The sequence below is a fragment of the Synchiropus splendidus genome, chromosome 3, assembly GCF_027744825.2.
Source record: "Synchiropus splendidus isolate RoL2022-P1 chromosome 3, RoL_Sspl_1.0, whole genome shotgun sequence".
Taxonomy (NCBI): Eukaryota; Metazoa; Chordata; class Actinopteri; order Syngnathiformes; family Callionymidae; genus Synchiropus; species Synchiropus splendidus.
The window spans coordinates 19986704-20514037 of record NC_071336.1 but is presented as its reverse complement, the minus strand read 5'-3'; the positions used below and the strand labels follow the sequence as shown (position 1 = coordinate 20514037).

Sequence of the window (527334 nt, the reverse complement as noted above, 5' to 3'; positions counted from 1 at the left end):
GCCCCGAAATCAAAAGGGTTATGAACCCCTGCTTTACGTGACGTGTGAATTGAACAGCTCCTGCGCCAACATACAACTCAAACTTCAACTCAACTTCCGGAAATGCAAAAGTTGACCTGAAAATAGTTGATATTTTGCGCCTGTGAGGAGTGACAATATGATGTTTTGTTCGTGAAGAACCATTTTCTTCTCGGGGGTTTGACACCGCCTCCTCCACCTGAACCTGTCTTGACCTTCCTCCCTTCTTCACATCAACCCTTACCATCTTCTATTCCTTTCACCAGATTCTTCCAGCATCCCCTGCCTCTCCACTTCCCATGTCCAAATCATTTCACTCCTACCTTCGTAACCTTGCCCCCCACATCACACATCACCCCGGCAGTTGTCTCCATTCTGCCTACACTCTCTTCTTCTCCTCCTCCTCCCCCCATTACATTGAATGCATGATGCCAAATACACTCCTGCCTCCCTCTGTTGCCCACTCATGGATCCTGTCTACTTGCTGGACTGCCCCTCCACTTCATACCTTCATCTCTCCTTGTTACTTTCAGTATGTCATGTAATCTTCCGAGTTTCTCATCTGTCCATCACCATTATGAACTAAGTCAAAGCAGAAAAAAGGATTATTCGAGATATTCTGCTCTTTTTAAGGATTTCAAATCTGATCTGATTTCCCAAATGATGCTCGTGATTATGACTTACTCCACTTGTGTTGTTACCTACTGCTTGACAGGGCAGGGATTATGTGCAGTTAGACAACACTGACTGCAATTTCAGCACCTTTTTTGATGTGGCTCTTTTGTGGGCGGCCTTGACTTCACATTCATGACCTATGACCTAAGAAAGGAAATCGGGGTAATACAACGTGAGACGCGATTTGTGCACCCGAATTTAAGGTTATATATAAGTCATAAGTTCAGAGCCGCTGAGGAGGAAAGAGTGACCGATTCTTAACAAACAAAAAAAAACATTATTTACCAGCATTGGCCACTAGAGAGCGGTGCTTCTTTTTGCTATACGTTATTCATAGCCAGAGGAACGAGGAGTCTACTTGCAGAGATGGTTTAGAAATGAAGTGTCTTTTCTGGTTATTTATTTATTTGTTTTCATCTTAATATCCGTAGGTCCTCATTGGATGTATGTACTTATAATGGATGTTTAAAAATGTGTCATAATTTTGGGCCACTTTACTGTTATGCAGTATATCACAGCTGCAGGTTCAGGTTCACAATAGATTCAGTCATTTTAATTGTAGTTCAGAACTGACAGTGAAAGACATGATGAAAGTATCACTATTGAGTTTTGTGTTGTTTTTCTTTCTTTCCCCCCCCCAGTACTTACAGATAAAAAAAATGTCTGAGAATTACCTGAGATGTTTACATCATGATCAGTGGACTTAATGACTTCACATTACATTGACCCTTTTTGTTTGGACAAAGTGCATGTTCACTATCGGAGATCAGGTTGCGTGCAAAAGAAAATGGAACAAGGTCTCAAGTTCTGTGAAAGTGTCCCACTATCACCAGTCCACGTGTTTGCCGTATTTTTTATCAACACAGTGAAAGATTTACTGAGAAACTTGGAAGTCAGGAACTGAGGAAGACGTGCACTCAGAATGTAACCTGTCAAGTCACAAAGAATTAGGACACATTTTTTTAAACACTGTTCTGGATGTTATTGTGGCAAAAATGTCGGACAAAAGACTGTCAAGTGCACACTTTCATTGTCAAGTGTGTGTCTCTTGTTGAACCCATCTGAAATGTCAAGAGGAAAGCACAACTTCCAACAACCCTCAAACACCTTTTGTGAATGCAAAGCTAAATCTTTTAGAGCATGACACGAGTGTTTTCTTCTCCCTTGCACCTCAACGACTTGTGTCAGAGGCGGGATAATAATAATACAATAATAATAATAATAACAATATAAGGCCACGCCCATATTTTTATATTTTCCCTACACAGAACTGCTGCTAGACTGCTGATATGATGGATTAAGGATCATGTGAAGTATCGGTGCACCTTTCCCAGAGGGGTCGTGGAAGGTGATGGGGCATTTCAAGGTTGAGGTTCTCTTGATTACCGGGGGTCAAGGCCATGTGATCACACTGTGATATTGATGTCAAGTGATGCAGTGTTTTCCTGCAGAATACAACTGTCCTTTAGCTGCTCAATTGTTAGTAGTCTTCAAAATATTCTTCTTGCATCAGAACTGTAACGTCATTTTTATTATCACTGAGTTCCTCTCGGTCCGTGTCTTTTTTATGATCACAGACTGATTCCAGACTGGAGACCTGCATGTGTGACCCAGTAGTTGACCATTTATGACTGTTGTGTGTTATGTCACGCTGTGGCCTCTGCAGACGAACACACGATAGCTGATGAAAACACGACTGTAATTTTATTATGTTGATGCACACGTCTCTTTGCTTATCCCCATAATAATGTTCCGCAGGCTTCTTCTGAAACAAATTTGTGTCCACTGTGAAAAGATAAGATCCGATTTTAGTTTGGCACTTGATAAGAAACCTGGTAAAATGTAACCTTTTAGTTTCTTTTAGGTAACAGACACTCAGCAAACCAATGACCACGAAAACAAGATGCGCCACAAATCCAATTCATTGCCTTTTGCTGGCTAAAATCAAATTACTATTAGACGGGACCAAGATACCTGGATGATCCATTTAATCTGGCATCACTACGATCGGACCAGGTTTGTCCGTGTCTGCGTAAACATCACTTGTGCCATGTTAGTGAAGGCAGAAGTGTCAACTTGTCAGGAAGAAGTAAAGTACAGTGAAGTTAATATTTATGTTATTGTGAAGGTGTGTGTGTGTGTATGCGTGCACACGTGTGCAAACTTGTAAAGCTACACTTGTGGGGACCAAATTGTTGGAAACACAACGACCTGTGGGGACCTTTTTGCCAGACCCCACAAGGTTAAGCCTGAATTTGAGGATTAAAACTAGAACATTGTAATGGAATTTAAGTTTGGTTCAGGTCCGGTTAAGGTTAGCCATTTGTTTTGGATGGTTAGGTTTAGGGTGAGAAGCTGGATAAAGCATGAAAGTCCAAGAGATGCCCCCATATGGATATAGATGCAAATGTATGTATATGTGTGTGTGTGTGTGTGCTATAACCAGATGCTGCATTGGTACAGAATGATATCAGCCATATTGTCTGCCGCCTTCACTTAGGCCCAGTCGCAGTCATTTGCTCTCACAAGAGGATACGGTTTATTGTTTTAAGAGAATGGCACCATCATCCCTGCACCAGCAGGTGCATTGCTGAGTTCAAACACACAAACGCTTTTTTGTGAATATTTCACAAAGATGAAACAATTCAAGGTGTTTGGAATTGCGCTTGTGAATTTGAGATGACTTAATAATCCTGCATAATCTGTGTGTACGAGTCAAATACAGTGGCCATAAGATGTCTCCTTGCTAGATGTTAGAAAGACTCTCCCAACGATTTAAAGTTGCATTGGAAGGACTCAAAAGGACAGAGCGCCAGCGCCTGTCATGGAGGTGGCATTACTCAATAATTTATTTCACTCATGTTGCATATAAATCCGGACAAACCGCAGCAATATAACTCAGAAACCAAGTGTAACTGTGTATTCATATGTTCCCTCCATTGGACTGTCCAAGGTGTCCCTCGCCTGTGTGGACGCTCCTTTGCACATACTGTAGACTATGAATAAAGAACTTTTGGAAGTCCGAATGTTGTGATAGGACACAAGACTTCTGGGAAAAAAAAGTAAAAGTAATAAAGTAAAAGTATATAGTCCATTTCAAACTTTTAAAAAATGCTGTAAAGAAGTGTGCAGAACCTGGGTGCAACTGTATTATTGTAGTTTAATCACATAGAAGCAGTGTTTTTTGTTTTGTTTTGTTGTCCCTGACCCACTAAAAGTTGTTACACAACGCATTTTTTTGGGGTCCTGAGAGTTATAACTTTGGCCTCCGGCGTTTAACACTGCTTCTCCACGTGATCTCTCCTCGGTCTGACCCTGCATACGAGTTCACTCGTCTTTCCAAGAACATTGGTTCCTCGAAGTGAATCAGCGATTATCGAATGGCAGGAATTACGATCACCATAACATGAGGTCAATAAAACAATCCCAACAGTAGATGAAAAACACTGATAAATAATCATGACACAATGTAATGAATGGATAACTCATAGTTGACATGATGAAAATATGAAAGTAGAAAAGTATTTCTATATGTTTGCTATGTGTGACAATAGAAGGCAAAAATATATATATATATAGTTCGTGTTTTTCGTTCGATCTCAGCGCTGAGATAACTTATCGGATCAGCGTTGAGGGCTCATCCCCTCCTCCCCCGTGGGCACGTTCCACCTCCTCCGAGGGACGCGCTTTTAAAAGGAAGCGCGGACTCCACTGCCGCGGACAGTCTCCCAGAAAGTGAACATCGGTCGCCATGGCAGATTTTTCCAAAAACATCCCGGAACAACCTGAGCCGACAAAGGCTGAAGTGAAAGGTAGGGAGAGTGCAGACTTGCGGAGTTTGACGGGACAGCGCACCACTTTTCTCTTGTTGTTTCTGCCTCAGGAAACGTGCCCAGCTGGCTGCAGGGCACACTATTGCGCAACGGGCCGGGGCTCTTCTCAGTGGGGGACACGAGCTACGACCACTGGTTCGATGGAATGGCTCTGATGCACAGCTTCACTATCAAAGACGGTTGGTCTCTTTATTTGTGGATTTGGACAAGAGTTCTCACTTGTGCCTCTGCCGTCAGGTGAGGTGACCCACAGAAGTAGATACTTAAGAGGAGATACCTACAAAGCAAACACCAGTGCGAACCGGATTGTGGTGTCAGAAATGGGAACAATGGCATATCCGGACCCCAGCAAGAATTTCATTGTCAAGTAGGTTCCTTCTCTTCAAACCAGGCGACTGGTGGGCATTTTTCCTTGTGATTTAACATGTGTAACAATGTGTGTGACCAGGTTGCTACAGATTGTGTATATTTGAAGTCATCTTGCCCCTGAATTATGTGACTTTTTAAACAACAGATACGAAATTATGATTCTGTTTAGCTCGTGTACGCAAACCATAACCTTTTGCTTTGTGAGGATAGATTTCCTCTATAAACTATAGATATATTGTACACTGTCACTACATTATTCCATCAGGATTATTGGAAGTAGATTTGTTGTTGTGATTTGAGGGTCACTCTTAAAATCTCGGTGGGGTTCCTCAGGCTAGAATGCTAATCAGATTCCAACAGCTTTTTTTTGTTGTCGCCTCCAACCGAGTCGACTCTTCCTATTGAGAGTAGATGTGATAGTGGGACTGAGCTCTGAATGTATTTCCCTCGGGGGGGGAGGTGTTAATTTGTCTGCCATTGTTGTGCGCCAGGGCGATCACTTTCCTCAACCACACGGTCCCCGACTTCACAGACAACGGCGCAAGCAACTTTATCAAATATGGAAAGGACTATTATGCAACTTCTGAGACCAACTACATCCGTAAAATTGACCCAGTCACCCTGGAGACTCAAGACAAGGTAACTGTGGTCACGGCGTTGGCTTCTTTTTCGAAGATGGTTTCTGATGAAGTGTGATTTAGGTGGACTACATGAAGTATCTGCCGGTAAACCTGGCCTCGTCTCACCCTCACTACGACAGCGAAGGAAACGCCTACAACATCGGCACGTCGATCGCAGACAAGGCCAAGACCAAATACATGCTGTTCAAAGTGCCTGTGGCCTCTGACAAAGGTTTGCCACCCGCACGTTGACACTCCAGCTGCCTGTCGTTTGCACTTAGTCTGTAGATACAGTAGCAAGTTTATGTTGGTCTTGAAGGTAAAACTGCCCTGAAAAACGTGGAGGTGGTGTGCAGCGTCCCCTGCCGCTCCATGCTCATGCCCAGCTACTACCACAGCTTCGGCATGACGGACAACTACTTCATCTTCATCGAACAGCCGCTGAAACTGGACATTCTGCGTATGGCCACTGCGTACATGCGAGGGGTCAACTGGGCGAGCTGCCTGAAATTCTGCCCAGAGGAAAACGTAAGTTGAGTGAACGCAAGTTTAGAGGACTTCAGGTGAGCAGATGTCAATATGCGGTAAGGGTAAGGAAAGATAGGGGTAGCAGAGCAGAGGCGGGAGTCGTTCATAGCTTTAGCCTGCAACTGAGAATTACCAGTTAATTACTATATCATGTCTGGGTCATCAAAATGGCAGACAGAACGATCCGATAATTGGCGCCGTATGTTGCCTTTGACCTGTCTGTTCACCGTTCGCCAATCGTATACCATCTTTAATTCCATTCTCCTCTACAACGCTTTTCTTCTTCACAACCTCTTCATGGGCAACTGACTGCACCATTCCTGCACTCGGCGTCACTGAATACAGTTCACATGAAGTTGTTCCCTCTGGATTGTAATCTGAAACTTTGTATGGCTCAAGGACAGACTTATAGCTAGCAAAGGGACTTGAAAATGTTTGAAAACTAGATGCCTACTTTTAGGCAGAAGCCCCTAGAGATGCCCTTTCCCCCCCCCCACATTTTTCTCGTTTATCTCAAGGGTTAGGGTTAGGGTTCACCCCTGGTCTCCTCTGAAAGCAGCTTGAGACACAAAGAACTACAATTCAGTGTCTGGAAAAACATCAGTTTTCCAAGTTCACTGTTCATCGATTTTTCTTTTTTTTTCATAAGGGGTAAGGCCGCATCGCTTGTGTTGTTGTGTCGGACCCTGACTAGAACATGTAAAATGATACCACTTGTATAGGTATACTGTGGTACACCTTTCTCCAGATGACTTTGTAATTTGTATACAAATGCAACATGATAATCCTCAGAATCATGGGCGCTCGCTGAGTACTATCAACATTCAGCTCCTTACCTTGTTCAGTCTGCATCGATGTGTGAACACTGCCGATATATTTAAGTATTTCAAGGTTGTTGCTGAGAATGTGTCTCATTCGCAGACTCTTATCCACCTCATTGACCGAAAGACTGGAAAAGAGGTGGAGGCCAAGTACTGCACTGGACCCATGATTGTCTATCATCACGTCAATGCATTTGAGGATGACGGCCATGTTGTATTCGACGTCATCGCTTACAAAGACAACAGCCTCTACGACGCCTTCTACCTGAGCAAGCTGAAGGAGACGCTGGAGTTCGACGACAGCTACTCTGTTCCAAGCTATAAGAGATTTGTTCTTCCCGTCCACTCAGACAAGGTGGGATGATGCGCGGCGGATTTTTAGGAACTAGTGGGATATTGCTAAACAAAAACATGTTCTGATGTGTTTTCAGGGAGCTGCAGTTGGAGATGATTTGGTGAAGCTCAAGTACACAAAAGCAAGTGCAGTAAAGGAGAAGGAGGGTAAATTCCTCTGTCAGGCTGAAGTGCTTTGCGAAGGTGGGTTATTTACCCTGCACCTTGTCTTACAGGTTGTCAGGGAATCACAAACATGTTTGTCTCTTCCATCAGGTTTGGAATTGCCCAGAATGAACTATGGTTTTAATGGGAAGAAGCACCGTTTCATCTACTGCAACCTGGTTGAGAAATCTGCCCTTTCAAAACAGGTACGATGTGGACTGTTGATCCGCTGTTTTATCTGTGGTTGTCACGCTTTAACTGAGTCTTATTTGGCCTGAGAGACCGTTGAAGAATGGAGTTTGTAAGTGCTGGAACATTAAGGAACAATGGGGCAGTTGTTTTTGTCAAAAGTGGAAGCAAATTGCAGAACTGAGGAATGGAAGATGCCGTCTTACGTCAGACCCATATGGATTCTGCCTATGGGGCACATTAAAACCCCCAAAACAATAGCATACTTTGCTGTCAGCCGTCGACACTCCTTTCCAATGATGAGAGGAACTTCCTGTTTTCTTAAGATGCCGATGGCCTCTGGAAGTTTGTCAAAGGAATTCACGGTGTGATTTAATTTTAACTCGAGTCTGAGTCCTTTTGACAGGTTCCTTTCAGTAGATCCCTCCACGAACATCAAGACTCTTTGTTATGCCAAAGGAAGTGTTTTAGTCTGTGTTGTTTTATTTCCCTGCATTTCAGCAACTGCGTCATTAGACTTTTGTTGTTGAAAGATTTTCTTTTAAATAAGTAAAGAGGCATTTGCTGATAGGAACATCTTATTCCTCGTAGCGTAGAGCTTAAAAATATCTCTCATTTTATTATTTCTGAAGGCAATAACCATGACTATGTATAAAATAATTACCATACTAATGATGTCAAGCCTCAAGGTCAGATAATTTCAACAATAGTTTGGGGAAAGGAAATGCGCAAAAGGAAGTGTTATTTTGTTCCCTCTCTTGGGGACAAAGCACATTCTACGTCAGAACTTAACCCTAGTCGTGAAATTTAATTGTCAAGAACTTTGAGTTTGGCTTGAGTTTGGCATTCATGGCATTGTTTTGACACTTCTAACACGACTGGAACCTGAGGAGGTTTACTTAGCTGTCCACAAAAAAAAACATTTTTTAAAAACATCATTGCAGATCGCACAATATTCCATTAGCCACATGACAGCCGCCAGGTGGACTCATTATCCTGAAATACCAAAAAATGTTACTGCATTTACGTCACACAAAGGTTTACGTTTTTTTCTCTTCTTGCTTCAGATAAAAAATGCTTTCAATGATTTAAACCAGAGTAAACTCAAAGACTGCTCCTTTATCATGACTTGCAGTCGAACGACATCGTCATACATAGATTGTATATTTTACAAGTTAATTGCTATCCAAAGGATAGATAAGCAGTGATATATGTACACATTACATAAATGTTATCTGGGGTTTTTTTTTCACAGGCCGTGAAGTTTGACACGGAAACGAAGGAAATGACCATCTGGGCTGAGGACAACTGCTGGCCGTCCGAGTCCGTGTTTGTTCCACGACCGAATGCAGAGACAGAGGATGATGGTAAGAGCTGTCCTTTGTTGTTTTATAAGTGTGAACCATGTTTTCAGTGAATTAAATAAAACATAAAAGCCTAAACATGTAATGAAAACGTGCTTTTTTTTTAGTTAAAGAATTGGAATCACAAAAAAACAAATAGAACTGAAATTATGTCTGTATGAATATTTTATCTGCTTTAATCAATCGAATTTCTCACCATCCATGACTATCATTTTTTCTATATTCCCTTGAAAGTTTTGGTGTTTGGATATGCAATTCATGCAGAAAATACTTTTATTTTTACCATGAAAATGTGATACAAAATTAAACAAAAGCTACGACTTAAAAAAAAGCAAACTTGGACACAAAGAAACATTATCCTGGGGTCCAGGGTGCCATTTCTGCGGCGCAAATAAGTTAAAGAAACAGATGCAAAGTAACAGAGGAAAAGAACATGATAAGATTAAATATAAAATAATATGGGGAAATGAAGATGAGCTAAGGATATGCAATAAAAAATATGATGGAAAAAGTAGGAAAATTAAAACAACAAAAATGCAGTATCTATAAAGGTTCTCTGATTTAAAATAAAACATGTGCATGTGCTTCTTTTTAGGTGTGGTGTTATCTTCAGTCATCAACATGAATCCAGGCCAAAGTAGTTTCCTGCTCATCTTGGACGGCAAAACATTCAAAGAAGTAGCCCGAGCTAACATCAACGGAGAGCTACACAAGGACATGCACGGCTTCTTCATCCCTCACTGAAGTGTTTGAGAAGATTTGCTTATAAATCCCTCAGGCTATGTGCGAGCAGCATGAATTTATTATACTCATTTGTAACTGACCTACCTATGTGAAAAATATTTTTCTTTGTACCTCTGTGCTTGCAACTCCGTACTACTAAATATTACCAGTGTTATTGTTCTTTTTCATTAAAGGCTCTGAAAAGCATGGAAAGTCTCTGTTAGATCACAGAGTCAACTTTATATGGCTTCAAGAAAAGGTCAGTGGGTCCATCTCATGTATATGACTCTGGCCATGGAACACTGAGACACTGATATGAGTGTGCCAAGTCTGTTCGTTCATAGTTTCATTGTATTATCTCACCTAGCTGTTAAGCTGTTCATACCAATACACGTATTCATTTGGGGTCGCACGGGAACTCAGCTGAATTAGACTATTCATGGAACTATTAGGGTTCTACACGTGAATGCTGTTTTGAACATATGCAATATACAAGCACTAGATAGCGCTTTAGGAGTGTAAAACCAAGTGTCACGACCCGACGCTACGAAATAAAGGAATATGAGGAGGACTGGAAGATGGCTCAGTTAGTAGTTTGAGAAAGTTGAGGGTGAAGATAAATCATCAGTTCAAGCAGCATTTAATCATCCATGCAGAGATGAACGGCTGCGGTTTGACGTAGACATTACTACTATAAATTCATCAATAAGAACGACAGCAAAAGCAGAATTTACGTTCTTTCACTCTCTTTCAAAACCATTTACATCAAACATGTCGAGTTCGATAAAACAATGGTCCATTTCCCGCAGCAGAATAATAGAAACCCTCGGAAAAAGCTTCCACACAGTGACGCCCTAAAACCTTTTGAGAAGAAAACTTGAACCTTCACATTACATAAGCAATATGATGAACTGTTAGCTTTCGAGCGCATGAAACACCGCCCTCTAGCGTCCAGCAGTCATGATCGAATTTCGTTGCATATATCAGTCGCTTCTTTCAGTTGGTGACTAGTGTTTTACGAAATGGACCACCATCTGCGTGTAAATGAAACCGTGGTGAACACAATCGTACTGAGCGAAGTGATGACACTGGCTGTTGTGACTTGGCTGGAGAATGGATTAATACAAAAATCTATAGCAATCCTGTACAAACATGAATGAACACGCTTGAAATAAACAGCACACACTGGTGTGTCTGAGTGCAAACCACATTGTACCAAATCTCCAGCAGCATTTTGTTGGAATCAACAACATCATCAAAAATTAAAGAATAATAATAATAATAATAAAATAATCACACAATTTCACGACAAAGTGGCAGTGTGTTCATCTGAGTATAGAGACAGCTGTAGTTCACACTAACACGTGGTTCCAGCCAGATCAATGGCTTAGTGACTGGTGATATTTGTTCTGCCCAGAAACAGGAGCACCGAGTGCTGCTGTTGTTACACTGTCTCTACTGGCTGAAGACTGGTATAGAGAGTGAATGCATCCATCTGTTTACATGTGATGCATCATATACTGTACATTTGAGTTTCTTTCATGCGAGATTGGAAGCATATATACTCTATGTCTTGTTAGCTTTGGGTTTGTCTTGAAGTTACATTAATGTCAAATTTATTTGGCAGTTCATAGCTCGACTAAATAGGCTTCAAACATAAAATAAAGTTGTAATTTTGCGTTCATTTCAAGGTGGGACAGGATATTTCAGCAGAGCTGGCAGTGAAACACAGTTTTTAAAACTGCACTTGAACGCATCACACATCATCACGAGATCAAGTCTCTCCACGAAACATAAACTTGATCGACTTGTCAGGATTCATAAAGTAAAACCCTGGTCATCGGGAGAATCCATGTGACACAGACGGAAAAGAAGCACACTGGAAAGAATCACTTGATGCAGGAGAGGAAGAATTGGCCAACCGTGGATGATTCAAGGATGAGGAAGACGGGGCAAGTTTTTTTGGCAGCACTTAGGCCTGCCCCAAAAACATTAAATGGCGTACGTTCCCTTCGCCCCATTCCGGGCAGGAGCGCTGAGAGGGCGGCGGAGGATGTCGACGGCAGCCGCGAAGGAAAGGCGGCAGGGAACAGAGGCCTTTTAAGGAAATTGGAACACACCAAAATGCACAAAGGGGGAAAGCACTGTGGTCGCCGCGAGGACGACTGCCAAATGGTACGGTGGTGGCAGTGGAGGGCGCTGCTGTTCATTGTCAAACACAACTGCTCAGGTCCAGGTGCAGGTCCTGATGCTGACTAGCTGCTCTCTGGTTGAGACTCCTCTTCTTTTGGTGGAGAATTGGGACCTTTCTCCGCATCTTCTCCTTCCTCACCTGCATGGAGAGAAGAGAGGGTGTCACACATTAGTTACCGCAAATACATCAACACTCCAACGCTGAATCCAATACTATTTTGCCATGTTAAGCATAGTACCACAGCAGGCGAAGAGTGACACTGGCCTTCATGACCAATTCCCACAGGTTAGTAAAGCTCTTGTTCAGCATGTACCTTCCTGTACTGAACTGTTTACTGATGTTTTGTCATTTGCTGCGACTAGCACCAGCAGTGGTGGTTGTTTTGTTATTATCCATTAGCCAAGGCTAGCAGCTTTCAGGTGGCTAAGTGGTGGAAATAAAGTTTTAAGAAGTCATGCACGCTAACAGCAGGACTGCTAAATATGGATTTGTCCATGTGGCGTTTTATTTAATTTTTGTTCAGTTTTGAACACAGTTATTCGTTGACTTTGATAAGATAATGTTGAAAATTGCCATGCTGATACTGTAACACTAATACTGTAGAATAGGTTTTCACTTGAGACACAAAAAGATGTTTCATGATCATTTTTGAGAGTTGTTCTGTTGTCAGAAGAACGATGGAAATATGCCCAAGTCTCCTGACAAAATCAAAAGGGCCAAACATCTATATATATCTATTTAACTGATTATTTATCTGCACTTCTGTTTCCATGTTAATACATGTTTTTGTATATCTGTCTTTTTTGAATCACCTTGGTATCGAGTATCTTCCTGGGTGTCAATTTTACTTGCACAAACCATTGTTTTTCCAAAGCCAGCTACATGTTAAATGGATAAATTAATTCACAACCAACTTAAGGTTTGTCACTCTTTATAAGTGGAGAATTGGCAGTTAATATAGATAAATAATTGTTTGTGGAATTGAAATATATTAAAACCCTATTGCTGAAGTGGATTGTGGGAGGTTGGTCGATACGTGTCAGACCCTGTGTCAGTCCCTTCTCACCAGACTTGTTGATGTTGAGCTGAGCCAGACTCTGCGACAGGTCAGCAGGCTCCTGCCCTTCCGGTGGGAGCTCATGGATGGCGTTCCTGCGGCCGGACCGTTGAGAGGCGATGAAGTCCTCGTAGGTCGCCTCCACATCCGTCATTGCTGACACGCTTCACCATAGCAGGGCCAGGCTTGCCCGCGAGTGCACACTGAGGGAAGAAAAACGGAATTGTGATCAAAGCGGGACCCTCTCCCTGCGTTGTCATTCAGTGCATCCCGGCCTGCCCTTATTGTATGACCTATAATCCCTGATTAATCTACTTTAATCTCAGACGAGGGCACCCTCGGGGACACCAGGGGGATGAAATGGGCCGAGGATACAACACCAAGTAAACACAACACATGAGGTTGACAGAATGCTTCAGCACAAGGAGGACAGCAATTGTCTCAAAGGCCATCTCACTTGGAAGGAGCATGATATGGCATGATGGGAGCTGCGTTGCCACGGAGATTTGGGTTAAACCCCCTCTGCTGACATTCTAGCTCGCTCCATCAGCCTCATCAGCTCTGAGTGCTTCCCAGCAAAACCACATAAATATAGCCAGAAACAAGCTTACCCAGGTCTTCCTGACCTCAAGGAACCTGCAGCCCAGCTCACATGATAGAAGACAATCTGAGTTCAAAAAGAGACATATTTTCATGCGCTAAACACAAACGATATGAGAGCCGGTTCTCTATTAGAGACCGTCCATGTTTATGTGAGGAAATGCTGAGTGTGCATCAAGAGTGGGGCAACGTAAGCTACTTAGAAACAAGTTGGGCTGTCTGCAGGAGTCTTGAAACACACGGTGAGCCCGGGTTATGTAAGAAATAAAAATAAAACACGGCGATTAAAGGGACAAAATTAGGGAAGCCTTGCTTCACAAAATACTATTGAAGCATCGCCGCTGCTCACTGTAAGTAGCCTGGATACGTCCTGCACTGACGGAAAACAGATCCACGCCAGTATCTCAGTGTACCATACATTTGCAGCTGAGGTGGATAAAGACTAGTACGCTTTTGCAGTGGAGGCCTGGCTGTTAGTGACCAGGGCTATTTTTGGAGTCCTCTTCTATCATGATCTGAGCACGCTCCCACTCAGCTGCCATTCTCTAAATGGTGTCAAGATGGGCATGACCCAACAGATGTGGGCTGTACGCAACTGCCAGGCCTGATAAAAGCTCAGCGAGGGGCTCCAGACGACTGCTATGCTGCACAGACTCATGGTCTGCTCGGCCTCAGCCGCCCATGCGTCACTGATAGGAGAGCGAGGTTCCTTAAAGGTTCAGCTAAATCAATCTGAACATTCAAGTGGATTTTAATCACAGGTTACATGGTTCAGCTGTGCACGGTGTGCGCTTCCGACCAGCGCGCTGCGGTCCAGGACGGGAATGCTCTCCAGCCAAACAAACAACCATATCGCTGAATAATACACGAGGCTGGTGTGCTGTGTCTCTCTGTCACTCCCTCGAATGTGAGAATAAGTGATTCTGTTGCGATGCCAGACAGAACAAATTACTCTGGAAGTGATGTGTGGAACACGGCCCGGAAACAAACTCTCAGTGGCGGGGGACGAGCTGGGATCAGCGCCTGGCGGGCACCACTGATTTTAGAACAGACCACCCTCACACCTATTTCTGAACACTCACTTAAGGACTGGCTTATTTCAGGAAAATTCCGATTCTCAATGACCCAATAACATGACAGTTTTTAATGGAGCAGTTCCATCTCCATCTCAGGCTGGTTGCACCCTCTTCACCTGCTCTCCATTCAGAACGTGTCCTCCCATATGATCTCCTCAATCGGTATGGGACAAACAGTGTGACCAGGGTCATGGGTCATCACATGGTGTTCTACCTGGTAAGATTATGAACCACCTCTCAAGGCAATTCTGCAGCTCTCACACTGAGGAAAACACCATGTGCCGAAGGAAACTTGGCAGCTTCATCATATTATTTCAAGCATGACGTCCACACATGTAAGTGGGGAAATGGAACGGGAAGGACAGACCTAAATGTCTGGCTCAGTTCTCCTTTCATCACCACAGCATGGTAAAATCAGTTCCAGAAACAATTTGAAACACTTTCTTTAACTCTACAGTACAGGGCTCTCCCGAGGATTATTCGCAGCAAAGGGACTGTTTCTGATCGGGAGGGTGAGGGCAGCGACGCTTCTGGGTCTCAGGTTGGAAAACACAAAAACCAGAGAGCAATATACATCCTTCACAGTCCTCCTTAAGGTGCTACCTTAAAAGACAGTGAAGGAGCACTTGACATTGAAACCATACTTGACAACATTTTGACAGAACAAACGTAGGAGAAGCTACTATGCTACTAAAGAACTTGGGAGAACCCTGCAGTATTAACTTTGACACTGACATCACTGAGTTAATTCAGACAAGTACAATACATCCTTAAATGGCTCATTTCACTTGTTCTGATGAAGGGTTCCCGCCAGCACAGTTGAGCGAACTAGATCACTACATAGATCCTTTGAGTCTGGTCATCTCTGTTGTTTTTGTCAACTTGTGGTTAAGTGAGACTTGCAGTCTAGTCCACCTAGCTCGAGAGTGAGTTGAGACTGAAAACAGAGCATACAGACACCAAGAGCGAAAGACTGAGTCGAGAATAAGGCTGAGACCAACCTGAATTCAGAACACAGAAGAATAAGTCCACTAGTTATGTAGACGCACACGTTGATTTCTTACTGCAAAAGAAACAGTAGTCTTTTTTTGTCTAAATAAATCAAGAATGGATATTTAATCACTGGAACAAACTAGTTGTAAAGTCCTGTATTCAATTTGGTCTCATGTCTCGTTGGTCTTGTTCACGACTCGGTCTGGTATTTGGTGGTCTCGACTTCAAGACTAGTGACATCTATGTCTGTTTCCTGGATGGGGCTTTCATACTAATGCAACAAACCGCTCAAGCTTCTTGCTTGAGTATGTGCAATGCCACCTTCTTCTACCATGGGCCTGGCTGGCAAGTCTACTACATCATTTCACATCCAACCTGGAGGCCCCCGGATGACCTATACTGAGGAAAAGATCCTGGTAAGAACCTTGGACCAAGGCGTTTGTACTGTCGAAAGCAACATCCAGATGAAAAGAAACCACACACCAGCAGAATAACGTCAAGGTACTGACTGTTACGGGGTATAAACATAAAACATAACAGTGGCCAATGGGGGTTTGCAGCCAGTTGACACTCGGTGGGAGCAAGAAATGTATAGAGACGGGTTGGACATTATCATTTGAAGTAGTGTTATCATACATAAAGGTCTTTCAATTGCATCGTTCTCTTTGGAAGTGGACAAATCTCACCATATAACATGTTCTGACATGACAAACAAATAATAATACACATTACAAATATTTGACCCATTTAATTCAAGTGTTTTTTGTTGTTGTTTATTTTACGGATTTCATTGTTTTTTATTATTATTACACGTGTTTTTCATGCTGCCGGTGGACTTGAAAGAGGGAGTAAGTAGTTTTTTGCCAATTACTGTACTGAATAAAGTTCCAGAATCTTAAGTATTTACTGCTAAACGGTACATGGCCAAATCTCCCATGTGGCTGTTTGCACACTGGATTGACCCACGGCTAAATTAAATCTCTACCACTCCAATTATAAAAGCGACGCCGTTACTTCCAACTCCAACAGAGCCCGCATGTCAATAAGGCCTCGTGCCAATTTGACTGACATTTATCAACATCCGTAGATTATGGGATTACGGCGGGATTAAAGATGCAATTTGACGAATTGTTTGTCAATATCCAGCGGGCGCTGTCGTTGGAAAACCTTGTGCTCGCTTTGAATAATTGATATCTGCATTAAATATCTTTTAATAAGTCGAGAAGATTAGCAGACGTTCGAGCGCTTTGCAGCCAAACATGTCAATAAAATCATTTTTTGGTTAAAAAAAACAAGAGTATTGAGTGGAAGAGGGTGGATTTCGGCGCTAACTAAATTGGATTTATCATGCATCCCGATGTGCGACGACAAAGACGCTCAGGCTGACAGCGGCTTCCAGCCAATAACAGCGAAACATCGAAATACCACTGTAAATGACGATCAAACTGAGAGCCGTTTGTTGATTCCGGTTCGGTACCTGGGGGGACTGAGGACTAGCAAATATCCGTCTGGATCAGCAACAGCGCGTCGAGGAGTCTCCGTGTTTTCACGTTGCTCTCACGATGAAGGCTTTTCTTTCGTCAAGGTAATGGGAAGATACGACTACATCCGGTCATTCTTTCAAAATATTATCCTGAGTTCGTTCGTTAAAGAGGACTTTTCCGGTTCGTTTTTTATGGCACCGTAAGGTAGAAGAGAGAAAAACAAAATAAAATGTTTATATTGTGTTATAGGAGAGAGAGAGAATAAAAGAAAATCCTGATACTCTGAATTGATCGAAAACAAACAAACAAAGATACAAAAAACAACAACAACACTGTTGAGGAAGCGCGGTTGTGTAATAAAAACTGCATAACAAGTCAAATGGTGCACCCTATATCATTTGTGCACGAAGTTACAGTCGTATCCCAATTTGTTCGTAGGAAGTAGTCCATCTCTCAAAAAGTCTGATGTTTACAGGCTGTTAAATTATGGGAAGAATAAAGGATGTCTCATCTAATTTAACCCAAGATGAAGTAAAGGAGTATTTGAAATCGTATTCCACCCGAAGAACTGCAGCAACTTTCTGGGGAGGGAGCGCCTCGGCCTCTTCATTGTAGTTACTTTGAATGATGTCGTATTTATTAATCACATTTAATCATTTGCTCATATAATGGTGTGATCAATAGCATATTTTGTAGAACAAGTTCAACATGGATAAATTGACCCAAAGATATATAACTGGACGAGCAAGTGAGTGTTTTGATAAAAATTCTCCCAGCAAAATATCATAATATCCTACTAGAGATACACATGACAGTACATGCATTTTAAACATGCATTTATTTTAAGTATTTTAAGGAGTATTTTGATCACATGTTGGTGTATAAGTGACTGCTTTCATCTTTTTTGAGGGGCATATTGCTTTAGTCTTCATAGAGCTCTGATTCCATCACAATGTGTGAATAAGCCATGAAGAAAAATGTAATGCAGTAGCATCATATTAAAATATCACTTGAGCACAGTGATATTTAACCTTATTTAAATGTTTATGTGTGATACCCTGGAGTAATGGAAACCCAGGCTCCCCTCATCACCCCCCTATTTGCATCGAGACGACTGGTTTGCTCAGGATATGGTGTATGTAAAGTCAAATTTAGGTGTATGCTCTGACTGAAACAGGTGAGTGTGTGGATGTTGTCACGCTGTCTTGGGCCTCACTTGTTGTTTTTTCAGACTGTCTGCCTACCTTCTGTAAACAGCCTTCATGTTTCTTTCCAGGATGCTCTTACACAAGCAGATGCTGATGCTCTGAACCATGTGTGTGTGTTCAAGAGCAAGACAGAGAGGGAGCACAGTGGGTCAGTGTAAGGGAACAGCAATACTGTTGTGGAACTACAAGCCTCTTCAGTGACACTCCACTGCGCTGTGAGTCAGGGCCTTTGAAGTGACTCCACTGGAAACACATTACTGTTCCTGTTCTCTGTTCTGAAAAAAATGTTGATGATGTTTCCGAGAATAATATAGACAGAGGAAATCGGGGGAACACAAGAGGGGTTGCCTCCCACGCCCCACCTGCTGTTGAGAATACACACGACAATTTGGGAAGGAACGCGCAGGCAGCCAATCAAAAAGAGGGATATTGGCGAGTGAGCCGGCGTCAGACAAACCTAGTTGCCATTGGTAGCCAAAGAGGCACGACTTCAAGATAGTTATTTCAACCAAACGCCTTGTTAATTCCAATCGATAAAAACAGAGCATATGAGGGCCTCAAAATGTAAAATCATCAATGAATAAATAAGTACGTTTAATTTCATTTGGGGGACAATTATGTGGTTCATTTAAATTCGGATACTGCTATTTAAAAAAGGAGGTACTTTATTATATAATGGTCAGCCTTCTGTCGTCGGAATAAACAAATCTATTTTTACAATATGAGGTTCGCTGATAGCTCATGTATGCAGTACAGTTAACATCGGTTGGATAATTTGAAGTTTAGATGTTTTTCTCAAGCGTTTGCGTTCTTTTTAGCGAACGCGGAAGTGAGCAGAGGCGTATTCTCTCGTCTCGTCCGGCCTCTCGTCTGACTGTTCCTAACAACAACAGCAGCATCAGACCAGAGAGACTTAAAAGATGGAAGAATTTGAAGGTGAGTTCTTTCTAAAACTCGTCGTGTCCTCTGCAACGTTTGTTCAATGAGCGAATGAATCTCAGTTCGAGTACCGGGAGCGGCAAGACGCCCTTTTTTGGTTTGGGTTAGTCATGTCCACGCTCGGTGACGTTAGAGCCGGAGATAACGTTAGCTGCTCCCTGGATATCGCCGTCAATAGAAATGTTCAAAATACATCAGAGGTAAATGGAAGGTATGATAAGTTTTACATCAGCACGCGCCATTTTGTCATTGTTTTCAGGAAATCATTATTTTAAATGGTACTGGAATTTGCAAACGTACATGTAAAGGAAGCCGGGTCAGATCAATTTACTAACGCTTGTTTTCCTCACTTTACATGTGAAATTGTATGCAAATAACCGGTATAGCCACACACGTGTATATATATATATATATATATATATATATATATATATATATATATATATATATATATATATATATATATATATATTCAAGAACGTAGAGAGGTTAATTGATGACTGCAAATGGCCTTTAAGGCTTTCTTATCTGGTCGAAATTCCCCACTGTGTGAAGAACAAAGCCTAGCTAATCTAATCGACTGTGTCTTTGTGTGAAGTCTATGTACATGAGGGCTTGTGAAAACACAAAGCTATACACATACATCATCAGTTAACCTCTGCGTTGTCCTGTATTTCTATTTTCTTGCAGAAGGCGACGGTCCTGTTGGAGATCTGGTTCAGTGTTGCACCTGCAAACGACGGTTCTTTCCAAAAGTTCTGGTAAGTTGAACCCATGACATTGTTAAAAACATTCTCCGTTATTGTCTTGCGTATGGGGTGACTGACTCACTCAGCCTGTTTTCAGTTTGGACATTCATTTTGTTGTCCCGTTTCTGTTGGGAGAAAGGACGAGACACAGACTTGTTAACAGAGGTTGTTTAACCAGTGTTTGGGATACTTTCAGATTGTGATATCTTTTGGATGTCTCATCATGTTCCCCAGTTGGTCAGCTGACTGGGAATCAGCTGTTTGGGATTGGCTTCTCTCCAGTGTGCCAGTCTGACTTGTGAAGGGCTCTTTGTGAGAAAAGGAAGATGAGAAGCTTTCATTGCCTGTGTCCCAGCTGTTGTAAATAACACCAGAGCAAACAAACACAAGTGTAGTTTTATTGTCAGTGATGACGCAACGTGCTACCCCTGGTGTTCTACTTTTTCATTTGAAGTATTTGGGGTAGTTTTATGAAGTACAATGAAACATTTGATATTTTTGTACAGTATTACAAACACAATTAGCTTAGATAATTTACTGTTTCAATAATGAAGGATAATACTACTCTTGGTAGACAAATCTTTATTTTGAAAAGACAAACAGTTGAAATTAACCAGCATTTGACATTTTTATTTTGCTATTTATAAAAAGAAGTAATGACAATTGCATGTATTTGCAATGTATTTTGCTTTTAGTGCAGTGCAGGCTCTACTTATATGTTCATATTACATCTTTATTTCCTTTTTGCTTTCTTTGCAGGAGAAACATTCAAAAATCTGCAAAAAGTCTGCAGCGAAAAAGAGGAAAGTGTTTGATTCCAGTAAACAAAGAGCAGAGGGCACCGACATTCCTGTACTTAAACCACTCAAACCAATGGTAAGGATTGATTCAGTGCTGTTTTCGTTTTCAGCATTGGAGACTAAATGAAGGTTGAATTCAACACAACTTATGAAAGGATATTTAAATATGTTGCATTAAACTTTCAAACCTAACCCTAACACTTCAAAATTGGATAATATTAAGACACAGAGCTTGTTACTAAATAATAATACATTGATTCAACCAAAAAACACACAATTTGGGCCTCAAAATCAGCTGTCCTTCTTTCAGATGTAACCCTGTTTTAATTGTATTTCAGTTTCAAGGTTCGTCTCCTGCAGGGAAAGTAAGTTGATCTGCAATTTTTGTTAACACTCCTCACTTGCTCATTTATTCTTTCACAATCTGTGGAGATCATTCTATGTAAGCTCTTTTTGTGAAATAAGGAAATGATACTTAATAAGGAGAGTATCTACTTGTTTCTTGATTTGACTTCTACTCCTTTCAGTCTGTCTTTTTTTTTCATTAAAACTGAATCAGGTTCAACACTCAGTGAAAGCACTCAGTGGAGCAGTGAAATGAGTTCTTCAGCTGAATATACAGAGAGGGTAGTGGCTACTTCTCTTGCTTGATAACATCTCACAATGCTGTTTTATGCCAGTGTTTAATTTAGTGATGGACAGATGAAGCTTTTATGAAAGATCGTAGTCTGATTTTCAGATCGTAGTGGCACTTTCGGTCCCAGTGTGGGAAGTCAATCTACTCTGATCTAAAAGCCTAGGGTTCGGAAGTGTCACCTGCAGGTTCTGAAAACTAGGGCTGTCTCATAGAAGCTTCATGAGCTCCTCATCACTACTCCTAATAGCCTCTGTGTCTTAACTGTGCTGAGTAATTGTGATGTTTGCTGTGACCTCAGGGTCATATCGCTCTTGATCCCTAATATTCCGTGTTGCTGAGGACTGTAGAATCCAGTCTCAAATAACCGTTTCACGAGGCTGGTTATTTATGAAACTCCCTTTTTTCACCTGGAGTGATAAATACAATCATGAAATCTCATTTCAGTGAACACTAAATCAATTTTGTGTTGTCAGCAGAGATGTAACTCCTCAAATTGGTCAGAAAATTACTGTTTTTTTTGTTTTTTTTTGTATTTACTACCATGCCAGGATTACATTATCTTTTGGTAACTAAGTCACATTTTTTTGGACAGTGGAAGGAAATTTAGGAGCCGAAGCATCGAAGAAAGAAATTGCACCCTGAGAATGATGACTAGGCAACGTACTAAAAATAATAGTCATTTTATGTTCCCCGTCAGCCAGAACCACCCAGTAAGCCTTCGAACTGGCGGAGGAAACATGAGGACTTCATCGCCACCATCAGGGCAGCCAAGGCTCTCAGTCAGGCTGAGAAAGAGGGGAAACCGTTGCCCCCACCGCCTCCTCCCACTCATGACCCAGGTAATGAGGGTAGATTAGATTAGATGGCCTTTATTAGTCCCACAGTGGGGAAATTCAACGTGACTTATCCATTCATGGCTCCTAAACAGTCTTGCGCCCGTAGTCAACCAGCAAGAACACACACAGACACAGTAACACAGTGTTGTTGTTGGACACCGGGAAGAAACAGTTTACATTTCAGGTCCAGTGTGGAATTCCTCATAAATTCTGCTGTTCTGGCATCTTCGATTCTGACAAACCCTACTTGACACCGAAATTATCCAGGTGTATCTCAAACAGCCTTTGAACCAGGTAGTATTTAAAAAAATCAATCATCTAGCTCCTTCGCCTTCTTCAGCCGATTCTTTGAAAGTCCCAACAGGCCAACACCGAGTTTTGCTGATTGCTTTTTCTTTTCTTTTTTTCACTGCTAAATCACACACAAAAGTCATTATTTTTAATTTAATAAATAAATTCAATAAGTCCAGTAATAACTGACTGTAAAAAAAAAATGCAGCAATGAATTTACTGAAAAGGGGCGCAACAAAGCAAAGAGTGTTGCAGAGCTGGTTTGCTGCACAAGTCATTGAATGTTTATTATGTTAAAAGGGGGTGGTATTTTTAAAAATAATGTTTTCATTTAGAAGGCTAGGAAAGGAGTGTTGCATCAAAATGTTACACTCATTGACAGTGAGAAAACTGTCAGACTTCCCGTTCATGTTAACTTTCGTCAGATGAGACCAGACGAAAGTCTGTTTACAATCATTTGTAAATGCATATTAAGTCAGCAATCAAGTCAACAAACACTAACAGCAAAGTTGCTGTGTGGATTCATTCATTCATTCAGTTTATTCAAGGTTGTTGTTCTTATGTTTAGTTGACTAAAACTAACAAAAATAGTATGTTTATGACTAAATGTGAATAAGACCATGAGTAAACTTTGGCAAAAAAATTAACACAAAATGAACACTTGTGTCCAGAGCGACCAGCTAAGAACACCAGAACATTTATGTAGTTGTTTTCAAATGACAAGCCTCAATGAAGTCGAAAAAAGGGCCCTTGCAGATTTGTAAGTTCCCCTTCTCTATTGATTTACTGTGGTTAATGTTTTACCTATATTGTCCTCCAGGTGTCACTGTTTCACTTCATTGTGTCACAGTGTCTCCATCCGTAATTTCAATTCCAGGCTACTCTCAGCTTTGCGATTTACATACTCAGACTCCTGTGCTGCGAGACATACATGTGCATTGTGTCTTGCATATGTCCCAATTCATGTTGCAGTTAGTCGTGTAAAGGTTGCCTCAAGTGCTGGTGTAGTATAAATTCATGTCACCAAAACCTTTTTTTTTTTCATGAACTTCTTTGCCGTCAGACTACACCCAGTGTCCTTACTGCCAGAGGAGGTTCAACAAAAATGCAGCGGAGAGGCATATTAACTTTTGTAAAGAGCAGGCTGCTCGTATGCCCAACAAAGGAAAACCTGGGGATGTAAGGAAACCGACGAATCAGGTACTGTTTCTTACTTCAATGGAACATCTGTATGCAGAGTTAGGAACTTCAGTGTGGTGTTGTTTGATTTGCTTTAACTGGCGAGGGAGGGGGATGACAAGCCTGATGTCAAAGGAAAGAGATTTAGGTGGGCAGCACAAATGTGTGAAAGATGAGGACCAGGAGGCCTGTAAAAGTTTTTAGTGCCAAGTTGGGATTAATGAGGCGGTGCACATGAACTGAGTTTCATATTTGCCATTGCTAAGGACCTTAATACTACCGTGTTGTTCTCAGGCATTTGTTTTTGTCCAGATTTGCCTGTATTTTCTGATTCTTTTGAATTCCTTTGTTTTAAAATGATCATGTCTTTGACCCTAAGTTGTTTTAGATTAAATGTCTGCTCTTGTCTGCTCTCAGTACAAGCCTCCTGCAACTGCTAGAAAGAGCAGCACTCCTCCTGTGTCAGCAGTTTCATCAGCCTCATCTCGCCTTCCTCAAAGGTCCGGCTATGGGCAGTCCACCGGTATGAGTGAATCCACCACTCTATTACGATAGTGCTGGAGCAACTGTTTCTTTTCTCATTGTTACACGTTTGAATTGGTTTGCTCCTCGGATAAAAAAAAAAGGCTACAGGCTGCCTACTGACATGAGGTTGTGATCCACGTTTGGCAAAAAAAAATAAATGTATAAACAACAAATATTTCAGGAATCCCATCTGGCAAGGTTTCCTCTGCTGGGTCATATAGAAACAGTCCGTCTGGAGTTACAAGTCCTCCATCAGGGTATGTATGACAGTACTACTTTAGCTATTTGGACAATTGCTTATTGTTTCTATTGTTGTCGTTGTATGGTTGAAACATGGGTCGCACTGTGTTCCCAACATTCGACCTCTTTCATTGTCATACTGAAGATACATTTTTATTCTGTGCAACATGTCAGTGGAGGAAACAAGACGCGCATAGCAAGCTCTGGCTATGGAGCCCAGAGGAACAGTCCTGGAGGAACCGGAATGAACAAGAAGAACAGGTGAGAATACGGGCAAAATAAGGCACAATTGCTGTTTCCAGTCACTGAATAGACTGACTGGAAGGTGGTCGTATTGCTTCACAGTCGGACGATGCCAGCTGCAGCATGTGTGCGCTAGCATAGATTGGCTTTCTAGCTGCACGTATCCCAACTTATTGATACAATATTTGTAAAATACCGCAGACACATTCTGTCTGTTGGAGCAACTCGGACCCATCTTCCTCCACCACTCCATCATAGCTTCAAAGCTTTAGGCTGCGTATATAGTCAGGGTATCTTTGTGGCCAGACACTTTTGTTTTTTCACGCACCACATGTTTCCTATTGGTGAGAGGTCCATGCCGCAGCCATCATCTTCCAGATGTGTTTCATTTGAAAGCCATTGTGTTGAAATGGGGATAATGTGTTTTCTTTTCTGGAAGTGGTTGTTCAATAGAAGCGTATTTATGTTAGAAGTTTAATAGAATTCTCTTCTGAAGGAAAACCCAGTGGGCTAAAAAACAAGTCATTACCGCGCTGTTGTTCAGAAACGTGTAACTTGAACTCGACACTGCCGTCATGCTCTTCTCAGGATGGACAGTGATGAAATCCAGGTGGACAACGGCGGAGTGAAAGGCAAGTTCTGCCACTCATGCGGGAGCAAGTATCCTGTGGAATCAGCCAAGTTCTGCTGCGAGTGTGGAGTCCGGCGGATGTTGATCTGATGTGAGAACCGGCTGGAAGAGGAAGGGAGTGAATGTTTCATGTCATGTATTCCTGGGCGCTTTGCAACATACCAGTGCCACTTGACTGTAATACACTATTACATTGATAACTCCCTTTTTTGGCAGTTAAAGGGTCACTCTAGCATAATGCTGTGGATTAAAGCCTCTTTCTCACCAGTAGATAAACTATGTGGTGAACCAACTTGTCACCTAGCAGAAAAGTCCCATGACGTGCTTTCCACCTTCCGTAGGTTGAAGTTGAATATATGTAGCAAATGCCCACTGAAGATTCCCAATCCCAATTTCTAGAATCTTATTGGCTAATATTTGCTGAGTATTTGTGAGGAAACTCAGTGAAGAAAATCCATTCAAGAATTTAGTTTTTTTTTTCCCCATGTCTCTTTTAACCCCTCATGCTCTGTGGAATTCAGCATTTTTTCTCAGCATCAGCCTTATAGCCAACAAGTCACAATGGAAACCAGAGGATCTCTTGACATCCAGGTAGTTGTCCAATTGCCACCTCCTAATTCATTTGGCGCTCCTTAACTCAGGGGCAACATGCGCAGTGCAGCTTTGTAACACTTCCAAGGCGTTCACATTTTGTCATTCAGAGCTGGTTCTGTGGGAGAAAAGATGGAACTGGAAACCTTGACATTCCACACACCTTTGCATTCCTCAGTCATGTGTGACTGATAAGAAAGTGGTAACATCAACTTGTTTTTCTGTGGCAGATCGGTCGTGTTATTTCTTGAATGCTGCCTCTCTGCCACCCGTATCGTCCCATGCAGGTCGTGTTAGTATTTATTCTACCTCTTGAAATCTGTTTTACTGAGGGATGAAGTACATTTATGCTTACAGTTACAAATACTTTGAATCTGTTGAGTCAGCAATAAGTTCTAGATGATGTAAAGCCAGTAGATGTCCGGGGGAAGGCGTGTTACATTACAACTCACAAAGTATTTCCTTCCTCTTCTAATGCTGAGTTTGTGCAATACGATTTATTACTGAGAAAGTGTCATTGATAAATACATATTTCGAAAGACAAAAGTGCTGATCTGAAAACTTTCAAAAGTTGATTTATGCAAGCCCCCCTATTGTTCCTATTTGTGTTTTTTATGCTGAGAATATTTTTTAAGCAGATGCTGTGCACTGAATATAGTTTAGTGTAGTTTTTTTTTTTTCTCACCCATTTTGGAATCAGTTGAAGAGACGTGATGTTGGCTTAGAATGCGCATCATATACCCATTTTTGTTTGAAAAACTCAATTTTTTTTTCTTCAATGTATTACACTGCTGCAGTATCTGGTGTAATTTTAATTCCTTTTAGCAAGATCTTTAGTGCAACGCTTCACTGTGATAGTCACTGATCTGCACCATCACATTATTATTTATTCAGCATGATCTTTGCAGAAGGGTTTACGTGATTCAGGCTTCAAACCAAGCTCAGCAGAGATTGTTCAGAGTAGATGTGTTCACGCATTGATGTTGATGTCCTTGCTCTGTAAAACCACCAAAATAAACCCATGAAACCACAAGCACTTTCATTGTTTAATTTTTGTTCGTTTGAGCAATAGGAGTAAGCTGGAGATGTGGTGGGGGTGCAACTGGACTCCTTGGAGACGGTTATGGAGAGATGGATGCTGCTGATACTAAGGAGCATCTGGACAACATCAGCCACCCCCTCCATCAGCTCCTGGTCCAATACAGAAGCACATGGACCAACAGACTGAGACTACCCAACTCAAAGCCTGAGCGCCACAGGAGGTCCTTTCTCCCTGTGGCAATAAAAACGTACAATTCATCCCTGAAAAATATACAGTGAAGGATTCTTTGGCATGATGTTCTGTTCATTCTGTTCTTGTATCTGCATTTTCTTGCACATTGTTTATAAGATCTTTTGTATTATTGTAGCTTTTTGCACCTTATACTATTATTTCCTTTCCATTTTATAGTTATATGTTGTGTACAGCGCATGTTACGAACAGAATTTCCCTCTGGATTAATAAAGTTTTCTGATTCAGATTAAAGACTTGCCATGATGTTTTGAGATGTTCGAACATAATATGCATAAAAAATACATACATATAACAAGCTAGGGAAGCCAGATGAACTAACAAATATTGCTAACTCCCAGCTAGCAATTGTAATAACTATATTATTGTTCCACTAGTTTACCGTAATTGAAGTTTTAAAAATTGACACTTAGAGACAGGAAGCCCATCGTTGCTCCAGTCTCACCCAGCAGTTGCCTCAGGGACACAATCCTGCAGTGTCTCTGAGGCTCATTGGGCACTATGGGATTATTCACTTCCTATAAATCAGCATTACATTGATCTTTGCGGAATTGGGTGAAGGCAGGAACACAGCCCTGGTCAACAGATCTACCAGGGCTGGACCAGAGGAAGGAAGTTGATGGAAGAGTGTTTGCAGCCAGCATTGGTTTACAATGGAGTCATAACAGCCTTAACACTACTGATTTTCTTTTGTTGGTTTATAGCATATTATTGAGAGTTGTTCAATGATACTAGAAGATCAAAGGAATGAGTCGCCTTAGCTCGACCTGTGCATTTATACTTTTTGTCCTTGATAAAAACCAGTCTTGTCCCCAGCACCAAACACCCTGTGAGTACCTCTACAATTTCTCCCAAATATTGCGATTATAATCTCCCAAATCAGCTACAAAATCACAAACTAAATAGTGACTGCCAGCAACATGGAACTCACCTTCACCTTCTTCTGCCGCTTATCCGGGGTCGGGTCGCGGAGGCAGCATTCGGAGCAAGGAAGCCCAAACTTCCCGGTCCGCACAAACCTCCTCCAGCTCCTCCTGGGGGATCCCGAGGCGTTCCCAGGCCAGACCGGAGACATAATCTCTCCAGCGAGTCCTGGGTCTTCCCCGGGGTCTCCTCCCGGTAGGACATGCCCGGAACACCTCCCCAGGGAGGCGTCCAGGGGGCATCCGGATCAGATGCCCGAGCCACCTCAGCTGGTTCCTCTCGATGTGGAGCTCTTCCCGGATGACTGAACTCCTCACCCTATCTCTAAGGGTGCGCCCAGCCACCCTGCGGAGGAAACTCATCTCAGCAACATGGAACTAAAAAGTGAAACTGAAAAGTGGCCAGTGGTCCAGGATGTGCTCTGTACTTTTCTCTTGTGTAATTTATTAATCATTCATAACAATAATACTAATGATAGAATTGTTTGTGACGTTGCAGGTTTTTTATAACGTTCAAAGTCAAATCAGTATAACAATGTATGACTTCAATTTTGTTTTGCATGCATGTCAATGTGAAATATATGACCAAAACCAAGAGCTTGAGTAAAACTTACTGTCTTACAGGAACAGTCTGTTGAACGCCGTAGCGACTCTACTAGGATGAAGTACATTTATGCTTACAGTTACAAATACTTTGAATCTGTTGAGTCGGCAATAAGTTCTAGATGATGTAAAGCCAGTAGATGTCCGGGGGAAGGCGTGTTACATTACAACTCACGAAGTATTTCCTTCCTCTTCTAATGCTGAGTTTGTGCAATACGATTTATTACTGAGAAAGTGTCATTGATAAATACATATTTCGAAAGACAAAAGTGCTGATCTGAAAACTTTCAAAAGTTGATTTATGCAAGCCCCCCTATTGTTCCTATTTGTGTTTTTTATGCTGAGAATATTTTTTAAGCAGATGCTGTGCACTGAATATAGTTTAGTGTAGTTTTTTTTTTTTCTCACCCATTTTGGAATCAGTTGAAGAGACGTGATGTTGGCTTAGAACGCGCATCATATACCCATTTTTGTTTGAAAAACTCAATTTTTTTTTCTTCAATGTATTACAGTGCTGCAGTATCTGGTGTAATTTTAATTCCTTTTAGCAAGATCTTTTGTGCAACGCTTCACTGTGATAGTCACTGATCTGCACCATCACATTATTATTTATTCAGCATGATCTTTGCAGAAGGGTTTACGTGATTCAGGCTTCAAAACAAGCTCAGCAGAGATTGTTCAGAGTAGATGTGTTCACGCATTGATGTTGCTGTCCTTGCTCTGTAAAACCACCAAAATAAACCCATGAAACCACAAGCACTTTCATTGTTTAATTTTTGTTCTATTTGAATGGGGCATGCACATTTGTTTCCACATTAGTGATGTTTTTTTAATTAGCTTATCTGTAACTGATATTGTAATGACAAAAAACAGTGGTTTGAGGTTGAACTACGTAAAAAAAACAACAACTGAGCATTCCTTATCAAATTATAATGGAAGGCGAAAAGATTGTCCTGATTCCAGACAATGAGCTGTGTCACTATGTGCAGTGTTGGCATGAGCACTGAGCCTGTAATAACTCACCTGACAGCAAAGTAGACAAGACTGGTTCATCAGGAATGAAAGTAAAACATCCCGTGAGGAGTAGTGGCATGTCTGATTATGCTTCATGCAACACACACATCTTCGCAACCTCAGTGTCCTTAGCTTGTTAAAAACATGGAAGCGTCAGATCAGTGTCCGATAAAGGGCTTATGTGGTGCATTTCAGTTCCACTCGATTTATTCCCTGGATTTTCCTGGTAAGTTGATCATATCAGGATCCACGGTGCCCATTGAGGAGACGCGCTGGTGTCACAGCACAGCTTAATGTAAAAGCTTTTTCTTTTGTTATCCAAAGAAAGATATCTTTAAGCGTCCAAAGTATTTGTTTCTCAACCCTCCATCAGCAGTTCGTTTCTATGACATTGAGGACCTGGTAGCACTCATCCACTTTCTTCAGGATGGCATGAGCTTTGCAGAGTCTCCGGGTCGCCGTTGATCTTCTCTTCCTGTGGTTCTAAACAAGATAAAATCATTTGTTAAAACAGTTTATTCATGGGTAAATTGAGAAATAAATGAAGTTTGTGGACAGAACTTTAAGGTCAAGCAGCAGCAGACTGGCTGACTACAGTCTTCACACACCTGATTGGCGAAGCGGTGTGTGCTGCGACCCCTGAGGACTGGTTTGGACAGTCTATAACAATAGCAAACAAGAATGGGCTGAGGGCTGACACTTGATGTAATGCTACTCTCACCTTGAATCCCTCCAACAGTCCGACAGCACACCTCACCTTTGTCTCACTGCCCTTGTACATGTACAGCACATCTTCACATACACTACTTCTTCAGACGCCACACGTCCTCTCTCACCACTCTGTCGGCTTTCTCTATATCCACATAGATACAATGCAACTTCTTCTGACCACAGTTCTGTAGTTCTGTATCCACAACCTCAACGCAAACAACGGATCTGTGATGCAGACTTCTCCTCCAAGACTGGATTCAACCACCCATGTCCACAGCTTCATGGTGTGACTCACCGGCTTTCACCGGGGAATGAGAAAAATAGATTCTATCTTCCAAAACCTGGCACCTTAAACTCTGTTGTTATGGTGTTAATGACTCAGACCTCAGCAATGTAAGTGACTCATGAAGTCAACTGACAAAGTCAATGCCAGTGTGACTCAAAAGAGGTGGGGGCAGGTGGACGAACAGTAAGATGCGGGGAGTTTGGGGTCACTCGTCCACTGTAATGTTTAGAGATCGAGAGTTGTGAAGAGGAGAGTGCAGGCATGGTGGGTTGATCTGGTGGAGAAAACTGATTTGAGCAATAGGAGTAAGCTGGAGATGTGGTGGGGGTGCAACTGGACTCCTTGGAGACGGTTATGGAGAGACGGATGCTGCTGATACTAAGGAGCATCTGGACAACATCAGCCACCCCCTCCACCAGCTCCTGGTCCAATACAGAAGCACACGGACCAACAGACTGAGATTACCCAACTCAAAGCCTGAGCACCACAGGAGGTCCTTTCTCCCTGTGGCAATAAAACTGTACAATTCATCCCTGAAAAATGTACAGTGAAGGATTCTTTGGCATGATGTTCTGTTCATTCTGTTCTTGTATCTGCATTTTCTTTCACACTGTTTATAAGATCTTTTGTATAGCTTTTTGCACCTTATACTATTATTTCCTTTCCGTTTTATAGTTATATGTTATGTACAGCGCATGTTACGAACAGAATTTCCCTCTGGATTAATAAAGTTTTCTGATTCAGATTAAAGACTTGCCATGATGTTTTGAGATGTTCGGACATAATATGCATAAAAAATACATACATATAACAAGCTAGGGAAGCCAGACGAACTAACAAATATTGCTAACTCCCAGCTAGCAATTGTAATAACTATATTATTGTTCCACTAGTTTACCGTAATTGAAGTTTTAAAAATTGACACTTAGAGACAGGAAGCCCATCGTTGCTCCAGTCTCACCCAGCAGTTGCCTCAGGGACACAATCCTGCAGTGTCTCTGAGGCTCATTGGGCACTATGGGATTATTCACTTCCTATAAATCAGCATTACATTGAGCTTTGCGGGATTGGGTGAAGGCAGGAACACAGCCCTGGTCAACAGATCTACCAGGGCTGGACCAGAGGAAGGAAGTTGATGGAAGAGTGTTTGCAGCCAGCATTGGTTTACAATGGAGTCATAACAGCCTTAACACTACTGATTTTCTTTTGTTGGTTTATAGCATATTATTGAGAGTTGTTCAATGATACTAGAAGATCAAAGGAATGAGTCGCCTTAGCTCGACCTGTGCATTTATACTTTTTGTCCTTGATAAAAACCAGTCTTGTCCCCAGCACCAAACACCCTGTGAGTACTTCTACAATTTCTCCCAAATATTGCGATTATAAACTCCCAAATCAGCTACAAAATCACAAACTAAATAGTGACTGCCAGCAACATGGAACTAAAAAGTGAAACTGAAAAGTGGCCAGTGGTCCAGGATGTGCTCTGTACTTTTCTCTTGTGTAATTCATTAATCATTCGTAACAATAATACTAATGACAGAATTGTTTGTGACGTTGCAGGTTTTTTATAACGTTCAAAGTCAAATCAGTATAACAATGTATGACTTCAATTTTGTTTTACATGCATGTCAATGTGAAATATATGACCAAAACCAAGAGCTTGAGTAAAACTTACTGTCTTACAGGAACAGTCTGTTGAACGCCGTAGCGACTCTACTAGTTTCTCTGTGACATCGAGCCCTATTTTCCACATTTTGCAGGTTAATCTCCCCAACGTTGTCGAGATATTCTGCAGAAAAGAAATTAAATGAGAACACAACAGTCCAAAATATGACCTCCAATTGACCTGGACGGAAGTCTACATGAGTTGTGATATTGAATTTTACACAGCTGGCCAAAGGTTGACGGGTGTATTATGCATGTGGAAGTGTGTCACATTTTACTTTTAGAGCCCTGTTGTGTAATGTATCTTATCATATCATATATCTTAGCACACAAATACTTCTCATCAAATGTATTTACAGAGGTATATTAGCATAAGCTTGATCAAAACGCTCTTTTACTGTCAAAGAAGAAGGACTCAATAAATGGCCAAAACACCTGAGACTTTGAGTTTTAAATGATCAATAATATAAATCACCAAAACATTAGAGCAAAGTCAATGAACCAGCTGGTAATAACAACAATTAATTGATCAATCGTGAAACTCCTTATGACATCACATTATAAAATGTGGTGCACTGAAAAATGCGAAAAGAAATGTATGTGATGTGCGTTATGTGACTGATAATTATTGTTGTCTATAATTCAATAATCAAAATGAAGCTGTTTAATCCTGAGCTCTTTCTCTCTCTCACTCTTTTGATATTTTTAAAGCCATTTTGACATGTTGATTAACATTTAACATAAATTAAATCGAAAAGCAGTTATTTGAAACATCAAATCTCAATATTTCATTTCATTCCTAAGATTAATACACTGTCTAGTTTAAAAAGTGCAGGCACATAAATGAAAAGATTTCTTTTTTAATTAAATAGCACCAATATAAAAGTACGTTCATGAGATATACGTCGTATGTATGAATGTCAACAGTAATCAAGTAATGATATTCGCTGATAACGCTCTACAGCAAAACCTCATGACTTACTCTGGAGTCCAATGTGCAGCTGGGAAGCGTGTAATTCTGTTGCTTGCAGGTTGAATTCCCCAGCCAGTGTTCTAAATCTCTTTTCTTATAGGTGGAAGCAAACAAAGATTCATATTAATAAAGTCTGCCACAGTGCTTTCACAATAAATGATTTTCGTGGCCACACACTCCCTATATAAAATAGACATACAATGCTGACGTTCACTTAGACTGTAGTCTAAATGTTTATGTGTGGCCTGATGTTTTATTTTCTACCACTTGCGTCACTAAATGAACCGTCAGGAAAAGGGTTTCCCACAGCGCTTTATTGTAAGGGTAGCTGCCTTGACTGCATCCCCCCCAGAGAGAGAAAAAAAAATTCGCAACAATGGCAACAGAGCTTGAATTTACTGGAACACAACACGTTCAGCAGGTGCAAACAATCATCGATAACAAACGCAGACACGGGATTTAAGGCGTCAGCGTCACCAACGTAGCCGAGCGGTAAAACTGGGCGTAGAAACAGGACACAGACGCATTCTTTGGCACAGTTTATCAGGGCTGCAAACAACTCAGGCACCTTCTTGTTCTCACTCACCGTGACCCGTAATTTAGGCGTCAAATAAACCCACATAACAATGCCTGAGACGGTATGAACACAGCAATGTTCTACAGAGCACAATCGCTACGCCTCTTTCTTCTCCGCATGCAAGAGTGTCACTACATCCTTTTCAACTAACCTGAAGTTGGTGTCACTCTTGTTTACTTCAACATAAACGTATGCGTTTTCAATGTCAGATTAATCGCAGCCCAATGAAGTGATTCATTTGGTCTTTTTTTTAAACTGATAAACAGCATTTCTCTCAATGTTTTCGTCCTAATTGTAGTCACTTCCTTTTGAGAGTTTCACCCAACCGTCATATCTACAACAAAGGCAATCTAATCTGAGTTTGATGACCAAGGTGCAATAAATGTAAACTTAATCACAGATTAAATGCACATGGGTTCAAAGTTTCAAAATCAATCAATTAATAACAACGACAAAGTACAACGGTACAATGGCGGGTTGAATTTGGGCTTCTGAAATACATGTCCACTCGAGACCTTATGCTTGGGCTACGTACAAATTCACAAGCTGATGCCCCTCAACACTGTTACCATGAGCCCTAAGAATGGAGTTGAGGTTGGTCTGCTGTTCTTCGGGTGACATTTGTCACATCAAACACAGTACATGAAAAATATGAAGCTACGCCCAGATTTCACGGGGGAACAGTTATCAAGGCAGCCACCTAATCCATACAGCGCTGCGGGAAAATACTGTGTTCATCACGTGCAATATTCATAGTCAGTTCTTACTCACTGTCTTGTTGAGTTGGGGCTTCACCACAACAGTGTCACCGCACAGTTGTGTTGTGTTCTTACTGCTGCAGCACAGAGACAGAGGTAGAAGCAGAAGAGCGAAGAGACAGCTGCAGCGAAGAGGCTAGAGATGCGAGAAAGAGAAGGAGTCAAGTCTAACATAACATCACTGTGTCACCTATGATATGCAGTATGTTGAGAGGCGGCCAGATAGTACAATTGTTGCGAGTCCCACTTAACACATTATGTCTAGGCAAACAAGAAACAATACATTACAGCTGCCCCTCATTCTCACTTTTCCCATCTCCCTGAACAGTGTCCAACTGTGTGAACGCTTGTGTCTGCACAACGCCCATGACGCTGTGTCGACAGGGAGTGTTGTTTTCAGATATTTTCAGCATCGAACTAGAGGTTTTGAGGCGGCAGGAGCAGCTGCAACATCTCACAGTTTTAAGGTCTCCTTGTGCAGAAGTCTGTGCCTCGGCTGCAAATACTGGAAAAGATGAGTCATTTACTACTTTCTTCAAAAACTTTCTGTTGAACTGTGAATTTCATATGGATTTGAAGCTTCAACTAAAGGTATTTAAAGTTCCTGCAGGCCTAATAAGATATGTATAGTCAGTCCTGGTGTTTGACATGCTTTGAACTGTCTATAGGTGAGAGTGGTTGTCTGTCTATGTGAGCCCTGGGACTGGCAACCTGTCCAGGGTGTCCACCAGCTCTTGGCCCAAGACCCTCACAACAAGTTGAAAACAAGTAGTCTACAATTATTTCATACGTAAACCTGGTGACAGGCAGAATAATACCCACTTATCAGGTCACCGTGTTGGTATCAGGTAGCCGACTTGTTGCAAGAACAAACGACATAAAAGGTTGAATGAACGCGAAGAGCAATAAACGGTCTGTGGCTGCTCCTGTCACCAGCTCCCCCGCTTCTACTTCCACTAGATTTCACTTTCGGTTTTTTCTGTTTGAGGTGAGTGGCAATTCGCGTGGAATTCCCCAGTTTGCAGGCGTTCTTCCATGAGGTCAGTGACAGGCGGCAGGAGTAGCAGGACCAGAAGGACGTGATGCGTGGACCCGGTGAGTTTCCGCTCCAGAACAACGATCCGCGTCATTTAAGTTGGATATTTAGCTCACTTCGACTTCACTCACCATTGGTTACTCTTCACTCATGTTGCTCGCTAACGTCTCTCTTCAATCCTCGGGAGTCGGGAGTCCAGGACCGCGCACTCTGAGGTTCGGTCTCCCCGCTTGTGCGGCGCGTCGCTGCTCAGCCGCTGTTACTTCCGTCCTTCCTGCTCAAGATTTGGATCCTGAAAGGTCCCGCCGCACGAATATGGTCCATCCAGTCCATTTATTTCCCAAAAGTGCTGAAACATATGATGCACTGTGACGTCTCTCAAGCCACTTCACCGGGCGTTCAGCTGACGTCACGCAGATCAGATGGCACAGTGCCACCGTTCCCTGGAAATGCGGGGTGATTTTCACGAACCGTGTTGTAATGAACCCTCCGGCTGCAATATTTTATCCGATTCTTCCATCGAAAACGCATAATTAAATCACAACTTCCTCCGACTTTTAAGACCTACTCTACGCGTATCTCATCCTGGGGACCTGGGGGCAAGGAAATACGGCAAAGGGGGGACAACAGATATTAAAAGATGAAAACTTTTCATCTTTCACCACGATCATACATAATAACAATAAATCACATGCAATAACTTGCATCAGACTCCACTTTATTCCACGTATAAGAAAGTTTTAGCTCATAACTTTTTCAAGTGAAGCTACATGGAGTTGAATAATTCAGTGCTTTCTATCAGCACATGCTGCATTATTTTACATAACATTTACAAGAGTCAATAATATTGTATACTTGTGTAAATGTGGACATGAGCTTATTTTTAAGATCTATTTCACGATGACAGACGTTCTTGCTTCACTGTAATCTTGTCTTCATCTTCTTTTTACTTAGTTTGTATTTTCAGACCTTTATTCTACTCATATTCTCATACAAACAAAATCTACTGTTCCTTGCTGCATGGGCAGATCATTTTCCAAAGAAGAAAAACCAGTGCTTGTTTGGACAAAGCTCTTTGTTTTGCCATTGGATCGGTTCCCATGTTATGACTTTCACTTTGAGAAGTAAATGAAATCCCAGCCAGCACTCTATCCAAGCAGATTTTTAATATTCTGCCTGTAAAGTGACCCAATGGTGAGTCCCACTACATCAAGGTGGATTGGTGAAAATACGGCCCTATACATTGATTGGTCAGACGGGGCTGACAAAAACAAGTGCTGAGTGTCTTTTGAGTGGCTCATGGGTGCATTCCTCTGGCAATGACCGTATTTACAAATGAAGAAGAAATGCTTATTGTAGCCATCAGAGTCATCAGTTTGAACTAAGGGTCTTCCGACCCTTCTCTGGGACTTTAAGGGAGCTGTCAAAATTTTAATGGGACTGACACGAAACCTTTAAGATGTAATGGAAGCCGATGAAAAGCATGAGAGCAACTAAATCTAATATGTATATTATGTTAGGTTGGGACAGAGACCTCGCAGTTGGAACGCAATCTTCAAACCGAAGGAGACTGCCGACAAAGGCAGTTCAAATGAAGTTCAACTGAGTCCAGTGTTCAAGTGGGGACAAGAGTGGTCAGCCCCGCCAAACACCAATGGAACTAAAAGACAGAAAGAACAAGAAAATCACCCAAGGGACATGGCATTTAAGGCTATTAACAGCTTGTAGACAGCGTTAAAGGAAATTACACATGCACATTGAAATCATCCTGCTATTGTTCTCGTATCTTCATTAGGTTTGCAAATTTTATGTACTTTTAATCATGATGCTATTTTCATGCACATCAAAGCATACGCATCTTGGCTACCTCTTATGCCAAATATGCAAAATCACATGCCCTTTCCCTTCATTTAGGGCTGGAACTCATGATCACAGTTTTGGCTGCTGCACTCAGACGATGCTAATCGAGATAAACAATTAATGCATGGTATGATGCATGCTCGCATTAATCCACCCCCAAATCGAAGTCAGTTTATGGCGGATGCTAACATGCTTGTTTCAATGGTTGGGGGAAAATAATTCCTGGTTAATGAGACTACCAAACCCTCCTGTACCACGTTTTCAGTCATAATCTTGCTCAGAAATCTGCAGGGTAAATGGCACAAAATGTCAAAATGTCAGTGTTTTATATTTTGTGATTCTTCCCATTGAATTGCACTGTGTATTGGCACATTTCTTCTGTTAGTAAATCCTGAATTCGTGGATATTTTTAAATGATAATTTATCTGTTTAAAGTTTCATTTTGGTCAGGAAGATGTCACACCTTTTTAAAGTAAAGTAACAATTATCGTTTTTGCTATAATTGACTAGCTAACTTCAATCCACATCAATATAGAAGTTCAAACACATCACAGGGTTTCAAGTTTGTCCTGTTCAACAGGCTGTTTTTCAAGTTAGCCAGGATTCCACAGTCTGAAAAAAATGGAGATGTGATGCAGTTGGAAAGGAATTTGATGATAGATGGCTCAGTCGATGTATGTTTGTGTTCTATGGAGAAAAACCAGGGCCTCCATTGTGCGATGTTGGTGGTGAAGAGGGACAATTAAGGTATTGTGACTGAAGCCGCAGAGATGTGTTATGCCATTTCCTGTGTAAGGACTGCCATTTACAGACCATTCGGTAAATAGAAATGTTCATCAGTTTGGCCTCTGTTTGAAATCTTGACCCATTCATGGTTGAGTGTGAAACACCTGCACAAAACGATAAACATTACTGAACATTTCTTTTGAGGATGAAACAGAAAAAGCCTGTTAATGCATGTTCAGAAGAAATTACTCACTCCGCAGGCCTGTTCTTCCCAGACAAGCCATTCCAGCCATCATGTGACTCCCAAGAATGAATGGCAGCCCACTGCTTGGGGAGTGTGGGAGTGTACATCATGTTTTAAATGTTACTTGGACCAAAGCCAAGATCTGAATTTGTAAATTTCACTTAGCCAAGCCACGAGAATCAAGAACGAGGTGATCCTGGTTTCAGCAATAGTTCAGCAACAGACTTAAAAAAAAAAAGAAAAAAATGAATTGTGAGTCGTAGCCTTGAAGTTAAGCAACAGAATTTCTCAAGTGACAGGCAGGTGCAATCAGGCATTTAAACAAAACAAAACAAAACAAAACAAAACAAAACAAAACAAAACAAAAACGGTGTCCTGATAAATAACATTAGTTGTCAATGTGATAATACACCTGGACCTCACCCATTGAACAAGTTAGGTAGTCATATCTCCACCTGACTGCGCGGCTCTGTTATTATTATTATTATGATCAATCGTAGACAAGAAAGAATGTAGCCCAATAAGTTGAAGGTAGCCATTTTTCCCCTGGTCAAGGTTGAGTCATTGTTAGTTTTAATATATCTGTTCGCAATATAACTAAAAAGAACCACTTCATATTTCAGTGAAATCAGAAAACGCTTATAAAGAGACAAGGAACAGATGATAACATTTTGGTGTCGTTTCAAATTACCATGCAGATCCACATATAGTGTAAGGGTTTCGTCACTGTGGTGGTGAGCGACGAGGCAGTATCACACTACTGCATGCTCACTGTGCTTAGTGTGATAAGAGAGATCTGTAATGCTACAGCCACCTGCTGTCCAAATGATATCTCTAATGTCAAGGTATCGAATTACATAGGAAGATGTTGGGCAATATTATTGGCCCAATATAATGTTCAACAACTGTACAATTGTTATTATATTAGAATGAAAAAACAGCATACATGCTCGCTTGTGACAACACAAAATATTTCACCATATTTTTTTATTTGCGATGATTGCAAGAGCCACTTTACCTTACTTTAATACTTCACCTCATTTTGAGCTCATCTTGACCGTGAGATGTTCTGTCTCGAATGACAGAGGAATCATATTGATTGTGACAATGCTGAGATGCTTATTCAGAAATATCTACCTCATACACAGAAGACAAGGACAAGAATTAGAGCAGCAACCACAGAGTCGTAGAATGTTCTCAGGAGCGTTGCCTGCACCCCAAGGACCCAGGCTGTTCCTGCTCTGCACCCATGTTTTTAGTCCAGTCCACTTTCCTGTTCAGGTGAACACCCACATACTTTATGATACCACCCTCTTGATATCAGGACCCAGGATGTTCCCTGGTGCAGGTGTAGAGTGTTGGCGCCTGCAGAGGTCCACCACCACCAGCTCCTTGGTTTTACCTGCATTGATCTGGAGGTGGTTTCTCAGGCAACAGTCCACAAAGTCTTGTGTCTGTTCCCTGTACTCACTGTCATCTCCGTCCTCCGACATCTATGACAACATGAAAAAACTATAATATGTTTTATAATATGATCTCATGCTAATGCTTCATAGCTCAATATCCGTAGTACAAAACTGTCCTTTGACAGTGTTGTGCCCAGAGTTACACTATCAGTCATTACCAAACAGAGCCAATCCTCCTCCCTTCCTCTTACCGCTGTCCATTCTGCCCGCACAGAGGACTTGGAATCCATCCATTGCAACTGTCGTGTCGGTTGTTAATGACGTTACGTCTGTGTAATGAGCAGCACGCTACACCACCAGTGCTCCCACTCATGCCTGGCTTGTGCTGCTAGTACATCCACCTTGTTGGAAAACGACTGAACATTTCCCTTGATGATGGATGGGAGAGCAAGTCGACAATATCGCCTCCTCACCCAACGCTGAGTCCCGCTACAACATCCCTGTCTCCTCTTCCTCAGCTCCTGGGGAACAATGGGTCGCTTTACTGGCACAGAGTAGGCACAGAATGCTCACAGCTCATCCCAAGTGTAAACACTGAGACAACGGCGAAGAGTTGGGCCTCCAGACTTGAGAATGTTATTGTCCAAAGCAAGTCCAATAAGTTTTCATCAAAAACAAGACAAAGTACAAATAAAAGAAACAATATAACATAGAAATAGCTTGTAAAGAACGGTAGCTGCAGAGATAGGCTGCCACACGTGGGACTGCCTTTGAGCTACTTACATGCACAGATTACATATATGATGGTTTGGGTCGAAATGTCAACGTTGGACAATCCCGACCATGAAAGGAAAACTTTTAATCAGTCTTACATCACCATCTGCTCTGTATCAAACACCAAATTATTGTTGAGGGCAATAAGCACGCTCACTCTTTCACACTGAAAATAGTGAGAAAACCCTCTAGTTTGAGTGCAGGATGACTCAGCCCTGCTGAGACACTGCTTGGTGGACCTAACTCTATGACGTCAGCCGATGACAGCGCTCTGTGTGAACACTAGATAGCCGTGTAATTGGGTTCCCACTGACTCACAACACAACATTTTGGTATCTGTCCGCTGATTAATTTTTGTCCAACAGTCCGTCCACGTCTAGCCGCCCACCCACACAGCTGTACTCGATATGAAGTAAGAGAGCATGACTTAGTCTTCAGATGGACTGATGTGTGGCTCACTCTAGCAAAATGAAAATTGAATCTCTTAGTGGGCCATGTATAAGATCGCCAGGTCATTGACTGCTAAGAGCTCCATTTTGTATCCCTGTCAGAATTAGTGACTCCATGTACACAAAGACTCATAGGCGTCAACCAATATTTTTATGTATTTCCTATCAGGATAATCTAGGGTCACTTAAATTGCTTTCACCATTTTGACATGTTAGTGGTGGAAACGAATTCTGTCACGCTCCCCATTGTTCAGGCAAATCAGGTCTCACTATCAAGTGTTTTATTCTACTCATAAAGTAATTTACTCTTTCAAGCCATAGGTTGACGAGGGGTACGGATTATGTCTTTCTCATAAAGCTCCTTCATTTCCAGATTAGGTTAAAGAACTTCTTTCGATGCTGCAGTTTAAAAAATTGGGATACAGCAGGTCTGATTAACCGGAGACATTGGATGAAACCTGGTCTCCTTTTATGCAATATGTAAAATCTGTCATAAATAATGTATCTTTTTCAACTTTGTAAAACATGGTATGTGGGTCAAGCTCTTTTTGTATTGTCCCTTATATGTCAGACGACTTATAAATCAAGTTTTGAGGGAAAAAAAAGTCATGGTCATGCAAAGAAGACTGAGGTGGGCTCCATGTCAGATTCCCCCGCTGGACACCAATAAAGTAACAGTAGAAACAGGAAGTAGAGTCACAAAATAACAGCATGATGCTCGTAACAATGTATACCTTTTCAATTTCAGGGTGTGATGTGTGGGTGTCCTACCTTTAACTTTCTCAAGTTTTAAAATCAGTCAGTCAATCAACTTATGTTGCAGGTTAATTGTCATTTATTTCTAATCACATCTGTGTGCACGTGCCAGTGGCCGAGTCATGTGTGCGCTTGTTGTGCAGTGCGACAGTTGCCGTTAATTAAAGCTATTCATCATATCATGGCTAGTTAGGATGACAGTTAATGACATGACACTGATCTCTCGCTGCAAGATTCTTCATGTTTACTGAGGAGCGGTGAGTCACGTTTGAGCGATGCATGCTCAGCTGGCACATTTGTGACGTCATGAAAATCTTTATCTTCAAGGATATGTTTGATATTGCAGCTTCTTTGCTATCTGTAATTCATGAACATGATTCTTCTGTCTTTTTTTAAATCTTTTTTTCACACGTCTTTGTCTTGCCTTTTTGTTTTATTACGAGAAGACATGTCAGTCACTGCTGCTAATTTGTTCGTTTTGCCGGAGCCTATCACCTCGGGCAATAGGGAGCAGTCATTGAATCAGACAGCCTATCGCATGGAGTCTTCAGTTCACCTCGGGAGAGCAAAAGGGCAGTCAAAGGCCATATATATAAGTGGCCCCCTGGATCCTGGATGAGGGGTTGCTGCAGTTGGTCAGGTGGAGGTGCAGCAACATGATGTGCTCAAAGAATGAGGTCAGCTGACTACCTGAATATACTGAATGACCAGGTTATTCCATCAATGGATTTTTTCTTCTCTGATGGCACAGGCATATTCCAAGATGACAATGCCAGGATTCATCGGGCTCAAATTGTGAAAGACTGGTTCAGAGAGCATGAGACATCATTTTCACACATGGATTGGCCACCAAGAGTCCAGACCTGAACCCCATTGAGAATCTTTGGGATGTGCTGGAGAAGGCTTTGCGCAGCAGTCAGACTCTACTATTATCAATGCAAGAGCCTGGTAAAAAATTAATGCAACACTTATTGCTAAGCTTATCAAAACAATGCCACAGCGAATGCGTGCTGTGATCAAAGCTAAAGGCAGTCAAACAAAATACTAGAGTGTATGGCCCTTTTTTTGGTGTTGACTTTTTTTTTGGCCAGGCAGCGTATATATATATATATATATATATATATATATATATATATATATATATATATATATATATATAATTTACTAGCTTGACTGCCTATATAAACATCAAATTTTAATAGATTATTAGACGAAGTAGTTGGCTGAATTGAAAGACCTTATGATTGGCCATGTTTCATTTGCATCAAGTCTACTGTTGTAGAAATAGAACATGAAGTATTTTGGATTTGCGTTCAAGGGAACCATTCCCTTTTCCTTTCAGCTTGTTAAAAAAGTGACTCTCAGACATGGGAGTGTCACGGAATTAACTAAGCATGCAAGTCATGTCTCTTTTGGGAATTACGGTAAAAAAAGGTTCACTGGCTATGTGAAACTGGTGAGGAGTTGGCAACAGGCGAGGATCTTGTCTGAACTAAGCTAGCTTGCAACTGTACTCAGACAGGAGCGGCAGCTTAATCTCTGAGTAGTTATACGCCTTATTGTACCTCTACGAATATCGACCAGTAAAGATCCCTTCATTGTAGCTGAAAATAGACGTCTTGAAATGCTAAAAATGCAGTGAAATTTACCCTTGACAGTAATTACACATAGCACACACACACACACACAAAACACACACGAACATCCAAGGAGTGGCTTCATCAGTTTTCCAGTAAGGAGTTATGCAACACCTTTCATGAATGGAAGTTGTATTTCTGTCCAACGACACTTTCGGCAGGATATGTTGAAACACTGTCAAGCGTAAAAAAATGTGCTGATGTATCTGGGTGAAGACAAGGACACAGCACATGCACATTTTCTTTCAAATTCCTCGTGCAAATCACGTGTCTGCCAATGTCCACGTGTTGGCACTGACCTTAAATTTCCAAATGAGGCTGCACTTCCTCCTATTCACTTCATTCTTTAAGCAACACACTTCCATAGATCCGTTGCTGAGCAAAGAAGTCATCCGAACTGCCTTGTTCCACTCCGCCATGAACCGTATTAAACACCAGGAAGCGTAATACGGCAATCATGTTTTTTGGTTTTCTGAAATCCGATTTGACTTTCTTGTGAGTGAGATGTGTAAAATAGTGTTTGAAGCCTTGCCATAAAGCAGCAATATGTCAATGCAAACAAACGTTGATGTGTTTTGAGGACTTCTCATCTCTACCCGTGACTAATTTACCAGAAATCTTTGGGAAAGTTCAGATTTAGCAAATGTTTGATACATTTGAGACACTACACTTTAATGTTATGTCCCATTATTTCATCTATACTAAATGAATGATCTAAATCTTAAATCTAAATCTGAATATTAAATCTAAATGTTGAGTTTAAATCTATTTGTTAAATCTAAATCTTTAAGACAGCCCTTTCCTCCAAATGGAGATTTGCCTGTAGGCTGCCCCTTCTGCTCCTCTGCTCCTGTGACCGCCCATCAGGCTCGCAACTGAAAGTCCCATTTTGAAATGGCTGCCCAGCATCAATTGGAAAGCTCTGTTTTGGCAGGTGTGCAAGCTGCACTACAAGGTGCTGGCTTCACTCCTCCGCAGTCAGCATCACAGGCATTTGGTATATGTGTGAGTCATGTCTTTTGTTCCAATTTAAGTCACGCTATCCAACTATCCGGCGAACGCTCCTTAGCATTGAGCCATACAGCGCTGGCTAAACGCTAGGTAAATCCTAGCTAGCCTAGCGTCATCAAACGCCAGCCATCACCGGCTGTTTAGAGAGCTGTGCCCATTTTAGTAGACATGTGTTAATAGATAATGTTTTGTTTCGCCTGACTGGACTAAATGTCATGGCTGTCTGAGGTTAGACCCAGGTGCAATGTGTGCTGGACGACAGAAGGCACGGAGACGAGATTAAATTAATGATTTAATGAACAAGGACGAGGTTATACAACGACGAACAGGAACGAATAACAAAAGGTGCCGGAACCACAACACGGACCGGGAACTGCACGTAAAGGCTGGGGAAAACCTGGGACAAAAGAGAGGCTAATTATAACCAAGCCTAATAAAACGGGGAGAACACAAACGCACTCGGAAAACGAACTCGCGAAGCCAAATCAACAGAAAGTGCTTGGTGGCGGAAAACACACACACAAGGAAATAACCATATCTATAAGAAAACAAAAGTGAGAGTTACAGAATACTCACATACAGATCGGCCGGAGAATGAAAGTAAAAACAGAAATGAAGCGAGAGGAACGAAAACTAAGGAGGCGGCTGAAAAGGAAATCAAGCGCGCACAGAATTTAGAACATTCGAGGGAGATTAGCGAGAGAGTGAAGTGTTAGGAGAGTTTACCATTGGAACACGAAGAAACCATCTGGTGACACAAGCTGGCATCAAGTCCAATTAATAAATGCACGCCAGTTGTGTCGCTCAGAACGGTGGAGAGAGGCAAGGAACAGGAAATGAGGGAATCACAAAAATAAAAGCATGGAAAACGTGGACGTGACACTAAATACATCTTTTGCAGATTTAGAAGTTTTAGTTAAGGTCCATGTAGCCAAAACATTTAGAGATTTTATTAATTTGGTGAAGCAAATTTTTCATGAGCTGTGAAGGATTTGTCAACAGGACTTTGCAAAAAGGGTTTTATTCAGAATCGTAATCAGAAAAACTTTATTAATCCCGAGGGAAATTATGTTCGTAACATGCTCTGTACTCAACATATCACAATACATTAGAAAAGAAATAATACTATGAAGTGCAAAAACAAAGCTATACTAAAGAGCTTAGAAACAATGTGAACAATTTGCAAGAAAATGCCGTTCAAGAAGAATCCTTCATCGTGATTTTTTCAGGGATGAATTGTACGTTTTTATTGCCACAGGAAGAAAGGACCTTCTGTGGTGCTCAGTCTTTGAGTTGGGTAGTCTCAGTCTGTTGGTCCATGTGCTTCTGTATTGGACCAGGAGCTGATGGAGGGGGTGGCTGATGTTGTCCAGGATGCTCCTTAGTATCAGCAGCAACCGTCTCCAAGGAGTCCAGTTGCACCCCCACCACATCACCAGCTTTGCGGATGAGTCTGTTGGGTCTGTTGAGTCTGTTAGTCTCTGCCACCGTTAATCTGCTGCCCCAGCAAACCACAGCAGTAGAGTTGCACTGGACAACACCGACTCATAAAACATCCTTAGCATTGTCCCGCATACGTTGAAGGACCTGAGCCTCCTCAAGAAATAGAGATGACTCCTTTTTTGAACTGTTCAGTTTATTGCCTATGAGGAACCCAAGATATTTATAGTCCTCAACCATATCCACATTGACCCCCCGGATGAAAACGGGGTCACAGCAGACTTGGTCCTCCGTAGGTCCACCACAAGTTCTCTGGACTCCACCACAGCCCCGTACTCAGTCTCCTCACCCTTGCTGATACAGCCAACTAAGGCAGAGTCGTTAGAGAACTTCTGAAGATGGCAAGTCTCCGACCGGTAGTTGAAGTCCGTAGTGTAAATGGTGAAGAGGAATGCAGAGAGAACAGTTCCCTGTGGTGCCCCTGTAGTACTAACTACTGTGTCCGACACGCAGCCCTGCAGGCGCACGTACTGTGGTCTACCCGTCAGGTAGTCCAAACCTACCTCATAGTAATTTAAACCTTCCATTAACTGATCGTAGCAGTCAACCTAAATTTTAATAAGAAAATGAAATGAGCAAATAAGATAGCTTCCTTCAAAATGTGCCATATAATTCACATGCACGCAGTAATTCATATTCTCGTTAGATTTTAATTTATTTTAAAATGACTCTTCTGGGATAATTGAATATGCTTCTTCAGGGCACCTCTCAGCTCCATGACAGCCACATCATCAGTAGTAACTGACACTTGAAAGGCATTTCCCTTCAGAAGACAGTCCACCCCAAAGGTGAGAGGAGTAGTTGGTGTCATCTGTCCAATGATGAGTCACACTTTATATGAGAGAAATGTTCATTCTTAGGATGAAGCCATGTGGTGTTTCTGGAAGTGTCAGACCAAAGGATTTAAGTTATGCATTCAAGAAGTTATGGCCATGCATAGGATTTGTGCAAAGTTTAATAAAAACTTTCTGATGCTTCGCTTTCTGAGAAGATGACTTTCACCAGCAGACGGAAAAAAAATTGGCCTAGACCCTCCGAAGTCTTCTGCACCCTCATCTATTCCTTCATTGGTGGCAAAACATTATATCAAGCATCTTTCCATTCTGAGCAAAACTGGCCAAGAGGTCTTTTCCAGAGGTTATGTTATGTAGATCATGCGTTTCCCTGGTGCAATAACTATCTCAGTGTGGGATTTGAGCCCACAATTTCTACTCTGCTCAAAGTCAAAAAGGAAAGTTTATTACGAAACACGAATGAGCAGAGCCAGGGCTCAGTTTTATTTCTAGTGGGTCAGGGTGAGTAGTTGGGGTTTACCCAGACTCCTGTGCACTGCCTGGACAACCTGGCTCTTCTGCTAGGCTGCGTCTGAATGCCTCTTTAAGAGCGTGCTCTTCAACAAACGTAATCTTGCTATGGAACATTTAAAAACCCAGGACTCTCTTAGCATTACAGAAAGTTTGTTTAAAAAATATACTTGCATAAAATGTGGAAATTGGATCGAAGACTCTGTATCTCCTTGTGGTTCAATGACATGTTCTGATGTGCCATCAGAGGGCCTTCAAAATCAGTATCATCAGAAGACCAGTCTACACAAGGGGAAGCAAGTAGTTATTAAAACATACAATAAATACAGCAAATATTTAGCTCAGCTTAACTAAAATATTACAACCTGTGTTGGGAGCTCCATTCCAGCCATAATGTAAAGACAACTGCCACAGCACGCTGACACAACCTCTTTGCCTCCCCAGATAAAATTGGTGGTGACCCTTGGCCTCATTTAACACTTGCTTCCTCTTCTGGTGCTGAAATAGTGGAAGAGAAATGGTTGCTCTTCAGCCAAACTGAATGGTGCTCAGAAGATTGTGGTTATTTTGTTCACAAGTAGGTCTTCAGACCATTGGATTGAAAATGACATTTTTCTGGTGAGTCCATTTGTTGGTGCTCGTGGCTCCGCGAGGAATGGAGCAGACAGATACTTTGCCTGAAAAGGGCAAACTTACAACATCCTTTGTGTAAGTGGTCACATTTCTTTGATTTATATTTTGAGAAGGAATCCCAAATTGCCTAGGAACAGATGTGTAGGAAAAATACAATTCCATTCCATTCAATAATACCAGTTAATATGTACAATTGTAGTATCTAATATCACAATTATATTAAACCGCATGGCTATATTATTAATTACTGTATTACTATAATTGTGATTGTAAGACTGAAACAAAAATCATGCTAACCAAATCTAAAACATTCCTTTTGTCAGGATTCCAGTATAGTGACTGATCAGAAATATCTCAGCGTAATAACCTGATCATAATGATAGAATTGGTCTGTTCCAACACAGTATTTTGAATGATGTGACAAGGTTTGCTTGTACTGATCTGAGTTGGACATGAATTCATGTCTCAAAAAAAAAAAAAAAGCTTTTGGAAGTTGGACTGGAAAAAGTAAACGCTTTGCGCCCCCAAACTCTTGCCGTATCTGCTAATAGTATCATTTATCTAGTGTGCACCTCTGCATAACATTGTGTCCTTATTAACATTAAAGAAAAGAAAAAAGAATGTCATGTAGATCAACTTCCAATAAAGAATAACTTTCAGACTTTCAGTTGCGAACCTGATGGGCAGTCAGTGGAGCAGAGGAGCAGAAATAAATATCCACTCGAACGAAAGGGCCGTCCTTTAGTTTTAGATTTACTATTTAGACTTAGATTTAACAAATAGATTTAACTCTAGCATTTATATTTCATCTTAAGATTTAGATTTAACATTTTGATTCAACGTATAGTTTTAAATTTAACATTTAGATTTACATTTATCATTTAGTTTTAACTCAGACATTTAATATTCAGATTTAGATGTAAGATTTAGATTTAGATTGAACATATATATTTAAATGTGACATTTAGATTTAGATTTAACATTTACATTTTGCATTTAGTTACATAGATGAAACAATGGGACAGAACTTTAAAGTGTAGTGTCTCTAATGTAACAAATATTTGCTCAATCTGTGAAAACTGCCAAAGATTCGTGCTAAATCAGGAAAAAACATGAAATCGCATTGTTCTTTGTTTTATAATTTTATCTTATTCATGTGAAAAAAGAATTGGAAGCCTTCCATAGTGTTTGACTTAACCTCAGCCCAACAGCGTCATCAAGTGGTTAAATCTGGCAACATGACTCAAACACCGGTTGACGTATGCAGTGTTCAGTGGTTGTGGTCGTATGTGTCAGTGGGGTCGGTGTCAGCCTGTAGCTCATTGGCAAAGATTAGGGATTTTAATGCATAAAACAGTCGGATAAAATGGTGTCGGGAAAGCACTGAGAATAACAAGAAACAAGAACAAGAAACAAAAGTGACATAAAACAATCATTTTCTATTCAGATTTTGATGGAGAGTTAGAGACAGAAATACCTGGAATGTTCCATAAAGCTAGAACATTGAGCACCACTTAAAAAGCAGATTGGCATTCATTGTTAACAGATTAAGACTTGGCAGAATATTCCAAAGTCTAAAGAAGCTTATTAAAGCAGTCAAAGTAGACTCATCTAAATTACACTGCTGTGGAGTTGTTTAGGACTGAGGGGGAAGCAAATTGCTGACGAATTAATGCACGGCTCAGAGATTCAAAGGTTTCAGTAAAGTGTTCATACAGGAACTGCCGATCTCAGCGTTACACGGGACATAATTCTCAGCCTCTGGGCTTGCTGAGGTTAACTTTCTGTCAGCAAAGATGTAGTTTGGAATTTCCACCTGAGGTTGAGTGTTCATGTGGGTTCATTCTAGACAAAATGCAAGTTGCTTGACTTTATTCTGTGCACCCACTTTCTATCCTTCTGAAATCTTCTGTGTGCTGTTCTTAATACTGATCATAAATCACACTATTATGTCATGATTCTGATTCTTAGCCGGGGGAAATCACTCTATTATGTAATGATTATGCTTCTGAGGGGGAGGGATTTGACTGAAAGAGAGTACTTAACTGCCTTGACTTACGTGGGACATGTGCATTGACACCATCTCTACTGGGACTCCATGAAAATGAAAAGCATGTCAGCAGATGTGTCAACTCATCAAATCCTTTTTCTTTATCTGAAGGCAGTGGGAGTGAACTGGTGCACAAGTGGAAGGTTTTTAATTGTGTGGTACAGCCAAGGCCTAGATTTTAGTTTTTCACAGATCATGACTGATCAACATCCAGCCTGCAATGTTCAGAAGTGAGAGGCTATATTTGGTCTTTATCACCAAGAAGCCTTGGTTCTCAACAATCAAGAATCCACACGTTGGTCACCAAGTCTCGACAGTGGATTCTTTATGTCCAAAAGTTCTTCAACGCCTCCTCTGGATAATCTCAGCTGGAGACATTTTAAGGCACATGGGGTGTTTGCAGATCAATATTAGACGAAGACTTGAGCAGATCGGAAAAACATCTGGAGAGAAGATAAGCTGTGACCAGATATTTGAGTTGCTTCTTCTTAAGAGGCCCAGTGGAGACGATTCATAGGCTTAAGAGTGGAAATCAGGCAACCACCTGGTCGATGAAGGAAGACCTAATCTATGGGACGTATCTGGATCCCACAGCTGTAAGTGCCTGAAGTGTTCATTTCCTTACAACACTTGTGTCTAGTTAAAAAAAACTTCCACTCAATAGTCATATTTCTCAATGAAAATGTGAATGTGAAAATGTGTCTTTTTTTAAACCTTTCTTTTCTTTTCTTTTTTTAATTTGCGGCCCACATGAAGTCAGAATGAAAATAAAGAACTGATCATCCTGAAATGTTTCCAAAAATAATTTCTGTATTTGTTGGTCAATACTAATTCAATACTGAATAAAACTTGAATGAATTAAGCCTTCCTTTGTCTATTTTTCCCCTTTATTTTCTCTGCAATTTCACGCATGAATCACGCCACATTAGTTAGGCAGGTAGTGGCTTTAATTGACCTTTTTGTTTAAATGTATTGCCCACCCAGAATAAATGAGAAAAGCAAAATTATTTTGTAATCATGTGCCTTGCTATTGTATTTTCATGTTGTGCATGAATTTGCTATAGATTATCTGCACACATATGTTTCTCAAACAGAATCTTATTGTCATGTATTAAAAATAATAATTAATATTGTAAACACTTTGTAACATGTGATAACGTTTTTGAAACATTTTTTTTAATTCGTTTGTTATTTATTTTATTTATTTATGTATTTATTTATTTTATAACCTCTTCTGTCCCTGTTTCAGTATGTGGTTCTAAAGAGCATACGCATAAATGAATAGGAATGTGACCCTCTTTGGCGACATTTGTGTCCATTATTGGAAATGTGAAAAGCGTTTGTCTTATCTCATCGGACCAGTCTTCAATTCAGACGTTTCCTTTGCAGCTGCATGTCGCGTTTCTCTCCTTCGCCCAGCAGGAGACGCTCATCTCCTTCCGAAGACAGCAGGTGAGCCAGAGCCGGACTGCGTGCGCGCCGCTTCACGTGCGTACGTGCGCGCGGGCTCCGAGACAGCGTCTGCCTCCTCTCTCCTCCGCTGTCGCCGCTCCGTCGCTGCTCCCATCCGCTCCGGCTCTCTTTCTTTGGCACTGGGACTTCTCGCTTTATCCTCCTGCTCCTCCGCGCCCACGACCCGTCCCGGAATCCCCCCCTCGGATGCCGCACAGCCTCACACCTTTTGGACCCGCACCCCGGCCAATGCACGCCTGCAGCTCCACACGCAGGGAAAAGCAACACTACTCCGTTTTAATCTGATCCCACTGCGGATTGACTCGAACCAGAGGCGGACCAGGGAAGCAGCCGGTCACTGACGGTGGCAAGGATCTTCTAACGGTAAGTCGCAGCTGTCTGCGCTCGCTGAGGCTCCACCAGACAAGGAGAAGGTGACATCTCCTTAATCGCTTTTTATGCTGCGTTGAGAATCGGACTCGTGGAACAAGCGTGGACGTGGAGGGATTTCGGCAAACTGCTGGATGATGCTCTCTGCTTTGGCTAACAAGCTTAACGTCCAATATGACCCCGCAGATATTTGGCTTCTCACTGACCCATATAGACCCAACATCACAGTAAGCATGGATCTGAAGTGCCTCTTCGGACGACGGCAGCTCGAACTAGTACTGACGGTCCATTTCAGCTCTCAACTTTACCTTAGTTTAAACTGCTGCCCAGGAAACAGAATGTTTGACTCGACCATATTCTGAAAGCTACTCATCTTTTACGACCTCAGAGGAAGATGAAGTTCTGGAAAATAAAATAGTTTTGCGTAGAGATGATCCATCAGTCAGGGTAGTCTCAAGCCTTGTGCTCACTGAAGTGCCTTGTCCAAGGTGGTCACCTTGCTCTCACCTGGAAAGCAGGTGCAGCCCCAAACAGTTGACAGCAAATGTCAGGGCATATTGGAACCATGGCACCTCAGGAATGAGTCATGTTTGGGTCTGAAGATGGGTGTGTTTGGTGGCTGATCTCTGAACCTGGAGCACAAGAGGACACTCCCATCACAGACTGAAAGGAAATGGTTGAGGATTATTTTGTGGCAAAAATCAAGTACCCTTCAGTTCAACTTGCTTTACTCTTTGGCACACACCTTTTTTTACACGTCACTCTGATGAAATACAGTAACGCAGATGTGTTTTTTTCCCTGAACAAAGGCAGCAATAATTGAATCCTCCCCACCCTGGCATTTTTCAACCATTATTTTTAGTATCCACTGATTCAATTCAACAGCCACATTGTGCATGAGTTAACACCTTTGCCTTGTGTTGCGCCCAGCGCTGCTGGTGGTAATATAACAGGTCTCCAAAGCACTAATTTCCACAGCAATAGTTTTGATTTTTTTAACAGAGCTGCTGGCTGCTTGTCAAGGGCATATAAAGCATCCTGCTGATGTTTTGGAGGGGAGGAGGAGTAGACGGGCTGGGCTGCTGTTGTGCGTGATGTGGAAATGCACTGTGACGGTGGCAATCAAATGAGGGAGGATAAGACTCGGTCATATAGTTGGCATGAAGAGTTGTTCTCCATCTAAGCCTGCTTTTGTGTCGTTTCCCTGACCGGCACGGTAGAATGACAGAAATGACATTCTAGATTCTCTGAACCTGACTGGCAGGTGGACAATTTTGAATGTATTTTCCTCCTCCCTTCTGCTCTTCACTTGAAATGTTGTCTACTACCCTCTTCATGCCCTTTTTTTTAAAAAATCACAGCCATGAACTTTGTTGGTTGCATCCTTCTTCTCCTTTTACCTGGCACCATCACTTCAAACACGTCCACTGTCTCCCCTCTCCATGTGTCATCTGACCTTTGTAGCTTTGGCTTCAAACATCTCCACTTCTTCATGTCTGATCTTGTCCTACTGGATCAGAGTCGACTTGCTTCGCTGCCTTCCTCTGTGAACACCAGTGGAAGGCGTCGCTAATGTAGCAATGCAAAACTAGTAGTGAAGTTGTGGCCTCAATGTCTTCAGGACATTGTTACAATTCTCTTTCTGATTTTTTTTTGCTTTGAATACTGGTGCCCATTGCAAAACTAGTGTACTGCAGTGGACCACTTGAACTGGCAGCAGGCAATACTGAATATTTGCAGATGAAAGCAGTCACTCAAGGATTGTATAGTAGATTGTATAGTAGAGTGAACATATATTTGTGACCGCACTGCTGATTCCAGAACTCAATGACAGAATTTAAAGGTAGAATCAACCTATGAATTAAAAACTGTAACAAAAAAACATGTATTGTATAAATAACTTAAAGTACTGTAAAAACACTGTTTGGACATTTTAACTTGACCCACTCAAAACTATTGGACGGTGGAACGTCTCGACATACTCAACTGTCCCGCCCCTCCTTTCCATGCTCTCTGATCTCACTGCAGCCAGAAATTCGGGAATCAATGCTGTGCAGCTCCAAAGGTGTGGCTTTGGTGAAGGGTCTGAAAAATAGCTGTTGGACATTGAATTTATATTGGAACTTGCTTGAACTGTTTTACTGGAGTACCGACCACACTACTCATCTCAGGGGCCTTTAACACGGGCACTGTCCTCATTCCAGTTCCCAAACGTAATTTTGAACCAACCGGCATGTTGAGACAGGGAAAAACACTGGGTTGGAATCTGATAAGTCGGTTCACCAGTGCAATCCACAAAAGTTAGTTCGAGGTTTCGAACCGTGACTTCATCATTATTGGATAGTCACGCCTGCAAATATATGACTGATACAGAGGATGGAATTGCCTTCTCATGATCGAAACTCATTGCCATGCTTGGTTGTAACAAACAAACAGAATATCTGACTGACTTGTCATTTTGTCATCTTGTGGAGATGCCAGTTTCCAATGCTTTTTTTTAACTTAGATTTTTCTTTTTGGCACCATTTGAACACAAATCATGTTTTCTTTTCCTTGCAAAATCGAGATTTTTTTGGCTGACTTGGTGCAGGACTCTTCTCCACTCTGGCCACAGTCATCCTCAGACTGATTCTGTAAAGGAAAAAGAAATAAAGTACAAATGACAAGCACCAAGGCCATCATATAGCATCTCATGATCCCTTTCACATGACGGTGTTGTCACACTTAACTAGCGGTCAAGGCAACCCCACTGCCGCCCCACTTTTATTCTGCTTCAACTTGTGTGAACATAGACTAGTTCAGTGGAGAGCACCAAGGTGTGGAAGTCCTCTCAGATCTAAAAAATGATGAGCACATAAAGAACCATCGACAAACACATGAAGCTAAAGCTGGAGCTTGTGCTGTCATTTCTTTTGATCTCAGTGATAGGATTTTAATCTGCCTTTCAAAATGTTTAAGTGAATGCGTTTTAGAAGGGCATAAATGTTGTTTATTACGTTATATGAATTTTATTTCATTAAGCTTTATATAAGGCTCTATGTAGGTAATGCAACTCCCGAATATATTACAGTTAGACTGATGGAACTGCTGTTTTTCAATCCCATTATTCGATGATGCACAACAATTGATGACAAATTTTCAGTTGCATCCTTGTTCTTGAACAATTTTTCTGTCAAGACTGTTGGTGCCCATGCACACATTTCTTAATTTCCTAAAGATGAGCTTCTTTTATGTCCAGTCAGAGTCTCTGGTGGTCACGAATAGCCTTGTCCTTCATTGCAGACCCAGATTAAGCTAATTCACACAGCAGCACTCGGCTAATGCCTAATCACTATTCTGAGCCTGCAGAACAGAGCTGTCTTTATAGTGTCATAGCGAGCAGAGGGAGCGAGAAAAGAGGGGAAAGCTAGCCGCCGGTGTGTATTGATCGGGCGGGGGGGTAACTGGCAGGCCTTCTCAGGATGAAGTGCTGACGTCTGGCTGAAGAGTTGCCAGGATGAGCTGGCTGTACACTTGGCTTCCGGAGTCATGATGATGGGACAGGAAGAGTTTATGTTACACTTATCACTTCTCTGGAACAGCAGCATCACAGAAGATTTCTCTGCTTGACCCTCAGCCATTGTGAAGGAAAAGGAAAATCCAATCATCATTTTTCTTTCACTTATTCCTTCAACTCCCGGGTTCTGGTAAACCAAGAACGTGGTGAATATACCGTCACCATGCAGAAGCCTTTACTAAATATGATTGAAATATTAACTTGGTTGTCTCACAATTTTGCAAAAATCCCAGACCAGTATTATCAATTCAATTTAAAACAAACAAAAATTAATCTTGGACTGTTACGATTTTACGATACGATTTTTAATTCAATGAATAGTATAAAAACTGAGTTGTGATTCATGGCAAATTTGTATCTGTTCTAATAATGATGTTATTAACACATGCGTGACCAATAATGCTTTCCTCATGCCCACATTTGGTTAGTGCAACTACCCAACATAACATATACTGTCGTGAACATTCTTAAGAATAACCTGAGAGGCACTGAAAAAGTTACAAAACATGCTAAAGGCATAACATTGTAAATGCTATTGGTCACTCTTGTGCTGATAAAATTCCGTTGAGAACAGAAACAAAATGTGTGTTTCATTTGTCAGCAATCGTGAGTAAACTCTCCTTTTGTGTGATTAATTAAGATTAAAAATTTAAATTTGTTGACAGCGCTAAAAAATAACAAACCATTATTTTATTTGTAGGCCATAGTATGGTGTTCTACTACACTAGTACACTGCTTTGTTTTTATACTCATGAAACAACACAAAAGCTGTAGCACTGGTCACGGAAAGGCTCAATAGTTGTCTCACAAGTGAGGTTGTTTTAAATTTGAATTCCAGTTTGTTTGTGTTATAGAATTGTTTCTAAATAGCCTCACATTTAGCCGAGATCTAGTCTTCGGTTTTATGGAATACCATCAGAACTCGCTTTCTGCTGTATGTATGTATGACCTCTTTTTAGGAAATCGCTATTTCTGTCAATCTCAAATATTCCTGTGCCAGCGTGTCAAGCCGATTATACCTGCGTTAATGTGGCGTTGAAAGCAATATATTGCTCCGTTTTCTTGAGCCAGCTTCAAAGTGAAAACAGGACAGTCAAGAAGTTTCTGCCAGCACTGCTTCAGTTCCCCTTGAAGATGATGCTCCCCGTTTCATGTGTACAGAAGACCAAGACAGTTGGAGGGGGAGGAGAGCTCGAGAGGGATTTGATTGGTTGTGGAAAAAAACACTGAATCTTCGACTTCTAAAGACACCCTAATATATTGAGATAGATTTAGAGAAAACCCGTCTCATTTGCTCCAGGTGATTACATAAATATAACTCTCCATTCATGATCTTCTCCTCACCCTGCTGCAGTAAAGATGCCCAGACTGTCGTCTCCCCTTAAACCTCCTACACAAAGAATGCTGAGGCGTTTCCAGGTCAACCAAGAGAAAGAACCTCTTCACCATGTCCTTGGTCCGCATCAAGGGCTGCTCTCACTTGTACATACTCCTCACATGAGCGGTGTCCAGGGGGAATCCTAACAAGATGCCTGAGCTACCTTCTCTTGATGTGGAGAAGCAGCAGTTCTCATTTGAGCCTAATCCAGCTCGCTGAGCTTTCAGGGTCCAGACTCCCTGTGAAGAAACGGATTTACCTTTCGGCTCAGCTCTTTCGTCCTATCGTTCCTGTACATTGGATATGTTCTACTTTTAATTCAATAGTCCGATCAGAATGCTTCCAACTGCGACATGAATCAAAACATTGCGAACGATGCTTTGATGTCTTTCAGATGTTTCCCCAGTCTGTACATCTGCTAAGTGCGGTGTGAATCCCCTGGTTGATGTTTGGTCCACATATGTTGAGCTGCATGGATTGCATATTCATGGGCACATGGGAGGTGCTAATTGAAAGCTACAATATGCTCATAAATCAGGGGACTTGATGCCGATGGTGGTGAGAAGATACTTATTAGCCTGCTTAACGACATGAAGAAAAAACTCGATGTGCTATCGCTAATAGATGTTTGACTGCCTTCTCATTGCTGTGGAATTGTTACGACATCACATGCGTGTTAAGCTCCATTAAACTTTTAGCGCCACTCCTGGTGTCCCAAAGGAGACGGCACAGCCCTGACATGGATATGTGATGGAGGGATCTTACTCTAACTCTGGGTTTGATCATCATTGCTTCCTTCAGAGTGGGTCATGAGAATGCGATTGAGCTGAGTACTCTAATGGCTGTTTTGGTGGATGGTCTGCTTTATGGGTTTTATGGCCCAGCTCAAGTGGTTCAATGGCTACAATACAAAAAACAAAACAAAAAAACAGTTCGCACACTACGATGGACTGCTGTCACAGAGCAGCTTCAGTATAAAGGAGGCTGGCTCTTCAGTGTTGAGGTCAATGTATGGTGCACGTATGTTGATAGGTGATAACAATGCTAAGGCCATCATGCATCATGCATGGATCTTTTCAACATTTTCAGCCCTCACTCCTAATGTGTACCGCAAAATGAACAAGATGATGGTTAGGGCTGGGCGAAAAAAAATTAAATAAAGTTTGGACTAGACTAGTCTTGTTTTTCTTTCAACAAAGGAAATTGAATGAAAAATATTGTGACAGTCAAAAAACATAAAACATAAAAATATAAAACAGTGCTCTCTTCAACGACCAGTAAAATAGTGTGAAATAGCGTACAATCAATCTCTACTGAGCACACTGAGATTGAGTCTCTGGAATTGACTCCATGCTGTTTCAGGGTCAAAGACAACAGACCATCAGTCCAACATCAGTGCACAACAATAGATGCACACAATATACTGTATTTTAAACTGGCACATTGTCCAGTCGTCATCAGTCAGATTCACAACTCGGCGACCTCTGATGGTCTTTGAGGAGTGGTGTATCTGTGTTTAATAGAAATTCTCTACGATAATAATTATGATTCTACAATCTGGCTTTTTCTCCACTATTTGCCGCTGTATTTGTCCAAACTATCCTGAGATCTTTTGCTCTTCCATCTCTATGACAGCATTTTTTACCCTGGCTTTCCCTTGAATCCAGTTACATTTATATACTCATTTGATATATGTGTTTCCTTACTCTAGACTGGCCTGAGTGTGGTACCATGTTTGTGCTGTAGTGCTGCATTGACTCAGACCACTGGAGTGTTGTTTCAATGCTGTGATGATGTTCCAATTCCCACCACTGTTATGGGGCGTCTTGCATTTCTCAGATTTGTTCATGCTCTGCCCTAATGCTGATGGCCATGCGTTTGTCATTGTTGTTATTTAGCCTTGTATTCTCTAGTACAGCGTGACCCCCGCAGCCACATTTCCTTTTACTGTTATACCAAAGTGTACCGTGTCACATTTCTAATTACAATTTGAAAAACAACGTTGAATTGCGTTGAACCACCATAACCTGCAATCACCCCCCCAACAGAGAATGCAATACTATGTGCTTATGGATGATCAATGGCTTTTCTATCAAATTAAATCCATGGCACATCATATTGTGTGTTAGTCATAAAGCGCAGACGTCTGTTGTGTTCAGAGGTCACGATGAAATGAGTTCAAGGCCCTATTTTTATCACTAAAGTGTCCTTGAGCAGGACATTATAGCTCACGGGATTGTGGCGTGTCACTGACCCGCTGACATCCCAGTTAGGGAAGGAAAGCAGTGACTAATTTCTCCTGGGGGGAAAGAGATTGGAGTAATGTTTAGACTGGGGCGTAACAAAGGACAACATCATCTTCTTCCTTGAATTATGAAACGCTCTTCTTTGTTGACGGAATCCTTCCTGCAGAATGCTTCTTGCTTTTTTGTAGAAATCAAGTGAAAATAGTGATTTCATTGTGTGTGCAATTACTCCATTTTGCTCTGGATTTAACGTCTGAAGACCTGAACAGCGCATCTTGATTTCAGGGGAGACTAAAAGCCCTCATCATGTTTGGTGTCACAGTCCAAGGTTCCGTCCAAATTCTCTGTATTGTATGTTTGGAATGATTAATGAGGGAAAGGGTCCGGGGAGAGCAGCCGGGAGAGCGATGAGGCAGCGTTGTATTGGAGCAAGACCAGCAGGCCAGTGATGTGTTTGAGTGGGAAACATTTGAAGCGGTGCGTTTGTGGTAGCATTTCCCTGTGTTTCCTCTGCCCGTTCTCCACCCGTCTTCTAATGAGCTAGCTGCAGATGGGACTCCCTCTGTCAGGCCATGCCCCTCCTCCGTCTCTACCACTATTGTCTCTCACTCCAGCTCCTAGCATGATGGTGGACAAAGATAGAATGAGGGAAATAAATGACAGAGGTAAAAAGGGGAGCTGTGATGTGACAGAACAGCATGATGGGACAGTGGGTTAAGGATGCAGGTGAGAGTAGGGGGAATTCACAGGAAGGGGTAAGTGGTGGAAATGGCAGGGGAGAAAATGGAGACAGACTTTCACGGTCGTGCGTGAGGGTGGCTTTTAAGCACCACTCAAAGGTGGAGGCGAGTTTGTGAAGGTGTAAAGTAAAAAAAAAAAGAAAAAAAACACTTCAATGGTAAGAGGCTGGGAAGGGGGAATAAGTGTCTATAATTTAGTTCTATTATATCTCAAAACAGTGTTTGAAATTATGTGCATTTCTACAAAATGTTGAGGATGCCATAGATCTGCTCTGAGGATATGTCATATATTTATATTCGGCAGTCAACATGCAGACATATTTTACGATCAAATGCAAAAAAAGACAATCAACTGATATATTAAAAAATATTAATATGAATATTAAAAAAAGAAGAGCGGCAGCTTTGCCATGTAAATGCTGTTGGGGGACTAGGAAAAAAAAATTGCTCAGACTGTCCAGCATGATGTGGGCATCCCCAACGAAATATAGCAATATACATCAAATGAACTGTGACATCACGTTCAGGCCTAGAAGAGGTGAGTTCATAATTGGTTCAGCTCGACAGGTCTGCCGGAGTTAATTTGCCATCAAAGAGAAGCTGTAGTTTGTGCGCAGATCATTTTGATTTCCCCAGGCAGAATTACTGCCCGGGGTGGGATTGCTCATATATGACAGAGTTTGGAAGTGTCTCGGTGTGACGCGTGTGTGTATGCATGTGCCTGGTGAGTGCATGGTCTGATGAAACTGTTGTTGAAATAACTAACATATATTTGCAACAGGTTTATCTTTGTGAAGTCCACCACAATACATTCAATGAGAAATTCCAAATGCTGAATCTTAGCTCAATGCTGCTGTTGCTACCTATGATAAGTGTTTATGGTGTTCCTAAATAAATAAATTGTTGTTTTATGTATTAATGTTTTTGCAACCTTGTCACCACAGGGGGGCATTAAAAACACAGAAGAACAGAAACAAGTGTGAACTGAAACAAGGATTTTCTCTGTGCATCTACAGAAATACAAAAATATGATTCATATTTTTTCAAAAAAATAAAACATGTAAATTACAATATAGACTCTGTTTTGATTCAATTTGGATTTAATTTCAATTTAAATCCACACTTGCGATCGTGGTATTATTTCTCTTACATTCTGTCACTGACCTCATGTTTAATTTAATATGCTAGAAGCAATATTACTGAACGCTTTTTCTTTTTTTATTTGCAAATTTCAAGCTTCACACTTGTGTGTTATTTCAAGGAAACTGGCCACTTCTATTTTGATCAACCACATTTTGTTTCATGATTATAGCTCTATTTAAAATGCATATATCAAATGCACACTGTTTTTACTCTCCAACTTAGCTCAACATGAGTTTGTTAAAATGTTTTTTTTAAAGCATTTTAAAAAATATTATGTTTATTCACAAGTAAATGTAGCTAGTTGTGTTTTTGTAGCCCTTCCCTTTTGCAGTGTTGTACATTTACATCACACACATACAACACCTAACTCATAAATAAGTAATGTCCAGATGGTGGATGTTGAAATGAGGTCTTCTGAGGATACATGTCATCCATCACAATAATATATGCAATGTATATAACACTTCTTCATCAGCCAGTCTAGCACGAATAATCCCGTTTTTTAAATCCATTCATCATTGACTTATCTTTACAACCATTAGTACAGGGTTGACTGGATGGCCCTGTTGCCTAACAAAGAGGACTGTTTTCTGTGGGGATGCAAAGAATATTTATTTAATAAATGTTGATATTGAAAAAAAAAAAAAAAAAAAAAAAAAAAAAAATTATATATATATATATGTCACTCTTGGTGCACCACAGTGACATTAGCAAGGCAGGGAGTTTTAGTCAATGCAAAACACAAGCAACGTTTGTTCAGCTGTTTCTTGTCCCGTGATCAAAATTTCCTGATATTCTTATTGGAACGTGGTCATGCAAGTTGTTTTGCTAGCAGATTGGATACAGATCATCACACACTGAGGTATTAATAGCATGTTTTCTGAAAGGGGTGCTTGTTTTTGTCACCTGTGTCTCCTTTACCAACAGCCATATGCGATCCTTCCTCTCGTTCATGTGGGAAATGACACATTGTCCGTGACACCTGCGCTTCAGTTTGTATTCCAGCACTGCTTTCTGCCCCCATGCTTTGTGAATTCTCATACTTCTCATACTTCAGAAGAGGAAATTGCCACCTGCGGTCAATTCCCTCCTATATCATCCCCGATGACAGTACCTGCGGAACTGATAGTTGCTTAATTGAAAGTGATTCATGTCGACCGGTGAGTGTAAATGAAAGAACTAACATTGAGCCATTTATCTGCCATGAATCTGAAGCTGCAAAACAAACATCAATCAGCTCCTTTACATCAACTGCCTCGTTGGATGTGTGCGGAAACTTGCCCAGCATGACATGAGAGGAGGCAGGACTAGTACTGTACATTCTACTTTGTACAGATAAACATATTTAATAAATCTTGCCAAACAGTAGTTATTTGTCTGTGGGCCTGCAGCATTGGCTTGTCCATACTAGGGCTGTTACCTTGCGATACGATAACTGATACAGGAGTGGCGATACAATACATTACCATATAATGCAATATGAAGTTCAACAATATTGCTATTGTAATAAAAGGCATCAGGGGTCGTAATCAGATAATGCAATACAGTATTATATGCGTGAAAACCAGTTGTTATGTCGGTACAAAGTTTACGTAAAAATTTTTCTCTCCAATAGAGGAATGAATGTCTAAAATAACTCCAGTGCACACTAAGAAAGCATCATTAGTAAACACATGTCTCAAATGCAGCAGCATATCCAAGTATCTATCGATTAAATATTGATATTTGCAACATAAAATATCAAGTATTATCATGATATTTGAGAATATCGATGTTTTCTGACACCCCACTGTATACCAGGTTCATAATGGAAACCAGCGTTTATTTTTGCTGTGATATAAATATTTCATATACCACTGCACTGGTGATTAGCCCAAACAATGTCCTGAAGTGCTTTAGCTGATCCCTTTCACCGACACCACAATGTGTATCCAGTGCGCGGTGGCTGCCGATGGGAGCTCTCAAAACAAAGCACATGCTTGCAAACTATCCTGTTGAAGTGTGCAACAGGAGCAGACCCGGTTGTCTTCATTTATCCATAGTTTTTTCTTCTGTTAAAGTCACCCCTGATTGGTCAGTATGCACAGTGACCCAGAGTTGCAGTGGGTGGGATTACTATTACAGAGAGAACCATCGCACTTAACCATGGAAGACCGAAACATTGCAAACATATTCAGAGCTGTAAAGTGAAGAAAATGAGCACATTTTAGTGTCCAGTGTCAGTGTTGACAATGAAAATTCAGATACCATGCAGTAGTTTTCATTACTACTCGAGTGGCAATGTGATGTTTACAACCTATAGTATATTTATACTCATTGCAAGTACTTAGGCAAGTATTATTCATCCTTGCAGTTTATAATGTATTTATATTCTGCGGTTGACAGTGGTGTTGCACTGCAGATAATACACTTCATGACAGAGGCTGCAGGCTGTATGAAATTTGATTAATAGCTGTGAATTTCTCCCGGGCCTGGCTGTGGACATGCCTGATCAAGAAACTATTGTCCGATGCAGAGCTGGGCCTGAGAACATTGCAATTCACACCCTTTTGTTTACAAATTCACAATTTCAGTTTTTCATTTTCTAATGTGCTTTGAACTGAATATCCATGTTTTGTCTGGCATAATGGAAAGTCAGTGTTCTTCGGGCAAATTGGCACTCTTTTTTGATATCTACGCATGGATTTCTGAGGCATTGTGTATATTGCATATAGTGTTTTTTTTGCACTTTCATTAATAATATTTGATATATATGTACACATGTATCAATACCTTTTTTTGTTTTAAACATATGAATTTGGGAAGATTTCGGCTTATACTTGACCCTGTTAAGTCACACTGGTGAGTATCTCAATAACCCAAGCCTATCCAAGCGTTATAAATCGCAACCTGGCTGCCAGTATCACACTCTGATTCTTATCGGTCTTGTATTGCTGTGGACAATTTCAACTGCCAATCACGCATTTGCTCAAGTCCAAAGCATTGCACGGGGGGTGGGATGGAGGGAGATGTGGAAAAGGTGTGAAAAGGAGATAGAGATGCTACTGTTAAAGACCAATAAGAAGAGAAAGCACTGTGTTTTATAGAGTCAGTTCATTTCTTTTTTTAAGTCAGGTGAAGGAGGTTAACCAGAAAGGAAATGGGTCATAGGTAAAAGAAGGATAATTCATGTTACCTTAATTTTCCTTTCCCCTCCTCACATATGATCAGTGCAGCCAAACCATTTCTTTATGTACGAATAAGGAACCAACACTAGTCTTGCATCAAAAATGGTTCCTTTCAATTGGTAAAATATCAGTCAAGTCATTTTAACAGGATTTAAGTGCACCAAAACACTATCTAAACTTAAGCAACCAATGTTGTCTCTTTTAGTGGAACTGTTTTTAATAATAAACCAGGTTATTAAAAGGCCATCTGCTTTAGAAATATTTTTTAGCGTTTTCATGTCCATCTGAGAAGTATACGTCATGAAAGATTCCTGACACAGATTCATAGTTAGGATATCCATTTTGGCAACTTTATCTGGCTTCTACTGTGTTGTGGTTGGTATGCAGTTCCGAATGTACCTTATTTTACTTTATATATATTTTCAAATTCATTATCTCAACTTGCTTCATAAAAGCGTTATTTCAATGTGTGTTCACAGTTTGGAGGGCTTTATTGAGTAGGTAAACCGTCCTTGATGCTCCACGAGTGTAAATAAAAGTTTGAAGTGAAACATCGTGTTAGCCTTTCGAAGAAGAAGAAGACTCCATTCTGCTGTGACGGTGTGTGCGTATCTGAGTGCGCAGTGTGCACTGTCACATCTGTGAACGAGAGTGGGTGCTCGATTTATACAGTATATGCAACACAGCTGATCCATAAGATCCGCTAACTTGGCAGATCCTTCACGAACTACCATTGTCATATGGCACAATATTTATATATTGCCCTGCAGAAGCAGTGTTTTCATTACCCCTAAATATGGGAACAATTTTATATCATAAGGTGTTGATGCATAAAGAATCAAGTTAACTTGATTCATCTGGAGAAAGAAGAATATGATAGAAAAGTGAGTAGATACTGTGTGTGGTTCTTCTAGGTCTATTGTATTTTGACTGTTTGCTCAGAAATAAACGGACCGACTCATATTTTCTGTCCTTTCAGTAAAGATAATTTTTGTTCACCCCCAACTTGGACTGTGGTTGAGATTTGAGCTTTTCTGTGATTGAGTTCGTCACCCCTGTTGTAGGATGAAATAGTTGGTCATTCATCTCAATTATTTGCTTAAGATCTACTAAAGAATAACAGTTTTATTTTATGGTAAACCACGTCCCTTTAACCCTGCAGATGTTAACAGGCTGAAATGGAAAACTATTTGAGACAGTTTAGCCTTTGATGCTTTTAGCGGCACAGAAGAGCAGCAGCAGGACTAACGCTTTGACCACTGGCCGTTTTATTAGCTTGTTTATTGATGTTGGTTGACACCAGAGAGTTGCATACAGTCAAACCCCGACACCCGCTGTCCACATTATTCGATTTCATTTCACACTCCCTTGGCTAACAAAGGCAGGTTTTCTGTTTTCACGTGCATTGTGTTTGTTTGGTGCGAAGCTCATGTCAGTTCTAAGCCTTGTTTGCTCCGCACTGTTATTCATTCTTATTCCTGCTCGATTCCTCCAGAGGCATCTTTTGTTACACTCAACACCGCGCGTATTCTGAGTTGATGCTCACAAAAGTATAAGTCGATCTCTCCTGGACTGTTAAGCTTCAGACTGCTGCCGAGTTATTCAGGAATGAAGAATATTAAAACTGAAGGCTCAGATGTTTTGTTATTATGCTGGTTTGGCTGCTGGATTAAATATCAGCAGGCTGCAGGAATGAAATGAGAAAATCCCTTATTAAGGGCTGATAATATGCAGAGAATATATCTGCAATTAAATTCAACAAGGTGGAAGATTGTGCTACTCCAGGTGTCAAAATGGTGACTCTTGAGTGTCCAATCAAGCCATTTTTGTCTTTCTTTAGCCACATTAATTCCTTAACGTGCTTTATAATAAGATTCCCTTGGAGACTTTGAGTAGCGCATCCTTATCGCCTTGGCCTGAAAAGAATTAATCTCACTGAGAAAAAGATGTCAGTGCTTTCTTGCTGTGTTAACAGCTGGTAAGGTCACATGGTGAGTATATAATTTAAACAAGAGAACATAATATGGTAAATAAACTGCAACCTTCTAGGGCAAAATCTGAAATTCATCCGCATACTTAATTCCCTGCAGAGGTTTCCCTGGACAACTGTTGTGCTTTCTCACCTTATTTTCCAGCGTTCCAGAGTTCAGCAACCCCTTCGTGTCATGTTGGCTGGCTTCGTCCAAGGCGTCGTCGGGCTGTTTCTTCTCCACAGCACCTTGTGACTGAAGACGCTGAACCACTTCATTGTTTGCATTGACACTTCGGACACAGAGATACTTAAGCTGCTCCAGTCGGGGAAGAAACTCACTATGTAGTTGGCATTTTAGATTCAAAATCCGCAAGTGACCAACTCTTGTATGAAACTCGGTAACAGGCAGGAGGTTGAGACTCTATTGTGCGTCTTTCAAATTAGATTAATCCCATCCTGAATAGAATTTAGTATGGCTCTATTGTTTATATGTAGCGGTTACCTCCGAAATTGTTTGAGGTTTTCGTCATCCCGTATTCACTTCAAACCACAATGAAAATAAAAATCTGTGTTGCAACTGAGTGATGATTTTTGAAATCATCATCATTTTTGGTGAGGGAAAAACAAAAATATTTTCCACTCAAACTTGTAATATAATAGATAAATATCTTTTTTTTTCTTCATCTTCTGTTCTTTAAGTTAAGTTAAATATCAACTCAGAGTAGCTTCCATTCTCCACCCCATAATTTATTCATTAATTCTTCGTGCTGTTCATACAGTTACTCTATGTTATGTTTTTTTTAATGCTGAATTGCCTGAATTTCTCTGGCAGTGACACTTACCCCGTACATTTACTATGAAGATCTCAACTGCGATGTGGCTGTGGAGCTGAAAGTGCACATTAATTGGGCTCATCAGTCTTCTGTGGTTTGCATCTGCTATGTATAATTCATCAAGTAACTCTCTGTTGATATCTGCATATAAATGAACTTGGTTATTGTGCGGCTCATGAATTTCTAACTTTATGTACACAGTGCTACCCCAGAAGTTGCCTGCATCTAGTTCTATACAGAGAAGAAAAACATTTTCTGGGCTGTGAAAACTTGTGAAAATGTGGCTCATGTTGGCCATGAGACGTTTCATAATGTATGAGCGTTGAACCCTTCATGGGCATGTGTTAGGGCTGGAATCTGCAGGATCGGAGATGCAGATGGATAAAGAGTGTGTGTAAAACAATAGATGTACGTCTCTGCTGTGTTTTACTTCTCCATTGTTTTGAACTGTGGAAGAGCCTGAGCCCGTTTCCATGCTGCTGTGAGATTACTCTCTTTTACTTGACTCCAATTTTACATTTTACTCCTTACACCTTCTCTTTATGATTGTGTGTGCTCCTGGTTTAAACCTACAAATTAGATAGGGCAGACCAACGTGCACTGAAACTAACTGACTGACTAACTGAATATAACCTCTCTGAGTTGGTAAAAGTAAAATATAAATGTGAAAATGGGCTTTAAAAGACTACACTTTTTTCACTGCGAAATATGCCACCTGGATGATCTTTTGGGAATTTGGGGTTTAATTTTTTTTAAATTTTTTTCCAAGTAAAGTTTAAACCTGCAAAACAAATGCTCTCATTATGAAATTCAACATGGCATTTCTTAAGACAAGATGCCCCTCGCTGTTGTTTGGACCAATTAAACTCACAGGCTGCCTGTTCAGGATTTGTGCCAGAGATTGAAAAAGACTTAAAATATTGAAGAGAAAGACACATGAAAGGAATAGAGAGAGACCATAAATCTATTACACCCCAATAGCCCTCTGTCTGATTTTAATTTCATTCTCTTGTTAGAATTAAATGAATAAGGAGAAGAAACATATTTCCTTTTGTAATCCCTTCATTTCCCATTCCAATGTCCTCAACAGGCCAAGTCAGATACAGGGATTATTTTTGTGCCAATTCTTTTTAGTGCCTTACTTTAAATCCTGATGAGAAGAATTAGAAGTTGGAAAAAAAAAACTTTAATATGTTCACAGAATTGTAAGCAGCTTTGAAGTGAAAATATGGTTGTTAAAAATTGCAGATCCCATTAAATCTCTGCATGTTTTCCAGTCTTATAGTCACCTAATGTGGACTAGATTGTTGCATTCCATCTGAATGTAACCGTGAGGCATCAGCACGTCCTTTTTTTTCCTTTCTATTTTTATAACCTGCAGCAGATACTATTCTCAGACGTTTCATGTCATTACATCACCTATCCAGAAAAAAGTATTCGAGCTTGTTGTTTTACACTGTTAAACCCTCGATTTTTAACCGATCGATTTTAGAGATATGTATCTATTGGTGTGTATATATATATATATATATATATATATATATATATACAATCAATACATAGATATGTATCGATTGGTGTGCGTGTATATATATATATATATATATATATATATATACACACACACCAATAGATACATATCTCTAAAATCGATCGGTTAAAAATCGATCGATTATATATATATATATATATATATATATATATATATACATATTTGGTGTATTGGTGTATATATATATATATATACACACCAATGGATACATATCTATGTATTGATGAAAGGACGAGTGTTATGTATAAATGAGGAAAGCAGCTGTCAATTCATAATTGTCATTGTTAATTTCCAAAAAAAAATTAATATTCCAGGGTAAGATTTTGTCATTCTTAACAAGAGGATAATCAAATCATTTTTTTTCTTTTTAATCAAGTTTTTCTTTCCCATGAATAATATTTCACACACACTCCGTCACAGATTTCCGTGCACCTCGCTAGCAAACTGTGCACTATGCCCTGAAATGTTGATGTTCCATGAATGATGCATGAGAAATGCATGGTTGGTCTAGTTCGCTGCATCCTCTGGTTATTATTATTATTTTTTTACATTCCTATGCTTGTCTTGGTTCTTAAAAAAAAAAATCAAAGCATATTCAGTTCGTATCCCCCTGTGTTTAGTGCGGCTGTGATGTCTGTGTTTTGGTAATGAAAAGATTTGACATGACAGCAGGAGGCCGGAGAGGTTGCACCAGGAGAGTCTTACCACCCTCTGTCTCTCTCCCAGCGTGGACATTGTTTTACAGTGAAGACAACATCACACTGAGTTTTTGGGCTCAACATCTCCATAACACATCTTGTACGAAGCGAAGGTTACCGATGCCCTGTCAAGTGTGGTCAAATCACTCTTAATCTAGTTTGTTTTACCCTTCATAATCTTCAGATGTTGAATATATTGGCCAACTGGTGAACCTCAATAGTCCTGGTGGCTTTGGAATGTTCTCGCTGTGAGAAACCATGGTAACAAGTCGCCTGGTTGCATTGGTTTCTAAGTTGATCTTGCACTGATATACTGGGCAGAGGGAGACTTGATCATCTGAGGTGAACATCAAAGAGCAGTGAAGGTAGAGCCAGAATCTGTTTGATCAATAATACAGTGATGTGACCGCAGCCGCTTGAACACACAACCTATAGATGACCTCATTTATACTTATTTAAAACAAAGAGATTTGTGGGGAGACATATCTCATTATCTCAGGCCTGGTGGGGGAGGAACAAATCTTTCATTAGAATGGAATCATTACGACCTCTGGGAGGGAAAATATGAATTTGTAATTTAATAGAAACAGCCATATCTCCAGGGGGGTGATGACAGTCGGCTGAAAAATGGTGACCTCTGATTGCTTAAATCTTCCAAGGCATTTTTGTGTTCAGAGAAGTTGTTGAAACACTGTGGCATGCATGCGATGTGGAAATAATTCAGGTGAGTTTGAGCCATTAGAACGGTTATTCATTAGAGAAATCTGTAAACGTGGAGATTCATTCAGGTCAGTCTGAGGCTGCTCAAAGCAAATGACACCCTCCAGGCAAGAGTAAACAACTCAAGACAAAACTATAGATGCACGTTCTCCATCCAATAAAAGTTTCACCCACAAACCTAATCGCTGTGTTTTTTAAATCAGATGATTGAAGTGAAGCGCCGTGGAGTTTGCTTTCAACTCTTTCCCCATCTCACTTCCAAATCATCCAATATATCTTATCTATCTCTTGCCTGCACATCTGAATACCTACAGTGTCGTGGGGCCCCTTCAAGCCGAGAGGTTAACGACTAGCTGAGGTCCCATATGTCTCCTGCAGCAGCAGCCAATACTAATCACATCCCTGAGGGACGGAGATAGAGAACGGAAAAAGCAAATCCTGAATGTTTTTTAACGAGAATGGAACGGTGGGGATTGGAGTTGACGCAGCATGTCCCAAAGTCACATTGTAAGGAAGAATCTTTGTTTACGTGTGCGCTGCCAGAGTGCTTTGGCTTTATTGTGTCTTGATTTTTCTCTCTTTCTTGGATTGGTTCAGAAAGCTGGAGTCAAGGCTCTTGTGGTCGGCGTCTCTCATTTTACTTGCATGGGAGAAAACTCTTGTCTGCCTTTCCATTTTCAGTCACAGAGGCGTCCCCTATCCACATAGTTCAGCAGCCTGACCATCTGCCTCAAGGCTGCTTGGCCTGTGAAAAGGGGCACAGCTCTCAATTGTTTTGCTCTGTGATTCAGTTATTACACACAGATTAACAGAGTGGAACGCGCCTGTGACACCCAAGGGCGTTGGACCCGAAAAGATCCACGGTTAAATAGCTTTATTGCTCGCATGCAGCTCTGCTTTCATGCCTTATTTCTCTCTTATTTACCTCTGATTTGCTCTGACAGACAAGTCCCTTTCTGGTGTTCTTGTGCACTTCGGCTTTATTAAACAAACATTCAAGCTTATAAGAAGCATATGCATATTCCCTTTTCGAAACTCACAAACTGTATATACATTCGCACATGATAAGGAAAGGACGTAATGTGAGTGCCAGTTCGTATTCTCACAAAGACGCAGAGTTCTGTAACTGGTGCAAGGTCTTTCTCCACTTGCTTCTGGTGCTTACTAACACTGTTAATCTGTTTCTTCGCAAGTTTTAATCATCACTATATGTGTGAATTTATTAGTCACTATACACATCCTTCAACACGTAATAATTAAAATCCTGCTTGAAGTCGTATTTTCCTGAGAGGGAAAAAACATCCAACCGGTGCCATGTAATGGAAATAATTTCAAGTCAAACTGCAGTAGCTAAAAATCTGCTAGCATCTTTGTAGACTTATTTACTGGTGTGAAAACTAAATGGTCATGACAGATTTACTCACACTTACCTACTCTATTATTAACTTGCCATCGACCAAATGTGACTGGCTTGCAGCAAAAACATCCTAACAATAAAGTGAAAAATCACAATGTCACATATATTGTTATTCGGTAGCATGTCCAGAAAGCCATAGTATTAGTTTATTATGTGAATTTACATAATTTATTTTAATTTTTAATGTAATGCACACTTCATTTACATCTAGAGTTCATGTTTAAAATGACAGTATCACTGAATGTCCCCCTCTGTTGTGCCTGACCGAACGTTCTGTCACTTTTATTTAGGGGTTAAATTGTCCTGCCTTGACTATCTGCAGTTACTATAACTTCAGAAAATTTCGGAAATAATGTCAATACATTATTACTGTGTGTGATTTCGACTATTCTCACTCCTGAAATTGTCGTTTTTCGTTGATATTGTTATTTTATTGATTTTCTCAAACACTTCCACCAAATGAGAATTTGCTGATGGTCCCTAACTGATACCATGTTGTTGCGCTGCCTGTGAGACAGTTTTGCTGCCATCAGTGAAACCCATGTGGGGACGCAGCAGAGTACGGCTCTGCCAATACCGGAGTGGATCAGTCACAGGGGAAACAGTTTCATCCGCAATTTTCATCTATTTCCCACCTACCCCTGTCAGGTCTAAGAGATTATGCGATGCTAACAATTCACTTCAGAGAATTCTGTATATATCTTCCTGGTCTGCCTCGTGAGCCCCATATAACTGGGTTTATGAGGAAAACAATTCAAAAGAATGTGACCTGGTGACATCATTAGATGAATAGACAACTCTTGTGCTACTCGACAACGCACGGTAAATGGTGCCAGTCTCAGTAATAGCCACCAAAATAATCTTTTACTGAGGAAAGACATTTTTGGGATTTTAATAAGTGCAATAAGCTTGTGAAGAGAGTTTACTCACAATGGTTCTCATAGACCTCATAGGCTATATCCTCTGATGGTGCCCCTTGACTCAGCCAACATGTGATTGTTCAAGAATTTCCACCCTGGTAGAGATTTTTTGCATGTTTGTTTAATAAGAACCTGCTGTATGAACTGTATAGATGTCACTTAAAGTTCTATTTAATTTGGGATTGTTTCAATTTCGGTGCATCCCTGTATGTTTTCTTAAATGCTTAATAGGTGATTGTATGAATGCCTACCTTTGTGACATGACTGTGACATACAATATGTAATGAATTGCCTTTATACATAGGGTTTAGAAAGTAAATACACATATTTGTGTTGCAACTGTCCTCATGAAAACTGGTCCAAGCAAAGTTTAAGATCTAAAATATTGTGGGGAAAAAAAGTGGATGTGTTGGTGGTCATAATGTTATGGCAACGTGTCATAAACGTTATTATTTTGACATTTATGATTGGCTCCGCTTTCACAAACACATTTAATTATAGACTTGAGCGCGTGTCAAGCACTTCTTCAAACAAAAACACTTTTGAGGTGTAAACAAATCAGAACACTGAGAACTACTTTGATTTGCATTATAATACAAATGTTTTCAACCGGAGCAGGAATATTCTCAGCACAGATGATGAATGTCTGCACGAGAGTGCGTTACCAGGACTGATGGAGGAAGCGGATGATAACCAGAAAGCAAATGAGAGAAGACAGGAAAGAAAGAGATTAAAAGGAATTAATGAAGAAAGAGACAAGTCATGTGAGTAAAAGAATGGATGGCATTGTTAAAAAAAAAAAAAAAAGATGATAAGGCAGCTTTGTCCCAGTGGGATCGATCCAACTTTGACAGACGCATGGCTCCTCGGTGTGATCAAACAAAACCAGCAGGAACACTTTGAGCTCTGAGTAGCTGATGGAGCATCAAAATGACTTCCAGGTCTACATTGTATACTGTATCTCATGCTCTGGGTGGATGTACGTATGTGCTACCTTACTTTTAATGCATGCTATGCAATGGAGAATCAATCATGACTCAATGCTGGCCAGTTCAGTCAGCATATATGTAGTACGTAACGCAGTGATGGACGTGGATTTACACTGTCTTGTTGCATTGACGTTTGTGAAAGAGACGATGGACCCATCGCATCAATGTCCCAAGCGTTTTAATTGTCTGCCAAAGACCAGCTGGATGGTTCCCTTTGTTAATCTGATAATGGACCAGGTATCCATTTTGGTGCGCCACTTGAAAGGGCTTTGATTCGGAGATGAAAGTAGTGTTTTTGAAGGTGCTGGAATGACATTTCTGGTTGTCCTAAGATAGCTGTAGTGAGTAAGAGACATTAAAGTGCTAAAGCAATCCGAAGTTCATGCGGTGATTTCCAGAGGAGAATCATGATTTTCTTTTTGGTGGTGCCCGAGGGTCATAACATCATGAGCATTGTATTTTGACCTTTGCCGTTGTGCTTTGAGCCTTCTTATTCATCTAGTGCGCTCTGGATGAGGTGATCAATGCAACTCAAGGAAAGGTTTTGGGGGGATTGTGCAACATATTATTGATAAATAAGGTAGACAGACAGGTGCCCGGCCTTCGACCTGAGCATTTCTTCCTCTCTGTAGTGTGTCTTGTGTATCCAGTCATGACTTGTTGTCCTCTACCTGGTGCTTTGCCAACCTTTTATTGCCTTCTGTCCAACTTTTCTTGAGCCATTCAATGCACTCAAATTCATTTTTAAAACAAGATTATATGTTAGAATGGTCACAAATATTCTTTGTATCATTACAGTTCCAACAATTTGTGTTTTACACAACGGCTGACATGACACTTAAATTATAGACTGGCGGGCAGCCATTCTTAAATGTGTGTTGATATCACTCACAAATGGCCCCCTGCTCTTTTATTTCACTCTGCTCCTGGGATCAAACCTCCCTCAGTAACTCAGTAGCCTTTCTAATTCCCCTCTGTTAGTAAAAGTAAAAGTGGAAAGTTGAGGTTAATGCAACTGAAACTTGCATCGCTGCCAAAACCGGAGGTGAGCTTTTTATTTATTTATTTTTTTGACTGCAATGTTTCCGTGCCTCTCGTTCACTTCTTCTTTTCCAAGTGTCCATCCCTCTCTCCCTTTCATATTTGCACTGTCCTCTTTAGCTCATTTAGAAAACTGACCTGTCAGTTTTCATCTCCCACTCTCCTAGTAGCTGCCCTACTTATTGAAAGGTGGTGGGAGGGGGTGACAATGTAATGTGGATTGGGGGGTGGTTTGCTTGAGCTAAAAGAAGTTTGCAATTTTCATGCATTCAACCTCTGGAAATGAGCTTGTAGTTAAAATAATTTGGTTTTCATAGTATTTTCCGTTTTGTATTTTCATATTTTGTATCAAAATAAGCGTTGTCCTGTCAGATGTCATGCAAATGTTATTTGAACAGCCAAAGAACACGTTTTAGTCGGTCAAAATTAAATTAACAATTTTGTGCCCTCTATCATTTATACCATTGGGGCCTTTTGAAGTTGCCCCATTGCACTTTTGAATATTGTTATCCACTGTGTTAGCGAGATTAAACATATAGCATATACTGAGCTGTGAAACAAAGATGTAACATGCTTTATAAGTGCACCTCTGCATAACATTGTATCATTGTTAACATTAAAGAAAAGAATAAAAGAAAGTAATATAGGTCAACTTTCAATAAAGAATACATTTATTAACATTGTGTTTGTAACAGAAAAGACTTAAAAGTGCACCAATTTGCCAGAAAAAAAAAAAAAAAGAGTGAATGTGCAATTACAATTTATTGTAGTATGGCAAAAAAATGTATGTTCCCCGAGGTCACATGTGCCCCCGCGGCATCGCTCCGCCCCTCTAGCTGAATCTCACTTTAGTATTTGATTTGTCAAATGTGGAATGTTCCCATACTTTCAATGTTTTGGATCACAATGGTGCTTGAGCCCCAGCCATTTCCCCTCTAACTGCGGAATGTGCTTCGTCACACACATGCGTTAAGTAGCGCAATGACTTGTCGACACATGAAGTTGTGACTAATTTAATAAACATTTATCGTTGACTATGTCGATTAGTCGTTGTTGGGCATTGGTCAAAATCATATTCCTCAAATGGACTTGTCAAAATCTGCAACATGCTGTGGCCCGCAAAATTGCATTTTGTGCACTTATATAAATAAAATGCAAGCAAATAGGTCAGACATGCACTATCCATTATATTGGGAATGGAGAGTTCTTTTTTTCTGTGGAAATCTTTGCCGACTGAAATTCAGAATGAATGATTTAAGTGGAATATATAGATGACTTTAGATCACCAACAATCTGCCTGAATGACTAACAGTCTATGTTCTTGTTTAAGGCAACAACAATTTGTTTCGCTATAAACCGTCTCAATTTAGTACACAGTACTTCAGATTTACACATTTAGAGTGATGCCAAAAAGCCAGTGGGCAATAACAGTGTGACAGAGCTGCCGTGTTACTGCATGATTTTGCGAGTTTCTTTTTCCCTAAGGCTTCTCCATTTGCCTTACTTGTGCTCAAGCCATTCAAATTATCCTATGATGTCCATTGGTAGAGCTATGAGAGTTGTACCGGGGCGAAAGTTGGAATAATTTCAACTTCTCTGACTGTTGGATAAAGAAATGATTTCTGACTTTCTATGCCAGTGGTTTCTTCTGCTTGTCTTCAAAACCTCTGTCCAATCTAGGTCAACCATCTTTCCCTGCTCCTCTGCCGTCCGACTGTGTCTGTGTTCATTGCTTCAGGCTACGACACCATGAAATATATTTGCTTGTTTTTTCATAGATGACAAATCAATTTAATATTAACTTTTGCTGTGTTTTGCATCTAATAATTGGTGTACGTGGCCTAAATGTGATTGAGTGCAACATAAAAATTGCTTCAGCATCTGCTAGAAGTATTGATTGAAGTAGTCGATAAAGGCGTCTCTGCCGACTGGTTCCACCGGGGCGCTGTGAAGCGAGCTGAACAAGCCGCAGGCAACAGATCATAGTCGTCTGTGACCAGCCTCCTAAATCAGCGAGATCCATGGAAGCCCGCCCTCCTCTAGCCCACCTCATAGTCTGTGTACGCGTCGTGTGGGGTGAGTCCAGTTTGTTCTGTACTCCTGAGGACATAGATCCTTGACAGGCTGTCGCGAGAAGTTTTAAGAAGTGCATGTGAGCTTCATACTTCTACTCAATTCAGTCACTTGCGCTTCTCATATACACAGAGAAAAGTAGAACTACTTTTAGGCTCGTATATAACATTGCATTTCATGAATATTGTTTCACAATTTGTCTTCATGCCTTTGATGCACACTTCATATTGCTGTCTTTGGGAGAAAGAATGGTTTCTGCTAGCGTCTTGTGATGTTTCTGGATTTAAGTGTATAGTGAGGTCAATAAATGAGTCTTCATAAAAATCTGCTCTGATCATCTGCTCTGGACCTGAACTTAAGGTCATGATTTAAACACTTTTGAATTTTCCAAGGTGATCCCACTTGAATATAACAGGTAGAGTGGGTACGCCCATGAAGATTTTCTAAACCGTCTGCAATTTTCCTTTCGTGACTCCACACACAAAGACCAAAAGTCTATTAGATTAGTAGAAATGTCACAACAAGTGGTAAATATAACTCACTGCATGTTTTTTATTTTAATGGAATAACCCGGCTGAAATATTATCGCAAATAAATGACACAGAACATATTTATTATTTACAATTTGCGACCCCTACCGTTTTTTGAGCCCAGACATAAGGATTCTGTGATAAGATAATCTTATAAGAGTTCAGATAATCGGGCGTTGACCATCCTTGGGCGGAAAAGGACAATATTTGGACAAAAACAGCCAGATTATTGTCGTGTGTATCGGCCTGTGGAGAACTCTGTGTGCGTCTCTTTCTGATACAATCGATGGACATTCTTAAAGAATTTGATATTCCGGGACAACATTACAGATTACTTATGTGAAAGTCTTTGTTTATATTATTTTTTTCAGAAGGAGTGCAGGTGTCTATGACTTCAATTTGTCATGAAGTGATGTAAACACCCACTGTTGTAGAAGAATAGAAATGTTCTTCTACAACAATAATACAATTGTCATGATCATGCTTTTATTTTGTCCCTTGAGTTATGTTTGGTTTCTCCCGCCTCCCTTCCTGTTTGTGTGGCACACGGCTGGAGCCAATTTTCCCTGATCACCCAATTACAAAAACACCTGGACTCCAGCAACGTGTGCCAGATCGTCTTTCCACTTCCTTGGACTCTCTCATTGCTCCCTGTGATCGTCTCTCCTGTTGCTCCCTGTGTTGGACTCCTCTAGTTCCCTTTGATTATTCCTATAGTTCCCTGTGATTTGGACTCTCGTTCCCTACGGTAAATTGTCTCTCTGTTTCGGTCTCTCGTTCTGTGCGCTAGCTCATTTAACTCCTCATCCTCTTGGCTTATTATTTTGGATTACATTGTGTTAAACCCTGGTGCCTGAGTTAGTGTTTTGTTTCTTCTTGTCTATTCGTGTTTCCTGGTTTCTTTTGTGCTTGACCCTTGGTCCATTGTGTTTTTGTCTCCCCTGTGGTTTAAGTTAGTTTTCTCCCGGTTCTTTGACGCTTTCTGATGTGTTTTTGTTTGTTTAATTATTAAATATTATTTCTCACTCGCTCCTGCCTCATTGTAACCTTCACCTCTTGCACTTGGGTCCAGTTCCACGTCCTCAACACGTGGCATTCGCTCCTCGTTCCGTGACTCGTGACAATTATCCGATAAATGTGAGTCTAGTTCAAGTCACTGTTTTGTTCTCTCCTTTGTGTGATTTATGTCTTTATTTCTCTGCATGTGCTTAGCCAGAACACTAAAAAATGAGTGTGACCTTTGTTTGAAGTCTTGAACCATTTGTGTCTGTATTTTTAATTGAAGACAAAGTTATATTAATAATAATTATATTATATATGTTATTTTGTTCCAGTATAAAAAATGTGATGATCCGTCATCACAGTGAGTCTGAGAATTGAATTTCAAAACTATTCCACTCTTATTATTGTAGTCTCGTGTGTGTTTTATGCAACCCATCTACTCATGAGAAAACAGTTTATTTATAACAGTCAACTTGCATATTTTATCATGTTAATGTGTTTGTCTATCAGATACCTCTGAATCTCTGCACACAATGCGCCCCCTCTCAGCTGTTGCTCAGTGAATTCTACATTATTCAGAGTTTAATACCAGACTTGACGGGGAAGTAAATTGAAGCCATCAATCATTTGTGACATTGGTGTGTGTCAGACTTTGGGGATAATTCCTAAAAGGTGCTTCAATCTGCATGGGAGGTCAGTGGCAGGGGGGAATTTGCTGTGATGATTAAAATTGGTTTCATCATTTTGCAAAACCAACGCATGATTCACAACCTCGAGAGTTCCCAGCGGCTCTATATTTTCAAGGCGGCTGTCTGGACAAAAAATGCTCCCGCCTTTGACTACATGCCCCTGAAAACCATATCGCTCTCCAACATCTTTGGCACCTCTGTAGTTGGCATGCTTGAAGCTGAAATATCTCGACTGACTGGAACATGCCCTTGTTGTCACTTACTGTCTCGCACAGCCACAATTTAACCCTGAAATAAAAGTGACCAACCACAGTCGAAGATGGTGCAAACAGGTTTACAGCATGCGAACACAACAAGGGCCCCTTAATACCCCACTTTGTCGTCTGAAACAGGCGACTTCAAACCAGTTGTTAAAGGGCCCTGGGTGGTGCTGGTTTTTAATCCAACCAGTCATGAACCAAACAGGCGTCTGCTTGTTTCAACCGACACCTGAGTGGTTAAACTATACTGTATGTGCTTCACTGGTTTGATTAAGAACCTGCCCCATCCCAGGCCCTTTGACAAACAGTTTGAGGACCCCTGCTCTGGACGGTAGCAGTGGGACCTGGCTGTGCTGTGATGAAAAGCAAAGACATATTTACAGTTATACAACAGTGAGTGCTTCAGCTACCCTCATGTTTGGGGGGTCGTATATCTCATCGATTGAATTTCTTACTCTAAAGCCTTAGTGTAAATTCTGGTTGTCACATTCTGGAAGCTTGTTTACGTCATAGGTGCGTCTTATGTTAGGAGATTCTGTTTGTAGTCAGTTCCTACAAGTATGAACTTATTTTCTCATTTTCTTTTAGTCACATCTGTTTATGGGCCATGAAAGTGCTATTGTCAAAACTATTGTCATTTTTTTCATTCATCTTATTGACCCATGCAGTTGTCTCCTCTAGTCTATCTTTCTGTTCACCCAAGATGATGTGTCATAGATTTTACTTCTTGCAAAATCTAAAAAATAATTTATGGTAGCATTGTTTCATGTGATGAGATGAAGCACATTGTCAATTGTGCTCTTCCTCTTCAACATCCTCTTAAAATATACCTTCCTCATCCTCCAATTGAGGACAGCTGAAGGGCAACTTTATTTATTTCAAGTTTTATTTCATGATTGGTCATTGAAACAGTAGAGTTGACTGGATCTTCCTTGGTGTGTTGCAGACTATTATATTTATATAAAATAGCGAAGTGTATTTCATTTTTAAATCTGCAGAAGTTACTTGCCCAAGTTAGCCGTTGTCTCCTGTACAACATAAACATATTAAAGCACATGATGCAAACTATCGATTGCAGCGTTGCTCACTTTTTGGCAGGCTTCTGAAATAATAACATTAAGGCAAATGTCACACATATTTTGAGGTGTTGATTTTGGTTGCCAACAGTCAGCCATCTCGGGCTCACTGACCACCATTGTACAGAATGCAAATTTTCTTCAGTCTGCTGCTCGAGTGCTTAAATTGACTGTCCAATCTAAACCATAAGGTGTCGCGTCCTGCCCTTCAAATATATCATAGCTGCTTCTGTTTTCCGTCACCCGTTAAACCACAAACCTGGCAGATGGTCCCCTTAAAATCACACATCCTCAATTCAATAGCAGCTTTGCTCACAAAAGAACAAAGACGGTGGGAAGTATTGTGACTTCAGTCTGCAAGTTTACCTCTGCACCATTCCAAACCGAATGACTTTGCAATTTTCCTACCTGGTAATGACAAATGATTTGTGTCGGGCCACGATCAATGGTTTGCAATCATGGGCATTGTTAGGGAAAAAAAGGTAATTCTGTCACAAATGGAATCTTTTCCGCTGATCAAAACCTTGATAATAACCATGAAGAATGTGCATCATTTACCAAATAGATGATGTTTTTTCCTCTGTTTATTAAATATTGCAATAGAGGTCTGCGGGGTAATGGTGCTGATCTGATGAGTCAGTGCTCATATTCACTCACTCAATGCACAACTGTCAAGCATAAGCAAATAAACATTTTTTTTTTTTAAATCCCTCAACAGCTTCTCACAGCAAATAATTTGAAATGCTTTCGAGGTGTAACTAATAAATGTTGTTTTTCATTCACGTGTGCCAGAGCTTCCCTTTTGTACAAACTAGCACCCCGGCAAGGATTACTTGAAAAAGGGACCTGTGCCATCTGTAATGAGATTAGTTAGACCTGCGATTCCTGCGCTGTTTTGTGTGTGTTTTAATAAACAACAAGGTAAACTGCTGAAGAAAATACTAAATTCTGCTTAATCACCAAGTATTTAAAAAAGGTTCCTGTTTTTTAGTTAGGTGTTTTGTTAGCATTCAAAACAGTGAAACATATACAGTACAATGTACGGGCGCACCGAGGCCATATTTTGGCCGATACTGATTGCCGATTTTTTAAAAAATCCCAACTGCCAGTACCAATTTTTGATTATTCTTCCACACAAGTAAATTACACACAAAACTCACTGTTTAAAAAAAAAATCAATAACCTACATAGTAAAAATAATACTGAGCAACACTGTATCAAAAACATTGCAAACACTACAAAGAAAACAATACAAAGGCAGTGTTTATGATGAAATAAATAACTTTCATTCCCTTTTCTGTGAACAACTCAACTCAAACTCACAATGCAAACATCACTCATTACATGTTAAATACCAGGATGTTCCCTTATAACCTCCTCATTGCGATGCACAATTTAAAGGAGTAATAACATTACTCATCATGGTTGGTACATAAATGGCATCTAATTTAATTAAAAATAAATAACTGAAACAAAAAAAAATGTATCATTTGATTGTCTGAAGACGTCAAATGGTCGTGTAGGTACTGATAAGTCGTGGCAGTGTATAGTAGGTGCTTCAACACGCCATAATAAGAATGCTCATCAGCCTATTATGTTTACATCAATGGGCATTAAATTTGCTCCAAGTATACAGTATATTCAAATTCTGCTCTAGAGAGTTCTGTGCCAAAAATCAAGTCAAGGTTAAGAAGCAAAGAGCAGGGCAATTGGGAGAATGTAAGTGGCCAAATCGTCAATTCACTGCACGTATATGGGCATGAAGAATGGAATTGGTACACAGAAGGGGGTCGAGTTTGTGGTTCGTTTTGTCTGTATGTGAAGAGCGTGGACGGACTTGCCTCTGCTGTATTCGTTTTAAAGATTCTATAAAATGTTTTTGGACAGCATCACAGTCTTCACTGGCCTGAATCTGCTCCGCACTGCCACGGCAGACAACTTTCTAGTCTCATTCTGCGTCCACATCTGTGGGATGTCCCATCTCCAAGTCGGCAGAAGCCCTCTATGCTGTCTTGTTTTTCACTTGTTGTCCTTTCTTCTTCCTGAAGCCCAGTCAAGCTACTCTTAGAGTCGTCCTTGGTCATCACTATGTCATTTTTGTCTCAAGCCTTCCATCATCTAGACATGCTGAAGTGTTAAAGGCCACAACTTCTGTGCCCCTCCTTGTTCCATCATATTCTAGTATTTCGAAAATGCACCATGACTATTTCAAGTGGCCACCTCTTGATATCAGCGTATTTTTTTCTTAATGCCACCAACTACACAGATGTGACGATGCAGAACCCTGGGAACAGTTTGGAATGCAACATGCTTATTCCCTTACACCTTGTGAATGATGCATCTGGACACAATCCCGGCCTGGGCAGAGACACAGTCTGTGTGCTAGACCTCAGTTTGACCTATGGACTCTTCCCACGCTCAAGTCTTGAGAGGATGACAGCGGTCCCCACCTTATATCTCACAAGACACCATCATGTCACACAAAATTTATTTTGTACCTTGGTCACTTGCACTTTTTATTTATGACAATGTTTAGAAGAGAAGGAAGAATACCAGCAAAAGCTATAGCACAGAGCAGGGCATTGTGTGGCCCTTTGGCAACTGTTATTTGGCCGCTAGGTTTTAGTAAATGGAACTAACTTAAGCGTTCATTTCTAAGTGGACTCAAGGACTGTTGAAGACTAAAATTATGATGACGATTATTCTCAACATTTGCATTGTCGGTTGTGTTTTAAGCAATTTACCATCATCCGTTTATTTTTCAAAACACTGCTTTTGTGACATTTCCACAACACACAATCCATGTTTTCATGAAGCTTCTCTGGGTAAAGTAATTTAATAGTGCTCGTCTATTGTTTAGATTCTCAAATATCCCATCCATCATTTCAGCAGTCTGTCCTAGAGGTAGGGGACACCTTGAACATCCCGCCAGCTTACTGCAGGGCATTCATATGGACGACAATTTGTGTAGGCTCTCGCACTTACTGACAATGTTGAGTTTGGTAATTTGGAGTTGGTGGTATTTTTAGATTCTGTATTCAATGAAAGTGATCAGGATTAAGTGAAGCGAGGGAATAAGACGCCACCCAGGGTTCTCCCCAGGATTTTTTCCCAGCATAGGGCGTGTCTTCGGTGGGGTGTTGGGGTGCTCCCTCACTGTCTGTTGTCAAGCATAAGGGAGTCAAAGTCTCCTAACCTGCTGTAGTGTGGATATCAGGTCAGTGTCAGATTATTGATATACATTATTCAAGGCCATTGTTACGGTATCAGATATGATGCTTAAGACGAGTGGTTATTCTATTTGGTCATGAATATGAGAACATTTTCTTCTCTGACAAGCTATTGCTGACATGTGTGACCTTGCTGATGGTACCAGGCAGCTTTGCAATTTTGAAACTCAGCAGCAGAACACAGGATGAGACATTAATTTTACCCCAAAATAATGCTTTTGTTTTTCTATTTATATTACCCTTGAGTGACTGTGCTCTTTGCAGGGGTTCTTATTGCGCTGGCAGGAAACTCTAGTGACTCATCTTCACTCAGGAGGGGACACAGAAGTGGTGTTTGAAAATAACCATCTGCCCGACGTCTTGCTAACATCTTTTATTTACAGTCGCCAACCTGCTTTGCCTGCTGTCCAGTGTACCTCCTGATAGACCGATTAAATGTTTGAGTCTGTATCTGTGTGCTTGTGAATGACTGCTTAAACTGTTGGCCTTCTGACTGCAAACACTAAGCTAAGTCTCTTACAGTGACACGTTTGTTAATCGATATTTCACCCTGAAGAAACTTGCAGCCTTTGTCCAAAAGTAATTAGATCTTCACTACACTAAGTGTGAAGCAGACCACCGATTTGCATCCCTGCGTGCAGGAAGGAAAGGGCTGAGACAAGCAGGAAATTGGAGAGTCTTTGCGATCAAATCAGCTCAGGCACTTCATTATTTTGTATTTTCCTGGCATCAGGCAGCTCTATTGACAAAATCCGGTCCCCACAGTCCCGTCTCTCTAAAACTCACTTTGCTATTTCCGGATTTTGGGTTTAAACCAACTCAGTGTGCAGATTCTGAGCATGTATTCATGGTCGCTCCATTCTGTTTCATTTTTGATCTTGTCTTTGCTTGTGTTTTTTTAATCTTTTTTTAACAGTGGTTGTTTAATATAATCCTCATTTCAGGTTTTAACTTATGATGGCTTTTTTGCTGTGTATCTAAGCTTTTTTTTTGTAACATCAGCTTGCGTAATGAATGTGGAGCTTTCCCCCGGACTCACATGGAAAATAGACTGAATGAAAGTCTGTCAAGTCTGACTCTGAGTGACCTCGGCACCATGGCACGTACTGACTGCTCATGTGGGGGTTGAGAGGATTGTTCATGCTGGAAATCAGTCGATAGAAGTAGCACCATATTCTAAATAAACCCCTAACTTTAGATTTGAATCACATTCGACTATGAAGCGTAACCATAGCGATGGAGCTGGAGGCACAAGCTGTTAGATGAAAGACGATCTTGTGGTTGGTGATTTCTTAAAAATGCGTGAGGATACATAACATCATTTGAGTTTTGAAAATGGGTCCAGCATCATGACTGATTCATGATGAAACACAAACTTGGCGATGATGATGGGATTACACACAGGCGAAAACTGCTCATTAATGCTCTATAATGTAAATGAAACGCCTTTGATGTAACTTTGAAAATCAAAATAAACATTAAAAAAACAAGGGGAACTCATTGGATACCCAACAAGCGCTTCACAGACATGCATCTAACTGGGCACTGGACCGTAGTCCGATGACTCAAGGAAGGTTGGTCGACGTGTTGTCTCCAGGGCTGAGTCCAGTGCGACTTTCTACATAACTAGTCCATGACTAAACCAACAGTATGTCTAGCAACGCACAATTCACACTTGCATCAAAGAACTTTGTCCTAGCAATTTATTAAAATTGTGAGATAAACATAATTGGAGTCAGAAATTGTAAGAACAGAGTCTAAGTACTCAGTTTACATCTGTTCGCAGTTCAGGTCACTTGCCATTGCATCATAATGGAATGCAGGGAAGAGGAGGAAGTGTGCTGGTGCCTGACTGAATCGTTACACTTGTGACATATAATGTTGAAAACCCATTTTTCAAAGAAGGCCAACAGTAGCGAAACTTGGGGAATGGCCAGTAACCAATAGATAAAGTAAGTGGGGCATCCTAATGGGACACTCCTCCAGCATGACAGGTTGGGAGTATGTGTGAAACTACGTGTAGAGTTTTGTCGATAAACTTTTGTGTGAGACATGAACTCACCTACTGTAATTGTAGATTAAAAAAAATGTACAATTTGAGTTAGAGTAGAAACTATAGTGGTCTAAGAACTAAAACTTAACAACAGTAGTAAATCTAAAATAAAAGTAAGTAAATCAAATATATGAAAATGCTATTTTAAATAGCCATCACTTTGCAATTCTTTGTCATTCTAATTTGTCGTCTTGAGTGAACGGAATGTCCGTTACGAGCGTCTCTGTACTCATATTGTGATTGCTACGTTAATTTAGTTTGACTGCCCCATAAAACAAGACTGCTTTAATCATTAATTGAACAAAATTAGTTTTCATAAATCATTCATGACATGTTGCTTCTGTTGTGCACTTGTGAACAGTTGATCATCGTGAGACTCTTTCACACCAAACACGCAATTTTGTGTATTAACAGGAGGCAATTTTGGTTGAAACTTAAGACCTTTGCATTTTTTCTAAAATGTATTACTTACTACTTATTATTGATTGTATCGCAAGTTTACTGTAATTACATGCAACATGACGTCGCATATTTTGGATTAATGTGTATTTTAACAGCAGTGTTTTCTGTTTGTTTGCAGCCATGCCGGTGCCTGACCAGCCTGCTGAGCAGGAAAAGGGGGCCATGGTACCACCCGTGATACCGTCCTCCAATGGAGACAGATCTGAGTCAGAGACCACCTCCTCCATTTTGGCCTCTGTCAAAGAACAGGTAGGAACTGTTTAAATTTTAAAAAATCCAGAAGGAGATTTTACTTTCATGGGTCCGTCATTCCCCTGGAGTGTTGATCATGAAGAGGTCATTTAAAATTTTTAAAATCTGTAAATGGTGACCTGAATATTGCTCTCCATATTTCACTTCTTCAGTAGCAGGCCACCTGTGGAGTATATTCTAGTATGGCGCTCTAGAAATGTTGGGATAGAATCTAATAGTAATCCTTCTGTTATTGATTCATGCAAGGATGAGTACCCGAGCTCAAACCAACACTTCACCATTATAAAGCACACATAGAAAGAAGGTGTTTTTTGTCTATACTTGTTTAACCTTAAATTTGGTTGGAACAACTGTAACTTCACAATGTTTCAGGTCTAATTTGAAGCGCGTTGTCAGCATATTGACCATCAACCAGAGATAGAAAATCATCTTGTAGAATTGGGCTGGTTAAAAATGTTATTTGAGAATCGTGTTGTGAAAACAAACAAGTAAGATGGAGTTTCTTTGCAGATATGTTGCCTTGGTTACACACGAGCACCTCATTGTAGCAGCCGTTTTCATTTGCTGATAAACAAGCCAACTCAAACATTGAGGAGAAAACTGCTTCACATTCACATTAATTGCTTGTGCTGATTTGTTCAGCCTAGGACTCACCAATGGTTTATCAAACAGCCGATCTCAGAAGTTCTCCATAATTCTATATCGTATCTCAGAATTCCGCTCCTACTTACAGTGGGAGGGACTGTTTCTGGTGGCGGTTAAATCTCTGTACTGTAGGCAGAGGAGAGTTTTTGTGTCTTCTAAAAACAATACTAACATATTTTTCACCTCTACAGGAATTCAGGGATCCCTGAAACTAAACTAAAATTGAATCACGATCAACAGACATTAGAAGTTAATACCTTTAACTAGGGATGTCTGACACCAGCATCCGTACGCTCATGCTCGGTGGAATTGTTTCAGTTGATGGAACTAGTTTGTTGCACCGGTTTGTTCTACTGACATTTTGCACAGCACCACGCTCCTCCATCCTCGTATTGTAATTCATAAAAATCTGCACCGACGGTACACTCGTGTTCATATTCTGTGCCCTGTACAATACGTGTGAGTCTCTTCGCTGCGCTCCTTCCCAGGTCGATGTCATTGGTTGATTTCAGCTGTCAATCAATGGCAAACTTGAAGTGAGGTTTGTGGTTGGCTGGTCGTAGCCGCACATTGAAGGACAGGTGCAGCAGTGACATTCGCTGCTGGCTCAGCTTTAGAGTGCAGGACCAGCCGGGGCAGATTTGATGTCGTAGTTTTTATATTATTATCGTGAATGTTTTTAATTTTTCATATTGCGATATGGATGCGATAACAATATATCGTTCAGCCCTAGCATAATACAAGGTTCAATTTCACAGTCGGGACAGTGAACTGTTGTTGTAAATATGTTAATGTGGAATATCTCGAAAGTGTCTTATGACAGTGCATGTTATTCACTGGAAGGATTTATTAGCTTCAGTGTTATCTTAGGTTATAGATTTTCACTTTTCAAATTGTGCTCATAAATTCGTAGATGGCTTATATTTTATTTATTTAGTTATTTAATATTTTGACACTGTTTTCTTGAAATGTTTCCAAATCGTCAGCTGTGCTTCCCTCCGGTTACATGTTTCATAATTATGCGACGCTCCGCTACACATGCAGCGATTTGAGTATCTTTGCCCAGCGTTGCATCATCTCACTGGCCTCAAGAGAACTCCAGCGGCCCTTTTAGGCAAATGTGATTTACTTAAAAATCCTTCATTTCCTCAATGTTCTCTTAAGATGTGTTCAAACAGACTTCAGGATCTCTTTCTCGGTCATTTCCATCTGCGCTTTTTTTTTCTTGTTTCCCTTGATCTCAGCGTGACAGTGATCGAACAAAATAGTTGAAATAATATGGGGAAGTGGACTTTAATATAATTCTGTGAAGGAGACAGGATCTCACAAAAATGTCCCTAGCTGTCTTGAGGTTGTACTTTTCTGTTGCAAACTCCCCACCTTGACACTGCCGTACCGTTTTGCACCTTCAAATTAGAACTTTGACAGCATATTAAAAGGCTGGACGCAACGGTTCAGGGTGCTTTGTGCCTTCAACACGTCCGCTAGCTAGTTTTTCTGTGAGGGATTTCTGGGCAGGAAATTGGGTTCACCGCTGTGATTGACTTGCTGCGTCTCCTCTGTGTCCTTCAACATTTGTGTCTTTCGCTGTGCCAGTGTGCAGATCATTTAGCTGCCGGGCACACACCGTACATTCTGTTTTCTTTCTATCAAGCCTTTGTGTACATTGTCTGGGCGAACTGCAGTGTTAAATTGTTAGAGTGTATGTTCTTCTGTGCTGCACATATTGTCACATAACCTTTGTGCCTGCTTTGCTGTTCCACAAACTCAGTGCTCTGTATTAGATAAGCCCTTTTGTGTTACTGATATTTCCAATTATGTTAAGTTTCACAGCAGGAAGTCAAATTATTCATACTGCGGTCATTTGCAGTTCAACCATGGTGTCTTTGGTTGACATAGCATGTGATCTGTGTCATGCAAATGTAAATATTTGAATATTATCAAAACGGTAGTTGACTATTTTAAGGTAACTAGACAAAAATCATTTATTATATTTATATGATGATTATAGAATGGCTGAAAAATGATTAGCCTAAGTAGAATCTAGTTTTAAGCGAGAGATTTTAAAATACAGACAGAAATAAATAAAAAGTAAACACACACTTAAAGAAATAAAACAATTAACTCATTGAGAAGGAATAATCCAAGAATTGGCAATTTAATTTCCAAAGGGGACAAACAATATACTCTTGTGGGGGGGGGGCTGTTAAAAACTTGTTTCCCGTCTCCATGCAATCCTTCTTCACATCCAGGAACTTTTTTCGTTTCTTTGATCGGCACTTTCTATTTTGAACATTATGCACCTTCACTCACTCAGTCTCCTGCATCTCTCTCATTTCTCAATTACATACATGTATTCTGTCTTGTTCAAATGGGAGAATACTGTGGAGGGTAGACTGACCAAAGTGATGAGTTTAACAATTGGGAATTAGTGTTGGCAAACAATGTGGAACAAGTTGCAAAATAAAGCAGTATTAATCCAAATATACTCTTTCTGTGTGAAGGCCCGAACTTTTCGATATCTCCTTGTATCATTACAGGTTGCCGCCTTGACAGAAAGTTCACCCCTCTGAGACTTGATTTATCTTATTTGGAAATATAGAAAAAAAACAAAAAAACATTCATCACCTCAAATACAAAACTATTATGATGATGATAGTAAACATGAGGGGGAACAAATATACAAAGTGATTACATTTGAGACATGAAATAAAAAACCTAGACACCAGATGGGTCCAATAATAAAGAGATACACATTTTTCCCCACAATATAAAGGCCAATTGATTAGGTTTAGTTTGCCAGATATTTGAATTATGAAATGGCTTTCAAAATGAATTTTGAAATGATGCAATATTATGTGTGAAGTGTTCTAAACGTCATGAGATTTGACCACAGCGGGAGCAATGCAGAGAGTGAGTGTGAATAAACATGGTCGTTGAATACAAACAACAGCTTCCAGCCTGGTTTCAAATGAGCTCCATATTTCAATAATGTGTGACACGGGTTCGGCCTTTTCAGCGTGTGACACTCTCAGGGTTGAGATGTAAGTGGAGACTTGGACTGGCAGTTAGGTTTCTGTATAATTTGTGGTTTTTGTCTGCCAGTGGTGCTGAAATGTTCCACTTAATCAACGTGAGTCAGCCAGCACTCCCACAGAACTGTCAACACCATCATACTAGACATGTTACACTGCAGCTGTCACGCTTTAGGCTGTAAAGGGAGAACAGACACGAACATAGAGAATTACATGACAGGAATCAAGAGGAAGAAGATACAGGAAATTTGTCGGCTAATAAAGCTGTGACAGCATATGATAAGCAGCTGATTGGGTCATATGAGGCTATGAAAGTCTGAGGAACATGGACGGCAGTGGGAAAAGACTCTGCAAAGCTTCCTTGGCAGCGGTCCAGCGCTCTGGCTGCACCAAACTGTCTCTGCCAGCGTTTGAAGGTCAATGAGGAAACTGCAATCGCAGTACAATGCTGTTAGTACACACACAGATACATGATCCCTCACAATCGCCGCCAGAAAACTTTACTCGGGGGGCAAACACATGCGCTGAGTAGAAAATTGGCCATTAAATTGTGGAGGAATAAACATGCACTGACTGTGTCTTGATCGCGTCCTCAACTTAAGGTTGTGCTGATGATTAAGAAAAAACAGGTTGCTATCTGGATGTTCCGTTGTCAGCAGTCATGACCTCTGGGAGAATATCAATATGTGTTTTGAGTATTGATTGTTCAGTATTCCTCGAAGAGCAAATATAAATACCTCTTTGAGAGGGCTTCGACGTTTGGGAGCTGCTGAGTTTTAGTAAACTGCTCAGAGTTCACGATTGAAGTTGGAACAGAAATGTGCCAATATATTGACAAAATAGGGACATGGAAATAAAAAATGTATGTAGTTGACATCTGTTTAATATATAATGTTATTTTTGTTACTATATGAATCTGAAAGTCTGTAATGTGTGCAATAGATTAACTACCTTTCCAGGGTGTCCCCCACCTTTTGTCCCTATTCAAAAACAAATTGTTTTATGTTTATGAAGGAATGACAAGTTCATTTGTCATAAAATGGCTATGCAAGGTTTGTGCAAAAAGTCAGCCAAGTATTTACTTCACATTCCAGACCTGATGAAACAAGAATTCTATGGCTCCACACTTGAATGTATATATGAATCTATACAAAGTTGAGCTCAAGTGATGATTAGAAACACAACCCGAGCTGTGACGAAAAATTTTGCCAAGTGTTCTCAACCAGCTCTCCGTCACTGACCGTTTTCGGGGCTCACCTTGCAGCATTTCTCTGAGGCACCATTGCCTGTAAAACTATAAGGAAACAAGTGTAAAGTAGGTCAGTTATCCACCCTCCCCACGATGCTCACACCACCCGAGACTAAATATTAATTTGATTTTTTGTACGTCTTGTGTCTGCCATCCTTTGCCTTGAGTGATACTTGGGCATCTTGGAACAATGCAGACTCCTGTAGAACTAGCAGGGACTATGGCATTGTTAGATGCAATGTGTAATGAGGCATGAAATCAATATGTACAATCCTACCTCACCCGGGGCATGCTGGGTAATGGAGTGTCAGGAGTGCTTTGAAGCTGTTTTAATCACGGGGATCTTCCAACATTACTGGTAAACACGCTGGCGAATGACAAACACTGCAACGTCTCTCGTGCTCGGAGGATTGTCCTTTTTAAACCAATCGATTGAATGTCAATGAAAGAATAACTCGAGGTTTGTTTTAGCCCCCATAAATAAGTATCTCCTTCATTTTAAATGCTGCAACAAATGATGCGAAACAGTCTGACCACCATCTGCATTCTAATTGCACCAGAGTCTCCCAAGTACTTGTGCATGCTGATTTTGTTCACGTTTTACAGCCTGAGGATGAATCTGAAATCTCTATTTATTAGAAATAAGATTATGAACGACTCACTCTGTGTGAGGCCATGATCAACATCAAACACGCTGCAAAATGCTTCGCCTTTGAGGATTGTTGTCAAAGCCAACATTTAAGAAAAGTTATTTTTATTTCTCCTTGGGTAGTTTTTCAATAAAAAGGTGTAATTGAGCGATTAATTGAAATTTGATTATGATTATGGCTTTCCACGATTACGAAAACACGATAAAACAGGGGGAAAAATTAAATTAAACAAAAAAAATAAAAATTGGCATGCGCATGTTTTTATGGTAACCAGACAGAGAATATCCCTCAAATAATGTACACACAAGACAGAACTCTCAGATATATATATATATATATATATATATATATATATGTGTGTGTGTTTTCAGTTTGTATTTGTCTTGTCTTCATTGTATTTTTCTTGGTGATCTGAAAGTTGATCCGATTTATTCCACCACTTGTCAAAACTGAAGTTTTCTTTCCTACCACTGACAGCTTGGCTAATTTTTGAGGCAGAACCCCGGTTCTATACGAAATGAAACATTCTGTTCAGTGATTGTGGTTAAAACTGCACTTTTATTTTCACTGATTTATTCAGTCTGTGTGGGATTTTACTTCACCCAATCTGCCCTCCCTTTGAACCTTCTCACCCACTTCCTCTTTAAAAACAGGCACTGTGCTAATGATAGGTTTTATTTATATTCCTAAAACAAGCACTGTTCTTTTTTTAGCCGCTTTTCAACTTTTGTCTGTGTAGTAGATTTCATAGATTGACTCGTTCTTTATACCAGCTGCCACTTAATCTGGTGCCGTAGACTGGCTGACACGATTAGAAAACGTGAGACAGCCCCGTGTGGTAAAGCTTTATCCCTATTTGAGAGGAAATGGGCCTTTCATTCACCCTGAGTACCAATCGATCTGAAAATGAGAAAATGGAAAGATTACTCTGTGATGGAAGTAGCCATTGAAGTGTTGGGAGGCAAAGAGTGCTGGAAATTGGAAAATAAATGTATTTATCTGTGGATCTTCTCTGCTCCTTTCTATCTGGTGCAGCATTATGGAGTCCAGCCGTTTTGTCAACAGTTGTTTATTGTCCAATTGTTTGGGTTCCTGAAGAATATTTCACTCAGTATGTTAGTATACTAGTTACTAGTATACTAGTTAGTATACGAGAGTTCTATCTTACTTAAGCCAGAATAACCTTTGTCTTAGCTAGTATTTTTTTGAATAAAAAGTCAAGTTGTGGTGTCAAACACTAACTTTTCTTTTTCTAAACTTCAAAAGGTGAAATTCCACGCATGTTACTGTTACAGAATTGATGAAGTGTCTGTGTGAAGTGTCAAGGAGTCATCTATCTTCAACCAAAGCCATTGCAAAATTACCAAAGTAATTCAACATGTAGGTCAGTGACTTTTCAAAGAAAGTCCTTCTGTTTATGATAGGGAACGTTAAATTCTAGTTGGAGTCCTATTCTGTAAATCCCCCATTAGTTTGAGATCAAATGAGTTGTCCAGGTGCTTAAACCTTGAAATGAGCCTTTCATCTGGAGTGTCTGTGGTGGTTTTTCTTCTGGAATTGAGAGTTCTGTCTTGTATGTACGTTATTTGAAAAAAGCTTAGCAGAAAATTATTCAATATGATGGAATTAATTACGAAGCCTGAGATTGAATTTTAATGCATCCCTTCAAATGGTATGTTTGCATGGCTTCAAATTGCTGCATGCTTTCATATGAAAAATTGATTGAATCCTGAAGATTCAGGACTGTGACCTTCTGGGGCCGAAGGATGTTTGTCTGATTATTTCATCCTGCGGGTTTTAAGAGAAATATATACATGTACTGCATGTCTCGGTGTGAATTCTTAATCATATTGGTTACATAATTTAATATTGCGATTCACTATTCCTCCAGAAACACCATGCCCCGTTGCTTCTATTTCCCAGGTAGCTGGACCCTTTCATTTTTTATTTGGTTGTTTTTATTTGGAAGTTTTCCTCACCCTATTAAGTTCACCGTATACATTAGCATGTTTAGCGTAATGATTAATCCCTCCATCCAGTGTGCCCTCTACAGATTGTGTGGTATGTGTTCCCTCATTCTTTACTTATATTTAGTGTGATGACGTTTATTGTGCAACCCTAGATCAAAGTGGTTCCCGTCGTTTTGTCATTAGGAATAGAAAGGTTCGTCCTCTCTCTATTAAGCATCGCTGCATCAAATATTAATATTTCATAAAAAAAACCTAGGCTGAATAAAAGTGAGCCTGAAAGTGAAGCCTGAAAGCACAAACACCCTGTTACAGGAAAGTTTTATTGCTTGTTATGTGAACATGAATGTTTCAGGATTAGGAGGGCGGCTGTGCAGAGCTCCACCTCTAATAAAGCCTGTGGTGTTCAGGGCTGTTCACGCAGACAAAACTGGTCAAACCCATTATATTTCCTTGCAGTGTTGGATCATTGCGATAGTGAAGGAACTGTTTATCCAGAGTGGCAAAACCTTCTGCGGCAATGGCAGAAGTGTAAATTGCGCAGCCTGTGGAGTTCATATTGATAGTAACTTCAGCCTTGTTGAAAGAAGCATCTGCCGTGACTTTACAACACCTGACAATTCAGAGACCGTCACACTTTCATGTCAACAACTGGTCGGGTTCCTGATTTCCAAACTAGGGGGCCGACAGAGGCCCATTCAAAACGCGCACGTGTAGAAGCAGCTGGTTATCTCAAGTCAAAAATTTTAGCGCCATTGACAATAGTTGACGTGTTTTTGATTGATAGTGACAGCCCTAATTTTCACATATATAAGTCGCAGTGTAAGTCGCAGGTCCAGTGAAACTTGTGAACTGGAAAATACGGTAATAATTGTTTTTGGTAGGTTCTAATTATTATTTCACACCAGAATGATCAGATCCATCTCTACTTTAAACATCAGGGTGGACATGCTCCAGTGATGAGCAACTCCTTTCTGCATAAAGCGCGCAGAGCAACATTGTTTGTGCTTCTCTCCTGAAGTTCTTTTTAACCTTAAATGTATTTCCAGCAGAGCAATTTCATCAAGTCTCCTTCATCGTACATGCATTTGCACTTATTGTATAATGTGGTGCACATGGAGTTGCTGACTGAAAAAAATTCCCGTGCGAAACAAAGTTTGTACTGTATTAATTTATTAATAGAATAGAATTGATAGAATACAACTTAAGACAGTTTTAATCGGACATGGTGGATTTAAGTAAGTTATGATTATTGTTTTAATATCTTTATTTTACATTAATTTTCGTGGAATTTTATAAAACTATGTCACAACAATACCAGACATGATTGGACGGTTCCTCATGGATTGTCCCCTGGATCATCCCGAATAGTTGTCTGGGAAGTCATTTATTTGTTTTTAATGCATTGGTTTCAAATGTCTAGCAATTGAAAACACTTGACATAATTCAGCAGGTATTTGAGATGCTGACTGCTATTCTTAATTTAATACAGTGATCTGATTTTTATGAAACGTTCACATTAAACGCACCATTTGAGTCATTTAAACTGAAACCACATGCACTTCTGTGTATTATTAGTTTTGTTACAGGCTTTTTTTCCACATAATTGGTCATTAAACTACTGTTTTTATAGTTCTAAAATGATGTACGTACCGATTGGTGTCCGGTAAGCCATTCATTTTATTCTTGAAGAGAGAAAAAGTGGAGAGAGTGAAGAGAATGATTTGATTGACAAAAAGGCAATATGAATTGCGATATGAAAATGAGTTTGACTCATTAAACCAAAACAAGTGGTGCACTTTTGATAAAGTGCACCACTTGTTTTGTTTGTTTTTTTATTAAGAATAAACTGAATATATACTGAAAGTGTGCCTCGATGTTCAGGAAAGTATGCGTGGATGGGCACCTTGCCGTTGCTGGAACATTTTGTCTCCATCTGCTGTTCTGCGTTCATTGCGGGAGCTACTTTCCTTCTACAGTCAAATTAGCTGTAATATGTCACCGTAATGTGCCGCACAGCACAGCGGGAAATCTCAGCTCAGCGCCATAGCCTTTTCCCCTCTTCTTTCCAAACAGATAAATTATGGTCGCACGCCTTTGCGGTTGTCTGGCCGCCAGGGTTGACACATAACCCATAAAGAGGCCGGCTAATGAAGAATGACTCTGTCATTGGAGCTGACGTCCAAAAAAGGCAGATCGCTCCATCTCTCCCACAAACTCCCTTTTTGCTTCCTCAGTCTTTCTTCTTCCTAATTTTCTTATTGCTCTATTGGGTCTGCGCACATCACTCATTCTTTCGTCGCTTCCTGTCAGGATGAAATAAATGGAGCTTTGCTTTTGCCAGTATATCTTTCGGCAGCCTTTCACTTCAGCTTAACCAGGCTACTCAGTGGTTCATCGGCATCGGCTTGAATGAACATGCTTGCATTTACATGTTTGCTTGTGTGCTTGGAGCAAAGTTTGCGCCAATATTTAGGGGTGCAGTGATCAATTGATCGAATGCCACTGGTAGGCTTTATTTTGTGGGAGCCAGGAGAAAAGGCTGATCGACAAGTGTGGTCCGCCTTGTGAAGTTTATAGTCAGTTGCTGAGGTTTTCAATACCGTATGTAAGTCATGGAAAGCCAAAATAAGTTGTGGAGGGACAAGTATCATCTGCCACTTGAGAACTTGCCACCCTTCTGAACACTCTGCATTTAATGCTAGTAAAGGCAAAGGTAAAGCTAGCAGCCAGTCCACTACTGATTTTAAGAAGGGGTGAGAAGAACATAGCGGCACGGAAATGCAATGAATTTATGGTATGCGACAACTAACCTTTTTTGGTTGTTAAAGATTAAGTAATGCATGAACTGATCGCCCAATATAACATGCTGAGCTGGAGACACATCCACAACCTGATAAATATTCTGTTGGTTTGTTCTGTTAATTGTTATCTGCTTTATTTTTAAACAGCGAAATAGTTCAATATTCACACATAATGTTTTTCAATACAACAAGTGAAGGTGTATGACCTGAGTAATTAAAAAAATGGGCATATTTGATTGCAAACTATTTGCAAACTGACTTATTTCATTTTCATTTCATGCAAAACATTTTCATCTTGTTTTCATACATCATCGAAAATGCCCATAATCAGTCTTAGTCAGTGTTTCTGCAACATTGGCATGGTCTTGTCTTAGTCATGGGAAAAAGGGCTAGCGACAAGAATATTTGGAACTGTATCTGAGCCTGTGTCTTTTGTCAGTCAGTTGGGATGAAAGACACCAGATGGAGTGGTTAGACGCTCTGGTTTGAAAAAGTCAGTCCATTTTATAGCAAAATAAAACCTTTCTTCTATAGTTACCTTAGACACTTTTTTTCTCTCTAAATTTTAGTGTATTTTCTAACTTTCAGCTAGAGCATGGCTTTGGCTTGATCCTGATGGAAGTATTGGCCTCAAATTTCATTGCCATTTGTCTTAAAGATTATGCATGTATGTGCATACCAAAGTGCTAAATCTCATTAGCTTTCATCTTTTTACTTTCCTCACGTTTGGAAATCTAATTAAAGTCATCGTCTTCTGAATTTTGACCTGACATGCCCATAGTATTCCCCTTCGCACCCTGTTTCTGGACTCTGGTGGTGAATTTTTCAGTGACTGTAGGGGGTAAAAGCTCATTTGCTATTTTATTCCCATCACTTTGGGTTGGAAATGTCATATTGTCAGTGGGATATGTCTGTGCAAGCAGTGGCTCAACCCAGGCTGGCCTAAATGTAAATGTCAGTGGAGATGTTCTAAAAATGTGCCTCCACGTCTTTCTGGTTTCATTTTTTTTTTCTCGTTCGTTCCCCTGCCCTCCTCTTGGGCATCACTATATCTTCAACTTTCTCTTCACATCATTTCTTCTTTTTTTTATCATCCTTCCTTCATACGATTTCCTCATCTTCTTTGCCCTCGTTCTGAATCCCTCCAAATCTGGTAGTCAAAACATCTCTTCTCTGACCTTGTTATCGTGGCCCTTCCACTTGTGTCATCCACTGTTGCAGTCGTGACCGTTTCATGTTTTTATATGACTTCCTCTTTGACCTCCTTTATTTGCAGTTTGGATTTTTTTCTGAAAAATCGCACTTCCAAACTAATGTAGCAGCACAAATTCCAACGGTCATCCCGCTGCCTTTTCGGATCCACTGCCGTTTTAGGTGGGCGGAGTAATGGATGAGAGGAAACAACATTTGGAGGCGAATGTGGAGATGGAGTAGAAGCTAACTTGGAAAAGTGTGCGGGAGCGAGCTGGTTGATAATTCTGAGGTGATCCTGGAGAACTAACCCCAGCACTGACCCTAACCCAAACCTTAGTTTGCAATATTCAAAGACATGTTGGTCATTCTGGCATTATATGTTTCAAAACAAAGATAAAGCTGTGAAAACAAAACACCTTTTTTTATGCTATTTGTTAAGCCATTGACTTTGATTCTGAATGTTCAGTGGTTGAAACAAAAAAATGTGTTTTTCCACTTCCGGCTCTTGTGAGTGGTAAACAGCAGTAGTAATTGTCATGTTATTCCTGAGAATCAACTCCTGTTACGAGCCAACTTGATCATACGCATAGATGATGTGCAACATAAAGGAATCTGCTTTGTGTGGATTTCATTCCATGACTTTTCTGTCTTTGTAATTATATTAGTGTTTTGAAAAACATACTTCCGCAACAGATGGGAATGCTGTTTTCAACTCTTCAAAATCTTCAGAGAGATGTCTGTTCACCTGCAGAGGATTTGTCAGATGGCATTCACTTTTTTATTCTGTCCCAATAACATACAACATTTACCAGCAAAGCACAATTATTACTACTACTATTCCTCAGAACCAATATGTACGCTCTCACTCATATTTGTGATTGGGCACCAGAGTCAGTTTCTCTTGGCTGATATTGCTGATGTCTTAGGTGTTCATGTGGGGTTTACAACTGAGCTGAGGTCCTGTTGTCAAGGCGACTGCCGCAGTCTGACTTGGCCTACAAACCCATTAAAAGTCTTTTTTAAGACTTGGAGAAATACATTTCCTCCTCACACTCCAGACATATGGATCATGTCGCTGTCAAAGCTTCAAGCTCCACAAACGTCACATCAAGTAGAACTTTCTTTGAATTCTGAAATGGAACACTTTTGTGGTAGCTAGGGGACCAACTCTAGGAAGAAGACCCCTAACCCAATATGCCAAGGTCACCAAATTGCGCTCAGATGTTTGCTTTGGAATTGTCTGGTCAATCTAGCCAGATGAAAAATACATACACCATTGAAACTAGATATACTCACAATATGTGTAATTCGAAGAACAGCTTGAATATGGCAACATGATGTCAATTTAATTGTTTAATTGTTTAGCACAATATGAAGATGTTTCATACATAGTGCTCTTGTCTGGGTTTATAAATGACTGTTCTCTGTATTTAATGTGAGGACTTATGTACCATTTTAGATTATGTTATATTTATATCCTTTCGTGTTCACAGATTTATCTTAGTCAAAACTTTCCCAATATTTCTACATCTTTTTATTCTCATCCTACCCTGGTGTATATATATATATATATATATATATATATATATATATATATACCAGCATACAACATTTACCAGCAAAGCACAATTATTACTACTACTATTCCTACTATATATATATATATATATATATATATATATATACCAGCATTGAAATCCCTTTTGTTCTGTCCTATTCTCTCCATCTTTCACTGTCATTTTTCTCCTGCAGTTTTACAGTACCTACCTCTGGCACTTTGTCTCAGAAACTCTGTGGCCCCTTACTCAGTTGTGGTATTACGGGGGTAAAGGCTAACACAATATTCCTGTCGTGGGGGATTTATTCACTCAACCTTTTGAAACTGTTGATCAAGGTCTATTAGAAACTGTAATCTACATCGAAAAGGTGAAGCGGCCGCCCTGGTGCCTGGCTCTTTTGGACCTCCAGGATAGATAATGTGGCTCTGTCAACGTGGCATTAAACTTTTACAACTCGGTCTGCAGATATCTTGAGGCATAGTGACTGAGCTCGCCATGTTCTGTTCTTTCGAGACGTGACAAAAGGGAAGAAGAAAAGACAGAGAGCATGTGACGGTCTGGCCCAAGACTGTCCGATAGACTCCTGAAGTGAGAAGGGTTCTTTTCTTCCATGATGAAATTTAAGGGAGCGCCACTGTGTGTGTTTGTAAATGTTTGCCATTTTCAATCCATCAATCTCAATTAGACTCCTACATCACATTCACATTGTACCACTTTGAAAAAAAAGTTTATACCTGATAAAATAGTTTGATCAATAATCTTCATTGGCGATTAATTAATTGAAGTGTCTCTGAAGGTCTCAGTCCTGTTCATAGTAGTTTGGCTTTCTAAATATTTCTTTTGTATTCAGAAAAACAGTGTTATGCTGTTTTTTTGTAGAACATCACTACTAAAATTAACAAAATGTATATATTAGGAAAACTGAAATGTAATCTTTTGTAAGAATACTGTTGATATGTTATAATAACATGAAATATTGATGGTAAAACAGTAACAGGATTTATGAGAAAAAGCAAAACCGAAGCACCACTGCCTGTCATGTCACTTAATTCCATTGAAAAACATTTATTTTTCCACAACCTTTTGCAATAGGAAATTGCTACAAGGCCGGACAACTATTGTTGTTCACTCAGTCGTGGACCCCATGTGCCTGTAAAAAAAAAGAGCCTCTGTTTCAATTGAAAAAAAAAAAAAACATATCTATTGAGGTACATTGAGGTAGTCTAACCTTGTTTTTGACATTTTTTTTGGGACATGCTGTTCCACATTTCATCATATGACTGCCTTGTGGTCGAATCTGGGTTTTGTTCCAAAATAGCTCTTTGTTCTTTGCCGTCATCAGTGACAGACTTTGATGATACATTGTCTTCCAAGAACTATTATTAATAAATCAATGCTTCATGCCGACAACCACAGTTGAAATGGCATTTGTCAAGTGGAACCAAAGCAACACGAACATGAATATTTTAAGACCATGGACTTCACATAGGATGGTAATGTGACGACGAGCTCAGGTTCATGTGTGAGACCAGCAACAACACCTTGGCTCAGTGTGGCATCGCTCTTCACCTTTTCTATTCAGTCCTCTGCTCGTCTACTCGCATCTTCTTTCTCACCTTTGCTGAGCTTATCCTCGTCAGAAACCGCTCTTCTTTGGCGGTTCAAAAAGAAGATTTAGTATTAATCTACAAATCTGATTAGAATTTGGTTGCTAGTTAACAATTTCAGAATTTGGGTTAACCACTTTTTCCGAGTGATTTTGACTTATATATAGTTTCTTTTGAAATGGTAGTGACTGATAAACTGATTTTGAAACTGCTCCGATGTAACTCAATGCATTACTGGCTGAACAAATTTGACACTATGAATGCAATCAGTTGTTTTCATTCTGGATGCTAAATAAAATCAGTTTGTAGTTCTGCCGTGAGCTTGTGCAAAATAGATGGAGGGCAGCCTAAAATAGCCGAACAATGGCAGTGTGGCTCGGAGAGGAAGACAGATAGTCCGTACAGAGGTACATGCTGAATGTTTGCCCCGCGGGCCCGACTGGCCAAAGGTAAGTCAGCTGACAACGCAGAGTGTCACTCCACATTTTGTCAACAACCTAGCTGGCTATTTCTGGCAGAATTGAGCTTCAATCTTAGCAGGGCTGCGTGTGTGTGTTAGTCAGTCAACTTTGTGTTCTGCAGCCTCCTGTGATGCACTTGTCTCCCACAAGACCCTGCTGACATTTCTGCCTTCTGATTCCCAGCTGTGGGTTTGAAGATTTTATGCGAGTTGTGTTTTCACCCACAGGAAATGATCATGATGACAACTGGATGCGAGGGAGAAAATCTGTTGCATGTCAAAGTCTCTTTTCACACCCTGATGAACACTCGCACACAATAATGAGAATTGCCATTTTGAAACATCATCCTTCTTCCCCTACCACTTGTTTCCTAATGGTTGTCTCTGTGCAATATGTTTCCATGACATTCAGAGGCATAACTGATGTGACATGTATGGATGAATGTAGTAACAAAACTAATTTTAACCAGATTCACCATAAGGAACGGTCGACTTATCTGCTATGACACGGTTGTATACGTTGGTAACTAATCGTAGCTTTTGTTTGTGTAAGACTTTCCTCACCTGTTGGTGGCTTTTCTCCATGACTAACTGTCAATTACCTTATTTATATTTGTGTGGTGGTTAAAATGTGACCACTTGTGTACCTCATGCATAGTCTTTTTTTTTTTTTTTTTTTTTACAATATTCTCAGACATATTCTCAAACAACCCACTTATGAACCAAGTGAGAGAGAATAGGGCCACAGGCCACTGTATAGAGCGCATGATTTAATGTCACAAATGAGTGCAACTGTCAAATAAAATGAATAAAAACGGCAGCCAATTAAGCATTACAGTGTCAGTCCCACATTTGTTTTCTGTGAACATCGTCCTGCATCTGAAAGTCTTTGCCCACACGCAGAACACGAAGGCTCTGCACTGAATCCATGCATCTCAGCCTCTATCCAAGCCTCTCGAACAATGGAGTAAAAGTGGGTAAGAAGCATTTACATCATGCTGTCACGTAATTAATTACAGCACTTATGGTCTGCATTTAAAATATACTGATACATATAAAAAATATAAAAAAGCTTTATAAAATTGTTTATTTTTTTTTTTTTTACACATTTGAACAGGTACTGCCTCAAACATTTACAAATAGCTCTAGTTTTGAGTGCCAGGGAGCGTCTTGATGATAATGATGGCTTCAAAATGATTGCAAAATTAATAAAATCAGAAGTCTATTTGAAGTGTGGAAGTTCACTCATAATAAAAGAGTAAGAAGATTTCTAAGCCCATCAAAAATTTGTAATCATCACAAAATAAAGTGCTGAAATGATAGCAACAAATCACTTCTGGGAGCCTCCAGAGGATTTTGCCATTGCCAATTACAAATACCATTTTGTCCCGATCACATGGCGTAATTCTAATCTTCATCTAACCGTTGCCTAGGAAGTATGCTCACTACAGACGACTCCAGGATACATGAAGATGTGATCTCACTGATGTGCGATAACGTGCCTCAGCCCAGTGTAAGCAGAAATTTGAAGCCCTTGTTTTGGGCAACGGAGTTTGGTGTCACGTCCGCAGCAATAAATGTGCAACTGCCAACATATGTGAACTCGGTTGTGGAAGTGGTGGCAACACACTGACTCGAAGGTTTTGACTAGATCTGCTGCGACTGAGCCGTGGCTGAGCACATCACAGAGTTTATTTGTGAATTAACGTGCGTGAAATGCGTGACAGAAAGCTTGGTGGCGCAATCTAATGCTGACTGCAGCACTGCATGCATACAGCTTTAGCCCGGTCGGATTCTGCTTATATTTAAGCGGTTGTCTTATTTTTTCTTTCAATTTTTTTCGTGACAGGTCAGTTGAGTTTAAATGAGTGATTGATAAACTTCACCAAAATAAGTAATAAAATATTCATATTGTTTTGCTTTAGGTGCATGGAAGTACGGTGTGAAGAAAAAATGTTGGATGGAAATGGAATGGCCAGAAAAAAACAACAGGAACTTAAAATAGATGGAACGGTAGATGTGACAGAAATAGAAAAGAGTTGACAAGATGAGAGAGCAAATAAAGAAGTGATGAGACTACTGCAGCTTTATCTTGGTTTTCTGTTGTAAATATAGACGCAAGAACAGGGGGAAAATGAAAAGCTGTTAGAAATATGAATTTCTAATAATGTCATAATTAAATTTAACATTAAGATAGCAAAGTTATCTTTTTTCTATATGACCAGTATGGACCTAAAGTATGATGTACAGTACACTAAAAGCATAAATGTGTTGATGAGAAAACCAAATGTTGTTGGAATGTGTCTCAGAAAGACGGCACAAAATCCTTGAGACGAACTTGCTAAAGTCACCTTTTTGTTGGGCGTTATTAATTCACCAGCCGTAACAGTGTTTACTTAGTTAGGTCCACTTTCCAGTATCTTTGCCTACAATTTACCAACACTTTCCAGTGCTAGTTGTTTGCACTCCCACCCTGGTGGTACTCCAGCTAAAAGCTAAAGTGCTTTCTCTCACATCCTCCATTAGATTACAGGTTGCTGCCAGACTGCTGCTCTTTGCGCTGAACGCCATTGTGAAACATGAAATCAGCAACTTGAAGTGAGATGAGTGGGAAAGGTCAGAGGTAATTACATTAACTGGTTCCTACATACTCTACTGGTCTTCACTTTATCACTGGGTTTATGGGAGTGTTTAAAGGATTATGATTAGAAAGATGAGAAACAGATGGCAATATCAAGCAGGATGGTGCCAGTGATCTTGCAAAGGACATGCAGATGAATTCCTTCCCAACAATTTGCTTTCATATAAAGGTCAAGCACCTGCACATGTGCTCAGGCAAACATGTACTTAGACTGCTGATGTGAAGGCTTATCTGAAAATCAGTAGGATAAAATGGTAATTATCGTCATCGCCAAAGGTTTTCAGTTGTATAAACTAGGTGCCTCAGAGACAAGATTTTTTTCTGAAGTCTCAGAGTGCTGAGTGCAATATTTTTCAAAATTATTCCCAAATAATGTCTTTCGCCAACCCATTATAAACCATTCTTTCACAGTTAAAACATATTTAAATGTACTCCAGACACTAAACTAGTTTGTGCAATCGTTTGAATATGTGTGTGCCAGCACCCACTGCGGCTCATTTGTGGATGAGTTTTATATACAGTATACTGTCTTGGTCTTGGTCTTGCCTCGGTGTCGATACCCTCCAGTCTACACATTGGCAAGCTTGTGCTGCGATGTCTTGTTCATTCTTGCTAATACTGGATGACTTCCTTGCTGAAACTTAAGTATATCACTAAATAGTGTTTTGGCCACTCAAGCACAAACCTAAAGCATATGCTGCAACACCAGTGTCTGCCACAGCAAGACAAGATTCCAAATTGAAACCCGGTCATTCCACTTGCCTGTTGATGTGAGAGTGTGTCTGCCGGCACAACTCACAGTGACATTTCAATAAACCCATCAACGACTTGACTCAGAGCATCGCCGTCACCTCCATATATCAGCTGGCTTCCTTTGCAAAAGCAATAACCCCGCAGATAGCACCCGAGTCAACCATCCACGCCGAATAAAACTGGTTTATCATCGTGCATTTCTCATTGATATTGTTTTTAGCTGTGTGACAGAAGGTCAGTGACTCACAGATAATGCTTTGTTGCTTTTATGCTGTGCTGTCATTTCAAAAAGGTGAAATTAATGTAGGATAGAAAAGACCTCTGACTTGTTTTGCACTTGGCTGACTAATGTTTCACCTCAGAAAACGAATAGCTGAATTGCAGATGCAAAATTGTGGCTTGTTGAGCAACAAAAAATATTTTAAAAAGTCATTTTTTTTTAGAATTAAACATAGATATCATTCAGTCGTGACAGACAGGTTTTGACCTTGTTGTGCGGACTGAGATGCTTAAAGTTTTCTATAAATAAAACAGTCTCCAATTCAAAAGAATACATTTACTGCAATGCACATGGATTTAATGAGTTGGATCATGTCATCCCAAAACTTTTCAATGTGGTTGCGAGTGTCGAGGATACTCATTCATTGTTGGACACCACTTGGCAAGCTGAATGTTCGCCATTAAAAATAATAACCAAAGTATTTACTTGAGGACAAGTGACACAATAGAAGCCTGGCTGTAACAAAATAACAGTGGTCCCTGTAAAACTGTGTTTGACCTGGTCATTGTAACATGGTGTCTGACTCTGATATGCGTCTGTCCATCTTGACACCGCTATCTCTCTGAACCCACAATCTGTGGCTCTACAGCTTCGTCTGTGGCCGAAGTCCAGTCGTTGGCAGAGAAACTCTGTTGCCATGATCTGACCCGATATAATCTATTCTCTCGGACAACACAAACCTTATGTTATGATGTTCTTTTAAAACACCATAGAAGCGACCAAGACATTTCTTCAATTACATCCATCCGTCTTTGTTTGTGTGGTGCACTCACTGGCTAAACTCTGCCGCCAGTGCACTTTAACTGATCTAAATCTGCTTCCACAATGCTTATTGCCTCGTTCTAATTTAATGATCACTGCATATAATGGGGATCTGTAATAAAAGCAAATTATTGAACTGTAAACAAACAATTACAAGTGAATAGATATATCTGCACAGTAAAATTTTTTTCACTAGGGCATCGTAGTAATGTCAAATACTTGTAGAGCTCAAATCTGATTTGGATCGTGTGCTATTTCTGGGTGATGAAACTGCAGAAATTAGGGCTGAACGATTTTGGAAAATAATCTAATTGCGATTTTTTTTTTCCTCTCAATATTGCGATTGCGATTTAATGTGCGATTATTTTTCAAGGTCCTCTTCTCATGCATTTTGCAGCAAACACAACTAATAAATCAATCTGTACTATAATAAACCATATGTGATTCAGTATATATAATTGTTCTTCCTTATATGCTATTCTTATGTTAAGATAAAGGCAAATGAAGCATGAATTAAAATGAAAGATGGTTTATTTGTCTACTTCAGTTTCAACTGTAGACTTACTAAACTGATAAATCACACAAACTAAAGTGCATATTACAACAATAATGCAAACCAATATGTGGCTTTACCACTCTAACACGTCCAACTCTTCATGTAAACGTAGATTGCACTTTTTAAGCACTGTCTGAACATAAACAGCCCATAATTAGTAATAAAAAATAAGCCGATTGGACAATAGACGTCACGTGACTACCAGGAACACGCATGGCGTAACAGGCACGTATTGCCGCCACTTCTACGAGTGCGAATCACTTTTATTTACAGGTGCGAGAAGAGGTGCAAAATGGTGCACGCGCATACGGATCGTGTTCTACGAGTATGTGGAACTTATGCACCTGTTTTGGCGGTGATTGAGGTGGAAAACTTAGCAATGTGTCACAATTGCAGTTTCAAGAGCTCGTATTTAGCCACTTGTATCTGTGCACAAATGAAGGCAAAATTACTTTTCGTGTTTTTATGAATGTAAATCTTCTCTTTACACGCCCGTGCCACGGGGTTTACAGATGCAAATGTGCAGTTACGCGTATGTGCCTCTGATGCATGGATACGAGTCTTGTGTTACGGGTATGTGCCACTTTTGCACCCATTTTACCTTCATAGGCTAAAGCCGTCATTTACAGCTCAATGGCTAAAGCTCACCATTGCGCTGCGCCACCAACGTGAAAGTCACGTGACCAGTCAAATCGCAGCCTTACGGTTAGAAAGTCACATTTTATCATTTTGCGGTATAATTGCAAATGTAATTAATCGTTCAGCCCTAGCAGAAATAACTTCAGATTTTTCTCACAAAAATAAAATCAGAGCACATTTTTGCTTCCTGGTCAGAATTTTTTTTGGGGAGGTTGGCATTTTTTCCACCTCTATCTCCCGTGGAATCGCTCCACAGTCCCTCTCCACTCGAAGTGCTGACTGTGAGAAATGGTGTCAGATGACAAATCTAATGGACAAACAGCCTCCAAAGCAGCCATCCTTTATCATCTGTCCTTCACCTCCTCTTCACTCTCCAACAATCCATCTATCCATCCTTCGTCTTTTCTATTCATTGCACTTTGTCGGGTTCGCTGATGAGCCAAACGTTTTCAGAGTTTTGGCTCTTTGGCGTGTTTTGCTTCGCTTGACTTCTTGGAAAACAAACTGACAATAGGCATCAAAAACGTTGACAGTGAGTCATCAACCCCCCCAAGATTAGTGGCAGAGCGTTGCATCGTGGGTAACCTGCTCGCTGAACAACCTCCTCACTGGGTGACAGCAGCACAAACAGTGTTGTTGTGCTTATATTCAAACCTGGAGCTGTATAATGACTTCGCGTCTGCGCGCTATCGTTCACAAGAAGATACAAATAAATAAAGCCACATCTTGGAAAATGATTATTGTTGATTTTTTTTTTTAAGCGGTCCAATATTCAAAATTCCTTTTAGTGTCATTAGAAAAATGTGATTTGAATTCCAAACTAGTTGGACAGAAAAGTCCATTGCCAGTTCCCAATAGTGCTTGGCAAAGATGTATTTACTTTTCGCTGTTCAATTATCACTGTGATGTGAAAACATGATCACTGTTGAGCTGCTTTCTCTGGTCAATGAACATTCTTCCTCATATACCTTTTTTTGGCACTTTTGCATGTCAAGTAGCAAGTTCAAAGTGGCTTTTTAATGGTCTCTCCCCACACACAACTTAGTTTTACATGTTAGTGTCAGATGAGCAGATAATCATGGAAAGGAAGGTGAGTGCCAGGTTAGCACCAACAAACACAAAAACTGAGTCTCTTGACAAAATAGGACTAAGAGGGAACTGAAAGTAGTAAAACTTGCATGGGTGTGGTACATGGTGAACTGGTGGTCATCTGGGTTTTGTCTTGTGCCACTGTCATTGGCTTGGATGCATCCATGAGGAAATTGGCTCTCAACATATATTACATCTTTAGGTATGACAGATGTAGTGCAATTCTCTTATATAAATAAAATGCTCTGGAAGTTGGAGGTGTAGGAAGTCTTGCTCTCAATTCTTATGATCTGCAACAGTCAGGGTCAACAATGTTTCCTAGGTACTGTGCCACCTTCACGCCTGTCTGTCGGTGAAACCTTGTGAACTACTTTCAATGAACTGTTTGGGAAATATGATTTATGGCACCAAAACAAGATGATTACATTTTTCTAGATTGCCATCTGGACCCTTGAGACTCCAGTGGAGACCCACTCTGCAGCAAAGCACAACTGGTTGAAAGAGCAAGTTTTGAATGATACTGCTGTCCTTTTTAACTTGATTTCGGCTATTAAGGTACGAGTGAATATAATAGAAATGTTCATTTTGGATCAAAATCACAATACAGGCGGAAAACAGCTGCTTGGCAGAGGTTATCGCTGAATGAATCCATTTTTAGTTCAATTGTGGTGGTACAGTTGTATTATATATACATAACATTTATACTTACTATGCTTTTTTTCTGCCAGACATGGTGTTGTGAGAAGCCCAGTGTAAAGAACACCTACCATCCAGTCGCTTGCAGATGTTTTCCTATTTATAAACATGACATTCTCACATTACTCATGCAGGACCATGTTTGATGAGGCGGATAAATGCTTATTTACACTGTTTAATTTGGTGATACGGACACATCATGTGGCGGAGCTAAAAGGATCACTGTGGTGTGGTTTTCGTGATTCCTTTTTCAATGAAGTTTGAATAAATGATAGAAGTTCGACAACCTCTCACCTCTCTCAATATTTATTATGAAGTCATATTTTTGCAGTGTACTTTGTCTTTAATCCAGTCTGTTCAATTATCATGTGTACTGTGTATAAATCATCGTTAAGTAAATGTATGTTTGTTTGAATGGATGTAGATGAAACAACACATTTAGTTTTGAAAGAGTAACATCACTCACTTAATTCAAAATAATGATCCCAAAATAAAAAATAAAACATAATTACATTGGTGTTGCTTGGTTTAGAAATTAATAGGTAATATTAAGAATGAAAAATATTTTTTTATCAGTGTACATTTTACTCTTGTTTCACATGGCTTACATGAGGTACAGTATATAGTACTGGTGACATTCTATTGGAAATCTACACATGTATGAAAAAACTAGATTGGCGATTGGTACACAAATTAACCAATAATAAACTAATTATTTCTTGTTAACTGTTGGTAATTTTGATGTTGTTTAGAGTGAATTTTTGGTGCCCGTTACAGGGTAAAATACAGTCATGTTTAACAATCCAGTATGCTACTATTACATAAGAATAAGTAGTATATTTGGGGTAATATGCAGTGTGCTCTCTAATCTAAAGTATAAATAAAAAAACACCAGAAACACAAAGACATGTATTTTACATATTTTTACATGTATGTAACTCTGACGTCTATGTCCATAGTCACCTCGAAATAATAGGGTGAATGGACATTTTGGTGCTTGTGCTTTGATCACTGTATGTATGCTCCTCATTGAAACATGCTGAGTCATGATGTAATAAAACTAGACAGGAAAGAAAGCTTTGTTTTCATTATTTTACAGCGTTGTAAACGTTGGTGATGCACCGCCACTTAAATGAGAGAATGATCTCTTTTTGGAGACTCTGATGTGATCAAAGGTAAACATCGAAACAGAGCACGTAACACATCATGGAGGTGGAGATGAACATGATGGTTTTCGAATTCTGAGAGAAACATCACAATGATGCTCGCTGAACTCAAGTTGCACATTCTGGCAGGATATGTGACGAGACAGACCAGTGAGGACGGCTGCATTTTTATTTCTGATAACTATAAGATTGCTGTTTCTTGTCACAATTTCAGTAAATGTCAAAACTTTCCCCTTTGCTACATTCTGAAACATGAAGTCGAAATAAAGTTTTAGTTCCTGGGTCTGTCGGTCTTGCAGCCTCTCGCTGGATCCTGGCTCTCCTCGCTGGCTGAATGATGGAGTTTGATAACTGATGTTGAATGATAGAAGTGTCTAGAGTTCAGCTGGACAGTGTTGTGTGTATTGCCATCTGTGATGACATTTCTCGTTGTTTCGCCACAGTCTTCCCTCATAGACGAATACATGTGGAATGGGAGCATGACTTTAAGGCAGCTTGCTTTTACACTATTATTCTGAAAGTACCCATTTGCCACTTTAACTAGCTTCCATGTTTGCATGTTTGTTAAACCACAATCTTCGAGCCCTCACCACGCCTTCTCCTTGTTTCTATAAATTTGTGCACTGCTGTGTTTCTTTACCCCTCCACCTCTGCTGTCTTCTGCCTTTGCAGTTTTTCCTCCCATGAACCCTTGCTCTTCTTTTATTACCATTCCCCGTCATCCTCTTTCCCTGCTCCTGTCTCACCCATCAAGCCTTCATCTTCCCTAGTTGGGGTCTGGCTGCCATGTTTCTATACTAATGACGCATTGCTGAGAGGGGGAGAATTTTCACAGTTAACAACCTCCTCTCCTCTCTGTTGGCATATATAAACAAACATAGGCGACATAGAGTCCAACACAAACTGCCTATGCCGCAAGATTCCCTCTCCAACCGTGTCGTATGCAACTGGATTCCTTTTGAGTCTATCTATCACAGTGATTTGTATATATTTCCATCACTGTGTACAGCACAGATCCTGAAGTAAAATTATTCTGTTCTAATCTTTATTTACTGAAGCACCGCAGGATTGTATTGACAATTATGTCTTAATGATAAAAAATAGAAGACGAAAAAAACCAAGATTGTTCATTGAACATTTAATGCGCATTATATAAAAACAGTATACGAGTCCAAACAGATGAAACGATAACCCACTCATATGTGTTTGTTTTTGTTTTATTGGATTCCATTAATATTCATGCAGATTCTCTCAGCTTTAATTTCAGCTTATCTCCTGTGCTGCTTCTCCCTGGTCTCACCACCGATCCTCTCCCTCTTCTCTCTCCTCCTAATGAGATGACATGGCTTCAGAGCTCGTCTTCCACCCAGTGACAGTCTCTCTGTTGCCAATTAGCTCAGGAGTCGCCGGTTTTCTGTTTGCCTTTGGAGATTATATCTGTTTGTGTGTACAACCCACAAATGAGACAATCCACTTAAAGGCTGGAGATCCAGTCAACAAATGCACCTAGTAGGAACATGTTGGTGCGCTTGCATTGGTGAGCAGGCACATGGGACTGATGTATAACATAAAACAATGCTCTACTATGTTAACCACCACCTTCTGATACACATCACCAAGGTACGATTCATCTTTTTAGGCCGTTCGCTCTCCTCCACATGTCCTTCTAGTCACACTTGTACTGTAGCAATGGGCCTCATGGGATGTGTTCCTCTTCGCCCTTTTTCCTGGTGTCTGTATCTTCAACATTCATTCTCCTCTTGACGTGTTCAAGCTTCCTGATGCAGGTGAATTTTTATAACCTATTTCTTTATAATCGCTCAACTGAAAACAACCATTTATTCTTAATTCTAACAACTAGTCGTTTGGTCGTTTCTAAGCGTGCAGGAAAGCAGAAGACTTTTCGACGACTGATGTTTGGCTCTGCTCTGCTTTTAAGAGTACTATCTCATCCACCCTGATCACAGTGTTTTCAGCAAAAGAGCAGAGATGGACTGAAATCACCATCCTAAGAGCCAAAATTACTGCAGACCCTTTGGCTTCCACACTTCAGCAGCTCAGGCTGCAAACACTTGACTAACATCACAATGTGACTTGCTGAAACAGCTCACTGCTCTCAGTAAATATATAATGAGTGTTTGGAGTTGACTTTTAGGCGTTTCACAGTGCTGTAATTTGAAAAAAATAAACATTGACTTAAAACTTTGTTACATGTGATGTACTGCACATGATATTTTGGCTATGCTTAACTTGCTGTTTTATTAAATTTTGTGGTATCACACCTTGATATTTTATGTCAGATGCACAACTTAATGCCTTAAATACACGCTGATCTTCTTTCGTCAGTGCTAAATGGTGCAAGCGACATAGAAGTGTGGTCGGAGGGCTGTTCAACAGATTACGGGCTATTTACTAGGACTATAAGTATGTACATCTCAAAGAGTGGAGACACACCTACAGTATTTAAAGCAAAGATCCGAAGGCTACTTCATTTGAATGACCATAAATGCTCTTTTAAAAAAGCACTTTTTTGCCATTTTGCTGTGATTTAAAAAAAGATGTGGGGTCTGGAAAAAAGTAAATCGATTAGCTTGCATTAGTGTTGTAGTTGAGACCCCCGAAACTCAGACCGAGACTGTCAGTGCCCAAGACCACCAAAGTGAATACAGACTGGAGAAGCAATTCTCTATTGCTTTCTTTGGAACAAACTACAAAATTGTTCTGTATTCAGCTTGGTCTCGGTCTTGGTTGTGCCCCTGATTTGTCTTGGTCTCTGTATGCGCTTGTCTCTGCCTCTACCTGTCTCTGTTCCGCCTCTGGACTACAACTAGGTTGGATACGTCTGTCTGTGTCCAATAGTGATTGCTCGCTGTCCTCAGTGTGCGTCTCGACATTCATCACGAATAGCCCTCCTGAGTTCATCATCAAAAGTTTCAGTGAGAAGTTTCCCCCTCACTCTGCTCTGAGGCTCGTCTGAATTTGTTTAGCAACGGTAATAAATCTCCTTTTATATTTAATTTGTTTGATTTAGGGATGCATGAGGGAAGAACAGCCGGATTTATGAGTTCCTGCTCACGTGGTGTTGAATAGCAATCTGCTCGCTGCTGTTTCCCTGCAGTGAAATAATGTCTCTGATAGAAATAAATCATAAAAGCCCCGTCCTCTGGAGAGACACAGTTCATCAAGTTTATCATGTCTATCTTTAAATTTTGAGCAGTCGAGACCTTCTTTGTGATCAGCTTGACCAAATGAACATGTTTTACTATTGGGACAGAATTTCAAATTTAAATGTCAGTTCAGTTGCTTTTTTACCAAAGATCTACTGCCTTATTTATTTTGATATTTTCAGAGTCTATATTGAAATCTGTTGAAAAATAAACTACTGTAAGACTGAAACTGAAAGACAGAGGAGAAAAGCAATGTGGTCTTAGATCAATGCTTGTGTATTTTGCACAGCTGTTCTGCCTTCCTGGAGACAAGGCCGTTTTGTATTGTTGTTAGAAACTGCAATATTGGCACTTTTCAGCAGTAAAACCTTTGTGTTGTCGTTACACAGGAAGTGCAGATGACTATTGTGGCCAAGACTCAGGAGGATTAGAGCCTGATATACGGTGACCTTTTTGTAGACACGGTTTGACCGTTCCTCAAATAGCTCCATTCTGAATGAAAATGAATCTGTGACATTTTGCGAACGACAACCAGCAACTGTAGCCACCAAATTATCCTCACATACAGAAGAAGCATGAAGGATTAAAGTGTGCAGGATAATTAGAAAATCGTCATTTCCCACAGTGAAGGCCACGTCCTCGCACTGAATGTCTCTGTTTGTGTCGAAATGCGCCACACACTCCCACTCTGTGAGAATTTAACATGCTTTATTCCAGCGGTGTGAATGAACTCTAAAGGAAAAAAAAAAGAGCTGGCAGAAAAGCTTGTTAAGCCTTTTAGGCGTCATAGAAATCTGCGCCGTGGGGCCTGTCTGCGATTTTATCATTGTCATGCTTGTCGCTCTGGTTTAGACTCGGGAGACGAGCGTACTGTATCCGTCATGCACACGCAGTCACAGTGGCTCCGGGTCTCTGAGGTACAAACAGACACCCCACAAATGTTCAAACACAGGGTGGAGGTGCTGTAATTGGGTGGGGTGTCAGCGGTTCACAGGTGGCGGCTTCTCAATATCTCATAAAGTTACCAGTCAAGTGGTGATGGAACTAACTTGTGCTTCTTCGTCATGACAATTACTTCCCACTTGAAATTTAGTAAATGACAAGCAACTTCAGTTTTCATTTAAAAGTCCACATTATGTTATTACAATTGAATAGGGGAGGGAAATCACAATACTGTTTGGTATGATTTCTATTTTTGTTGTCATTATTGTATCAGTAGAGCGGTGAGTACCTTATGTGCAGACATGTTTGTGTAAACCTAAAAACCCCGCGGACTCCAGACATCTGCATCGTGGTGTCTGTGCGAGCGCAGAGGAGCTGCATACGCGTGGAGCAGATAATCTATCAAAACAAGTGTTTGCGATTGCCAGTCGATGGATGACCTTTGGGGCCTCCCTGGAGTCCACTGTCACTTCATGTGGTCGGAGATAGAGGAGAAACAGCTGACGAGGACGAGGGGGAAGACACTTGCTGGGTGAAGAAGTGTGTGTGTGTTTTTAATCTGCTAGGTGGAATCATTCTGCTGAGCGTGCAGTCTTTTTTTTTTTTCCTTTTTAAGCAGCCATGTTTCATATTTATGCAAGACATCACCTGGCAGGAAGCCAACAGATCCAGACTTTAAATTCTCAACTGGAGCCAAGAGATGCCCTGCTCAAGGGCGCTCTGCCAGCACACATCCAGCTGAGGTACAGTGTTTACACATTTGCTTGAGTTTCCATGCTGCTCCGTGGATCTCATTCCAAGACTGGCTAAAGAGTTTGTGTGTCAGTCCGTCAACCCACTTGTAACAAATGCATACTCAAAGTTGGTCCCTCGGTCTGCGTACTTTTTTTTTTATTCCAAGCCAAACATGTGGAGAGTGTGAATCCAAGATGTCAGTGGACGCCAGATGTCGTGTCTCTGCCTGTAAACACACAAGTGCAGATTCATCAGTGAAATTGGGAAACACTGCTCTGCCGGTGCTGCGCCAGACAAGGTGAAGCTGCCAGCTCTGCAGATAGCTTGTAGACACACTAGGATGGGATGTTTGAGCTTTGACACACCACACACACACACGCACACAGTTGGACACATAGAGCTGCAGTGGCATTTAGGTAGTGACATTTTGTGGGTGACATTTTGTCTCCAGCCAAACCCACATTCTGCAAGCTTGAACCCAATCCCACCGTCTCCGACAGCGCTTCCATATGCACACGCCACACACACACACATACTGAGCTTAGGTGTAAATCCTGAAGCATCCACCTAACTACTTGTTCTTCTTTAATCACTTATCAAAGTTTGAATGGCACTGGTTTTATTGTTCAAATATTAGAAATATAGAGTGATTTAATTAGGTGGTGGGGCTCCAAGACAGAGTTCAACACTAATAGATGAATATGACTTTATAAGGCTGACTAATTGGGTGTGTTGAAGATGGCGGCTGCAAACACTGTTAAATTAACTGACACTGACCCGAAAGGCGAATATATCAAAAGAACCAACTGAAATTGTCCAATATGTCCACTCCCCTATCCAATTAAGTCCGGAGACAAATGGCTCTGATTGGATTCCTACTCAAATATAACACTTTAATGAGTGCAGGATTTGATAAGGAATAACTGCTACACCAAGAGAGAAAGATTCTCAACTCGCAGATTCTGTTTTTGGGGGGAACAAAGAATCTGCCGAGGCCATTGTTTATACATCAGGCGACTCGACACGAAGCGTGACCGTCAAATGCATCATGATGTAATCCACTGAAAGTAAAGGCAAATCTAAGCTTAAAAAATAGCCTGCTGTTTAGATATATAAGGTATTAAACTTCCCAAGGGGCCAGGTGGTTATGGTGAGTGTTGAGAAGGGTAGGGTGTATTAGAAAATAAAAATAAAAAAAATCAAGTGACGACATCATGTGCGATTATGAAATTACGCTGTTGGCTTGTTGTGTTTTATTTATTTTAAACCACATTCCATTTGAAGATGTTGCATATATTTCAAAATCTACTTTCAATTCTTATGTGTTTTGAGGGACAAGAAATACTCCTAAAATAGCCAACGGAAAAGACCAACAATTAAGAGAAATAATCAAACGAGAAAGTTATGTTTCAGTTGCATCATAATGAACAAAAGCAATCCACTAGACAAAAATGTCAGAGACAGCAATGATGTCAGTTTTATAGTTTTGCTCTGACTCCAGGAGAGCCACATAAATACAGTCTAGGGGCCGCATTTGGCCCCCGGGCCACGCTTTGACTAGCTCTGCGGTACTGTCACCGCTAAGATTTAATTTATAAACCACGTGTTCATATTTTCAAACAAACTCGAGTTCTGCTCTGGATATTCGTTTGCTAGTAAAATATGCTGAAAGCGCAGCTGGCTGTTTTAAAACTTTGGTTCTGCATAACAGCTGCTGTCCGAGTATTTTTCAACTGCTGACATGGCGAGGGACGGTTTGCCTTCAAAACAAGACAAAAAGTTTGTTCAGAGCCAGTGATTATAATAATCACAATGTACTATTTGAAACATTTGTGACTTCTAGACATAAACAACCTAAAAAGGATGAACCCTCTGCTGAGTCTGTTTTTCCTCCTCCGTTCTCCATTGTAATTTTTGATACTGGTACCATTTTTCATGCGGCAGCATGTGATAAAGTTGGTTTATTGTTGACAAAGTTATGGAGTTGAGATAAAGCGGTTTTGTTTGACAGATCGTGTTATATGTACTAGTAAAAACCAGGTGAAGAGGAAGACGAACAAGCAATCGTATTACACTTGTTGAACACCAAGAAGACGTGCTGCGACTGTCTTTCATAACAACACATGGAAACTAAGGACCCAAGTCACTCTTCTCAAACTTGCCACCTCTTAAACATGTTGTACTCACAAAGTCAGTGAACTTTTCCAAAGTTTGACTGAAGATAACTTCTGATGACTCTGCAATTAGCGCGGTTCATGTAAGGAAGCCCCGGCTCCGCCTGCGCTCAGCCTGGTAGTTAATTCAATAGCACCCACATTGAGCCGACGTAGACCAACATCATTTCACAGCCTCTTAATAAAACACTCTATATGCACTTGGCATACACAAACACTGAGCGAGAATAAACACAGCATGGCAATGAAAGAAAGCAGTAAACATAATTTGGTCTCCGCAGAGTTGAATTACAGTCTCTGTTTACTGATAAGTTGGTAATTGATGGTGCGGTAATATAAGCAGTCTAAAGCAGGATGCAGACAAACTATTATTTCAGCTACGTTTTCCTTGTCTGAAACATGTCTGGTGGGTGAGGATTTAAGCTGTACACTATAGATTAAACAAATATATGCAGTGAATTTTGATTCCCTCAAAATAATCTCTATTTTTTGTGTGCAAATACCCAGCGAATCAGTCAGAATAGATAGTTAATCCACGAAGCAGAGGACAATGCCAACAATAAATACCTCATGCATTCAGCCTTTAAAAAAATACCTAGACATTATGTAACAAATATGCTGGGCATACATTTCTGCTGTGTACATGCCACGTTGTGTTTTATACATTGTTTTCAGTGACAGCTTTATTTTGTTGCTGCTGATATTTTTGCTTACTGCTTTATAGCATGTAAATGTAGAATTTAAAGTTTTGGGGTTCACACATTTTTTTTTACTGTAGTTCGTCTGTAAAATAAAGTTGGGAAATACAAAAAAGACCATGTTTAGGTGTGGACCAATGGAAAATCCGAAACCTGCTGAGATGATTTGACATTACCCCCTGAGCTTTTAAATGATTTAACAAGGGAGAGATCCGTTGGAGTGCTGTGGAGGGTTTCTGTGCTGAACATTTACACTGCGTATAAAGCTGTTATGAGCCAGATGTTAGCAGTGGTAGTTCTCGGGTCTGTGTAGTTAAGCTCCATGAGGTTGCTATTACAACTGAGGATTATGAAAGTGAAATAAACTTTGAAGTTGTTGACTCCACTCTACACCCTCTACAACATGTGTTATTGGAAGGTCATTATTGGCTCTGTCATGGGTTTCATTGGTGGTGAGTGGGTCACAATCCCAGTCAACTAGACAACTAGTAAAGAGACAATAGACTAGGACTTCTGCTCAACATTATTTAGTATCTTGTCTATTTGTGAAGAAATGAAAAAGGAAATAAAACCCCTGTTTTAGGCTTCTCCCCAGTGCTTTAGCAGAACAGCCCCTACATGAGGATTTCTCCCCTTATGCTGGAAAAATCCATTGTTTTGTTTTCACCAGTTTTTGTGTGACTTGCAATGTCAGCACTCCCTCACTGTCTCACAGACAGGACGCTTTTCTAGGAAGACAGTAAAAGTGAAAATGTACAAATGTGCTCTGTCAACCCCTGAAAATGCCATGCTATACTATACTATACTATACTATACTATACTATACTATACTATACTATACTATACTATACTATACTATACTATACTATAGTTCTTTAACATCTTTAGACTTTTGAATATGTTCAGGTTTAAATTAATTGTTCAATTTTTAGTTTATTTTGTTCCTTGAAATTAAAGCCTTCATTTGATTTTCACCCAGTAAAATATTTTGTTTGGCTTGAGTGGGCTCAGAAAAAAGAAGTTGGTCCCGCGTACATGCCCCAGAGCCATCTGGAGACAATTTGATGACTATTCTGAATAATCTTTCTGGTAAAATATGAGGAAAGATACTTTTAGATGTTCTTTGCAAGAGAGAGAGGGGAAAAAAGTTGCTGTTTTCAAAGTTGTTTTATCCATAAGCTCTGACTAATGCTCATTGCTGATGCAGCTCCTGCACTTAAAATTCAGGTTCGTACCAACAATCTTTGTCTTTGTGACACATTTGCGCCCGTTCCCTACATCCCCAACTGTGAAAAGTGCAGGATTAAGAAGATGATTCATTTAGGCTCGCCTTAAAGACTGCGTTTTCTCTGAAATTCTGCACTGCTTTGCATATTTCACATTGCCCTCTTATCCTCTCACTATAGAAAGTGAGTCCTCGCTTTTAGCCGGGTAATGTGGCGGTAAAGTCCTCGTAGCGGTCTGAAATCCAAATATTTGAATTGTTATGGCTCTCAAACAAGAAATAAAGTGTTCTTGCTTAAATGTTTGGCATATTGCTAATTACCATTTAAGCAGCTTTTCAACAGAGCGGTTTTGTTCGTGAGTGTCTGTAGCGCATTAATTGTCTAGTTCTCAGTGACAAGACAGAACACAATGTATGACTTCCAATGTGTTTTCCATCCATTTGCGTGGTGGGACATTTGTCTTATTTCACTTCACTTCATCATAGGATCAGAGAAAAAGGGAAAGAAAATGAAGAATGACTTAACTAGAAAGTCACTCAAAAGTGAATAACTCAGCCATTTTTTCTGTGTTTTTTTGTTTTACTGAATATTTGTACATAAATTATGAGATGGATATCCTAATATTGAAAATACAACAACCCTCAAACTCTTCTGGTGACAATCCCCACCCCACAATCACTCCAAATCTCTCCTTAAAATGCCAAAGTAAAAGAAAGATACACATAAATCATGAAACAAAACCAAGTTACACCATGACATGTTGACTTTCTCCTTAATTTTGTCACAAATTAAGTCCTAGTTTTCGATTGTTTTTGTGCTCGCTCCATTTGAGCTACAGATTGATGTAGTATAGTATACAGTAGGGGTGGGCGATGACGTATCGTACACAATATACTATCAAAAACAATTTCTGCGATGAGAATTTTGCATCTCACCGTACATTGCGACAGCCCGGCATCAGTTAGGGACCATCAACAAATTACGATTCAGTCAACGTTTTCATGAAGTTCGCTTCTGTCGACGCATCATGTTCCAATCCGAATCATCATTTAATGACAATGTATCAGGTGATGATGCCATTTTTTTCCCCACTCACATCACCAAAGAAAGCAACAGCTTAATTCTGAAAAGTAACCACTTCTGTGCATTTCCATTGCACATGATAGAAGGTCTCAATTGTGTTTAGTGGGTGCAGTGGGGTGTCACAGAAGTTTTCATGAAATATATTTTCTGGGTGTAAGTTGCACTCTATGCACGAATTTAGCAGTTGTATACCGAGTATACTAATGGCAGATGATAGATCTCTGTGCAACTGTCTTTTAGAATCACGAACAAAAAGGCACATTAGTACAATTCCCAACTCTATACAGATACTCACAAGGTACTTGATGCCATTTTCAATACCTTTCTACTCAGATAATAAATTCAATACAATAATTAAGATATCAGAAAAATGAAAATGAACAAACGAAATATTAATCAAATCACATTTTACTCATCTGTTTATTTTCTAACCTTTATTAGACTTGAAATTGCTTTCCATTATTTTACAGTCAGCAGTAGAAGAGTTGGCTGTAGCTTCTTTGATGCAGGTGCTGGTCGACATCTCACAGCTTCAGTCTGCATCATAAATAGAAGGAAACCTGTTTGTGTCACATTAGATCTCATGCCAGATTAGTATCGTGTCCGAATATGACATTTGAGTGCAAGTGCTTTCTAGAATATCGCCATTTTTGATCATCGTACGACTGAGTGAGTAAACCTTCAAAATATACATAAATCCACGCCTCGATTGGCTGATGTAGTTTATGTGATGGGGTATTAACAGATCGATGCAGTTAATGTACATGCTTTTAGGTACAGTTCCGACAGAGTTCTCTTGATCAGTCGATTCATTTTAGCTCCACCTGAGGCATCTCCTCTCTTTCCCAGGCTGGACAATCCGCCCTAATCCCCCCATCTGGTCTGCCCATGTTCTCTGGGCTGGGTTTACCTGAATATTTCTACAAACCACAGAACACCAACTGTTTGGATGTTTGTTCAAAAGTGCCTTTTTTTTGACAGTTATTCAACAAAACCATCATCACATATTTCACAAAACGGTTTCTTTTCATCTTTTCTTCATGATGTAGTGGCATCTTTCTGTTATGTTATTGCGTTTTGAGTTATTGATGTCAAGCATCATAAAACCCAGAGGAGAAAAACATCATAAGTATTTTATTTGTCCAGTTTGCCTTCTACATGAGGATCTGGTGTCGGTCCCCTGACTGCCTATCAGCTTGTGTGACTGCCATCAGGGGAGACACTTCACTTTCCTCTCCTCCGTCTTCACTTCCTCTCCCGCCGCTCTCACCTTCTCCCTGTGACTCTCCCCCGCCTGACTCCTGCTTGACTTTTCGTTCTCATTAAAGTGACCGATAAGAGAAGAGCAGGAATGAGGCACCGCTGAATTTGAGCCCAACCTGCAGCTACACGAACCGCAGTTGTAAGCTCAGAAAAGAGGGAACATGGTGACTTGTGAGTTCAATATGCGTGACAGGAGAGAGGACAGTGACCTTTATCACCTGCTCCCATTCACACTCACCTCCTCTGCACCCTCATTCACCATTTCCTCATCAGTGCTGAGTGCAAGGAGAGGGATGAAAGAGAAATGAAGACTTTGTTTCAAAAAAGAAGGTCGCGCTAGGGTTTGATAGCCTTTTGTCTGCCATCCAAAAACAGCCGTGTTAATAGCTACCCGCAGGCCACTTTATAATGATTGAGCCTTATCTCTTCATGCTTGCAGACAGTCACACACAGACAGCACACAGTGTCTTTATGGTGGCAAAGCCGGGCCATTTAGCTAAATGGAGAACGAACCAAATTGCCAGAGGTTCCTTCTTAAACAGTGATTTGACAAAATAAAAAAAATTAAAAAAAAACTTTTTTGTTCTTTTTTTTGTGGACTCATTGCTCAGATATTTGTTTATATTAATAGATTTAATTCATATTAATAGATTCAAATACAGGTATTAATTCTTCAATTTACAGTGGAGCTACATGATATGCTGGCAAATATATGTTGTATAAATATTTATTACAAGATAATAACAGTTATTCTCTTCTATCTTGATTATTATTATTATTATATTCATATTCCTCTCCTTCTTCTGCTTCTTTTTCTTCTTCTTCTTCTTCTTCTTATTATTATTATCCAATAGAATGGAGAATGTATACTTTATTTGAAGTACAATAGCACTTGAAATTAATCAATTAAATTTTGTGAAAAGAAATGCAGATGCAAAATATTCAATAACTATAATAAATCTTTAGAAACTTGTATATTATAAAACATATATGTGTTATGAGTGAGTCTGCGATTTTTAAATTCAAATTCAAATCAATGACAATGTACATAAAGGGTCAATACTATTAGCTTAGGAATTAAAGAATACAAATTGGAATCAATGTGGCTTTAAATTGTTAAAACTGAATTAGAATATGTAAATTAAATTGAAACTAAAATATAGCTATTTTACAGTTGGACTGCTAACTAGGAAGTTTCCGGTTTCTAGTTTAGAAACTGTAAAAACACAGCCATTTCTCACAGTTTTCTCCTCACCTCATGATGGCTGATAAGTAAGTGACCACACTCCGCCCTTGTCTGCTTTAACTCAGCCTTCAGCTGAAGTACATTGTCTATATACTACGTGTACTAATATCTGACTTCCATTGTGTATCTGTTTGCCCCAAGAGAGGGACACCCGATAACTCAGGTGTCCATACTGTTCAATGAGTGCTGGTTTTTGCTCCAATTCATCATGTTTAACTAATGTGTCAGCTGAAACAAGCAGCACCAGACTGACAGTCATCTTACATTCTTCAGGCATCGGACTGTTGGGTCGGAACAAAAGCCCGCACCACCCGTGCCCTATAATGTTCAACTGGGTTGCCTGGCAACAAATGTTGTCATCGATTGCAAAGATCTTTCTCTTGGTTGCTCATTGTAGCTCCAAGACCTTTTAAGAAGAGATTAATGTGAATTTTCCAACTATTTTTCTGGCATTTAAAGAAAAAAAGAAAAAACAAAGTATCTCACCTCTTTGTTACAGCCTTTTTAAGGCTGAGGCAGAAGCGCTGTGATCGAGTGGTGGCAGGCTGTCTCTGAACAGGTTGGTATTTGATGTGTGTTTTGGAGATCTTAGGAGTTTTCTGTCCCTTTATATTGAATAGAATTTCACGTCAAGCCCGCCATTTAAGGCTGGCATGCGCCGCATAAAGTGATGGGCTGGATTTTGCCTCCTGATTTTAGGTTTCATACGTAGATGATCTTTCCCGAATAATAATGCCAAGATTACTATATTTTGGGATCTAAAATAGCGTTGCAATTATTTGCTGTGTTATGCCTTTTCCCAATAGTCCCAGTCTGCCTTGTGCTTCTTGGGGTATGGTCATCTCGCCGTAGTATACATGAATCCCAAACATGCGTATGGATATCGTTTCAACTTTTCATATACTTAACTTTAATTGCTTTACAAGGTTGTTTTTCCAGTCTTGGCTCAAGGAGATAAAAGCTTTTCATTTACACCGACAAATATAAATTGTGTCCATTTCTATAAAGCCAGCTTGTCCCATGATGTGTGTAAGGGAACCAATGACAATAGTCTAGATAAAAAGAAACAGGAGCTTATTGGTTCTGTTGTTGGGCTAGTTTGCTAAGCTTTGATTGCTTCTGCAAGAAACATTGTGGGTGAGAAAGGATTTCCTACTGGTCTTTGAAATCGTGGTTCAGACGCGGCATCTGGGCACTAAGCGTTTATTTTGTGAAGTTTCCTGCTTTTGTTTATTTTTGAACAAAGCGGACTCTAGTTTGTGTCTCTCGCCTTGCTCAACTGGGAATCTAATTTCCCAGTCGTGCTGAGCCTATGGTGGGATGAGAGACTTACAGCACTGATGAAAGTCAGATGTGAATCTGAAGAAACTACATATTCAGATTTATGTTGGCTCAATCTTGTCAGAACGTCGAGGTAAAATGAGGCGATGCCTTTTTATTTTCGGTGTGAAAATGTGGAGAAAGAAAACAAAGAAGCACTTCAGGCTTCATGTGTTAATATGAGCCATATTACTCAAGTCAGTCCTGCTGTATCACTCGTTTTATGACCTAATCTCTCTTGCTGTCATTTTCACTCAAGCTGTACATTGATACTAATTCAAAAAGCATCTGTTGACTCTTGATGACACTGTGCAGATGGCTGCTTCGCATTAATTGTCCAATAAAACGTGGAAGAACATAAAATCCAGAGGAATAGTCAACACGAAAGAGATGCACTGATGTATGCAACACTTGGACAAGACAGTTTTCTATATTCTGTCATGTTTATTTTCCTTCAAATGCTTTGATTGGGTTTCCTTACAGAGCTTCTGTTGGCTAAATCTGGATGAATTTTGTTTTCTGATTTGTTTGCAATGCGTAAGCTTAATGAAAGCCCTCCTGCTGCTTGAAAAAAAGTGATGCACAAGGGCGTCACTGCCGATATGGCAACCTCTGATTGACAATACAGTACACTGCCTGGTACGTAGAGTATGCTATCTGCACTAAACAAAAAAAGAATTAAGTTAAAATTTTGTTTGCTATGTCTCAAGATAATTTTTTGTCATGTATTTCACCAATGTTTTTTTTATTGGTATTGGCAGAGCCTGCCCATTGTGTAAAGCCTTCTCCAGCACCTCCCTAAATTTCTCAGTGACGTTAAGGTCTGGATTCTGTGGGACCATCCATGTGTGAAAGTGGTGCCTCATGCTCCACTTTTTCTCAATGTGAGCCTAATTTCTGTGCCATCATGGGGAAAAAATCCATTGATGGTACAACCTGTAGTTGTCAGGTAGTTGTTGTTGACCTGATTCTTTGGGCTGCTGGTCCAGAACCAAAAAGAGCGTGCAACTATGCTTGTATGAGTGGAGCAGCCAGTGTATGTTTGTGTGAAATTTCAATTCTGATTCGCTTCCCAGCCCAATTTGGGACTGTACAATTAGTAGAAGTAGTAGTACCATTTTGGTTACCACAATAACACTATCCTGATCAGTCGAGGACGCCACAAGTTTATCTTGGACCTGCTTTTGTACAGCTGATCTGTATGACTGTACAGTGTGCTGAGGGTTTATATTGAACAAAGCAGCGCAGCGGCGTCTGAGATCTGTCAGTCAATGGCGTGTGACTATCACACTGGTATGCTGCTCTTTCAGTGAGCATTGGCTGGCAGGAGGTAAGCACAGAGCCTCCTGGCTAATGAAAGGAACAAGCCAACCTGCGCTGTTTGTTGATACATGTCATTATCCACGTTTATGGTTGCGAATTCATAGGCCAAATGGTCACGCAAGCACAATATGCTGAAAGAAACCGAGAGGGAATACAAGTCTACTCTTTCCTATATTCGATTTGTTCCATTGAGTTTTCACTTTGTGAAAAAAACGGCATTCTGAATTAATTCTTTGGTAAATGGTTGGTTAATTTTATTCATCTATTTTTCAAATAACTGTCATTTATTCGTGTTTAAATCTTAATTTTGCCAAACATCAAACATCACAACTGATCATGACTAATAATTGTGACTAGAACATTGCTCAAAATAATCGTGCCACCCTAGTCCAAATTGGGTACTTGTTTTGATAACCCCGGCCAAGGATGAATTTAACAGTCATGATTATGAGCAAACAAATGTGCTTACGACTGTTGTGTTTTTTTTCAGGATTTGATCCCCGGGGGTGCTATTATGTAAATACAGAACATGTTTGTGTATGAGTTAGTCATGCTTTTAAGTTGTAAATCATGTGGAGGTGTGTTTTTTTTCAATGAATGAAGTGTGATTTTGGATTCATCAGTCGCTCCCAAAAGATTGCATTTGCATGACTGGTTAAGCCCTTGCGTCGTCCTTTGACAGGAGAATATTCGGCTGAAGATGACATGCCTAAAGGTTATGCATAATTCCGCCCTGAATCCAAAACAGCCTCATCATCTGTTTCATTCAGGCATCCCTGCATCACCTGAGAAGGCATTAAGGTCTCATTGACTTTTGAGCTATTATACATCATAAATTAGCATAAATCCACTTCAGGTGCAGCTATTTGCAATTTAACACCTTGAGGATTATAAACAGTTGCCTTCGCAGCAAACAAGTTGACAAAGCAATCTACCGCTGGGAGTCGAGTGTGGCTTTGTAGTGTGCCATCACACAGTGTAAAACAAAGCTGTAATTTGAAATTACAGGACCAAGGGCTTTAATAGACTTTGTTCACCTTTCTAGCCTCACCTCACTTTGCAAATCACAGGGGTGGCTGAGCTGGGTACTTTGTTACGCGGGAGATTTATCTTGTCGCCAGTGGTTGAGAGATAATCCGCGGGGAGCCGTTTTTGTCAGCACATGACGCATTTTTATATACCGTAGTGCTTTTTGGTGATTTGTCAGAGATAACATAATTTCCCACTGTGAGATCAATGAACCACTGCTGTGAGGACGTGTCGATGTGGAAGTGGAAAAAAAAGGAGTTTGGGAAGAGCCGGGAAAGAAAGTGAGAGTATTCCAGTGTGCATGAAAAAGGGTTGCAGAGTAAGAGAGATGAATTACATTGTGCTCTTTGGAGCTCTGTGGAGGAGAGGGGATTTGGTTTGGGGGCTGCAGATAGCTGTCGGGGATCAACTCATTCAGAGCTTCAAATGGCTTTGAGAAAACCAATCAAACCAGCATACACTCTTTCTACATGCCGCACACACTCCGCTTCTGGTCTCCCACACATGCACGTGTGGTAATATCGCTGCTGAGTCTGCTGCACTATTGATCTGCTGCTGGAGAGATTTTACACCGAGAGACACAAAAACATGCACATGTGTACGCACACACTGCCTTACTGGAGTCTCACAATCCTGGCTGGAAAAAAAGGTTACTGATAAAGTGAGTCAGTAAACCACTAAAGCATATAGGATCTACGATGCCTTCAGGTACTGTGGTCCTGTTCTCTCAGCCTAAAAATGCAGCTCTGAGGCATTATAGCTGCTGTGGAATGATCTCATACATTAATCATATACTTTGGTGCATTGCATTTACACAGCGTCCGCTCCTCCGACGTATAGTACTGTTTGGTAAGGTACACAGGTTCTCAATGTCAATGAGCGCCGACTGATGAAGTGAACGTGATCCAAGGTGAGAGTGTTCCTCCAACACCGCTCATGTTAGGCTAGTTTTTACTATAAAGAGGTGGTGGATTTTCTGACTTTCTCATTGACAGCAGCTCCGACTGTCTGTCTATGAAAGCATTTCATCACTTTATCGCAGAGATCTAATTGATGTGTGCCTGCAGGAACAGAGGCTCAGTGTTCCCCCTGCCCAGAAACCTCCTCCAGCTCTCCCAGGAGAATACAGAGGTGTTTCCAGGGCAACTGAGCGCAATAAGAGCTCCAGTGTGTCTCGAATAACACCATTTCAGTGCAGCGCCCGCACAGATCACGCCTTTGAATATTATGTATAAGTCTTGTTCATGTTTTTTGGGCGACAGCTTTACAAAGGTGCAGCACAATAACACTTTTGTGTTTAGTTATTATTTCCTCAAGAGCTGTATTTACTTACATCAAGGCAGCAGTGAGTGTGTTCCCCTCTTGGAATGAAAGAAACATATATATATAATTATTAAGCAGTCTAGAGGTAATGTTTTTGTTCTGACGGCTGTTTCACCAGCACTTTCTCTCTGTGTGTTGTCAGGAGCTTCAGTTTGAGCGTCTGACCCGGGAGCTTGAAGCTGAGCGTCAGATTGTCGCCACCCAGCTGGAGAGATGCAAACTGGGATCTGAGGCAGGAAGCATGAGCAGCATCAGGTAACACGCCAGCAGCCTTCCACATGTGTCTCAGTGTGCGTGCGTTTGTGTGCAATATCAGATCACCCTGTCGACAACTACTGTGGTCGGTTTTGTGTGAGCGTTTCTTTCTATGTCCAAATCAAAGTGCTTAAGGTTTTATTTGATGCTGTGTTTGTATGTGCGGTTCGATTCTCACAGAATCCCAAACTCATGCTGGGTTGGCAAACCTGCAACAAGACGGATTGTATTGCATGTCCTTCACGACACCGTTGCTGACTGCAACATAATAAACCTCCCCCACTGCACATGTGACTGCAAACACACTCAATCATGCTCCAGTTGATCTACTCTGATACTCCAGGTGATAAATAGAAGAATTGTCTGTTTGCTGTTACTGGCTGGTTAGATCAGGAAATCACCAAGCTCACACGACACACAAATGCAACCTGATTCTGTTTCGAGATCTAAGTCTTGACATTGGGGGGGCACTGAATGTGCTGGGCAGTGGTGTCCTGGAGGGAGTGGGACAAGTTGGCCATCATGGATGTCCTTCTGTCTAGCACCTCCTCCAGTGAATCCAGAGTGCAGCCCAGAACAGAGCTGGGCCCCTTAACTAGTTTGACCATGTCTCTGTCCAGCAGATGACTCCATGGAAAATGGCCATGGAGTCATGGACGGTCCTCAGGTCGACAGTGTGCTCTACCCTTTTTTTGAAAAGAGCATATGTGTTTTGTGTCCAGTCCAGTCAGTGCTCCGTCAACGTGAGTCCAGTCAGGACTGGGGTCATACCCCGCCTTTTAAGGGGACAGAGACACCCCTGATGCAGGGAAGAAAGTCCTGTGGAGAACCAATTTATTTATATTATTGCTGCGCTTCCTGAGACCCATTTCTCCAATTTGACTGTTAATAAACATCAGCCTGGAAACACTCCAAGACTACTTCATCATGTCCTCCAATTAAAAGTTTGACCTTTGCGCTGCTAAATACCTTTAAATCATGCAGGGAGAACACTCCATTTTAAGCAGATGATTGAATTCAGATGGATGAGGGAGAAGGGAAGTACGAAGTCAGTCAACAAGTTGAATAACTTTGGTGACCGTAATGAGACCGCTACAATCAGCTCCCATGATAAAATATCGTGAGGGTGCACATTTTTGCATTCATCCATCATCAAAACATTTTAGTTGGTAATTATGGAGACCTCACTAAAAAGCACTGTTGAGTGCCAAGGGTTGATATGGTGTGTTCTCAACAATCCAAGAATCCTGTGCAGTTGTTATGGCGACTCGAATATACCAGAATTGTAGGAAATAGGAATTGCGAAATGACCAAAATATTTAGAGATTTGAAGTACAGCATCTCGGTAAGATGTTTTTTGCTTTACTTTTTAATATGTCAACGCAAAAGGTTTTTTTTTTTCCTGTGACCTGTTTTTTTCCCCAGAAATCTCAACTATTGTTTTCATCTGTCAAATGATGCTTATTTGTGTTTTGTGCCATCTGAGAAGCATTGTAGTCATTTCACACCCCGGCAGATGACACAATAACAAGGACTCAAAGGTTCAGACCGAGAACAATTATCCAAACAGCTCCTTTTTAATTGCTTAACCTGTAGCACACTAGGGCACATCCACGGTGAAATGTGTCCTGCTTTGGCAGAGCTTGGTTGAACATTGCTGCGTCTGCCCCTCTTGAGGAAAGACAAAAGCACGGCCCTCTCCCTCACAGTCAAAATGACACTTCCTCATCTTGCAGGAAAAAATACAGTAGAATAGTCTTTAATAATCCTCCACAGTACAGTCATCTATCCCCTGGCCCGTTGCGTGAGTTAAGTTTTTGATGCCAAAAAATAGATTTGGCAAATGAAGCACATTATGTAGATTTAATGCTAAGTTACTTCTAAAGCATTACGTCGTCCTTTCACCTTCCAGTATACGTTAAGATGGCGTAACATCTTGCTAACACTGCAGATAACGCTCACAGCGAGGACGTACATATGACTTCGCATACTCAACAGTCTGAGCAAAATCTTCTGTGGACACCTTCGGCATTTGTTCTTGTCCCTCATCTGTCTTCTCTCGCGTAGATGCATCGTGCTTTAACCAATCACATTTGATATGAAGCTCTTCTCAGATTGTCTTTGGTGGCTGACTTCTCTTAGCAAGTAATTCAAGTATTGAAAGGCAAACAGAAGTTCTGATTCATCCCCATTTTTTTCCATTATCATCTGCGAGTTAGCTCGGCCTTTTGTGTTTTCCTTTTCATCAGAATATGATTGGCACCGTCCTTTATGCATTACGAGACACATTTCCTCATCCAAGTATTAATAAGAGTGTCTGCGATGTACCTGTGAATGATCAAAGACAGACTGACGCAATTCAGTGAGACAGCACTAACCTTTCTCATGGTCTTCAGCATCAGCACTCATTTTCTCTTTTTTTAATCAGGGGCCCCGTGACAATGTAAATATAGATGGGATTTGTTGGATCACCGCACTATTGGTAGATTATGCGTTCCTCAAAGTTCTTAAGATCGAGTCTTCAAAAGTGGAGATTTTAAGCGGTGACAAGCCTTAGAATTGTAAAAAAATATTTCCTTTTTGTGACATATCTTTCTAGTAGTTTAGGTGGGTGACTGTGAGTGTTGACCTTTACAGGGTGTCCCTAACTTTTTCCCCAATGGCATAAACTGAAGAAAAGACAGAATGATGTGACTATTTTTACTGCTGACTGTAGCATCATAAAATTATAAAACTATCGACAAGGATTTCTGTGTGTATATGTCAGAACATTGACCTAATAGGATTTTATAGTAGAATATCTTGCTGCGAGAGCTCTTGAACATGTCTTTTGTCTTCAGTACTTATTTCTCTGAGTGATGTGTGTCAGTGTGGCCTTTCACAACGTCACGCTTCAGGTGCTCATACTAAATCAAGTCAAGGCGGAACTAAAGTGTGAGGGCGCTATGAAGTGGGTATGAGCGACACACACATATTCTGAAAGAGTTTGTTTTCATCCACCAATCGAATAGGCAACGACTTTTGATGATGAGGAGACATTGAAGTGGATAAATGTGTGTGTGTTAGCCGATGTATTTTGCAGATGCGACACGCCCACCTTGCCAGTGTGAAATGAATTTACGTTATTTGATAGTGTTTCAACAAACAAGACAGGGTTGACCTCTGTATTTTCTCAGTGTTGGGGTTCTTACCACCAGCAGCAGAGCCAAGCGTGTCGTACACCTTCAATCTGGAGAGAGGCACTCACAACTGATGGTGAGGTCGCACTGTCAGTGAGAGTCACGTTTGACAACATATCAACGAAAACAGTAAAAAACTGAGATTTTTGCAGCCGTTGGGGGAACCCTGAGATGTCAGGATTTTCAGTGTTATCATTCCACATCTTTTCCTCAACAATATTCCTGATTTGTCTGATAGGACAAATAAGATGCGATAAATGCTTCCATGTTTCACAGTAAATTACCAATAAATATTGTGGCTTCAGGTTAGGTTTTATTTAACTTGACTGGACAGGTGCTACTTGTTGTCTGTATTAAACCATGTTTAAAGAGCTCCATGTTTGCATGTGGTTTGGTGTTTTCCTGGCAGCCGCTGTGAGCCTGCGTGTCCTCGGTGGTGTTCCGCTCGATAAAGCAATTCAGGCATATCCACGGACTCCTACTCAGACCCCAGGACCCTAGAAAAAGCCTCACTGTGGTGCAAAAACCCAAGGCATAACTGACTAACATCTGCTCCCGCTGAGAACCGTTGGCATGCAACACAAGGCTTCGCCATACAGAATCACACACTGACACGCAGACACACGCGTCCCCTCACAAACATGTCAGACTGAACCACATGCCAGGGCTAATTCATCATTTTGCAGGATTGGTTCAAGTGGCAACCGGTGAGAAAGTTCTTGTGCCTGCCCGCTGAAGATGTGCTGCTCAAGGCCTGGTCCTGACTTTTTGTATGGAAAACAGTAGAACTCAAGCTCAACATACTGAGAAGGGGGTAGATAATTACATTTTAGGGTTAGGGGTGAGTTATTTCAGGTGGTTTGAATTGTCAGCAATCATTTCATGAGTTTTGATATTTTAAAACATATATTTCTACCAAATCTACCATTGGGTTCTCTGTGTAAATAAAGTCAATCTTGGACTATTTGAGTTCAGCTATTTCATGGACTACCTCCTTCCGCCTCCCGACTTTTCCTCCTTGCTTTCTAACTGAATGGTTCTCTGTCACAACTCTCCACCTCAGTGCACATGTGTAGGTTTATCTTGTTAGTCAGGCAGTGCTCTATCTCTGGAGTTTTGTAGTTTTTTTGAGTTAATAAATTGCTGACCCTTAGACTCTTGAAATTATGTGAGGTATTTTTTAGTGACTGAGTGGCAACCTGTCCAGGTACCATAAAGTTATTATGAATAAGTTGAGTAATAAATTATATTCATATAACAGTCAACATAAAACTATGAGCTCAGAAAAGTACATGACAACAGCACAGAAGAGCAGCCAATTTCACTGTAAAAACAACTGTCACTCAAGAGTTAAATGGGCTCAGACAGAAAAAAGGAATTGAATAGTGGCTGCTGGGGTGAAAACACCAAACATTTTCCACTAAACCACCATTGATCTTAGCTCTACTGCATTCCTGAATTGTCAAGGCTCTAACAATCTGTGTATGTTGAATAAACATCAACAACTTATTTTCTCACCGCAGGAAGATCGAAGTTCTGAACTGAGCTGGGCGTCTGAGTGGCTGCGTTTAGAAGTCATGCAAGTGAATTATGAATTCATTTAAACCCTCTTGGATCCAGAAGGAATGCCAGAACCTCCCTAAAACATCTGTTCTTTGTCTCAATATTAACGTTTCCTGAAAGTGATTGAACAACACATGCTCATCACGTGTAGTGTCATTCACATTCACCCACAATCTCTGATTGGTTTGACAATGCTCGCTACACAGTTATAGTCTTTATGTATTCATGCAAATGAATATGTCACGTGACTGCCATTTCTCAGAAAGCATCAGGCCGCTTTGGAGAATGCGTTTCACATGAGTCTCGCAGGTGTCGCTGCTGCTCAGCATGATATCATGCGATTCCATGTTATAGTTCTCTGACAGATTCAGATCACTGAAGCCCCTCCGGCTGTCATTTGCCTTGAAGTGCCCTTGCTTGTGTGATGCATTCATGTTGCTGTGAGACTGTAAACTGTTGATGAAGTATTGTGAGAGATGAACAAGGCCACATGAGAGATGGCAGAGGGACTTCACATATTCAGTGTTGCTCAGAAGTTGGTAAATAGAATAAAACAAGATTTTTTGAGGACTTTTATCCTTGTAGATTATTTTGAAGAACACCATGAAAATGTGTAGAATTCATACCATAGATTTTTTCCTCCACATTTGAACTGAGAGAAGACAAAAGTATTATTTGAAGAAGTTTGTTAAAGTACATATTATTTATAAATTATAGTTCTGTTATTATTTGCAAATTAGATTCATAAGCACCCAGAAAACACTTCAAAAACATTCCTTTTTAGGTGAAATTTAAGACATTGTTAGCTGACAAAAATAATTATATTAAAAAATATAATAAGATAATGAGTAATGAAGTGGTTTAAATGGAGAGACAAAACTCTTTTTTGCTTTTACAACTTGCAAGTGTCAACTGTTGCAGTGCGTTATGGAAATGGTGTAAGATCTTTTTAACAATGAGTTGATATGATGATACAATGACATTGTCGGTCGACTAAGGTGGCCCCATGCCAGCTACCAATAAACCCAAGACTTCACCCTCCGTACTACACGCTATAAAAAATTGTATTCTCAAATCTAATTTCTGACATAAAGAATGCAATTAGGGTCCCAGACAGAGAGTCTTATATCTCTTGCAGGCCATTGAAATTCGTCTGTCGTCTTATCTGGTAAAGGTCAGAGCAGTGAAAGCCCTGCCGAGGTAGCCGACCCCTCAGTTGGTATGCAGATGACGTGGCAAGTTGAGCAAAACAAATGTGACCTCTAAATGAGTGTTTTGTTGTGCTTAATGGGATTGTTAGCATTTAGTAAAGAGAGATGGCAGTATCTGCACTGAAGGCGGAGAGGGCCACTCTGATATGGTGGGAGAGAGATAGATGGAGAGAACAGAGAGAGAGAAAGCTAATAAATAGCTTTCATTACCCTTTGGCAGCCGCCGAATAGGTTCATTGATTTATTATTTTTTTCTTTTCCCCGGATTTTTCTTGCCCTGTTTGCACTGTTGTATTACTTTCTGGATCTCCTTCCAAGATTTGACTCTCTGTTTTCAAGCACTGAATAATTAATGGTGAGCTTATTTATAGTGGTCTTATGAGTTTGATTATCAGCGATCACAAGGCTTCTAACTGATGAGGGTGAAATGTCGAGGATTTCTCTGCTGTCTGAGTTTAAAACACTGGAATAAAAATAAGGGCATTTGAAAAAGTATTATTATTATTATTGTTGTAATAGCCCTGTCTTCATATTGGCGAGATTATATATTTTATCTCTTATTTCTTCAAAAGTTTTTAAACTTTATTTACTATGTAATGTAACTTTATTTTGGAAAATATGTAAAAGGAAATCTTGGATGGGACTTAATTAAAAAAAAATAATTTAGAGGTTTTAAAATTAATTTATTTGTGATGTATCATATTTTAATATACTACTTCATAAGGGTCATATTTAGCTTGAATCTGTACACATGAGTTGTACACCAGTGCTCCAGTGATTCTTGCTGCATGAAGCGCACAGAACAAGATTTTAATTTTTGTCCTATCTGCTCATTTACTCTCCTTTATCATGGATGTTTTGGTTATTAAGTCATCACAAGGTGTAATGCGGTGCACCTGGAATTGGTGCGCAAAAAAATATTTTCTGTGAAAGAAAGGTTGCAGTGTATTCTACAGGGATAGATTCATTAAAAAGATTTTCATTTATCACTGAAGAGAACTAGCTTGTACTCACAGATGCTCCTGCAGAAATGAACATTACAGTATTAGAATACATGTTTCTGTACAGTTCAGGGACAGAAAACCAGTCCACAGCAGGGAACGGTGTGTGTGTTTTCTGACTCATTGCTTCTCTCCTCTATCCTTCTCACCCTCTCACTTTCTGTCAGACACTCACTCTTGGCTTCACCTCCCTGTGACTTACCCGTGGGGTCTTTGGGCAGATGTCGAAGTCTGTACAATGTTATCAGTAAGCTGTTCCTGCCCCTGGACATGAGCTTTACACCCACTCTCACTGTCATGTAATACCATGCCGACACAGCACGACATAGGAAGATTATACATAAACAAAAATTAAATAATGCTCATCGTTTGGTCATATATTTACAGAGCACAGTTGTGTGGTGACAGTTTTGCTCTGGTGGGTGCGGTTGCCACAGATACTCCAACGTAGTGCCAAACAGCTGCACTCAGTTTGGTGGTGGCATCAAAAGAAAATTAACATTATACTCCTTCAAAGAAGCTACCCAGACCGACCAGCTTCAGGTGCTGTAATGATCTGTCTCTCCTGTGGTAAATTAGGAAATATATTTGTGTTAAGACTTTGATTCCTTCTTTCATTTTGAGATGTTTCCGGATGAATAAATGAATGCCGCATTTCAGTTTACAGTTATACATTGACATTTATTTGAAAGTTTTGTTGCTGTATTTACTCCACCACAGTTCTGTTTATTGATCACCTTCGAGCTCAGCATGTGGTCAACCGGATCTAGTGAAAGCAAGTCCTACAAATAGAACTGTCGTGCTGCTCAGTCTTAAAAAATAATCAATGGAGCTTCCTTTTTTAATCGACAATAAGCACTGGGTTCCTTATGTTTCATCTTTGTGTTTATCCTGTTGCTTGTCATCACCGACCTCTGTCTAAATGTTCTTGTACTCTCCCTGACCACCTTCCTGTTTTGGCCACGGATAAAATACTATCTGATTAGCTTCCTTTATCTCTGGACGCCCAACTCTCTTCTCCTGTGCATGGTGATAATAGAGGGATCCATCACACCATTAGCTGCAGGCGCTTTTATATGCTCAGCAAAAAGCTGCATGGAGAGAACTCAAATTATATTCCGCTGCATTAAAACCTAAAATATGCCTGTGCATGTGTGTGTGTGTGCGTGTGGCAGTGATGTCTATGTGAATGATGAGACAAAGAGTCATGCTTCTCTCTAATGACTGATGATGCATTTTTAAGAGTGGAGGAGAAAAATGGTGGCAGGTGAGAACATATCTCACATTGCTGACGCCGTCGCCACCGCTCTGTCGCCGCCACTCTGTCTCTCTGCCACTGTGTGTTGTTTTATCTCTGCCCCACATCTATCTGTCTCTGCTCTTGAGTTATGTCTGGGCTTGGTTCAACAGAATTCCCTTATCAGTGGAGCTCAGGGTGAAACTCACTCTCTTGGCTCCCAATTAAAAGGATTATTATTATTATTATTATTATTATTATTATTATTATTATTATTATTATTATTATTATTATAGATGGGTAGATAGGTATGTATACAGACAGATGAAGAGTTAAATTAACTTTATTACTCCCTCTGAATATTTGAGGTTTTATGATCATAATAATGTTTTTTGTTTTCTAAATTATATTTCATTACATTACATTTTCGGTCAGGAAATGAATCAGACCCAAGAAAGTTTCAACACAAACTTCTGATCAAAATCTGTACTTTGTTTTCCCTCAGTGGCTCTCAGTGTCAGCTTAGGTGTGAAGGCGGATGGACACTTCAGGTCAGCTCATGTAGGAGTCACCAGCTGGTGACTGCATGTCAGCGGCAAGAGGAGACAAACCTGAGAATCAAACATCAACTGCAGCATCACTGTGTGTGTGTTTGTGTGTTTGTGCATCATCTTGCTGAGGGGAATCGGGGATGTTTGGTTCATTAAACATGCAAATTCATGCTTATCTTCCCCCAGCACCAGATAGTGGTGAGAATAGATAAGAACCAACCAAACCAAGCCAGGGAGGCACAGAGAGTGTGTGTTATATTAAGTGTGAGACAAACAGCCACATTCACAAAAAAAAAACAAAAAAAAAAACGGGATAGATAAGACACTGAAAAATATATAAATTCTCATCACAGTTGTGAAGTAAAGCGGGTAATTACAGTGACTTTTACAGACAAATGTGTCATATAAAATGCAGTGCATTATGTTATACAAATTGCGCCTAATAGTAGTTTGACCTTCAACGTCTATGTTGAAACCAAATTGTATTTGCAACCTTGACATATTTGTCTCACACCGGGTTTTGCAATTTATGTCACTCTTTTTTAAAGTGTCATTTCTTACCCTTTTTATCAGCACGCGTTGTAAATATTGACTTGTAGATGGGTTTTATTCTGGGTGACTCACTCCACAGTATGCTCAGCCACATGAAGAAAATATGGGGCACTTGGGGCTACATTCTCAGTGACAGTGATTCATCGCAAAACGTGTTTACCTGAGATAAAGGTTTCTTGAATGACTAAGATGACAGATGCTTATTGTATAGTACATGCCTACAAAATCACTTCTGACAATAAATGTAAGGCACTTTGCTCTTGTTCCCACCGGAAAGCGCTGATCGCTTTAATAATGTGATGGAGAGCACAAACTACCAGTCAGCAGAATTAGAGTCTGTTTGTCAGTTCATGGTTTGTTTCAACAGCACATGTCGTGCACCAAAATAAAAACGTGTTGACACTGCTAAATATTGTCTGTCCTGTGTACTGGACGGATGATTTTATTATGCAGATCAGACGTATTTGCCTGCACATATAAATGACCATCTGGCACTTTGACATTTCACATTAAATTTTAATATTCCTAAAGAGTGCTGTCTTTAATGAATGGATCACTTGGGCATCACTTGGGTCAAAATGGCAGCTCATTCGAGCCATTTAAATGCCAGAAGGAGTCTGATGTGTGTGATTCGGGTTTATGTACCAAAGAACACCAATACTTCCAGCATCATCGGATGTCTCTCACTTTGGTTGTTGGAATTATTCTCAAGGCTGGGGAGTTGCTGACAAACTGGGCTGGTATTATGCATTACTTGGGATTAACCCCTCTCTGCTTTGCTGTCAAACCAGCGCTAATAGCTCAGGGAGAAATGTGCAGGCTTTAACTGGAGCCAAGATGTTTATTGACTTCATATTTGAGAAGCAGGATGGGCGATCCGAGTTTTTCTTCCTTGTGCTGAATTAACATGAATCTGTCATGCCTTGTTTTAAGACTAGACTTAGCATCGGTGCCGGCTTGTTTTCTTGTATGGAAATTAACAAACGCTCGGCCATAGCATAATGGCGGCCTGCCTAATTTGATGTGGCTCCCTCTTTGATTCCAAAATAGCAACTCGACTGGAGTGCTCCTGGTGTGCAGGGGTCGGTTTCCATCAATGAGGGTCCGATAAAGCACTGGACCGCTGGCACGGCCAGTGAACCGTCATTGATGTGTGGGTTGAAGGGAAGGAAATTGATAAAGGATTTAGAATCAAATAAAAGGCCAGCTGAAGTGGGGATATAGGGATTTCACGAAACAAATAAAGCTTAAAAATGAAAGAGAAAACTGCTTGAAATAAAATAAGGACAAAGGGGGCACAGAACCGTGAGAGAAAGGGTAGCGCTCATATCGTCGCAGTGATTAGCATGCAAAAGAGGAGGTTTCTTTCAAGTTCTCTGTGGGCGTGTCCTCTAAAGAGTCAAGACATCAGATCGTATGAAAGTGAGGGAGAGTAGTAAAGAAGGCAATTGAGTTTGCTCTCTTGAGATGGTGTGCCCTGGAGGCAGAAGACTAAGCGCCTGGAGCAGAGCGAAGAGTGGATGTGCCACTGAAGTGGCAAGGATTAGTGGGGTTAACTTGGTGGACGACAGTTTCTGAACAACTTAAATTAAAAAATAGATGTGTTTGAATGGGCACCAGCTCCAGTTCTATTCTAGAAAGGCAATCATGCATGATAAAGTCATGCCTCCTAAAGAGGGGGACTTTACTGAGGTTCGTACACTTTTAATACACTTTTATCTTCACTGAAAACCAAAACACAAATAAAAGCAGCCAAAATGTTTTTTCATGGCCGACTGATTTCTTAAGTACTCAAACAAACATAAAGGTGAGCTACTGGTTTGTGACCTCATGAAAAGAATTTGTCTTCTTCCCATCTTATGATGGCTTTTGACAATTTCAGTCTTTGTGGAAAAAGTTGGAGAGAACGTTGCCAAAGTGGACAGATTAAAACTTCACTTGGGCTTGAACATTTTTCATGATTCCTCTGGCAGAGCTGGCTGGGAAATGGGACAACTCTAGCTTGGAGATAAGGCTGTCACTGCAACGCTGAAGCGGATAATATTACTGAATAAAAAAAATATATATTTCATCCAGAATACAGAAATGTCACTATATTTGATGAATAAGGATATCAGGGAGTTGGGATAAGAATCAAATCTTCAGATCACCTTTTCAGTCAGCCCTGTATCATCTTACAGTTATCTCAGTATCGGATCAGTCGAGTTATTCTTCTCTATCCCTGTACAGTAACTTCAGTTCCTGCTCACCATAGTTCCCACTGTGTCAGAATATCACTTTCTGCTACTGTCTGGAAGGAATTGAAAAGAGACAGAAAAATGATTGATTCCATTCTGTGATTGAAACATGACCCTGTGCATGTGTTCTGTGTGACTCAAGGCCCAGTCCTCCCACAACGACTTGATAAAGGATTTAGATCAACACAATAAAGCCGGCAGGTTTATTTCCTCAGGGCTTCCAGTGGCCTGATGTGGGGGCTGAGTCACCCCGAGGGCCGTAACCGGCTGCTGTGATTACACTTCTCATTGTGACTTTTATTACCTGCTGTGGATGCACCCAAATCGATTTCTGTTTTAACCCAATGAGTCAGGCGGCGTTACGTCGTCTAAGTCTCTGGGTGATTTAGAATTTACATAATAAAAATGATTTTCACTGTAAATTTATTGTCCTTGTGTTTATGCTGGTGTGTGAGTTATGCCAAGTAAGCGGAATGTTCAGTTTGAACTCCCAGTGCGGATTCCATTATCCAAGCAGCATTCAAATGAGCTTTTAAGTGTGCTGTCTACCTATAGAGGGCATTTGGATTATTCACTTGACAAGAAGAAAGGTGTTCTGCACACCTGCGTGCAACACCACATCAGGTCTCATCTTCGTTGCTACTCTGAAATCACAGCTTTAAAGCCATCCCCTTAGTTGCTTTCCAAATTAGGTTGAAACAACAATAAACTAGATTTACGAAGTTCAATTACAAAACTTTTCACTGACAGGCTTTCTTTACTAATACATATAAAAAGCAAATGAGCAAATTGCTTTTAATCGACTTGAGGTTACAAGTCGTGACCAAGCTTCTCCCGATGAACTGTTTAATTAGCAGTGGAGGAAGTTTAACTCATTGATCGTGGGAAGAGTTCAGCATGACAACTTTTACTTGTGCAGTTATGCTTGTAGGTTGTTTGCTGTTGAATACAGTGGATCCTCGGTTCTCGACCACAATCTGTTCCAGACGGCGGTTTGAGAAGTGATTTGTCCAAAATCTGAATAGATTTTTCCCATTACAATCAATGGAAAAAGAAATAATGTGTTGCAAACCTTAAAATAGCCTTTTGTAGGAGTGAATGTAGAGAGTCTGCTGCAGGTGCGCTGTTCGTCTATGCGTGTGGCCGCTGCATGTGGGAGGGGTTGCCGAGTGAGTGACGTCTCTCCAGAAGTGAAGAGGTGCCCGGTGCGTGTCCAGCTCTGAATGTGCGCTTCTGTGCAGTTTGGCTGTGACAAAGTCATAAACCAAGTAACGCTCTGTCCCAGACTCGCCTCATCCCTGTCCCAGCTCCAGCCCACAACAGGACATCAAACCCTGGAGTGTGCGCTCTAGCCTTGAAGGTGTGGAGGAGCACCTCCCCTGTGACTCTACCACGGTCCAATGCAGAGACAGGGAAGGTTTTACACCTCAATATGAAGAAAATACAGTCAGTAAATGTAGCTAACGGGACACGTCTGCATACAGACCCTGCGTTATACACAATAACAGCTGATCGTCTGTGCACGTTATGTTTTTCCGGCTTTTTTCGGGGGCGTTCGAGTTCTGAATTTTCATTCAAAATCAGACGCAAATCTCGGAATTTTTGTTCGAACTCCGATTTGTTCAAAGTCTGGGATGTTTGAAAACCGAGGTTCCGCTGTATTAAGTTCTAGTGTCAAATACCGCTACTACAATCCTGATGAACTTAAGCCGCAGATAAACATTGCAAGTGGATACCTAGACATAAACCCAGGAGCTTCATCAGTCTGTATATTCTCATGATTTCCCCTGTTGCACAGTAAACCAGACAAATCTCCCGAACTATGCCTGTTTGGAAAGCTATGCTTAAAATACTTCCGTCATGCTAAGTCATAAAGGTAGTCAAAAATTGGCAGCCCAATAATGAAATGTGGGGTTGACGAGTTTTGGGTCAAAATATGCTCACAGTATTTATTACTTCTTTGTACATACAATTGAATCTACTGTGGTTTGCTCGGCAAGGTTTCTAAAATCATGCGTCTTGTTCCCAGAGAGGAGGTCATGATAACCTAGGATCCCAGAATTTGCAGAACTTGTTTCTAAATAATGTCTTCATGTTGTAATATTTTGCGATAGTATAAGAATTATAGACGAATATCGGCCGAGTAACCATTATCTGCCATTCCAAACCACTGGATGTCACTATTGTTGTATCCCCTAGAGAAGGCCCTAAAGTAGTTCCAAACTTGAGAATTCACTTCCCCGTGGTCACTGACAAAAAAGTTGTCTGTTCGAGGTGTGGCTCTGCTCTGTTTGGTGGAGCTTGTCTCTTTTTTTGGTAGTTAGAAAGGGGAGGATTTTCTGCTGCTTTTAAGGGTAATAGTGAGATCAGTTTTACTTTTTGTGTATTTTACGACCTCTCAACAGTTATTAAAAAACATTCTGTACTAATACCTTTAGGTTCACGAGCAGAACTTGCAGCTCGAGGCTTAGAGATCAGTGTTAATCAATATAAATGGAGGCACTCTGCGGTAGTGTCTTACAAAATGCAGAATCGCTTTGTACTGCAGACCTTTCTTCAGAGAGTATAACACTCATCTTTATCTTTATCTTTATGTGACCCGTCACTGTTACTGTAGGGAGCCAGCTGATGTACAACTCGAACAAACAGTCAATCTCTAACAATCGCCAGTCATCGCTTCAGTTTGAATAAAGATAAGTTCTTTGTTTACATGCTCTTCTTTCACAAAAACCGTTGACAAGTCACTCAAATATCCCCCGCTTCCGTGCACTCAGCCCTGCTTGTTTACAGAGCTGGTAACTCCGGTTTTGTCACAAGATGGTGGTGGTGTTTGACCCAATATGACAATCGAGCTTGGCACTCGTCTGCATCTTATGGTTTCACGCAATACAACGTTCCTGTTATCTACAGATGTTCCTCTGAGTGCTCATTCTCAAAGCAGAGGCGACCTCTGCCTCCTCCGCAGCTTGTGTTGTGGACTTCAGTGATCACACAATGAGCTACTGTATGGTGGGAAATGAAAACTGCAAATTGTATTTGTGTAATTGTCCGTTCAGCTGATAAAACATTTCGGTGGGTAAGGAAGGTAATTTGTTCTCATTCCTAACTGCTGCGTGAGGGAAGTGAAGAAAATGGTTGAATTGAAGCCAAATTACAGTGTAACAAAAATAACAATTAACCGGTTATAAGCAAGACGGAATAAAGGCAGGTGGCACAGGGTAATGTCTCTGCAGTTTCATCAGAATAAACTGTCATGCGTTATACTCGTGGTCCTACACAGCCATGTTTTAAACAGGGAACTGGCAGCGGACTTGAACGTCAATCCAGGACAAATTGCCCTATATTTTCCTGATTTACTCCCGTGACGGATGATCACCTACTGTGGCTGATTCCTGCTGCAACATAGTTCTCCAGCCACATGGGCCGACAGCACATGGGTTGATTTAAAGTGGTGGCCATCTGCAATCAGTTCCCCTTTGATCTCTAATACCCCAAATCCAATACACTGAACAATTCAGATGCATTAACCTCTCTACCCACCACATTGATTAAGATAAACTGATGTATAGCCATATTCGCACATCAACATGAATAATCTGGAAACTGTTTTGGATTCATTTGTTGCCTGTCAGGGACATATTTACAGTATTCATTCATGTTTCACCCATCCATCTATCTCTTATCTTCCCTCCCACACCTTCCGTAGCTCACCCAGGTGTCTGTGTGATTGTATAATGGTCGGTCATGTCATGAGAATTTCTGAAGGTGGTCACTTTTCATTGTGACAAAAAAGCAATTTCTACTATATTCAAAGAGACTACTGCTGTAGTCCAAGTCTGATGTTGACATTGACATTTTCTGATATGCCAGTATCGTCCAAACTCCTTCTGATATCATAATGTACTGTCTGACTTAACACATTGCCCACTTTTATTGTGATGATAAACTGGATGCCTACAAATGAACATTATCTGTTCATTTCATTATCTGAAATAAGAGGACTACTTCAATTTACCTTATGGAATACTGGCGTGTTTATTTATACACTTTTTTCCCCATGACAACAAGGACAAATCGGAAATAAAAAATTAGAGCTTTAAAAGTGAAAGCAAAAAATGTGTAGGACAGACTTCTTTATTGAAAACTGCTCATTACTTAGTGGTAGAAACAGCACTTAAAAAAGAGGGAAGGTGCGCACAAACAGATTCACTGAGGTAGTTGAGTGCTGCACAGGCAAGAGGAGAGAAGCGTTGTTGATCAGAGGACTCTTTCTTCCGCTGTCTCTGTTTTTATCACTGTAAACATGAACTCACGAGCCACGTAAATAAAGTAATAAAGTTCAAAAATAAGTAAACAAAAATTAAACACAGCGGCATGTGTAAAGATGCAGTTGCCTTTCCAACAGCTGATCTGCAGCAGAATTTTAGGGGTGTGATAAATTATTAATTTTTCTATGATCCATTGACATCTGTTTGTGCTCGGCAGGTTGGCCTTCTGAACGATGTGTATCGATCTTAAAATGTAATCAATCGATATAAGAAAATACAGTGAACCCTCATTTATCACGGGGGATACGTTCCAAAAAGAACCTGTGATAGGTGAAATCCGTGAAGTAGTCAGCTTTATTTTTTACAGTTACAGTTACAGTATACAATGAAACTAAAGACCAAAACCTGTTTTCAGGCCCAAGGATTTAAAAAAAATAAAAACATAAATGTGTTCAACAAATAACTATGATAGTTTTTGGAAAAACTTTAAAATAATATTTTTAATAGTCAGTACGATGTTGGACACATTGTGACTCACACGTATTTCACCGGTCCTCTAACTTTGCCTCTTCGTCACTCGCTCCTCTGTAGCGTCTTTTTCTGCTGGAGGCTGTGGTGCAGGTGTCTCCTCTTCTTCGCTGTCTTGAATGTCATGGCTTCAGCAAAGGTTTCATAAAGTTTTCGAGCTTTTGTCAGAATCAGAATCAGAATAAAATTTATTGCCAGCCCAATAACTAGGAAAGTGTTTTGGAATAAAGTGCTGACAAAAAATAAAATAAAATAAAATAAAAAAACAACAAGGCTGTTCTTTTTCCTGCAGTCGTTAATCCACAAAGCTAAAGCAGACTCCATCCTTACAGTGGTCTTGTTGTGGGCAGTTACAACCCTTTTTGCATCCTTGTTAAAACATATTGCTGCCGTCCTCCTTATGTTATTTTCCTCCTTCTTTATGGAACGAACAGAAGATTCATTTATTCGGTAATGGCGCCCATCAGCCGCATAGCTTCTGCCTTCCTTCAGCATGTCCAGAAGTTAAACTTTTTCTGCGATATTTAGCCTCTTTCTCTTCCTTTTGGGCACGTCCTCAGGTGCCTTTGCCAGTGCAGAACGTTTCGTTGAGATTGTGGGTTTTATCATGGAGTAAATTTGCAAACGTAAATTTGACAAGCTATACAGAGACGAGGCACGGAGACTGTTCACGTTGGTTAGTCCCTTAGCCAATCAGGCTGCAGAACACAATGCACTGTTTAAAAAAAACAAAAAAAAACAAAAACAAAAAAACTGCACTAAAAAAAATCTGTGAAACAGCGAAGCCGCGAAAGGTGAGCCGTGTTATAGCGAGGGTTCACACTAATGCTGTGGTTCTTAACCTTGTTGGAGGCACCGAACCCCACCAGTTTCATATGCTCATTCACCGAACCCTTCTTTAGTAAAAAATAAAATATGATACACTAACTGCAGACTAGACTGAGGGGTGGACCTCTGCGGCGGAGGCTCCACCGAACCCCTGAGACCGACTCACCGAACCCCTAGGGTTCGATCGAACCCAGGTTAAGAACCACTGCTCTAATGTATTGTATTTCAGCAGAGCAGACTTTGCATACATGTGTTTCTTTGTGGTTTTATGATGATAAACGTTGCTCAGTTCGGCCTGTCTGTGATGTCATTGCTGAGCTTCCGCAGAACACAAAACAGCATGCAGATGACGCAGTGGATGCAGCGCAGCGAGAAAGGACCAAGCCGTCATTGTGGTCCAGTGTTTGGAAACATTTTGGCTTTTGCAAGAATGGGGATGTTCTAAATAGGTTGCTGCGGTTTGCTAGATTTGTAAAGGTGAAGTAAAATACAGCAGCAACATGACCAATCTCTCCAACCAAGCGCCAAGGTACCTCCAGCCGCCGTGACCGCTGTTCAATATTAGTGCATTGCTGTTTAGTCATTAAACAAGAGTAGCGGATTCACTGCTCATTTAACCTGAATAAAAAACCTGATGTTTAGCCTCAACGTCTGATTTTGTTTTTCAATGTAGAAATGTTACAGTATGAGTAAAGAACACAGGCACAAGCCTTAACACTGAACCAAATTGCTCTTAATTTTTTGTATGAGTATTATAGAGGTTCACTTGCTTGAAATGAAAGTTGTGGAATCGATTTGAAGTTGATGTATTGTTTCGAATAATATTGTTCTAAATGAACTAATAGTGAGTGGTATCGGCAACCTCAAGCTGTGATAGTCATCCACAATCTTTGGTAAAATGAGTTGCTATACCTCTACATTACACCAGTAGAGTGTGCTCCTAAAGGATGCCGCTGCTCAGGATTCCAAATAGAACAGAAATGATGTTTGTTTATACCACAATATGGAATGCTTAATTTACGCTGCAAATATGAGAAGATTTTGTATTTGAACAGAGAAGTGGCACTCTTCTGCTGGGCTTATCTGCCACTCCTCGTGCCATTATCACATACGCTTACATGCAGCCATGATCAGCTGCATTTCTGCTGGCTCACCTCAACATTTTTGTGTCGTCTGAAAATCTTGGAGGAGCCAGGCAGAAGGAGAACCATCCTTAAATGTTATGTTGTTACATAGGTTCATATTGGCTTCTAAAACAACATGTGAGAGCAGCCTTCAGCCATCATTTTTCATACAACTGGCGAAACAAGAAACTTCTAACCGAGTGGCAAATGACTTCTAAGTTATCTATTTCTGTGTCTTGCATTCTCACTTGACTGTCTGGTGCACATTTGGCTTCCGTTAGTGACATTCAAGGATGGGAATGAGGAAATTCGCCTCAGTAAGAGAAAACAGTGACAGTAAAATCACTCACAAGTTTGCTAACCAGATGGTGTTTATATCGATGTGTGTGTGTGTGCGTGTGCTTTGGAATGATGTGTTTGCTTGTGGACTGGACCCGTCGCTGACTTCTAAATAAAGACCACAGTCCTGAAAAGTGACAAATGAAATCATCACCGTTAATCAGTCAAGGTGGACAGATCTCCATTTACATTGCCGTGTGTCCGTCGCAATAGTAGCATCATCAAGCATATCCACCTCCACATTTATTTCTACACCAGCCACAGCACATTATTCATTTCAGGTGTCACCCTTGTGTGCAACATGAACTGTCTAGCGTTATTTACAGTAGAAAAACAGATGAAATTTCTAGCAACAATATCAGCATGTTATTGTTTAGACTGGAGTGGGGAGTGATGGGAGAAAATCACACATAGCCAAACTAGATCATTGCTGGGAATATTGTCCAAATTCCATGTTTTTGTCCACCAATCTGCATTTACTGTGACTGGCCGGAAGTGTTTGCTTTCAGGATTGTTGTGACACTCTCGATCAGACCAGGGCAAAGTGCGGCCTGAGGGCCATATGCAGCCTTTTGTCTGTGTTTTTGCGGCCCTCATGAGGTCAGACTAAAACTACACAACTGAAAACTTGTCATTTTCTGTCATTTTTTAAAATCTTATTTCTGTTTTAGTCAGTACTAGTTCAACAGTTACAACAGCACATTCATGACTAAATTCAAAATATATTTTGAAATAAGTTGCCTTTTCATCTTAGATGTTTGGTCCATAGTTATATTATGATTTCTACTCAAATGAATGCATGTAAAATTATTTTTATTGGATTGATGCCATATTTACACTTCTTAATATCCTTGCTTCCATTGAACCTTTTATCCTTCATTTCGTCCTCATTACTTAAGTTTGTTACTCCGTCACATTCCGCAGTCATCGCCGTTGGAAAAATCCCATTCTGATGAGGATTGTTTTTTATATGTCCATCATGGCTGTTCATTTTTATCTCTGGTTTTATTTGCATCTGATTTAAATTTTAGCTACTGATTATCACATTTTCATTGTGTCAGGTGTGAAATGTAGCTCAGCCAAATTTATAGAGTTTGGTGCTCAGCTGATCCTTTAAAATCAATTTATTGAGACAGGCTACCAGCTAACTTTTGACCATTCCACCATTACATAGCTCCTAATGTTGTCTTACTTCTAGAAGATTGGATATATATTAAGGTGGAATTTTCTTAACTGCTTCCATCGGTGTCTTTAGTGTGCGATGCATTTAATTGTCACAAACAGGTGGTAGTGACAGGATTTACTCACATCAATGTCATTCATCCTGGATCCCTGATAAAACAAGCTGCATAGCAACCTTGTAGTTTGTTGTGTGAAAAGACGTGTGCAGTGTCCTCCACCCCATCATGAATATTGACTGCATGAGCACCATGTCAAGCTACACTGCTGATCACAGACTCAAGCAGCGACAATGCCCATGTGGTGTCAAATGACAAGTGTGCGTGTGGTGCCATAGTGTAATTGGTCTCCAGGGAGCGCCGTAGGAAGAGACTATGTGAAGAGTGTAACCTTGGCACAGGGAGAAGCACAGACATGCACGCACGCGCAAGTTTGTCGCACCATCTTTTTGGCACGCAGAAACACACACACACACACATAGTTCTGAAAGGTGCCTTTCGTCACTCTGTGACTCCCTCTTAATAGTGGATCTCCCTGGGAACCAGTGAGTGAGACTCAGACTCACACCTTTAAATCTCTAAGGTTTTCTCTCCTCCAGTTACATCACCCAAGAGTGAGTGTCATGTGTGCGTGCGCATCCTTGTATACCTACCAATTTCCAATTCTTGGAAAAACACCTCCTTGTGGGGACCTCATGCCATTTTGCCGGTTCCCACAAAGTTAAGTCTCAATTTGAGGATTAAAACTTCTGAATAAATTGAATTTAAGTTTGGTTTAGATTAAGGTTAGCCATTTTTTTGATGGTTTGGTTTAGAGTGAGAGTCTCGGGAAAGCATGAAAGTCAATGAGAGGTCCTCACAAAGCATAAAAACATGACATGTGCGAGCGTTTATGCATGTGTTTCTACCTCATTTTAAGTCATTGCCACCTCCTGAACCGAACGAAGTTGCAGTTCATGAGAAATAAACAATGAAAAGTTTTATTCCTTTCCATAAATGAGTGTCCTGACATGGTTGCACTACGGTTTGACTCGTTCATTGGATCATGTATTGCGTCCTCTCAAGGATTACACCTGTGTTCACTACTCTTTCTATTCTATTGTTTTCTGTGCTGTGTCTGCACATCGTTCCTATGATTCAAGTCCCTCCCTCTCAGTGGCCTTCTGCTCATTGACAAGACTAGTCTTCCTGCTCTTGATATGACCTCATAATGCTTTGAAAATGTTCTGATACCACTTTTTTGCCAACTGAGTACAACTACTGACATGTGAGTGCTTTTCAATACAGACTACCAATATTAGTAATTAGTTATTCCATGACAACCATTATGATTCTGTTGTGTTTTTTGGTGGTGTCATGTCCATTCCCTAAATGGACATGACACCACTGCCACAGATTTCACTTCTAACATTTCAAGATTAGCCTGGCAGCCTATGCATTTCCCCAGCTGTGACCGTGGTCTTCCTGACCAATGCTGCCCACATTGCTGCAACAAGTGAATCATTCAGATTTAGGCTGCACAACATATGTGGGAAATGTGGCCGCGTAGCCCAGATGCCAGCACAAGTTCAAGTCCAGGTTCCTGGCATCTCTAGGCTACTGCAACTCCCTCCTTGATGTTTCCCTGTCAGTTCAACTCGACTTCAACCTGCTAGAATTCTCCCGCAGGACACTGCTCCTTTGCTCCCGTCAACAGCACCCTGGAGCTTTTCACATGAGACATGAAGACCCTTACCTGATAGGTTGCTGACATATCAGGTCCTGTGTAAATCTTGGACAGTGTTCAGCCATATTCGATTCTCTCATGGAGTGGAGTACTAAAAAAATCTCCATGGCTCCAAAACACATTTTTTGAAAATTAGTTTGTGACTCATAGTTAGGATTTAGATGTTAAACATTGCTGATACAATTGAAGTTCCGTGACTGTTGAAAGCACACAAGCCTTGCGACCCTTTCGGCAGCCGCTGTCTCATGCAGGCAAGTGCCCAGTGAAGAAATAGAAGAAAATTAGGTTGTATTTATTTTTTTATAAATACTGTACAATCGCTTGCTTAGCTTACTGGTTATAGTGTTAGGCGTGGTCATTCTGAGGTGAAATTTTCCTCCATTTAACAATGCGGACGCAAGGGGAAGATGGAGATCTTTCTTAAATCTTCAATGAAATAACAACCTTATAATTGAAAGTGATATTTTATAACCTGGAATGGAATGTTAAAAAATAGTCACAAATTTCTGGCACCTTATCCATGATGGGTGGTTTAAAAAAAAAGAAAAATCTGTGATATGACAAGTAATACATTCTCACAAATTGTACTTATCTGCTCTTTATTATCCTGCAAAGCAAATTTTACTATTCAAACAATCACAGTTTTATTCTTAAAATTATGAATTTTAAATCTGGACATCACGGTGTTCCGAACTTGTGATTTTTTTTTCGTCCTGAAAAAGCTGAGAAGGTTCACCAGTGCATTTGAATAAGTCAGTTGCCTCCCAGTTTCAGACATAAGAACATTGAGTCATCCCTTAAACACCTGTGATTATGCGTTAAGACATGATGAATATAGGAAGTGTGCTACACATTTCTGCATGCAGTTTTTTTGTCTTTGCTCCATAAAGTTTCTATGAGGTGACATTCACCTCCATTGTGCACCCAAAGTGCGTGTATCAAAACCTGCAGTTGACAGAATTCTAAACGCAAAAGCTGACTCACCAGAAAAGAGGGTGTTCAGGAAGTTGTGCAACACTTTCGCAGAGTCGCAAACAGAAGTGTCAGGCATACTGTATGGGGACTTTTTAACTGTTTCTCTTCACAACATGATCTGCTTGCTCATCATGAATCACTCTGCTGCTTGTTTGCTGCTGTCTGAGACCCCAAGCAAAATTCTCAGCTCGTTTTCTTTGAAATAAATGTTGTACAATAAACATCAACTGACTCTCTCTTTTTAAAAATGTCAAATCTTTCTTTGGCAGTGCTGGTCCCGCTTGACGCTGTGTTTGAGACGATCAAGAAGTATCCATCAACGTGTTAATATTCCTCATCATATTCAAGAACAGACAAATGAAAAAGAAGTTATCCATGATTGAATGACTGTGAATGGGATTTTCTGCTGAGCACATTTTCAGCGCTGTAGGCATTTCAAAGACTGAAGACTTGTCCTCCCATTCTCTTGGTGAGACTCTGCAGTGTGTTCCAAAAACAAAAATGGCACTAAAATTGAGCGAGAGCAAAGAGGATGACAAAAATGTCCTCCTAAAATTGATTCCCAAACATCGGGCTTTGCTTAAATACCAGAGCAAGTATATGTGTGTTTATTAAAAGTAATACATAATTCCCCTTCCCACCATCTACTCGACAAATCACGCCACCAACTTCCCAACCCAGACTCTCAAGCAAGAACAACTTTGGCAGCAATATACATCTTCTGGCAGACGTATCATCTTTTTCCTACGAAGCCATCATAGCAGCCCAGTCGTGAGCCGAGTTGAAAAAATATGAATGTATTCGAAAATGTCGTGTGCATGTGTTTGTGAGGCACAGCTACACAACACGAGCCACATGTCAAGCCAGGCATCACCGGTGACTCATGTATTCCCTCATTATCTGTGCCATTGCTAGGAGCTGATAGCCCACCAACCATAATAATGGTAATGGCCATGTGATTTACACTCACACATTTAGAGACGCAGCAGATGTTGTGGGGCAGAAATAGTTCAATCAGCAGGTGGAATCAGACGCGTCTATACACATGACTACACAGCAGAGTAAATTTGGAGGAGGAATGCGTGATAAAATATGGACGCAGAGATTGCATAGGGCAGAGGGGTGGTGCTGTTGACCTTCACCGTCCATTCATTTTGAACTAAAGTGATACTTTTTTTTATTAATTGTAATCGTTGCAATCGGGTGTGAAGGAAATTTTAAGTGTAAAAATGCTCCAAAAAATATCTGCCGTGCCTTTAACCTCTTCAGACATGAGCTTTTCTTGAGTTTAGTTTTTTCCAATTCCTGACTTAGACTCACAACATAAGTCTTGTGTTGTTTTGTCATTGAGGCACAAACACAGCTGCTTTCCCATCTTTCATCCACTGTCCTACCAGCCATGTATTGGAATTTGACATCTGTACCGTCTGTTTTCCAGATCTCAGCCTTTCTGTGCACCTTATATTGAATTGTGAGCTCACTGTGCTTTTTTCAGAATCAGAATCAGAATCAAATTTATTGCCATGGTCAGTGGGGAGCCCACTGACTAGTAAAGTGCCTTGGAATAAAGTGCAACAAAAAAAACAAATAAAATAAAATAAAATAACTAGAATAACATAACACATTAACAACACAACACATGGCTGACACATTATTATGACTGGTCAGATTTGGACCCTGGGCCTTGAGTCTGGCACATGCTCAAAACCATCTATTATCATACCACTCAACCTTGAGATTGACATCTTAAATCAATCCATCTCACACTGAGGTAGGCAGGTCCACAGTGGGTGAAATTGGGTCCTGCTACTTCAGTGAGTGGCCCGGATATTTGTCCGGAAAACCCTGGCAGACACAAAGAAATCAATAAAACAAACAAAACAGTATAAGTTGTAAAAAACAAAACAAAAAAAAGCAATGCTAAATGCCTCCCTATTTGCTTTAAGTCTGAATTTCATCGGGCAAAATCTGGAAATATGGCTCATTATTTAGCATCAGGTTTGTCACATTTTTTATTCCTTCTTTGCACATAATTTAACGGAGCTAGTTAAACAGCGTTTGAATTTGTCAAGCATCCAAAAGAGATGCAGATAAGATGGCTTACAAATTGAAAATATCCCTGCTGACATTTTCGGTCGCACTCCACATTGTTCCTCTTTTGTGTGTGGAGATATGGGGTGTTTGTCGCAGCTGTCAGTAGTTCTACATTAGAAGTCATTTCAGACTTTCAGCCGCACTGTTGAACTGCCACTCAGCTGTCACATCCACAAAAGTTTGTTCTCTTTTGTTTCATGCACAATCGACTCTCCCTGAATAAAGTATTAGAGTGCGAGAATAACTGCAAACACACAGACACATACACGCGCAGTCTCACACACACACACAGCAAGAGAGAGGCTTCAATAATATACGTTGAAACAAAGATGCCTTTCAGCGTTGACACATGCAGTTTTCTGTTCCATGTTTTTGTTCAATGTGTACTTTTAGAAACTTTTGGCAAATTCTCCATTTTGTTTCTAAGAAGCAAACAACCTGAAACCTTGAAAATGACAATAACTCTGTTGTGCCGTGATGAATAGTTGCGTATGAACACTGTCATGAACGAAGCTAACAAATGATCACTTCGACCTCTGTTCTCCATTATTTATCCCTAATTGTTCCTTTGTCAATAATTGACTCAGGGAAGGTCAATCTATAGGTCAGTCCAGGTCTATCAAGGTCTGGCTCAACCGGGTCAGTGTGGGGGATCTGAATGTTTGGACAATCAATTACAAACAGCTGAACCGGAGCCACTGTGTCAGCCTCAGTCTTTTAATGTTGGAAAGATCTACCTTCATCCCATGTGGTTCTGAAGGTCCAAAATGTCTGATTTTCTCTCAAGTGAATAAATTGACAGAAAGCTCTGATGACATGGTGTGAGATCAAACGTGGAAGTGACAGAGGACAGAGGACTGGCAGAGCTAATAGTGTAAAGAAATATAGCTGCTAATCCTTCTTTGTCAGATGACATTATACACATACAAACAGAAGTGTGGCGTACTAAGAGTTGACTTCTTTGTTTGTCAACTATTCCTCCTCAGACTTGTCTATTGAAATTCCGGTGAATGAGTATTGGACTCTGTCACAGTGAGAACCTAAATTACTCAATGCTGCCACTCAGGTTTATTTTGGCTGTGATGGATGACGGTCTTCCTGACATCTGTCACTGCACAAAGGTTGTGTGTATCATGTGAAGGGGGATCAACCCTGAGCTTGATAACATGGGTTCAAGCTGCCATGTCCAAAGTCATCCATCTTGCTTTTATTCAGCATCATGCTGATGTAAGACACAGAATCTCCTCTCTGCTGCCAGCTGTGCTGCGTTTGACCGTGACTCCTGACCTCTGCATGAAAGGATAAATGAATGGCTTCAGGGCGTTTCCCGGGCCACCTCTGTGGCCAGTGGTGCTTTAAGCTGTCTGTACATGTGTTTGTTTGCAGTTTACAGCTGTTCTTCTGATACATTTAAGGTGAGCTGTGGTTTATAGATGAGTTCAGAACATCTCTGCTTTTGAACCACAGTGTTACGACCTCCAGTTAGTTCTACACAGTTCTGCTGTTTTCCACCAATGTAACAGCTACATAAAAGTGGAATGGAAATTGAGTCACTAATGTGGTCTCCATCCAACTATTCTAATTCGAATTTTCACTAATAGTTTTCAAGGTGGATTTTTTGCCGATCGATAAAATGAAATTCTGACTTTTTGCTATGGAAGCAAGTTTTGCAGCTAAACAATGACGTCACATCGCATCTGCCTCGGCTGTCTCCCTTTAAGTCAACAAACAATACTGGTGCAACTGTTCATCATCATCACAAACTCATCACAAAATCTTCTGCTGTCATTGAAAGCATCAAACGGTTGTGACAGACGTGCCGCTGAAATGTGAGCAGCACACAATTTTCAGAGAAGCCAATCTCAAATATAAGTTTCATATTTCAAGCATATTGTGGCGAGCTCTGGGTATTAGCTCGGAGCGGAGACTTCTTTCAGCGTCAATTGCTATTCCTGTGCCTCATACTCCGCATGACTACAGGAAGTACAGCCTCTTTTATTTACATCCAAGCATAACATGAAGGGAGGTCACAAAACGAACTAACAACCTCACTCACGGTGCTCACCCAGAACACCAAAACAAACCGCTGCAAAGCATGCTGGGGGAAACCTCTCAACTCCGGCTTCCCCAGTACGCCACATTGCCCCCACCTAGGTGGTTAGCTGACCCCAGCAACCCATGCTCTCATGACAAAGTCCTTTAAGCGTTGGGGAAGGCGGCGCTGTCGCCGTGTGGTCGCAATAGGCTGACTAGCAGTTTCAGGGGGTGGTGTAGGTGAGTGTGAGGGTTGTTCCTCCAGTCTGGACTCCCCGCCAGATTGAGCATGAAGCAAATGACCACAGTGCTAAGAAACACACGCGCCCCTGGACACTCTCTCCTGTCTCCCGTGTCTTTGACTCGCGATAAAAGCTGAACCGCATTGTGGAAATACAGCCGTGTGGATGACAGAAACGCCTTTGTTTTACTGAGCACGTCTTTGAAACCAGCATGGAAAATGATCAGATGGGAAACTGTGCGACTCCATGTGGGTGTAGTTTAATGCTGTTCTGGTTGGGAAACGGCAAAGAAACGTCAGGCGAGTGTGTTGTTTGTTTTGTGGCAAAGAGGCACACTCCGATGACATCACGTCATGGCGCACTCTCCTCACAATGATTGCAAAATAAAAACAAATATAACAACAGATACATAACAAAGTGAGCCTAGGCTCTATAACGTTCATTTTAATTTAAGATTAATTTGATGAATTTGATTTTGTTGGATTTCTTATCAAAACTGACAACTGTGAAAATCCTCACTCTGTGTTTCTGAGAGCAATGAACTGAAGTGTCTGTCCAATTTACACTTATGTGTTTTTAATATTTTTTCCGGAGACACGTAAAGCAAACAGCGTTTAGGCCTTGACTGCAGAGTGGAGAGAAAATCACTTGCTGTGTGCGAATATACGCATAAACACGCTCAGTTGCGGTCTTATCAGGACGGACAAGTGTTTTTAAGTGCTGCTATCTGTAAAAGGAGGCAGCTGGAGGATTTAAGCAGTAGTGTGGCCATGTGAGTGAGTGACTCTTTCAGAGTGATACTCTCAAGCTGAGGACTAATGACGCGTAAAAGATGGTGGCCGTGGAGATTCTGGCAGATGTTTCATAATTTTACCTCAAACACATTAACACGGTTGGCAGTGAAAGCTCAATTGTGCTGCGAGAACACTCTATTTCATCACAAAAAGGCTTTAAACATGGTTGCAATCACAGCAGGTCATGTGTTGACAAATCAAACACAGCTCTTGTTAAATGTTGGCTACTTAAGGCCTTTTGGCTCTATGTTTGGGCGAATGAAAACTCATTTGGAAGTAAAATGACTGCAGCTGTTGCAACCTTGGCTTCTTGACAGACCATGTCAGAAAGAGTCTTGAGTTGCAGCTGGTGCTTGAAAACAAAGTCAGAAAATAAAGGAAAATAACGCCTTCATCCTTGACTAGTCACGGGTTGGTCTTCTATTCCACAATGTTCTATTATTTAAAATGTAAAAGAAAGGGAGCTGAGCGAGAATGAGCGTCCCTAAATGAGTTTTCTGTTAATTGGTAATCGTGACCTCGATGGAGGTCCTGGACTAAACTGATAAATGTACGTGGATGGTGACGGTTGCCTGTGGCATGTTGTTGGTATCTGGTGTGGTTGTCAGTGCTGTCATTTTAACAAGACCAAGAACAAGAAGTTTGCTTGTAAAAAAATAAATAAATAAACAACACCACCTGTTTATTTCGCTATAAAATCATACAAAATGTAAACAGTAAGGTCACCACTTTCTTAAGTTAATACATAGCTTTCCACGTGAATTCTGCGCCCCTATATTGATGCTCAAATCAGCCTTCAGTGTTGCATGTTAGCCTTTCAATTGACGCACATGTTCCACCTTCCACCACACATCTTGAGGTTGCGCGTTGTAAAAGAGAGAGGTGAGGATTAGTCATGGAATAGCCCTCTTTTAAGACTGTATATTACAATGTTTATTTTCCAGATTGATCAACGGCCAGAATTTGAATGTCTCACCGGGAAGAGAATCTCATTTACTCCATTGAAACACCTGTACTTCAACAGACTAGATGACGTCTGTGGTCATGAAGTCCTTTGAGCGCCTGGTTCTCTCTCACCTGAAGTCCATCACTGCTTCTCACCTGGACTCATTGCAGTTTGCCTACAGAGCCAACAGATCTGTGGACGATGCAGTGAACCAGGCCCTTCATTTCGTTCTGGAGCATCTGGACTGCCCAGGAACCTATGCCAGGATCCTGTTTGTGGACTTCAGCTCTGCCTTTAATACAATTCTTCCAGCTCTGCTTGAAGACAAGCTTCGCCAGCTGGACGTGCCTGACTCCCTCTGCAGATGGATTACAGACTTCCTGACCAGCCGGAGTCAGCGTGTGCGGCTGGGGACGACTGTCTCTGACACTCGGACCCTCAACATCGGGTCTCCTCAGGGCTGTGTTCTCTCTCCATGGCTCTTCTCTCTGTACACTAACTGCTGCATCTCCAGCCACGAGTCCGTGAAGCTGATCAAGTTTGCGGACGACACCACCATCATCGGGCTCATCTCAGATGGAGATGAGTTGGCTTACAGGAGGGAGGTGGAGCGGCTGGTGTCTTGGTGCAGCCACAACAACCTGGAGCTCAACGCTCAGAAGACAGTGGAGATGGTCATGGACTTCAGAAGAGTAACAGCTCCTCTGTCCCCTCTCATTTTGGCTGGTTCACCTATACCTATTGTAGACTCCTTCTGCTTCCTGGGAACCACCATCACTGAGGACCTCAAATGGGAGCCAACCATCAGGTCCCTCATCAGGAAGGCCCAGCAGAGAATGTTCTTTCTGAGGCAGCTACGAAAACTACGACTGCCGACGAAGTTGCTGGTGGAGTTCTACACGGCCATCATCCAGTCCATCCTCACCTCCTCTATCACCGTCTGGTACAACAGTGCCACCTCCAGGGACAAGAGCAGACTGCAGCGCATCGTACGTTCTGCTGAGAAGGTGATCGGTTGCAGCCTGCCACCTCTTCAGGACCTGTATGTCTCTAGGACCCAGAGACGTGCAGGTCGGATCAGAGCCGACCCTTCTCACCCTGGACATGGACTGTTTGTTCCTCTTCCCTCTGGCAGGAGGCTACGGTCCATCCAGACCAGAACCTCCCGTCACAGGAACAGCTTCTTCCCCTCGGCCGTCAGACTGTTAAATTCGTGAACAGCCTTGTTGTTATGTTATTCTATTTATTTTATTTTATTTTATTTATTTTTATTTTTATTATTTATTTATTTATTTATTTTTGTTGCACTTTATTCCAAGGCACTTTCCTAGTCAGTGGGCTCCCCACTGACCATGGCAATAAATTTGATTCTGATTCTGATTCTGATTCTGATTCTGAAGGCTGACTTCGGCAACAAAACAAGATAGTTGCTACTTTATGCCACGGGAGTGAGAATTGGTTGGTAAAATTGGGTATGTGCCCCAGTTTGTTCTTTTGCTGCCAATTTTAGGTCCTTATTTTCATGTGTTGCACCTGTGTTTTGCTTTAATCAAGCCTTTGCAAAGGGAATTTTTATTTATTTAGTGCAATTTCCAAGTACGTGGAATCATTTGTGTGGTGCAGCAATGACAGTGAGATGGAGGCGCCTCTCCTTTCTAGACGTAGTGTTGAATTGATTTTAGCTGGGCTTCTATTGCCTTTAAAAATCTATTTGTCACAATCAAACTACACAAAACTGAAAATTAAAATGAATAAATAATTGATGTTTTTAAGCAATCTGCATTTTTAAAAACTTGTCACAAAAGATCAATAGAAACAGTTTTTTTTCTCATTTATGTGTCATTTTGTCGCCATTTTCCAATTTAGTGTTAGTCTTGTGCCAAAGTTAATTCTTCGTCTTAGTCACATTTATTCATTCACATATCATTTTTGTTAGTTTTAGTCGAATGAACACTCTTAGTCAAGTCAAATATTTTAGTCATTCTTCTAATTATAGAGATGCTTTTTGTTTATTCAGTTCACTTGACTTTTGTTCTACGGTTAAAATATTGACGAAAAACATGGCATAATAAGCATCTTGAATAAATGGAATGAATGCAACTTTACCCTTCATGTTTCAATGGTTGTCCCCCTACTCCCTTCAAATAAATAAAACAGAAATGGAAAGCAGCCAGTCATGAAGCAGAAGTACTTATTTATTGAATTGTTGACAATAAAAACAATTAAGAGAAGTAAATCTCCATCCTCACATGGTCAGTCTCTTCATTTGTCCAGCTAGGCGAGTGAAAAAAAATCTGTTTTTTCTGTTAAAAACATTCTAAAAACCACCATCATTAAGTCCATCTCCAAGATGTGCTATGTGTTTTCTGCTTGTAAAGATGTTTCCACTTGGTTTTAATATGTTTGGTCACATGATAGTTCATGTACATTGTTGAAATTGTAGCAACATCGCTATGTGAAAAACGATGGGAAGCGAGTGAATGTTCACACGCCACTGTGACAGACGTTGTAGTCAGGATGGATTATTTGGCTGACCTCTCATGTCTCACGGTCTGGGTGACCACATGTCCTCAAATCCAGAAATCCAGAAGTCGTCTGGCTCATTTCTATAGAGGCAGAAGCCAGCACAGTAGTTATGAGATTAACAGTGAAGTTCATTCTTAAGTGAGCAGAAACGTGGTGCATTGAAGATTAAACAAAAGTTTTATGATATCGTCTGATAATGAACCAATCCAAGGCCAGTGACAGACTTGTTCTTCATGCTTGAGTTGGTTGAGAGAGGAAAAGATAAATGAATGTACAATGTTAAGAAGCACAAGTGGACTGTGGTTTTGGTTTGGAAATGACAGCAGACTAACAGGAAACTGTGACATCAACTGCCTCAGAGAAAGCAGAGAGGGAAATGTTGAATACCTCTGTTGAATGATTTAGCTGGAAGGAGTGTCGTGCCGTCCAACCGTCATGACAGCCTGAATTAGAATTCTTAAAATCAGTTGGGGTAAAAGTTGCCCAGTAAAAGTTATTGAAAATGTCTTCGGACAATGTGCGGGTTTTCATTCGATTATTTTGATCGAAACCAGCCGTGGCATTTCACGTATCTTTTAAAATGTTACTGCTATTTTAGCTTCCAGAATCATTTTTCAGACACCGCCGTACGCCTTGCTTGATAAGTTCTACTGATGCCGTCACTTAGAAATTCACCAGAAGTGACACATCAGCGGCTGGTGGGCTCAACCGGAGCATCCAACCACACAGTCAGATGCCGACCTAGGCAAGGACAGCCTCTGGATTAATCCTTGGCTGCTGGGTGGGGAAGAATTGCAGAATTGAAAACCTTCAAAGACCAAAGTTTTTATTCTGCAATGTATTGATTGCTCCCCATAACTCTGTTCAGTGACCATTATCTAATATCTTCTTCATCTTCCATAAATGACGGAATGTGATTTCTGATATGTTTAGTTATTTTGTAAACAACTCACCAAATTATTGGAGGTACAATAAGTTATTTGGCACATAGTTGCCTTAACAAAGCCATTTAATGGTACATGGTAGTAATAAATTGCATTTTGAAGTGACTTTGAACTTAAGTGTCTCCTACATGACGTATAATACAACCCTTGCTTCACTTTTTGAATAATATATCGCACCTCCTGCACAGCACATGACTATTTAACTGGCTGTTTTTGTTGTTTACCCACATACAGTGCTAAGGACGTACACACCTACAGGTGCACACACACACACACACACAGAGGATGACAAAGTGTGGTCAGAACAACACTAAAAAGTAATAATGGGTGGAACGGTGGCTGCCAACTGGCCCAGGCAGAGATGAAGCTGATGAAAGCATCTATATGTTCCAGTAACTCCCTCTGTGTTAGCCTCGATCATTCAGCAGTCGCTCAATAGTCCGACTATCTGTCTGTTTCCCTTCTCTCACTTCGTGTTCTCCGCCACATTTGAACACATTAATTAAAGATCAATTCGGCCATCAAGGGAATGTGGAAAAAAGTTTTGCTGCGTTAGTGTTTACTTGTGTTTGTGTAGAAGCCCATCAGTTTGTAATGAATTAGTAATGGCTGAAAATGAAATGTCATTTAAGGATGAGTGCGACTTCATTTTCTTTTCATCGTTAACGCAGTGCCATGTCTCATTACTTCTGCCAGCAAAGTAAAGTTTTTGGTTAAAGCCTGCAATAAGGAAAGACGAGGTTTGACTTTTATTTATGTGTGATTTGTTTGTTCTGTCTGTTCTCGCATGGGTTTCCTCGGCGCTCTCCGGTTCACACAGTCACTTCTCTAACGTCTGATTTAGAAGTGAATTTTAGATGTGTCATTATATGTCACAAACATTTTGGATACAAATTAAATGAAATCGGTCTGGGCAGGAAAATGAAATTCAAGTGCAAGCTTTTCTCTCCTCTTGTTAGCTATGGTTACACCAGCGCTTTTTCCTCATTCTGAATGAATGTATTATGAATGGAGATTATATCTTCCCTGTTTGCATGACATGAAAAGATACAGTTCAGATGGCATGCTCCTTTTGGCCTGAATCAAACTATTGTAATGTGAAGTACCATTAACACCTCTCAATCAAAGAACATTACATTATTCTTGAAATTGATGTTCACCAGGGACTGCGCATGGTTTTGTTTGTGGACCTTTTGCTGAGAAGCTTTCTGCTACAGTCGCCATGACAGATGGAGCCAGAGGACTCACGTTTGTTAATGAATTTACTGGTCATGTCACAGACACGGAGAGACGACAGTGTATATGACCCTATCAACAGTCTGCAACGACCATCCCTTTCAATAACCTTCATTTGGAATGAGCTCTAATTCTGAAAGACGTGTTTTCGTGAGGCATTTATTTTGGTTGGAGTGGTGCATACTAATCTCTGATGCACCTTTATCTTGTTGACTTTGCTTTTTGTTGTATGACATCTGAATTTTGAAACCAGGAGTTTCAAGCTCAAACACACAATGGACTATAATAGTAAGTCGCGGGTCTGAAGAGTACATATACAGGACGAACTGTGGTCTGTCCAAACATGCATTGTAAGTGAAGTGTGAGTTAGTGGTTGATTTGGACTTGGCCTCCAACCCATGAGTTTGACAAGTGCATTTTTTGATGAATAGACCACATAAAATGAATAGAAAATAGACTTGGCTTAATAAAGAGTAATGTTCTTTACGTTCAAATCACCATCATATATCTTGATGGAAATGTTTATGACTACACAACACATTTTTCCCCTTAATTTTTGTGTTTATTTATTGCAAAAACTTTTGTAAAGTTTCATATTGATTCAAAACAGAAACTGGAAGGATTTTTATCCTGGGTTATTTGGTCCAGTATGTTCAGCAAAGACAAGAATAGCTGGCTTATTTTTTTTTATCTGTCAGGTCAACAGCGTAGGCCTTCAAACCTCTTGCCAGAGGTCTGGACCTTCTAATTCATATTCTGAATGCACTGCATCACTGCTGGTTATGCTGACTTTCTGTTGAGTTGGTTTTGATTTGCATATGTGGAAAGTAATGTGATTTCAATCTTAGACTCTTACCACTGCTCTTTTCTCCCCTTGCAGTTCGACAGATGAGCAGTTTCGTTGGAATGCACAAGGTAACGCTCGTTCGAAAATGTTCCAATGTATTCCTGCATGTGGAAGAGAATTTCTCATCCTTTGCTCTTACACGCTTTTCCAAGGCGCATAGCCTTCCAAATCAGCCATATGTGGCCAAACATAATGTGTCAAAAGACTGCTCTATATGCTGCAATCATAGAAGTCATGTTTCAAATAGTTGGAATGGAATTCTTCCACCCACACGTGGATGCCAGTTCATGCAATAAATTATACATTCGGCTCTCTGGCAGTACCAACTCATTTGTTGTTTAGATACTGCTGCCAATTGTATTCTCACCCATGTAGCAATGTTATTACGGCTTTGCGAACTGCAGTAACACTTTATGGACGTCCTTCCATCTCAGCAGTTCCTGGCGAATTCTAATTAGGTCTTTTTACAGCCGATAATCAAAGTGCCCCGCAGCTCATAACCACGTCGTAAAGTGAAGTTTTACAGACTATAAGTGTGGGCTGAGGTTGAGACAGAAACTCATCTCATTTGTCGGCCATTGCTCTCCCCTGTCTCGCCGACAGCAGATGGACAAAAGGACATCGAGGATGAGTTGACCACCGGCTTGGAGTTAGTGGATTCCTGCATTCGCTCCCTCCAGGAATCAGGGATTCTAGACAGTGGTGAACGTAAGTGAAGGAATGTTTAATATGACTGTTGTTAAGTGTCAAGTTAAATCCAAATGACTTCATGGAAACCACCGCTCTCTGAGCAAAGAAAACTAATCCGGCCAAATTGCTTGAAGACAACTCATTTGAATGCTGATCTGATTGCATTTGCCTTTTATTGTCCATGATTTATGGGAATAAGGGAAGACGGTGACATCACTGAATTGAGATCTACAGATATTCACTTCTCCAGAAGTGTTTTTTCCTTCCAGTTTATCTTGCAGATTAAAGTTGAATTATTGATGTTGCAGAAAAAAAAACGCTGTTTATATCGCACAGCAATAAAACCCATTTGCGATATGCATATTCCACGTACTTAAACAAACTGTAGGAATTGTATCATGTTCATCTATTAAAGTACAATAAGTACAGACTTTTCAAAGAAATATGATGATCGCTTCGTGACGTTTCTCTCATATAAAGGGGAATTTGAAGAGTTTGGATTTTGGATTTGAAGTGTGACAGCGAATGCCATTGGGGCAGTGAATTATCTGGTCGGAGGGAGTGAGTGGAGCGGGTGAAGGAGGTGTGACAAGGGGGCACACAAGGACATGGGCAGGCCACGGGAGACAACAGAAGAAAGTGTTGAGGTGATCTGAGCACAACTGGAGAGCAGCTGGGTGGAGTGGAGAGTGGAACACTGGTGGATCACGAGAATAAATACTTGAAGTGCTATTAAAAGTGCAATACTTTTATCATAAATATCTTTAAGCTTGTTAAATGTTTGGCTGTCACGTGACCTGTGATGAAGACAGTGCCTGATCATTCTGTTAAAATAATAATAGTTGTGTATTGCATTGAGTGAATTGAGTGATTTTAACTTCTCGGGTGTTAGGGCAGTCGCACTACACCGGGGTTGACAATAATTATTATTAAAAAAAAATGCAGATGTCGGTTTAAAAATGCTGATATCATAATTATGCTTTGGTTTAAAATGTGGATTATGGGTCTATATAGTTGCAGGTGTCTTTGCAATATATGTATCAATTTCGTTTATATTCATAAAGTTTCCCATCTTTGAACATTGATCCTTGCTGCGCAACGCACATTTTGTGTTCCGTGTATATCCAGCAGTATAAAACTATCCACCGTCTCACCGCGGTTGAAAGTGGAAACTCTGGTTTGCAAAGACCATCTTGCAAGGTGGCAGGAGAAGAGGGATAAAAAAGTAAAGATAGGAAGACATCATTAGCGAATGGACCCATTTGAAACCCATTCAGGCAATGAGAACTCAGGACAGGGAGGAATGGAGTTAACATACGTTAACCTCAGCCCCACAGACGACCATATCGTCTGTGGTGCCCCAACAACCGCCTGGTGTTACAGGATAGAAGATGAAGATAATACTTTCTTTTATCTTACTATCTTTTGGTTATCCAGTTTTCTTAAAAATGTATGTCAAATAATGCGAAATATCAGGGTACGTATTGCCTTGAAGGCCATGGATTGGGATGTATTGCGCTACTATTGTATTGTGACCACTGTATCGTGATACATACCATATTGTGAGCTTGTTGAAGTGGCTGTCATGTAAATGCCGCAGTTGGAACTGATGGTGGCACCAAGGAGTTTACACAACTTAAACCCAGCTGTGCACGTGTCAGATTCATCACAACAACTTCAACAGTGCCTGCCGTTGTGAGCCTCGATCTTCTCCTCAAAGTTTTATTTCCTCATCCATGCTGAGCTTCTGAACGCTCCTCATCGTCAGTATGGCACAGATCGGTGACTGAATGCACTTTTGAAAGTCAGAAAGCCTGATGTGCAGCGCTAAGACCATCTACCTCGTGATTTATTGATGCTATATCCTCCACAACTTCTGTGAGTTGTGTCATCTGAAGAAAATTGTGGTTCATGAGTCCCAGAGCAGTGGTCCGTGCTCCTGACCGGAGTTGGCTTCGTAGCTGACGGAACACTGGTATGTTTTTCACCTGTCTTCCACTGAACTCCCGCCGGCCCACAGAGGTGGAGTGGAATGGAGCTGCCACTTCCAGTTTATGAATGTTCAGTGAAAATTTTGTTGAAACAGACCATTGTTGCACCTCAGCTGGCTACAGTTCCGAGTAAACACCAGTGAAAAACAACACTTGACTCACAGAAGTAATGAGACACAGAAGAGGATCAGAGGAGGAGCGGCATGGAACAATAGATAACAATATGTGTTATGGATAAAATATACAATTATTACTTGGAAGTGATGGTGACCTGGTGCACATGCAGGGTGTTCCATCATCAGGCTCGAAAGGGTGACGTCACACTGCAATGCATTGTGGGCAAGTGCGTCAAACGCAACACATGTTTACAGCACTGTCACCTGCTCTGTGCGCTGTTCATTTATTAAAGGTTGCTTCGGAAAAATCGTTGGTGCGTGATTTCCTCATTTTAAAAGTGGAAGTAGAGCCAAAGAATCTGGCTCTTCAAAGTATCATAGACAGCCTTCATTGCGGCCTTAAGATGCCCAAACATCGGTGAGACAGAGTCAGTCAACACAGTGTGTTCACAGCTCTTCCTGCCACGGGATGATGGCGTCACATCGAGCTGCTACAAATTTTTCAAATGTTTTTAATGAGACTGAGAAACTTGAAACAAAGGATTTAATGGCTATTTCTACCACACTCAAAAAATTTATATCTGCAAAATATTTAATTTGGTAACTTCTCCGCAAGCAATTACGCACCTCTGAAGAAACTTTTTTTTTTTGTTTACCAGCGAAAAATGTGCATCATCGAAGGAGTTCTCACACTACAGAATTGTAAGAGTCATGACACATGTCATTTGTCAAACCAGGAAGTTGTAGGACCGATTGCATATGGGTGAAAGCTCGCTGCCAAGTGAATACAAGTATCTTCTGAGGTGCATAATTCAACAGACATACCTGTACACTTTGCAAACGGCCTGATGACAAACATCGTCATTTGCGGACATAAATGTTTTGTGTGTGGTGGAATGTGCCATTAAAACCTTCATTTTCAGTTTCTCTGGCTCATTAAAACATTTTTAAAAACCCTATCGTAGTAGCTAGATATAACGTCATCCTCCCATATTCCAGAAGTGGACCAATTTAGTACCTACATCGGTAGTTTGAAAAAAATGCTGAGCAAGTATCTGCAAAAGGAGGTAATTCAGGAACCTGTCCTGCCGCCTTCACATTCATCACCCTGAAGATTTTGCGACAGCGGGTGAGTTGTGTGAGTTGGGAAAGTAACTCTTACTATCAGGTCTTATTGATTTATGAAATATTGAAAGTGCATTTATGATTGTGGTTTTGGGAGAGAAAAGAAACAAAATAAAGTTAAAGATGAATTTGAATGGATTGTACCATTATTATTTTAATTTTAATCCCTTTGTGATAATATTGTTGTCGTGCTACCTTTTGCCCACGACAATCTCGCTGAGTAAAACTGATATTATGAGCGCCCTATTCGGTGTATTTCTCAGGTGTGCTAGCTGCCTTATTTCTGTACACATTACTGTTTGAAACGGCTCCCTCTTTGTGTACCTTGAAATAGATCAGACTTTCATCATGGCCGATTCATCATCCGCTGGGTTCCCCACTTTTGCAAATGGACCAAAAGCGTCACAGTGTGTAGGCGGTATAAATTCTCCATAACTTCCAGAGAGCGTGCTTTTGTTCCTCATAATGGAGCTGTATATAGGTAAGTGGTGAAATTGTGAAAGAGTGACTCGTTCTGAAAAGCAGGGTATTTTTGTGGATGGGATAGTTGAAGTGTCATACAAACAGTTTTGCTCAAAAATAAACATGAGGTGATGGTGATTTCTCTTCACTAACATTTTAGAAGTCTGGGCCATTAAAGCTGCAGTTTTTGTATGGATTTGTAAAGCGTTGTGGTTGCCATCTTTTGTTCTCTGCCCCATATACGTGCATACTTGCATACAAACTACTGGTGTCACGCCACACAAAAGCTTTTGTGCGTGACATTTTCAAGATATTAATTTAACCAACATTTGAACTCAATAACACATTAAAGCACTTACTGTACTCAGGTCTTTCCACAAGGCCCTGTATTGGAACGGTCTGGTGCTAGTATGTGCACCTTTACACCCCTAATACATTCATGACCAAACACAAGTTAAGGCGAGGGAGAATTTGACTGAACTGTAGAAGTCGGCCTTAAAATGCAAATGAACAGCTGGAGCAAAAGAATAAGAGTGGTGTCAATGGAATCTTTCTTTAAAAATGTATTCAATATCTAAACCCATCTGATGTTTTATACCCTGTAACTGAGACATCTTGTCAAAAACACTTTTCGTGGAGGATTCTTTAGCTCAGAACCCAATACAAATTGAGCTAAAGCAAGTCTATCAAGATCTTTAGCTTTAAGGTTGCTTATGATCAATCAGAGGGCTGGATGTTGACTAGTCATATACATAAACAGAAGTGCATTGATATTTTAAGAGCACAACGATTGTCATTTATGCATTGCATTATGAGGAGTCATCCACATACTGTTTTTTAGGTGCTCCAAGAAGACAGCCAACCAGCACCTAGTGCGTCATCTTTGTGAGGCATTTCTCATGTACTACTACAGCGTCTCAAGAAAAGGGGTTTACATCACTGTTCGTGTTGAAGTGGGTCATATAGTTTGAAATTATGCTTCACTGCTGAAATATTTATATTTTGAAAATATGTGCAGCAAATTCAGGCGATGTCGATGAAATGATGTAAAGCCTTTCAGGAGCAGTGGTTTCATTTCAGTTAAGGCCATAATGCACTATATATGAAATACACTAAATGCGTATCCCTCACGTGCTTCCAGAATTACATTTCCCTCTGGCCTTCGCACCCTTTTAACACATTTGACTTTGCGTGTGTAACAAACAGTAACGATGGCTGATGACGAGCTTGAGAGCTCACACAAAGTGCTCTTTAATAATTCATTAAAGCGAGTGATGGATCGAGAAGAGAGAAGGAAAGTCTTTTGTGAAAGCGAGAAGCAAGGGAGTGGATCTTGGTAGGAGAGAGAGGGATTCAGGGGAACGGCCGTGCACGAAAGACATATGTTCGTAAACAGTTATCGTATTTCTTTTCCACAGTTTAGTGCAGAGGTTGGACACGGTCATGAAATGCAGCCTAAAAACATGATAGCGGTAGTTCTATGGAAAGCACCTCGCTGGTGTGTTGGTTTTAGTGTCCATTCATTCGTTTTGAACTCCTCCATTAAAAATATTTTAATGCGACACCAGGCCATTCACAATATATAATGGAGCAGTTGAATAGCATATCAACATACATAAGAATTCAATAGGACAGCAGGACAATGCCACCTAAGTGTGTCCTGCATTTGTTTTGTGTCTTCTCGCGCAGGCGATTCCAGAAGCGTGGTGCCCTGAGGGAGAAGGTTCTGTTGCCCATATGTTTATTTTCGGCATTTGGGCGACTGGCTAGGACCCACAGAGGATCTGAGGTTATTAAAAATGTTAAAGTGAATTGTAAAGTGGACAGAGAGTCAGTGCAGTGAGGCTAAAAATGGGGCGATATGCTGTCGTCCGTTAAAACCTATTAGACGCCCTGCTGGTGAGTTCTGGAAGGGACTGAAGGCGCTTATCAGGAAAGCTAGGTGAGGTTTGTGTGGGAAAGATTAGCATATTAGACCACATTGTATTTTATAAACGTTATAAACGTCAGTGCATTAGCAGGACAAGGGCTTCCCTTTTCAGCTGTTTTTGTCAAGTATATGTGTGGTCAGCATGTCTGAGTTGCCCTTTGTGGTGGATATTCACCTGTAAAAGATATTGACAACGCTCTGTTTACTCTACCCCCAGCGAACAAACACAGTCACCACTTGTATATGCGTCCTGTAAGCGTAGTCACGTGACAGATTTGCTTTATGCCGTAGTCGTAATAAAGGGGATTCAAGCCATCCATTTGACAACTTTGTTGACCTTCTTACTACCAAGTTTCCCAAGGACATATGGATTTATGAAGTATCTGTGGATGAATTTATCTTCATGCGTAATTACGCACATGTTATGCCTGTCCATATTTATCCTTTAAATTGAAGCCAGAAGATGTGAAAATGGCTTTTACATGAAACATTAATGCCACATGAGAGCATTGGTCATAGACCTAACTGCTTTTACAAGTAAACACACTTACCCACGACCCTCTTAGATGGATGCACGCGCACACTGCCTTTATCGAGCGCCGTCTCAGCTCAGCTTATCCCTCAGTATACCTTTTTGGAATCCAAGGTGGCATTGGTGATATTCCGAGTCAGCAAGACTTGTGCTCAGCATGGGAATGGCAGAGATGAGATGATTATTTGATGATACTACCACTGCTGCAGGTGGTTGGGATGTCGACGTGGGGCGTGGCACGGAGAATGCACGCTAGGCATGCTGAGGTAAAGTGCCACTTGATTCCAGAGATATTCTTTATCCTGCATTGTTTTTTTTATGGGCAGCTGCCATACATGAAGACTAAAGACTCATCTATTTTAGCGGGCATCAAGCCATAACTATGGCTGAGGTTAAACACGGGAAGATCAAATTTGAAACTTTACCTGGTTGATGTGTTCATTTCAAAATACAAAATAGTTATATTAGCAATTAAAATGTTCCTTACAGTTGCCAAAGTACTTTGTGCTGTTTACTTGCTAAATGATGATGTTGGTATGTTTTTAAATGATAAAGCAAAATATTAGCTCCTCTGCGCCACAGGGTTAATGGTTATAAGGAAGTCCAAATGCATTTGTTACGACTTAAATACTGGAGTTATTCAGTATTTTTTATTTATTTTTGAGTATGTCTTTGGGAGGAAACTGGAGAAATCAGAGAAAACCCTCGCTCACACAGCGAGAACATGCAAACTAAATGATGTTATCAATAAAACAATTATATATTGTGAATATAACACACAGTTCATAACATGATCAAAGTCTAAATGAATAAAATGTCTGTTTTTGGTTTTCTTGCCGTTTTAATCAAGTAATCTTTAAACTGATCTGGTTCTGTACAGACATTTTAGAAACACTATCATTGAAAGGACCTTCATGGTGTTCAAATTCAAGTAGATGCAAACTTAGTTGACTTCCTTCCATTAAGTAAGACTTTGGCTTCTATATTTCAAACAAGCTATGAGTCCTAAAATACCTTAGGACTCAGGCAAAAAGAACTTCCTCATGATTATGTTTCTGACTCAGCTCTCATGACTGTAATGAATATTAATAACAAAGAGAGAACGGAGAACTCATGTGTCTGTGTATCACAAAAGCAACATATCAGCAGCATGAGGTCACCGCCAGTTAATCGCGTTTAAGTGAGTAATGTCAAGTTATAAGTGGATCCATCTTTTCCAACTTCCTTTTCAGACTTCCTCCTCCTATCTTTCTCTCTCCCTGCTCCTCCTTTTCACATTTTCTCTGTTCCTCTGTTTCTCTTTCCCTCTGCTAATAAATTATGTATGCCAACTCCAACTCACGGAGTGCTGCACTGCTGCACTATCTGCTCTAAATTGCTGCTCTCTCTCTCTCTCTCCCTCTTCCCGTTTCATTCTTTGCCTCTCAATCTCTCCCCTTCACGCCGCCTCTCTTCCTTTCTCTCAATCTTAATCTCTCTCCTCCTTCCTCTTTCCCATTACCTCCCCCCATCATACATCGCTCCCATCTCTCTCGGAATAGGACCAGCTCTCCTTTCCCAGAGTTCCTTGCAGCTCAACTCCACCCCGGAGGCTTCGCTCCAGTACTCTGCCAGCTACCATAGCAACCAGACCCTCGCCCTTAGCGACAGCATCTCCGCAGCAACTCCTCAGCGCAGCGGGCAGGTTGGAGGAGCCGTGCACAGCTACAACCAGGTAGGAGTCACCTGTGCACAAGTTCTGACAATTATGATGTGGCTTGCACTTCACTTGAAAATAATTACAAAAATGTATCCTGACAATTGGGATTATTGTGCTTCCGTGGATTTTGAGTTCCTTAATTTTTGGTTCGTAACATTCTCTAATGCGTTTCACTTATTCACTTCATGACAAGCAAAATCCTCCTTCCTCCATTGTCTTTACTCTGATGTACTTCCCCTCTAGCGATGACTCTCGGCTTCTTTCCCCAATGCTGAATTCTTCATTTGTTCGACGTCTCTATGGAATCCATTCGATCAGTACAACTTTATACATTGGCAGGATTTCAAAACAATTTCTGGGGAAGTAGTCACACAACTTTAGGGAGAAATTTGTAATGTTTTATGGGACAATCTGAAGAGGCAATGAGCATAATCCAGAAAAAGAAAAACCTAGCCGAGGTATCTGTGATGACTGTGGGAACGCTGATGATGAATATAGGTCAAAGTCTGTCAGTTGTTTTTCAATCTGCAGGAGAAAATCAGTAGCGTACCTGGAGGAAATATCGACTGTTGTCTACCCAGTGTGTGATTAAATATTCACAAGGCAGATTTAATAGAATCCCTGTTTGCGTGTGCTTGATTTCTGCACGATCAGGAATTCTTGTGCTGGAACCACAGATTCCAGGTGATTCACCAACCATGTGTGTACAAGACAAACAGGACAAAAAAAAGTGCGGTACAGTTTGCGCATTCATTGATCACACAAGCGCAAAATGAGAATGACCCACTTGTGAGAGATGGTTAACTGTACGTCAACTTAATAAACCTTCCCCTCCATTGCACCGGACACCACTTCTGAAAATGTACAGCTGTGCGCTGGGATGACCCACATCCTACAAAATGCAGAGCCAATAGGGCCGAGGAGTTTCAGCGTCTCAAGCTGACGTTCCTGGCCTTTCCATATGCTGTGCTGACGACCCTCCAGTGTGTCCAGCCACGTCCATTGACGTCGGCTGGAGTGCAAAACATGAAAAAAAAAAAATGTTCAACTTAAATGAATCTGGAAAAAATTGTTTAAACAAGGACACTGTCACCATCTTCTTTAATTGTCGCAACTGTCACTGTGAGCCAAGTCTGTGCAGTCCACAGTTTTACGCACATTTGAGCCATGTAATGATTTTTTTTTTGTAATAAATGTAAAAAATGAATTCAATAAAATAACTTTTTATCAATCTATCTTTTTATCTATACATGGCTCGATGAACCAGATGATAGATAACTGAATGAAAGGGTCAGATAATTGTATTCTTACTCCCAAGTCATCAAATAGCAACTATTTTTAAGTAAAAATTGTCACAACTTTAACTTATTTGCTAATTGCATCAACATGCAACACAGACGACTGACGTCTGCGTCACTGGGACATGAAAGTCTTCCTTTATATTGTTGCAAATAACTGTCATACATAATGTAACTTTGAAAAGCACAACTCAAGGCACGCTCCAAAAACTGTAGGGTTTTTACTTGTTCTTCAGTGCATGCAAACTGGAAGGTAAGTGCTATAGTTTGATTTTTTTTTTTTTTTTCTGGTCAGATGAAGTTTAGATGAAGTATTCTCACCACTGCAACTGCTGACTAACATTGGAGCACAGGCCATCAACATGTGTTATAATGGGTTTGTATTTGACGCTAATTGTGTGTTCTTTATTATGTCCTACCAACAACTTCCGTAGACGTTCACATGAAAATAGGAGTTTAATAAACTATATTGCTATTTAAAATAAATAATAATTGGATGTCCTAATTAATGTCACACTGGAAAAAATGGCAGTAATTAACTTAGTCATAAAGTCGAGTGGAAATAATCCAACGCAAAAGGAAACCAATTAGGACAATCTCTGGGGACTCATGGTGGCTGTGTGCATCTAAGCAAGCGCTCGTGTAACGCTGAAAAATCAATTCACTCAAACGCGCAGATCTGCTTTGCCTGTGTGCGCCTGTCTTATTTTGTCAATGGTGTCTTCAATTAAAACCATGTTGTACATTCCGGAATCTTATTTCGATTCTTTATCAATTTAAGATTTTTTTTTTTTTTGCATTTCAGCTCTGATTCAGTAGCATGTAGCTAATTTTATTTTATGGCAAACAGAAACATTGGCCACACACTGGGAAAAAAAATCGAGTAAAGTGTTTATGACTAGAGCTTAATGTCAAGAGTGAACGTCTCAAAGAAACTCTTGCCATACAGTACAATGGAGTATTATAAATGAGCACTTGTCTATTGCTTAACAGCTTGATATTTTCTCTGCAGTATCTCTGTAAAGGTTCATCACATCTCATCTAGCTTTACAAGCCTAAAGCGCTTTGAACATTATTACTGTTACATTATTATTATTCATATCCCTCCATCCTCCCAGTGAGAACACAAGTATTCAAGTTGTGTGTCTTTCTTTGTAGTCGTTTCCTTTTTCCTTGTCATTAAAATGTGATGACCTGCGTTTATTAGATTTCCCCACTCCTTATGAAGTACTTTGAAGGGATTGGTATTACTGTGAGATCGACAATGCTGCAGCCTTTTGTAATAATACGATAATTACACTGTAGAGGTGGTATTTGGTGCAGACATGTACAATGCACTGTAGATGCATATTAAATGTGATGTGCATTTATTTCACTTCGAAATTATGATTCAACAGTTGGCTTAAAGGTGGAAGCCGCTTTTCTTTTCTGTTATGACTGATGAAGATTTGTTTAGCAGTCGCACAATTGATCCTCATAGGAGCATTCATACATTTCAGATTGCACAGGCTGTGTGTGAAAAATGTCTGGGTGTATTTGAGGTTTCATGGTGGCTGACGGGAGCTCTGTGGATCCTGTTTTTGGTCTTGTTAGTCACAAAATAAACAATGGAATGATAGTTCATAGTTATTTATTTTGCTGTGTGTGAGTGGGTGTGTGCGCCCTGCGCTGATATGTGTTCTTTACTCTTTGTTTTTATGAAAGAAAAAGTGAACAGAGGTGGAATTTGTCATCTAGAACAACAAAGCATTTTCAGAGCCAAGTAGGAATTCTTCAATTTGTTCAAGTCATTGGATGGATTTGTTTTCTTGCAATTTAAATGCGGATAGCGTTTCTGCCATGTCCTCTTTTTCCTCTTTTTTTCCCTCTTCCTTGTCCTGTTGGCTCAGCGTCTTTGTCCATGAGAGCATGGGTCTGTGTTTGTGCCCTCGTCTCTCGACGTTTGGGCTTGTCAGTGTAATGGGGCCAGTGTTGTCAGCCAGACTCATGAATAGCTTCACTATAGAAGCGGGATGCTGAGGTGAACTTCACATCCACGTATACAGTATACTCATGTTTATGTTTTTGCTTGAGTAGCAGTTAACGCAGAGCCATTGACTGGCTGGGTGACGTTTCGATGCATGCCATACCTGCAGAAAAGTGCATTTACTTGAACAGTGTCACAAGTCAGTGCGCATCAAATAAGGAAAGCAAAAAGGTCTGGCGTGTCCCTGCGCTTCTTTGTGGTATTTATAACCCAGAGAGGCTTTTCTTCAATAATACATGGCGACATGGCACCTCACATATCACTGTTTTACCAAAGAGGAAGTAAGAGAATGTGGTGAAGAATCACCCCATTTTGAAACATTGCTGTATTATTGAATTACATTTTCACTATTTTATCGATTCGCAAACCTGATTTGAGCTTGTTTGTGGCCACGAAGAATATACTCCCGGGCCTATTGCCCTTTTCAATAACTGGGCTTTTGGATGAATAATTAATGTATTGTTAAAAATAACAGGGAAGATGTTAACTTTTTATATGTTGATAGTTTTATAGCCTTTCCAGAGAAGGGGTTAGAGCTTGAGTTGGGTCAGCTCTTCCATCCATCTTTCCTTTATGAGTGGAAGATTCCCAGACTTCTCTGAAAGTGAGCAAAATGGTTTAGTTATTTTACAGTGAGATTCCATTTATTTTCGTTTAACTTTTGTCCTTTTACAAGGCTGTACTGGGAGAAGCACTGCCCATGGCCGCACATTCTCGCTCCTAAAGGGTAACTTATTGGCGATCATCAAATGGAGGTTTTCATCCCAGGGTGAAGTCAGGTTTCCACCTTGCATTTCCCCCTGGTGTAGCCAGCGCTTCACCAGATTGTTCAATGTGTATATATTTGGGGTGACGCTTCTTTATGCAGAATATGATAGAATTTTGTATCAGGGCCACCGCCTGGGATTTTGGGCCCCAAATCTTAATGGGCCATCTTGCATATTTGTGAAAGAAACATGACAGTTAGTTGGTAAGGGAGTACATGCATGAGATATAACTTAATACGAATTACCTGAAAACACAAAAGGTAAATCCAAACGACTGTATTTTCCGGACTATACGCCTCTACTTTTTTTCTCGTGCCTTATAAAACGTTAATTATGGATTTTTACAGGCTAAAGAGCCTCATGCTGCCAAAATGTTGAGCCATCTCACATCAGACCACTAAAATCACAGGCATTTTATTGACGTTAAAGCTGTTTTTGCCCGCATGTCCACGCCTCTGCCAACGGAGCCAATCTCCTGGAGGAGCAAAGATAGGATGCAGTAGCAGAGACCGGCTGGACACACCACTGTTTTCACTATTTTCCTTCTTAAATTTAGTGGGTGAAGTTACGGTAACTTCTTCCATTAAAATAAAATGCAATTCTAGAGAAATGAATAAAATCCTATGAAAAACATAGGAGTGTCGCTTCCGAAACATAGTATTAGTATAGTGTAACCAATACATAGCAGGTAAAATAATGTTGGGGAGATTTTTTTGTATCGTATTCCCCTAGAATCCTTCTCCTTTCAGCGCCCTCACTTTGCATAGATAGTGGCTCATTTTTTCAGCACTTTAAGCCAAGCTCATGGTCATATAGCAGCATTTCCCCAGGAGTGGAAACATCTACTCAACGTGGAAGGCTGACTTCTGCGAGAACATTGGCGGAAAAAGCCCACTTGACTATGCTCAATCTGTTAGGGCGTAAAAGTAAGAATTTGTTAGTAGCTCACACCTGTCTGCAAAGCAGTTTTTTTGCCCCATTTAAATAATTGTCTTCTTTTGCTATTTTTTTTGCACACAGTGGGTCATTAATCATTCAAAAACAGTACAAAAAAAAACAAAAACAAGCTGGAAGCTAAGGTCCTGATGTCTCCGGCAGACTAGCTCTGTCTCCTGGCGAAGCGGAATAAACGTGCCCAGACGACATGTGTCGCTATATTTATCTGGGCAAGTTTTGCTGAGCAGCCAAGCTCATTTTCCCACTTTCACTCTTTCTGCACAAATGTTCAGCTGCAAATATTCACACTTGAAGCTCACTAAAATGTACTGTTGCGTAACTACTGGTTGTTTATGTAGGCCACTTGTGTGTGAGTCTGTTCTGTTATTGGCTCAACACCTGTACTGTCTGTGTCGACGTGCAAGTCAGTCTGGTTGTCTGCATTGATCGATTTGTTTGAGAGAGAGAGATGTTACAAGACGATGTGTCACCCGTCACCTGGCCATTCCATACCATAATGGTTGAGCGTTAATTGCTGCATAAATGATTAATGCGTGGTGAAAGAGCATGTTTGAATCTCAAAGAAATTAAATTAGTGTTCCAGTGCGGGCATTGACCACCATACCAATTAGCTATGAGCTCTTTGTTGTCATTTTGCCGGTGGAAGAGAGTGCCAGGAGGGCTGGGAATGAAAACCGCCATTATTCATGAATGCTTTATTTGGACTCGTCACTCTGGAACTGAATTGTTCCCACGTGTCTAGGATGGTGTTAGAAATATAATATAAATAATATTTCAGCCCTTGTTTGACATATACTATTTATTATTCGCTTTACAAATATATTTACCAGAAAAATGAACACAGCCTCATCCCCACATGTCAATGTAAGGATATATGTAGCTTTTAAGGAAAGGCTCCCCTGCTGCTGTCTCTGGAGGAAAGTTAGATTTGTCATGTGATATAAGGCTTCCCAAGGCTTCTCAAGGCTTTGCAGGGTTACATTTTTTCACTGACGTTTACTGAATAATAGATGCATTGGACTCATAGCCGCAGGTAGCAAGACAGCAGGTGTTCCTTTACAAGGTTTGGGGTGTTCAGAGGAGATCTATTACTATCCTAAGCTGCTTCCGCTGCTGGGTCACAGAAGGGACGCCCCCTATTTAGTGGTGAGTTGTTTTCTTTCATACTCTGGCTGAGGAATGTCATTCAGATCATTCTACAAAACCAGTGTCCGTTTGTGTCTGGTCTTTTTTAGGACCTTTTTCGGGAGCTGTGAAAAAAAACTGTAAATGAAGTGAAATATTTGGTTTTAAAGTCCTACACATTTTTACGAGACTCCCACATAGAATTAGCAATATTCATTTATTCCCACCAATTAAAAAAGAATTTAATGATTAAGTCTGAAAAATAAATAAAAAGTAAATAAATTGTGATCGGCGTTGACAATAAAACTGTTTTACATGACTTATAATTCTTTCATGATTGGGAAATTACTAATACAATGGTACCTCGGTTTTCGAACGTCCCGGACTTCGAACAAATCGGAGTTCAAACAACAATTTTGGGATTTTTTTGCTTCGGAATTCGAACGAAAATCCGGAAGTCGAACACCCCCCAAAAAAAAGCCGAGTCTGGGACAGAGCGTTACTTGGTTTATGACTTTGTCACAGCCAAACTGCACAGAAGCGCACATTCAGAGCTGGACACACACCGGGCACCTCTTCACTTCTGGAGAGACGTCACTCACTCTGCAGGAACAGCGCACCTGCAGCAGACACTCTACATTCACTCCTACAAAAGACTATTTTAAGGCTTGGAACACATTATTTCTTTTTCCATTAATTGTAATGGGAAAAATCGATTCAGATTTCGAACAAATCGCTTCTCGAACGGCTGTCTATAACGGATTATTGTCGACAACCGAGGTACCACTGTACTTGGACGCCGGAGCAAATATCTCAGGCTCATGTTATAGTGGTGGTGGTAACCTTTTGTAAATCTATAATAAACATTTAAACATTGAGGATAAGATCGCCCTTTATTTGTCCAATGGGGTAATTGGTTCAGCAGCAGAGTTTACACAAAAACATTAAAGACATGAAAAATGTAAGATTTAAATGACCAACAATAAACCAATAAACATTAAATATATACATAAAGTCGTCTTCTTTTCCTTTCGGTTTCTTCCTTCAGGGGTGGCAGTGGAGCATCACAATTGGACTATTAAATCAACCTCAGTTTGATTTACATCAAATAGAAGGACTTTTAAATAGAAAAACGTTTTGTACAACGACACAATGTGTCAAATGAGGACAAGCTCACAGTACCTAATGTATAATAAAGCTGTACGTATGAGATGGAATGAAACCATCTTGTAGCACGTCATCCAGCACTATCATCCCTTTATTCTGCAATGAAATTGGACTGGTGCAGAGAGTCAGTGGTGTAGAAAATGATGTAGAGAAAGAACTTCAGTTTGATGACCCTAAACTATCTGGTGGCCCGTGTGTGTGTGTGAGTGTGTGTGTGAGTGTGTCTGTCAAATGAATTAAATGTTCTGTCCACATGTGTCCTGTTCCCTTCCTCTGGTCCTAGGTAGCTGGGATAGGCACAAATAAGTAATAAGTATAAGCAGAAAATGAATCAAATTCTGACATAAAAACTAGGCCAAAAAATTGCAGCTGCATCATCTGAATCAAAGTGTTTGGATGTACAGGCCGTCGTGTCTCACAACCCAGGTCTGTATAAACATTAATGGTGTCGGAATAGGACATTAGACATCAGAACTGCGACACTGTGCTGTACAGCAGAAGCCAAATATACTTAACCCACACAACGTCTTCATCACAAAGTCAAGAAGCAGAATGCCCACATCTGCAAACCTCCCGCAACCTTCCCAATGAACACATGCAAATCCCAACCATCAGAGGACAGCTCCATTTAAAATGACGTCTCTATCTTTATTGTGCCTTTAACTTTGACTGAACATCAAAGGAGTCGTGGGTGATATGTCCAATGTATGCATAATATTACACGAATGTGCTTAAGTCTCGGTAACCCTTCCCTTTATCTTTGAGTAGGAGGTACAACAAAGCTCCTTGTGAAGCGTTCAGTGAGCTCTGAGTTCTGAGGAGTTCCCGTCCTGACTCTCAGAGTCTCTTTGAATCATTTCCCATGCTCTTTAGGGATTTCATTACTTGGTGCCAGAGGTTCAACCATGACTCCTCAAAGGCGCATAAAGAACTCATTGTGCACAAAGTTTTTGATGGCTGCATGTTTGTCTCATTCAACCAATTACTGTCTCTATTCATGCTTTGTTTAATCCCCTCTTGCTCCTCTTCTTATCACGTTCACCCAGGTGACGTCGAGCCGCGCAGCACAGCAGCAACAGTCACAGAGTGGCACTGGTCCAGGTGAGACATCGCGCTTCCTTGTTCATTCATTCATTCATGTATATTGACACTTTTTGACTTTTCTATTTCATATGTCCAGAAGTTATTCATGCTCTTTAATAGTGACCTAAAAAATTTATGTTTTTGGTACTTATACATGTCTATTCTGGGGATGGTACTTAAAACAAACAAAAAAAATCAATCCCTTCAAATAATACTGATAAATCTCACACAATTTTTATCACAGATCCGTAATTTATCAGGAGTCAATTCTGACTTAATCAACCTAATCACATTCATCTCCTTTCGTTCTGTTTGTGTTTTTTTTATCCTTTTTATCCTTTTCACTTGTACTAAAGAAAAAATGAAATCAAAAGAAAAATATATATATCAAGATAAGATAAGAATATATATGTTTTTTATTTATATATATATTGAAGAAGAGCATATATATATATATATATATATATATATATATATATATATATATATAAACACACACACGCACACACACGCACGCATGTTTGCTGTGTGAAACGTAGAAATGGAATAAATACGTTTTGGAATAAATGTTCATTTCACCCCCAGATCACTGATAATGATCAGTATTCATATTTCTTGCCGCCAGTAAGAAGAGCATTGCGCATTCCATCACTGCTGATGATCTGTGTTATTGTTAAAGCGCTCTTCTGCGTCCTCTGTATTCTGTTACCTCGCTCTGATCTCCAGCTGTTTTTGTTTTTCTTCTGTTGTTGTGTTCACCTTCCATAAACTCAGAGTATAATGTCATCCACTAGGTGCTCGATGGTCTGTTTTCATTGCTGTTTGTTTCCCTCGGCGCCCTTGTTCTCCAGGTATCTACTACTCTAGCTCCACCCTCCCATCCCAGCGGGTCAGTTCTCCATTAACCGGAGGGTCGGGATCCCCTGGTAAGCTGCAGCGTTTGGGGTCCTCCTCAGATTCTCCAGGGTACTCCACCACACAGCGCTTGCCTTCCTCCGCCTCCCCGTCCTCCTCTCCCAACAAGCAGCCATCTTCCAATCGCCTGGCCAAGTCGTTCAGGTAATTGTCCGCCACCGTTGATGTCTGCGTTTGTCTGTAGATCTTGATTCAAGTGTGTGTCACTGATGCCTTCAAAATGCGTTTAGCTGTTTCACATTATTGCAAACCAGAAACCAATAGAGCACAATGGAGTGGAAAAAGGAAATTGCATTTCCAGTTAATCATCCTTAAACCTACGCACATATACTTCAGTAACTCAGATCTAAGTGCACAGACATATTGGTTTTAAATGAGAATGTAAAGTGAAATGAACTTGCCTCTTCAACGTCTCTTCCAGCACCACCACTGCTGTGACTACAGGAGGCGGCGGTTCTCCCCTGAGGGTGGCATCCCCACCCAGCTCAACCGCGGGGGGAGGTGGCAGCTCATCTTCCCCTCTTCACCAGGTACACTACGCTGTTCAGACACCATCATTTGAGGTGAAAGGTATTCGCGTATGCTGCTCATTACGCATGTTACAGAAACACAGAAAGGCTTTGTGCTAGCTTCATGGTGTCCAACCTTAAGTCGGGCACAAATGCTAACTGTGCCAATGGTGATGTTGACAATGATCCTCAATTCTTTTCTAGCTCCAGTTCTACCTGAGGATAAGTTATAAAAAGAACAAAAAAACAAGTTATTCTTCATGAAAATGCCTCATCCCATTTCATTTAAGTTTGTTCTATCACTTTTGTTTTATTGGCAGATTTTTTTCAAGGTAAAAGTAGCTTAAAACATAATGTATATTTTATAATATATTATATATAATATATTTTTCTTGTTTTTGGAGGGCATTTTTCCAGCATAAAAACAAAAAAAAGAACTGTTTTTTCACAGTCATGTCAATGATTTGTGTCTGACATGCAAGCTAACAAGATGAAAACAAACTGTATTCCCCTGCACCTTATATTGCACACATCAACTGAATTCAAAACTTAACTTCCTAACACCTGCTGTCAGACATTTTATTCAGTTTCTCCTCTTCTCGTTACAGATGAGTTCAGGAATAGGCAGTTATGCCACTTTGTCTCCAAAACGCCTGGCAGCTCACCACGCTTCAGACCAGTACAAGATTTCTCACGAACTCTACGCCACAGCAACATTGCAGAGGCCAGGCAGTCTGGCAGGTAGGTCACATACCACCTCAGGCACCTGAGCGCTGCTGATGGAATCTCTGTTTTTCCTCTGGTAGCAGTGAGTTAGAGGACAGGGCATTTATTTTATTTTTTAGCTTTTTTAAAAAGGTTGATTTTCTAAAAAAAATAATTAAAAATTTAAAAAAAGGTGGCATAGTCATCCTCAGCTGAGAGTATATAAAACTCTCATTTGTTCAAAGGCTGTACAATTTTCCTGACAAATTTCACCTGCAGTTCCATAGTTGCTGCTGCTGCTGGGTTGAAGCACACACACACACACACACACACACAGAGAGCTCAGACTCCCCCTTGTTGTCCATCGTTGGCTGTGTCTGCTGATCTCTCCGCATGTCTCTTGGTGATCCTGTTCCTCTGTCTTCTGTTGACCTTTCATCCTGACACTTCCTCTTTCTTGTATCCCCCCCCTCGCCTTCATTAACTCGAGTATTAATAAATGGGGGGGGCGTTTTGCTCACTTGCTCACCATTGGGATCATCTTTATTTGCTATTAAATAAGATGACTATATGTCACAATGTCTCTTCTACTGTGATCATTCTTCTGATGCATGAATTAGTTAAACTGAAGGGAAACGTACAAAATCAACTAAAAGAGACCATTTCGTCAGAAAATGTTTTTAACTTGATCTTCTTGAACTGAAGCTGTTGCTGCTGCTGTCACGTTTTTACACTGTGTCATTTGATTCATGTCCCACAGTGTCGTTTCAGATTTAAAATATTCCATCTTCCGCTGCTCCCTCATTAATTTAAGTAACCGGTTTGTTGTGCAATTCCATTATTCGCCAGAATAGTCTTATCCAATTTGTCACAAATCTTCCTTTTAAACGGCAACAAGTTGAGTGGAATGCTCTCAAGGATTGCATATAATAAGCAGCTATTTAATTTAGGCTGCACTATCTTCAGTGTGGAACACTCTGACAGCCAGTTGAACAAGTTTTTTCAAAATCATCATCTCAATGACTTTTTATTTTACAGTGCTGTCTGAAGACGTGTTTGAATCATGTCTTGGGTGTTTGGTGCGGAACAGGACAGGGAAAGTGTGAGTGACTCTCTAGGCCAAGGGTGCGATCGTGAAGCTCCACCAACAATCCTGACAATAAATAGTGGCTGTAGCATTTGTCTCTGTGGTCAAACAAACATGTCCTTCGTGCTACGGCGCTGGCAGCCATCTCAATTCAAGGCGCTACAGCCCCTCCACACCAAGCAGCGTATATAGGTCATGTCATTGACACACTGCGTGGTGGAGGTAGACTGAGACTGTGGTGTTTCTTAAAGCAAATCCAAGCAATGCATGTCCACATCATAGCTCACAAGGCCAGGGGTCACCAAGATGGTGCCCGGGTGCAACAGGTAGTTCACAGTGACCAAGGGAGTAGCACGGGCCTGTTCCATCTCCTTATGTTTGATTTTCTGTTTCCTTTTGTCTAATTATTATCCGAAATATTATGAGTATATTAGTGAAATATATCATCCAGTTATTTCAGAGAAGTGTACCAAGCTGATGGTTGCTTGCCGTCGCCAAAGGTTGAACGATTACTAAAAATATTGGAAAAAATGCAGTTGGAAGGTGAGATTGAAAAAGCCAATGTGTTTAAGTAAGCTGTGGTTGGTGGTAAGGAGATGCAAATGATGCATTTTGGCATCAACCAAGTCTTGATGCTCTCTGTAAAGATTTCCTATTTCATGTGGTACAGTGACTCTTCAATAAGCTGGTCCCTTGTGTTATTTATTTTGACACTCATCTCGGTCTGCATGTGTAAAGATGCCTCTCAGAAAAGTCAAGTGATTCAGATCATGCTTCAACTTCATCTCAAGACACAAAATCAATTTGCCTCTTTTGGGAAAGAAAAATGAAATACTCTTGGATTGCCTTTATTATTTATGTAACTGAAAAACATTCTGATGGGCACCAATACTTGATAGACCCCCACTGTTTAAACAGGATGAATGAAACCTCACCAGAAACCGCATCAGTTCTCCTCCTTCAAACTGTCCCATCCTATCCTTTTTATGTCATGAACTAATCTTGATGAGGAACTGCTTGCAGTAAAGAAGTCAACGTGAAAACTCTGTGAAAAGTTTCCAGACACGTGACCAGCAGGGTGAACTCAGACGTGTTCAATTGATTAATGATTCATTTTGAATACATTTTTTCACGGTACATTTGGACAGTGTTGACAGTTCTTAATTTTTAATCTATGCATTATTCAGTCTGACAGGCTTGAGATAGACGCCTCATTAAAGACCTGCAAAAAATAAATAAATAAATAAAAAGCATCCTTTCCGTGGGGTCTGCTTTTTCCAGTGGGAGACATTCATCCTGGGAAAAAAAGCTTAGTGGAGTTAATCTGAGTAGCTGGTTTAGAGAGGCACTCAGCGCCTCCTCTACAGCAGAGCTCGACTGCTGAGAACACAATTTATCATATAAAGGATATGCACTGTTTGTATTGAGAACAAAAGGGAGGCGTCCCGGCATGACAGATGTAGGTGAGAGAGCGTGCATTTTCTATGCATCAAACTATTCCTGGGAAGTGTTCGACTGACTTTCATGAAAATACAGAGGCCCCTCAAACGTGGTATTCAAATATATAGATGGCCAAGAATGTTTTTCTGTCCCATAATTTTCATGCAAAAGTGATGAGTCATGATACGTCGCTATGTGATTGAGTATTTAACATCAGATGCAAATAACTTTCTATTGCTTAACAATTTTCAGACCATTGCAGTTGAACACGTGTAGTTTTTAATTTTGAGTACACAAAATTCCACTATTTAGATGTCATTAATTCTATTAATATCTGATGTAGAAATTTTGTGGTTTTTAATTCTGTGTTTTCTGTAAGTTGTTTAAATATATTTACTCATAACTGGATACAGTGGCATTCATACATTGGTCACCATTATTAGAACCAGACACTCATAGAGGGAACAAGAACTCCAAAGCAACAGTTAAAGTTACAATATAATACATGTATAATGAATTATCTGCTTCAGAGATGCTGATTAATTATTTCATTTCTGAGAAAGTCCACTATAAAAATTGTTTACCCTTTCGAACCCATTGTGGCTACAAAACAAAGTCAGATGTTTTCCTGCGTACAGATCGTTCCACAAGTGAATGGAAGCTTGAACTTGTTTAAGTTGTGATTGTACTGTTGTAATAAACTGCTACTTATGCCCTCCATGCACACAATGACACAGCTAATATATGGATTTTTAGCGGTTAAAAAGCGTCATGCTGTCAAGATATTGAGCCTTGTTTTATCATAGGTGTTTTATTGACCTTAAAGCTGCGAAAATGCACTGTTCTCGCCCTCGTGCCTGCAGCCCTGCCAACAGAGCCGATCTCCCGGCGGACTGGAGACCAGAACCTGCAACTGAGACCGGGTGAAAACAGTGCAATTGGAGCGCTTTAATATAAATAAGGCGTGACGAGTTCATGATTAAGTTCAGAGCATTGTCGAGTTGTTTCATGAGTTTGTCTGGATGCTGGACCCTGTTTTCAAAGCTAGTTTACTCGTGATCCTCATGCATTTTTAAGATGGGAGCACCACTGGCCTTTCTTCGGCTCAGACAGAACCACTGCACCCGCGGCTTGTAGACTGGTGCGGCACTGCTGCATGAACAAGATCTATTTCTTATGCATGAACGAGATCTATTTCTTCTTAGATTTCTTCTCTTCTTAAATTTAGTGCGCTCTCTAGTGCAGAATTTACGGTAGTTCAGCCTTCTACCAGCCAAGAAAGCCTCGCTAGCTCTGATGCCGCTTGTTTCAAAAGCAAATTAAGAAAAAGATCTCCTGTTTCTTCTCCCTGTGAGATCCGTATACTCACATATACTCACTCCAATTTTGAAGAACTGCAATCTGTGTCTCACCCTGTCAACTGAATTGTGTGTTTGTGTCCTCCCTGTCTCTTTTGGTTGTTTTATATATTTCATTTGTCTCACTGTCACTGTACAAACAGGACAGGAGCATCAAGGGACTCCACATCTATTCATTACTCCTCTTGCCGCTGTCGTTTCTCCCCAAAAAATTAGACATCACGTTGAGGATTCTCTCTTGACTCCTTTCTCCCTTTTCTCTTGTGAAAGAAGGAGGTCAGTGTTTGCGTGAGCGGGCCCCTGTGAGTCCAATAATGAATGAATAAAGACAGAAAACCAACTCACCAAGACTTCAAAGGCAGAGGAGATGGAAGGCAGTGGGCTGAGATGAGTCATGCTGTTAAAGGGTGTGTCCACCACTCTAATTAGAGCTTGTTCATGAATATTCTGCCCAGCTTTCTCAGCGGCCCCCTCCCCTTCTCATCTCCCTTCGTTCTCGCCGTTGAAATTTGCAATGAAGTTGGCGGATGTTTACATTACGAGTGAATGATTTCTTTATTTAATTTGCCTTCCCCACTGTTATCTTTCTGTTTACCTCTCTTGTCTGGCAGCGGCTCCCGAGACAGTAGAAAGTGACAGGAAGCACGCTGTTTTCGGAAGTGAAAATTTGACAATTGAATGAAGTTTGATATCAGTAAAACAAATATGAAATGCTTTCTGTTATTTATTGTGAGCTTGTTTTGGCTGGTGCACTTCACAAAGTGCTTCATCAGTTGTACCTCGATTTTGTTTGTACTGTTTTAGTGTTTCTACAGTCAGCTGACAATCATCTGATACTGTAGATTTAGATCTAGAGGAGGTGAATTTCAGTAGCACGTGAGAAGAGATTAAGGAGGCATTTGGGGTTTTGTTCACACACTTCAGAATTGTATCTTATTGGTTATAATCCCATTTTAGCTTCTTTGTTTAAGATTGTTAAAGATCCTAGGTCAGGAGACAGGAGAGTGTAGAACAACAAAACAAAATAAAGCAGGATACCCACAGTATGAATTAGGAGGGTTGAACTTTGGTATCACAGCTTCGACATTACGTCATACTCAAGATTATTTTATGATTTTGCTACACTAGCCCAGCAGCCATTGACACAATGATATGTGATTCTGAGACAGTAGGTGTGACAGCGAGATAAGATGCAGAATTAGAGGTGTCAGAGTTGACAATGCTCAGGTTTGCCTTGTGAGTGTGTGAGAGTGACTAGGAAGGACCAGATTAGAAACAAGTGAGAAAGACTTCTCACGTGGAGACAAAGTTAGGGAGGGCATACGGGTGGTTGGACTCTCAGAACGAAGAGACAGGTAACAAGTTGAATAGAGAATGTTTGAAATGGAAGTACCAGAATAAATTGAAGTGGAAGGCAACCAGTAGGGTTCACGTGAGAAGGGAGGATCACAAGATATGTTCAGGTGGAGGAAACTGAATTGCTGTGGCAACCCCTGACGGGAAATGCCCAAAGACATCACAGAAATTTCTGGTCGACTAAGGGGATGATATTGGAAACAGGGGTAGAGATTACATCATCACTCCGGCCTGAGAATAACCTCAGTAAATATTGGCTAAAATGGCTGTGCATGAGATGTCTGAGGATCAGGCAACCAAGTCCTTGCTGCCTGGCAACACATCTGAAAATAGCAAACATATGTAGTTTTTGCTCGATTATTTTACATTTAATGTTTTGCTTCATTTTAAACTAAAGTTAGCATAATGTTATAGGCGTGGTTATGTGTTTCAGTTTGGGACCTGCGCCCTCTTATTATCTGTTGGTATTTCTCATCAGGCGTTGCCACTACAAGTCAGCCTCCTCCACCTAAACCTAGCAAGTGCATCATCTCATTCGTCACACCCCTCTTTTTGCCTGGTACCCCATCCAACATGTCCCGTCTCCCCTCTTCTTGTGCCCAGAGCTGACATACGGCAGCACTCGATATGATCATTTTTAATCTGATCTGGAGCTGTTGATACTATATCCATTGTTTTAAATATTAAGAAGAGTAAAATAAATGTGCTTTTTCATTGCTTATTTGTAATTCCTATAAACATGTTTTATTGTGTTGTTTTGTTATGTTTGCTTTTTTTTTGTTTGAGATAAAATCATTCTGCATCACTGTTGTGAAGATTATGCAGCTCAGACAGTATCAGCCACATGGAATAGTGACAAGCATCAGTGTGAAAATATCATAAAAACAGCAGGCAGATTACTCTGACTGTATTGCTTTAAACCTCAATGAACTATACTGCGTTTCATCTAAAGTTTATCTTTCTCAGAAATGTCAAACTTGTCTCAGGTATAATTCTTTCAACCAACATTCTGAGTTTTAGCATCTTTCACAATGCAATACTTTTTGATGAAATTACTATGGCAGTGATTTCTGTCGTAAGAGAATTGGAAATGAGAAATCTTCCATGATCACCTCTCTGTTGAGGAGCACGTTATTCAAGCTGGGCAGGAAAGCCAACCAGCAGCTTTCATCCCGAGTTCTCTGACCACAACCACCAACGCCACCATAGGCTGCCCACTATATTAGAAATACTCACCGAGGATGAGGTTCTCACGTCACTTGCAAAGATGAAACTCAGGGCTAAATATTTAATACTTCTGCATTCATTTGAGCTGAAAGATTAAAAGGTTTTGTTGCACACAGTTGATGGTTAAAACCCTCACTGGGTCGAATCACTGACTTGGACGAGCTCCTCGTCCTGGCTCGAATATCCCTCAGCACGCGACTCACCATCGACCGAGAATAATGCGACATGATAGGTCCACTGGAACATCCTCCTCCAGAGCTTCAGAGCCTGTGTGTTTATGATTACAGCAGCACACTTCCTCTATCGTGTCTCCTGCTTCCAACTTTTCATATTCTCCAATTCTTCTCCTTCCTAATTTAATTTCTGCTCTCCATGTTTGCTGAGGGAGACCCCTGCCTTACATTTGTTCTCCAGTGTAATGAACAAATGGCTGCTGTCAATGTCTTTCTTGGCTTTTGTGTGCGGGAATCCTGCCAAACACAGAGCAAGAGGAGGACACTGCATCTCATTATTTGGGAGCGGACAAGCAGCAATGTGTTCTGCACTGATTAAAATAAGAAAAACAGCAACATCTCTTCCTGTTTTTGTTCAGTTTCTCTCAGCATCGTTCCCTTTCTATTTTAGTCTGGTTACCCGTCGCCTCTCTCATCAACACCATGGTTGCCCTGTCGTTTCTGCTCGCTAAATGGCATTGGTGAAGAAATAGTGCTAAAAATGGTTGCGTTTTAAACAAAACAAAACAAAAAAAGAGTACAGAAAAACTGTACAGATGTCTGTCTTCGTCTACTTCGCAGGATCTCGTGGCTCCTACAGTAGTCAGCACAATCAGGAACCCCTTCGGCCTTTGGGGTCGCCAGAGCACCTTATAGATCCCATCTATGAAGAGCGTGTCTACCACAAGGGCCCCATGAGGAGCCTTAGCCAGAACCAAGGGCCTGACAGCGGCCCCTATCGCAACAACACTGGTAAGACACCCAGGGGCTGATTTTCTATGAACCCTGTCCATATTGAATACCATAAAAAATGTTGAGTCGGTGGAACGCCACATTGTAGATGGTTTATTAAGATCATTGGGTTTGTGGACCCTATAAGAAGGGATTGCCAGGATTTCACGTTGACTTAATACACTAACCCCCAATTTCCACCAGGATCTGCTGTGGTTACAGTAGCGCAGCTGCTGCGTACTGCAGCATATTCGGTTTCCACTAGGAGGGGAGTGCAACCTCGCGAGCTGTCAATCGCACGGTACCTCGCGGTTTGAGAGCATCCCTGCCGTGGATGAATGTGCCCGGTCCAACCTCTGTGTTTGACGTGCTTGCTTTCCCATGGCTTTCAATTTCAGTCCAGGGTCTTTTCTTACGTTGTCTCTACAACGTTTGTGACGAGTGTCATACAGAATGGGCCGAAGTTCAACCTCCACAATTGACGTGCTTTAGTGCAGCGCATTATTGGTGGAAGTTGACAGATTGAAATCAATTCATTCTTTTGAAAAACTACGCTGCAGCAACGCTGCAGATGCAGTTACAGTGCTCATGGAAATTGGGGGTCACTAACGCCAATTGTGAAATGGCCGTCTATAGACTGATCCCAGCCATGCTTGGCTCCAAGGTGACGGGATAATTCAGCGCACTGTATTGTTTCTGCACAAGTAAAACCTTGTTTACGATACTGTATTGACGACCATGAACTATGCGTCACGTCATGTGACAGACGCCATGTTCTGCAGGCTGGATTTATTTCCAGGGCTCATATTTTTGTGGATATTAAATCAATGCTTCATGCGTGGTAAAAATCATTTTTCAAACATTACTTTTAGATTAGATTAGATGTCCTTCAAGTAGAATTTAACAATACAAATGGAAAATATCTCAGCACATAACTGCATTGCATGTCATCTGCAGGTGGGAGCCCAGACACGTTTTTCTAGCCAGACGTAAACCATGAATGCGCTTTAGCATTTACACAGCACTTGTGTAGTATACAATTTATACGCATCTTTTGTGTCTTGCACAAACTATTCAATTGACCAAAAGTGTTAAGGAATAATATACATCAATTATCTCTTTCAATGAAGTTCTTCACATACCAGTCTGGAAATGGCTATGGTCAGGTGTTGGTTTGTGTCATCTGGTGAATCAGATCTCTCCACTTGGTGTTTAATGTGACCAACAATGAATACATGTGGTACTGACTTGAGAAGACAGAATTATCTGTCAGCTACTTGACATAACTGGGGTTGTCCCAATGTTGTGACCTTTCAAAAACCCTTGACCGACTGTCTCAATTGGGAAATAATGAAAAAATGGATTTGACACTAAAATATCAACATAAAATGATTTAAAACATCATGAATTTTTTTCTCAAGGCAGTCCTCCCTCAGCTACAGACATCCATTCTTTCCCCTACCGTGAGTGACCTCCTCCCAGGGCTTCACTTGCTGGAGGAGTCAGTGCTTTCTCATTACCTCAGGGACAAAAATAATGTCCGGTCGCACTTAAATGTCAGAAGTGATTTTCAGGCGCCTCTTCAGGTCCAGTGACACCACCTGGTCCTGGTCTCAGCTGCTGCTGTCAGACAGACACGACTTGCCTGGTGTTGTTCTGGCACTTCAGATCTACTTTCTCATGACTGTGAATGACTGCAAGATCAGTGAGCTATTTTGTTAAAATACGAACAGAGATAAGATTATACAGCATGCAAACATTGTCCAACTTCTCATTACGTTGAATTTCTCTGATGCAGTTATCCTAAAGTGACTCGCACTCATGCATAAAATCCCGATGGTGCCCAGAGAATCTAAATAAATCTCACGGCGTCTCATCTAGAGCTACTTGTCAATCTCCACATCCCCATTGCAACATTGTTCACTTCTGCAACGAGCGCTTTACTCGGATTCTCGGATGGATGAGTGAGATTCTCACACAATCCCTCAGGGAGATGCCACCCACCATTTATTCACTACAGCAATGAAGAGCGAACTCATTCTGCTTCAACATTCCGTTCAAACTCCCCCGTGAATGAGACCCCGGGATTCTGCTCTACTTGAGGCTTATTCCCTGCTTGGAGTGAGCGCTCCGTCTGTTTACTGCTCAGAACCATGCTTTTATCAAACCTGGAGGTGTTGAGCCTCTTTCCTCGTGAGTCAAACATCCAGCAAATACACCCGTGATGCTGATAAGTTCAGCTATTCCGGTACAGCAAATTGATGTCACCGCATTTGTAATTTTTAAATTTTAGTGGTGTGCTCTTTCTACTTTGGAAATGCTGTGGCTGACTCTGAGGTGGCGATAATGCCTACATCTTACTGTTGTAATGTCTTCAGTGTTACTGAGGTTATTTTGTAACCCAAAAGCAAACGCCTCTATACCAGGGGTCTCGCAGTCGATTGCCACCAGAGGCAAATTCTTGTTGAGGCAGGGCCGCAGACTAGGGGATTGACTCATGTACTGTGCAACACTGGTGATTTCATTCCATCTTAAACATGTCATTAAAGATAATAGACATTAAAGTACGGCCTGTACAACGACCCATTTAAAAAGACCACAAGTGCCAGATATGTGACACAAAGTTGGCTTAAAATACCATGTTTTACATGCTAAGTCATACCGACTAATATGCGTCACACTCATGGTGCCAGTTCAGAATTGCGTGTTGGCCAGTGTTCTTGTCTTGAGAAGTTCCAGCATTCCTTGGTTGAAAGACTGCCTTAGCTTTCTGCTTGTCTTTTTCGTCATCAATGCCATCCAATCTTAACGTCAAAATCACATTTAGTGTGGTCGAGTAAGTAAGTCAGATCATTGTCATCTGACCAACCTGCATTGAGTGGCTGAAGGGCTACGTATGATGACTTTTTTATGGAGTTAACAAAACCAGTCACATACAACGTGCCCACAACCTAATGACAAATATATCGGCACCTATAGTTGAGAGTATAAATAGCGCACGTGGCTTCCATAGGAATTCACTTGCATCGTGTTTCCTAGCCAGCTCACATTGGACAAAGTGGGAGGCTCCAGTTGGGGCCTCACCCATGCTAAAATTGAACACCTGGTGGTAGGCCACCCAACTGCATCTCTTGAGTTGAAAATGTCACTGAAGCCGTTTCTGTTCACCAGTTGAACATATATTTTCTCTAATGGTCAGAAACACTTGCGAAATAGTTTGAACAGCGCAGCTGTCTGCGGGTGACTTGTTCTCACCTGCTGCCTCCGTCCTCTCCTTTGTCACGAGCAATTCATTTTGAATGGCGTCACAGTGAGCTTATCTGAATGTGGGTTTAGGTACGCTGTGTTAATCCCATTAACGTATCTTACCCCACATGAAAACACCCCAGTCGGTCATGCTACATTCCGAGCTCCCTTGATGTCATTAGCCGTCCCTTTCTCTTAATAGCTATCATTAGGATTTTGGGTCGGAATCGTTGAGGTAAATACGCGGCTCTAGACGAGCGTTCCACTCCATCAATTTGACTCATTGATGAAGGAGCGTTGCCTTCAAGCACAGCGTGTGAAATGCTGGATCCTCTCTTGGTTTTTGTTCTTGGAATACTACAGAGTGTGCACAGCGATAGGATTGTCTCTCCAGGCACTTATTAATTAAATAAGTGCACTTCCGATGTGTGCAGAGAAAATCCACTGTTATCTATAATTTACCGCTCTTTGTATAGTTTCAATAGACGCTGGAAATTTTTACAGCAGCTGGAAGAATCAACAGAGTTCCAAAGTTCATTTCCATCGGTACAGTTTTGAATGGTGGCTTTTGGCTGCACATTGTTGTTGCATTGTTATTTACACATTCAGCGCAGCTGTCGCAGTTTGACTAAAGTATGAAGAACAACTTAACCCCAAAGTGTGCTTCGTCTAAGTTGATGCTGCGTTTTAGCCAGATGTAGACACTTTAATGGCACGGCCAAAGAGAATTAGTGAGGATGTTTGCATTTATATTCTACACAATATCCGTCCACACAGAGCGAGCTAATGAGAGCTATTAAGGAAACATATTACCATCATCTCCATTGCATAAAAAAGGCTTAAGTCGGGAAACATATTCAAATCAAAGTCTCCCAGAGCAAAGAGGGTTGTATTTGGTGATTTATGGACCGGGAGCCAATCTCTTGAGTAGAAGTGTGTAGCTTAGCAACACTAGCCAGTTTTGAAACACATTGATGGAGCCAAATGCCATGAGTTTGACTGAAAACATGCTCCTGAATAATGATACTTTACATGTATGAAAGAACTTTTCTGACGTCTCTTCATCTTATACCAATTTTAATGTATATTTTTAACCGCAGGGACGTTAAAGCAATTTCAGCATACTGTCTAGAAGTGAAGTAAAGTTATGTTGAGAACTCTAGTTAGGTGTGCAACTCGCAACATTTTTGTAGTACGGATGGCATCTAGAACAGACCCACAAGCTGCGCTGGAAGCTTGGCATGTTTGAATGAATGTTAAATAGGGTAGGGTTTTCGTTGTAGTACATTTCGGTGCTCCATCCTGTAGCAAATGCTGTAGAAAAGGTTGTCTGAATAGTGTTTATCTGTGACTCACTTTTTGATCTTTCAACTTTATAATGTGTTAAATCACGTCGGTTTTATTCATTTTTCTGATCTGATAATAGCCATCATCAAAAAAACACTGATTCACCATAGGGGGGCAGAAGTGAGGCCATAGTTGCTATTTCTCATTGCTTCCACCACATCACAGTTTTTCACTGTACGCGTTTTGAACTGGAGTTGGACCAATGTATTAGACTTTATGTTCAGTGATGTGCTAAATCAAATATTTATCGTTTGAGGAGGTCACCGCCTGGTCTATTGTCAATTCATTTTTTATCAAAATACGTTCAGACAAGGACAATATTTGACAATGTCGTCTATCATATTTCAGGATACTTCAGCTGTCAGAAGAAGCTTGGTACAAGTAACACTGCAAAACAAATGTTTGTTACAGCACACCAAAGAGACCAAGCAAGTGCCATAACTGGCAGCATTAAACCAGTGACTCTGAAGGGCAGAAGAAGAGCTGCACAGAAGCTAAGCTCCATTTTCTACAAGATGTTTGGCAGTGCACTAGGCATCTCATCGTTGAATCAAGCAGTGCATTGTTATACTTGTTTGTTGTGGAAAGACACAGAAGGGTGGTGAACAAACGTGCTCTTGCCGCCTCACCATGAAGTAAATAATGCTGTTTGGCACAATATATATCCTTTGGAGTGATGATGGGAGTCTGAGAAGTGAATTGTAACAGCCCTCCTGAAAAGTTTACAGTTGTGCAATATCAATATGTGTCAGTAGCGTCTGAATGAAAGGAGCTGAAGGTCTCCTGTGAGTCAAACTTCCACTGTCTGACTAACAGACTCCATACATTTGTAATTAAACCAGAAAATGTCACCCATCCATCAACATTCACGCCTGCAGTTGCTCGGCGGCTTCCTCTACTCTGCCGACGTTATCAGAACAGTATGTGAACTGGCTAGAAGGTTGTCTAATAGGACTTCATAATGCACCAGTGATAACAAGTAATGAACTGATAACGACTGTGCTGACATGGTAAGCGCTAAGTCATTTATTATTTCACGGCCGTTTCTTGGCGGAGGCAGGCTCACAGCGTCGCTTCATTAAGTTGGCATGAATCAGCGTAATTAAAGCCATAAGTCACACCCTTTGCTGGAAAGGAAACATTTACTTGAAATTCGTAAAAGTTGATTTCAGTGCGATTGAGGCGTGTATTGACCTGCCTGCTCAGCAGCGCTGAAAAGTGGGAGTCAAATACAGGGTTTCATTGGGAGACAAAGCGTTTACTCACTGTGCAGTTTAGGAGCTGTTGTGCCTAACAAAAGGTGGCTGTGATGTTATCCACTTCAGATGCTGGGAGAAAATGGTCTGGCCATGTTGCTGATGAGCAGGCTCACATTGCTAAATAGGTTCTTGAAACAAAAGGGTGTGTGGATGTAGACAAATGGTCCTGGTCTAAGTTATAGTTTGTGGTGATCGAGTTAAGGCTTCCCAAAGTTCCTGCGACGGAATTAAAAACCACTGAGTTTGTATCAAACTGGAGACATTTACTATGTGTGGTAGGGCAAATTCACACAGTCCGGTGCACACAGTCGTTCATATTTTTAATCACTTTCACGTTTACTTTTAAATATACCACTCCATGAAGTGTGTCTTTGAGACCACCATGACTCACTGAGATCATGCACTGGCTTCTGTCTCAATTCATGGTTATGTCTCAGGTCAGATTTTATCTCGTAAAGCATGTATGGAACCTCCTGCTTACGAACCTGGTGCTTGAGAACCTAAATGGTGTCGTGATTTTTTTATTTTTTTTTAAGTAACTAATGACTCCCCCGGTGGTCTGGCTTCTGAAGAAATACAATCTGTCTTCTTGACTGATAGTGGAGCCACGTTTAATGATAGGAGTAGCTGTCCTTGTGTGTTTCATGGACACACTTCAGAAAAAAAGGATGTTTACCTTCAAGAACAGGGATTTGATCGGCTGAGATTAGATGGTCGTTTATCACTCGCATTTCCAGCCTGTTTTAATGATCGCAATCCATGAAAGGATTCGCAGTCATGCTTGGACAGTAACACATTATTGAGCAACTGTGAGAGTGTGGAGTTGGCGCCTATGTGCAGGCAGGGATTCTTGAATTTAACCAGGCCAGGACTCCAGAGGACGGCAGGTTAATAACACCCATTCCAAGTGATTATTCCTGCGTCGACACACACACACACACACACGTTTGTTTTGCTATTTTTGTGAGGACCCCTTATTGACATAATTCTTTCCGCAGCCTCTCACCCTTAACATAACCATCCGAAACACATGGCTAACCTTAACCAGGACTCAAGCTTGGGCCCAATTATAATGAACTACTTTTACTGACATTTTAAGCCTCAAAACCAGGCTAAAAAAAGAAAGCAAAATGGAATCTTGTCAAGACTTGGTACTCACAAGTATGGCAAAACATGCCCACACACGCTCTTGTGGGCACTCACACCAATGCAGACTCACACCTTTGGACGACTGTGAACAATAAAGAGGCTCTTGGAGTTAAGAGATTGTGCTCTCTGCATGTCAGAAAAACAATTGCTGTTAACATATATTTTTGTCCTCTGTCATCATAGAAAGTTTTTATGAGATAATGATGAAGTATCTGCATGCTTTTTTTTAACTGATACTCATCATCTTTGACCCAGAGAGAGGGATTTACTCTTCTAATGTTGATAGATAAGCAGGAAAATATTTGTAAGTTCAACTAGTGTAGAGTATTTTCTTGAAGTTTGTTCTCGACTCTGATGTACAGGGCCCTTTGATCTTCCAATCGTCTGTAATTTCATCCAAGTGATATAGTAGAAATGTGTCTTCATAAGTAGCGATGAAGCAGTCCACTTTTATTTTGTGTGTCAGTGAAGTTCAGTTTGGATATTCTGCTTATTTGGCCGAAATGAATTCATCTTCATTTTCGATAAAATGAAGTTTGATGATAAAAGTACTTCTCATGATGGCCAAACGTTGACTTACCAGCGATATATATTTCGATGCTGATGAAGCAAGTTGATATGTTGGATGCCCTTAAACTGAGACTTTACAGTGGAGGTGTCAAACTCAGTCTCCGAAAATTTTAACCGCCGTCCAATTCAGAGGCTGATTTGTCTCTATACTGATGCTTTTTAAGAGGGGATACAAATTTCTACTGAATGACTGTCAGTTTGCATTTTAAATGAGCAGCAGTTTCTTTGGTTGTTCAAATCCTGCTTACAGCCCCGTCGGTATCAAAGTACACCGACTCCGCATGAAGAGACAATCTCTTTTTTTTTTTCTCCTTTAAACATACATCCGTGTTTAACAAATTCCCGCCCATCTACATTTTCCAGAATCATGGCTATCATGACATCCACGCACATTAAATGTGATATAGTTTTGTTTAACTTTGAATTAGCATTTACTTACATTTTAAGACAACTATCTGTATATAAAGCTCTTACTGGCCTCAGTGAATGCCTTGGACACATACTGTATATTGCAAGTGTTTGTTTGAAAATGGAGCCATTTAGACTAAATTTGAATACTGAAGTCACATTTTTCCATTTCTACTTTATGGTTTGTGTTTTCCTATTGTGCAACTAAAGCAACATCTTGTTGTTGTTTTACTTATTTCACGACCAAATCCAAAGTCACAAAACATTACTACATGTGTGGTAAAATAGTGTTTTGTTTGGAAATATGGTGTGGATTTCACGCAATGCTTGGGCAAATGCAGAATAATGTGAATGTGAAATAACAAATTTGGTTGTTCAGATTTCTACTGTTTTTTTTTAAATATTGCATAAATATTCTTCAACACGCTTTTATGCATCTTTTCCACTGAAATAAATGATTAGATTTGATTTAATATTTTGACATTGTTCATATTTTTGACATTTTATACTAAATAAAAAGTAAATAAATAATACAATAAAAAATTCAAATAAAAAGGTGCAAGTGGTTGGCCTCAGTGAATAGGCTAATAATCAAAACAGAAAGCTCTAGATAGTTTGGCTGAACACTCATTGCACACTGCAACTGCATTCTCACACTTCAACACAATTGCGAAGCAATATCCGACATCCAACAATATCTGAAACATGTACACTGTATATAGACTATTGAATCCCACTTGTGTTGAAGTGTTGCCATGACCACGGTCAGTTGGTTGCACATCATACTTGACATCAATGATTCAATAAAATGGAAATGTGTAAGATATGGATTCCTCTTGTGTTACACCGCTCCTGTTAGGTCACCAGGTGACCGGACAGTTGGTGCTGTTACCGCTGAACTGGAGGATTGTTTTGCCAGATAGCTACAACGAGAACGGCACCTCTGAGAATGGTGGAGTGGGTTGCCAGAGTTTTGTCACTCTTCGCCCCTGAAGCCAAATGCACAAATTACACAGCACGTCCCTGTTGAAAATGAATGCCGATGTAGTATGTGCAATTTATGATCCACAGAGCACTTTTAAATCCTGATCCTTCTTTATCGTTCCCATTTCTTCACCAGACCTCCCCACCTGGTTTCCCACTTCTTTTCTCCAGCTACTTCTCTCTTATTTTTTCCTTTGTACCCTCTTCCACTTGTCATGAAATCCATCCTGCCGTCTATTAATGACTCTGACCACCGGGAATAACTGCGGCACTGAATGGATGTGGCACAGTTTCGCTTTAATAGCCTTACACCAGACCTGCACGTAGCTCAAGTGGCGACATCATCGAGATTGGCCAGATTCATTGTCACCGCCATTTGTCAGCTGGAACTTGTTGTCCACTGCAGTGCGCTTGGTGGTGATTAGAGGACATTTTATTCTTCAGGCTTTGCAGCGGTGTTGCTGCTTCTTTAGTTTCAGGGCAGACAGACTTGAAGTGGTCCACGCATGTGACGATGATGCCACATTTTGTCTGCTAAATGTTGCGTCATTGTCACATTCTGAATGAGCTCAGAATAGAGGGACGTAGAAATGCTGTGGTTCGAGTGGCGCCTCCTGCTTTGAGTTCATCACCTGCCACGACTCTGCAATCTCATTTTTACCTTGCATGTAAAAAGTGCCATTTTTAATGTCAGGTAAAAGTGTTAGTTTGATGGTTTTTAATTACGTTAGGGGCATGTGGTTGGAAAATAGGCAGGAGGATGAAAGCATGCCAACTGAGATTGATTTCAGTCTGTCTTGGCTCCTCCTGATGAGATGGAATGAATATATATGTTGTTTATGAAACATACCGTTGATGTAACAAAAAAAAAAAGCCTCTTCATCATTAGGCAGCGAGTAAACAGTCAACAACTAATTAAAAATAAATGCACCACACTGCACAAAGGGAAGAGCACAGCCAACGGGTAAAGCTTTATTTCCAACATGATAGTGCTTGCCTCCATTTATGTTCATGAACTTTGATCGCTTCCAAAATTCATAAAATATCATTTATTTTATTCAGTGGAAATAATAAAGATTGGTTAGTGTCAGTTTCTACGTAATGAAACCATTGTTTATGAGGGTTGAGCGGTACAGTCTGCCTTTCTGAAGTTACTCAAACAACATTTCATGGTTGAATTCCAAAAATGTTCCGACAATAAATGCATCACTAATAGAGATGTTCCTTTAAGCAGTGTAGCACTCAGCACATACTGTGACACCCTCACACACTTTCACATGTATGGTGCCGCAGCCAGATATAAGTTTTAATTTTAAAGATGCTTTGCATCAAACCATTAAACCAATCTTCTGCCCCCCTTTAAATGCACTATGTTCTAGTTGCAATGAGATCTGACCAGCTCATGAGGAGGACAGAGAGGAGACTGATGCAGAGGAGAGAGGAGAGCAGCCAAACAAGAACCAAAGAGATGTCAGGGAGATGTGATGATCGCGGCACAACCCTGGCTTCTGACCAATAGTCTCGGTAACTTTGTTGGTGGAGTGGAGATTTTCCTGTGTGGCATGTGCAAACATTATTGTTTTTCAGTCAAGGTACTTGTATTTAGAACAAAAAAGCAATGTGGATAGTGACCAACTGAACAATAAGACAATGCCCGGCATTGGCTAAAGAGATGTGGAGTTCTCACGGCTATCTCCTGTATTCTTGTTTTAGAGCCAATTTTCACATTGGCAAAAATGCATTTAAGTCAGAGTAGATTTTATTAAAAAAACAAAAAAAACAAAAAAAAAACAATGTATTTTTCATAAAATTAAATCATTAAATCCTGATAATTGAGGACCAGGTTTGTACTTTTTTTTTCTTTTTTCTTTCTTCTTCTTCTTCATTTGGCACCATCAATTGCATTTATTGCACAGGTAACACTAAACCACCTATGACATTAATTCTCTGTGTTAGTTTCCACTCGACATGATACAGTAATGCAGTGCCACTCAATTACCTTCTGTACCACCCTCCCAACTCTCCGCCGCCTCTGTAAATAGTATCATTTGTCTATAAAATGATCATAAGTACACCTTTGCATAACATTGTATTCTTGTTAATATTAAAGAAAAAAAGTAATATAGATCAACTTACAATAAAGAATAACATTGTTTTTGTCTGTAACAGAAAAGGCTTATAGTGCATCAAAAAAAAAATGAGTGGATCTGCAATTACACTTTGCAACAGAGAAATAAATAAATGTTGATTGACACAAATAAATGTGCCATATAGTATTTAGATACATATTTTTGTATGTATTTAGAAATATTTAGTTTGGGACAAGAATGTATCTAAATACATATAGTCATTCATTTCACTTTCCTTCCGCCGTTTTCATCTTCTGTTGAATTTTTATGTGGAATAGAAGCCAAAAGACGCTCCATTCATTTCTGCAGACATCTCTGTTAAATCATAACATGCTATTATGTCATGCCGAGCACTGTGGGATGAAAGATAGCGATCGCAGATCTACCAGTAATGACTGTTTCCTTTTGTTTGATAATGTTTCATCTACAGATGTGAATTCATTACTGAGAATATGCTGAGGCATTGTGTATTTGCGTGCGTATCCTGCAGGATGCATACTTTTTGGGCCACTCTTGTGTGTAATTAAGACCATTAACATTGTGCTTACATGAAACATATACAAGCGTGGAATGGGGTGACTTAGCGGAATTATCCTCAAACTTGGTTCACAAAGAACCATATGGTTTCACTGGGGAGCCCTGTTTGCGCTGATGTGGCTGGCTAGTCAGTGGTTTTACTCTGGTAATTAAACTTGGTGAAACTTCAGCAATATTGAGAACAAAAACACAGAAGACCCTCACAGACTGAACGCGAGCACACACGTGCATGTGAGCAGCTGACCTTTCTTTCTATTCATTCTTGTTATCTCTTGAATGCCCTGCCGGCCTGCAGCAGTGATCAATGATCTCCCTGTGTCTTCTTGGTACTTTATGTCGTCACCAGGAGCTCTGCTCTTTTTAATGTGTTTTCACGCGCCCTATGTTGAATCATAATGGTGCTGATATTAGTTGTCAAGTAGAGTCAGAGACGTACAAGCTCCGGAGAGCACCAGTGTTATGCTGCAAACCGTCTGCGAAATGCTGCTCCAACACAGGAGAGCACATGACTATGATCACCAAACAAGTGGCAGCTGTTGTCTTGTTTTCATGTCGTGTATTTACATTACATAGTTCATATATATGATATATATGTGCCTTGAATGTCTTAAGATGTATGGCATTTACATTTTTTCCAGCCCTTGAAAAGCTTGGAATTTGATATGAAAGTTTTATTATTTTGAACAAGAGAAAGCTCTCTGTGTGGATTACTTTAAATATAGAAGAGAGTTCCCAGATGAATAAGGACGTAGGCACAAGTGCAAGGAAAAATAATGCAAAGGTCGATGTCTCAAGTTTTTATTAAACCTGGTGTAGTTTAGCTATCTATTTTTTTTTCCTGAGAGAAATTGTGAATTGCATAATGTGACATTATCACGCTTACTTTAATGTTTCAAGTCAAAACATTTTTAAATAATTATGATAAATTCTTGTTACTTTTTAAGGCATCAAATAAAATTAAACACGAGCCATTGGTTAGCTAAGCTGCTGTTTAGTCCGCCTATTTGAGAGCCATTGCTTTCTGAAGTGCCCTCTGAGAAGTGGTGATAAATGTTTGTGTGGTGCGTTCAACGCTGTTTGGTATTGCCAATTTGTGTGATGTTATTTAGGCACACATTACAACTCCAGTATTTATTTAATGTGTGTTCTTGTGAGGTAATTTTTTTAAACTTCCTACCTGACGATTAGGCTTGTCTTTCTTCAGTGTTGGCGTTGAGTGGGAGACCGTGGCCTGAAGGCCCCCCATGTCAACATGACATGTTTAGTGAAAGACATGGCACCTTGATGAACTGAGACAAGTTTCCTACAGCTCTCGCGCTGTCAAGCACTTTATGTTTGATGCTGAAAGTGCAAAAGCGTGTATTTGTCTTGCTCTCATGTCGCCCAGGAGTGTGTGTTGTGCGCATGCCTGGCGTCCATGTGCGTGCATGTGTGTCATCCAGTGCTTCCAGCTCAGGAACATCAAGAGCTGTGCGTTGGCCAGGAGGCTCTCCCTGGGATAAACACAGGCAGGAACTAATCCGTCCTCTTCACCACATCCAAGTGTGTCTGTGGACTGTTGTTAGCAGGGTTGTGTGTCTGTGTGTGCTATTGCATGACCTTACAGCATTACAGAAGTGTTCTAGCCATACGTGGTTTGTCAATGTCAATCCATGCATATTAAGAAAAATGTGTGTGAAAGAGAACCAGTGTTGAGTTTTGCGTAATCGCGCTGTGCAGTGAAGCGTGTCTAGAGAAAGGACATGTCCTCAGCTCTGATCAGAGTCTACCACGAGCACAATAGAGGGAGTGAGATAGGAACAGAAGAGGGTGAGAAGAAAGAGGGCCAGACATGAAATGAGTGCAGCGTTGGGAGTGGATGACGAACCGAAATAATGAAGAATTATTTGAGTGACACAAAGAGAGGCAAGGAGCTGGAATGTTTCAAAAGAGTGGACTGGGAGCAAAAAAATAAAGATAGATTACGAACGATAGATCGAATCAGATGTGTAGAATCAGACAGTGAGAGAGAGAGGGAGAGGGAAAAGGGCGTGCCGTGATAAAGTACAAACGCTGTCAGAGACGAAGAGAGACTGAAAGAAATAAGGGCAGAGATGAAAGTGCAGAATGGAGGGTAAAAAGAAAGCTGTGAATATTGGTTTGATCTCACATCTCCTCCTTCAGACTGTGCTTTCTTCCATCCCTTGCACATTGAGTGAAGACTCTTGTTTCGCAGGAGCCAGCTGAAAACGTCACCCCCGCTCAGGGCAAGTTGCCCCTCAGACGCTCGACTAATTGTGGAGGAATCACTGTGTCAAATGACTAATAGAGTTTCCCTTACCGTCACTAATCTGCCAGCAGGGGCAGGATTTGTTTACTTGATGTTTCCGAGGGAGACTGCAAAAACAGCGACCGCGTTGCGGTTAATCACTCTATCAAGCAAGGTGAACGTTTCATGCTGTTTCAAAACACTTTCATGCTTTTAAGGCTGTAACCAACTAATAAACTTCCAAGGCTGAAAATTAGTGTTGAATTTATGCTTCTTTTTTTTTTCTTCAGACAAGGGTTGTATTTTTTCAATTTTGCAGTTGAGTTAATGGCATATTAGGACCACTTTAACAATAAAAAATCGCTCTAATTGACATGACTTTTGCCTCTGTGGGTCATCACAGGATTTATTTTGAATGCTTTGATTATATGGGAAAATATATGGGAAAATATAGGAGTGGAAAGTAATAATGTATATATATATATATATATATATATATATATATATATATATATATACAGAGAGAGAGAGAGTTTGGACACACCTTCTCATCCAATGTAGTTTCTTTATTTTCATGACTATTTACATTGTAGATTCTCACTAAAGGTATGTAAACTGTGAATTAACACATGGAGTTAGGTACTATGTTCTATTCTAGTTTCTGCAAAATAGCCACTCTTTCCTCTGCTGTCTCTGCCACATTTATGCCATTTATCTTCTTCATGTGCAGAGAAATTAGGTTTGGACAAGAATGTATCACATAAGCAATTTTGAGTGGCAGTCGGAAATGTATGCTGCATTGGATATCTGTACTGGAGTATTGGAGGATATCTTCCAGCTTACTTAAGTGTGTGAGTCTTGTCCATCATAATGACACCATTTCCCTTGGGATTAATACAGTTTTTCTAATTCTGATTCTGATTTTGGTGACAAAAAGACCTTCAGTAAACAACATTAAAATATGTCCTGACAGTCATAAAGTCACATATTATGCAGCAGCTAAATTAATGCAGTATATATATATATATATATATATATATATATATATATATATATATATATATATATATATATATATATATATATATATATATATATATACGGGTGAATGAAACATGCCTGTTGCGCCTCGTATTGCCATATTATTGTGACTAATAAATCCTCTTTGCAGTATACATACTGTAACCGATCATCATGTCTTCCAATACTAGCCTTTTGAGATCAGAATGAGACATTGTAATGCAATTTAGTAAGTTGCAAAACAACACAGAGAATGATCCCGGAATGTGCTTCTGTTCTATACTGTGCTTCTCTTTTGCTCCCTTTAACCAAAGGCATCTTTCTGGTGGCCACCGTGCCCGCTGCGTAAGAACCCTTGACAGGCATTTTTCTTCTTGTTTCACTGGCCTCCCGCAGCCTTCATCGCTCCGAGGTTCATCTTATTTTGGTGTCAAGGCTCTGGGAGAGGGCACATTGACACTGGTGGTGTTAGCCTCAAGGCCCGGGTGCTAATGAGATGTTCAGAAAGACAGACACTATTTAAAGAGAACAGAAAAGATGAGGATTTGCCTCTGATGGGACTGACTTTGCTTCATTACCCCCAGACACTCCTATGTTCGACTCTGACTTACTGTCATTCCCTCCATTGCACTGCTCTTCTGGCTTGCTCCCCTTTGGTTCAACTCCACTTCTGCTTCTCCCACTCCTGTTACTCATCTGGCTGTTTGTTCCCCACTGATTCTTCCTCATAGTAATTCTGCTTAGAATGGTTTGAGCTCATGTCACTCTTTGGAAAGTCACGCTAGCTGTTGGCTATATGGACATCAGGGGGAATCACTAGCTACCTCACAATATGCGATACATTGTCCATGGTACTTTTATATATGTCACCATGATATAGCGATACTGCAAGAATCAACACATTGCAACATCAATATGTAACAATACACACCCCCTAAACTCACTGACTGTAACTGGTCACTGTACAGATGAATCAGATGCACTGGCACAAGTTCAAGCAGTAACAAACCAGCAGTACTGCAGCAGTTTTTCCCCTCAGTTATGCTCTCTGTGTTCCTGGAATCAGTCCAACATCCACAGAGAATTTATTTGTGCATAAATATTCTTTGAATAATTGTGGAGATGAACAGATCAGTGCTGAATGGCTTGCTCGTCTGCCTGTGGTGTCAGGACAAGATTACTGCAGGGTGAATCGGAGATTGTTTCGTGTAGTCATATATTTGGGTTCCAGGTCACTCACTATCATCAGAATTGGGATCAGAATTTCTTTCGGACGCGTTTCAGTATTTGACACTTTATTAACAATGCTAACTGCTGAACTATCTGAATAAAGTCACGTGTTGATCATGTTGTATTAATAATCTGTTTAAATTTATGGTCATGGACCACAGTGCTGCTGTATACACCAATTCTTCCTCATAGTAATTCTAATTCAAATTCTTTTTCGTATTTTTATGCACTGCCTCTCCACTTTTATAGTTATTATTAGGGATGCACCGAGTATCGGTCCAATTCCGGGCTTTAGTGCTCGTACTTGTAATCATAGAATGGCCACCGATACCATAAAACCGATACCACTTTACGGCAGTGCGCAGTTTTTGAAAGGCAGTATGATATTTTTTGTAAAATGTGTTTTTGTGACCATCACCCATGCACAAAAAAAACATCCTGAGTAATGTTCTTCAAATGAGGATATTTATGTAAATGCAAGTACTCGTACACCCCTCATTTTGGAATAAACTATTATCTGTGCATGCCTAGTTATTATTATTATTATAAGGTGCCAATTATTTGTTTATTGCGGTTTTAATTGGAAATTATGATTATTACTAAATGATTACTACCATACAATTGTTGAAAATAAACATGGCACACAATTACAATAAAACATCCATCTCAAAGTAAACACGTTTTATTTTATAAATTCAATTATTCAGTGATGTTCATTTATTAATTTTTATTTGTTTTGATTAAAGTGTTGATGCTATAAAAATAATGCGCTGTATGTAGCTACATCATCAGACAGGACAGATTTGAATATAAGGTTGTCAATGGCCAAGGAAGGAAAGCAGAAGTACAGTGATCTGCATTTGTTGGATAACAATGAGACATCGGCTTGAGCAATATTCATGAATTAATGGAGAAATCCTGGTAAAATTTTGCTTCAGCTAAACCCAGCTAATCTTATGACCAAGAATATTTCCTCCGACTGCGAGAGTAATGGATTGTTTATTTAAAAGTCTAAAATTTTGGAACATGGAAACCCCTTTTTGCCAAGTTACCAAAGGCAGCTAAAGCAGATCAGTGTGTTTGAAACCAAACTGGAGATTAGTGGGGCGTGAAGGTCAAGTAAATGTCACCACTCAGTGCAGCACTAAAGAGCAAGTTTGTTGCTCACATAACAATGAGACACTAAACACATTAATGTTTATGTGTCTATTTGTGTGTCCCCACCTCTGAGAGCAGATTCATTGGGCTCTCCTGTCCTCGCCCTTGTGTGTGCATGCTGTTCCTCCTCATCTCAGACACGGTTTTAAAGGCTAATTCTCTTTATAAGACGGGCTTCATTGGCCCAGTTTAAAGATGCAGTCCATCACACAGTCGCATATCGATTACACGGCTCGGTGATTTATCACATGCTCCTCACAGAATGCATTTGTAGTGTTTTGCATGTGTGTAAACATATATACCATGACTTTAATGACAGATGAGCTGCCCCCTTCACACCCCCACGTCGTCTGTCTGTGTGTTTTTCCAGCCTCAGAAAACGAGGCCCCCTGGTCTCATATTAACACCTTGATGTATCACCGGGTCTCCACGGCAATTCGACGGGGAGGGGAGGTGACAGCTAGTGTTTTCTTGCAGCCGCCTTATACACCTGTGTTCAATTTCCAGCCCATTCTACCGAGAGCTGGCTGAGAGTTTTTGCTGGATAGTTTTAGTTGTTATTGCTCATCAGGTTGACTCCTCATTTTGTGGGTGAAAAAAAAAAAAGTTTTCTCAATTGTTTTAGAGCTAAATGGACTTAGGTACAAAGTTTTCCATTGTTCATTACATGGAATTGGCTGGATAATGAGGGTCTTGAGTGACTAAGTTAATACTGCTGACTGAAGTGGAACTCTGTGTTTCTCTCGCTTTAGGTGCTTCCAACTTTTATTTATTTATCCGTCAGATGATGGATTTTTTGAGAGAAAAAAACACATGTGATAGAATTGTGTTTAACCAAATGTTCTGAACTATTTTCCTTGTGTCTTCCTCCTTCGTGCTGTCCTCTGAAGACCTGACCCAACGTGCCCATGAGCATGTGTTAAGTTATGTCCTCTGTCCCTACTTTCCCCACGTAGCACCCTCCTCCCCTGGTGTCGACTCCGCCCCTCTGCAGCGCGCCGGAACTGGGAACTACAGCCGCGGGGGGAACAATAACTATGCCACAGTGGGACCCGGCTACACTTCCAGCGGAGGTGGAGACATGTATGGCTCTGACCCCTACGTCGCTGACCCTTACCGCACCCTCCAGTACTGCCCCTCCGTGGTGGAATCACCTTACAGCAAATCGGGACCCGCTCTTCCCCCTGAAGGGAGCCTGCAGCGATCCCCTTCCATCGACTCCATCCAGAAAGACCCAAGGTAAGATGAAAGCTGTGTGTGTGCACGCTCGTGTGTGTCTGTACACACCTCGGTCTGCTTCTCTTCATGGCTTCATGAGATCACCAGGTGCTCTTTGAAGGTTCTTTGAAAGGCCAAATGTGACAAACAATCCATGGGTTGGATTGTGAGAGGATTTAATGAGGAAACATCTAAGATAAGAAGTTTATTTCAACAACTTTTCAATTTTAGAGTCGGGAACTGAAAAAAATATAATGTCCTTCCCTTTTTACAGTATTTCCCAGAGAGTCAACTTTTCAGTAGTACCTTCTAAAGTCCTAATAAGATATACAGTAAAAGGCTTTGTGAATTTGTTTCGTGACATTTGTATTCCTATCTGTCTGTTTTTGTTGTCCATTTGTTTTTGTTTTTATGATTTCTGAACTTCGAATCTCAGGCGACATCACTCTGCCTTTTCTGATCTATCGATGTCATTGGCTGGAGCCTGTGTGCACTCTGTGGTTCGGTAGCCTTGAACCATGTGTGAATCTACTCTCATCTTCGTGGGAAAATAAATGCTTGCAGTGGCATTTAATTCCAGTAAAAGGCAAAGAATTCATTTCTCATTGCCACTTGTTTTTTTCTCCCTCCAAAGACTGAACGATTGACATATTTACTATCTTGGAAAGCGTGGCGAATTAGTCTGCTGACTTTCCTTCCACTTCCCTTCTGCAAATAATGCCGCAGAAATATTGGTCAGTGTTTGTATTCGCAAATGCATATTGCAATTTATCTGCATGAAGGCATTTATTCCTTTCAATGTGCAAAACTGAAATAAATCTTATCTTTTTTTTACATTACTATTGCGTCTAATTAACAATGTTGAATGATGAGTTTGTGCTACATTTCGTTTTGTCACAAGGTTAAATGGCCCCCCGCTCTCTCTCAAGCGCGGCAGTTTTAATTGGATCTAGCCCAGCTAACATGAAGTGCTAAATGAGTTAGCAGCTATTAGAGACGAGGTTCGCTGAGAGTGAGGCCAGAGGTTTCTTCTCAGTGTGTGTGTGTGTGTCGGTGTGTCTGTGTGATGCTTCTTTTTAATCCTCCACATACTTTATTCTGAGCCAGAAGTGTCGGGTATTGAGCCAATTGTGCGCCGTGCTCAGAAAGAATGGGTGGCTACAGCTGCAGAAGTGTGGGACTGATAGAGCCGAGGTGAGAAATGTTGCACAAAGAATACCTCGGTAATAACCAATGGTTAGAAGTGAGGGAACGAGCAAGAGAGGAGATTAAGGAGGGAAGAAGAAGCTCATAAGACTGAGCCACAGGGAGTCCCTTAGTCAAACAGTAAGGAGCGGGAGGGAGCTGCTGCACTGTATTTTGGAGTAGGATTCTGCTTTTGCCGATTGCTTTTTGGTTGAATTCAAAGATATTTAAAGTCAGCTTCTGCTTTTCATATTAAATTATTTTGGGGCAATTTATCATGAGAATATACTGCACAATTATATGTTCATGGTTGAATATTATTTCATTGATTTGTTTGAAACATGCAATAACTGTTGAACCTAATCTGCTGCTGCGACTAGTTCTTGATATCTTCCTGACAATATGATCCACAAGTCATGTATTTTTCCATTGAACAAGCCACATGTTGTTCACTCTACTATCATACTTGTATTCCCTCCTCTACGTGACAGCAGCTGACGCCTGCAGTAGTGGTCCATCATGCTGTAATGCAGTGCCTGAATGTAGACTATTGTCAGGCTTGTGTTTGTCTGTCGAGATACAGTCACACATTTTTTCAAACCGAGTGCATTATTTCTTTAATACCAGGTGGCCTGTTTGTCTAATCTTGCCGCTTGTTTACCTTTGCTGGCCAATACATTTTCATTAATTTATGAATGATATCAAGTTAGCACACATTTGAATATGAACCATCATGTGTATTAAAAATCCTGAAGAGGACTATGCTGCACACAATTCTGCTGCGCTCTTGAAATTGGTATTTCATGTGATACAATCTGACATGTCGTCCAACTCTATTTTCTGCTCAACGCTGCTGAATTTTATTCATGGAAAACCAGTGGTTGCATGTCTGGCTCACAATCACATACCAAAACATGATGATTACGAGCGTTTACAGAGTGCTGCAGTCACAGTTACGTGTTTTTTTTTCACTGTCACACCTGCAATTTGAAACCATTTATATGGAAAAAGCATCAACATTTATGTCCCTGACAATAATGTTTTAGTTATTGCTATAAAACATAAGAAAAGGTGTGCAAGATGAGCTTATTTTAATGATCGTGGCAGCCACTCTCGGAGACTCCACGAGCACCCACATGCTTGTGTGAGTGGGTGTTTATGTTTGTGATGTGCGTTGGCTATTGTTCTACTCTCATGACTCCGACTCACTTGTGTGAAAAATAATCCCTCTTTAACTTTAACACTCTGCTGTTGCCCAAACTGTCTGAGGGGGGATTTCAGTGCTGTGAGCCTGGGACAGATAATGTTTCCTCCGCTGCTACGCGCTCTGCAAAGCACAAGGATTACATCACAAGTGCTCTCTATTTTCATTTTTGCTATAAATGGCAACATTAATGGTCTGTTGCTTATTCAGTGAGTGAGCGCCACATATGCTCTAACTTTCATTATCTGTCTTGCATTCCCTTGTTTTCCCAAAACAGTGCAGCGCTGTTGCTCCCAGCATGGTGTTTGGAAACTATGAGTGCGATAGAAACCAAATGACAACAATAGCACATTAGGTAAATGCCATGTGTTTGAAATGGCACTTCTAAAATGCATGTTTTGATCGTTAAAATCAATAGCTGAATTCACCATTGCAGCAATGGAAAGCCATAACCAAAGTTTTTGCTTTTTTATTATGCCACTGAAATGCTGCCATGATTTTCTGCTCTTCACATTTTATCAGGAACGAAAAGTAGCTACAAGACAATTAATGTTGGCCTTTATTTTTATTGGCCAGGAAGCAAATGGAACACCATGGTTAAATTTTCAGGCAAACAAAACAGTGTAGTAAATAGACTAATATTCAGAAGTTGATGAAATATTAATTTATGCATCAGCTCCTTTCTTTCTGCTCTATATTTGGCATTTGCCCTTCAGGTGTTGCCAGACTAAGTCAGCCTCCTCCACCTTAACCTTGTGAATCGTATCCACATGATCCTTCGTGCCTTCATTTCGCATCCATGCATAACTTTTATTTGCTCAAATAATAATATGTTTTGGGTTTGTTCATGAATTAATTTTCTATGATCATTTCAGAACCATAGACAGCAACTGCTTCGAAGGCAGTTCAGCACCATGGCCAGAGAACTAGCGTTGCAGCGTGAATGCCCTGTCCACCTCATTTCTGTGGCTTTTAAAATGACATCGGACCCCCGTGGAGCTCTGTAGTGCACTTCCTTTATCTGTGGGGGGAACTCAAAAAGAAATTTCAAATAATGTGATCGGTTTTATTAATGTGTGATTCGTTCCCATCCCTGCCACTCGGCTGAAACACTAAATGCGTTCAAATTATGGTCTTTAATAACATGTTAAGTGCCATTCAAGACTAGAAGTAGCTCATACCAGAATTGAAGCACATTTTAGATCTGAATCTTAACACGTTCTGGAATGCACTCATAATGGACTCGTTCACTAATGTGCATCTCCATAGCCATAACACTGTGTTCTGCTTCCTCTCTTTAAGATCTGTCAAAACCATTAATCCTTTAAAAGCCAAGTTGACAGTCGCTGTCATGTACTGGGTTTTGTCATTTTATTCCTTCTTATTTAAGTCTGAGTCAAGGTGCCAGAAGAGAGAGAGAGACAATGGAAATACATGACTCAGCCACTTTAGGGATGTTTCTCCTGCGTACTGTAAATTAGACTGAAACACTGCAGGTACCTTTAAGTGAGATCATTTGAAGTGTTTTCACACAAACTCAAACTTGTAAACCTCACACAGCAGAACAGCAGAAAGGATGGAAACAAAACATAACAATTAGCAAAGAACATTTGAAAGGATGGCAGCGGATTGTTGTGAAAGATATTTGCAGAAAGGAAAAAAAACACCTGTCTTCATCGCCTCAGTTTGGGAGGCCTGATAAAGAAAACCTACATCCAGTACCAGTAAGGACCTGCCTGAAGGATTTGTGTTGCTTCATATGAGGCTAGCTTTTCATCTCTTTACCTTGTGGCGAGGTCTGGACAAGCTTTGATAGTGAATGTTGAAGAGCCTTAAATCAATGCTCGAACGGACAGGAATCCAACTCTGCCCAAGGTTCTGCATCTGCTGAGCACTGTTTATCATACAGCTAATGGTCTTATGTGTTGAAGCCTTCAGGGCAAATTTCAGAGGTCACCTGTGTCTGGTACCTACGTAATGCTTGTGTTGGTGGTCCCAATTTGCCGAATGGCTTGAGGCCAGACCCCAAATAATATTATCATTTAACCTTCTAAAGACCAAGGCCATGTATGCAATGGCCGTCTTTTATCACCATTACCTTAAATGTCTGGGGGCTAGTGCCAATCATAGCACTGACCCAGTCTCCAGGTTCCCACAGCCACACTCCAGTACACAATTTCACTGGGCTTAGCCAGCATGCAATGTCCTCAACATAAGGTCAGTGAGAAGGTTCATGGACAAGTGAGCCAAAACTCTGCGCTGTTGAAGTCCACTTATCTGACTTTATGATTTTGGTGCTAGGTGGGGGAAATATGCAACCAGATAACTTGCCTGGAGAGGTGCGCCACACGCTACACAGGTATCTGTTCAAGTCGTTCATATTTCAGTCGCCAGGTAGCCAGACCGTTAGAGAACAGGCCTCTATGGATAAAATTGAAAAATAATGATATGACATTACACTCCAGCTCCTAAAATGAGAACCTTTAAATGTCAGATGGTATGTAAAGGACAGCATGGTGGGATAGTGCTGATGGCTGCAGCCTCACATCCCCCCCATCTGGGTCCAGGTAGATGCAACCCGAGGTTGGCTTGTCCTTTCTGTGCACTGCTCTGTGCGCTGTTGCTATATATGGTGGCAGCATGCAGGTGTGAAGGTGTGTGTTTCAGGTGTGTTTGCTCATGTCGACCTCAATCTGAGCCTTGTGTGTAGAGATTAAAGTGCAGCGAGCGAGATGAAGACGTTAGGACAAGTGAGTAAGCGGATGAGTCAAGGTGAGCGAACAAGCGACGGAGGACAATGCAGGTGCGAATCCCAGGGTGACGAAGAGGTCTGCAGAAGGGGACAGGAAGGAGGAGAGACAGATAGGGGAGTGAGGATACACTCTATTGGCTCTCAGCACGGCCCAGGGGTAATTTCCACTCCACATGAGAAATGCATGCTGGGATATGGAATCACCTCCAAGGGAGGGTAATGATGCATTGCTAGAACCTTGGCCCTGAGGCACAGATGTGAGGGTGTGTACGCGTGTGCGTGTGAGTATGCTGGGCGAATTGGTGCCCTGGCCATCATCCCTGCCTGTTCTGGCTAAATTGCCCATTGTAGTTATTTTCCTTTTTTTCGGTGGTGGCTGTGTGTTTGTCAATGTGTGACCTTGGGATGATCACAGCGCTGTCTTATTCTGTGCTCTGCTGATCTTTATCCTGGGTCTGAGGCTTGGGCCTTAATGACAAATGAAACCGAGACATGTTGGACCCCAATGTCCAGAATGAAAGTTTTAGAAGAATTTGAGAAGTACTGTAATCGCATGGCGGCAGTGACAAAGAGGGCTAATGTAGAGGATCTGTATGGTGAACTGCCCTGGTTAGGTTAAAGGCGAGTAAAGGTGAGTGGAGGCCCATTTACAAAATACTGTAAGCAATTTTAAAAACTGACCAAAATGATTTCCAAAATCGCACATTTTTTAATACTGTATAACTCACACATGAACATACACACACAAGCAAAAATATATATGTTAACTTCCAAAATCAATTATCAAGGCTTGTACTGTTTGTGTCGACCATGTTGACGGAAACTTCCTGGTCATAGTTGGGAAGACGCTTGATTGTATTCCAGGCTCTTCTTGTGTGTGGATTTTCTGAGTGTCTAAAATTGCCTGAGCCTTTAATGCATTTGTTTCAATAGTATTTAAACGTGTCTTGCTCTTCCCAGCCACTGTAGCCTTCAGTCATGAGGACACAACCGGCGTCCTGGTGTCAACTATATTTATACTTAAGAAATATACTTACTTATACTTAAGAAACTGGCTGAAAGAGCACTGTTGTAGATGTAAGCATCACAGGTCCACCTCAACCTCCGCCTCCCCTCAGTCTATCCCAGTCTATTGGATAAAAAGGGAAACAATGTCAACATGAACTGATAAGTATTCATCCTCAGCACCGAAACATCCATTTAATTGTACGTTTATGTGCGTTATCTGAGTCGTGTCGTCCCCCATGATCCTTCTTTTGATGCCATCGCTCTCATCACCATCACTTGCATTCATCGATTAGCATCAACTCCAACCCACTGAGGAACAGCAACTGCGCACGGGCTAATGCGCTCATTCAACACTACAATCTAATCTGTGTGGCGGGAAAAGAAAAAGGTTATTGTCTAGTGTTTTATCAGCCTTTCAGTCCACAAAAGAATTTGCAATATCCTCCTTGGAACCACACCGCCGCCTGCCAGCAGTCAGGAGGGATTATGGGAAATGTCACAGCGGCGGAACTACTGTATTTATCCTCTTGTCCTCGTGGTTCTCCTCTTATTCAGTCCTGTGCAACACAGACTAACCAGCTGACCCCTCCTGGATAAGATGAGTCGCTCAGGCCACATTTTGATGATTTTAAAACTTAGGTCAGGTTTAGGATGCATAGGATGATTCTTCACTGCTTTTCTTGTTCCATCCCCAGTGCAACTTTGCAGCTCATGAATTAATTCTGATTTCATCAACACCCACAAACTTGTCGTTGGTGTTCCACATTTACATATTTTAACTGCAACTAAGTTATTATTCTATTAGTCATGGATTTTTCAACAATTGGCTGTGTTACAAAAGACGCAGCTCTATTTGGAGAGCAGCTTTTCATTATGCATGAGAGGTCATTTTCAGTTTATGATTGCTAATGCAGTTAATAATGAAATAGAAAAATCTATTTTTTTTTGCTTGTTTATTTATGAACTCGGCAACAAGATGGGGAGTACGTCAGGGACATAAACAGGAGATTACTTTGAGTAAGTGGCAATAATTCAACGTTAGGTGAAATTTTAATGTTTCCATGCGAGCAGAGTGTGGAAATCACTGGTACCACGGCTAATGAGTCAGAATAATATTTGCCTTACGCAGAAGAAATGCGGAATCATATCTATTTTTCAAAGACTGTGGACAAAGTTGAGAAAATCTGTCACCAAAATAATTTTTGGTCCTTGAATTTAAATGGCAAACACGGCAGAGCTTGTGCTTATGAAATTGCCTTTCTTTTTCTAATAAGAGAACAGGGGCGTATAAATTTGAGGTGTCCATTCGTAATGATGTCAGTGCTGTAATTCAAGACATCGATGGAAATGTAATGACATGGCACTAGCAAAAGCAACAGTTGTAGGGAGTGAAGTTGAAAAACTGCACTTATAATCGTACGTATGGTGATGTAGTATAAATTAGAGTAGTAGTAAACGTTCAAACTCAGGAGAACACAGCTCCGCCATGACACACATTTCAATTAACATTGTTTTTTTTGCACCCGACGTTATCGCCTGACATATATTCGGTGTGTGTAAATTGTATTTGAATCCCCACAGCAGGTGGCAGTAGTGTTACAAGCTCCTATAACAGACACACCCAGGAGGCACAAAGAAGAGGCCTCATTGCAGAGTTTGCTCTAGTTAGACTAACCAGGGGTCAGTCTTTCAGTAGCGCTCTGCATTAGGAAAAGTGCCTTCATTCATACGCAAACATGGTTAATCGCAGAGAGACTTCCACCGCTGCCAGACTGTTAATGTTTGGAACCTCGTGCTAATATTCTCATTGAGATTTCAGTTATTTACACACACGTCTGGCGCTGAAAAATAGCTTCCAGCCTGTCTCATTATTTACCTTCATGCTGTTTAGAAACTCTCCTCTCTTGAACGCGGACCCCCTGTGTGTGAACTGCAAAGTCAATTCCACTTTGAGTCATAAGACAAAATAACTGATGCATCTTCTGGGTGTTGACTTGATTTAGAAACACTCTCGTCCATCAAACTCCCATCGATCCATGAGCTCTCTCAGCGTCACACGTCAGAGTCTGTTCACTGGCACTGGCGGCTCACGAGTCGGAGACAGTCAATCTTTTTAACACTCTTCAAGGTCCTTGTTTGAAGTTATTAATGGATTACCAGGATTTTCATTGCCTCTCCTTTCTGTTCAGAACGGGTGAGCGTTGCAGTGGTGCAAATGAGGATATGTAGTTTCAAGTTTGAAAAGTTTGTTGCAGCCGAAGACTCCAAGGATGTCAGACTCGGGTTGCTACGGCTTTAAAGGCATTTCAACGTTCATTGTTGCTCTAGATTAGATCAGAATAGACAATTTGAAGAAATTGGCTTTGTGATGTTCCAATAAATATATTTATATGTTTTACCTTGAGTCTAAATTGGGCAGCATTCTAGAGTCAAACAGGAATATCTGATCTGTTCAATCAGCCAGGTGGGGTTTTACGCTTCTACGTTTCAGGTCACATGCTAAACTGAACAAGATCTGACATGAGTACCTCGGGGGAACAGTTCAGTGGAGATGTTTGGAGCTGGTTAGTGGCCCTGGTAGGTTGGGCGTGTGAAGATGTGAGAGGGGGGCATAATGGGCGATAAGGAGGACCTATTGGGCGGAAGGAGAAGTGGAACACCTCCAATGAGCTTCATGCATGTGAAAAAGTAGAGGACTGAAGGAGTTGCACTATCGTGTTTTAGGTGGAAAGAGGCTGACTTGCTGTGGTGAACATTGAAAGATGAAGAAGTTGTATTGCTTTTGTGAATAAATGGATTTATCCAAGCATGTGGGGAATAGAGAGAACTGTTATATGGCTGTTATCAGTTTGCCAGAATTATAAATCCACATTTCAGTATCCCTCCAAGATGCACTTTAGTTAAAATTAATATTAATGCATTTTAATAAAACGCTAGTGAGCTGCAGTTTTGAAAACTATTTCAACCACGGCAGTGTTTTAGTTATTGTATCTTTGGTTGACAAAAATGCAAACTTCAAATAAAAAACTGAATTAAAACGAGCATAAAACAATCTTTAAAAGTGACAGTTCATAAAGTCATAAAGAAACTAAATGCTAAGTGAATGCTTATTTAGAGAGGTGAGACTGACTCACCTCTTGCTCATGCCCATGACAACTTTTATCTGAGGTATTAGGATGAACCCTTAATTCACACCAGAAGTGATCTTGACTGCACAGTGCGCCACTAGAACAGAGTTGGGAGAAGTGCAGACCGGGGGCCACTTGCAACCTGCAGCCTGTATTCGTGCTGTACTGATGAGGTCAAAGCAAAACCACAAATGAAATTTAGATATAACATTTTTGAAAAGCACCTTTTAATAATAATAATAATAATAATAATAATAATAATAATAATAATAATAATAATAATAATAATAATAATAATAATAATAATAATAATAATATTTTTTTTTTTATTATTATTATTATTATTATTATTTTTTTGTTTTCTCCATGCTTTGTATTATTGCTGTCATAAATTTACATGAATTTAAGACTCTATTTTCTCTCTGTCCTTCAGTCTTTTGGCTTGACAGCCCCTCGTAAAGCCCTCATGAATTGCACACCTCTGCACTTGAAGAAGTAAATGTGTGCCTAGTGCTTCTTTGAACCTTGAATCCAGAACCGGAATAATACTGTGACCTTTTCGTGTTGTTTTAGCTGATTTGGCTAATGGGGCTAAAATCTAAAAACATGTCAATATGAGCAAATTAAAATGAAATGAATGTAGAACATGAATTGCTTGGGTGGAATAAACAAACCAGTGGCATATTGATAAGGCTGATGAATAGGTTTTTGAAAGACTTTCCACTGCCTTCTTGTCTAAATGCAGATAAATCCTCATCAGGCCTCATCTGCCGTCTGCTTTTTAATCGAACTGACCAATTTAGCCTCAAAGGCAGATGAGATTTGAGAGACATGATTGGCAATTTTTTGTCATAAATCATTCATGATGAATTATAGATACATGCAGACACGAGGGGGCAAGAAAGCAACCGTTCTGGATAGATTTCCAAACACATTTTATATTATTTAAATAATTCATCTCAATTCAGCTCCTTTCCTTTCCTGGCCAAGACCTTGTGTGCAACAGTGCCCCCTCTGGACGACCAGTGCTATGTGTCTTGTGAATACTGACACTCTTGTTTATCTATATAAGACTGTTTTGTTACAGTGATGCATTTAGATTTAAGTTGTGCGCCTTGACTTTGGATCATGTTCATCTTGTAAACTGCAGGAAAAACTTAAGTCTATTGCAGTTTCCAGTTTATCTTCACCACATTTAACTCCCATGGTGGTCTTAATAAACCCTATCTGCTCGATAACGAAATTATTTTTTTTAATCCCATTGACCTAATGAGGCCAGCAGAAAGTGCTACTCCGCTCTTTCCTAATGAGGGTGCTTCCCCACGATCAAGGTCACCACAGCCTCTCCTGGCCTCGCCTAATGAATGTTTGACTGAGAGCAGACTTCACCCGCCTCTTGTTCGCCTCAGTTAACACCCTATAATTCCGGCGTGGAGTGGAAACTCGGATAATATTTACTGATCAGTGAACTTGAATTGCATGCACTGCCAACATTTACCTGCTTATGATTGTTGGGTATAAATGCAAGCATTTGTGCGAGTGCGGCTTGTGTGGGTGTGTGTTTGTGCATAAATAAAGACCTGTCTTTGAGCTTAATGCCTCATTCGATTAGGCCCCCGGTTCTGTGTGTTCAGCTATTTGTACAGACGAGGGCTTGTTTTTCCCCTCTTGTGAAAAATCACTGGCGTCCGCCCTCCTGAAGAACACACTTCAGTTCAAGCTGTGTCATGTTTCAACACGCCTGTATAGAGGGTCCATGTAAAAAGACAGCTTTATAAATATGAGTCACTGTCATGAGACAAGCAGGTGAATTCAGCTGTTGACGAAGATGTGCAACACAGCAAGGACTGATCACACTATCACAAAACTTGAAATGATCAATCGATTTTGCAGCACAACATGGCGGCGGCTGAGGAAATTAGGGTTTGAAATGTGTCCAGCATTTCCTCAGCAGCTTCTCTCACAATTACAAACGCCTTTTGTCTCCTTCAAAACTCGCTAGACTCGTCACCACCTCTTGTTCCATCTTTTCAGTCCATTGTTCGACCTCCTGATCGTCTTCCGAGACGAGAAGATGTCGTGGACAAAAGCTTATTGATTTTTTTTATTACTTTTTTTTTGTCAGAGTGGTGGCTGTAAATAATATTTTCTTTAAAGCCCACTGCATTGCAGAGAAATAAAGACCAGGTAAAAGGGAGCATTTGAGTAGAAAATAAGAAACAAAGTCCTTGTCAGTCAGTTTGGGCCTCATCTGGGAATCAGCATTTACAACTTACCACAAAAATCGCAAGTTTTTACTTTCTTTGGATGACGTGTATGATTGTGGCGGAACTGTAGAAACACAGCAAGTCAGTGAAACTGGTCGGTGAGACAATGTGTTTGAGGTTTATCAGGAACTGAGCAATGATCAAAGAGGGTTATAGTTAGAATAGCTTGAGGTTTCATGAAACCATGTTGTCATTTTCAGAGGCTAGACTCTAGATGGCACTCTCTGCTCTATAATGTTTTTAACGTTTTATAATGAGTTGTAATTGTTATTATTATTATTATTGCTTTTTATTCAACATGTTTTACTGTCACCTGCCTGCTATTTCAAGCATTCAGTGCTCACTTTCTGAATCTGCCTCTGAGGGCACAAATATGCGCCACGCACTGACATTATTAGAGTAAGGAAGAGTGGTTTGTGTGTGTGTGTGTGTGTGAGCGTGTGTAGCGTAAAAAAAGACCTCAAATGTCAGCCTATAATACCAGCAATCCTGTTAGTTATGAAGTTCAGACATCACCCTGAACTTTGCAATCGCTGAGCTAGCAATATTTGTCAGACAGGCATGACGAATCACAGGGCAGCTTTTGGTGTCTCATATTTATGACCAATGTCTCATGGTGCTGCTGTGACCTACATTAGCTGGCCAAGACAGACCACAGTGATAGTAAAAAAAAAAAAAAACAGGACATCTGCAAAACAGATGGTTTGATGAGCAACAGTGAATCTCACAGCCCAATAACTTAGTGTGATTCATTTTTTACAAAGACATTTAATCACTGATCTGGAGGTTGTGTTGATGAGATGGCGCGAGGTTCCAACCGCATGGTCGTGTTATGCAAAATAGTCACTGAAAAGTCAAATTACCGCAGGTGCAAGGGAGTATATTTGTTGTGTTCAGTGCTTTGATACGCTGTGTGAGGAAAAATAAGTAGACAGTGTTGGTTATGTCCCTTGACAAGGCAAGATGATGATGGTGCACAGCATTAGAGCATACTGCTGTCAGGGTGTGATGGAGTGTCAGCATAGGCAGTGTTGTGTAAGCGAGCACCATTTACCAATAATCCACCTCCTTCACAAGATTACTTTCTTTGTGCATCATACAACACTCTAGTGTGTGAAAGTGCTCCTGGTTCAGTTCGTTATAATGCAGGCGTTAGAGGCTGGTGAAGTTCCTGGGGAGTTGAGGTTGGGAAAACAGTTAAAGTGTTTGAAATCAGTCATACAGAGTGATGGACAGAGATGAGGTGAAGAGGGGAGAGCAGGCTGGGTGGACCTGGGTGTCAAAGGTGCTCTGTGACGCTTTCATGTGAAAAGGGACGTGACGGGAAACTGAGACACAAGTGGCCGAGTTTCATTGGTGACTTGCTATGTGACAAGTGATAACAAAAGATATTGATGCACAGAGATGCAGTACAATGGATATTTAACATCCCCTCATGTGGTCAGGTAATCTCCGCTCCTTGTGTGACAAATGGTGTCACCAGTAGGATGGCCAACTGTAGCACGTTTACTGCAGAAGAATTGAGCCGTATGCTAAGGACACGATGCCTGTGCACGGCAACTGTCTGAGTCATGTGTGTGGGTACACAGGGATGGAGAGGTGTGACACACAACGCTGTCACGAGTACACTCTTTGATGGTTATGTCAACAAAAGCTTCCGTTAATATCAAAGTCTTTGTTCAGATTTTCCTTTCAGAAGTTAATAGGTGAAGGCCAGTTTGGTGTTTTTCTCTTGTTGCCTGAAATCTCGTTTCAACATTCAAGTAGACAGCAACCTTCTCTGTTTATGTGTGAAAATCTGAACAATGAAGTAATGTCAACAGGCGTATTGACTGTTCGTGCACTGATAATGGATGACCCTGGTTGCTTTAATGCGAATCCCTCAGTGGAGCTTTCTGTCGGTGTTGGCTGTTTTCCCAGATAGAATTGTAATTATATTTGCACTTTTAATTAAACAAACAGACCTGGCACTGAACTCTGAGTCAATGACTGTCCATTACGTTGACTCTTTATCTGTGGAATTGCGGAGGTCTTTTATTTCTGTGCACCTGTACCTTAATTACTGGCCGCTTGATGAAGAGAAACCCATTTAGTCCCAACGATATGGGAGAGTTTGGAGGAATACACGTGGACCTTTGGAATTTAAATGTTTACCACCAGTGAACTTAGGTCAGCGTCTGTTTTCAGATGTTTAAGGTGCTGAAAAACGCAGGATGATGCCCAAGAAAAGAGTGTTTGGGTTTGGAAACCTCTAGTGGCTCATGCTTGCACTTCTGTCACTCGGGTCAAACTCCTTCTGTGCTCCTTCAAAGTGGCAGGAGAGGTTGATCCATGTGTCCCGCAAATTGCCTAAATTGCTCTGTCTTCCTAGTCAGTGACCTCTCTCTCTTCCTTCACTCTTCACTTTGGAGCTGTCTCCCTCCATCCCAGCGCAGGATCAAGATTGATGTCTCAGTCCTAATGAGCATCTGCTTTGGTATGCACGCTGCCAGCCTGTCCTTTCCTCATCCTCCAATCAGTGACTGGACATGACAGGCCTAGTCCAATCAGATTAAAGCCAAAGGTGCCGTCTGGGCCTGTCACTCCACGTCCATGGGGAGCTATTCAGATAGGTGCGATACGGCGGGATTTTAAATGTCACTGAAGATTTGTCGTGTGCGTCCAATATCAACCGGTGCGAAAAACAGGAGGCGTTTTTCCCCTCTACCTCATCAATACCTTCATTCTGAAGGCATGTCGTGAGCACTGGCATTCCCAAGTTTTCAATGCTTTAGCAATTGTACCTTCCAGCTCTAAATCGTAGTGTGCAATTTAACAATAGCAGCTCTTTTTGTCACCGCAGTCCTGTGATGGTTGGCTCAGTTTAAGGGTTTGTAGATGCTGTGCGTTTTCTAGCTAGGTGTTCAGTGTTTTTAGTGAGTTGACTGTGTAAAGGTAGGTGCATGAGCAACAGTGGTGAGAAGCCGTTTAAGTGTACAGACCACCACCAAGCTCAAATCACTTATATGTAAAGTCCATCCTGAAAAGTCCATTCACAAGTTTTTGACTAACAAACACCAATGAACCATACAAGGCTGGTGAAAAACTATAGTTTCTTTTGTCTTCTCTACTTATTTATTTTGTAGTTGCATACCAAAGCCAATAATTCCTCTTGATATTTTGTCCAACTGAGCTCAAACACATTTCCAATTATGTCTTGCCCGTCACTTTGTTTCTTCGATCTTTATGAACAAACTTGCACGTCTATGTTGAAGGTTTGCTTGTAAAGGTATCCAGTGTGTTTTGGTGGGAGGCCTCACCCAGACAGAATAACAATGATTCCAAACCAAACACGGCCCTCTTTCCCTTGGTGATACAATATTATGCTCGTGTCTGTGTGCCTGTGTGTCCATCCATCATGGTCCATGATTTGATCACAAATTCTAACAGTCCATCCTCCCACAAGAGCGTGACATGACTGAGAAAGACTGCGATACCTTTATTTGGAAGAATGAACCTTTGATAAATCTTCACTTGTCATGTGTATCACATTTTGCCTCCTGACACCCGTGTGTGTGAATGTTTGTGAATCAAAGCTCCAGCATCATACAGCCGACTTTACCTTTGTCGCAGTTCTATCAGTCTGTCTGTACCCCCGTCTCCCTGCCCACGCCAAACCCCTCTGCCTCCTGCCTTTATTTCCAATATGTCAGAGTGCTCTTGTGCCATTCAAAGTCTTTCTCTGCGTCACACCTCTGCTTTCCTCGAGAAATGTCAGAGAAACCTGTCAAACTGCAAACAGACATCGAGCTAAAAGTTGTGTCTGCCTACTGAAAATATCAGTCTTTTCAAAAGTATGGACAGCTTATTGGATAAAGCTTGAAATGAGCTCTTGAATGCATAGATGAGTGATCACATTTCTATGGGAGGCAGCATGAGAGTGCCTTTGATATCATGGTTTGTTTAAGTCTGTCTCATCTGAGAGAAGCACAACTTACTGAGCTTTAAAATGAAAAGGAACAGCTCACTTCATGGGGGCCACATGAATGCACACTGGGCCACACTTTGCCCACGTCTTCTTTAAAATGTTGGTAAATCCAACCAAGTGTATGGAACACCACCAAAGTCAAATCGGTTATACGTGTGCAGGTGACCGAACAACGCTGAAGTGTGTTGAAATGCATGGTTGTGTGACCTACGTTTTAAAGTTGAACTGCATGGTACCAAAAGTGTTGCTCCCTTGGTAGATTAATACCTCAAACCCAGACTGTTCAGTCTTCTCCCACCTGCTTTTTCCTTCCTTCATATCCACAGGTGAATGTGAGCCCCTCTTTTATCTCCCTTTCTCCTGCCACCCTCCCCATCTCCCTACCAGGGGGTTTTAATTAATGGCAAGCCATGATGCTTATCTTATCAGCACATCGCTCCGCTTTCTATTAAGTATACTGACAGAGCTGCAGAGCTGCCGGCGATGGATGACTCTCATGCTCGCCCAGACACACACAGCCATACATATAAACACACAATAATGTCTACATAGAATGTGACTAGCATCACTAGCGTGTAAACAAACACACGCGCATGCAAATGGGGGATTGTCACCGCATACGCATAAACACGCTGCTCTGATGGTATCTGACTGTTTGATTTAAGGAGTGTTGTTTGAGGGTCTCTCTGACTTAAATCCCTTAAATGCCTTGGGAATCCCTCTGTCTCTCCCCACCGTTTCCATTCCTCCTCTACCTCCCTCTTCATCCCTGCTTCCTGGCTGAATGAACACTTATCATTCGTCTGATAAAGAGCCGTCCATGCTGGGGCTCACTTTATCTTTGAGAGCCATGTTTACTCCCTGTGAACAGTCTGCTTTTCTCAGATATTTCATAAACTGTGCTCTCTTGATCCGACAGAGATGAGAGCGCCACGCGTGAAGGCTTCATTTCCTTTTGCATAAAGTTTGGATGCACATAAACATGTAGAGCTTTATTTTCACCTCATTATCGCAAGGAAGGGAAACTTGAATCTACTTGCTTTTTTTTCACTGCGCATATGCGCCTTCCCAATTTTGAAACGTTTTGCATCATATAGGAAGACTGTTGTGAGGGGCGACCAAACTGTTTCTGTAAAAGGAGGTGTATATCGTCAATGACAGTAAGTAAAAACAAAAAGAAGCCTTAATGCCTTCAATAATTTTCATGAAAATAAACAATGGATATGGAGAATGATTGTTGAACGAAAAGCACTCAGAGAGCGCAGACATCTGCCAAGCAGCTCATTTCCACTCTTATTAGGATTCCCACCAAATGTCCCCCTCAGAGTTTTCTTATTGTTGGGGGGGCTTCCTGAACCTGGCCCATTTTATCTCATGCGAGGTCGAGGGTTTCGGTGTTGCATGAACACTTACATTACACGTGCGCTGGCTAGATTTAAATGTACATGTGCATTGAGAAGCTTGTGCGTCATCTTGTATTCGCTTAACAAGCTGAATGTGGGAGCAGAGACACAACTGAGGAGAGACTCGGAGGAACCTCAGTGAAAGACAGAACAGCAACACAATCGTATTCAGATCCATTATTTCTTATTTATATCGAGAATCTTTAAATAAAATAGGTGCTGTGGGACAAATCTAATCTAATCTAAACACTTCTATTGGGAACACTGAATTAATACATCAATATTGTAATGAATTTTATATTTATGGTTAATGTTATTAAATATGGTGTTGTTTGTTTGTTTGAGTGAACTTTCTTTGACAATTCCAGCATTAAATATTGTCAGTCTTCACAACTAATAAGAACTGTACTTATTAATTATTGGTTAAAATAATATGCTACAAATACATTCTGGCCATAAAATGGAGTGAAAAAAATATATGTCTGAAAAATCAAACTTACGGTTAAGCTGCGATGTCATGGTGTATTGACACTTCCTATTTTCTACTATTTAAACCTAATTTTTTCTTCTTTGTTTTGGCTTGACAGGACCTCACATTAGTCACAGGAAAGAATATGGCTCTTTAATGTGAATTTGAGATATCTGATGAGCACAATGTGGTAGCAGGTGGCAGTAGCCTTCCAGAACCCGCACGCACAACCTGATAGAAACTGAGTAAGACACTCAGTCAGGATTGACCTACATTGTGAGCTAAGTGACAATGATCAATGAAGTCTGCAGGGTCCACATGGTCACACCACCACATTTTTAGAAACTGAACCGTTGTAAATATTTCCTGAAAATGTCTTTGAACAGTTTAACTTGTGGAGTGATGTTGCTGACTGAGAGGCTGGCAAATGCAGGTACTCGATGGTGGTAGTTTGGGAAAGGGCAACAGCTCAGAATGTGAAAGAACCTGTGGCCTGGATGACATCTGTGAAGGCATGTCTCTGTTGAAAGCTGGGGAAAAAAAGAGCATGGTGCCATATATATATATATATATATATATATATATATATATATATATATATATATATATATATGGAGTGGTGAAAGTAAATGAATGCAGAGCAGATGTCCAACAGTCGCGAAGCTCGAAAAAGGTTAAATTAAGAACAACTGTGAGTCTGTACCTCCTGAGCTCTGACGAGTCCTTTGTCCTCTCACCTTGATTGTGCCCATGGTGTGTAAATCTTTCTGTTTCTCATTTGAGTTCAGTACTTTAACAAATGTATGCTCAGCCATATTGATTTTCTGGACTGTAGAGACACGGTTCCCTCACCTGCTGGCCTCATCTCTACAATCTCTTCACTCCTGCTATTAATGGGCATAATAATGTTTTGGCAAATGGGGATTTCAGAATGTGATTTCCATCATTTTCAAACCTGCATGGGGCATAATTGACAAAGCTGCACAGCACAAACCTGCCATTTGTTTGACAGTTCTGGCATTTTAATCTGCCAAAATCATACTCATTTCCTAAATCGACTTTGCTCATCTCTGTCTGCCACGTGGTGTCAGAAGAGCCTGTGCTTCCGGATTTGATTTTGAGATACGGTTTTCATACGAGTCTGCTGTTGTGTTTCCTCAGAGAGTTCGGGTGGAGAGATCCGGAGCTGCCAGAGGTGATCCAGATGTTGCAGCACCAGTTCCCATCAGTTCAGTCCAATGCGGCGGCGTATCTTCAGCACCTCTGCTTTGGAGATAACAAGATCAAAGCTGAGGTTTGTGTCTGAGTGTGAGGGTGTGGATTCATGTGTGGCTTTCGTTTGTTGCCTGGAGATTTGTTGTACGTTGAGCAAGTTTATGGTCAGGTGTAGTGTGGTGTAGCATTACACACTGACCGGGAATACAAGCAATTCTCTGATGCGTATGTGTCAATCTTAGACTCGAAAGAAAGTTCCTCCTTTCTTCCTGGGTTGAGTGTGATGCCCCATGCTTTAGACATTGGACTGTGCCCAGCAGTCTTCCACTAGCGTTCAAACATGAGTGTTTCCACACTAACAGGAGATGGAACTGAAATTGATCCTGTGCACTTCGATCAGTCTACGAAGCGTGTGTGCCAAAAGTGCACGTCCGCTGACCGAACAGCCTCTCTGGTACACCCCCTGTGATTGGTACAAATCCTTTTATAACATTAAACAACAAGGCAGAGCCCCCAGCTGCTGCCGATATAACAGGCAAATCAGTGAATATTATTTTTCATTGTCTGCTCTCATGCTAATAAAGCATCTTCCCAAGGCTGTGTCTTTTGACTGAGGTTCATCTAGAAGGGCAATAAAGTTCAATTATTCCCAAAGTCAATGCTAAGTCTCTCCAAAGCAATTTCCAAGGGAAACCCCTGGGGGACAATCTAATAAGCCCTTTAATAAGGCGAGCCGCACTAAAAGAATGACAACAGCATAACCAGTCTCGTATTTTTGGCCTTTTTCAATTCCACGTTGCTACTTACAAGCACCTTCCCGCATTGTTTTTCTTCAGTAATCAATTTAGCGTAGCCTCCTCTGAAAGCATTGTTTCAGTCATTCATCTTTGATTCAGTTAATTTCACGGGAGGCGTGAGCCGTTGCTGCTGCCCTGTTTATGAGAAATGTCATTTACCTGAAACTCTCGCACGCGCAAAAGCACCAGGGAGCACGACGACATCACTCGCCTAACGTAATGATGGAAGGGCCACAAGGGTGCAGTTAATACATGTACCGTCACTGGTGGATACCAGGGCTTTCAAACTGCCTTTTTGATCCAACTAAACAAGCAGCACAACAGACTGACTGTCGACCCATTGGTGAAGCTCTGTGATCTTGACTGGTTGGAACAAAAAACCCTTTCACGCACTTTTGTGGATTCCTTTGAGACCCCTCATATATGCTGAACAGTACCTCTGATGCATGTGTTTTCATGTCATGCAGTTTGTACATTGCAAATTAGGTGACAAGATTAAAAAAAAAAAAAAAAGATCTTTTGTTTTAAGCAAAAATTTAATATTTCTGGTTTTGGACTTTTCACTAAAGTCTTAACTCAAGCATAACCATGTCTTTTTCTGTCTATCATAAACAGAACGTCTGTATTGAGGTAAATAACTGGTAAAATAAAGATATTTACATCTCTGCTTCAGATTCAGCAACAGACTGAAGTTGCTTCATTCAAGTGTTTATTATTGCTCTTATTTCAAGCATTTTGATATACAGCCAAGTCACAGCTCCTCAAACAGTGGTTTATTCATCCTATTTTGGGGGCATTAAAGTAGTAATGAAACAGAAAAACAGAAAGTAATGTGATAATGATAATAAAATAACAATAACTTATTATATATTTTGATTTTTACATTAGTCCAGTACTCCAGTACAACATCTTATGAATCACTACTGTTCATGTATTGTTGCTAATAACGTGATTTTTAGTGAGTCTTACTGTAAGAGATGCAGTTCAGGAGATGAGGAATGAAATTCAGTTGAACCAAAACAGATGATCGTGTGAATGAAAGGGAGGCAGGAACACTGGTGAAGATGAGGCAGTAGAGGTCGAGAAAACACATGAGGTAAAAAAAAAATTGTTAGAGTGATGGACAAAGATTAAGAGAGGTGATGAAGAGTGTGTAGGAGAGGTGGAATTAATGGACACTACTGTCGGGTGATCTGGTTACCTGGGCTCCGTCACGCATGTGGAAACACACTGTATCTAAATAGATCAAAAATTGAAAAAGCTGTCAAATTTTGCTTCAAATATCTCTTTTTTTTTTTGTTTAACCCCCCGAGCGCATGTCGAGTGCAACAAAGGAGGAGTCTCACCGGGTGAGATTTCACTTGAGGCTGTTCAAAAAAGATCTTCAGTAGTGTTAAACACACATGGTTGATGTAGAAGCAGAAGACAGGCAATCCAAACATGCAGTTGGTAAAAAGAATTAACACCATCAGACCTCTGATCTCATAAAAACTCATCATTATCTCTTGAATCTTGTGACTGATGCCTAACAGTCGTGTATTGTCATCATTAGCTGTGTTAGCTGGGAGCACTGTGCACTGATGAAACCGTTCATGACAGATCACATTGTCGTACTGAGGCTCTATTATTACACAGATTCTCTCTTTCCAATCTGTCGTATATTTTTGTCATGGTTGTTTGACACATTTGAAATCAGTTTTCATTTCAGACGAAAACAAGTACTGCTTATTTCCACTGTACTGAGAGGTAGCTTCAGTGTGTGGCGCTCTATTTCACACTATTTCAGGTCATTAGCAGCACAACATTAAAGCAGCGTTATGAATGCGCTGAGTGCAATAACAGCACAACTATGAAAAAAAGTCCTTTGATTTGAAGGCTTTGAAAAGTTCAAGCAGTTGTTAGATAATACATTCATTTCCGACAACTTACTGTATGTCTTCTGTTTATACATCAATTTCCACAGAAGCTGGCTGGGGCACTTACGTGTTTCATATGAAATGGATTACATACCTAAACAGGCTTTGATTTGCCCTGTGTGGAGCTGAATTAATATTTTATCAGACATAATAATATTGAGAAAAATATCTATTTATTTGGTTGTTTTTTTTCACTGTAAAATACTGACCGGAAATATGTCATCCTGATGCCGAAGCAAATGCTTGTACACTTTTTGTGTGGTGTAACGCCCTGAGTTTAGCAGACAGGGTTGAGGCGCCTCTTCTGCCATCTTTGTTTGGGTATTTTTCGCATGTGCATTGGCCTTGGTTCCAAAATGGCACACAGACAAAATCTAATCGATTTTGGATGCTTGTAAATGGATTATTAATCGTAGCAAATGAGAATGTTGCACTTGGTGTTACAATATACATAGGCATATTGATAGGCATATAGGCATATTGATCTCTTAGAAATGCATAACCACGTAGAGACGCCAGAAAATCATCAAAGGAAGAGTGACAGCTTGTTGGACTGTACACAAGCAGATGTTTTCGGGTTTGAGTGATGACCTGAAGCATGGCCCCTCTGTTGCACAGCTGGGTCTTGCTGTGAGGACTGTGGCTTTTATAACTTAAGAAGGTCAATAACAGTGTAGTATACTGTAGTTACTATAGCACCACCAAATTCAGGCCCGGGGACCAAATGCAGCCCATTTCCTGTTCTTTAAATGTATTATTTGTAGCTCACCACCGTTGTCAACCAGTGAGTGCATATGTATGAAAAAAAAGAAATAGAATAAAGCTTTCCTTTGCCCTTAATTCGTGAGACTGCGTTTTTGTAATATTTATATAACCTTGAAAGTTTGACATCTGGAGTGTGTGTATATATATATATATATGGGATTTACTATCACATATTTAATGGTTAAGTAGTAGTGTAAGAGGGTCAGAATTGCAGGTTATTTAATGTAATTAATTTTTATAAAAAGGCTAAATTGGCATTATTCCTCTGTCATGAGTACCTTATTTAGTCCATTTTTCTTTGAAAGCCATGTGTATCCTGTAAATGAAGAACAGGTCAGCACAATGGTCAACAATGTATTTCAAACAGCACTGTCAGCAATACTACGTTTTTGCCAAGACATCATAGTGACTCTCCTGAGTTACACCAATTTGAGCGTTAAAGTTGTTCTTTTTCACAGCTGAGAATAACTTTTTGACTTCTGCTTCATTCCTGTGTGCTGTGCAATGAGCTGTGTAATAGATCCACAACACAGTAGGTTTTAAACAAATTCTGTCACGAGCTCCCACTGAGCACAGTCCCTTTTTTTTAAAAAAATATTGCTTTAGCACTCACACTGTCATCTTCAGGGATGTTCTTGTGATTTTTATTCATACAAGTGGGATCAAGGTCGATCTTATTTCAACTCATCAAACCCCTCAAGTGTGAAGTTATATTCTCGGGTCTTTGATAAAGACACTATACACACAACATTTCTGGGTCACGAATGATGATCGTGTACTGAAATTCGGAGCCTGGAATCATTCTGAAAAACACTTAGTGCGGGATAAGTATTAAAGACAGAGCAATTTCTTGACTTGGCACCACTCCTCTCACAGACGCAAAGTTCAAATAGTGATAGCTGGAAATGCATTAGACTGCATTTATCGTGGTTTCCTCGTTGACACAAGGGCAGTTTGTTTGTTGCAGTTGCGCAACTATGATATTCAGATGATGGCCTCAGAGTAGGAAACGTATTTTTACCATGGATCCATGAGGAAGGAACGTTAGCTAGTGGAGTCGACTGACAGTCGCAGATGGCTGAGCCACTGAGCATCCATGACATAGCTGCTATTCATAGCTTTAGTGGATCCACAGGAGCTCCAGAGAAGCAAATAAAGAAAGGAAACAAATAAAAAGGGTGAATGAGGGAGGGTTTTCTTTCCTTTTTACACATACATTATTGGAAATATGGAATGAAAAAATACTTGCATGTGTTGGGACCACTTAAATCAATGTTTATGTATACAATTGCAATATTTTCAGTCGGCTGTAATGATGTATGATTCACTGTGTGTGCGTCAGTTTTATTGTCGTGTGTGGACCTTGTGCTTTTTGCTCTTGGCTGGGAATATTGGCCGCAGCTCAGACAATATTTGACCACAAAGACTGCACATCCATCTTCAGCATCCTTTTTTCATCCTCCAGACGAAGATATAACATAGGCGACATATGGACGTTGAGATCTTGGCGCCTCCATCCAACATGCAGCATCACAAGCGAACACTAGTGTGCTGCGTTAATTCCGGACATCATATACTGTGTGGCAGGCTTGTCGCTATTCATTTATCCAGCAGGACAGTTAAAGAATCTGCTTGACTATTTGTCTCGGGCTGCACACGTCCAGCACCCATTTTGGTTATTGAAGCGTGACATGAATAATATCTTAACATGATTTCTGGATCAATTACTTTGTACACATCCCTCTTATTTATGGGCTGATGCTGGTGCAGCTCTGCAGCCTGATCAAACAGCCCTGTCTAATTGGAGGGTGTTGCAGTTGTTGAAGTTCCTCTCAGCAACTTGTCCACTAATGTGAGTCATTGAAATATGTTTATTTAGTTGGGTCAGTCAGGAAGAATGGTGTTCTCTTTTGTAATCTGTTTTGATTCCACCTCAGCTATTTGCAGATGATGTATGCACACAAAACTCAGAAGTCCTATATTAGTTCATGTTCAGCATGATGGGGATTAATGTGGCCAGAGGGTAGACTGGTGGGTGACAAATGGCCTCGGCCAATGGTGAAGTTGAGCTGAGCCAGAAGGCAGTGCTCACCGAATCCAAAAATGAAACCCTCACTACGAGCCCTTTTACACAAACATGGTTCTTCATCTGGAACAGCTGCTGTTCTGGACTCTCAGGCACTCGGCACTGTCTGTTGAACCAGCCCGCGTTCATACAGGGTTAAGCAGAACCAAAGTGGGGTGGCACTAAATGGTAAAATGACAAGTCGCTGCGATATTCTGAAGGCGTTTTATCTTCATCCAAAATTGAGAATGATGATGATGAGGAGACGTACAGTAGAAGAAGGTTTCGTCACAGACATCTGGTTGTGTATTGACGTTTTTGCAGATGTTACTCTTGTCTATGTTCATGTTGTTCTCTTCATGCTAGAGTTAACAAGCATATATTTAATTTGATTGAACATTATTTCCACTTCTTCCTCGACTTCCTTCTCATTTTGTATGGATAGCATACGACACACCCACAGATGACGTCACGCTTCATAAGCTCAAACTCGCTAACTTTTTTTTAGTTCAGGCCTCGTTGCACTTTCCAGTTTCCCTTTCTGAACTCTCTGGCTGGTTCAAAATTGCATTCAGAAACGGCTCTAAGTAAAAGCTGAACACCAGTAACTCGGACACTAGGTGCTCGATCTACACAGGGCAGGGAAGCACCACAACTTCCAACATTCTGACAGCTGATAACATGCAGCAAAACCGTTAAGATTTTGCTCCTCCTAGTCTAAGATGTCTTCATTGTGTTTTCATTTCTCTGTGTTAAGCAATGATGCTTTTAATCACCGCACCATGTCACTTTCACCTGCGCTCCAGTGAGGGTGGGGCGAAGAAGGGCTGACCAAATTAATAACCATGCATCATTATGAATGATGCCCTCACCAGTTTTGCTTACACCACAGCAGCACGTGGGGCATCTGATTCAGCTGAAAATGCCAGTGTACATGTACAAATATAACTTAACAAAGAAGACAAAAAGAGTGGCCGCGTTGAGACACGCTATTTCCGTGCCATTATAGCCCCACATGCTGTTCAAGTTGGTAGTCAGCACATGCTCTGTCACAGCCTCTCATGTCCAAGTGCTCACCCTCACTAACTGTGTGAATGGACCAAAAACATGGAGTGACCTTGACAGAGCAAATTGTGTGTCACCCAAAAAAGCAGCTTTTGTGTGTTCTTACGAGTCCTCAGTCACCACTTGCTTTCATGGTTTCCACAGATGATAAAGCAGTTACGACAGGCCGTGGTTCAGAAGACTGCTTCCTGACCATGGCAAAAGAGTGTAACTCAAAGTTGGTTGTGTACGCCCACCTGTGGAAACAACATTTATTTCAGTTTCACACACGTCACTGAGAGTCCACGTCAGAATCAGACAGTAACCGAAAGCACAATGCTCCTACTGAATGTATTTACTGTATAGATTTATATTCAAGAAAATCAGCGACTGAGTTGCTGAGTCTGCCTCTGCCTGTAAGGAAGAGTAACATACTTGTGATGCTGTCGCAACTTGCAACTGTCTATACAGTGTATATAGGGTGGCTGTTTTGAATCTAAAATATAAAACGTGTTTTGATTAAATACACACTATACTATATAATTAATGTGTTCATAGCTTTGATGTCTTCAGTGAGAATCTACAACGTTGATAGCCTGCACTTTCCCTTTCTCTCTCTCTCTCTCTCTCTCTCTCTCTCTAAAAGCTTTAAAAAATAATGTTCATTTAGAGTCAAAATTGTTATTCATAATGACACGAGAAGATCGCTTCAATGCCATTTCGTGGTTTTACTCTGACCTCATGAGGACCACATGAATACAACCAAAGGTCCCCCGGGCTACCCACGTCTGATGTGGAGTTTCAGAAGACAGAAATGAAAATAATGAACCCACTTTTTTAATATTTTTCTTCATGTTAAAATAATTGCGTGACACATAATACTTAAATCTGGCTCATTCCCTCCCTGTAATTTCTCAACGCATCAGTCGCAGGTTGATGAATTCTGCTGTAATTTTGTTGTAGGGCTTTTAAATGTCTCTTCTTATTGACATTTTAATCTGTTTTTATTTTAAAGCTTTTAATGAAGGCATCTCTCCTCCATAAGGTGTCAGCTGAAATTTTGCTTGAGTGTATTCCGTCTGTGGCAGTAACCGCCTCTCTCGCTGCTGCGTGAGATTAAGACTCATGCTGCTTATTCCCTGGTGCGAGAGCTTTATATGTGTCGCTCGACCATACTCTTCAAATAAGCGAGTAAGCCCGGGAGTGGATTTGTCACGGTAGATTGTTGGCTCTATCATTACACGTGATAATGGAGAGAGAAATATCTGCTGCCTCTGAACATGATTAGTCCACCATAGGTCAATGTCATATTTGGCTGAGTTCAGAATGGCCCGGAGGGAAATATTAGTGGAAGGAGAGGAACTAAATTAGCAAAAGGTTGGAAGGTTCTGGAATGAAGTTTGCTTGGCCAAACTGTGAGGTTAAAGAAATAGATTGGGCGGTGCCACTTGCATTCATGAGACCTTCAATACAAAGCTCATAGCCGAGTGCCACACAAGAAAGAAGCAGGCTTCGCTGCACCTTGGGTGGTTCACACACAATTCATGATGTTTGAAAAATGCTAATTATGTTAATATTTATATTTACCACAGACTATTGATTCTTCAAGGGTTTGCATGTGGAATTTGTGTATTTAGCTTGTTTCTAGTGAACATGCAAATGGATAGTGCGTGCTATCATGGTCCTGACTACGTGTGCTCGTGTCTCTACAAACTCACCCTGCAGTTCAGAACCAGTGGTTCCAGTAGCACATTACGACTATATACAAGTAACACCCGACTTACGACCGGGTTCGGTTCCGACCAACGCATCGTAAGTCAGATTGGGCGTAAGTTGAATGCCATTCAAAATAGCAGAGGCGAGGATTATAGGTGCTGCTGTAGTGGTAGATCGCTGTGTGAGATGCTGGGATACTATGCTGCCGTAACTGGCGTACGCGTTGCCGGCTGCTATGTGCTGCGGTGCCAGACACTGAATTAAAAAAATAAAATAAGCATCTGCTGGCTGTGGTCATAAGTACGGTGGACTTAAGTCGAGCAGGTCGTAAATCGGATGTTACTTGTAACCACGTTTTTCAGTGTCAAGTGATGTTCTGATGATGATGTTCTAACGGGCTTCGCTATTGGTTTAACCACTCCGAGGCTCCGCCTCGCGCCTGAGAACTGATTGGAGTAATGTGTTATGATTTCAAAAACAGCAATAAGATTAAAGTGGTATATCCAAGTCAAGTGCAGCTGCTGCCTCCAGATGGCCAACAGGAGACATGACACACTCAGGCTTTGTACACCTCAGTCTTGTAGTGGACAGGGACTTCTTCAACAAATCAGTTTTTCTGTATATCAATTTAGGTAAATGTGTTCATGTTTCTGAAAATGACACTTTGTTTTTGTTTCCTTTTTTGTTGTCACCACTTATGAACAAATTGACTTGACTGCCTTGACCATGCGGTTGGGCTCACCTCATTTATTGGGCATTGCAGTCTTTTTTTAAATTTCGTCGCAAGTCTCACGCTTGCTGAGCCTGAACTGTGCGACGCGTGCTGACTCTGACTGACAAGAGGGTTCATGCCGTTCATTCCACTGTGGAACAAACACCAAGAGAAATGCCTGAAATTGGTGCACAGAGTAAACTCTCTTGTCAGTCATAAAATATATGTTTCTTTTGTGGGAAGAGGTGGAGCCACTAGCACACAGTTAGCACTGTAGTGTCCTGACAGACCTGCCTAAGCCGTTGTTCCACCCTCTGCAAAAAAGACAATGAAAATACTGTATGCTGTATAGCATAAATGAGTAAATGGGGTGTAGTATAAGTATATATACGTTCACATATACATGTGTTTAGAGACCTAATGGGTTTCTTGCTAGAAGCCAGATGGGCTGGAACATCATTGCTTTGTATGCTTCTTCAGAGAAAAGTTTCATAAGACTCTTGATCCACGACTCTTGATCCACGTGGTGAACTGTTTGCTGTCACCTGCTGATTAGTGAAAAGGCTCCGTATGCCAGGACTCACACTCTTGTTCGACCCCGCATGCCACCTTCCCAGGTATGTGTCACTCTGGTGTCCTGCTGCCAGGTTCCAACATCGCTGATTCCCACACTCCCAGCTGTCACCTCAACTAAGTGTTTCCAATGCAATGCTGTCGCCATGGGTTACCCATTTCCACTGCCAGCGCAGAGCAGCAGGAGACACAGACAGATCAATCTGGGCTTCTAATCTTCTTTACATGAAATAAAGGGAGAAGGTGTTAGCAAGCCTGGTCAGATGGTTGGACGGTATAGGAATCACTGCTGTGACACAGTCGAGTGATTAGCAGGAGACCAAGGAGCTTGGGGTGGAGCTCATGCAAGGGACAGGCAAGAGATGTTGTGGACATGAAGCAATCTTAGTTTGTCTTTCATTTAACCCCTTAATCCACTTTAGATGGATAAGAAAAGTCTTTTCTTTGCTGAGTCAAGCCTCTCGTTCTCCTTCTAGACCTGGTTGATGTGTTTTGCTTGGAGACATTCTCTGTAGGCAAATGAAATGCAGACATATACCTATAATGTTTTGACCTAACACATTGACACATTGTGACTTTGCCTATGTGTTTCTCATTCGTCGACAAAGCAGACCTTCATGCTACGCTGAACATAATAGTGCAGTATGTATTATTAGTCTTTTTGTTCACAGTGCATTATCTGCTTTCTTTTTTCCCCTCAGCTGTTTTCTCTTCCGTCTGTTAGCAGTGGTAATCCTCGTAATTTTTCTATCTGTCACGAGGAGCTATGTTGGCTGCATTGTTTGAGATCGTAATTGAAGCTCTGGTTTTTGTTTGTTCTGATTGTTCGTCAGACAAGAAAGCTTTAAGAAGTCTGTTTTCATCGGATCAAGCATTTTCCCCTCATAGTGGTGATCTTATATGCAGTGTTTGCCGTCTACCAGAGAGACTGAGAGGCTTTGGTTGCCAATATGGGACCCTCACTTTCACCACAACTTTGATACCAGATTCTGTTTTGGCATACAATTTCATTTAAATGCTTTTAAAGACACACAAAATTCCAAATGGAATATATATATATATATATATTTCCATACATCACTGTGGAATTATTATCAGCCATTTTTAAGACATGATGGCCTGCTTGTGTACTGTACTTCAAATATACAACTGAAAGTTGTCGTAAGAATGTTAGTTCTACAAACTATACTTGTGCATGAGCAGTGTGAGTCAAATAAGTGATTGCCTCAATGAAATAAATGCCTGTAATGATTCATCTTGCACTTACTGTAGCATACTTTTCCCCACATATATACATATGATATACCTGTATATTCATACATATTTTTATATATCTTGCCTTTGAAGTCGGTACATTTTTGAGTAACTTATATCAAGACACCCCAAAAGAGAGCTACAGTCAGTTTGAGCTTATCCTATACAAAGATAAATAACAGTTGGGCCTAACAAAACGTTTGTTTTCAGGAAAACGGGGGGCTCACACAGAATGCGGTTTTCGTCCCAATTTTGCTCAATTATCTTAACTCGGATTATCCTATAAGAGTATCCTTATGTTTTAAGATGTACGCAATGACACTTTAAGCGCTGTGGGAGCAAAATTGTGACAAGCAACATAATGGCATTTGAACAAACCAATATGGATCCTGATGTAGTAACTGCTTTACACAATCAGATGGCAGACATCTGAAACTTCAATATGACCAACATTTGGAGGCGTGTCTATTTAAAGTTATTTTGTTTTTGAAAACCACTCCCCTGGTTGAGGAGAAAAGGGAGGTTGTAGTGAGGTAGTAGGCACATTACAGAGCAAGAAAGCGAATTTTAGATTGTGAAGAGGAATTTTCATATTCTGATGAAGATGTTTAGTCGTCCAGAGAGGCAGAAAGTGATGCAACTTCTGCATGGCTGTGACAGCAAGAAAGCTGACAACTGAACTGGCGGGGAGCAGCAGATCCGTTCCTGTTGGAATGTGTTTAAAAAAAAAACTGTTTGCACTTCATTTTTTCACTTGTGGTAGCATGAGTTTTCGGGCGTGGAAGACAAGCTTCATGATGGGTGCTGGGACAGAAAATCTGTGTGTGATGCGACTTTATCAGGGTACACGGCCGACGATGGCAGATTTATTACCTTCATGTATGAGTTTTTGACAGATGAAAAAAATGACTTAAGATCTTGAAAATCTGTATGTGCATGGGCCCTTTAACTAATCTATCTATAGCATCCTAAAGAAAGATGCTGTCAGTTTGTTATTCCTGCAACATTGAGTGTTGTGCAGGGGGTAATTCAGCCCTATTAATAACAATTTAAAAAATACCTCTGTCGCACAAAATATACGACATTCCACTGTAAGTTTTTTCCATCTTTCAAATGTTTTCAAGCACCATGTTTCCATTATCTGCTACTGTCTTCACAGATCCGGAGACAAGGTGGGATTCAGCTGCTGGTAGACCTGCTGGATCACAGGATGTGTGAGGTCCACCGCAGTGCCTGCGGTGCCCTCAGGAACCTGGTCTACGGCAAAGCCAATGATGAGAACAAAGTGGCCCTGAAGAACTGTGGTGGGATCCCTGCGCTGGTCCGTCTGCTCAGGAAAACTGCAGATGTGGAAATCAGGGAGCTTGTGACCGGTACGTTGTGTTTTGTCCTGCTTATGTCGAGGAGACCAAGTGACATTTTAGTTTCTCCTATTTACATGAGTTTGTGCAAATTCAGAGCACATACCACATTCATAAGTTATACGAAAAACGCTAATGCAATTTGGCTAGCATTGCAAAAAAATCCTGTCCATGTCATTTCAAATTTTATCCTCCTCATTCATGAGATTCATGTAGGAGTCTTAACGAAAACCTTTCACCGCAAGATTCATAACCGCAAATCCAGCCTCACTGGATTGGCTCAAGCAGCCAACTTGTCATTTGATAAAATGCTTGTCTCATTTTTGCTAACTAATGTGCCGCCAAGTGAGAGATGACATGCTAGTTTAAGGCGTTCAATTGATTGCAGCAAAAAGAAAAAATATTTTTCAGCTTTCAAACTAACGTTTCATTCCTGTGTGACGTCAAAAGCTGTTTTTCATGTTACCTTGACACAGCCAGGGTTTGTTTTCAATACAGAGTTTCTCTGTTGAGGCTTTTCATTTACGGAAAGAATATTTTACTGATAAATGGTTTGAATTCTTCCGAGGCAAAGCAAGGCGCCTCCTTTTTGGCTCTATTTCGGATTCCTCTGAGTTACATTCCATCTGAATGATGCTTTGTCGTCTCTCTCTCTCTGCTCTTAACTATCGACGAGTAGCACGCCAACGCGCAACTTCTCAAAAGAAACTTGAGGTAGCTAGTCAGCCCGTTTAAATCCATAAGTGTTGCAGTCCCGCGCTCGTTTTTCCTTTCAAGATTGTCAGAAATAGCATGGTGTAGCAAACTGATATCATACATTTCTATTTTACATATTTACAACAACTAAATTCCATTCCTGGCCTTTTGTTTTTTTAATGTTTCCCCTAATTCTTGAGTGCAATGCCCAGGTGTTTTTAGCTGGTGTGGTGGGGCTTGGAAAGATTTTTAAGTCTGGAAGTCATGTTTGTTTTTGTGAGACTGAGAGGCACACTGAAAATGTCAAGCCTTCGAAACAGAATAAAATCACTGTCAAACGTCGTTATTATCTTGATAAAATCTCAACAACAGCTCTATAACTTGCTTGTGCTTTTTATGTCTAACGTAGCCATCTATTGTTTTTTTATTTTAAATTATTCCTAAATAATCCCATTTGCTGTTATTATTGTCATTATAAACCTTTTAGGCTTTGTGTACATTTAAAGCATTCATATTCCCACATATTTATTGATAATATAATTGGTGGTCATTCAATATTGACTATATATATTTGCATTTGCCTTTACTGCATTCACCATGTGCATGTGTTTTTTTTATAGTGTAATAATAACACATAGTTATCAACAAAAAAAACACACACATGATACTCTTCTAATTTTTGTAATTATGCTGTAGCCGCTCCGTGCACTGCACTTTTATGATGTTGCAGCAGTGGGAATGTAATTCTCCAGCCCTGACCAACAACTGGTCACTGACTATCTTAACAATTTGACGCCATGTGACATGTAGGTTGACAAACATGCCAACACGTCTGAATGATTTTTATCTCTTGAGTTCAAACAGAGCTAGTTTGTATCCTAGAGAAATATTTTTTGACAGTTTATTGTTGAAGTGATGGGTGGCTAGTCATGAGCATCTACAAGAACCCTGCTGTCGTCCTGACACGTTTATCGTGCTCCTTTATCTGGCCTTCCCTCCCTTCTCTTGTTTATCTGTGGTTCTCCATGTGATCTCACCTTCGTATTGACCAGTGTACCGTCGCCTATCTGAGTGTCTCCTCCATTGTTCACATCTATTCCCCTCAGAAAATCCACATTATAGCTGCAGGACCGAAGATAAGCCGAAGCACGTGCAGACTCATTCCAGGTCTAGACATTTCCCAAGATAAAGGCCAATCACGTTCAGACAGAGGGAGTCAGACAAAACCCCATGATGCTCAGAATACAGTGATAAAGATACACTGGCGTGTAGTTTGACCTCTGACCTCAATTGTTCCACAGTGGCATGACACTATCTCTCAAGTAAAACATAATCTGCAGACTCATCCATGTGGGTCACTAGATCTCTGTGATGATCACCGGAGTAAAACCAAGAGCCTCGTGAGGCGGGAGGGTGGAAGGAAGACATCTTGCTGAAAGAGAAGTTTTCACTTGTTTACCTTGACTGATCCAACGAGAAACCTGGCGAGTGTAAATAGAGCGCAAATAATGATGAGGCTGCATGGTACCACCTCAAAATACCCTCATTGAATTTAGACATGCTGTGCTGGCCTCCCGTGTGTTCGTGTGAGGTGAATAGGTTGGCTGCAGGATTGATCATTCAATGTCTGATCGATGGGGATTGTTCAGGTGTCATCAGGTGGCAGATGTTCTTCTCTCTCTCCACTCACCTTGAGGTTGTGAACCTCGACGTGTGTCCCTGCTGATGCTGCATGTGACTCAACTCTGCTGCGGACATTTACATTTTATCTTAGCCACGTATTTTTAACTAATCTGTTGCATTCTTTTTTGCTGTTTCCGCTTCCTTCTTAGTATCGTGTTCAAAATGCCATCTTTCGGTCTGCTGTTTGTCCTGCCATCATCCCATCCCACTGTTTGTGATTTTGCAGTCTGTTAACACGCAAGTAAAATAGATTTCAACGCTTGAGTGAATTCCTTTCTGATCGCCAGTTTAGGAGCTTGTTGCTAACCGCTCAACACGGAGACACTGAGATGAAGGCTGTTTAATAAAACATGGCCCCTTGAGGCCTAACAGGCTTCAGCCTCCCCTTACAAGTCATACTGTCATTTATTCATGAATTCATGCAATCATCTCCACATATCCCCAGACCACCCGCCTACCAGGAAACTGCCCGTCAAGTGTCTGAAGGGAGTCAGTTGCAATAAGGAGAGCGAGGAAAGGAGCTAGGAATCCAGGCTGGGACGCACATGTGTGGAGCAGGCGGAGTATGATGTCATTTTTATGGTCACTTGACTGGTATTCCCATAAGGATGCTGTGTCTAGTGAAGCGTTACAGATCTATGTTTCTAGAGCAGGTAGATAGGTGTGTGTGGCGGTGTGTGACTGTCAGGAATTTGGCAATTTCACTCACTAGATGACACATTGTCCTTGTCCCAGAAAACTACTAATATGCAATCACATGTCTGAGGATAGGGAAATAAATAAAGGGAGTAGAATATATTCTAAAACTGCTACAAGTGGCTCTACGACTGCTAGTAGTAATAACACTTGGGCAGGGACCATATGCTTTTGTCCACATTCAGTTTTCTCCTCATGCGTGGCTGCCTTTGCTTTTTCTTGGAGCAAAAGTTGAATCATCATTTCCTGCAGAAAACTGATAAATTGGTGAAAATTGGTGGTGATCGTGAGGGTGTTTGTGTATTGATAAGAGAGCACATATTCTGTTTAAACATACAAAGCAGTTAGTGCTTTGTTCGTGTGTCTTCCTGTGTCCAGTATGGCACATCGTGTACCTCAAGTTCAAGTCACAGGTTGAAGAAGTGGATATGACATCAGGCCATTGCTGCGCGCCAAAATACAAAATGCAAAATACAGTACATTCTGGGGAGAAATGTTGATTTCATATTGTTGCAGTAAAAACTGTGATAAATACATGGATGGATTATTAAATAATAATAATAATAATAATAATAATAATAATAATAATAATAATAATACATAAAAGAAAAATTAAAACGGATGCTAATTTTTCATGACATCTTAAAAGTGGGTGAAGGGACAGATTCTTCTAAATCTACTCAGACTTAACTGATCAATACATTCTAATATGCTGCAGATGCACATGTGACTACATAGTTTATTCAGAACAAATAAATATTCCCTTATCTGAAGTCTGACCAAAACAGTGACTTGTCAGCAAGTGCTTTTCCAGTTCTCCATCCTCCACACATAAATGTATATTAATAACACGAAATGTCATGTCAAAACCTGCCTGATGGTGAGACCAGCGTCTCTTCTGTTAATACGGACGTCAGAAATGCACTTTGTACTGTGAGGAGCCGAGTCCCAGTCAACACTCCCAAAACTGATTGCAATCTCATTCAGCAAACAACTCAGTGCTTGAGGAACGACAGCAGAAGAAAGGAGTGAAGTGTTTTGTCATTTGCTTCTCTTGAACCTTTTGCTGAAGGTGCCAGTGAGTTTATCTGGATGCATGCGCTTGTGAAGATTTGAGCTTTGAAAAGAGTCAGTGGGAGGCGGGAGAGATGGAGATAAGACTCGCAAAATAAGAGGCTAATTAGCAAAAGCCAAGGCAAACGTTGCCAAACTCGCGCACATACACACGTACACACACACACACACGAACACACACATTTTAGCGGTTGATTGCTGCCAAACACCAAGAAGGTCATCTCCTTATTAACAACCTCCTCTACCAATTGTCCTCTCAAGCACTGCGTCTGACAAATGCACTCGTCCTTGTTCTCTCTCGCTTCTTCACTCTTAAAAACTTTTTTTCAATCAAACTGAACGAATGAAACTCTCATGAAGAAAGTAGCTTTTATATTCATTTATTTATGTTTGTGAAGTGGAATCACATGAATAAAAGAATAGTTTGCTAATATCATACCAATACTGTGTGCTTTACTAAAGACACCATGCAGTGAAAATAAACAGTTGACTTTAAAAACTCTCTCAGAACTTATCATGCACGGTTATCGTGCACGGATATGTGCAGTCATGCATCGAAGGCTGCTCTTTATTTTCATTTAAGCTCAGGTCACGTGCAGCCTGAGCTCACCTTGACTTGCACTGAGTTCATATTCTTTTTCACTGAGTGGGAGTTGCCACTACTTTTGAAATATGTTCCTTTGGCATACTGGACTGTCTTTGCAAAAAACTTTTTTACAATACTTGCCCCAGAAGGTCGTCACGCATGCACTCATACGTAGACACACATTTAAGCAACAGTAGCTGGTTTCACACTACACTCCAGTGATGTGCTTGAACGCCACTGCTCAAACAAGAAACAAAGGAAATAAAAGCTGAAACACTCATCGGCAGATCATTGTTTTGTATGGAAGCATGGTGGTGCCTGAAGGGAAAATCTTATTTTTTGGAGCACTATCACATCATTTTGTTAGACTGTACCTCTCACTTGGGATTTCAGAATCAGAATCAGAATTACTTTATTTATACGGGGTAAACTCCTACTCAAGACAAAAGAGAACTAAAAAAATAAAGTGAATAAAATATGTTACTCGAAAGAACATGCAAAAGAAAATAAAAGAAAATTTGGGCTATTTCAATATTCTATTTACTCATCATAACTGTTGTGGGCAAAACAATGTCACGATAATGATATTATCATGATAAAAATTGAAATAACAATGCTACAATCATTCAAAGTTATCTTTAGCTTTACCGATGTAGTTTTCTCTCTAGTAGCCAAAGTAGAGAAGTCACGATTATCGGCCATGTTATCTTAATCGAACATTAGAACTCAATCAGACCTGACTACGTCACTTACTTTCCTTACTCATGCAACTCACTCATCCTGCTATCGCAAAATCTTCAGTGGGTGGAGGGAGAGGTTCATGGTGGAACCTCCTTTTGCAGATACTTCAGCTCAGCATTTCTTGCAAACTGCTGTGTTGTCAAACTTGCCCACTCACGAATGTGGAACACACTGTGTGTGAGCCAGGTCACTAGGATCACCTATATAATATATAATAACAATATGTTAATACATAAACATAATGTACTGACATTGTGAAAGTTGGCTTTTGTGTCCTGTACTGGAGACATATGCCAAGGTTGAGGTTAGGCAAGCTGCTCCTTACGCCATTTCAGTCACGGTGGCCTTCTCATGGCACCGTCTGAAGGTTGCCTTTGTCGTCAGTATAGCATGCGAAAGTCCATTTTCCCAGAATGGGATGACAACACTAGTCATCGCTATCTGCTGTTACATTCAATGCACTTTCGCTGCCTCTTGTAATTTCAGCACGACACGTCTTTCAAATCGTTATTCGTCTGTCGTACTGTGTTGTATTGATATACCCCCACACCGCAGACCTGTTAGCCAGATGATGGAACTGTCCATGCTTTTGCCTTTGTCATCTCAACTTCTGTTGCATCCCTCGCGTTAATTCATGGTATTATTATGCTGTTTTGTGATTTAAAAAAAAGTAATATTCAGAGGACACAGGAATAAACCTGTCACACATTAAACTGCCGATCGCAACTGACAGTTTCAGCGGTTTAGATTGTTATCGACTAGTTTAGTTTCAGTCATCAGTTTCAGCATCAGAACTTTGTGCTTCACCTCATCATAGTCATGTCAAGTCAAGTGTTTTATGTATAGCATGAAACTGCATGTTGCTGACAGACTAGTGCAGAAGGCTTGACTTGGCTCAATAAAGCTTCATTTCAGCCTGAGACACAACACCCAGCAACTTCCAGAATGTCCTGCCTTCATCATCATCATCATCATCATCATCATCACCTACAAGCTCTCACTGATTTATCACTGGTGCTGGTAGTCAGTTGTAAGGTATTTGACATCACCTACTTGGCACATGTCCATGCTAACCTTTGACTTATTAAAGGAAACCAATGTAAAAATGTGTCTTTCCTAACTTATTTGCAAGAGATTTTATTCAGGTCTTGTGCTCTTAGAATGGTGTGTTGTGTAAGGCAAAGTAAGTGGTAAGAGAAAGATGTAAAGCGTGGCATGAAGCTAAAATTAGAGTCAATTCAAGATGTGGCAGCCGCAGCTTTGCATCAGATAGTGTTGCACTCACAACAGAACACTATTGCGTGAGAGTGAAAGAATAAGAGTGGTCTTTAAATGGTGCTGCAAGCAAATATTATTTCCAAATTACAGAGCGCTGGTGCATAGCCCCAATAATATGTAAAATCGTGGTTCATATTTTTGTTTTTCGGAATCCCTGTAGGGCCATGCAAACGCATGTTCCCAAGGTTTGGTAAACAACCTTGCAACAGCCTCACATTCGGCACTGACACGATCCTTTTTCAAAGGTTTGATTCCCCTGCTAACCATGTCAGTAAAGCATAAGCTTGTTTACCTGCCTGCCTGTTTCTGACACACAAACCAAAGGGATTTTCTGTTTGACAAGAATTGTAAATATTAACACAAATAGTGCTCACTTCTACAGTACTGTGCACCTATTTACTCCCAGGATGAAATCTTTAATATATTTATTTGCATTTTTTCCTGACATCATGTGTACAACTTCCCCGTCGGACACACGCGACACAATGACAGGCCTGACTTTAGTGAGTCATGCCTGAGGCGTGCTGCATGACTCTTGTTTGGTCTCAATTGATCGTCCCACACCGAGTTCCTTTTAGCTTCGACGCCCCTCTAATTAGATTTCTATTTCAGGGGCTTTAATTGTCTGTCACTTTTTTTGTAGCGATTTTTCCGTTACTTTCACGGTCACGCGCTCTCTCATTAAAAGCTGATGCGTGTGTGTGTGTGATATCATGTGTGCACCACAGCTGATGACACAAGTTCTCTCACCCTCAAATAAAAAGGCATCTGGTGTTCAATCTGACAAGACGTGCGAGTGCGCACGAATGTGTGCGTGTGTGTTGTTACTGTACATAATTAGCAGTTGGCTGGTTTGGGCCTGTTGGTGTTTCTATCTGTGTCGTCTCAGAAAAATCACTGAATGTAACAGTTTGAGATCTGCCCTGCGATTTCTCACGTCTGTCAACTGCGCTCGCACATGAACACCAACATTTTAGAAAATACTCTTGCTCTCTTTGGTTTGTTTTTTTTCCCTCATTGATCGATTCACTGCAGATCTTTTTCTTCACTCTGCTTCACCCCCAAGATCATTATAAAATGTCTGAATGCTCATTTGAAATAATGAGGAAAAAAATTGTGGCTCAAAGTTTCAGACTGACTTCCTGAAAAGATTTGCTCTCTACGTATAGCATTCACAGTATTTTTTTTTTAACATTACACATTGAGATTAAATGTTATGTGAAGCTACACTTTCTTTGTAGGTAAATGCCTTTCTATTTTGGTGTAATTATTATTATTTTATCATTATATTATTATTATTATGTAGTTATTATTATTTTATTATCATTCATATCATATATGAATGTACCGATAAACTGCGACCTCATCCTCGAGTTGATGATTTCTTCACTCAAGCAGTTTGATGGTAATTTTGACCAATATTTATTTCTTGTTCGCAGTGTTAGCCTAAACTAAATTTGTTGAATTGTATGTTTGTCATTTGTACTGTTCTTATTCAGTCTCAAACAAGGCACCTTGCAGCCAGTGAGTCATGCACATGCAACATGCACAATAATACATGGAAAGAAAGAGCAAAGTAATCCATGAGCTTTATGTGTGTGCAGGCGTGCTGTGGAATCTCTCGTCATGTGACGCTCTGAAGATGCCTATCATCCAGGATGCCCTCGCTGTCCTGACCAATAGCGTCATCATTCCACACTCCAACTGGGACTCCTCCCCCAATCACCATGACGACCGCAAGCTACACCTCCATACTTCCCAGGTGCTGCGCAACGCTACTGGTTGCCTGAGGTAGGTTTTATTGCAGTTGTTGAATTCTCTGTTGAATTTGAATCATTCATTAAACCTAGTTTGATTTTAGATTGAATTCAGTTCTCTTTGTTTGTAATGAAGAGACCTTAAGTGGTAAACAGAAGCTATGACTTTAATACTTTTATTAACTGCATTTCGCTTTTATCTAGACATCACTCTCTTATCGCCCAGTTATAATATTGAATTAAAGGATTTGATTATTGGCTCCACAATGTGGAAAATGAGACTCAAATATTACAAGTAAATATTGTTCTTATCACAAAATGTATTTCCATCCTGGCCAAATACCAGAAATAAGTAATTATTTTTGTGACCTCAAGAAAGTTGAATCAGACTTGGTCTCTGCTCTCTGAGTTTTGTTCAAAGCAGCGCTGGGTGTTCACAAAAGACACGTGTTGCGATGGAAGACACCACACTCACTCATCCACTTTTATACCCGTCACATAAGTATATGAAGAATGGTTAGTGGTGTCCAAAGTGCCAGAACATCTGCCATAACCATGACAACGACTTCCTGTTTCCTTCTCAACTCTGTTTAGAGATTTTTGTCCTGTTTCAAAACACATTTCAAGACATTCCTACACACAAATATTAGCCAGTTAGACGTCAAATCAGTATGTCATTTTCCACTGCACATGTTGAAATGTTTGGTGATTTCAATCTGAACTACAGGGTACAATATATATATATATATAGCATAAATATTTTTGATACTGTAGCGCAATTTCGCACCTTACTGACTGTTCAAACGTCTTGGTTTTCCATGTGTGATGAAGTTACATATGGAAGTGGTGTATTTTGGGATGCTTCGTGTTTTGTAAATTGTCTTTGGGTCTGAGTTTTTGGTTATTGAACTGAGAGTTTGTAAATTAAATGAGGAAAAACATGGCCCAGAAAGAGAAGCCCATTGAAGAGGTTTGGGTTTAGCCACACCACTTGGATCACTACTTATTTAGTTCCATAGCTTTGAGAGAATATGAGGATGTGTTTGGACGGCAGTTTATAATGTAATTGCTGTAAACTAAAATTAAAATTTCAGATCACGAAATGGCGCACTGAATGAGAAACGTTGTCAAATTTAACATACTGCAAAATTAAATCTACTTGTGAGCAACCTGCACTGATTTCTGGCCATGCAGGATCGGGAACAGGAGGCTGCCGTGGTTAGTGACAGAAAGCTCCTCACCCCCCGTGTGTCAGCGTACAATGAAGCACCAACCTGCCAGTGAATTAAACTTCAACTTGCTTTCCTCTTGCAAAACCTCTTTTCATCCTTTTTCCATTGCTTATCTCTGACTATTGAGCGTCCCCACAAAGGACATTCAAGGCCGCCAGAATATGCACCACACAGGTTTTGTACACTGTGCTGCAATTTTACATGCACAGTGTTTGGAGGCAAACACCGGACAAAAGAAAGATTATTGAGGGGTTACGCTTAATTTAAATGTGAATGCCTCTGGACATTGGACTAAATGGGCCAAACATAAAAGGCATTGAAGGGTATAAGATGTCTGTGTTGTTGGACCTCTCATTCATGCACTCAAACCTAGTTGTAGCTTCAAGTACATTTCATTTTGTTGGAAAAGAAATTAATTTAAAATGTAGGCAGGATTTTTCCATCAAATATCAATATCAAATAATCATGATGGTGAGCGCAAAACATATATTTAAAAAGTGGACCTAAGAACATATTAGTAAGGTGGTCATAATGTTATGGCTGATTGGTAGGCATGTGCTTCATCACTGTGTCACCTCCATATAGCAATAAACTGGTAAATGACAGGTCATGGTTTCTACTGAAAATATACTAGTTCAAGAGCCTTTGTTGAACAAAAGTGGAATAGTTTGCTTAAGGTAGCCTTTTAAACTGAAATAGTTGTGGGATGGGGCAGTCATTACAGTATATGCCTCAATTAATTCTTGTCTTTCCACTTCGTAGTTGTTAGTAATTGTCTTGGAAAATAAAAATATGACTCCTGTGGATTTCACTATTTTCATCTCCTGGAGGCTTCTTTTTCTGTCTTATCAGTAGCAAAGTAATGCTGTGTACTTCGCTTCAGATGTTCATCCTATATTTTACAGTTCGCTGTTTTATTCGTAATTGTTTCCTCTTTTAAGATAAAATTATTATTTATAACCAGCTTCATTGCAAGCTTAAACTTGAATTTCTAGATTCACATAAAACGTTGCTGATACTTTTATGAATCAGAGACAGACTTTCATTATCTTGAGAACATTTCCAGGAATATTTCCATCATAGTTTATCAAAATCAAAACTGTTTTATAGCCAAAATTAAAGTGATGACCCCAGTTACGTGTCGACAGTTGTTCAGTGGCAGTGGAAGTGTTAAGGTTCTAAACGCGGGGCGGGACCCAAGTGCAGTGATGACAGGAAGACCGTAAAACCAAAGTTGACTCAGCCTTTCTCCTCTATCTACATCTTGTCTCTGCTGCTTAAACATGGTGAAGTGTTCTGTCTTGGACAAGCTCAGACAATCTAGATTGCCTTTTTTAAAACCAATGCTTATGCACTGCAAAAAAGGGGGCATCTAAAAACAAAATAAAAAAACTCATTCTGAACAAATATGTACTTGAACAAGTCCATACAGTACTGTAAGATCATTTCACTTTGTCATTGTCATATCTAGAAATGAAATGTATCCAGGGTGCTGTAAAATGAGCAAGCAATGCGGGTTTTAAGTTGCATATCATGTATCTTTTGACAACCCAACAATGAGTATGATATGCTAAATTAAAGCATGAAATATCTGATAATATCTGGTGTTAAGAAGAGATAACCTAAAATGTTTTCACAGTCTCTGAATGAGTCTCACACACACTAAAATTAAGTGTAAACAGAAGTCACATCCAGAAGGACAGGACGGTCCACATTTATTTGACACCCATTATTTAGCAGCAGTGAGTCAGCGTTGCAAATACGATCAGGTTAACAAGAAAGAAAAACACATTGTGCATCTTTTTTATTGTCACCAATTCAGTAAATGTCAAAAAATCCTGGTGTAAACCCTGCAATATCATCGGTCTGGATCTAGATTTAGATCTAAACCAGTACTTTGTTCTGCCTTTAATCCAAACCTGGGAACTGCAAAGGCTATTTATGTAGTGTGTCCAAACAAGAGTCCTAATAAATGGTGGGCTTTTTTACCCACAGCAAGTCCCAAGTGACCGCAGGTATTTAATACTATTGAAAAGTTCATGCTCCTCTAGTTTTGTGAATGTTCGACTACAATGCAGCGCAGCAACAATAACTTTTCACAAGAAAAAAACCTAAGACCTGGTTTAAACATGCTTTTTTTAATACCTTTGATGAGATTCATAAATGCACGTCAGAGAGATTGAATAGTTCACCTTGATGAAGTTAATTAACTTTAGCTTTTAAGCTTTGGTCGAGTGAAAAATCCGACCCTTCTTTCTGTGAATCAACTTTTCTTAAAATCTCACTGAGACCTAATGTCAAGTTTCTACCGTCTTCTGAGTGTCTTGAACTTCTCTACTTTAAATGCTGCCGGCTTTGGTGGCAAGGTTTTGTTTCATGCCAAGAATGTCAACTGCCTGTGCCAGAAGTGTTTATATATCGACAGCAAAACTCACATGTAAATTATTCTGGAGGTTTCAAGTTAAAGTGCAGTGAAATGACTCAAATGATAATTGAGTCTATAACCGCCATACAGCTACACCTCCCACAGGTACCGCCGGTTCATTATAAGTCAATAGCTCAGAGCTTTAATGGCCAACGCTGAAATGAATAAAACAATATTGTCAAATATTCATTAAGAATGTCAGCGTGGAGTTCAGAACCGTAGTTTTTCTGTGGTTTTTTTCCCCACTTTGGATTCAAGTCAAGTGCTTCAAATTGAAGCAAGGCTTCTGGGCACAGATTGAGCCGTATCCAGAATTTAAATTCTCCTTCTTTCAATTTTTTAGCTTAAGGAGAGCTGCCAAGTTTCCTGGTGTGTGTCTTTCTCCTGTGTTTCCCCCAACTCTTCCCCACCCTAAAGAGTCTACTGTGTTTGTGTGCGTGTGTGTGTCTTACAGGAATGTGAGCTCAGCAGGTGAGGAGGCGAGACGAAGGATGAGGGAGTGTGACGGCCTGACAGATGCTCTTCTCTACGTCATCCAAACCTCTCTGGGCAGCAGTGAAATTGACAGCAAGGTGTGTGTGGGCGGTTGTTATGACTGTATGTTTATGTAATGTTCTTGTGTTGGCAAACTGTGTTCTGAGACTGAAATGGAAATATTGTGTTTCTTAAATATTCACAGACTAGAGGTTTAAACTCCCTAAAAAGCACGTAGGCTTTTTAGACAATATGTCTTCTGCTAACCTACGTGAAGTTGAAACTAGAATTCTTGCCATTTAAAAAAAATGATGTGAGGTCACTTATCGATTCTACACTCACATGTTTTCTTCATATCTATAGTTGTTTAACAAATCCAGTTTGACTTCTTTTCAACTGAGTCTGCAGCAGATTCAGCTCATGAATCCCACATTTTTTTTCAGGACTGTGTTACTCTAATATTATAAAACAATTTGATGAATTGCTTGGTGGTATTAGATTTGAAAGCTGCTCAGGAGAGGAAGAGAACAAGCCATCTGTAGTGAGAGTGTGCAAAATGCTCACTGTTTTATACAGTGGTCCTGAAGGGCAAAAGACATCACAAAAGAAAAGTACGACCACAAACCAAAAAGCACATTTACCAAAACGGAATCACAATCACAAATCTCAATCCCCAAACCAGAAACACATTTACAAAAACAGACATCGCAATTACATAAACGGAATCGCAATAACAAAAATGAAATCGCAACTGTTGTTGTGCAGTTTGTTCAAGCAACAAAGGGCTTTATAGCAGGTTCCCACCGACCTACGGTTTGCATCATTCGTAATTGTGTTTCTGTTTTGAAGGTTCTGATTCTGTGTTTGTAATTGCGATTCTGTTTTTGTGAATATGCATTTTGGTTTGTAGTTGTACTTTTCTTTTGTGTTTGTCGTTTGCCCTTTGGGGCCACCGTAGTTTTACCATAAAACTCTAGCGAAACAAGTCATTGTGAAGGACTGCCTGAGTACAGCCACTTTTCGTCATCTAAACCTGTGCTTGTCATAATAACTGAGGTGAATTAATTATTATTTCATTTTGTCCTTTGTTTTTAGGTTCTTCTTGTAAGACTTTTTCAGATGTGTATTAACATCAAAACCCAGGATAATGTTAAACACCAATCAAAGTAGAAATCCAAGTCCTTGACTACCATTTCTGTCGACTTTCTTTGCACAATACGCCATTAAATGTCAAATTTTCTCCTTTTATTCACTGTTTGATGTATTAATGCTATTGAATTGGTGAAATAATATACATACCATTTTCCTGTGGTGAGGTCCTTTTCCTTTTGCTCTGAGTATCTTGGTGAATTCGTGACGCAGTGTAGTGAATGTGTGGAACAGTTGATGCCACACAAACAATGTTGTGGGTGGCTGACTTCTCAAGGTCTCACAGCCGCCCAGATTTTTCTTTCTGCCTTCCTTTAATCACTGTTTATCCACCCACTGCAATCCTCCATGTGAGTCGCGCAGAGATCTGTACCTTGATTACGAGGCCGTTTACAAAGGTGAGCAGAGAGAAGTGTTGCAGGCATCAGCGTTAATGACCGCGTCGTCCAAAATATTTGCTCATGTTGCAACAGTGGCATATTCTCTCCTTTCATCCTGATGTTGAGAATAACTGTTCCTTTCACACAGAGGTACGATTCTGATTTTTATTGACAAAATCTGGTTTAAAATACCTTTTTTTTGTTAACTTAGACTAGAGAGAATATTTATTTATTGATTTAAATAAGCCCTTTTAGTCGACTGAAACTGGACAATTTAATTTAATTATTTTAACCTATAAAATAATTAAAATTAAAATAGTGCCTCATACACTGTTATTTATCCAGAAGTGTGGCACTGGAGAATATATGTACAATGAAAACAAGCAACATTGATAATTATGAAAAGAACAATATTGAAAGCGAAAACTGTGTTGGAAGAGCACCTGAGCCACAGCTACGCACAAAGAGGATGTGGAGACGTTTTCGTGATCGCCTTCAGCTTCCTTGATTTTCTCCTCTCTGTTTCGACCTCCACACTGTCCAGCTGCGCTCCCACCACTGCGCCAGCATTTCTCAAATCCTGCTTCAGTTTGTTTGTGAGGCCCGAAAGGGAAACAGTGATATTAATGTCTGGCGTCATCACCAGTGCTCCAGTGAAGGAAAGTGAGGTTTGAACTTGAAGAAAGCTACACACTCTTCATGTGGCCATTAAGGAAGTAACTGCGACTAAAAAAAAATCAAATGTTGTTTGTGGAGCATCCTTGAGCATGGGAATCTTGGAGGCAACAGAAAGGGGAAATCAGGATAAAGAAAAGCTGAGGACAAAAGTTATAATTGTGGCCAGAAAATCATTCTGTTTTCACAAACAAGGATCTGACCTAAACTTGACCCTTGAGTCACCCCAAAAAAAAGCTAATGTGGGAATGTAAGGAACAGAAATATTAATAATCTCTATATGAGGAAGAGGAACTTATCCCTGTGTGAGTTGTCAGTTTTTTTTGTTCTCATTTTAAATTACTCTGTTGTAGGATAAATACGGACTTGTGCTCAAAAAGCAGCTGGTAAGAAATAGAAAGGTACACAATTTCACCAAGGCTTACATTCGGAGGCTGAACTCAATTTAGTCATGAAATTAATTATCAGCGTTCAAATGAATTGCCATGAACCCGTTCCAGCCCTCATTATAAATAACAAACGTATTTAAAAAGTACTGTGTGAAAATGTTTTTACTGAGTTTTTTTTATTTATTTTTTAGGATGTTTCTCTTTCATTCCCAACATTTCCTTGATCTTCTAACCTCCTCCGCATCAGCTGTGTCTGCAGCGCCTCATTTTCTTCAATGCAATGCAGATTATTTGCTTTTTCGTCACACACTTTCTCAAAACCCATGATTGAAAGCATTACGTTTTGTGAAATACGAGCACAAATGTGAGCGCAGCACATTAGACTGGTCACGTCAGCGTCCCAGAAGCCACCTCACGTTGTTGATGCCAATAAGGCTTTGTGAATTATACATGGTGGTTCTTCACCCCATTGTAAATATCAAATAAATGAATGTTGTGCATGTGAAGGTGGCATTTTACCTGAAGGCCTCCCAATTGCAGAGCGCCTGTTTTGCAGAAGACCTTTGACCCTCGGTTGTATTAAAACCATCGGTTAGTCCCTGAACCGTGCAACGGTGGAAAAAAAGAGGTGATGAAAAAGCCGATCGAAAGTCTGAAATGTCAGAATAAATTGGAAATAATATGTAAGTTCTGCCGCATGTAATAGAATAGAAATCCTGACTTGACTGCGGCTCGCCGGACTGAAACATTGTTTTGTTTGTTGCGTCTCGGGAGGTTGTTCAATTACAGTCCTTAGTTGTTTTTGTGTAAACCAGCGGTCAGACAGAAGGAAGATTGATGATTTGTCTTTGTTAATTTCCACTCGGTTGCTCCGATCACTCCCTTTACTCGCCGATACTGAACACACAAGGATTCACACGCGCGCACGCACGGAACTTGTTTCTCCGAGCTCGGTGTCTAATGGGGTGTGATCCGATATATTTGGCATGTCATCATTTCTCATTTAGCCAAGTTTCTTTTCATCTAATTTCAAAGTCAAAGAAAACAAAATCCAGATACAGGCGGTGTGCAGACGCTCCCCTGACTGAGAGGATGATTGTATAAAAAGCGTGAGAGTGGGCGGTTTTTATTAACATTCCTTTACTTTCATGTTGCTCTTTCTTTTCAAGTATTTAATGAAACCTCATCAGATTAAAAAAAAAAAAAATCTCACCTTAGCTTTTATCTAAATGTTTAAGCCTGTCCCCTGTGTGTCTTTATTTCAGACTGTGGAGAACTGCGTGTGTATCTTGAGGAACTTGTCATACCGCTTGGCTGCCGAGACGTCACATGGCCAGCAGGTCGGGCTGGAGGAGCTGGACGGCTTGCTCTGCGACGCCAACGGCCACGATGGGGAGAGTTCTGGCTGCTGGGGGAAGAAGAAGAAGAAAAAGAAGGGAGCTGACCAGGTATGGGTTCGATTCGATCACATTAGATTAGTGTCCTTTATATGTCAAAATATGGCATGTGACTATATATGGAGGATAATGTCTGTGTTCTCTTTGTGTTGTCCATTGGTTGCTTAGGTTTCCTACCTCAGTCCAAAAACAAGCATCCACAGCTTTACACAACGTTTTTGATCGCGTTTAAATGAATGTTTTTGAGGTTAGAAGTGTTCATCTCAGGCTATCATTAAGCATGTAACCCTTTTAGGTGCCAAAGTTTTTTTTTTTTTTCAATGAAACACTCTCACTTTGATATTTCAAAAGGCTGTAGCTTGAAAATGGTTAGAGATAATAGCGTACTGTGAATGAGAAAAAATCTCCAGTATGACCCGACGTTTGGGATGTGAATTCATTGACTCATCTACTTTATATATAATGACGTTGCTCGGTGGCGGCCATAGTGAACTACATAACTTCTACAGGTGTTCATCTGTAACACTAGTGATTCTCTTCTTCATCTCTCAAGCCACAGTGATGGTGACTCGGCATCATCAATGTATTATACTGAGGGACCGCTGCTGCGGAATATATATATATATCCCTGTTGTTCAGCCCCTGTGGGGACCTAAATGTCAGCAATGCCTGGGTACACGTCTGTATTGCACTACATGGTCCAAGTGTGAGGATGAGGCTGACGTTTTGAAACTGTTAAATCAGTTGCTACAGAAAGAAATGTGGTGGGGGAAACAAGATTTAGATGGTACATCATGGCAGTTTAGATGAAAAATAACTGTTCACCATGTATAATGCATCTCCTCAGGGCTTCTCAATATGGATCACTGATGCATAATTTACTTTGCCGGCAATGTCATAAGTACAGCTGCAACCGAACTACCTGCTCCAAGTCTCTGTAGAGTTTGGCAGTGCCTTGAACTCTGTACCAGACTTGTTGAGATGGATGTTACCTAAAATGAATTCACCTTCAAGTGTCTGCTTCTGGATCTGAGTAAAATATTTTTGAAAGTGTTGAATCTGGAGAGATTTATTAACTTGCAAATGAACATTATACATTCTTATTTATGGAGGCTGTCTCCAGGCAACAGGAAGGATCTCTCCTATTTCACTGCCTCAGCACACTTGAAACTATAGGAAGGCTTTGATTTTGTGATCAGAGATGCTATCTATAGACGTGCCTCTACACACGCATGCACACAATAATGGTGAGACAAGAGAAGAATGGGAAGCAGAGTGTAACAGAATGTCGATGGGGAGAGGCTAATCAAGGACTGAGAGTTGAAAAAAAACTGAGGTTATCTGTGTATTACTTGATTTGAAATTCAAATAAAGATCAAAGGTATTCATATTCCAGTAAGATAAACGTATCGCACACCAAAGGAAATGGATGTGTAATGTGACTGGTTGACAAAATACATAAATAACTGCAGGAAAACGTCTGCCATTGAAGGTTTCAACAGGCCATGAGAAAATACTTATCAGATGTCAGACATGCACTTCATGTATAATTCTGTGAAATATAAAAGTATAATTGCCTTGTTTTCTTTTTTAATCTTTTGTTAAATAAAAAAATGTGTCTTTAATTTTTGCATCAAAGAAATCAAGTTGTCCTGATTTTCTCATGAAAGAGATCTATTTTTAGATCCTCCCTGCTAGAAGTGGAAATGACAGCAAAGTTTTAACAAGCAGTAACTAGATTTTTCACACGATTGTTTCATCACCATTTAAAAGTATCATTTTTAGGAGGAATAAATGGAAAGCGATGCAACAGGCTTTATTCCTGAAAGCAAAAGACAGTGAAATGCTCGCTCTGCCTCCTTTTTTCCAGACTTTCTGCCCTTTTCCTCGTGCAATATTTTCTCCTGCATCACAGCAAGATGGGAGGTTTCCAGAATATGTCTTCAAGTCGCTTTGACTTTTTAATAGGTCGAGCTGTTCGGCACAGTGGGAGACGTGCAGTTTTCCATGGGGTGATTTTAACACGCAAACACAGAGGAGAGCTTCTTTATTAGAAAAGTCTTGGCTCTTTTCTCTACATGGGCGTGTCGCTATTTTCTACGTTTTTGTTGTTGTTTTTCATGCTGATTTATGAAAACTGCTTCATGACTGAAAGAGTACAATGTCTATATAATCGGCACACTGTGAAATCCAACAAGAAGCTCATGACGCTGCAATTACTGCACATAGAAGGGAAAAGAATGACCTTGAAGAATTCACTTGGACAGCAACTTTTTTTTCTTCCCTTGAAATATCAGCAGAGTTGTTGCTTCTTCACAAGAAAACAGCTTGTATGAATAAAGTTTCACTGGCTTCAGCCCAAACTCAGCTTTGAAAGTGCTGAAGTTCAGTCAGGAGTCTTTGGGAAAATCTCAAACTACATCTTGCTGTGTGTCAGTCCACTTGATACAATTTTACATCGATCAAGTTGAACAATGGAGTCCAAAGGGCAAAAGAGATTTCGGAGTAATGTCTCATCATCAAGTGTATTCTGCTTCATTGCTCTTTGTTTCCTCTCTTGTTCAGTGGGACGGCGTGGGTCCTTTCCCGGACACAGCGGAGCCCCCCAAAGGCGTTCAGATGCTCTGGCACCCCACCATTGTCAAGCCCTACCTGACCCTGCTATCAGAGTGCTCAAACCCAGACACCCTGGAGGGAGCAGCTGGAGCCCTGCAGAACCTGGCTGCAGGCAGTTGGAAGGTAAATTGGCACATTAGAGCGACTGAAATACTCACTTTCATAATGGAGAGTGGAGTGGAAATACACCCTTTACATTCACTTGTGTACTTTAATTTAGTTTTTATTTCCATTAACGCTGTAAAAAAATGACTTCAGGGCGGGGTGGTCAGTTGTGTTCGGGGAGGTAGAACCCTAGTGGTGCACGATCACCAGCCCTTTTTCCAACTTTCACTGTTATTGGTGGATGTTTTCAGCGAGCCGTGTGTATGTCTATGCATTGTTGATGCCAAGGCTGAAAGAGTGCTTCATTACATTTCCAATATTTACCATAAGAAGAGGAGGGATGAAAAAGGCGGATGTTTTGTTCAGAAGGGTTGCCATCCCATTAGATCCCTCCTAAAATCGACTACTGCGTTACCTTGACTGTGTACTCACAAGCGCTCTCAAATGTGTTTCATGTAGTGTGGATCAAAACTGAAAGTCCACGCCTGTTATATCCTTGTTGTTTTAAACTGATTATTTGCCAGCAAAAGTAGAGCGAGTCAGGAAGACGTGAGGAATCCAGCATCTATTGTTGAGGGAAAACGGAACTTGTCATTATCACATCCGCAAACCACTTAAAAATCTATGAAGAAGAGTCAGTCATTTTTATTCACAAAAGACAAAATTGATGTGAACAATGCAACTAGGACAGTTGCCTTCAACACTTTCACTCCCTGCATAATGTGAACGTTACAATTACGAGTGGCCTATTTACGAACACTGAGAGCCCACAGGAAAATATCAACTTATGTACCTGTTTCACAAAAATAAACTCATTTCAATGAAAAAGAAAGAGAGTAAAGTTCATGCAGGTGTCATTGGTTGTCTCCCAGCATTCATGTTCGACACTGAGTGGGAGAGGAACAACAGCTGAGGAGCGTGGATTACTGGAGGTTGTTGTCAACAGAATATCAATTTGTTATTAACAATAGTGCATTACTGGAGTTAAGCCCATTTTCATTTGGGGAAAGCCAGGGGGACGTCATGTTCAGTCTGGCAGTCCCTCACTCCAGACAACCAGTTGATCCTTCACAGTCAGTGATGCCAGTAATGAGTGACTTAGTAAATTAAAGTTACGTACCTACGTCGCTGTGCATTACTATTGTTGCCATAGTCGTGAAGCGAAACATCAACATTTGCTTTCTTCAACTGCGTCTTTGGGCATGACATCATATAAGGGACATGCCATTCACGTTTTCAGCATGCGGGCAGTTTCAAGCTGGCGGCGACACAGCAGTAAATAACATTTCTAGCAGACAATACAGACACTACTTTGAATTAGTGTCTGCTACTGATGCCAGTATTAACCCAGCAAGGTCCACCAACGCGCAGAAAAAAAGGAAAGGAAAGCAAATAAAGGAGTCTCGCAAATGTCGAAAGAGTGGACTCAAAAAACTATGTACCAGTTTTTTTAATCTTCTTGATAGGTCAAGTTAAACAACGCTTATGATAGATTTTTGGACTTTTCTACATTACATTTCAGTGGAGGAAGAACTGGTACTGATGAGCTGTTCTGCTTTCTCCCCAAAGTCCAAAATAAAGTGCTCCTCCTACTGCCTCCAGGTGACCAACAGGAGACCTGAAACACTGAGACTTACTAAACTTTTGCCTGTCTTGTAGAAAAGTAGTAAAATATTAATAATAATGGGGCATTTCCTGTATTTTTATTATATGAATGGCAAAATGTCACTTTGATTCGTTTTTCTAGCTCTGATTTGTTGCTTTTTGTGAGTGATTTTCGGTCCAATAGGTTAGACTGTGTGAAGATGCAATATTGACTCTACAATCATATATCTGACATTGTGCTGAAATATACATACATGGAAAGGTAACCCCAGGGGTTCAGGTTTGTTCTTAGGTTACCTTGTTTCAAAAACACAATCTCAAATTTAACATGGAAATATTGCTTAGTCAATGAGAGCTGTGGTCGGCTGCTCAATGTAGCTTGACAAGTAACTTGTAATGCAACTTAGTTACTTTTAAATTCAAGTAATAAGTAAACTAACAGTTACTTTTAGAGGGGGTTATCAGTAATCAGTAGTCAGATGACTTTTTCAAAGTAACTGTGGCATCACCGTTGACTGATAAGTATTCTTCCTGCCTTTGCTGTTTAAATGGCTTGGATCCTTCTTTGACTGTCCTTCCAAAGTGAGGCCTAAAATGCTGCTGCCTCCTGCTGTCACACTGAGCACATTGCTATCAACACAATATTGGCAAGTCTTCGCTTACTGAAGTGCTTCTTTGGTTTATATATGTGTGATTGCTGCATGAGTCGAAGAGGGTTGTTATGTTTGATAAAGAAAATATAGTCAGATTCATGCTGACTCCTCTCATCCATGGTATAGATGACATTTTGCATAGTTTTGGGGGTCTATGTGTGACTCATGGGCATATAACTTGAGGACCTTGAAAGATGAATCTTTCATCCAACATGTGAAATGAGAGGAGATGAGAGGACAGAAAAAGAAAGAGGTGAGAGGATGACAAATGAGGGGGGAGGAGGGATGGGTATCAGGTGGTTATCTGGAAATCTCATTTTCTATTATGGAGCTTAACTGCATTGTTTGAGCCAGCGTCTGTCTGAGAATTGCCCTGCTGATGCACGATCTGGCAAAGATAAATGATACTTTCTTCATCACTGAAACTAACTATAGCTCTCCCCATTTTCTCTGAAGTCATGTGTTTTGTTTTCGCAATTAGCACAATCATTGATATTGAGTGTATTAAAAACTAGGCTTGGATTCATTTGTGGTTATGTGTGCCTCGCTTGTATCTGTTGCTGTAGCGCAGTTGGGCTCTGTGACTTATAAGGAGGCGCTGCTTGAGCATTATGTGTTGGAGGAGTCCACTTAAGTGAACGTTGATGGTTGTAGAGGGACGACAGAGTGGTCTCTGAGCTCCAACCTGCACTCTCCAGTTCATATAACTGCAGTGAAATGCTTCATTCCCTTTTACTTTCACCCTGGACAACTCCCACATCTCCTCCAATTTTGAGCTGAGAACCCGCACCTCTTATCCAGGTCGAGTTTGAGAGCCGACATATAACATAAAAGTTATCACGCGTCGATGAACCTGTAACATTTCTCTTTAAATTCTCTGAGGTGGAGGTGAAGGTCAAACACTTCCTGTCTCTCCCACAGTGGTCAGTGTATATTCGGGCGGCCGTACGCAAGGAGAAAGGACTTCCCATCCTGGTGGAGCTGCTGAGGATAGACAACGACAAGGTGGTATGTGCTGTAGCTACTGCCCTGCGAAATATGGCCCTGGACATCAGGAACAAAGAGCTCATCGGTAAGTGCATCGAGATTCGTGGTTCCTGCAGTTCGTGGTCGCAGCTTACTGTGTTTAAATTGTTTTCTAGGTTTCAGATGAAAATATATTTATACTTGCAGACAGAAGTTGCTAGACAAAGTTGGGTGCTGACTGGCTCAGCATTCGTCACCGGTCGCTGTGCAGAGTCTCCCTCTCTAGTGTTGTGCTTTTGTGCCTTGTGAATACAACGACAGGTGAAGGTTCTGCAGCATCCTGCACCCCTGAACCTAATGTGCTAAATGGAAAGTGTAAGACAGGTTTGCCAAATTGGGAAGTGGGTTTTGAAAAACTTAAAAAAAAAATACTACGATATTAAGGCTTTAAAATACTGGAGTAATAAAATATATGCTTGAAAATGCATAGGTAATTTCTACTCGTGGATTATCAATGGATAAAGGTGTCCTTGGGTGTTCTAAGAGTAAAACTTTGATGTCCAGACATGTATTTGGAGTCAAACAGCAAAAGAGATATGACCACAAAAAACAAAATCTACTTAGATGCAGCACACTCTTGGGAGGAGATTAAAAAAAGAATGCTTTAAATCAAACACATACTAGTCCAGTGCTTCCGGCTGTGTCTATTGCATTATTTAGTCAGATGTATAAATGTGGTTTCTAATACTAACTAATGAGGGCAGCGTATTTGTTTTTGGAAGCAGGGAAAAAAAACCAACAGATGCTGTGCGGAGGTTCAAAACAAAGTATCTGTCTTTGAGTGAGGCTTTGCGACGATCCGCTACATTGGGATAGTTCAGATGAACGCATGTGAAACTGTGTGGCTTTGTGTGTGAAGCCGGGGATGATGTCACCACTTTGTATCTTGGTTATCGCTAATTATCGCAGCTTCTCAGTGTGCTCTGTGGTTGCTATGGGAACCATGCAACCCTCACTCTGAAGCTCTGGCTGCTTTTTTGTCTCTCGGTTTTGCCTGTTTGTGCTGTTATCGGAATTCGTTTGACTCATGGTTTTCATCGGATTTTAGGAGGTTGAAGAGTTTGTCTTTTTTTTCTTAAATCCTGGATGAATGTTTGTGCTGAGACCAGTTATTGGAGCATTGTGCTTGTGTCCACACCTGAAACATTCAGGTTCAATACAGCACAGTTTATCATAATGAAGCTCATTCAGTGGCTGAATCTGAATTTGTGGAATGTTTATAACAATAGATACCTCTGTTTTTTGGCATTGGCCAGGACAAATATGTTTGAGAGCAGCCAGCAGATTTCCATAAGCTCCAATGAAAGCATGTTTGGAAACGGGACAGAACACATTGGCTGATTAATTTAAGTAATTACCTCGAATTTTTGCTGGGAAAAAAATAATTGTGAAGTTGTTTTCCATTCTCAATTGACTGCATGCTTGACTTATTCCTTTAATTTGTTTTCAGTATGATTAGGCCTCTTTGTGTTATTTAAATTGCAGACACTGTGATGGGGTAAGTGGGGATGGAGGACATTTTCAGTGTAGACCTGTCAGAATGAATCGTGTCCGGTAGGGATGGGCTATAACTTATCATACACGATATACCGCCAAACACAATCTCCACGATGACAATTCTGCATCTCACGATAAATTCGATAAACATGCGGCTCACTCGCTGCGTTGGACATCGCCGTGCTCTCCAGCTCCATGGCCGACAGCTGTGGAGAGTGTGGTGGACTTTGGTTCACCATCAAAGTTTAAGACATATTTTTATATGTATAATGATTTTGACAATGGGATATGACTAAATGATCATTTATTTATTTCTAATATTTCTTCAATAGCATCTAGGAAATGTGTCCAGACTTAAGTGAGCTGTTGAGAGACATGAGATACAGCAGACAGACGGCTCACTTCAACCCCCTTTCACGTCTGGGTTCTACCAGAGATGTGAAACATTGAATTTCTCATCCCTACACTTGGTTAACTATTATATTTATACATAAACAAATAATGATGTTGGAGACAAACTCCACTAATATGTTTCATCATAAAACAGTTTCAAGAGAGACTGTAGTGTCCAACACATGGAATTGAATGAAATAATAATAATAATAGTAAGAAATAATGAATGATAAATGTATTTATTATGATAATTATTGTTATCGCTGTAATTACAACATTTATCACGCTAACTTTTCGTCCATATCCATATCGCCCATCCCTAGTGTGCGGAGCCGAATCCTTTTGCTCTCTTTGTTTTTTTGTTTTTCTACAGAAAATTTTCTTACTAACACAATAAATACAGTAAATACAGGCCTTTATTTTCGTTAGGTGCCGAGGTGAACCTGTCAATGAAAGTGTATCGACCATGTAATTACCACTGGAGTTGCAGCACCATCTAGATTATTCTGTAATCTGCTTCATATTTAAAACTGCTGTTGGTACTTAAATCTGTTATTTCAAGGTTAGTTTTTCCAACTGGCAGCAGGCGTGGAGGTTTGCATAAAAGGCTGTAAGTCCAGCCAACTCTCTGTAAGGAAGGATGGTTGGATCGCTGTATGGTGGATTAGAGACAGACATGTGAATGGATTGATGGCTGGTGGCCGTAAGGATGTAGGATTGAAGATGGACCTCTTTATTGCTGGCGGTAATACAGTGAGACAAGCAGTGAGGTAAGTGGTTGTGGTAAAGCAGGGTATGAAAGCATGCAGTAGGTGTGACTAGGTAGGATGATCAAGGTAGGTTAAGATGGAGGAGGCTGGCTTGTTGTGGCAACTCCTGATGGAATTGCACAAAGACAAAGAAGAGATGAATTCATTGTAAGGTTATGTACAGTATATGAATAAACGGAATCAATGAAGAGTGGGAAGTGAGATGGTGGAATGATGGATATGTCTCTGAGTGGATTGGTGGGTGCTTGCATGGATGGATGGATGGAACTAACCATGGATGGATTATTGGCCTCCATTTGGGCAGCAAGTGAAAGATAGGAAATTAATGTATGTTTTGGATGGAATAATGAAAAGATAGATGAAGAATTTATATGTCTACCTTTGTGAGCGATGGCTGTATGAATAGATATTTTTTGATGTGTGTCTAAGGGATCAACAAATAGGTTGAATATTGGAATATTGTTTTATTTTTGAGGAAAGTTGGAAAATCCCAGTGTGTTTCTGTGACAGAAATATTGAACGGATTGATGTTAAATTAGTCATCTGTTCCTATTTCTATTAAAAACAAAAATAAAGAACCTGAACCAACGGTGGAGGAACACAGGAGCCCCGAGGAGAAATCAAATATATCAGACGGACACTCCAGGCCTGAGTTGATATGAGCTGACAGCAGAAAGGTAGAGGCCAGGCACTCCGAGGGGAGAAGCTTCATTTGGCGCTTGTTCACAGGTCTGATCCAGCACAGTGACTTCACCTCTCAGTCCAAAACATTTCTCCTTTAAAGGGGCAATGGAGTGCAGCTTTAGATTTCACCGTCCACTCTGGTGTTAACACGCTTTCTGACTTTCTGTTTGGGGACAGCACGGCCCAGATGTGGTTTGGCAGGTCGGTAGAAAAAGTTCCGGGCCTCCGCTTCACGCCAGATGGGAAGCTTAACTTGCGAGGTGTGCTTTAGCTCACTCTGTAAGCTAATTCGCACACAAACATGCGTTGACCTCCAGCAGCTTTGTGTAGTTCTCCCTCCTCTTGCCTCTAACTGTACGACTTTGGTAGCTCCTCTTTGTTGTTCCTTTGAGCTTCTCCTGATAAAGCTTCAATATTTCTCTGTTGTAGTCGTGTGCGCTACCACTGTACACCCTTGATGGATTTAGGTGCTCAGATTGGTTCCACGTACCACAGCAGCTGATGACGCTTCACATGATGAAGAGGGCTTTGCCAAACTGTGAATCAACAGGAGACAAACAAGGGAGATAAAAGACTAGACTGGAAGATGAAGGATTAAAGCGTGTCAGCTTAAGACGTAACCACAACTGCATGTTTTTCTTTCACCCTCCTCAAGTGTGATTTCATGGCCTGTATCACTGTCACCCACAATCATTCTCCTCATCTGACATCTCTTTGTCTCTCTGATTTTACCTCTCTCCCAGTTATTGATTTGCATAATGCACTGTAAGCCTGTGTAGCCATAAATGAATCCCGTTCGCGGCTGCAGCGCCTGTCTGCGCCGTTCTCCTTGCCTCCTTTGCTTACAGATGGTAATTTGACACACATGAATTGAGAGCAGCACATGAACGCCGGAGAGGCATGATGTTATTTCAAAGGCAGCAGCCGTTTACCGAGTGTGATAAACACACACGCCGCTCACAAACCAAAGCTAAATCTCTTTTAATTGAACCAATATGTATTAATGCAAATTCCGTAAGACACTAAATGAAGTCATTTAATGCGGTTTATAAAGATTGCAGCAAAATCCTCGCCTGATCGATCACCTTTTAAATACTGAAGGCTGCTTTTCGAATATTCCCCCGCAGTATTTGAGAGTATCTTTGTGCTTTTACAAAGTTGTTGTTAAAGTAATCTTTTCATGTTTATATGTTTCTTTTGTCAATAAATGAGTCGGAGAGTGGTGCCTGACTGACACTGTCTGTGCCACAAGCGAAGAGCGCCACCGAAAGGCGTCTGTCACGACCGTTTTTCACTTGACGTTACAAAGAAATCAGTCAACTTAAATTGAACCGTCAGAAATTAAATGGTTCCCCATAATTCTTTTTTTTTCTTTGCAAGCCAACAAGAGGGCATTTTAATCCAATTTCTTTGCATTCTATATAATGCTGAGTAGGGAACAGCGTTTCTATGGTGTTTCTTTCACATATGATTCTCCATTTAGTTCGATGCTCCAGCTGCAGAAACAATGGCACCCAATAGAAATCGCATTTGAAACCATAACAAACACATGTCACGGCTGAGGGCAAACTTCACTTGACATGCAAGAAATATAATCAATCAAAGTGACAGTGAATCAAATGTGCAATATAACTGTCACCGTCTGTCACCAATTTTTCATCCATCAAACGCAACTTTTTTTTTCTCTGTTCTCTCTCCTATTGACTTCAGCCTCCCCATGAATCCCTCCCTCTCCACCCTGAGCATTAGTCGGCGCCCTGCAATTACTTTCCTGGTCGTCCTCCTCTTTTTTTGACATGACCTCATACTTGGAGCGTCTCTGTGTGACTGTGTTGATGACATCGGTGCCGGGGAGTGTTGCTGCGGCAACCGTGTAGTGCACCGCGGGGATGTTGTTAAAATGCTTGATGGTGAGTCCTGTTGTGAGGATTTGAGGTCAGATTTTCTGGTTAAAGATGCAAACATGCTTTCGTGTGAAAATTCAGCCGATTCTTTGCAAGCAATGCATGAACTTCTCTGTGAGTCTGCGCTTCCTCAACCATTTCTTCATCAGTAAACCGGTACAGAATCGAGATACTTAATGCATTGTCCTCTTCATGATGCAAGACTGAACTTTTCCCTTAGTGTGGATGGAGTGACAAGAATGGAGTGAAAGCTGGGTTGTAGACAGACGAAGGTGAGGGCTCAATTTGGAAAGCTGAGAGTTGAGGGTAAATGCACTGTGACTTCCTTCTCTAAATGATAACTGATGCGTGGGTTTGTCTTGGTAGGGAAACCACCACGCCCGCTTTTTTGTGCCGTGTCAAGTAAACCAGGCAACAGTGGACCTCTGAGGCAGCGAGAGGAGTAGCTCATGTGATGTGCGACAAATACATGGTGGTGGAATTTTCTTGTCAGCCAGCAAGCCACTGTTCAATTCACTTCCATTCACAACCAGCTTTTTCTTTCTCTCCAGCCATCCTTTCCTAGGATAGCTCCTTACTACTGTATATGCTGCTGCACATCTTGGTCAAATTATTCAGTACCCTGACATACCTGACGACATTCAGATCTGCCAGCTAATAAGGTTTTTCTCAAGGCGTTTGCTTCAGTGCGATGTACAGTACAGTATGTTGTGATGATGTCGACAGTTGGATGTCAAGATTCACAAGAATCATTGCAACTCAACTGCTGCTCAACTTATATGAAGAAGCGTATGAGAAACTCCTTCGCTCCTTCTCAAGTACGCAGCATCCGACAGAAACATTTGGAGTTTTATTTGCCTCTTAAGATGCTGCCGGTTCTCTTTTGAAAGCAACACCACAACTGAGAGCTAATCCACCTGATGTTTTCCATTTATTAAGATGCTAAGCTGGCATTGTACGTTACACTTTTTGGCTTCTGCGAGCCCACAGAAGGGCTTTTAAAGAACAATGCACTAAGAAGCTTTTGATAATAGCAAGCATTCAGCAGCGCACCACAGGGACGCCGGTCCAGGTAACTGCGTGTTAACTGTTCTTTATTCTCTGGCTGTCGGACACCAACTCCAATCACGCAGTCTAATCTTTCCTCAACATCTCCCCAAGACAATTATCTCCAATTTTACTTCGATAACACTCTCTCTTTCCCATCAGTAAACAATCAAATCAGTCCGTGGTTGAGGGTAATTGGATCTCTTTAAATCAAATCAGCCATTATGGTTGTGATGGAGCTCGGCCTGCACCGTGGGACGCGCTGGTACAAGAGTGTATTACGATCTCTGCCTCCCAGGTGAAGATGTCTGTGTACTGGAAATCTTGAATTGGGCTTGTTTATTACTCTTGTTTCTTGACTGCGTTGCTCAGTGACTGCAGAAGTTGGGCAGTGAATGGAGTCTCTTTACTTGAGGTCTTCATGAAAGCTCCTCTCATTTTAATGTTAAATTCAGTCTTTTTTGTGAGGAATCACTTGCCTGCCCATGAGGTCACGCTGGATCTTCTTTTCTCACTGAAATTGAGACACAAATTCTTCAGAAAAATATTGTTTTAACGCACAAGGTTAAAATCTATTAGGGCTGTTACAATTCATTTTACTCACGATTCAATTCGTATCATGGTTTGAGGTTGGCGAATCAATTGAAGGACGATATTGGTTAATTTAGTACAATATGATTTGAAACGTTTCAGTAGCTGTTTAGCCAAAAGGTTTTAACCTGTGTAGCTGGGAAATAATGACCTGGATAAGACTTGTGCAGGTGAAGTTCCCTAGATTCCTGTTGTTTCTTGAGACTCTGAATAAGTCAGTTTATTTGAAAATAAAAATTGCAACCTCTTAACCGCTATACAATACTCTATACTCTATAACACATTACATTTATTCAGGTTAAATTAACAGTGGTTGACGGAGATGATAGAGATGTTGTGTTCACCATTACAAATCTCAGTTATCAGTTTTTGCAAATGCCAAAATGGTTCTGAACACTTGACCACAATGGTAACTTGATAAACTAGAGCTTGATATGATTCTAGATAAATATGTTGGCACATGTACCTAAGGATTTATTTTTAAGTGGCAAAGGTTGCCACACCAAAGCAGCATCCTCCCACTCACACCTTTCCTTTCTATGTCCTCCTTCAACACATCCATGACTCTCATTGGTTGCCTTCATCTTCTTTTGCCTGGTATTTCCATTTCTAACATGTTCACTACCTTGTATCCAAACCATCTGGCCTCCCTTACTTCATCTTCAAACCAATCCCTTCAACTTCCCGACCCGCCTGCCACTTATCTAAGCATGTGTATTTTGCCTTGTTTCGCTTTGCATGATTCCTCTTCACGCCATTGCCTATCTCTACCTTCTCCTCCTTCTCATCTCTACTCACTCTAGATCACTATATCATCAGCAAACATCATAGCCCAAAAAGACTCCTCCCTAGCCGAGCCAAGCTTAGAGCTGATCCCTGATGTGATTCTACTGTTTCCTTGAAGCCTTCAGTCACTCGTTCAACACACAGTCTCACCGTTCTGTTGTTCATGACTTCCCCATATTATCAACAGTTGCATGTAATGAATGACAAGAGGGAAAGACAGCAGGTTTCAAACAATCAACCCACCAGTCTAACTGACACAAATATCCTTTAAACCTGTGTAGCTGGGAAATAATGACCTGGATCCTAGACTTGTGCAGGTGAAGTTCCCTAGATTCCTGTTGTTTCTTGAGACTCTGAATAAGTCAGTTTATTTGAAAATAAAAATTGCAACCTACTCCTGAGACTGAATTGACAGCAGTTAACCTCTATACGATACTCTACAATACAAAAAGACGATTGTAGTAATGGGTCCCTTTATACATTTCCATGAGAAAGATTGACATTAATATGCTGGCTTCTTTGAGATTGTCAAGCGCAGACAATATGAAAAATAATGGTGGTGTGCTTTGTATTAAATGAAGCGAAATATGATTATTTCCAAGTCTGTAACAAAAGATAAACGGATCATATAATACCCAGATAAAACACGGACTTGATGGTGACAATAAGGAAGGAAGTGTATACGGGGAGTAGACAATGGAACACGTTAAAACCAAAATATATCAGTCTCTGACAGTCAGACCTGTCATTCTTCTGCCTGAGCAGCTTACCTGTCTCACAGCCTCCAGACAGATGCTGAAGATGAGTTTGGATAATGAGCTGTCTTCATGTTTTTGCTATCAAGTCCAGTAACAAGGGGTGTTTTTAGTCAAAGTTTTTGGAAATAAGGAATCTGTTGATGCTCTTCTTCTTTCACTTGTCATGTCCGTGTTGTTTCTTTGAAACTGAATTCTGCTAGAACAATCTCTACACGGGATAAATGTTCTCATTTGTATTCAATATTCTCCTTATTTCTGTGATTATCTAATCACAAAAGTGATGTTGATGAAGGAGTCAGTCAATAAATTGCCAATCATTCACTCAGCTGCAAGCCTCAGTGTAAATTAGTCTGTTAACTAAGTCGTCGGTCTAATTATCAAGTCAGTAATTCCGAAATTCATGAGCAGACTGAATCATCGATGGCTGCGTCGGTCCTGAGACAACTGCGACTGTTTAAAGTGAAGTGCTGAGAGTAGCAGCAATGAAGCAGTTCTTAAGGAGCCTACATGACCAGAGCGTGACCTCATGGTAGGAGGATTCAGAAATTGTTGTTTGCAGAACTCATTTTCATATTTTTCCTTCTATGTGCTTGGAGTTGCATGGCATTTGATCAAGATCTCCTTTGCTAGAGAACAGCTGAAGATTTATTGAAACTCAGAATATGGATGTGAAGTAGTGAAGTGGCTTGGATTGGAGTTAACCTCATTTGTGTGTTTGAAACCCTTCCAAACAGTCTGTGTTCACGACTTCTTAAAAAGGTCAGCTGTTACTGAGCCAACACATTCTTCCTGTCTTTCATCGAACCTTTTGCTTTTTTCATCTGATGAATACAGTATATTTTCTTTTTTCGGAGTTTGTCTCCGATGGAGGTTTGGGGTCAAGTTGTTCACAGTCCTCCTTAAGTTTCCTTTAATCTCTACCTTAAAAGGCGGACACCTACTCGACTGACGGTGAGGGACCACAGACATTGTGAGACAGATTTGACTTTTTTCTGATTTTGACACAAGCATTAACTTATGCTTTGTTGACCTGTCATAATAATACTCTCCATTTGGTAATGCATTGTTTTAGTAGTGAAGTGAAATTTTGTTTAAAAAAAAGTTTTTAATTAATTTATGTTAACACTTATAAACTCGTACTACTATACTATATATTACTATATACTATATACTACTAGTACTACTTTACTATATACTATATACTACTAGTACTACTATACTATATACTCCTAGTTTTATATATATATGTATATATATATATAATTAAATATATATATATAATTAAATATATAATTTTTCACAGCGTTTTAGTTTGTCATTGCCACAGTTAATAATACTCTAGTTATTGAGCTTAAAAAGACACATGTGACTGCATTACACTACAAAGGACACATAGGGCTGCAGATCAATGGCAGTGTGACATTCACTCGTGTCAGTTTTGTCTTTTGTGTGTCCTCCGAGTTCACAGGAGCCTTTGTAAAACTTTTATCACCTGGTTCATTATTCAACAATCACCTTGACATGAAAAGGAGAGTTCCTCACCTGAAACACGAGTGGTGGGTTGCTTCCCAGGAAGGAGAGATGATTTAAGTGTAATTGACAGGACTTGTGATCGTCAGGACTCCTCTTGCCCCTCGACTGCTGCTCATGATTCATGCATCTCCCTGACAGAAACCTCTGTCAGCACAATTTGCTGCTTTTCATCTGTTCTTTTCTCAATCCGTCTTCAGTCTCTTGATTCATCATTTTTTTTTTGCTGATCTTCTCAGTGTCTGGCCCTTCCCCTCTGCTTCTCCGCGTGTTCCTCAGCATCTCCTGATGCTGTTTTGACCAAACTGTGGATGTTTTCAACTTTTCAAAAGTTGCCTTACATCAGGGGTCTCAAACTCGCGGCCAGCATGATGCAGTTCCACGCAACGCCACTAGGCGTCCGATAAAAGCATGGGTGTGGCCGCAACAGGCCAGTGAGTTGGTCAGAAAACACTGCCTAAGTAAATTCCTAAAGATAAAATACAAGCTTCATTGTATTTAATCCTAAACTACAGATACCCCACTGATTTTGTTTGGTGGAAGGACTCATGGCTCCAGTGTTGCTTGAAGCCATTCAGTGTTATTGTGCCAAGACAGACAACCATTCCTACTGTGTAGGATACAGGTCCTACTTAGAAATCAAGAGTTTTTGATTCACGGTGCAAAACCACCATCAAAACACTGCAACTATAACTGAATGTGATTCCTCACCATGACTTTGCCTCCGGTTTCCACGTCCCTTTCAATTGAGTTGGGAACTTATATCCATGCTCTCTTGACTTGGAGTCATCTCAAATGAACTTTACAGTACTTTGAAATAGTGATACTCATACACTGTATCCTGCTGTAGATCATGGTGTCTGTTGGACATGGGTGGCTCTCCAGCGCAGTTTGGAGAAGAGACAGTAACCCAAGTGGAGGACGCCATGTTGTTTGGCTTTGTTTATGTTGAAAAAGGGAAAGGAGGCTGAAGTGTGAGGGCAGTCTGTATGGTTAAAAGGATACAGTTGTGTGGTTGGAGATTTATTAATGCTGCCTTGTCTGCACTGTGTTGTTAAAGCACTAGTTTTGTCTCCTTATTTCTGCCTTCGACATCTTATCTATGTGGCTAGACAGATCCATTGAGACTCTTATTATCTTAAGAGTCTATATATATATATATATATATATATATATATATATATAGTTTTTTGGGGTTTTTTTGGCAATCATGTTGTGACGTTAAATTGTGCTGGAAGTAAATGTACCATGAGTACTCATAGTATATATGTCTTTGGAAGACAGAATCAATAAAATCTATTATTAAATTGTGGTGGAGCACTGACATTTTCTTCATTGCTGGCATCCTCACACTTCAGTTCAGAGTAATTGTGTGTGCGTGTGAGTGTGTTTTTTTTTTCATGGTGAACTCCTCATGTGTGACAGACAATTCCTGCTTGACAGATAATTTGCTCCCCCGTGTCTCCCAGTGTTGGAGTTTGCTAGCTGCTGCTGTCTTCCTCTGACTTGTCAGGAATTAATTTCCTTTGTGGCACTGAAACATTTCTTAGACAATCAAATCCCACCAGTGGAAGTTAACCCCCAGTCGCTGTTGTGACCCTAAGGTGTTGTAAACAAACTAGAACTAGTTTATATTTAGTAGGCGGTAATTTGACAAAACAAAACAAAAAATCTTGATAGATGAAGAAGTTGTAGACTGTCAAGCAGCACATGGCTGCCCTGATAAATGGGTGTGATGGAACCTACGGTTAGAGATGGCATCGTGATCGGCCGATCTAAAACACAGATTTTTTAAATTATTATTTAATTTTTTAAATACAACAGCAAATGCAACAGACCCGCCCCTATATATAGCAACCGAGGCATCCAGCCACTGTGTCTGTTTTGTGCGATGACTCTCTGTGAAGGAAGCTGACAGGAGAATAGAGATTTCCAACAACAAAATTATATGCGGTTGAAAGAAGCCCAAAGCAAGTTACAAATTTTGCCGGTTCACAAATTGCAAGATGGAATATATTAACGCTATCAGACTAATGCTTGCCAGAGTGAACCTCTGTCTAATCTAACCGAGCATGTGGGTGACAAACAAGACTGAAATGCTTATATTGGTAAAGAAACCAGTATGTAACAACTGACATTGAAAAAAAATTGCTTGAACAAATAGCTTACATTGTGGGGGTTTAATGAAGTCATCATGCATAGTATCGCCTTGGATTTTATTACTGAAGTTGTCTGCTGATATCTACTTGTTTGTTTTGAGCAAAAATGTGTTTTTAAAATATCTATCGCTGAAAAAAGTATCTTAGCACTTTTATCGTATTGTTTTAATGTTAACTTTATTTTGACAACTTTTGAGTCCTAATATCTGTTTGTTTGATTTTGTTGGGATTTGAAAACTTGCAATGTGACTTCTTTTTTATGAAAAAAATCAAAATTAAAAACATTTGTATTGTAATCTAATATCCAGATTGCATTTTACGTCTTGAGATTGTGTCACTCACTGTGGTGCAAGTCTTCCTGGCGAGAATTTACCTATAAGTAAATAACTGTAAACTTATTTTCTCATAAGTGGTAATTCACATATTTTTAGTGAGGGCTCTTCCCTATGATCTCATTTTTAGATTGTACAGCACTTGCCAGTTTTGAGTTGTATACCACATCCAGTCAGGAAATCCTATTTCTAGACATGAGGTGTGTAACTTCTAAGGTAACTTGACAAGCTAGATCATCTGGATGCATGGACTGATGCTTGCAACTGTATTAAGTGCTTCTCTGCTACATGTAGATGTAATTTTGCTCGCACCACTGTTGTCTGTGGCCCCCTGCACGATCATGAATCTTCCTGTTCTTTACCCAAAACACTTCTTCTACAACTCAGAAGCCTCCTTGGAAGAACACAGTCCCTGTTTCCACCAATATGTTTGGCGTCACTTACACTCACCACAGACCAGTCACGCCTCAACAAAGTCAGTTGAGGGTTTGAACCTTGTTCCAATGTTCATGAGGGAAGAACCGACAATTACCTTTATTGAGCAAAATATGGAGTTAATTAAAGTTTACATTGACAGTTAAAGTAGCAAATATTAATCCATTTTTTTCATCCTGATTAAGCAGTTCTAATCCGTGTGTGCTGTTTTGTCCTCTCTAGGAAAATATGCAATGAGAGATTTGATCCACCGGTTACCAGGCAGCAGCAGCAGCAACAACAACGCCACCAGCAGTGGAACTGCTGGCAGCACAGGACCACCCAGCAAGACAATGTCGGATGATACAGTCACTGCCATTTGCTGCGCTCTGCACGAAGTTATCACCAAGAACATGGAAAACGCCAAAGCTCTTCGTGACGCCGGTGGCATCGAAAAACTCATCGGGATTGCTCGCAGCAAAGGAGACAAGTGAGTGGGCCGTAATTTCTGTGCCGAGAATCAATTGTGGGTGAAATTGTATTCTATGTTTTGGCAGTAAGGCCCCTGTTTTTGAAACCTTTTTTTATGGATTTAACACCGCCATGGAAGAGCAGAAAATCTGGCATGGCGTCATTATAACGTTGAGAAGTCGTACGATCACAACACAGCGATGTGTGCAGTTGTGCCTCGACCATTTCTGTCAATGTATCTGGGGCTGGATGTGTTGGAAAACAACTAAAACTATGCTGGGATTTTGACCCCCTACTCTGGGAAAATCCCAACGTTATCAGCTGTTTTTGTCAACGTGATATGAAGTGTCACTCACAATGTCACCGCTCCCTCGCCGCCTGTTGAGGAAGTCGCTGCCTTTTAACGTGGACCGTTAAGGGGGACCTTGAATGATGCACATTTCACTCCACCCCCTCATCTACCGTCGGAAACACCCCCTACACTGGGAAATAAAATCCTTGGGAGAGGCTCATCCTGGAGAAAGATCATAAATACTATCTGCAGAGAGGAGCAGTGAATCTACTCCCAGTCTCAAACTGATGATTAAGCACCTCCCTCTGTCTCCAAGACAACTTGATCAAGGGAAGACTGGCAGCATTTTAATTGTCCCTGAAGGCCATCGTTGTGCTGAGAATTTAAAATCGATAATAAATGGAGAGCTTCACCTTCCAGTCCACTTTGCCAGCTCCGACTCATTATTGCACCTGCTGCTGGGCTTCTCTGATTTACTCACAAGTGTCCCCCTGTGGAACCAATCCACTTGACTTGGTCTCTTCTTGGAAAAGCTTTCTCTCTGTTTAATGCTGTAAAACAATGCCCTCAGGTTGAAAACCAGCCCCTTTGAGCCACTGAAAATCTGTCAGTGCAGACCACAATGACCGGGTATCAAATTGTTCTCTACTTGTGATCACTGAGTTTACAGCAGACCAGGAATCAGATATTTCTGTTTTACATCACAGTAACACATCGTAACTGCGAAGCTACCATCGATGAATCAAATATCACTGTGTTGTCTTTACCATGTAGCTGATGGTACAATGAGAGGCCGATATTTGATTAATTTTGGGAGCAAGGAGGTTTCGTAATTGATTTTTATCCTGAAAAAGAACTCAGTATTCCATCTAGACATGCATTACCAGAATGAATGGGAATAAATAGGTAGAAATGCAGGCTCATATATGATAAACTCACACCCTCCTGGTCCATCGCTAAATAACTTCACTGACTCACTAACTTCCATTCCTTTTGCCGGAACATAGAGTGGGTGCTGTTTCCATGACCATGGAACAGACTGGTCCCTGGTCCCCACTAACTTTATGGTTCGCCCTTTTGAAGAGAGGAGTGAGTAGTTCGCTAGAGGCATAGAATTCTCTGCCCCACAAACCTTCTCCAATTATTGTGGGGTAGTGCTGACACCCAAAAGGTCACTGTATGTAACCCCTTACAACCGACGATTCAAGAGCATCAGCTTTTGGATCAGCACCACCTTCCCTGGGACAGTGTTGTCGCTGGTGAAGACGCCACCCTGAGCCATACATCAATCTCACACTTCCAAACCAAGACCCCAAGATTCTTGAACTCCTGCACTTGGTCCAATGCTTCAATCAGAACTTGACTTCAGACTTAAGAACCGGACCGTATAATGTCCGAAAGGGATTGGCGTTGAGTTCTGCTCAGGCTCTTCCTCTCTGCAGCCATGGCAACCAGAGGGTCAGGGGTTGCCGTTGTTGCCATCAGGGGGAGGTTAACAGCTGAATTGTCTTCCAGAGAGATTCTTGGCTGTTTGAGGGTGTTGTTATGGAAGGTGAGGAATGTCTTCATTTTCTCAGCTCAGTGGATAAATGCTCCGTATCAGCAGGTGCATCTGGCGCTACAATCAAACAATTATGCTCTTCTGTGATTTGGAAATGGCTCTTATCGTATGAGTAGGAAAGAGGCAGCTGGCTCATGAATCATACATTATTCAGAGGGTTAGCGTTTAAATGTTATAAAATCCGACAGACAATACTTCTTCGTTTCCAACACAATTAATCGCCATGTGCTTGCAGTGGGTAATCTTTAATTATCATTAGACCTCATTGTCATCTTACAAAGCAAAAATATAGAGCAAAAATGATCTTGTAACACTTGTGATAGCTGCCAGAACAACAAAAGTGTACCACTGCAATTGAATGGAGATTGAAGAATGGTGGCAGGGGAAAGGGCAGGGACAGTGCTAAAATGGAAATAATGCGTTGAGTCTGGTGTGAGACATCAGACTAAAGTTCAGTGACAACTCGACCGAATATATATTATATTATATGAGCATGAAATGCTTAATTTCTTAATCACACAAAACAGTGTGAAGCGTGTGCAAGACTGTATGTTATATTTACACCAAGTCTTTATTTTGAGGAAGGAATGATGAATGTGCATCTGCGCCGCTTCTCATTTTAGCTGTGAAAAGATCAGGGCCAATAAAGCGACTTGTGCGAGAGTCATTTTTCTTCCAAGTGGCAGGGGACGAGGGCATTTGCATGGCAGAGCGGCTCTTCATTGCAGAACCCTGGTACTGTGAGTGGAAAAGCATTCGCGGCTGGAGAGACAAATGGCCCCTCTAGTTGGAAAGTCATCTCAAGAGTGTGTGGTCAACACTCTCAGCTGTGGAAGACAGTCTGTCGAGACATAACCGCCTCTCTGTTCCCCTGCAGACACTCGGCTAAAGTGGTGAAAGCTGCATCTCAGGTGCTCAGCAGCATGTGGCAGTACAGAGACCTGCGCTCGCTCTACAAGAAGGTAAGAACAGACAACAATGTTCAATCTATTCTGCTGATGGAACTGGAATATTCGAGACCAAATGTGTTTACGGCTGTTTTGTTTTGTGTGTCTGTTGATTCAGCCTCATGGAAAATGCCTGCAGTCGAATGTAGCATTTCTGTTGGCTCTGTTGTGCCGGTTGTTGGGGTTTTCTATTGTTCTGAAAAGAAAATGTTTTAGCTGGTAGGTGGTGTTCATATAGGTCAAGCTCTCTGTGGTCAAGCTGTCAGGGCTACTGAAGACAGATGGTATTCCGCTGTAACTTGAATTCTGGTGTACAAAGCAGTGTAAACAAGGTCAAATGAGCCTGTATAAGAAGTGTGTAGCAGCGCCATGCTTGCACCTGCCCTCCTATTCCGACTGGTGCTCCCATTCTACCCTATTTTTATGGAGCCCTTGCACCAGCTGTGGACTGAGGTGTGCTGTCTCTGTGTTGCCATGGCGATGCCTATGAACATACTCTTGATATGATGCGTTTACATTCATAAAACTTTGTTGTTGCTTGCACGTTGTGGGAACACTCACACAGCTCCCAGCAGGACCAATACGAAAGTAGGAGCCTTCATCACACTGAGAGTGAACTCAAGCCAGTTCACGTAGCTTAGCATCTCACGAAGAATTACGTCACAGAAAAGTGTGAAACTTGCAAACGTCTTTATGCTACCTCCTGGTTTACGTAAACCCACTCAAACCCATTTCAATTTCTATGTTTCTTTTCAAATCCCATATGCTCACACCGCCCTTGAAAGGTTTTGCGTCAAGGTTTTTCATCTCTTCGCCTTCATAACTTAAACTCACTTTTCAGAAGGTTAATATGTCTTTCATTCATTGTATTTGTTAAGCTGGAATGACGGCAACATACTCTCAAGTGTTGCCCTCAGTTGAATCTTTCTTTTGTGTATCGATGTAATTGGAACGCTCTGAAATTTGCGCTGAATATATAATGTGAATATATCTGCTGTTTTGGATTTTTTTTAAAGATTTTTTTTTTGTGTTTTTCTTAAAGGGTTTCTTATTACCAAAATTATTTGTCCTTATTAATCCTTATTTGTGGAACAAATATTTGATGCCTTATTGCCTCTTCTCTTCTGTCTTTTTGATGTGGACTAAAGCACTGAGAACTGTACAAAAATCAAATGGCAATTCTATTGGCGTAAGACTGACCAAGGTCTATCGACCATGACCCTAGATTATCCTGTCATTGTTATTTGGCTCAGATCAACATTCTGATAACTTCCATATGTTGACTGTCTACAGATTCTGCCATGGTTTTAAGGGAAGTGCAACATAAACAGAATTGTGCTGAATGAAATTTTTAAAACTTGTCAAGTCAGTGAATTGTAACGCTCTGCAGATAGTGATTGCTTTAGTGCACGTACTGTATTTAAATAGATCTGAGCCTTGTGTTTTCCTGTGTGGACTGACTGGTGGCAAAGTCACGTCAGGACAAGGCTTCCCCTACAGCGCCAGTGTGTCCCCTCTCTGCATTCGTCATCCTCTTAGCGCCAGTCCCACAGAAAAAAAAAGCGGGATCCAAGAGTCGTACGTCTGTAATCATTGCTTCTGGATGGTATTATCTGTTTGGCAGAACTTCAGATGATCAAACATGGGGGACTTTGTAGCAAGTTGCGATTCATTATTTCATCGTCAAAGAGTGATTTTCTTTGCATTGCTAATTGTTGTGGTATGATAGCATTTTAGAGGATTTTTTTTTCTTTTTTCTAGCTGAGCAGTTTGAGTCAGAGCGCCTCCTACAGGGCCACAAAAAGATTTTTGTTTTACACCTCGAGATGCTCAGCTTTAATACATGAGCCACATATGGTGGCAGTAGTGTGCGTCACTGAATTGACTTGACAGCTGCAAATTTTTGATAGTTTGATAGTTGATAGTAAGTTCTTGAAAAGAAAAAATGCTACAGAAAATGATCCTCCTCCTCCTCTTGAAACAGTTTTGAAAATTAATTAGAACATGCTGTATTTTGGTGATACTTTCATTTACATTTTACTTATATCTTCTTTAGAGTTTATTTTGACATTGTTTTATTATATTAATTTTATTCTGAATTTTATTCACGACGTACAGTTTTTTTCTTTTTGTCTTTAGTTAATTTGATGAATATGACTTGCACCTGGTTCTGCTGCTGGTTGGACTTTTCAATGACAAATAAATCTTTGTGATGATTTGTGATGTTGTGATGATGTGATGGTTTCATGTCGTTTTACAAGGTTTTGGTTTGTTTACATGTAAGCAGATTAAGTAAGGTTATTGAACTCAAATGAAATTAAGAGTAATGAATCAATTCTAGTACTTGAATGGGCCCCGTCCCATTTGTTCTGGAAAAGGTGGGCCCCGAGATCAAAAGGGTTAAGAACCCCTGACTTTGTGTGTGACCTTAAACGCTACTGCTAGTTCAATACACAACTTTAATAATATATTATTCTGAACGATAAATGATGTTCATCTGAGACACTGATCGTGGTATTCATTGTTTATAATGATTCAGAACAATTTAACAAGGGGAGAAACATACAATTTCATATTCTTAGACGGTTGACGCGGTGAAGTGTTTGTATATCTGGCCCACGTGCTACCTGGTGCCATGTTGATGTCTACATCCTGGTGTAATACAGCATTGCCCCGTCGGTAAGAGTGCTACACTACATGTGCCAAATTTAACACCTTGATTTTAAGCTTTAAATTCACTGCCATTTGACAGGCTGTTTTATCGATATAAATTCCAACAATGAGTCTGAGCAAAATCAGTGTGAAAAGAGGATCGTTGTGAAGCACACACATGCGCTAAAGCTAAATTTTACCCCCAGTATTTTAGTTGGAGATGACGTTCTGTTTGGACTATTTCCAAACAGAACGTCACCCGTAACTTGAAGATCTAGGTATGGACAAAGCAATGTTTTGTTTGCCAATTTCAATTTCAACTTCAGTTTGACACTTTTAAGTTTTAAGTTTATAAGTAGCCTTTATTTTCAACCAATAGGAAGAGGTTTTCATACAGAACCAATTTGATTAGATTGTAATGTTATGTCTTTGGAAAGGTGTGTCTTGATGTGAAAAATAAGTGAGAAAACCCATGTAAGCAATTTGCAATGTCTACAAGTTAATAATATGTTATTTTGGTGGTGGTCATTTTGTAATTTCGGATCAGTTCAGCTGCCTGTTTGGGTCTAAAAATCAATAATAAGTCTTGCAAAGCTTGCGTGACGCTTGAATGTGTGCGGAGAGCGAATGTCCAGGAGGCTACCATTGTGATGTACGAGAGAGCAAAGCCCCTCATCTGCCGTAGTTCTGGACATGTCTGGGTATCACAGACTTTCAAGGAGATTCAGAAGTATGAATGGCAAAATCACGTCGGCGGCAACAGGCTTGCAACAAGAGAGTTAACATACAGAAAACAAAAAGAAGTGAGCCAAAAGGAGAATAGGGTGAGAAGAGTGTGTTTGTGCGTGTGTGGAGGAGAAGTACAAGGTTGACTATCAATTGAGTTCCCTGCTGAAATGATGTGTGTTTCCGAAGCTTCCGTTAATGAGAGCGGCGTGAAACGCTCTTATGGATGTTTGGTGTTACACACATCATGTTGAGTCTTTACCTGCACTGAATGTGTCGACATCAGAGCGCATTCAGAGAGCTAATCTCACCCGGCACAGATGGAAAAACGTCTGAAGATGGGTTAGTATTCCTGTAGATAAAAAATAAAAAGCTAAGGATGCATAAATGAAAAAGCAAGTTTATGAAAATCACATCTAAAATTGTGAAAGATCAGTGGTTGCTGCAGTCATAAATAAACCAAAGCCAAAATATTTGTAACAGCGCTGACTTGTGGATGCATCACAGCAACTGTCTCCCGAGTGCTGTGTTCTTTGAAACTTTCCAGAGTTTAGATTCTTAGGAGGAGGGGCATAATGGGCGCGTTTCTCTTGCTTTACATATCCTCTGATCAATTGTACTGTAGCGCAATGTATTCTTTTTCATAGACTCGGATCCGTGTGTGTTCCTGGCTCACTTTAAAACTGACACAAAGGTGTGTGTGCTGCCTAATGGGCCATGTTTTATGTGCACAAGTGAGTGTTTGGGTTATCCAATCAATATTTTGACCTTCACCAAGTGTCTGGAAAAAAAAAATCAAATCAACTAGCGTGGATGTACTGGCGACTTCTTTGGTGGTGCTTCTGTTTCCTGTTGTCCGCAGCCGTCAGTAATTGTTAACTACCTTGACCAGCTTTTCACGCGACTGTGTGACGTCCAAGTGAAAGCAGACTGATGTGATGTGGATGCTTCATTTGTAGTCTGCACAAGTGTTGGTGGCGCCGCTGCTCAGCACTGAACAGGACAACCAGCAACCTTCGTCTCTAAATTAAACATAGATTGTTTTCACAATGACTAATGAGCACACTCTGTAAAAAAGTAGTCGTGACGCCTTGTCTTCATTCAAAATGAAAAAAAGAAATACAAAACTGTTGCATTAAATATCTTCTTTTCCTCGTAATTAATGACCAGTGAATGCGTGGAATGACTTATGTGTTTAAAGTTCCCATCACTCTCTCTTTATCCTTAAAATATGGATGTAATTTTGAGTTAATAGATTTTCAAACTCAATTTTAAATCAGTAAGGTCTAAGGTTTGAGTAAATCAATTCCATGGAGATTGCTGCATTATTGAGCTCGATATGCTGCTGGTGGCATGAAAAGGGAAGATTAGTTTTTATAATTTACCATGTGAGTGTAGAAAAATTGCAATGGAAAAAGGGAACATATTTCAAGGGAAATGGTGTTTGAGGTAATAAAAATAAGTGGCGAAGGTAAAATCGTCACTTGCTTTGTCTCAGTCAGTTTAAATCTGTCTGGGGGAAAAAACGTCTCTTTTTGTCCCATTACCAACTTTTCCTGACAACTGCATTGAAATCTGTTTATAAAGTCTAAAGTTATGTTGCTAAAAAACAGTTGTACCACAGCTCAGCTGTGGAGGTTGTTTTTTCCTGTTAGTTTGCCTGGCTTCTCACAAGTTTCAAGAATATTTTCTGGCACTCTTGCTAGTGGGACCAGGAACAGATGCAAGCAAGTTCTACAGCACTACTGCCACCTGCAGTCCGATGGACTGCATTTCCAGTTGACTAATAATGATAATTAATATTTCAAATGCTAAAAATAACAGTCCCCAATTTAAATGAACGTGTCGCTAGCATAGATCTGTGCCCCCATTTTAACTCATGCTCGCTAGTTAATGATTGTATCATTGTAAATGTGCTCCATGATGTCAATGACATCACCTTCAGTGGTCAAATGTGGGGTGTCAAATGAATGCTCTATATCTAACAGTTCTATACCTGCAGTATATCTTGGCAATACAAACCAGTATTCTAAAAAAGAGATGTACCCACAAGTCACTCAGATTCAGTCAGTGATGGTTTAACTCCGATAGTTGAGTGCTATTACTTCATTCCATTTATTTCTGCAGTGCTATTTTCACTGTTCTTTCAAACATGTCAGCTTAAACCTCTGTGCGAATGAAACGTAAAATACTTGCAAACACATACTCAGTCCCTCAAGTGGCCAGTTTAGAAGAAACACTGAAAGAAATGGAAAACACAGTTGTTGCATCAAAGGCCAGCTCATGCTTTTGCTCTTCCAAATGATTGTTGCTTAGGCATTGAAGAAATGAAGGAAAACTGAAATGAACTCTGAGTGACATTAACTTTTCCAGAACTCTGAACCAAACTTGAACGTAATTGTAATGATCTTGTTGTTTTGAAGTCTTCGTCCTCAAATGGAGGCTTAACCTTGTGGGGTCCAGCACAAGGGTTTATTGCCCAAAATTGGACCTCACTATGATAGATAAGCTTAAACACACACACATACACGTCTATTCATAATTCATAGTTTTTGGTCAGTGAGAGGAAAACAGTTACATAAAACATGTGAAGAATGTACAAATTCACAACTTTTTTATGTGAACGATGGTGGAAGACTTTATTGGGAACTGACTGATCTTTTTTCCACTTGTGAGACACAATGTGTGAGAGACAAGTCTGCGGTGGAGACGCTAGTTGGATTCATGTTGCTGAGGACAATGGGAGATTCATTCAGCTTGATGGTTTTTTTTTGACTGAAAATTCACAATGACTTTGAATAGGGTCAAATGTTTTCTTCCCATGAAAGACAGTATTATTCCGCTTTATCAGGGAAAGTGTCTCTTATTTGCCGATCTCACCTTTACCACGCTTGTCTTTGAGATTCACGCCTCCAGCACAGCTGCTCCACTCTGTGATTTCTTATGTAGTAACTTTGATTTGTCTGCAACACACATTAACGTGGTTATTCAAAGTGTTTGTTCCGTTTTTTTTAAATTACATCGTCTTCCTGTAAAGTTCTGCCTTCACTGAACCAGTTAATTTTTGGCTGTGCGGAGGCAAAGGCTTCTCTGTGGTCACCAGATTTGTTTGGAGGAAAATTAATTCCCCTTCAAAAATGCCGATTGGAAGACGACTGGGAACTAGAAAGCTTATCTTCTCTGCTCGCAGATGTTGCTGCCGCACTAGGCATTCCCACAGTGTTTGGACTTCTCAGTCTGAAAGGGAAACACACTGTTTTGTGCCGTGGTAAACATTGATATTGATTGTTTCCTCTCTGTTCCAGGACGGCTACGCTCAGTATCACTTTGTTGGGTCGGCGTCAACAATAGAGCGAGACAGACAGAGACCCTACTCGTCCTCACGAACGCCCTCCGTCTCGCCAGTCAGGACGTCGCCAAATAATCGCTCTGGTGAGACAATTACATGGATTTGATGGAATGATGCTCACGTGCTGCCAACAAAAGACATTTCTGCTGTGCAGTTAAATTCCCCGCTGCATTTGTTTTCATTTCAGTGAGTGTAGCTGGACGCACATCCGTGAATTTCAAAATGGTTTGGCCCTATCGACAATACAAATACACGACTGAATCCTCACGTCATACGTGAGACTTGGCTACATAAAACTCGCGATTCCATTGAGACAGGTGGCACCTCCTCCTCTTCTGCTTCCCAAGAGGTTCCACTTAAATGAGCCGGAGATGTTCATCCCCCGTAATGGGCCCCCTAAGGGCCACACTGAGGCCCAATTCTAATCAACTTGAGTCTTCTGTGCATTCAGTCCTTGAATGCTCTGCTTTGCGTAATGTGTGCACGATGCTAACGCTACTTTTTATACTCAGACAGGGCTTAAATTGACTTGGGCATCAGTTAAAAACCTCCCGCTGAGTGTTGCACTCGGCGTGTCATTATCTCTGTCCTGTGGCTGCCACCCCTGTGGCCTTCAAGCTTGGCAAAGGTTACATTAGCATTAGCTGTTAGCATCAGTCGCTGAAGAGCCTTTAGCTGTTCTTTCTCCACACTGAGCTTAGCAGGCTGATGAGGCAGAAAAGTACTTTTCCTTGCTGCCGGCTTAGTGCGGTCTTCAAGGACTTCGGTCTGTGTGTATGTGTGTGTGTGTGAGATTGTGTGTGTGAGGGCAAATAAAGAGAGGGATGAAACAAACAGAGAGAGATACAAAGATGACGGGAAAAGGCAAGAGAAGAATTAGAGGATGAAAGGTGTTCAATGCAGCGAAGGGGAAGGATTAAATGTTGGTCTGTGACATTGAAAAGAGAGTGTAGAGATGCATCATGGGGAGGTTGTGTTCGCCGTGTTTACTTTGACCTTTTTAATATACACCTTAAAAATGTGTTTTTTGTTTGTGTTTTACGAAATACTAATGTGTCCTTTTTCCCTATCATTAACTGCTGATGTTCTTTATTCATATTTGTCAAAATTGGACTTTATTTACTTTGCTTTTTAAATAGAAAAAAAAATGGTTACACATGAACCCACATGAAACAAATATGTCTGCATTTGTCAAACAATGATGTGGCTTTATAGTCAGTTATTCAATCTGGTATTCAAAGCAGAAAAAGAGATGCCTCGAGAAAAAAGAAAAAAAGCCGAGTGTCCGTCAGAGCCCCCTCTGTGTCCCACTGGGATTCTCCCAGGTTTTCATATCGAGCTGCTACAAGCCCAATTCCCACGGTAACCGTAACCAGGAGTGATCGCTGTATCTCAAGGGCCGCCTGACACATCCCAGCATCCGTTTTAATCATTTCCGTCAGCAAGGTGTCAGGTGATAGAAATTAGATTCCAAATGTCAAATGTGTGTGTGGTACAGATTATCCTCTGTCACTGCACCCTAAAGTGCACTTGGGTGTTCGCATGCACAAATCATGGTGACTCCTTACCAAGCAAAGCTTAACGTCAGTAATAGGGTTCAGCAGCTGCGGCTGCCTAACAGTTTATCTCTTTGCGGTGTCGCAGTTTCATTTGGGATTTCCAGCTCTCCATTCCTGAGCTCACTTAGACAGTTCAGTCCTCATCGAGAGTGAAGATGTAATCTGTCTGTCTGCTCCCAGGACCGCCACTTGGACTTCCAACTGAAAAAACAGTTTGCAAGAGGGTAACGTCAGTCGACGTTTTGACCAGTTACTGACTATACTCTTAGCTTTTTAAGGGTCTTTCATTCCTCTGAGAGGTGTGAAAATCCACATCCCGAATGTAAAAATCCTACTATTAAATGTTTCATTACCAGGATAGATGAAGAGAATTGCCTATTGTTTTTCCAATTCATAGCTTTATAGCCAAAAATATAATTTATATGTTTTCATCCTCACCACAGGCCAGTATCTAACAGCCAGATAGTCACCTTTTGTGATTGTAGTAAGCGCATTACTACTTGATGCGGCTACCAAAAAGTTTGCAGCTAACGTACAGTTGCGTCTGCTGCTCGGGTTGAAAGGATTCCGAGAATTCAGTGTGTCAAGATAAGAGCCACTGAGTAAGCACTTTAGGTTTGCTGTGAGGGGATTACATTAAGACATGGTGAGTGGAGGAAGTACGGAGGAGGGCAGCAAGATTTGATGTGCAAACTGACGAAAACCAGATGTGAGACCTTTTGCATCTTTGTCTGCGAATGCTCAGCAGATGTATTGTCATCAGGAATTCATTCTAAAAAGTGCTGTGTTTATGTTTAACCCCTTAATGGCGCCATTAAATGACAGAAAGTTCATCTTGATTTCATGGCAAACTAAAACATAAATGCAAGCAATATTGGTGAATCCAAAGAGGGCCCAGGTGGAGTGTGATATTTTCAACAGGACAGGTTACAGCACTGAGAGTCTCTCGGTACTTTTCCCGCACTGGGAGTTCCACGTGCACAGGAGAAAACCATGAGAAAAAGTGCACAGGTTTCAGAGGCCACACGCTGCTCAGGTGGAGAAATTGACTTACGCAGGCTGGTAGCACAAGCATCCCATGTCCGCACACACTGCTACACTGCTGCTACTGCACAAAATATAAGGCTCATAATAGACAGATTTTTGAACTTCATTAATCAGTTTAGGAAAGAATAAATATCTGGAAATGTTTTGACATGCAGCAACTTCAACTGTGTAATGTGACTGCAATATCAAGAGTGTACTGATCGTAATATATTAGGGGTGGGATTCGATTAAACAAAAATAATCTAGTCAATTATAAATATTACAAAATATTGTTTATTTGGCATCAGTTTGACAATAGCACAATAAATCACGATAGTCGCTATATTCAAGTTTTTATATCACCTTATTTAAACTAAAGCTCTTTTAATTTTCAATTTTATAAGAATTTTAAGTACATTCAGAGTAGTGGAAACCCTGGCCATTGTGTAGCGAAAAACATCCCCGAACAAAAGCAAACAGATGCTTTTGTTTGCTTTTGTTCAGGGATTCCTCCATGTTTGTTGTTGTTGTTATCATCCTAGCTGCGTCGTGTCTTGTGCGTCAGTGTGATCCGTGGACCAGGAACTCCTGCACTTACAAAGGTTCCGTGTTGACTGGAGAGCAAGCAAACTGTGAAATGAAATAAAATATTTTTTTGTTATAATTAGTTAATTGTAATTAACTCATTAAAGTCCCACCACTATAATATATATATTGTGTTACAAATCGGTTAAATATGTTTCACTTCAATGGCCACTATAAGGCTCTTATTTCTCCCGCATTTACAGTGGTGGCCACAGACATTGACGGACCTTTCTCAAACACAAAAAACAATCACTCATTTGCTGCATTTAAGCATCTGTAAATTGCTGGTTAAATTCAATAATAATGTTAGTTTTGTTAGTTAGAGGATGAAAGGTAGTATCAAGCCTCCCATTACAATCAATAGTGTCCATCCTATATGTCTGGTAGCTTCGTATTGATGGGTGTGTTCATCAAATTCATCTACACTCGCCTCCTTCAAACAAAATATAGGATAAAAATGAACGTCTTTAAAATGCTGGAGATGAGTCTGTATACCAACAAGTCAATCAAGAGTAATGGCTCTGTGAAAACCTTGTGCACATGAATGATGATTGTCCTATGTCTGTTTGTAGCGAGCGCCCCAGCTTCTCCCCGCGAGATGATGAGTCTAAAGGAACGCAAGATCGACTATGATTCCACGGCAACCAACGCTGGTTTCCATAGCAACAAAGGAGAGCACACATCCCGGAAAGACGGCATGGCAGGTTCGTGTGACAACAGAGAGTAAAGAATGAAATGATTATGCGTCTTTCTCATCCCTTGATTTTATTTTCCCGATCCCTGATCCGTCTTTTTCATCTCTTTTTCTCGCCTTTTTCTCATCGATTTCTTGCTTCATTCTTAGGGGTGTTGCTTTGAGGCACAGCCTCAAAAAGTAATCACCAGAGCTCCAGTAAAACTAGATTAGGTTTGACTTTATTTGTATTTTTTTCTCAACCAGTTGCTGTGTTCTGTAGTATCTATAGCTCATGCTAGAAATGGGGGTAGAAGACTCGGTCACACCTTAGTTGTGGGGTATTTAGCTTCCCGCATTCATTCTCTTGTAGTTTCAAAGGCATACGAGTTAAATCATGTAAAAATAGTTCTGATAAACCAAAAAAAGCCTGGTATAAACAGCACTGAAGGACATGAAAGCAAAGAAGAGCGTGTGAGAATCAATAGAGGAGGTTGTTTCCACACTCTTAATTGAACTTGTGTGTTTGTTTGTGCAGTTCAAGTGTCCTGTGGGACGTCCACGTTATTCCGAAACTCTTACATGACTGCCAGTGATGAGCTGAAGCCAAATCAGGTGAGTCATGAGCACATGCTCAGCTCTCATTTGTTTTTCCACCATTGTACACGGTCATATTTGTCCTCAGTGGCGCATTAGCAGTGCTGAATCAGCAAACGTATGGACACGAAATGGGAAGGTTCTGCAGCATCAGTCGTGAAAATCACACAAGATCGGCTTGGTTTTGGACCTTTCTTATATATTGAGCTGTTGTGGAAGGCAGAAAGTGGTGATTTTACTTCAATGACGATGAATTATCTCAGATGCGGACACTGTAACATATATTGGTTTTGAAGTGATCCTTCAACTTTCTGAGCACACGTGTGCATGCTGATACCTGGAGCTCATTGCTGTTGTGTTGCATCCTCCTAACCTGCATGTGTCTGAGTGTATCCTGCATGATTCTCTTTCTGAAATATTCTGCGGGTGCACACTGAAGCCTTGTGATTTGTTTTCTACTTTATTTGGCGTACTATTTGCTGTCCTCATGAGGATAAATGAAGCCCTATTAAGTACACAATTGAGAACACATGCATGGTTCCTGTACACTGAGCAGCTTGATCCTGTTCACCCCACGTGTGCCACACTCTCTCACACTTCTCCCCTGTCACCCCCCACCTGTCGCTCACCCCCTGCCCTGTGACATCCATCCCTCCCCTTTGTCACCACACTCCCACCTCACCGCTAGGCTCCAGTCCAGCCCTGCATCGTGCCCCCCCAGCCTCAGCAGGATATCCCATCAGCAGCGGTTCTAAAAGACTACGACCCCTATCCCCCGCCCCCCTCCTTCCCCCAGCCTCTGCCCCCGCAGCCGCCACCTCACAGCCAGAGCCGGAGCTTCGACGATGTCTACTACGAGGACCAGGGACCGCCGCCGCCTCCATCTCAGCCACAGCCGCAGGTTCAGGCCCAGCCTCAGGCCCAACCCCAGCAGCCTCCGAGCACAACCGGACCACCGCGGGACCCTCGGGAGGACCTGCGCATGCACCTGGGTCTCAAATCCACAGGCAACTACGTGGACTTTTACTCAGCATCGAGGCCATACAGTGAACTGAACTACGAGACCAGCCACTACCCAGCCTCACCCGACTCCTGGGTTTAATCGGACTACACTGACTGGGGACGGGGTCTTTGTGTGCGTGCAGAATTGTTTAGTAACCTATCAACAGCAGACCGACCAGGTGACTCGATATTTAAAGGTGTCGTCACATCATATGGCAGGATCATTTGTGTTGTCTGGAACCGGGTCCACGTGCACAGTGGGGCTTATCTAAACTTGTGTGGTCCTTCAGTCTATTGGAGCTTTAGAGTGATCAGCATCACCTCATGGTCTTTCATTTCTACTTTCATGTCCCCTTTGATGAGAGTAGATTAGATCACAATCTATTTCTGAAATGTCATGTGGTTTTGCTTTGATACCGGACGGAGGGACGACAAGCAAGTTTAGTTTGTGATGACAAAAGTTCTTCTCAGACAAAGTAACATGAGCACAAACACTGATTTGACTTGTAGTAGAGAGTGTTAAAAATGGAAAACTGTGATGACATACTCAACCTGGATCAAGATATATTCAATATATTTATATATGTGAATAGTTATTTGTCAATGCTCGACAGCTTTTGTCTGTTCTCGTGTCCCGAGTAGATATCACAAGTTTGTATGAGTCCCTGTGCACATGTGAACTGGGCCACGGCAAAAGAGAGGTGGGGTTTTTTTCCTTTCTTTTTTTTTTTCTTGTTCAGACAGATGGTGCATGTGCATGCCGACATTTTCTTTATCTTTCACACCGCATCATTTCTTGATTCTCAGCTTTATTGCTCCGCTGAAAGACAGGAAGCACATGGGATTTGAGACGAGAAATTAAAAGGGGGAGAGAGTGTTTCATGAGAGAGCGGAGAGATCAAGGAATTGCGAGGAAGTGGATGAGCGAGAGCTCTTAAATCTGCAGGTGGGGGAAGTGACCTGACCTTTTTGTTGGAGAAAGTGAGACAAAGATGGCCTGACGGTCCTGGAGAGGGACAGCAAGAATAAAAGCACATTGGAAGATGAAAGCACATCAAGTGGATCTTTTTTATCGTTTCACCCAAAAACGTAGCACTGCTTCTATGCCCTGGCTTTTTTTTTTTTTAAGTTGCGACGGCCTGTAGTCGTTTCAGAGGAATGTCATCACAGACTTTTTCTGTCGTCATTTTTTTGCATCGGTTTTATTTTTTTACTTTTCTACAACCTTAAAGAGAAGTCATTGTTATTTTTCTGTACACAGTTTAAAGGAGATTACAGAGGTTGTGTATATTACACACGCCACTTGTGATTGTTTTCAACCAACTGACTGACTTTAAAAAAAAAAATGTGAGAGACACAAGAAACAGCCAACGACACCAGTGAACATTAATTTTCCTCATTTGATAAGGGGTTTTAATGTTTTTTTTTCTTGTGAATATTGTGAAAAGCAGTTTCCCGCTGACGCTACATCATCATCCTCACCCTCATCATCATCACTGCCTAAAGAACGCACATCTGCCCAAACCGCACTCATGTTCCAAGACAGCATTTAAATTTGAGTTCTTCAAGATGCCGCACCTATTTTCCTCCACATGTCTATGGTTCAAGCTGACTGGTGAAGATCAGACTTCCTTAGCGATGGGATCATGAGGTTTCGTGAAACACTGGCCTCATTTTCAGAGACCACTAGGTGGCACTGGTGGCTCTCAAATATTTGGCTTTGAAGAAACCCTTTTTTTAATGAGAGCGCCACCTGCTGAGCTCTGAGAACACTGTTTCATGAAGCCTCATCAGCCTATGATGAGATTTAAGAGTCCACAAGAGGACTCGAGGTTAAACAACTGGAGCTTTATGAGGATAATTAATCACACATTTCACTGAAGGTAATCGATGCAAGACCTCAACCTTGCCGACTTCATACTTGTAGCTTCTTGTTAAGCTTGCCTGGACTGGCAGAGCAATTCATCATGGGGAAACACTTTTATTTTGAGATTGTCATTTGAACCATTAGAAATGTAGCTGCTGCAGTCGGCTAATATTTGGAAAAGAAAATGTGAGCAACGACTAAACATGAATATTCTGTGGTCAATTCAAATTGTGCCATGCCTCAGTATAATCCATTACTTAGTACTGTGGAATGTGCATTTTAAGCCCTCAAATTCACAATGAGCCTTTAGAGATCACACCGTCACTGGAGAAGCACTGAGACAGCACATCCCTCCGCCAAGGAGGTCATTTCACATGACTTTTAGAAACACAGCAGAAAGCCACATCAATAGAAGAACTTCTCTGATACAAGAATTGTGTTGACTCAGGGCAAGAGAAGAGGTTCCCTCACCAGGGACTCAAATCCGGGCCTTTGAAGTAGGAAGGTGATTGTGGTTTATGATATCAAGATTTCAGTTGTTTGCTCGCTCAGAATGCATCTGCCGAGGAGCACCAGTTGGAAGTCATACATGTGAGCTCAGCATCCTGAGTAAATTCAACATCATTCAAAAACTTTTTTTCTTTTGCTGGAGGCTCCAACATGCAGAACTAGTGACAGGAAAAATCCGTGAAACATAATGGCTCCAGAGACTAAGAAGTTGATACCGCGCTACTTCTATGCACTTAGTCATGTGATTTAATATCTTCTCACACACAGTTGATGCCACTGATCAGCTAAAAGTAAAAGGATTCGGGGGGAAAAGTGAAGGGTCTTGAAGAACTTGAGTAGAAAACTATTGACCATGTGACCACCTGGATGACTGACCACGGACACACCTGTGAATAAGAACCATGCAGCAGACCGAGCATTCGACCACTTCTGGAGTGAAACGGATGGGACTTTGTGCCAAACTTTGACTGTACCAGTCCTGCAGGACTATTAGGGGACACTCTGTCAAAGTTTACAGACCACACGACTCCCTCAGCTGTTTGTAACTTTGATTTCTATTGTGTTCTGGTTAGGTGATACCCCTGGGGATCATAGGTAAAGTCCCCTCCCATAGATGTACAGTACTGACCTGCCTATCCTGTGTAGGTACTGTGTGTGTGTGCGTGTGCGCTTGTGTGCGTGGGTGTGTCTGGGTGAGTGTGTGAGTGTACATAAATGTGAGCGAATGTATTTATGCATGCATGTGTGTAGTAGTGTGCGTATGCCTCTGTTGTGTGTATGTGTGGGTCTGCGTTCCTGTATAAATCGATGTCCGATCATGGCATTCCTACTGACGAGAATTTTAAGGAGAACAACGAAGATAAAACTCACTCGACTGAACTGTTGATATAGAATGACAAATCTATAAATATATGAATATAAATATATATAATTTTTATGTGCCGATGTCAATGTCACTTAACGCAACCAGAGAACAACGTGGTGAACGACGACAGGACTATTGTTAGCTCGATTTAAATGTGGAAACTGCTGGTCGGGCCAGGCCCCACCCACCGACCCATCCACCCCGCTCCCCCTCCACCCACACTCTGACCACCCGATTAAAGATGAAATCCACCCGCAGATGCTCAGGCTCTGGTGTGAGTTGTGTGTAATTGTGTGTCCATGCTTCTTAGATGACCCTGCTGAGAGAGGACCGTACTTGAACACAAGGAAAAATAAAGACTCTTTGCAATCAAATACTGTCTTTTTTTTGCCTCAGGTAAACCATTCGTGCAGTGTGACCACTGAGCACAATGATAGTGCATGAATGTTGTATTGTTATTTGTGTCTATATATGCGTATCCGTGTGTGGCCAGAATTAGCTTATATATATATATATATATATATATATATATATATATATATATATATATATATATATATATATATATATATATATATATATATATATATATATATATATATATATATATATATATGCTATATAAGCTAATATACATTCTATAAATACATATATATTAGTTATTATACATTAGTATATGTTTTGTACATTCTATCTTCAGGGATTGGCATTTCCTTCTCCTTCAAAACTTTCTAGGGTTGATGCGGTTTCATGAAACAGGGATTTTCAGAGCGCACAACCAAAGATTACAGAGCCAAGAGTGCCATCTAGTGGCCTCTGAAAATGAGCACACTGTTTTACAACACCTAATCGTTCATGTGAGACTGCATCGACAACGTATTTTTAGTGGTACATTGTTTGTTATTGTATAATGAATGTCAAACTTTTTCCTTGATTCCTTTTTCAGCTGACAAGAAATATAACTCAATACTAAGCATGGCTGGGCCGCTAGGATCAAGCATCTACAGCTATTAAAGCTCCAATACAATCCAACTGTTTGGCATTGCATTCAATGCAGCTGAAACAAGAACCTGTCCGACATTAAGGCATGACCTCCGTTTGATTTCATGTTTCATGATGAAGCCAAACCAGTTGTGCATAACCTTTTTTCGGCATCAGTATTAAGCAGTTGATATCAATTAACATTATTAACAATTTTTTAAGTGACAAGGAGAAAGAATTCTGATCGAATCAGTATCGACTGATCTTCAAGACAGTGGTATCGGATGGCAAAAAGTGGTATCAATCCATCCCCAAGTATGACTAGCTTGCAGACACACAGCAGTAATAGCTGGTTATTTCAATATTATTGGTTTGAAATTTATATTTACCATAATGGTCCTGGTTTCACTGTGAAGAGCAATCTCTCATATTGAGTTTTGTTCGTGGAGGAGAAAAGCAAAGTTAAAAGTCTTCTGTTGTAGTTCAGATAATAGTGCTACATTACTACTACTTTATGATACAAAAATAATATTAATAATATAATTCCATTAAGTCAAGTCAAGTTGTTATACATAGTACTATGTTGGGAGAACGGTGCAATATAGGAGGAAAGTATAATGAACTTTGTTTGTTCCAAACTTTATTAAGAGTTTGTCTCCAACAAGCTAATTGTGTTGGATGTGAGAGTGGATTCTGACGACTCCTTTGATGTGTTTGAGGGAAGTATATATATGCACTTTTTTCTGCTTGTCCTCACTTGGAGTGTTTTCATGCTTTGAAGATCTGGCAGAGTTAAAAGCACGCAGTCGGAGAACGTTCCTTGTCTCTGCTTGGCTCAGTGTAAACATCTTGGTGAAAATAAAGCAAAGTTTGGCAAATAAATCCCCTTCCTCTAATCACTTTGGAAGTGAGGTAGTTTGGGTCAGTGGGGTCGTGAGATTTAATGAAGCAGTGTCCTCAGAGCTCAGCAGGTGGCGCTCTGTTTAAAAATTGGGCGAGGTTCAATTGAAATAGTTGCTTGAAGCAAACTATCATAGAGCAGAGACTGCCATCTAGTGCCCTACGGAAATGTGGCTATTGTTTCATGAGCCGTCACCAAGGCTCAGGATGAGGCATCTGTGAGACCTTTCATGGTGTTTGGTTTAGAGGCAGTAGCTCTGACACAAAGACAAGAAACCGAGTTAGATGTGGCAGTTGAAGATGCTCAGGTTTTCAGTGGGCGTGATGAGAGGGGACTTGATCAAAAGTGAATGTATATATAGAGTGACAGCTTGTCCCTGAAATGGAAAGTTTTCAGGAAAAATTACTCAAGCAGTTATGAAGAAATGCAAAAGTAGTGTCATTGCACTCGGAGTGAATGTACAGTCTAGTGTAAAGGGACCCCACAAATACCCAATAAAGGAGTTCACATACACAGAACAGGGTTGAGCTAACTCACTGCTACTAAAGAAAAGACCAACAAATCAACTTCATGTGGTGGCACATCTAAACAGACATGACAGTGGGTCGCCTACATGCATGTAAAAATACGCTGGGTACCCCAGCCTTCCCTCATTCTGCTTCTCTCTTACTGCACAAGAGCAGAGGAACTTTTAGAGGAGACCTCCTGGTACTGTTAAGTATCAGACAAAGTAAGGGAAGATAGGCTCAAGTGGTTTGGGCACATGGAGAGGAGTTCTGGGTGAAGGGGGTTTGAAATGGAGGCACCAGGTAGATGATACCCATGAGCTCTGTGGATGTGGTGAAAGAGGATGTGGAGGCTGGTGTAGCGTTTTCAGTGTTTTATTTAATAATTTGGTTTTAAACATCTGCTCTGTTTGTTTAAGTTTAATGACAGAGATTTATTGAAGAATGGAAGAGGTGTAGTTCACTGCAACGTTCTGACAGATTCAGACTCAGAGTGTTTTGAGTGTGTGCTCTTGAAACATTGAATGATACAGCTGTTACAGGCCTCTTGGTTCTGAAGCCTTGTCTCACTCACAGATGGGACGAGGAACTCATTCCTCCTCTGGTCAGGTGGTTCGCTAGTCAGCCATTAACCCGGATAAACATTGTCAGAAGGCATGACCTGTTGGAAGACAAAGGAGGAATGATGTCTGTATCGTGGCACCCTCTTTAGAACCCTGGCAACAGTCTGGGTGTCTGTTTGAAACACTGAATCAAACCGCTAACAAGAAGTGAGGCGTTATCAAAGGTCCAGTCTGAATCCATTTTCCTAAGCTTATGGAGCTTTGACTGGGATATGACAGACAAACCGCTTCTAAGCAGAACCCTCTCTGCTGGCTGTCTGTCAGCGCTGGGATCATCTGCTCCTCAAACATATTCATGCGGGACTTGAGTGACAGGCAAGTGGGGACATGCTGTGTGATAACGTGAACAATATCAGCCTCTTTGCTCTTCTTTCAGTGATAATGACCCTTTTGAGATGCGGCACGGTTAACGCATTTTTATTGGCTAACAGTGACAAGCCTGTGTCGGCCTGTCGGGGGGGGATAATATTTCACTCTGATGTTCCACGGCTCAGAGTGGCGTTGATAATGAGATATTCAAACCCACCTTTGTAATGACGGTGGACAGACACCACAGATGCCGTGACAGGAGTTTCCCATTCTTTGTCATTTTACCGTCACAAGCCATTCGGCTAGAAATCCATTCTGAGTCAAATTAAATAAATGGTGCGGCTGCGGTTGTTGAGATCCATTGGAACCCATGTCTTTCCCGCCTCGGTCCCTCCTTTCTCCCTCCGTTGAAGCCGTCTAGGTTGAACCTGTGAAATGAAGTGTTGAGTAATATCTTCATTGCATTGATTATTAGCCTCCACAATAGAAACTGTCTGTCTGCTCGCTCCCAGAGGAAGAGGCTGCTGCAGCTTAATGTGGCATGAAAATAGCTCCTCAATTTTCCCGCGTGCAGCTTTTTCACAAGACGTCCTGATCCACCTTCAGATGCCTGTGGCCTTCTAACGCTGGGTGTGCTCCTGCGATATGTGCTGCGCTTCAGTTTTATGTTGCAAGAAAAAAAGAGAGATTTACGGTGTTGAATTAAGTAGACATGAACGATTTTAATGTGACTTGTCATTTACCTCTCAGGAGTAGTGATTACGACTGGAGCTCTGCGGCAAGATGGTTCCTGCCAACATAGATTTTCTTTGTGGAGTGTCCTTCTATATGCAAACAATACAAGTTATTTGATATGTGATGTGTGTGTTTTATGTCTGGTGCCCTTAAAGGACTGCTGACTTCTCCAAGGTGTCCCTCTCTTCCAGCCCTGTGACCTCAGACTGGGACTAGGTAGAAAGGACAAGGAGAACCTGAATGATAAGAAGGAGGATGCTCAGAACACCTTTTTGGAGAGATTTGTTTGTTGGTGTTTGGAGCTTTGTTGTCATCTGGTTGACCTCCTTGAGAGGTACATTTACCTTGATGGATGCCCTGGGTTCTCTGGCTTGGGAACGTCTTACTTCACACCGTCTGAGGTGGAGTCTGCTGAGCTATTTATTGTGTCAATCAGGAACCTTTTTTTGTGTAACATTTGTGTTGGGCTGGTTGTCAATCATCCTGACAGGGAGAAGAGGAGGACAATGTTGATGTGAAAGCCGCAGAAGGCGGAATGAAAAAAGCACCAGGGAGGCTCTTCAAGACTTTGGGCGTGAAATGAATTTGTGCTAAAAGGGTTGAGATGTCCTACGTCAACTACACCTTGAGGAATTAACGGCCTGCTCTGAGAGGCAGAAGGGTGTGATTTCACAAAACAGACAAGGTCGCACGAATGGCTGGATGGAAGGGGAAAGCAATGAAAAAAGGGCAATGTAGATGGTGTTTTAACTTAAGACAGGAGAAATGTCAGTTCAAGGTCCTGAATCTCAATCCAGTCCATCAAATGAAGTAGTGTTTTCTCCTCTATACTGCAGCTAGGTCAGAGCAGGTCGTGGACGACAGACCTGGGCCAATAGGGACGCCTGGTCTTGCATGGAAATTAGTCATGATTTTAAAATAAAGACGAAAAGTAGTGGATCGATTGAGGTCCGGAAACGTGTCAGAACTTAAACCTATCATGTAAATGTTCAAGGGCAGCATGAAATATTTAAATGCTTTTGTAAAGTTTTGGTAAAACGTCAGAGGATGTGAGCTAAGTATAGCTGTGTAATCTCCGTGAGAAATAAGGGTTTCAAAAGTGCCCCAGCATGAGGTCAGTAGCACTGAAACTCATCCAAGTACCATTCTAGATTCATTTTTTTGGATGTCGGACTGAACTTGACCACAACCTTCGAGTGGCCACAGGAAGCCCTCGTGGTGATCAAGCGAGCCTTGTTATATTGATAACAGATATCTTCTATTTGACTCCCTGAAATTGATATGGTGAGTAGAAATATTTTTTATGCATACTGACTCTCATGCTCCAGGGTTCCCTGTCAGGTATTGAAAAGCCAATACTGCACGGCGGCACTGTAGGTTATTCATGTGTGACGGTGCAGAGGACACAGCTGCCTCCCACAGAGGAGCGTGTGTTTGTGTGTGTCATGTGTGCATGTATGTGAGCGGCTGCATGTGTGCGCCTTCACCTGTCAGCTTCAGCAGATTCATCCACCTGTGACGTCCTCATTCTGTCTCTCTGTAAAGCCATCACCTCCTCTCCAAGGCCTCAACTCAAAGCACACACTCACATGGAGGCACACACTCATATCAGCCGCGGGCAGGTGCTGAGATCACTGACTTCTGAAGAGAATCGCGCCGCGGCGGTTTGAACAGGAGCCACGTTTTTGCACCTTGATTAATGAGCAAGGGTTTGAGCTGGCTTGAGAGGAGAGAACAGAGGACAGCATGAGTGACGCGGAAAACAGAAAGCGCGATACAGAGAAATGGGAAGAGCTGAATGTGAGCCGTGCACTTGGAAGTTGTGCCGAAGATTTCACATCTTCTCTCACTGGCTGGTTTCTGGGACAGCACAGGAGGCTTTTGTTGGAGTGACAGCGATGATGAATTCTACAGACTCTCAACTCCCACATTCACATCTGGAGCCTGTTCTGTGATCACCTCGACTGCAGTCTTCCATCTAGTGGCCACACATGAACTGACATCTGTCTGTTCAAGCAGCCCGATGGTGTTTCGATGAGCCTCCACACCGTCTAGTCTGGGCTCTCCCCAGCGCTTTAGCTGTGTAGGGGGGAGTTCTCAGCTGTTTTAGTCAGGATCGTGTTGATCTGTTTTTGTCTACAGAACCATGACCTCAGTCGTGAGTGTGAATGTTGGGAGATCAATATCAAGAAATTTACAAATGATGTGTCTAAATGAGTGGAAGCTTGCCTTTACCGAATCATATTGTTTTTCATCCAACATTTTTAGACAAAACCGAAGTCGTGGGATGAAAAAAATGTTTATTTATGGTCACTCGCTTAACAGGAAATGGAAAACAGAATGTGCTATTAGTCACTTGGAGTCCAATGAGGGAGCAAAGCATTTTGGTGTCAAAATGCATAAATTATTCTCCTTCACCACCAGTTGAACATACTCAGCTTTCCCATCAAATTCCCTTCCATCTTCATCCATTTTGTTTTCATTTTCTGGCCATTTCAGATCTCCTCTCACAAGAAAATAGCTTGTTGCACTGCAAATTCAAATATGTTTTTTGAGGCTTTCGCCAGCCTGGTATAATCATCTGGTGGGTCGGAGCTGGGCCCCGGGCCTTGAGTTTGACACCCATGGAGGTAGAGTTGTCCACCAGGGTTTTCACTCGTCTTTTTCTTCAGGATAATTATATTTATGTGTTTGTGTCAGAGATGTTGGCATTATTAATAGCGGTGAAGACCACTTGTTTCTCATTACAGCTATTGCACAACACACAAGTTTTCTTCAGTGGTGTTTCGCTTTTTTCTTCATTCCACTCAGTTGCACGAAGCACCTCAGGGCTGGCCTGCAGTTTCCAAGGACACTGTTATGTTTGCGAGTTAATGTGGACCCATTGTGCAAGAACTCCAGTTATTGGTCACTGTGGTCGCCACATTTAGCACTGAGTTTCTCTGCTGCCGCTTATTTCTCACATTGTTATTTTTCCCTTGTGTAATGGCGACTGTTTTTCTTGGTGATGAAAAAAAAAAAAGACATTGAAAGTTAAAGAGCTGAGAGGCTGTGAAGGTGAAGAGCTACTGAGAACACTTTCTTTATCCACATTTCATCATTAAAATGACGGCACTCGACTGTCTTGTCTTTCCTCCAACACTTCACTTTCTTTCTTCTTTGCCTGGCTTAATGAATCAGTCCATTTTTATACGTGTTTCTCATTCTTTCATGTGAAGTTATGAAAAGATGCAGCTTGTTCTGTGGCCTTCTCTCCAATGCTTTCATTTGTCCAACAGCAGTGCAAAACATTCCGCTTTATTCGTGACTTGAGACTTGCTTGTTCGTTTCCTAACGATTTGCAACTTTGCAGTCCTCACCACTGTTATTCAGTGAGGTTGAGTGAGTCCTGTGTGGGAACAGCAGCCACAAAGCCTCAGTGGCTGCAGTCAGTGGGAGACATCGTCCTTGAAACCGGCAGGAAGGTGATTTTCAAGTCTCACACCATTGGTCCGTCAAAGATGGTCAAGAAACTCGAGTGTCTTGTATTAGTTCTTGGTGGAATTACGATGTAAAAAAACAAGAATAAAATGTGGATAAATAAAGCATTATATTTAAATGTCAATGGTATTTTTAACATCCGTTTCCCCGTCTTTGTCTCGGACAATAATGATCAGTATAATTTAAAAAATGAATGTGTGTGATTTTAATATTCTGTTTACTCGCCTTTGTGGCTCGCCATGTATGACGTCATCACGCCCGCGACGCACTGCTGCTGCCTGACGGCGGAGGCGTCAGACGTCACGACGCACTCTCCCCCAAACAATACTCGGGGAAAAAGCCACGTTGACGTCTCGGACTGAAGAGTAAACCGGACTGAAGAGTCAATTTTGGCCAGAATAGCAGCGAAATTCGCGCGTGGTCGGTGGTATTTTGTGTCTGTGAGGACTGTGGAGTAGGGCCGCCATGTCATCACCACCGAAGGAGAAAGTGGAGACCAAAGGCGGACATCCTCCCGCAGGTAACATCTGCTTACTCGGTTGTTTGTCCAAATCCTCCTGAGGCTCCTGGTTTCCAACCAAATACAGTCGATGAGTCATTCTGTTGCTGAACTGCTTGTGTTTTCAGACTTGCAAATGCAATACAGTTGCATTGCAGCAGCATAATCCTGCACTTCCGGATTCACCACAACAAACGTAAACATTCCAATACGGAGGCGATTATAAGCAATTATGGCGCGTGCCGTTTAGTAGCGATCGAATCTGATGACGTCAGTTGCAGCGGTGTAGATGTGGACAAGGTGTACGTGGACAAAAGTGCTGTGTGGCAGAGCAACGGGCCTCAACAGCTGCACCGCAGATAACATGATCGATTACTATCGACCCTTGAACCCCGACTCACCGTTGAAGGTTATTTATGAAGTTCGGTGAAATGTTTTCAACCGTCATTCTCTAGTCCATAACTCTACAGTATTGCGTGAATTCTGACTAAATATATATAAAACACTCTGTCTTCAGTTGTGGTTCGAAGTATCAAATGACAAGATAAGTTTTTCAAATGTTGCATATTACACTGTAATCAGTCGTGATTTTACACATTTGATGTAATTGTTACTGCATTTACGTTTTCTTTTTTTTTTTTATTTAATGTTTGTCTTGTGTATACTCTTCTCTTCCAAATGTATTGACCCAACCCCGTTTAAAAACATATTATTCATGTTAGTTATCATTGGTTAAAAAGTCAGATTTAAAAGCTTCTGATTATACAGTAAAGCAAGACATTTATTCATTTATTTTAATCGTTGATGAGTGATGAGCTTGTTTTAAGTCTTGTGTGTGTGTGTGATTGATGCACAAATAAAGCAGCTTCAAGGAAAGGTTGTGTAAGAGGAGCAAAGTAATAAGTACCACTGTGCCCTCAGACTAAGTTGTAACAATAAATGGAGAGATTCTTTAAAGCTGGTGTAATGGTGTTAGCTGACTCAGATTGAAGTAAATGACCGTGCAGCACGTTTTAATTGTTTTGTTAATGATGGTTGTGTTTGGCGTGTGGCGAGTATTGTTTGTGTATTCGCAGTCAATTTCAATGCGCTTGTGTTCCAGTGAAGGCCGGATGCATGAGGATAGTGCAGAAGCATCAGCCGACTCCTGCGCCAGCACCGCCACAGAAAGATGATGAAGAGGAGTATGAGACCAGCAGGTGAGAGTGATACACACTGTGAGTCGGATGTACAGACACTTTCACATTCTGACGTGTTGCCGTCTCACATGCAGTGCGGCATGTTCAGGATGTGACAGATTAGAGCGATCACCAGCAGTGCAGCAGAGAAGTGTGTGTATGGCTAAAGCAAGAAACCCACTCCTTTTCCAGAATGGGCAGGGGACAAAAAACATGGAAGCATGCCGGGTGGTGTGACGTGACTAAGATCCACTGGCATGGTAGCGCTGGTACAGTGAGAAAACAGGCCAGTGGGCTACAGATCCAGATGAGTGGGGAGGAACACACGCAAATGATCGAAATGCAGACACATACATATATAGCTGGAGGGCTACAACTGACAGTGATTCACACAGATCTTTGGTGGTTCACAATTCACATAAAAGGACACTAATTTACAAATGAAAATAAAATGATTGGTGTAATTGGATTATAATGGTGGTATTTATGGACTGTGCTGATTCAGTCTCAGCCTTCTGTCTGCCCATCAAACAACAGGGTGCCACTGTGTCGAAGACTGAGGAGTTTAATTTTTGGGAGAACTCAAAATGTTTTTGGTGGATATTCATTAAATGGATTATAATCCAATATTTGGAAGACTCCAAAATGCTATTCATGATCAGGTGACTGGTTAATAGATATGACGTAGAGACTGTAATGAAACAGTTGAACTGTAACAAAGAAAGATCAAACTCTTTCCATAGTTCATGGGTTGGAGTCCGGCGAGAAGCACCAGTAGGTTTTCCCTGTGCTTGTGTGGGTCTCCTCATTCATGTGTTTGAACTAGGGGTGGGTGATATAGTGAAAACATCATATCACTTTTTTTTTTTTTTTTTAATGAAGTCACAGCTTCGATTTTACTTGTATTTTTGAGAATAGTTTGCAAATTTCTGCTGAGTGCAACAAAACCACTTCTGTATGTGTTGTGCAGTCATACTGTACCTGATGGCCTGATTATTACAGGTTCTGCAGCTTTAAACCATACTATTTAATCTAGTTTTATCTAGTTTCAACTTCGAAGAAAACATTTATGATTCCTGTCACAGATATTTGGCTAGGAAAGAAAACATTCTGTCAACTTTATCTGGCGTTAAGGTTGCCGTATTGTTCCCAAGTTTCCTTCATTTGCGTACATTTATTGTAGTTTTGGGGAGTTTACTGCTAAATCTTTGACATTCATTCACTCAGATTGTTTCATAACGAACAACTTTTTTGAGTTGAAAACAGCAAGTGTCAATAAGGGTTTCAAAAGCCATGACTGTGTGTGGTGGAGTTAGAGGCGCATCAGGTTAAAAAAAAAAGTCAAATTTGACCAGATTGATGCATGCACGCTAGTCACTAGCTGAGTCACATAACTGTCTCATGACTAGCTGTATTTTGTCGGCCCTGAGTGAGAGCGTCTCACGGTTCCGCCTGCATTTTTTGAAAAGTGGCAGAGCGATCCAACAGAGAAACAAGGACATTTGTTGTCTAGTTTTTATTTAGTTATTAATGATGTTCCTTTTGGGATTTTTCTATTAAAAACACAACTTACCCACCATGATCATGTCCACTTCCATGATGCCTCATGTGTCATCCACTTCTTTTGATGTTTCCACTTTGTTTTAAGACGTTTGATCACATGAGGTTTCACCTGTAAAAAAGAGGTCATTATTCTGAAGGCATGGTGGCTGTCATGGCCGTGCACCTCGATCATTTACATGGAGCGGAAACCTAGAGCTCTACTCTTTCTCCACCATCTCTGTTCTGAACTTGTTCAGAAATAGCTTCCCAAATTTGTGGACCCATGTTCACTCTTCAGCTCCTTCATTATTCGCAGCAGCTAACACTCCCACACTTGTCGACTCGATATCTACCTGAGCCCTCGGCGACGCGTGTAGCGGTACAGGTGGCGTATTCCCGTCACGTATCTGTTTGCTAATGAGAGGTGATAAATGGGAGTTGACAGGCCGCGCACAGCAGCGAGCCGTGTTGCCAACTGTCAACACACTTCCTTTGCATATCCTTTGAACGCTTTTGTGTAATTATGAAAAAAGTCCTGTATCTAGTCTGCCTTTTAAGCAGATGTGTGCAAATATACGTGTTCCTTTGAGATCTAAGGCGTTATGTATCACACCTACTTGCCTTGCATGAGGAGCACACTTTGGTGCAGAGTTATCACACATGCATTTGGATGCTGAGAAACCCTCCCCTCCAACTTCCTTGTTCGCTCTGCTGGCATGAAGGAAACTGAGTCATGCATTTGGGGAATTTGTTGGTTGGAAAAAAATTCTCGACACACTGGGAACACCCTTGGTTTCAGCGACACTTTTGCAACAGTGACTGTTTGTTTCACTAAATGAGAAAGATGGGTTTATTTTTATAATGTCTTTTCCTGTTTCACTCCCACACATCCTAAATAGCTTGGTGTATAGCCGATAGACATCTAGCAGGTGGCCTCGAGCTGGTTTCACATCAGTAATGGTCAGTGAAGTGTATTCATGAGTTGAACACCTGCTTCACCCGATCTAGTTCAGGAGAACAGATGGGCTGGAGAGAAGTGTTCTGATGAAACAATTCACTTCCCCAAATCAAACACAGAGAGGAGTGTTTTTGACTGCAGGGGGCGCTCTTGGGATTTTTCCCTAGTGGTGTGCTCACAGGCTTTATGCGTAGATGTTCATGCATTCCCTGTACTACACCATAAATGGGACAGCAGTGGTAGTACTGTATAATGGTCTCATTTTTGTCTGGTCACTCTTTCCATTATGGCTCCATGGTAAAGCATAAAATGTCGGTTGATGGGATAAATTGGAGGCTTTTAGCTGGCGTCTTCCTCCTGTTTTCCCCTGAATATGATGAGAATTCATCCGGCTCCTTATTAACACCACAAGCTGTTGCTCGTGATGACAGCTAAAAACCACAGAAGTCAAAGTGTGATGTACCCAGTTTCGATAAACATCGTCTCAACTACTGGACTCGTCTAATGCAGTGTGCCATCTGCTTTTGTAGAGTCGTGTGTGTTACTGTTGTGCGCTCATTTTCAATGAGAAAGCGTGCCTCACCTGCCGAAGTCAGTGAGATTACCAGACTGACAATGCTAATTTACGTGTCTTATGTGCCAAAAAAAGCTGCTGGGCTCATCCCTGCAGACATGCTGCAAGCCTGCACCCCCACCCCACCCCACTCTCTCTGCTTTGTCAGCATGACGTACAAGAAATGATGAGTCAAAAACAATTGAACAGGGGCTCTTACTTTCCCATCCAAATCCCTATGTTTTCCACACTGTTCATACCATTCACCTCCACTCTCACCTCTACTCTCCGTCACCTCTGCAGCAGTCCTATATCCTTGCTACCCTGGTGTCCTTCGTCACATGTTCAGCCTCACTTCCAAGGGAGTGTGTGATGGCTGCTACAAAGAAGGTTTGAGATAGTCTGCCGCTCATTTTGAAGGGCCTATCGCTCTTAAAGAACACTAAATTGGCGAGTGACATTTTGCCCTCTTTCTGCAACAGTAGGGATGGATGATATTTCTCCTTTATTTCTCTGTAATTTACTCTGCTGTCAGTTTCAGGTTATGTCAGTGCCCATTAAAGGTTTTCCATGTACCTAAATTAGACCAAAATGGTTAAAAAAAAAAAAAAGATTTCTGGATGAAAGGCGTCAACCGCCATCATGCTGTGCATCAAGCGCGCTCAAGTTAAAAATATCTTTTTCCAGTGGCATGTCTCATGCTCCCACACTCTCATCATGATACCAGACACCCGAGATCAGGGTGTCAATTCGATCAAACACAGTCCAAAGGGATCTACCTTTTAATTGCCTGTGGCTAGATTTATCTTATTTATCTATGTCGATACTCAATTGTCCTCATTAACCTTGACTCTGACTTGTTACACAATTCTATTCTTTGCATCGCTTGTGAATAATCTGCAATATATTAAAATGTAATGTTGATTTCTCGCAGGCCAGAGTGAATGAATTGGCCACGATGTTGCCAACATGGTTATACACATTTAAACAATCTATTCCGTATCAGTTGCCTTTCTGCGGGCAGGGCCTCTTACACTGAGCACCGTCGCTCAGTTAGCTCATCTCTAACCTCAGGTGTGCTCTCCATTATCAAAGTCAAACTCTTCCTGTGCCCCAAAAGGCTACAATGGGCTACGACGCGGTTGGCAGCTCCTAGAGGACTAAGAACTTGAGTGCATTTAGGAAGAGTATATCTGTGGAATATAGCTGACAGCTCACCCTACATAACTTATCAGGAGTGAGAATAGAGGAGGGAATAAAGCAGTCTGGTTGCTGTGGCAACCACCTCCTCTCCTGTGGCGACCGACTTCATGCCGAAACACTGAGCACTGAGGGAGTGATGTCATCTGTTGTATATCGAGTGTCAGGGAGTGTTTAAAATATTCATGACTCACTTTATAGCCAAAACTTGCTTTTTTTTTTGCTCTTCATCAATCCCGCTGTTGCCTCCTCCACTTCTTCCCCTCATTAGATCCACTTTACGTGTGTGGATGCAGGGCTTTACTGCCCCCTGCTGGCTGTGTCAGGGGCACTACCGCTCCTCTCTCACTTTAACCTCATTCCTGCTCCCGGACAGATTAGACGGCAGCTGTGTTAATGGTGTCATCTCTTGTGTGGTGCCTTGAATGAAGCCTCTAGCTGGCCAATCGTTCTAATCCTTGATTAAAAGTTCTAAAGGATTGTCTGATTACTATTGTGACTAAAAGCGCTCGCCAGTATGAGATGATTCATGGGCCTCAGAAAAGTAATATCCTGTACTTGGTCTTTTAATACCTCCTTTTTAATCGTGCAGTTGGACAGATTTCACAGACTGGTGTGGAATGGAGACCCATCCTTCTCACATGCCACTGTGATGGCGCCCTGAAAATATAAATCAATTCCAGTTACGTACCAAGGTTTTGACTGTTTTAATGGTGAACTGAGGCAGATTTTAGAGAGACAGGAATGAGACGTTGCCTTTCTGTTCAGAGATATATATGTAGAAACCTCCCTATTTTATCTTTTAACAGACATTGAGTTATTGACAGTTAAGTGCCAATTAAAAAGCAGATGCCCACCATATGGCGGCTCCCCAACTCGCATGCCTTGTAATTTGGTCAAGTCTTTGAGTAGAGTTTGAAGGTGGCTACCCACAACTCTGCTTTGGCTGTGAGGGCAGTGGCGTGAAATTAGACTTGCTCATTTGTCATGTCAAGGTCGATACTTACCTCAGGTTCCACATTCCTCCTCCTCATCCTTCCCTCTGCCTCCACCCCTTTCCTCTCTTTATATCTGAGTGAACTCTTGCCTCCTTCGCGCCTCCATCTTTTCGCCCCTTTCTCCTCTATCAGTTGATTATTATACAGATGTTTCTAGCTCTGTATACGCTCCTCTACCCTTCTCACTTCACCTTTGCCCACCCCCACTCTGCTTTCATCTGGCCTGACCTGTTGTTATTGCTCATTCCTGTCTACCTTTTGCTTTCCCTCCCTCTAAGTCCCTTCTTTTGTGGCCCTCCTCCTCTATTACTTTTCTCTTTCTGCTACTTCCCTTCCTCCCTTCACAAGCTTTGCACCCAATGTGTGCCCAGGATGAATGGGAGCTATTTAAACTGCTGGCAGGTCCATCCTCTGTGTGTGTGTGCGTGCGTGTGTACATGCCAGAGTGAGTGCAACTGTGGGTGTTATGTGCACTGACAACTTGGAGTCTTTGTACTTTGGTTCTCTAGTGTAGTTTTTCATGTTTACACTTTCAATGTAGCCGCAAGTATGAAGGGAAAATAGTGGCCATCCCAACACCGCACAATACTAATGTTTGTTTTCTGAAACAGAATGTTATAAATATTCATATTTCCTAATTTTCATTTTTCTTTTATTTATAGTCCGCCCAAGGTTCCGGTGGTTGTATCTGGAGTGGTGACAAAGGTGAGATTTTGCACACTGAAGCATCAAATTATGCTTGAAAGCACCCACTTGTCCTGTACCGACCACGCACTTGCAGAGCTACACACGCGCAACACAATGACACACGTCTGTAATCGCATGCCGAAACACAAAAATGGTTGGCGTTGTTCCAAGGCTGCTGTGACCTTAGCCATGAACAGGGAATAGAAGAACTTTGCTTCTGAAAGCAACGTGAGCAATTTGTTAGTGGTATTCATCTTCCAAAAAGATATTTAACAACTGGAACAGAGCATCCTTGGTGGAGTCGCCACTCGTTTGCACCTGTGTTGTGATTTTCTGACAATATCTTCTGCAAGTGTTAAATATATAAAACTTACAGTCTTCATTATTGTTAGCTGTGTATTATTGAAGGTAAGTAGGTCGGCATAAGACCAGACGAAGTCAGACAGCCAGGAAAAAAATTACACTCACCATTGTAGCGTCAATATTCGTTTTTTTTATTAATGACATTTATTTGAAGTAAAATGTCGGTAAAAAGTGTGATTGAGGGGCTTCTGAAGTCTGACGTGCATTTGACTGATTTACTCACACAATATTGTGTTTGAGAAGCTAAAAACGTCCACCGTGATTTCACTGGTCCTGGGGACAGGGACAGAGAGACTGAGAGACAGCTCTAGTCCACAGTCAGACCAGCCGCATCATGAAACCAAAAAAAAACTTGGGACAAAGCTGTTACTGCCTGTTTGTGAAAACCAAAGTGCCCCAACACAGTACAGTATGATGTCATGTTTATTTATGTATATAATTTCTCCAAGTCCTGTTTGATATTGTGACAAATGTAGCTCTGGACAAGCCACTCCTGTGCATCTGGATTTGGACGTCAGAGCAGGCAGATGTTCACGGTAGATTGTGGCGATGCTGGCAGAGGAAGGCACGCCTTTTATCCATGTTGCTTTCTTGAATTTCCCAATTCCCATTATCGGCTCCATCAGACGCAGGCTCTGCGCAGAGTGGCAGGAAAGCCAGTGAAATACTTCAGCTTGAGTGTCTGCAGATGTGGCATCTGCTATTGGCACCGACAATTTGGTCAATTACAAATAGCTCTTTTAGATGTGTTGACCTATTGTGCAGTTTCACGAGTTTTGAATTGCTCTTGTGGAAACTGTCGAGGTCGCAAGATATCAGGCCTCCAGATGTATCGACATTTAGACTCTTGAGTGCATTGGAAGTGACTCAATGAGTTTGCTCAGGGGATGTCCTTCCTCAGATAAACACGTCTCTCAGATCCAACTAAGTAAATAAAAAGACCCTGTGTGCTCTCCGATCTGAGTGTTTTTTCTCTCTTCGCTTATTTGGGGAACTCTGGTTTCCTCCTGCTGACCAAAAATATATAGCTGTGAATTAGCGACTCCTAACTGTCCGTAGTGGTATTTATGTGAGTTTGTTTGGCAACCTGTTCATGATCCTTCAAAGGAAAAGACCAGGGACTTCTTCAAAACGGGGAAAAATACAGTTGACATCAAGGGAATGCAAGATTTTGATTGAAGGGTACGAACAACAAGGTTGCAAATCTAGCGTGGTAAGTGCCACATACTCTCACCACCATAACTTCTTTTATTATTCTGGCTACTTGACAGTATTTATTCTTGTTCATGCTGCTGTTCGGATCATGCTTTTTCTCTTCAAATTGACAACGTAATGTAATAGAATGCATTTTCCTAATACAAAAAATGAGCCTCAGTGGTGAAACAAGCACTGCTGACAATATTCGGGCAACTCCAGCATTCTGAGTGGTGCTGCTGCTGAGATCTGGCCACACAATCCTGCACTTCAGCAAGTCCTCTGCTCACTGCCCGGTGAGCTGGTGACTGAGCAGGAGCGGTTCAACACAATTGGAAATAATTTTACTTTCCAACCATTTCACATTTTATTCAACTGAGGCCACACATTTTCATTTCGGTGCATCCCTTATAAGAGTGTGGCTGGCCAACTTCAATACATGTGGTCATCTCATTTGCTGTAGATAGAAGCGTTGTCATGACCTGTCGTTGACTTTGCCACACTCTCTGACGTCTTCTGGCCTCAGCGTACAACAAATGACCGTGACATATCAAACAGAGACTGAATCTTCCCGCGCTGCTGCTTCGCTAGTGACACAAGGAGGAATGAGATGTGCTGTGAAAATCGTCAAACTCAATTGAAGGCTTTATTCATATTCATTGCTTTTCGCACGTCTCTATGTGACAGATTCACTGTGGATATTGTGCGGCTCCCACACACACGTGCAGCCAGCATGTTGCCTAAGACACAGGGAAAATACAAAAACAAAAAAAGCCGGATTAGGGTCAGATTGGACTGGGGGAAGTTCAACTAGAGGTTGGAAGACATGGGATTTAAACGGGAAGTCATTTTGCAATGTTAAATTCACGTAGATGTCACAGAGGTGGATGCTGCATAGTGATGTGGAAGAAAAAAACCTCCTGTTTGATTTCCTATTTTAATACTTTTTTTTTCGTTTTTACTTTGTTTTCGTTTTATTATTCTGTCAGAAACAGCTCTTAAATGTGCTAAAATACTGCTTTCCTCTCTTCTAAATACCAGCTAACAATAATGTGCCTTTATCAGAAATACAATCTTCCTCATATCATTTTTTTTGTTTTAGGGTGATAGGGACTTCACCCCGGCAGCTGCCCAGGTGGCCCACCAGAAGCCCCAGCCTGGCATCCCGAAGCTGCCCCCCAGCCAGCACATCAACCAGCACATCCACCAGCCCCGCAAGTGAACCAGCCGGAGGACGCTGGCACGGCTGCGTGACCGCCACCCGCTGGCCTCCCTGACCCGACGCACGTGTTGATGTTTCCTCAGCAGGCACAGATCCCAACCGCAGAGTCCGAAATCATTTTTGTCCAACGTTGCTTTAACTAATCTATCGAACGCCTAATTCCAAAGTGGTCGCAGCGGAAGTCTAAAACCTATTATTAGCTCAGCACTTTTGGTCCTTCCCTCGTGAGGACCGTTGAGTCTTAAGGCAGTCCAGCGTGTCGTCTAAACCGCCTGCCATTATAAAAGAAGCAAACAAGTAAATCAGTTTCATATCTGCGCCTGTAGGGTGAACTGTCATGACGACGCGCCACCACCACCACCACCAGCCATAAACCACCTCCGGCCTTCGACCCATGACCTTCGCAGACCAAGAGAGCCAATCGTGACATGACAAGGATGCAGTTTCTACACAAAAATAAGAAGTAAACATCACACCTGGCCCAAACACTGTCACCTCCAGTGGCAGAAGAAACATTCCGTTAGGTTCCAGAAGATTTTTTGTTGTCAGAATCAGCCTGTATAAAGAAGCTTTAGATGATTCAGAGCCATTTTTTGATTTTGAATTGAACAGGCAATTGTCTCATTTCACTCATTAAAACAGCACATTTGATCCAAGTCTCTACACTCATTGCTAAATAAAAGTGAAATCAAAAGAAAAAAATCTATAATTTAACTTGCCATATTTCACTCTGACACTTCTGAAAGGGCTTCTAGTTTTTCTAATGCATCGTTTCCATAAATATAGTTCCATCGACAACTTGCAACCTGAAAATGACTTCCAAAGAAGTCATTTTCCTTTGTTATTCGGCACCTTCAAATCTTCAATTTAACCAAATTTGTGATCATTCTTGTTTAGGAATGACCTACATCTGAGTGGTAATGCCTTAAATTGGAAAGATACTTAATTTTTTGGGGACATTTTCAGTCTCGCTCCAGTTTTATCTCACTTTATTTCTAGTTTTCACAGCTTTTGCTTTACCAAAACTGCATGCTTCGGTTTCAGCTGTTAACTCACTATATGTGACGTATAGTCATGGGGCGAACACACAAACACGTCTCAGCCGTCTGCATTATTCCAGAGCGTATATTTTTCTAGCTCGCAGCAACTGCATTGTGCTTCATCTGTTCTTGGCAGCGTTATCAAAGTTTCATATGAAAGGCTCGGGAGTGAAGTCCAGCAGTGCCTCTAGACATCCTGCTTGATATATCTGCTTCTGTTTGGCTTGTGTACCTCAGAATCAACACGCTTAGTGAGTTTGAGCAGAAACATGGACTGTAATTCAAATTAAAGCGTCCACACGTCCGTAAAGTCACTCGCACTGTTGTTCTAGGCTTCAGCCAAAGTCTTAGTTTTCAAACGCTTTGTTTACATATCGTCTGAGCACCCTTCTCCTTAATCCACTTACTCTCAAGTGTCAACGGTTGCAACACTAATGTTCAGGTTTTCTGGAAATAAAGTATTGTATCGCACCAATAAAAGAAGTAATGGCTGTTAATATAATTAAGAGTTTTATTTTGTCTTTGTTCGCTGTTCTTTTATGAAGTGAAACTGTTCAAATTGTACAAATCTTAAACGGTTGAGTGGACGTAGGTGTAGGGCTGGTTGTCTTATCAATAAAGAAGTACTTGAGCATCATGTCTGTTGTGGACCCATGTTTCTCTACTCAAACCATTTTATTTTTCTCATCCCCTCAACTGCCTGTCCCGCACGTGACTTCCTGTGGGAAGCCCGGTTGTCTCTCAACTGTCTGTGAAGAGCTCCCTGACTTCATTGAAGATGACAGGATATACAGTACTGCTCGTGCCAACTGCTCTCGTGCTTGTCAAAAACTTCAGCAAGTACTTAGTTTTGAAGGCAGTTTAACACCTACATCAGATGTCATATTCGTGAATAAAGGATAAACAAACCACGAGTTGAAAACAAGATAACACAAGAGCCGCTCGCCTTTGTCTTTGATAGCTCCTGCGGCATAAAGACACTCACTCTCCAGTTCTTTTTCTACCTGCCATGGAAATTAGTCAGTAGAGTAATAAAGTAAGAAATGATGGCTGTTCACTCACGACATGGAGCCAGCAGCTCTGCTGTGCGTTCAGAACACCTCCAAACACGGAAGGTGGAACACAGGCATCCCTCATTTCCATGTCAAATACAGAAGGATTCCGTGTTTCAAGCAACAGGTGGGAACCCTACTGCACTCTCCTCTCAACGTCTCTTGACTTTTGTCCATTACTCTGGGTGACTGAAACCAAATACATAAACACTTCAGTTGTACCTCTGCTTCCTACAGCTACACCACCTTCTTTATTCCACCTGGCTTCATTCCTCTTCTCTCTGTCTGGTACCTCCAACTATTGGTCTTCACTCTCACTGCAGCTCACTGTGTCATCAGCGAACATCACCGTCCATCAGAGCCAGTCTGTCTAGAACACTAGTGACAAACACCATGTCACCATGTCCTGCCCCACCCTCACATGCTTTGGAGAAGCAGTGCCTCTGGTCATAATAGAGGAAAAAAAATTAGCCACTTATATTCCAGTGGCTGTGAATAATAAATAAAACGTGTTGAAATGTATTGTCTTTGAATAAAAAAAGAAACCTGATAGTCTTTTTGAATATACATCGCAGTGGTGTTGATGTGTCACAGAGGAGGGTTGACTGCAGCTTTAAGTTAAAGACGGAACATTAGCTTGTCCCTGGGTGAATTAACATCTTGTGGAGCGGGATCAAGGCTCAGGTGGTGTTTGGAAATGAAACTGGAGCATGTCTCAGAGCGTTGTCTCCAGTGTGCCCCCTCCCTCCCCCACCATCACCACCTCCTCCTTCCCTTGCATCAGCACCATGTTGGTAGCATAATCCGTCTTTACACGAGCAGCACCTACCAGGTGTTCTGTCAACTCCAATTAGCTCCCAAAACTGTGGACTCAAGTCTGTGAAGGACCCCAAAATAGCACCCAAACAACCTTCATATTCCCCCGTCGCTTTCATTCAAACCACTGTCAGAAATAAGGCTTCAAGTTCCTCTTCAGGAAGGAGTTTATTTTACACCATGCTGTGACCCGGTGCGTGTTAGCTCCAAGTCATTTTTCACCTTTAGGCTCATCACTACACTCTGAATAAGTGGATGTGCCACAAATCACTTGCAGTGATATGTCATAATTCTTTTGGGGCTCCACAGCAGTCGGGGTGTCAACTGTCACGACTGGTGATGCATGCATGGGTTCGTCTCTGGATCCAGATAGAAACATCACTTGGAAATAAGAAATGCACTTCTGAATGTCATCGATCTTATTGACAGATCACTGTGTATTTGGTACAGTGGAGGCTCAGGGACATTTTTTTTGGCCCACACAAACACTTGAAAATTCAATTCCTTCCGAATGTTAAGCGTATTAGTCGTCATTATGATGTACAAAGATCTTGCTCTTTAACATCCAGCTTTTTCAGTGTCACAAGATTCTGCTGAATATTTAAAGAATGGTGTGAATGATGACTGCAATATTCTACAACTCTAATGAACAAAATGTTTTATGACAACTGTTAATAATTCATAATTCAGTCTGTACTGTGACAAAAGGCTGCAGAACTGGTTTATAATGGGTTAAATCTTCAGCGACGTTATGTCCAGTCCTTCTAGTTTCTCCCGACCCAATGATGCAGTGACAGACGTATCCAAGACTCCAGTGTGTGGCTCGCTGTCTAAACACGTCTGAGCCAGACTCAGAAGTTTGTCATATTAAATGGTTAGTACAACTTTCTTTCCGGCCTCATAAAACAATCAAGGTGACCAAAGTCAATTTCATTAGGAGTCAGCGGATGACATCATTACTGAGCAAACACCACCAGCTGTCGCCATGTGGACCGAGGGGGCCACACAAGCTGGACTCGGCTGGTTGTGACCGGTCAAATCGTCTGCGGACCAACCTGAAAATCTTCCACCTCTGCAGCAGTTCAGTCAACTGTTCCGCCGGCTGAGCCGCGCATGTTTGTTTTCTGTTCATATGAGGTCAAAATGACCAAGTTACAGCGACATACCAGTGCTGAGCGCGATCTCAGCCACAAGTGTCACAGCGGGGGAATGTGCACAGCCCATACTGTTCCTGAAAAAGTTGATTCAAGTTCTGTGTTCCATGATAAGAAACCTGCGGTCAGTGTCATTTATAAAATGTCACTTTTTGATATTGTGCATGTTGCTCACTTCTTATCTATTTTCTATTTTAATTAAATTTTGATATTATTTTGGAATTTTTTTTTTTTTTGCGTCGCCATTTTTTTTTACCAGTATGTATCAATTTATTTAATAATAAATAAATAAATCCATCAATGTTTTACCCATATAATATAATTTAATTTAATATAATATAATAATATATTATATAATATGATATAATATCGTCGCCGTCGTGGCGAAGAGAGAGCTGAGTCACAAGACGAAGCTCTCGATTTACCGATCGATCTACGTTCCCACCCTCACCTATGGTCACGAGCTTTGGGTAGTGACCGAAAGGATGAGATCGCGGATACAAGCGGCTGAGATGAGTTTCCTCCGCAGGGTGGCTGGGCGCACCCTTAGAGATAGGGTGAGGAGTTCGGTCATCCGGGAGGAGCTCGGGGTGGAGCCGCTGCTCCTCCACATCGAGAGGAACCAGCTGAGGTGGCTCGGGCATCTGATCCGGATGCCCCCTGGACGCCTCCCTGGGGAGGTGTTCCGGGCATGTCCTACCGGGAGGAGACCCCGGGGAAGACCCAGGACTCGCTGGAGAGATTATGTCTCCGGTCTGGCCTGGGAACGCCTCGGGATCCCCCGGGAGGAGCTGGAGGAGGTTTGTGCGGACCGGGAAGTTTGGGCTTCCCTGCTCCGAATGCTGCCTCCGCGACCCGACCCCGGATAAGCGGCAGAAGAAGGTGAAGGTGAAGGTGAGATATAATATAATATGATAAAAAAAATAGTATGCAAACTACTTCATAACCTTTTTGTTTGTTTATTAGTTTCTTCATTTCTATGCATTTATTTTTCTGACAACTGGACTGGGCCCTTGCGATTGACAAAATATAATGTGGCCCCACTGGACATGTAATTTTTATTTTTATTTTTATTTTTTTTTTTCTAAATTTCTTCACACTGTGCTCTTAATATTTTAGGTCTGTGCCACAAGCGGCCAGCAGAGGGTAAGAGCTGCGATATGAGGCCAGTGAGAGTCATGGTCGTGTCACCGATCTGGTCGGCCATGATGACACAATAACTGTTTTGGCATGAGCCTGTGCTCTGGTATCACTGCTGTGTTTCCATGGGGGATTTGGGTCGGACGAGGTGTGCAGGGGTGTGTCTGGCAAGGCTGTAGCCTTTTATAATCTCAGGTTACAATCCCATCCTACAGCTGTTCCAGCTACGAAGATGACCTGAATATCGGATGAAGCAACCCAGACTAATAGGACCGTCTCTCATTCACACCGCAGACAGGACTTCCAGAAGAAGTCCAAATGAGTGTCAACACACGCAGGTAAACTGCTCTTTAAAAGGAAAAGATGTCAAGTGCCAGTTGGTGGACAAATTATTCATTTGCAGAAAAAGTCCTCTCTATATTAAATATGTTAATCCTGTAATTTCACTTCTTTTTCCCCCCAAATGTGGTGAATAACTGCGCTTCCCTTCTTCTTCAAATGACTTCCTCTCAGCTGTATCTAAGCAGATTGCCACTCTGAAGTCAGTGAAGTTTATTTGAAGGAACAATTCAGCAGCCCTGCTCCCTCGTGACCCAACTGCAGCTAATCACCATGTATATTAGACACACACTCTTGGAAGGCACTTAAGCTGCAATTGCAGAGAGAAGTTATGACCGTGAAATTGTTCTGAGGGAAAAAAAAAATCCCAAACAATGTTAATTTACTGCGTCCGCCTCGACCCAGAGTGTTTAAACTGACGGGGGTTCTTATTCCTGGCACGTTAAATCAGAGGGTCGGACGGACTGCTGATGGAGATGTTTCATTTTGAGCTTCAGGAAGTCAAGTCTAAGTTCAGATTTAAAAGAAGTGGTTCAATGTCATTTCTGAACACGGTGTAAAAGCAGCAAGAAATGCGATTTCCTGGTGGGTAGCTCATGATAGTGTAGTGGGTCAAAAGTTGGTGACTGTTTCAAGTTACGCAACAAATATTATAAATAAAAGAATCACAGTTTTACTTTCTTTATAAACTTTATTTAGGAATAATAACAGTCACCGTCCTCTTGAAAAGAACCAGAGTGAACAATAGCATTAGTTAGCAGTAGCTGCTACCATATAAACGCTTTGAATTTCGGACAGGAATTCAATTGCACGTTACAAACCAGAGTGCTTCACGTTCTCCCGGAAACACACTAAAATCTGGCTGAAGCATCACAATTAATAAAAATATTCAAAGCACTAGAATATAAAATGACTACACATTCACAGCATTATCACAATAAACAGCTTCAAAACAGGCTCAATAGTCGTCCCAGCTCACAGTTCAGTGTACGCAGGTGACATTACTGGAAATGTCTCCATGATTAAAAAACAAAAATGCTTCAATGAGACACTTCCTTATTATACATGTTTACTTGGAGACTGGCTCTTTGGACCAGCAATAAGTTAGAAAACATAAACTTGCTATAAAACATTTCAAGTATCATTTCACTAGTTTCAACTGTGGATTGAGAAAAAAAGAAAAATTTTCTTTGGACACGTTTAGCGAAGAGAGCTGAGCTGACCCTGGCATCACAGTGGAGTTGTTACAGACCTTCAAATATAAAGGAGATCTTTTGCTCCATGAGCACAATTGAGACATTAAAAAATTTCCTCGGAAAGTTGCTGGTAACTTCACCCTGAGCGTGTTTCCTGACGGGTTGAATAATAAAGCTTTGTTATTTTTGGTCGCTTCCCTTGGACACTGTGATGTTATTTCCTCTTGCCTGCAGTGAGGTGTTTCTTAGTCAGGGCCTCCAGCCTCCTTCTCTCAGCCTCCTCGGCTTTCCTCCTCTCCTCTTTAAGCTCCTTGTAGCGCCACTTTGGAATCTGCAGAAAGTGCCCGCCGCCATCTTTGGCACTGCTCTTCCTCCGAACCTTCTCTGGTTCGTACGTTGGTGTGGGGGCTTTGGAGACCCTGACCTTGGGAATGCTGAAGCCTGGCCGGACGCTGCTTCTCCTGAGCATCATGTGCATGGGGAGGAGGCTGGTCCGTCTCACCTCCATGTTCTCGCTTAAGACCACTTTGCCCACGCTGGAGCTCCGATTCCGAGTCACCAGACTTTGGGGTTGAAGGCTGGCGCGGCGGTCGGGGTGCTTTGCCACTAGCGTGACGCGGGAGTTCTGGAAGAGTTTGAGGTGAGCGTCAAACCGCTCAGGGTTGACGGCCCGGAGCTCCTTGGCACGATGCTGACGGATGATCTCAGGAACTGCGTAGTGGCGCTTTCCAACACACGGGGGGCTGTCGGGACACACCTGGTGGGAAAAACTCAATTTGTTTCACAATGTTTAATGTTGTCTCTCATTTGTGTGTCTTTGGTGTAGCTAGTTACATTGTGTTCGGGTTGTGCTCCGACTTGGAACTAAGATTTCCCAGTCGGAAAGTGGAGGAATCCTCACCACCCTGACTATGCAATCCAAGATCGCTTCCCCAAACATAAACAAGAAGTGGATGTTTTCATCTTCGCACAGTGACAATGCTGTCGCAGTGTAGTGAGCACTCACAGTGTGGCACGCCACGGCGATGAAGGGACTCCTCATGGCAGTGGTGACAGAAACCATGTGGTCGATCACGCCTTCGTCCTCCGGGTTGGTGACATTTGCAATGTTGAAGACGTTCCGCAAAGTGTCAGAGAGGCGCTTCAAACACCCGCGGGGCTCCTGGGCTCTGGCCACCAGCCCCGCCAAGGGGGGCCACTCTAGGCTGAGACAAGTTTGTCATTAATACAAGCCGACAAGTCGAGGGGGAATCCATGTTGTTGGCAAAAACACTAGTAGATCTCAGTGTGGTGCGTTACAAGATGCAAGTCTAATATCTTAATGAATCTTTACACACTGGAAGCTTAAATATTCATGTTATTGGGGTGAAACAACTTTAGATGCAGGAGTGATCGTGACCTTTATAGCTCTAGTTTCCCGTCCAAAACACTTGAAACACTTGAGTTGAGTCTTGAGTCATATTCATTTTACCTGTAAGAATCACAGAACTGCAGAGGACAGGGTCTTTCCATCAGCCGCGTCATCAACCAAGCCGTTTCGTAACGGCCTGTAAATAAGGCCCATTCCCGGGGAGTCAAGTGGCGGCCGTAGTCTTTAGCATTGAGCGCTGCTCCTGTTAGCAACAGACAAGCAGGAGTTTTATACGGCAATGAACTGAACTGTGCACGAAATATTCTGGTTCCTATTCTTCCCTAACCGCAAGAAATTATTAAAAATAAAAATAAAATAAGAAAATCTATATGCTATTATGCTTTATTACAGCATAAAGAACAAATATCAGACTCACTAAATTGGACTTGTTATGAAGTCTTTCACTTCCTGTTCTTGAGACTGATTTCCATGAATGAACACATTTCCATTCTCAGTCATACTTTCCTTCAGCAGTCAGATACAAACGCCTGTGACTGATATCTGGAGGTGCCACAAGCTACATGCAGTAGTCACATGCTCATAAGCAGAAAATATTTAACCGCTTTTTGCACTGCGGGAGGAAACCAGAGTGCCCTGAGAAAGCATGTAAGCATGGGTAGATCATAGAAAGCCAGGAAGGTGTTGTCCATGAGAATCTAATTTTAGGTAGATGATAGGCATCACGGTTGACTCCAGGTTTTTCTGCGCACCTGCCATCATGAGTGAGCGCACACACTCCAGCCGCCCCTGCATGGCTGCCTTCATCAGAGCGGTGAAACCGTGGCAGTTCCTCCGCTCGATGTCCAGTCCGGGGTAGTAGTTGAGCAGATAGTTGGTGATTGTAATGTGCCCTTCGAAGACCCCAAAAAGAGAATGACAAAAGTCTGATCAGAAGTTTGTTTCTGTTAATCCAGAGACCCCGCCACACACGTGACACTCCTCCGTCCCTGCACACGTCTCTCCAAATCAACAAGCCATGATACAACTGCCTGAGGATGTTTTTTTTTCTCTCTCACTCCTATAAATTTTCCATCTTCTCAATCTGTTTGTGGATTTTTGGCCTCAAGACGTGGGGTCCACAGATGTTCACCTCTTCTTAAAATCAAGTCTGTAGCACATGGAACTGTATTCTACACTGCTCTCTTTACTTGATTTATAATAACGCAGGAAGTGGTTGCTCTTGCAAAACACTTTGATCATTGAAAAGCTGCTGTTAGATACTGAAAAGGCGAGTTTCTCCATCCTTGTAATCCTTGTTCATACAAATATGATCGAATGAAAACAAATTCCCATGAGTGTGACTGACGTTTATTCAGAAACACTCCAGAGTTATCAGTTGCTTTCTTGAAAATGAATCTCATGTTGCCAAACTGAACTGTAGCATGTCATTTATGTAAATTACTCTTAACTTAAAACCTGTGAAATTCACGTCTTCTCCAGTCAGGTTTCTTTCAATATCTGTTGAGTGTATTTTGTGATCTGTTTTTTCACACATCATCATTGCGGTGAGTGCAAGTCCCACCTGCTTGTGCAGCTGTGATGAGGGCTGAGTTTCCCTCGCTGTCCTGCCAGTTGACGTCCAGATACGGACACTGCGATAGCGCGATGACGACATCCACGAAACCTTGGTAGCAGGCCACCAACAGCCCCGTCTGAGAAGTGGAGACAAAAAAATGAGACTTCAGTTACCATCAGCAGGAAATTGTTTGGAAGATATAAAAAGACTTGTCAAAGGAGATGAAGCTAAACTGCGGTGACTTGCTGAGAGTGTAGAAAAAAATAGTTTAAAGAGAGAAAACAACCACAACACTCAGTGAAGGTCTCTGGAGACCTTCATGCATCTTTCTTATCTAATATCTCGTGGAAATATGACATCTGTTGTGCTTTACTGTGATCTGAACCATCTTGAACTCCCGGTGTGATACGTGCGTACACGTTGTCTCAGCTGAGTGTGTGTGTGCTTAAGCATATTTAGGTCCAGTTTTGGGGAAAACATCTCCTTGTGCTGCCCTTAGGCGTTAGTGGGGCCCTTTTGCTGGACCACACAGACTTCAAAATATCTGAGACGTTAAAACTGGGTGTAAGTTGGGTTCGCAGTCCTGGTTAAGGATAGCCATTTATTTTAGATGGTTAGGTTTAGGGTCAGAGGCAGAGGAAAGCATTAGGGCAAAGACAGGACCCCACAAAGACGGTGTGACAAACCCGTGTGTGCCTGTGTCTTCGTGTGGGTTCACGTCGCAGCCTGGAAAACTACTATAAAAGCTGGTGTTTTCCGGCGCGTGCACACGTTTATTAGCCAAGACAAACATGTTTACCACCCCAGAGTAACTCAGGACAGACATAGAGTTCCCGACTGAAGTAAACAGCCACATCTTCAGGTCTTTACTTCACCCAATGAAAACACACAGTATTAACAGTCCTGAAACGGGTTCTCTAATTCACCTCTTACAAGCATTTTAAATGAAATCTGCAACGATTCGTAAGCTGAGAATTGCCACTTCATTGAAAATAAATGATGCATGTTAAGAATTAATTGTCCAAATTTCAACAGAATTTTTGTACGTGCATCATGTATGATACATTGTCTCTTATGGATAAAGATCTGAGGAGGCGAAGAAGAGAGTGTAGGCTGGATAGAACAAGACGACGGGCTTCACAGTTTTGATGCAAAAAGACAAGAAGTACAGTAAGGAGAGTAGGAAGATGTTTATTATATGTCTGCACTTCCTGTGAGAGTGGAGTGCAGTGAATAGATTGGATGAGAGGGAATGCTCATGTGGAGAGGAGAGACAGAAGACAGGGTGGATCTTAGAGATGGAAGAAACAAGTAGGAAAACTGGAAGACAATGACCTTGAACATGAAGAGGATTGAAGTAGGAGGTGAGGGCAGGTGGGCACTTTGCTGTGCCATCGCTTCATAATCATTTTATTAGCTTTAACTGAATTCTTTTTTTAAAGAGATGTATTATATATATTAGTTTATAATTTAAACTTCCTTTATATACTAGGAGTGACAAAATAAGGGAATAAATCTGGAAATAGAAATAAAGGAATACATTTTTGCCTGTCCTCAGCATCATGACTACATACATTCTTTTTTTTTGTCAAATCAGAACTTTAACTTTTCCCTCACTGCATGTTGTTTCTGAAAACTTCTTTTCTACAACAACTAGACTATGCATAGTCGTAGCTGTCAGATACATAGACAGATACAAACTTTTTTTTCTTTCTGGGAACAGAAAGCCACAAGGTTCTGCTGCAGGCTCTTGTCCGCCATATTTTTCTGCTGTTTACAGAGAATGTTTCTTTAGCCCTATCCTTGTCTTTCAATAATGCGTATGGACCTTTGCTCTGTATGGTTCCTCTTTGTGTGTTTGTTTGTGGTTTGCAAATGGCTGCTCTACATTTGCCCTTTATCTTTGCCAAGCAATTATTTGAAAACATGCCATTTCAATAAAAGTGCATGGAAACCCATTGATCACAGTTCAAACTGAACAGCCCAAAACACAAACACAAAATAGTTTGTGAACAGTTTAGATGTGAGTCTTCACTAAAGCAGGTTCCATACAAATGTAGTTTCTAGTTTTCTTCAGAACTGCATGCATGAGGCGCTGATTTCAGGGGGAAATGCAGCTTGGAGATGAAACTTAAACAATGTGTTGACGCGCCGGTAACAGCTCCCTGCTGTCCTCATTTGTTAATCTAATTCAGTGACATGATGTTCCCCTCATCCGAGCGCTCGGTAAATCAACTTGATGCTTGGCACCTTTTGGCATTATTGGCTTTTCATCTTGGTTTCCAGGCACAGCGTGTTACAGCGCCAAACTTTTCCCCACGGAGGTGATCAAAAGTTCTATCTCAGGGAAATTAATAAATAGAATAATGAATAAGAATTAGCACAGAGAAAGCCGGGAGGGTTCTGAAGTTGCAAAGTTTGCCACCCACTCTTCCCAACTTTATCCCCACATATGCCAGAATCCGCTCAGTCATTTGTTCATCTGCATTTACTAATCGCACGCTCAAATTAATCGACAATTAATGTCACGCATTTTAGCTCAAAGAAGCCGCCTGCTTCAAAGTATCATAAATCTTCCCAGACACAATGGGGTGATTTCCCAGGGAGAGCGTGGGGAAAAGTCATAGATGCAGGTTGTCAGGCAGGATGTGCCCGTGTCTCCGCCGGATTCTCTCATTCTTGGCCCAACGTTGCAGCCATGTACTTAAACTTCATGCCCTGCAGCCTGTCTGGAGCAGCCAGTCAGCAGAAAGCAGCTACTTTCACTCAGAGGAACAAGAACACGCTGAGCACATGCAGCACTTCCTCTCTGATACTCCGCGTACATCATGGGTTCAGACTAAACTGCAAGGGCTTCGTGAGTGTTGAAAAAGTTTGACACAGTTTTTTTTATTTTAACTCTGCAAAGAGAGAAAACTCAGTCGACGTTGGATATACTGTCACAGCATTGTTAGATGGTTATTTCAACTTGTCTAATAAATCCAGCCCTGGCTTTGTCACGCTGGGTGCACGTCGGCCCGCATCACTACAGATAACATTTTCAGGCTCTGTTTTATGACCAACAGAGGACGAGTCCAGGGCGCAGAGCTCCTCCATCACTTCACACTAAAATGCAGAGCACTTCTCCTCCATGTTAAAATGTATTACCAAGTGATTCACAGAGCAGCTAAGACCGTCTACAATTAAATAACCTCTAAAGTAAAAGCAGAGCAAATATACATGAGAAATGGGTGATGACTGTTGACCTTCATGCATTTTTGGTTTTCTGTCAAATGCATCATCATGCATTTCCAAGTTTTCTCACTTGTTTGTTTCAAATGTGGAACTTTCCTTCAGTGGCTCAGGTACTTGGTAGGTACTCTAAGCATGGCTTTCCAAAGTAAATGACTGAATAAATAATAAATAAAATCGGAGTACCAGCCAGTGCCATTATATTTATATATGTCTCAACGGTTTGCACCACTTCTCACTGGAGTTTTTCAATAAAAGGTCATTTTTTAACCCAATATTTACATTTCAAAAGTCCATAAAAAGCTCAGGATCTGGCCCCTTTAGGTGGTCAAGTGCCAAAGAGAGCTAATGAGGCATTTAAAGAAGCATACTTTATGGCGTACTTTAAACTAGCTGCCCCCAACTTACAGGTGGGCGCACAGTTACAGGTCGAGCCACCCAGCTCACAAATGCTCTGCTAGTCTAGCGGTTAAAAATGTACTTGCTATTGTTAACCAGGATCATCAAGTCTAGTGTGTATTCAAAGGCTCACACACGGTGAACAATGAGCAATGACACCTCACAGATTCACAGAAATAGCCCAGCTGAAATGTGGCACTCATGTTTGACTTCTCGGCCAGAGCCGTTCAAATCCTTCACAGCAACTCACTGGTTGGCAACAATCCCACACACCGCGTGCTCTTAACTGATTTTACGGTTTGATTAGACCGAATGAAAGCAGCGGAAAATGGAAATGTACGAGATCAGAGTCGGGCCGATTTGCCGTGGTGCACATCTGCACACAGCAGGGATAATTGATAAAGCTTAGCAGCAATCATGGGCTGATGACAAGCAAAGATCCTCTGCTTCCAATTATTGCCTCCTGGTCAGGGGTCTGCAGCCACATGCTTCCTGCAGCAGGCCGCAGCTGGCCCCCTGTGGCCGGAGCTTTCATCATGTCCCCACCAGTCCAGTCATCAGTCAGTTCAATTTCACTAGCAAGTAGTCCTAAAGTAAAGCTCATTGTGTCTTTTCTTCCAATGTGAATCCAAGTAGTTTGACAGCACAGAAGCTAAATCTGAGCTACTGAGACACCATGCATGCTTTAGCAGGTGCCTGTTCCACAATAACAGGGCAACTTTTTGAGGAAGGTTTTCTTTCTTTACATGTAAGAGTCACGCACTGCTCACTAGAGATGGGCTGGTGAGGAGTCAGGAAACAGTCCTCATTTTCAGGACTCAACAAGTCGCCCAACACAGCAGAGTGCCATCCAGTGGCCACTGAAAATGAGAACACTTTCTCATGAAAGTGCTTCACTTCAACGCCCACAGGAGAATGTTGTTTGTTTGTTAGTTTCCTGTTGACTTCACATTGCTCTGGCTGGTTCAATCATAATGAAATATGTGAAGACAAAAACATGGTTTAACTAATGACTAAATTGAGTTTCTGTTGCTCATTCTTTATAAAGTCAAGTGCCAACAGCCGCGCAACCACGCACACGCACACACAGGTTTGTCACACCATCTTTGTGGGGACCGCTTGTTTCCCCAGCCTCTGACCCTAAACCTAACCATCCAAAACAAATGGCTATACTTAACTATAATGCTTAACCAAACTAAAAAAAACTGTAATTACCAAATAATTTTGACCTTTTCATCCTCAAATTGAGGCTTGGAGTGATGGGGCCCAGTAAAAATCTCAACACAATGTCAAACGAGGATGGCTACACAAGAAAACACACTCACAAACTTAACTGCAGACAAGCATGTTTAACCTCCCTTTTTCTTCAGAAATGAAACCCATATTGTCCTTCATCTCCTTTACCTATTTGATGTAACACATTCTCCATCATTTGAAATATAGTCGGCAGTAATGTGGTTGAAGGGACAGTAGGTGGCGGCAATATTCCGGAACTCGCTCGCACATCACACACAGAGGGCAGGGAAGAACAGTGGCTTTGGAAAGAGTGACACCCAAGAGTGGACCTTTCCTGAAAACGTGATGAAAAATACTTCATTTGAACTAACTTCACAGGTAACAGACAGTCACAAAAACCTCCAGTGTGGTGGGAACATTTGCATTTGCATACATTACGATCACATGACGTGCGATCAACTCATACTTCTCGCCGAAAGAAACATTCCATCGCTTCATATTGCAGTTTACACAGCAGCTGTGACCCAGTGATGACATCACCGGCCATCAAAGATTTAAATATAGCCGCTCAACGATACAATCATTGTGTTTTCTGGGCCAAACGATGCTCCATCTAAATATAGGACTTTAAAGGAGTTAGATTGAAGCAATAGCTCCCAGAACAGGATTATGTATTTGGCATGTAGGACAAATGAAGATGCAGACGACAGCAGTTTGAAAGCTTTTATTACTTCATGCTGATGGACGCAGACATCTGTCCTGTCAGACTATAATCTCCTCAGTTCAAATACAGTCAGCTCAAATGTTCCAAATTCACCACTTCCTGATTTTCGCGAGGTTAAATGTTCTGCGTCCGAGCAGCTTGTCAGATTTGCTTTCAAGCGTTTTTAATTCTCGCTAATTCCCAGTGTCGTTTCCGGGCCTTCAGTGGTGTCGAACGATCAGCAGCCTGTTGTTTAATTGACAAGATGCAGATGAAGTTCAGCTCCGGCCAGCGATCATTTAACGCCAATATTGGCTTTCTGTTCCCATTAACACGACATAATCCCATGTTTGAGCTGTTTTAGTCGCCGTTAAATGTGTTGAAATGACTTTTTTAGAAGCATCATTTCATGGCTTGGAGGACTCAATCTTCCCTCCCTAAACAAGGTCAGTGGCTCTGATGAAGTGTCAACTCCAGTTCTGACCAACTTATTAGTGTTGATACACAAACACCCACATGTACACACTTGTACACATGCAAAGTAATCTGGGTTATATCCAGCTCTAGGAATAGAAAGGCTTAGCTGTTATCAGTCAGAGAGAGAGAGAGAGAGAGGGCCACACAAGCGGCTATCTGCTGGTCACATGACAATACCGGCCGGTTTACATTCTCACTCCTGTTGTCACAAATACTTTTTCACCAGCGAGTAGAGGAGTCAGACAAGAATACTCGCCACAGCAACACAAGACAATAGTGAGAACTTCACCAGCATCCAGGCCGCTCACTCAAGCGTAACACAGCAGTGGCTTTTAATATCTCAGGCCTTGGGTTTTGTGATGCAGTAATGTGTCACCAGCCTCGCAGCCCTTTCACACCAGACTGTTGTCTTATTTTGCTGGCCCATAATTTTGCGTCTTGTTTTGGGCACTTCAGGCAAAACCTCAGCTTATGTGGTAAATTGTCTTATTGTTCATCAGATACTTGGCTGCAAACATCGTGGACCCACAAAAGTGTATGCATGATCTACGGCTTTTAATGCATTAAAATTTTTAATCTCAATTAATCGCACAGCGTGCTCACCATGTCACGCTTTTTACATGTTTCGAACCTTTTCAGTGCCTCATAGGTGATTCTAAAGAATGTTCTTCACAGTATCTGGTGAAAATAAACGTTCGCATGAGGAAAGCATTAATTTCCACTCTGGTTATTGTTTAATTTAATTTAATGTAATAATCATTTTGCTCTCCAGACAACAGAGAACCTTTGTAAGTGCAGGAGTTCCTGGTCCGCACTGATGCACAAGACACGTGGCAGCTAGGATGATAACAACAACAACAAACATGGAGGAATCCCTGAACAAAAGCAAACAGAAGTGATCTGTTTAAATAAGGTGATATAAAAACTTGAATATAGTCACCATTCTGATTTATTGTGCTATTGTCAAACTGATGCAAAATAAACAATATTTTGTTGTTTAAATGTAAGTATGGGTCCATCATTTGATTCAGTAATATACCAAATTCACTCAAATTTTGCTTCTTGTGGCAAATATTCTTATACCATTAAACTGTGATTAATTGAGATGAATTAATCACAAATTCTCTAATTAACTAGAATATTTTTTATTCAAATCCCACCCCTAATTTTAAACCAAATTGTGTCGCTGCAGCAAGTAAAATAAAGATTTATTGACCAATATTGGACTTTTAAGTTGCATGACAAAATACATTCGTATGAGTTTGTTTTTTTTTTTTACCAGTGTTAATGCTTCAGTTTTTAATTTTCTTTTCTTGACTTAAGTCTGTTTCACATTTTAAAAAAATCTAAATAAAGACAAAAAAAATAGTTTCATGACAAATGACACTGATGACCAGTTGCATCCCTAAAAGACTTCCATTCAGGCTGGGTGTGGATAACACAAACCATCAATCTCCCATATGAGCAGATATCCCTCTCATCTCTGTTCATTGTATTGACTTGTGTTAATACCCTTTATTGAACAACGAGCGTGCGCCCGTGTTAACCCCAACTAAGGTAGTAATCCCACTCTGAAGTCTCCGTTCAGGCCGATATAATCTCACTGTCTCGTGCCTTGAGAAATGGCATCTTGGCCCAGTTCACACAGCAGCACGGTGGCAGATCTAGCGGCTCATGTTTCTGTCAATACTCTCCCTGTTAAGCGGCTTTCTGTCTGCAGCTCAGTGGCTGTATCACATCAGACGTGTGTGACTGTCCCTTTGATTTTTCCACTCATTTATATTTGCTAGCCGCATCACGCTCACCACTGCCCTCCCCTCCCTCCGCCTTATTCAGTGAAATTGCCTGTTGACCTGAGGCTGTGGAGTGTTGTCGTGTCTGTGCAGTCACGGGGTCGACCCTATTTCAGCATTTCAAACAGTACCGGACGACACATTCCTGCGTTGGAGGATGCTGATTGGTTCCACAGACAATCCAACCACAACCCCAGTCTGTTATCTCTCGTAAGCCTCATAAATGAACATGTGTTTGGGGGTTCCCTGATTACTTTTAAGACCTTTGACCTTCATCTGTTTGCACATGAGGCAAAGACGACCTTGGAATTCCAATGATGTCATTCCCGCTATATGTTTCATGAACCGTGATTAAGTCACAAGAACATGCAACACTTCTGAGAAGTGAAGGGATGGTTGAAGGGAAAGTCAACATAATCCAAGTTTGATTCGTAAATCTGGCCAAAGAGACTGGAAGCATGAGGAGGAAGCACGAATGACAAAAGGGGAGCACAACCTACTTCAATTTGATCTGGTATTTACAACTAAAAAGGAATTTTATATCTGCTTTTGTACCATGTGTCAGTAAAAGTTTTTTTTTTTACATACAGATGATTTACATCATTTATGAGACAGGTTTGTTCTTATCAAAATATCAGCAATTTACTACTTATTCACATTGGTGGTGTTTGGCAAATCATATCTTGGATTATTTGGATTAAGACACCCACTTTAAAGATGGTTATTGCTTCGAAATGATTTAATCTCCTTTCTCTTAAGTCAAGAAAAATGGTTATATTGTAGAGGTGATTTGTGGATTAAACAAATTGCTTATTGAAGCTACACAAAACAGCAACAAACCCCACCAAGGTACATAAGCATTTTGGATGTTTTAGGATTTAGAAAATCCATGTTAAAGTAAAAAAAAAAAAAAGAATCCAATCTAAGTTGTGGGTCTACATGTACATAATTGTCTGTAGCATGTACATTTTTATTTTTATTTTTGCAGGACAAGAGACACAAGCTTCACAAACGTTTTTTGTTAAATGATGCCATGAAATTTTAGCGTGGACCAGGTGTAAGATTTAGAGCCAGATTTTGAGATGATGTTGCCACTTCCTTCTCCATGTTGCACTAGTTGATTCTTGACAGTTAGTTCAATTTGGGTTACATTCGATGATCTGAAATGAGCATCATTTTAATGTGATCATACGTCGCCAAGTCCAGTGAAGGATAACACACGCCTCTCCATCACTTCCATGAAAGTTCACGCTAACATAAAAATGCAAACAAACGAGTAGCAGAGATGAAACCTGTCCAGAGGTCAATACACTTTTTCTTTTCCAAAAAGCTTCTAAAATGATAGACAGATACTGAAGATTCTGATTCTAACCAACAAAAACATTTTCCCACCATGGATTCATGACAATTAAACAATTTCATTGATCCCCTGCTTGAGCTATTGTCCGGTCTAGTTAGGAAGCAAAGGGACCTAACTGGCGTTCCATGGTTCTGTATTCATCTGTTGGCCTGAGGCGTCGTTCTTTTGGCAGTAAATGATGCACATGAGCTTCGATCACGTTGCAGATGCACTTGGAACCCATGTCCAGCAACAGGGAGCCGCCCCGATAGAATTGTGTATCCGTTGGAGACAACTGGCTTTTAATGTTATTGCAACACTCTTTTGAAATTTACCAAAACTGACATCATGCAAGCTCCAAAATTAGCTTTCCTCTCAGGCAACATTTTGTCAACATCTTGATCTGTTTACTGTGAACTCACCCTGGGGGTCTGCAACGTTACTATTGAGGTCAAACTAATATATCTTTGTTAAAACTGAGCCAGTTCTACGAGTAAATGCTGCAGAAGGGACCCACCACTGACCCGTGTGGTCTCTGTTGACCGGGACTTCATAACAAATTAGCTTGTTAAACCTGAAAGGGCAACTGTTCATTCACTAAGGCTGCGTCAGTGAGCACAAAAACCAAATCTCTATCAACTTTCGTGGTATTTTCCATGACCTTAAAAAGCGACTTCTTGATATCAAAACAATACTGGTAGTGTCTGTAGCTGTTTACACACAAGTGGAGGCTTTCACGTTCTTCAGTAAGTTTGGAAGCTGCTCATTCACCATTCCCAGAAAATGACCAGTGAAAGGCTCCACACATAGAGACTCAAGGTCTGGAGGACGCGGTTGATGAGCAAACCTATGTCGCAGGACAAGTTTGCAGCACTGTGGACTTTGGTTTTCGTTACAGAAATATACAGTCAGCTGAGTTTATCAGCTTTCTTCTAGTTCTGCATGAGGCCCTCAGTTTATTTGGCTGGCTTTAGGACAGGGGTAGGTTTGGGGTCAGGTTGCAGGATTCTGCTATTCTTCCTATTAAAAATAAAGAAAGAAGGGATAAAAAGAAAAAACCTAAATTTTGAGCTTCGACTCATAGACTGCAGAACAGACCCTGGAGCAGCTTGCTCAGGTGAGGAAACCCACGTCTACGGGCTCCTCATGTGGATTTGATGAGAATTTAAAACAACGTCAATAAAAATGTTTTCACTGGAAATTAATCTCATTCCATCTCTTTTCATGTTCTTAATGGTGTGCTGATGCTTCTACATACTTGAAGGGTTCATGCTGGCTACTGTTTATTTCATGAATGATATAATTATTTTTAATACGACCACAGAAGTTTCACGAGTCACAACATGAAACTACATGGTCTGCACATGACGGGGACGAGTGTGGCACAGTTGCCACAGTATCAGTTTACATGTGAGGCGAAGATGACAGTGGTGGTATTTTTTATTTTTATTTTTATTTTTATTTTTATTTTTATTTTATTTTTATTTTTATTTTTATTTTTATTTTTATTTTTATTTTTATTTTTATTTTTATTTTTATTTTTATTTTTATTTTTATACACCCCAATATGGGCACCATTAACTTATCTAGACGGTATTGGAATTCCGGCCATATCTGCCGTAGCAGCAGCACCATCGTGGTGGCATCAGAAATATTTTGCTTTAAGTCAGTAATGTGCCGTCTCATACATATATATCTTGAACATAACCCCACAGAAAGAAGTCCAAGGGAGTGATGCCTATCTCAAGAGGTCAAAAGGTATAATCCTGCTTTTGCAGTAATTGATTGTGCCTTGTGGAAGAGAAATGGACCCACCATTGGATTGCACACGATTCCACAACACACATCACATGTGACTACATACTTTGATAAACACTGAATACAACAGAACAAATCTGTTTAAGATGTCAACTATTATCAACTGACGATATAACACATCTTTAAAACTGTCAAGAGAGTCATTCATTGTTCTGTCTCTCAAAAACAAATACAAAATAAATAGAAGAAAAGGGAAACAAATATGATGAAAATGTGGAAATACTCTTTTTGATACCAGTAGTTGTTAACATTCCCTTTTATCGTCACACCAATCTTTCATGTTGAATTAGCAAGTGAATGGGAAAATGTTTATTTTTTCCTTATTGTAATAATATATTTATTTAAAAATATCACTACGGTAAATCTCCTGACTCCCTTACACCTCCCTGCTTCGGGTAACAACAGTATGTTTTCAACAAGTACAAGTAACGTCCAACTTACGACCAGCTCGACTTACGTCCACCCGTACTTACGACCACGGCCAGCAGATGCTTTTATTTATTTCTTTTTTTTTATTCAATGACTGGCACCTATGGAAGCCCATTTCCATTCTAGCAATGTGGGTGGAAATCACCAAGCAGAAAAAATAAATAAATAAATAAAAAGTAAAAATCACCAAGTAAAAAAAAAATTCGCTTGGTTTTATCCCAGTTTCTTTTTTTTTTTTTTTTTTTTTTTTACCTGGCGGAAATGGGCTTCCATGGGGCACCGCTGCACGTAGCAATCCTGTGTGTTTTTCCTGAATGATGTACAGTCATCCATACAGTGGCCATTTTCAGACATGAAAAGGTGCTCAGGTCAACAATGACTGTGCGTGGTCACTGTGAAGACTCTCTATAAGTATAGGCCTGGGTGAGTGAAGAGTCTTCCTGCTGGCCTGTGGATTATAGTGATTTTGTTTGTTTGTTTGATTCTTTGTGAAGCTTTTTTTGCAATGGGGATATAGACATCAAATATCAATAAGGTCAAATTGACATTTTTAAAGGGGATGGTTAAGTGACAAACATGTCAATGATGGATGTCAATGTATCTATCAGCATTTGAAAGTTAAAATAGCCTTTTGATTGACATAATAACAGCCAGGAAGACACTGTCAAGGGGCCTGAGGAACATACTTTGTCTGGCTTTCCTGACCTCATGAAAATTGTTTTATTTTTTGAATCTGTCTGATTCACTTTGCTGTTGAAACGCTGCACTTCCTCTGATCAGTCAGACAGAAGCGTGGTGACATACAAATATTGTGTTTCATATTAAAGGAGAAGTTTGTGATTCAGCATTTTCAGTGGACGTCCCACTTTAAGAATGAGGTGTCGTTTATATCCGTTACCCTGCTGTTCCGGTCCGTCTGCATGACCTCCTCCGGCTTGACTCCATGGCGGATCATGATCCGGACTATTGCGGCGTTGTTGGAGCTGCAGGCCTGGAAGAGGGACAAGGGCTCCGGGCTGTCCGGTGACGGAGAGCGCTCCCAGTCCGCGAACGCATCATCCAGCGGGTAGAAAGAGTCATCAGAAGCGATGGTCCGACCGTCGTCCAAGTCCTCGAAGTTAACTTCTTCGAACTCATCCTCCTCTTCCTCGGCACTTTCTTCGTCCTCCTCCTCATCACAATAGTGGTCACACTCCTCCGCTATAGTCGGGTGGACCTGGGCGACCCCGCAGCCGCTTTTCTGCTGCTGCAGCTGGAGCTGGAGCTGCTTGACCCGGACCGACGCTGCGCCGCCTCCATCTCTGTCATCCGTGATCAGCACCATCTAACCCACGAACCTGCCACACTGTCCGCGGGGCACACGGGGCTCGGACATTGGTGTCTCCAAGCTAGACTCGACTAACCCCAGAAGTCCCCCAAACACATTTGACTGACGATGACTGAAGTTCACCGAGAGAACTTAAGAGTCCATACCGGTCCTTGAACGCACCGCGATGATGTCTCTTTCATAGACGTTTGCGCGCTGCAGCCTTGAAGTTCCTAAAACGTCGCATCCTGGAACTCTAGGGGAAGTTTTACGGCTCCACACACGCGACTGACCCGCGCCAGGAGGAGGAGAGAAGCGGACGCTTGGTAACCTACTACTGGCTGATCCGATTAGATGGTACTGGAACTAACTCCCTCCCCCTTTTTATCTCCCCCCCACCCCCCCGTCTGCAGAGGACAGCTTAATTCCACTCGAGTTCACTTGAGCGGACTAATTTATTTAAATGGCAACTAACAGTTTGATTTAATAAAGATATAATAATAACCATTATTATGATTTGTTATTATTTATTACAGCCAGTAGTAGCAGTAGTAAGCGTACCTCCAGCAGTCGACAGACATCATGGTATATCTGAGCACAAGCGACCAGTGTAACAGCAGGATTTGTTTACCGTCTATAATCCTTGCTGTTGAGGGCCTCGATTTGGTCAGTCAAGCCAACCTTTTTAAGGGTCATCCTCCAACTTATATAGCTGGTGACTGGCTGATGAGGCTTCATGAAAGTCTTCTCATTTTCAGAGCTCAGCAGGTGGCGCTCCGCTTTAAAATGATGTGAGGTTTATGCGAAGCAGTTAAAGCCAGAGAGTCCAGAGCGGAGCGTGCCGTCTTGTGGCTTCTGAAGTCGATGGCACTGTTTCATGAAATCTCACGAGCCTTTGTCTGGTCCCTAGTAGGGCATCAATTGATCAGCCAGTCAGGTCAGTCATTTTCCCACGCGGCGTGAGAGAGGACCTGGTAGACCGAGCAGGTCACGTCACTTGGGACGTACGTCCAAACAACGACAACAACGTCCCCACAGATCACCATTTTGTGATTCATGAAGGCAAAAATGAGTAGAGAATGGGCCAAAATATTCATCTTCAGGTCTGGCTTAATAGTGACAGAACAGTTCCCTGAGTCACAACTCTGCGTCACCTTCCTACTAGGCCAGACCTGGGCGGCCCGGGGGCCAAACGAGGCCCTTTGACTTACGTGGTCCCCGTGGAGTCAGAGTAAAACTATAAAACTGACTTTCTATTTATATTTTGTGTTTTTCTATTTGACATTTTTGTCTTGTGCATTGTTTTTTATTCATAATGATGCAACTGAAACATAATTTTCTGTTTTGATTATTTTCCTTTATTGATCATCTTTTCCGTTGGCTAATTTAGGAGTATTTCTTGTCCCTTAAAGTACCTCAGAATTGAAAGTAGATTGAGAATCTTTAAATGGAACAATGGAAAAAAAACACTTTCTGTGCCTTTATAAAGCATTATTTCATAATCACACTTCATGCCATCACTTGATTTTTATTTTCGATTTTCGCTGACACTCCTTTCTTTGTGTGTGACGGCCCCTCTGAACGGTCACAACATGTAACCTGGCCCCTCAGGAAATGTAATTGCCCACCTCTGTACTAAGCAGTCCCTAATTCGCACCACCAGGTCCTGGTCCACCTACATCCTCTGAGTTTCCCGGTCAGTCGGGACGCTGCTGAAACTACTGGGAGCATGTCAGAGCAGAGAAGGGAAGCAGCGCTGGGAGGTTTTCAAAATTCTTCACGAGAACGTTGGCGAACAACACAAAGAAACAGTCACGTTCTCAGATTGTGAACTTTGAAATTAAAGTATGCTACAATGAAAAAGCCATAGTTTGCTCTTGGTAATGAAAACATAGAGGCTGTGACAACACCTGCTGTGGAAAAAAAACAAGTACACAACCCTCTCAGTGTGAACACATCATTACTAAGCCTACCTCCAGCTGAGAGAGCATCTCTCCTGTGTCTCTGGGGCGGGTTTGATGCCACACGTGGAAACCTCTTCATTTTTAGGATCACAATAGCGTCGAATTTCCCATGTAAGTCAGCAGCTCTAAATTTTGTTTCGTATGTATTTAGTGAGTGCACGTCCTGTTTTCTTGTGAAGATAGCAAACATTGCAGTCCCAGATTTACTTCCTTAATATTCTATTTTAATATTCAAAGTTCAGTGCATATGCACATTTCAAAAGGCACCTAAATTGAGCCCAGTGGAACACCAGAATCCAATGTTTTGAAGCAATGATAAATCAGATTTTGACATAGATTATTTTCATATTTTCTGTGATGTAGGCGTCATACAGATTAAGAGTCTGGCTCTCTTGCTGTTAGTATAACAAACCTACGGGACCACCAGACAAGCTTACAGCTGCTAAGTGAACTCAGGGGCGATCATTCATGGAAGGGTCCTGGAACAGAAAACAGGAACCCGACCAACCAAGAGCTCACACCAGCGTGGACAAAGAGTTATTACATTCACACCCAGGAGGGAATGTGCAGGACAAAAAGCTACATTTATTAGATTTTAATATACTATATCCACATTCTTTTGTTAGAGACAGGCAAATAAAGTTTTATAATCTGGGTCAATCGGTCTTGCAGCTGCTTCAGCCTCTCGCTGGATCATAACTTTCCTCACTGGCTGATTGACAGAGTTCAATTCCTGATGTTGAATGAAAGATAGGTGTTTCTGAAGTTCCCTTTGCAAGTACAGGCATGTGCTTGACAGTGTCGTGTATATTGCCACCTGTTTCGCCACCATCCTTCCTCATAAAAAAAATAATAAACGTGAATAGAAAAACATAGATTCTTAAACCACGCAGTGCTGCTTTTTAATTTAAAATTGAAAGTAACAGATTAATTCGAGCCATTATGACCCATTCTTGACCTTCGTCAAGACGATGTTCGAGTGCTTTTTTAAATCTAAGAATTATAGAGGTTTAACCATTAAGAACGGCAGATTACTGGTGATGAATAGCAGTTTGAACTGTTCCACTTCAGCGAAGAAAAGAAACGTGATTCTGGCTCGACAAAGCTGATGAAACGCTTACTTGTGATGCTTTCCGCCTCTTAAAAGTTGATGATCTTCAATGAAAATGGAATGAAGACCCTCTGGCAACGTAATCTGTCAAGGACCTCAGGGAACACTCTGTTTGAGACGTGCTTGAGGTTTCGCCATGATTTTTTTTTAAACAGCAACGCAAGCAGCTGCAATAGATGCCACAATTTAAATGTTACAATTTATACATGATACGGAGGGTTTTTTTGACTGTATTCATATAAAACTTTTGAGCAGAATCTGAAAATATTTTGAAAAAATCTCTATAACTTCTTTACTGGAGCTAAATCTTTGGATGTTCTTTGGTGATTTTGTATCCAGTCAGTACGAGCAGAATCACATCTGTCACATTCTTTTCTCCAGCGCTGTCCTACATCCACCTCATAAGTAAACAGCTTCTGTTTGGGCGAGACAAGCTCAAACATTCATGATTTTATTTATCTTGAACCACAAACAGCCTTCACACTCCAAACACACTGTGCTCTCTTCAGTTTCCAACCTGAAGCACGCCAGCCACACAAAGATCTCCTGTCAGTCGGTGCTTCCCACCAACACCCGGCTGCTGTGCTTATGTGGTGCGAGAGCGCAGTGAGTCCACAAACCTGTGATCATCTTTTATGGTTTATAGGTCACGTTTTGGCTTCAGTCTAATCACTCCATAATTCAAGGGGCATGTGTTTTTCAGAAGCACAGCGTTTCAATCTGGTCACTGAAGAAGACGCGAGAAGGATGGAGTTAAGCACAAGACTGCACTCACTTTAACTAACTGACTATTAGCCCTTCATTTCTTTTCTTTTCGCAGTGTCACTTCTGTGTAAAAACGGAGTTGAATCACACTCATTTTTTGTCAAACTTTCCAACATAAAATGTTAACTTACACAGATGCACAGTTGAGATTAAGAATGAATGGCGATTGATGAACTGGCTGCTGGTTCTGTAAAGTCCCAGAATGGTCTACAAGCTGCGTTACAGGTTGTCAGGAAAGTTCCATTAGAAGTGTGGGAATGGACTCCCATTCTAAAAAAAAAAAAAAAAAAAAAAGATGTTGGGTTGTTTTGTTTGGCGTGTTTTTGTGCAGAATGCAACTTCACAGTGGAACAGCGGTCAGAGCACAAGCCTGAGAAACCCCAGGTTGCAGGTTCGCCACGTTTAAATCTAATGCATTTTATTGTGAGTGAATTTGAAATATCAGACTGAACAACTAGGCCATCTCTTGACAACCAAATAACATACAGGGCAACTCACAATGATTCTAGCAAACATACATTTGGGCTGCTTCATGAAGAGAAGAATAAGAATGAAGAGGGAACTTTACTGATGAATGGAAAAAGAGCTGGTGTTCCAGCACCACTGGGGCTCTATCTGTGCATGTCCCTGTGGAAGTGAAAACAATTATGTTAAATAAAACCTTTCAAAGGGGTCGTCAGAGGGTCTGTGTTTAAGTAGAGTTATGGTTCTCTGCTGATGCAGCAGAAACCTAAACACACACCTATAAGTTTAATGAAGAGCTCCATGCACAGCAAAGCAGATTAGCTTTTCTCAGAAGGGTTACAGGGCAAGTGGCTCCGAGTGGAATTGTGACCTGCAACTGCTTCACGGATGTCCTGCCTGCTACTCCGCTAATGTGAAGTGCCAGACGCTCGATAACCAGGGACGCACTTGAAAAGGAAACTTGGGAAATTAAAAAGCAAGTTTGGTGGCGGCTTTGTAACTGTCAAGTGTGGACATGCAAACGTTTAAGAGCACAATTAGAAATACTTCCTGCCACCAACGGGTGACAGAAAGTCCATACATCACGTAAAGTGTAAGAAAATAGTTTCCCAAAAGAATGGATTTTGTCTCACTCTGATAAATACACACTTGTCAGCAAGCAGCTGAACAGCATCAGCCTTCGCATCTGCCACCGAAAGCACTTCAAAATCCAGACACTTTCACTGCATTTTTCATTCTAAAAACTTGTCAGTGAAAGCTGTGCGGACGCAGGACAAACACGTCACTGTTCCTTTTTTTCATAGCTCAAACACACATTAACACTAAAGTGAAAGCAAAAACAAAAAGGCCCACTGTTGATGAAAGAAAAAGAAAAATTCCAAAGAGAAGTCAAAGAGTAAGGCTGGACTTAAAAATGCACACTAACTTGCTTGCACCAGACTCCAGATCAGAACAGTTTTATGCAGTTGCATTCATAAACTTGTCGGCCTCATGTTAAGACATGATGATCGTCTCCGTCCTTATTTCTCAGAGGTTGAATTATGTGACTGAACAAAGGAGAGTTTAACCGTGCCAACATGGTGTGTGTCACAGAGTGTCACAGCTGTTCCCAAAATAGGGATCTTTTTTCTTCCTCTTTCACAGTCTTGGATGTGCCGGGTGTCATTACTCTCTTCTCACCTGCTCCCTGCGCCTCGAGTGACATTTCCAGAACACTGCCGCGCATCTGAAAAGAGGGTCTCCCATTCAAACCTGCCCAAAGTTGCCAAAAAACAGATCCTCCTTTAACTGTCTTGCTCCAGATTGATGAAGTCATCGGGCTTGATCATTCCCTGTTGGAGATCACTGCAACACAGAGGGTTTTACAGTCATACTTTTGGGTTTTGGTACATTTTATCAGCAACATTAAAAAACTCTTCATAAAAGAGGGGTGATCTGGATCTCAAAGGACTGTTAGGTGTTCATTACTATTGTAATAAACACGTGATATTCAGCCTGAATTTATTAAACTACACATATGAAAAGGTAGACCCACCATCCCCACATATCACCTTCAACTGTTGCCACTCAATAATATCTGAACCAAGTAATCCACTGCACTTTTTTCACAATTCTTATGAAATGTAATTTTTGAGTCGAGAGAGTGTTGAACAGCGTCGACACTGAGAGGAAGGACATTGAACTAGCATGGTGTACGTTCACTTTGACAGCACACTTGAAGCATCACTCCACACTGATACGTCTACAGGAAGAAGAGCACATGCTCCTTCAGCTCCAGCTGCACACTTGTCTCGGCATTCTTCCACTCTGTGCTTGACAGCACATTGGCTTTGGAGCGCGGTGCTGGGTAAGTGGCATCAAGGCTGTAGAAACCAACAGGTTTAGAAAGATGGTGCGATGGTCTGCTCAGTTGGTTGACAAAAATAGGACTGTGTGGAGGAGGTGATGAGGAGGAAGACCAGGAACACAACTGAGAACAACCTGGAAAAACTGTGGCAGCAGCTCGAGACTTAGACTGGACCACTGCTCTACATTATACCTTTTCCACAGTTTCTGGAGTCACACACAGTTTTGCTGTATTACCACACAATTACTGATTATTAGTATGAATGGTTGACTGGGTGAAGCTCAGAATGCTGAGAAGCTTAGACTGAACAGAGAAGCCTCCGTAGGGCTGAGACGATATGATTTAATCTGATATCTCTCTGCCGATTTGATCAGATTTATTATGATTCTACAACTGGTGCGTTTTGCTACGATTGATTATCGCGGTCTAAATTTCCATATTTTCCAGATGCAATAACACACGTTGAATCATATACCTCTGTGAGCGATTGGTCTATGAGTGATTCTGTAGAGGGAAAATTTTAGGACAGTCAGTGTGGTAGCTGTTGGGGAGGTTGTGTATTTATATGAAGTATTATTCAAACTTAATAGACACACAAAGTAGTATGTGAACGCATATTCCCCTCCCCATGTTAAGACAGGCACCATCACTGTCCACTTTTAAAACACTTCTTAAAACGCACTTTTACTTTGGCTTTGTGTAAATGAAACAGGAGCACAGAAGTGCAGGAACGCACAAGACAAAACATCCTTGAACTCCAGCATGAATCATGCACTCCTTCTTACCAACCTTGGAACACGCTACGTTACACAACAGCCATCACAGAAAGAGATTATTTTGAATCCACCCTGCTTCCAACCATTCAATGTGTCCCTCCAGATGACAAAGAAATGACTAGGGGGTGTGTTGCAAGACCCAGCTGCGAGCAAGAGATCCCAAATCATTGACATCTTTGAAATGACATCATGGTGTTTTCCACTTCTGAAAATTCATTTCTGCAGCAGGACAGCCAACATGGATTATGACAGAGCAACACAATTGTACCACTGATAAAATGGTCTATTAAAAGATCAAATTATAACTAATTATATTTACATTAAAAGATAGTCTTTCTCAGCAGACGAAAGCTATTAAAACAATAAAATGAAACAGAGGTAAAGTTTACTTCCAGGAGGAAGTGTGTGTGCAACTATTCACAAGACAGTCAGGAAGTATGACCACCTTCCTACACGCCTTCCTGAGGGGCGGGGGAGCACATTTCCCCGTATAGTCTTGGGTAGTAAAGGTAGATGGCCCAACACAATCACAATTTCAGGACTGCTTTATGCAAATCAGCTGTAGAACTTCACCTCCCGCTGGATTTATATTTAAGCATGGAGAGGCAGAAGTGCAGCATCAGCAGTTCTAAATTTGAGGCCATGAAGCTCAGCAGGAAACAGGTGAAAAGCTTGCTCAAATCCAGGACCAACTCTCGTGAGGAGAAAGGAGTTGTCAGTGAGTCTGCTTGTCAAGAGAACTGGCGCAGCATGAGTCTGCCTTGGTGATGGAAAGCTCACTAGAAATATGTAATGCTATGTAACACATTTTTAAGATGTATACCATGATAGAGTAGAGTCAAGAGTGTGTGCAGGGGTCTGTTGCCGCCGCTGCTCTAAAACAATAACCACAGTGTGTGACCAGAGAATTCCCACTGATGTGTTTCCTGCTCTGAGAAGAGAAACACACATTGACACAGCTACATGTGTTTGCACACACTCAGTGTGTACTATGTGACTCAGAACTGCAACCAACTCTGTGAAGTGTTTGTGAAGCCAGAAAGGCCATGTGTGCTAAATATCTTCGCCACTGATCAGGATTGTGGTCGAACATTTCGGACAGTGTCAAGCGTTTAAGCATTTCTATCCTAGTGAGGACCAGTTTTGGGGAGAACACCACCTTGTGGAGCGCTTTTGCCTTCGTGGGGACCATTTTTGCCGGAACCCACAAGGTTCAGAATCAATTTGAGGAGGAAGACTTCAAAATAACTGGGTCATTATAGTTGGGTTTCAGTTTGGTTCAGAGTCCTGGTTACTCTGACAGCAATGCTGTATGTATTTAGAATCTAAATCACCGTGTTGCCCTCGTGCCATCGACTTCGACCTGAATAAATGATGAAGCTGTCTGAGTTTACTGAAGATAAAGTCACATTCACGTATCCTGAGAAGCATGCAAGGACCGTTGTACACAATACATACACTATTACTGACTGAGGGTAAATGTAAATGACCTTTGTTCTTTGCTGGTCGGGATTAGGTCACATTCAAACGGAGTGGAATATGATGTATGTGTTTAAGCAAGTGTAAATACATGATGGCGATTCATGACACATTTATAACAACAAAAAGACAAATTGTCTGAATGGATTTGCCACTGATAATGTTGTCTGCTTGATGTGACACAACACATGGCTAATGCCTAACACAGTCCAGTCACCAAGGTTTGACTTGACACCTGTGCGGTAACAGTCGATGCATCAGTTCAGTGGATTGATACCAAAAGCAGAACAGACGCGAGACATTGAGCCGAGATATCCAGGCACTATAGAGAAAGAATGACAGAAGGTGAGTTTCACTGGCTGTTGATAGGTGTTAAATTCCTCATAGAAAATGATGGTGAAGGTTAGAAGTCTTCAAGTTATCTTCAGTTGCACATGGTCCAGCATAGATGCTAAAGAAAACATATGTAGCCATGTTTCTTGGGTTGGATTACATCCATTTATTCCTTGTCGTAAAGGTATATAAGTTCCAGTGACTGTTGTAAAATGATCAAATAAAAAAAACTGTGGGTGAGTCCAATTTATACTTCTGCCACAGGAGGGCCGATGCAGCTTCTCTTTTGCACAAAGAGGTTGAATCACAGGTTACATTTTCCTTTCAATTTGAAGTCTGTATAGTTTTTATACCCTCAAATAAGAAGAGCTAGTAATATCTGGAAATGTTTTAAAGCTGCAGGGCACCATTAAACATTGACATTGGTGAGGGAAACAAACAGTGTTTTGAGCCTTTTGCTGCTTATTAAATGCACGAACAATGGTCGATGATTCAATATTAATCATTCCTGAATTTATCAGATTATAGCCATAGTTTATTTAAAGCACATACTCTTTGTAAAATGAACATAGTTTTGTGATTTAATTTCCTCCCACCCTCTTCCTGGCTTCTTGCTGCTTTAGAGTTGTTTTTTTGTTTTGTTTTGTTCCAAACTAAACTGCATCAGCAGTGTGTCATTCACAGGGGTGACATTTGCCTTTACGACAGTGGGCATCATTTATCGGAGAGATTAGGGTCGTGGCCAAAAACAATAGCCAGATTTTTTGGCGTTGAGACTGCTTCTTCACTGTAAAACAGATTCAATACATAGAAATGGTTCCATCTATCACCAGTATTGTGTGATCATAGCAACAACCAACATTCATCTTTGTCCACTATGTCTTGAATTGGAGAGATAAACAGCCTTTATTCATCCCACAATAGGGAATTTTTTAAGAGTCTAAATAAACCTTTTTGTGATATTTTTTAAACCCAGTATTATTGGCCTACATTTATTTATTATAATTTGACAGACAATTTGAGGTATTAAAACTTACGCTTTATTCTTCAGGCAGGCGATGAAGCTGTCCATTTGGTCTTGCGGAATGTCTCCGTCCAGCTTGGCCAGGTAGGAGTACATCCTGGTAAATATAGCGAAAGGGATGGTGGCCGAACCGTCATCTTCGTCTTCAGTCAGTATCTCACAAGCAGACTTCAGTGACGCCATCAAGGTCTGTGGAGTAATGAAGCGATACAAGTGAAACAGCTTGTCTCGATGTTCTTGGGCTGTAGTGCTCATGAAAATGGGCCCGAGGAAGACAAAGGTTAATGCTTGGAAAAACTGACCCCAGCTGGATCATCCTGAGAGGAGGACCGTGCATGTACCTGCCCAGCAGCAGCAGAGAGATTGAGGACTATAATTAAACAGGGAATGGAGACAACCCCTACTGACCTGTCTCCAGTGTACGAACATTCCCTCCTTGGAAAAATGAAGCTACTCTGAAGCTATGTTTTTGGTAGCAAATGTCACGTGTACAAGTAGATATTTCAGCAGTTGTACGGCAACGAATCTCATGTAGAGAGAGCGACTGCCCTCAAGTGGCTAATGTCTGAATCGTCTTTTCCCCTCCAACATCACATTAAAAACAATGTATAATGTATATGCGGTTGCATAGTCGGGAACAATTTAAAACTATGGAGAGGGAGGGGGGCGCAGCCTGATGGTTCCCAGCTGTGCTGTAGTCACACATGATCTGACATCTCACCCCGCCCAGAGAACTGCAGCCCAAAGCGAAGAAGTCCAGCCATTCGATGTCAGAGCTGAAGCTGCCCAACGACAGAAGGGTCCTCAGCTGATCCTCGGAGAGACACAGATCTGCCCAGCTCTTCTGCAGGTCCTCTATGGAGCACTTCTGTCCTTCTGAAAACTGGACGAGAATATCTGTGTTCCTTCATTCGATCACAGCACCAGGGATGAGACGTTAAGGGGAATCTGGAAATCCCCAAAAATGACCACGGAAAGGACCAAAGTTTGTCCGACATGGGATTCAAACTACTCTTGCTGTCATGGTAGTAAAACCAGGATTGTCCTCAAGACCTTTTCAAAACAAGAAATTACAAATATATTTTACCACAAGTATTGCTAGGCTGATCATATCCCAGTGTGTTGAACGTACAATAAATACTTACTTAATAAATACTACTCATACATTTATAGCTAGTATGAGTGAAATGCAAGACATATTTCAGCGCAGCAAACAACGTACTTGTTTGTTGAGAGTCTTGAGGAGCGCTGGAGTGAGGCCTGCTCTTGGAATGTTGACCTTTGCTCCCAACCTGTCGCTGCCTGGCAGAGGTTCCCCAGTGGACAGCGCTCTGAAGTATCTGATAGAACAACATGTCATTGTCAACGGCTTGATTTTGTTTTGTTTGTAGATCTTCAAATCCTTTTGATCAATGAGTCAACACATATTATTTTCTTAAATTACAGCAATAAAAGTCAGGGCCAAGTGTTCTGATGGAAACACTGGCAAAACGCTCAGTTGCACCTCGCTCCATCCAGAATGTGTCAGTACTCACTCGGCAGACCACCACAGGAGGTCCGAGGGCTGAGCCCGGATGGCCGCCTTGGTGAAGTTTTTCAGGATGTCTGTCAGGCCGGGAGGCACGTTGATTTGCTCGGAACAATAGATGGTGTCAGGGAGCGGCATGGCTGCCGGACAATTGTCAAGATGGATGAAAGTAAACAAAGTCAAGACTGTTGCGCGGACAAACAACACAAATTACACCAATTAATAAGCTTCAGAAAAATAGCGGTTGAGTCTTGCATCGTAAAATTGCGTCACAACTTTAATATAAAGACGTTACATTTGATATCAAAGCACTTATTTTACGGTGCGGACAAGAGTGACATAGCTGCGTTAACCAGGACATCACATCATGATCACAGTATTAGAGTTTTGCATTAAATACAACAACGACAGGCCACTTTACCTGGATTTGGCAAATAAAAATTCATTCAAGGAGATGAAAATTTGGTTACTCCTGGTGGTTGGTTTGTGCTGCCGCGCTGTCGCATAGCAACGGTGGTCTTCTTCGCTGACGGCTGCACAAGGGTGCGTTTTCGCCCTCTACTGGCAAGAGGAAGATGGCGCTAGTAATTGTCAAAAACAAATATGCGTAAATAAAGTACCAACCGTTTGAATTACAACCGAAAAGTTACACGTTAACAGGAGGACAGCTTTTTCCCCTCGGCCGTAAGATTGATGAATTCACAAACAGCCTTTGTTGTTTGTGGTTTATTTATTTGTTAGTTACTTCTATTATTATTGTTCATTGTTATTATTCATTATTATTTATTTATGTTTTGTTCATTATTGCACGTTGATCCAAAGCACTTTCCTAGTTGGTGGGATCCTCACTGTCAATATAGCTGATACTGATTCTTAAGGATGATCACGGTGGATGAAAAGGGTAGAGGTCAAGTTAGGTAAAAGTAGAGGCGGCAGCTCGCCATGGTAACAACTGGTGGGAAATGTGAAAAGACAATATTTGTTGTTCAAAAATAACAGCGGGAGTGTCACAGAACCTTTTGGATTAAATCTGTGGGTGTTTTCAAGAGGCCTCACTAAGAACAGCCACATGAAAATTGTATCAGCATGGAAAGCGGATTGCGCTCATGTTTTCAATAAAGGTACTAGTACCAGCACGTGTATGAAACGTTTTATTATTAAACAGACTCAGGAAAATACAGGTACACAGACTGCGATTAGAAAACATTACAGCCATTGGTGTTTTGTAACCGAGCCGAACAGAAAACTCACTGACGGTTCAAAACTGCGACAGAACTGAACAATCGTTGTGCAAGATGCACTCATGCATCTACATTTATGGACCACATGGACAGTAAATCAGACAACACTTGTGACATCTTCATTGGACAATGTTTCTAAAAGTACTTAACATGGATGGAATTTCAGAACCTAAAATGCAGCGCAAAAAACAAGCATGTCATGAAGCCGATTGTTTAGTCGCCTTCCAACATCATCGCTTCACTGTTTAGAAAAATAAACTGTGTTCACTATAATCCAGCTGATCTTGAATCTCCCTTGTTGAAAGTAATGTGAGCTGTGAGACGGACAGCAGGAAACACTAGGGAACAGCACACCCATGCATTTCGACACATTTGATTACAACTTAAACAGTAACACAACAACAGGTGAGAGTCACGATCAGCTCAGTGGGTATATATTTTCCTTTTACAAATGTGCATTTTTTAAAAATCTAAATATTGTTTTTGTCTTCTATAATTGTCATTTCTAAAAGGAAAATATGATCACAAAAAAGTATATTTCCCAAAAGAATTTTTTGTGCTATAAAGAAGTTTTATCCTGTTTTTATCAAAGTCCACAATCTTTGTTTTGGTCCAAGGAACAGCATCATCCATCTGTTTAGCAAATGAGCACGAGTGCCAAGTGGTTGAGTTGTTAACCTATTCAAGGTGAATCAAACGACAAATAAGGCAGCAAGAACGTTTTAGCAGATAACTCTTTTTTATTTCTTTTTTTGGAACACCAATATGCTTTTGGGAAGTTGAGCAACTCCGGCTACAGAACCTCCACTTATCAGTTAACCTTAACTAAAAGCTTTCTCTGTTCTATCTCTTGCCCCTCTTATTTCCAGCAGGAGGCTTCTTGAGCTGCAATGGTTGACCTGCGGTGCTGAACCCTGTGGCAGGAGGGTTGGACACTCCAAAGGTCAGACCCGCGGACGGATTGATGCCGGGGTTACTGAAGTTGAAGCCTGAGCTGGTGCTGCTTCCAAAACCTGCAATGGAAAAACATCCGATAGACACAAGGAACTGAAGTGACATTGAATAGGATTAGGATTGTTAGTGGACTGCCCCCGAATCTAGAACTACAAATCCATTTAAGTTTGTGTCAAAACACCCAAGGAGGAAGAGATGCATCAAAACAAAGCAGTGAAGGTATGCAGACTCAACATCATCACTAAAGACTTAACAATAAACAGTTACTATCTGCAGTCAAATAAAATTCATGGCTGTTCTGCCACTTCATAGTGTTGTCCCAGCTACAGAGGGTGAGAGGGTGGGGACATCCTGGACAGATCACTGGTCAAATCACAACCCCCGTAGACTGGGTGTAGCAGAGGAATCCCAAACAAACATAAGGAGAGCATGAAAAGGCCACACAGACTGGAACCACTAACCACTGCCTCACGTGCTTCACTCTGTTTAATGAAATTTGGCCGTTTATTCTTTTGCATTGAACTTCTAGCACGTCCAAAATAGCTTTATGTGAACATTAGTTTTATGTGAATGTCTCTCACCCCTCTCTCGTTTGTTCTGTGACAAAGGTTTCACAGCTTTCCTCTGTAATAACAATAATACATATCCACCCTTGATATACTTCCAAGTGCTGTCAGTTCTCAAGTACCTGCACTCAGACTTCCTCCAGTGGGCTTACTTGCAGAGGAAAAGCCAAAGGATGAACCTCCAGTCCCAACACCACCAAACCCAGGTCCTCCACCAAAGCCTGAGTGGGAAGGCCAAACATGAGAGGAATTAAATCAACCCACCAGAGTCTGAAGAACAACGCTAAGAGCCAGAGCCAAGAAAAGCAAAGATGGAGGTGAAGGCAAAAGAAATCTGCTCTGAGTGGCACGATCAACAAAAACTAGGAATCATGGGTGAGATGTGGCATGAAGGTGCACAACACGAGGGAGTTTTAGAGGAATAAAAATCAGAGGCAATACCTCCCAGAGTAGAGGAGCCCAAACTAGAGCCCACGGCAGAGGCAAAGGGGTTTCCGAACCCTGCCCCCAAGGGTGCCTGGCCCCCTACGACACAGAGAGGATGCACTTTTACTCTCATAAGTGTTTCTATTGGGGGGGGAAAAAATGAAAATGAATGACTAGCTTAACACCTTACCTCAAATAGCTGCTTTCATTCACTCCCAAACTTGTCTTTAATTTAATCTAAAATGTGAAAAATATTTCACTTCAAAAACATGTTTAAAAAGAAACCAGGACAAATGTTTCTCTCTTTAAAACCAGATTTATTGTCAATTTCATATGCACTTACAATGGAACACAAATGACTCCGAACAAATGTGCTGATTTGTGACTGCTAATTTGACAAGTTTGAGAGTGAAAGAATCAGCAAAGTCCAAAAAAGAAAAAAAAAAATCATACAATTGCAGTTGAATATAGATTAAAAAGGCACAGAATATTAAATATTAGTTATCAACAGGCATTGGTTAAATAGGTTCAAACACACTCGCCTACAGATAAAATCACTTCATATAAAGACCTTCACTGCAGGTGAACTCCTTAAAACTGCAGGTTTAACACCGTTTGTTAACTCATAGAAAACTTTCAGAAAGGTCTGCTTTGGAGCTTAAATATAATACACAAGCAGAACTCAGCATCATAAACATTCTTGTGGTGGGAGAGGAGAATGGTAACATTATTTAGTTGATTTAAAAACAAACTACTGACCAGAGAGAATCCCCAAAACAACCTGCAGTGAGTTCCAACCCCCGTCAGCCACAGGCCAGACAGTTCAGAGCGGTAACAGTCCACGTTCACATTATAAAAGATAAGGTAGTTTAATACTGTCTTTCTGGACATACGTCTGTTCTTTGTATATAGAAAATCAGAACATGAAAATAAGGATTTGATTTGAAATGCATCATCAAGCATCAAGGTGGAGGTTGTTAAGGTTTGAGGTTATTTTGCTGTTTATGTTGGAGGTGACAAACTGTGCAAAAGTTTGGTTTTGGGGTCCACTTCTGGTAAAAGTTATGTTTGCAGCCATTTGAACGACGCATCACCCTAACAGTCAACCACACAACCATAAACTCTAAAAGGTCTGACCTTGTCTATGCCTCACAATAAGTTTACAGCTTGCAAGGTCATCGCTTGCATAACAACAAAGAATTGGTCTGTAAATGTTATGGAACCATGTGATAGGTGATTCACCAGATAAAAAAAAAAGTCTACCAAAAAGCACACATTTGTCGATTAACAGTTAGGTCCGAATTTCATGACTAAAATCTACATCCCGATAAGCTTTTCACTGTTTCAGAGTTGGTTCTCAACTTATAAGGAAATGACAACGGCTGAGCAGGAGAACCTGCGCAAGGAAAATGCAGTCACTAAGAAATTCTTTCCCGAGTCTAGAAAGATATGAGTGATCAATAAACTAAACCATTGGAAACGTGTAGTTTGAAAATGTTTTACAGTAGGTGTCAAGTTGTAGACTTGTCTTCTGAAAAAGGATTCCTTAAAAAGAAAATGTTGAAAATAGAAACTCAATTTAAATATAATATACAGCTAATTCACATGAAAGTTAAGAGAAACCCAAGTGCTGTGACATTCAGCCACGATTGCAATTTTGACTTCATCAGCAAAGCCTCAATTGATTTTGAACTAAGAGCTACAGTGTTAGTGTTTCGTGCACAAGGCTGAGGACACTGGACAACGAAGGCAGATTTTCAGTTGGTTGCTGCAGCGCCAGCTAGATTTAACTGCAAGAATTAACGTTGGCATTTAAAACAATGTGAATAACCGACTCATTTCAGGCTTAGTAACATTAAATAAAAAATAAATTCAAACTTCAACAGCACTCAAAGACAATTCAATCATCTGATAATTTTTGGCACTCATATTGTTTCTCAGAAGATTGGGGAAAAAACGCTAAATATTTACAAACTAAAATTCATCGCGATCAAGCACTTCATTTGACATTAAGCTGTTACTTAAAGAAAGCCCTTCTGTTGAAAGGTTGCAAGTATTCCACCTTTCACGCCACTGACGGAAAACGCATTTCAAAATAAATTAAATTGTGGCAAAGGTTTAGATCCCAAATGTAAAAAAAAAAACAAAAAAGGAAGGACATTTTTCATGAATATGATTTCCCTCATTATCTTCCTGAGTCTTTTAAAAAGCATCAGCAAGCTAAAAATGGCATTGAATTGACAAATGCAGAGCGGAATACGTCAGTTGCATAATCCAACAATTGGCGGGAAAAAGATATTTACAATAAATAAGTGATGATACCTGTTGAGGCCACAACATTCTGCAACAACATTGTAGTGTTTGGCACATTTGTGAATCAGTTTCAAGTTCTGTGGTGAAATACTTTATGAAATAAATTATGAATGTGATTCTTCAATGAGCAATCATGTGTCAAAAACATATAATACATTAAATAGGATTTTAAAGAAGTAATAAGTACAGTGTCAACTACCTCTGACTGCTGAGCACATACTACAACAGTGTATACGTGAACCAATAATTGGTTTCATTTTTTGACAACACTGATCTTCAGGTCTTCACATCTTCAACTTACTAACAAAACACACACACTTCCCAGTTTCAGTGTGTGACTTGGATTAACTACTGCGAAGCAAGAAGTTCTGTTTACGCGCCACCCATTTTAATATTGCTTTTATAAACCTTTTTTCCCTCACCCTGAAATAGGTTTCCAACTAAACCAAGTCTTTAAAATGATGCCACACATTCTTCAATAGCTGTTGGTGCGTTTAAGACTGGCTGTAAATGTCCTCAGCACTCACGTGAAAGAACATCTGAAATATCATATTAGCAGCACAAAATGTTGACGCAATATATTTATAAAGTAGCTTCACTGTACGAGTGTTGATGACAGGTTTGATTTCGTAACCCAGAGGAGGTATATAGATCCATACTGCAGTGTACTTTATACCGCAAACACGAGGGTAACTACTACCCAAACTTTTGTATACACTAATGACTATGTACTCTGACTTAACTCGACTTTCACTGGTGAAATCACCTCAGAGTGTTAATCCTGCAGCGGAGTTGACCGACTAGACCCAGTCAAGAAGGACTGAGCTCCAGGAAGGGGTGTGCTGAGTAAAGTGTGACCTAAACTGATGTTTAAACCACAGTCAAGAAACTGGTGTTGAAAAAATATCTGTGGGAACTGTCAAAGATTTGGTCAGACACCACACCAATAGCTTCTTGGTATACGATGTACACGACTTTCTCCAGTTCAAATATAATAGTCTGGCGCTCGCTGTGTCTACAGAAGGACTTTAAAAAATGAATAATAATGAAGGTTGGTGGCTTTGTCTGGTGATTTTGATGGTTCTCTACATGCAAACTATACAATATATCATCAAGTATAAATATTTAGACGACACGTACGCTCATTTAAAACCTGCCACGCAGATGACAGCCACAAACTGGCGGCATTTGTGAAATGTTATTTACCCTGGTGCAGTAATGTTTACTTGAGATTCAGAGCGAAGATGGTAAGGCAACGCAAAGACTTCCTCTGAGAGTTCAAATGATCTTCCTCCACAACACTTTAAATTACAATAAAAGGACACCCTAACATCCAATCTTGCTCGTTTGACTTCTTAATCATGTTTTGAATTTTCATATGAGGTGATGGGAGAACTGTTCTAGAACTTGTAGGCAGTCAGACCTGGAGTTGGCTGCTGTTGCTGCGTCAACGTAGCTGCCATGGCAACAGCTGCGGCGTTCGGCACGCTGGAAAATGGAGCAGGACCAGTTGTGATGTGCGGTGTGTTCTGCCACTTCCTGCTAGACAAGCGCTTGGATTCAAAGATGTCAGTTGAGTCTTCCAGGAAGGCACGGCGATAAGAAAGGTATTGGTGTTTCAAAATCTGCGATGAAATTGAAACAGACAGATGAAGATCATTATCCAAGACTTACGAGTAACAAGAGACAATCTGCAATGTTTGAAAGCCACCCAAAACTTGTGCCTGCAGAAAATAGCCGCACTTTAACAGAGGAAGGAATTTGATAACTATTTCCCCCATCAAATGTATGTTCAATGCAGTAACAATGATTTATCAAAGCACGGAAACACGCCTCTTACATGAATCAATTCATTCGCACTGACAGTGGCCTGTTTTACTGTACTCGTCATATGATAGCACTTGATACTTCCCACAGTGTTGCCTCAATCTTTCGCGTTTCACCTTCTGTGGATTTTCAGTGCCTTGCAGGTTTTTACAGGCCTGTCAACTCTAATGCAAATGAGGGTGGTCGCAGGCCCTCATGCCACACTGGCCTTTCTCATGTAATAAATATACCCCACGATGTGCAGCACGTTGTCGGACCTCTGCAACACAATTGGTTTTTCTTTTTTATTGGAGCTCCAAGCAGCCCTGAGCATTGTTCAGACAGGAAATCATCCCATGTTAAGTGACACGAATCTGGAAAAACTCTAAACGCTATTCGCATTTTACTGTTAAAGAGCAACTGTTAACACTATGGCATAGACTGCAGCTCAGTGCTGTGAGAAACATGACACTAAAGCCGAGTAAGCTACTGCAGAGGACTCATGATTGTAGTTTAAATTGTACTTCTAACAAAAGAAACTCAACAATGTGCATCTGTCCCAATGAGACTGCAGACATGCTATGACCCGCACCAGCTATGCTGCGAGATAAACAAATGAAGGATTTTTTTGAAACACATTTAATAGAGACTCTAGAGATTTTATCAGATGATCTGCGCTGCCCCACACTAACCCGTTCATTATGGTGCAAATATTTAATAGTTAATAGTTATTAATTACTCATAACGGTATTAGCAAGTACTCAAACGTTAGTTCTTGTACTTGGTTGGCAAAAAGTGGTATTGGGACATCCCTACCAATCAATAGGGAGCAGACAGCAACGTTCTCGTGTTGGTTAATGTCATCCCAGCAACCGTTAACATGTACAAACTGGTGAGGAACTTGTTTTTGAAATGCAAGGACTGCTTGCAGTTATAAATACTAAAAAAATGTCTTTAATGCACTGATGTCTCCTTCACACCTGTGAATTTCGCTTGAAATGAAATACTTGCCACAAATGCAAAAAAAACAACAACAAATAAATAGTGGCAACAAAGTTAAGTGCTATAATAACAATTGAACTGACCTTGACATTCTCATGGGTGGACTGGAGTTGTGCTGCCTGCGCAACAAACGTTTGGTATAGTTTCTGCATGGCCATCGTCAGGTCTGTGAAGGAAAACAGAAACACGTGTGTTGCTGAAACAGTAGTGAAACTGTCAGGAATGAACATTTACAAAGGTTTAACTAGATGCTCGATAATACAAACTGTTTTACAAAATAAAACAAACACAAAAAAAACTCAAAATCCACTTCACATAGTAAACACAAATCACTTCAGAGGAAAATAATTCAATCGAGTTTGGATAAAAAACACATTTTAAGAGTAAACACATACACAGGTTTTCCAACCTTCTCAAGGGGAGTGTGTTAGTGTTCGAAACACACTTGCTATGTGTGTGTGAATCGCGGATAATTGTGCATAAAATTCCTGCTGAGGCTTTGAGGTAGTGGCAGCCACAACACATACTGGTCAATATGAATATTCATGTAGCTGCAAAGGATCCAAAGTACCGTCATAAAATGAAGCTACAAACTGCCACAAACTCATGTCACCAACAGCCTTGCTTTATTATTAAGACATTATTCCTTGCTAATGTAGAAAATGAACTTTAAATTAACCAAATTCAGGCAACAGCTTACCCTGAGGAGTGATGTGAGAGCCGTTGCTCTGGGTTGTAAGATGGTTCTCCAGCTCTTCTATTTGTTGCCTGTACTGCTGCAACTGCACCTCAAACTGACCCACCAGGCTATGGAAATAACTACAGAGAGAAATGCAGGTCAATATTCATAAAAATTGAATAAAAATTCCCCAATTTGAACACTGGGGAAAAAAACAATAGACAAAGAACGAGTGTGACAAATAGTTTGGTAATGTCTGGCATGAAAATAAATTCTTAATCTGAACACATGAACATTCTTTCCAAAGTAAACAACGCCAAGAGGATATCTTGCAACAGTATTAAGTTTCGTAGGCCCGTTATGCTTTTACAGCATTACATGAAACTTCGCTAAACAAATATACTGCAGAGTGAGTAATGCCCACCCATTTCTGAGTAATTTGGGTTTATAAATAAGCCTACCCAAGTTACACAGTTATATATATATAGGTTTATTTCCTGGAAACATGCGGATATGTGTTGATGGCTGTTTATGGGAGTGTGTTTTTGCTTTTCCTTTTTGCTAACTGCAGCCTAGCTGCATCGGATTCAAATTATCACAGTACCACAGACATGACCTGCAACATAGGTTGCCAGAAAACCACTCGGGCTCAATCAAAGTGCTTTTCCAAGAATTAATCCTGATCTGAGCTGTTATGGCCATTGGTAACTGTGAATCCACCTTCCCATGGAGCTGCTGTCACTGAAGTGGAAAGATGATTTTGCTATGTACTTAAAAAAGGTATAAATAAATAAAAAGTCAGGAGTTGTAGGAGTTCAGATTTCCAGTTAACATCTGAAACGTCTAGCCATGATGACATGCAAGTCAGTTTTGTTTTCCATAACAAACAGGTTCATGAAAGATGCTTTAATACTTCAGTGATTATATTTGAAATCATCAAAACCTTAACTAGGTCAGAGACACATCACATCTGGATATTTGTCGTTTTTCTTGCTCTGTCAACGCAAAACAACAAGGCAGCCATTTTGTAAAATTAAAATACAATTAAATCTTTTTTAATTGATTAGAATGATTGAAAAGATAATACAGCACAAAATCCTGCACCACACAAGCTCTTTGAGGGTTTGGACACCCTTGGTTTCAACATTTCATAAATCATTCATAAGTCATTTTATGATGTTATAAGCAACACAACAATGTCTGATTTGGCACTTACTCTGATGGAGCTGTGTTCTCGTGCTGAAGACCAGGAGGCGTCTTTTGAGTGCGTAGGGCTATGTCGGCATTTTTTAACTCCTAAAAAATATGTGATTTGATCAATACAATAGACTGTTCAACTATTAATCTTAAATATTTTCCCTTTCACCATATATCTAAGAGGAAAAGGGGGCAGAAGAAGTTTTGTATTATTGATTATTATACCTGTGCTGTCTCCAGCTTCAATTTGTCAATGGCCAGAGCCTGTCGCTGCAGTCCACTGGCGCTGACAGAAAGTAGCTGCTTCAGAGTCTTGATGTCATCCTGGACCTTAGATATAGCTTTCGATGACATCCTGCTGATATCCTCTTGTACCTGCTTCTGCTCCTTCACAAATTTTCTAGGTAAGAGAAACATATGGAATTATTAAAAAAGATCTGATAAAAGGAAAAGTCATTTTTATACAGGTAAAAAAAAAGGAAATTGCATGCACGAACAACATTTAAAAACTTACTGAAAGTTTTCCACGTCTTGGCAAATGACCGGGGGAAGGTTCTCATCTCTTAGGGCTTTACTGTCCCTGGATGAAAGAGACTGTGTTATGGATTTTTTTTACACTTAATTCAGCAAAATACCAGCTTTCATCAAGGACACTTACTGGGCATTTACACCAGATGATGCATCACTCTTGTTCTCAGATGAGGTGCTAAAATCAACCCCACCCAAGCCAACACTGGGTGCAGGGGCTGTTGATGTGGCCGCAGAAGTTGATAACAGAGAACCGAGAGTCAACCCTCCTCCACCAAGTGTAGCTGTACCCAAACCTGCAGCTCAAAGCACAACACAGAACCCAGCATTACTTATTTACTCCTGAAATTAAAATAACATTCTCACTAATCTTTTGCAAATATTAGCACTTTTCAGGGAAAATGTATATAGTGTACATGCTTCATTGCACAATATTTTATTTACAGAGCACATTTGGGCTTTTACAAAGTTGTCGCGAACCTTCATTGAACAACAGAAACAAGGATAACTTAAATAAACATAAACGTTTAATCAAAGCACAAAAACTCATTATTACCATTAGAGACATTGCTGGAGAAAAGTCCTCCGCCAAGCGATGGAATAGTGGCAGCTGCCGTGGAGACAGTAGTGCCACCAAGATTCAGGGAGAAGCCTGTGGCTGCTGGCTGTTGTGGAGCAGTGGAAGTCAGGACAGATCCAAAAGTTAAACCTGCTCCGGGGGCTGACGCTGCAGTGTTTGCTGTGGAGGTGGTGAGCGAGAAGGGCGCAGCTGATCCGGTGGGTTTACTGAAGCCCAGGCTGAAACCAGTAGTTGCAGTCGTTGATGGAGTTGCACCTGATAAATAGAGACGCATTCAAAGTTAAAACTAAATAATTTTCTTTCTCAGTCATTCTTATTTCAGTCAACATGCCTAGTGTGAGACCAGCAGCTGGTGCTGTAGCACCTGCAAGATGCAAGAGAAATGTGTTACTTGGAGGAATGACAATCACAGAATGCTGATTGTGACCTTCAGTCATTTGGTCCCAACATACCCGCAGCAGGTGTGTTGAAAGAAAACCCACCGGAGGGCTTTTGACCAAACAGGCCTCCTCCCAAACCGAGTGATGGTGTGGTACTAGCGGTGGACGCAGGAGTGGCTGCAGCTGTACCCAAAGCACTTCCAAAGGAGAAGCCACCCGTACTCGCAGCAGGTGCACTGAAAGAAAAACACCATGAGTGACGTTATATACTTTTTAAACGTCGAAGCTAAATCCAACTGATGCCAGCACAGATCTGACCGATATATTCAAAAATGAATGAATGAATACTGGACGGCGAACAGTGAGTATAACATTCATATATTAGCATACTTAAAACATGTTACATTTTATTCAATAAATCAAGTGAAACAACAGTTTCAATCACTGATGCTTTATACAAATTTGACAACTGCTAACGTCTAACATGCTATGCTAACTTTAGCTCAGTCGGCCACTCGTCTTTACCTGGTAGCTGTCCCGAATGTAAATCCACCACCGGTATTGGCGGTGCCAAGAGACCCGGATCCAAAGTTAAAGCCAGACATTATACCTCTGATGACATTAATACAAAACGAAACCGCTCACATGCCGACTTCAGGTACACATGTAAGCTACTGCTAGCCTTCTAAATATAGGCTTCCCACTCACGGCAGATAATTGCGTGTCGCATATGTTTCGATTTCAAATCAAAACTGTAGCGCAGGCTAACTTTTAATCCTTAAACTATGATAAATGTGCGGCAAGGATCAGCACGCGTTGCTAATGTTCCTATTGCCCGCCCGCTGTTTACGGTGTCCTGTGGAATTTTGGGTAAACGATGATTCAACTACATTTCCCAGCATACATATCGCTCAACACAACGTATCAACTGACAATTCCGCATGCGCAAAGGTCTTCTGGAAGTACCAATAACTTCCGGCGTCAACCATTACAAAATAAAATACAGAACCAAGTTGCAACGCTTTCTCAGAAATTAAAGCTTGCCATTCGTCAATTTTCTGCCACCTGTTCTCAAAGGAGAGCTGCAATTCTTCCAGAATGTCATGGGTCAAGGCAGAGTCCATAAGCAAATTGTTATGTATTTGCAAAAATACTATGTTATTTTATTTTTATAAAATAGAAGCACTACTTTTTGTTGGGTAGAAATACAGCAATCGTGCATAAGTGATTCGCCTGCCCATTAATACATGTTTGTGTTTGTAGTCCGGTAGTTCAGGAAAATAAAGAGATGCAAAAGAGTATCACTGGCTGAGTTCCTAATTGTTTGCATGTACGTCGGGAACATAACACAAATATAGCAAAAAGGGCAATAATTGTGATGGTTGCCAGAATTCAATATAATTTGCGCAAATATAACTCAGAATGAGTAACTATTTTCGACCGCGTACTGGAGCACGGCGCAACTGTATATTCGCTTATAGCGCAAATATCGCGATAAAATGCATGAACACATCCGTTCTTGAACATCAACGCTTCCAAGGCGAACAACCGGGCTCTTATTCTGAAAGCCAGAAACCACAAGTCAATATCGGCGCCTTGACGCGGATGAGCAGAAAATTAATTGGCAATAAACATATCGTATGCCTTCGATATTGATCTGAGCAGAGCCCGGTCGCCTTGGATTTCCGCAACAGTTGTATCAAATGATCGCGTTTAGGGCGGAAGTCGTCGTGTGAAGCGTTGTTGTCGCTGGTTGTGGCTTACCGAAGAAAATGGAGCACATCCGAACGCCAAAGGTAACTAGCTAACATTTGTAGCTCAATTCAGCGGATCCGATGGGGACAGATCATCGGCCTAGTCAGTGGTTTTAGACGTGACATCGGCGTGTCACGCTTTTTAAGCACCAGGTGAGCAGGTGTCGCTTAGCAACATTAAATGTCAGACGTGGAGAGCATCATCGAACTGAGAAACCCACTGAACCTGGAGCAGGTTACTTCTCTCATTTTGTTTACACATCCACGCCCTTAGATCAATATGTCGCTTTGGATCCAATGCAGTCAATAAGAGCGTTTCTTTACGTATCGTCTTTGCAAACGGCAGACACTGATTCATAAATATTAGCAAGTGTTCAGTCATCGATTTTCGGAATAATTAATTCAGGAGCACCCTGATTGTTATCGAAATGATGTCAATGTCGTTTGGGCTAAACACTTTTGCCATGAAAAACAGGTGGTTTCATGGATAATGTGTCATAAAATATCCCTCCCTCCTTGTTAAACAATGTTATCTCACCCACTGAGCAGGAAAAGGCCTGCAGCACTTATCAATGAGGTCCATCATTCATTCAAATTAAAGTAAACATCAGTAAGTCATGCCTGTAATGTTGCTCATGATTTTTCGACAACAACAACTCACATACCCCTTTTGCAACCCTCAATACCAAGATCAATCAGTATGGACATCCACCAGTCAGAGAAAAAGTACGGATGGACTTTAGGAAAGCAGTGAAACGTTTAGACCTTTAGAGGTTTTTCATGATGATAATGGAGTATTCAACCGTACATATACATGTAAAATACTTGGTGCTAATTCTAATTCTAGATCAGGGAGATTTTATGTTCAGTTTAGTTTACAGGGTGTGGCTCAGCTGGCTTACTAAAAGCCGCTTGTTTACACAGACAGAACGTTGGTTAAGGGTGTGATTCTTTCAAAAGTAGAAATGGTTCATGTTTTGGCAAGCCTTGTAGCAGCCTGTATATTATAAAATAATGAAGCCCTCTTTGCGTCACACCGTCTTTGCTTTTTAATGAAGATCAAAAATTCTGTTTTGATTAAATGTTGAGGAATATATTTTCCCCCTTCATTGTCGTGGAGAAGTGCAGTCATTTCTCAGGCACTCGCACCGACACTTCCTGTATTAAGAGTTACGTCCTTTCAGTGGTTGCCGGGAGACCATTTCTACCATTTCATCATATCTTACACGCAGGAAAACGGAACCAGGCAGAGGAAGTCTGAGTCAATACAAACTGATGAATCATTAGAAATAAGAGAGAATCTCCAGTGTGCCTCAGCGTCAGTGAAAGACACCGCTATTTTGTGCCTAATGGATTCCAGCAGTGGATTTTGGAGCATTATATTACAGACTGCACTCACCAGGAACATCAGTACTTGGAAATGAGAGACATATTTTCAAAAAGTCGAATGCGAAAAAACATGTTATACGCAGGTGATACTTTCCCCCCAGGACCCATGGGTATATTATTTAACCAGCCTACTTTGACTGAGAAATGCAATCCAGCAAACTAAATTGTTAGATGAGGTTCTTTGATGCATGGTGTGAAATGAAATGCATGTATGAAGCACCTCAATGTCCTGAAGGTTAGAATTATCTGGTGCCATGCAATCTCAACCTTTCACCAGTAGGGGTGTAAGAAAACATCAATACACCTGTTTTTTTTTGTTTTCTGCACAGAAGCATTGACAGTTCTTTGTTATTCTTTTGTTACAATATGTCTTGCTAATTTTGTGAATAGACTATTTAACTAGTGTTGCTGCACGTCTCTGCCAATGAATGTATTTGGGGGACGTACTGCACAGAATTGAGGCCCATACACTGAAAAAAACGACTGAAAGCTGAAATGTTTTTTGTGCTAAACAGTTTTATTTGGTGATACTGAGGATTAATCGTATTTTATAGAATTGGGTTCAAAATCATCTCTACTAAACTATGCTGTCATAATATGTTTTAAAAAATGGGTTATGGTGGAAATTCAGTTCACTTTTTGAATGTGTTTTGTGTATTTGCTTTGGATTTACTTTTGCCCCAATGATTTTTGGTAAAGGAAACTGCAGGTATTCTACTTCCCAATTTCATATCCATATAGCCCCTCATCAGCATGGGTTTCGACATTATTGACTCCAGAATATGCACTGTGCATGAACGCTGAAACAGCGGTATATATATCACAAATCTATTAATGCTACATGGTGTACTCTGACAAATGGAAAGATGTAAAAAAAATGCTTTTACAATTATATGATTTCGTAATTTTCATTATTTTATTTGCTAATATAATTCATGGATTTTTGAGAATACATTTTACTTGAAGAAGCATCTTGAAAGACCCTGAGCAGTTCAACAACTTAAGGGGAACATTTGACCCGAAATCCGATATTGACAGTCATGAAAAAACCTGCATTTGTGACCAAAACATGGTGGTCTTTTGTGGGAAGTTGATATGTTTAAAAGTCCCCCAAATTATTTTTGTTTCATATACTTTTTATAGTTTCATATAGTTTTTCAGTGTCCACGGTTTATAAACAAATAAAAATCCTTTTTAAATGTACGTCTACAGTCAAGCTTTTTCGTTGTTGCATTGCTTCTCACATTAATTTGGTCACACGCTGCGAGGACCAGTTAGCCAATGTTCCGACACGCTCTGCTGAACTATCATCAAGATATCTCTGTCCCGCTGCTATTTTTGTTATGTTTGCAGGTGGAGCAGGTGCGACTGTTGGATCGCTTCAGCAACAAATCCACCAATGGTACTCTGTATCTCACAGCCACGCACCTCATTTTTGTGGAGAGCAACTCTAACAACTCTGCAGCACAAGAAGTCTGGGTGTGTATTTCTGTGACAAAGTCTAGTCCATATGCTGATACAGTACATATTTCTTCTGGTGCAGTTTTTCTGTTTTTCTTTAATTTATTGTTTTTGTCTGCCAAATTGAAATGTATAAAGCTTGCTGTTATGATGAATAGCCTTGAGAATGAATTGGTGCCATTAATAGGATGCAGAAGTCTGCTTGTGCTGCTTCCCCATGGCCTACCTTTTAAGAAGATGCATCACTGTGTCAGTGACCTGCCTCTAGAGTGGTTCTGCTCACTTAATGTGGATAAATGACTGCTGAAACACTCAAGGAAGATACTTTATTGATGTGAATGCATTGCTTAATTTCCATTTAAGTTCCATCATTTGGAGCTTTATCATATTTTTAACTCCCATAAATCATCCCTCGTTCATGTAGATCCTGCACCACCATATTGCCTCAGTGGAGAAGCTCTCTCTCACCACCACTGGCTGCCCGTTGGTCATTCAGTGTCGCAACTTCCGGGTGGTTCATTTTGTGGTCCAAAGGGAGAGAGACTGCCATGATATCTACAGCTCACTGTTGCGTCTTCTGCGTCCAGGTGGGATTTTTATTTTATTTTATTTTGGTTTATTTTCTCCTAGGTTATTTCAGTCATGATTTGTAACTCTCCTCTGTAATGCCTCCCTCATGCAGTAGCCTACGAGGAGCTCTATGCGTTCTCCTACAACCCCAAACAGAACGACCAGCAGAGAGAGGAAGGATGGCAGCTCATTGACCTGGGGGCAGAGTACGAGCGGATGGGCGTCCCGTGTGACCAGTGGCAGCTCACTGATGTCAACAGAAACTACAAGGTGGATGATGACTTGTTGTTGATGAACAACATATATAATGATCATGTTCCTCACCGAAGTGACACTTAAATCAGAAAAGCAAATAAGAGCCAAAAAGTTCTGCCAGTGTCATTTTATTTTCTGACCGGCGAAGGAAACGTTCTCAACAGCAAAATAAGGAAGAAGCTTCCTGGCAGTTAAACATGGAATGTGCTGACTGTGGCTGAACCTTGGCCATGTCACTGTCATTAAGTATGGTTCACCAAGTCCCCCCAGACAAGATGTTTCGATTCCTTCATTGAAGAAGTGAAGAGTTAGATGACGAAAGTTGCTGACAAAATGAAATGTGCCTGAGTAGCTAAAGAATACCTTTGAGAAATTAATCAGCTGACTGCACCGGTCTTTCTGGCAGAGGTCTTCCATAAGCCCAAGGAATCTGTCATAAAATATTATTTGATCATCATTCTGAAATAATTTCTTATACTGAAGTTTATATTTTTATCGGTTAACCAAACAAAAGTATAAACAGAAATTGGTGGTCTAGTACAGATAATTAACATAACAAGAAATAATTATTGCCCAGATCCTTGAGGGACAGCTTTGCTAAGATTTGTCTTACAAAGCGAAGAAGCTTGTGTCTCAATCTCTTGCCTTTTCTTGACAGGTGTGTGAGACATATCCACGCGACTTGTATGTTCCCATCACAGCCAGTAAGCCCATCATCGTGGGGAGTTCCAAGTTCAGAAGTAAAGGACGCTTTCCCGTGCTCACATACTTCTACCAGGAGAAGAAGGTACTGTATGATTGAGACATTTACCTGCAAACCCCTTGCAGATACTGTACAGTATACTAGCACATGATTCAACCCTGGCACATTTTCTGCATTGAATTCTTCTTTAAACTTGACTGTGCTCTTAATACATTATTTGAAGGGGAGGAATTAAAAGTTTGTAGAAAACTGACCCATGGAAATGACAAAACATAAGGAGGGATTTGTGATTTTGTCACAATATTTCCATAAACAATTAATGTGATCATCTACAAAACCATCCCCAATAAACAATGTGATTTAGTAATCCGAGTTTTTAAGCAAAAACTAAGGAGATTTATATTGCTTTTTACAGGCAGCAGTGTGCCGGTGCAGCCAGCCTCTCTCTGGATTCAGTGCACGATGTTTAGAAGATGAGAGTCTCCTGCAGGCCATCAGCAAGGCCAATCACAACAGCCGGTTTCTGTATGTCATGGATACTCGGCCCAAGGTAAACAAAACGTCAAGCACAGAACCATGACACGAATCCTCTTTCAAGGAATAGTTCGGTGTCCATATTTTAAGGCCTGACCCGTGTTTCTGTCTTGCAGTTGAACGCGCTTGCTAACCGAGCAGCAGGCAAAGGCTATGAAAACGAGGATAACTATTCCAACATTCGCTTCCAGTTCGTAGGCATCGAAAACATTCATGTGATGAGGGCCAGCTTGCAGAAGTTGCTGGAAGGTAAAACCTGAGACATGAACCATACACATGCAGTCAGTTTTTTTTAAACAATATGCTTTTGTGTCTCAGTTATTGGAACCAGATCCCTCACCATGAGTGACTATCTGGTAGGACTGGATAGCAGTGGCTGGCTGCGACATATCAAGGCTGTGCTGGATGCAGCCATCTCTCTTGCAAAAGTACTTTCATTTTCAGTGTGCATAGCTGATTTTACACATCCACTGGCCACGGTTTGAACATAACCTGCTGATGTTCCTGTTGAAACTGTAGGCCGTGACAGTGGAAGGAGCCAGTGTGCTGGTTCATTGCTCTGACGGATGGGACAGAACTGCTCAGGTCTGCTCTCTGGGGGCTTTACTCATGGACCCCTACTACAGAACCATCAAAGGCTTCATGGTACCAGCCGCACACATTTTAGAACTTTATTTTTCAGCCTTGCTATCGCTTACTTCTTAAAATTTTGTTTCAGGTTCTCATTGAAAAAGACTGGATCTCATTTGGTCACAAGTTTGCAGACAGGTGGTTAGATTTTATTGCTAAATGTTTTACAGCTATAAAAGTCTGAATTTTACTGTTTATTATTCATGTGAGATGAGAGTCCTGCCATTTTCATTTCCACCCTCACCATTGGCTCTTCATCAAACAAATCAGCCTCCTCCTCCTTAACCCATCTTATATGTCACACCTGTCCTTCTCTTCCTGTCCTCATTGCCACCTTGTTGCTTTTCTTTGCTGGTTTTTGAGCTATCAAAATCAGCAAGTCGACCATTCCAGCCTCAGTTTGAAAAGGTCATTCGAGCTAGCGAGAAATGACAAATTCATAACTGAATAAATATTCATTTTAACTGTGTATTTCTGTTTGTTTTTTCTGTATTTTTGTAAACACTTTTTTTATGTGTAGATGTGACCAGTTGGGCGCAGACCCAAAAGAAGTGTCTCCAATTTTCACTCAGTTCCTGGAGTGTGTGTGGCAGCTGACAGAGCAGTTCCCTCAGGTGAGCAGCAGCACCGCCACCGGCAGAATGGTTCTATCCATCAGCATTAATGCCCTTTCTCACTTCAGGCATTTGAATTCAGCGAGTGGTTCCTGCTGCAGATCCACGAACATATCCATTCCTGCCAGTATGGAAACTTCCTGGGCAACAACCAGAGACAGAGAGAAGAGCTACGGTGAGGTCATGCACACGTGTGAGAGAAATTTATCTTGGAACTCATGAGGCTGCGTCAGTGGAACTTAATCCCATAAATGACAATCTACAGTAGGTGGCTGAATCAGGTTTAACATCCTATGCCTCTCCTGGTAGAACTATATAATGAGCATGCAACTTCAGCAGTTTGGTTTTTCATGAGCTCCTTTTTTAATTTTCAACTCACAGCTTAACACATGGGTTTTGTGCTGGTCTCAGTGAGTGACATACACGTTTCCACAGAGCGTCTTGGGTAGTTACTCATATAAGGCTGTTTACAATGCCTGACCATATCTGGGCTCCCAATGCCAGCGATAGACCCAGTGGGACCCTCTGAATGGATGGTAGTGACTGAAAAAATTGAGTCGAGTTGTGACGGCTGCCATATTTGTTGCTGTGGTTGCTAACTTAACTTCTCAAACGCAGTGTTGCCGTCATGAAATCAGTGAAATACATGTCGTTGAATCAACAAACTTTGCCTTGAAATATTCAATGAGAACGAGAGCACATGCCCAAGTGTGGGCCACCTTGCACATGTTTGCAGCCCCATCCGAGTCTAGTGTCCTCAAGTGTTCTGTAACAATAAACAACGATGTCAACAATCTCAACTGTTACAGGATCACGATCTTGCTGTCTCTGCTGTAAATAATATACCAGAAATAGTTGTATCTCCTTTGTTTGTTGTTGTTAAAGGCTTTTCCTCTCAGTAACTTCTGTCACCAAACAAACATTGTGTCTTATTTACTAAGTATGACTTTCTCTCACATGTTCCAGGATAAGGGAACGGACTCACTCCCTGTGGGCGTATCTAATGAGCGAGACGCACAACTACATCAATCCCTTTTACAGTCCTGCTTTTTCCGAATCACATCCGGTGTTGGAGCCATCGACCCTGCCCTACAATTTCAAGTACACTGAGTGACCTCTAATCATATTTGTACAGTGTTTGTGCTCGTCCTTGTTCTTGATGCTATTATGAACCTGTTTCCAAGGTTCTGGAGGAACATGTACCACCAGTTTGACAGGTCCATGCACCCCCGGCAGTCCATCCTGAAAACTATCCTGACTCTGAGAGAGAACAGTCACAAGGCGGAGAGAACAGTGCAGGCTCTGGAGAGTGTGAGTTTCTGTTGCTTTTATGTTCAAGCATAAGCACTATGGTCCTAACAACGTTTTCTTTTTTTTGTTTTGTTTGTTTTTTTTAATACTAGCAGGATTCAAATGGTGAAAAGTATGAGTCGAGAACTACTGTTATATATAAACAGTCTTATTTGTATTTTTGTTTTGATTAAGTACAGTATACTCCATAATATTAGCCGCACCACTAAATCTAAGACGGACAATAAGCCGTACCTGTCTATAAGCCGCGGGTGCAGTGGTGCACTGGCTTAAAAATGTATGAGGATCACTTCCAAACTAGTTTTGAATACGGGGTCCAGCATCAAGACTGACTCATGAAACAAACTCGGCAATGTTCTGAACTTAAACTGCTCACATCTTTGATTTACGTTAAAGCGCTCAAAATGCGCTGTTTTCACCTGAGTGTCGGAAGTTCCAACGCACTAGCCAGTCTCAGCTGCTGCTACTCGTCGATGGTCCTCCAGGAGATTGGCTCTGTTGGCAGGGTTCCCGACACTCAGGCGAAAGCCGCACATTTTGAGCGTTTCAAGGCAAATAAAAAGCCTGTGATGTCATGGGTTTGATGTGACGAGGCTCAATATTTTGGCGGCATGACGCTCTTTAGCCTGTAAAAACAAACATATTAGCTGGGTTGTTGCATGAGCCACAGGGCTCAGACCGAAAGAAAAAAGTAGCAGAAATGAGGGGAATAAAATTGTATCCTTCTTGTCTGACTATTAAATTTTTGAACATTTTTTAAAGAACTTCCAGAGTTGCCTTTTATGGACAACTCGCAACGGTGTCTAGTGTGGCTCTTTGTTGACCAATAATTCTTGAATTCTTTCAGAGACTTCATGAGCTGGGTGTGAACCCCCTTGCCACCGAGGACTCCCCTGCCCCACCTCCCACTAGAGACCAGCTCTCAAGCACCTTCCCGCCCCGACCGGACTCCCTGATTCTGGGCGCACCAATCAACCATAAAGAAGTGCTTCAGCAGGATGAGGATGAGGAGGAAGCTGGAGAGGTGGGCGACGAGGCCACAGAAAGCACCGACACGGAGCGGACAGTAGAGGGCAGCAGTGGCACGGAAAGCAGGAAGCAGAGCTATGGCGAGCTGGAAGAGGCTTACAGCAGTGATTTGGCCAAAGAAGAGCCAGCTGTGGTCAGTCTGGAGTTCGGAGTTGCACGCATGACCTGCTGAAAATAAACAGGGATATTATGGGATGCTTAGGGACTCATGGAAGCTCTCTGTTTGTTCAATGTGTGTATAGTCTATATATCTACGGAAGGTATCGGATCTTATCATTTTTTTAATGAATGTTCAATTGAAATATGGATAATAACAAAGTATGAGAATAAAATCATCCACCATTAAAACATTTCTGAATTTATTTACATTACAATCCTCACAGTTTTAACAGTATCTTTTGACAAGCCTGACGAAATATTTTTATTCTGACATGTTTCACCTCTCAAGTCACTTATACAACTTAAGATACAAATACTAGGATGAAAGTCTCGATGGCGGAAATAAATCTCACATGAATCAGATTGCTAAAGACAGTTAGAAATTTGTTCATTGCTTGGTGAGGAGAGCAACATATTCTAGTCCGAGGCATCGCTTTCAACCATTAGTGGCCAGGAGAACCTGTGACTCATTACAGCAAATTTTGAAATACAGTTTCCAAGTTTACGTTACTTGATAAAGACGTCAACAAAAGCTCAATGCCGTTAGCATTTAAGAAATGAATACGTATCATGTCATGACAGGTTAATTATATTGTGAGACAAGACAAGTACTGTACAGAGCACAAATATGAAAATGGTTTGATCCATGCCAACCCTCATTGTTACACCATCGATGAGCTCTTCATCTGGAAGTTAGCGAGAGAGAGTCATTACATGTTTTTACCTCATTAAAAAAAACAATAATGTTGAATTTTACAGTAAAGACAAAAGGGAAAAAAGTGTATTTTTGTTCATGCCATTGGCACTGTTCAATTGAATCTCAATAAAAGTCATATAATAAGCCCAAGGTCAAGGAGCAGCCTGATTCAGAGTTAGCTCATTGCCTCCAAAATAGACTCTCCAAGACTCTCACATTCAAAATTTTGTTACCTTGTTCGTACAATATCATTATTATGTGACAGCGAGCCACATTTGTTGCTGAAACTGGGTGCATCTTCCCAACCAACAATTACATTAAAATTACATTACACTGACGCAATCTTTTTCTTGTCAGTTTATGTTCTGAGGACAGCTGGGACATGTGACATCATTCAAACCTTCACCTTTGGTAGAGTCATATCTTCAATAAGAATAAGAATATTGATACCATTTTTGATACATTGTCATATCTATGTATCATCAAATCATCATTTGACAAACCCCTCTCCTTTTGTGCTGAATGTTTACAACAAGGAAGTGTTAAATATGGTTGGTTTCTTATTTAAGTGCTTCCTTCTAATTTCTGTTCCTCACTCATATACTCTTCTCTGAAATCAGCTTTTGCGCAAGAGTATTTTTCTTTTAGATTTCTTTGGTGTCTAAACTCCATTCTTGATAGAATCCTAAACACGTGTGCCAGAGATTTTTTTTCCTCTGTGATGCAGGCGGAAATGAAAATGTTGCTGGATGCAGTTTTACTGAGTTTTTTCTTCATTTCAGGTGAGTGATTAATTTTTGTTCAGTTTGTTACTCAATTGTCTTTAGTTGTGGTTAAAAATGTGTCTGTGATATCAGCTGTCCGATGTTTTCACAGGTGTTTCTACATGTGACCAGGCTAAAAGCCTGAAAACTAATTTAAAAAGAAGCCTGGTGGCTCTGACTGGATCCTGTTTGTTAATCCCTTGTGAATTCAAAGTTAACGACCCAAAGTTCTCTGGACCTCTGACTGGCTCGTGGCTTAAGGGAAGCCCTAATTTTGATGACACACGACTTAATGTTGTTTATATGAGCACCCAGCAAAGCAATCTTTACTCAATGCAGTTTATTGGAAACCTGATGGAGGGAAACTGCACCACCCGTCTTTCAGATATTGTCACAAGTTACACAGACTACTACTATTTCAGAATTGAATCCAAGGAGTACAAAGCAACAGCTTCCTGTGATGCTCTTAATATCACTGTGCTTGGTAAGAAACATTCTGCTTATGGATGTGCCTCTGGTGTTTTCAACATGATGGCCAATGCTTTTTAAGAATGTACTGCATCCATCTGCTTGTGTTGTGAATCACACACCTTACGGTTTCCATCTAACTGTCTTTTTAATTTGAATGTAACTTCCATCTGGAAAACAAATTAGAGACAAATTACATTTTCTTCATTGTCGTTTAGTGTGGTTAGGGTGAGATGATGTGTGTGGATCCGCTCTTTCATGAGATGTTCTTTTTCTCTTTTCTCGTTCACAATTCTGAGAACAACATTAATGCTTCACTCTTCGTTAATACATTTGTGAACTGAACCATCACACCATTCTGGTTTAAAGGTGTCTTGGATTTTGTTTCAGATTCTCCTCCAAGCCCTAAACTGCATGTCTCTGGTGAGCTGAAGGAGAACAGCTCCGTCACTCTCAGCTGCTCGGCTGTCACTCCGTGTCCTCATGCTCCTCCCAAACTTTCCTGGAACTACACAGAAGAGCCTGTGTCCACCACCAACAAAAACACAGACCAAACTCCTGTGACCAAAATCCAGAAAACCATCACTCTGTCAGACAAACATGATGGGTTATCTGTCAAATGTTCTGCTGAATATCCAGTGAAAGACGACACGAAGAGAGCAGAGGGGAACTTACTTCTGAACGTTACATGTGAGAAGTCCAGTGTTCATAATGACTAAAGCGATGTTGTTTAAACCATGCTTCACTTTTCTTCCCATCAGATTCTCCTAAAACATCTTTCAGCATCCATCCCTCAGCTTCTGTGCCAGCAGCAAGCTCTGTGAACCTGAGCTGTCTCAGTAGAGCAAATCCTCCTGCCAGCCAGTTCACCTGGTACCAGAGGAGCAGTGATGGAGACACTGTAGTTTCACGAGGTCAAAACTACACAGTTTTTAATGTGACGCACACAGTAGTTTTGTTCTGTGTGGCCCGAAATGCTCTTGGAGAAGGAACCTCAGAGGAAATACAGCTGTGGGTTTCAGAACAAATTCATTGGATGATCAGTGGAGCCATCATCGGTTTTGTCATGCTTGTTTGTCTGTTCGTCTGTGTTTGGTAAGTTTGACCTCTTGTGACTCCATTTAACACTTCCTAATTGAGCGCTTAATGCAGCTGAAAGTGAAGGTCTACTTCTGATTCATTTCTTTGTTTCACTCAAGTTTTCATGTGTTCTTCAGGAAACTACAGTCAAGAGTTCAAACTCCTCAATGGATACAGTCGAGCCCTCAAGTGGGTCAAAAGGTCAGCTTTGATTCTAGAATCTAAATTATATTTCTATTGTAGTTTACTGCACAAAATGTGCACTTTGCTGCTCCAGCAAATGGTGACTCCTCCAGTCAAATAATGAATGAAAATTCAATGTCTTCACATGGTCCTTAACCCCTCTGGCATCTCTCACCAGCTGGACATCTGAGGTGGTATTTTTACCAGGTGTCCCCAACATAGATCGTTTCAGGATGAAGAAGCAATTTGTTAAATACAAGCTTGTAACAGATGATCTGCCGTGATGTTTCAGTCAGATGCCAGTGTCTGGTTTCAAAAAGAGCTTTAAAAATTAACAATACAATAAATTAAATACCGAAGTGAACTTGTCTGACATTTCCCCCTAGATACAAATCTCTCAGGGGTCAGCTTCTGCTTTGCATGAAGAGGGAGAAGTCCATTATGGTGAAATTGACTTCTCGAAGAGGAACATGGACCGGACAGCTGCTGCGGTGGACCACAGGAGACAGCAGCAAGACACTGTCTATGCAGAAGTCCGTGTCTCTGACTCCTCTCCTGGTGCCACACAGGCCGTGGCAGATATTCCTGGGGACCTTTATGCTCAAGTGAACAAATCATGAGCCACGTGGTTTATTTCTTATTGCATCTGTTAACTTCATTTTTTCTTTCCCTTTTATTTTATATCTGAGCATTTATTGCACTGAATTATTGAATTGAATATTTTATTTGCAACTTTCAGAAACTATTCAGTGGTGCGTGTTTCTCACTTAAAAATTATGTATTGAATACGTGTAGTAATAATGTTTTTGTGCATGTATACACAATTACATGTGACGCCATTATCATTTAGTAAATATTTCTGATGCAAAATGGATAAATGAATGTAATAAAAATACTGCAGAAGGTAATTTCAATGGAAATACTTTATTTCATTTGTGTTTGTTTCTTCATTCCTAGAAACATCCATCACCACATTCATGAACTTGTTCGTCACTCATCTTTTTCACTATTGAATAATTTATTAATACAGGATATTATGATGACATACGCTGGTATGTTACACCTCAGTATTTACCACCAGCATTTCAGCTCTTGTGAGGTTCTTCAGTTGTCACTGATGTACCAATCAAGTGTGGTTTGATGAGAGTTATACTCTCACTTTCAACACCCAGCTTAATTTTATAAGCAGGCAGCGCGTCTTCCCAACCAACCAAGTTAGTCATTATCCAGATCTTTTTCATCTCACATGATGTTCTGAGGACAGGTGAGAGATGTGGCACCATTCAACCTTTGAAATACAGCAGGCCGAATCTCATCTTTAATCAGGTTTTCCCTTTTTCTATAAGTTTAGAATATGAACACAATTTTTTATTCATTTTCATATCTACATAACATCAAGTGTTGGACAAACCCCTCTGCTTTTAGGCCCAATGTTTAGATGAGGAGGAGTTTAGATGAGTTTGTGTTTTTATTTAAGAGCTTCCTTCTAACTTTCTTCCTCTTCAGCCTCATCCTCAGCTTTTATCAAGTGAGTCCTTGAGATTTTATTTTATTTTAACTTCATTATTACTGGGCAAGAAAACTTCAATTCTTGTCTGAACACCATAGTTCAGAGATAGCTTAACATATGCCAGGAATTGTATTATTATTATTATTTCTTTTCACTATTCATCTTCAGGATGCTGTGTTTGTGGATGCAGGTGGAAATGAAAATGTTGCTGGATGCAGTCTTGCTGAGTTTTCTCTCTATTTCAGGTCAGTGATGTCAGTCAATTTTTTGTGGTATCATTTTTGTGATATCAGCTGTCCAATTTTTTCACAGGTGTTTCTACATGTTACCAGCCTGAAAGCCTGAAAACTAATTTAAAAAGAAGCCTGGTGGCTGTGACTGGATCCTGTTTGTTAATCCCTTGTGAATTCAAAGTTAAAGACCCAAAGTTCTCTGGACCTCTGACTGGCTCGTGGCTTAAAGGAAGCCCTCATTTTGATGACACACGACATTGTGTTGTTTATAAGAGCACCCAGCAAAGCAATCTTTACTCAATGCAGTTTATTGGAGACCTGGCGGAGGGAAGCTGCACCACTCTTCTTTCAGATATTGTCACAAGTTACACAGACAACTACTATTTCAGAATTGAATCCACGGAGTACAAAGCAACAGCTTCCTGTGATGCTCTTAATATCACTGTGCTTGGTAAGAAACATTCTGCTTATGGATGTGCCTCTGGTGTTTTCAACATGATGGCCAATGCTTTTTAAGAATGTCCTGCATCCATCTGCTTGTGTTGTGAATCACATACCTTACGGTTTCCATCTAACTGTCTTTTTATGAATGTGACTTCCATCTGGAAAACAAATTACAGACAAATTACATTTTCTTCATTGTCGTTTAGTGTGGTTAGGGTGAGATGATGTGTGTGGATCCGTTCTTTCATGAGATGTTCTTTTTCTCTTTTCTCGTTCACAATTCTGAGAACAACATTAATGCTTCACTCTTCGTTAATACATTTGTGAACTGAACCATCACACCATTCTGGTTTAAAGGTGTCTTGGATTTTGTTTCAGATTCTCCTCCAAGCCCTAAACTGCATGTTTCTGGTGAGCTGAAGGAGAACAGCTCCGTCACTCTCAGCTGCTCGGCTGTCACTCCGTGTCCTCATGCTCCTCCCAAACTTTCCTGAAACTACACAGAAGAGCCTGTGTCCACCACCAACAAAAACACAGACCAAACTCCTGTGACCAAAATCCAGAAAACCATCACTCTGTCAGACAAACATGATGGGTTATCTGTCAAATGTTCTGCTGAATATCCAGTGAAAGACGACACGAAGAGAGCAGAGGGGAACTTACTTCTGCACGTTACATGTGAGAAGTCCAATGTTTATAATAACTTAAAACAATGTTGTTCAAATCAAAGCTCAAATCTTCACTTTTCTTCCCATCAGATTCTCCTAAAACATCTTTCAGCATCCATCCCTCAGCTTCTGTGCCAGCAGCGAGCTCTGTGAACCTGAGCTGTCTCAGTAGAGCAAATCCTCCTGCCAGCCAGTTCACCTGGTACCAGAGGAGCAGTGATGGAGACACTGTAGTTTCACAAGGTCAAAACTACACAGTTTTTAATGTGATGCACACAGTAGTTTTGTTCTGTGTGGCCCGAAATGCTCTTGGAGAAGGAACCTCAGAGGAAATACAGCTGTGGGTTTCAAAACCAATTTATTGGCTGATTGTACGAGGCCTCATTGGATCCATTGTGCTTGTTTGTCTGATGATCTGTGTTTGGTAAGTTTGCCCTAAAATGATTGTTAAATAACTTATTGAGCTAATGACTTCTAAAGTAGCAGATCCTGGTCTATGTACTGACAATGCTATCGTCTAAATTAAAATTACATTAATAAAGAAAATACTTTAAAAAAAAAAAAAAAAAAAAAAAAAAAAAAAAAAATATATATATATATATATATATATATATATATATATATATATATATATATATATATATATATATATATATATATATATATATATATATATATATATACTTAATTGTGTATTTTGTGCATGGGCACATTTTTTGTTAAAGAGGATTGTAGGAATACGGAACTTTGGTAATCCCAGCCAGAGCTGTTGCCACATCAGTGTGAGCTTTTTTTTTCCCTTACATTTTGCAGGACACTCAGGAATTCAAACACTTTAATGCTACACATCTCTGCGGGTTCAGCTTCCTGTCCACGTGAGGTCGAAGCAGACGTTCCTTGTGATGAAAGTGACCTTCAACAGACACTTGCCATGGTGGACAGCAGCAGACAACAGGCGGAAACTGTGTATGCAGAAGTCCATGTACCTATTTCCCCTACTGGTTCCACATAGACTGTTGCAGATGTAGTTCTGGGGACCTTTTGCTCAAGTGACATGACATGATGAGCAGCATTTTTTTCGAATACTTTCCTCCTCTGAAACCACACATTATTTTGTTTGTATCTTTATACAACAGTAAGTGTTTCTTACTTAATGCAAAGTTTTGTGGAAAAAGAAAAAAACATATGGAATGTGTGAAAATATTGACAAGGTAAAGAAATAAACACAATGGATTTCATCTCAATTACTATGATTAAACGATCATTTTAAGCAGACGTGGTACCGCTGGTCATTTTTTGTCGAGACAAATGCGACATCGCCTGGCAATAGTGGAAATGACATCAAACAAGGAAAGCTGCGTCATGACGTCATCGCCTTGCGTCTGTCTGAATTTGCGCGGGTTCACTGTTGTGCTGGGTAAACTGTCAGCTTCGTCCTCCAAGAGCTCGTCAAGCGCCCACATAAGGTACAGAACGAACATGAAGTTTTTTTCGTCTGTATTATACTTTGCTCATTACTATAACGTGAGCTGCATTGGAAAGAGTATAAGTGAGGGTTTCCGCTAAACGTATGTTACCCAGATGTACGACTGGCTTCCATGTTTGTTTTGAAAGACTGTTCATGCTTTTGAACACTTGCAGATCACAGCCGTTTGTGTAGCGAAGCAAATATGTCGAAACGAAAGGCGTTTTTCGACGCTGCGTGTAAAGAAAACGCGGACGACTTCCTTCACTTCATCCGTCTTCATGTAAGTACGAAAACGAGGTTACAACCTTTAGGGCACTAAGACAGCTAAGAAATTGTTTCAGCGAAAACCGAATTATTATTTAAGGGTTAAATTCATAATGTATTTCCCTTTATTAGCATTTTCCATTATTTTCAGGTACAGCATTCAACCTGATGCTTTAATTATAACCCCACAATACCCTTTTTGTTGTCATATTATGGCTAATGAATAAGCAACATATAATATAATTGTGTTTTTCCCTATTATTGAACGATCAGAAGGACAAAACAGATCCCTTTGATGTGGAAGAAGTGGTGCAGGAGATGCCTAATGACCAGAGGGAGGGTCTGTGGAAAAAGTTAGCTGCACTCCTTCAGGACGTCCTGACTGATAGCCCTCCGGAGGAGAACATGCAGGCGGATCGGAGGGAGCAGAGTATGGAAGAAGAGACAAGTCCACCTCCTGTAAGTCTTCCTTCATGACCTACATATTAAGACAAAATGGCATGTCCCTGTTTAAGGAAACTCCACATTTGTGGTTAGGAAAACATCGTTTCTGTGGTTGATGGCGTCACAATAGTGGCCACAGTGTCGTTAAATGTCCTTCAAGACGGTGATACCTACAATGGCCTTCTCCAAATAGCCAACCATCTTCACGGTGTGTATCATCCGCATTTCTAACCGCTATACGAGTAAGGTATATTTTCTGAAATTTGCCTAATCTTAATTTTTGTCCATCTAGGTCTTCTGGTGTCACAGCAGATTTCAGATCCACAGATGCATCAACACATTCACACGCTGTTTGAAGTTTGGTGGAAAAAGGATCTCACTGACAAAGCAAAGTTTGGCCGCTCTGCTTTGTTTGTGTCTTTGCAGAAATGCTTTACTCTCAAAAAAAGTGTGAGTGGGAACTTCTTACTGAAATATGGTGAAAGTTGTCATTTGTATTCCATGTTTTGATTAATAATTATTTGCGTTTTAGGGTGCTGAGATTCAAAGACTGTGGAATCTACACTCTGTTATCCTGACTCTGGACTACAAGTCTGAGGACAACAGACAGATTGTAGACTTGCTACTTCAGTGTTTTCACTCTCCAAGCTTCATTAGAAATGACGATGTAAGTGGAATCATGTTAGCACATTTTAGTTTTGAAGTCACTGCTTAATTATAATTAGACAGAAAATATTATTAATTCAGTCTACACCAATATTTTAGATTCAGGTATGAATATCATAATTGTTCATCATTTTACATTAGGGAAATCACACATGCACATTTTTAAGATGACATCAAATATCTCTTCTCTTTTGTACGGTTACCATCAAAGGTAAGTTGAGCTTTTGCAAGACATGTTGTGTCTGATTCTGTAGGAGCATAAATTAATTCAGTTGGCAATAAAGAAGCATCTATAACTTCATCCTGACGGTTCTGAAACTGATGGGGCCGGACTTTGATTTAGTTTCCTGTTTGTCATGTTATCACAGGGAAAGAGATTCCTCGTGTTTCTTTTCAGCTGGGACATAACCTTCATCAGTGCCATTCATGGAACTGTGAAAAATCAACTGGAGTTCTTCAACAGGTCAGAATCCGACTTCCCATAAAAATTACGTACAGTGTTTATGGTTGGACACTTTGACAACAAAGACAAGTGCAACTGATCACGGCTGTCAATAGCATCAACTAAAAAGACTTCATGACCGACTAGGCTTCTGTTTAAACTTGGTGAAAGTGACTTTCAGCGTGAGTACGTCCTGTAATCCAGGGCTAAGGATCGCTTTGCATTGAGAACAGTTGCATCTCTCTTGTGGGTGGTGCATAACCAGCTCTTCTGTCCATGCGAATACAAAAATCTGCTTCATCTTAAATCCTTTTAATTCACTGTTTTTCAGTCGTCCAGCAGCATTATTTACATGCCAAACAGCTGCACTTTTAAAAAATTTCACTAACTATATAAATACAACTATTTCTCTATCAATAATCTTACTTATGCTGCTTCTTTAAAAATGCTAGTAACTCAATTAACGTCCTCCTGCACAGACTGTTATCATGACATGTAAATCGTTTCAGCACTGCAACCAGCAGTATTGCAGAAATCTACTTCAGAGCGTGGAAGAAGGCGAGCGGGGATTTCCTCGACAAGATTGAGAGTTCCTGTATCCAGGATTTGATGCAAAATTGCATCCTCTTACACAGAGCATCTCCTGTCCATTCCAAAGTCCGACAGGTATTTCTCACATTTTGTTAACCCCTTTCTTTTTCCTCAATTCTGCTTTAAAACCATGTGTCTGTGTACTTCTTTTCAGATTATCAGCCATTTCCACTCCAGAAAAGGATGCACAAGATTAGACAAGATGCTGCATAATCTCTACAAGCCTATTCTTTGGAAAGCTCTAAGTGTAGGTTTGCAAAGAATTCGTTGACTCTCAAGCTCATGCATCATGATACCTCACTGCTTTACTTCCTCAGGCGCCAAACTTTGAAGTCCGTGCAAATGCGGCCTTGCTTTTTACCGAGGCCTTCCCCATCCATGATCCGAGCGAAACCAATGAGCATGTTGACAAGAATATCCAAAGGCAGTTGGATGCTGCAATGGTGAGAAAGTTTGGAGACACAAAAACATGTCTAATTGAAATCATTGGGTTTGTTAGTAAGTGAAAAGTCATATTACACCTCGACATATTAGCATTATTATTAGTAGAAATACAAAAACACGATCAATTTATGTCTGACCATTCACACATTGGTGATTTAATATGAAACTACGGGGGAAACAAACTCAGAGTTGGACCTGGATAAGATGGTGATGACAGAGTCACATAATGCTAACGATTTTATCACACAGCTACCCTTGAGACAAATTCTGTGTTAGTAGCCCCTTTGCTGCTAGGGCACTAGGGAGGACCCTGTATTCTGCTGCTTTTGCAGGCTGCGTTCAGTAGACCTCAGAATAATAGGGTCTCAGATGTTGACTTGCTAAAGTCAGTTTTCAATGATTCAAATGTTTCATCCTCCCTAGAATCTGCTTGATGATCCTCATCCCAGTGTGCGCTGCAATACCACACTGGGCGTTTGTAAGATTCTGGCCAAGTGCTGGGAGCTTCTTTCCCCGACCATCATCACAGATTTTCTGAAGAAGCTGGTAATGGAACTGGCAACTGACAACAGCAGCCCTGATGTTCGCTGCTCTGTTTTCAAGGTGTGAACAATTGTTTGTTTTTAATCACAATAAGAGATTGTTATAAATTATCATTATTAAATGGCCTTCTTTGATTTCTGATCATTCTAGATTGTTGTAGAGAAATTATTTTGGACCTTGCATTTTTTTTGGGTTTTTATAGTTCTGTAAATGAATGAATGAAATGAAATTTCCTCCTATTACAAATTACTTATTTTTGTATCCCTGCATATTACTTAATTTAGGCTCTTCATGAACAGTCTTCTGAAAAGTTATCTACAAATAAAGCTTATTAGTAATGTTTTGTTTAAAAAGAAAAGTATTGGAGTTTGCTGGTTGATTTTTAAAATTAACTTGCCACATTTCTGCAGAGTTTGAGCCTTGTCTTGGACAATGCCCTGAGCCACCCTCTTCTGGAGAAGCTCCTGCCTACTCTAAAGTACAGCCTTCATGACTCCTCCGAGAAAGTTCGCTCCGCTTTCCTTGACATGCTCATCAAGGTCAAAGCAGTTCGTGCAGCCAAGGTCAGTGTTTGCTTTGCTTTTTAGTTTATTTTTCATTTCCAATTTTTAGAGATGTCCTAGTGCATGTTTGTTCAGAGAACATATGCTAGAAAAATCATAATTTATAATGGTTGTTTTTAAGGATGGGCGGTGACTTGTCGTACACGACATACCGCCAGAAACAATCTCCACGATGACAATTCTGCATCTCAAGATAAATTCGATAAAACGCGTGGCACACTCGCTACATTGGGCTTGCATACATGAACATGACGAGACTGAGATTTAAACTTATTTTTAATACAGGGAAGATTTTGATCATGACACTCGTCAACTCTGAGTCTCTGGATCCGTGTTTATTTTATTAGATGGAGTGGAGACATGCAGGGTCTCCTGCTGCGCTGGCGCCTCGGCGAAACACTGTGGTGAAAATAGTTGGATATTAGACAGACTTCCACTCCGGTATTGGCGGCGGCGTCCTCTTCGGCGTCCCTGATTACGGTTTATCGCGGACACACTCTCTCAGGCAGCGCTAATGCTACAACCCGACGTCAGTTAGGGACCATCAACAAATTCTAAAACGGTCGAAGTATCAGTGAAATCATCAATATGACAATGAAAAACAACCATTTTTGGTTAAAGAATTGTGAAAAGGTTTTTCATCATACAAGACAAATGACTGACATTTTGTATCATGATTTTTAGAATAGAATATGAGTAAATGGTTGTTTATTCACATAATTTCTAATATTTCTTCAACAGCATCTAGGAAATGTGTCCATACTGGTCCACAGTGAAAGTCAACTGTTAAGAGACATGAGATACAACAGACAGACAGCTCAATTTAACCCCTAAATAAAACTATGAGAGCAGTCTGTCAGACACGACTGGGTTCTACCAGAGATGTGAAACATTGAATTTCTCATCTCTACACTTAGTTAACTATTATATTGAAACATAAGCAAAAAATGTTGTTGGAGACATCACTTTCATCATAAAACAGTTTCAAGAGAGACCGGAGTGTGTCCAACACATGGAATAGAATGAAAACGTATTTATCCTGATAATTATCTCGATCGCTGAAATTACAATATTTATCATGATAATTTATTTTTGTCCATATCGCTCATCCCCAGTTGTCATGGTATAAGTAATTGCTCATATTGGTACTTAGTATTGGAAAGAACTCAAATGTCAGTACTCCTACTTGTCCTTGTATCGGGACAACTCTACCGTACCATAGCTGATGTTCTGATCCAGTTCTAAATGTTGTTAGAGATATTCTATAAGGTGTCTGTTCGAGATGATAGAGAAAAGGAAAGCAGAAGAGATTTAAGAGAGTATACTGATACTCTTGCATTAAAACAAACAAAAACACTCTTTCTTGCTTCATGGTCCAACAAGATTTGGAGAGGAGATCCTACCACCCACCAAAGAGCAGATGTTATATTTGATCTAAATAGAGAACTAAAAGCAGTCCAGTCCATGTTGAAATGAATGGAATTTAAAAGCCTACATTTAACCCTTAAATAATGTTGGAATTTGATAATGTTGGTCATCAAGGCAACTACAGTGCAACTTCTTGGTTCCAGTTTTGGGACGTGTGCAGCATGGAGCATTTGCTCGCTCGTCTCGCCATCGACTCCACCTCCGTTTCCAAGCGGATAGTCAGCCTGCTCTACATGTCCTTCTTTCCTGTCAACGAGTCAGAGAGGGAGTGGTGCTCTCGGTGCATCACTCTCATTCAAATGAACCCTATGGCTGCTCGCAAATTTTACCAAAATCTTTACAGACACACTGCCCCGACCAACATGAGTAAGTGCAATTACAATCATATTTTAAAAAGCATTTTAAAAAAGCATCCTGTAGATACAATAAACTTTATTTCCTCCCCCCCAGTTAAGATGATGTTGGCAATTCGTCGTCTTCTGAACTCCTGCATCAACGCCGACTTCGACAGGACCGACCTCAGTGACCCCAACAAGGAAAACAGCATTGTAAGAACCTATCTAAATGTCTGTTGAGCTTATCTTAATGAATGTTGAATTTGGGTGTGTTGTGGTTTTATTATCGTTGATTTATGTTTTTAAGTTTTTAAGATTGTATGTTTAAGTTTTATTTGGTTGTCAGTTATTGATTTTTAGAGTAACAGGACAAAACCTTCTTAAGGACAAATCTCTACTCTTCCTTTTATCAATGTTGAACGTTACAGCTTTTTAGATCGTGTGGGAAAGTTTCATTCAAAAAATGAAATAAATAAATATTGTTTTCTTTCTATACTCTAAAGATTCCTGTTTATGCAGCGCATGATATAGTTGTACTGTACAATTACTTTCAATATTTGTTGTTATAATATTTGGATATGTTGCAAAATTGGTGGCTTGACTATTAAACATTCTGGGGTTTACGTGTCCCATTTCAGCAAAGTGAGCACGACCTGATGGCCAAGGATATGGCTTTGGTGGCCAGTTTGCTGGAAATCATCGTTATCTTGTGGAGAAGTGTAGACAAAGCCCTCAAGCAAAATGAGGAGGCGATGAACTACACATACTCAAAGTTTGGCAGCGTTGTGTCCAAGTACTTCACTGTCTTTCAGGTACAAACATATGTTCTGGATAAGTTTCAGTCTTAGATTTTTTTATTTTGAATATTTTTCTTAATATATATTGTTGTATATATTTCCAGAGCGAGCGATGCACTGCCTCTCTCATACAATTGGCATCCCTTATGCCACCAAATTCAGTGCCAACATTCAGGTGAGTTCTGTTTTTACACTTGTTTTGCCTTCATTTATTTTTGATGCCCTTCTGTTTCCAGCTGCGGTGTGTTGTCCAAGCTGAGGAAAATGGATTCTAGCGTTTCAGTGCAGCAGTACAGCCAGTTGTTAGACTGCTTGTGCGCATGGGGTCAGGCAGCTGTCCTTCTTGAGCTGGTCACTGACTGGCTCACCAATGGTCTCCCAAAGAACGGGGTCAGTCCATTTGTGTGGATCAATCTGCCACATCCAAGCTGTTTGTCTCTGTCTCCTTAAAACGATGTTCTCCATGTCAACTGTAGGACACAGTGAATGTGGGTAGAAAAGTACGCATCGCAGAGACTGATGAGGCCAAACCGGACCTGGCTCTGGCCTACATTGAATACCTTTTCAGTCACTCGTCGACACGAGAGAAAGTCCTAGCCCTTGGTCAGAGTCGTGTGAAGCCGTTGTATACAGCTCTTGGGAATTGGAAGGTACGTACCCATTTTACTTTGTATGATGCAGCTTATATTATTATTTACTAATGAAGTTTTGATGCTACATGTCATTGTAAAAGTATACTTTTCCCAACTTGGCAAATTAGAATAAGAAGTGCAATTTATTTTAATCTTTAAATGTGTATAAAATTAGGTGGCAATTGTTTTTTTGCATGCATGCATGCAATGGTATTGAGAGGTTAAAAAATGCTCTGCTTGAGTCCTGATTTGTTTTTAGGAAGTATTAAAACCCATTTGTTGCAGTCTATCGACAAGGTTGTTTTATATGGTGTCATCATTTGGGGAAGTATTATTATTGGTATTATTATTATTGCAATAATAATACATAATAATACATAATAATACATAAATGATCTGCGGCTTAAACTTGTGTCCATGTTCTTTGTCTCAACAGTCGGTGCTCTACACTCATTTAAACTCCACGGCAGAACTGGAGAAAACTCCCAGCGTGGATGTTGCTCTGAAAGCCTTCATTTATCATGGTCGCCTGGGAGCGCATCTGCAGCATACTGTTAGCTTCTATTTCTCCTTTTTCATTTGTGCAGTTCTGCAAATATTCTTGTTTCCTTTAACAGAGGTGTTTTTGTTTCTGGTGGTGTAGCTGTCTGAAGGACGAGACTACCTGCTGTCGTTGGAGCATGTTGCAGCGTGGGTGGCAGAGAGAGTTCTGCCCTTCCTGACCAAATGTTCTGAAAAAAGTGGTGACTTGAGTGAGCAACCGCTGGCTGCTCAAATAATAGAGGTGAGTTTCTCATGGGCTGCTGATTCTAGCAGAGCTTTTTTGAACAGCTGAGAGACGAACACAGTGAAATGAGCCACAATGCTGAGATAAAGACAAAAAATGTTATGTCTCTGATATCTTTAGAGGTTGTCAACTGGTGTCTTGCAATGCAATATCATCTGTTCTTTACTTTAAATCTAACATTTTGGCTCAATATCAAATTCTCATCTTGAACCTAGTCGATCTGTTTATGGAAACTTCCTCCAGCTGTCATATAAGATAAGTTAACCAAAGTTTTAATAAAGGCTTGTGCATTATCACTGTGGTTAAATGTATTTCTGCAACACTCTTTGTCTTTACGGTCTCATATAATGGCAGTGAAATGATTCTCCACTCATAATCACTTTTAATTCTGGGCTAAATGACAGGATAACTGACAATAAATCATTTTTAAAGTCACCAAACGCATCTTTAATGGGAGTATTTAATACAGAAGGCGACTACTAAATCAACATATTGATACCATTAGACAAAATTGTTCCTTGAAAAAACAAAATAATATTGAGTTAATTTGTGACTGTTTTCTTTTTCTCTCCACAGGTCAAGTAGTATCTCTTTGTGTTATGGTTGATGCGGTCTTTCCTCTGCAGTATTTTATTTTGTTCACCGTCACGTAGTGTAGTAATGCAATGCCGTAGCACCCGGAACCATGGGTGGTGGTCTGGGAACTTGAACCAGTCCGAATATAATCAAGACGAATGTCAGTCAAACACTCACTGCATTGATTCTGATTTAAACAGCTGGAGTCGATGATCGGCTAAAATGTTGAAAGATTTTGCTCCTGCTGACAAGGCATTAAGCTTCCATTTTAGACTGTGAATAGATATTTCTCTTCCCATCTATTGGATCTCTCACGACTCCACTCACATTTTACTTCATCTCTGACAAGCCCAACTGTTTCTATTTGGGTGAATCATCCATAACAGATGGTTTTATAAGTTTAAGGGAGGAACTCATACAATAACTGTAGGATTTAATCATTTCTAAATGTGTTGTGATAGAGTTTCCTGTTGGTGTGTCGTGACGTGTTGCTTGTTGGTTTGGCTGACGAGAATTTCAAGGGTGGAATCCTCCATCTTTGTTCCCTCATCCTTCACTCTGGTAAGTCTCTTGCTATCTGAATGTTGGAATTCAAATGTTCAGAGTCCTGAGGTTTGATTTCTTTTCCCCATACAGAAGCAGGCTACTTTTGTATCCCTGGGATTCTGTCCGTGTTGAAAGAGGTGGTGGACACGTTCGAGCCTGACAAAGACAGTCCACAGGATGATGCGGAAGACCCAACGATTGTACTGCTGGGTGTGGTGGCCAATATTTTCCAGAAGATCATTGAGCTGTTGGCTCGTAGGCTGAAGAAAGAGCCAGAGGATGGACGTCAGGTGAGTGGATGGTCTAGTATTATTTCGTTGTCAATTAATGCCCTATCTTTTAGCAAGAATATCTCTGCTTTCTTGACTTATTTCTGCGGTTATGTGTTACTCTGATGTCACCAATGACTTGGTCTCTGTGCCCTTGGATGCAGCTGTGCCAGTCAGCTGTGCCTGGTCTGGTGGACTTCCTCCAAGTAGCCCAAATGTGGGACAGACCTCCCCTCATTGGAGTCTTTTCAACTCTGTTTGCTATCATCATCGTGGAGAAGAGGCACTCACTTCAGAAGGTAATTACGTTAAAATGCGCACATTGGGAGTTGACCTTATTGATCCTAGTAAATATTCTTTAGATGAACTATACTGGTTTGTATTACATTATTTGTCTGGGTTAAGTTGCATGAATTATTGTACTTCAAGTTAAGTGAAATCCAATCTGTGACAGAAGACTAACTCTCTAACTATACTGCATCTGCAGATGAACCACCCAGAAGAGGTGATCACCCCAGAATCAGTGGAGGACATGCCTCCTCTGTCGAGTGTCCTCTTGTCCGTCATCCTAAAATCTCGTCTGATGACCAGGTAAGTCTTGACTGGGCCACTAGATCATGCACTTGTTTAACTACTGGCATATTCAACACATATTTCAGGACGTTTTTGTCAGAACTCGGCTCGTCTCTGGAAGCCGAGGCCATCGACAGTCTCGTCGAATTGGCTGCCGTCCTGCACGTGCTGGCCGTCATCAGACACCGTGAGTCTTGGACATATATGCATTTCACGTCACATATTCTAACCTCCTTTGTAATTCTGTTTAGATGGACAGTCAAAAGCTCCCTTGAAAAGTGTAGCCATCTCTGTCCAGCAGAATCTTCTCAAGCACAGTGTCTCAAATGGGGATAACAGTGACATCCAGAGGTACGTTATTGGAACTGCAAGACTTTCAAATCGGGTGAAAAAAAGTGGCTCACTTTATTTCTTTGTTCCTTTACAGAGCCATTTACGACTCTTCTGTGAAGACATTGAACGAGATTTTGGATTCATAACTCATTATTCCAAATGAACATTTTGGTATTTTCATGACAGTATGATTTAAGCATGTCTCACTGATTAATTTTGAAATTAAAATACATACTGGTAATATAAATATTACTTCTGTGTTGTTTTATTGCATTGTTTTAATCTGCGTGTTCTCCTCAGTCCTGTCATGCGAGCGTGATCATGTGATGTGAGTAGACCACTCACAGCAGTGTAATTAGGTGGAGCTGCCACACTCAGTAGAGAGAAGAGAACTAATAAAGTGGAGTAAGTGAAAACACTTTAATTCAAATATGATTTCAATGCTGTAGTGTGTTAAAGCGGTTAGTATTCCTGCACACATTACAGTGTCAAACCAATCAATAGGAAAATTTGTGCTTTTACAATTTTTGGATCACTATTCCGATTTTTATTGTTTTGGTTTTTTTTTTCTTTCTCCTGACTGGATAATTATCTGAGGCTTGCATTGATGCTTGTAGAGGGTTTGTTGAACTAAGTGGTCTGGGACCTTCAACGGTGCGTTAGTGAAGAATGATAAAAATCATGTTAAAATTAACATGTTGTTCTGGGCTAGATCGTAAGTCATAGAAAATGCAAGCAAAATGCAGTGAAACTTGCTCTGATTTTAAATGTGTTGTTCATTTATCTAATTTTACTCATTCATTGTCTCTTCTACTGCATATTTTGTGTTGTGTTGGCAAGGCCTAATGTAAATGCTGTTGAGATAAATAGCAACTATTTATCGTAACTTATTGGTAGATAAACTTTGTATCTTGTGCTGCTGCACAATGTAATTCTAATCAGAATCATGTTCGTAACATGCTCTGTACACAACATATCACAATAAAATGAAAAAGAAATATTATAAAGTGCAAAAAGTAGTACAAAAGAGCTTAGAAACAAAGTGCAAGAAAATGCAGATTCAAGGACAAAGTGAGCAGAAAAACATGCCAAAGAATCCGTCACTGTACATTTTTCAGGGATGAATTGTACGTTTTTATTACCACAGGGAGAAAGGACCTCCTGTGGTGCTCAGTCTTTGAGTTGGGTAATCTCAGTGTGTTGGTCCGTGTGCTTCTGTATTGGACCCAGAGCTGATGGAGGGGGTGGCTGATGTTGTCCAGATGCTCCTTAGTTTCAGGAGCATCCTTCTCTCCATAACCGTCTCCAAGGAGTCCAGTTTCACCCCCACCACATCACCAACTTTGCAGATGAGTCTGTTAGTGTCCGACAGTAATACTACTCCAGCTACACATTTAAATTTTGCCGAGTTGAAAAAAGACCTGTCTCATGAGGAAACCTCATCATCTGTGCAAGTTAGACTGGTGGTGGATTGAACTGTGCTCCGCGGCCCGTTCTCATCCCTACGGAGGCCTCTGGTGGACAAATGGAAAATTTCAACACCTGTGCGCAGAGGACGACATGGCTTTATTCGAGCTCGTCCGTGTTGGCGGATATAAATGACAGACACGCGGTGCTGCATGTGAATTTTTGGTAAGCAATTAGATAGTTTTGACATACACAATATGCAGTTTTATTTAACACTGAACTCGGTTAGTATAACGAGTAAAAGCGTTTGCTAAAGCTAATCTTTTTGCTGTTTGCAAACTACCTTTCGCAGAAATGTATTTTTACCATGGCCAGGTGAACAACTTGTATTTTTACTATCTGTTTGCCAAGTTGCCCACCAACACCGCAAGTCTCTAGTGACCCCGCAGAACTTGTGGTTGCTAAGTTCTTTGTAGCTGCTGAGGCGAAACAAAGTTCTTCTTTTTACCCCTTCTATTGTAAACATTTGTAAGCCACCGTAAACGGAAGTCTATATAATCTTTGTAGAAAGATTTTCTGCGGATAATAGCTACAAAGAAAGGCATCTTTTGCTGAACGTCTCCAGAGGGTCCAGACTCCATGGCTTGGACACATCGGTCGTGTGTGTCGTCTGTTGCTGCGCGTGTGTTTGACGTCAGAACTCTAGGAGGGGCTGCTCCGTCAGTCTGGTCGCTGTTTGTGGTGCTGAAAAGACCCATTCGTTCCCCGCTTCCCGGCGATATCTCTCCAGAATTTCTCGTCTCATCCATTGTCTGCGTCTGCTCCCAGTTCCGGTCCAGCATGCGAGTCCTGTGGATGCAGCCGACCGTCGAGCGTGTGTAGCGGGGAGCGGCGGTATGGATCCTCGGCTCCTCCTGACTGCTCTGGCTGTCAGCCTCCTCTGCTCCTCACCTGCCGTCGCTGACAGGAAATACGGTCTGTGTTCTTGCCTTTCTGTCAACATCTGCACGCTTACATTCACGCTGGTGTTCTACAAAGTTACATTAGCAACCACCCAGCGAACGTGAGCTCCAACGTCACTGCTCAGATATCGATGGCTGTTGAGTTAAATATCTCGCCAGATGCAGGCATATACTGAGAAACACGTGTTAACATACATAATCATAATAACAGAAGCAGAGTGGTTGTAAGGGAACGCGAGACCCACAATCATGTTAAAAAACAAAACAAAACTACAATTATAAAAATAACACACAAAGACTGAATGATCTGAATGGCCAAATTAAAAAAAAAATCAGAAGAATTTGCTCTTAGAAGGTAATAGGTCTTCATATTGCATAATGCTAAATTAATGCTGACCTCAGTATGTGGCAACCACTTTACAGGCAAAGTTGACCGGTGAGACTAAACTTTGGCGAGGCCTTACTTTTTGGCTTGTTTGCGTGCGTCCCTCATTGAACCAGTGACTTACTGAATAGTGAATGACGTCGACTTCATCACCCCACCACCCTGAACTGCTGCGAATCTAATGATACTTTCATTTTGAACTATATACAGAGATTTAAATGAGTTAACTTGATTGATAATACTGTTAATGTGGAAATATTTACTGTATATGCAGTGTTTTTAAACAAAACACACTCACATTATCTACCTGCCTCGGCCAAGTACCAATGATTCACTCTATATTCATATCTGAGGACCTTAAAATGGCATCTGAATTGCTAACAATATCTTGTGATGAATCAATAATGACATTTTGAGTGATTAAGTATGAATAATATTGTCTGTCTGTCTGTGCCCTGCGGTGAACCGCTGACCTGTGTAGGGTGTATTCTGCCTCTCGTCCGATGTTGCTGGGATAGGCCTGGCCCTCCCGCAATACTGCGAAGGGAATAAGCAGCAGCACTCTCAGAAGTTTGGCCTCCCACTAAAGTCATTTAATGAAGTATTTCACAAGGACACTGCTGATTTTTATGAGCTGAAAGTGTTGACCACCATCTCTCTAAACGTTATTTATTCGTGCCACATCTTGTGCCGATGCTAAAAATGGAAAATAATGACTATTCACCCACCTTCATTCATAAACAAGCAGGAATATTACTCATTAAACTCCCTGAAGCCAGTACTTCAGAATCCACTTAAATATTTATGTGTCCACTGTAAAGGGCATCTTTCATAAGCACTTCCTTCATCTTCAGACTTGGCTGACTCGTAGTTTCTGTATCCTTGATTTGTTCCTCAGGCCTCAGACAGCGCATGCTAATAATCGCTAACATGGATCCGGTCCAAAACTTGCAATATTGTAGAATCCATCATCATAACTGTGTTCTTTTTTTTGCATGATGATTCATCTTGCAGTGAACGCAGCACCGGGGCTGCAGCTCATGTACTTCCATCTGAACTCCTTCCCTGGTGGATGTAAATGGTTAGTTATAAGAGGATGTGTTTGTCACCACAGCTTCTAATTGACGTTTATTATTATTGGACAATATCAATATTCACTTCTCGCACAGTTAAGGACACAGTTGCTTCAATGAAGGCCTCGTATTATGCAAAAGTGACCTCTTTATTTGGGGCCTCTTTTGCTCCATCAAGCATGCATGAGATTAAATAAAAGCCTTCAACATTTTTTATTTCTGTGAGCAACCCAGCCCTGAGCTGTTCAGATTTTTTTATAGCTTCATTTGCCCGCACATTTGAATAGTCCCACCCAACTCCCCCCTCCACTTTCTGCCTCACTTTTGTCAGAGAATATGTAAAGTAAGGAGCTTTTAAGTTAAATCTTTCTATTTAAATGTATTGAATGTACTAACTGCTTTATGGTAGCAATATCTTTGGTTTTTATTCACTTGCTTTATGAGTGTGTGAGTAGCACAGATGGCAGAAGCGGGAATGACCTGTGGTTAAAGATCAAAGAAAGAGTAGTCTGAGGGAGAAAGAACCAGGCAGAAGAGAGACACAGCATGTATCTACTGCACATGAGTTTTATGGTTGGAATGATTTATTTTAGTACGTTATTAAATGTCGCAGAAGTTAGCATAAAATTAAAAAAAAGCTTTAATATCTCTATTTGTCTTGCATGCAGGTTATTACTATGTAATGTAATTTTACTTTCGACAAGAGGCATTTTGGAGTATTTTGCAATCCATTATTTTTATTTATTATTGCCATTACTAGCTCATATAATGAACGTAACCTCATGCAGGAGGTTTACTCTGATATTTGGAGAACATGCACAGGTTTGTTTTGGTGAAAATTCATGGGGGCCAACTGCTTGTCTTGATTTACTTTTAGCTGAAGCAATATCGTCAGACTCACAGGTCATTGTAGCAGTATATTTAGCAATTACATTCACTTCTGAGCAACTCAACTCAACTTTGTAGGCCACAAATGTCCTGCGGTCCAGACTCCGCTCATGTAGTTGACTTAGGTCAAGCAGCAACATGAAGCAGTCACATGATCAATATGGACAAAGAGGCAGGCAGGAGCAGGGTTAATACAATGCTGTTTGTCAGAACCTGTGTTACACTCACTCATGATATTTTAACTTCACCAGTTGAATTAGTTTGTAGCCAATGTTTTAAAAAATTACTAAATAAATGTAATTTATTTTTCACGTTACCAATGAAACGACAAAAACCCAACTGCTGCATTCTCCTTTTAAACTTTTATTCATAAGCAGCCACATTTTTTGTGTCACAGTAGCAGGGGAATGTAAATCCACACTGACTGATCCAGGATCAGCTGCCAGAGTACACAACTGTATAAACTATATCATGAGCAGCACAGCAAATACAGGTTTGGCTCTGCCGCACTGTGATGATTCACACATACTGCATCGGATTGTGTATATATTTAGAAGAGAGGGGGGCCGTCACTGTCTATACACGCAATCACACATGTACACGCGCGCAGGAACACTTCCAGGCTGACACTTATTTATGCACTCTGGCCTCCATGAGGAGCATTTAAAGTAATTATTCTTGACCTCCTTCCATATTCTGCTTTTCCCCAGCTGCTAAATGATATGATGATACTCAAGAATGAGTCCATGCTCATGATTCCCCTGAGTTTTCTTTAAATTCTCACTGTCTTTCGCCTATTCTCCATTGTCAGAGAAGGACTGGGAGCTGGAGACGAATATTGTTTTTAATGAGGCCCTCACAGGAGCTCACCGTAAAAATTTGGATCAAGGTGTAATTGCCCTGTTGTGTGTGTGTGTGTGTGTGTACGTGTTTATATATAATGATACTTTGGATGATTAACTGTGGTATAACCAGAGCCTCTTGCAGGTGCATCTTCACATCACCAATCCTGAGATATGTTTCACTTTTTCGTGCTTTGCCTCGTGATGGGAATTTTGGTCACTCTTCATTTTCTATAGACTTTTCACCAACATATAGGAGCCATACACATATTCCCTACTACTCACAAGGGTATGTTAATACTTTTTCATGATTTGACATTTCATACGAGGGGAATTCATTTGATTGATACTTTATTATAATTGTTTCTTTTTCTTGTTGAATAAATACAGTGAAATAAAGTGCATGAGCAAATGGCTTTTAACTGCAGTACCTGTAACTCGCATCCAAAACACATTGATTGAAACATTGTGATTAGATTTACCGTCTTTTGAATAGTAATTTTCTTTTTTTCAAAACTCCTTTCATCGATTGGTTATCACTCATCTGAAGGTGGGTGACAGGGGCTGCAGTCATGAGACCCAGGCTTCGGCTCTTGTAGAAGAATACAGGTGTGTTCTCAGGTCAACTGGCAAGTCCGGGTCTGCCCTCCTCCCTTTTGATCTTGCCCCAAACCACTGTCTAGAGAGGCGTGTGGGAGGTATATGATAAGATTATCTCACTGGAAAGGGAGATCATTTCAGGTTAAGTCTCCAATGGTTGAGGTTCCCACCCTGTTTTCATTTTCATCCATCGCTATCTGAAGCTTGTGTTTCTCGATCCTCAGGTTCAGTGACAAATCATTTACCCACATGCCTTAACAGACCTCACTATCTGAGGTCCGTCCACACTGTTTATCACAGTTCTGTCGACTTCATCCCCACGAAACTGGTGGCATCGACCAAACCATAACCTGTCTGATGTCACTGTCCCCCCTCTATCACCTTCCAGTTGTGACTTCAGAGCAATTGAATCGCCAGAGGCTAAGGAGTAGTGCTTGTACTGCTGCAGCTGTTGGAGCTCTTCATTTTGCTCAGCATGTTTGTGTCGTACTTTGCATTGTGTACACTTAAGCCAGCCTTTGTGCGAATGTGCCTTATTCCACGTTTTTTGTGAGAGCATTACGCTCATACTGTGAGTTTTTGGAAATGACTATGCGATTACGCTGCATTGACAAAATGAAAAAATGTTTTTCCGAGGGGTGAAGACATAACTTGTGCAGAACTTGGCTGTCTTCAAACTAGAGCAAACTCACCTTGGCTTACTGGTCTCACCTCCATAAATGCCTTAGATTTATCTCATCCCACTTTGATTGTGATTTGATTGTGAGTAAATCTTGGCCAACACCTCCCAGATAAACAAACAGCAGACACTGCTTTGTGTGTATCAGTGAGTATTCTACTAAACACACTTTAGGTCTGACTTATAGGCACAGCGTACAGTGGTTATGTAACTGAGTGCATGATTTAGATGCTCTCCTGCCTTTTACAGCATGAGCACCGCTGGTCTCTCGTCTCATCACGACAGCTGACTGGTTCCTCTGGCGTGACACGCTGGTCTTTAGCGGAGGTCACAGGCTGGGGAACAGAATGTTCTTTTTCACTGACTCACTTTGAGTGTTGTAAACAAACAAGGAGTATTATTCCTTTGGTTAAGAGGACCTCACTGTGGAGGGAGATTCTTGTATTTCACCTGATTTTGATGTCATTCCTGAGATGGACGAGTCTAAATCTGTCTGTCTGAAGCACTTCAGAGACTGTAGTTGGTATTCAGAGCAGCGTTTCTGATGTTTGCAGTGTTGCAGCATTGTTCTGCATCTCAATAACAACCAGTTGTCTTTTAAACATGGAGCCGAACTGCTGCCTCTGCTCAAGGTCGAGTTATGTAATGACAACAGTCCTCTGAATTGTGTGCGTGTGAGAGAACCTCTGGTGCAGGGCTTTTGGGGGGTTCAGTCCTTGATTCGACTAGTCAGATCTTGACATTTGATTATGTAGCATTGCCTTTTGTTATCAGACCATTTTATTCAGAACGATTTGCAATATGTTATCTATTTTGGAGAGTGAATTGAGCATTTGTGAGTGTGTGTTTGTGTCTTGTCTTTTCATCAAAGCTGCTAAGTGGCAAATGGGCTCACATATGTGTACGATATGAGTCTGTGGAACACTATACTTCATCCTTCTCCTCCCTCCTTTTGTGTACACACCGTGATATCTGATAAATTTTGAAGCGTTTAAATCATTGCAGAACATTTAAAGGGGCTGAGACATCAGCACGGATGTTTTACGATGGCATGAATGGACCGTGTATGTTTTTATATATATATATATATATATATATATATATATATATATATATATATATATATATATATATATATATATATATATATATATAGGCAAGGCTGTTTATTTTCATCCTGGTTTCCGTTGTCTGTGTGTTGCTGACACCCGTTTTATCACCTACAGGAAGAGTTATTCACTTAATCCTGAAACAAACCCAGTGATTGCAGCAAAACATCATTTCTTTTCTTCTTTTTTTTCCCCGTCACATCTGCAACAACCTTTTTTAACCCTTGTATGGTCAGCAACAGCTTCAGAAATCACTTATATTTTTTGCAGATTTAAGAGGATTTCTAAAGATGATCCCATTACAAATGTCAACATAGCTCATACGCCTGGCACGTTTATCAAGTCTCTGAGCCTCTTGAATTCTTCATCCTCATAAGAGAGAGCTGCAGCTAAACACCTCTAAAAGATCAGCTCACTTATTTGTTTGTAAAGGGGATGTAAGCAGATTTCACATCTCACTTCTACCCTTTTTTATGTCATGGGAAGAATCCCAATACACCCTTTTAAAGATCTCAACGCAAAATCCACCCTTCCAACTTCCAAATTTTATTTAAAAGCACACATTCATTCTTTTATATATCCAAGGGTGGGACGCAGGGGCAGTCTTAGCAAAGAGTCCCAAACTCTGCTACCTTGGACACCAGGGGGCAGCACATCTGGGTGCAACACCTAAGCTGAAAACTTTTCAGCCATCCCTTCATCTGAGGTGGGCACAGCATTCAGCCTCAGACATCCTTGATAACAGACAACCTGAATGGGTTAATAACTGTTTTGGTTGGTTAGAAAGAAGAACTTGACTTTAAGATAATTAGAATATTGGTTGTGATAAATGGTGGTGAGTGTCCGTCTCTATATTTAATGTGTCTTGGTGTCTCAGCTGGGCTGAGTGGTTTAAAGAAACACTACACCACTCTCGCTGAGATGTAAACAGTACACCTTCCCGGAGCAGCAGAAACAAATAGCATCCTTATCTTGTACAGAAATGAACACTCACCCCCATCTTTTTGAATCATTCAATGGCAAAACTGCTTCCCTAGCTGCTTCAATGAGAGAATGAAAACGGAAGCCTTTTCTGGTCTTGGGGCTCAGCCACATTTGGTGTGATAACCAGACCACGTGCGATGTTTCTTTGAGAGTCTCCAGATGGATGAGACTAGGCGGTGACTGAGAAGAGAGAGTGTGGGCTATGTGTCTGCGTGGGTTGCTTCTGAGCAGAAGGGAGTTGTGTCACATGGTTGAGTTGAGACAATCAATCTTGGGTCTTGATATTATAGGTGAGGAATGATGAGGAAGACTTGAGAAGAGCCATTGTTTGGTGTTGTGTCATCATACCAATCTCAGACCATCCATCCATCAGCACCAGCATCGGCATCGGCTTTGATCCGACCTGCACGTCTCTGGGTCCTGGAGACATACAGGTCATGAAGAGGTGGCAGGCTGCGATCGATCACTTTCTCAGCAGAAGGTGCAGCATGCGCTGCAGTCTGCTCTAGTCCCTGGTGGTGGCGCTGCTGTATCAGACAGTGATAGAGGAGGTGAGGATGGACTGGATGATGGCCGTGTAGAACTCCACCAGCAACTTTGTCGGCAGTCGTAGTGTCTTTAGCTGCCGCAATAACAACATTCTCTGCTGGGTCTTCCTGATGATGGACCTAATGGTCAGCTCCCATTTGAGGTTTTTGGTGATGGTGGTTCCCAGGAAGCAGAAGGAATCCACAATGGGAATGGGCAAACCAAAGTGTGGTTTTGAGATGGTATGATGGCGTGAGTGTAATCTTTTCTGAATTGATGTTGACCCATCAGTGAGGCTATTCTACTGTTTTCCTTCCTGTAACACAAGAAAAATGATCACAAATGCGATGAAGAACTGCCTCAGAATTTTCCACTGAAACTCTACGGACCTGCTGTCTCTATTTCCGAAGGTCTTCCATTATACTGTGAGTGGACCAGGGAGTAAACAGCAGAATAAACTGGAAGATTACACCTCTGAAGTGTTGCTGTAGTTCTCTAGTTTGGAGCACTATACAGGAAACACGACGTCTTGGCTGCCGTCTTTCAAGTGGGCGTGTGACGTGGCTACAGATAAGCAGTTGAAGATGGTTGAGTTCATGTTCAATATTCATATAATATTCATATTAAATATTAACATTACACTCACTATGTGCTCACTTGTGTTTCTAGCCCAACTTGGCTGTGTGGTCTGACCTTGAGCTCCTCAGCACATTCAAAAGGAGGTCATTCAGCTGCTTGACTCTCTGCGGTCGTGCTCCAAAGCCCCAATCACACCTCACAAGAGCAGCGAAAATCAAATGTCTGAATCATTTAGCGAAGGCCAGAGAAAAGGTTGCGCCTGCCTATTTATGGGTCCTCTGTTGCCTCGGTGACGCTGCCATCTTTAATTCATGGCAGTTGTCTGCATTGTCGCCCCGAGCTGGCAGCTGAGCAAGAGTGACCTGCTTGCTCGGGAATTCCGTGTTGAATTCTTTGGAAAGTTGGTGATGAATGTGTTTGATTACACTCCTGGATGTCACGTTGTTTCACATCCACCTCCCTCTTCAATCAGTCTGATCCAGAACCACCCCAGCAGCTACTTTCACCACAAATGATTCATGTCCTTCATAACTTTTTTCTCTTTTGTACTTAGAGAAATTATCTCCACCATTTATCAAATGGAATGAAGTTCAATTAGAATGTGATATTCCTGTTAAATGACTGTTTATGAGTTGACTGAGAAGTCATATTGCAAATTTAGATGTCTTTTACGTAATCTAATGCCAATGTTGGCACTCAAGTGAGCGTAGACCTTCACCGTGCCACTCATTTCCACTCACGTTTTGTCTTATCCAACATTATTGCCCTACGTATATTTTGTTTTTGCAGTCACTGACCGCAATGAGCTCACTCAGACAGCAGGTGCCAGTGGTTTTACCAAGCTCATACAACTCACTGGTCCCCATGACTGGCAGTGCAACAGAATAGAAATCACTGGAGGACATTTGTAAATCCATATAAAAAACATAATCAGACATTTCACGTTTTTCTTCATCCCCAACTACATTTACTTGAGAATCTAACAAACATGTTTAAGTAGATACACTAAGGTATATGACTAACCCAGCCTTTTTTAATGAATTAAATTTTCATCATTGACTATTTTTGTTATCTCTATGTCTTTGAGAAACTGAACCATATTAATAATATTAATAATGTTTGCCAAGTTAGTTGTTAAGCAGTGATAACTATAACTTTTCAAAATGTGTCAGTGTACGAGCCTGCTTTGCAGGATGCATTTCAGTTCCAGAATGTCAGAATAGTGGTATTACATAATTTCAAGGAAAGACATCACAAGAAGCAATACTTTATATTTCTAATTTCTTGGCTTTTCTATGCTGAATATAAATTGGTCATATTGTTGTTATTACGATTGTTAATAGCGACAATCATTAATATAAACAGACCATGTTAAATAACGCCTAGCTGACCTAGATATTTCACTAAGTATTCAATAATGCGGTAGTTGTTATGTGTGAACGTTGAAAATGGATCGGAACCAGAATGATACTTCAAAAACAGCCGGCATGGGCAGCTTGTCTTTGTATGGTGCAGAGGCTCTGTACAGAGAGGGAGCAATTTTGCCACACCCCAGCAATTCAGAGCAGCGCAGACGTTAAAACATAATCATTATTGTAGTGAAAAAAAGATGACAAGTTTTGGTTACATTCATTAATTTGTTATATTCCGTTACAGCTGTCTCATTTCAATCAGGTTACTCAATTACATGCCCTAGTTTCTGTGGCGTTTTCTGTCATTTCTTGTGTATTCATGCTTTCATTTCCTGCTGGTTACTTGTCATATACGGGGTCATGGAACACCGGTCGAAAGGCTGCATCACTCTGCAGCGGGAAACCTTGAATTTTAGCTGAATTGAAAGTCAATCTCTGTGTGATGTTTGACTGTAGAGAGACTGAAGCGGCTGTAGGAGACCAACACAATTCCATTGTTATCTGTGTCTAAAAGGTATCAGGCAAAGGCAAGTCAGAATCATCAGAACGTTTTGAACACAGCTAGTGAGTGGATTTCCTAGGATGATGTTCACAACATTAGAATGTAGGAGTTGAGAAACGCAGCCACCTTTAATTTTAGCACAACGATTCCACAAAGCTTCTCTGACTTGGTGTCAGCCGGATGCTAATTTGTGTGCAGGTGGTGTTACTGTGAGCTGCCAGTTTTATTACAACCATTTATATTAACTCTGTTGGGAAATTGCCTTTTTGGCTGACAGCACAGGTGTGTGTGACGCGGCATGACCTTGCTCAAATCCTTTAATAGTAATTAAAGGGATGTCAGCGGCCGCAGAGAGAGATTGTCCGAAAAACGAAAGAAGTTGGGAGTGTCTGTCCTCGTGGCTGCGGTCCCAGCATCCTCCTTGGCTGAGAAGAGAAGGCAGATGGCTCGGCGGTACTGGCCAACCACCTGTGAGGGGAATTTAAGCACCTAGCCTGTGAATTTTGTTCAGCCGCTTGTTCAGGAGCTGTTTCATTGTCCAGACAAAGTCAAAGGGTCAAACGCTTTGAGTCGAGCAGCTATTTTTCATTGAGGACAGAAATAGAGAGCAGGTCTGGACCCACAAATACCCTAATTTCCAGACGATGAGCGCGCCTGAATATATGCGGCACCAACTATAAACTTAAGAAAATACATTTTGTCTCACGCATAAGCCGCATTAGTCTATAAGCCTCCTGTCTTCATCCTAGAAAGGTCAGTGTGTAACAGCTTAAAAATGCACAAGGGAACGCAACATCATGTCTGAGCTTGTTTTTAAAATGAGTCCAGCGTCAACAACATGCCACCAATATAATTAGATTTGAACCAATGAAATCACGGTATGGATATGAGTCTAGTAAGGAAATGCTAGTCTACGATCTGATTCACTTATTTGGTCTACCGTCTATATTTCATATATTTTTAATAGGGCTGGGACATGAAGATATTAATTTTTATGAATTAATGACAGCAAACCAAAATCCAAATAACAGATTAATCACACTTTTTTCCCCAAAACTAGAACTATAATACAACAACGATAACCGCCCTGATATTCTGATAGAGTGACTGATATATCGTGGTCAGATTCATCCCTCTGACCTACTTTGGAACTGAACGTAATGATGATGAATAGTGAAAAATGAGAGCAGGTTGATAACTAAAGCAGATTTTTTTTTTTGAGCCGTCCCATTTGTCCAAGCTCATGTTCCTATAAAAAATGTTCCTATGAACGTAAGCAACATAACGCCTGATGTGTCTAACACAGTTTGCATGATAGCTAAAAATATCTGGCGTGGCAGACACAAGTGAAACCACTTACATATCCCTGTAGATCCTCTAAATCCCTCCGAGGCTGTTTGCCGCACTTCCACAGTGATGAGCTTCAGTGATTGACCTCTGTCGGGGTTGACATGGCAACACACGGCAACACTACCTTAGCAGAAGTCCTTTTTTTTTTTTTCTCCAAGGACACGCTGATCATCACTTGAGAACCACTGAAGGAAAAGACAACTGTGCTTACTCTTCCCAAGACTTCAGTTCAGATCTGACCTGTTGGAATAAAAGGGAATAAAAAGTGTTTTCAAGCAGGACGACAAGCCACGCGTTCTATTTTCTGCCTGAAGTCATCTGCCGCGTCCTCTGTGATTGCGTTTTAATTAAAAGTTGCCATTTTAATCATCCGTGGCGTAGCAGTGGAGGAAGAGGGCATGCTGTTATCAGTCGTGCGTACCTGCGTGTCAACACACACGCACAACACAAACTTGGCTTCCTTAGCTGTATCATTAATTGGAACGCACTAATTAAACTTGAGGGTTGACAAGGCTTCCTGGAAAAGGCAATGACTTGAAGAGGGAAACGATGAGGAGCAAAAGTTGGCCAGACTGACACGAATTGTGGCGTGGTGAGATACACTGTCAGACAGGATTGCCAGGCTTCTTCCTTTATTGACACGCAATACAAAATGAGGGACAACGTTCGAAGGCTTTTGAGGGGGCCCTATTGTGCATTATTTCCTCCTCAGTTATCAAACCTCTCACGCTCATAGAGTAGCGTCTAAAAATAAATCAAATTATTGTATTTAGTTGGTTATTTTTAGTTAGCATTGTCCATTCAGCCTCCTGGCTCGAAAAAGGTCGGTGTGCCATGTTGGTGATTCCATTCCTGCTTTGACTGAAAATGTCAATCATTAATGGTGATGTCACGATGCCTCCCAAGAACAACTTGATGTTTCAGTTTGGTCTCTGAGTTTGCAAGCATGAGTCTATTTATGCCTTTAAAATGTTGAGAAATGGCGTTTTTCATCATTTTTTGTGACGTTTTTACTCCTTATTTAGTCTCTTCTTTTTCATGTGTTAAGAACAGTATGCTCATAGTTTCAGCATATCAGTTTCAGGTGTCTTGCAACAATGCTTCTGTCGGGAATGTGGTGTCTGCCTGAAGCCAAAGTGCCTGCTTTGACTTGGTGCACCATTTTGTCTCCTTGAAAATCAATGCATCTAGAGAAATCACCAAAATTGAATCGCGTCTGAGTTTGCCCATTTCTGATCAACCCTAACAGTTTCACTGAAATACGCTCATTTTGGAGTCATGACAAACATTATATAACCTATGCCGTGCCATGTGCTAATCATGTGACATTTAACCAATAAACCTCTCATGGTAGAAGCATCCCGTACAAAAAGAGACGATACAATGTGCAAAATAGTTGCGTGCCATTTAACACATTTTTGTTTTGTGTTTTTAGCCATGCAGTGTTTCCATTCATCTTTTCATTTCAGCACACTTCTTTTCTTTTCATTTGATCTGTGAAATCAAGGTGCAGAGACCTCACTTTCATTCTCTTCAAGCGTCTAAGACAGACAAAAAAACGCCCCTCGTCTCCTCGGAACTAAAAGACCACAGAATTCTGCTTGTTTAAAAAGTCTGTCTCATCAGTATGAAGCAATTAGGAAACTTCCCACTTCCCTAATCTCATTATTGATAAAGGCCTTGCCTCTGCCACGGAATGCTCTTTATTCATGGCCATGAGCTTCTCGTAACTGTCCAGTGAAGCTTCCCGGCTGAAAGGTGCATCCCACAGTGGAATTGAAAGCGATACGCTTTGGGCCGTCTTGGTTGTTGATGCGTGTTTTGCAACAGTGTGGTGCTGAGACTCTGATATGTCTTGCTCATGTGGGATATTTGGTTAGTAGAAACCTGGATTTACAAGTGAGTGATGACAAGTAATGCTCTGCTCATGGGATTCATGCTTTAATGAAGTTTCAGTCAAGAGTTGATCAGATGTGGCCAGCGTACTGTGAATTAACTAGTAAAGCACTCAGAGAGCACAAACCTCCGCTGGGCAGCTTCAGTCCACCCAACACAATCTGGAGCTGCCCAGCTTGATGAGATAAATAAAAATCATCCATGAGAAGCCAGATATCCACACCTCAAGTGTGATTTGGTTTTTTTTCACCGCATGTTGCTGGGAAAGACGTACCGTGTTTGAGACATAATGCATTTGTGTGGGGGCATGTCTGCTTCAGACTTTGGTTAATGCAGGAGTTTGAGTGATGTCATCTACTATCTGTAATATCACTACAAAAAAAATTCTGTGTGGTAGATATGTGTCGGTGAGTTCATGATTTTTGTACAAAGAGTTGTGTAGTTTAACTTTTTAATAAACAGTGTTGTTTCAAGGGCATGATTCTAATGATTTGTATTATTAAAATAATTTAAAATGTGGTTTGTTAACCTCATGAAATGGAGCCGACACAAGGCATTGGTTTCATGGAATGACAAACCCTAGGGGATGACTACAGCCGTTCTGCAGGTTTCTTTCTAGGAGTTTTTCCGCATGGATCTTGCTAGAGGCTCCTGTCTGGTCACTGGGATTTCAATGCGCAATACCTGCTGTCTATCGACCTGATCAAAAAATCTGTGACGTCTATGGAGCAGTTTCTTTGTTACAAGGTCTACATTAGAGCAGCAAACCTAAATCTCCCATTTTCATTTTTGGAGCTGCAGCTGTGCAGTTTCACCTGTTCAAGCAGAACAATCAGTGTTCTTCTTGTTGCAACTCCCATGTGTAGAATGTGAACACTGCAAACAACTGCCCATAACACTGCTGCCATCTGCTCCTTTATTAGTCTGGAACAGCCCAGGCATTACTGCTCATTAATATTCATCCAGTACTGACATGTGGCAACACTGCTGGTGGACAGTCAGCATCAGGAAGAGGGCAGTGGCATTAGTGTTGCTATCGCTCACTGAAGGCGAAGAACTATTTTGGGGCTTTGTGTCCCCATGATTCCTTTGTGTGTTAATTGTGAATCACTTGGGATAAAATGCCTTCTAACTGAACCTTAAACATGCGTTTACAGTAGTTGGTTCGTCTTACTGTCTCCGCGTAGGTCACCTTTTGATGCACCGCTTTCTACATTGGTGAGCAATGAGACGTTGGTTTGTCCCGTGTCTTCACAGCCACGAGGTCAATTATGAACATTTCCACTAATATTTGTTTTCATCCTCTGTTGCAGGCTGCCTGTTTGAAGACGAGCTCTGCACACCCTACGAGTTCTGCGTCAACGGTAATTCAGAGCTCACAAGCACCTCATTACCCAGCCACTGCTTTTCATATGAAATCATTTTTCCTTTTCAACGGCACATCGAATCAGACAGTTGCAATCACTGGCTTTGTGTGGGACAGCAAGTAAAAACGCACAGGGCTTCATGAGCAAACCATCCTGATGTTCATGTGGCTGTGTCAGTGGTTGCCGTGACAACGTGTCACCTGCTGAAAAGGAAAATGTCGGGGCTCTCCTTTGTGTGTTTGGCTTGGTGGTGTCCTCACAGCAGGGCGTTAATTTGAAGGCCTGTGGCAGCTTGTCGATATTAAGAATCATCTCAGTAAAGGTTAAAGCATTCTTCTGACACAGGAGTGGCTGAGGAGGCAGTTTTGCCCGAATGAATGTCACCGACAAAACGATTTGATCACGTTTATCAATTTGTCACAACGAATCAAATGGCGCGACTGATAAAGCTGCGCTCGTTGTCAGATACAGCCGATGAATTCGGCGTGTGCTCAGGAATGTAGCATATAGATTATCTTCCTGCAATGAAGTAAAATTTGACCACATCACCGATGCTATAGATTCATTTGTGCATTCACCGTTTCCACTGGGAGCAAAACAAAATCAATAACTTCCTGTTTTACAAACCAGAATGTATTCATCATTGTGTCCCCAGTCGATATGCTGTGAAGCGCAGCTGAAGCACTTATTGCACAAGGAACACTGAGTGGTTAAAATCATATCATCCATCAACATGGAAATTAAAAACAACATTCAGCTTCTAAATGTAAGTAATTATAACAAAATGTAGCTTTCCATTTACTGAAAAAACTGCATAACATTGTAAGCATTATTATCCACTCTTGTGTTGATAACATCTGCTGTCAAGTTACTCTACATTTAGAAAATGTGTGAGGTGCCATTCATCGCGAGTTAACCGAGCGTGAGTAATTGATATTAAAATGTTTAATCTATTGACAGCCCCAGCATTACTGTAGTTGCATCATGGAATGGATAAAATTTGCATTTGCATACTGGGCATTTCAACAATACAACAAAAAAGAACATTATCAAAATGCGCCACAGCTGCAAAGATTTCAAAAGGTCAAGGGCACAGTAGCGTGGCTCGCATTGCACTGGTATTAATGACTAAATATAAACTTTTACGTAACCACGTGCGTCATAGTCAAAAGTCTCAGCCAGTGGAAAGGTTTGGAAGGAAAGCTAGGAAGATATTTCATATTATGGTGAATTGTTAAAGGTACACACTCTTCCAGCTGATCAGCTTGCTGATCTCGTATTAGCAGTGCGAGTACAACTGGGTCTGCCACTTCCATCGCTCTCCCTGAAGAACTAACCTGGTTTATCCTGGGTTTGGCTGCAGCCATGCTGTCGTGGTGCAGAGCAGAGCCAGGAAGCCTTTCTGAGCCAAAAAATAATTAAGGAACTGTCATCTGCAGCTGCCAGAAAGTCTTAGATGCTTTTATGTGTAATTGTTTCATTAAATTCAATTCAATTCAAATTAGTTGGGCTTTTTTTCTCTAACTTAGGACAGCAGTGGAGCATGTTTTATTCAGCTTTAATTGAACTAAATTATTCATGCTTTTTCGTTTCTTAACAAGTTAACAGAAGCTATTACTGTTGATTGAGTTTCATTACACACAAATATGTGAAAACGCCTCAGAAAAGTCAGCAGTATTATGTAGTTTTTTGACATACCATCAAAAGTGATTTTATTTATGTAGCACCTTTCAGATGGCTGAACACAGTGCTCAATAACATGAAGAATATAGTGTCCACACATGCACATGTTCAGCCTATGTAAGCTAGGAGACGCAGTCCGATATGATCTCCACCATCCAGAGGTTACTTGGAAAACACTATCAAATAAATCTGTAAACATTCGTTTTTCGGAGTGTTTCATGGTGGAGGTACATGTTGAGGTTTTTTTTTTTCATTTTGGAACCAATAGTTCTCAAATAAGAGCCTTTAGTGTAGTGCAACAATTGGAGTTAAAATATTTGATAATTACGAATAGAATACTGTAAATATATAAATATGTAATGTTGATCAATATAATAGAAGGGAACTAAAGATAAACAGCAATTGGCGCCGTAATCGCACCTGATGATGAAACAATCGCTCTTCCACGGGAAACCTCCATTAAACAATTAACCAAGTGTGTCTATTGATCGGCGGTCGTGCTGCAGCCACTGTGATTTAAGATTGAGGCGATGTTTCGATCTGTGCTGGCAACCGGAGCGACTCAGCACAAGGAACAACACCATATTTGACCACAAAAAAAATCTATATTGAGTAAACATTCTCCACAAACTGCTGAAAGGGGGGAATGTGAAAACATGAGCAACATGATCTTCGTATCGACGAGCTGACGATGTTTCATTTTGGTGAAACATAGAGGGTCGCGTCATGAATCAAGCAGAAGCTTGTTTTAAAGACGCATGAATCGTCTGTCTTGTTGATGGACTCAATTGAAATGTAAATTACACAATCAGGATCCGGCTAATTACCATGAGCTTCTGGCTGCTGCAACATCTGAGGAGGTTGGACGCCTTGATATCATTTCCCAAACACTTGCATCAGCCGTTACGTCCTCATTTGGTTTCCACATTGGAAAAGGAATCAAGGGAGACTGCGAAACCACTGAAAACAAATCCCTTTCATCAACTATTGAGTTTCTTTACTGACCACAGACACTTGGGACGCTGATCCTGCACCACTTTTCAAGTTCCTTTAAAAACTCTGGAGAGCTTTTAAACCTTCATAGTAGAAACCAAATACAACAAGCCAAAACACTCAGCACAACACAGTACAAATCGCTTGTTTCAAACTATTGGCACAGAGGCTGAACACTGCCCACTGAGTCATTTTACATGGCTGCAAGAGAATCGTGTATAAACTTTCTTTTGAGTGTTTTTCAATTCACCAATTCCTATGCTAGGAGATGCCGTGTGATATGATCTCTGCCAACCAGAGGTTACTGGGGAAACACTATAAACTAAACATGAGTTTTGAGGAGTGTTTCAAGGTGGAGGTACATGTTGAGTTTTGGACCTCCTCTAGCATGCTATTCTAGTTACAATGCCACGATGCTCTGTTTCCCTGGACACGAGTCTTAGCTTTAAATATTGCTAATTTAAAGTTGACCACAAACTAGGCCTCCTACATGGAACACAGAAATTGTAAATATAGTCAATAAAAAGGCCGATGTCCTTAAAGTAGATGATGGTGAAGTGAGTACAGTTTTTGGATTGTTGCACTAACCACAGAGAAACTTCATATTTGAATTAACCTCTGATTATTAAAATCAAGTTCTGTCCTGAAATGGTCACCAATGTGTATTCTCTCACTAACTTCTGTCCTGTTGTTCAGGTTTCCCTCTAGAACATTATGGAATCAGATTGGATGAAATAATATCCAAGAAACCCAAGCCCAAACAAACCATTCAGGGTGCATGCTCAGGTCACATGCTTGCGTGAAGTTTCAGAACCCGCACTGACTTGCAGTCTACTGCATTTGTGGACTTTCTCCTGAAATAATACAGCTGGCAATACAATTCTGCACTGGAGCCAGGTTTAAAGTCCAACCGTTGAAATGCAAGTGATCATATTTAGAGTGTCTTTTCAGTTCCAATGTAGAGTTTTGGTTCTCTTCAATCCAGTTTCCAGCATACTATGACTTAAGAGTGACAGGAGAGAAAGAAGCCACTTGAGCGGCTGAACCGCTTTTTAATGAATTGCCTTGTTTATTGATTGTGCGAGTCATTTAATCAAGTGAGGCTTCTTTGCTCTTGTTCATCACACATCATCAGCCTTGTTTTGTTCAGAGACAGAAATTGATCAGAGGAGGCTTAAAAGTTCTCTGAAGCTGACAGATGATTGTTGTAAAAGCAGTTAAAACACTCCCTGTTGTCCTGCTAATGGAAAAGGGTGTTCACTGTTTGTTTGTACCTGTGCTCACATCACATGATCACAAACCCTGCACATGCTGGGATACCCTCGGCATCAAACACTTGAGAGGCTGCTTCTTCTTCTTAATACATCACTGTAACATAATACAGTCATCCGTCCATAGCAGCAGTCATCCCCCTGTGTGTCTGTGCGGGTGCACGCTCAACATTTGTTTAGTCACCGCTAGGTTTCTTACACAATATTTACAAGAGGAAATAAATCATGCGGCAAGTCTGAAACGTGTTCGACCAACCGTGACGATGTAAGTGATAAACACCTTATTCTAACACTTCTGGAAATAATAATAACCACGGGTGTTAAATTAAATTCTACATCATTTCTAATCACCTAGTCATCCATCGCTCACACACACACACATTCACATTGATTGCTGTACAGGCCGCAAGTGAGTATGTGGTTTTTTTTTTCATTCTGTTTGCCTGGTGCTTAAAAATGCCCTGTAGTTATTATGCAAAATGAACTTGTATGGAGGTCCCATTTTAAATAATGAAGCCAACCATGTGAAGGGCAAAGACACAAGGCTAAACACCATCATTTGAGCTTGTGAATGTGGGAAACCTGCAAAATTGAAGATGAAGAAAAGTTAGCCAAACTTTGAACCAAAGAATAAATATAATGTTTCCTGGATTTATGATTGTATATGTTGGTACACTGTGTTCTTGTTTGTAGAGGCTGGTTTCTTTGTTTTAGTGTAGCCGTCTCTCAGTTGTTGAGCTGTGTGCAAAGTGCTGTACAAATGAAGGTGTATTGATTCATTGGACTTCTCCCAAAGGGAAATCAATGTTTTTTTTTTTTTTGTAACATATTAGTTCTTGTCCAACTGAAGGTCTTGTTCTGTCAAGCATGCCTTGGTTTCCTGCCTCAATCCAGGCACTCAATTGATCATTTGCTTTCCCCAAATATTCCTTTAGAATAAATGCTAGTTGTGCTCTTCTGTGTGTTCAGTTAGTTTAAATAAGTTTTATAGTGAAATATACACTTAAGGATTCAATAGAACTAAGACTGGGACTTCGTGTATAGACTTTCTTTAGTAAGGGGTGTTTTTCAGTTCACCAATTCCTGGTGCACCACATTGTTTAATATCATGTCATAACCAAAATATCCATGAAGAAGCAGACTAAATGATTGATGTTGGACATGTTGAATGGGATGGGAAACACGAGAATGAGGATGATTACTGAAAAACAAAAGTATCATTGTTGCATTTCAAAGCTACGAGACTCTGAAGTCTGAACACTTTTAGCTCAAGTGCTGAGAATCTTGCACATCCTCAGTGACAGTGTCATGATCCATCAGTGGGAAGTCTTTCTTTATCCTACATCTAGGCTCCAAAATAACTGTGCTGCTCGGTGAACTTGTCTTGTCTGTTCAGATTTGTCTCCTCCCACTCCTGTTCTCTGTCATTTAACAGGCTAATGGCAATGTTGTAGTTTTACAGAGAAACACAGAGGCTTTTTGAGTTCCCATTGTTATGAGCAGTCAGGGATAAAAATGACTTGTTTAAAACGGTTCAGTGTGGAAGAAGTAATTGCTTCCCCAAGTGTGTATCGCTGCTGCACTACATACTGTAGGTGTTTGCCAGCCGACCCTCTGAGAGATAGTATTGATCATGCATCCTTGGATGTGGACTATTTTTATAAACTCACCATGAAAGGTGTATTGGAGAAGAGGGCAGGCAACATCAGCATGTAGCCAACATCCTTGTTTGTGTCAAACCATGCCCGACGTGCCAGTCAGCATCACGCCGATGTTCGCTGTCGTCGTGAGGGAACTTGAGGACAATTAATGGGGCGCTGTGGAGCATGACGTCGTGTTGATTCACATCATTAGATCTCGTCCAAACAGTGGCCTCCGCACTCAGCACGACCAACTGCACAGATGCAAAGACAGACTGCTCAGATGGAATTTGCCGGATTTGTCTCTGTGAGGTGCCACATGAACAAGCTCCCACTCTGAGAGCAGGTGACACACGGGTCATACCGATGATGTATCATCCACAAGCTGCTTTCTGACCCCAACATCTGGTCTCGAAATTATAGGTTTGATCGGAAATCTGTGTCGTGGGTTGCTTAGCAACCGATAATGAGTGAGAAGTGTGGCCAGCTGATTGGGCGATTTCCAAACATCCCGATGATTTTCTGCCATGAATGGCTGCTTATCACTTCACTGTCAGCAGGGAAATGTCACCTATTGGATGCAACCACAGTTACTAAGGTGCAGACCCTGCATCAGTATTTCCAAGTTACCGTTTTTAGAACCCTAACCCGCGACCTAAAGGATGAGATGCGGATTAGAGGGATTTACTTTCCCTCAAACGTCAATAAGAATGAGAAAAAGCTCACAACCTTATCATTTGTCTTTATGTGTATAGCCACAGGTTATAGGTTTCTAACACCTGGAAACCTCATGTTTGTGAGATTAAACACCTCATAAACATATGTGAGGTGTTTAATGACGATGAATGATGTTTGTATGTATTAATGCGTCTAACAATACTATACATTCAAACAATTTAGTGAAAAATGTTGGAAGAACAAGTTAGAAGTCCAATATACACAGGAGGTCTACTCACTGTTGACTATGTGAGCAGCCATCTTGGATTGCGCACACAGGGTAGTGTGAGAAATCTGTCACCTTCCGACTGGGAAACCAAATGTTGGGTGATGTCATCGGGATGGAGCTGGGAATTTCAACTGGAATGCACCAATAGTCCCACTTGAGTGTGATAGGTCTGTCAGCTGCATGTTGCATTTTCACTGACATAAAACTAGTGTCAAGGATGGTCTCTGGCCTAAAGGCGTTCCCAACCATGTAGACCTACGAGTAGAAATTGCCAGAGATTCTGGGACCATCTAAACCTATGTGATCCTGTCGGACAGCGAGTTGGGCGCCATGTCAAAAGACCAAACTACGGACACAGTCTTTGACTCAGAAACACAATGATTTGGCATTAATGATGGGCACATGAGCACAAATGCCGTCCTGTTCCTCTACCCACGGGGCATGGTGCTGAGGTGGGCCTTCTTTGGAAAACACTTCACAGCCTCACTCATTAAACACCTCAGAAATCACCCCTGCTGAGTGTGATAACAAGAGATGGGAGGTGTTCTATTAGTCATCTTGTGGTACACTAAAAAGACTTCCCTGGTGTCAGGTCAAGTCCATGCAAGCACATATGTCAAGCATCACACAGGCTTCATTATCTACAGTGAAATGTTTGTATTTACTCGTTGATTGTTGTTGGTTTTTTTTCAAAACTTTTTGCGGCCTGATATGCAGCTGTTAGTTCTCATCCAACTTTGAGTTTATTTAAGTTAGAGTTAGAATAAGCCTCATGTCAAGGTTGAATGTCAAGATCAACACAGTTCACAGTGTCTCCGTTTGTCTCAGAGCACAGTTCTTATTTAGGAAACTAGAGAAGCGGAAGATGACATCTGAACACATCGCCCTCCCACGTGGAACAATACTGGAGAAGAACAGAGCAATTGTTAGCACTTGTTATACTTCACAGGAGGCCATGCAGATATCGTAGATCGTGGCTTCATTTCACCAGAAGTGACCAGGCTATCCTATGCATAAGATCTGGGCAGGACGCTATGTGGACATTAGCTCACTTCATGTTACAGTACATCACTGCAGCGTTGTAGTAAATGAAGGCATTTGCAAAAACAACAAGGCACCAGCATCTTTCAGAGAAAAAGAAATGAAATGATTAAGAATTATCATTGCACAATATCTTTGTGTAGTGCAGTTGTTCGAAAAAAAAACAAAAAAAACACGCACATTTGGGTTGCTATCCTTGTGGGGACATTTGTGTGGTTTCTCATTGTCAACATGCTCTCCCCAGCCTCTCACCCTAAACATAACCATCCCAAACAAATGGCGAACCTTAACCAGGACTCTGAACCAAACTTAAACCCAATTATAATGGCCATGCTATTTTTCTTCATCCTCAAATTGAGACTTGGACCTGTAGGTCCCCACGAGTATAGTGGTTTGTCAATAAGACAGACCAAAGCTTTTTGTTACAATACAGAATGTGTCTGCTTTGATTTTAAAATTGCTCCTCGTGTCACAAACTGATAACTGAAGGTATGATTGATGATGATGGTAACGGCATTCAAAAATACAAAACTCAACAAAACAGCTTTTCTTTTTTTTTTCTGGATGCAGATGGTGTGTTTGGAAGATGCCAAGAATTGGCCGGCGCAGACTTGTACACTTACGACATTTCCTCATCCGGTCTTCAACGCCTCCGGACTCTCCTGCAGAAGCTGGCTCACAGAGGTACAGCGTTCGTTCCTCACTGTCTGAGTCTTCCAGCGGACATCATCATTTGTTTTCTGCTTTTCTTGATGTGTTGGTCATCGGTATGAAACAAGCCCAAAACCTATCTCTTTACCTGGCAGTGCAGATCTGAGCTTAAGATGGACACATGCTTGATATCAATCCAATGTTTAGTTCCAGACACTTGTCTGGTATTGAGGGCTGCTGCTGCTGTGGATGAGTAAACACAATGTTTAGAGTAATCATACTGGATCAAATCAGTGCCGGGAGCTAATGGACTTAAGACTGCTGACAGCAGCCAGATCTTTGAGATGAAATCTACTAAAGTGGAAAAGTGACTATTACGCTCATACACAAATCGTATTATAAATGGGTTTGTGCACGTTGTATAAAATGTTTTTACTAAAAATGAGCTCTTCTCTGTTAATACTGAGCATATGATGAGTTTTCCTTTATTCCTTTCCTTATTTTATTAATGGCTGTTGTCGTTTGTGCTCTAAATAACGTTTTTAATTTCCAAAGTATGAACGGACGTCAGCGCCTCACTGCTGTAATTGCTTCCTTTTCCCAGCAGGGGACAGTAGAAGCCTTCAACATTGAAGCGTGACCACAACCCTTCAAGCGTAATTGGCTTTGCAGGCCACTCTGAGCTTTATATCTCTTAACAGGCGTGAACCAGTGTTGAAAATCATTAAGAGTCAGCCAGAGGAGGGAGGGTCGAGGGGCTACTGTGATGAATATGAAGCCAGACGCGACCACACATTTACTCTAATTACTGCAGAGAAATAAACTAATGACAGCAAGGACGATGAGAGGCGACTCACTGGATAATTCCTCTTGCCCCGTTTCAAGAGGACCTTAATTCTTTTGATGCATGTCATCCTGAGATTTCATTCTCTAACTCCGGTTATTCTGACACCCACAAGCAGACGCTGCAAGAATGACATCATTGCTCTGAATCATGTTACCATAGCGATCTTCATTTCTGGATGGGTCCGCACTACACCGTGTTCTTGTCTGTTCCATGGCTATTAAAGTGTCAATATTTCGGGATGTGGCCCATACTCTTTTGAGGGAGGGGCGGGGATATTCGGAGCATTGTTCCGTCGACTAAGTAGAGGTGATGAAGAGGGAGAAAAATTGGTGTGAGACATCAATAGGAATCGATTTACAATCCTCTTTATCTTGCATCTGAGATGCAGGTTGGAATCACACAATCTCTGTCCACCACACAAGACCGCTGTTGTCCGGATCGATAGCAACTGACCCCTGGACAAAAGGGGCCTAAATGTGAACATTATCTTGCATTAAATTTTCAAAATGTGAAAAGGCGCTACCATTCAGAAAGAAGCATTTTCTGTGACTCCACACGGCAGCAAAGACGCACACTTGGAATTCACTTGGATAGTGTCTGCACCCCCGACAGTCATGTTGCATCGTTGTGAAGTCATAACTCCTCCTCCATATGTGAGTGAGTGTTGACACTGCTCCATAGTTCATGGGAGAGTATTCACTGAAATGCTGTGTTTACTCTCGACATGAGTTATGTGCTGTTAATCAGTCACTTAATCATTCAACTGTTATTATTCACAGTTGTTAATGTGTCACATTTACCAGTCAACTACACAGGTGAATGTTTATAACTGAAGAAACGCAGTGCACCTCAGACAGCAGAATCACTGTCTGAGTATAAAGGTACGCTAAATAAAGTGTGACACGCTGACTAATCTGTAAATATTTATGGTTAAGTTTTACAAGATTTACCACTCATTATACAAGTCTATGTCTCACTATATGTCCAGGTATATTCCTTTTTTTATCGCTGCATTCTTGATGCATTTTTGAATCTTCTTGAATCAGTGTGGTGCTTCTTGGTTGTCTACGCTACGAAGGTTATGTTTTGTCTCTGTTCAAAATGATGTGATAAGGTTTGGACGGATTTGGCAGATGTTGTAAAGGATTCATTAGATTTGGGAGATCGGATGATTTTCGGCAGATTAGCCGGATTGGCATTTGGAGCCAGGATCTTTGAAGGACACTTTGTCATTGGGTGATTGCATTGCAGTGAGGGCTGGAGCTGCTTGGTGGAGGTTAGCACTCTCTGAGTCTCTTTTCTAGTTTATGTAATATTTTTAAATTTCTCCTTCGCACATTCCGGATCTGTCAATGTCATGTGACATATAAAAATCTTGTTTGTCTGCTGAACTTGCCAATAGTAGTTTGGATGGACGAGAAAACAGCATATTAGCAAACATGAAGCGGAGGTGCAAAGAAAGTCAATTTGAAGCAAATCATAAATTAATGTCATTCCCCCCCCAAAAAAAAAAATATCAATGATAGTCATATAAAATTACAGACATTATAGCTTTTTCAGATGTAATGTCTTTACCATCATCTTTGGGAGTTTGTGGAGTTGCACACTCGTATTATTATTATTATTATTATTATTATTATCCATCTTGACGTTTTTGCTTCACCCATTTGTGAACCCTAAAGAGCACAAACCCCTCCCACTATCATTCTATGTCATATCTCAAAACATGTTTTTGTGCTGCATTCACAAGCATCATCTGATCTTGAACTAGATTTAGCAGTCTGTGGTGCACTGTCACTCACCTTCCAGGACGCTGGACTATCAAAATCCATCATGTCAATATTTTTATGCCACTGTTGAGGAGATTGACCTGCAGGACTCTGGCGAGTTGATGTGTCCTCTCACAGTGTCGACAAGTCAAGCAGCGTGATCCACTGTGACATTTGCATTAACTCCATGGACGGCTTCAGTCGGTGGAGGGGAGTCGCTGACCATAAACTGACATGGTGTCATGACAGGTGCATCGAAATCATGCTATTCTCCATCCTGCAGGACCTCAAGCACAAACAATGGTTTTTGGCAGGTTGTTGATCCTACCCATATGGATCTCTGATGGTGATCTTTGAGGGATGTGGGAGACTGAATACTTGAGTTCATGTACTCTACTGCGTAACCTGTAAGGAAACTCAACTATGTTTGGTGGCTTTCCAAATAGTTTGCTTTAAAGACGAGAGAAACACAACTACTGCACAAACAAGAGTATGACAGAAATTGCAAATATAGAGTAATAATAAGAATTGTAGAAGCTTCACCTGCTTATCCCGTGGCCAGCCTGATAACCCCTTTTTTCGGTGGTGAGCTCCTTGGCGGCAGTTTAATCAGCTGAGAGGTTGATTGAGGGGAATCCAACCGTAAAGTCCCTGCCACATTTTTCCCCATCCTTTTTTTTTTTTTTTGCTCTCCAAAATGGTTCATTTTGATTCTGTAATTTCACCAGCATACCTTTTCCCTCAAGTGTTGCCGTCGCAGACACTCAAAACATAGTATGTATGGAAATGAGTGCATCCCCGGGGAGACGATGGGAGATAGAGGTGTCACAGTCAATGACGTCGCCTCATCCTGCCGCAGCACATCACAGGCTTACTCCAAACCCACTGAACCAGCTGCACAAAACTGCACGTAGCATATGGATCTTTTAGAACCTCGTCTGGACTGTTAATGTGACATTACGCTGTTAATATACAGCAGGTATACAGCACCTTGGGCGAGCCAAGGGTACTTAACAGTTGCATGGATGGATGGTTGAGCTGCCTTCCGAAACAGCCACAAACATACGCTGCTTTGTGCTGCTCTGCCAGAGAGGCAGGCATCTGTGTCTGCTCTGATGTTCCTCATATCCTCATCCGGTGCATATTAATATCCATGATGTGAATAAGAACCATGACTGATGAAGGCATTCTGCTGCTGACTTGACCATTATGTGGCCCTGCTTCCCTTTGTACCTAAGGTGGTCCTTCTAGAATGTGGATCTAAGCTACTTTTTATATAGTTGTATGCCATCAGTTGTAACAAAATTCTTACATGTTTACCATAACCTGTCTTGTGCAAATTTCCCCCTTTTGTCCTTCATCCATCTTCCCATTTTAAAGCCAGACATCTTTCTGCGACTCCTCGTTTCCATAGATGAGCTCAGTGAAATGTCAGGATCTTTATTATGTAAATTAAGGAGCTCTATATTGCTGTCAGTGCATCATCAGAGCATATTTTTGCTATAGAAAACAGTGTTTTTGCTTATGGAATGTTGCATCTCCTGGCTGACTGGGAACAATGCCATATTTCGGGTATCTTTTTTTGCTTGGATAGCTCCATCTGGACCTGGCACGGCTGTGCCTTGCCCCTGCCCAGTAGTTCTGCGTCCCAACTATGTGTTGGCAATTAGCAGAGATATTGGCACGGCGTCAGAGCTCTGTGTGACATTCTCCTCCAGCGTGTCGTCAGGCTATAGTGTGTGTCGGTGTGTACACGTGCGAGCGTGTGTAGTCGGTGGCTTCCATTTGTGTGCTGCTTCTATTGTCATGTGTTCACATTGTTTGCTAGCCTGATGTTTGTGTGGCACAGAGAATTAGGAAGGCATGCCAAATGGTCTCACTGTTGGATCTGGAATTCACTTTCAGTCTTTAAAAGTTACTTTGTTTATTCTTTCAATTCATTCTTATGTCATATGAGCATTGTACTTCTTTTCCATTCCAATACATGATCTATAAAAGTATTATTAAGTATTATCAGTTCACCGTAAAAAAGTTTCATTAATAACACAGCTGAGAAAACTAAAATATCTTCCGCCACACTCGTATAACAAAGCCCACAGTGCACTGAAACACTTGACTCACTATTAGTAGCCAACATAAAAATCTGTTTCATATTTATGTTGTAAATGTAACAGTTTCCGAATCATAACTAGCTATTTATGAGTGGCTTCCTGTGATTAAATTCTGATCGTGTAGATGTAGATGAGGCTAAAGTTTTGGATCTTAAAAACAAATACTCTTTACTACTTCACATTAAAAGGTTTTTAAAAATGGCAGATTCATTTTTATTATTTTTTTTTAGCCTTTTTAGGTGCCAACACCTAAAACAAATTTACTGAAACATGAAAATAAAGCAGAAAATAAATTCTTTTATTGCTGCTTAGTTTCAATCATGGCAAAGACATATTTTGGGAGATACATATATGAAAGATGTAATGATGAAGGCTGCTGCATTGTGGACTGAGTCTCTTGCTCTGATAATGCACTGTGTTAATTTGATAATAATAATTATAATATAATTAATAATAATTAAGATGTATAGGATTGTATTTTTACACAGAAACTTGAAAATCTCTGGGCAATATATCACATATTAACAGCTGAAAGTTGTGCAGGTCCTGTATTGTTGTTGTTGTTGTTTAAAACTTCTACTTGACTCATTTGTCTGACTGCAGGTTTGACATGGCAGGACGACATCACCCAACAGGTCATCTCCAGAGAGCTCTCCAAGCTGAGGAGCATCCCCTCACGACATCAGGGGATGGACCGGAGTCCCTATTCGTCCTACAGCAGCTCCCGAAAACTGAAACCTGAGCGAGCCGAGCTCGACAGGAACCTGCACCAGTACCTGACGGACCTCGGCTTCATGCCGCGTGCTCCGTTCGCCGGGAAGCCTGAAGTCTTTGAGGAAGATGCACAGGTTTGTTTTGTAGTTGGTCTGAAAGTGAGTGAAGCAAAGATTTGTTTTGTAGTTGTTCTGAAAGTGAGTGAAGCAAAGATCAAAACAGGTGTGGCGATATAAATGCCATTTTTCTACCTGCGTAAGTACACCACTGTACTCTGTGTGGAAAATTCAAGTGGCTCAGCTATCATAAAAAAATGTCCTGCCAAAGTGCACATGTAAACTTCATTCTTAAGCTCAATTACTGAAGAGTCTCTTCCCGTTCCGTACTGAAAAGAGGTCACTATCTGTCTTTTCCCTCTTTTGTTTCCTTCTCTTTGGCCTCCCCTAGCTCCTGCTGGGCTGCTGCCCTTCTATACAAAGCATTTCCATCACCCTGTGACATAATTCAATATTCATATTTTGGGTGGGACCCCAGGCTTTGTCTGTAATATGTGTGGCACCCTTCACACTCGAGCCGCCTCCTGCTGCTGTGTCAGCCACCATAATGTGAAGTTGAGGAGTTCAGGACCTTCTTTATTGAAGGGAGGGGTCTTTTGTGAGGGCATGTGATGGAGGAAACAGTGAGCGTGAATGACACGCAGCAAGCTGGATTTGGGAGAGAGCCACTGCCTCAACAGAGCAAGTGAGGCTCAAAATATCACTTGTTCAGTCATCACTCTTTAGCCAATTCAATTGCTGTGACTTGACTTAAAGAAGCAAATGATGTGACTTCAGAGCACGAGCACATGACTGGTGCCATTTCAAAGAAAAAGAGAGGGTTTGTCGACTGTGGGGTCCTGCTTTTAAGCTTTCTTCTGCTCTGCCTGTAAGCCCATGAAATAACCCCGTGAGTGACATTATCTCATCTCTGATTTCCATAATGCAATTTTGTAGAGCAGTTGTCTGTGATCAGGACTCCAATTCATATCCGGCGTATACCGAGGCATGTCGCTGTGGTGCTGACCCATCGTGTCCTGCTGTTTTTTTTTTGTTGTTTTTTTTTTTTTAAATCCAGGTCAAACAGGCTGTAGAAGGATTCGGTACATTTTCTACAGTTTTCACTTTGAGTTTGAGTATTTCATTACGACACAAAATTCTCAAATGTGAAATCAGTTGGTGTGTACACTCTAGCAGTCAATCCACCTATATATTTTGGAATGGATTGCTTATTAACCATAGAGGGGACATTGGCACAAGTCACATCTAAGCTCAAGAAATCCGTAGTGTTATCAAAAGGTAATTTCAGCGGCAGACCCCACGCAGTTGGACATGTCTGAACACTCACTAAGAAGGCGTCGGGAGCCAAATATGAAAAAATGAATAAATGCCTTTTCACTGCCTCAAATGGCTTCTCTTGATGCAGAAGAGTAGCAGTTATTTGAGTTTCCTCGTGGTGAACAAGCTTCTCTTCCTAAAGCTAACCCCCATAAAATTCTCAGCCTTTGTTTTTAGCTCTCCACTTAAAGCTACTACTTCAAACTAGCAAATTCAGGCATCTCAAACATCTTCCTAGTGAAGCAAATGAGAAAAAAAACCCAACATTTTCTACATTAGGCTAACCCAAGATAGAGACATATTTTTGAGCTTTGATGTCCATGTTTAAACATTTATGTCTGTTCATTGTCTTATAAAGAATGATGACCAAGTAGAGATGAGTCAGCCTAAACCTAAGCAAGGCTGGAAGGAGACAACGATCTACAGCGTTCATAAAGGAGATGGACAACCTCCCGTCACCAAAGTCTTCTCAAAGAGTGGCGAGGGCAGACATCCCAAACTGAGCACCACCTACTCCGACGACGATGCGGAACAGAACAAACTACTTTCCAGCCACTTGGAAAAGCTCTTTGCGGGGGCTCCCGGTGCACAGCGGGGTGGAACAGATATGGAGTCAGCATGGCCCAAAGGAAAGCTCCACTACCTCAACCAAATCCATTCGATGCTGAGTGACCATGAAAAGGAGCCACTGCCGAATATAGACAAACTGTTGATGAAGGAGGACTCAAACCGAATGATTGCCAAAAAGCCCCCCAGCATGATGGATGGTGAGATCTACCATTTAATTGACTCATAATTAAACCTTAATTTTGCTGCCTTGTCTGAAATCCCCTGCTTTGCCTCTTGTGCAGAGCAACTCCTGCATCATGTGATGAAGCAGCTGGGGAGCTCCAGCAACAACATGGACTCGCTGATGGGTACAAACTTTGGCCAGCTTGAAGAATTAATCACAGGGGCTCTGCAGGAGGTGAATTCTAAGCAGGTTGTGTCTGAAGCCCAGGAGACAGGAGCCCCTGACTCCCCGGATGACCACAAAGTTTACAAAGCAACATTTACAAACGACAGACTTCCACCAGACCAAAGTCCAAAATCGGAAAAATGGCAAAAGGAGACACAGAGATTTCAAAAACAAGGTCAGTCTTTGTTAACATTGGAATAGAGCCGTGATCATATGAAAAGCCACTACTTGTGTATGCCAAGTGTGAATTACAATGGCTCCAGATTAATGCCAAGGAATGTATTTCAGTGTCTTGCTAAATAAAAACCACACAATCTGGTCTCATATAACGTGTTTGTTTCCAGGCCAACTTCAAGACGGTGTTGACAAAGAGCCTCCTCACAAGGTAAATTTAAATGAACTCTTTTCGACCAACAAATTGGTTTCTGAGGGAGAAAGACCTGGTATACTTGTGTAAATGTCTTCCAATGGAGAACTGACGATTTGTGGCTCTGATTCAAAGTTGGGGAGATTGTCTATCAAGTAGAATCAGCTAACTTATATTCATGTAGGCCCTTAATACAGTGAGTACAATATGGATCAGTTGTAAGTACATAAACCAGTGCATGAGTTTAGATAAAGGCTTTGTTGGCTTTACTGATATGTAGTGGAACACAATGGTGGTCCGGTCTTTAGGAAGGAAAATGAGCATTTCTGTAGATCCAATTCAGAGTCACTTTTGCTGCGTCTATACCCTCTTCAATAAATGCATGAATCCATCTTCATGTTTATTGTTCTGGGCCTCTCCAACCTGCTGAAAGATGTAGACAGGGTTAAACGTCCAAATTCATGCAGCATCTGGAATAAGCAGAGTATAACATTTCAAAGGACTGACATTCATTTATTGTGCGCTCTGAGTCGGTCCTGTCGAATATCTTGTGAGTCAAGGGGTGTACACACGTTTTATGAAGTTGTAGCTGTGCCATCCTGTGTGTACGATATGAATGTATGATGGATCGTTGTGTTAACGTACGGAGCATGGAAAAGGGCAGAAAGTGCTGTGAGTGATTGGGTTGGCAAAGTTTTTAATCTCCTTATTGACCTTAATTATGATGATGTAGTTGCTACAATACACATGCAGAGTAACACGTCTCTTGAATAAGTACTACAAAGATTTTCTTTTTTGCAAAATGTACTTATATTATCATCACTTTCCTGCTTCAACAGCCTCCAGCTTTTTTCTCCAAGCTGCTAGATTACCTCAACCTGGAGCCCTTTGATGAGGTTCCATCCTCCGTAAGTGGGCCACCAGGTCAGGGTGACCTTCATAAAATGGTTGGACTGGAGAACGTCCAAAGCCGAACGACACAAGGCCAAGTCCCCGTGTCCCACGGCTGGGAGCAAAAAAGTGAGTCTGTGCCGGCAGAGCAAGGTGCCACACTTCGTTTGACCAGCAGTGCAGGAGGTCCTGATGCTCAGGTGGACTCCGAAATAGAGAAGTGGATGAAAGGGATTCAGGCTCCAGCCGCATTGAAGCAGCCAGAGGAGGCGGAAAAGAAGAACATGAAAATCAAAACTCAGCTGGTCCATGTTGGAGTGAAAGAGTTTTCCAGCAGAGGGAAAGACAGACATTTTGGCTACATCATCACCGGCTCAGAGTGAGTATGAGAGAAATGGAAAATTTGCATTAACAAACATGCCTGTTAGTTTAACTGCGACAAGGTAGTGACTAAAGAAACAAATACTGAGATGGATCTCAGCATGTCACATCATGAACTACACAGCTTAATACAGGATAAGAAATGCATGGCTGTATGTGTACATGAATGACTCATCTTCATTATGTGCGCCAGTCTTATGTGGAAATCCTATAGGACTTATGTACAATAAGTACTGTAATGCATAATAATAATGTCTGAAATCGTCAAATATAAGCTAAAATTGGTATGAATGGATGCGTGGAACTCAATGTTGAGCTTTGATTAGCAGTGCAGCTTTTACTGTGATAGCATTATTTAGTGTCATTATTGCTAAGTTCAACTACATGTAAAAACATGTAAACTTAATAGCATTCGATCTCAATGAATGAATGATTTTTTTACAACAATTCTTCCATTATCATCTTGGTCTGAGGCATCAAAAAGGAGCTGAGAGATCAACAGTTCTGATCATTTCTTCCCATTGTTATAGACCTTTTGTTTGCAGTCGTAGTCGACTGTTATTCTGCTCCGATCATTGGCAGTGACGTTTCTGGCCAGCCTTACTGCCTTGACCACCTTGAATTTCAACCCTTCCTACTGGAATTTCAGGAAAGGGGCGTGGTCTGGCACCCTTGCTGGGCAGCAGTATGTTGATCACACAATCGTCATTGTATTCCACCTTGGTCTTCATAAGGTTCTCTTTGACGTGCCAAATGTTATCATCTTCCATGTCTTATGGTATTGAGTACATCATCATGTTCTTGGCTCTGACTTTAGCTTCCACGTGGGCGATTCTATTCTCTAAACCACCGGTGAGATCTTTGAGGCAGTGTTTTCCTCAACAGACACATTCAATCCTGAGTCCTGAGTTCTGCCTTTATTTTTGGAAGTTTCCTCCCTTTGATTCATCTCTGAACTTTTCAGCAAGTCTATTTCCTCCTGCTGACTTTGAAGATTTGAGAGTGCCGCCATCTTTAGTGCTATATTCTCTGTTTGTTTTCATACTTCTTCCTTCATCTCTTAATTACTCTGATCAATTTTGGTTGAAACAATTTGCATGGATTTCTCAATTTTCACCCTTTTTGCTGACTCCCCTGCCGCACACACAATGGTTACTTTGTCGGGATTATTTCAGCGTCTGTGTCAAACAACGTTCAGGAGGAAGCAGTTGATGTTCTTTGTTTTTTCAGCATATAATTACACCAAATGACACTTCTCTGATGAGACCTAGCTCTTCATGCTGTCTTCCTTTTTATTTCATCTGTATTATAAATATTGAGAATGTCACCAAGCTCTGAGATACATTAGCAATGGTTTGCTTCCTGTTAGAATCTAGTCTCCTGTGAGCACAAAATGTTGCTTACCTTCCACTTTGACCTTGAAAATCTCATAAACGCGCAATTTTCTGGTTGTGGTGGGCTTATTATGAATGGCTTATTCCCTCTTGCTACTGCAACGCGCCCAAGCGATGGACGTGTTTCAAAGGCATCCGGTTGTACATGCCATAACTGTGCACCTATCTGCTTCAATCTGCTGCCGTTAGATGCCATTTTTGATCAGCCCGCCCCCATTTCAGTCATTATGGAAAAAGCTACGGCACTTTGAAATCCGAAGTGTGTGCTGTAGTTGACACAATAGCAGAGGTGATAAATCCTTCTGTGTGTAAGTATTAGTGCGCTGTATTACAGCTTTAATGACCGCACTTTGTCACGGAGGGTTACCGAGTTTCGACTCCGGCTGCTTCTCACTCAGCTCTGTCTCAGCAGTTCCTCACAGCTGTGTCTTTGCCCCTGGCCCAATCTTAAATCCCTTTATGGCATTATAAAGTCCAGTGTTGGGGAGTTGTCCTTCACCTGTTAACAGCCTCATAAAGATCAGATGGGTGCAATCTTTTCACCTCACCGCTGCTCATATATATAAAAACGGATTAAGACGTAAACACAGTATGTAGGTTGGCAGAATTGCGACCTTCCGCCGCTTACTCTTTCTTCCTGTGTCCTGGCCCACGTGCTGGACACCTATATTTGGACTGGCGTTGTGTGTGTGCCGGGTGTGGGCCCCCCTGATTGCATGGTTGTTATCCCAAGCACCTTCACACCCTGCCGTGAGGCTGCACAAACCTGCTTATCTGACAGCTCCTGACATTGCGCTGGTCATAGAGGGTGTTTTGGGAGTGGGAGGAAGGTGGAGGGAGAAAGTGGAAAGTATGGTGAGAACAGAATTGTGAAACCCATGGGGAGGATGCGCTAGAATCAACAAACAAGTCACTCCTGGCGCTCTCCAGTTGCTGGAGTTTTCTCCAAGGAATTCAAGCGTGCCTGGAATTACCTTGGTGCAACTAAAACTCTTTAAAAGTGGGGAACAACATTTTTAAAAACTGGAGCGAATCAACTCTCAGCATGCGTCTCTTCTCATCAACATGGTCCCTGGCCATGGTGATGCATTTCATCTGACATCAAGCAGACTTTGACAGAGAAATCCTGTTGTATTTTCAGTGAAGAAAGAAAACTGCCACAACGTCACGAACGTGACCTGTGCCTAAACAGTGGGACCTGCACAGTTCACGTCAACAAGAACATCCAAAAGGTCGATAAAGGCCACCAAGAGAGCTAAATGCTAGTAGTCTAAGTCATTTTTATTGTTTCTAGGTACTGACCACTGCGGACTAGGTGTGCAGTCATGATGGTCATAGTGTGTTTTTTTTTAAATTATTAATTGTGCTCTTGAGTTGAATTGCGAAATGTTCTTAATCAAATAAATAACATATATATATATATATATATATATATATATATATATATATATATATATATATATATATATATATATATATATATATATCATGCAGCGTGTTAGGATTTACTGGATTCCTTTACGTCATATGGAAGCGCCATCCAACGAAGATGTAATGAGCGAAGACCTTCTTTACTCACCTCATTATGATCCATTTTCAGAGTCACTTGGCACTGACAAGGACTTCTGCTTAAACTGACATTATTAAAGTAGCTTGTGTGTCTGTGCCCTTTTCATTTCCAACCTTCAGCACGTCAGCCTGCAGATTGCCTTTGTTTGGTCTATTTCCTTGGCGATTTACTCTCAGAGCGAGAGAGCAGCTGCGGACTGAGCTGAGATGAGGCATGGCTTTATCAGACCACCATTACACTTCACCTCTATTCCATTTGCACCCTATTGTTCTCATCTCTCGCATGTCCTTGTGTACTTTGTCCAATTGTGTAGTACTATGAGCATGTATGCGTGTGAAAAAACAAAAATAGGGAAAAACGAAAGATGAGGGAAGAAAAAAAGAGTGCCACATCCATATGATGCAGCTATTACACCTCATGCCGGTTCCATTTGCACCTTATTGTTTGTCTCTTTGCCAAAAAAGCGTCTGTGATTTACAGAGCCGGTGGAGGCAGCTGATCCCGTCTCCCCTGGTACTGTTTGTGTGTGTGTTTCTGTCTGTCTACAGGTGTATGTGTGGTCTGTACATCCACTCTAAATGGTAGCAGAATTTGTGCATATTGAATGTGGAACTGTCTACCACTGTGCTCTTCACCCTTCACTCAAGGAGAGTTTCGAATGGTGATGTCATAGAAATAAAGGCCTTATTGTGTACTGTGCTTTCTAAGAGCTAAGCAGTGTGGGAAATAGTAGAGCGAAAAGTGGCAAACTAATTGAACTATACTAAATATAAAAAGCAGGATTTAAAATTTTTGAAGGGAACTAACTAACCCAAAACTGAAATCTTAAATGGTGTATCCAAACCCTGGAATTCTATGAACTCGATCAGAAACTGAGACACACCCACCCGCTTATCCATGCTCAGCTCTTAGTGACAGCAGTCGAAGCAAAGAGACTCGGCCGGAAACCTCCTGCAGCCAATTGTTGGATATAATCTCTCCAGTATGTCTCAGGTCTGCCCCAGGGCCTTGTCCCAGTTGTGCATGCCCTTAACTTCTAACAAGGGAGATATCCAGGTGGCATCCTTGCTAGTTCCTGTCAATGTAGAAGTTCTAATCTGAGCCTCTCTCACATGAGCTTCTCATCCTATCTCAAAGGCTCAACAGGAGAGTCCTGTCAACGTTCATAGGGGACTTCTTCTCGCTCTTAAGGCCCATTTATGCTCCATTTATATATGAAAATGTATCTGTCCTATTCCGTTACCTCTTGCTCAAAAGATAAAGTGCTGTTGGAGGTGGTGACCAGTTAAATATAGGCTGTTCAATATATTCCGACTAGAGGACGGAGAATTTCCGACATTGTTATGTCATCTTGATGTCTCATTAGAACTATGTATCAGATAGTCATCAGAATCAGAATCACCAAGGTCAGTGAGGATCCCACCAACTAGGAAAGTGGTTTGGAATAACCTGCAATCATGAAGAAAAACAAAATGGAGTAAAATAAAATAAAATAATCCACAAACACTCATTGTCAGCTTTGAATAGTATTAGAGTTAATATTGAACATCATATAAATACATTTCATAAGGTTCTTCGATGTCATCAATGTTCATGTTCACCAACAGGTCAGACAAAATGATGTAACTATGAAAGGCTCTGGATTTATTTTAAAAATGTGACATGAAAAGTCTCATAAAACTGGAAATCTGCACATTGCCTTTGACTGCCAGAACCATGGGTTCAAGCTTGAGTCATTATAAAAACCAGCCGAGTGGGAGTAAAACACTGTTTCAAAAATAAGCAAACATTTCTCTTTTCTTTTTATCTCCCCCAGTTCACTCACCACTGGCCAGGGTCTGGACCTGATGGAACGGCTCACGCAGCGGCTGAAGCTCCACGCCGCAGACCTCACCCAGCTCTCGTATGTAGCGACACATCTTCTCCGCACACCCACATTTTCTCACATAATAATTCACCATGCCTTGTAAAAGCCGAACACAGCTTGGCAGATAATTGGGCACATTTAAAGCATTTGAAACAGTTTTGCTTTGAGCCTGAGGACACAAAGTCCAGACAACGCAGGAGCTGTTTGTGTGAAACAAACTGTAGGCGTTTGTTGTTTTTCTGACCTTTGGGAGTGTTTGACTCTTTGCAGGGAGAGAAATCAGGCTTAATTACCTTCAGGCACGTACTGATGTCACTGTATTCAAAACACCAACGCTGCCACTGCATGAAGGGAGCAGTCAAGGCATGGAGACACAGGCGCGGAAGAGCTGGGAGAGTTGCGCGGCACGATTGCATGCTGGAAATAGTCAATCATGAAGGAGCTGATATATTAATGAGCGGGCGAACCGCCCTTGAACCTGCCTGGTTTTGTTCTTGTATTCAGGTTCTGCCGTACATCTCGTGTCAGACCATGTAGGAGGCCGAAAAGTTATGTTCGCCTAAGATCTGACAAGCTATTCAAGACTCTCCTTCAGGAGAGTCTGGGTGGTTCAGCTACACCCGCAGCATACGAAGACACCAAAGCACTGCAGTCTCCAGCTGCAAGTACAGATTATTCTGGCTCAGATGAAAGACACTCAGAGGGAAACCTTGCAGTATTCTGTAGCTGCTGTGCATCAGTAAAAACTCTCCCTCTGACCTCAGAATCAATGCGACCAAGGAGAGTCTCTGATCTCTAATTTCAGGCTTCAATTTCGTTTGGGCAGGAGGAACATGGGGATATGTTATCGTGTCGCCACTGATTGAGTTAATCTCATTATTACACTTGTCATTTCTTATCATTTAAAATCAATTCTGCTGATGATATGAATGCTAATGGATGGCCAGTGACTTTACAGCAGTTCAGCTGCCCTTGTGTTGTCCTTGAATACAGATTGATGGAGATATTTAAAGAGAGAAAAATCTAAAACGCTTCCTGCGTTTTAATTCATTTTATTGACCAACAATCTTTAACAAATCTGTATTGAGCCCATCCTAATTGTCCCATGGATCCAACAATACATGCAGATTTGTCAAACAGCTTCTTCTGGAAACTTGTTGCCAAAGTAGACCTTGATAATTAATGTTTTGTTTCCATCACAATTCGATGCACTCACAAGGGGCACAAAGAGGCCGCAGCCCAAAACATATTAATAATTATTGCTTTATCTAACAACGGACACAGATGTGATTAAACCATGGGCCTTTATTCTGTTACCGTTGCTGTGTATATGTATATTTTTTGGGCTTTATATGCTAATTCCAGACAGGTCAGATTTTCACTTGTGCTCATGAATAGAGCAATTTAACGTCACTAAAAAATATGCGAGTGCATTTTTTGCAACAGACGTGGCTAGTAGCTCAGTGTATAAGACGGGTAATTGAATGTCTTCGGTGGTTAGTGTATGATTGCTTGTCAGAACCAGTGTTCTATTTGACAAAATGACCAGTCGGGATTCGAACCCTAACTGATGTTGTACTGTATGATTCTAGGATCCTTTATTTCAACTGTCAGTTTGGGTTTTTGCTGAGAAAAACGCCGATCTGTTGTAGGCTGCACAAGAGAAAGAGAACAAGACTGCTGCAGGGCGATTGCTCGAAACATTGCTGGCTGCGTCGAGCATATCCAGTCTGCTGCTGTGTTTGACACACTTGCAAGGATTCTTTGGTCATGAGAAAGAAAAAAATGGTGTCAAACCGGTCCTCGAAGGGCGGCAGTGGATGCAGGCTTTTTGTTCCAACCAATCCAGTGGTCAGGTTCTCACCAGTCAGATATCTGAAGATTGTCATTCCATCTATGTTGTACGGTGCTTGCAGTGGTTGAAACTGTCATGGCGCAGTGTGTGTAATTGAAACATTTAACACTGCTTGTTTGATGTTCCTGTCTTTCACACTTCTGCTTGATTGTTCCTTTATTTGTCTCTTTTCAAAGTGTCAGCAAGAGAAGCTGTTACCTTATGTGTTTTGCCAAAAAAGAAAGACAGTAGAGCTTCAAAGCACTCATCAATTGAGGCTTCAGCAACCGCACTGCAGCACGGTTGGATAGCACTGAACTGCATGAGCCAAGTCCCATGTGAATTAATTGGTTTGCGATACTGATGTTTTTCAACATGTTGCTTCTTTTTATTACATTTAATCCGAATCCTACTTAAAGCCTCTCTGCTTAAGTAACTAGTCATGTTGGCCACAACAGTGACGGATTGAGAAAGTGCCGTCTGTCTGGGGATCATGATTTTTGCTTTATCAAAGTAATGGAAGACTATTTGCCAATAGAGAGGACGTGATGCGCGGTTATTGTGTTGCTGCTGTGCCGCTCTGGCAGGTGAGGGTTTGAAAGGCTCCGTCTGTCTGAATATGAGTTGGCTCGAGCCAGAGAGAGTCGGGTCAGAGCAAGCCGCCCTGCTTCTCTCCCTCAATGTGATGAGCCAAGATAAGGAGGTGACAACAGATAGGAGATAAACAGTCATGATTCTTCTCTTTGCTACACACCACAAAATACTCTTCCCCAAGCGAGATATGAAATGGCTGTTTTGGATGATGACAGGTCGAGTTAAGGATGACGTAAGTGATTTACTGGGCTGGGACACTAGGGGGAGATGGACACACACACACTCACACAGTCTGTGGTTGCTGCCAATATCCCACCAGCCCTTCTGCACTAATCACATCCCACCAGCAGAGCTAACATCAAGTCCAAGCTTACACATCTGATAACACGGGAGGCGCTGTGAAGTCCTCTAGATATCTTAGCAATCTTGGTCTCATCTCACAACTCCAGCCATATTGTGTTTTTCCCCTGTCAATGTATTAGAATAGTGTTTGTGTGGCGTGAAGGTTCAATTTGGCAGGGGGGAAAAGGCAGGGGTGAAGATTGTGGAAATATTGACATTTAGAAAGCAAACACACACCAGGTGAAAGCATCGAGGGACGACGCGTCTTTTTCTTCTTCGTCTTTGTGAGTGTCTGCTTTCTGTAGGTGTGAGAGTGTGTTGTAAAAGCCGTGCCATGGCCTGAATCAGATTTGCACCATGTGTTGCAGTCTGAGCATCAGTCGCTTGAAGCTGAACTTCCATCAGTCTAATACGAGGATTTAAAAACAACCACCCAAATACACTTTATGAAATCAGCACTGTAACAAAACCAGCAACCCTGGATCCATCCAGCCCCCACAGTCAGTCAAGTGTAGTGATCTTTAAGAGAGAATCATTTGCATTTTAAGAGTGTGGTGATTTCCTCTGTATTTTGGGGATTCGTGCCATTGAACACAACAGACCTTTGATCTCAAATATTGTTGCATAATATCGCATTCAAATCTTTATCAGTACAGCAGTCCATGACTATCATATTTTACTATTCTCCCGTTAGATCTTAAAAAAAACACCGCTGCAAATAAGGTGCCAAATTTCACAATAATGATTCCAGATGGGATGGTAATAGTTTGCCGTGTTTAACGTGCTAATATTCCCATCTTCATGAATGTTATCGTTGATTTGCTGCGTAATAGACGTTTTACACCATCTTCTTTTTCAGTAGATTTGTTTCATTGTTTCCGAGCTTTTTAAAACACTAGCTGGCTTTTTTTTTGTCTTATATCTAATACTCCCTCCCGTTCTAAACCACTGCGGGGCATTGTTACAGAACCAAGCAGAGCTTGTTAGTGTTTATTTCATGGCCAACCTCGGGGACCTAAAACATTTATTTTGCTCCAGGGAGAAATGTCCGTGGCTGCCTCCTGACTATAGTGGAGAATAAGTGAGGGTCCAGTGATATAAGGTGTTTAGCTTAGGGCCAGACCAATACAGCAGCGCAGCATTATAGTTAACGCATCACTTCATAGTTTATGTGTCAATTCTGGTCTTAATTCTGACTAGGTTTATACACTACACATCTTCACTCAAGCCAAATACACTGCCTGAATTTCAAATTATGACCTAGATAGAGTAAATAATCCAAACAAAAATGTCTCTTTTTACTACATGAAAGCAAACAATTCTATTAAATGACAGCATGTGTGAAAAGTGATTAGCTGGTGCTGAGGCAAAACTGAAACACAGCAAATTAAACTGATGAACGCATTTTCACACACTATTGGATGAACTTGATTTTCTCAAATTAAACTGTGCAGATGATGAAAAGAGTTCTCAGAATACCCAGTTATGTAATAATTCATGAGCAGTCATCATTAGCACTGCGTTGTTGTGTGAATAGAAGTTGCAAGACAGACTGTGAGTGTTTTCTAATAGTGACGCAGAATAGAGAGTCGGCCTGCGCAATTAATCGCTTTTTAATCATGAACATTTTGGCTGCCACAAGTGACTGATCATCGGCGATCGCTGGCTTTCCAGGGCTCCAGATTACGCCCCAATTTAGAGCGTGAACTTCAAACCTTCTCTCATGTCGATCACTATGACCGAGCAGTTGGCTGAGGCTTTTCATTTAAATATAACTAAGCAGCACTGCGGTGTCTGACTGAGACCTGTCAATCACTGGCGTGTGACCCGCCCCCTGTCAGAAGACAATGGGTGGAGGATGCAAACGGGGTGCTGTTTCAATGCTTTAGCTTCAGCTGGGAGAAAACAAATATAAATCCTGGCTCCTGAGAGTCACAAAAAAACCTGCACTATATTAATAGCAACTCTAATACCTGCATGTTTAGATGCTAAAGAGACATGGACATTACAACTGTATTCGTACCAGTGTTCTGTTATTGTTATTGTATTGAGAGGGTGGTACCATTATTATTATAATGAGAAAAGCTGATTTCTGTATCTGTCTTAAGTGAAATGAAACGAACCAATGGCCATCATTAACAGACCTGACACATTTACTCTTGGTTGTTCACTTCATTTGTACATAGTTTTTGTTTCTTGTACAGTGACCAAATTGATAATGAGGCTGTTTTGAAGAATGAGTTCTGCATTTGTTTTTATTTAGAGCACGGAATAAAACTCAAGGTCTGGGGGCCAAATCTGTCAAATCATTGTATGTGGCCCTTAGGAGCTTTAATAAACACCCAACGCATTGATATCAGGACCTACGAAGATGAAAACAGTGCTCATACTTTCTCTTGTTTTCTTGCAAACGGAGAAAGAAAACATGCAAAAATAAAACCTCCAAAAATATTCGATGAAGGATGGGATTTGATGAGAGACGGGAAAGCAGCTGCTTTCACATGAAACACAGGGATGCTTTCTTTTCAGGTTAGCCTCCGAGTGTCTATGTTTCCACTTTTATTTAACATTAAAGTGCCAATAAATATACATTTTGTTTGGACTGTGTTTAACAATTTGGCCCCTTTTGTGGTTGAGCTTGACACCAGAAATACAGCAGAGACTCCAGATGTGTTAATATCGCCATAATAATGGGTAATTACAACACGCAATCCCAGTTATCATCCAAACTCCTGACCTTCTTCCTCAATATGATTTTCTGCAGTGTTCTGGGTCCTGCGTTGACATTCCGTCTGGGCTCCAACCCGGACAACGTGAGCACTGCCGATCTGGTTCAGGTCGCAGGTAAGAGCAGCCCTTTAATTTTCCGTCGTATATCACATTCGCTCACAATATGATCTTGTCGACACTCTTCATTGTGATTCATGTCATTTTTCCACCATCCAGACCACTCTGTCAGCGTGCGCTTGAGCAAATGAGAACACAGATTAGTCTCTCCAGATACAGTAGATAGGCCGCCGTTCATCTTGTACAGACAAACTGCTGTCCCACTGAAGATTATCAACACTGTGAGATGACAGATGACCGTCAATTACAGAGATGATGAGTCCACACTGGGCGCTCAGCTCATCTCACAGCACACACACACCTACATATAAGGTCTTTTATAGCTGGGGATGAGTGTGCGCGTGCGAGTGTGTGCTTGTCTGATGTTGAATGATGGAGAGCTGTCACCGGGCTCCCTTCGCTCCCTTCACTTTATTGTCTGCTCCCAGATCAGCCTGATGTCTGCGTGCTCTTTGAAGTCGATGTCCTTGCATTGGTCGGAAATGACTTTGAGAAGCACAGCAATACTCCCAACAGTCAATATCTTCCAATATCACCCTGCTACAATCAACAAGGTCCCGTGTTATTATTGGCCGAAATGTGTTGCTGTTCGTTTTTTATCTGTGTCGTGACTTCTTTGGCCCCAGTTGCCTTCCTATTAGAGACACGCAGGATGAATGCTGATCATTTCGTGCGAGAAAGAAAACAGTGCAGGTTCGGTTGTTTCCTTCCTCCTGTATGTTTGTTAGACTACATTGTATTTATATACCAGCAGTTGTCTTCTGTTACACTATCATCGCTGTTTCAATGGTAGACATACTCATGTTTAGAGGAATAATAGAATCCGTTGAACAAAGAGGTGAGCAGAGATGGTTAGACTAGTCTTTCAAGAATTACAGTAAAAGGGAAAATGATATTGGATTTTGTAATAGCCTGCAACTGTAGTCACTAATTCATCAAACAGCCACGTCTGACAGAGGATCAAACTATTCTGTTCACTTGCGGGAGAAATACTTTCATTGCATTGATTGAGATTGTGTGTCAAACTCCAGGCCCCGGGGCCCAAATCTAGCCAGCCAAATCATGTGATGTGGTCCGCAGGGCTTGAAATATGTACAGTTTGTCACCAACTGCTAAAACTGCATCACTTACGAGGTCTGTCAAAATCATGAGACCCAGATTCAAGCTTGGCCCATTTTCTACTAAAGACAGATTAGAAATATCAACATTGCACCTGCAAACTTCTTAACAGTAGAAGCTCATTGCACCTGCTAGGAAATTTGCAGGAAGATGTTTCAGGGGTGTTTCTGTTAATGGTAAAATGCATGTATTTTGAGGTGAGCAGAGATGGTTAGACTAGTCTTTCAAGAATTACAGTAAAAGGGAAAATTATATTGGATTTTGTTCAGTAGATTTCCACGTATTGTTCTCTTAGCAAGGCTGAGATCCTCTACATCTGCGAGGTTAATCCTGAATTAATGAATTAAAAATCATGTCATTATCACTAGGTTTTCACAATTCGCCTTTTGTATAAAAAAAGCTATATTATTTAATGTGCTGCGGATCAGCTTTCAGACAAGCAGTTGTCGCGACTGAAAAAACACACACATAGAAAATATTTCATCATTTCAACATGATATTCTGTTGTAACTTTTGCAAGTCTTTGTTTTTGTATCATTTTGTTAATAATAATAAACCTTCTCTATTAATTATTTTTCTATGATGAAAGTGTTCATTTTAAGATTGTTGCTCTGATAATATTTCACATTTCATGCCATGTTCATGCCTCTCTATCCTGTGAGTCAATCAGCAAGAGTTGATGAATGATACAAATGTGAAAAGCATATTGAGTGTTTCCAGTGGCCTCTTGGTCAAGCGTCCTACTCGCATCATTTGCAGAAGGGAAGGGAGAGCAGAAGTCCCATCTTGCTCTTTTAAAATGCACATGAGTAGAGAGAAAAACTTGGCGCAGTGCCCAGTTGGATTTTTTCACAAGTATAATTATGTAGTTACAAAAAGTACATGTTGGTGACTCACATTATTGAAAGTATTTGTTATCACTGCACTGTGGCAGTAACAGTGACCAATTTTTGAGTCATTATTTGTTCACTTTGCAATATTCTTCCCTTCTGCTTCCAATATTTTCCTGTTCTTTGCTTGAATTTGCTTTGATGAGGTGCCGTGTGGTGCGGACTAATGAAGGGTGTGAACCCGGCCCAAATGTCAGACCAAATGTTAAGTCAACATGATCATCCGGCTGACCCGTGTTGATGAATTATGAATGCTGCTCACCTGAATTGCAATATGTTGGGTAAAAAAAAAAAAAGGGAGAGCTTATTATGAATAATGTTAGTCACAAATGGTTCCTTTCACTTTAAGCTCTGACACCAAACATGAAGCAGAGAAATGGCTGACTGGTTAAATCCCTGTATTTGCAGCAGAATGTGTGCCCCTCCTGACCTTTGATTCAAATCCTTTCTCCGGCCCTTATTTATTCCCCCCCCTGCTATTTCCATCAGTGTCAAGTGGAGTGGACTTCCCACTCTTCTCTCCCGTGTTAAATCAGAATCCTTTTTATTTATTTATTTTTTAACTTTACATAGCTTATCTAAATATCGGCTGACTATCATACACAGTGTGGGGACGCGTTTCCTCTTAAAAAAAAAGCTATTTGGGATGTGAACCGAGGCTTTATTTGAGGAGGATCCGAAAATCAAACTTGACACCCACACGCAGTGGCCACCTGGGTAATCCTGGCTGACCTTTGACTTATGTGTGACTGTGCATAAATGACGTGGCCGCCTAATGAACTCATCCAAAACCCTGATGCATTCTGCGACTAGCCAGCTGCTGCTGTGAGAAAATAAGATTTAATTGTGGCCGTGAAACTCGAAAGAAGCGATAGTTTTTTATTCAGCAGAAGTCACATTGTTTGCTTAATCTCTTCAGGCGATACAAATATCAGACATGTTAAAATGGAAATACATTTATGAGGCCACCTGTTTGATATGGAATGATAATGGTTTTTCTGTAGTATTTTATATCAAGGAGCCTTATGCAATTGAATCCATTACATTTATTTTGTTCAGCTTCCATCACACTGTTGGGGAGCAAAATAAATTGCCAAATATTACCTGCAGCAAACATAATCTGCCTGTTCCTGGCAACACCATGGATTGCCACCAATTTGCAATGATGGTGTTGTGATTAACATTTGTAGCAACATATTAACCGGTTGGCATTTCAGCTTGACTGTGCTCGACGGCGTCTGCAGGAGGTTAGCATGACTGCTACATTCTTCTATATCTATCTGCCCATCACTTCTATTTGATGTGTTCAATGCCCCATAGAAAAGACCGAACAAAGAGACTTGCTTGAAAGGCACGGACAGTATAGAGGAGATTTGATAACTCATTGAAAAGCATCTTTTGGGCAGCAGGTTCTTAGCGGCTCTGCGGTGAAAGGCCTGCTGGGAGGTCTGACTGTATTAGTGGAGGTAGAGGCTCTTGTGTTCTGCTCAACTGGAAAACCACAGGACAAAGGCCAGTACTGCCTAATCCCTGCTCGGCTGCAAAACAAAAGAGTTGGCTGCCGCTTTATCAAAACTACAAGGCATTCTGTGTGTCGGTGTTTGTGCTGCTTCAACGTGTTTTTTTTTTGCTCCTGCAGCTGTGTTCATTCAGTGCCAAGAAAAATGATTTATTCAATCAAACTGTTAAAGCTAGTGTGTAAATGTGTTGTTGCAAAAGAACTGTACTTTCAGATTCGGAGTCGTGTCATTTCTAAACATGCAAATGAACATCAGTTTGGCGTAAATGAATCTGTCTGGTTTGCTTTTACAAACAGTGAAGCCACATTTTATCACAGACGTGGCTTTGTGCCTTTTAGAGTAGGAGGATTTTGGTGTAGGAAGAGAAGCGTTTCAGCGTTAATGACATACATCTCTGTAATTACTGTCTGGTCATTTATTCACATTATCACAGGTTGTGTTGGAAGCATTTTGTTTTGAATCTACTACTGTTGTTGAACTGTTGTTGTTGAGTTCAGACCCTCCATTCTCAATGAGTCTCAAGCGCCAACATAAGCTGCAGAACCTGTAAGTCTTTTGGCCAAAATTTTGGACCAGTGTTGAGGTAGAAGACATGGTTAGTACTTAGTTTGACATTGGTCTGCAGATCGCCGGACTTTCAGATTTAATTGACCAAGAAAGCCTATTGAACCCATGTAGGATTATTGTTAGGATTAACGTTTCTGATAATGGCCGACAAAGATGAGGACCAGCGACTCCAGGATTTAAAAGCCCAAGGCAGCGCTCACCTCTGAAGGGTTGTATAATCCACAAGTGAGTTGACATTCCTGCATCAGTGTTGGCTGAGCTAGATTCTGTTAAAATGTGTTTGAAATGAGTTGCAGAGGCAATTGTGGTTATTTGATCAGCTCATAATATTAGCGTCAAGTGCACCAGCAACTTGGTAGTTGGAGATTCCACTTGGGCTACAACAACTCGATGCCACAGACGACTGTAATCCATTATTAGTCGCCAACTGCTTCATGAGTGGACTAGTTGTGACATCATCGCTCTGGCCACAGTAAGCTGAAGCTACAGGACCATCCCAACCCAAAAATTGTGGGATCAATCCAAAAAGGAAACATCAAAGGACACTTATCTTTCATACCACAATTTGAGCAAGTTAAATCAAAACGGACAATTTAAAAACATTTAACACTATAGAAGTATTTACAACAACTGACATACATTTTCTTTCTGTTTTAAATGAATAGTACAGTCCTGTTGATGTGTTGGGTGACTAGTGAACTCAAAATTGCAGTTCGTTGCAGCCCAACATTCCACACATATATTTCTTCCATGATGAAATGAAAACTGCAGCCCCTATCTGATATCTGACTGTGGAATCACTAGGCTTCTCCGGGTGAAAATAAAGCAAATTTAGGACCACCTGTGAGACAGATAGATGGGAACTTGTATTTTTGTTTTATTTACTCTGTCTTTTATAGTTAGCTACTAAAACATATGCCACTTCTGTTACATGATATTCTTCTCATAGTCACTTTCCTTTCACTGACTCACTATTCTAAACTAGAGCATTATCATTTGAAAATATTTAATGGAAAATATAATTTAAAAGGAACACATTTGATTTCTTTGAAAAGTTGAATATTTTGCATTTAGCAGAATTTCCCCATTGTTACTTTCTGAACTTCAAATTCAAATGCATTTTTACTTTTTCATTAATACATTACAGCCCTCTTCTTCTCTGCTGCTCTCCAAATGAGTCACCTGTGAGGCACCTACAGGGTTATTCTCTGCCTGAGCTTAACTTGTGTTCTTGACAAAGTTGAAAATTGATCTTTGATGATGACTTGCGGTCAAGAGAATCCATGTTGAGGAGGATATTGGAGTGTGAAGAAAGCCTGGTAGGTTGTCGGTGTGAGATGGGGTGAGGACACTGCCATTGTCTAGGCTGTCACGCCTGGACGACCCCGGAGCCCCTTGGAGGCCCCAAAGGCCCCAGAGGCCAGGCCGCGGCAAAGACTTTGTGGGCCCCCAGGCCGTGAGAACCCCGGCCTCGGTCAATGAACGCCGGGCGCCAGGGGACCCTGAGAGCAACTGGCTGGGCCATCTGGAGAAGAGAGCAGACCCTGACACACGGCTGTCACCCCAGGGAGACAAGCGGAGACACGGACACGGACAATGTCTTTGCCCATGTTCCTGTCCATCAGTCGATCGCTCACACTCCCTCACTTGAAAGTGACTGCAGAAAGCAATTCAGTGGAGAGCCACTTGGAGCCATTTTGAGGTCATTATATTATGTTAGTAACTTCCAAGGAATAGATCCAATTTTCATTTTGTTTCAAATCAATATTTTGCATAATGCTCATTTCCATGCGGTGAATACTATTAGTCATACAGTATATTGGAAAACTACAGCAAAGCAGTTTCCTTTTTTCATCTTAAATTTCACTGACTTTGTTGTCAGGAACAGCAACTACTTTATTTACTACTGACATTCACAGATAATTGAAGCGATGAGTTTACATTAGAGATGGAAAAAATGATATTGTCTCCTCAAGTTGAGGGAGCCAATATGACTATCTGTCCTCTGTGAATTACATCGATGCTCACAGTTGAAATAAGAGTGTAAAGCCAGAAGCTTCAGCCGCATAATGCCGTATGTCGGAACGTCTCTTCCAGCTGAGCAGATTAGCATAGATCTCCCACGCTGACAGAGTTGACCTTCACTCTGGCAAACACTTGTCAAAATGCCAATGATAATTACCTGCTCTCACCACAAACAGCACAACGGTGTGTCCACCTGCATATCAGCCGTGAAGGAAGACCACTGCCTGCATTCGGACATGCACCGCCTGTAAAGCCAGCGTAAGCTGCAGGGGCTCCAGTGATGTAGTTCGCCACTTTCACTACCACACTTTGTTATTTCCACAGTGGTGCCATGAGGGGCTGAAGAAATGAGTGTGAATTTGCTTCTCTCAATGTTCTCGCCGTGATTGTGTCTGGACAGTGTTCACATAGTTGAGAGTTGGATTGGCTTTGTCTTCCTGACACCCAAGTCGTAAAAACACCATGTACTATTGTTTTTTTTTTCTTGTTTTTGGCTTCAGCATGTTTTTGTCGGATGCGTGATTGTGTTTGTTCATGCCTTAACATCTGTATCAATGAGCATGGAGGTCAGAAAACAACCTGATTCACCCCTTCAATATCCCCCCCGTCTAACCTCCCTCTTTCCCTTGGCACTCTCAGCTCGCCTCCTCATCACTGACTGCCCTCTCTGGTTGAGTGCTTGAATGTGCTCAGTTCGGTGATCAAAGTCTTCCTCAGTCTCTTCTCCTCCATTGCCCCTGGCTGTGTGTGTGTGTGTACGTGTGTGTGCATCTGGCTAGTTTGTGTGAAGGAGAAAGTGTATCACCCAGCTTTCAGTTGTCTAAACCCCCGGTTTCACTATCTTCTTTCAGTGTCAGCCCCCTGCAAGGCTCGTTTGCATCATTTCCTGTCTGCTTGAGAACACACACGCACACACACACAATAATCAGATTCACTGTGATGTTTATTCTTTAAGACAGATCTCACTTTTCCTGTCGTCTTTTACTTTTATGCATTGTTGAGCTTCTATCCTTCTGCTGTCTGTTGCATGAGGTGAACTGCAATTCATGTTCTCTGTCGCTGTTGCTGCGGGCTGATAGATAACCGCCTCGTCTCTGAGAGAACTGCTAAATATGTTTTGTTTTTCTCAAAACTTTGCTCAGTAGAAGAGAGTCCAATGTCATTTTAATACCAAGGTCACAGTGATAATCATCTCATTGATTTTTAAACCACATTCTGCCGGCAGAAACTCTTTTTTTTTTTTAACCTTGCCCCAGTGTCAATGGCTCCATTCCATCTTGCGTCTTTCTGTTTTGATGGAGATTTACAAAGGACACCATTTTTCTGAGCACAATGTAAAATTTGGTTTGGTGTTGCTTCAGGAAGATTTGTGACTGAGAAATCTGTTTCCTTCAGGGTCGTAAGCTTGCCTGACTGCAGTCGGCCTCAACTACTGCATGTGTGTACTGAGACACCTTGCACCTTTAAAGGGTTGAATATGTTATACAAACTCTGAATCCCAGATAATGTGATCAAGACATGGAAAAGTGGGTGGATGGTCTTCTGCAATTGGACGCCATGTTGTCACAGATGATGTGTGAGATGCTGGAAGAATAGACATAAGACGGATTTAAGCAACTTTAATGAGGGAAAGACACTGTTAGCTTACAGCAGCCAAATTGTTGCACTGCATTATGGGACTTGTAATATGAGTTGTGAGATAGCTAGAGAGATAGATTACAGATAGACAATACTGTGTTAAGTATTACATGAAAAAAAATGAGTATTTTTATCAAGTATATTCTTCAGCGGTGACTCTTCGGATCAGAAACCTTGGTCTGATGGCAGTCAACCACCAGATCACGATCTGGATCCAGGATTTTTTTTAATTTTTTTTAAAATATTTTTTATTATACTTTGTCTGAAGCTGCCTGGTGGAGGTTTCTTTTCTGTTTTCCATATGCAATTGATTCAATTGTCTCCAGTTATGAACGTGTGAGCAAGTTAATGAACGAGTGGTTACCATCCATCAGCAAATGACTTCAAGTGCAGATTGAAGTTTGACATTTTTAATCATCGCACAAAATATCTATTTGTTGTGCCTGTTAAATCATCCGTCTCGTAGTGTAAAAAAAAAATATCTCCACGTCTGTGAACGTTCCAGCTTGCTAACATGTTGCCTGCTAAAATTCATTTTTCAGAGATTTGCTAATCTGTTTAGACATCTTCATGTGAGGTGTCTACTTTTCCGTTGCGTTCCGCCTACACACTCTTGCTTCTTATTATTCCTCCTTTATTCGCTTTTGTATTATTCCTGCTCCCTCAGCGTCGGGTCAGGGCTACACTGCTCCTGTAAACATGTTTACTTTGTCAACATTGCTATTGCTGAGCAGCCTAAGACAGTAACAGGTGCCTGTCAACAGCCGGCCAGATCTCCAGTGCATTAAAGGATCTTTGCTGTAGACGAGGATTAGTGTCGCCAGGCATTGTTTGTTTGCTAATTCCATCTCTGAGGTATTTGTGGAAAATAGGCATGAATAATTGAAAGCGATTTCTAGTGGACGAAAATGAAACTATCAGCAAATGGAGGGAGATTAATGAGTGGAGACTGCAAAAAAAGAAAAAAAGACTTGAATTGAAACAACCAGGAGACCTTTCTCCGACACCCAGAGAGACGCTGGATATCGTGAAATTGAATTGCAGTGTTTGATTGGGAAAAGAAAAACTATTGAAATGATCCCCGGATCAGGAAATGAATATGACATGCCTTAAACTGGATTGTGTTGAAACTGGATATCAGGGAATTAAAGTACCTTTTAGCTGCATCTGGTTTACTTGACTCCGTTGTATCTGTTCTGACCTTTAACCTTGAAAGACTGCTCAAAAATCTGAAATATTCGGGTTACTGTGATTTTTATTAAGGAAATGTTGGGATTCGGGATTAAAGACATAACATCCAACATTGGATCATGAATGCTAATTTTTCAGCACTGGTGATCTGATTTAAACTAAAACATTGGGGCTGAAATTAGCTTGGGATTTTTTGTTTAACAGCCTGTTTAATGGCCTAATTCTTGTGATGTTGGGGTACGTGCTACAACCGTAATTTCCGGACTATTAGCAGCTACTTTTTTCTCACGGTCTGTAGCCTGCAGCTTATATAACGTCGTGGCTTATATATAGGTTTTTACAGGTTAAAGAGTCTCATTCTGCCAAAATATTGAGCCTTGTCACATTGAACTGGTGAAATCACAGGCGTTTCATTCACCTTAAAGTTGTCAGAATGTGCCGTTTTCGTCTGCAGCTCGGACCACAGATGAGAAACAGCAGGACTGGCTGTGGCGTCAGAACTTCAGAGAAAAACTGCGCGTTTTTAGCACTTCAGTGTAAATGAAAGACGTAACGAGTTCATGATGCAAGTTAAGAACATTGCAGAGTTTGTTTCGCTAGTCAGTCTCGATGCTGGAGCCCGGTTTCAAAACTAGTTTAGAAGTGATCTTCATGCATTTTTAAGCCAGATGCACCACTGGCCTTTCCCCAGGGCAGACAGCACCACTGCATCTGCGGCTTATAGACCGGTCCGGCTAATGTATGAACAAGATCAATTTTCCTTCTTAAATTTACTGGGTGTGGCTAATATTCAAGTGCCCTTTATAGTCCAGAATTTACAGTAAATAGTACATGCAAAAAGAGTGGTTACCCCTCACATTTTTTCACCTCTTGTAATTTGACCCTCTGTGGTAAGATTTAGACACACTCATGTAGGAGTTGGGGTGATAATAGCAAGAGATTCAAGCACTTTTTTAGGTGATTTTACACATAAGAAGACGTATGTAACTCAATGAGGTGTGAGCTACAGTAAATTAAGATTTAATCTGTTGCGGTTTGCCTTTCCATAGGTCACAGTGTCAAGATGTTCAGCCCTCAACTGTCAATCATTTTGAAGTATGAACTAGTCTTAAGGACAATTCATCCTCTATGCGGACGGGCCTCTATTTTTTTAGCAGCATTGAGACTCCGGTTAACATTAATTTATTCAGATCAATGGGTGTAGGATTTCTTGAGCATCCTGTTCATTCCATCAGTGTCTTCCTGTCTCTACACTTCGCACATTCTTTCCTCCCCGTGTTGGAGAAGCAGGTACTCACGCGGTCTTTCTGGTTCCTGTGAAGCTACTTCAGCCTGATAGCTCCCAAAACGTAAAGCCCTTTGAGTCATAATAGAAAAAGCTGTGATGGACGTTGTGATGCAGTGTTTCAAAGTGAAGTTCAGTCAAAGGCTTTTTGTTGTCAATCATGTAGGAGGGAAAGGCATGACGAGCCGATGCAGAACACCCACCAGGAGCAACACTCAACAGCGTGACATTTGCAACGAGAGCACATTATTTTACACCTTTACTCGCCAGAATCACTCATCACAAGTCATTTGTCTCATACTTAACCTTCAAATGGGATTTTTAAATTCCGTCCTACACCGACAGATGTGTCACGTCTGAATTCCAATGGTACGGCAGGTAATTTCTCATTTGTTTCCAGATAAGGCGGCCATTTGCCGTTCTATCGTGAAGATTTAATTAGTTTTTGAGGCCAGAGCCAACTCAATTAGTTCATTTGGAATATTTGCCAATCAGGCAACTTTATTTAACACTCAGTTTTTCTAATCTGAGGCATGATATTTCGCTGCAACGCTGCGCTAATTTCATTTGCAGGTTACATCAGGTTCAAAATAAAATAACATTTTACATGATAAGGGGAAATATTGCTATTTATTGTGCTGAATCTATGAATAAAGAATATTTAAGGTAACAGAGATTAAAACAGAGCATTTTACTAAACTGTTGATTCTCATCTGTGTTGTTCTCACTACAATTCACCACTAATGAAATTACAATCAGAGCAATTCAAGTGGTTGTGTAGGATAAAACCGGGAGAGTTCAGAGAAGCACAGAAGAAAGAAGGTTTAATCTTAAATGTGACCCATTATAGAAAGGTGTATGTTGTCTTAAATTAAAGCTAATAGTTCAACATTTATCTGTAGGAGTTCCATAAATTCCGCAACAAATTAACATCTGGAATCTGCTGTTCAACCGTTTTTTAATCAGTTGTTCACTTCATCGGAAAATACTTCTGTACCAGTGAATCACCAGCTGTGTTAGCGTGGCTATATTCCAGGGTTGTCTAAACATCAGTGCCAAAATTGAATGATCACTAGCAACACATTTTCTCACTGTAGTCAAATGAAAGTTTGTTTATGTCAGAGATTCAGTTACATCCTCTTTTCGGGGGGAGGGAGGTGTGGGGTTATCAGTTTCGCAACCAACACCACTGTTCGTGGTTCTACATTTTAATATTTTCTAAAAATTGCATTTAAATATGTTCAGAGCTTTGTGAGGTTACTGTGCTGACCAAAAACATAACGTGTGTGGTGGAGGTTAAAAAAGGAGTGGTAGCTTGTCTTACTGTTGAATTGCTGGTGATCACCTCAGGTGCTGTATGATCAGTTGAAACACCATGTGCTGAACAAGACATCAATGTGTGAAGAGTACAATTTGACTCTGTGTGAAATGCTCATGTTGAAGTTGTTGTTCGTCATAATGAAGTACAGTGGTACCTCGGTTCTCGGCCACAATCCATTCCAGACGGCCATTCGAGAAGCGATTTGTTCAAAATCTGAATCGATATTGGCCATTATAATTAATGGAAAAAGAAATAATGCGTTCCGAGCCTTAAAATAACCTTTTGTAGGAGTGAATGTAGAGTGTCTGCGCTGTTCCTCTATGTGTGTGGCCGCTGCATGTGGGAGGGGTTGCCGAGTGAGTGACGGCTCTCCAGAAGTGAAGAGGTGCCCGGTGCGTGTCCAGCTCTGAATGTGCGCTTCTGTGCAGTTTGGCTGTGACAAAGTCATAAACCAAGTAAGGCTCTGTCTGAGACTCGCCTCATCCCTGTCCCAGCTCCAGCCGACAACAGGACATCAAATCCTCCAATCCTCCATCCAATCCACTCCAATCCTGGAGTGTGCGCTCCAGCCTCGGAGGTGTCGAGAGCAAGCACCTCCCCTGTGACTCTCTACCACGGTCCAGTGCGGAGACAGGAAAGGTTTTACACCTCAATATGAAAAAAAAAAAAAACAGTCACTAAATGTAGCTAGCGGGACACGTCTGCATACAGAGGCTGCGTTATACACAATAACAAAGCACGTCGTGGGTCAGCTGATCGGTCTGCACACGTTATGTTTTTTCCAGCTTTTTCGGGGGCGTTCGAGTTCTGGATTTTCGTTCGAAATCTGATTCAAAAAATCTCAAAATTGTTCGAACTCCGATTTGTTCGAAGTCCGAGACGTTCGAAAACCGAGGTACCACTGTACTTGCTTATCAATCAACTATGTCATAATACTGAACCAGCACTTTTCGAAGCCTAAAGACTTGGTGACACTTTCGTATCTATGAAGAAACACATTAAAAACACTTTTATTTCGAAGAGTCTCCACATTAAGCGCACTTCATCAAAGTACTATATTAGCATTTTGGTGAAAGAACATAAGAGCAAATTAAGGTGTAAAATTCATTTAAACCTGTAAAACCTTTCACTTGTGCTCTGAGAGAGGATTTTAGGGAGCTTGACTCAAACAGTCTGGACTTGTATTTCCCCCTGTGTCGATGATAATGTTGCTTAGAGGGACTATTTATATCTTAATATTCAACAACATGATGACTCTCGGAATTTCTCATTGAGCAAATGGGACTATGTGATGTGGTGGAAGGATTCACGGCAGGGGCAGAGTCAGAGCGGCAGTCGCTCACGTCGCAGCTAACGACTTGAGGAGAAAAAATCTGGAAACATCAAAGAGTGAATTTAGATTACCACCATGCTGACAAATGTTGTTGATGAAAATTCATTTTCTGTTTTATTGGTATTTCCAACATCTACTGGGACTTAATAGAACACTTCAGATTTCTGTGTATATCATGAACATCTGTGTGCTGGGAGCCATCTCTATTTTATAAAATGTCATGTACTTAGAGGTAAATGACTCCTCTTTTTCTTGTCTTGCCCTCGTTTTAGATTTACAGTTTTGGATGATGTCCATGGTCTCAGAGGAAAATGGAGCTAGATCTACAGTATACGCCGCCAGACAGACCCTTTCTGAATGGTGGTGACATTCCTAGGAACCTATCAATCATAGCAGTGGAGGGAGGAGACCCCTGCCTTCCATTCCAGGACAGTGAAGATCAGTTCTAAAATAGAATTGATCTCATATATAATCTAGTTCAATGAATTATATCGAGACATTTTAATTAAAATGACTCAATTACACAGCACTAAATTGAGATTTTAATGGCGCGCCTTTTTAAGTCAGTTTGAGGGGACCTAAAGGTGTACATTGTGTTTGAGCACCTAAAGCTGTGGAGCACGTTGTGTGTAATGTAAACTCAGAAACTCGCATCTCACTCCAATTCTTCATGTTGCATCTTTTGAGTTACCACGGGAGGCCAAGTGTCATCCGACGGCATAAACCTCAGCGTGCAATTCAAAGGACCTTTTAAATTAACCTCTCATGACAAGTGTATATTGCTTTGTACGCCAACACAACATCAAATTCAAAAGCATGCCCCATCACCTTATTATAAAAACACCCTGGACTGAATTTCAAACTGGCGTTTCAGAGTTCAAGGTAATAGAGGAGTGTTTTTAACTCTGTTTGCAATACAAAGGATGCAAACATGGACAGCTTGGTTTCAGTTTGACTACACCAAAAATTTGCATTCCATCTTCTCACCTTTCCTGCCCACGTTTCAGATTTTGCTTGGGGCCAAATTGACAGCGTTGCTAGTTTTACAATGTTCCGCTCGCCCCGCAACTTAGACCATGAGTGTTTCATCTTGTCACATTTGACGTCCTTGTCGCCGACCGTTTAAGGTGACACTTGACGAACATGATCTGTGTGGACTTGTTGTCAAAGAGGACTTCATGTCCAGCTTTTCATTGAAAGTAATCAGATCTCCCATACTAATAGAGTAGCTTCACGTCAAGTTGTAACAACTTAAAGTTTGCAAAATGACTGACAAGAACAGCAAACATGGGCGATGGACTGTACCCATGAGTCTTATCCGCTTTCAGCTGATCTCAAATGTCACTCACTCAGCCTTTGAAGCAGCTTAAACAAAACTAATTCTTTCTTTCCAAGCAGTAGTTTGCTCCGGTTCACAGCGCAGGCGTCATCCATCCCATCATTCTTTTCGGGTTACATGAAATCACTTGGTGTGCAGTGATACAGCACTTCACGCTACTGACTGGGCCTTTGCAAACACAAATGAACGAAATGTGAGAAGATATGAATGACATAATAAAGGAAATATAGCGAGGACATACGAAGGGGATGCAAGAACAGGTGGTAGAAATCAAAAACAAAATGTCACTGATGAAGACGCACAGAAGGGGAGAAGTGAGCCGAAGAGGGTGATGTCGAGAGGAAGACATTGCCACCCACTGTAACAGAAGAAGCAGGAAGTTGCCTAAATCAAGGAAGTAGGGATCATAATGTGTGACATTACGCAGAAGGATCTCTTGCTGATGGAAGTCAAAGCACAAGTGGAAGAAGTAGAAAACTGCCATCAATGCTGAGAGATGATAAGAGAATCACAGGATGTTGCTGTTCGAGCTTCAACTACATTTTTAAATTATCCAATTAGCCCAGAATCATTAAATGTTCTGGCACCGTTTAACTTTTTTTTTTCCGATTTTTACTCATTTGTAGAAAAGATTCGTAGGAAATGAGACAGACGTCAGGCTTGGGCAGGTCTCCAGTGCGATGAGTCAATGTGGAGAAAACAACCACTCAGTCTCAGTCTATCAACAGTTTAGTCACTACATTAATTATTCACGCCAACAACCAAGAATGTATAGATGGGCTTTGTTTGTCATTCGAATAGAGCTCCACCAGTTTGTGTGCATCTGGTTCAAACATGCTCAGGCTTTTAATGGAGGATTCAGGGAGTATGTTTGGAGCAGAGAGCCCGCAGATGATATCTGAAGTGCATAAAACCACAGAGGTTCACCGGGACACAATGGCGGCTGCATACATTCGCTTTAAATCAACCTTTTTTCCAGGTGGTTTTGTGTGTGTGTGTGTGTGTGTTTCCTCCATTGTTTGTGTGTCTTTCCTCTTAATGGTACAAACACACACTAAATTGGATCCTGAATGCAACACAGTAGCGGTGGATTTTTGAGCTACAAGTGTAGAGAAACAAAGGCAGCCAGGAGGCTTCAAAGCGGGCGGCTGACATTTCTGCCTTTCCATCTTCAAAGAGCCATTTGCTTTTGTAGTTCCTGTTTGAGTATAATTATATATTTTTTTTTACTCCAGAAAGGATTACAGCTGTCTGGATTCATGGGGCAGAGGGTCATTTGACAGAAGACTGTACAATAGGCTGTTTGTTTATACATCATTTTATCGAAATGCTGTTATACGATGGCGGCGCACCATTATTTGCATTTTTGTAAGTGTTGATCATTGACCCAATCGAAGAGTCTATCCAGGTGGGGGGAGATGAGAAATCTGCCACGTCTCCTCATTCTCATTCACCTCTCTTCCTCTCTTGCTCTTTCTTCCATCCCCCCCTCATCCAAGTGCCTCTCTATAATTCATGTCCAGGTGCAGCTCCAGCTTTCGTTGGCATGGGCTTGAAAGGGGGGGGGAAGACAGATGTTCAATTTTACTTCCTTTGTACAACCTCTCCATATTTGTTTATGTGTCCTGCACCCTCTTTACCTGTATGCAAATTTCACCTCTTCCCGAGTTTCGCATGAAGAGTGATTAAAGCCGGTCACAGTCACGGCTATCTGCTCACTACTTCATCACGCCGATGAAGACGTCGTGTCTGCGTGTGTTGAGGTTGAAGTGTCGCATTGAGCGTGCGGTAAATTACTGAAAAGACAGACGTGTTGCAAAAGAAACAAAAGTCGCCTGAAATCTACTCCTGTAACAGTCTGTCCTGTTCAGTAAATAGCGCGAGCTAAAATTGGTTGGCTTGGCCTAAAGAGACGTCATGTAGGGAAAATGAATGTAATAATATCTCGCAGCAGTATTTACCTAACAAAATGCTGGAACCTCCCACGTAGTGCACAACTGTGGGAGTGACTCAACTCTGTGGGTGGATGTCTGTATCGCAACCTGACATGATGTTCTGTGTAATTCAACAATACGGGTGCAGGTGTAAACTGATGTGTGGTTCAGGTTGGTTGCTTTTAACGTTAAGGCCAGTGAGATTTAAATATCCTTGATTCTATAGTTGAAACCTAACGTCAGTGATGGATGCTTGTGGTCTTTCGTTTCGGTCGTGTGGGTTTTAAATGAGGAAAGACAAATGTGGTCCTCACTGGTTACACTTTAGATTGGACAACATATATCACTATAAGCAAATTACTTATCCGATACTCACTCCTATCCTGTACTTGCAGTATGTGTTAGGGTTGTGCCTCTTCCGTTGTCTCAAGATTTGATTTCATTACGATTTCCTGTCTACGATCTGATCCCATGCGATGTTAGGATTCATGACAAAAATTTACATCCTGAATTCATGTGTAGCAGAAAATATACTTTTGCATCACTGGAGATAAGCAAGCAATCAGATAAATTTCAACTTTCTTTCTTTATTATTCATTATCTCTTCTCTTCTTCATCTCACACACACAAAGAAGTGACTGGCTGTGTTCTAGTTACAACCTCTTGATAGTTATGTTAGCGCTGCTTTCATTCCACATGACTTGGATAGTATTTTCTGTGAAGTGGCTGCACGGTGGTAACGTGGATCCCGTGGCTCCCAGTAGCATTTGCAGGTGTTAGCATCTCGAGCTTTGAACGGCTAACATGGTTTCTGAGATTAGCTGTTTATTTTCACCTGTCATATCTTACACACAGTGTGTGTCTTGTCTACCTCCAACTAGTTAGTAAAATCCGATGTAAGCCCAGGTGGCCTCCTCTAAGCACAGGAGTCGCTTCTCCAACATTTTCCTTTCTTTTTCATTTGCGTCGTTCCCTCAGGTTGGCTGTTGGCTGTCATAAAGCTTTGGCTTAATAATAATAATAATAATAATAATAATAATCGATCATGTCCCGCCATTGCACCAATGTAGAATCCTTCATGTCTAAATGACGGTGTCTCAAGAAAACCACTATTTTCAATGGCCCTATTGTGTGTATTAGTGACATGTTAGCCTGGAATTAGTCACGATAAAATACTGATTTGCATCTTGCATTTGCATCCTGGCTACGGTAACAACACCATAATTACTGACTATTAACAGTTAATAAGCAAGTCATTTGCTTACTAATAGTTAACATGTGTTCCTCAATCTAAAGTGTTACTGATTTTCTCCACACTTTTATCTTGATAAAGTTTTTTCAGTCACAACAGGAGCGGGTAATTAGATTTCTTTAGGATCCACATTACAGTATATACTGCGACTCTTGTGGGGGCCATCCAGCCGAATGACAGAAGGACTCAGAAAATGAGTCTTGAAAATACTTAGTCAATTACTTTAATAATAAAGAAGTTTGCACAAGTGCAAATAACTTGCAGTCATCAATAAACCTCAGCATTAAGCATTCAACCTAAAAATGAATTTTACTTTGTCCTGAAAACATTGGCTTTATATAGAAACCCTGTTGATAATCTGTATAAGCGCTCCTTTTTTTTAAAGATACGCACTGTTGTCAAGTGGATACAACATCCAGCAATAAGCATTCATGAACCCTCCACGTCAGTAATCCCTTTTTTATTTTGTTTTTTGTGTCTGTGCAGTTTGTTGAGAAGTTTGTGAAGGTATCCTGCGGCTGTTTTTCTCTCTAAGTAAATCATGAATTTACTCATATTTTAGCACAGATTTGTGACTGATGTCTGTGGAGTTTTGTCTCTGACATAAATTTAATTCTTTTAGTTTCTTATCAGTTTTCCGAACATCAACATTAGAATGCTTTCATTGTACTTTATATTTGCGTCTGAATTAATGCATTGTGAATGCTGCATCTTTATATGTCAGGCAAAAATAATTCCTCACAAATAAACAAATTTCAGCAATCTGTCAGTCAACATGAATAAAGAGTGAAAGAAATGCCCTGTTGCAAGTTTCCTTCAAGCATCATTATAAAGTCTTGTCCTGTTTATAAGTGAAGATTTATAAATATTAGAAAATAAATATTAGAGATATTAGAAAGAAAACTATTACTTATGTAACAAGGACAGTAGAATTGTATTCCATCCAACCATAAAAAAAAATACTATTACAATACTGATGAATATTTAAGAACTATGTCTAAAATATTGTATTTTTAACCTTGACGCTGTCAACATTTTGTATTGCTTCATCTTCACTTTTACAGTTTTTCTCTCATCTCTGAAAGGCCTTGCAAATATAGGCAAAGGGCCACACATTGTCCACGTCAACGCTGCAAAACTTGTTCGGTATCAGTATCAGTTTTTATCAGTATACTACCAATAGATTGGTAGCTGATTTGAAATCCTTGCTTCCTTGACAGTTGCATCGTGTGCTTTTCTGTTTTGTGAGCTTCAGTACAGACAGTTGTGTTTCTCTGCTATAAACATCACAAAGAGAAACACCATCCAAAGACAAAAGCATAGGCTTATTTTTTAGCCAAATGTTGCTCCTTTGCTCTCCATAACACTTTATTGTGTTTCTTTTTCTGTCCTCCTCTCGTTTTCTGGCTCTTTTTCTGTCTGCTCTCCGCGTCCTCTTAAATCGATACCGGCTGACTGTCACGGGTCAGTGGCCTGTGTGTATCAGACTGAAATGCTACAGACGAGCGCTGCTTCTCTCTGTGGAGGTGATAACTCATCTCTATCTCAAACCTCTCCTTAAGGACTCTCTTTTTTTCTCTTCAACTCCAATATCCACTTCAGATTAACTTGTAATGACACAAACAAGAGATAAAGGTTCAGAAATGTATGGAGAGAGAATAGACACCTGAAACGCAGCTACTTCAGAACAAGGAAAACAGCGTGCTGGAATTGCTCATTTATATCACCTTGTGCTCTTTTCTCACGTGTAAAGCCATTTGGAATTGAAGAACGATTGCTGCCCCCTGCTCCATGCAACTTGCTTTCACTCCATTTTTTTCCCTTCTCATTACTGTGTATGCTTCGCTTAAGAAAGCCTCATATGGTGTTGGACTTGTGTGGGAGGATGATTCTCTGGTGCATGAAGTGGTCCCACTGTTCCAGCTCACTTTACTTTAATGATGGTGTAGGTGGCTCCTAAATGAGTGGAAAAGGGGGGTGGCCAAGCTGACACCTGTAGAGTTTCCCAAAAGAATGTGCAATTAAAGCTTTATGCTGTCGGAGATGTATATTTAGTCCTTCATTTTCCAAAGACACTTCAGCATATGTTCTGCATACATAATAGCTGTACGCGTGGCCTGTGACTGTGTTCGTTCATTTTTTGGATTTCTAGGTTTTTCATCAGTTAAAAAAACAATATATATGAAGATGCTCACCTCTTGAGCCATAAAAGAAGTAATGGCATTCCTCTCTGTCCGTACACTTGAGTGCTACTCATGCCTCCCCTTCGTGTGGGGGTGGGCTAATTTTTAACCACTGAATATCTGGGGAAGTTGTTCGCTGGGCAAATAATTAGATATTAAATTAAAAGTTGAATGTCAAAGATATAAGGAATGTATAGAGATTCATCTGTGTGAACATGCTTTTAATTTCAATGGAAGCCAGGCCAAATAACCAGTGTTTGGTTGGTTAATAGTTTTCTACTGACTTGACGTTGATCAAGTTTAGTAGTAACAAATCCACGCCAATATACCTGAACCACTATCCTCAAATATTGCGGTAAAAACAGTTACATAAGTGGAGTTTCATGCTTGAATAAAGTATGAAGCAATAGGCCTCATGCACACTACGGTTGGCACGCACATGTTGATGAAATCTTGAGATAATTTCGATCAGTGACCCCACACATGAAGATAAGGTAAGGTAAGGTAAGGTAACTTTATTGTCAAATATGCTACAGTACAAGACATATAGCATGGATGAAATATCTGTTCTCTCAGACCTGGACACGACATACAATCACAGACAAACATAAAGATCACAGACACAACATAAAGATCACAGACAGCAGGATACATGCAACAAAAATCGATACAAACACTGGCTGTGTTAACACAACTCACTGTCTGTGGTGTGGCCCGATTATCACACCACATGTCAAGATTCTGTCCCAGCACAGATCTAAGTAGAAGCTCATCCTCCAAGACAGAACTCATTCAAAGAAACATCACGACAACCGGAAACAAAAGATGCAAGATGGAAGTGGACAATAGGATGGTGGTCTTGGTGTTTTTTGTTTTTTTTTTCTAAAAAAAATCCTAAAAGAAAAATGACAATAAACGAATGACAGAAACACAACTACTGCTCAAGTTACCTGAAGGAATAATGGTGAAGACGGCCCCGGACGGGAGTGAGATTTACTCCTCAGGGTTTATAGCTAGTGATTTTTTTTTTGTCACCAATTCAATACATGCCAAAACATCGCCTATTGTCGGATTGCTTCTAGATTGGCTACGTTCCGTTCCGTGTCTCTATTCCAGTTTCCGCAAACACAGAGATTTTTGGTCGTAAATGGTAACATCTACGTCTATTGTCGACCTTACGGTTATCAGGATAAATTGACTCTTAGCACTACTTAGACCATAAGATTATCTTAAATGATATCCTTGGTTGTAATGGGGGAAAATCGGGACAAAAGCAGACGATTATCGTGAGGCCAGTACCCAACGTCATCTGTGTGATTCCCAAAGCTGTCTAGTACAAAGCATGATAGATATTCGATCAATGCCCTAATATGGAAAATGAAAGTCTATTGACCATGCTCATCGTGAGAGAAAACAAAGTCAGGAAATGTTAATTCAAAGACAATAAAAATGTTATATACAATTGGAGGCAATCTGGTCAGAGTAGATCCTACTCATGCCACAGATGAAGATGATGACAATGAAGTCATCTCTACTAGACCTCCACAGTTGTAAGACCATCACAACCACATTTGCATGCAAATACAGTGCAGATGTTCCAAAACAATCGCAGCCACTCAGTTTAGATTTCCGGCGTAGAGGTTCTAAAGCTTCTGTCTTCACAGGCACTTCAATGTTCAAAGCTTGTGTTAAACGAAAAACAAGCCAAACATAATCAAAACAGTTCTTTTCCTATCAGACAGTTTTTCATGGGAAGGTGTGCGTGTGTACCCATAGGCTGCCTCACACTCAATGTCCAATTACCTCTGTTAGAGACACATCTGAAAGGGGGGATTACAGCATATTTTTCAAGCACAAACAGCAGTCTACCCACCAACCTGCAGGCAGCCGGTGCTCACCAACCGGAATGGACGTGAGAGGTGTTACATTAGCACCTGGATGTGCGAACAGCAGACTGGTGACCTTTTCCTGGTGACTTCATGAAAAAAACCTGTTCCTTCCTGTCGATTGTCCCTCTGCCTTCCACCATATCCCCTCATTCGTCATTTCTGCTCTTCCCTGGTGGGTTTGAGAATGTGTTTGTGGACAGTCCTGCTCCATGAAAGTCATGTTGTCAGAAGCCAAGGAGGTTCTGCCTCTCCTTTTTGTTTTGTTCATTCAGTTTTATTCTTTCACTGATTTTTGTTTTTACTTAATATGACTAAGAGCAACTAGCTAATTTAAATTGTTGTAAAAATGTATGTTCAATAATTCTGCGTCTCTTATGATCTATGCAGCCCATAAGTACGACCTCACATAATAAGGAAATGTAGCTACAGGTGGCGACATAATTATTCATCTGTGACATTTTAAGAATGGCTCGCTCAACAATAAAATCAGTTTATACTGCAATAAAGACTTCTTTGTGCATATAGTTCATGAAGACGTGTAAAATCATTACTTTAACCCTCAAGGCAACTAAGTTGGAGAATCGGGACCAGCAGCATTACAGCATTTAAGAGGGAGGTTGTAGTTTCGTAGTAGGAGGATAGCAAACCTTTATAAACGGTGTGTACACACGAAAGGAAGTGACATGCTGGAGCAGCGCTCCTTAGTCTGTTCAGTCCACAAGAAACACTGGTGCTTTGCAATGACTGGATTGTGGTTGAGGCACGTCAAAAACAGTGATGAGGAAGCTGGAATCCCAAACACCCTCATTTATCTCCAACCATTTTTGAGCCACAACATTTTGACATCAAACTTGAATATTTCATTCAAAAAAACTCCAAAAGGTTAATAGATATTTCTATCCGAATTTGGAGCCTCACTCTTAGTGAGCTTTCTATATTACGTCATGACGAAAGGGGGTAATCGATTATGATAACATGAACTTTCTCATGTATTTTCCTCCTGGCCTTCAGGCATGAAATAGGTACATGACGGGGAAAAGATTTAGGATACGACAGAGATAAATTCTTCACCCGAGGCAGTTGGATTGCATCTTCCTTTACTTTACTTTCTGATTAGCGCTGACAGCTTATCTTATTGTACTGTTTCAGTTCAGGAATTGTAGGTGCCTGCTACTGTTTCATCGACTCTTACTGCATGTTCCACGCTGGTAGACAGTACCAGAGGAGTTTGGCCAACCAGCACATACACTTAGAGGTTTATCCATGTTTAAAGGTGTTAAAGACTGTTTCAGCACCTTGTGACGATTTTAACCTTCAACTAGCTTCATTTAAGGGGTTTGGTTTAAGTTAACGGTGATGGCACAAAAATAACTAAGCAATTTTTCACTCACCAATTCCAAGTGCACCACTTTATACAATACGATGTCATGACCAAAACATCCATTCCTTCTGGATAGAAACGCTGTTTATGTGTACAGATTCAACTTAAATCTCATTCTGGTGTCAAATATTTGTTGGGATGAATTCATATGTAAATAATTTGATTTTTTTTTCTTTAATCCCGACTCTTTTTTAAATCCTTTGCTGCCATCAATATAACTGTTTCAATCTTAGATCCTTGAGAGTTTTACAATTAATGAATAATTCAATTCAGACAACCATATGCTTGGTAGAATTCATCTTGTGTCTCTGTTCTCATTTTTTTCCTCTTTTTATTGCAATGGTTTATTGCTATAATATCTATTGTTATCGCCCTCATCCGTGAGAAAATATGTCTCCTGACATTAGCATGTAAACAGTGGTTATTATCGTCACCCGAGTACCGGAGTACGGTCTGGAGAAGGTGCAATCTTTTGGGTTTTTTAAGATCCTCTGCAATAACCTTGTTTCTCAACAAGCACAGCATGTTCCCTTAAAAGCCATTTCCCTCCTCCCCCCGCTCCCCTCGCCTCCCTCTGATTACTGTCACTACAATTCTCTAGCCATCTCTTAAGCGTTTTTACAGATTTTCTGCCACATTTTCCTCCGAGAAACATCCAACATCCACAAATGGCTGCACGTGAACATCCTTGAGAGACACCCAACTTCCTTGAAGTCACCTGCCAGGGGCTCTAATTAGACTGATAAGCAGTGCAAGTGGAATGAGCTCTTCCTGGTAATCAGCCCCACGGTGGCCTGACAGACGGCTAAATGAGGAGGAGATGAGCCATGTAGCCCAACAGGTGGCCTTAAGAAAGACGGGGAGGTGTGCTTATTCACGCTCTTCACTACTCAAGACTTCCATCACGGGGAGCGTCCTGAACTTCAGCAATATTCTTCTGTTATTTTCGGAAATGAGTGCCGAACACACAGTATGCCGGCGCCTTTGTGGCGGATGGATTTAATCATCACGCTGTGATTCTGAATCGCTGCCTCCCTCTCAAAAGAAATTGTTTGAGGAACTGCAGTCGGATTGATTCGACGTATACAATGGCAAAGACAACAGTCAAACTGTGTGTTTTGTGGTGTCTTTGTTTCGTTTGGTTGTTGGGTTTCTTTTTTTTTTATTCTCGGAAACACCTTTTTTTTTCCAGCTGTGAAGTCCCAGCTGCTCGGCTAATGACTTATAATAATGGTTATCACATTTTGTCCCAAAGCAAAATAGTAATAAAAAGAAGCAAAGTGACACATCACGCAAGCGGAAAACCAGATGATAGGTGAGCTGATAAAAATCTCATAAGGGAAATGTCATATTTCTCATTTTGACACCTGAGTGAGACTGTAGTGTTACACTTTCATTTTACACCCACCACTCCCAGCTGTACACGGGAAGGCGACACAGTGAGATTAACGCAGCAGTCGTAGGAGCAGCCGTGAAGACGGCAGCTGTCGGTTACTCCATCGGCTCTCTGAAGCCTCCCCAGATTCTCGCTCGCTAATGGAGTGTGCCCCCCTTATCTTGAGCTTTCTTCCGTTCATCCCACATTCATCATGTTAGCGTAAGACAGAAATGGAAAAAAAAGATGTTTATGGTTATTTTATCAGTGAAGCTGAGATTTTAAGAATTGAAGAGCATTTGCTGTAGCACGACACATGATTGTTTTTCTATTGACCTGGGAGTCTCTTTGGGTCTGGAGTCTGGTCTCTAAATGGAAAAACTTTTGTTGATTTCTGATTCATAATTCATTCATTTGAAATGTTATTATTTTGAAAACATGGGGCTTGTCTTAATCTGTCCTTTTTTAGTTCCCATAAGTTTTTTAACTTATGGGATATAGACATTATAAAGATATAGACATTTTTTGCCTGGCTGTATTCCATTTGGTTTTTCTGAAGCATTGTTCAACTTCATATTCAATCTTCTTGTCCTCTCTACTCGATTAATATTACACAAAACGCAAATTTCATTTCTCCATATGTGAGACATTCTCCTTGCATTAGATGTGCTCTATCTTCACTGCCGCTCTAAACCATAGAGCTTTAACATTATTAACACAGTCGGCAGTAAGTTTTTCCTTACTACTTTAGAAATGACATTACTTCATTGTGCTTTGTTCTATTCTGTAGTGGGAAATTTGTGTCTCAGGTTTTCTTGATTCCATTTTTGGTTAACTTTAGAATGTAATACAAACGCAGTTATGTTATGTTCCTAAGGTGTTTTAGCCCCTAACTGCTGTGATGACTTTGTGCAACCTCTTGCTCAGTTGGGAAATGTCCCAGTTAAGGATTCAAATGAAGCTCCTGCATTGGCTTAGTGGCAACAACCACCTCCAAAAACATGAATTGACCCCCAACTCTCTGTATCCTGTGCTCACAAAGTTCATCACATTTCAAATGGTCAAAAAACGAGGCACACCCTGGAGAGGTCAGCAGTTCATCACCTGGCTTATATAGACTAACCTCTACTTGGTAGAAATGAGGAGAAAAAGCAACAATTTAAGCCTCTGGATGTTGTGTAGTGTAGAGACAACACTCTCGCATGGGCGGACCTAAAAACACCTGAAAATATGGGTCTCCTATATCACCTTAAAAATACTCTTCATCTTAAACCAGGGTCTCATAATATGACATAGAATGTAGCAGCATCTATAAAACGTTGTTGGTGAATTTTAACAAAAGGGCAATTTCGGAACTCTTTCTTGTTACTTGAGTTGCACCCCTTAATACTGTTTGTCTTGTTTACAATTCGGATGCTTTACAAAAAGACCATGTCTACTCCAGATGATTTGATCAAAGATCCTGTTTTCAGAGCGCCCCTCCACACACCCCCACTTGCTCCCTCTCCCCCCGGTCTCTCATCATCTCTGATATTCCTGACTTGAGTGATGGTGTTTGTGATTCCTAATGACAGTCGGAACAAATCTTCAGTAATGAGGTCACATTGGACCCCCCTTACCACCCGCCCCTCCTCATCCTATTTTTCTGAAATCACCCTTCACAGCTCCGTTCAATCAACCTGCTTCTCCAGCTGGATTCCACTCTGGATCCAAGCTTCAGTGAAGCAGTGTTGAGCTGATCAATTCCCTCCTTGGACAGGCCGCCCTGCAGCCAAAATGGAACCTCTGCTCGTCTGAGCATGTCTCCTTTTTTCCCCTCAATATCCAGGACTTATTATCTCATGACTCACTGGAGCTCATATCCTGGCCTCCTGCTAAAAACTGCTTGTTCGGCTTCCAAACGTGCGATGGCTTTAGCATATTTATTGACTTATTTGGGAGGGTGTATTTGAGGAGCCTCTCGTGTTCTCTAAAGCATGATCTAAAACCAAACACGTATGTGCACATGCTTGCATGAGCACCCTGCTTCATAATGATGTGTGTTTTTCTGGCTTTAGCAGGATGTCTGCTCCGGCACATCATTACAATTCATGCGAGACATTAGCTTGTGGAGAGAGAGAATGGTGGATGGAGAGCATATCTCAGGCATGAAACCATGCTCATGCCTGCGTGAGTCACTGTGAGTATGTGTACAGCTGGGTGTGTGTGGTGTCCTCGTGTGCGTCAGCGTGGACACTCAGTATGCAAGTGTTCACTGATGTGGTTAGTAATGCAGAGTCTTGCTGGAGATGGTCCACGGTGGGAGCCTGCAGGATAATTGCTGCCGTCGTGACAGGTAGGGCAGCTTCTGTCAGAGCGCCTGCGGTGGGGAACCACAGGGAAGTGTACAACTAGCTGCATGGCCATGTCTTCCTCCAGTAAGCTTTCCCCCCGAAGGCCGGATTCAGATGGTGGCGCCCTTCCAGATGTTTTCATCTGCTCCCACACACTTACACGGGGAAAAAAAAAACCAAAACAAAACATTGGATTGAGAAAAATCTTAAATCAATTGTAAGTAGATTTAACTAGCAGGAAGACCTTTGAGTAATGTTTTTAATCTTGTTTCTGAGCATCCCGTCGTAGCGCGCTATGAGCATATTTCAGTCTTGCAGGGGATTCTAGATGTTCATGCCAAGCAGTCCCTGCGGCCACATCAACACTTTTTCATTATGAGACAGGGAAACGATTTCTTCGCGTGGACCAGATTAGGCTTTGTGCTGCAACTAATCTTCATCCGTATGACCACCTACTGCAGTCTGTGACCAGTAACAAGGTCAACTGGAGCCCTCTCTTTTATATCATATCAACATATATATATGTATTTTATAAACTATTTATTTATTTTGATCTAAGCAGAAGCCAATGCAAAATTAAAAATGGAAATGAATGAATGAAAAGTAATCAATAAAATTTCCATTTATTTTAAACCTGAGGGTCTCAAGTAAAATTTAAATCATTTACCTTTTCATTACATTAACAAAGCCATTTAAATTAATTTAGGTACTCCCTCATTTCCAAAATAATTTTTTTAAAATTTATTAATTAATTTAGTAACTCTTTAAGAAGGCTAGTCACCATCCCTCTCACTTCCTCGGCATTGCCTTTCCTCGAAAATAATACTTTTTTTCAGTCTTGGCTTGACAGCATATCTTCATGGGTTGTTGCAGTGCTCCCAATGTCCTTCTCCACAACAGCCATAATTCTTTCCATTCCGTTTTTCTTCCAAGCTACCCGTTCCACTGATCTTCATCGCTTTCTTCATTCTAGCAAGGTGCTCACGCAGCTCAACACATTCTCATACTTACATATACATCATACAGTTTCTTGACCTGGGGCTCAGACTAGCTGAGAACCAAATTATTAAAAATCCGACCGTCTTCAAGGAAAATCCATGTTCTTATGTTTTATGTTCTTATTCTTTATCATTTTCTGCACAATCTTTGTTTTTCTCATTCTCCTGCCTCCTTCTCCCACACAATTTCAGCCATCCCAGGACGTCTCAATCATCTCCCCCACTTCTCCAGGCATGCCTTCTCCAATCTTCTCCAATAATATTGCCACTGCTTCTATGACCTGTGTAGCCATAAACCCATATATCTGTGGACAATATGTTTTATCCTCTGCATGCCTGCTTCCCAGGCAGCTCGGTTGTCTATTCAGCTATCTCCATGTTTTATCTTGTGATTCCAGAAGATTGCTTGATCCCATATCTGTTTGATTGTTTCACAGCACAAATCCCACCCCATGCCTTGAGGACGTCCGTGCAAAAATTCTTCTCAACGTTCTTTTCTTCAAGTGCATAAATAGTCTGCCGTCACCACAACCTGTACATTTGATAATGGAGGGAAACATTATTAAAATTAATTATAAATATTTAACAACTACAGGGGTCGGACAAAATAATGGAAACACCTAAAAGCTTTTTAGCCGTCCAACCCCCCTGTATTTCATCATCATTTTAATCCTCATCCCTTTTTTTTATAATTTAAGTCCCAAATTAAATTCTAGCACCCTTCCATCTCTATAAAACCCCCTCACTAGTTTGTCTATTTCTTTAGTCATACTTCCTGCTAGCTTCATGACATAAATGAATTGAATCATTACGAACATTTTTTCTATCATAACTTTCCCTAATAATTTTAATTTCCCTATCTTCCAAATAGTGTTTAGTAATTATTTTAAAATAATAAATTTCCAGTCTTTTTTTTTCTAACACCAAAATGTGCTGCGTCAGTTCCTCCATATATTGTTGGGATTAGGTTTAATTAGATTTCCTCTATAATGTCACATTCTTCCACCTTAAATTTATCACAAACACTTGGCTCTTTCATCAATGACTCGTCATGTCACATCTACAGTACATGTATATTCCTGGCTGGTCAGCTTGTATCAGCCTGACTCGTCTTCTGAGCTAGAATACTGCTCAACAAAGTCACAAAAGTTTGCCACTGACAAAGACTTTCTGCTCGGCTGTAACTTTTTTTCCTTTTTCACCTGGACAAGACGATTCCGTCTGGTGCGACAAGTTATACTAGGGCAGTAATAAAGCTGCCACTCTGGGTACAAGTGTGTGACCAACATTTTAATCTGAACCAGCCCTAACTAGCCTGGGCCAGACAAGATACAGTGACGCTGCAGTATTTGAGACTGAGAGGCGTCGGCCGTCTCTTTCATCCAGCAGTCGCCCGAAGATCTCCCCGACACTCTTCCATCAAGAGCTGCCAGAAATGAGCCACTGGTACGGAGTCAAGGATAAATGCGTTCTACTGTCAGGAGGGAGTGGTGTGGGGTCAGGAGGACAGAAAGACGGCAATCATAGATGCAACTGAAGTGAAGTTGTCAGCATGAAGTTGGCGGGAATGTTCTGCATCTGCTTGGCCCAGAAGGTCAGGAGGAGAGCAGTCTGCGCGCTGGACTGGTGATGATCGTGATTATTCCAGCTAGCGATTGTTTACCACATCACTCAGTCCTGCACGTCTGCCTGTCCGTTCCTCCTGATCGATTGTCAGATGTGATTTGGGGAGCATATGTCACACATCTGCAGATTGTCATCTCGGAGAGGCAGCGCAGGCGATGCAAACGAGTCCCAGTGAGAACGCAGAGTGACATCCATGGGGTTTCTGCCACATCTGGAGGCGCCTGCCTTCCAAGTCATTTTCTGGTGCGACTCCCCCCCCTCCAATCTCCTGCAGTCCATGTAGAATTGGTGTCAGTGCCGATCAGAAGCAAAGCGCTTATTCTACACAGTGTCAGAGCAGCCACAATCTATTAATCAACCAGGCGGTGAAGAAATACATATTAGATTCTGTGTGCGTGTGTGTGTGCAGCAGGAGGACTTGTTCAGGTGTATTATTCAGCCATCCTCAAAAAGGTCTTCTATTAAGGGGTGCGCAATTATAAGAGTGTGGTGGTCCAGTTTGAATGAGGAAGGGTTTGATACGACAGCCCTGTTAAAGCCACGCCGCCCCTCCTCCTTTACTGGACAGCTAACTCTCTTCTCGCCCACAAACACTTACAGTATTAGAGTAATAAAAGTATTATTAGACTGTTTAAAATGTGATTCTCAATAATACATTAAAAGAGGAGTTAGAATAAAATATGTACATTGAAAATAGCATGTATATTTCCTTAAGCAAATTACAAAATCCTTTTAACAAGCTGGATGAACTAAATCTAAAAGTATTTCAGTGTGTATTTGCCGATACTTTGAGCTCTCCTTTTCTGAAACAACAACTCATTTTGTGTCTCTGCCCAATCTATCTCCAATTATTAAATTAAACCCAAGTCTTTTGCCTCCTCAGTCTGCTTTGCCATGTCAGTCCCTCCCAGTATTCATTCAGTCAGATTATTCCAACATAATTTATCCCATATATCTTTATATCTTGGATCACTACAGTCGTGTCGCCTGCATATTGACTTCTCATGATCAGTTCACACAGATCCTTCCACACCTTTTTGAGTTATGCAGTTTACAATCAAACCAACACTGTTTGACAAACAACTGGATGTCACATACATGATTTTTCAAGTCCCACCTAATGATTAAATTACTGTAGGAATTTCAACTAAAAATGTAACTTGAATATTTCAATAATATTTTCATCATGCAAGGAATTATACTAAAGTGTTTTTATGAGTGTATCCATAACTGTACGAAAATAAACTTGCTCTATTCCATTATTAGACAGTTTTGTAAAACGTCAAATTCAGCAATATATTGGACCGATAAATATGGCCTTATGGCTTTTAATTGTTCTTATTAGTAGTTGTAATAAGTTGATATCCTGGATTATAAGATAAATATATGACAAGCTGAAGGTGGGAGAGAACATCTTGACAGGAACCCAACAAATCAGCAGGAGTTTGTGTGGCATCGGGAGTGTTCAACGTTACACTTCTGTGTGCGTTGAATTGCAGGAACAAACCTCAACAAACAGTCTGTTTAAGCTCTTCCTCAATGAGTGATATTTTTGATCAGTTGACTCCAAAATGGAGCATCAGCCATTTCTGTAGTCCTTGTCACTCTTTCCTTATAAGCTGTAGTGTTTCAAGTAAGGTCACCATTTTTTTTAAAGTTGGATATGAAAATATGAGCAATATGAATTCTGTTTTGATATTCTCTTTGATGGGGATGTTCGTCTTCTCAGAGCTTCTGGTCACTGCTTACTGCCTACTCAAGTGAGGAGGATGTGATCTTCATGTTGTTAAGTTTGGGACCTGTGTGATCTACAGTACATGCTTTCAATGATGATTGTTGACATGACTCACACTATAGTCATTGTACTATATATATATATATTTGTCAAACATGGATGAGGAAGTGTGAAGGTCTGGGGTTGTTTTGCTGGATCCAGGGTTGGTTACTGGTTCAGAGTGAGAGGCACCCTGAACCAAAATTGCTACCACAGCATCCTGCAGCGCCATGCAATACCCTCTGGCATGTGTCTAGTTGGTCAGGGGTTCATCTTACAGCAAGATAATGACCCAAAACATAAGTCCACGCTATGCCAGAAGTATCTTGCGAAAAAAGAACAAGCTGGTAAACTTGAAAACATGGAGTGGCCAGCACCTCTCCGGACTCAAACCCCATTGAGCTGGTTTGGGATGAAATGGACAGAAGAGTGAAAGCAAAGCAACCCACAAGTGCCACGCATTTATGGGAACTTCTGCAACAGACATGGGAAGAACTTTCTGAAGAAGGATTTCTATTGTAGAAAGAATGTGTGTGTGTTCAGCTGTTATATCTGCCATGTTTTGTTACTAGTTCCGAGATTACCTTAAATATAGTTTGAGAAGTGGCTAAAATGATCCTTGAATCTATACATACTGTTTTGGCAGCATCTTATAAATAGGTAATGTAATGTTCTGACAAACCGGTAAACTAAAAACTTCATAACTCCATATACTGTATTTCCATGTGTCTGTGGTCTTGCTGTGGCATTGAAAGCATCCGCAGTGTGAAGGTTTGTGTTTCCAGCCGTTGGGTAGCGTTGTTGTCTTAGCCACAGGAAACGGTCGATCTATGCGGGTGAGTAAATAATGAGCCAGCCAGACCCCCGTAGTGAGCAGCAGGACCAGACCATGTGACTGACCATTGGCATTGGTGATTGGCCGTGGCGTATCACTGAGCAAGACACGAGGCATTGATTTGGTTCAGTTCATGCCGAACCCTCGGCTTTATTCCAGAGTTCCGGTTCTTCAATTTGGTCCAATCACATCAGAAATGTGGCGATAGTTAGCAATTCAGCACTGTCGTGGTCTTCTGTAGTTTAATCAGGAAAGAACTAAACTGAGCAAGAATTCAATCTTTCTTCCTTAAAACTTCGCACACACATTCATCAAAGTTTCCTGTTAAAATGATGGCCATTTGCGGCTCATTGATCGGCTTTTCAACGAATGACAAACACTGATGGAAAAATTGTTGCCAGTTAATTAATTTGATAATAATGAATCCATCTGATCATCTATTTAAAGCCTATGTTATTTTGTTTAGCTTGGAACTGTTTGTCTCAAGGACAGTCAGAAGACCCGATGAAAACTGAATTCACCTGCATTCTTTAAACTAAAGAAGTGAATAAGAATTCTAGATGCATGTCATTTGTCTACCTTAAAATTTTCAAATTTTTTTCAAGTTTTTCTTTTCTTTAACGCAAACTGAAAGGTGTGTACGAAACATTTTTGTAAAGTAAGGAACTTAAGGTGAAGAATGATGGCTGCAGCAGACTGACAGCTTCTTCTGAAACAGCAGAGGCATATGAAATAATAACGTGATATAGGTGTGATGTGCATTCATGCTAGCAGGTCCTCAGTCATCAATTCTTAAAGGGGCCCTATCATGCTTCTCTGTGTTTCAAGAGTTACCTACTGTGCTCACTAGATGAAGTGTCACCTTGACATATACTGAAGTGTGAAAGAAAAATCCATTTCCGAGTCCTATACAGATAGACGTAACAAATATGACGCCGACACAAAATGCTCTATTACACCAAATCCTTTTGCCCCCAGACCTCATTACATCATTAGACCTGACATCACAGGAGCTTGTTAATTTAACCTGCCAAGGATCATGAGATCAAAGGCTGGATGCACTGGATAAATAATGCCACTGGCAGCCTTCGACTTTTTAACCCTACCATTGTGTTAAAAGATGAAGTCATGCATTTTTGGCTGTGAGATATAAATTTGCCTTTCCTGAAACCGTGCACCAAAGGCTCCGTGGATTGCACTTGTTTTTCCAAGATGGCAGCTGCAGGATAGTTCCCCAGATTCTCCCGAGGCAGCTGTGTTTGCTGTACTGATGCTACACTGATATAGTTTGTGCTAGACATCACCTGCCTCATCCTGGGTCAGAACTGTCATGTCCATCAGATTCTGTGACTCTGTCCCCACTGGAGTGGTGAAGTTCATATGCCGCTTCGACCACCTACTGAAACACCAAACATGACCTTTTTAAGTGAATAAAAGTGTGAACTGTATGCTGTCCATGGCAAGCATGAGGACAAAAAAATAGCTGAAGGAGGGAGAGAACATCTCGACTGAAACCCAACAAATCAGCAGGAGTTTGTGTGGCATCAGATGATTTCAACGTTCCACTTCCGTGTGTGTTGAATTGCCAGGACAAAGCTTAGCAAACAGTCCGTTTAAGATGTTTGTAATTTTTCCAAAACAGACCATCGGCCATTTCTGTAGTCCGCTTTTTCCTTATAAAATGAAGACTTTCAAGTAAGGTCGCCAATTACTTTTAACTTAAAGTAGATATAAATGTCAAAATATAAACAATTTAAATTCCATTTCAATATTGTGTTTGATGGGGAAGAGGGTATGTTCTTCTTCTCTGAGCCTCTGGTCACTGCTTACTGACTACTTAAGTGAAGAGGATGCGCTGTTCAGGATGTTAAGTTTGGGGCTTGTGTAATCGGGAAGCATGTGACTGTTGTGAGAATTGTATTCCATCTATTGTGGAAGCTTATATAATATGATACTCGAGTCAGTCCCGTCCGTCAGTGGTCGATAATACTGGAGATGTTTTGTAGCAGTTTCTACTAAATCTCCCTCGATCGCCTCCGCTGCTTGAACTCAGAAATTAAACATAGTTAAAATTTTCTTACCAGTGAATGGGACACCACTGATGGACAATGGTTAACACCGCAGGCTCTCGACCTTTCTTGGTGGAATTTGCATGTTCTCCCTGTGCCTGTGTGGGTTTTCTCCAGGTACTCCAGTTTCCTTCCACAGCACAAAGACATGCTCACTATGTTAAATGGACACTCACATTGCTCCTAGGTGTGTGTGTGTCCTGTGATGGACTGGGGACCTGTCCAGGGTGTATTCCTGCCTCTCGCCCAATGACTGCTGGGATAGGCTCCAGCACTCCCCGCAATACTGAGCAGGACTAAGCACTGGTTGACTCGACCAGTGTGAATGAGTTAGCCAAAATAATTGACTGGAAAATGTCACCTGCACCAGCTTAAAGGATGCTGATTGATCTGAATCTTCTTTTTTTAAATAGAGTTGCACATGGAGCCCACATCGATGTCAAGCTTGGATGCCAACAATAATCTCCACACAACATTGCACTGTGTTTCAGTCAGCATGTAGGTTGACACAGGGCAATGTGGTCGAGCCAGGGACTGGTTTTAAATGAGCTCTGAACCGAGGTGTCAATCGGATGAATTACACAACGGATTGTGACAGCATGTGTTGCCATGGCTCATTGTGATGATGGAGTCTTGCGTCATAGAACTGGCAGATTATCCGGGTTGGCCCTAGTTGCTCATCAGAAATGCACATGTACCAAAATAAAAATTAGAGCAGCACTCTCAGCAGGGTGCGCAGCCTGCATTCTGCTGCTCCGCTTCTCCTGAATCCAGTGTATAAAATGCATGGAGTCTGGATATGTGTTGCTATATGTGACGGCGCTGCCATTGAAGCAGGGTGAAGGATGGCATGAACATATCAATATATTTTGTTTTTCCTAAACATTGCTTCACTCTGCCGCGGCTCTGCATCACCTCCTCCCTCTGTTTCATTTAGAGGTTTTCTCGAAGGCTTTCTGATTCACCGAGACAAATGAGCAGAATAACAATTGACAAGAAGAGAGAGCGGGAAGCGAGCAACTGTGTGGAGCAAGATGTGTGTGTGAGAGTGTGCGGTATTTACAAGGTTTTGTAGCCTCCTGCAGAATAAAATGCAATATGCTGGTTTAGTGCCATTTCCTAGTTGCTATATTGCATGAGAGAACAAAGAAGCCACATGAAAGTGACAGCCATATCTGATCTGATTTACATTTTGACAAGCACCAACATGCAGAATTCAGATTTAAAGAGGTCACATCCATGATGTCTTACATTGAAAATGTGCGACAGTGCAGTATTCACAGTGTCGTCTCTTCATATGGAATGTTATGAAGAAAATGTTTTTGTTTCCTGTTGATTCTGACTGAAAAATGAGAAGCGTCTTATCTGTCAGTGGGGGATCAGGTGCGTCTATCTTTCTTTCCCTCCCCCCCTCTTCCACTGATAGGTAGAGACAGCCATCATATGTGCGCGGGGAACGAGATGGGCGGAATGGCAGCTTTAATATCGGAGCGATTGCCTGCTGATAAGGCTAACGGCTGTGGAGAGGCGTGAGCCTCGACTCTCTTCTTCAATAAACATTTTCATTTTGTTTGGATGGAGAGATGGAAGGAGGGGATAGACGACCTGGGGATCCAAATAAAGAGGGGGCAGGGTGAATGGGCGGAATGAATGTGGATGTTATTTAATATTAACAGATCAATCAGAGGCTGGTGAAATATGCATTTTCCCAACAATATACCTACATCTGGCCCAAGCATTGCAATCACCTGGCAGCACTGGCGGCTGCTAAATAGGAAACACTTGCTGCAGGCAGCTGCTGGTTCCTCTCCCTGCTGAATATGTATTTCCTCGAACAATCACGACACTGTGACGGAAAAATGAAATGCATATTCGGAATCGCAGGGATACTGATGAGAAACGGAAAACAGTTTTAATCAAACTGCCTTACATAGATATGCATGCAGATCTATTCAAAAAAAAAAATCCCAAGTGTTTCTTTTACCCAGCAGTACGGATGCTAGGAAATATCAATCTCATCAACTGCGGAAAGGATCGATCGTCTCACAGAAGTTCTGGGCTATCATAAAAACATAATTCAAACCCTCAAATAAATGCCATTGTAACACAATGGCAGCTTTTTATTCGTACGTATGAGTATTTTGGACTGTTTAAGTAGCTGCTGGGACACAGTGTACTTTAAAACAGCCTCAGCTCTCAGATCCAAAACGACTGCGGCATTACTGGTGAGCTGGAGTCTTTTGGTCAAACTGGATAGCCATGAGTTGTAATAAGACAATGAAGGTGCATTTCAAAGCACACATGCCGATGATGCGCATCACGTTTAAATGGCATGGTGTTTGTATGCTTTTTTTTTTTTTTTTTACTCATTTTAATCCAATGATGGTGTGGAGTTGAAGTTGTATGATTTCACATTCCCATGTGCAACAAAGTATCAGAGATAAAAGGTGGGTCTGAGACAAACAGAAGTATTTAGAGGTGCATTGGGAGCTTTATAAATGTATAGTGTGTGACTTTCCATTGAACAGATGATATAGGAGACAGTGTGGCCTTCTGCTCAAAACATCTCCGCCATCACTAATGAGCACAACAACTGCAGCATCTTTGCATTCAAAGTGGCCTTTAGGCGGTTCCCTTTCCATTGGACATTCATAACTTTGATCCCAACGTAAACACTGACCTTCAGGCCACTTTGGTCTCATCTGAACGTGCCGAATGTCAGAATGTCACTCAAAAAAGAGAGCTGCAGACGCGGTGTTGATTTGAAGGCTAATGTTTAGTGCTTTCCCTCGCCATGTGCCGCTGCCCCAGAGGGGTCCTCATTAAGACCAAAACACTGTGTGACCTTATAGCAGCTTTGCTACACCACCACCACCACCTACCCCCTCACTCAGCTGGGCCCAATTACCTCTCCCATTACCCACGACCCCTTAAATAGAACGGGAGCTGAGCAGGTACCACAGGGAAGCAATGTATCTTTGACTGAGTGTGGGAGAACTAATGTGGGCATTAGGTCTCAAGCGTTATGAAGATATTCTGGCGTCTTTTCTGTCAACTATGTGACATTTCAAATCATTCGTCAGATTACAATTGGCAAGTATGTTTGGCCTTTTAAAACCTTTCGATCAGATGGGTTTTAGTGCCTCACTTTACGACTCCAACTGAATGTTACACCACAAATTCCTTTGTGGACCCCAAAGGCAAAACCCCTGTCTGTACAAGACGAGCAAATAGGAATGAGCTCCAAGGTGACATGAGTTAATGCAGTTTTTCCCACCTATTCTGGATGTTTCAGAACAGACGTTCTGAGATGGACAGTAGACAGAAGAGGATGTGAACAGGAAGCTTTTAGTCCTGATTGATGACAGGCCTCTGTTTGAGAGGAGGCGCTCAGTCAGGTGGTCTCCAGGGTTAAAGCAGTCGATTGCACTGCAACCAGCACGTCCTGGAGGCACACAGGCTGTGGAGGGCTTAGTAGGGGGTGCTCTTATTACATTAGAATGGCTAATGCAATATAGACTGTTATATGCTGTAACACATGCAGCCAAACACCACACGCCGATTGAATGAGTTTAGTTGAGGGAGGGATCCCTTTAGATTCAGAAGATCTTTTCCAACATCTAGTTTATGTACATTGCCTGCCTGGATCCACTTTGCTATGTTAGGATCTACTGAGTCTACACATCATCCCTTCTAGGGCATCTGATATTGATGGTGCTGCCAATTTTGACACGGAAGTCAGCCTTTCTCATTGCATGGTGACGCATTAGGTCATGGGTGTTTAAGCACAAATATTCATCCACTTTCCCATGACCTGTCAAATTCCCTTCGACCTGCATCAATTTTTTAGGAATTTTTCAGAAGCATTCTTGACATTGGTAATCTAGGTGTCAGCCCAACAGAAGCTAAAGCACAAACTGCGAAGACGTTTAGTAGATTTTCCAACCCTCACACAACCACTTCTGGGTCACACTTGTAGGCTCTTTGTGTTTTGCTCTGTGAAGGTGTGTTTTGTATCAGCAATCGATTGCTTTGTTCTCTGAATGTGTTTTGTTTTAGCGATTGTGTGTTTTGTGTTGGGATTATATGTTATGTTATGTTAAAGCGTGAGTGCACATATAATGATAATATATGATACATAGTTAACAAGGCTTTTGTTCTTTCCAGTTTTCTGATCGTGTCTCATTCAGGAGGAGTGTTTTTTTTTACAGTCAGTTATCCTCGAACATTTCATTGATGATCTGTTTCTTGCAAATATGGTGTCAAACACCAAGTCGACACTTTGCAAATAAGGTTAATAAGACTATGCCTGATGATGATAAATAGTGTCGCTATACATGAAACTCTGAGTACTTTAATTAAAGCGGCAGAACTCCTCTGAGGCCCTGCATTTTACTGGTCAGCCATTATTACTTTGCAATAATGTCTGACCACTTCTTTATTTGAGCGGTAAATTACTTACAGTACATTATAATAGCTACATCCGGGAATTTGCAAATGAGGTCAAAGTCGTTCATTTACATGTCATTTTCACAGGTTTAAATGTATTCCTAAAATGTAAAGTCAATTAAATTGACTTTTATTGATATCCAGCTGGAAACCGATGTAACTTTTCTGTTGAAATCTTAACTGTCTCCATCGTGACGCAAAACAAAAGAACTGCAGTTGATAAGTGAACGGAAAGAACGCTAGGACTCCAGAAAAGCTTTGTTCATTTTGGCGAGTGAGATTCAATGAGCTGAGTCACTTAAATTATTCAATTCACTTGACATTTTTTCAATTAAATGTTATGTATTTTGGGCTCTAACAGGCCGCTTATTTAGGGCCACATTCAGCCCCCGGGCCTGAGTTTGACACATGCATTAGGCTGTCAGTTGAATCCAATGTTTCCCCTCCCATTGCATTTCCTGATTTCCTCCCTGATATTGGACTGTCCTATACGTTGAACCAGAATGGTTGGGGCGAGGGTTAAGACATTAAATGGCACCGTAAGTAAAGCTCATAGCAAACAAGGTACTATATATAGTATATCAAGTGACATCATGCTTATGATGATCCTAAACCCAGCTTTCCTTTTTGCTGCAAAATGCAAAGGGAGGAGCCATGTTTGATTCAACAGAAAAAAATGCATCAACATGCAATGTGGAGGCCGACTTCTGTGTCAGCATTGGATAAAATGTCCACCTTATGACATGTGATGCCTCATGTTTGACACTGTGTTACGTCGAGAAAAGAGATGGTCCATCTCTTATTATACTATGCCAAATAAAATACACTTAAGTCAAAGTGAAAAAATAGATGGGAAGACCGAAAAACGCACAAAATCAAAGAATTGTGTGGGTAAAAATCACCCAATGTTTAGTGTTCCAGGGTTGATATGGGCATTGGTGGTCATAATGCGTGCGAGTGTTTCACCTCCATGTCTTGACTGACAAAAAGTCTGATCCATTGAAAGAGGGAGCTCGGCACACTCAACCATGTCCTGTGAGTGCTGATGTGAAATATTCAACCTTGAGTCCAGCAAAAACATTGAAATCCTCTGCATGGCGCGAACGGATCGTGGTTCCACAAACACCTTTGGCAAAACCTTTGAAACATACAAACATACTGTAGATCACCTGAAGCTTTGTGTTTCTAAATCCTCTTTTACAATCCTCTTTTTTCCTCTTTTGGTGACTTTCACTTCCAATCATAAAGTGTAAGCCTCATCTGAGGACTATGGATTTGCCTTTTGTATGAATCATGGTGTGAATAAAGGTCCGGATTCGTGTTCGCATGTGACACGATGGACTGGATTTCAACGTCCGTGGCTCATCAGTAGCTATAAACGTGGCTTCTAAAAGCCACATTCCACCCTGAAGATGTAGCAAAGACTTTCCCCTCACTAATAGCCGACTGCTTTCTCTTCTTTCCTCTGTCTGCTTGACTTATGTGGCATTGTAATTTCACTTTAGGACAGACGCTGAATGTATATTTGACCTTTCTAAGTCCCTCGCTGCTTTCTTCCTCCCATCTCAAGCGATTCATCAGGAACTGTGAGCTGACACCTAAAATATAAGACGTCCCTTGTGCTGCCATGTTGATGAGATGATAAGATGATCAATGTTTCCTTAATAACCAGCCAGAGAAAAGGCAAGAGAGCGAGCGAGAGAGAGAGAGAGAGTGGAGGGAGATGGATGATTATCCTAAAAGTAGCACGCTTAATTAAATGGAATGCTGCATACATTTCGGACTGAGTGGAATCATTGGGACAGATTAAAATACTAATTAAACAGGCACTCGCCAAATTTCAAGTGTGAGGTTGGGTTCAGCTCTTCAGGGTCATTTGCATAGCCTTCATCTGGGGAAATAGGATTTTAAAGGACCTCCTCTCTTTCACTCCTTCGCTTTTACTTTATTCCTCTCCCTCCATTAGCACTGGCATTCTCATGCTAACAAACTCGATTCAAATGATGCTCCATTATTTTCCTTTCACGCCATAATTCAGCATAATCTGTTTAAACCCCTTTGAGTTTGTTTTGTTTTGTTTTTTTTTTAATGTAAATGTTTTCATCAAAGTGAGGAAGGGGCATTTAGCAGGAGCTAAGCGTGTGATCTAGCATGATGGCTATTTAACATGGGCTCCCTCTGGTTTGATTTGCATGAGAATATCGTTCGATGAACAAAGCTGTGGAAATAGCTTGTCATATTTGATTAGATCAATAGATGCGCGGATCAAAATCGGTGGCGTATTAATTACAGCGGGGACAAAAGCTCAAGCTGAAGTTATTGTGTGTCATGAATCTACATCCTCTTTATCTGCTTTCAGCTTGAATAGGCCCGGTTCAGTGAATGCGACGATAACAGCCTATATTTCTTAACAAGGGCAGAAGCGTCTCAAGCTAGAACATCGCCTCTTGAATAAAGAACACACTTCACACTCGTATTTTGCCTTTTTTGTCAAGCTTGAGAGCATAGTGTTGAAATTTCCCTTTTTACAAACCTCATACATCTTCATAGAGGAAACTGACGTTCATGTTTTGGACTAGACTTGTCAGGTTTCATTTGCAGCAGTGTTTAACTTCAGAAACTTCTGTCATTGGATATTAAAATGGCTCTCTGTATTTAGAGCTTTCTATGCTTATCCAGCATTCCAAGCATTTTCTGCTTGGTCACCCGTTCTCCCACCCGATCATGCTCTGATGGACGCCCAAACTGCGATGTCTTGCTTGGGGACACAATGGGTACGGGCACATCTGGAGCTGGGATCAAACCGGCAACCTCTCAGTCTCGGACCTGTGATGTAGAAGGTCAAGGCTGGGGGACTGGTTTCAAACAGCCTGCAGCCCCAGTCCACCAGAGAGTGTGAATACACGTTTTTCTTTCTTTATCCCGACTGTCCGTGATGAATCAAACTACCACTATATTCTTTATTAACTTGTGAATAAGGCAATTCTTGGTATAATGTGTTTGAGTTTTTCACCCTTTCTTTATGCTATATGACCTTCATATACTTTGGTAGTTTTAATTGTTTTTAATTCAGTTTATTTATTTGTAAAATTAAATAGTTGCACTGCATTCTCTTTATACGAGTAAGAGAATGTATCTTGGTATTTTGGCCCATGGGCATCATCACCGGAAGCCCTTGGCCCTTAGACTTTTATTTGTCTTAAAATCATTGGGGGCCAAGAACGCATGATAATTTGTGGCGTCGGAACAAAAAACAATCTTTCATTATATTAATATATGCTGCAATCCCTTCTTCTCATTTATGTCACTGTATAAATATAGTATTAAACAGAGCTTCTAGTGATAATATATCTGTGTTTTTCGCAGCCATAGAAATAACTTGACCATGGGGACATGTTTATACTGCATATTGTATATACTGTAAATATATATTGGTTCTACTTCATGTGCATGTCTCATGGATTCATGGAACTGGATTTCCATTGTGTCACTGGGAGATTGCGCGAGACTAGCAGGAGTCATGAGTATTCCAAAGTTATTGCGATGGAAGGAAAGTGTGTTTATGTGTGTGTGTGTGTACGTACAAGTGGGCTTGTTTATCCTCCTTCATGAGGACCAATTGTTAACAAAACACATGCATTGTGAGGACCATATGACTTTGTGAGGACATGAGGTTAAGCCTCTATTTGAGGATGGAAATAACTGTCATTACAATTGGGTTTCAGTTTGGTTCAGAGTCCTGGTTAAGGTTAGCCATTTGTTTGGGATGGTTAGGTTCAGGGTGCGAGGCTGGGGAAAGCATTATTGCAATGAAAGAGAACAATACATGTATATGTGTATGAATGCTATTACTGAAGAACCATCATATCACTGAACATGATGAATCACTGATGATGACCTGCTTTAAGAGTCCATGTCTTTGTTTTGCTTTCTACCCACACCATATACTTTGTCTGGTGTGAAAGTGTTTGCATTAGTGTGGGCCACACTTTTCAAGTGACCATTTTGACACCTGACTCACTTGTGGTTTGGTCCATCACACCATTTTCTAGTTCACTGACCATTCGTTTCCCCTCAGGAAGAAGAAAACAAATCTGCTACTTTGTCATCCATTGCTCATATACTCAATACCTCCTCTGCTTTTTGTCTCCTGTGTAGTCGAACAGAAGCAGCAGCTGGAGAAGGAGACTGGCCTGAAGATAGTGGAGGCTGGAGTTAGTGATGTGAGTTTTTTTTTCCTTTCTTTTTTTGTTCTCTAGAAATAATAGTCATCCTGAAAAAGAGCAGTGTGTTGTTGTGTGTGAATTCACAGTGTTTTCAACTTCCAACGAGATCTGTATCACACCTAAAGCGATGCGAACACTTGGGCTCCACCGGCAACACTTTAAAGAGTTTACAATTGTTTTAGAGTAACGCTCGTAAACAGCTTGTTTGAATTCATGAATCATATATAAGCACTTACAAGCAAACTATGAAAGCAGCTAATATTATACTGATGAAGGCTTAGTAAGTGGAACAGAAGCTCAGTGCTGCCACACCTTAAAAACAACATATCAGCTGTATCATGTTAAAACCTATTATTGAGCCGCATCAGGTCTATATTTCTGCATTTGTTTTATCTCGTATATATATATATATATATATATATATATATATATATATATATATATATATATATATATATATATATATGCATTCATTGTGAGTCCTGGTATAATTTATTTAATTTACCATGCTTCCACACTATAATTTATGTTCTATCCTTCAGGTTACCTGCAGTCTGTGCTGTGCATCAGACATTTTACGGTCTAATCAATTTGAAATTCATGTCCTTTTAAAGTGCACTTGCTTTGACTCGCAACCCACATATTAATCATCTTTACTTCAGTGAAACTCTTGTCGCCATGGTGAAAGAGATACAACAAAACAAAAGCCTTATGCATATATTTTTTTGGAGTCAATTCAAGTGTTGATCATCCCTCCCCCGGAACAATAACCACATTATCTTGAGTGCTGTCACTTCGCACGGCGACGTGACGCTCCGGTGACATATTCATCGAACAAAATTAGAAGGCGAACAGGAGGACACTCGGGATGATGCATATGAAAGAAGAATAAATGTGTATTCATTCAACCCTGATAAATATTCATATGTGTCAGAGGTAAGGATCTAATCAAGCATCCATTGAAGCGTCATAGCCTTTCGTGTTTGCAGAGTAAATGACTTTCTCTGTGGAAATGAAACAGAAAGCTTTAGACCCCTGAGCTGCCCTGAACACTGAGCATGCTGGGAGGTAAATGGACGATGCCTCTGTGTCTTAGGGCAGTTGCTACTGGCAACAACCTTCACACACAGTATGGACAAGATAATTTCTTGTCTCTTTTTTTGTGACGCTGCTTTTCTTTGCCCATCTGCCGCCTACCTACGTCTTTTTTTGACTGTACGTCTGCTCTCATCTCCTTCCCCATTGTGTCTTTGTCATGATCTCCCAAATGATCAGCTTCACATTCATACCTCTTTTTTCCTCATCTCTCCTTTGTCTACTCGTCATTGTTTCCCTTTCTCCCTCTTTATTTCAAATCAGACTGGAATTTGAGCTCAGCCGGCGCGAGTGGAGGGTTGTGTTTGTCACATCCGGCCTATTTGTCGATAATTAGCTGGGATATTAGCAGCTCAGCAGGCGAGCTTCTGAGGGACCCTCAGATGGAGAGGGGAAAAAAAGAGGCAATAATTCAGTCGCACACCTCAGTTTAGGTACATAAAATGTGCCAGTATGTGTTTATGTTTTGGTCGATTTCATTATGTTCAACACGTTGCCATTCCCTGAAAACATTCTTGTTATGAAAAACATTCATTTTGAGTCATTTAATTTTATATGTTTCAGTTTTTTTATGCGTGACAGAGAGCACCTCATTCCGCACTGCACCGATTCCCAATGCTGTTTCCAAAAGTTGAAAGGGAATAACAGCTTTTATCAGAAGAGCTTGCAGAGTGGGCTCTTAAAATGCATTACTTTGTGGAGAATTCAGAATCCTGCAGTCGATAAATGTGATGTCAATTGACCGCCGTGATGAGCGACTGCATGCTGCAGGTTGGTAAAGGCTTCCCACACTCACCTTATTAGTGACAAAAATATAATTATGCCAGCAAAATTGCCCAGTCAGTCCATAAGAGGTGTAAAGTGAGGAGTGAAACAAATGGCTCCGGCACTAGACTGCAGTGCAGGTTGCTCTCACCCAGCGTGAATAAAAGCAGCACTTTGTCGAAAACATTAAGTCTTATCACCGACAACTGCCCCTTCCTCCATTTTTATTTAAGAGGTGACAAATGACAAAGCAGCTTAGGAAGATGTCCAGATAGAGCCAACATCAATAGCAGAAAATGTGGACGGCGATAAGCAAATGTCAGGTTGGAGGAAAGAAGACATCAATCAATGGGTGGAGCAATATCTACTCCAGCGTGGCTCTGAGCCGCCAAGATCTTAATTAACAAGTGTGAAAACATGAAATGGGTTTTGTGGATCTTCATGTCTGGATTTATTGTCGAAAAACTATAACAAGTGATTTTCTAGACTTGTAGAATCTGTGTCATTAACATACATACGTCTGCAGTGAACCAGCGCTTACTGCTGTTCAGGGTTGCGCTATCCCAGCGGTCATTGGGCGAGAGGCAGGAATTCCCCCCGACAGGTCTAGGGGTCAGTTCTCTGCCCCTCCTGTTAAACAATCAAGTACCGACAAATGGACTTGTACTGAAAACCCCCTGTAGAAGGTGTTGGCACCACTGTCACATTTCACCGAGATTTTGGCCACGCCTCCCATGAAATATCCTCATGACAAGCACGGTCGAAATGTGGTGAGGTATCACCTAAGTAAAAATGACTAACCTAATCTGCAAAAATGCAGTTAGAAACTGATTGGATTTGTAAACAAGTCTCGCAGCCAAACGCCTTGTACACTCTCACTGTCGAGGCAAACACGTCTTGAAGTCTTCTTCCCTTATAAAAAGCCTCTGGACATCCAAACACAAAAACAGCTCTCGCCGTTAGAATAAGGCCGAGCATGTCAAAGCTCACTCCAGCATCGTTCCCAAAGGTTGGAAAAAATATCCTTGATCGAGAATCCTTTGCTCCCCCCACCTCCGCTTGCTTTGCAGGAGGTGAGTGACGGGTGAGTCACCACCACGCTGGCGAAGCAGCAGGCGAAAGGGCTGCCGTTGCTCGTGGAAATACACGCTGCTTAGCTCGGCAGCGGGGAGCGACACAAGAGAATAAACTTGGACTATTTTAACAGACAAACACCCAAATATAATGCGCAAACTTTCTTCTGTTTTTCCCGCTTTGGGGCAGAATGTAGATCAATGATGCAGGTGGTCTATATATGTATCCTTCTTGAATGGAACTAAGTACGACACAAGAGTTAATTATTTGCTGTAAATGTATGATGACAAATGTACACACTTGTACATGTCTTTAGCTATGTCAGACCAGTGAGTCCTGCCTCGAAGACATCAATATAGACTCCTGTGCTGGACCACTGAGCCTCGACTGGATGACAGAGGTCCTCATCCTATCTTTGAGAGATGCTGTCAGTTCTCATGTAGAGAGATTCATATAGCGCCGCCCTCAGCTCCTGACCATGGGTGAGAGTCGGACGATTTCAGAGGCTTTGCTCGGCTCTTTCTTTTCATTAATGGTTTGGTAGAGCGACATTATAACTGATGATTCTCCTGTAATCTATCTGTTGATCTCACATGCCATCCATCTCTCCCTCTGAACCAACACATCCTCAATCCCATGGAGTAATATAGTGGTTGGACAGAGGTTGGGGTTAGGCAATGCAAGGGATGGCGTTCCTGTCAATTGCTGTTTAAAGCTCCTCAAGCGGCAGTGGGTTTCAGTTTCACCGGCACCATCAGTAGAGGAGAGCCACATAAGGGGTTCGAAATCGCGTTTTACTCCATTAAAATATATGTGAACCATTCCAGTGAGGGTCTCTTCTTGATGGGGCAGTAAAGAGCTGAGACACAGTTAAACTGTTCTAACAATGTGCTACACAGAGACCAACAGCTGAAATATTTAGGTACTTTACATTAGCACGTTTTCAGCAGTTGTTTTGTGTAACACAAATGCTGTATGTTATTCCAAACAGCCAAGAGTCATTCATGTTGATAGGCACAGTATTCGTGTAATGAAAGGCTGCGAGACAGTGACCTCACGCCAGGAAAAGGTCACAAGTAATGATTTCCTCTTACAACAGATTTGAAGGATTTGTTTTCCATATTCAGGTCCTGAAGCAATGCAAGGACACGTTCATTAGAAAAGGTTCAGATGAGTTATGATGCTTGTAAGCGAAGTCAAAACCTCATTATGAATGTATGACCTTTTTTGTAGTAATTGCCTTTTTTGAGTGTATATTAGTGGACAGTGGAGTTTTGACCCCCACGCCAGTTATTATTGTTTTGTACTGAAGGAAATAAGCCACTAACATGAGCTTTAAAACAAAGTTTAATTTCAAACTTTTACTTAACTTCCTCCTCATTTTGAAGTTTGCTCTGAAGTCAAAATAACACATGAATACTTTAACATGCACTGACTCGCTTTGTGACTTTATCCACTGAATATTTATTTGTGCGTTTCACACATACTTTTTTCTATTAAGTTGTATCAGCTCGTTCTGCATCCCTTTAATCTAACAAACTCCGATGCTGTGGCTGTAACTTCCGAACAAATATGCGGCGCAGACTTCCTCCGAGCCAGTGGGACAAACAATTTCTGCAGCGACTTCAAAGCCAAAAAATGGCGCTGACCATTTTGTGCAAGGCAGAACAGAACATTCATAAATAAGTGTGATAAGAGTCGCACAAATTGATCTTGAAGCGAGCAGGTTTTTGCTTTACATCAAAACATAATGTGTTTCCAAGCTGTGTTATAAATTCCAAATGTGAAAAATGCACTTTTATGTTAATCCAGCTTGTATTTTAAAGATGTGGGGGTTTTTTTCTTTATGTGAAGTTTTTTGTCCACCACTCAAGTGCTCCTGCTTTTTTTCATGTTCAGTCTCCGTTCAATAAAAACATTGCCACACATAAACGTTTCAGTGCTGCAGAAGGGACAATCTGGCGTTTTAAAAGTGACTAAAATGCCATTTCTGTTGCGGATGTGGATGTGAAATGTCATGGCGGAGCAGCCCTACTGTGCCTGCAGCCCTCAGTAACTCAGCCTCTTTGGAGACTCCAGCTGCTTCTCGCTGATGAAAGACCGTCCAGCAGCTCCGTTTCTCAGCAACCTTTTACCATCACCTGACCTTTGGACTGCAGAAATGCCTTTGATACCGGGCCATGCAGTTTGGTATTTGGCTCGCTCTATATCATGACGTGCGTCTCCCCAGAGTGAGAGTGGACTTGTGTGGTTTTAATGAGTGTCAGGATGTAAAAGTGTTTACTCTCCTGTCTTCTGCTTCTTTTGAGTTCTGCTGCCTTTGTTAAGGTTCCATATTGGTATTTTTGCTTGTTGAAGGGCAACGCTCCTGGCGTTTGATATGTGTTTTTTTTTCTTTTATATGAATGCAGTTAATGTTCGTGAGGAAGTAAACAACTCAGCTGGCCTTGAAAGTGCTAGTCTAGCAAGAAAGACGGGAATGAACATGAAGTATATTTAAATTCAGTTCAAAAGCATCTTGAATTTGACTATTAAGTTGCTTCAATGAAGCCTTGAAAACAGGTTTATGTTCAAGTTAAGTCATTCAGTCCAGGTTCACTTATTTCAACTGAGTCTTCCATGCCAAACAAACAAGCAGCTTGTTTATCCTAACACCCCGATCAGTAACATAGCATGCCAGGGTCACCTGTGAAAGTACATACACTTACTGTCTCTCAAAACAGGTGAGAACACGTAAGGACCCATGCGACACTGGCAGTGACAACACAATTAAAACAATGTGACCAAAACTGAATCCTAGCCTACTTCATGACACTGGTATTGTAGGGTTAGCAAAGTGAGTTTACGAAACACAATGTAGGTGCTGCTAGGGACAATTGTTTGTTCACAAAGGCATAAATTTATTTTTATTTACTGTTAGATTAATTGAAACAAGGAAAAAAATGTCCCAATGTTTCTTCTGCTACTACTTTGATATTGATTTAGGGTGGTAATGTCAACATAATTCATTTTTAATTCCTCATTTATTTTTAATGAGAGTACAAGTTTGTTTGGAATTTTAGTCTAATTGATGTCTATGGTGGCCCTGAAGTGTCAGGCAAGCATGCGACTGGTGGCAGTCTTCACTGCTCAAAGGTTTTTCAGGGCGCCGATTGGTGCTCTACAGAAACTGAATGTTCTAGCTATTATTTGAACCGTTGTGAGTGAAGCTCAGCGTGTATCAAACATTTATCCAATATTCAGACTGATTTTTTCAAGTTGAATAGAGAATTGATTCCTTTTCATGAAGTGCTGCTGAGACACTTTTGTATTTTACTGAAAACTTAAAAATGATCATCAAACAAACTTCAAACAGTCTATAATTATGTTTCTATTTGGTATTTCATGATCATCTCTCCCTTATAAATTTCCTTCTTCACATTCTAAGTCATATCACAAAAGACAGCACTCTGCTTAGTTGCCCCCCAAATAATCTTTAGAGACGACAGGTTTAAGGTTTAAGATTTAAGATGGTAAGATAATTCAATGTGATGCTTTTCAGGGGTAAAAAAATCAAACCTGTGACATGTTATTTTGCGGTGTTGGAGAAAAATGCTACCCTCCACTGTTTCACCAATCTGGAACACTACCAGAAAATAAGAAAGCAAGTTGCAGGGCCTTAGGACGACTTAAAAAAGGCCGCATTTGTGTAACCGACCAGAGTTCAGTCACTCAACATGCGGCTTCAGCACCGTCTTAGTTTTTGCATCTGCATGTTGATCAGACAAACATGTGCGCTTCCCTTCAAAACTCTTTGTATTGCGTGTTTGAACAAAAGCTCTGTCTGTTTAAAGTCATTTGTTGACTGAGAGCAGCAGCGGGGACCAGGCCTGGGAGCTCCGGGCAGACCGATGGTGGGGGAACCTGTGGGGTGCACAGCTGGATGCGATGGCAGAGGTTTTAAATGTCATCATTGACGGGGATGCAGCTGCCATTTGGCCTGACAAACCACGTGCCAAGGGGACTGGCAGCGGGACGCACCGGCAGGACGCTCCTGGCCTCGGTATCACTGTGCTCACCTTCTGCCATTTATCATGCAGCTTCTTCTCTAGCACATCTGGCACCTTCACCAGAACACAGCAGCAGGAAAAGCCTTTGCTGCAGGCCAGACAGTCACCCATGTTATCTTTGTGACATCAAAACAAACAATTCTGATGCGTAAAAAAACAATAAAAATAATGTATTCGCCTGAGAATTTAAGTCAAGTTGAGAGCTGTTTTTGTTGCACAACAAATCATCCATTTCTCATCTAAAGCAAAAACAATTAGGTGGCAATTTTCTGAATAAACTGAAAGAAAAATCTAGGATGAATAAAACTGTATTGCTGTTGATAAACATTTAAGGCTATTTGTGTGAACAACCTTGCACAACCTTATTTAAGAGATGAATGAGCAGTTCTTTACAGAATCCAAAATACGTTTAATGCGCTCTTTAGTAAAAAATAAATAATAAGATACAAATGTCAAGTTATTCAATGGACTTACATTGAGAATTTACTTGGTTTCTTTTTGTTTTTGTTCATCACAGATGATGCCTGAATATGCAGAACAGTTGAGAAACTGTGTTTCTTCACTTTGTTAGAGTCAATAATTTAAAAGTGTCCATGAAGCCTTTTCATACACGACTATTTTTATCATTTATTTAATACCAATTGGGCGTCAGACTGAGAAGCTGCTACAGTTTCCGCCTGACACGAGTCAGTAGATTAATTATTGCACCCAGCGCTCACAATATGGAAGGCACTTTACTCTGGGTAAATGAAATGTAATCAACTGTCATATCAGCTTTTATTGACTTTAATTGACTGTAATTGTGAATCCTGCTGTAACTGCTAGTTACGCTCAGCATCGCAAGGTCAACTGAATTGCTTGATGAGCCGTTATGGTCCTTTATACGTTGACGTTGACTGCGGAGGGAGTGTGAATATCCTCCATTTGTGGCGATAAAGCATGAAATTAAACTGTACCAATCTGCTGCTAAATGGCTTGACAACTTCCACTGCTCAATAACATTAGATTGTGATTGTCTGGCAGCTCGACAGTCGCAGTATTCAATGATGGAGGTCCATTTCCACCGTCCACAAAGCCAGAGCAGATACTGGCTTTTAGATAGAACACGGATCAGCTGTGGCCAACAGTGAGTTAGCCGCTAATGATGCTTATCTGACATCATTCAATAGCGGAATCACAGTATTTCAATGTAAAGTTGATGAAACTTGTGGACTCAGTTCTGTTTCCCTGGAAGCGCCATGACGCAAACGTTGCAAACGTGGCCTATATACAAAGGTTTGTGGCCGCGGGGTGGCGGGTGGAGAAGATGTGGTGAAGATCAGACAGTGGTAGTGTGCTGAGAACTGAGGAAGTGCCCTGCTGTGAGGAGATCTTGACTTTCCATATCAAACCTCTGGTCCATGTGTACACGCCTGCCAAACACGTCTGTTTACATTCGCCAGCTCGCTTGGCTTTTTGGTGCAAATGCAGCCGACATCAACAGAGAAGGTGTTTCCAAAACAGGATTTCCGCTAGTTTGTTTCTAGCGTACGCAGTTTTATCATGTTTACTGCGTAGTTCCTGCGCGTGTCGGCAGGACTGATAGACATTTAAGTGAATGCTCAGCCAACACAGCCTTTGCAAAAAAAACTGCGCTCAGATTAGATTAGATTGTATTAGTACCCCAATTCAAGCTTGACTTTATTTGGACCTCACAATCTACAATGAATATGTCCAGAGACAAGTGAAAGGGGTTTTATCTTGTTCAAAAAAAATGGCACCTAAAAAACTCCACTCTCACGAGGAACCTTCTCTCAAAATAAACTACGCGCACAGATTTGTGTCGGCCAATCCAAGATCTTGTCTCATAATCCTGCATCCTAATCTTGTTTTATTTGACACGGCAGGTGGATTATTTTTAGAAAGTACTGAGGAGAAAAAAAAAGAAAAACACAAACCTTCCTTTCGCATCAACGCAAATACAAAGCTGTAGAAATGAAGATAACTTTAATAAATAGAACAGGAATCCATGCTTTTGAATTAAAAAGAAAAAAAACATACAAAAAGAGAATATTTAATAAAAAATTAAAGCTAATTAATAATACCGTGGGACGAAAAAAAGACAGTGGCAACTCATGAATTTGTGCAGTCAAGTGTCAGTCACAGTTCATTGCGTGAGTCACTTTGATGGAAGGAAAAAGCAGCCACGGCTCCACAAAAAAAGCCACACGGTATAATTATGTTTGTGGGTGAAAATAGGCCGGATTGATTATATGCATTTACAGTAATGAGCCGTCGACGTATCATTATGTTACGGAGCTGTCAGAACCTCCATGCAACTCATCATTCATTTTGCCAGCAGACTTTCTGATCAGCTGCACTTTGTGCTTCTGCCAGAGGTGGTGGTGGTTTGAAGCGGGATGTGAGGCAAACAGGGGGTGAGTCCTCTCTCCAGCTGGAGCAGCAGCGTCTCATCTGGGATTCACACTGCCCCCCCCAACCCCCCTTTTTTTTCTTCATCTGACGGGTTGCTTGCTTTGGCCGGAGGGCAGACGACTTTTATGAAGTCGCTGTTGCAAGACAGACAGAGCGTCAGCGCAGGGCTGTTCTCCGGCGCCCCTCCCTGGGCGGACTGGCGTGGCTTCATTAGCATGGGCTGTGATACCTCCGATTAGCAGTAATTAAGGAGAGGAATCGGAGCACTCGCCTCCAGTCCAGACACAGTCAGTGGCTGTCAAGTGAGATTGTCATGGAACAGATCTGGCTTCCCCTTGGCCGCCTGCCACTCCCCACGTTCCTTTAGTCTGGAGGTGTGGCTGACTGGTGTCTGTGCCAAGTTACCCCCTAAGTGACCCCCGGGGTTACACAAGCACACGCGCTTCTCCCTGCTGGCGCATGCTGGCTGGCTGGGTTGCCATGGAGATCAAACGCTCAGTGCAGACGCTGATGAGAATATAGGACACAGTGTGCGCCGATGACCTTTAGCCCCCCATCCCTGCCTCCTGTGGTCCGACATCCATATCTTCACTTAGTCGGAGCAGAGCACGGAAGCGTATGCTCAGACAATTGGCCTCAATATGTTGGGAGTCAAGAAACGCACAGATGCAACGCATTTAGCATTCATTACCGCTAATTAATGAATGATGTACTCATTGATGTACTTGGTCTGAACTGAAGGAGTCAGTCGCTGTGTTGTTATATAAAATAGTGTCATGCGCAATTTGAGGAAGGTGCTCAATAATACAAAGAAATGAAACAAATGAAACAACAAAGATTTTTATATTAGCAGTACGTCTGATGATGGAGACCCTGGAATCTTAGCTCGGAATGGTGTCACACACCTGTGACTCCCTCCTCAACAAAGCAGGTCTTTTCATCATTTGTGTAAAGGAGAGTCTTTTCTTCTTGCACCTGTGGCCTGTGGGGCTCGAAAAGGTCGTAGGGTTTTGCCACATTGGTCGCCATGCTTTCGGTCAATAGACTGTTTCCATTGGCCGTTGAATGCCAGACTGATAGATAGATAGATAGATAGATAGATAGATAGATAGATTTTATATATTAGATTCTTCAACAGCCACCCTTTGCTTTGACTACTACATTGCTCAAGACTTGCTCTTGGCTCTCGCGATTATATTGTATTGACTTTAAGGTTTTCCAACATGAAGGACATTCAGAAGGCTATTCTCAATAAAATTTTAGCACCTCGCAACGAAAAAGAAAAAGTCAATGAACCGTGCAGGGACAAGCCGGACCCTCATCCTAACACTCATCCAAAGAAATTTTGAGAAAATGATGAGACTTGTACCTCTGCTTCTTGTCATTTACATCATATTTGTCAAGTTTAAATGTAGTACTTTGGCATGAAGTTTTGTATTTTACCTTTCATCGGGACTGAGAAGCTGATGGGCCGACCTGAACCTCAAACATTGTATTTGTAATCATATTTTGCATCAATATTCCGGAATCTACTGGTCTAATTCGACTCCTGGAGCGCAAATCCTGCCTAAGTTTACATGAGTTTCATTCCACTATTGAGGGCGCTAAAGAGCTCTGAAGTTCAGCTATAGCAGCAGCGTTCCAGGCTCCTTCAGGTGGAGCAGTTGGTAGACTGTCACCTGGAACCCCTGAAGTCTCAAAGCACGTCTCTTTGTCCTTTCACTGTCAGTCTCAGTATCACAGACTTCCAGCCCACTTGGTCTCGTGTGACTTGGGTTTCAATTATAAATGCTACCTTTTCCTTCCTCTGCTGTTCCGCAGCAGCCCACATATCCCTGCCTGCCACCGCTCATGTGTGACTTGATGTATTGTCTCTCACTGTTTTTCCTCCTTTCAAAATTAATTGCGGTTTTATCTTCCCGAAAGATAAAGAAAAGAGAGCCTGCAGAAACATAATAGTCTAAAAGTAGTGTGCATTCTATTCAAACAAAAACAATTAAAACCCGGTTTCTTCCCGTCTTTTGCGGACCTTTGATGAGATTTTTTGTCTCTCCTGGATTGACATAATTGAGTGAAGCATTACCATCAATTACCTTTGGAGTTTGATTCTCTCCTCCCAGCCTGGACGGGTCACTGTGTTCTGCATCTAATGACTTTTCACCCACAGTATCGTAATATCCTTCATCAAAAACTAATTACACCTTGAAAATTATTCTTGCCTGTGTGATTAATGCCGAGTGTAATTTGCGCAACAGTGCAAACCCTGGGCGGATCTTTTTTTTTTTTTCTTTTTTCGCCAAGTGCCATTTACGGAGTAATCAATTGCGGTTGTCACGTATTGAAAATGAGAACTTGATCCATGTCGAGGATATTGCTTCAGTCAATATATCAGCGTCGAGTGTCGACAGTGTTACAGAAAGTGCAGCGAGGACGAGCCGACAAAAAGGTCAGGCTTTGTGCTTTGATGTGCCTTTAACACATTTGACCGTGGCCTGATCTTGTGATATATATACTGCACGTTCTTCCGAAATCCTTAATAACTCAAGAGGGAGCTATATTTCTGTTGCATGCAATACATTATTCAATATTTTGGCTTAACATTGACACATCTCCAGGGTTGTAGTACAGCCTGCGGCCCTGTCCATGTGAAGAGCTAATTCTGGTTTTTGCGGATCTGGAGTTGGCGTACTGAACTTTACTTGGAGGGCCACTGTATGAACCAAAAGTTACAGGCGATTTCCTAAAATTGCTTGTGCAGATTGAAACGTGCAGAGATATAACCGCCAACGTCATAAATGGAAGTCGATAAATTGTCCGCTCATAGGAGCGAGAAATTTCTCAATATTTGGAACAGATGCTTCTTGCTCTGCGGTTTGGTTTTGGTACATGAACCCGCACAATACAAGATTTTAAACCTCCAAAGGCATTTCTGAAAAACAGGATTGTGGAGCCGTAATAGCTGCTGTGAGAAAAAAAAAAAAAAAAAAAACTGGTGCTGCAAACGGTGGCCTACTTTCTCGTCTTCTCAAAGTGTTGACCCACTGTTAAAAAACATTCTTGCAATTATATTTTAAAGGCTTGGTGTACTCTCCGAAATGTCAACCTACTCATGAAACAACTTGAAAGAAGATTGATAAAATAGTGACAACTTTTGCTGAATAATTGCTACTTGCATTGCAATATATTTGAAGAAGCTAAGCTGGGGAATAAAAGCAAATAGGAATGTTGTCAGATTTAGCATAGAAAATTGAGAGACAACATAGAAATTAAATGTACTGAGACATCGCTGTTCAGCGTTGGCTTCTGCTTCAGATCAGATTGGAAGGAACCCATGTATCTGAGAGCAGCAGAGAAAAACAAAGATTGTCACAAGAGCATCAGAAGATGGTCCTCGGAACACGGCAACCTGTTTCATTATGTAACCACCTTTTAACCACCTCAGTGTTGGCGGTGGTGAGAGAACAGCCGTGCCTCTGCTGATACATTTTACTGTGTCAAAATTAGCTCTTTTAAATCAGCGTCTAATTTGGTGTATTTTTGCAAGGTTTCATTTTCTATAAATAATGCATGGCGAGCAACATTACAGCATCTATTCTACGCATGTAGCTGTTCAAATGAATACCAAGTACGTTTGTCTTTGTTGTCCTGCAGGATCACAACATTTTCATCATTTCACAGATGCGATGTGATTTTCCACTCCAGCGTCTGATGCATTAACACTTTGCCGTTTTGAAGAGCACATTGTTGTGTGGGTTGCCTTGATGCTCTAAATGTAGTCAAGATGACAGCCGTTGCATTTACCTTGATGTTTACCGCTTTGAACTACTTGGCACGGGCCACGTCTTGGCTGGGTTTCACATGAGCCCCATTTGAACGAGCTCATCTGGGGGAAATAGCTAAAATCACACACTACACACACACACAAGTGTAAGCTAGTAGACACACACTTGCCTCCTTCTGATGGAGCTGCGAGGCTTGGCCATGCAGGTGAAGCCCAAACATAGTATTTATTTTCTCCAGTGAACATAACAGCATCTAATCATGTTTAAATGAGGCTGAAGGGCCCTTTTTAGAGACAAGTGCAAAGCTAGTGTTGCATTCAGTTGTAGTCAGTATTACTGAAACATATATGACTATCCTCTACCCCATATTCAAGAGTCAGTAAAACGTTCTTTTTTTTTTCCCACCGAGGCAGGTGTGTTTAAAATATGAGCTCTATGTAGAATAAAAAAAAAACAATTCCTATGTAGTGTCATGCAATGTATAATGAATAGGTGTTATGAATATTTTGAGGTTAATCGGGCTGCATTTCTGCTGCAGTTTGCATGCATTATTTTTGCTGCATGTTTTGCTGGCTGTAGCTTGCCATGAATAGTTTGTTGTTACAAGGTATAAAATTAAATTAATTAAATTAATACAGGAAATACAATTAGTCTGGGACATTGAAATTGTGTACCCTCATTTCATCCAGTCAAATGCTGTAATATACCCAAACCGTAATTCCATGTGTTTGTTCTGTACTCTTTTTCTGATGTTATTTCATGGCACTGTGTACTGTATTGTGTAACTTGATTGTCCCTGTGTTAGTTCCACTCGCACTTACATGAAATCCTCTGAAATATTGTTGAAAAATGTCTAATTGATGTTTTATATTTGCTTAAAAACAACACATGATTCATTTTATTTTGAATGAATGAATAATAATCCCACATCAAACATACTTTCAACAAGAACTCTTTCTTCATCAACTTGAGCTGAGGTATCAAAAAGGAGCAGAGAGAAGAACAGTTCTTACCACTTCTGCCCCTTTTTTGTATTTTCTGTTCCCAAACAGGTCTAGGTGTCCTTTATTGCAGTTCATTTTGATTTCCAGAGTCCCAGTAAACTTGAAGTGTAGATTGATGGATACAGTAATAGCACCAATGCTAATGTGTATGAGTCATATATCTATTTTACCGTGTTGTTGCTCTTCCTTGACTATTTGTTTTACTTCAGATTCTGAACTCTCAATTCATATTCCTCATTAGAATGAAACCATCTGAAACATTTAATATGCCTTAACTAGCTAGTCACAATGCACAATCACACATTCAAAATCCTAATAAACCAAAGTATCAAAACGTTAAAAGTCGCTTCCTAATTCAAGTTCTAAACATGCTTTTCAACAAATGTATTTAGCGCAGACAAAGTGCCATATTGACCTCCTCATCAGCTATTGCCCTGCATTCAGACTAAGTTGGCTTAGTTGTGAAAAATAAAGCAAAATTCCACTTTTGAAATCACAAAACCCTTGAGTGTCTCACAGATTGTATATTTCAGTCTTTGTTGCAGAATGTGTCGAAAACCTCCCCAGATGGAGCACAACATTTCTACACTGATATTATTATGAATAATTTATTGCTTCCATTTCAGAGGAGCGGTTCAGAAACACCTTTTTTTGTGCGGCTCCACCTGTTTTCTAAGGATTGCAGGTACACTTTGCAGCTGTTCAGTTAAGCCCTGTGCTGGGCCACAAATGTTGTTAGCCTCTCTGTGATAGCATTTTAATATGATTGCCGAGTGGACGCTGGTAACTTCAATCCAGATCCTCCCCTCCGCAGGCTGCCCTTCTGTTTGTTTAGATATATTAGTTCAGGTGAAGGTTTCAGGTACTGCGATGTATGAGACTTGTCTTTTTTATGGTTCAAACTGTGTATATTCAAACAGCACACATTGTGTGAGCGCAGTTGTGAACAAACAGTGTGTAGGTGCAGGAAAACAAATATGCTATTGTCTTGTAATCCGTTTTCTCAAGTCGCTCATGTACACCAGCAGCAGTCGATGTGTCCACCCAGGTAACGCGTTGCGTCCTGACATTTGCTTAACATTCATCATCGCTCTGCGCCTGACACTGAGAGGAGCAGCACGCTTTCTTCTGTCGCTGTTTAAACAAGCTCACCGCCGTTTTTATTAAAAATGTGTCATGGAGGAAAATAGTGAAGCGAAGCAAGAGGAGCGATGATAAGACCCCCACAACTCCAACTGGCCCCTGGAAGTAGTAAGTACCGGAGCAACAAAGAGTTCTGACGGCGAGTATCACCGTTGACCATGTGGTTGACTGCAGGCTTGTGAGTCCGGGTGAAACGACGCGCATCGACAGTCCCCGGTGTGATAAGCATTAGCGACGGCCTTCGCTCTGAGGACGTGTGCAGAGTTGTGAAATTGTTGTGCTTGTTAGAAAAGTCTGAGCAAGAGTCCATTTGTCGGGTGAAAGTGCCAAAGTCGGGGGTTTCTGCAACACAGTCGTACATTTTCTTCCCTTTTTGCTTCGGCTCTTCTGTCGGGGGAATATTCTTGTCTGAATGGATTTAGATCCAGCTGACAGGTGGGTGACCATGCTGTCTTCCGTGGCTCTGCTCCAGTTCACTTGAGAACAGCGCAGCCATGATATGTATGGAGTCTTTCCAGTAATGTAAACCACTATCTGGCAGTCACATAAATATCTCCCAGCATGCACCACTCATCTCGGTCCTAAATTAGCAGTGGCTCAAGCACAACAAGAAAACAACCAAGAAGTGTGATTTGAATGCATTGTGGTGCATTTTCCTGCCTTCTGGCAACCGGAGTGAAAATAGAATTGGAGTTGTGAAATATCCCTGATATGCTAGGATGCAGGTTTACAGCGGCGCACATCTAAACCCATTTATCATCCGTTTAGCAGTTTCTGCCTCACCAGGTGAACTGCTCAGCTCCAAGTCAACATTATTGTATTGTCTCTCTGCTTCAGGCTGGACATGTGGTAGTTTTAACAATCCATGATCTGACATGATGTGTCCATTTTATATTTGCTTTCCGGACCGAACCTGTTGTTCCTAAACATGACACTGGACACAAATAACGACACCAAACAATTCCAATACCCATCGAGAATCACATCTCTTCAAAAGGTTTCAGTCTGGCTGCAGGAAGGGTGATGCATATTAGATTCTGGTTCATCATGAGAAGCGCTGCACACAAGCTACCACACGACAGATGAACCAATACCACACACAACCCCTCAGAACCTAAAAGCTTCAGAGCCTTTCATCCTTATGTTTGGTGAATTTACCATGGCCTCAAAGCAAACTTTAAAAAGGAAGTGGTTTTTAGGAAGCTTTGCTTTTATTGATCCAATTGACCCAGTTCATCTGAAGAGCTGTGTCATCAATGGAGTTGACGTCCCAAAATACTTGTGCTCTTCTGACGCCTATACAAGTAACGTCTGACTTACGACCTGCTCGACTCACGTCCACTCGTACTTCCGTTCATTACCAGCAAATGCTTTTTATTCTTCATTCAATGTCTGGCACTGCAGCACGGCAACGTGTACGACAGTTACGGCAGCACAGTCTCCCAGCATCTCACTCTCACACAGCGATCTACCACTACAGTAGTACCTATAACCCTAAGTCAGATGTTATTTGTATATATTGCCGTCACATACCACATATCTTAGCACCTCACGTGACTGTCCAGCCCAGTAGGAAAAAAAGTGCTCAGGTGAAGACGAATGGTGGCGCTCCTTCAGGTTCTTTAGATAGATTAGGGGAAATGAATTACCATAAATAAACTGCTTTATCGTGTGTGTTACCGCCATATCAGCATGCCATTCATCATTATAAAATACAAATATGCAGTCTGTTCAGTCAGACTATAGTTTGCCCTAAAAGGGTCACAGAAAGGTCACTTTCAACAGCGCCAAAAGTACTCATTACAAACAGTTAATAAGCAGTACATTATCTTATTAATAGTTAAAATGTGCTCCTCATTCTAAAGTAAGTACTCCTCTAACTACACATTTTATTGAGAGTGTAGTGTTTTGTGATCTTCACTACATCTTTGGACGCTAGAGTTCGTCTGATGATTGTTAATATGTGACGCCTCTGGAGTAAAAACATGTTGGTATCCAACATCTTGTTGTTTCAGTCTCGCCGCGGACCTCATGAACTGAGCTAAAGACGGAGCACTGCCTTTTGGTTTAGCTCTATCGACACCACGACAGGCCCTGATGTCTGATGATGCTGCACCAGTACATGGGTCATTCTCCCTCACAACATTGCCATTCGCCATGTTTATTGTTTACTTCATCCAAGGCAACCTGCCTGTTACAGGCATGGTGAATCTGGCATGCTGAGGAGTGAGTAAGACATAGTTCCAATTTGTTTGCTTTGGCAGTGGTTATTGCTGCGTAATTTAAAATAATTAAAAAGGTATATTATAAAGGGCAAAAAAATCATCGTGTTCTATGCAGTGGTGCAAGGAATTTTATCATTAGTGTTGTGGGGCTAAGGCCAACCACCAAACTTGATTTGTCTCGGAAATAAGCCGATTGGTCTTGAGAGAATTTTGCCTTCAGCAGAAGTCATGTACCCCTTTGTTGTTTGTGGTGGGGATCTTTTCAAAACATCAGCAGTAATGTTTTTTTTTTTTTTTTATTTTGAAGGAACAGAGCGCTGGGGTTCCAGTTTACATGTACACATTTGCAAATTGGTCCAAGTTCTCATTAGACATTTTTGCTTCCAACGTGGAAGGCACATGATCAGGGATGCACAGGCGTGGAATGTGATGTCTCCTTTAGAGATTGTTTGGGACATTCAGCATAGCTGGAGAGGGAAGTTGCGAAATTCCTGCGTGCATCCTGGTAACACATGCTTGGTTAAAAATGAATGTGTGTTATTTGCTAGACTGTCGTGTTTATTTGTCTCGCATGTGGAGCCACTGCTGAGAGCGCGAGGAGTCTTTTACTAATGAACTAAATCCAAGGTTGCCACTGCAGGTATACAGGGTTGTGCCGCCATCGATCTCCAGAAAAGTGTGGGAGCTCTTAATTTAGAAAATGCGACGAAATCATCCGTTCTGGTCTGACTTTGTTCGGTTAGGGATTTGGGTCCCTGAGGGCCGCCCGGCTGGCTCTTTGGTTTGAAGGAAGGAAGGGTGGCGTCCGACGCGGCCGCGGACTCAGGCTGGACAGCGAGCTGCTTTTTGTTCTCGCCTTCACATTGCCAACTCCAGCTGTCACACAGACGGACAATGGAGAAGGAGAGGGTGGGGGGGGGCACTCTGAATGGAAAAAATAAACTGGAGAGCCTCGCTTCACACCCCCTCCCCCCTACCCCAAGACTCGTCATCTGCATTTGACAGGACCCCTGTTCTCCTCTCTTCACCGCCCCTTTTCTTTTTCTTACTCCCTTTCTTCGCCTGTAATCCTCCTTTCTCTCTCTCTCTCTCTCTCTCTCTCTCTCTCTCTTCCTGCTAAGTGCAGCTGTTGCTCTCCATTGGACCTCATTTTTCCTTCTGATTGCTAATTAGGATAGTATTTTTAGATAGTTTTATCTGTAAAACGTGTTAAACTAAGCAATTTTCCCTCCTTCAGCCCATTGAAGGGAAAAGAGAAAAGATTTATCCAATTACAGGCGATTTGGTTTGGGGCCGGGCATCTTTCAGACTGCAGCAAATCTCCCATGCATCATTCATATAGTTTACAACTACAGTGTAGCGCGGCAGCCTTCCATTGTAGTTCTCACTTCAGCGCTGAATGCGAGACTTTAAAGAAAAGACTCCATCTCTCCCTCATTCTGCTCACATTGCTGAATCCCTGGGAGTGGGCGCTGAGGAAGAGAAGAGCCTGAGAAAACAGCAATTCACACAGCAAACACAGAGACCCCTAGTAGCTCAACAAATGAGTGACTAGCCCTATGTCCATTCACATCGCCCCTCGGCCCACAAGCCTATTAGCCAGGCATCTCTCCTTGAACATTCACTGTCGACAACATGTGGAGGCATCGCTATAGCAACCAGTGGATGTGACATGTGCAACGGACGGGGGGACTCCTGAGCTGCTGAATATAAGGAGGGGCTCAGCCTTAACTAAACGATGGCAGAAAAAAAAAACCCAACCCCACCACCTTCCCGTCTCTTTTCATCGGCACAGAGGCGCTGAAAGGACTCACTAGTGGGGCTTCTGCACATTCTTCTGTGGCTCGGAAAATCAGGCGGGCATGTCCCACATTCTTCTCCCTTTTCTTGCTGTCTCTCCCCCTTTTTCCCCTTTTTTCTTCATCTTCGTGTTGAAGCCGCAGTCTTTTGTTGATGCTTAGGGGGAACGCATGAGAGCCTCATAGGGGAACTTTTTTTTTTTAAGAGAAGCGGACGCACAGACCATCCTCCGGAGCTGCTACTGAGCGTCAGTGGTTCGAAATGCTCTCTGGAATACGAGACACACGCTCTTTTGCTCACTGCGACATGGATTTAGGTAATTATCTGCTTTTAATACCCGTTTATCGCCCTGGTTTTCATCCTCAAGCTTAAAATGCTGAAGGAGCGCTCGGAACTTGCATTATTTTTGTGTGTGTTGTAGCTGCAAAATTGTTTGTTTTTTTTAGTATTATTTGTCTGCAGATAAATTCTAAATTCTAAAGAGGTGATTTAAAAAAAAAGGGGCTTAAACATGAATGAAGAAGGAGCGTGTTCGCTGTGGACACATCTGGATGTAGGAGGGGTAAAAGTTTCCGAGAGGATTCTGGCTGCTGATGCTGCCTCCAAAACTGCATCCAACCCTGCTCCAGTTGAATCGTTTAAATAATCTTTACAGAGTTGGAACAGATCAAGAGGATGGATAGCGATAAACTGGGTCGCCTTTCGACTGAACCGTCTTTGTAACGTGTTCATGCTGCATTTTCTCGACTTGAATGTGTCTTATTCTACATTTTTTTTATCAGCACAGTGTCATCATTTGTCTACACTTGAATTGTGTTGGTTTAAAAGTAAGAGAGGTTTGTGTTAAGATTTTTTCAGACATAATAAATAACAATTGAATTATTTTATATTTGTTTTCCAAATGCATTTTTTTTAAACAGAACACAGAGCAGCATGCAGCGAGCTACTGTTTGTGTGTTCGCGGGGATATTTCTTGTATACCTCTCAAATGCATTGTGCTGTGTGTGAAAGGCTCACCGGCCGCCCCTACAGCACCTCTCCGCTTGACCTTCCCTCATATCATTTGAATAATCCAGAGTACCGAAATCCATCTGCCCCTCTCATCTCCCCCTTTTTAGATTTTCTTATTCCTCCCACTGAGTCACAGTGAATAGACGAGAGGAGCAGAGGTCTATCTGAGGCTCAATTTTGAATTCCCTTCATTTCTGTGTATTCTGGTTTTTATTTTGTTTATCATCCACGCAGAAGTATTTAATCATTAGCAATCACGTTTTTCAATACTAAAGAACATTTCTGTCACTGTATCAAGGATTTTACTGGAATTGAGCCCAACAAAAGTAAATATACTTTAGATCGCTTCATAATGTCTGTCATTAGAGGGGTTTTACACGTTTATTTCTTGCCTTTTCATCTCTAGAAATTATGAAAAATATTGTATGTAAAGCCATCAGAGTCGTCGTCATAAATTGACATTGTCTGATGGGTTTTATATTTGTCGCATTATTTTTTTTAAACTGCGTTTTCTTTTCCAGTTCTACAAAGTAGAACAGGTGCTACCCCCCATTATTAATGTGATTGATAAACCCCAAATTTACCTTGAGTGAGGGCAATAATGCACGAGCTGATTTGTTTGTGCAGAGCATATTTGGGGCAAGGAAAAGGTAGAAAGGCGCAGCAAGGCAGCACCTTGGGCTTGTTGATGCTTGAAACATCAGTGTAGCAGGTTGGAGCCAGTTTGTCCGACCGAGGCTTTTTGGTTTCTGAACCTCAATCTCTGCTCTTCCCGCGGCTTTCCTATGAAATATGCAGACTCTCAGGACATTTGCTATTCTGAACAAGCGGAATAAGAAATCCCAGTGGCGTTATTGCCATTGGAGAGTTCATTAGATGGCTGAAGAACATTGGCGAGTCACTGGATGGCAGCCATCTCCCCTCTCCTTCAGCATCTATATACTCTTCAAATCCCCTCTTGTTGTTTTCCAACCTCTTCAAAGCTGATTGAAGCTCGACTCCCAGCGATGGCAATCACCACAAACCCTCGCCAGGCCTCAACACGCTCATCCAGAAGGAGCACTGGCCGCTTAAACATCAGCAATTACCAGCCACAAGGTCAAAGCGCATCCTTCTGCGGTCGGAGGTGAAGTGTCTTGTTTTGAAAAAAGCCATAACAAGATGTGGCCGTCCATAAGACGTCCCATTACAGCCCCCCGGCTAAATGTCAGGGCCCTGCCATTTTTAATGCCTTATTTTATTATTTCCAGACTTGATTTGATTCACGTCCACCATCAATCTCTCCGGTACAACATGCCGGCAATTAGGTGCCTCCTGATGCCTTTTGTGCAGCCCTTATTGATATTGCCCTTTTACAGATGTATGGCTGTTGGCGAGCGTGTTTGCTGCTCCGTCTGTGGTGTAATCTCCTTGAATTTAATGAAGTTAGCAAGAAAATCTTTAGTGCGCAGGTTTCATTAATTGCCCAGCCAAGTTATCTGGGTTTTCATGGTAGTGTGTTGCATCAATGAGGCCCAGTGGGAGTTGATCAGCACCAACTGAACCTGCACTCATCTCATACGTGATATTGCAGAACATTAGAAGATGAGCGTCTCAGTTTATGATGTCGATGTTGATTGATCTCACCTCCTAGCGCTGCAATAGGTGCTGAAACTATATTAAAACTAGCAACAGTTATATATATATATATATATATATATGCACATACATACCAGAGTAGATATATATATAAAGGTTGCCTCTTATTCACTGTAACTGATATTATAGTACTATACGGGTAGTATAGTATGTATTTTAAAGGTGGTAACAGGCATTTATATATGGCTGCTCATTTTAAAGGCACACATTGATTTTCGAGTTGTTACGATGCAAATTTTCATTGACTTCTAAAAGTATTTGGATAATAAACACATATTTAGACACAATGTTATTTAAATGGTGAAATATTCTGACCGTTTTTGTTTGGCTTGTCTTACTAATGCAGGTTTATAAATGTCTTGTTTCTGTCTGTGATATAGCTGGTGAACTGTGCTGTCCTGTCAAGTTAAATTGCGATCTCATGATCTGTACAAGTCAGTGGAATGTGTTGTAAACCCAGATTAGTTGTGTTTGCATCGGCCACTTCAACTATGCTAGCGTGTGTCAAAAGCACCGGAAATTGAGAATAACCGTTTTTTTAGTTGAACTAAAGGACTTGAATGAAAAGGTATTATATGTGTGGCGAATTTTAACAACCATGTTAAAGAGTTTTGTAAATGTAGTCATACATTTATAGATTTACAGTACATGATGTGAGTATGTTCAAACCACTTTTTTTCCCCCCATTATTTCCCACCAATAAATTATGAAAATCTTTGAGTTATATAATAATAATAATAATAATAATAATCATCATCATCATCATCATCATCATAATAATAATAATGTGTTACTGTTATAAGAATTATTGTCATTTTTTTTCACCTGGACTTTCTCATCTTTGTTAACTGCACACACTCTGACAAGCTGTAACAGTGACATTGTTTCCCCAGCTTTTAAGGAAATAACGCCACTCATGTCTACGAGGTGTTGAGGTCATTTTGGCTTGCTGTTATTATACTGCTTATGCAGCAGGTTATGTTTGGTTTTGACTCTAACCCCATTCTAAAGCTTTGCTAATCGCAAACATGGTATAGCAGCACATTATAAAACCATCCTTTTCCACAGATGTTTTATTCATGGCTGTGTAAAGGGCCGGTCTGAGACGCCTTTCTCTCCAGGCCTACGATTCTTTGGCTGTGTGATTTGGGCCGGCGCCTAATCCGACCAAACTCAGGACCAGAGGAGCTAATTAAGCACAGGCTTTTAGTCAGCCAGTCTCCTGCAGCTGTAGAGAGCCAGGCTGAATCACACCAGCACTAAATGGTATTGTGAAATATCTATGGTAGAACACAGTGTGAAGTGGACGGAGGAGGCAATGACAGCGCACTGAATGCACATTATCAGAACCGGCGCTGGTGCGGGCTAATGAGCGTGGTCCGTCGGACAATGGTGCTGGAGAGGAAGGTTGGAGGAAGCTGTCAGTCAAACACAACCTATGCTGCTCTGACGCTCTGCTTGTCTGTATGTTTTCCAGAGAGGAAGTTTGACCCAAATCCCGGTGGTGAAGGAGACCCGGGTGGAGTCGGGCCAGTTCGTGCTTCTCTCCGTCCTGTGCATGCTTTTCATCCTCGTGGCTCTGGCCGTGTCTGCCGCTATCTTCTGCATCCGTCAGCGGTCACACCTGCACATGAAAGAGAAGCTGGCCAGTTTGGGAACTGACACCAGCACGGATGCCACTGCAACCTATCAGGTTAGACCATCCCACTTCAGCTTTAGCCTATCAGGAGCAGGCAAGGTCTGCCATTGGAGGAAAAGCCCAATGAAATTTTGCATTCCTCAGTCTCATAGTAAAATAAGCGGGCATTGCATTTACAAGAGGTAATAACGTTAAACATCATCCCAAAACTGCTTCTTTCTTTGTCTTTGTTTTTTACTTGAGTGAAAGTCATATGGAAAGTTGATTTGTAAAGACACTTTTGGGAAATTGTTACATCTAACAGTCAATAATTTAGAAGACCATAGTTGAAATAACACAGCGTTCAATGATGTTGATATTGTTTTACAGTAACAAGAATAGAAATATAGTAGTGATATGAAAAATAGCCCTTAAATTCAGTAGCCATTCGAACGTTACTCTGCTTCATCTAGTCACCTGATTTCTGAGTCTCACACCAAACAATGCTTTGAACTTCTTCTTTTAAACAAGGGAAACTCCACACTGCAACTCAATTCAGCACCAAATATGAAATGATGCTTTAAACTGGTTCAAAATAACGCCAGGCATGTTTTCTGCTTCTCATCATTTCTCACCCTTTTATTTTTGAACCATGCTCAGACAGTGCAAGTGTGTGAGTGAGTCCTTTTATTTTCATCATGTTTTATAAATATTATGGATCCATTTGCCCATCGACTCCTCAATGAGGTTATTCTAAATTTAATGATTCACCTCCCATCAACACATGTGTGTGTAAGAGATGGGGAGCAGGCCGCCACTCTGACCTTATTCCCTGTGTTCCTCCAGGGCCACCGGCTGCCCCGGCCCATATTGATTTTCTGTGTTGGGGCTCAGCTGCGCCCAGCGTGGCTCTCAGAACAGATTTATCTGCATGTCGTGTTAACATTTTCAATATTTAATCAGGTTTTCGCAGAGCTGCAAAAGCTAAGGTGTTTCTACCTGCAACAAAATGGTACTGAAACGGTGACTATATTCCAACTAGTAAGATTTTTGTTGGTGGTTTGTTGCACTTAAATTCGGTAGGATGAGCCATGTTGAAAGTGCAATTCTGTTGTTTGCCAGCATGTTTGAATTGAAAATATCTGTTCAAATATTATATTAGAACCCCTACTTTTCATATTTATGTGTAGGTTTTTTGTGCTCAGATTATTTAGTGCCAAGGTAACTGTTAGCTTTCAGCTCACATTTTCCATGGTGGTGGTAAATAAGAAGTTGCGAAACCCTTGAACTATTCTATCAAATGAGCAGATCTCATGGCATCATAAAAGACCCTTCTGTGCTGGGGAGAAGACACCATTTCCTCTTGCTTTGTTTTCCTCGTATGAGGAGGTCAAAAGGGGGGTGGGTCAGCTATACACACGTAGCTCTGATGCTCCCTGCGCGCCCCTGCTGTGGTTCCTCTGCTCCTTTGCCGATGTACGATGACTTATGAGGTGAACGTGGATATTGCCCCAAGGCCACGGCCCAGGGCGCCACTCCATGGCTCTAATCATTAAAGTCAGACGGCAGGAAAGCTGCTTGGAGACGGGGGCTCAGAAGACCCTGCACCCCTGAGGGAAATATCACCATGATAGATCATGAGATTGTATAAGCTTTCACAAGACATTTTCCTCGGACGACTCTGCCACTCGCTGTTATTAATCGACTATGGAAATGAATGCAGTGAAAATGACTGGCTTTGTCTGCCAAACTGTCGAATAATGGTGCATGACCGCTGCGGCGGGACTATGAATATTTTTGTTGCAAAAATAAATAATGCAAAGCAGAGGTGTGGAAAAAGGTGTGGCTCTAGAACAGGAACAGATATGTCTCTGCGATAAATAGGAAAGTGGACTAGCATCAGCGCTTCTGCTGAATAGAAATAGAACAATGACGTCCTGCTCTGTGAGTGTGTTGCTTATTTGTGGGAACACTTCGTTTTAAATAAAGCTTGATTTGACTTTATTAGGGACAAAAAAAACAAATACAGCTTCTTTCAATTACATAAAATGTGATGAGTGAAAGATTATATTTTTGTGTTTCTAAATCAATAAATATAAATATAATAAATATATAAAAATGTGTCCTATTAACATTATTTATTGATGTTTCATACATCTTTATTTCAAACATTGAAAGTATGAATTACTTGATATATATTTAATATTTAATGTTTGGGGGAAAATGTGAATGTCAAAAAACATCCAGAGTAGTTTACATTCAGGATTTTACTATAGTGATGCTCTACTTCAGAGATTTTCTTTCCCCTTTCAAAAGTGATATTGGTTTGGTGAGTGTCTTACAAATGCGTAGCAACATGTGTTGGATGATTCTGTTCCACATGTTCCTCCAGGATACGTTCTGTGCTTCATAATTGGTTTAAGCTTTATAATCCCTGAGGATAAGCTATTCATCTGCAGAGGAAAAGTCAAACAACATTGTAGATTCTCCACAACGACAGACCTCACCAAAGAGGGAAAACTGCCATTGTGTTTCCAGCATAGATGACTCATCTCTTTCCTGCTATTCAAGGAGCTGTGTCGCCAGCGAATGGCGATCCGGACGTCGGAGCGCGTGGAGCGGCCAGAAACGTTGCGGCACTCCAGGCTGAACAGCGTGTCGTCCCAGTTCAGCGATGGTCCTGCTGCTAGCCCCTCGACCCGCAGCAGCACCTCCTCCTGGTGTGAGGAGCCAGTCCCGTCCAACATGGACATCTCCACTGGTCACATGATACTGGTGAGCATCGTTTTTCATCGATGTACGGTAGACATTTGTGCAGTCAGTAAATACTTTTGGCTTAAAAATCAGACTTAAGTCTATTAGCTATTTTGGCTAAATGTGATAGCACTCATAAAAACAGACGGCTTCTATGTATCGTATGCATTTTTAATACTTCCACATTGTTCAGATATGCTACACATCTAGCTAGCTAATTTTGCTTACAAGCACTAGCATTTTGGCTAGGTCAGTGCGACTGCTATTTTAGTATGCCAACAGTGTTGACTGCTACAGATTTAAAAGAGCTGTGCTATTGTTGTCCAATACACTATCAGGAGCATAAGAAAGTGAATTAAAAGCACATTTTGAGGAGATATTGTATTACTAATCTTTAACTGCGAGCAAAACACACTCAAGACAACATGTTTTGTAAATAATTTTGTGTCGCTTGAGCATGATCAGTTAACAATTCTAACAACAAAGATTTCTTTAAAACGCTCCACAATGCTGCCATCTTTCATATGTTCCCATATGTCATCACTGCTGTTGTTTTCATTTCCCTGTCTCCTGCCGCTATTTTTCTGTTGCTCTCGTCGAAACAAATTTGAATTGTTCTGCACAATGAGAGCTTTTTTTTTTTCTTTTTTTTTTTAGAGCATTGTTTTTTGGGTTTTTTTTTAAGTCACTGCATTCACACACTCACACATACACACGCAATGGATTGGTTTAATTTTGCACAACTTTGGCTTCATTCATTTAAGACAAGCTTGATAAAAGAGACGGATAGATGCCTCGCAGTGTTTCCATTAATGGCGAGTGCATTCATCACACTGCATGTCTAGCTTTTATATTGGGGGGACTATAATGAATGCGAGTGGATCTGAGTAATGCCTTGTGTCGATAGTAATAGATGGGTTTTGTTGCACTCGTCAAGGCTTGTTTGTGAGGCTTCTTTTGAAAACATTGACAATAGAGAAGCATTTAGCCCTGTAATAACAAAAGAGGTGATGTGACTCATTTCTCTGGGCTGTTATTAGCCTTGGTTGCCTCACGCCATCACAATGTGAAAAGGTAAAACACACAGGGTCCTTAACCTGCCTCTTCATGGTGTGATTGACATGGAGATGTCCTATAGGGGCTCTTCTTTAAAATTCCGTTGCCATCTCACATGAAACCAAGTGTGAGATTACCTTGTTATCGCTGATCTCAGACCTATATTTTCCCATCTCATCCCCCCGTTTGCTCTTAGGAGCACACACTGTGTGGTGAAGGATGATGAATACCCTGCTTTTGGAAACACACTCGGTTTGAGACCCACCACTGCTCTCCCTCTCTAACCCACAGAAACACAATAGGCATTGTATAAACACTGACTTGATACACCGTCATTACGAAACACCGTTCGTTATGACGTCCAATTTCTTAAGCACATTCAATCTCTTTTGCTGAGTCATCTGATGAAAAATACCGTAGTGCTCTTGAAAAATATTGACTGACCCTATTTTAAGGCGAATCATGTTGCTGCAATCCTTTCATAACCATGGACAGCTCCTCTAAACATTCCCATGGCCTGGTTTCTCAAGACTAGAGCAGGTGGGGCTAGATCGTGCTAAAGCCATCGAAGAGGCTCAAACCAACTCTGCAAAAAACACATCTAACATTCTGAGAAATACGGTAACTCAAGGCTGTTGTTATGATTTGTTTTTCATGAACTATGAACAATACTAACGCATGGTAATTGGGTGAACATTTGCGGGGAAACTCAAACAGCATGGAAAAACACATAAGTTCTTCAACACGCCCTGCCTTCAATAGCTTTGAAACATCTGATTGTTTTTCACCGTTGATTTGACAGTAGCATAAACAAAACCAGTCAGTTAGTGAGCGTCTTGTCGAGTCATTTTAGCATCTTTTATTTCTCCCCAAAGTCCTGCTTGGTCATTAGGGGTCTTATTCATTCAGCTCTCCCTACATTATCACCATAAGGAGAAACGGTAATTATTATATAGCTGGAGGCTCCGTCTATTAATGTCGAGCAGTCAATGGTAATTTTTTTAGGTGTGCATACAGATTCGGGCGAAGGTGAAGGCAGAGGGGGAAATAAAATTATGCATTGAATATGTTTATTCCAGCTAGAACGCTGCAATTTTTTTTGATCAGTTTGCTCCTTTTATTGTAATTGGTATTAAGCACACTTTTATATCGTCATTCACCTCTTGTGGCTCTTTATCGTATCATCCGACTCCTTGAACAAACCTTTCCTGGCATTTATATGACAGCAAGGCTCGACAGTAGCGTGTTACCTGTTGTGTCTGGATCCTTCATCCCGATTTCACCCGCACCAGCTCTGCAGAGGCGACTGCTTAGGGGGGATTAGACATTGTTTCCCTGACACCCCCACCTCCCATCCAAACCCTCTGATTGGCAGGCATAATCCCTTCATTCACTAAACCTTCGTTACCCTGCCTCTGGAAGACGCCACGCTCCACTGCCTCCCCTCCAGAAACGGGAGGGCTTGATAAGAGGCTGCTGGCTGCATTGCATTAGGGAGAGAGAAAAAATGAATTTTGATGCAATCGATTCGGAGCATGGTTTGAATGGAATGGGGTGCAATTTAGGGTGGACACATGAAGTACATGGAGATGTAACATGGGTGAAGAGAGGTAGAGAAGACGCAGGTGCCACAGTCGCCACGGTGCGAGCTGTTATCAGGTGCACACATTGTTCTGGCTGCTGTCACTAAGGGATTTAAAAGAGTTGAGATGTGTCCTCTGGTCTTATAAACCAGCTTGAAGTATAAAGCCACATGAAGCCACGTACAAAAGTGTGACATGAAAGTCCTTAGTTTGAATCCACCTTGGTGCAATTTCGTTGTTTTGATATTTATTCTATGCAATTTAACTCATTTGAGGTGAAAGTTTGACCGTCTGTGTTGACGTTAATGGACTTGCCCCATTGTTATCGTGTCTCCCACCCAAAGTCAATAGGATTGACTCCAATGATCTATAACCATAGCTAGAATATGCATTTTTTGATTTTCTGCCACAGCACTCCTCTATAATTAAGCATTGTTGTTTTTTCTGCCTCGTGTACTGAATCGACAACTTGTTCCTTCGTGTCACATACAGGACCTGATCGACTCGAGCTATTTTCTTGTACAGAAATGCGGATTATCATTCAGACCCTGACTGATGCAGTTTATGATTAGCGTATATCCTCCACTAGCAGTTTACAAAAATAGAAAGTGTGAAATTAATAGTTTCCCCAGATATATGTCGCTCGTTCATCAGAAAGGTGTCAAAGTCGTAACAAGGATGTGGCATTATTAACATAAATTCCACCGGTAGAGGTTCAAATGCAGCTGCTCTCTGGCTTCAGTGATTCACACAGAACTCTGTGTGCTCCCAAATTACGCAGCTGCTCATTTTGTGCCCAAATAAGTGGCACCCCAAACAATAAAATTTGATTTCTTTTCTCGCTCCATTGGAAGTATTCTCTTGCTCAGGCTGTCTGCCCTGCAGGTGTCTGAATCCATGCGTGTGATCACACACATTATTATCCATCACTACGTTAATGTAGTGATTGAGACTTTGCTCCAGAGAACTTGGATTTTTTTTTTTTTTCATTCCGGTACGAGTACAAGAACAACAATAGCTGAACTCAGAAAGCCTGGAATAAAACCCAGCACATCTGGGTATCACTTCCATTGTATTAGCCGTCTGATCCCTGACATCAGTTTATGGGGCTCTAATCTTCTGCTGCACACAATAGAGGACTAAACCATTCAGCTCTGTTGGGAGGGGATGCTATGATATCGCACAGAAGACAAACCACCGCGCTCGCTGCAGAAGAATGCTAGCTACAGCCTCTAAGCTCCCAAAGACTTGCCCTGTTTTGGAGGGACAACACAAACACACACTGTTCGCCATCCCCTTCTCTCTTTCCATCTTTGTCTGTATGGCGGATTCAATTTTGTCTTTTCCAAGCAGAAGCTTAAAGGCGGGCTGTCTTATCAGCAGCTGCGCAACCAGCGAGGACCAAGATTGAGTATTTTCAAACCACAAAGACCTTTTACAGGTCTTAACTGTTGATTCTCACCTACACATTGTCCACTGGAACAAATATTGCAACATGTTTTTGGACTCAGGGTCTGTAAACAGAAGCGTAATTATACGTTGATAAATAAATAGATATTTTATTGACATAATTGAAGTTTTTCAACAATTTTGCTCTGTTACGTGAAAGAAACTGCAACCTCTTTACCATAACACAATTACACAACAAAATTCAGAACAAAAAGAGTGTCTTTTTTCCTAGTCAAGACGCAGCTGTTCACAGTGCTAAGGCTGTATTTATGCAGTATTATGATATACACGTCATAAAAAGAAGCTTCAATTGAAAGTCTCAGACATGGCAGTCTGATACACTGTAGGTGTGTTTCTTGTGATGGTTCAGGCACCTAGGACCTGATAACTCAGAGCCCATCCAGGCAATTCAGCGACCAACTCGTCGTTCCAAAGTTAGCATGGATTTGTTCTGCTTCGTCCTCCATTTTGTATTCACAGCAACATGATCGCACCAACAGTAGACCAACAACCTTTTATCTCTTTTCTAACATGACCTTGTGGTCGGTCTGTTCCTTTTATTTTTTTCGTCCCTACAGTCCTACATGGAGGACCACTTGAAGAACAAGAACCGTCTGGAGCGGGAGTGGGAGGCTCTTTGCTCGTATCAGGCTGAACCCAGTGGCTGCAGAGTGGGTCGCAGCGATCCGAACCACAAGAAGAACCGCTCTGATTCAGTAGTCGTGTGTGAGTACTTTTGAATATTTCTTCATTCCTGGATCCAAATGGCAATCTAGCACAAAACATACCTTAATTCAGATCAATCTTAATCCAAATCCACCCATAACTTTCCGAGTTATTTTGAACAGAGACAGACAGACAGATTGATGCTGTTGAAAACAAAACCTTGTGGCTGAGGTAATGAATTCAGAACAAATCTTGATCTCTTCAAATGTAGATGTGTTGGCGCTTGAGCATGAGCAAAGAACAGTTCTAATGTGACTGACAACACATAGTCAATGCCTTAGTGGACTATATTGATGTTGGGAAAGTGGGCATCAGTGTCCTATGCAGACCTTCTGGGTTATGTGTTGATGCATTAGGCTTTCAACTGAAGCACATTCCGCCTTCTGCAGCATAGCCTGACACTGTGGGTGTCGCTGAGCCTAAAAGAAAGTCTGAGGTCAGGCTTAGGGTTAGCCATGGGATGGGGCTTCTTTCACTCTATAGGCGGCTTGCTATATGAAGCCCCTCAAATGACGTATAGATGGCCTTTATTAGTCCAACAGTGGGGAAATTCAACAGTCACAGTGACTTTGGAGGCATCAACAGTAAGTGGGAGAGCGACATAAGGGAATATGTATAGCAGCTGACATCCAATGTAGTTGAGTGAAGAGAGCTTCCGATCGTCTCCTGCATACGTTCCAGTGCTCCCTGTGTGGAACATTACATAAAAGTTACCAAAGTCCACTTTCCCCACGTCAATATAGTAGGATGCCATGGGAGTGATTCATTTGCTTTCTATTAACATTGAAACTGAGCTTGCTGTGAGAGGTTGGCACCATTACATGCAGTTAACAGTAGAACTGCTAAGCACACAACGATGTGTCACTGGATTTGGCTCTTATTGTTGGTGAAGAACACTGAGTCGGTCTGAAGCTTCAATTGTGATTTTTATTCACGATATCCCAACTACCAAACACATTTGGAACTAGGGTTTTGAACTGGGAAGGCTTGTCAACAAGATAGTGGGTTCTCTATGATGTAAACATATACTTGAATGCACATAGAAAGACTTTGCAAAAAGTTGTGTCAAAATGATGTACATGTATTTGGAACACTTGGAACATTTTTCTGACATTCGTTTCATCAGGACTCCAATTTTTTTTTCGTGACAATTAAATTTCAAATTCGAGTCTCTCACTGTGAAATTTGAAGCGCATTACGGTTGACTGCCAGGCAATTGCCAGCCATATATACCCAGCAGTACAAACGTTAGGTAGTAACTGAGCTCCTGATGCAATCTGGCATGACTGAGGACTAAAAACGCCAACCTTCTTTTTTCATATTTCACATCTGCCACTGAGGTCTGCTCACTGAGCTGATGGATTGTTTCATGTTTGGTCTGTATCTTAAGAGGGAAAAATAAGATTATCCCCTTCAAATCGCGCGGCAGGACAGGCAAGACATGCTTCTCGCTAAAGTTCCAGCAAACCTCAAAAGTAAAATCAGTTTCAGACAAGATTTCTTTAAGTTCAGAGCTTTATGATTATTTCACAAAGGAGAATCCTCAGTGAAGGTGAAGAGAGCCTGCGCTTCAGAATAAATGTGTGTGATGAAAGTCTGATGAAATTTCAGTCCTCCTCGCAAAGTTCCATATTCATCACTTTCTGCTGCAAACTCTGTTGTTATTGTTGCAGTGTGAAACAAAATTGATGAATTATGCATGTGTGTTTCAGATGATCATTCCAGGATCACCTTGAAAGCGGAGAACAACCATGGTAACGCAGATTACATCAATGCCAGCCCAATAGTGAGTATTGTTTATTCATCATTGCTGTGCTCCGACGAGTGTCTTGTTTTCTGAGGGCTTTTTGCACCAGCAGGTCCTGTTGCCTTTGTGTTTTCGCTTTGAGGTAAAAATATGTTTCAAAGGGCTATCGATTTACGTGCATTGATCTTTTTCAACTTTGTTCTCCGTGATGGGAGGCCCTGTGAGTAGTTGCTGTTATTTACCACCAGTCCACCAAAATCTCACTTGAGACACTGTGGCTCAACAATTCTGACTTGATGAACTTTAAACAACACGTAACTTGTCAGAGTTTGCTATCCTGTAACCTTTGAGCTTTTTTCCATTTCATTATTTTTTACTTTCTTGGTAGGATAATGCGCTTCTTTGTTTGTTTTGTTTTGTTTTTGCCAGTTTTTGTTTGGAGCAATACAAACATGTAAGTCAACAGACTACACTGGTGTAACTTTTGTCTTTTATCATCACACAAAAAATGTCCTATAATGTTGAACAGAGTCGACAATAACACAACAGTGAAATCCAAAAAAGTGTTCAGCAATAACTTCAGCACAAGTATGTGGAACCAAAACGTGGGTGGTGACCAGCAAGATCAACAGTTTATTAAGACACATAAAAATAATGCACACACAGAAGTCATACCAGGAACAGAATGCTCAGTGGGATAAAACACGTTGGCAGAAACAGTGGTGAAAAGACAAACACAGAAGAATTGGTGGCCAACATTCATGCATGAGTATGAGAGAAATTAAACGGAGAGGCTCGTAGTAGTCAATACACACCTACTGCAGAAGGTGAAGACAACCAAGTCAAACAGAAGGTGCATGGGTGTACAGGTACACACTCACAAAATACATTGTAAAGGTCAAGAGTGGCTAAGTACCAGCATGGAAGCATTGGCAACTTTAGCTACCAAATTTAGCTATCAGCTGAATTTAGGTTTATATATTTTGCGGATGGTTTTACTGGCTCTTATGTTGTCAATGGTTTACTTAATTTTTCACTTATTTCTCTAGCGCTTGCAGTTTTGCTGTGTCTGAAGTTGCGTGTAATGTTGCTCTTTACTTGGTCATTTGGTAGGTTGTATCTCCAGTTTCTTTTTCTTCTTCGGGAGTTTACTCATGTCTCTCTGTGCTTTTATGCATTTTTCCTCTGCACACTTCAGTAAAAACCACAGCACCACTGCAGAAACGCCACAAACCAAATTGACTGCAGGCTTTGGAAAAGCCAAAGCAAATGTGTTACCACCCTCTGTGATAAGTAGGCTATGCACCGTCACCACAAATCACAGCAGTGGAGTCTGGAAACTTTACAAAAAAGGTAGCTTTTCCGCAGCATCCACCCTTGGCATCGAGACACGTAGGCGTGATGCTTGCTGACTTTCCCCATGCAGACGTATGAAGTGTCTTCTCTTTAGTTTCCCCTTTGTCTTTTCTTAATTGCCCCAAAACTGGGTGTTCGTCCCATTTCTGTTCTTCATTAAGAAGTTCCTTTGCTTCATTGTGTCGTCTTGTGTTTTCATGTATTGACTGAATTAAGACTTCTCCTTTTGTGTCTCTTCTTTCTAGTGTCTGTTTTGAACCTACCAAGGCTTTGTGCGCTCAGTTTATTGCAATTCATTTGAATTGTATGACAAATGTGTGGCAGAAGTCGCCATCATGCTGGTTTTCTTCTTGTTAGATTGGCTTGTTATAAATATTATGTAAATATGGATCATAAGCAGGGGTGTCCAACTCAAGGGCTGGGGGCCAAATTCAGTGGCCCATTTCAAATTGTTTAATAAACACAACTTAACCTTGACCTAGACACCCCTGAAGAATGGCCTTTGCGAGGAAAAGCCTTTGTTAGGACATTAATATAATAGCATATTCATTTATTTTGTGTCAAGTAAATACATTCTGTTTATATTCTCCAATCGCCTGCACAGATATTTAGTGAAACTCCTAGATTTTTCCTAATCCTGGCTTGTGATTCCACAGCATCAAAAGTTCCTATACTTCAGTTGAAACTGTAAAACTCTGCCTTTGTGTGTCTGTGACACCTATTCATAATCTTGACAGCTCTTTGTAGCATGCAGAATAATAACTACACAAACATATTTGTGTAGGGGCCTCATTGTTGGTTAGTTTTGAAATTATTTCCCTCAAAAAACTGAGACGGGCCTGATTTCCCTCGAGGGTTCAGAAAAGGGATTTCATCAGAGAGAGCAGGAAACTATGCATTTCAAATTCAGTGCCAAGATTTTGGCGGTGATAGATAGATGAGGGGGGTTGGCACATACAGCTGCGCTAAAAGCTTATTACTCCCAAGAAACAAACAATGGAGGCGTTTAAACAGTCTGTTTCGGATTTTAATTGTCTCTAATGGCATATTAATGGAGGGGTGTTTTAAAGTGGTTATTTTAAAGTGGCAGAGTTTTGATTTTGACTCACTCCGGCTTAAGATAATCTCCTAAAAAGCTGTAGATATACCTAAAGAAATCGGGGAAGTAAAGTGTGAGATAAAGGAGCAGGACTAGCTGGGGGTTGAAGGTGGCAGTGGTGAGCAGATAAAGGACAGTCATTACAGCACAAATAGGACCTCTGGCTGAGTCAAGCAAAACTGTGATAATAACGTCAGGCAATGCTGCTGCTGCTCTTCCTCCTCATTAGCTCTGGGGCGGTGACCTGCCAGTAAATAATCTGTAGCTTCTTTTCCTACAATTCTTGGCCAAAGACAGAAAGCTGATAGAACATGGAAGGCGTCATCCAGCAGAGGGAGAGGTCCAGGCCTGTGGGCTATTTATCTGTCATAGTCCATGACATGATCCTAAGAGAGAACGCATGTGTGACTGTATTATTCAGGTAGTTCTTGCAGTTGCACTTCATTAGATTTATTCTTCATTTCAGTTTCTTCCCATGTATTGAATATAAATTTGACCTTTTTGTTATGTTACCTCATTTCTTTCCTAACTTTGGGTGTGATTTATTGCACTAAATTCCAAACAGAGTTTGTGCCATAAAACCATACCTTCTTTTTTTTTTACATCTCTTTTAAACATATTTTCCGTATTATAAATGTTTTTGTGAATATGTATGTATGTATAAGAATGAGAATTAAATAGTGCACATCTGTTATTTTACATGTAATATAATGTAAACAATGGAATACATGAACAACAATATTTTCAAATGATTCCCTGACAATATTATTTTTTGTAATATATATTGTTTTTTGTATATGTTGTAGAATCATTTCCCACTCTGATATAGATAATGCAGCAGATGTGGCCAGTCAACACTTTGTGATATTGTATATATATATATATATATATATATATATATATATATATATATATATATATATATATATATATATATGTATGTAATGTTATTTTTCCCATTATCTTCCATCTCAGACAGTCTGGCGCTGAGTTCTCCAGGTTTCTTTCTGATATAAATGTGGCAACAAATGTTCCACAGTGAGATGTTGAAAGTCAAGCTTCTTTTAGGAAGAGAAGCTAGTTCACTGCAAGCTGACAAACTTCAAACCAAAGACAACTTATTTGTTTCTTTTTTCTGTCTCCCCCCCATTGTCTTCTCACAATGGTGTGGTGAGGACAGAGGAAACGCAGGACTGGTCTTTCATGTGTGTACTTAAGTATTCATGAAGGAACGTCAGCACGCTGCTACAGCATGTCTGTGTCCTTGAGATTGGCAACACACACTGGCTGTACGTGCAGCCAGCCCGGCCTCTCATCTCGGTGTGAGTCTCCTTTTTCTAGTGAAAACTCTGTGAGGGGTTTTTTAATCTCTGAATCTGCTCGTGTTCTTGGACTCTTAGAGTAATTTTAAATACTTAACCATTAATCTATTGTTAGAGTTAAATTTCCTGTCAATAATTTTCGATTTAAGGGATGTATTTGCTGTAGATAAGATAGATAAATAGAGTTAGTAGTTTTGAAATTAGTATTCGATTAAACTGCCTTTATTCTTCCTGGTGTTGAAGTAAAGATTTTTAATTATTACATTAGTTTTTTGTTTTTTTTTCTTCTCATGATGAGTGAACGTCGTCCCTTTTCTCCTTCTTAATGCAAGAGAGAAAAGATAAAGAGGAGAAGCGAGCCAAAAATTAATTACAATTGTTCGGAAAGATGATATTAAAAGACGGGTCTGTATTTGTGCAATGAAGTCTGTTTTTTGGCAGCCAGGTGGAAAAAAAATAATTCTGCGGTTGAGGATATTCAAATGCGAGTTGCTGCTAGTCATTAAATGTGTTATGGAAATATTGACGCCGCTGAGAATTGCTCAGTAATTATTTTGCTTTTAAGGTTCAATACCGAAATCCAAGGGGCAGAATGAACCAGTCTATCTATTAAAAAGCCTCCCTGCCTCAGAAGAGACTCGCTGTTATCGTCTTTTTATTAAATTAGAAAGAAGTACAGTTGTCATAAGACGTATAAAACAATTGTTATTTATGCCAAGAAGTGTCATGACAGCTTACATTTTCAAAGCATGCGGTGGGTTGTACTCATTGTTTTTGCCATCTTTGCCATTTTGCCATAGACCGTTCAGAATGTAAGTTATTCTTCACTTGGTCCCACATTGAAACAAAGTTTTATTTTTTATTATTTTTATTTTATTCTAATGAGTCACTTTTGAAGTTGAGGTAGACTTAGCTGAACCCGATGTACAGTACTGGACTCCTGACAACATCAAGTCTCAGTCAGCAGCAGTTGCCCTGTGGCTATTCTGATTTACTCTGTGCTGAAGTGAACCATTCTGTCCGGTGAACTGTGGTAGTTACTTGAATGTGAGCGTCAACTTCCCTGCCAACAGTAGAGCAGCATGATGTGGAGCTCACACCATGTCAAAATAGCATCCTGAGTATTTAAAATTGTTTCATATATTAAGCTTCAATCCAAAATTTGATACTAGTCTTGTCACTGATTTTGAATTGCATCATAAATTCCTTGGTGTTTAGAAGCCAGAATGCTGAGCTCCGCCTTGAGTGTCACTTGTAATCTGAGAAGGTTGAAAATACTTTTGTACTCTCTGATATTTTAGCGCTTGTGTCAACGCCTTACAATTAGCTTATCCCAACTCCACTGCAGCTTTCAACAAGCGACGCTGCTGCACGAACAACAATTGTCAAATCCATTAAATGAAGAAAGAAAACCAATCCATCATCTGTCCTTTAACACTCAAATGGTGTCACGGAGGCTTGGATAAATATGCAACAGCTTCTCTCCCTGCCAAGTACGTCAACACCTTCTTACCGATTCATGTCACACTCGTGGGTGTGCATAAAAATTCACTCAATCAAATGTGATCATTGATTTTCAGCAGCACAGCCAACACCTACTCAATCAAGTCTCAATCACATCCTTCAACTCGAGTCCCCCGGTGCCACCTCGACATCCTTCACACGCCTCCGGGCTTCAAGTCCTATACAAACTCCTGCTTCATGCAGCGACACGTTGAAACATGGAAGAGAATGAGCAGAAGGACATTTCGCTCTGGCCACAGTTCCCTTGTTATCGAAATCGCCATTGGATCTTTTCAAAGCTTTCTCCACTCTCGATCCAATGTTGTTGTTTTTTTTTTTTGTTTGTTTTTTAAAGGGCATCTTTATGAGGAATGAAAAACACCCAATTTTTCCTGTTTATTTAAATTTAAGATCACAGATAAAAGGTCTCGAGATTCTTCATCAAGAAACAATTTCAAAAACAAGAAAAATGAAAGGCGGCATTCAACTCATGTCCTTGAATTTTGAATGCAACCTCTCCTGGGGCTCGTGTGACATTCACAGATTACTGGCAATTAGTATGAACTTCCCCGTGTATAATCAGGTTTATTAGCGCGTCTCCACGACAGACGTGCGCGATAAATAAGCACAGGCTTGTCCAGCATGAACGGTACGTCCTCTCCTCTGTGTTCACACGTTTAGTTGCAATCACCTTCTCTCTCTCTCTCCTTCTCCCAGATGGACCATGATCCTCGTAACCCGACTTACATCGCCTCACAGGGGCCACTTCCCTCCACCGTGCCCGATTTCTGGCAGGTAAAAACTTCATCCTATTTCCTGTCTGTGTTCTGTCGGGTGTCTGCACTCGCAATGTCACTATCAGGAAAGGAGATGTTTAAAACAATACAAGCTGCTGTTTCTGGTTCTCCCAGTGCCTGTATGAGTTTCCCTAGGCACACTCTGATTTCCTCCTACATAACTCTACATCCATACAAAGAGGTGAACTGGTGACTGCAAATTGGTATGAGTGTGCACGTGACTGTTATCTGTTCATATGAGTGGCCTGGTGACCTGTCCAGGGTGTCACTTGCCTCTCACCCTGTGTAGCTAGGACAGGCTGCCTATTTTTTTGCTTACAGTCTGTCAAATGGCGAGTAGAAACACAACATGCATATTTCTATTCTTTAAATTCTTTTCACTATTACTCACAGTAATTTGCTTGCACGGAAATCGTATAGCACTGCAAGGTAATTCATGGTCTGAACTTGATAGAGAAATACATTTTAAAGTTCAGTTATCCTCAAGAAGCAACATGGAATGCTGCCAAACAGTAGGATTTCATTAGCCATCTAATCCATGAGTGGGTCCTTAACTAGTGCAACAGAAAGCAGGAGCCCGCTATCATTCATCACATGAGCGTAACAGAACATGCTTCACTGGTAATGGAATTAGATGTTGCAATATACTCTTGTCTGGTGCAAAACACATTCTCAACGCAAGTTTGAAATATATGTCATCTTTTCCAAAGAAAGAGTAGATGCATTCAAGAAAAGAAAAAATCTACCAAACAATATAACTTATCTTGTGTAAAATCACAAGCTGCAGTGGTGTTAAGAGCCACTGTGAAAACATGAACAGCTTGAAACACCTGAAAGCAGTAGGCGCCGTCAGGTTCATTCTGCCTGCATGAAAAGGAGAACTACACTCCGCTGCTCACACAATTGTACGACTCTGGAGTCAGGCTTAATGTTGATGCAGCTACTCCAACTTTTGAATGAATGAAGTATTTCGTCCATCAATAAGAAGTAGAAACCTGCAGTAGATCCTCCGGTGCTACACACACGTTTGAACGTCCAATATAACTCGTAATAAAGTTTATAAATGCTCATATTTGCGTTTCCCCACGGCTGTTTGCATGACTCCCTGGATACATAAATGTCAAAACAGTTACCGTTAATCACCCGATCCCGCTTCCGTAATACTTGTCTGTAAGTGCGGATTAAATGATGCATGCTGGCCAAATGGCGGCTCCTATGTGTTAGATCAGACGGCACTGGTATCATTAGTTGGCCCATCACCTCCATATGGTGAAGTAACTCCAGCAGCCGTGTCCAGGATGTAAACGTACGGAGCATGAATCGCGACTGAGCAGCTGGTCCTGCGCTCCGGATCCTTGTTTAAAACCATTGGGATTGTGCTGACGTGCACAGCCTCGGCAGCCTGCTGGAGAACGTACACAAAAGCCTGAAAGGTAGCGGCTGCTGTCACGTGCTTCAAACCCTCGAAATCCTCTGATAACGTTTTGTCTCAATTCATTAAAAAGAAAAAAAAAAATGACCACCGTCGGTTGCTTTTACTCAAGTAAAAGGCAATTTCATCATTTGCATTAAAACAATTATCTTGTTGTTTGTTTCACCAGTGCAATGTGAATAAATGCGGCGTCATTATTAAATCAACGGACCTGTTTAGCCTTGAACTCTGAATCTGAAGCCCATTAAGAATGAGTTAATGAAATGCTGCTGGTTTTGATTGACAGTCGGAGCAGCAGCTTTAATCCCCCAACTACTCTTCCGTCCACACTCCCCTCCCACCTCCATCTGCAGCTATTACCTGAACTTGGCGCTTCACACTTCAGAATCTAGTGTGGAAAAGAGCCAGTCAAGCATGAGGTCATGACACTGTTCATGTTTGGAGCGTTACTTTCTGTTGCCATTCAGAATTAGAATCGAGTATGTGTTTTGAAAGAAAATAGTTACATTGGTATTTTACATTTGTAACCGTTTGTAAGACAGTGGTGGGCTTTTAGCTTAGGAATGAACCCGGATCTCTTCTGTGGAGACACAATTCTAGGCCACTCTTGATGTTCCTGCATAACTTGCGGAATGATTTGAACAGAAATATGAAACTTATTTCTTCAAACGCACAATGAAGTGTACATGGGGTTTTTTGATAATCATTAACATATATATTCCAGTTGTCAGTTCAATGTCTGTTGAAATAATTCTACTGTTTTTTGGGGGTTTTTTTGTTTGTTTTTTTGTTTGTTTGTTTTTTACTGACAGTACAGTAAGTGTGATCATTTTAATAGCTGCAAAGCCACTTTATTAACAGCAGCTTGATCTTATTATGGACAGATGACAAAATGGTTCAGTTGTATTTTCCATAACAGGATTACTGGATTTAGCAGAACATTATATGCAGCTTTATATTTCAAAAGCACTTGAAATTAAATAATACATACATAAAAGAATTTATGTTTTCTAGCAGAATATAAAAGGATATCAAATAATCTCCAACACACACACACACACACGCACACACGCATCCCTAATATGCTGTCACATACAAAAACGGCTTCTGGAAGTGCCTCTCAGCTCCCCCAGTAAATAGATCTCATTTCTCCACATTATCATCTTCAGTAATCTCATCACATTCTGGCACAGTTGTAATGTGTCCACTGGGCTGGATCGCACGGGCTTGTGATTAGTGCACAGTCCTGGCCGTTCTGTTTTTTTTATAGCAACTATAAAACACACGTTTCCTTCTCATTTTCCTAATAGCTGCTGTGAGCCTGCATATTTCTTTTTCCATCATCCAAAGACACATTATAATGCCATCAGATAAAGCCAAGTAGTAGCAATGTAGCGACGACACCGCGCTCCCTCCTGCTAGTCGACTCCACGTTTATCATTTGTCGCACACGGAGACGGTGACATTTATTCATACTTCCTGCTCCGAGATTAGGAAATCAATTTCACTAGAGGCTGTAATGCTAATGCAGCTCTGAGCTACATGTGCAGCCTTGTCTCATGGAGTGTGCCATGTTTGTCTGACTGCTAGATGGTGTGGGAGAGCGGCTGCGTGGTCATCGTGATGTTGACCCCGCTTTCGGAGAACGGAGTCAAGCAGTGCCACCACTACTGGCCGGACGAGGGATCCGACGTCTACCACATCTACGAGGTTGGCTGGAACGCTTTTTCTGTTGCCCCGTTTCTGGGGAACATCTGGGCCTCATGGATGGGCCGATCCGGACTTTGAATAAGAGGACCATATTGTGTGCGGGAATAGATGGATGACAGTGGTGGGCCAAACAGGATTAACATTTATTGGATTTTCTGAAACTGAATCTGTTTAATCAGGATTCCACTGTTGCACACAAGCGACAGACAGAACCACGATGTGAATTCTTCAAGCCAGAATGGCTTTATTTAGTTATGTGGCTTGCTTAAGAATTTGGAATAAACTCTGCCAGATACCCATCCATTTCTTCAAATTGCTTTCATACCAATTGTGGTCTTATTTCACCTTATGGCAAAAAAGGATGGAAAAGCCACGTGGAATGGAATGTCTAGAATGTTGCTGTCCTTGTCACTGAAGAGAGACTTTGAATTCTGATCATTGTGACCGAAACTTTTGCCAATTGTGAACGTAGTCATTTTTATCTGTAAATATCTCCAGGTGAATTTGGTGTCCGAGCACATCTGGTGTGAGGACTTCCTGGTGCGGAGCTTCTACCTGAAGAACCTGCAGACGAACGAGACCCGAACCGTCACGCAATTTCACTTCCTGTCCTGGATGGACCGTGGGATCCCCTCCTCAGCCAGGACCCTGCTGGACTTCCGCAGGTAACGGCAGATCCGTCCCTGAAGCTCCTCAGATCTGTAATCTTAACCAAGCTTCAATCACCTTCCCTTCGATTCTCTCGGCGCATCTCTGGTCCCTTTTTGCCCCCTCTGCCTTTGGTTATCCTAAAAATTGGTTGATCTGAAAATAAAGCAATGTGTTTCTGTACTTTCCCTTTCATCCTGGGCCTGTCTCCCTCACCTCCCCCCAGCACTTGTGATGCAGCAAATTAACAACCCCGCACTGCCTGGCTTGGCTTGGGAAGAAAGAAATGGGGGGGAAGCTAATTCAAACACCCAATTAAATAAGAGTTGTCTCACAAAAATCACGCGGAGGAAGTGGTGGAGGGGGGTTAACACAGTGACAGAAGAACCCCACTCTGTTCTCCAAATAATGTGTTCTGGCAGAACTGCCACAATAGGCCCCTGAGGGAAAGCTCGGGGAGATAGGAAAAGCCCTCCAAATGAGAATAAATGCATCTGATTTTAGGATGGAAATCTGTCCCAGCGGTTCCTTATGCAGATGAAGAACAAGCGCGCAGCCTGCGCCAGCCACTCATCTTAGTGTTTCCTAGTTCAAACTGGATGACAATTACATTTCATAAGAATATCACTGTGAAGCTGTGTCCATGTTCTGAATACACAAACAAGGTTTGCTCGACAACTTTTCATTGTCAGATTCACACAACGTACCGTGTGGTTTCGGGCATCTCTGTATTTTGCGGTTGCCAGTGTCATTTTTGTGATGTTGCAGCTAGTAATATGAGCCCAGTTGCATAGTCACAAAAGTGATCATTGGAAACTGCGTCTCCTCAGCCAGGCCTGTGCACAAACTGTCACTCTCCTCCTCCCACCCCCTGCTCTCACTGCTCCTTCCTCTGCCTTGCATGGAAATTTTTGGGGCTGTTCTTGAATGTTGTTCTTCCTGACATTCTAATTTAAGCATGTGGATTTTTTTTTCTAATTATGGTGCTGCAGCTAATGTAACAGATATCATGATTCAGGTGTTGGGACAGATGGCGTCCATTTTTATCGTGCATTTATGTTATTGGGAAATATAGGTGTAAACCATTTGGTGGCTTTATTTTTAGATCAATCTGGTGAATTTTAGGTGTCAGTTTTCTAGACAGGCTTCATAATTCAGTTCAGAATAGCCTGCTTATTCCAAATATTGGTGAAATTCTCAAGTAAATTCTGACTTATCAATGGAAAGTTTATGTACAGGAAACGCTGTGCTACAATCGCAGCTGCAGTCATTCTGTAATTCACTCACATATAATATTTTATGATAATTTCGACACAAACTGAATTTAAAAAGTAACACATTAAAGCAGGTGAGGACTGCTGCGTATATGGTCAAAAGCACCCATAATTTAAAGATTTAAACAATTCAAACCTGCACCCGAAACAGACTGGAGTCTCTGTGTTATTGTGTTGTATGACGTTTTAAAAATGCAAAGATCTGAACTGGACCTCAGCAGTAGAAGAATGTATATTATATACATATGCAACAAACAAACTGTGCTGCTGAAACTCCACCAAGAACCTTCTTGAACATTGACCCAGTGGTGGGTTCACCCGTCTTCCTGCAGTGGTTCACTGGCCACTCACACTAGTAGCCCGCTACAAAAGCTGCAGGATGGACAGATGTATTATCCAGCTGCAGTATGTAGCAGGAACTCATTTTATGTGTGTTAGTACCAGAATTACATGTTGGAAGATTCAACACGGTAGCTGGTTGTGCTACACATTGTTGCTGTAATCTCGCTTTTTTTTGTTGTCAGCCTTTTTATATTTCTGCCATTGGATTGAGTAAAATGGAAATCATCTCAGCGTAGTGAGTTTCCATGGCAACAGTGGGGTGTGAAAAGGCTGGTCGGCCTTCATCGCCTCGCGGTGTATAACATTCATAATTGGCCGGGGTTAATGCGTCGGCGTGCTGCAATCGCACCATCTCACCAACACATCCATCACCAACATGTCACAATAGCGGCGTTTCGGGATGATGCTCAATTTATTAAAGCGGTGTGACACACATTTCTGTCTCTGGCTTCCCAAAATTAAAGTGATTGATTGACAGCAGTGTGAATCTCTGTGGAATCTGTTTTGCTGCTGTTGATCATTGCTACTGCTAATTTCGTCCAGCCACGGAAATCCCACGTCTTTTTGGGCGGGTATCAGATCAAATGATCAGCTCTGTTGTGTTTTGTCATCATGCAGCGTTTCACTTATAGCAACAAATATCTTCACCAGTTCGTATTTTTGTTCTGATGTCACTGTGCACTGAATATTGTCTTTTATTGTGTATTTTTTGGGGCAAATGGCTCTAGTTTAACAAAGAAATGAAGTATTTTAAAGATAAAATTGAGCCAGATTTGATTCCTTTTTTATTGTGCACAATATTGTTTTGACATCTGACGTTTTTGATAAACTGTCTATCAGTCTAGTATGACCTCAGTTAGTATTAATGTTGCACAAAGTTATTTTTATTTTTATTATCACCATTTCTATTATCATTATATTCGTATAATTTTAACTTGACTTATCGGATTAGTATAGTATTGGTATCGCTTACTATTCATTTACTTAAATCATAAATCTTTTTGCCAGAAAAAAGTTCTGGCTTTACAAATGACAGAGTCAGGGCAAATGTGACGGACTCAATGAAAGCCTTTCCCGTTCAGCTATCAAGCGGCTCTAACACCTGATGTCCTGTTCTCTTCTTACAGAAAGGTTAACAAGTGCTACCGGGGTCGCTCATGTCCCATTATTATTCACTGCAGGCAAGTATTGCTATCAGTCCATAGAAGTCTCTTGCTTGGTGGGTTTGGGGATGTGTGTTATCCAGCTACACGAGTATCTCAGCGTCAATAACACTGATAGGCTTTCATTTCCCATTTGGTTTAGCAAGCTAACTGATTGTTTTAAATGAAACACCTTGGATCAGTCTGACTACCTTTAATGGTCACATCCTGTTAAGTCATGCGTCGAGGGAAAATAGCCCACGCCCCCCCTGAGGGAGCGGTGAGGACTGAGTCCGCGGTGGATTAATGAAGCAGCGGCTCTTCTGTTTTATTGGCCTCGCCTTTATTAGAGAGACGTGCACGCCTTGTTTGCAATTAACATGCAGAGCCACTGAATGGCCGGCAGGCACAAAGGGAGGCTTTTCATAAGGCTATCTCTGGAGTGATGGAAAAGCAAGGCTCTCCAGAGCTGCGCTCGCACCGCCTCTGGCCTCTCAACCTCTCCTGTGCTCCTGAGGTGCATGCATTTAGAATCCTTTGTCCCCAGTGTGCTTCAGAAACCGTCCCCTCTTCTGCCCCCCCCAAAAAAAGCCTGGCACTCTCAAGACCACACAAGTGCTCGTGTGCAGGTTTTGCTTGATCAGATTCATTGGAAGCTCAAATATTCATTTATGGTGTATTTACATACTCTTCGTGTACTCGATTACTTCTAAACGGTCAGTAACCAAAGTGTAGTTCTGTACAACTTATGACACAAATTGATTTCTGTTCCTGTGGTAGTTCTCTTGTCAATTTCCCCAGAAAGATTTTTTCTCGACTCGGAAAAGAACAGTTTCCTACATCAACCAATGCAAAAAGGGGCCATGTCACTGTACTGTAGGTGAGGGAGGAATGAGATCCAAAAATGTTGCAGTTTCTTCATTTGCTTCTGGGGGTTCCTTTTGACTCTTTGGGAACGCTGCCATCTTTTTAGCCTGCTATCCCAACTGGATAGTTGGAATGTTTACTCAGCAGGAAGACAGTTCTCAGTTTTCAAGCAGATAGTCGTACGACCCTAAATGAGTCAAAGAAGTTGGAATACGTTGGGAAGCTTCACATCACAGGAGGGTTAATTGCCAAGAGTCTAAATGAGAGTCACATTTGAGTTTGAGCTCCGGGTTCATTCGTGTCTTCCACTAGAAGTAGGACACCACTGCGAACAACTGTCTGGATCACTCACTACTGGACACGATTATTATGTCACAGTCAAGGGCCATTGATCATTATTGTACATGTAAATGAGCAATTTGTTTCCTCATCGGTGAAGACCCTTGAAGCTTTCGCCTACGAAGTTAATGATCTGTGTTTGTGTGTGTGTGTGTGTCCCCACAGCGACGGAGCGGGCAGGAGTGGGACTTACATTCTGATTGACATGGTCCTCAATAGAATGGCTAAAGGTAACGATCAATGCCTTTCTTTTCCCTCTTTCTGCTCGCGTTCGCTTGTCACCATGGCAACGTTGAGACCTCTCATCTCGCACCGAGGGTCTTGCAATGCGGAGTGACTTTTCTGGGAAGGCAGTCTTTGGTGCTGCTCGGGGAGCAACAGAAGAAAAAAAACCAGGCTACCAACATCAACAGTTTAAGCAGCCGTCACGCTGTATTGACCTGCATCACAATTGCAACATGAATTTAGATAGCACATGCATGGCAATGGAATGCTCAAGGGGGGAAAGTCATTTTGAATCGCAATTGTAAAAGTTGCTCCACAGCTTTGCAACGCTTGAATCCATTTTTAATCATTAATGTAAGTCACTCATTTGATTTTAGAATTGATTGTTTTTAAAGCAGAATTTGTCGACTTCGCGGGCAGGTTGTTCCTCTTATACAAGTCACGAGGGTTTCTTTTAGAGATGGCTTGTGATTCAGATTTCCTGAATTGACTTGATTTCAGTTTGTTTCAGGTATATTACACTCAATTTATACATATATACAACATACAGTCATTTATCCAATTTTTTTCTGAAATATGGAAAAGATTATCATAGAACAAACGCTGTAAGTAGTAGAAGTACCTGCATTCTGGTTCCAACTACAGGCCGTTCTACACACGGTAGAAAAAAAATAAAAGAAATAATTCATGTATTTTATGAATCAATTTCAGACCAAGCGCAGGAACACCAATTGAGATCGTTTAATTGTTTTTTTTTTCCTTTGTTCCCTGCCTCCCTAGTTTCTTTCATTCTTCATTCATTCTCTACCACATTGAGATATGTCCTCATGCCCTCAAAGGCAGCTTCATTATGAGAAATAAGTCTTAAATTCCTCTTGTTCTGAAAATTGGGTTGTAAGAGTCTATCCCAGCTGCATAGGGTGAGAGGCGGGGGAACTTCTGGGAAGGTCGCCGGCATATAGACTCAGATGCACGGACCATGTATCGCCTTCAGTTGTTCATCAGACTCATATTTTGGCGCAAGCTTGGGGAAAATTCCAAACCTGTGAATTTGGGTCGGTTCTCATGAATTTGGATCATCGAATTTGGATATTTTCAAATTTCATTTTAAAGGCAGAAAAGACACATACATATTGAATTGACAGTTCTGAGCGATCTGGACTGCAGGTACCTTGAGAAAGAAAAAAACAGCTTGGTTCAGATACTGTGAAAGCCTGTATCTTTTCAAAATGCCAGTTAAAATTCCCCATCCTCCTGACACATGTCCAGTGCACAAGGCAACACAAAAGCTATAGGGATGATGCTGACTAGCCATGTGTGGAAGCTAATTCCAAGTCCTCCTGCTCTTTTGTCCACTGACCGGGCTCGACCTACCAGGTACTGATACTCATCCCTCTCACCTCCAACTGAGGTGCAATACAGTAAATACACCAAGTCTCTGTGAGAACACATTTGCGGCGTTGCGTGCAGTTTTTGATTTAGAGAGATGCCGAGTCATTTGCATGACTTTTCTTTTCTGTGTTGAACATTCCAGTGCGGCTCTTGCAGAAAGGTCACAAACGTTGTCTTACATCATCTGAATGCACTCTAGAGCTGAGCCCAGCCTTTGACCTCTGACCCCTGCCCTCTTCGCCAAACACCACGAACACCACAGCCCCTCCCCCCTCCACCCCTCGAGAGGGTCATCGTGCAGCTCGCCTCTGAAGCAGCCTCCAACGTCTGAGGACCAGTAATAACAGCCACCTGTCCTAATGGAGTTTGAGCAGTTAAATAACAAATACTGTATTGTCGCAGCCATGAAAGCAGCCTGCCGCTTTGCTTTTAGCCTTTTGTTTTCCGCTCCACCGCCGAATGCATAAAATGAGCATAATCTTGCAACCCGAAAGCTTTTTCTCTTTTATGGAAGAGCCTCTCTCCTCAGCTTAACTTTGGAATCCAGCCCTTCTGAGACATGAAAGTCTTGTCGGGGAGCTAGAGTACTTTGAGTACTCAGTCCAGCTGCATTAAATCCCCTATTTTCTCTGCTCTCTCCCGCGTTCTCACTCACCCACACAGATATTTTCACTTCTACTCCATCTCTCCAGCCTCCTTTCTCTGCATCACTTTCAAAAGCATTCTGCGAGTTCACAGTCTCTCTGCGCTCGGCTTCTTAAATGAGCCTTGGCATCTCAAGATCCACGGATATGAAAGCAGATTTTTAGATTAACTTCACTCACTTGTGAAGCTGAAAGAGGCTTAAATCCAGCAGCAGGTGATCGGAGTTGGAGGAGAACAACGGCGACGGATGTTTATCGCCGGCGCGAAACACTGACTGTTGTTGTCGAAACAGTTTCAGGCACAAATGACCTGAGGCACGTCTCACTTGTTCGCATCGGTGGTGACGGTGTTGTGTCTTTTGAGGATGCCTGTGTGCGGCGGGGTCCAGAGAACACCTGTAACAGTGAACACTGGGCACTCGCCGTCTACACTGCCTACTCTGCTGCATTATCCAGTGCTTAAAATGCCTTCAGCACTTACATTTGCTTTGACTCTCCTAGCAATTTTGTCTTTGCAGCTACAGTACATCGAAGTGTATGGTCATTCTGCAGGTTTAACATGTTAGCTGGTTTTGGATCTACCTGAAGAACTCATCATTGATGCCATTTTAAAATCACTTTAGTGACATTAGCTTAACTATTACTCCAACATTGTTTATGGCTACATTAGCTGCATTGCTACCTGTAAAGCTCCCCCCACTTGTATTTGTCTTCAAATTGAACGTACATTGTTTTAAAGTCTCACGGTAGACTTTAGCGTGGAATATCGTCAGAATCGATTCCGACCTGCCGTGAACCCGACGATACCTTTTCCCGTTGTTCTGCATGTATTATGGCACAGTCGCCTGACCCTCAAATATCCTCTTGCATATTTTATCTACAAACCTTCTGTGGCTCTTGTCCAAGTCTTTCGAGGGATGAATGTAATAATTTTCAATCGCCGCGCCGTTCCAAAGGGAGCAGAGCATAAAGAGAGATTGACAGATGTGAGCTGGATTACTGTGCTGCTTTGAACTGGGTCCAATTTTCGCTCTGTTGCAGGTGCTAAAGAGATTGATATTGCCGCTACCCTGGAGCACTTGAGAGACCAGAGGGCTGGAATGGTCCAGACAAAGGTACGGATCCCCGCTTTTTGGAGTGGTGTGGGGGGAGGGAGGGGGGGCTTCAAATACACAGTCTATTTTATATGCAGATAATTAAAAGATATGATTTGGTCATTGAGCGTAACAGGGAAGGGGATGTGGGTCATCGCCGTCCCTAAAATGTGTGATTTGTTTTTTTGAACACAGCGGACAATATCTGTCACCTTAAATGTATTTTAAGTCAAAAACCTAACCCAATATATTTTGGTGTGATTTTGATCTGATCACAATTTTTGCTTCACAAAAGACTGAACAAAAACAAAAACATTCAAAACAATCATTTAGACAACATACATATCAGAGAGATGTCTCTGGCTCAAATGGTTTTGCTGTTTTAACTACCAGCTTTTATTTCAGTCTATTATTCGATTATTATTAATCTGTTCAATTGTGAAGAATTTTATTTAACAAAGACTTACTTTGGTCCAACAAATGTGTAGGAAAGCTCATAACTTAGTGAAATATGTACATTATTATTTTTTTATATAATATTATTATTGTTGTTGTTGTGTGTTATTTGCATTTTCATCACACATTTTTGTAACAAACACTTCCTCCTCTCCTCTCTGCGCCCGGTGATGGTGAGCGGAGGTTGATCTCCCCCTACTGTAGGAATCATGCCGACACATTTAAACGCGCTGCACTCTGCCGCTATACCTCCGTGCTGGCTCATACAGCACGCTGGACGTTATATAAAAATAGAGAATTTCAGATGGTACAAGAGTGAAAAGCAGAGCCACAAGTGACTCTTTCACATCGATCGACCGTGGCACGCTGTGCACTGACACATCTGAGGACCGTTCCTTCTAAACTCCCACGTATCTTTTTTCTCTGTGAGTGGACCCTGTGGCCATCAGCCTCGGGAGAGGAGCGGAATATAAAAACCCACCAGGTCCAAGGGGCAAACATCAATCAACCCCTTTTGCGCACCTCTGGGGAAAACGGCGAGGTGGATCCGCAGACAAACATATGAAGCTGGGAGATAGCAAGGCTTGAAAAATTCCATTTTAAGACACACCTGGCCGGGTGGATGGCGGTGAAAAGCCTAGAAAGTGGTTTTCCCTCACCTCGGGTCTGTGGCCGAGCTGGATCAGCCTTGAAAGAAGAGGGCGAGCAGGCGGCGGGAGGGGGGCGGGGGGTGACGTCAATCATTCAAAAACATCACTGCTTAATACGCACTGCTAACTGGTGTAAAACTTCCTTCCTCAGGAGCAGTTTGAGTTTGCGCTGACAGCCGTGGCAGAGGAGGTGAACGCCATCCTGAAAGCTCTTCCTCAGTGAAGTCATCGCCCCGATCCATCTCATCCTCGCTCGCTGAGCAGCAGTTCCGCTGCCCACTCAAAGACTGACACACTCTGCTCCACCTCTATTTGAGATCTTTGCTTATGAATGTAGTGCCACATGTCTCATGGGGATCCATATCAGCTTCATCCTGACATTTTGAAACCTGTCCTCACCGCTGCAGGAGAATAACAAGTGAATCAGTGAAAGCTCAGCCGCAGATGTTATTGGTCGCCGTGTGACACAAACGCAGCTCAGAAATCACCTTCAGCTCAGAGAGAGGGTGAGGCACGTTTTCCTGATGAATCCAAAGACTGGTTACAGAACAAGTCCATTTAAATTCTGACACAATCAGAAGAAGCCTGAGCAGAGCAGCGTCTATTTAGGCAGGACGTTCTGGTAAACACATGAAGAAGTTCCGCCCGCTCGTGTGCCATTATCCCAATTAAGAGGCTCTGAAACAGTCCAGCTTGCACTGCGAATTAAAATGGACACCAAACGGAGCGAAGTGCAAATGAGAAAATACAACGCTCATTACTGAAAGTTCACACTCAGATCCTGAAATGTGAACTCCAGATCTCCTAAGGCTGAAATTGCCAATGAATTGGCTTTGGGGAGGATTTCCCACCTACAAACAGTTTGGTGTTCAACTTAAATGCAAGGCTGTCTGTTTCGCCCCCACAGGAGTTAGCTTAGCATTAGCCTGCTAGCTTCCACAGTCAAGACATGCAGTAACCAGAGAGCATTTACAGCACAACATTAGCACCCACCCGGATCTCTGTTGAAAACATGAACATCTATGAGCTCTAAGTCATGAGGAAACCTGCGACCAGCTTATCTCTTTCACTGGTGGAAGTACTTTTGCGCTTTCAATAAATGCAAGCGAGTCAACAAGCTAAAAGATGAATCCATTCTCCTGGGACGCTCCTGTTTCTAGTTTCACCAGGGGAACCTTCTAAGGCTAACAGGAAGGTATCAGGAGTCTTTGCAGGGCTTTGCCTTCTCCCAGTTGGAAGTGCCCCCGTCAGGGAGGCGTCCTCTGATGTGAGGGACCAAGCCAAGACCAGTTGAAAAGACATTCATTTTTTGAAAAACAAGCATCAAGCCTGAGCTGATGTGGGACACCGGGCCAAGATAGTATGGCCCTGGTGAGACTGGGCTGCCATCCAAGGGGCCTGGCCCAGCACAGACGCGTGGATCCATCAGCTTGCAATAGTTCTGGTTCAGTAACGCTCGGGCATCAGTCCAGAGTGGAGGCCTTTGCTGCCCAGTCCCTGGACTTCTGCTCACAGTCAGATCAAAACCTTTTTCTTTTTCAACCGAGTCACAGAACAGGACTTGGGTAGAAACTCCAAAACCTTTGGTCACTTCAGTCTCAACTTCACAATCATCTGTGAGGACATTGATGAAGGGACAATATGACTCACTGCTAGTGAGAAACAGCAAAATATCATGGAAGTTTCTCCCCATGCGCCTCACCTGGGTCAGGGGTTCCACACTGGATCTTCCCAACACCTGTACAACCAGCCTCCGGTGTCATCGTGAATACGTGCTCTCGCTTCATTCTCTTCTCACAGAGAAGCAAACCACTACCCCCCCACCCCAAGCCCCGCTTGCGTTCCAGTCGCTCGGCCCCCGTTCATCACCACCTCTGCTGCCGTGAGAGTCAGACTCTGACGTCATCTTCACCTCAAGTGCAAGTTGTCTGTGAACACCCTGTTCTAGTTCCAATGACCAGCTGTGAACGTGATGTCGAGTGACGGCTTTTATCCCAAAATGATAAAACAAATATTGACCATTGGAATCTGTAACGGACATTTTGGGAATAAACTCCTCACATGTTTCTTCTTTGTGCTACTATATATATATATATATAATTATATATACTCAGCATCACACGTGTAGATGTTGCTGTATTAGGTCTCAGACATCCAGAACTACCCGAACTCCTCATGAAGAACATATCAGGTGTTTTCTTTTCCTCACGGGTTTTCGCCACTGTTCAGATTAAATGTTATAGATCTATACCGACTAGAGCTAGTTGTTGTCATATACAGTATCAGTAGATACTGAGATATTTAAGCAGAAATAAAGTTGTCGCTGCATTTGTTTGTCGATTCATATTGTGTTATCGTGCAATATGACAGATTATTCCCTCATGTAAAGAAGAAGAATGAATCAATTATAGTGGGTCGTCTCATCAATATACTCGAACGGCCGCCATCAAAACTATATATTTTGTGTGAACATTCAGATTGATAATAAATCATAACAGTTGAAGCTGCATCACTGGCTCTGTTTTTTTTCTATATATTTATTATTTTCTCTGAGATTTCACATCAGATCGGGAGGAAAAAGTCTCTGACACTTGATTGAACGTCTCCAGCGAAGTCATGAATAAAAACTGATTCATGTTCTCAGAGTTTCAGTTGGGCTGGGAGTCGCGGCTTCAAAGAAGAAATCTATCATTTCTTTCTCCTGGCAGATCCAAGATGAAATCATGGAAACCTTCTTTTTTTTCAACCCTGCATAGTTGCAGGTCTCATGACAACATGGCATCATAATGTATGAGGGCATATGCAAGATCACCTGTTTCGTCATGGCGGAGCACTGACTCCATTATTTTTTAATGATGATTTTTAATGATGTGTTGCTCGCTGTCCAACACATTTGGTGAGCTGAAACTACTGTATAGGGGTTCGGGAAGACTCTTTGGTTCATTAAAACGGACCCTGGTTTGATGAAACACCTTTTGTTCAGCAGTGTTGGGGGTCAGCGTGGAAGCCTTGGCAGCGAACTATTGTGTTCAGAGCTTGATCTGACCTTCTCCACCAATATGAACTCATCACACAAAGGAACAGTGACGACACAATGATGCTCTCCAGTGGACAGCTGGGAATCATTTTAGAAACCTGCCGCCCACTAACTCTGCAGCAGAAAGGGGAGGTCATAATATAGCTGCAGTGTGAAACATGAATGCCTTACATCTGTGGAAGATAAAGGTGTGTTACATCCACGACTCTCTTCAGCGTGAGGCCGGGGACACACTGGACAGACTCCATTACACTGGGAACATTGAGCACGATTTTGGTCTCATCAGGCAGCTTTTTTAGGTTTTGTTTTTTTTTGGACACTAGGACGAAGCCAAAGTACCAAGCCGAAGCTCATATAACACACACACAGTCTCTCGCCGTGAGCCAGCACTACCAACCGCTACTCCACTGTGCCAAGCACAGTTCATCCACTCCCTCCTTGGACTGCTCCAATTTCTTTTTTTTTTTTTTTAAACTCCCAGTTGAATATGTAAAAATCACTTAAAAAAGATCTAAATTAATGAAGTTAAAGGGATTCTATTGTGTTTTTATTCCATCAGTAATACTTATTGAGTTGCTTTGCATCCTGAATGCAACGTTTGTAAGTTATATTTAAAGTTTTATTCAATCTTCACACAATCCCGCCCCAGTCAAAGCATTGTGTTTCATAGAAGGGGCAATAAAGATGGCGATCTCATCACTGAAGAGTGTGTGGCATGTTCATATGTCCTGCACCCTCGCTGGCAAAACCATGCTTCCTCGTCGCTCAGGAAAATACAGAACCGTAGAAGAGAAGTTGCTCCATTAAACCAATCAGTTCAGAGGGTGTCATCGATCCCATTATCCTCCGATGACTCCTCTGAGTCATCGCTAAATAAAAGTCGCCCAAAACCAGCAAGGCAGCTTCATGACGGACGTGGATGCAGCATTCACCTGTGGGAAGGTGGACGTGTGTTTCGGCTTCAAGAACAAAGCCAGTGCCGGCGGGTGAAGGAAGACAAGTGTTCACCACAGAGGAGGTTCAAACTTAGCCTCCCATAAATAACAGGAAGCTGCTGTCACATTGTGTTTCAGCTCTGACGTCCTGCTCAATGTGAATGCTGGATCTCCATTAAAAATGGCCTCAGAAACCCTCGACCTCCGTCTGGGCGTGTGGATCCCAGGACACGTGGCTTCCTCCCTTGACAGTTCTGATCGCAGCCTCCGGAGCTTCACGCACTTCCTGCTGCCTCATTTGCATGTGACTCACCGGTGAGCTGCCTCCGCTAACTAGCGACGCCCGACCAAAAACCCTATTAATATTCCTGCGTTTGGGTTGTAAAGCACACAAACCTAATCAGCTTCACGGCCGCCGTAATTACGCCGGTCTAATTGACTATCAGCTGATGGGTTCAGCAGGAAATGTATTCATGCTAATCGCTTCCTGAGGTGAGCGCGCCGCTGCAGTGTCATGTGATTTCCTGTCAGCTGCCGTTCGGGAGGATTAATCTGCCTTTAAATAAAGTCGCAAATGTAGATATGTGAATGGCAAATTGACTCTTTAAATGAGAGCTGGAAGAGATGGTTCGACACTTCCTGGTTCATGTGGAAATTCTCTTTGGGATGGCACACTGTGTTTTGTTTTGTTTTGTCTTGGGCTTCTGGAGAAGGAATGGAAGGGAAAAAGGCTGTGAAATCAGGGGAAATGTAGGACAGTGAGAAGTCACAAGCATGAAATGAAGAAGCAGGTCTTGTAAGTTAGAGTTCTGAAGTAAAGCCGATGAATCACTCCGTCCTGAAAGCGGCAGATTAAAATGCTCAGGTTCCTGGGAGAGTCCTCGGCACGGCCAAGAACGTCGAGTGGGCCTTTTCATCCGTGGACCTCCGAGTCTCTCAGCGGCTGTCCGCTCTTTGAAGATCCCCCAGGTTTATTGTAATCGCGGCCGGCTCCCGCCGCCGTCCACCCTTCAGATACGAGGGTTTAGCTTTAAGATGGTTCTGGAGCAAACAGGTTTTGGTTAGTCTCCATTTTCAGGGCGCCAAGATGGTTTTGTCCAACGCAACACGGAAGTTTTTGATGAGTGAGCACATTTTGTATATTAGTCAATCAGTTACTGACCGATGCAAAATATAATATAATATACGTTTTTGCAATATGTACAGAATACATGCTACATGAGCATGAAACATAACCTTGGCTATGTCTGGTTCCTTCCTTCCTTCCCTGGGTGGACTTTCCAGAGCATATCTCAGCTACCTAGACTCTGCTGGCTTGTAAAACCTAGGAAGTAAAAGCTGTGTCAAAACGCTCAACACAGAACTGCAGTCCAGTGTTTCTCAACACATATTTCCATTGTATTTATATTTATGATATTATTTTATCATATTTCCACACACAACCAATTCAGCTTTAGCATCAACTAATAATGGCAGAAAAATGTGGGAAATTTGTTTTCTTTGTAGAAGCCATCAATTCCATGATGCTTTTGATGTTCTTTTTTAATTTGTCTGCTCACCTATTGTTGATTGAAGTCAACTACCCCGAGGGCAAATCCACAAATTCACTTGAAATTGTGATATTACTGAACACAGAGTTGTATTTTTGACATTGCTTCACAGTTGAGCGTTTCCATGTTGAAAAAGATGTTGATGACTGGTTTCTTTTGAACTCACTTGCTGCAGATATATATGATTTCTCAGCTAGGATGATAACAACAACAACAAATACGGAGGAATCCCTGAACAAAAGCAAACAAAAGCAGTTATGTTTTTCCCTACACAATGGCCAGGGTTTCCACTACCCTGAATGTATTTG

The 527334-nt window shown here is 41.1% G+C and overlaps 11 protein-coding genes across 31 annotated transcripts; 8 read left to right on the top strand and 3 right to left on the bottom strand.

The window, feature by feature from the left end:
• The first annotated feature begins 4375 nt into the window (after positions 1–4375).
• bco1 (beta-carotene oxygenase 1) lies at positions 4376–9864 on the top strand. Of its 2 annotated transcripts, XM_053860902.1 has the most exons (11): positions 4376–4505; positions 4577–4705; positions 4764–4893; positions 5387–5534; positions 5597–5747; positions 5835–6043; positions 6965–7219; positions 7296–7401; positions 7474–7568; positions 8807–8918; positions 9511–9863. In XM_053860902.1, the coding sequence occupies exons 1-11, from the start codon at positions 4445–4447 to the stop codon at positions 9657–9659; spliced, it is 1545 nt and encodes a 514-aa protein (XP_053716877.1). In that variant the 5' UTR covers positions 4376–4444; the 3' UTR covers positions 9660–9863. The 2 variants fall into 2 exon arrangements, with proteins under 2 accessions (XP_053716877.1, XP_053716876.1); XM_053860901.1 differs by having other exon boundaries at positions 7296–7568; positions 9511–9864.
• An 8500-nt stretch (positions 9865–18364) lies between these two features.
• Positions 18365–27401, top strand: zc2hc1a (zinc finger, C2HC-type containing 1A). 3 transcript variants are annotated; one of them, XM_053861090.1, is made up of 11 exons: positions 18373–18465; positions 19069–19186; positions 19880–19950; positions 20698–20814; positions 21077–21103; positions 22073–22214; positions 23566–23702; positions 24099–24204; positions 24388–24463; positions 24621–24707; positions 25278–27398. In XM_053861090.1, exons 2-11 carry the CDS (start codon positions 19171–19173, stop codon positions 25408–25410), a joined length of 912 nt encoding a protein of 303 aa, XP_053717065.1. In that variant the 5' UTR covers positions 18373–18465; positions 19069–19170; the 3' UTR covers positions 25411–27398. The 3 variants fall into 3 exon arrangements, with proteins under 3 accessions (XP_053717067.1, XP_053717065.1, XP_053717066.1); XM_053861092.1 differs by lacking the exon at positions 21077–21103 and having other exon boundaries at positions 18365–18465; positions 25278–27401; XM_053861091.1 differs by lacking the exons at positions 18373–18465; positions 19069–19186 and adding an exon at positions 19299–19400 and having other exon boundaries at positions 25278–27399.
• A 24234-nt stretch (positions 27402–51635) lies between these two features.
• On the top strand, positions 51636–291854 carry ctnnd2a (catenin (cadherin-associated protein), delta 2a). 7 transcript variants are annotated; one of them, XM_053858318.1, is made up of 25 exons: positions 51636–51937; positions 85809–85939; positions 127366–127478; positions 161672–161706; positions 162245–162346; positions 170026–170198; positions 178570–178624; positions 179458–179665; positions 179943–180051; positions 180639–180771; positions 187998–188168; positions 206389–206671; positions 225195–225327; positions 237250–237463; positions 245810–245996; positions 250074–250191; positions 253952–254134; positions 256649–256822; positions 259984–260134; positions 273197–273443; positions 276155–276239; positions 282908–283034; positions 286694–286825; positions 287333–287409; positions 288080–291854. In XM_053858318.1, the coding sequence occupies exons 2-25, from the start codon at positions 85811–85813 to the stop codon at positions 288491–288493; spliced, it is 3753 nt and encodes a 1250-aa protein (XP_053714293.1). In that variant the 5' UTR covers positions 51636–51937; positions 85809–85810; the 3' UTR covers positions 288494–291854. The 7 variants fall into 7 exon arrangements, with proteins under 7 accessions (XP_053714293.1, XP_053714286.1, XP_053714289.1 ...); XM_053858311.1 differs by having other exon boundaries at positions 206323–206671; XM_053858314.1 differs by having other exon boundaries at positions 162242–162346.
• Positions 291855–299445: 7591 nt separating this feature from the next.
• Positions 299446–311241, top strand: dap (death-associated protein). Its single transcript, XM_053860956.1, has 4 exons — positions 299446–299690; positions 300772–300868; positions 306761–306803; positions 309445–311241. The coding sequence occupies exons 1-4, from the start codon at positions 299636–299638 to the stop codon at positions 309562–309564; spliced, it is 315 nt and encodes a 104-aa protein (XP_053716931.1). The 5' UTR covers positions 299446–299635; the 3' UTR covers positions 309565–311241.
• A 4321-nt stretch (positions 311242–315562) lies between these two features.
• ankrd33ba (ankyrin repeat domain 33ba) lies at positions 315563–332295 on the bottom strand. Its single transcript, XM_053860363.1, has 6 exons — positions 331552–332295; positions 319235–319364; positions 318423–318563; positions 317773–317914; positions 317308–317506; positions 315563–317058 (listed from the first exon to the last, which is right to left on the bottom strand). The coding sequence occupies exons 1-6, from the start codon at positions 331975–331977 to the stop codon at positions 316516–316518; spliced, it is 1581 nt and encodes a 526-aa protein (XP_053716338.1). The 5' UTR covers positions 331978–332295; the 3' UTR covers positions 315563–316515.
• Positions 332296–333355: 1060 nt separating this feature from the next.
• ropn1l (rhophilin associated tail protein 1-like) lies at positions 333356–343769 on the bottom strand. 3 transcript variants are annotated; one of them, XR_008414271.1, is made up of 7 exons: positions 343672–343769; positions 343258–343390; positions 342945–343062; positions 342444–342605; positions 341736–341911; positions 336542–337608; positions 333356–336426 (listed from the first exon to the last, which is right to left on the bottom strand). XR_008414271.1 is itself a non-coding variant. In XM_053861245.1 (6 exons), the coding sequence occupies exons 1-6, from the start codon at positions 343694–343696 to the stop codon at positions 337548–337550; spliced, it is 675 nt and encodes a 224-aa protein (XP_053717220.1). In that variant the 5' UTR covers positions 343697–343769; the 3' UTR covers positions 333356–337547. The 3 variants fall into 3 exon arrangements, 1 of the variants encoding a protein (XP_053717220.1); XR_008414270.1 differs by having other exon boundaries at positions 333357–335761; positions 335931–337608; XM_053861245.1 differs by having other exon boundaries at positions 333356–337608.
• A 631-nt stretch (positions 343770–344400) lies between these two features.
• On the bottom strand, positions 344401–355803 carry nup58 (nucleoporin 58). Of its 9 annotated transcripts, none has more exons than XM_053860809.1 (14): positions 355448–355803; positions 354995–355158; positions 354874–354906; positions 354519–354797; positions 354093–354264; positions 353949–354014; positions 353660–353834; positions 353454–353533; positions 352259–352377; positions 351642–351724; positions 350174–350375; positions 346453–346578; positions 346134–346232; positions 344401–345504 (listed from the first exon to the last, which is right to left on the bottom strand). In XM_053860809.1, the coding sequence occupies exons 1-14, from the start codon at positions 355525–355527 to the stop codon at positions 345335–345337; spliced, it is 1848 nt and encodes a 615-aa protein (XP_053716784.1). In that variant the 5' UTR covers positions 355528–355803; the 3' UTR covers positions 344401–345334. The 9 variants fall into 9 exon arrangements, with proteins under 9 accessions (XP_053716784.1, XP_053716786.1, XP_053716785.1 ...); XM_053860811.1 differs by having other exon boundaries at positions 346453–346536; XM_053860810.1 differs by having other exon boundaries at positions 354093–354258.
• A 696-nt stretch (positions 355804–356499) lies between these two features.
• Positions 356500–365506, top strand: mtmr6 (myotubularin related protein 6). The gene is made up of 15 exons (XM_053859214.1): positions 356500–356718; positions 359419–359544; positions 359951–360113; positions 360209–360366; positions 361010–361138; positions 361470–361604; positions 361705–361837; positions 361907–362016; positions 362108–362233; positions 362307–362356; positions 362739–362832; positions 362901–363007; positions 363799–363933; positions 364017–364143; positions 364991–365506. The coding sequence occupies exons 1-15, from the start codon at positions 356695–356697 to the stop codon at positions 365342–365344; spliced, it is 1971 nt and encodes a 656-aa protein (XP_053715189.1). The 5' UTR covers positions 356500–356694; the 3' UTR covers positions 365345–365506.
• Positions 365507–366667: 1161 nt separating this feature from the next.
• Positions 366668–372583, top strand: LOC128755970 (B-cell receptor CD22-like). Its single transcript, XM_053860087.1, is given in 11 exon segments — positions 366668–366810; positions 366905–367276; positions 367651–367950; positions 368022–368355; positions 368478–368541; positions 368910–369128; positions 370224–370278; positions 370346–370717; positions 371089–371388; positions 371469–371802; positions 372192–372583. Coding segments are annotated over 11 exon segments (2610 nt in total). The 5' UTR covers positions 366668–366749; the 3' UTR covers positions 372391–372583.
• Positions 372584–372758: 175 nt separating this feature from the next.
• ncapg2 (non-SMC condensin II complex, subunit G2) lies at positions 372759–383317 on the top strand. 2 transcript variants are annotated; one of them, XM_053859911.1, is made up of 27 exons: positions 372759–372844; positions 373020–373126; positions 373384–373569; positions 373648–373762; positions 373847–374004; positions 374087–374221; positions 374589–374683; positions 375172–375328; positions 375408–375500; positions 375571–375696; positions 376121–376300; positions 376651–376803; positions 378375–378597; positions 378682–378779; positions 379205–379378; positions 379468–379538; positions 379600–379753; positions 379840–380013; positions 380432–380548; positions 380639–380779; positions 381820–381919; positions 381995–382194; positions 382338–382472; positions 382661–382764; positions 382833–382933; positions 382998–383097; positions 383174–383317. In XM_053859911.1, the coding sequence occupies exons 2-27, from the start codon at positions 373049–373051 to the stop codon at positions 383223–383225; spliced, it is 3420 nt and encodes a 1139-aa protein (XP_053715886.1). In that variant the 5' UTR covers positions 372759–372844; positions 373020–373048; the 3' UTR covers positions 383226–383317. The 2 variants fall into 2 exon arrangements, with proteins under 2 accessions (XP_053715886.1, XP_053715887.1); XM_053859912.1 differs by having other exon boundaries at positions 372844–372946.
• A 1869-nt stretch (positions 383318–385186) lies between these two features.
• On the top strand, positions 385187–524002 carry ptprn2 (protein tyrosine phosphatase receptor type N2). The gene is made up of 22 exons (XM_053859271.1): positions 385187–385461; positions 399589–399639; positions 407787–407900; positions 413198–413442; positions 415040–415448; positions 415533–415814; positions 415984–416024; positions 416846–417276; positions 422059–422145; positions 427644–427723; positions 470211–470275; positions 493757–493972; positions 496469–496672; positions 501318–501465; positions 503178–503251; positions 509210–509287; positions 512312–512431; positions 512930–513096; positions 515823–515876; positions 517209–517273; positions 520346–520419; positions 521656–524002. The coding sequence occupies exons 1-22, from the start codon at positions 385383–385385 to the stop codon at positions 521725–521727; spliced, it is 3156 nt and encodes a 1051-aa protein (XP_053715246.1). The 5' UTR covers positions 385187–385382; the 3' UTR covers positions 521728–524002.
• The last annotated feature ends 3332 nt before the right edge of the window (positions 524003–527334 follow it).

Coding starts and splice junctions, on each gene's coding strand:
- bco1 (XM_053860901.1), top strand. CDS start 4,445: ATGGCAGATTTTTCCAAAAACATCCCGGAACAACCTGAGCCGACAAAG. Junction 4,506..4,576: donor GACAAAGGCTGAAGTGAAAG/GTAGGGAGAGTG, acceptor TTTCTGCCTCAG/GAAACGTGCCCAGCTGGCTG. Junction 6,044..6,964: donor AATTCTGCCCAGAGGAAAAC/GTAAGTTGAGTG, acceptor TCTCATTCGCAG/ACTCTTATCCACCTCATTGA.
- zc2hc1a (XM_053861090.1), top strand. Junction 21,104..22,072: donor GTTCGTCTCCTGCAGGGAAA/GTAAGTTGATCT, acceptor GTTCCCCGTCAG/CCAGAACCACCCAGTAAGCC. Junction 22,215..23,565: donor TCCTCCCACTCATGACCCAG/GTAATGAGGGTA, acceptor CTTTGCCGTCAG/ACTACACCCAGTGTCCTTAC.
- ctnnd2a (XM_053858310.1), top strand. CDS start 85,811: ATGCCGGTGCCTGACCAGCCTGCTGAGCAGGAAAAGGGGGCCATGGTA. Junction 250,192..253,951: donor GCAGTGAAATTGACAGCAAG/GTGTGTGTGGGC, acceptor TCTTTATTTCAG/ACTGTGGAGAACTGCGTGTG. Junction 283,035..286,693: donor GTCGCCAAATAATCGCTCTG/GTGAGACAATTA, acceptor GTCTGTTTGTAG/CGAGCGCCCCAGCTTCTCCC.
- dap (XM_053860956.1), top strand. CDS start 299,636: ATGTCATCACCACCGAAGGAGAAAGTGGAGACCAAAGGCGGACATCCT. Junction 299,691..300,771: donor AGGCGGACATCCTCCCGCAG/GTAACATCTGCT, acceptor CTTGTGTTCCAG/TGAAGGCCGGATGCATGAGG. Junction 300,869..306,760: donor GAGGAGTATGAGACCAGCAG/GTGAGAGTGATA, acceptor TTTTATTTATAG/TCCGCCCAAGGTTCCGGTGG.
- ankrd33ba (XM_053860363.1), bottom strand. CDS start 331,977: ATGGTGCTGATCACGGATGACAGAGATGGAGGCGGCGCAGCGTCGGTC. Junction 318,564..319,234: donor CATCACAGCTGCACAAGCAG/GTGGGACTTGCA, acceptor GGGTCTTCGAAG/GGCACATTACAATCACCAAC. Junction 317,915..318,422: donor GCGCTCACTCATGATGGCAG/GTGCGCAGAAAA, acceptor TGTTGCTAACAG/GAGCAGCGCTCAATGCTAAA.
- ropn1l (XM_053861245.1), bottom strand. CDS start 343,696: ATGAATTTTTATTTGCCAAATCCAG. Junction 343,391..343,671: donor TTTTTATTTGCCAAATCCAG/GTAAAGTGGCCT, acceptor ATTGTCCGGCAG/CCATGCCGCTCCCTGACACC. Junction 343,063..343,257: donor CTCCTGTGGTGGTCTGCCGA/GTGAGTACTGAC, acceptor TTGTTCTATCAG/ATACTTCAGAGCGCTGTCCA.
- nup58 (XM_053860809.1), bottom strand. CDS start 355,527: ATGTCTGGCTTTAACTTTGGATCCGGGTCTCTTGGCACCGCCAATACC. Junction 354,798..354,873: donor AGCTGCTGGTCTCACACTAG/GCATGTTGACTG, acceptor TCTATTTATCAG/GTGCAACTCCATCAACGACT. Junction 354,265..354,518: donor CTCCAGCAATGTCTCTAATG/GTAATAATGAGT, acceptor TTGTGCTTTGAG/CTGCAGGTTTGGGTACAGCT.
- mtmr6 (XM_053859214.1), top strand. CDS start 356,695: ATGGAGCACATCCGAACGCCAAAG. Junction 362,833..362,900: donor TGACAGAGCAGTTCCCTCAG/GTGAGCAGCAGC, acceptor TTCTCACTTCAG/GCATTTGAATTCAGCGAGTG. Junction 363,008..363,798: donor AGACAGAGAGAAGAGCTACG/GTGAGGTCATGC, acceptor CACATGTTCCAG/GATAAGGGAACGGACTCACT.
- ncapg2 (XM_053859911.1), top strand. CDS start 373,049: ATGTCGAAACGAAAGGCGTTTTTCGACGCTGCGTGTAAAGAAAACGCG. Junction 374,005..374,086: donor GCTTTACTCTCAAAAAAAGT/GTGAGTGGGAAC, acceptor TTTGCGTTTTAG/GGTGCTGAGATTCAAAGACT. Junction 380,549..380,638: donor GAGCGCATCTGCAGCATACT/GTTAGCTTCTAT, acceptor CTGGTGGTGTAG/CTGTCTGAAGGACGAGACTA.
- ptprn2 (XM_053859271.1), top strand. CDS start 385,383: ATGGATCCTCGGCTCCTCCTGACTGCTCTGGCTGTCAGCCTCCTCTGC. Junction 399,640..407,786: donor CTACGAGTTCTGCGTCAACG/GTAATTCAGAGC, acceptor TTCTGGATGCAG/ATGGTGTGTTTGGAAGATGC. Junction 512,432..512,929: donor ACGTCTACCACATCTACGAG/GTTGGCTGGAAC, acceptor AAATATCTCCAG/GTGAATTTGGTGTCCGAGCA.